The 530,628-nt window shown below is 56.8% G+C and overlaps 51 protein-coding genes and 4 long non-coding RNA genes across 127 annotated transcripts in view; 27 read left to right on the top strand and 28 right to left on the bottom strand.

The window, feature by feature from the left end:
- ARHGAP25 (Rho GTPase activating protein 25) overlaps window positions 1-13,321 on the bottom strand; it is a 21,623-nt gene extending 8,302 nt beyond the window's left edge. The window contains exons 1-5 of one of the 2 annotated variants that reach the window (XM_038166791.2): window positions 12,923-13,321; window positions 7,647-7,840; window positions 5,607-5,694; window positions 5,097-5,216; window positions 796-1,003 (exon numbers count right to left, since the gene is read on the bottom strand). In XM_038166791.2, coding sequence (XP_038022719.1) covers window positions 796-1,003; window positions 5,097-5,216; window positions 5,607-5,694; window positions 7,647-7,840; window positions 12,923-12,983 — 671 coding nt within the window. In that variant the 5' untranslated portion in view covers window positions 12,984-13,321. The remainder of the gene's footprint in view (window positions 1-795; window positions 1,004-5,096; window positions 5,217-5,606; window positions 5,695-7,646; window positions 7,841-12,922) is intronic. The other variant, XM_038166790.2, reaches the window with a different exon arrangement.
- A 2,960-nt stretch (window positions 13,322-16,281) lies between these two features.
- CDS2 (CDP-diacylglycerol synthase 2) lies at window positions 16,282-41,735 on the bottom strand. Of its 3 annotated transcripts, none has more exons than XM_038166793.2 (13): window positions 41,275-41,735; window positions 29,114-29,262; window positions 28,003-28,099; window positions 27,723-27,820; window positions 26,811-26,950; window positions 26,328-26,386; window positions 25,486-25,568; window positions 24,129-24,216; window positions 23,732-23,800; window positions 22,850-23,002; window positions 22,419-22,538; window positions 21,699-21,802; window positions 16,282-21,039 (listed from the first exon to the last, which is right to left on the bottom strand). In XM_038166793.2, the coding sequence occupies exons 1-13, from the start codon at window positions 41,335-41,337 to the stop codon at window positions 20,910-20,912; spliced, it is 1,353 nt and encodes a 450-aa protein (XP_038022721.1). In that variant the 5' UTR covers window positions 41,338-41,735; the 3' UTR covers window positions 16,282-20,909. The 3 variants fall into 3 exon arrangements, with proteins under 3 accessions (XP_038022721.1, XP_038022722.1, XP_038022720.2); XM_038166794.2 differs by having other exon boundaries at window positions 29,114-29,256; window positions 41,275-41,432; XM_038166792.2 differs by lacking the exon at window positions 41,275-41,735 and adding an exon at window positions 29,345-29,476.
- Window positions 41,705-44,585, top strand: PCNA (proliferating cell nuclear antigen). The gene is made up of 6 exons (XM_038166796.2): window positions 41,705-42,017; window positions 42,567-42,664; window positions 43,060-43,127; window positions 43,294-43,488; window positions 43,786-43,909; window positions 44,024-44,585. The coding sequence occupies exons 1-6, from the start codon at window positions 41,797-41,799 to the stop codon at window positions 44,104-44,106; spliced, it is 789 nt and encodes a 262-aa protein (XP_038022724.1). The 5' UTR covers window positions 41,705-41,796; the 3' UTR covers window positions 44,107-44,585.
- Window positions 44,586-47,129: 2,544 nt separating this feature from the next.
- TMEM230 (transmembrane protein 230) lies at window positions 47,130-65,026 on the top strand. Of its 13 annotated transcripts, none has more exons than XR_005260708.2 (7): window positions 47,130-47,287; window positions 49,612-49,739; window positions 50,164-50,286; window positions 51,215-51,383; window positions 57,124-57,222; window positions 63,483-63,540; window positions 63,973-65,026. XR_005260708.2 is itself a non-coding variant. In XM_038166819.2 (5 exons), exons 2-4 carry the CDS (start codon window positions 49,641-49,643, stop codon window positions 51,353-51,355), a joined length of 363 nt encoding a protein of 120 aa, XP_038022747.1. In that variant the 5' UTR covers window positions 47,130-47,287; window positions 49,612-49,640; the 3' UTR covers window positions 51,356-51,383; window positions 63,973-65,026. The 13 variants fall into 13 exon arrangements, 6 of the variants coding, with proteins under 6 accessions (XP_038022747.1, XP_038022745.1, XP_071883288.1 ...); XR_005260706.2 differs by having other exon boundaries at window positions 63,867-65,026; XR_005260714.2 differs by lacking the exon at window positions 57,124-57,222.
- SLC23A2 (solute carrier family 23 member 2) lies at window positions 57,204-126,771 on the top strand. 5 transcript variants are annotated; one of them, XR_005260705.2, is made up of 17 exons: window positions 68,927-69,070; window positions 92,534-92,808; window positions 93,361-93,459; window positions 99,332-99,448; window positions 100,705-100,862; window positions 106,861-106,949; window positions 108,641-108,711; window positions 109,866-110,047; window positions 113,202-113,322; window positions 114,021-114,177; window positions 115,731-115,878; window positions 116,476-116,581; window positions 119,603-119,732; window positions 119,866-120,003; window positions 120,800-120,895; window positions 121,440-123,446; window positions 124,958-126,771. XR_005260705.2 is itself a non-coding variant. In XM_038166813.2 (16 exons), the coding sequence occupies exons 2-16, from the start codon at window positions 92,677-92,679 to the stop codon at window positions 121,670-121,672; spliced, it is 1,977 nt and encodes a 658-aa protein (XP_038022741.1). In that variant the 5' UTR covers window positions 57,204-57,222; window positions 92,534-92,676; the 3' UTR covers window positions 121,673-126,771. The 5 variants fall into 5 exon arrangements, 4 of the variants coding, with proteins under 4 accessions (XP_038022741.1, XP_038022738.1, XP_038022740.1 ...); XM_038166813.2 differs by lacking the exon at window positions 68,927-69,070 and adding an exon at window positions 57,204-57,222 and having other exon boundaries at window positions 121,440-126,771; XM_038166810.2 differs by having other exon boundaries at window positions 68,926-69,070; window positions 121,440-126,771.
- Window positions 126,772-129,978: 3,207 nt separating this feature from the next.
- On the top strand, window positions 129,979-143,094 carry RASSF2 (Ras association domain family member 2). Of its 4 annotated transcripts, none has more exons than XM_072027149.1 (13): window positions 129,979-130,134; window positions 130,595-130,779; window positions 133,802-133,884; window positions 134,983-135,058; window positions 136,293-136,444; window positions 137,478-137,566; window positions 139,157-139,311; window positions 139,440-139,541; window positions 139,694-139,745; window positions 139,832-139,953; window positions 140,042-140,154; window positions 140,968-141,065; window positions 141,598-143,094. In XM_072027149.1, exons 3-12 carry the CDS (start codon window positions 133,826-133,828, stop codon window positions 141,047-141,049), a joined length of 1,002 nt encoding a protein of 333 aa, XP_071883250.1. In that variant the 5' UTR covers window positions 129,979-130,134; window positions 130,595-130,779; window positions 133,802-133,825; the 3' UTR covers window positions 141,050-141,065; window positions 141,598-143,094. The 4 variants fall into 4 exon arrangements, with proteins under 4 accessions (XP_071883250.1, XP_071883251.1, XP_071883249.1 ...); XM_072027150.1 differs by lacking the exon at window positions 129,979-130,134 and adding an exon at window positions 130,141-130,373; XM_072027148.1 differs by lacking the exon at window positions 129,979-130,134 and having other exon boundaries at window positions 130,141-130,779.
- A 5,794-nt stretch (window positions 143,095-148,888) lies between these two features.
- On the bottom strand, window positions 148,889-154,402 carry PRNP (prion protein (Kanno blood group)). Of its 2 annotated transcripts, XM_072027157.1 has the most exons (3): window positions 154,272-154,332; window positions 153,305-153,384; window positions 148,889-151,634 (listed from the first exon to the last, which is right to left on the bottom strand). In XM_072027157.1, the coding sequence occupies exon 3, from the start codon at window positions 151,630-151,632 to the stop codon at window positions 150,865-150,867; it is 768 nt and encodes a 255-aa protein (XP_071883258.1). In that variant the 5' UTR covers window positions 151,633-151,634; window positions 153,305-153,384; window positions 154,272-154,332; the 3' UTR covers window positions 148,889-150,864. The 2 variants fall into 2 exon arrangements, with proteins under 2 accessions (XP_071883258.1, XP_038022932.1); XM_038167004.2 differs by lacking the exon at window positions 153,305-153,384 and having other exon boundaries at window positions 154,272-154,402.
- A 13,446-nt stretch (window positions 154,403-167,848) lies between these two features.
- Window positions 167,849-174,513, bottom strand: PROM2 (prominin 2). 5 transcript variants are annotated; one of them, XM_072027246.1, is made up of 24 exons: window positions 174,086-174,513; window positions 173,815-173,864; window positions 173,479-173,681; window positions 173,237-173,357; window positions 173,030-173,093; window positions 172,863-172,952; window positions 172,559-172,758; window positions 172,404-172,478; window positions 172,253-172,316; window positions 171,983-172,142; window positions 171,734-171,886; window positions 171,324-171,447; window positions 170,708-170,799; window positions 170,549-170,633; window positions 170,284-170,430; window positions 170,093-170,164; window positions 169,927-170,019; window positions 169,788-169,841; window positions 169,331-169,411; window positions 169,108-169,176; window positions 168,922-169,011; window positions 168,625-168,731; window positions 168,442-168,520; window positions 167,849-168,202 (listed from the first exon to the last, which is right to left on the bottom strand). In XM_072027246.1, the coding sequence occupies exons 1-23, from the start codon at window positions 174,300-174,302 to the stop codon at window positions 168,457-168,459; spliced, it is 2,475 nt and encodes an 824-aa protein (XP_071883347.1). In that variant the 5' UTR covers window positions 174,303-174,513; the 3' UTR covers window positions 167,849-168,202; window positions 168,442-168,456. The 5 variants fall into 5 exon arrangements, with proteins under 5 accessions (XP_071883347.1, XP_071883348.1, XP_038022927.1 ...); XM_072027247.1 differs by having other exon boundaries at window positions 167,849-168,135; XM_038166999.2 differs by having other exon boundaries at window positions 167,849-168,110; window positions 174,086-174,511.
- Window positions 174,514-178,010: 3,497 nt separating this feature from the next.
- On the bottom strand, window positions 178,011-181,300 carry LOC139999337 (uncharacterized). Its single transcript, XM_072027159.1, has 4 exons — window positions 180,031-181,300; window positions 179,019-179,926; window positions 178,648-178,880; window positions 178,011-178,361 (listed from the first exon to the last, which is right to left on the bottom strand). Exons 1-3 carry the CDS (start codon window positions 181,223-181,225, stop codon window positions 178,689-178,691), a joined length of 2,295 nt encoding a protein of 764 aa, XP_071883260.1. The 5' UTR covers window positions 181,226-181,300; the 3' UTR covers window positions 178,011-178,361; window positions 178,648-178,688.
- A 5,201-nt stretch (window positions 181,301-186,501) lies between these two features.
- On the bottom strand, window positions 186,502-190,404 carry LOC113840511 (uncharacterized). 2 transcript variants are annotated; one of them, XM_072027158.1, is made up of 4 exons: window positions 188,793-190,404; window positions 187,709-188,688; window positions 187,338-187,570; window positions 186,505-187,051 (listed from the first exon to the last, which is right to left on the bottom strand). In XM_072027158.1, exons 1-3 carry the CDS (start codon window positions 189,985-189,987, stop codon window positions 187,379-187,381), a joined length of 2,367 nt encoding a protein of 788 aa, XP_071883259.1. In that variant the 5' UTR covers window positions 189,988-190,404; the 3' UTR covers window positions 186,505-187,051; window positions 187,338-187,378. The 2 variants fall into 2 exon arrangements, with proteins under 2 accessions (XP_038022965.2, XP_071883259.1); XM_038167037.2 differs by having other exon boundaries at window positions 186,502-187,051; window positions 187,338-188,688.
- A 145-nt stretch (window positions 190,405-190,549) lies between these two features.
- Window positions 190,550-193,270, bottom strand: SNRNP27 (small nuclear ribonucleoprotein U4/U6.U5 subunit 27). The gene is made up of 6 exons (XM_038167043.2): window positions 193,123-193,270; window positions 192,391-192,511; window positions 192,112-192,224; window positions 191,897-191,976; window positions 191,572-191,636; window positions 190,550-190,917 (listed from the first exon to the last, which is right to left on the bottom strand). The coding sequence occupies exons 1-6, from the start codon at window positions 193,157-193,159 to the stop codon at window positions 190,863-190,865; spliced, it is 471 nt and encodes a 156-aa protein (XP_038022971.1). The 5' UTR covers window positions 193,160-193,270; the 3' UTR covers window positions 190,550-190,862.
- A 221-nt stretch (window positions 193,271-193,491) lies between these two features.
- On the bottom strand, window positions 193,492-203,151 carry ADD2 (adducin 2). The gene is made up of 16 exons (XM_038167040.2): window positions 203,007-203,151; window positions 202,225-202,393; window positions 201,308-201,500; window positions 200,632-200,770; window positions 200,247-200,398; window positions 200,076-200,156; window positions 199,840-199,989; window positions 199,608-199,751; window positions 199,423-199,521; window positions 199,020-199,196; window positions 198,678-198,935; window positions 197,908-198,027; window positions 197,733-197,822; window positions 197,494-197,650; window positions 197,272-197,388; window positions 193,492-196,424 (listed from the first exon to the last, which is right to left on the bottom strand). The coding sequence occupies exons 3-16, from the start codon at window positions 201,488-201,490 to the stop codon at window positions 196,120-196,122; spliced, it is 2,172 nt and encodes a 723-aa protein (XP_038022968.2). The 5' UTR covers window positions 201,491-201,500; window positions 202,225-202,393; window positions 203,007-203,151; the 3' UTR covers window positions 193,492-196,119.
- A 95-nt stretch (window positions 203,152-203,246) lies between these two features.
- On the bottom strand, window positions 203,247-205,180 carry FIGLA (folliculogenesis specific bHLH transcription factor). Of its 2 annotated transcripts, none has more exons than XM_038167041.2 (4): window positions 204,894-205,180; window positions 204,558-204,710; window positions 203,935-204,081; window positions 203,247-203,657 (listed from the first exon to the last, which is right to left on the bottom strand). In XM_038167041.2, the coding sequence occupies exons 1-4, from the start codon at window positions 205,113-205,115 to the stop codon at window positions 203,637-203,639; spliced, it is 543 nt and encodes a 180-aa protein (XP_038022969.2). In that variant the 5' UTR covers window positions 205,116-205,180; the 3' UTR covers window positions 203,247-203,636. The 2 variants fall into 2 exon arrangements, with proteins under 2 accessions (XP_038022969.2, XP_038022970.2); XM_038167042.2 differs by having other exon boundaries at window positions 203,248-203,657; window positions 203,935-204,078.
- Window positions 205,181-215,222: 10,042 nt separating this feature from the next.
- LOC119713467 (hexokinase-2) lies at window positions 215,223-237,881 on the top strand. Its single transcript, XM_038166842.2, has 18 exons — window positions 215,223-215,369; window positions 222,192-222,354; window positions 225,841-225,989; window positions 226,287-226,406; window positions 227,442-227,537; window positions 227,643-227,742; window positions 228,003-228,186; window positions 228,839-228,994; window positions 229,144-229,377; window positions 229,553-229,857; window positions 230,356-230,504; window positions 230,829-230,948; window positions 231,061-231,156; window positions 231,614-231,713; window positions 231,909-232,092; window positions 232,276-232,431; window positions 232,755-232,988; window positions 233,345-237,881. Exons 1-18 carry the CDS (start codon window positions 215,223-215,225, stop codon window positions 233,487-233,489), a joined length of 2,838 nt encoding a protein of 945 aa, XP_038022770.2. The 3' UTR covers window positions 233,490-237,881.
- Window positions 237,443-257,042, bottom strand: GMCL1 (germ cell-less 1, spermatogenesis associated). The gene is made up of 14 exons (XM_038166843.2): window positions 256,734-257,042; window positions 255,652-255,775; window positions 253,244-253,340; window positions 252,363-252,460; window positions 251,773-251,885; window positions 251,091-251,156; window positions 250,852-250,936; window positions 250,550-250,640; window positions 249,835-249,975; window positions 245,422-245,491; window positions 241,039-241,114; window positions 240,094-240,239; window positions 239,801-239,888; window positions 237,443-238,836 (listed from the first exon to the last, which is right to left on the bottom strand). The coding sequence occupies exons 1-14, from the start codon at window positions 256,934-256,936 to the stop codon at window positions 238,708-238,710; spliced, it is 1,527 nt and encodes a 508-aa protein (XP_038022771.1). The 5' UTR covers window positions 256,937-257,042; the 3' UTR covers window positions 237,443-238,707.
- A 660-nt stretch (window positions 257,043-257,702) lies between these two features.
- On the bottom strand, window positions 257,703-262,601 carry KCNIP3 (potassium voltage-gated channel interacting protein 3). 7 transcript variants are annotated; one of them, XM_072027220.1, is made up of 8 exons: window positions 261,148-262,590; window positions 259,546-259,670; window positions 259,398-259,467; window positions 259,234-259,304; window positions 258,648-258,755; window positions 258,365-258,469; window positions 258,229-258,291; window positions 257,703-258,023 (listed from the first exon to the last, which is right to left on the bottom strand). In XM_072027220.1, the coding sequence occupies exons 1-8, from the start codon at window positions 261,248-261,250 to the stop codon at window positions 257,976-257,978; spliced, it is 693 nt and encodes a 230-aa protein (XP_071883321.1). In that variant the 5' UTR covers window positions 261,251-262,590; the 3' UTR covers window positions 257,703-257,975. The 7 variants fall into 7 exon arrangements, with proteins under 7 accessions (XP_071883321.1, XP_071883319.1, XP_071883320.1 ...); XM_072027218.1 differs by having other exon boundaries at window positions 259,234-259,467; window positions 261,148-262,596; XM_072027219.1 differs by having other exon boundaries at window positions 259,398-259,670; window positions 261,148-262,593.
- A 397-nt stretch (window positions 262,602-262,998) lies between these two features.
- On the top strand, window positions 262,999-264,106 carry COX5B (cytochrome c oxidase subunit 5B). Its single transcript, XM_038166825.2, has 4 exons — window positions 262,999-263,158; window positions 263,282-263,355; window positions 263,595-263,694; window positions 263,836-264,106. Exons 1-4 carry the CDS (start codon window positions 263,065-263,067, stop codon window positions 263,946-263,948), a joined length of 381 nt encoding a protein of 126 aa, XP_038022753.2. The 5' UTR covers window positions 262,999-263,064; the 3' UTR covers window positions 263,949-264,106.
- An 803-nt stretch (window positions 264,107-264,909) lies between these two features.
- On the top strand, window positions 264,910-268,778 carry PURB (purine rich element binding protein B). Its single transcript, XM_038166822.2, has one exon. The coding sequence runs from the start codon at window positions 264,925-264,927 to the stop codon at window positions 265,978-265,980; it is 1,056 nt and encodes a 351-aa protein (XP_038022750.1). The 5' UTR covers window positions 264,910-264,924; the 3' UTR covers window positions 265,981-268,778.
- MRPS24 (mitochondrial ribosomal protein S24) lies at window positions 264,910-315,626 on the top strand. 4 transcript variants are annotated; one of them, XM_072027229.1, is made up of 5 exons: window positions 264,910-264,931; window positions 313,867-313,886; window positions 314,870-314,956; window positions 315,056-315,167; window positions 315,271-315,626. In XM_072027229.1, exons 1-5 carry the CDS (start codon window positions 264,925-264,927, stop codon window positions 315,552-315,554), a joined length of 510 nt encoding a protein of 169 aa, XP_071883330.1. In that variant the 5' UTR covers window positions 264,910-264,924; the 3' UTR covers window positions 315,555-315,626. The 4 variants fall into 4 exon arrangements, with proteins under 4 accessions (XP_071883330.1, XP_071883329.1, XP_071883328.1 ...); XM_072027228.1 differs by having other exon boundaries at window positions 314,867-314,956; XM_072027227.1 differs by lacking the exon at window positions 264,910-264,931 and having other exon boundaries at window positions 313,832-313,886.
- On the top strand, window positions 272,654-277,173 carry H2AZ2 (H2A.Z variant histone 2). Its single transcript, XM_038166823.2, has 5 exons — window positions 272,654-272,807; window positions 275,783-275,860; window positions 276,159-276,272; window positions 276,488-276,617; window positions 276,826-277,173. Exons 1-5 carry the CDS (start codon window positions 272,805-272,807, stop codon window positions 276,885-276,887), a joined length of 387 nt encoding a protein of 128 aa, XP_038022751.1. The 5' UTR covers window positions 272,654-272,804; the 3' UTR covers window positions 276,888-277,173.
- MAT2A (methionine adenosyltransferase 2A) lies at window positions 279,018-283,859 on the top strand. Its single transcript, XM_038166821.2, has 9 exons — window positions 279,018-279,223; window positions 280,557-280,634; window positions 280,726-280,848; window positions 280,929-281,041; window positions 281,115-281,258; window positions 281,366-281,584; window positions 281,664-281,846; window positions 281,935-282,068; window positions 282,560-283,859. Exons 1-9 carry the CDS (start codon window positions 279,133-279,135, stop codon window positions 282,660-282,662), a joined length of 1,188 nt encoding a protein of 395 aa, XP_038022749.1. The 5' UTR covers window positions 279,018-279,132; the 3' UTR covers window positions 282,663-283,859.
- Window positions 283,926-289,441, bottom strand: GGCX (gamma-glutamyl carboxylase). Its single transcript, XM_038167001.2, has 15 exons — window positions 289,309-289,441; window positions 288,985-289,215; window positions 288,736-288,894; window positions 287,460-287,625; window positions 286,882-286,960; window positions 286,681-286,787; window positions 286,439-286,602; window positions 286,075-286,343; window positions 285,505-285,636; window positions 285,267-285,418; window positions 285,032-285,201; window positions 284,822-284,952; window positions 284,599-284,746; window positions 284,191-284,386; window positions 283,926-284,112 (listed from the first exon to the last, which is right to left on the bottom strand). The coding sequence occupies exons 1-15, from the start codon at window positions 289,340-289,342 to the stop codon at window positions 283,959-283,961; spliced, it is 2,292 nt and encodes a 763-aa protein (XP_038022929.2). The 5' UTR covers window positions 289,343-289,441; the 3' UTR covers window positions 283,926-283,958.
- VAMP8 (vesicle associated membrane protein 8) lies at window positions 289,726-292,388 on the top strand. The gene is made up of 3 exons (XM_072027230.1): window positions 289,726-289,882; window positions 291,013-291,165; window positions 292,154-292,388. The coding sequence occupies exons 1-3, from the start codon at window positions 289,880-289,882 to the stop codon at window positions 292,295-292,297; spliced, it is 300 nt and encodes a 99-aa protein (XP_071883331.1). The 5' UTR covers window positions 289,726-289,879; the 3' UTR covers window positions 292,298-292,388.
- On the top strand, window positions 293,342-297,324 carry LOC139999355 (uncharacterized). Its single transcript, XR_011804738.1, has 3 exons — window positions 293,342-293,505; window positions 294,730-294,861; window positions 296,047-297,324. It is a non-coding gene; the product is annotated as an uncharacterized lncRNA (long non-coding RNA).
- C23H2orf68 (chromosome 23 C2orf68 homolog) lies at window positions 297,562-299,703 on the bottom strand. Its single transcript, XM_072027225.1, is given in 6 exon segments — window positions 297,562-297,734; window positions 297,737-297,787; window positions 297,890-298,026; window positions 298,713-298,764; window positions 298,766-298,829; window positions 299,474-299,703. Coding segments are annotated over 6 exon segments (576 nt in total). The 5' UTR covers window positions 299,671-299,703; the 3' UTR covers window positions 297,562-297,659.
- Window positions 299,697-304,087, top strand: USP39 (ubiquitin specific peptidase 39). The gene is given in 15 exon segments (XM_072027211.1): window positions 299,697-299,825; window positions 299,828-299,923; window positions 299,925-299,969; window positions 299,972-300,140; window positions 300,680-300,749; window positions 300,844-300,938; window positions 301,451-301,587; window positions 301,680-301,832; window positions 301,930-302,155; window positions 302,233-302,310; window positions 302,425-302,492; window positions 302,573-302,904; window positions 303,587-303,722; window positions 303,808-303,894; window positions 303,976-304,087. Coding segments are annotated over 15 exon segments (1,854 nt in total). The 5' UTR covers window positions 299,697-299,711; the 3' UTR covers window positions 304,024-304,087.
- Window positions 304,234-308,299, bottom strand: SFTPB (surfactant protein B). 2 transcript variants are annotated; one of them, XM_072027221.1, is made up of 9 exons: window positions 308,148-308,299; window positions 307,768-307,892; window positions 306,854-306,925; window positions 306,637-306,762; window positions 306,062-306,163; window positions 305,375-305,455; window positions 305,039-305,284; window positions 304,407-304,493; window positions 304,234-304,319 (listed from the first exon to the last, which is right to left on the bottom strand). In XM_072027221.1, the coding sequence occupies exons 1-9, from the start codon at window positions 308,224-308,226 to the stop codon at window positions 304,284-304,286; spliced, it is 954 nt and encodes a 317-aa protein (XP_071883322.1). In that variant the 5' UTR covers window positions 308,227-308,299; the 3' UTR covers window positions 304,234-304,283. The 2 variants fall into 2 exon arrangements, with proteins under 2 accessions (XP_071883322.1, XP_071883323.1); XM_072027222.1 differs by lacking the exon at window positions 306,854-306,925.
- On the bottom strand, window positions 309,825-311,039 carry LOC139999356 (uncharacterized). The gene is made up of 4 exons (XR_011804739.1): window positions 310,884-311,039; window positions 310,343-310,449; window positions 310,004-310,139; window positions 309,825-309,973 (listed from the first exon to the last, which is right to left on the bottom strand). It is a non-coding gene; the product is annotated as an uncharacterized lncRNA (long non-coding RNA).
- Window positions 315,627-316,189: 563 nt separating the features above from the next.
- NPC1L1 (NPC1 like intracellular cholesterol transporter 1) lies at window positions 316,190-325,773 on the bottom strand. Its single transcript, XM_072027210.1, has 19 exons — window positions 325,618-325,773; window positions 323,925-325,447; window positions 323,068-323,168; window positions 322,802-322,974; window positions 322,596-322,724; window positions 322,331-322,513; window positions 321,607-321,721; window positions 321,364-321,491; window positions 320,664-320,801; window positions 320,319-320,408; window positions 319,842-320,032; window positions 319,637-319,764; window positions 318,533-318,653; window positions 318,383-318,438; window positions 318,162-318,312; window positions 317,268-317,499; window positions 316,812-316,925; window positions 316,544-316,706; window positions 316,190-316,438 (listed from the first exon to the last, which is right to left on the bottom strand). Exons 1-19 carry the CDS (start codon window positions 325,669-325,671, stop codon window positions 316,329-316,331), a joined length of 3,900 nt encoding a protein of 1,299 aa, XP_071883311.1. The 5' UTR covers window positions 325,672-325,773; the 3' UTR covers window positions 316,190-316,328.
- A 1,014-nt stretch (window positions 325,774-326,787) lies between these two features.
- DDX56 (DEAD-box helicase 56) lies at window positions 326,788-332,993 on the bottom strand. The gene is made up of 14 exons (XM_072027212.1): window positions 332,852-332,993; window positions 332,600-332,758; window positions 330,731-330,891; window positions 330,464-330,634; window positions 329,585-329,675; window positions 329,226-329,470; window positions 328,752-328,874; window positions 328,102-328,218; window positions 327,910-328,004; window positions 327,710-327,783; window positions 327,538-327,627; window positions 327,338-327,443; window positions 327,099-327,196; window positions 326,788-327,001 (listed from the first exon to the last, which is right to left on the bottom strand). Exons 1-14 carry the CDS (start codon window positions 332,897-332,899, stop codon window positions 326,921-326,923), a joined length of 1,659 nt encoding a protein of 552 aa, XP_071883313.1. The 5' UTR covers window positions 332,900-332,993; the 3' UTR covers window positions 326,788-326,920.
- A 1,542-nt stretch (window positions 332,994-334,535) lies between these two features.
- Window positions 334,536-337,824, bottom strand: TMED4 (transmembrane p24 trafficking protein 4). Its single transcript, XM_072027224.1, has 5 exons — window positions 337,650-337,824; window positions 336,497-336,597; window positions 336,290-336,415; window positions 336,041-336,187; window positions 334,536-335,957 (listed from the first exon to the last, which is right to left on the bottom strand). Exons 1-5 carry the CDS (start codon window positions 337,789-337,791, stop codon window positions 335,808-335,810), a joined length of 666 nt encoding a protein of 221 aa, XP_071883325.1. The 5' UTR covers window positions 337,792-337,824; the 3' UTR covers window positions 334,536-335,807.
- A 172-nt stretch (window positions 337,825-337,996) lies between these two features.
- LOC139999350 (interleukin-36 receptor antagonist protein-like) lies at window positions 337,997-340,295 on the top strand. Its single transcript, XM_072027223.1, has 5 exons — window positions 337,997-338,228; window positions 338,494-338,554; window positions 338,636-338,724; window positions 338,807-338,931; window positions 339,686-340,295. The coding sequence occupies exons 1-5, from the start codon at window positions 338,090-338,092 to the stop codon at window positions 339,893-339,895; spliced, it is 624 nt and encodes a 207-aa protein (XP_071883324.1). The 5' UTR covers window positions 337,997-338,089; the 3' UTR covers window positions 339,896-340,295.
- Window positions 340,296-340,425: 130 nt separating this feature from the next.
- On the top strand, window positions 340,426-343,472 carry LOC139999348 (uncharacterized). The gene is made up of 6 exons (XM_072027213.1): window positions 340,426-341,155; window positions 341,339-341,375; window positions 341,482-341,639; window positions 342,216-342,383; window positions 342,462-342,586; window positions 343,220-343,472. The coding sequence occupies exons 1-6, from the start codon at window positions 340,744-340,746 to the stop codon at window positions 343,427-343,429; spliced, it is 1,110 nt and encodes a 369-aa protein (XP_071883314.1). The 5' UTR covers window positions 340,426-340,743; the 3' UTR covers window positions 343,430-343,472.
- Window positions 343,473-344,321: 849 nt separating this feature from the next.
- On the top strand, window positions 344,322-354,151 carry LOC139999329 (PH and SEC7 domain-containing protein 4-like). Of its 5 annotated transcripts, XM_072027131.1 has the most exons (13): window positions 347,988-348,146; window positions 348,258-348,303; window positions 349,825-349,935; window positions 350,026-350,106; window positions 350,736-350,848; window positions 351,099-351,157; window positions 351,273-351,362; window positions 351,455-351,498; window positions 351,581-351,738; window positions 352,724-352,964; window positions 353,051-353,195; window positions 353,275-353,418; window positions 353,516-354,151. In XM_072027131.1, the coding sequence occupies exons 1-13, from the start codon at window positions 347,990-347,992 to the stop codon at window positions 353,768-353,770; spliced, it is 1,644 nt and encodes a 547-aa protein (XP_071883232.1). In that variant the 5' UTR covers window positions 347,988-347,989; the 3' UTR covers window positions 353,771-354,151. The 5 variants fall into 5 exon arrangements, 3 of the variants coding, with proteins under 3 accessions (XP_071883230.1, XP_071883232.1, XP_071883231.1); XM_072027130.1 differs by lacking the exons at window positions 347,988-348,146; window positions 348,258-348,303 and adding an exon at window positions 348,997-349,209; XR_011804713.1 differs by lacking the exons at window positions 351,099-351,157; window positions 351,273-351,362; window positions 351,455-351,498; ... (3 more) ...; window positions 353,275-353,418; window positions 353,516-354,151 and adding an exon at window positions 344,322-344,422 and having other exon boundaries at window positions 345,190-348,146; window positions 350,736-350,801.
- A 103-nt stretch (window positions 354,152-354,254) lies between these two features.
- On the bottom strand, window positions 354,255-356,400 carry ASTL (astacin like metalloendopeptidase). Of its 3 annotated transcripts, none has more exons than XM_072027133.1 (9): window positions 356,214-356,400; window positions 355,849-355,938; window positions 355,695-355,756; window positions 355,510-355,600; window positions 355,303-355,420; window positions 354,926-355,107; window positions 354,750-354,831; window positions 354,527-354,657; window positions 354,255-354,438 (listed from the first exon to the last, which is right to left on the bottom strand). In XM_072027133.1, the coding sequence occupies exons 1-9, from the start codon at window positions 356,260-356,262 to the stop codon at window positions 354,305-354,307; spliced, it is 939 nt and encodes a 312-aa protein (XP_071883234.1). In that variant the 5' UTR covers window positions 356,263-356,400; the 3' UTR covers window positions 354,255-354,304. The 3 variants fall into 3 exon arrangements, with proteins under 3 accessions (XP_071883234.1, XP_071883235.1, XP_071883236.1); XM_072027134.1 differs by having other exon boundaries at window positions 355,849-355,923; XM_072027135.1 differs by lacking the exon at window positions 355,849-355,938.
- A 544-nt stretch (window positions 356,401-356,944) lies between these two features.
- Window positions 356,945-364,101, bottom strand: STARD7 (StAR related lipid transfer domain containing 7). The gene is made up of 8 exons (XM_072027132.1): window positions 363,577-364,101; window positions 360,602-360,807; window positions 360,282-360,331; window positions 359,972-360,082; window positions 359,797-359,879; window positions 359,285-359,384; window positions 358,739-358,823; window positions 356,945-357,510 (listed from the first exon to the last, which is right to left on the bottom strand). The coding sequence occupies exons 1-8, from the start codon at window positions 364,080-364,082 to the stop codon at window positions 357,317-357,319; spliced, it is 1,335 nt and encodes a 444-aa protein (XP_071883233.1). The 5' UTR covers window positions 364,083-364,101; the 3' UTR covers window positions 356,945-357,316.
- Window positions 364,102-365,280: 1,179 nt separating this feature from the next.
- TMEM127 (transmembrane protein 127) lies at window positions 365,281-371,271 on the bottom strand. Its single transcript, XM_038171861.2, has 3 exons — window positions 370,937-371,271; window positions 367,936-368,100; window positions 365,281-367,067 (listed from the first exon to the last, which is right to left on the bottom strand). Exons 1-3 carry the CDS (start codon window positions 371,202-371,204, stop codon window positions 366,760-366,762), a joined length of 741 nt encoding a protein of 246 aa, XP_038027789.1. The 5' UTR covers window positions 371,205-371,271; the 3' UTR covers window positions 365,281-366,759.
- A 3-nt stretch (window positions 371,272-371,274) lies between these two features.
- CIAO1 (cytosolic iron-sulfur assembly component 1) lies at window positions 371,275-373,508 on the top strand. Its single transcript, XM_027443517.3, has 7 exons — window positions 371,275-371,475; window positions 371,887-372,035; window positions 372,116-372,227; window positions 372,298-372,386; window positions 372,481-372,682; window positions 372,787-372,874; window positions 372,960-373,508. Exons 1-7 carry the CDS (start codon window positions 371,337-371,339, stop codon window positions 373,198-373,200), a joined length of 1,020 nt encoding a protein of 339 aa, XP_027299318.3. The 5' UTR covers window positions 371,275-371,336; the 3' UTR covers window positions 373,201-373,508.
- Window positions 373,509-374,013: 505 nt separating this feature from the next.
- Window positions 374,014-394,917, bottom strand: SNRNP200 (small nuclear ribonucleoprotein U5 subunit 200). The gene is made up of 45 exons (XM_038171858.2): window positions 394,759-394,917; window positions 393,933-394,096; window positions 392,882-393,053; window positions 392,581-392,773; window positions 392,272-392,327; window positions 391,590-391,688; window positions 391,113-391,265; window positions 390,542-390,641; window positions 390,221-390,357; window positions 389,188-389,271; window positions 388,784-388,957; window positions 387,957-388,094; window positions 387,632-387,787; window positions 387,122-387,292; window positions 386,727-386,920; window positions 385,986-386,109; window positions 385,431-385,580; window positions 385,145-385,255; window positions 384,242-384,373; window positions 383,677-383,865; window positions 382,942-383,139; window positions 382,320-382,472; window positions 382,112-382,192; window positions 381,712-381,795; window positions 381,153-381,259; window positions 380,814-380,932; window positions 380,385-380,539; window positions 380,037-380,226; window positions 379,670-379,843; window positions 378,923-379,083; window positions 378,415-378,642; window positions 377,904-378,095; window positions 377,630-377,808; window positions 377,295-377,446; window positions 376,908-377,016; window positions 376,661-376,769; window positions 376,298-376,487; window positions 375,981-376,145; window positions 375,623-375,744; window positions 375,339-375,482; window positions 375,080-375,256; window positions 374,817-374,977; window positions 374,645-374,726; window positions 374,468-374,560; window positions 374,014-374,370 (listed from the first exon to the last, which is right to left on the bottom strand). Exons 1-45 carry the CDS (start codon window positions 394,801-394,803, stop codon window positions 374,227-374,229), a joined length of 6,411 nt encoding a protein of 2,136 aa, XP_038027786.1. The 5' UTR covers window positions 394,804-394,917; the 3' UTR covers window positions 374,014-374,226.
- Window positions 391,277-393,713, top strand: LOC139999341 (uncharacterized). Its single transcript, XR_011804728.1, has 2 exons — window positions 391,277-391,831; window positions 391,934-393,713. It is a non-coding gene; the product is annotated as an uncharacterized lncRNA (long non-coding RNA).
- A 3,441-nt stretch (window positions 394,918-398,358) lies between the features above and the next one.
- On the top strand, window positions 398,359-405,009 carry SEMA4C (semaphorin 4C). Of its 2 annotated transcripts, none has more exons than XM_038171876.2 (15): window positions 398,359-398,551; window positions 398,871-399,000; window positions 400,223-400,371; window positions 400,485-400,547; window positions 400,648-400,746; window positions 401,355-401,451; window positions 401,544-401,660; window positions 401,733-401,884; window positions 401,989-402,164; window positions 402,247-402,391; window positions 402,480-402,702; window positions 402,778-402,893; window positions 402,983-403,140; window positions 403,217-403,287; window positions 403,428-405,009. In XM_038171876.2, the coding sequence occupies exons 2-15, from the start codon at window positions 398,892-398,894 to the stop codon at window positions 404,252-404,254; spliced, it is 2,502 nt and encodes an 833-aa protein (XP_038027804.1). In that variant the 5' UTR covers window positions 398,359-398,551; window positions 398,871-398,891; the 3' UTR covers window positions 404,255-405,009. The 2 variants fall into 2 exon arrangements, with proteins under 2 accessions (XP_038027804.1, XP_038027803.1); XM_038171875.2 differs by having other exon boundaries at window positions 398,868-399,000.
- A 230-nt stretch (window positions 405,010-405,239) lies between these two features.
- On the top strand, window positions 405,240-407,660 carry ANKRD39 (ankyrin repeat domain 39). 2 transcript variants are annotated; one of them, XM_072027186.1, is made up of 5 exons: window positions 405,240-405,383; window positions 405,797-405,887; window positions 406,255-406,358; window positions 407,129-407,332; window positions 407,422-407,660. In XM_072027186.1, exons 1-5 carry the CDS (start codon window positions 405,255-405,257, stop codon window positions 407,557-407,559), a joined length of 666 nt encoding a protein of 221 aa, XP_071883287.1. In that variant the 5' UTR covers window positions 405,240-405,254; the 3' UTR covers window positions 407,560-407,660. The 2 variants fall into 2 exon arrangements, with proteins under 2 accessions (XP_071883287.1, XP_038027801.1); XM_038171873.2 differs by lacking the exons at window positions 405,240-405,383; window positions 405,797-405,887 and adding an exon at window positions 405,962-406,120.
- A 772-nt stretch (window positions 407,661-408,432) lies between these two features.
- On the bottom strand, window positions 408,433-415,715 carry CNNM4 (cyclin and CBS domain divalent metal cation transport mediator 4). Its single transcript, XM_038171872.2, has 7 exons — window positions 414,207-415,715; window positions 411,247-411,390; window positions 411,021-411,158; window positions 410,478-410,647; window positions 410,208-410,307; window positions 409,710-409,885; window positions 408,433-409,624 (listed from the first exon to the last, which is right to left on the bottom strand). The coding sequence occupies exons 1-7, from the start codon at window positions 415,675-415,677 to the stop codon at window positions 409,430-409,432; spliced, it is 2,394 nt and encodes a 797-aa protein (XP_038027800.1). The 5' UTR covers window positions 415,678-415,715; the 3' UTR covers window positions 408,433-409,429.
- Window positions 415,716-416,799: 1,084 nt separating this feature from the next.
- Window positions 416,800-426,264, top strand: LMAN2L (lectin, mannose binding 2 like). Of its 4 annotated transcripts, none has more exons than XM_038171870.2 (9): window positions 416,800-416,976; window positions 418,353-418,471; window positions 419,496-419,613; window positions 420,379-420,461; window positions 421,998-422,030; window positions 422,369-422,530; window positions 422,606-422,720; window positions 423,543-423,641; window positions 423,969-424,088. In XM_038171870.2, the coding sequence occupies exons 1-8, from the start codon at window positions 416,811-416,813 to the stop codon at window positions 423,602-423,604; spliced, it is 858 nt and encodes a 285-aa protein (XP_038027798.1). In that variant the 5' UTR covers window positions 416,800-416,810; the 3' UTR covers window positions 423,605-423,641; window positions 423,969-424,088. The 4 variants fall into 4 exon arrangements, with proteins under 4 accessions (XP_038027798.1, XP_038027799.1, XP_038027796.2 ...); XM_038171871.2 differs by lacking the exon at window positions 423,543-423,641 and adding an exon at window positions 424,597-426,264 and having other exon boundaries at window positions 416,803-416,976; window positions 418,391-418,471; XM_038171868.2 differs by lacking the exon at window positions 423,543-423,641 and adding an exon at window positions 424,597-426,264 and having other exon boundaries at window positions 416,803-416,976.
- A 97-nt stretch (window positions 426,265-426,361) lies between these two features.
- On the bottom strand, window positions 426,362-442,519 carry FER1L5 (fer-1 like family member 5). Of its 4 annotated transcripts, none has more exons than XM_072027183.1 (49): window positions 441,648-442,518; window positions 440,840-441,453; window positions 440,634-440,762; window positions 440,495-440,557; window positions 440,374-440,424; window positions 440,269-440,299; window positions 440,068-440,183; window positions 439,851-439,971; window positions 439,679-439,776; window positions 439,542-439,610; window positions 439,402-439,445; window positions 439,257-439,330; window positions 439,087-439,181; window positions 438,888-439,001; window positions 438,611-438,791; window positions 438,407-438,531; window positions 438,238-438,329; window positions 437,192-437,381; window positions 436,955-437,110; window positions 436,264-436,377; window positions 436,014-436,177; window positions 435,827-435,941; window positions 435,638-435,740; window positions 435,398-435,561; window positions 434,766-434,942; window positions 434,176-434,278; window positions 434,020-434,097; window positions 433,757-433,938; window positions 433,518-433,676; window positions 433,341-433,439; window positions 432,679-432,840; window positions 432,400-432,583; window positions 431,902-431,927; window positions 431,750-431,791; window positions 431,566-431,679; window positions 430,746-430,877; window positions 430,501-430,656; window positions 430,336-430,427; window positions 429,556-429,726; window positions 428,679-428,827; window positions 428,464-428,603; window positions 427,900-427,988; window positions 427,727-427,822; window positions 427,500-427,641; window positions 427,317-427,416; window positions 427,006-427,199; window positions 426,805-426,914; window positions 426,571-426,718; window positions 426,362-426,493 (listed from the first exon to the last, which is right to left on the bottom strand). In XM_072027183.1, exons 1-49 carry the CDS (start codon window positions 441,766-441,768, stop codon window positions 426,422-426,424), a joined length of 6,261 nt encoding a protein of 2,086 aa, XP_071883284.1. In that variant the 5' UTR covers window positions 441,769-442,518; the 3' UTR covers window positions 426,362-426,421. The 4 variants fall into 4 exon arrangements, with proteins under 4 accessions (XP_071883284.1, XP_071883285.1, XP_071883282.1 ...); XM_072027184.1 differs by having other exon boundaries at window positions 439,679-439,971; window positions 440,374-440,557; window positions 440,840-441,149; window positions 441,227-441,318; window positions 441,398-441,453; XM_072027181.1 differs by having other exon boundaries at window positions 439,679-439,971; window positions 440,374-440,557; window positions 441,648-442,519.
- A 1,509-nt stretch (window positions 442,520-444,028) lies between these two features.
- Window positions 444,029-468,899, top strand: KANSL3 (KAT8 regulatory NSL complex subunit 3). 5 transcript variants are annotated; one of them, XM_038171862.2, is made up of 22 exons: window positions 444,029-444,339; window positions 445,601-445,771; window positions 446,438-446,528; window positions 446,836-447,021; window positions 447,198-447,329; window positions 448,438-448,554; window positions 449,110-449,211; window positions 449,326-449,397; window positions 449,710-449,784; window positions 450,672-450,829; window positions 451,721-451,784; window positions 452,275-452,475; window positions 452,718-452,874; window positions 454,043-454,120; window positions 457,032-457,223; window positions 458,919-459,003; window positions 459,844-459,998; window positions 460,439-460,551; window positions 461,127-461,346; window positions 461,564-461,697; window positions 465,731-465,890; window positions 468,151-468,899. In XM_038171862.2, the coding sequence occupies exons 1-22, from the start codon at window positions 444,077-444,079 to the stop codon at window positions 468,732-468,734; spliced, it is 3,510 nt and encodes a 1,169-aa protein (XP_038027790.1). In that variant the 5' UTR covers window positions 444,029-444,076; the 3' UTR covers window positions 468,735-468,899. The 5 variants fall into 5 exon arrangements, with proteins under 5 accessions (XP_038027790.1, XP_038027791.1, XP_038027792.1 ...); XM_038171863.2 differs by lacking the exon at window positions 454,043-454,120; XM_038171864.2 differs by lacking the exon at window positions 457,032-457,223.
- A 2,724-nt stretch (window positions 468,900-471,623) lies between these two features.
- ARID5A (AT-rich interaction domain 5A) lies at window positions 471,624-477,617 on the bottom strand. 2 transcript variants are annotated; one of them, XM_038171867.2, is made up of 7 exons: window positions 477,366-477,617; window positions 475,135-475,321; window positions 474,305-474,473; window positions 474,146-474,198; window positions 473,957-474,054; window positions 473,716-473,863; window positions 471,624-473,505 (listed from the first exon to the last, which is right to left on the bottom strand). In XM_038171867.2, the coding sequence occupies exons 2-7, from the start codon at window positions 475,288-475,290 to the stop codon at window positions 472,216-472,218; spliced, it is 1,914 nt and encodes a 637-aa protein (XP_038027795.2). In that variant the 5' UTR covers window positions 475,291-475,321; window positions 477,366-477,617; the 3' UTR covers window positions 471,624-472,215. The 2 variants fall into 2 exon arrangements, with proteins under 2 accessions (XP_038027795.2, XP_071883286.1); XM_072027185.1 differs by lacking the exon at window positions 477,366-477,617 and adding an exon at window positions 475,761-475,783.
- Window positions 477,618-480,302: 2,685 nt separating this feature from the next.
- On the top strand, window positions 480,303-488,886 carry LOC119714837 (STE20-like serine/threonine-protein kinase). Its single transcript, XM_072027241.1, is given in 18 exon segments — window positions 480,303-481,072; window positions 482,161-482,325; window positions 482,435-482,483; window positions 482,667-482,816; window positions 482,907-482,979; window positions 483,304-483,498; window positions 484,034-484,115; window positions 484,203-484,313; window positions 484,416-486,353; window positions 486,468-486,598; window positions 486,683-486,806; window positions 487,068-487,298; window positions 487,301-487,463; window positions 487,577-487,701; window positions 487,781-487,966; window positions 488,051-488,176; window positions 488,271-488,384; window positions 488,508-488,886. Coding segments are annotated over 18 exon segments (4,215 nt in total). The 5' UTR covers window positions 480,303-480,925; the 3' UTR covers window positions 488,613-488,886.
- Window positions 488,887-491,827: 2,941 nt separating this feature from the next.
- LOC113839742 (oxaloacetate tautomerase FAHD2B, mitochondrial) lies at window positions 491,828-495,077 on the top strand. Its single transcript, XM_038171897.2, has 8 exons — window positions 491,828-491,972; window positions 492,898-493,110; window positions 493,581-493,797; window positions 493,883-493,942; window positions 494,037-494,199; window positions 494,299-494,407; window positions 494,517-494,604; window positions 494,919-495,077. Exons 2-8 carry the CDS (start codon window positions 492,905-492,907, stop codon window positions 494,979-494,981), a joined length of 906 nt encoding a protein of 301 aa, XP_038027825.2. The 5' UTR covers window positions 491,828-491,972; window positions 492,898-492,904; the 3' UTR covers window positions 494,982-495,077.
- GPAT2 (glycerol-3-phosphate acyltransferase 2, mitochondrial) lies at window positions 495,073-504,887 on the bottom strand. Of its 14 annotated transcripts, none has more exons than XM_072027171.1 (24): window positions 504,760-504,887; window positions 504,063-504,147; window positions 503,520-503,550; window positions 502,757-502,828; window positions 502,027-502,140; window positions 501,842-501,915; window positions 500,292-500,402; window positions 499,886-500,014; window positions 498,935-499,034; window positions 498,708-498,844; window positions 498,459-498,558; window positions 498,040-498,246; window positions 497,820-497,930; window positions 497,449-497,534; window positions 497,249-497,367; window positions 496,979-497,049; window positions 496,634-496,898; window positions 496,405-496,553; window positions 496,236-496,313; window positions 495,946-496,071; window positions 495,736-495,856; window positions 495,470-495,523; window positions 495,322-495,377; window positions 495,073-495,249 (listed from the first exon to the last, which is right to left on the bottom strand). In XM_072027171.1, exons 5-24 carry the CDS (start codon window positions 502,138-502,140, stop codon window positions 495,133-495,135), a joined length of 2,325 nt encoding a protein of 774 aa, XP_071883272.1. In that variant the 5' UTR covers window positions 502,757-502,828; window positions 503,520-503,550; window positions 504,063-504,147; window positions 504,760-504,887; the 3' UTR covers window positions 495,073-495,132. The 14 variants fall into 14 exon arrangements, with proteins under 14 accessions (XP_071883272.1, XP_071883268.1, XP_071883271.1 ...); XM_072027167.1 differs by adding an exon at window positions 502,978-503,069 and having other exon boundaries at window positions 502,027-502,828; window positions 504,760-504,886; XM_072027170.1 differs by having other exon boundaries at window positions 502,716-502,828; window positions 504,760-504,886.
- Window positions 504,888-504,910: 23 nt separating this feature from the next.
- LOC139999338 (uncharacterized) lies at window positions 504,911-506,252 on the top strand. The gene is made up of 2 exons (XR_011804725.1): window positions 504,911-505,054; window positions 505,318-506,252. It is a non-coding gene; the product is annotated as an uncharacterized lncRNA (long non-coding RNA).
- Window positions 506,253-508,800: 2,548 nt separating this feature from the next.
- On the bottom strand, window positions 508,801-510,256 carry ADRA2B (adrenoceptor alpha 2B). Its single transcript, XM_021271422.4, has one exon. The coding sequence runs from the start codon at window positions 510,107-510,109 to the stop codon at window positions 508,937-508,939; it is 1,173 nt and encodes a 390-aa protein (XP_021127097.4). The 5' UTR covers window positions 510,110-510,256; the 3' UTR covers window positions 508,801-508,936.
- Window positions 510,257-511,913: 1,657 nt separating this feature from the next.
- ELMOD3 (ELMO domain containing 3) lies at window positions 511,914-518,519 on the bottom strand. Of its 2 annotated transcripts, XM_072027080.1 has the most exons (11): window positions 518,358-518,519; window positions 517,539-517,607; window positions 517,410-517,461; window positions 517,147-517,209; window positions 516,952-517,040; window positions 516,548-516,671; window positions 515,905-516,027; window positions 514,878-515,008; window positions 514,110-514,186; window positions 513,827-513,954; window positions 511,914-512,947 (listed from the first exon to the last, which is right to left on the bottom strand). In XM_072027080.1, the coding sequence occupies exons 1-11, from the start codon at window positions 518,502-518,504 to the stop codon at window positions 512,736-512,738; spliced, it is 1,215 nt and encodes a 404-aa protein (XP_071883181.1). In that variant the 5' UTR covers window positions 518,505-518,519; the 3' UTR covers window positions 511,914-512,735. The 2 variants fall into 2 exon arrangements, with proteins under 2 accessions (XP_071883181.1, XP_027299261.3); XM_027443460.3 differs by lacking the exon at window positions 517,539-517,607.
- A 170-nt stretch (window positions 518,520-518,689) lies between these two features.
- Window positions 518,690-525,589, top strand: RETSAT (retinol saturase). The gene is made up of 11 exons (XM_027443451.3): window positions 518,690-518,921; window positions 519,525-519,707; window positions 520,340-520,581; window positions 521,007-521,208; window positions 521,823-522,020; window positions 522,122-522,241; window positions 522,883-523,021; window positions 523,204-523,313; window positions 523,646-523,812; window positions 524,072-524,231; window positions 524,507-525,589. The coding sequence occupies exons 1-11, from the start codon at window positions 518,756-518,758 to the stop codon at window positions 524,656-524,658; spliced, it is 1,839 nt and encodes a 612-aa protein (XP_027299252.3). The 5' UTR covers window positions 518,690-518,755; the 3' UTR covers window positions 524,659-525,589.
- Window positions 525,590-525,638: 49 nt separating this feature from the next.
- On the top strand, window positions 525,639-529,232 carry LOC101800944 (caspase-7-like). Its single transcript, XM_027443462.3, has 4 exons — window positions 525,639-526,723; window positions 526,995-527,167; window positions 528,327-528,456; window positions 528,531-529,232. Exons 1-4 carry the CDS (start codon window positions 526,498-526,500, stop codon window positions 528,845-528,847), a joined length of 846 nt encoding a protein of 281 aa, XP_027299263.3. The 5' UTR covers window positions 525,639-526,497; the 3' UTR covers window positions 528,848-529,232.
- Window positions 529,233-530,628: the final 1,396 nt, after the last annotated feature.

The raw sequence follows: 530,628 nt of genomic DNA, 5'->3' as shown, positions 1-530,628 counted from the left end.
CACAGGGCAATACCTCCTACAACCATGGACAAAAGCACATGGTAGGGTCTGGCTTGGAGGAGGGAAACATCCTTAGAGACAATGACGCAGTGCAGGGGCAGCAGGTCAGTGAGCAATCAAGGGACAGCTTTATGAAGAGGTGCACCAGGGCTGGCTGTTTGTGGGTGGCTTTTTTTTCTTCTTCTTTTTCCCCTTCTTCTTTGCATAGAGTATGATAGCAACAAACACCTCTCCTCAGAGCCTCCCTGAGACCTACAGGCAGTGATGGGCAGCTCTCTTGGCTTTAGGGGGTTTGTTCTTTCTTCTGAGCCATGTAGAGGAAAGGAGTCAGGAGGGATCAGCCTTCACAACAGCCAAATCTCCCTCTCACCTCTGCATGGTGTCACAGGGAAAAGCAATGGGAGAAAAATGTGCCAGTTGGTTGGCAGGGAAAGAAATGACTTCTGTGAGCTATAGGGTATTCCCTGAACAATTGTTCACTTGCTCTCCTTTCAAACCTCTGTCCTGGGCTATGTAGGCTCTTCCCTTTGTCTCCTTTCCTGGCTGGTCCTGGGAATGTTACTGTGGGGGGACTGAGTGTCCCTAAACTCCTCCTCAAAGATTTCTGTAAATCTCTTATCACAGTCCTGCTTTTTGAGGTGTCTGCTGAACCCTCTGTCTGTGCTGAGCCCCTCTGGAGGGTCCAGATTTCCACCAGGGCATTGTTGGGCTCTTGCAAAGGGGTTAGGCTGCTGTTTCCCAGATATTAGGGTGCATTAGACCTAGCTGAGTAAGAGAGGAAGAATCCAGCATTACCTGTCAAATGATGGCCTTTCCCCGGCGTCAAAGGCGTCCCTGAGCTGTTTCACGAGGTTGTCCTGGCCAGGGAGGCGGAAGATGCCCTCCTCATTCACGCCGTGCTCCCGGATGAACTCAGCACACTTCTGCACCAGGATGGGCACCTGGTGCTGCCCAAATTTCTGCTCATAGGCCATGGTCTCTGCCAAGCGTTGGCCAAACACCGCTAGGAAAAGGACGTTGGAGTTAAAGGAGGTCAACAGCTTTGCTAAAGGTGAGTTACTCACTGCCATGCATCAGGTGCAGAGGTGACAGCAGCACCTACCTTTCTTTCTAACAGTGAAGAGCTGCAGAAGTAGTACAAGCTGACAGAAGGGAACAGAAATTCTTTCAAAGAAATAATAGCAAAATGAAACCTCCTCCAAATAATTACATTCTCAAAATGATTAAAAGCAAGCCATGACCATTGCTTTTTTTATTTTTCTTTCTTATTTTACACCATGCCACTTGCCTTCCTCAAAGCAGGGTGCTGACAGAGAGGCAGGAACAGCAAAAAGGCTGGTGATGGAGGGAAAGCGAGCACATTGTGCAAACCTGAACAATGTACAAAGCCCAGGAAACCACTAGGAGTTAAGAAGAGGAGTCTGGCAGAGATGTGGGGCTAGAAGTCCTACTGATTTCACTACTTTCCTTCCCCCTCCCCTCTCTCCTCACCCTCTCAGAACTCCCCAGTGCAAAGAAAAGCAGTGTTTTCAGTGGGTGGTACCTTTTCTTCGGAGCAAGGGCTTTTTCCTCCCAAACTCGCAGCAAAAGAGCTCAAAGGTGGGAAGGCAGCATCCTGCATCCCAGCTCTTCCTCCTTGGAGCCTGGGGCATGGTAACAGCACAGGAATCCCAACTCAAACTGGCTCTGAGGTAATGACAAAGGGTCCTATGGTCCTCTACCATATTTTTGCCATGGCAGTGCCTGTGGTGTGTTCACCTCATGCTCTGAAGGCTGAAATAATCCTGGTGGATCTTCCAGACCAGGAAAATTCAAGTAAACACCCTCATCTGGAACCACAAAGCTTGTCTGCACCTGCCTAGTAGTGGGGATTTTTCATTTATATGAGACTTGCTTAAGATTTTAAATAATGTATATACATTTGTCAATTGTGTACAATAAAAGCATATGGCTTTTTAAATTTGTTTGTTTGTTTGTTTGTTTTGCCCTCTGTTGTGGTAGCTGATTCTGAATTGCTCATTTAACTTCAAGCTGGCAGAGTGGCTGGTTTCAGGAAACCTCCCTGTACCCACATGATGCCCACCCAGAAGGTGGCTGTCATTGCAGGGTGGTGGCCAGCCCTGCAGAACTGCTCCTGGACCCAAGATTTTGGAGCTGTTTTTGATGCTGCTTCACACTTTGCAGCTGCTTGACATGTTGGTGTGCAGCAAGCTCACAACTGGCTGGCTCACGCAGGGTGGCTTCCAGGTGAGCTCCTGCCAAAACCTCTTCTGTGCAGGGCGTTGTTTTAAAAGCACACATTGTATTGGCTTGCATTGAAGCCAAAAACCTACAGCGTGAACTTTTGGTGTCTGTGCATCTCTGTATCAACATGAAGTGCAGCTCTGTAGAGCCTGACTTCTCTGCTATCCTCAGTGCTCTCTCTGTACTACTGTAAATTCACATTTTCCATCATATAAGATCACTTTAACAGGCTAGAAGAAGCGTCAGCCTCCAAAGTTTAAGCAAGGATCAGATGTGGAGTTGGTATGAAATATTAAAACCAGGGGGAGCAACATCCTGAACATTTCTGGCTCAGACCATCCTAATTTCAGAAGAGTAAAGCTGTCTTCCCTGGGGCACAGCACACTTCAGTTTAGAGGCAGAAAACATTTGGACTACAAATGAAAACAGCATCCAAACTTCTATTCAAGTGGGAGCTACAGGAGGTCAGAGCTTCTTGTTGCTCGTCTTACACAGCTGCAGCACAGGACACAACCGTTATCAAAATGATGTAAATCATTGCATCCCAGGGTCCTGAAGGAATTGCCTGATGTAGTTGCTAAGCCTCTCTCCATCATATTTGAAAAGTCCTGGCAGTCAGGTGAAGTCCCAGGTGACTGGAAAAAGGGAAACATCACTCCCATTTTTAAAAAGTGTAGAAAAGAGGACCCAGAGAACTACAGACCAGTGAGCCTCACCTCTGTGCCTGGTAAGATCATGGAAAAGATCCTCCTGAAAGATATGTCAAGCCACATGCAAGACATAGAGGTGATCCAGGACAGTCAGCATGGCTTCACCAAGGGCAAATCATGCCTGACCTATCTGGTGGCTTTCTGTGATGAAAGGACCGCATCAGTTGACAAAGAAAAACTGACCGATGTCATCTACCTGGACTCCTGCAAGGCCTTTGACACAGGCCTTTGACATTCTGGTCTCCAAACTGGAGAGAAGTGGATTTAATAGGTGGACCATTCAGTGAATAAGGAGCTGGCTTGAAGGTCACGCCCAGAGAGTGGTGGTCAATGGTTCTATGTCCAAGTGGAGGCCGGTGACAAGTGGTGTACCTCAGGCATCTGTCCTGGGACCAGTACTGTTTAATATCTTTACCAAAGACATAGGCAGTGGGATCAAGTGCACCCTCTGCAAATTTGCAGATGACATCTAGCTGAGTGGTGCAGTTGATACTGTAGAAGGAAGGGATGCCATCCAAAAGGACCTAAGGAGGTTCAACAAGTCTAAATATAGGGTGCTGCACCTGGGCAGTGAAAATCCCGGACATGAGCATAGACTGGGAGAAGAACTTATTGAGGGGAGAAGAATTCACTGAGAGCAGCCCTGCAGAGAACGACTTGGGGGTTCCGATGGATGAAAAGCTCAACATGAGTCGGCAGCGTGTGCCCAGAAGGCCAAATGTATCCTGGGCCATGTTAAAAGAGGAATGGCCAGCAGGTCAAAGGAGGTGATTGTCCCCCTCTGCTCTGACCTTGTGAGGCCCCACTTGGAGTACTGTGTCCAGGTCTAAAGCCCCCAGAACACAAAGGATGTCAAGTTGTTAGAGCAGGTCCAGAGGAGGGCTACAAACATGATCAAGGGGCTGGAGCACCTCTCCTATGAAGAAAGGCTGAGAGAGCTGGGGGTGTTCGATCTGGAGGAGAGAAATCTCTGGGGTGACCTCATCACAGCCTTTCAGTATTTAAAGTGGTCTTATAAAAAAGGATGGAGAAGACTCTTTACTCGGGTAGATAATGTTAGGAGAAAGGGGAAGGGATTTAAACTAAAAGAGGGGAGATTCAGATTAGAGGTTAGAAGGAAATTCTTCACTCAGATGGTGGTGAGGCACTAGCACAGGTTGCCCAGAGAGGTTGTGGATGCCCCATCCTTGGAGGTGTTTGAGACCAGGTTAGATGAGGTCCTGAGCAACCTGATCTAGTGGGTGGTGTCCCTGTCCAAGGCAGGGGGGTTGGAACTAAATGATCTTTCAGTTCCCTTCCAACTCAAGCCATTCTATGATTTTAAAGGTGAAGCACAGAGAGGAGGAGGAGAGGCTCAGGACAACCATCTCTTTTGTGAAAGTGCTAACGGGGCTCTCAGCCCTGCTTTGTCTGGTGGATGTTGCTTATCATCCATAGGAAAAGTCTGGATAATTCATCCTTATAGGAAGTCGGAGTAGTTCATCTGTATAGGGAAAGTGGCTGGAGCAAGCTTAGCTGCTTCCTTTGCGGGGATCGCCCACAGTGGCAAATTGAAGCTGTGCTCCTCTCCAATCAGTTCATGTTTTATCCCTCCATGTCCACAACCCAGTAGTGGCACAAACAAGTGTGCAAGGGTTTGGAAGCGAGGATCCCATTAGCACAAGCCTTGTCAGCACATGGAGTGGTCAATCACGTCTGAGGCAGAGTTTGCAGAGAAAAGTGGGGAAGGAGGGCTAAGCAGAATGAGAAAAGCTGGGGGAAAAGCAGAGAAGGAAAAGGAAAGATGAGATTCTTTTTCAGTGCCTTTCCCTGACACATTGAATAGGAGCTGTCCTCAGGAACGAAACTTTCTGAAGTCAATAGGTCAACGAGGAAGTTCCCCAAAGAGGTTGAAAGGAGACTGGAAATCTTCATTCACTCTTGACTGCCATTTGCTTAACTCTGCCTGTGTTTGCAGCAGTCCCAACGCCATGAGGTCCAGCCTCGAGGAAGGCCTCCAAGGCATTACAAGTTACAGTTGCTGCTCCACTTTCCATTTTCATGGATTTATGAGACCAGCTTTGAAATTCTTGCACAGAAGCAGCACGGAGCATGAGACACTAAAAAAACATCCCTCAGAGAGCTGTTCCCATTCCCCTTTACCTCCTGATGCTGAGCCCAGCACCCGTCGGATGGATTTAACCCACTCCTCCATCTCGGACTGGGAAGTAGCCATGAGCACACAGGTGTCCTGCCCTGCCCGGTTCAGATCTCCAGAGATCCCTGCAAAAAGCATTTATAGGCAATATATAGTGAGGATTGGACAGAAAAAAGACAACTTGGTGTTTTCTTTGCTAAATGTTTCTAGCTTCCAGTTTCCCCAGTAATGTCTATTTGGCTGTGAAAAGAAGCAGTGCTCTTATGTTTCACCCTCGCTGAAGCTTTGCAAGAAGGGAATAGAAAATGCTTAATGTTATGGCTGGAAAGGCTTCTCAGCATGGGACATCCTGACATGTAAAAATTGAAAGGACAACATCAGCTTTCATATGCAATGCTGGGGAGGCATTGAAAAGAAGTTGGAGTAAAAAGGCAGGCAAAATGACTTGCCCAAGCAATTTTGGGTGAACAGTCCATCCCAAAAGCAGGTAACAAAGTTGAGTGAAGCATCCTCACCTGGGATGATTTCGAAGATAAACTTCCCTCCATCCTCTGAGTTGCCAGCCACCTCCTTTATGGTGCTTCCCTGGAGAGACAGGCAGCCCTAGGATCAAGCAGAGCAGGAGCTGAAAATACCCATGGCCCATCTCTGTGAGGCTGACACTGCTTTGTGTCAGCCCTGAGCATCAAAGTCCTCCTTTGAAACAGATTGCAGAAGCTCAGTTTCTCATTGCAATTTTTCTCTTTGCAAATATAGACAGATAGATCGATAGATAGATAGATAGATAGATTGATCACCTAAATACCATAGAATCATAGAATTATAGAACAGCTTGGGTTGGAAGGGACCTCAGAGATCATGTAGTTCCAAGCCCCTGCCTTGGGCAGGGACACCACCCACTAGATCAGGTTGCTCAGGGCCTCATCCAGCCTGGTCTTGAACACCTCCAAGGATGGGGCATCCACAACCTCTCTGGGCAACCTGTGCTAGTGCCTCACCACCATCTGAGTGAAGAATTTCCTCCAAACGTCTAATCTAAATTTCCCTTCATTTAGTTTAAGGCCATTCCCCCTTGTCATATTATTATCTGCCCAAGCAAAAAGTTGTTCTCCATCCTTTTTAAAAGACCCGTTTAAATATGGATAGGCCACAACGGGGTCTTCTTGGAGCCTTCTCTTCTTCAGGCTGAACATTCCCAGCTCTCTGAGAGGTGCTAAAAAGGACTTCAAACACTAATTCTTAAATGCCATTTTTTTCTGATGAAGTGATCCTCAGAATGAGAAAACTGTTTCTGTCCCTCTTTCTTTTTTCCTCCCCCTCTTGTGTTTTTTACCCCCTGTTGTAATTAGAGGAGAAAAATGCAAAGGAGAAGGAACATGGCAATAAACCAGAGCATTGTCTTCCCACTGCACTGGAGCAGGAAAACTGTTCATTTAACATAGTGTCACTTAAAACCAAAATCCAAACCAAAAAGTTTACAGGACAGGAGTGAAGTGCAGGAAAAGAAGAAAAAAGGAGAAAAAAGAGGGGGGGGGGGGGGAGGCGGAATAAATAAAAAGGCAGAAAACAACCATTTCTCGTGGTCTGTCCTTCCCCAGATTGACCTGTCCGAGCTGGGTGGCTCGGTCCCCGGGGGCGGAGATGGGTGGGGAGCAGCTGATGACATGGGGACAGTGGGCGCGTGAGTCAGCATCGAGGCCTCCTGGCCGGAAGCAGGGCCACGCCACAGAAATGGGGTTTCTCAGTAATTTCTGCCTCCTGAAAGCCACTGAGCTCCATGGGCAGTGGGGATCTGGGTGTCAGCACTCCAACAGCCTGAACTGCAGCTGCATTGAGCTAAATTGTTGGTGGAGCCAGCAGGGCGTGCAATGAGCCAGGACGGTGGCAAGGGCTGCCAAAAGTGCCATGAATAGCAATAAGCTTCACTGCAGAGCTTTCTGTTTCTACAACCCCATTTACAGCCAGGGAAACAGTTCCTCCCCATCACCCCCAAAAGAGGACAGAGACAGAAATAGGGTATGTGCCCCACTGCCTCAGCCCCGTGCTTTCACACCCAGGATCTGATGACTGCCTGCCCCCTGCGAGCTTTTGTCAGCTTGGGATTGTTTTTGCTATCAGTAACAACTTCTGCAGAGAATGGCTTTCCGGCAAAGGGGAGGGTCCTTCCCTGAAAACTCTCAAAACAAGGAAAAGGTGGTGGAAATTCAAATAAATAAATAAATAAAGTCACAGCGTGGAGAAAATGGTTGAAAACCTGAGAAGTGATCCATATAATTGGGACAAGAAGCTGATGTCCTCCCACCCAGAGTGCTCCCACACCTTCCTTCCCTGAGCAGTGGTTTGTGCAGGCCCAGCCCCAGCAGGGTCTGCAAGCATTGTGTGGATTTAAGTGCATGGACAAAGAACCTTGTTGGGACATCTCATCTCTGTTACCACCCCAAGGCATAAAACCTCTTAAAAACCCTACTCCAGACCTATCCCTAACCATTTCCCCCCAGCAAGGCAGTGGAAAGCAGCAGGCCGAGGACCTGCGAAGCTGGCGGCCTTCATCCTACCTGCGGCTTGACATCATCCTCGTCCTTGTAGTAGTAGAGCTGCTGGCCCTTGAGCACGAAGTACCGCTGCTGCCAGTTCTTGACAATGGAGCGCTGCTTTTTCAGCCAGCCGATCTTCAGGGGCCGCTCCAGCGGGTTGGGGGAGCCTGGCCGGGCGCCTGCTGCCTCACCGCTCATCACGCTCTTGGAGCGGGCTGCCAGGGGAGAGAGGGACGGGCTGGTGAGGATGCAGGGGGCCCAGCCACCCCAGACCCGTCCACAGGGCCGACGGAGCTGCGATGACGAGAGCGGCTCTCTGCCCCTCTGCCTGCACCAAGCAAACTGGCTATCGAGTTTTAAAGGAAGTGGCTGCAGTATCTGTCAGTGTATGCTTCCTTTTTCCTGCGTGGGAGTAATTGCCTTGCAAGCGAGAAGAAAATCATTAGGTGTTTTTTGTTTGTTTGTTTGTTTTTAATGGGAGTGTGTGCTGGTTTTGTTTTTGTTTTGTTTTGTTTTGTTGGTTTGTTTTTTTATCCCCACCCCAAACAGCCTGCAGCAGCAAAATGACCCAGCCATGTTTAAAAAACATTACAAAAACTGTTTGGAAAATAGAGTTTTGCATTGGAAGAGCATTGCCTAATGTTGCCAAAGGGGCTGTCCTCCTGCAAGGATTTTGGAAAGTGTCAAGGAGGAGAGAATTGTTGGTATGGATTTACCAGCAGGGCAGGGAGGTGTCTCTGGTCTCCCATTGCATAGATGCTTCCCATTGGTAACACTAATCTGCACCAAGGACCAGCATGTGGCCTTGTGGCATCTCCAAATGCTTCTGTGATAGTAAATGCCTTGGGAGGAATCATTTCCAGAAGGGATGTTTTGTTTTTTTGCCTGCAGGACACCAATGCCAATGCAGCTGGGTAGGGTGAGCATTTATGGGTGTGGGGTAAAACTAATTTGTGACTGCAGGGGAATTCAACTTTGCTAGTCTCTGCACATGGTGATTTCCAGATATCCGCCTTGCTAGAAAAAATGACATGCGGCCAAGTCCTGCAGTGCAGGATTTGGACAGAGGAGACTGGGCTGCAAAGGTGGTGTTGTGCAGCACTGCAGGGGCAAGCCACAGCTGCCCCATAGCTCTGACCCCCAGTGTCCACTTTTCCCCCTGAGTCAGCTGGTGGAGCAGAGAGCTGCAAAAGCTACATTAGCTGTGAGTGTTGGGAATTTGTTGACCTTGTTCAAAGGATAAGCTCGAGAAAGTGAAAAATTAAAAATTATGGCCTTGTGATACTTGGGACCAGTGCTGCATCTTGCATCTACACAGATACCCACGGGCAGCATGGACCTGCAAAATATTTTGTGTTTATCACTGCACAGTTAGCAGTTGCTTCAGAGGTGCTGCAGTTTGGGACCATTCCTAGATTCCTCTTCCAAATCGCCCAGAGTAAGAAGCCCCACTGCATTTTTCCTTTGTCCTTTGGAGCCCAGCATGGGCAGGACACTCTGAGCTCACTTGCCCACTGAAACCACCACAGCATTGCAAATCCTTTTCTAAAAAATGATGGTGAATCCAAAAATCATCCTTCAAAGCATGGTAAGGATGCTGCTTATCTCTCATTTTATGCTGACATGAGATACCCCCTGCAGAGGATGTGGTTGTGAGCAAGGACCTCTGAAAGGGATTTGGCAGCCTGTTGCCCTGAAAAATCCTGCTCCTGGGAACTGCCCTGCTGCAGCAACCAAACAGCTCCTCCACACTGCTCCTCCAGCTGCAGGCAGCTTCTTTGCTCTTTGCCAAAACATCTGCATTACCCAAATCTCATAAATACGAACACAATTCTTGCCAAACTGCTTACAAGCAGCATCACTCCTCCTCCTAAATCCTATTCTTTCATGTTGTGTAGCGGATGCTAGTTCCACAGGGGAATGGTCCACAGGGCTGGAGCGCAGGCTGACAGGTGCCTGCCTCTCACGAGTGCTTTGCTCTTTGCTCTGCAAAAACCACAGCCCATCACTCTGGCAAGAATCCTGAGCGAGACAGCTCCACATCAACCCCAATCTGCAGAAGGCAGTGCTCTCATGAGCTGATGGCACTCAGAGCACCTCACAGAATTTTGCTTTCCGTTTCCTGTCTGATCACAGCACCTCAGTTTCCCTTCAGTGAAACAAATGCTGATGCTATGTTTAATAAGCACCAACGTCAGCAGAATGAAGTCTCTATACCAAGCACCACTGAGGCTTAACCCCAAAGATGTTGCAAAGCAGCTGGTGGGGTCAGTGCTTGCACCCGAGGGGGTGGGAATCCAGGATGCAATAGTGTCAGGATTGGTGCCATTATCCCAATCAGGATGTCTCCATCCATCAGCTCCGTGTTCATCTTTCACTAAGAGATCAGCCCAGCAGCTTCGATATTCCAGTGGCCCAGTGCTTGCAAGGAGAAATTGTGTCTTTTACAAAAAAATGCAACATTTTATTACCTTTTATCAGTGATATTGTCCTCCCCCTCGGCCCATCGCCACTGCATCAGGGCTCTGCATCATGTAAAGGGAGTGACCTAGCCAGCACTGCTACGCAGACATTCCTCCTGCTTTCAGTCCTGAGCTTAAATTGCCCAGTCCTTCCTGGAAATACAGTTTGTTCTCCCTGTTTGTAGCCATTCCCATGTTTTCCCTGCTGCACGAAGAATAGTGTGGTACATTTCGGCCCCCTTTACTTTAGCATCAGCACTCCCAAAATGCTATATTCAAGGTGTAACCACATATGGCTTAGCTGTGATCACACACACACTTGTGCACGATACACACCAATGTTCTTTCCCTCTGCATGAGACAGCTCTCCCTCTACTTTGGGCTAACTTAAGGCCAAATCAGCAGTTTGCAGGATCTTTCATACCTGTCGTGCGTTCCCTCCCTAGCAGCCATCCCCACTTCAGGGCTCCCACAGAGGCATGCAGTGGGAGCTGCTGCGAGGATCTTGCCTTTGCAGACAGTGATGCTATTTTTTGCCTGGTGGAAAGTTTTCTGTGTTCACAAAACCAGAGCTACCAAGGCTGCGGCTACCTCCTTGACCATTTTTCCAAGTTTCTACCTTCTGTGGCCAGTGCAATACCCAGCTCATGTACTGAAAATTTCATGCAGGACTGAGGTGAGGCTTTTTTCCTGGCTTCCCCCAGGTTGTCTTGCAATCTCTCTTGGATGCAGCCCTTCACCTGCGCATCCCTGCTGTGTTTGCAGGGCAGCAAAGAGCCCCTAAAAGCAAACACGGTGCCCCCTGAAGCATTTCCTGCGGTAACCGCCTCTGTCGTTGAATATTTCCTCCAAAACATCCTTGCTCCTCCTCCAGCTCTGGGGACTGGCCACAGTGGGGTGCCTGCATCCTGCTGGCTGCTCCCAGAAAGGAGGAGCCCTGCTGAAGTGTGACAAATTGCATCGGGTGCTACTGCAGTGCCCACACAGCCACCAGTCCCTGCTCCAAATCCTTTTCTCATGCACACAACCTCCCTGCCATCCCTCTTGAAGGATGTTGGGTATGTGCAATAAAAAACAGCGAATGTTCTCCGATAGGTTTTGCAATGACAGCTGCAAATGTAGTTTTCTGTTTCATGGAAATAAATAGCTTTGTGTTTGTCTCTACATGAGGAAGCATGCAGGAGCCAGCAAGCTGTCTCTGGGTTCTCAAAAACCTCTTGTGCCGTGGCCACGGCTAGGGACATGTAGAGGGAAGTACCAGAAACTGGGATGATCCAGCAAAAGCGATGGTGACTAATATGAGATTATTTTCCACAAGTGAGTCACGTCCCTGCAGACGGCAGTGGCTGGTCCCATGGGCTAGACACTCTGAAGCATGATAAGAGTCGCTGCAAAGAGCGGCACCTGCAGCTCAGGTCCCTGCACACACACACACATCACAGCCTAGGGGCATGCTGCACGCTACAAAAAAGATATCATTGCGAGTGAATTTTCTAGTGAAAAGCAATTCCTGATAACAACATGGGTTCAAGCCTGTGTGACATCTCTGCCCTATCTCAGCATCCCCTGACCCTTTATTTTTTGAGATACCAATTGAATTTACACAATGATCCTCAGGAAAAAAAAAAAAAAAAGCCAATTGTCCTAAGAATGGGCAATGCAGAAATCCAGGATGCATCTGTGATGTCTGGGAGGAGGGAAGGGGGGAGGGGGTTCTGCAAGCCAACAAGTGCACATAATGGCACCATTTTGTCCAGCCACACCTCATGGGGCCCCATCCTGCACATCACCGAGCTTGGCCACAGCAGCAGCCACTGGGACCCAGCACTGCTTCATCTGGAGCTTTCTGTGAAGCAATGGCTGGGCAGCCCCAGATAAAGTGGCTCTGGATAAAAGTCCCAACCGCCTTTGCAAGGACAACACCAGAAGCCAATGTGAGGTGCAGGGAGGAAGAGCTCAGCACTGCAGAGACCTGCTCAGTTAAATCCCTCTGTGGTCAGGAGAAATCCCCCCACCAACACTTGCCTTGACTCTGTTTTGGCACCGGTGCCAGCACCACCAGGGACTTTTGCTTTGGTGCATGCAGAGGGCTGGGCTCACGCACCCCTACCTTGGATGCTGTATCCTTGCCCCCCAAATCCCTCCCTGGCTGCTTGACACAAAGCGGGTGATATTTTGGCCACAGAGTCTGTTGTAGGGACCCCTCACTCCTTCCCAAGGATGCATCTAAGTAGTTGTCATGCTGGAGATGGATCCCACAGTGGACAGGAACCATGTAAAACATGGGCAGGGTCAGGATACCAGGCAGCAAAGCCACACCATGGCACAGAGCCTAGCGCGGGCGTCAGAAGGCTCTTCACTGCTGGTGAGAGGAAACCAGTGACGTTGGGGTGGGCGAAGAAACCTGAGCAAGAGCAAGATTGCTTCCTCCAGCCTACACCTCTCTGTCTGCGCTCCACCTCCTCCAGGCTTTGCTCAGCAAAATGAGACCCTGTGGTTTAAATCCCCTCAAAACCTGGAGTTTGGATTTGCAACACTGTCGCTCCGTCCCCAACCCCACTGGGCCACCCCACTGCTCCAGTCCCCAGAGCCCCAGCCACGCTCATGCAGCATCCCGGTGGCAGCTTTGCAAATAATTTCTTACAAATTATTTGCAAACCATCTGCTGTCTCGAAAGCAGTAGCCTGGGCCAGGTCCCCCCACCAAGGCCCAAAAGGTTTTGGGGTGTGGGCCGCAGCTGAAATCACTGCTGGGCTCAGCCATGGGCACCCTGCGGAAACCAGCTCTGAAAGGCTGAAGCAGGAACAGAAGGACATAAAGAAGCAGTCACAGTACCTATTTTCGCAGCATCCATTTTCAGGTTGAAATCCCAGTTCCGCGGCAGCTTGAGGGACATTTTGGATCAGAAAGAGCTTATTTTTGTTTTTCGAAGGGGCACACTTAGGAGATGGGCTGAAGTGGAGCTTGGGTAGCCCCACAGGGATCTTGCGCCCAGGGTGCGATTCCCCCCACGAAGAGCAAAAGCTCGGCGAGGGTTGATTTGCCAACGTACTTCCTCCTCCCTCATCTGTGAGCGGCTGCGAGCAACCCCATAAAAGTCCTTTCCTGCTCTGCTCTCCTGTAAAGCTCTTGTCTTGCTTCCCCAACACCGCGGAGGCAACAGCGCCTTTTTTGCTCCACTTTTTGCTCCCCCGCTTTGCGTGGGGATGCAGCAATGTGGCCCCAGCCTGCACCAAAAGGCTGGGGCCGCTCTCGGCACACTGCTCATTGCATTTGAGGAAGTGCGTGTCCTCGGCACTGTGGGCGCACTAGAAAAGCACTTGCCGAAGGGCATGGCCCAGCGTGGGGTTTCAGGAAATGTTTTGCAAAGTGAAGCTGCCACGGCCAAACACTACAGGACAGCATCCCCGAGTGTCCAAACACATCCACGAGTGCGGAGTCCAGGAGACATGGGTATCTTTTTGCTTGTTGAATGGTCCCCAAAAGTGGTTTAGGGTTTTTGCAACAGTGGCACAGTCAAAACGGGGTGAAACGGGGCTGCTGTTGGAGGAAAGGCTGTGGGTACAAGCAGAAGTGCAGCTCAGCTGCCCAACAAGAGTCAGGGGACGTGGACACAGACCACACTCACAGCAGCAGGCATATTGCATCCTGCGTCATGCCATTTAAAGCTGCATTTCCAGGAGACAAACAGCTGCATGTCCACAAAGCTGCCTGCAATGCAATGTGAGTGAGATGCAGGACAAACACAAGGAAGGGCTGTTGCGTTCACCAACACTCGAATGGAGCAAAAAAGCATCTAGGGTGGCTGCAGGACAGGGCAATATGCCCCAAAGGGCTAAGGGGGCTCCAGCCTCCATCTCCCACCCCCCCATGGGGAAAGCCTGGGCCCTGCAGAAAGGGAAGTTGCTCCAAGTAGAAGCAGAACCGGTGGCCTGGGGAGCCGAGGGTGAAAGAGGATGCAGCCGCCGGTTCCTGTTCTGAGTCGCAGCCCTGCCGTCACGCCCAGGATGCACCAAGCTCCTTGCAACGGCAGCGTTTATTTTGTTACTGCCGTGGTGTAAATTCAGGCTGTGCCTCTCAAGGAAGGAGCTGGAGCCGGCACCCACTGCCCGATTTCACAGCCAGATTGGGCTAGTTTGGGTTAATTGCAGCTGAAGAGATGAATTTGCAGCTGTGAGCGGCAGCCGGATCCAGCTCAGCGAGCCCCAGCTCACGTCTTCCACTGCTGAAAGCACAGAAGGCAGCGCTATCACAACGAGAAGCTCGGCACATGCCGAGCCTGAACTAGATTAACCCTGATAGTCTGCTTCGGATCAAGCTGCCTCCATTAACCCTTTTTCTGCCGTACTTTGAGCAGATGGCCCTGAATTTAGAATAATTTTTCCTCCTCTTCATAGTATCAGCAGGAAACAATTTAGGGAGTCATGCATTTTTTTTTTTATTATTATTTTTTTTTTTTTACAAAAACCCAGCAGCAGCTCACACCCAGCCGCCTTTCCCCACCTGCCCGTGTGAACAGGATGTCATGCTGCACCTTCCTCTCCTCCAGAAAGTAAACAGCAAGTGTTTGAGCCCCAAACTGTACAACTCAGACCAATGCCATGTGCCTACACGGCAGCAGCTCAGCCCCCTGCAGCACCCCGCAGCACTCCAGCACCCGCAGAGCCATCCCAGCTGCTACCCGCTTGGTCCCATCATGTACCAGGACTATGCTTCTGGGTTTGGGAATGAATGCACATCTACAGGACTTGTTTTTTCTTTAGAAACCACATCAGGCAGCCTATTCCTGGGATGAATGCTCCTGGAGAACTTAGGGCAAATCTCAACCTACGTTGTTATTTTGTTTTACATCCTTCTATCAGGATCTCCTGGAAAACACATCTGGATGGAGGGTTGCATGGCTGTAACAGACCTGCTCGTGGCGAAGGCAGCCTCGGTTTGAGGCTTTCTGCCCTGGTGGGTATAGAGCACAGTGCTAGCACCAGGATTGATGCCGGGATTTTGCTCTTTTGGATGCTTGATTCAATGAAATTGGCATAGGATGAAACAAAGGGGATCTTCAGCTGAGCAGCTGAAACGCAGGCAGCGATGACGCTGGCCACAGAGGCTGTCAGATGACATGGCTGACTCACTGCAAAGCGTGGGCATGCGCTCTGCCCTGCCAGCCAGCCCAGGAAAACCCACGTTGCAGCAAGAAAACTCATTCAGTGGCAGAAGAATAAGGCAAAACTGCTGCAGAAGTCAAGAAAACATGTTTTAATATAGCTCTCCATTCCCTATCTAGCCACTACATGCACACAGGGGATTAGAGGTGATGTCTTGAATTACACAGCTATCTATTCAGTTGCATTTTGGTAATATGCAAGAAGAGAATGATTTCTTAGTCTGTTTTCCAAAAGACTTGATACTGAGGCATCCTTCAAGACCTCTCAGTAACAACGTGTAGTTGTTTCAGAGGGCTGCTGAACATTGCATGGTGCTGCTCAGCAATTTTCTTTTTAACCAGCCAATTCCTCCAGGGAAGATGTATTGCAGCACAAGATTTGGGTCCTTAGAGTCAATTTTGCAAGTTTGATGTAAGGGAAGATATATTTTGGTTTTCTTGGAGGATAAACTTGTCTCAAAATACCCAGACAGCGTGACAGGAAGCAAATAGAAGTCTGCTGATTGCTTGGTTTAGCTTAGTTGATAAGTCAAACAGTCAAAATAACATGAGAGCTAAAAATAATACATTTTGCTGGGTAAACAGAAGGATTCTGTCCTCCTAACCCAAGCAAGCCAGGAAAAATGGCTGAAATGAAGCAGTAATTTATGCTAACCAAATTTACAACAGGTTTTCATATTCCCAGCAAAAACTTTAGGGCAAAAGGTCTGGTCTGGCAGGGCAGGTGTGTGTGATCTAATTGCTGATTCCACTCCAAACCACGCTGGAAACCCAGCCACTTGTCCCTCGTGCAGGACACAGACGGTCGCTATCTGCGTGCTCCATCCATCTACAACATCCATGCACATGTTTGCAGCCACCAGGTCTGCTCTCAGGAAGGCTTCCGAGGAAGGCAAACTATGGTGCAACAAATGAAGGAATACAAAGATTATTGTTCAAAACAGGCTGAGCTGGTTTTGCAGAGCATGGAAAGGAGGTTTCCAGAATCTCCCCAACTTGACAACAGCACTGAATAAAACTCCACTACGGATAGTGGAACTTATATTTATTTAACAGTAACATATGGTATATAAATAGGGTAAATACTTTAAAATATACAATATATCACATTCGGACATTCGGTCAAAGAAAGGCAGTTCTACATGTGTAGCTAAAACATTACTCAAAAGAACAATGCACAGAGAAAGAAGCAGATGGTAGAAACACATCAGGTCTGGGGAACAGGAGCACGCAAAAATTACAGTAGTACAAAATGCAGCTCAGGGGCTGATTACAGAGGTCAGGAACCACAGGAACTGTCACGCGATGCTTTCTGCAGTACTTGCCTGTCCCCAGGAAGGTCTGGATGAGCCACAGTGATGGTTTCCACACAGCTTTGCCCTCCTCCTATAGCACCAAGCCAGTCAGAGGAGGTGGGGAAGGAAGAGACCAAAGCCTGGACGCATGCCTGGATCCCACCAGTCGTGCTCAGGGGGACATGCTGCATGCATCAGGAACAGGAGATGCCTTAAAGTCTAAGATACTGGCATTTCCCAATCTGGTGCTAAGTGTTGACTGATGCTGTGGGATTTTTGGCTTCACGAGCCGCACGGGCTGCCCCCTCAGATCAGCGTCAGCAGACTCCTGAGCCCATCACCACAAAGAATATCTGAATAATGCAGTGATGGGTATAGGACACGTCACCATACCCAGCAACGAGGTTTTAATGTTTCAGTGAGCACTGCAGGCCCCAGCCTGATGATGCAACTGATCTATAAACAAATTTGGGCTACAAACAAACTCAAAGAAGCAAATTCCCATCAGAGTAAGCCAAGTGCTCAACTACACACTCAAGCTGTGAGCAGACCAGCATCCAGCCCATTTCACTAAATGACCTTCGCCCACCAGCAAACACCAGGAACGTTTAGTTATCTCACTGCGACAGCCAGCTTGTTACACTATGCAAAAGCACCTTTCCACCATGTGCCAGCTCTTTGCTTATTAAATACACTCACATCCATCTCTGTCTGCTCCAACTGGAAAAGCAGTGACTGATTGTGAGGAGGTGGTTTTCAAACCACCTGTCCCCTCCCAATGCAGCACTTCTACCTTCGTAGGCTTGACATCAGACAAAACCCCACTTTTCTCTTTCTCCTGACCCAAGCACCCACACCAGTCAATGCAGTATCCCCCACTGGTTTACTTTCCCAGTTATTTCCTTCTTGCTGAGCAAAAGCATGATGAACACTTCCAGCTGTGGAGTCCCCTGTGAGCAAAACTACTGTGTAATGCCAAGCTCAAGCCCTGCAGCTGGAGAAACATTACATGAACATCCCTGCACTGCTTTAGTTAGACACCCCTGGTGCCTGCGTGGCCTCTCCAGGAGCACTAGCTACATCAGCTTCCCTCCGAAGCTACATTCTTGCAAGAGCTGCAGCATGGCCACAGTCCTGCCAGGCTTAATGCAATGCGAAGAGCTGCAATGTGTCTTGCTGCACATCCCTGTACACACATTTGGCATCACAGCTAATACCTCCTTTAGGAACAGCCAGAGCCAGTAACAGTAGTTTTTCATTTCCTCTAACTTTCTAGATATAACTTGAAATATTTACAGCAAACTAAAGCCAATCCCAGGCTGTGGTGATGGGGAAAACCCACCGAACGCTCTCGCAGGCAGCATGCTGTCACTAAGAGCTGACCAGTGCCACTACATACACTCTCAGAAGTGGTGCAGAAGTCAAATGGGTTTACCAGCCGTAGTCTCAGCATGACAGAGGACATGCCATGGTGCTCACCAGTATTTTTCAGCAAGACCAGCTATACAGCTTGCAGATGATCTTATCATCCCTCATCTCCCTCCCTTCTTCCTCCATTTCCCAAACAGATGCACTGTTTCCATTCAGTTTAATAAACTTCAGTGTAGGATGCCAAACCCTTTCCACGTATCTTTAGCCTTCAGCATCAAAACAGGTTTGGAAGACCAGCTGTCCACTGCACTGCTGGGGAGGAAGTAATATTAATAGAATCGAGCTGCGCAGGAAACCACCCACACTGCTGCAGCTTCTCTCTCAGAACTATGAAGCCATTAATGCAGCTGCTTTGCCCTCCAGTGTCTACATCCAGTATTGCACCGTTAAAAAAGACCCAAATGCTACTCAAATCAAAAGCATGCACAAAGGTTTCGGGCTTTTGCCCCACTAATTACAACTAAAGAAGTCCAAAAGGTTCAAAGCAAGATGAGCAGGAGGCTAGAGACCCACGTGAAAAATGCATTGTTATAAAGAGCATTACACTTTTGTAATATTTATCAACACTGTAGCTTCTTCTGATGACTGACTTAGGAACCAACAGGGCAGTACAAGGGATTTTGGCAGATGTTGACATCAGGCAGGGAGAATCCAGAAAAGCACCAGCTTGTTTGACGACAGGGAAAGCTGCTTTTCAGGGTCTACACAAAACCCGGTCGCTTCCACATCTATTCCCAGTTCAGGTACTGCTTCAAGTGTCCTCCCTTTGCCTAGTTAGACTTGGACAAACCATTGTAAAATGCAGTCCAAACATTTTCTCTGGGGTGATGCAAGATGGAAACACCTTAATTCTCCCCTCCAGCGAGGTTGGACCAATATCCTCTAAGTCAACACAAAATAAATCCCTTCCTGATTCTAGCTGGAAAAAATCAGGCTCCACAACTAGTTTAGGAAAGCCTCTACACAGTTGGTGTTAACCAAATACAATCCTGAATTGGCTCCATCTTAGTGGTTCTGGCCTCTCTCAGAAGCCTCTCTCTTCAGCACCACGCTGAAAATACTTTGTGGAAACAGTTCCTTCTTCTCCACAATGCATGCTCTTGATCAATACCTGTATTTGCAGTGCAACGGGCACACACTTCCACCCCACAACTCCTGTTTAGGGAGATGAAGCAGAACTTATGACACAAAGAGTTGTATAGAAATGTAAGAGAGATGTTGGTATCTATTCATGTAGTTACACATGCACACATGTGCTCTCCTGTCCACTCTTTTAGGGTAAATGAAAGCAACAGCAGAATCAGAATACAGAGTATGAACCATGAAATATTTTCAGGTTTTTTATTTTCCATCGATGCTTAGCTAGTTTGCAGCATGTACATGTCTCCATATGTGGGGTGGTGTTGGTGTATAAGGTTTATATCAGCAACTGTTTGACAACAGCAATGTACTTCTGTATTATCTTTCCCTGTCACTCGTTCCCCAGGTTAAAATAAGGTAAAGTTTCTCTCTCTCGTGCACAAACTATGGAAAGAAGTAAAATCAGAGTCACCTTGTACACGGGAACATTGCATAAGGTCTAGTATAAACTGAAGATATTTTCACGATCTAATCACAAAAAAAAAAAAAGTTTTACAATCTCTAGGGCTCTCATTTTTAAATAATATAAAAGTATGACAAAATAAAGGAAAGTACTTAGGTACTTAGATAAAACCTCTAACTATTAAGTGCAACCTATTTTTGACAAGATTTAGTAAGCAAAGCAGGACAGAAGCCTGCAGGTGAATGAACCCAGACTGAAATGCAACACAGACCGTGATAAAACTCAGCAGCACAACATCCAGAACTCAAGTAATGAACGGGTGATAGACATGATCCCTGAAAGAAAAATGAAATACCCAGCTGACAGCACCAGCAGGGTGCTGGAGCCCCAACCTGCAAACTTCAGAAACAACACCAAGTTGGAAACTGCTCTCCAAATCAGGTAAAATATCCAAGTGTGGGATTTGCAAACATCAATGTTTCTTAAAGGTTATTTAACAGAGGAAAAAGGAACCAGGTTATTTAAAAGCTTGTTCTTACTTGGCAGGATTTACTCAATGAAACTTCAATGTTCTCTAAAACCTATTTACTCAATTCAGTTTTGAAGCAATCTGAACCTCCCACATTCCTATGAGCAACTACCAGCTACTTAATTCCTTGTCCCTGGTTTATTTCCAATTTAATAGGTTAAAAAAGATCTTCTTTGTCAAAATACCAGCCATAAGAGGAGAATGTGGGAGGCACTTGCAGAAACAGCAAGTGAAAATAGATACACATGCCTGGCTGGGCAGAGGAAACATAGCTAGATTAGTACAAAGTTCTCTTCTAATTAACTGAGCCTTGTGCTTGCCATGCAGAGACTCCAAGGAGTCTGCACACAGGCGGGTATGTGGATTTCTGGGAAAATGAACATTGCGGTCACAGTTACCGCCAGGCAAAATGATGGTCTCCAGAGCTGCCATTATGAATGCAACCTGGCACAAAAGCCAGGGAAGCTGCACAACTTCACCTTCCCTGCTGACTTCCATGCGCAGAGGCAATTGTACGGGAAATGTTTTATGTATTCCCTGCATCCACAGGAAATTGAACTTTCTGCCCACATGCATCGAAGTTTAAGAACAGACCATGAGGACAGTTGTACCCTCTTACTTCACCCAACTCATTCCAAGTCTTAATTCCTTTCCAGCTACAAACTCAGATTTGCTCATTTGAACCAAAGCTATATAAATATATTATATAAAAAAATAACAAACACAAATGCAAACATTTACCAAGAAAGGAAGAAAAGTTACAGTGAAATGAGGCCTTGTTATTGTCTTATATCAGGCAAGCCAGGAATTTCCTTGAGGAGGCTTGTCCGTTTTCAGTCCCATTCCAATCACGTGGCTGTCTATGCATCCTCCAAACTACCTAACATACCCTTGTCAACAAGGTGTGCTTTTAGCGTGTTGAAGATGTGGAGCTGCTGGTCTGGCCGCAAGGTTAAGAACTGCTGGATCAGTTTGCTGGGGTTAGGACCTCTGAAACACAAAACCAATTGTTACCAGTGAGTTGTACTGCTAAGTCTCAGTGCTCTGGGAACCCAAATGCAATTTCATCAAAAAAACACGCTTGAAATAATATGTTGCCCATTACCTCAGTGGTTCTACCCAGGGAGCTTAACTCTATTTCAGAAATGTGGAAATGGATTCAAAAGGCATATGATGCTGAACTGTAACCAAACAAATCAAATCTGTTTCAAGAGGGCTGTGGATTTTTCCCCTATTAACAGATGCAAAAAGCCAAGCAGCCACATAAATTCAGCTCCTCAGCTCCTCCAGTACATCTCTGTGCATCTATGGGCTTTCTTCTGTGTTTGGTTACAGAACATTTGCACACCGCAACAGAATTAAGATTTTTCTGCTTGATCAGTTCAGGGGAAACCTTGTTCAAGATTCACAGGTATGCAGAAGGGACATGGAGGAGAGGACTGAAACAACAGACCTTAGGAAAACAGGTTGTGTTCCCAACTCTGCATGATCCTTCTGAGACATGCTTCCCTTGTTCAACCCCCGAGTCCCCCTCTGTCTTGTATTTCTGAATGTTAATCTCATGGGGATACCAACAGTCTTGTATTGCAAGCCTGTATGTCATTTGAACTTGACAGAGCCCCCAAACTTCACTGGGAAACAACTGATACCTGATAAAGCTTGCGATGTACACATTAACAAAGGTAGCCATCAGGTACTGACAGTCAAAGCGATCCATGATACCTCCATGCCCTGGGATTGTGTTGGCGAAATCCTAAACAAAACAGAAAGGATTACACTGAAGTTTCAAATGCTCGTTAACTGTACTTGATTACGAACATCCAGGCACTACACTCACATCCTTGCTATAATTTCTCCCAGAAGGCAAAAGTTAGAAATTCTACTTGACCTCTCCTTGGTTTTTAAAAGTTTCTCCTTTATGAAGGCCACAAGCGCCTGAGGGACATAAAGCCTTAACTCATCTACCACTCAAAGGTCAAGGAAGGCTAATGTTTATCTCTCGCAACTCTGTCCTGCCTTTCAAGTCATCTTAGCTGCACAAAGACTGTTTATATGAAAACCAGACTGCAAGACATCAAGGGAAGGCTCAGATTGCAAAATATCCTGACTGGGTTTTTGTTCCTCTACATCACGTTCTGCACCAAAGCAGTGTTTAGAATATCACAGCTGAAATTTTCAGCTCTCTCCCCACACCCAAACAGTTAAAATGAATTGTATCATGCCCCCCCCGACTCATTTGTGACATTCTCTTCCTTCCCAAAGTTCCCAACCTGCCACTCGCTCCTTGGAGCACAGACTGCTTAGAGTGGCAGCAACCACTTTTTAACTTTAAAAATGTAAATGACCTTGCAGAACCTGGGTGTCCTCACCTTAATTTTGAAGGCCCTCTTAAATCCACTTGCAAAGAAGCCTCCAAATGGCCCAATAAGGGAGGCGAAAGTAGACAGTGCAATACTGTGGATTTGGAATGGATACATCCGGACTGTCTTCTGCAGGAAAAAAAAAAACACATCAGAGAAGGATTTCCATCAAGAACAGTACTGCTCACTTCCTGCCCTTCTTTCTGTCCTAACCAGGCTTTAGAACAGCTAGTTTTCAAATGGGTTCATGTCCCACCAGACTTGGGACAATTGCTTTGGGTCTTAAACCCACATAGGTCATCATTGAATTCACCCTTCTTCTGGATGTACCATCATCCCTTGTCATGTTCCTTTGAATACCAGCAAAATAAAGTCCTGGTCTATTTTCCTGATGTTCCTATCCCAATAAATAAGACCTCAATCAGAAGACAGAGTCCTACCCAGCCCACCACAGACTGCAGCACCAAGGGGATGTTGTACTCCTGTAACTGGAACAGCTCTGATGGCTCACAGTCCACTGTAAAGCTGTTGGTGTCGTTGTTGAACTCCACGGGGCAGGTGAAGCACCGGTACCCGGACATCACATAGGACAGCTTGAAGGAGAGAGAAAAAAAGGTGCAGTAAGAGAAAGCAAGATTAATATTTTCCTGAGCAATGACGCAGAGGTGCAACCAAGGGAAAAGGCCACTCAAGGAGACACAGTGAGGACAGAGCCACACTCCCAGCTTCATTAAGAAGATTACTTTCCTGATAAGCAGCAATTGGCTAAAGGCAGAGTGAGGATTGTTGTTTAGTAAGTGCATGTGTTCAGCAAGCAGTGATCAGAGCCCTGGACAAACAGGCTGAGATAGGCTGCACTATTTGGATGAGTGGACGAACACAACTAGACACACAGATTATCACAGAAACAGGTAAGAATACTCAAAGAGCACTGATTTCCCCACACAGCCTTTGAAATGATGCACAGAATTCATCCAACAGCAGCCCCAGATGTTTTGGCTACCCATGTACAGCATCTGTGGAAATATTACAGTCTCTCCCTTTCAAGAGACAAGAGAGAATGTTTCAAGCACAATTATTCTACTGAAAACGTCACAGGGTCTAACAGGGACTAAAAACTTCCTCCAATACCCTGCTCCATCTGCAGAATCTGCATACAGCACATAATACAAACATCCACCAGTTCAAATCCTGGTCAGTAAGGAAAACAGTTTCTGAGAAGAGCCAGAAGAGCTTAAAGCTTGGGTGCATTTTTTAGCCAAAACCATGTCAACTTACATAGGGAAAAGACCAAAAAAATAAGCACCATGATTGCTACTTACCAGCAATCCAAACAAAACAGTGGCAAAAAAACCTCCAATAAAACCCTCCCAGGTCTTCTTTGGGGAGAGCTGCCAGAGGGAGAGAAAGAAGGGGATAATTACCAACTGTGCATTTATGGTCACTGCCACACACCTGTGCAGTCCTTCCTTGCTTGTGAATTGCTGAGGTAAATATAAATTGGTGCCAACAACCAGAGTTTGGTCAGAACCTGACACTAACATCTTGGACTGAAATGGTTCACTCCACTTCACAACCTCAAAGACTGGGGCATGCACCAAGTCTGATTTGGAGACTTGCTTCAGACCCATAATAAGTCACACCAATGGAGATCAGAACACAGGACTAAGACCTAAAGAAGCCAAAATGCCATCTTTTGTCCAATATAGAATTACAAACCTTGATGAGCGGGGTGCGGCCAAAGAAGAACCCAAACATGTATGCCATGATGTCATTGCAGATCACACAGGAAATTGGGACAATGAACCTAGATGGGCGAAGAATCAAACTGTTGGCAAGTACCAAAATCAGACAATTCCAGCTTAACTAAATGGGTAGTTGTTTTGAAAGATGTTTTGCAGGGCCATCATATCAACACCTCCCTATCCAATGCAATCTCGCATGGTAGAAAATGACTCTAGAAAAGCTCTCAGAGCAATCTGGGGGGTTACTCCAGTGTTCTGGACTAAAGAGCACGTTGTGCACCCAGAATGGCCTGTTTTAATTAAGCGTATCTTCTTCTGTCACACGACATGCTGTTAGATAGCCACCTCCTTTCCTCCCAGAGGGGCTGCATTTTCGCTGGAAGCAGGCTGCTCACAAAGCACTCTGGGACAGCTGAGGTGCACACGGAAACATGCAATCTTAAAGCAGTTAAAATTAGTTCCTGGCATTGCTGGTTTGGAGAAGATGGAGCCTGACAGCCCTACCATGAAAAGGGCTTCCCCTCCGTATTGCAACTGTAGTAAGCTGGTGAAGGTGCCGCACTGCAATTTCCTTTCTTTCACAGCACCGCTTTTAACGTTATGCTGGCAGCTCTACCCCAAATCAAGTGCTGAGCAGAATCCTGTTCATTTGATAGACATGGGTGGACAGAGAAGGCATCTACAAAGGCCTAGCACTGCATGAAATGTCCCTGCATCCTGGAGCAATATTCAGATGCCTCTCTACTGCTCTCTATACTAGCAAATAGCACAAAGCAAGTCCTAAGTTGCTGAGGCATCATTCAGTCTTTTGCTTTTTTATTCTGAACAGGTTAGTCCCTGATAGGAAGCACTTTCTCTCTTTAGCCACTTGTTTAAAAAAAAAAAAAAAAAGTTTTAACTCAGAACATGGTAAGAAAACTCCAGGAAGACCTTATGGTGGCCTTTCAGTATATAAAGGGGCTTACATAAGAAAGATGAGGAAAGACTTTTTATCATGGTCTGCAGTGAAACAACAAGGGCCAATAGTTTTAAACTGAAAAGGGACAGATTTAGATTGGATATCATGAAGGAATATTTTTACAATGAGGGTGGTGAGACACTGGAACAGGTTACCTAGAGAATGTGTGGATTCCTCATCACTGGAAGTGCTCGAAGTTGGTTTGGACAGAGCTTTGCGCAACCTGATCTAGTGAAAGAAGCCCCTGCCCACGGCAGGGGGTTGGAAAAGATGATCTCTAAGGGTTCCGTGCAACCCACACCATCCTACGATTCTAAGATAACCTATATAAGGCTGCAGAAATCAAAGCAACTCAGAACACATGGCAACTCACCATATCATTCCTTCAAACAGGTTGTGAATGATGAGGTGCGACTGGGTAACAACAATTAGCAACGTCACATGGGTCCATCCAAACTGGAAGAGAAGACAGCATGCAGTCCAGCCTGCCTAAAGACCCTGCTCACACACGTCACTGGCACAAATCTGATGCTGTTAGCTATCTCTCAGACAGAGAATGGCTCATGCACATGTGCATTTCTAGCATGCACCTTCACCGTAACAAACATGAAGAGGCATGATGAGCAGGGAACAGTTATCCCTAGTAATTTACAGGCATGTTCTTCAGTTCAAGCCCAGAGCTGACCTTCACTGGGCAGGCTTCTGCCAGACCAAGTGTTCTTTAGCCCACCCCTCTCTCATATATCTCACTCAGCCTTCTGACTAATTGAGAACAAAAGGCCAATGGATATCCAAGCTGTATCCCTGTGTGCTGATTATACTGAAAAGCAAAACTAACCATGTTGATGATTAAATATGAGCAACATCTTACTGATGTTTGAGAAAAGGGAAACATAGCCAATACACCCTCATGGCAACCTACCCTCAGTACAAGAGTCATATAGCCTTGTGCAGTCATGTCAGCTTGCAGAAAGTTTCTTAAGAGCATCCACCAGCGCAGAGAGAAAAGAATGCATGACTACAAGGAAATTCAGTCAGGACATCTCCCTAAACAGTTCGCTCACAGTAACTCTTCCTCAAGGCAGTGTTACAATGCACAGCCAGCACAGAAGCATCTAGTGGAACATATTTATCTATATAACATTTTCAAGCAGCCTACGTTATTGATTCTTCTGCCTCCAAATGGGGGCAGCCAGTCCCTGTATTTAATCTTACCATATAGAATTGGAGGCGATAATGTTTCTTAACCAGGCTCAAGACAAACATGCAGAAACCTGGTGAGAGACAGAAGAAAAGTGAATGAGGGGGATGTTTCTTCAAAAGTAAGAAATACTTTTTTTTTTTCCCTCTTAAGAGAGCATAGTGCACAGCTCCTTAGTTTTTTTGTTTGGTTGTTTTTCTTTTTTTTTTTTTTTAATAAAGCACTATTATCTGGAAGTCACAAAATATTGTTGCCTTCAAATTATTCTTAGACAAGTAAACATCAAGCCTAACTGTCCCATACAGTTTTGGCAGTATACTTCTACAGAGCCTCATGCAAGAGATTTGTCACCACGCAGCCAATTTACAACATCACTGAAGAGCAGAGATAATTTGCTATAGATACTGCATTGGATACAATACGAGACAAGAGTAGTTCAAGGAGATTTTTTCCTCCCAGTCCAGACAAGTTTAACCACCAGAAAACATGGTCTCTACCTGTTAAGTACAGGGCAAAAGAAATGAAGCGGTGGTATTTGCTGAGAATTCGCAGGGGCTCCTCCCTCTGAACCAGGGTGAAGAAATAATCTGTCACAGTCTCACCATAGAAAAAGTAGTTAACACAGAGCAAGAAGTACCTGTGGAGAATGCAGATGCTCATTAGCAGGAACTCTAAAAAGCTCCTGGAGAAACACAGAAAGTGGCCGATTCCTAAGGTCTTTGTATTGTTCTGATACACTGCAAACAGACATCCTGCAAGTGACAGCCAGATCTTTATTTCCTCCAGTTTAGAAACATCACCTTCATTTCAACTACTGGCTACATCACTCAGCTCCACTTTGCAATGGATTATACTATCTGGGTTTGGTTTTGGCCTTCTGATGCACAAGGACTGTCTGCCTTTAGGTGGCACTCCTCAACAGGCCTCTGTGAGTGAGCTCAAGCACCCTAAAAGAAAACAGCCCATACATCCTAAAAGCACTGCTCCTGCCCTCTCCCCAGACTTCTCTTTTCTGGCAGACAGAGTTGCTCAGCCCAGCTGTGTCCCAGTGTTCACCCCTGCTTCACAACCACTTACAAACTTCCACCCACCCAAGTAACTATCTGTCTCTTAGTGGTGACGGCTGTCAATACTGTCCCTTGCACAGATCATGGGATTCCAATGCCCACACTTCATAAACAACGGGACAAACTTTATCAGTCTGGGCTCTTTCAAGGTAGCTGATGTATCAGGATTTAGCGAGGCTTTTTCTTACAAGAGCCGCTAACACATGACACCGGTCAACACACAGCAATCCCATGGTCTCTGGTTTGGAGGTAGCCAGATGAACCCCTTGCTGCCTCTCTGCAGTGAGGTGAAGCATTACTGCTGCACACAAGCACGGGGAGGGCAGCAGTCACCCTACTCACCAGCTGAGCGTCCTGAACCAGGGCAGGTCGTATGAGTGATACACATTATAGCCAATAGTGATAATCTCATGGAAACATTTGATCTGGACACACATCACCTGCACAAAGAGAGAGCGGCAAGCTATAACACACATTTGTTAAGTACCTCCTTCTTCAAGGACATTAAAAATGAAAATACAATATCAAAATAAAAGTCTGTGAGCTGCCAACCCCATCAGTGGTCCCAGCAACCTTCTCCCCTATTGCTGTGAGCATAAGGGCATCTCTCTGGAGCACTTACTATCATCATTAAGACCATGGGTCCCAAGTAGATGATGATGAAGAAGAAGGTGATCATTGCCAGAGTGAGGATGCCTCTTACCCACCAATTCTTCCATCTAGGCCACAGAGAAGGAAAGAAGTTAGAGAAAGACAAAACAAAGCAAGGAAGCAGGACAGCACCACTGTTCTCTGCGCATCATAAGCAGGAAACTGAGCCCTGGAAACCCCAGATTTCTTTTTGATGCTGCCAAAAAGCAGCAAAGGGAGACCTTGATTCACTGACCAAGGCCCTGCTGCAGCAGCTGCAAGGCTACAGTTCAGTTCAATCTTCCCTGCTATGAACGTCATTAATACAGAAAACATTAGTCTGGAACAGAGCCTCTCCACGGGCACTGAAATGGGATGGAAGAAGTGTTTGTCCCTGTTCTACTACAGGTTTCCCACACCTTGGACAAGCTGCATGATTAGTTCAAATAAAATAGGAATCACTACCTCTCCCTGCACTTCTTTTCAAGAGGAGACATGGGTCCAGATGTGTCGTAGCTTGCTACTCTCTAAGAAATCCTGCCTTGAGTCTCTCCCTGGCCACAGAGGACATCTGGGAGAAATGCCTTCTCCTGTGATATGAATAAGGGCTTTTGCCCCAAAGTAGCATGCAGAAGCCATTCACAGTTTGTTCTCAGATCTTGTCCTTATCAGCACATTTTTCTCATGCATTCCTACAGAAGTAGATCACACCAGCAGTTAAAAACCACCACGGTTGAGTACTGAAAGTGCTATTAAAGCTGAACACAACGTCTTCTGCTCCACTGAGGCCTCCTTTCACCTTTCAAGACTAAGCACACAACAAGGCTGCCCTCCCACAGCACTCCTCTGCCCCGGTCCTTTCCCACATACAGCAGCCCTGAGTGCTGCACTCTGCTCTCCCCGCTAACATCGCCATCACCTTCTGCTTCCTGTGGCCTCAGGGACACCTTCCTGTTTGCATGTCGGGGAAGGAGAGCACAGCACTACTGGGAGCTGCTTATTCAGGTTCCATCAGCCATCACCATGCTGCCAGGGCTAGAAAAGCCACAGTGAAGATGCAGGAGCCCTGGCAGCAGAGGGCAAGAACGCTCAGTGAGGGCTACCTTGAGGACAGGTTGGAGAGAGCTCTGTTCAGAACCTCTGGAGTGTCATCCGATGTTGGCACTGGGGGTGATCCTCCAAATTCAGACTTGCTCTCGCTGTCTGATGCTGTCTCTCCATCCAGCTTGTTCTCAGACTCTGACTCCTGCAACTTAAAGAGAGATAAAGAGCTTAACAAGGTACAATGACGACAATGAAGAAACTCAGACCAGCCCACAGGATGCTATACTTACTTCCAGTCTGCTTCTGCATACATGAGAGAAAGAGGGCAAGAAAACATTCATGAGGTTATACCCATGAGAAACAACATCAAGTGTTTTAGGTGATTTGGACAACGGCTTTTACTCGATAGAACCCTCAGCAGCAGCTACAGGATCTGTTCCCCCTGAACTGTTAAAGATGCCTCACAGTTGTTAAGAAGTATCTCCAAGTGCAGCAAGTGCTTAAGGGACAGGAGCTTGTTAGCAGGAATTTTTACAAGGTCTCTCAATCCCCGGGCAGATCTCCAAGTATCCAGCATCGCCCAAATTAGACAGAAAGAAAGGCCTCCAAGTAGACAGGCTCAAGGCTTCCAGACAGACTTTTCAAGTGCAAACTTAATATGTGAGCACTAAAAATAACACTGAGCCCATCCTCAAAAAGCTCCAGAGGAAGAACATGGCTTATCGCTCAGGCCCCACCATCCTTTCTGGCCAAAGAAGAGACCTGTAGCGGAAAGAAATAGCATGTGCTTTCCCTGCCCCTGGTATTATTGCTCCAGCACCTAGCTCAGAGCAAAGTCCTGTATTCAGAGGGAAATAAATAAGGGTGAGGCTGGAGGCTACTGAAGGCTGTGCGAGAGGCCAGTGGTGGAAAAAGGATTACGAATGACCTCCTGGCTCCCAGGCAGTCCCATGCCCTCTCCTCAGGGCTTTCTCCTCCAGTCCAGCTCAGGAACATAGGACAGATCCAAACATGCATGCTTTGCCCCTCATTTCAGCAGCAGAACGTCATCCTGCTCCTAGACAGTACTTGAAGCAAGGAAGGAAAACGTCAATCCCAGGGGAGCACTTTTGCATCAGGCAGGCAGAGCCCAGGCCTCAGAGCATGGGCTATTTTAAAACTCACTGAAAAAACAGTGTTTGCAGGAAAAGCCACAAGGAAGCCAAGCTGAAAAGTGCTGGGAGCGCTGCAAACAAAGCGACTTCGTCCCTTTGGGCCACCTCCAGGCTTCCCCATGCTCGGAAAGGGGGGACCCCACCAAAACAAGCATCCCCTGGGACTGGCTTGCTGCAACCACATCGAGGGGTATTTGTGGTTCACTCGAGCAGTAAGACTCAAGTAGCAGCTCTCTTCTTTAAGGCGGGAAAAGAAAAGGCCCCATCTGTAAGGTATCCATGGCTGTGGGCCTCGTTCCTAAAGCAGTCAAGGACAGCCAGCTGCTATCAGATGGAGACACCTAAAAATGTGACAGGGATTGCTTCTGGGGGCAAGTGAAGCACCAGCACCGCACCAGGCACACCCTGCACTGCCTCTTCCCTGCCTGGCCCTCTGCTTGCTTCTGTCCATTCTCATTAACTGGGGATGAAGAGGAGAGCTAAAACAAACTCCTCTGCTGGCACTTGCAAGGGTTTGGAGAGTTGGTGAACAAATACAGCTTGGCTTTATTTCAGCTATAATTGACCTGTAAAATCCCCTGGTCCCACAGACTTCCAGAGAGATGCACTTCCAGAGAGTGCAGTTTAGCTGGGAACATTGAAAAGATCAAATCCATAAGGGAGCTGCAAATGGCAGCAAGTGAAGACTGGAAATAATAAAAGCTCCCCAAAGACCATGAGTATCACAGCCTACAACACAGCACAGGTGAGGGGCACTACTGTTCTTAAGCAGGTTTGGGGAGAACAGTGCACTGTATTTAAACACTGACTGTGTCTCACATTGCAATGCTTTCTCTACGCTTTCCCTAAGAAAAGAATTCTCTAAAGAATTCCCCTGCAAGCAACCTGAATAACAGAGAAGAGCTTCACATCCTGCCTGACCAAGCTTAGTTCCTCCCTCTGGTTTTGTCAGTTACCTTTAAGAAAAGGAATCTTTGCTTCTTGTTTCACATTTTACAAACAGAAAAATTAATGTAGCTGATTCCAGTCAAGTGAGTAAGGAATTGCTTAGGTACTTAGCCTGTACAAATGATGGTGGTTACTCTCAAACCAAAAACCTGAAGTAGAATTTTAATGCAGTCCAAGTATCCACTATCTTGTGCAAGTCCCAGTCTCATTGGTCATGCAATAACAAGTCCAAGCCAGCCTCCCTGCATTTTATTCCCAAAGCACTACCATTGCAGGGCTAAGTGCAAAGCAGGCAAATTATTCCTTGCTTGTAGCCCATAGGATCAGAAGTTTCACAAAGTGCTCAGAGACCAAAAGGAAGGGAAAGAGCACTGATGTTTTCCTCTCTTCCACTCCTGGCCAAGAAAAGGAAGGATAAAAGCATCTGCATAGCTCAAGTGACAGAGGAATTTGATGTTGCAACCTAACAGCTGCTGGGATGGGCAGAGCAGATCTCTGCCACAGCCCAGCCAATGGTTTCTTGTACAGACACTGATGTTGAAGCTAAAGGGACATAAAATATATAATCAGTTACCTGATCCACTGAATTACAGTGCAATGCTAAACCATACCTTGTGACATGAAATCATTTGGTCCCTAAAAGCAGGAGCAAAGCCTCATGGAATCAGTCCAAGAATGCATGCATCCCACTGCTCCCCACTTCACTCCCAGCAGCGGAAATTGGAGAGGCTGTGCAACAAATACGCAATGTGTGAAGCCCCAACAAACATTGCCACTTTATTTCCAGAGTTTCCAAAGTAAGAAATCAAGAGTTTTGTCAAGATAAAGAGATGTTGTTAAGGTGCAACGTTACATGCTGGACTCATTCCTGGTGCATGTCTTACTAGCTCAATTTAAGCCTGAAGGGAGTTGGAAAGAAACATTTCCTCTGATGGAAGAAATCACCAGTCAAACTGATAGCTAATATACATTTTAAAGTCTTAATTTTGAAAACAACTGAGCAGTTTCAGAAATCAGCTTTCCTCCCTACTTAGCTCTCTCCCTGAAATGAGGTGATGAGATTATATAGGACGTTGTGCCTGATATAGGCCATGGAGAGCGCTCAGTAACTGACACTATTTCCATACCTTTTATGCAAATTGCAACCATCAGCTTACCAACCATCAGCTTAAGCAGCTGAGCAGGGTGCTAAGTAACTTGTTAAAGCCGGGGCATGATGCAGATCAACCCAGAAGTCACAATTTGTCACCTTTCCCAGCTATTGGGCCTTACAACATTCTTGGACCCTGCAACAGACATCTTTTGTGCCTTTTTATTGTTGTTTTTAAGATTCTTCCTAAAATCAAAGCCATTTAGCCACAGGTTACTCCTCACATACATCTGAATACCTTTGAGCCTCTTGTGACTTTGAGGCAGCACAACACGCACATCTAAACGCTGCAATCTTGAACCTAGGTCTCATTCAACCAGACGCTGCTCAGACAAATAAAATCGCAGCCCCATCACCTTTCAGCAACCCCACCACTTCCCACTGGTGCTACTGCACCAAGATGTAGCTGTCTCCAGCTGTATTTAATCTGTATTCTCTTCCCACGTCCTGCCCTCGTCATTTTTTCCTGTTAGCTCAGCAGGTGAAACATGCTCTGTGTCTCTTCTCCCAGCCCGAAAGAGGGCAGAGCACACAGAGAGCAAATGTGTAATGAGATGTTAGAAATTTGTGTGCATGGTGCAGAGCTGGGGAACAATTAAAGCCCATTAGTAAGAATAAAACAAGCTTTCTGTCCAACTACCTTGGAATCTGACTTTATTTTTCCCATTTCCTTTAAAGAGTACACATTAAGTCTACTAAAACACTATCAGATGCAGTAGCTTTTACTGGCTTTGTTAGCAATATGGAGTTTTTAATTTAAGGGCATTTTTTTTGTGCAATCTGCTTGTTCAGCAAACCCATCACTCCTTCAATTTGTCAGCTCAAATACTGAAAGCTGGTTTAAGAATCAGGAGAATAAGTAATGCAGGAATACAATCAAGATACAGCAATGTATATTTTACCTTAATTAGTTGACTTCTACACAAATAACAATGGGAAGAAAGAATAAAGCCTACAGATCTCTGTGAGGTTTTTCTCCTGCCTGGGGAACCAGAGCAGATGTGAAAAAGAACAGATACCTCTTGCTTGATACACATGTGAAATCAGCAGGTCTCGGCAAAATTTGTAAACAAATATTTTATCATGCTTCAGACAGATTCACGGAGAAATGAATCGTCTCAGCTTTCTTTAAACAACTTAACTCCTGTAAGCAAGCAGTACAAAATTTGTGCTCACATTGCAAAAAGGCTTTCTTGCAGCAGAAGCTGAGTGCTTTTTTTTCCCTAAGTATCCATGACATGATCTCTGTTGTCATAGGAACAAGTAAGCTATCTCCCTGCCAAAAAAATTCTGCCCAACACAGAGATACAGTTAAGTATTCAATGCTGGTGGATTAAATTAGTCCAAGAAATTCCACTATTTGTGCACCTTCCTTGAAGCAAGGCGTTGCTTTATTTAGACTTCCTGCTAGACTTTAACAAAAAGCTGTGATGGAAAATGCTAATACACTGCTAAAGAAAAAAATAAAGTTGCTTTTTGAGGCAATAGAATTGACACGTAGAACAACAGTGGCCAACTGTACTAAAGCCTCTGCTATTCTCACCTCTGAGCATGTTTGCAGGCTCTAGGCCGACATGATTAGTCTAATGGATACAAACCCAACAGCCTCAGTTATAAAAACCTCCATGTTCTGCAAAAGTGGCTTTATGTCCCATGTCCAGAAAAGCCGTCTGTCTTCCCCTCTCCCTTCCTCACTGCTTTACCTATACAGCAGTGCTCATCTCCAACAGCTGCCATGCCACAAAGACCTCTGTCCCCAAGGTGACATCAAGGCAAAACACCTTCCCCTTGCTCCCTAATTACAAAATACTCTCTTCTAGATGTTTACAAGCTTAGAAGAGTGAAACAAGGGAGAGAAGTTCAGAGACCATTACCACTAGAAGGAAGATGCACAGTCTTCCTTCAAGTGCCCACACTTGATTTCTACCAAGGTTCTAGAAAAGCCCAGCCAAGTGGGCACAAAAGTATCTCATGCCATAGGGGGGTCTAGGGGAACACCCTTGAACTTCAGTGCAGTTATCCTCAGGGCAATTAAATTCAAGTTTATCACATCTCTCCATCAACATATCCCACCACGCTAGTGCCTGTTCAATTCCTGAAAACTCAACCAGTGATGAAGGTCCGTTTTCATCTGTGTTGACATGGGACTTCCTTCTCCACCACCCCACGAAACAAACTCCAGTTGAAAGCACACAGAAATTAGGGCATGCCTATAAACTGAGACCAGTAGTGGATAACACCACAAAAAGCATAAATGTTTGCATTGAGGCTGACATAACTAAGATAACACCCATTGTCATCTCATATCCCTGGTGTTGCCTGCTTTGTTTTGAACACAAGCAAGTTCAGCTTGCTGCTATAATGTGACCAGGGGGTTGCATAGTTTGCCTTTAGCAGAACTGCCTCATATAAGCCCCTGATCTCTGTGTCAGCAAATATGATTCATGCAAAGTTGCACATCCCCGTGATTCATTTGGCTAATCCTCTGCCTGGCACCCAAATTAGCACAAACTCCAGGCTCTGTTTATTCCAGGAAATCAAGAAGGTAAACGCATCAGCCTTCAAGTCCTTCAGAGAAGCTGTTGTACACAAAGAGTACAAAAATGCATTGCCAGTTCTGTCATTCCCCCAGAATTTCCTGCTGCTGAGAAAGCAACCTGCCTCCCCCTCTAAAACACTTGACAGAGATGTTTTGGAGGTAGGTTTCGGTGCTGGGTTCTCCCAGATCTAACTGGCACCTCTCTGCTATGACGGCATTTACCAAACCAACCATTGTTGTCCCTGCAGAAACAGAAAAACACATACAGAAACAAGAAATAAATCTCCTAAGTGCCTTTTGGAGCCCGTGTCTGAAAGAGGCTACCCCACCTTGGAGCTGTGTCTGCACGGTTCTGCACAAACATTTCGATCTGTTGTTATTTTGAAGAGCTGTGAGCAACAAGAGAGAGCACAAACAGCTCTGCAGCAGCACATACTCTATTTGTATCGGAAGGTTAGTAAAGGAAAAGTCTATTTTTGTCGTCCGAAATGAGAGCTTGTATCATGCTACGGCTGATGGCTTCTGACCCTCAATTCCTCTGGAGTTATACGTGTTTTTCCAAGTCCTAATCAGAAACAAAACAAAGCAAAACAAACTAAACAAACAACAACGACAACAAAACTTCTGAGTCTGGTTAATTTGCTGACCGTAAGGTAATCAAAGAATCACAAAAATCATAGGTTGGAAAAACCCTCCATCTGCTCCAACTGTGCTACCACCCTCTTGTTCACATTCCTCCATCAATCACTCCAGCTGGCTTTATTTGAACTAATCAAAGGAGGCATACCTGGCCCAGGATGTTTACATGTAATTCTCACAAACCCAAATCAACAAATTTCTGAAGACACAGCTATCATTATAAACCTACAGGCTACTGAACGTCTTGTTCTAAAGCAAAATCTATTAATCTTCATGGTCCTTTATAAGCCCAGAAAATGTAAATCAGAGAAAATTCATGTGAAGCAGATCACCAACAGGGACACATACTAACACATTTTGGGTGAAAACAACAGAGCTACGGATCGGCAGCTCTGAAATGTCTGCAGATGTGTCCTGCCCAATACAAAGAAGAGTGACAGTATTCTTTTCTTTCAGAAAGTAAGGACATACCCTCTTGGAAATATCATGTCTTCATGTAAGTTGGTTTCCTAAGGCTTTTATCTGCATGTGTAGTGTACCCTGATGAACACCACTGGTCATTAAAAACAAGCAAATGGTTTTCTTGCCACATAACATGGGGTATGTGACTGATGGACAGGAAAGTCGGGCCTCTGTTTAGGGAAGGATATGGCATGGCACTGCTGGAAAGGGAAACACCAACATCTCCTCACAGCTCTCCCCTTCTCAGCACCAAGCATCCTTGCACTCACAAGAATCGCCCCCAGCTTATCATTTGGAAGCGCGTGGCTTCAGCAGTGCAAGCAGACACGAGTCTCATACGAAGCAGCTCATTTGAGTGCTGAGCAAGAGTCCTGACCCCAAACTGCAACGGCGGGCCAAAGACAGCACGAATACCTGTTGAGAGCCACAGGTGTGCCACAGCCTTCCTCAATCACCCTGGACCACACTGACTTTACGGTATACGATGCCATGACACAGCAGGGAGTGAAGGTAGACCACTGGGGCAGCAAGAGAGGGAACTCAGTAAGAAGCTCCCAGATCCACTAAGACCCAGCGAGACACTTCAGAAAACAGGTCAGCTATCTGCCTGGAGGTAACGGCAACTTTTCAGATGCTGACAAGAGAGACATGAGCTTAGAAAATGTAGCCCTCCACGCCAGACAGAAATAACTCATCTAGTCATTAAATAAGGATGGGAAACACAAACCAGCTCTGTCCTTTCCAAAGGGCTGAATAACAGGGCTTAACCTCAGCGTTGACAGTCTCCACACTTGCTCTACCATGCATAAATGCTGCACACACCTCCTTGCAGACTGGGAAGGAAACCCAGTTTTCTTCCTTGCAGCTCAAGGTGGACTCATCCAGTCCTTCAAATGACAAAATCTTCTTGGGATTAAACTTCTCTGGCATCCCCAAAAATGTGCAAGGAAGTGGGTAGTTCAGAAGAGAGTGTGCATTTTGCAAAAAGAAATAGTGGTCTAGCCAACTACCATCCGAAGGAAATTACAAGCAGCCTGTAGTTCTTTCATCAGCTCCACAGCAGGCCAGAAGCTGGCTGAGGTATTAAATTTTACAGCCAGTTATAATGAGCTCCCTAAGAAATGTAATCAGTCCGATTTCTCATTGCCACAATTAACAGTGACAGACAGCAATGCACTCCTGTTGGCAGTAACACATAAAACTGAACATTAAACAGCAAGGAAAGCTGAAATGTATTCTCACATCAGACCTGAGATTGTTACTATCTACAAAGAATAAAAGAGGCTCATGCTTCAGCAGAAGCCAGACAAACTGATGCTCAGTATCAAGCCTAAAATCTTAAGAGCTATTTAAAAAATAAAACTTTGGGGTGGGTCTGAAAAATGGCTTGTAGTTCTGCCTCTTTTAACCATGGGTGAAAAGGAAGAGAAGCATCACGGAGGTGGTTTATTCATTTTGGTCCTTCAAGAACATCATCTTGTATCACAAACTCCCAACAACTAGGAGCTCTCCAGTGACCTGGGTAATAACAGGATTTGAAACCATGTAAGTCTTCATGGCTCCTGCACTGTTATTTCTCTACATCCTGCACCCACCCTCTCCTGAGCCGAACACCAAAACTGGAGCTCCTCCATCCTTTCCAGCACGTGCCAGGCAGCCCTTCACTCTCCCAGACCTAAGGGAGAGTTACTTGTCAACACCAGCATTCAAACACCCAGCATTCACTTCGCTCAGCATCTTCAAGGCGCTTTGGATCACTAGGGCAACCTTGCAAAATGCCTGGAAGTACAAGAATCACGAGGCTTGGATACCAGAGTCCATTGCTTTTCGTAACACAATATGAACGTATCCAGATAAAAAGTCATGTCACCAGTCCACTGAGCTGTAAAAAAAAAAAAGTCTTCTTTATCAAATCCTTTCCGAAACCTTTCACCCTTGCACACTACATGCCTGCTCTTCAAGCCCTCGTGTCAGCAAAACAGCACTCCTTGAAGTCACTGACTTTTCCCATAAGAAATGAGGATGCCCAGCTGCTGTGGGTGCAACAAGGTGCCAAACGCTGCCCAGTGGAAAAACTCATCTGCATGGGCCACTGCACAAAAATGCCTGCCAGCACCGTGGCTGCACAGAGTATTTCTATTTGCTTTTGCAGCTACCACCCCTCTGAAAGGGAATGGTATTTTCCAGAGATACACTGACTGCCGGTGACAAAGGGGTGGGTAAACAAAACCACAAGTGACGTAAGGGTGTGATCTGCAGCCCAGATAAGCCTGCCTCATTCTGCCCTCCTCCCCTCCCAGGGGACAGATGCCTGAGAACCCCCCTGGATTTTTATAAGCTCCCTTTGAGTATTGAAAAGCTGCAATAAGGTCACCCCAGAGCCTCTCCTTCTGCAGGCTGAACAGCCCCAGCTCTCCCAGACTTTCTTCATAGGAGAGGTGCTCCAGCCCTCTGACCAACTTCGTAGCCCTCCTCTGGAACCATTCTAACAGATCAGGAAAACACACAATCAGGAAAAAGATAAGGAAAAACCTTCTGTTCTCCCTGTGCAGTCAAATGAAGCACAAGCCACTACTGAGGAATGATCTCAACATCCCATGGTCTAGTGGGAGGTGTCCATGCCTGTGGCAGGGAGGTTTGAACTAGATGATCTTTAAGGTCCCTTCCAACCCAAGCCATTCTACGATTCTAGAACAGCAGAAACCTTCAGGACTGCAGAAACGTTCAGGAGCTGTGCATGCATTGTGGAACAATCTTCTTTTACACCTTTCCTATTCTCTTTGGAAAGTGGAAGAGAAAAAGTGACTTTGTGGGAGGTACACAGCACAGGACAGAAGGCAGTGACCTCCTGTTCTACACAAGGAATGAGTCTGCCAAGCAAAGGGAAGAGTCTACAAAGAGCAAGAGAGGATGGAATCTATATGGAAATGATAAGCTAGAACTTGTTTCAATCATCTAAGCTCAGTTATTTACACATTATTTACGCAACAGTTAACAGCATTTAAGTTATTCCGGCTAAAAGAACAAATAACATCAATACAAGTTTCCCTGTTTTTTTTTTGTTGGTGATGGTGTTTTTTTTAGCTAGAGACATCAGACGGAGTTCACTGATCAAACACATGTTGCCTTCTTCCCTTTGGAACAAAGACTCTGTGCTGCACAACAGTTTTACAAAACCTGATTCTAAAATGTTCTTGCATGATGGTCTCAACTGAAGCAGCACAGTTTCAGCTCTAAGTATTGCTTTGTGCCAAAAGGCAGGAAAACATCAAAGCTGTGACACTGTACAAGGGTTAGAGCACCAGAATGTGAAACCAGCCTCCCTCTTTCATTATCCAAACAGAGCAAAGTGAAAAAACAAGTGCAAAATACAACTTTCTGGGTCTAATCTTGAAACCAACCTTATTGTTTACATCTCTTTAATTTCTTTCTTTTAAGAAACTGAGAGGTCTTTTCAGAAGACACAAGTTTTTGTAGAATACAACACGCATTGCTAAATTATTTTTTGTGGCAATGCCAACTGAATGACAAGGCAGAAATGGGAATCTCCCCTCTTGACAGAAATACTGGCACATCATGCACTGGGCAGGCTGAGACCACTGGTAAACAGTACGAGCGCAAGCAATTTTGCTGTGTTGGTTTTCTACTGATGTTATTCCCAGACTCTGCCAGGCGTTTCCCAAGCACTAAAACACAACAGCTTGATCTCAAGAGAGGAAAGAAAAATCTGCCACTCAAGTACACTGCCATGCAAAGTGCAATGCTGTATAGTTTTTCTAATGGCAGTATTGCTGTTACCAGGTAACCTCCTACCATGCTTGATTTTAGCAGTTTTGGGAAATTCTCTGCCTCCTGTAACTGCTTGCTAATGGTAAGAGACATCATGTTCAGCACCTCAGAGGAGCTGTTGCTCATTGGTTGAAAACATTTTTTTTCTTTTTTCTTTTTTTTTTTTTTCTCTTGCAATTCATCTTAGCTACTTTAGGATGAGCAGTATGACATCAATGTTCCCTCTCTCTTGTAAGGTACTTCAAGTCATCAACTCCAAGGTAATATTAGAGGAGCCTTTTAGGAAGCTCATTATATGAAAAAAAGCATACTTGCCTGAAGACGACAAGACTGCACTCAAAATAGCGGCCCTCTGACCTTCTTTAGGAACACATCACAAGTAGCTAAAGCAAGATCGCAGCTTGGCCGAGGGAGTTTGTTTGCATACCACTTAAGCTGCACTGGTACTTCCAGGCTTCTGAGGGACGTCTTCCAACTCCCACAAAAGTTCTGGAACATAAAAGTCCCTGAAGATTTTCCACTGCAAAGTAAATTCCAACTGAGACAAATATGCATATTTAGAGGTCAAGTTTTGCTCTATGCACAACAACGATGATATAGAAGTGGTCCTATTTCTGTCTTTATGGAGGTCAGCAGATCTGGATGTCAGACAACTTCACGTAACAGTCAAAAAAAGGCAGAAACCTTGGATCCACATGAAGGCAACCTGTTCTTGATACTGTCAGAGCTTTCTGTTCCAATTCCCACCCCAATGACATCAGAACAATAAAGCTTACCCAAACCTGACTGCACAGCGTCTGGCAGGTGTTAACCTGGCATTCAAAACAGCATTAAATGTAATATTCAACAGCATTAAATGTATTATTTCAATTGCAAAGGCAGTTTTGCATGTGATTTCATCCTTCTCGGAACTGTGTACTTCATGCATCAGCAGAGGAAACCCATCAATACGATGCTACTAAGGGCAAATGGACAAGCATCGGGCTGCCCCAAAATACACGCATTTAACGGGAAGGCAGTGAAGAACTGCTTCTCCCTCCTGGTTTTGCCCTCTGTGACCCTGCAGTTAATATTTACGTAGAAAAACTTTCTTTTGCTCTACTGCTCATCCCTCTTGCTCCCTCACACGCCAGGGGGGCACACGAGTAAAGAAGACAAGGGTGAAGCCGTGACCCACTGATGGCCCAGCTCCATGCACCCAACTGCGCTTGGGTTTGGAACAGGAGGGATGCTGCAGGAAAACAGGCGGATTTCCTCCTCACGGCTGTTCTTCGGAAAGGCACAACGGGCCAACGCCACCAAGCTACCGAAGTTCTGCTGCGAACGCGCATCACAGGGCACGCACTCGGGAACGGCACAGCACGGAGCGGGCCGGAGCCCCCCGAACCAGCCCCCCCCGGCCCGGCCTGGGCCTCGCCGGCTGCAGGCGGAGCCCGGGGTCCCCCCCCCCGAGGCCCGGGGCGCGCAGGCCGCGCTGCCCGCCCGCCTCAGGCCCGCGGCCGATTCGCCGTTGCCCGCCGCCCCCGGCCCGCTCCACACCTTCTCCTCAGGCTCCTGCGCCTCGCCGGGCTCCCGGCCGAGCCGCTGCCGCAGCTCGCTCATGCTCCTGCTGCCGCTGCCGCTGCTGCCGCTCCTCCTCCTCCTCCTCCTCCTCCTCCTCCTGCTGCCGCCGCCGCCGCCACCCCCCGCCCGCCGCCGTCGCCAGGGGGAGGCCGAGGGCCGCGCGCCGCCGGCCAATAGGAGGCCGCGGCATGGCCGCGGAGGTGGGGCTGGCGCCGCGGCGCTTGCAAGCCGCGTGCTGATTGGTTTCTTCCGGGCGGGGGGCGGGACTAAAGGGGATGAGTGGCGTCGGGGTCTCTCGGAGCGCGGGGAGGCTGTCACGTGAGCGAGATCGGGCCCCGCGGCGGCAGAGCAGAGCCGCCCGCCATTGGCTGCGGCGCGGAGGGGGGCGGGGCGTAGGAGGTTATAAAGGGGCGGCTCGGCGGGCGGCAGCAGTCGGCGGCTGCGCGTCCCGCTCGCGTCGTTGTGCCGGTGCTGCTCGGTGCTGCTGCTGCCGCCAGGATGTTCGAGGCGCGGCTGGTGCAGGGCTCGGTGCTCAAGCGGGTGCTGGAGGCCCTCAAGGACCTCATCACCGAGGCCTGCTGGGACCTGGGCTCGGGCGGCATCAGCCTGCAGAGCATGGACTCCTCGCACGTCTCCCTGGTGCAGCTCACGCTGCGCTCCGAGGGCTTCGACACCTACCGCTGCGACCGCAACATCGCCATGGGCGTCAACCTCTCCAGGTAGCGGCAGGGCCGCCGCGGGGCAGCCCCGGGCCTGCGGCGCTGAGGGCGGCGGGGCCCGCTGGGGCTCGGGGGAGGCGGCGCGGCGGGGGCTCGTGAGGGCCGAGGCGGCCCCGCGCCCTCAGGAGCGGCTCGGGGCGCTCGGAGCCCCGCTGTGCGCCCCCCCCAGTGTCCCTCCCCCCCCCACTCCCCTTCTCCTCAGAGCTCTCGCGCCGTCTTTCGCAGCGCGCGCGCGGGGCCCGTGACGTCACTGGCGGCGCCATGCGCGCGGCGCGCTGTGGCGGGAAAGCGCGGCGGTTTGGCGCCATGGCGCCCGCAGCCCCCCTCCCCCTGCCCCCGCGCTGCCCGCCCCTCAGCGTGGGGGTCGGGGCTCCTCTGTAACGGCCCGGCGGCCGTGGGCAGCCCCCGGGGTCTAGAGCAGCCACGCTGTACCCGAGGTTGCTGACAGCTTCTCGATAAACTCGCTGTAGCGCTCCGCAGCAGGCAGCTGGCTTGGTGTTTCTTCTCTGTTTGCAATCCCGTGAGCGGTCTGCTTGTTTTTTTCCCTAGCATGTCCAAAATACTGAAATGTGCTGGAAATGAAGACATCATAACGCTCAGAGCAGAAGACAATGCGGATACATTGGCTCTAGTGTTTGAAGCACCAAGTGAGTCTTGTATTGGAGAGCTCATTTGCTACCAGGATAATTTAGGCAATCATCATAGACCGAGCAGGACGTGCTGATTGTGAGGGTGGTCAGAAATGGGAGGAGTCACCTGATGGAGTCATGGCCTAGAAATGGGAACTTGGTTTACTTGACCAGTGCTTCATCTGAAAGAGAATCTTCCTTATGCTACATAAAAATGTTCTTAGGCACATTTTGGCAGGCAGCTTTCCTCTAACAACCTACAAAAGGCTGTTCATGTTGCTTAGATTTCAAGCAAGGTGGATCCTATTGTCACACTTAAGGTGTTTTTACTTTGGTAAAAAGTTGGGGGCAGAAGTTAAATCCTGACTGGTAGTTTATTTGAAACACTTGTTAAAACTATGCTTTTTCTTTAGATCAAGAAAAGGTTTCTGATTATGAGATGAAGCTAATGGATCTTGATGTGGAGCAGCTTGGAATTCCAGTAAGTAGTTGAATGATTGTTTCTTAGCGTGTTTTTTCATGTTCGTGTCAGACACGGTTTGAGATTGTAACAACACTTCCTTACTAAAGACTATGTAAATTTAAGTGTATTGACTTTACCTAGAAGATTGTTAAGAGTTTAATTGTGTCACTTTTTTTCTTCACAGGAACAGGAATATAGTTGTGTAGTGAAAATGCCTTCTGCTGAATTTGCACGCATCTGTAGAGATCTCAGCCATATTGGTGATGCAGTTGTCATCTCCTGTGCAAAAGATGGTGTAAAATTTTCAGCTAATGGAGAGCTAGGAAATGGAAACATCAAGCTGTCACAGACTAGTAATGTGGACAAAGAAGAAGAAGCTGTAAGTTAATGCTTACTGTGGTGTCTTCAGCATTGAGTTTTCTATTAATATGACTGGAGGCTAAAGATGGGCCACTGGATCACATATTTCTCTGATTTATAGAACCAAGTCAACAAATTCTGCCAGCTTTGGGTTCTTAGCCATGGGACCTGCAAACAGCTCTCAGAGCAAAATGGGGAATACCACTGGCTGCCTTTGCATGAGGTGTTGCTGGGTCTGTGGTGCTGAATTATTTGAGAAACTTCAGAGTACTTGTTGCACCTTGCATTTACCAAACTTTTTATCTGGCTGTTCTAGGTTACAATAGAGATGAATGAGCCAGTCCAACTGACCTTTGCTCTGAGGTACTTGAATTTTTTTACCAAAGCTACTCCTCTGTCACCTACAGTAACACTCAGCATGTCTGCAGATGTTCCTCTGGGTAAGTAAATGCAGATCTCATTGAAAATCTCCTTTTAAATTCTACCTTAGAACTGTAACAAGTCTTGACTGAATGGCTCTTCTGAAGAATTTTTTGCATTTTTTTCTTTACCAGTTGTGGAGTACAAGATTGCTGATATGGGACACTTAAAATACTATCTGGCTCCAAAGATTGAAGACCAACAAGAAGGTTCTTAATTGGACTGGGACTTGAGGGGGAGATCTGGTCGTTCCTGGAGAGAACAACTGACTTTGAGAAGGAAATGGTGTCTGCCATATTACCAGCAGTTTCAGTACATTGGAGCATCCAATGAGTACTGTTAAGCATGTTGTGTAGATATCTCTGTAAATATTTTTCAACTTGCTATTTTGCTATACTGGTGTCATTTGAAACAGGATTTTTTTTTTCTAGCCTATTCCTATGCTTCCAGTAATCTTAGATGCTGTCTCTTGGTGAAATACCTTACTTCTTCTGTTATGTGTTAGAGGAGGAGTGGAGTGCATTATTTAACTTCAATAAAGATGATTCCTAGAGTTTCAGCTGTGGAACTATAGTTGACTAGGATTGCTGTTTAATTATGCCACAAGTTTATTTGCCCTCCATCCATTTATTTTTGAAGCTGATACTTTTAACTGAAACATGGAAAGTGGAAATAAATTTCATGGTTCTTATACTATTTAAATGTGGATGGATTAATCAATGCTCTGTCAAACTATGCTGATAAACCACTGCATGGGTGGCCAAATACCTTGATTAAATGTGTTGAAGTGGAAGAGGTAGTTACAGTCTGAATAATCCATCAAAAATACTGTTTCCTTAAGCAGAGGAGGTTTGTAGAACATGTTCAAAATGCATTAGCTTTGCAGATGCAAGAGCTGCCTGTTCCAGCAGCGACTAATCCTGTAGCTATCACTTGCACTCCAAATGAAGTCTTGAGGGTGTATAGACACATGCCAGTGTCACAGTGACTGCAAGTTGCTTGGTGTAGAAAGCTGTATGAGCCTTTCCTGGTTTTAGCTCTGTTACTAGCTTGTTGATGTTAAACCATTCCTGGACAGGTCTGACAGCACATTCCATTTCTCTGGTGGCTCTGTCTCCACATGTCTGTTGACAAGTGTAATGCAATCACCTAGATCACAAGCAATTCCTCTTATTTATATTTTTCTACTCATCATTCGTGGAGGTACAAGGCTTATACCAAAGGCTTGATCATGAAAAACAGGATCCAAAAACTGTTTTGGTAGGTAGCTACTTAATGTTTTTCACTTACTATAGTGCTATAAGCTATCCATAAATCACACCCCTCATAGTGAATCAGTGACTCCATTTCTTCATGAAGAAACAATTAAAAGCAATCCTGGCTTGATCAGTGCTGTGTAGCAAGCAGTGCTTACAGGGTCTTAAGTACTGTGGGTGCGTTCAGGTTTAGGAGGCCCTGTACTTTCCACTGGTCATCTACAATGATACTGAGCATGCCTGTAAACTTGGGTAATCCAACTGATTTAGCGGAACTTCACAAGGTGGCAGTACTGATTAAGAAACAGATCTGCTGCATCATAATGGTGAGTGCTTTCATGATTGAAACTAGTACCTCCTCAAAGCCTGGGAACAGGATTTTTTAATGCTCTCTGCCCTTTTTACTTCATTTATAGCAGCAATTATTTTTTTAGAAAATATTTCATTGCAGTTTTCTTCTGCGTGTAGGTCCCTGCATGACTTTTTTTTGTCCTGAACTATCTCATATCTCCAGAGCATACACCATTTATTCTCTTGAATTTTGAGGTTGTTGGTGAGTTCAGTACCTCTAAGAACACACCTGAAAGCAAGATCTAACCTAGCTGTCCTAAAACTTTTCAGCAGAAGTAGAGTTGTCGAGAACTACATTGGGTACCTCAGAATTAGGAGGCTACTTTATCTCAAATGTAATGCTTCCCAGATGGATTGCCACTGTGGTACCCACAAGTGCAGCAGGTAGATAAGTACTTTGGTAAAGAACGAAAGATCCATTGTGTTGAAATAAGAAGGATTCTGTTTTACTGATGCTTAAAGCTGTGCTAGTGAAGCATATCCATTTTTGTGCAACTTCCTGCTATAGTGGGGATTACTGAACTCCTGCTGTTTTATCCATAAACCTAAAAATAAACCATGTGGTTTAATTGCTTATAAGTTGAGTAGTTTCTTGTAGTAGGAAATGTCTTAGCATCAGTATCTATGCTCTTGTGTGTGATTTGTGTATGATCTCTCTGGTTAAATCCTTACATTAGCTGAATATTTACTTTGCCATTGCTGTACCCAAATACTGAAGAAACAACAGCTGCTCCATCTTTAAAAATAAACATTAAAAAATGGGGAGGTGTGGTAAAATGCTGCTTCCCCATGTTTGAGGAGGTAAACTTTGAAGTTTGTACCTTTCTCCATGTCAAGAAAGTCTAATTTATAGAACAAAGTGGGGATGGTCTTTGAAACTTCAGATCTGGTGTTCCATGCACTAAATTCAGTGCATATCTTATTGATTTACAGGAGTTGGAACCATGCTTATTTCTGCAACTTACTCCTTTTTTTTTTTTTTGGGGGGGGGGGGGGCGGGGAGCAATTGGATTAAGCAAATTCCCAGCTGTGATTTATCTGTATTAATACAGTTCCAGGTGTTCAAAATAGGTATTCTCTTTAGTGACCAGCGATAGGACCTGAGGGAATGGTGTCAGGCTGAGGCAGGGGAGGTTCAGGTTTGACATCAGGAAGAGGTTCTCTGAGAGGGCTGTTGCACGCTGTACAGGCTCTCCAGGTACATAGCCACGGCACCAGGCCTGTCAGAGTTTGAGAAGTGTTTGGACTGCGCTGTTAGTCATATGGTCTGAATTTTGGGGTAGACCTGTGTGGTGCCAGGAGTTGGACTCGGTGATCCTTGTGGGTCCCTTCCAACTTGGGATATTCTGAGTCTATGAAAATACTTTTCTGGCTGTACTTTTTCTGTTAAATACGCATAGCTGTGATGGAGGGGTGTGCTCTCCCTGCAGACAAGTTTATGTCCTGAGCTTCCTTTAGAAAATCAATATTTTAAAGCACATGTAGCAGCAATGTGTCTAAGAACATTCTGCTTCATAAACCAGTCACAAACACAGGTCAGCTTGGTGCTCGGTGGGTCTTGCATGACCAGGGTGACCACAAGGCACGTCCATGCCGACCTGCCCCGCAGCTCTAATTTCAGCTGCCAGTCCTGAGCGCAAGGCTCAAAATAACTCAGTGGAGCTGAGCCAGCCAGCGGCTGCTGCCATAACCTGGAAGGAAACGACAGGCACTGAATAAACTTCCTGGGTCGGCCTGCGGCTGGAGCGCGGAGGAGAAGCGGCAGCGGGAGTGATGGGTTTGACCAGCAGCGTGAGTTGTCGGTACCTCTTGGCTTGGGTTAACCTTCCAGAGCTCTAACGCTGCTCCCGGCACAGCGTGCAGCTCTCGGGGCGTCGTCAGACATGTTGTGAACTTCCTGTTCCGCAGCAGAGAAACCATTTTGGCTCCGCGGGAGGGGATCAGATGGGTTTGGCACACCAGCAGTGAGGTTTGAGGTCCCGGATGGGGCAGGAAATGACATCCCCCTTCCTTCCTTACGCCCAGGTGCAGAGGGTAGAAATTCGTATCGCTGCTGTGAGAAGGAAAAACAGGATTTGGGCCTGAAAGTGGCACGATTGCTTTTATTTGCATGTTCCCCGTTGAGCCCTTGCTTACCCTGGAAGTCCTGCCCCAGGCTGCGTGTGGAGCATGGCGGTAGCACAGCGTTATCAGAGGGCTCGGATGGCAAGCACGCCTCCCCGTTTGTTTGCCTAAAGAGCACAGCAGTGAACTTGTTTCTGATCCTCTGCTGTTCTTGAGTGCAAGGAGAGTGAAGCTCAGTGGACTTGAAAGTGGCCCTTAAACACGAGGTCTGAGGCTGCGCTTTGTGCTTCATAGCCTCGTGTTGGTTAGCAAGGAAATGCAGAGGGCTGGAATGGTTCACGCAGGTGTAAACTGGAAATCATTGCTGGGAAGCCACGAGGAATGTCCTGGTAAATAATGTGACTGGCAGTAAACAGTCCCACGGAATGTGGGGGCAAACAGGAACAGAGTCAGGACATCTGACAGGGTTTGGGTGTGCTGATTTCCCGTCTTCTTCCCTTTCTGCACTTTGACCCCATGGGTATGTGGGAGGCTTTGGCAGCATTTTAGCACAATGAACTTAGGAGAAAAAAAAAAAAGTAAAAATAAGATGTGTAAAGAAGCTGAGGGTGTGCATTACTACCCAGTAGGTGGGTGATACCCCTACTACCCATAGGGATAGAAATGTGTTTTTCCTATAGAAAAAGCAAAAAAGTTCAAGTTAAAGGTATAGCTGAGGGGGATTTAAGATCGGAAGGTGTTGGATGTTTTATAGAAGTCAAATTTACTGAATGAGAAACAAACCTGATGGCAAGGGAATGTGCCAACATGATGTGAGCAGAGATGAAAAAGGAGAAATTGTTATTAATGTGAGTGAGACAAAGAATTTCGGTTCAAATGGAGACTAAATATTTTGAGGAATTGCTATTACCTTAGCTGTCAAATACCATTACGGAAAGCGCATCTTTATCCCTTCCTGTAGAAGCAATTGGGATATATGCCTTTTTTTTTTTTTTTTTTTTTTTTTTAATTCAAGCTTTCCTAGAAATTAAAAAATATATATATTGAAGGCAGTGCAGGAAATGTGTATTCTGCCTCTTTGGGAATTCAGCACAGGTTCAAGGCTGTGGGTGAGCAGGTGCCTAATGCACAGGTCCTGTATAGGGGAAACCAGCAGCTGGGAGTTGTCAGCCTCTGCTAAATGGCTCTGCAGTGCGTCAGGGATGTGTTGGCAGGCCAGATCCAGGCTTCAGTTTACGAGAAGACAGGCTCCAAGGCACAGAAGAAAGCTGGCTCTGCCCATCTCCCTGTTCTGATCACCCAGGACTGTCACTGCTGGCAGCAAAACCACAGGGCTAGGCTTCACTGCGTAGTGAAATTGCAGGGTATGGCTCTGTGTAACTAAATAAAGTTCAACCCTGAATACTTCCTCCCTTGCAGCTAGATAGACAAGTGACCTATGCTTTTTAACTCCCTGCTGTTTTTTGGTTGCCTCATGTGCTAACCACCCCATCCCCTTGTCATGTTCCTGCTGAGTCATGACTCAAACTGTCTTAGGGATGACAGCTCCGTTTCATTCTATTTTCCAGTGTTTTGTTTTTTTTGTTGTTTTTTTTTTTTTTTTTTCAAAATGGATTTATTGCAAAATATCTGGCTGGTTGAAAAGTTGCTTTGTTTAATTTTGGTTTGGGTGTATTTAATAGTGGCCCTATTTAGAAATAGGTGGATGTCAGACATCTTACTGCTGGAAGTGTGATCTCCTTGCAAATAAGACCTGGCTGATATAGGGCATATTATTCTGGAACTTCTGTCGGGTTTTTTGTTTTGAAATATTGACAAATCCAAACTTGTCTGCAGCTATATTTATGCCTTCTATTTTAGGATTACATACAAAATTTTATTTTAAAAGATTTAATTCATGAAAGTGTACAAGGATTTTTTTTGGTTAGTATGGGCTTAACACTCCTGTGCTTTTCTTAGGAAACATAATCCACATCTGACTCTATCATCCAGTTTGCTCTGTTTTTTGTTTGTTTGTTTGTTTGTTTGTTTTTGCTATTTTTGTTTTCCAGGTTCTAGCTGATTCCCAAGTATCATTGTAATGATGTCATCAAGAATGAATCTGTCTGCTGGCATTCCCAGTAGTAAAGTCAAGTATTCCAAGCTTTCCAGTACTGATGATGGATATATTGACCTGCAGGTAAAAAGTAGCAAAGAAAACCTCTTTGTACTGCTTCTCTGACTTTAAGCTACTAGTGGGGGCTGCTATAGCTTTGCATATGCATGTGAGACTGCTTTTTGTTTGTGTCCACCAGAAAGGTACAAAACTATCCACAAGCCATCACTCCAGTCTCTAGAAAGCTCACAGAGCAGAACTGGAAAAAACATTTCTTGTTTAGTAGCGTCAGATTCATTTCTTTGGAGGGAGATGAAAATCAGAGCAATGGGTATAAATGCTAGCTTGGACAACAGGGTCTGCATGGGCAGGGTTTGTTGCAGAGAGGCTGTTACAGAGCCATGCTTCAGGGCCACTGCAGTATTTCATCTGCTGTCATCTATGCCGTGGTTAGAAGGGATCTGTGCTGGGGTAAGCTGTTTAATTTTTTTTTCCCTTTTCCATCCAGTTCAAGAAGAGCCCACCAAAAATTCCCTACAAGGCAATTGCACTTGCTGTCGTGCTCTTCATGATTGGGACCTTTCTCATTATCATAGGAGCCCTCCTCTTGGCAGGATACATTAGCAAAGGTGTAAGTGGTTTGATTACACTTCTGTTACAAGTTCTGTATTGTTTGCCCCTCCCAAAGCCTGCCAGAACTATCATGTTCAGTGCAGAAATTCAGAGGAAAAGACCTGTAAACAAGAAAGTAATCCCCTTTCCTGCCACACTGGTATTTGCAAACAGGCCTGCTCCTCTGGCAGTAGAGTCCTTTATCTCTAGTTAGCAACCTGGCAGTGGGTCCATAGCTGGAGAGGACATCTGCAAGGAAGGGATGAATTTCTGTCCTACCGGGTGGAACAGTTCCATTTTAATGCCACATCATTGCAGAGATCAGCATGCTGTGTTGGTGAAAAACTCGTGGGATCATCACACTTCTAGTACAGATCCCCCACTTTCTCTAAGGGGTACCTGATTGCTATACAGAACACAGCACTGCTTTTCTCCCCTCTCTGCCTTTACGATCCATTGAAAGCAGATCTGATGCTTGCAGTTGACATTGTGCTGCTCTGTGACACACTTCTCCTTTTACCCTGTGCAGTATGGAACTGCTTTACAGTTGGCAGCTGCTGCTTATCGTTGTGGAAACAGCAGCATTTTGGCCATATCGGAAGCAGTCCAGGCCCAGATAGGAGAGCTTAGCCAAGCACGCAGGACTCAGCCTGTGGTTGGCAATTTTGTCATGTGATGAGTGTCAGGAGGAGCCACCCCTGCAGCCTAAAGGAAAAGTTCAGTTGAGGTTTCCTGTAGCATCAAGTGGATGCCAGACCAGGAAGAGGAATGAGAACTCAGCCTGAAGAAAGCTGAGAGATTTGAGATGGATTTTATTTTTGTCAGCTAGCCAGGCCTTAGGGATGAATAATTGTGGTAGTTTGCTTGGTGAGGCAGGACCTGAGTAAAAGAAAAGACCTTGATACGGATCTCTTACTGCACTTACACAGCTTTTCTGTCTGACGCAGGGAACGGACCGTGCTATCCCCGTGCTCATCATCGGGATTCTTGTATTTCTCCCAGGCTTCTACCACCTGCGCATTGCGTATTACGCTTCCAAAGGCTACCGGGGCTATTCTTATGACGATATCCCAGATTTTGATGACTGAATGCTGTTCCTGACAACGTTATAATTAGGTTAGTGTTAAGAGCTGCTAGTTACCCTGGGTATTGGAGGAAGCTGTTAAGATTGTAAATGAAGTCTATCAGTCATGTGATGCAACTTCCGCTTTTCAAAATTCGGTGCTGAAGTGCTGCAAGCTTTTCAGTTGGGGGAACAAGGGGGTTAAACATGGAATCAACCAAAAGTATTGCAACATTAGGTGGGAAGAACATGTGGTTCATCATATTTTTTCTCTTGGTTACATAATGCTGGTTGCTTGTAAGAAGTTACTCTTGGGCAAGGCAATTCTAGCAATTTTCCAAAAATAGTTGAGCCAGACAATTTCAGCAGTAAAGATACTTGTTTTTCTAACTGCTTCATAGAGTTTATTTTATTTTTTTGAGAGATCTTTTCTATGCTTGTTTTTTGAGTTGCAAACACCATACATAACTTAATTTTGCTCTCTGCCCATCAGAAGGGCTTCCAATTTACTTGTCTTGTGCTTGTCTTGAGTAATGGAAATCATATGTGTACAAGGGGGGAAAAATGCACTTGCATGAAATAATTTATACAAACTGCATTTGCTGCACAATTCCTTGCTAGACTGACCAATCTTATGCACTCACCAAACGCATTCTTCAGAAGCAAGCTGTTTCCCATGTCACTGCTACTCTTGGCAAAATCAGACTGTCATCCTTTAAAAGGATGGACTGTTGTGGGATTTGGCTTACTTTAAAATGAATAGAGACAGGGAGAAGAACTGGAGTATGGGCCAGCATTCAAGTGTCTAAATACAAAAATCTTGGGTTTGACAGGTGTGGGTATTGGAGACACCTGAATTCCAGCTATCTGTATGTATATTTGGGATCATTTTATCCTTGATACATTGTGACTAACTCCCTAAACCAGTGAAAAGAATCTCTGTATAGTTTGTACTGAATAAATTGTTTGTATTGTTTTGCTAGCTTCAGTAATAGCTTATTCAGGGAAAACCAATTGGTAGCTCTGTACTTGATGCAAAAGTAAAACTCGCTGTCTCCTTAAGTGGGAGTGAACCAAGTGTCCTGAAGGATAAGTATGTGACAAGATGTAGAAATGCAAGCCTCAAGTATATGTATTTTACATGAATAAACTTCACTATATTCTGTGTACAAATTACAAGCTCATCTTTTTCACATTCATAGATCTCAGTGTATGCTAAAAATGGTCCTGGGCAGAGAGGTTAATACTTCAGCTGAGTCTGCGGTTGCTTACTGCTTCTAGTTTCTGATGTAGTTGCTACAGTCAGCAATAGACATTGATGAGCCAGCAGCTTTGAAACAGCTCCAACTGCTCTGCAGGACCCTTGGCTTGGTTTTGGGCAGAGCTGGGAACCTGGAATCTCTAGAGCAGCAATGCAGAGTATCCTAGGTGTGACAAGATTATGTGCTGCTTCAGAAGCCCAGGCTTCACTTTTTGAACCTCTTGTGCAGTATTTGAATGTTCAAAGACCCCAAACTTCTAATAGCTTGGTGTCAGTGTCCAAATATCCGGTCCTTTTATGTAACAGGGAGTAGTGTCTACATGTGACTTGCAGTCTGGTACTGATACTCCAGAATTGTGCCAGCCATAGCTCATATGGACTGAAAATTTGAAAGGAAGAGGGACAAATACACAGCAGGTCCTTGGAGATGGTCAGAAAACTTTCTTGGACAAAAGTCTTGCTCTGAAAGTGCAAAATCACTTTGTCTTTTTTCCTTCCTCATTTTTCTATTCCTCCTCCAATGTTCTAGATTAAACTCAAAGCCTGAGCCAAGGTCTTCTTTTTTTAACCTACGACAATTCCCTTGTTTGACTTGATTAATTGGCTTGTGTGTGCCCCAGTGGTGCACTCTGAGGTCTAACTGATAGAATTCAGGATCTCCTTTTTGCCTTTCCATCTCTGAAGGCAACAACTACGTGTGTTCTCTCTTGCTCTGCTGCGTCACGCTGGCCCTGGCCATCACCCAGCTCATGTTCCTGACGCAGCCGGCCCCTGGGCTGGTGGCAGCCCAGCTTCCCAGATGTCACACACTGCTTGGCAGCAGCTGGAATCCCTCAATTAAAGCTGGGTCTGGCCAGGAAAGTCGCTGCTGACGCAAAACCATGAATCAGCCTCTATTAGGGGATAAGAATGTGGGTTTGTTTGGTTTGGGGAAAGGGGACAGGGAGTTGAGATGGAAAAAGAGGAGTAGGGGGAGAAGATGCCTTCAAGGGCTGATAGGATGCAGAAAGTTGAGAAGCCTGGGGCAACTGAGAGGGGTAAGTAAATGTAGGGGACAGGTGAAGAACATAGTGACATTTCTGGAGGGTTGACAATTTATTTTTTGAAATGGCAAAAACACCCTCAGACAACACAGCATATAAATAAGATCAGTCCCTACCCTGGTGCTCACAGGGCTGTCTGATGAATGGACACTGGGAAGATTTCCTCTCTACAGGGATGTTTTGCATCTAATTTGGAAAGTCAAAATGAACATTTCAGGGGAAAAAAAGGTGTGTTGACTACTCAAATGTAGATCCAGGCTACTTAATTCTTGGAGTTTGCGTGGTGTATTCTAAGTGTGGCTTTCAAGGGTACAAGTTTCTTTTGTGTCCAATCTTCTATTGTCTAGCTGTAGTGTAGCTAATACCAGGTGTTCATTTTTCCTTAGAAAATAAACTAATTTACATTTTGGAAAATTTGGGTAATTTTACTGTAGCATTTGTTTCTGTGATAAGCATGGTCCATACCTCTATGGCAGTGGTGCTATTTTGGGTAGGTTTGAGGATAATCAGGGCTGTCAGCTCTTACTTTTGTTAAAGTATTATATAAAGGCATCACAGTTTTCCTTCTAAATGCAGCCAGTGCCCATAGTGTTCTAGTCCCTGAGTGCTGATACATTACAACAGGATCTTTTACAGTTTTTCCTTCTACTCCAGCCACCCCATGGACCTGCATGGATGATTTGCACAGCTGGCTTGCCTCAGCTCCCAGAGTGTGGAGCTGCATCCTTGCCTCCACCCTGTGTGCTCGATGCTTCTGACAAAACCCACAGCTAAAGGCTGTGCTCCTCAGTTCCCCTTCTGTAAAATTGTCTGTTGTGGGTCTGGGGAGAGCTGACTGATGAGGGTAATAGGAAAATGCCTGTGAAGAAGGTTCTGGTTCTAGAGCACGGCTTGAATGACAAATAAGGCAGAGGCTGAACACTGATGAATGGGGGTAATACTGAAGTAGCTGTTTCCTTTATTGAGCATCATCCATTTTGGGCAATCGGTGAGGCAGCTGTCTCAGAAAAAATAGTTGGCATTTATATAGTTTGATGGGATATTATTATACACAGAAGCTCTGTAGCAAGAACAGGCACCCAGATTTAAGGCTTTTCTCTAGTTTATGAGTGCCTGAATTTATATCCTCAGTGATGTTTTTCTGTTGCTGTGGTGTGGTGTATTTATATGATTGTTTGATTCTAGAGTCCCCTGAAGGCCCAAGCTACTAGCAGTCCCAAAGAAATTCTGCCAAACATGTTATTTATAAAAGAAAAGAAGCCCTTTAGGGCAATCTCACGATTTTTACTTAAGTGTCTGGAGTGAGCACAGCTAATACAAGTTGCAAAGCATAATCACATCAGAGGAAACTTCCCTTAACTAGACAAGCTGTTTGAAACGTCTGGGTGAATAAATTGAGGGGAACAAACAAGGTACCACTGAAGACAGTCTGGGTAGCTGCAGATATTAACTATGAGCCCTAAACACTCATGCTAAATCCATAATGACTTTCTCTAATCCTCTTTTGCAGTGGCTCATGGTTAATGACACATGCTTTCTGAGACAGAATGCGACCCATTCCCCTCCTCTTCAGTAGGCTCCTTCTCACTGTTGGTGGTACAAATGCCAACCTCTGAGAGAGATGGCCACCAACAGCTCCTGGATCAAAACCGCCATATATAATTAATGTTGATTTTCTAACACCTCCCAATGCCAGTTCCAGTGAGAAGGAAAGTAAGGCAACAGACTTGTACCAAGCAGTGACATTCAAGCATAGAGCTAAGGAATCAACCTGCTGCCCACACACAGGCTGAGGGACTTCAGTGGGCTTCCAGGAGAGGCTTCAGACCTCAAGATGCTGCTGAAAGCAACGTAACAGTCTCTGCCAACTCATGCACTGGCTAAAGTAGGAGACAGCGAGAGTTTATAGCAAGCATCAGATCCAACACTGCACCTCCAAGGTTGTGGCTGATTCCCTTGGTGAAACGTTCTGTGCACGGGCCCTGCACAAAAGGGGCTCTTTGTATCACAAGGCAAAAATAGGAGGCATAGAGATACACTCAGCAGTAGAAAGGAGCAATAGGAAAAGCCAGAATTAACCAAAGCTTTGTGCAAATGGTTCTGATAAATGGTTGAGAGAAGAGGGAGAAATTGTGTTTCTGTAGGTTGCTTGATGTGATAAAGGCAGTGGTGTGGCAGTTCACCAGCCTGGAGATATTACTGCACGTGAGCCTCGAGTCCAAGTGAAACCACACCTGTGAAGGGTTTATCACACTGTGCTGTTCTCCCAGTTCATCTTTGTTTTAAGGTTAGTGGAGCCAACAATGCTGTGCTCCTTACAGGTGCAGTGATTTTGCATTTGTCCATATGAAGAGCCTAGTAACGAGGCATCATATGTCTCACTGTTGTGAGGAGGTGAGTGCTAATTCCTCTTGTCCCCTACAAGGACCCTAGCACCTAAATGCCTAGCAAACCTTTACCCACCAACATTCAATGGCAGTTAACCTGTGAGAGCTTTCTACAGGGAAGATCCTGGGAAAGGGGGTTGTAATTACTCTCAGCAACAACTTCCCTTGCACTATATATATTTCTTGGCATCATTGTTGATCATTCTCTCTGAAGTTCTCCATGTGTCAATTCTGATGGAAGTTCATGGGACAAGGAGAAGAGCAAGGCCCATCACTAATCTTGTGGTGGTGTAGCAAGCAGGATCTTGGGTTTCCAACCCAAGAGAAAACTTATTTCTCTTCTCTCAGCAGTGATTTTATGTCCTTTTTTTATAAATTGATCCTAGAGGCCTGGCTGGATGTCATCCATCTGGATGATCATCCCTTAGGGCTGAGGACTGTCTGTGGAGAGGGGTGGTTGTAAAGGGGCTGGGATGGCCAGCAGGTCTGTAACTGATCATAATCCTGAAAATATTTTAGTAGAAATTGTGTGAAACATCTGCAGAGAATGAGAGAGTGAGAATGTGATGACTGACTTGGAGCATGCTGCATATAATCAATGCACTACAAATATAGCCATAAAATGAATGTTTTGCTTGAATAAACAGTGCAATCTACAACAGCACCTCTAGTGCCCTTCCAGTACCCATCACACAGGAACAGTTAAATTAGACCCTACAGTTGCGGTCTGCTTTCTTTCTGTCACCTGCAGTTAGCCAAATTCAGCAACATTTGCCATGGAGAGGCTCCATGCTATGATGCTACTTTTATAGCAATACGGATTTTGCTTAGCGTAAAAAAACAACGTAAAAACCTGCAGGGTAGGAAGAAATGACTCAGCACAACAGTTCTGTCCTTTCTAACCAGATTTGTGCTATACTCCACTTATGCTGAGGTCTAAATGAGTCTCACCACATTCCTCCCCCTCATGCCTAGTCCTTAAAAGTCCAAAGCATCAGCCCATTCATACAACCACTCCTTGCATCTTCTGTCTTTCCCTAACAGCTCGTTAGCTCCTTAATATTTCTCTCTCCTTACCCTTCCTTTGTCCTGCTCCTCCCAGCAAGATCACCACCTGCAAAGCACCTCCCTGACTTCTGCCTTTCCACTGGGCAATTTTCTCATTGCTGTGCTCTGGAGCTGCAGCTCATCAGTTTAGCAGGTAAGTGCAAATTGTCCAACCCTCAGATCTCTCCAGCCTTCCAGCTGCTAGCAGAACCCTTTAGTTTGCCTTCTCCAGCTCAGGGAAGACAGTAATTCTTCCCTCGTTTTCACCCTTCTCTTCCTGGTGAAAACTGCAGGCAAAAATTGTTTTTTCCTAGAGCTCTGCACTCAGCCCCAGTGATGCCTGCATGCTGCAAAGCAGCTGGCACGCCATGTTCCGTGCTCACTGAGTGAAATGTCAGTGTGTGTCAGGGCTTCCTTCTTCCTTCCGTAATACACAAGCAGCTTGAGATTTTTAGGAATGCTGGATTTAACTAAAAATAGTCCAGACAGTTCAGTGGGCCACGACAGATTCCTCCCTCCCAAGAGTTTTGTTCTGAGATAGAGCCAAGGGTCAAGGTAGAAGAAAAAAAAAGTCTTTGAAAAAAAGCTTAATTGTGGATTAGAAATTGTTTTCAAATAATTTCATTGAGCTTTCGCTGGTGTAGATGGACTGTTTTTCTAGTCCAGGCTCAGGCAAACTTTCTTTTGTGCTGGTTGGGTACATGTTCTATTGAGGCCTTTGCCTTCCTGCTTTCACCTGTGTATAGGAAGGTGTTAAGAAAGTTCTTTTAATTGGAAGTAAGGCAATTATTAAGAGGTCTTTTTTTGTGGCCATGGACAGAGCTTGCTCGTGACAAGAGTCAGGAAGCAAACATTTCCTTCCTTTACATTGTATTGTGTTGGATATTAAGCCACGATGCTGTCCTCCATCTCTTGGAGCTTGCCTTTCTGAAGGTGATCTATAACTTTTCCAGTCCTGCTACAATTACAGTAAGGAAAAAAATTGCAATGAATTGTCTTTGAGAAGGCTCCATTTCTGCAAAATTTTTTGGCACTGAAAGCATAAGTTCCATGGAGGAATTAACATTTTAGTCTGAGTTTGCAAAACAAAGAATAAAATCCACCAGTCACCACTAATTAATTTTATTTTGAAATATTTACTTGGGCTGCAGTAGTAGCTGCTCTTAAGTCTGTAAAGGATTAGCTGCCTGCTAGTTCATGCCTGCAACCATTTATTTAAGCTGTTGCTGCAAATCATGCTGTTAACCTGTCATGCAAGGTTTCAGCCTTTCTTTGCTCGTCAGTGAGAAACGCATGGTACACACAAGTCGCTGACGCGATAGTGGGAAGTTAACACATCCACAGTCAGGTCTTCTTCCCCCAATTTAACATGCTTCTTGAAGGAGGGAAAGACAGAAGATACATATAGTAATAATTGTCTACTCTGTGTAGGATATTACAAAGTCTGACTAACAGAGGCTGATAGAAGTTTAAGGAACATGAAACGTGTGTACAAATGTATCACGTTCCCTGCCCTGAAGATATGGTCAGCTTTCACTTCTGTGCTTTTCCATGTGCTGTTACCGAAGACAAATAGCTCCTCTCTCTCTCCTGCTGACCCATCAAAAAGGATGCAGCATTTCCATTGCACTGCATCCCAATGTTTGGTTGCATTTGTCATATCATGTTGCATCTTTTTTAATGTAAGTGTTCAAACCAATCATAGAATATCCTGAGTTGGAAGGGACCCATAAGGATCATCAAGTCCAACTCCTGGCACCACACAGGTTTGCCCAAAAGTTTAGACCATGTGCCTAAGTGCACAGCCCAATCACTTTTTAAATTCAGACAGGCTCGGTGCAGTGACTACATCCCTGGGGAGCCTGTTCCAGTGTGCAACCACCCACTCAGTGAAGAACCTCTTCCTGATGTCCAGCCCAAACTTCCCCTGCCTCAGCTTAACACCATTCCCGTGGGTCCTATCACTGGTGTTTACAGAGAATAGGTCACCTGCCTCTCCACTTCGCCTTGCAAGGAAGTTGTAGACTGCGATGAGGTCCCCCCTCAGCCTCCTCTTCTCCAGGCTGAACTGGCCCAGTGCCCTCAGCCGTTCCTCGTACGTCTTCCCCTCCAGGCCTTTCACCATCTTCGTAGCCCTCCTCTGGACACTCTCCAACAGTTTCATGTCCTTTTTATACTGTGGTGCCCAGAACTGCACACAGTACTCGAGGTGAGGCCGCACCAGCACAGAGTAGAGTGGGACAATCACCTCCCTCGACCGACTAGCAATGCTGTGCTTGATGCACCCCAGGACACAGTTGGCCCTGCTGGCTGCCAGGGCACACTGCTGGCTCATATTCAACTTGCTGCCAACCACAACCCCCAGATCCCTCTCCAGGGGGCTGCTCTCCAGCATCTCATCGCCCTGTCTTTACATATAGCCAGGGTTGCCCCGTCCCAGGTGCAGGACCCTGAACTTGCTCTTGTAAAACTTCCTGTGGTTGGTGATCGCCCAGCTCTCCAATCTGTCCAGATCTCTCTGCAAGGCCTTTCCACCCTCAACAGAGTCCACAACTCCTCCAAGTTTGGTATTGTTGGCAAATTTGCTCAAAACACCTCCTAGTCCTAAATCCAAATCATTTATAAAGACATTGAAGAGGACTGGCCCTAAAATGGAGCCTTGAGGGACCCCACTAGTGACCATCTGCCAGCCAGACATGGCCCCATTAATCACAACCCTTTGAGCCCTGCCCGTCAGCCAATTGCTCACCCATCGTCTGATGTTTTTGTTAAGTTGTGTGCTGGACATTTTGTCTGGTAGGATCCTATGGGAAGCCATGTCAAAAGCCTTGCTGAAGTCCAACAAGATCCCATCAGCTGGTTTCCCTTGGTCAACTAGATGGGTGATCTTATCATAAAAGGAAATCAAATTTGTTAGGCAGGACCTACCCCTCATGAACCCATGTTGGCTGGGACCAATGACTGCATTGTCCCCCAGGTGCACCTCAATAACTTCAAGAATCATCTTCTCCATAATTTTACCAGGCACTGACGTGAGACTGACAGGCCTGTAATTGCTAGGGTCTTCTTTCTTACCCTTCTTGAAAACTGGCACAACATTTGCCAGCTTCCAATCTACTGGGACCTCTCCAGATTCCCAAGATCGTTGAGAAATAATTGAGAGAGGTCCCGAGATGACATCAGTCAGCTCTTTAAGCACCCTGGGATGGATCCCATCCACTTGTATGGATCCAGGTGGACTTGTATGGATCCAGGTGGAGTAGCAAATCCCACACACATTCAGGGTTGGATGGGAGTTTGTCATTCCCACCGTCATGGTCCTCCTGCTCAGGACACCCAGGGTCCTGAAGCCCATCATCGGCATTGAAGACAGAGGTGAAGAAGGCATTAAATGTCTCTGCTTTGCCTATGTCATTGTCTGTGAGGAGACCTTCCCCGTCAAGTAGCGAACCTGTTTTCTCTGGTTCTCCTTTTTCAGTTAACATATCTAAAAAAAACTTTTTTATTGTCTCTCACAGACATGGCCAGCTTCAACTCTAGTTGGGCTTTGGCCCCATGAATTTTATCCCTACAAACACGAACAGCATCCCTGTATTCCTTCCTCATTGCCTGGCCCTCCTTCCAGCAGCCGTACACTTTCTTTTTCTGTCTAAGCTCCAATAGAAGATCCCTGGTCAGCCATGCCGGCCTTCTGTCCCGCCTGCCTGCCTTCCAATATTTTGGTATCGCCTGATCTTGTGCTAGTTCCCTGAGCAGCCTGAAGTCTGCTTTCCCCCTGTCCAGGGCTGAAGTTTTGGTGGCAGTTTTCCTTCTGTCACCGTAAATTCTAAACTCAACCACTTCATGGTCACTATGACAGCCGCCAATTGCCACATCTCCCACAAGACTCTCTCTGTTTTCCAGCAACAGATCAAGGACGGCACCTTTCCTAGTTGGCTCCCTTAGCACCTGCACCAAGAAGTTATCATCTAGGTGCTTTATGGACCTCCTGGACTTGCTCGTGTCAGCTGTGTGGTGATCCCAGTTGACGTCTGGCAAATTGAAATCTCCCATAAGGACAAGGGGAATTGATCTCGAGGCATCTCTTAGTTCTGCAAATAATTCATCGGCGTTGTCGTCCTGGCCAGGTGGTCTGTAATAGATTCCCACAACGACATCCCCTTTATTTGTTCATCCCTTAATCCTTACCCAGAGGTACTCAACTTTGCCATCCCCAACCTGAAGTTCCACACAGTCCAGCCCATGCTTCACATACATTGCCACCCCACCACCTTGCCTGTCCCCCCTGAAGAGCCTGTAACCATCTATTGCAGCACACCAGCCACAGGACTCATCCCACCAGGTTTCACTTATGCTGATGATGTCGTAGCTGTGGGACTGGGCCAAGACTTCTAGCTCGTCCATTTTACTCCTCATACTGCATGCGTTTGTGTAGAAGCACTTCAAATGCGCTTCCCTACACACAGCACCTTGTGGAGCTGACCGAGGGACCTCTGGCACACAGTCCCTCTGGTTCTGGCGCACGATCAACGAAAAGCCAGCTACCAGGGGAGTTTTCACACACAGAACAGCATCAGCTTATGAGCTAAAAGCGATATTCAGCAAAGGAAGTCAGGGTTTAGAAAATCTTGCAGAAAGCTGACATTAAATGCTGGGCCAAATTCTTTGCTGACACCAATTAATGTCAATTAGGGAGAGGGGTCAATTAGATAATAGACTGTGTAAGACATTTGGACATGAGATTTCTAGCCTGCCCAACTCACTCCTTACTCAGTCTCACCTCAGCAAGGATTATTTCTTACTCTTACACATGTGTATTCAGTGTAAAAGTGAAAGTTTTCAGGTCCTTAAACATACAAATACGAATTAGTATCACCGTATTATTTTCTACCAGTTAATTTTCATTAACACCATTAGAAGAATTCTACCAGATCCTTCAATATTCATTTTCTTGTCTCTTAATACTAACAGTGCATGTAGCAGCATGACTTCTTCAGCACTATTTTGGGTGGTTCTTTTCCAGACAAGTATCTTATTTTCCCTGTATTTGGTTATGCAGGTCAAGTGTATTTTTTTTTTGCACAAGAACAGCAGCAGGATTGTAATGTGGCCAGTTCAAATGTATGTCTAAAAGTAGGCCAGCGGATGGTCTCCAACTACAAATAATTAAAAAAAAAAAAGTATTTGTAAAAGTTTCTCTGTTGTGCAACCACATTTCAAGTTGCTGAGAAGATACTGCAGAGTTCAACTTGTTCAACAGCCTCCTTGTGTTTTAACCCTCCACATGAAACAAAGGAGACTGACTGTCTTTGACTCAGACCCACGGCAGTCTGAGACACTGTGTGTTTGAAGCTGACAGCCTGCTCCTCTCCAGGGAATTTAACATCCCTTCAGCAGGGTCAGCACACCAGGATGCTGTCCTGGTCCAATGCTCCCTCCCCATCCTTCCTACAACAGGATGGGAAGCATTGAAATAGGAGGGTGTATAGGCTGGGTGCACATCCCTTCTCCCACATCTGCTGTAGGGAAAATAATTTAACAGTGGGAGGACAGCCCAGAACTTGCAAAATCTCCCCTTCAATGACACTGTATCAGTCTGGCACTACCTAAGAGTAATGGAGAGGTAGGACTTCAGGCAGGAAGGAGTTACCTAAAGGAAGGGCAATTTGCTGGGGGGAAGTTGGAGTTCATTGTTCCAGGCTCTGCTGTGGATTTCCTTTGCATCCTTTCGTCTCTCTGAGTCTTGGTTCTCATCATAAAAGGGGTTGCTTGTCTTTCTTTTTGCTATTTTCGTAAAAGGACCGACTGTAAGCCCTTCATAGCATGGACTCTACCTTAACCTGTGTGCAGTGGCACAGTGGGAAAGCTCTGTCAGCAGGGAGTATAAATAGTGAGTCTGTCCAGCCCTGTGGCATCCAGGTTTGCTATAATTGCCTCGTTTGCACTCCTGTGACAAGTGTTAGTTCAGCTGTCAGGGAAAGAAGGAACTGAAGAGTATTGCCACAGAAAATTTCCAGCTCTTGGTTTGCCCATTGTGCTTTGGTTTGGGCCCAGTTCTCCCTCCTGCCTCAGGGAGTTCTTCTTTTTCTAGCCAAGTGAGTGACGATTCCCACAAAGTATCTACCCAGCGTGACTCCAATTTCAGAAGCTTTTAGAGGGCTTGTTGTGGTACTGTCTGTTTCCCTCTTTGACTCAGCACCACACTCATTTATTTTGTGTTTTGCTACTCGCTAGATTTTGCAACAATCATTTTTCTACCATTTCTGACATTGCTGTGTTTTTGTAACCATACATTCATGTGATGAACTAAATGAGTCATGGGCATATAGAGGATAAAAGCAATTACAACATCCAAGACCATCCTTCCTCTGAACACACTGTGGATGTTCTTTCAAAACTGTTTGCAATTTTCAGGTAATGAAAAAGTTAAAACGGATTCTCTCTCTGCTGTGACTTCTCTGCTGAGATACAAGTAAGCAACCACAAAAGTGCTGCTTTCTGTTCTTTGCAAAGTAAAGGACCTTCATTTGAACCCCCCAGTGGAGGTGGCTTAATGAATCATAGAATGGCTCGGGTTGGAAGGGACCTCAAAGATATCCAGTTCCAACCCTCTGCCATAGGCAGGGATGCTGCCCACTAGATCAGGTTGCCCAGGGCCTCATCTAACCTAGCCTCAAACACCTCCAGGGATGGGGCATTGACAACTTCTCTGGGCAACCTGTTACAGTGCCTCATATGAAACCTGTTTTGTTCTGTGCTGCAAAACTCCTCTAACGGACTTGCAAATGATTTTCACAGAGCACCATGTCCATACCCTTTTGGAAACAAAGCGGAAATAAGTCACTTTTTGGCCTGATCCTGCCCATATACATTTATCAACTGAAGCTGCCATTTATTGCTGCAGGTTTGAACAACAGTCACTCAAGAAATTGATGTAAGATGGCAAAACTCATCTTGTCTCCTGCCTAGGCACCATCTCTCCAAATGACACAGACTTCATCTGATGGGTAGCTGCAAGCAAAACGCCAGTGTGAATGTGCACCAGCAAAGCAAATATGTCAGGAGCTGTCAGCCATGGGCTTCTTGCAGTCCTTCTTTTGTTGCCACAACATCTCAGGGTCAGGAGATAAGGCTCCAGCAATTCAGCAGTATTGGCAGCTAAAACTTGGCAGAAACATGAGAACAGGGAGGATAAATGCATGCTGCTTTCCTGGCCCCCTCCTGCTACCATTCTTCCTAATATATAAAGACTCTCCCTTGGCTAGTTGCTTGTGAAAAGAGGACTGGGAATGAACTCTGAGATGTAGCTAAACCTATCTCCTCCATCCTCTGCTAAATACAGGCCTTACACCAGAGTCAGCAAGTTAAACGTTAACTATTTGGTGCAGCCCCTGAGGTGCCAGATATAATAGCATCAGGAAAATTGGCTTCTCATCTGAAGCTGTCCAGTTGAGTCAGTGTTACTGCGTGTTCCCTATTACTTGCACTTCCCCACATTCAGTGACAACATTTCAATGAATATTATTTGGCCATGATGGTCTAATCAGCCCTATTGCCGGAAGCACAGGAGGATTTCTTGGTTGTTTGTACCCCACTGGCTGCCAGAATCTGGTCTCCATTTACAAAATATTTTGCATATACAAAGGCAAAGGAAGGTCTCTCTCCAAAAGTTACCAGAGGCAAAACCATCTCGATGTGAACAGTACAGATCCAACAATTTTGCAACTATGCAGACTTTTTCTTCTCTCCCCCTGTTGATTTATTACGTGAATTCTGGCAACTGCAACTTTGCAACTCGTGCTATTTATCTTTCTATATAGCAAGCACAGCAGTACACCTTCCTCTTGGATCACTGACTGAAGCCTCAGTAATTTGAGTACTTGGACCAAAGTAGTCTGCGAACCTTGGACCAAAAGACCTAAAAGCACTCTGCACTAATTAAACCTCATAAAACTCTTCCTGGGTCTTACTGTCTCCATTTTGCAGATGACCAAACCAAGGATTTAGCTCTGATGGCAGATCAGGAAGTATGCTGTTCAGTTTTTAAAATACTTCCTCGAAAGAAATAATTTTATGCTAACTCTAATTACATATAGCACTATGGGGGAAACGCACAGCAATTAAGTCACAACTGTCCACAAGATCAGCCATAAATATATGAAGTGGTATTTTCCGCTAGGTGGTGGTAGACAGCATTTTCAAGAAGGGTTGTTCATCCCTTCTTTACCTTATAGATCCAGGGTCCGCCCAGTTCAGTACTCTCTTCCCCTAACTCCGTATTTCAGAGGAGAAAGCAAAAATATCACTGCTTGTGAGTAACAAACTACCTTTCCTAGACCACTTTCTCCTTTCTCCTCTTAGGCAGCCATGAAAATACCAGGGGGTTCATTTTTACTTCGTGTAATCAGGTAAAAGGCATTCCTATTATTGATATAGATGTTCCATTCTGGGTTGTTAAAAACTCCTGAATTCCACCTGTGGGATCCACATTGAATATTGTTAAGGTGATCGAGGCAAATCACTTTTTTTTTTTTTTTTTTTGACAACATAAAACTAGGTAGGGAATTGGAAATGGGCCACAGATCCCAGACCCAAAACAATCATCTCTGGATATAACTGGATGTGAAGTTGTGATTTGGTCTTTTTGGAGATCCTGTACTCAGATCAATGACACATGCCCAAATTGAGGTTACATTTCAGTTTAAACTGGGAATTTTGAGTAAACAAAGGAGATGACAGCCAAAAAGATTTCAGCATTTAAATTTATGCCAGTAACGCACGTGTTGCATATCAAGAAAACCCTGACCTGTAGTCCTGTCCTTACCATTTTATTTTTACAGAGCCATGAAGAAACAAAGAAAATAAAACGGGCATGCTTGGGGAACATACTCATTAAAGGTTACCTCAGACTATTGCAGTAATATTGTGTTCTCTGGCTACAGAGAAGGACACACAGCTCAACCTACAGGCTCAACTGTCCCACATCTGTTTCTCCTTATGCAGACTTCCAGTTTCACATGGGCACAACCTCACCACAAAATCAAGTCCCTACTTGCATGCTGTCGTCAAGATGTTCCAGTGATTCAAGCTGGCAAATACTACAAAAAAAAAAAAAAAACAAAAAACAAAAAACAATTTGCTCATGTACTCTCTAATCATTACTACTGTGATTACATTAATACTATAATATTTATCCTGCGTTATGAAAGCAAGCATAATGACTGATTAGCACAGAGGAAAGAACTGGGATTCCAGGACTGTTAGTCTTAGCCGAGGAAACTCAGCATTTTAGGAGTACTTACAAGGTTTAGGCCAGTTAGGGAGGGATTCTGGAGATGTATTTTAGACAGACAGGTATTTTAAACTGGTTGAATTGGGACAACAGGCATAAGCCTTCTATGGTGACTAGCTGTCTAGATGCAGCAACACCTCACCTGTTCAGGTAAATCCGAGTGAGCTCTGAGGACCTTACCTCTCACCCCTTCAGATAATCTCCTAGATTAGGTGTAGTATATAATGGAGAACTACAAAGGGAAGGCTTTTTCTTTAAGGTGTCAAAGGTCTGCATACTAAATGATTAATGGTTACTAATTTTCCTTGATAGCCTCTAAACCCACAGTTGTTATGAAGGACAGGCATATGCATATCCTGTATTTCTGATTCTTCCAACCTCTTATGGTCCTGTGAATCATTCAGGTAGAAAGTGACTGTTTATAAAGACCATTTTTGTAACAAAAAATTATATATGCTATTAATCCCTGCAAAATAATTTATACCTCTGCAGCAGTACAGTGTGACCACATAAAGCAGGCTCTGGGTCCCTGACCAACTGGCTATTTTCTGATATTTGACAACACACAAAGCCACCTGGAAGGTAATTTGTCTATTTCATAGGAACAAAAGCCTGAAAATGCTTTGCTAGGTTTGAACCCATGGTTCCAGGGGGTCTAAATGTGTCAAACTCTATTTTTTTGAACACTAAATTCACCTTTACCATCTTTCCCTTGCTTGTCCTTGGAATTATTGTGACCATGAGGTCTGTTTATCTGTTAAATTTGCCTAACTCGTATGTGTATGTGAACTTGCCACTTGCACATCTCTTGCCGGTTTACCTATATTTCACTCTGCCATCTTCAACTGAGGGGTACCAGGTTGGCAAAATTAGAACATTTATTTGTGAATCCAGATTAAAAAACTATAGAGCTGTGGCTCTGCCAATGATTTCTGAACACAAGAAGTCCTCAGAGGGAGACTGAATCATTGGATACATACAATCCATCTTCCAGTATAAACTTCTGTCAAGAGTGAAACTGCTGCAATCTCAATCAATCTTGCATTACTAAAATGTCCCTTATATCACAGCTGCAAGCTCCTCTGCCCTAACAAACAAAGGCTATTAACATTTAAAAGCTACATTAAATATACGTATAAGTTTGGGTTAAAGCCAGGCACTAAGTAATGCTAAGGGATCGATATCCATAATCAAGAGCACATACAGCAGGAAAGGTGCATTGAGACTGTGTCCAATATAGTTTTCCATATGGTTCATTTGAAAGCCTTTTAGAAGCTTAACAAGGAGAGGACCGATGCACAAGTATAAGAAGCACAAACACTCCAGATGCCTTGCAGAATCTATGGTCTTAAAATAAGCTCCTAGGTTTTAGTAGGATCCGATGAAACCCTCTTTATATGGGCAGTGGATGGAAGGGGTCAGACAGCTGGTGAGCAAATACTCAGTAAACACTGAGCAGCTGAACTCTGCAAACAGCAACTATTAAGGCAAAGACCTGAAAGATCAACAAAGAACTGCAGGTCTGGGTGAAATGATGCAATGGATTACAATTAGTGTCACTGGTCTGGGGAGCAGAGGCCTTCCTATCGATTTGGGTTTCTGTTACAGCTATGAGCCACCTTAATCAAATAACAAATTGGGCTGGTTATGGAGAAAGCTCAGCATCAGTCAATATTATCTCAAGGACACCTACGGTAGATTTGCACTCTGCCGTTTGAAGCATAATTTTGTTGTAGGAGAAAAAGTAGGAATTATCGGAGGCAGTGACTGGGCTGTTGCTTCCCAGAAAGACAGCAAGAGGCAACAGGATAGGTGAGTCAGTTTGATCTCAACACATCTGAGAACTGCACGTACTTGAAAGGGCAAAAGCCACATTAAAGCAAGTTACCGTTATCAAAATCAATTAGGAATTTCAATTTTTGCCAAGGGGCTCAGAGAGGAAGCATCCATCTCTTCTGATGTGGGGTACTGAAGCAGCAGGTGTATGGCGTGGGCCTGAAACACCCAGCTCTCTGCACTGGGGTTCAATCTGCTGCATGTAATAGAAGGATGGTTGGACTAAATGATCCTGTGGGTCCTTTCCAACCTTGTGTTTCCATGATTCTATGATTCTATGTCTGATGTGTCCCATCTCTCCCCAGGCTGAAAATTCTGAAAAGACAGATGCGTGTGTGTGTAGCGGAGGCATCTTATTTTGGGGGTCTCCACTCCCTTGGCTGCCTTCTCTTCATTCTCCTGTTGTAAAAGCTGGAATATTATAATTATTATTTCATTTAAATTAATCCCTCCCCTCACCCCAAAGGCCAGGGCTGACTGGAGCCCGCACCGACACCACGCGAGCGCCATTTTCTTTGGCGCTCAGGAGAGACCCCCCCCCCCGCCAAACCTCCCCGCCCCGGGGAGCCGAGCCGAGCCCCGTCTCGCCTCGTTGAGGGGCCGGGAGCCCACCTCATGGCGCGGCCCGGCTCCCCTGTGCCGGCCGCTGCCCCGCCGCCCCGGGGGCCGCCCCGGCAGCCGGGCCCTGAGGGGAGGAAAGCGGAGCAGCGCCGGGCGCCATCTTGTCGGGGGCGGAGCGGGGCCCGGCCCGCCCCGTGCTCTGCCTGTCGGGGCGGCCCCGGCCCCTCCGCACTCGCCGCTGCCGACCGAGCGGAGCGGAGCCCGGCGGAGCCGCCGCTGCAGCCGTCAGCGCCATTGGCGTCAGCTATGGCAGGTGAGCTCGTCCTCCTCCTCCTCCTCTTGCCCCCGCGGGCGAGGCGCTGCCGGCCGCCCCGGGGAAGCAGCCCCGCGGGCGCCTCCCCCATGGCGCCTTCCCCTCAGCCGCGCCGGGGTCAGCGCTGTCGTCTGCCGGCCGCTGTCACCTCCATCCCGGTCGCCTGCCGGAACATCCCCTCGCATCCTCTCCCGCCGCCCTGCCGAGGCTCGCCTCTTTCCTCCTGCCGGCGAGGGGCTTCCCGGCAGCCTCCACCATGTTGCCGGGCTGCGGTTCACCTTGGCCTGGCAGCTTCTGCCCCTCCCGTGCCATCCGCGCCCCCCTCTCCTCCGTCCTTCCTTTTCTGCCCTCAGCCCCTCCAGATTCTGCCTGGCTGCGTTCCCCGCCTCCAGCCCGTGCGGGGCCGGGGCCGGGGGCCGCTACCTGGTGGCCCGGCCTGGGCGGCGAGCGCCTGAGGTGGGTGGGCACCTGCGGCGGGAGCCACCTGCCCGCCGGCCGGGCGCAGGGCCGGGGCTCGGGGCTGCCTTCGCCGTTCCTCGGCGGTCGTCGCATGTGTTACGTTTTTTTTTTTTCTTTTTAAAGCGTAACGTGTGGTAGAGCCGGCGGCTTGTAAACCGGGTAACGAAATGCAGGTTAATTCTCCCCTGATCCTGAAGGGGTGGGCTCTCTCTTTCTTGTCTGATCCCATTCTCGTGATATGCTGTGAGGTTGTTTTTTGTTTGTTTTTTTTTTAATTTCATTTTTTTTATAATTTTAATTTATTTGGGGGTTGTGTGTGTTGTTTTTCTTTTTATTTTCTTTCTATTTTTTCCCTGTGTGGATCCTGGCAGTATGTATTTCTATTTGTTGCTTTTGACTTGTGAGCCCTGTTCAGCATCGTGCAGTTTTCTTTTGTCTTAAGGTATGTTTTTGGTAGAACCAAGTGATGTAGGCAATACAGAAAAATGCCCAAACAAAGCTTGTTGAAAGCCTCTGATTAGGTTTCATTAATTAACTGATAATTCATAAATATCTGCATCATGCATTTCTGTCGCTGGCAGGTTTTGCTTTTTCTTGAAATATGAACATGTAGGCAGAGACTCGTATACACTTTCATTCCTGTCCCTTCATTTTGAAGCCATCGTTGTCATTTTGTAGATTCAGAAGACAGATACTTAACACAGCTTGGGGTCTGCTCTTCACATATCCCAGACTGCCCTGTAGGTGAGTGATGACGTGAGGCTGATCCTGGCTGAGAGCTTCCATCAGAGCCCATAGAAAATTCTGGCAGGAAAGAGAAATCCCCAGATGTATTTAAGACAAGGTAAAGACCTCATATGATAATTATTACCATCTTATTGCTTGCTCATACCTGTTAGTATGAGTTCAGTGCCAGGTAAATAATACTAGGCTCGGTGTTGAACTTGACCAGCTAAAATAAAAATACAAAATGCTGTTTTCATGGGGAGTTTAATATGCATGTATATCCTCTCTTCTGAGATTGCAGCATGGCGTTGCCATTCTTGAGTGTGCTTTAAATTACCCAGTTTAAGCTTAGAAAATGAGCTGGTTTGGATAGTGGTTTTACTGGCACCTGGAGTTTGATGCAAGCTGTAAAACCTAGTGGAGAAGCAGAACAAATACTTGAGCAATTAGCTGCTGATGTGCTGCACTTTGCCAGAGTGAGACTCAGGCTGCGCACCTTGATCTGCCTGGTGATTTCATTATAGGTAAAGGATTATTACAGCAAGTAGCTCAGATTAGTAAACTGGAAAATAATCCTTGAGAAATGTAGAACAATTGGATTAGTAGTTGATGAGCTCTTGCAACCCTACTCCTAGCTTTAAGTCATGATCCAGATAACTTGAAATTAGAGCAGTATTAACCTAGAGCTGCACTGGAAGAAATTCAACCTTGGGCTGGCAACGAGGTTAAACAAGCCCTGAGATTTTTATCATGGATTTAAACAAGCCTTTGGCTTCAGGAAAGATGCACAATGGAGTTGAAAATGTCTTGTCAGAGCCCTGGGGATAAAGGAAGGGGCTAAGGGCTTCAATTCTCTTGGGCAGGTTGGGTTTCTGCTGTTCCTTAAGGGACCAAATTTGTATGGTTTAAAATCCATCCCAATGTGTCATCTGTCTCTAAACCCTACTTCTAACTAGGCTTAAATTCAGTGCATGTTTTCTCAAGGCATCAGGCACTCATGTTGAGTTAGATGTAAAGAGCTAGATGGAAATTAGTCTCTGTCAATGTCTGTTCTGCATCTTCAGTATGGAAACAAATCTAAAGGAAAAGCGTCTTTCAAATAGAATAATTTGAGCTGCAGGTTAATGAATGTTTCCTCTGGTGACAATGCCAATTTAAGCAGCCTTCATCCGTCACGGGCTGTGTATTGCCAGCTGTGCCATGACCCTGTGGTGCTGCTGGTACCACTGGGCAGATGGACACTCAGGCAGTGAGGCTGAGGAGCTTTTTTGGGTTAGCCCAGAGAAGCCTACTTTTATGTTGAAGCCAGATGTGCATGGAGAATTTTTACCTGTTCCATACTGTTTAGTTTTTGTTTATTTTTAAGACTGCTAATATGAGAGATTTTGTTTTCTTTTTTGAAGCTAACAGGGAGTTAAATTCCAGTAGAGAAATAAAAGTTGTGTCTTTGTTGGTATCACTAGTCTGGAGGCTTTTCTTCAAGGGGAAGTTTAAGGTACCGGCAGTGTTTGGGGTGGGAGGGTAAGGAGGGAAACCAATCCTAACAGGCAGTGATATGACTGTGTTTTCCCCATATGTGTTTCAGAGACTCTGTAGAAGATGCTGCATTTGTATGCAGATACTATTTCACCGTTTTAAAATAAAAACTCTTGGGGTTTTTGTTCTTTGAGACTCTCTGTATGTTCTTTTTTTTTTTTTTTTTCTCCTTTCTTCCCTAATATAGCCAAAACTGTCAACTTCCTCAATAGAAAGGACTCTTACTGTGCTGTGGAGTGTGGTTTTGGGTGTTGTGTAGGTTGTTCAAAGCTAAATGGTGGCAACTTCACTCATCTTTAGTATGGACCCCTAACGAAGTGGCTGGTAAACTTCTCCAATGACCTAATCTGAACTGTAGTTAACCTTGTCTGATCCTTGTGTGTACAGGGGAAGTAAACTGGCACGCCCCTGTGAGCTATTCCAGTTCATTGCAGTGTCCTATGCAAGGTGATTTTGGAAGAATTTATTCTGCTGTAGCTGTTCTGGTATTTTTGTGTGAACGACATAAGAAAAACGGTGAGAAAACCCAAAAACCCAAGACCAAAAAGATTTTCTGGAGCTATTCCTTCAATGGATTTATCTTACTTTCAAACACTTCCTTAGACATTTATCCTTACGGTAGGAAAAGAAAATGCAAAAGGCAGTGCAAAATGTTTTTTTCCTTCCATTGAAGATGATAGTTTATGTATTGCTGAAAAATTTATTTGTATCAAGTACTCTTATTCTGAAGCCTTACTGGTCATGAAATGGTCTGACAGCAGTTACGGTGTTTTATTTTACTTAAAAGCTGCAGGAAGAAAATATTGACAGCCAAGATGAGTAAAGAGATGTGCAGCATGATGGAGTGTAAGACAGGAATAAAATAAATCATTTAAAATGAAAGCTATTTGCTGTGTTCCCTAGCCATTCCCAGGGGTGAGGTGCATTAAGACATTGTGCTAACTTCGTGATACTGCACATAATACTTCTGTCAGTACTGGGGAGCATATTTTCTTATTAGCATATTGCAACTAAATGTTTCCGTTTGTTATTATTGGTATTATGACAATGTTTATTGTAAAAAGAAAATCCTGATAGTCAGCCATTTTCAGGTATTGGGAAGGAAATGTCAGTTATTTGCATGTTCTTCTATTAGAAATGAATCTAGGTGTGAATTTCTTAAAATAAATAAATAAATAAATAAATAAAATTCTCACCGCTCTGTGCAGCCTGGGCCTGTGGCCCCAGTGCAGTGTTGGGCTGAACAAAGTTTGGAAACTCTGCGTTTGGGGAAGGATGACCCAAAACACAAGTTTGGTTGTCTCCAATACTCTTTTGTGCAGCAAGAGAGTATTGAAATACCATTTCTTCCTATCTCCCTCCTTAATTGTATCATTTGTGGAGGAATGGCAGGGTTTGAGTTAGTGTTAAACTAACATTGCACAGATTTATAATTAGAAATCCAATGGTCTGAATCTCCTTGTGTCTCAGTTTTCAGGCAAGAATAGTAAAGTGGAAGTTATGGAGGCCAGGAGGGGAAAAAAAATTTCTTCTCTCTTAACGCTTCAAGAAAGAAAAAAGCTGTCCTATTCAGCTGAAAGGGAGCTTCTTGAATTTCTTTTTACCACATTGCGGCAACTAGAGGTTGTTTTTGTTTGTTTGTTTATTTGTTTTCTCTTCTGCTAAAATCTACATCATTAATTATGTGAGAAAATTGCCATGTATTGCATTGGTAAGACTGTCGTGTGCACCTTAACATGATGATATAGTTGATTTTTATCTTGTGTATTATGGAGACCAGTGTATCTTTCTACTCTGAATGAGTGATGTTTTCATCTTGTACTTGCGTCAGCAAAATGCCAGAGAAGACGAGCTCTGTCTGATAGTTGTATTTTTAGGAGCAGATGGGAGCAGATTAGTCCAGTTGTAATTGTGTCTGAGGAGCTGTAAGTAGCAGCACGGTACCTGTAAGTATTTTTGAACTTTTAGGCTGTGCAGTATGAAGGCAATACTAGAATTCATTTATGTGTGTGTGTGTGTGCATACTTGTATATAATAATAATGTGTGGATTTAACTGGTGTTTGCCTGTTATTCCTTTGTGACTAAGGGGACTGTTAATTTGGCATTGTTTCTATTATGCTTACTTTTGATTTAAATTGCTTGAAGTATGGACTCAAATTAGTATAAATGGTGAAGGAGAGATTGACTCACCATGGCTCTGCGTTTGACTGTTTTGAAATATAATGACTCATGCGATAGATTTCAAATGGCTGCATGTCCCCCATATTTGTTGTCTGATTTTATTTTTAAATCAAATTATTGCAGCCATTTGAACAGTTGGCTGAAGCATTTTGAGAATGCATTGTAGATAGGAATGCTGTCATAGCAGAGAAGTAAAAAAGCAACTTCAGGAAGTTTGTGTGCACTTGCATTCCTAGGCATTAACCTCGTGTATAGATGCCTTGAGTAAGTTTGGGCTCTAAAGTAGGCATTTTAATTTGGTTTACTCTTATTTGTTGCATGGCCATGAAACAGCAGCCTGGGGCAGTAAGCCCTGTTTTAGTGTTATGCTGGCTATTCATGTGCTTGTAAGATTATAAAAGTTAAGAGAATAAAGGACAGTTTGGAAACTTTAAGAGAAAGGCACCTGAAATGCTCAGTCTACTGAGTGTGCTCTTAGCTGTGTTTATACGATGAGGTGGTTAACGTGCTGTTAGTGAACTTACCCATCTTTCAGTGCTCTGAAAGCCACTGCTGATCCAGTATTAACAGTAGGAGGAAAATGCTGCAAATCTGACTGCTTGACTCTCCTGTGAAGCACATCTGTATGATGCTTGTGGTTTTGTAGCACAAAAAATAGTGATTTTACAGGCTTGTTTTCTGGCCCTGCTCCTTTTATTACTTACCTGTATCATCTTGCATTTCAGCATGTAATGCAGTACTTCTGTTTTGTTGTGCTTGTGGAAAAAAAAGGTGCCTATTTATGTATTCTCACTGGTATTCAAGGTCGTACAGATTATTTAAGAAAAATGGTAATGTGACTCCATGTCATGACTTGCACTTGATTTACAAACTTGGAATGGATGTAAAATGCTGCACCACAAAGCTAGCAGCCTCTTATTGTGTGTGCTAAATAAAACTAAAATGCCCCAGAGTTGATAGTGTTTATTTGGCTTTGTTGTAGTAAGATTTCACTTTCAGTGGAGTGTTTGTGGCAGGAAAAATCTTGAGTTCTACAGTTTTTGCTGTGTGTATTACTCCTGCTTTGTGGGGAGATTCCTTTATTCAGAGACGTGCCACACCTGAGCTAAGAAAACACAACCTTTCCTTTGCTGCTGATGAGAAATACGGTCTTTGGTATATTCTGAAATACAGGCTGTTTCAAAAGTTACAGCATTTTTTTCATTATTTTATTGAAAATGAAATGTTTCTGAAAGTTGACGTAAATGTTTCTAATTCAAGAAGCATTTGGTTGGTTGTATTGTAACAGTTTTTGATAAAGGGCACATTTTCCTGTTAAGTGTTTTATTGCGTGCATGCTAAACTAAAGGAGTAATTGGGATTCAGATTGACAGAAGAAAACATGTGGCATACCATGAGTTTATGCTGAGCATAACAGTTCTCAGTATAATTTTACAGGACTGTCCTCTGGTGTACTCAGACTGTTAGACACTTGTTGGTTATATGTAGTTTATTTTAACTTGCCCGTAGATGCCTTTTAAAACAACAGCAAAAAAAAATTTAGTGGGATAATTATTTTTCTTTTTAATAGCCAAGCGGTCTGTTTCTGCTGTAGTAAGATAGTATAGCTATTTATCCGTTCTAGCTAGAAAGTGAAAAATGAGTGAGAACCGTTCAATTTACAGTGTATTAATTTCAGAGCATAGGAATCAGCAAAAATCTGGCTTGGTGTAAGTAATAAGCTCGTGTTGCCTGGCCCCTCCCTCCACTTGAAGCAGCCCAGGGTCTATGAACTTGGGGTTGGGCTTTGCAGTGAGCTGTGGTTTCCATTGCCCATCTGTATGGGGAGAAGAGGGTGGCAACCTGAGCTCTTTCTGAGGTGCTGTGTGATCCTTCTCATAAAAACATAGATCTGAAGAGCTCCTTCTGCAGAAGGGGAAGAACTCTGATAATCTTCAGCCCAGGGGCCTTGTAAACATCCATTGCTAATGAGCCTTCCTCTTTGGGAGGGATCAAAAAAAATTTAATGCTTTTCATGAAGATGCCTAATAAGGCAAAACCGAATCAAGCAAAACTATCAATTAAGCCTTCTGTTAATTTTTTTAGTATAAATGAGCCTAAAACCAAAGAATATCTGGCCTTGCCTTTTCTTGGCTGTTCCGGTTTGGTAAAGATTTTGCCATTAGTGTTAGCTCAGTTTTAAATCTCACTTCTGTTTACTGTTCTTGCTTCCTAAACCTGCTGAATCGTAGACTACAGGACAGTACGCTGAGTGTGTTAAGATCAACATCTAATTAGTGTTTTTGTTCTGGAGGCTGTTGTGACAGATAATGTGTTGTTGAACGGCAGGTAATAGGTTTATTATGGAGAGAGCACAGCATGTGGGTATCTTCAAAGGAGACTCTATCTGAACTGGTCTTCTCTCCTCTTAATTATTCAAATGGAAAATTTTGTTTGAGGGCAAAATGTATGACTAAATTATATTATTCCAAATAGTAGCAGCAAAAACTCCTTGCATTTTAAGTGACGCCAATTAATAATTGTGAATAATTGTGAATACTTGTGATTTTTTTTAAAGTAGTGCTATGCAGATATCTGGAAAAAAAAAAAAAGCCCCCCCAAGAAGAAACCCGTAGGGTGCAATATTAACATCACAGTACGCTTGCTTTAAAAAAAAAATAAATAAAAAAATGGGTGTGGATGGGATTTTGACAGCAAAAAGCACAAAAAATATTAATATTATATTAAATATTACCAAAACACTTTTCATAAAAAGCATGTCTTGCTGAAAAAATCTTTCAATAAACAATACTTGACATGAATACTACTGTAAGAAATGTGAACTCTGTCAGAATATTGCATTTTTTGTGCTTTTCCTGAGCGATCAGTACATTGTAAAATGGAATGTGCTATTCCTGTCATTTCAGTTGGAGAAGAATTCACGTTTTGTTCTTATGCATTTTTGTTGAAGGGATTTTTAACACGCTGAATATATATGAGTATATTCTTAATTAACTGCTTACATATGGAGAAAAATATTCAAGCAATTTTACTAAGTTTCATCTTGAGTCTCTCCATGCTAATGTGCTAAATGCCATACAGGTTAGACGCCAGCTGCCTTTCGAAGGGTGCTGCTTACCTCTGCTCTCTGCCGATTGTCCCTGTGGAGTAAGAGGACTGAACTGGTGATGGCACGTTGACTTCTCAGGCCACGAGTGATCTACTAATGCACGTTTATAAAGAAGTGGGTCAGGACTGTTGGGCACATATGCATTTTCACCCTAATCTGCCTGAAAGATGAGTACGGGAAGTTAACCAGCAGGTCTGGTTAAACACAAGCCTGTCTGTATAAACACTTCCAGGCTTGTTGTGAAATTAATAAATTAGTAATTGGTGTGGGAATGAATTGCAGGGTTGCATACAGTTGTTTAGTGTGTGGGCAGAGAGTAAGTAGTGCTGGCATAACTTAAAAATCATTAATGGCAGTAACGACTTGATTTATCCCTGTGGCTCTGACTATGGCAAACCGAGCTATGATTTGAGACCAAAGCTCACGGGACCAAGATTTGGTCAGCAGTCACTGGTATTAAAATCTCTGCAATAGACAGTCAGCTTCTGCATTGTCTTCTGCCAGTTCAGCAGAAGGGAATTCTGTGGTTCTAGGTTTGTCTCCACATAGGTGGGGGCTTGAGGACTCTAAATCTCAGCATGGTGATGACTGACTTCTGGGAAGGTGTTTGGTTAGATGTGTCAAAGTTGTACTTGGAGCAGTCACCAGTACGAGGCCAGAAAATAATTGCTCTACAGAGCAGAGTACTTTGTAACCTGGTAAAAGCCGCCTGCTCAAAAGCACATGAAAAATCATGCCCTCTCTCCTCTCACTGCTTGGATGCCTAGAAACATTTTCCATGCAAGTGGTATAACTTTGCTGATTATTCCCAGGAAAGATTTCTTGAAATTATCTTGAAGGAATGAAAGGTCACTGAGCAAGGAGGGTATAATTCTCCCAACTGGATAATTAAAAGAAAATTAAAAAGTGTGCTAAGTTTGAGATTGACTTGTGGCCATGCTTTGAGGATTAAAGTTGTTTTTTTTTTTTTATTTCAGATGAAGGAGGTCAGGATTGGTGGGAGGAGGAGCTGCAGCTGCTGGCGCAATTGGGCAGTGCAGTGAAGCTGCATTTGTCATTTGCTTACTGAACCATGAACAAGAAACCAGAATAACTGAACAGCAGTATGGCTATCTGCTCTTTTCTCCCAATTTTAAGATATTTAATTTCACAGCTATAGTTTTCAACCTGGCTGGTCAGTCTTTAATGCAGGTAGATTTCTGGGCATCTGAGCAAAGTGTGCTGAATTAAGAACTGTGAGATGCTTTTTGTATAGACATGGTTTGCCTTTAGGAAATGAAAATAACAGCAACTTCAACTGAAGGATGGAACTTTCCATGTTCTTTGCATAGCCTGTACTCAGAGCAGTCTGTTTTCTTCTTTGAAGAAGTATAGCCTGCATTTTTGAAACCATGTGCAGTCAAAAAATAAGATGGGTAAGCTGAACTGTGAGTGTGCTATCTAGAGGTTAACAGCAAAATAATGCCATGGTAATGCCAACAAATGACAAAATTGCAACTTCAGCAGATACAGCATCAGGTGTTTCAAGTTTAGACATCAGATGTCTGTTTGCAGAGCTGCTGCATTTTGTGATCCGCAGCATTGAAAGGGTTGGAGCTGTTGGGCTGATTGTTGGCTCTTACTTGTTAGCTGTGGCTGGAAGCCATGAGGGCACCTTGGATGTCTTCCTGTGGTGTCACCTCTGAGAAACGAGGAGGCTGAAGGTGCTGGTGTGAAGTGTAATTGTAGGCTTCCAGTTTGCAGCTTATTAGCTTCGGGCTTATTAGATATCTGGGCTTAGCAGGTTAGCTCTGTGTTGTTGCCTTGGCTGAGTGACTGCATACTTGAGTTTGGTCTGTGTACTGGCTTCTTGGTATATGACGTTGACAATATTTTGCTGGGCATCCTGGGAATACTGGAAGGCAGTGATGCTCTAAGGGTTGCAGTCAGCAACCTGCTCTGGTGCTATATTGACCAATGAACTGGTTTCACTTTTGTCAGTCCTTAAAGAAAAATTATTTGAGCTTGGTCTGCCATTAATTGCAGACACACCTGGAGGTCCGGGAAAGATGTAGCTGTCTGACTTAGTTTATGGACATGATGAATACAATAGCAGGTCACAGAAAGCACATTCTTCCTCCATTAATTTTTGTAGAGGTTTGATCTGTGCCTTGGGAGTATATGGTGTTGGCCTCACTGCTCTTTTGTTGTTAACTTGAAAACGATTTCTTATTTCTTGAACAGGAATCAACTGTAGGTATTTTAAAAGACATTTCCATCTTGTAATCACTTGTTTTTTCTAAGTAGCATAGGTCTACGTTGACTTACTTCTCAGACCCTCGGTTTTTCTTAAAGTATTAAAAGAAAAAAGTGATTGCAGGACAAGTTCTAAGAAACACTGTTCAGGGTTGAGGAAGAAGGAAAAAAAAAAAGCACTAAGCATTGTGTTCTTCAACTGGAAAAGTGGAATTCACTTACCATGGGGCTGCTTCTAGGTATCATTTCTGTTAGATGAAGAGGGATGTGCATTTTGATGAGTTGAGTCATGTACAAGGAGTACATGTAGGTAGTACCCAGGGCTATACATCACTCACTGAATTAAATACAATCTTTCAAAGTAGCTTTGGTAAGTCTTTGTGTATTTTTAATATAACATTACAGAGGAGAACTGTGGATGTTTTCATATTCAAGAGTGTGTTCCGGTAAATGCTTTTTCAAGGAATTTCAGTGGATTTATAAATGCCTCGAGAATCAGATTTAACACCTCGGTCTTTCTGCTGTTCAAAATTATGGGTGGAAGCACATCTGTTTACTAATACGTCATGCTGTTGTCTTGCATGTACTGTATTATGTTAAGTATCTTCTATTAGATGTTCATGGGAGTCCGCTCTATAATATAAATTGAATCTCTTCACTGACATAAAAGGTTACATACTTGTTATGGCATTGGTAGGAAGAAAACTTAGACTGGAAGAATTAAAAAAAAAAAAAAAAAAAAAAGTAGCTGAACTATTATTTGGCCATCATAAATGAGGCATCCTTCAATTCATCCTTCTGATGCAACAGGATTTTCTTGCAGAGATGTTTCTTCCTGACAGTGTTGTGCTGAGAAGGGCGTATTCCAACAGCAGAATATTTGTGAGGCACCTGTTCTGCTGAAACTTTTTTTTTTTTGGTTAAATAAATGGTGGAACAGAACTTCTTAACAGTTTTCAGTGATTGCATCAGACTTGCCTTTTATGTTGCTTGTTTTTCTCGTTATTACCTGGCACTATCTGAAGGTTCAAAGGGATGATTAAGTTACCAGCTGTTTGTCGTCACTGGGTCATATTGTTATCAATTTTGGTCATTTCAGTTCACCACTGTGCTCCATCCCTGTACACAGGAGACTGTTATCAGTACAGTGGAAACAGGTTACTTCGAAGGAGAATTTTGGCCAAACTGCGTGCAGCAAAACTGGGGTGGATGTCCTCAGAATAAATATTTTGGCTCAGATTGTTGCCTGTAAATTGTCAGTTAGATTACCAATGTGTGTCTAACACCATGCATTTGTAATTTGACTATAGCTCTCTGAAGTATTTGTTTCATGCTTAAATTGAGCACTATATAACTCACCAAGAGGCACAAAATTGGATTTTGTGAGAATAATTAGAAGTGAACTCCACCTCAGAGTAAACATCCTCAAGCAAGAGAAGTGCTCCTTTCAGCTTAAGCTTCAAATATTAAGTAGGGCATATGAGTGATGACTGGCTATGTAGGATCAGTGCTTCGGTCTGCTTCCTACACTGGAGAAGCAGAATGCAAGTTGTCTACTGTGATTTTGTTTCCATCAATAAAATGCAGCCATACATAAAGCTTCCCACTGGGTTTGGAGTGTGGTAAGTAAAATGAACCTCTGATACCCCTGCTTGCACGCCCACAGCAGGCATAGCGGGTCAGCTGGGGTTTAACCTGGCTGGAGAGTGAGTTGGTCTTGCAGATTCTTTCTGTTCCAGGTAGCATGAACCAGGAGATGAAGAATGCTGCAAGATGGCATAATGTTCCCTCTTTCTGTTCTTGTCAGTTTATTCCCTTCTGTCTTTTACAGTGTTGCAGAGTTTGAAGATTCACTGTAAAATGTTCTGCTGTCTTGAAATGGTACTTGCAAGAGTTATATGTCAAATTAACATTCATCTCAGCTATAACAGTGATTAAGTACCTATTCACTGCAAGCAATTTCAAGTAAACAGCCTGCAATTACAGCTGTCCAGCACTGTGGATCATCGAAGCTGAGCTTTGAGTGAAGGCCTCTAGATTAGTAGGCGGTTTGTTTGAACTAAATTATTGAGTATAAATATCAGTAACCAGAAACAAATCTTTTGAATGATGAAATTCTCCACTAACTGATGATGGACTTTGGACTGATTAGTCTTAATTGTTAGGTAAATATACAAGTCTTGTTTAATTGGGTACTTAAAATCATTTATGCTTTAAAATCAATTATGCTTCAAACTTTGATATTCAGGGCAAGCAGCATTTGAGTTTTGTTGTTTTTTGTTTTTTGTTTTTTTTTTTTAACTGCAACTATTTAAAATAAATAATTCTGGACATTGGAGTCAAAAAGCAAATGGCTTTTTTTTTTTTTTTATTTGCCATTGACTGTTTAGTCCTTTAGTTACCTATAAGCACATCAAATGCCCTGAACCTAAAATAATTTCCAGCATATCCCTCAAAAGCGTTGTACCTGGATAATCTTATAGGCAGCCAGTGCACCTGTGGTGCAGCACTTTATTTATAGTCTTAAGATATAGTGATGCTTGCCTTAGGGGCTGCAAGCTTTCTCTTCAATGGATTTTGCAAATGTTTTGCGCTTTGGGTGAACATCAGTGAAAGCATTGAGAATCAGAAATTAAGAGCAAAGGAAAGAATCTAATAATTGTAAAGGAGAGGTAGAGGAGATAACTTCTCAACATCTCTGTGCAGTGGAGATGGAATGCCGGAAATTGTGTGTATGTAGGTGTGTATGTATTATATACACACACTGCATAGAATGGTCATTGGATATAATTGGCTTTCTTTAACGTGTTCTTAGAAAATGAATAAAAAATAATGCATGTAATAAGTGTCAGCTTTCAATTAAATGTTCCCTAATCAATTTTTCATTCTTAATGAAAGAACAAGCACATGCCGGTATCTGATCTGCTGATGGTAGCAGCGTTCAGGTCTTGACAATTAAGCTCTGGCAGTCTGTGATGAACTTCTACAATTGCGTAATGCTTGCGTTGCTTACTAGAAGGGAGCTAGGTGGCGCCATTGGCCTGTCTTTTGCCTCCACAAATTTGGGTTCAAAAGGTGCGTTTCAGGTAAAGAGAAGTCATGCTGCCCTCAGAGGTCTTCTCTTGGAGATCTGGAAGTGGCAGGGAGGCTGCACGTGGACGCAGGCAGTGTCCCAGAGCTGGGTGCTGCTTTCTGCTGGTTTGCTTTAGTCACGGTATCAGCTGTAGAAGTGATGCTGACTCATTAATGCTGCAACACACGTGGAGTGTGTGGAGAGGTTGCCGCGTGATCACTTCCCTCTTAGGGTAAGGAAACAGTATACGGACTTCAAAGCAAATACAAAGTGTTTGTTTGTTTGTTTCATTTTAGAAGCAATGGTGCTCTGCACGTACGTGTGTGAGACTTCAGAGAGTGGGGAAGGTTCAGAGTGAGCACAGAAGGGTAGTGCCCTTGACACAGGGCCATCCTCATGCAGAAAGAGGTAGATCGGGGAGAGAAGAAGAGTAATGTTGTGCCTCCCTTTCCATCTCACTCTGTTCCGAGGCCCTGAGTATCACTTTTATGCGTCTTTTTCCATTAGTGAAGTGAAGGAGCCCAGTACAGGATACGTTGTGTGCTCTCAGTTCTTGGTGAGATTGTGGTTTGTTAAAGTTGGTTTTATGGAATAGAGCTTTGAGATCTGGGAGCTCTTGAAAACTGGCTAATAACTAAGAAAAATACTTCCATGCAAGTTGCACAACTGAGGTTTATGGTAATGCTAATTTGTTCATCACTGAGACGGTTGGAGAAGTATCCCAATTCTGATTACAGCTGCTGGAATCAGGCATGTAAATATTTATGCAGCTTGATTTTAGAGGCCCTGGCCGGGGTTTCTGTCTGTAGCATTGCAGGTTATGTAAAACACTTGAACCTCCTTGCTCAGTTTGAAGTGTACGCACTCTGCTGTTACTTGGAGATACTGTCCCTTCACTTACTTTTCGTAACTATGGCAGAGGCATGTAGTAACAGTTTATGACCATGTGGTGTCTTCCTGCATTTCAGCCGTTGTGTAACGTGCAGAGATGTTTATTGGGCAAAGTACAGTTATACAATGTAGTGAGCCCAACCAGATTATAAAAATCCTCCGTCAGGATGTCTGCATCCTTTCAGGCTGTGGCTTGCAACTTGAACTGTTGCACTGAGCACAGACTGGAAGAAACACCGTGGAGGAGTTGGCCGAGACAGTCTATAGAAGTCAGTACGGGTTTCTGGAGGTAAGTACTTCTCTAAATCCAAATGTTAATGGGGATGATTACAGGAATTCAGCTGCTATAGTGTAGGAATTATTAAATAAGGAAACTTAAATCTGATATACTCAAGTTTTGAATAGCTTAGTTTTCAATATACCCAGGATTTTGAGACTTAGTTTTTCATTTAAAAATGTCAGCATCACTGTAAAGAGAGGTTCAGAAGTATTTACCTTCTTTTCTGTTTGCCTGTAAACTTGGTCTTCCTTTTAATTTAAAATGGGAGGAAATTATATGATGTTTATGTAGCTTAAAAAAAGGGTTTTAAGAATGTTTGACCCTAGATGTACAGTATCTTGGTCAGTTTTTGAAAATGTCTTGAATTCCAATCTTTTATTAATAAGTTATGTTAAATGGAAGAGAAAAGCTTAATTATTTCAAGTTATGCCTAACAGAACAACTATATATCTGTGTGTGTGTATTGTGTAAATTGTGTAATCACTTACTGATTTTATATTGCTTACTGGACTTGAATTGTTTTCTTCCAGCAAGGAGTATCTGTTTCAAAAGTAGACTTAAGAAAGGCAGAATCTTTGGAAAGGAGTTTCATAGTCAGAGTAGAAAAACTTGGCGCATTACCCAGGTTTGCTTAATAAATGGAATTTTTCCTAGACGAGTCTCTAACTTCACCTTTGTTTTAATGTGATGAAGGTCTTGGAGAAAAGGAGCTTTCATCAAAGTGCCAAGTAGAAGTACAAAAAAAAGCTGAGAAAAGATCCAGTGTGTTCTCAGGTTGCTTTCCGAGTGCTGTAAAGGAGCTTAATGAACTGTGTCTTAACATTCGTAATAACGTGGAAGTTTCTGAATTCTTAGATTATTAATGCTTCACAGGGGAACTCTAAGGACTGTGTTCTATTGTAAATCAAATTAATGCCTACTGTAAACAGGGATGGATGTGTACTTTGCTGAAGGTAAGACTATGAAGTAGTAATATGTTTCATAAAGGACAGTGATACGGTATTAAAATTTTATTTATGTTGTCATTGCTATCTAGAGAACATTGCAGGTGTCATTTGATATCAGTCATATAGTGTCAAGTTGTAAAACTATCTGTCAGATCTCACTTATGTCTTTGAAGTGTATTCTTACAGTTTCTTCCAGATACTCCTTTCCTGCTCATTCATTAGGATATTTGTTAGGACGCAGATCATTGCACATGTTGAGTGCATCTCCTATGGAAAGTAGTGCACATAACTGCATAGAATTTTGGCAAAACTGTTGCCTATTGGAACAATAAAAAGAGAGAAAAGTGGTGTGAAAAATAAGCAAGTAACAGCTTGACAAATATTTTTGACCTAACTTCAACCTTAATGTTGACCAATACCTCTTGGAAATATTTGTATTTAAGATATTTTTGTTTAGATTCATAGTCAATTTATCTCTTTTTAATAATTTGAGTAACCAAGCGTGTAGTTTTTGAAAACTATGAGCTCCTTTGTTAAATATCTCATTCAGTTGGATTTAAGTCCTCCTTTCATCAAGCTCATTCACATAGGAAGTTAATGAGATTTACCTAATGTGCTTTAAATCAACAGAAGGTTTGAGCTGGGCATAACTTTTCTGCACGGCTTTGTGTAGACATGCTATAATAATGTTGGTCAGTTGTTAAGACATACTATTCTGGATGGCAGTCAAAATACCAACTACTTAAAAATTCATTAGTGCCTACAAAGAAAGAATACGTTGGTGCTTTGAAGACGTCCTTTGAAGTGAGAAATGAACTCAGGACTGAAACTCCTTAAAGTGCCCATCAAATCTTGTTTTTTAAAATCTAAATGTTAGAAAGTCGGGGCATATTTAGCAGTGCTTGGTCCACTTCTACTGCAGGTAAAGGGAAATTAAGTGTTTTGGTGATGTGTTGCGTTAGGAATGTAAAGTATGCTTGTACAAGTGTGGATGTAGCTCCTCTTGAGCAGAGGGGAAAGATCTTACCTGCGCTGCTTAAGGACATTGCAGCAGTTTAGTGCCATTTCATTTAATGGGAAGGAGCTCTGGGCACGAGTGTGGTAGAGACAAATCACAAGTACTTTTCAGACCAAAGAGGCTCTGTTTCAAAAGAGCCTGAGGAAATCTCTACTTAAGACTAAACCAGGAAGATAGTTTTTACATGTAGCAACAGAAGATTAAGTACGGATGCTATGCAACTTTTTCCGCATCTGTAAGATGGTCAAAATCCCCTGCAAGGCTGAAAAAATGCCCTTGGGGCACACCTACATATCTGGAACGGTTTGTAGGGTAAGGAGCTTGCAGGAGCTGTATCACAGCACCAATCTCAAAATGAAATTGGGATAACCAGTGTTGTGGTTGTGGGTCTGCTGAGAGGACTTGGATTGCTTAACATCAAGTGATTGCTGGGCTTTAATAGCTGCACTGATGAGATATTTGTTGACGAATCCTCTGAAAATGGGAGGACTTTTTTGCTCTGTAGAAGAACATCAAGCAACTTTTTGGTCAACTTGGAGATTCAAAGTTGCTACTCTTCTGATTGCTTATAATTTGGTCACTAATTTTAATCCCCTTGATAAAGCACAGCCCCATTTTAATGACTTCTAGAAATGATACTTCAGACTTACTGTATTTCTGCTGCTGAACAGCACATGCGGATGGCAGTGGCAAGCAGGCTGGAAAATAAAGGGGTGAATCTCACTCTGAGGATCTCCCAATGTTAAAAATAGCTTAACTCAAGACCTGTGAAAGTGAGGATGTGTATAAATGTCCATCGCTGTGGCTCCCATCTAATACATGGAAGACCAGGTGTGTCTAATTACAAGAAGAGAAGTCTTATTATGATACTTTAATGTACAGAAATGTACAGTAATGTACAGAAATCTTGTGCAATTCGTGTAACCAAAGCCAAGAGCAATCCAGAGAAAGCTGCTGCTGCTGTTCCATAATTAACTGGGAATCGCCTTGCTTTTGTGTTCTGTTGTGTGTCTGGCCAGGGGTGGCAATAACCTTAAAGTAAGCTTGCCTAATTGGAATTTGTGTAAGTTCCTTGGTTGTCTGCATTGCCAGTCTTGAAAGCACAGAAGCACTCCTGTACCAAACTGATTAGGGAAAGTGTTTCAGTGAAGGAGTTTCTTTCAAAAGTTCCCTGATCTCTTGGCATGCATCCTGCTGCCTTCCACAGCAACCTGCAGCACCCTGGATGCTCTTGTGCTGCTCCCAGCTGCATGGTTGCCCATTCCCCTCTGCGGGGTCACTTGGAGAGTGCCAGCTGGCAGCAAACCAACGGTATCTCTGTCCTACAGCACACCCTTTGTCTTCAATACATCCTCGTCCTCGGTGATGTAGAGTAGTATTAGCTACTTGGCCTAATGGTTTAGACCAGGTATATTCTAACAAAATATCCGGAGGTGCAGGCTGCAGGTTCCTCTCCACATTTCTGTCTCGTGTCTATTGCCAAAATTATAATCACAGACATAAGAGGATGTCTTGATTTGTATTTAGACACAATGTGTGTTTTAGGGATGCCGTACACCTGAAACTGGAGATGGTGGAACTTAAATCCTGCCAAAGTTCAGATTACTTGCCTTAAGTGTTTTGAATGTATTTAAAATTTAGGTGAAGCTAACCTTGGCTGATGTAAGGTTGGACACCTTCTGGCAGAGCATCATCTATGCTTGCAGAAGAAAGTTGAGTCTGACAGCTAATTATAAATAATAAATTGAAGTTTGTAATTAAGCGGTCACCTTAATTTGATTCTAATCGCCTTACTGTATGTGATAGACTGAGCTCTCCTGGCTCTTCAGTCATCTGTAAAAACCTAAAAGATCCTGGGTTGGATCTGACATTTCTCCTTCCTCCAGGTGGCAAGACATGTGCTTGCCAGGTGGTGTACCTACATCCAGTGCTCCTGGGAGCTTTTCCATCAGTATGTTTGAAAGAATGTGCTGTTTCAATGCCAGCTTCTTTTATAACCACGCCTGTTGTGCTTCCTTTACAAATATTTCCCTTGCACAGTATTGTAGGGACACCAAATGTAGGTCAGTCCGATTTCCCACAATAGAGATTGAGAAAAGGACCACAGTCGCTGCTTAACTTGGTAAGTCTGCTTGTGACTTGTGTTATGCTAAGGAGAAGTAGGAGGGATGTGCTGACCTTTCAGACTAGCTAGTATGCTCCTTTTAACTCTTTTACCAGCTGGTTTGCTTGTCTCTTAGACCTCTCTCTGCAAAACATTTTGTTTGAGGAACTGCAGTACAGCAAGCCACAACTACAAGCTAACCAATTCCCGTTTCTCTTGGTCTCTGTATTTCTCATGGTCTCTACAGACAGTTCTGCTGCTTTGCCAGGGCGTTAAATATTTGCGATTGTTACAACAGTTTCTGGCTGCAGCTGTGGCTTCAGGGGACATGGTACCTGTTCTAAAATGCTTATGCCCCATCATGCAAAGCACAAAATGAGTTTTGTGTTCAAACTTTGTGCTTACTGCTAGTATTTATCTGCTGTGCTTTGTGCTGGGTCAGCTTTCTCCTGCCCTCTCAAAGCAGCCACATGAATCAATATGGGAAATCTAAAATATTTTGGCTATCTCTGTGTGGTGCGCGTGGCTCAGTCGCTAAAAGTTTGAGATCCAGCTGAAATTTGGAAAGACCCTCATGGTTCTAGGAAATTTCTGTTCTGAATTTAGTAAATAAGGTAAATGCGTAAAGCTTGTTTCCGCTTAAGCTTCTGGGGTAAAAACAAAACAAAACAAAAAAAAAACACTAACACTTTGGAAAAACGGTAATTTTCAGCATTGTAAATCATTGTGACAATAATGGGGGATCATGGGGGAACTTCAGGTCCGAGCTGAGTTTTTTGCAGAGGCTTAACCTCTAGGTCTGCTTGTTGCAAATACCGGGAGATGAGCATTACAGTATTGACAATATAGCATGTTAAAGACCCTCAGACATAACACTGTAGAGAGCAATGCCGTTAAAGCAAACTTTAATTTTTTTGGTACTTCGTAGTCATTAGTGGGTATTCTCAGATGAACAGGAAAAATGTAGAGAACAAGTTTAGTGTGATTCAGCCAAAGACTAGGTCAAGTAATACTGCATTTAAAGAAGGCAATACAGGTAATGGAGAAGATGTGTTTGTATAACTGCATATTCCTTTTAAGGGGTTCTTGGTCCATTTTTCCTTTCCGTGTTAAAAAGCTCTTTTTGTATGTGTCTATCTTCTGTAATGTCCAAGTTACCGAATGTAGTAAGAGATGGATTTTCAAATTGTCTTTTTAGACAAGCATGCATGCAGTTCAGTAGCTTGTGAAGTAGGAACTTCTCTTACACCTTGCCTTGCTATGTGGGCAGATTTCTCTGTTGGAAAACCTTCGTTTTCTTCAGTGGATGGACATTTTTAGTTGTGGCAGTGATTCCAGAATGACATGCAGGGAGAACTGCAAGAACAAAAAGATAAATAGAAGATAAATATGTTGAACTATGGTCTTAATTGAATATCTCCATCTCTTACGGTTCTTAAAACTTTTTCCTTCCCTGAATGTTGAAAAGCTCCATAACTCATTTTAAACAGACAAGGAGCTTCTGTGGTAAAATCAAAAATGTAGCATTAGCAGTCACGGAAATACAAAGCTTAAGGACTACTGTCCTGTGTCCAACCAGACACTCCTGTAGTTGTGTCTTGCTAGTTAGTGTTGGAGCCAAACCTTGAAAAAGATCTGTGTAGGAGAAGAGAGAATTGTGTGGAAGATGCAGCGTGACCATTGCCCAGTTCCTGCCAGGCAGCCAGCTGGGCTCTTGCGGACTTGTATCGGGACTATCCCCTGGGTAGGCTGTTTGTTTAGATACCAGTCGTATCTAAAGCACGCGAACCCCTGTCGGCTTCTGGACTTCCTGAGTTAATCATGTATGAGTATTGAACATAGTCGCGTATAGAAAAAAATAAATGTTAATCAGTGTCCCGGTGGAAGTTTCACTTCTAGCCTGCACATTTGGTCCCAGATGACAGATAACTTCTTGTTACGTGTGCACTTGGCTGATGGCAAGTGAGTTTTATCTCCTGTTGTGTGACCTTTTGGCTTCTGATCAGTTGGATTTGTTATGGAGGGCTATAAAATGTCTGAGTCACCTTGTTAAGCTGCAGTCAGCTGGTGGGATAAGAGGTGTGATAAAGGAGATTGATATCTTTCAGATGACCTGAATGGCTGCTGCCTAAAGATTCTTTTGACTCAATACTTCTGATTGCAAAATAAAAGTATTCTGAAGATCTGTAGTTTCTGCCAGTAAATGCAAGTTTAATTGCTGGGTAGAAGCCAGTATAGTTCATAGATTTGTTCTCCTCCTTCTCCTTGGACAGCCCCCCAACCTACGTATGTGTAGTGTTTTTATGTGTGCACATGTGTAGGTGTACACACTTGGGTGTATATAAATGCACACTCTTGCCAGGGAAATAGCAGACAAGGCTATTTTTGTGTGTTAATTTGGAGTACTTTGTTCGCCATCATCTGGGAACCCTCATCCAAACCTTTCTAGCTATTGTGTTTCAGCTCTAAATTAATACAAGGCACAGCTTACTTGTGTGATCTGCTGATGTAATTCTCAAGAACAATACCCAAGGAAGTATTGCATGTTCTTGGAGAAGATATCAGTCCTACTGTTTTGCAATGCTAAATAAAATAAGATTATGTAGTCTTTTGCATCAATGGAAATGCTGTTTAATGCTAACTAAGAAGCTTATCGTGTTGGAATACCTTACACCAGATCTCTTGAAAGGCAGGTATCCTCCTGGTCTGAGTCTTACAGTAGTACTTTATTGGCATGGCTGTATTAGTTACAGAAGTGCAATTCGTTCCCATTCCCTTTACAAATCTGAGATGATAAAAGCTGCCAGAGTAAATTAAGCCTGTCTCCATCACTGATTTTCTTGGAGAACAAGATGTATCTATGCTGAAAGAAAAAGATTCCTTTCTTTTCTTTTATTCACGCTTTTTTGTGCCTCTGCAGTCAAAGCAAACAAACCCTCAAAATAACAAACACCTGCCTGCACCAGTCTTTAACTGGTTGAGCTCTGGTTAATTCCGGAGCTGGTTAACTCCTCTCTAACCTGGTCGTGTCACCTCTCAGACCTGCACACAACAGACAGTTTTGGGACTAGTATTCCCATCAGTATTTGAGGAGGCATCATTGGTTATCTGTGTACTGAGAAACAAACTTATGTACAGGTGCTGTTCATGTCCAGAGATATACATTTTTGAAGTAGAAGCATTTTTGAATAAAAGCATGCGATTATTGTAAAAAATGGAAAGGCATTTTATAAAAAGTCAAGATGGCATTTGAAATTGTCCTGTCCTTTAGTCTTAAGTGCAAGTGAGAAATAATTAACCATGCTATCTTACTATTTACTTTAAGAAACAAATCTTAATTAAACCCTTATTTGAAGGCAGTACTTTCCTTTCCTTTCATTTTGATTTTAATTAGGAATGCCTTCAAGGGCATTTCAGTGCCCAGTGAGTATTTCTTATGAATTTATATTTTGTCTTGAAAAGTTGCATCACTTTGAAAGATTATCTCTTTCACCTCAAGTAACCAGAATTTTCTAGCAAATGGGCAATTAACAACTGTTAAGAGATTTTAAAATATTAGTACTTTATAATTTTTCAGGCAGTCCTAATCCGCCTCTATCAAACGGGTCTTTCTCAAGTTTAATTATTATTGCAATTACAGCAGATATTCGAGCTGCTGGCATTTTTCTGAGCAATGTTTTGGACAGGAGGTTTAAGAACAAAAAAACACTAACCTGTACTTTTTGGCTTTCTTATGTATATATAACTGAGATTTTTGAATGTCTGTTAGCAGTATTTCCACCTCCTGCAATTAGGTTGAAAATTTCACTTTGAAGTAATGCCAGTGTGCAGTGGGGTTTTGCCGCTTGAATGCATTACTGTTTTTGCAGAAAATTTCACTTGTTATAATTTTGAAGATCATTTTTCAAGTTCTGTCATGTACTTTCATCTGTAGCTTGGCTTGTTTCATCTGCAGTTGCCTGCAACTGCACTTTCATTTTTAAAGCTCAGTAACCACAAGTTGCAAGATTTGGCTTACTGCGGAATTTTTGGATGCTGTCCTGCAGGAAGTTTAGGTTCAAATCTCTTAATTTGTGCTTCTTTGTCTTGGAAAAGGCAAAAGTGTGGATGGACAAGGACTGGCAGGTCCCTTTTCGAATCAAACATGGGAAAACAATACTGTGTGGTGACTCATCTGGTAAAACAAGAGAGAACCACTAAGATGTATGTATGATCTTTACTGTTCCTGTGCCAAAACATTGGTAACACCAATTAAAATGCAGCTTTGTCCAGAAGCAGTTGTTTCAGCATTATCAGGCACATAACTTTGAAAGTCCTCGAGAAATTGGGATAATTTGGGGTAAAGGTGTAAGAGCAGAAGGGGCTGCTTCTGCCTGTCTGAAATAGGTGCAGTGCTTCACTGCCTGCTAGTCTTAGCTTCCTGGATGTTTTGTGTTTAATAATATGTTATTCTAAAAGGAAGGATTTAGATATTCAGACGCAAAGTCATGATTAGGTCTACAAGTTTAAATTCTTTGAAGAAGTATGAGTATTGTTTGCAGATATACAATAACAAGCTGTTTGGCATCTCAGTAGAGCTGAATTACAGGCTCACTTTGTTCCCAAATACTTCTGTGGAAATAACAACGAAATAGAAACAAAACCAGCATTTAAGTATGCTATTAGTAATGGAAGACCACAAGAGAAGAATGAGAACATAATCACAATATTCCCATCCTGAAAGAATTTTAAATGCTCTCAGCTTTATTTTTCTGTGATAGCTGCTCATTATCAAATCAAAAAAAGGAATGCTAAGTACTCATGAGTTGTGGCTGTGAGGGGGGAAGCAAGTCTGAAGGGCATATGTGTTTGTGCATGTAACTTGGATAATCAAGGAAAAAAATAAATGTCGTTTTAATTCTAGGTGCTAACAGTACTTGAAGAAAGCAACCTTTCCAGCTGGATTGTTGAGGAACTTTGCGATTCCCTGAGCTGCTGCTGTTTAAATAAGGAATTGTCCTGTTAGTACTTGGCTGGTCAACCCAGAAGCATTCTCTTGTGTACTGTATGCAAGTCCCTGACATTCTGGAAACGATGGGAATTGGTAAGAATACCACTTCAAAGTCAGTGGAGGCGGGAGGCTCAACAGAAGGCAAATATGAGGATGAATCTAAACATCCCACCTTCTTCACCCTGCCTGTAAGTAGCACATTCAAGAACTGCGTACTCAAGCTCAGTGTGAACCAGTGAACAATGCTTTGTTCTTAAAATGTCATACAAAACCATTATGTCCTTCAGTTGTTAGTAAAACCTCTTTTGCCATTTATTGCTGTTTATATACACGCATGGCCAATTATGTTGTCTATAGCTATTTCCTGTGTGTGCTCCAAAGCAGTAGTGTTTACAGGACGTGGGATTCCCTATGGGATTCATGATTAGAACAATTGGTGGTCACACTGCAGAATTCACCAGCCCCTAATAGAAGTATGCTGTGTTCCTTGAGTACGAGTAGCAGGCAGCAGCTACAGTTGTTTAACTTACTGAGATTTTCAGTTACGTCATTTATGTCTAGGCTTCAAAGAGCTTTGTGTGAAGCTGTAAGAGAAATGATTGCTTGTCATGCACGTTACCTTTTCTAACAAAATGTCAAAGGTATCTGTTAAGGACAAGGAGGATAAAATGGCTGACATGAACTTGCAGAGAAAATGTTTATTTTAGAACCTTTTTGTTTTGCTTTGCTTTGTTTTTAAGGTTGTCATTAATGGTGGAGCAACATCCAGTGGTGATCAGGATACAGAAGACACAGAGTTGATGGCTATCTATACTACAGAAAATGGCATAGCAGAAAAGGTATGTAGTTGCATCCTTCTATGCAAGAGCTCACTCTTGGTGCTATTATTTGTTCTCCCAGCTAAGTAAAGCTAGAGTGATGTTCTTCTTCTGATTGAACGTGCTGACTTGCAGGTTCAGATCAAGTTTGGGGGAGTTCTGTCCCCATGACTCATCAGGTCTGCAGCTTTTGTTGCCGAAGTTGGTGAATGACTCAGCAAATCTTACAAACAGTTTATTCACTGTGACCTGCCACCTAAATTCATAATATGCAATTTTTGCATTTCTTGACTTATATTGGCCCTTTCACGTGATTTCCCTGCTAAGATAATTTTCCCTTGTTCTTCAGTTTAATTTTTCCTGTATTTAGTCAAGTAAACTGGGAAGTGTTGAATACCTTTGAGACTGGTGTCTTTCCCAGCCTCTTCTAAGCTCCAGCCTCATAAACCTAACTTTCTAACCTTCTTGCAAGTAGGGAACTGCTTATTATTTTGTGACAGCTTTTGAGTGAAGGTCGGGTCGTTCATAAAGGCCCTCGGATGTTTTCCTTAGGACAGCAGTGGTTTTCTCTTTCCTATTTGGGAGCATTTGGTTGATGCCTGAAAGGAACCCAGTTTGGTTGTGATTTTTTTTTCAGCTTTTTTTTTTTTTTCCCCTCTATTGCATCTTTCATTAATTCTGTTTAATAACAACCTTGTAAGTAGAGATAGTGTGAATCACCTGAACTTTCCTTTAAAGTAAAAGAAGAGTATTATAGGAAACATGAAAAGCAACTTTTTTCTGAAATGTTTATTATTGAAGTGGCTCTGTGGTTTGGCATTATCCCAGAAAAGCCTCAATTTGACAAATTTTTTCAAATATCCTAATTGAAACAAGAATTAAAAAAAAACACACACACACAAAACAAAAACAAACAAACACTCTGTTCCAGGTAAGAGCATTGTGATGCTTGTTTCTCTGAGGCTGTAACTTCTGCTAGGACAAGGATGTTCTTGTGTAGTGGAGTTAGTTTTCTAACTTAGATGTCAAAATTCACTTCCAAATTTCAAATTTAAAATGTACATCAAGAGGGTAATTATGGTAGATGTCTTGTAGAAGAATTTTAGAAGAATGTTATGAATGCTGGAGTGTACATTGGATACGATTTGTCTTTCTTACAGATGATCTGTATGTAGAAATTTGTCTCAAATACACCTCTACTACCATCTTGATCATGCTGATATTTTAATGGACACGTTTTGGCAACTGTTGACATGCATGTCTGTGATGGCTGACTTGGAGCATGCTCAGACTAGCGAGTAAAGAGAAAAAGCCTCAAGCAAAAATCGTTGGGATGAAATTGTGCAACTAAGATTATTGATCACTAGACGTGAAAACATGTCTTCATGGCCTGTTTATTGCATATGTATATTTTTCTCCCTTCCACTTGATTCCAGTGAATCAGGACCATACATGATAGATGATGATTTGCCTTAAAGAGACAGTGAGCTGTTATTCAATTAAATCTGTTTGGGTTAAGTCTTTGCTGTGGCTTGCAGTGAATGGACAATGAAGGGGAGGAGCTGTAGCATTTAGCAGTCTCATGTATTAAGATGGTATCTGAGGCTAGTATTTCTGGTAATCTAGCCAAACTGCCTGTTTTCCACTTAAAATAAGTGTGTGCATGAAGCATGATTAATCTTCTCTTTCCATTCCTCTGAAGAGATTATTCACCAAAAAAATCAAATGGAAGACGTTGAATAAATGTCCTTTGACAAAGAGAACTGAAGTGTACTTAATTGTTGGAGGATACCCAGTGCTTACACTTTCTTAATATTTGTTAGCAGAAACAACTATTAGCCCACATGAAAAATAACTATTGCTGAATTAATATAAAGTAAACAACAGAATGTTGCTTGTTGCTTAACTCAATTAATTTGAACATATTGTCAGTTCTTATTTAAGCTATTTCTCTAAAGGCCTCTTTTATTGTTCTTGCAGTTCATCAGCTTTTTCTTGGTCCTTCCCAATACTACTTCATAACAGAGTCTTCATGTCTTCATCTTGCATGGTTGCTGGTGTTTGTTTTTCTCTGTTATTGCCCAACATTTTTGCTCCACCTTTGTCTCTTTCTGTGCATACCTACTGTTTTTTTTTTTTGTGTGTGTGTTGTCCCATCTGTGGCCAATTAAAAAAAAAAAAAAAAAAAGAATTAGTCTCTGATCAGTATCTCATTCAAAACGGTGCAGCTTATTACTGGCAGTTCTCTAAAGCATATTGGTATGGCACATTTGGCAAGCACCAGCAAGCAGTCATTACGTGAAACCAGCAGGCACATGCTTGGGATATGACAGGGCCAGTGACTACCCAGTGACTTACAAGTTGGATAGCCACACCTCACCCTAACTCTCAGATTTCTTGTTTGGTCTTGGTGTCTCTTCACGTCCATTCTGTTTAACAAACCTTTAGCGGATAATAGCTAATGTTGAAAGCTTCCTCTTCTAAAGCAGGATATGTCTGGCTTTTGGAAGAGGATCCATCCAGGATTGAGGAGTATCCTGATGTTCTCTATGCCAGTACTTAGCCATTTAGGAAGGACAGTGCTATGACATTTCTGCTTTAAAGTTTGAAATAGAATTCAGTTGAAGTGGACCTACAAAGTTCCTTGAGTCCAACTGCACACTGACTGGCATGGGGCATCAACCACCTCTCTAGGAAGCCTGTTCCTGTTGTTCCAGTGTTTTACCCACCGTCACAGTAAAGAACGTTTTTCCTTACATCCAGTCTGACACCCCCTCACTTCTCCGTGCGACTCTGTGCTGTTCACATGCATCCTACCATTGGTTAGCAGGGAACAGCGACTGTCACCTTCCCCTGCGCTCCTCTCTTCAGGAGGCTGCAGAGAGCAAGGAGATCACCTCTCAGCCTTTTCTTCATACCAGACATCCCATGTGTCCTCATTGTCTCCTCATAAGTCATTCCCTCCAGTCCTTTTACCAGCTTCGTTCCCCTCCTCTGGACACTTTAAAGGACCTTAACATCCTTTCCATATTGTGGAGCCCAGAATTACATGCAATATTGAAGGTGAGGCCGCACCAAAGCCAACTGTAGTGGGAGAATCACCTCTTTTGACCATCTGGGCATGATGTTTGATGTACCCCCAAAATGCAGTCTGCCCTCTTGGCTGCTAGGGCACACTGCGGCTCTTGTTGAGCCTGCTGGTCAAGCAGCACTCCCAGATCCCTTTCTAATCGGCTGCTTTCCAGCCACTTGTTCCCAGCTTGTGCCTGTGTCCAACGTTACAACATCCCAGATGTAGCACCTGGCATTTTCCTTTGTTGAATTTCATGCCACTGATGATTGCCCAATGCTGCAATCTGTCTAGATCCCTCCACAAGGCCTCTTGTCCCTCAAGGAGGTCAACACTGCTGCTGACCATCCACCAGCCTGGTGTAGCCCCATTCACTACAGCCCTTTGGGCTCTACCATTCAGCTGGTTCATCAGCCAGTGTAACATGAACCTGTTTATCTCACAGTTCGACAATTTGTCCAGAAGGGTACCATGAGGGATATCAAAGGCCTTCCTGAAATCCCCAAAGTCTACATCCAGCACCTTCCTGTCATCCACCAAGCAGGTGGCCTTACCATAGGAGGAGATCAATTTCAAAGGCAGGACTTTCCCTTGGGGAACCAGCGTTGACTGTGTCTGATAACAGCTTTGTTCTTTAACTGACTCTCAATATCCCAGGAAAATCTTCTCCATAGCTTTTCGTGGGAGTGAGGTTAGACTAACAGGTTTGTATTTCCCTGGGTCTTCTCTCATGCTCTTTTTGTAGGTGGGTATAATGTTGGCCAGCTTCCAGTCAGCAGGGACCTCCCCAGACTCCCACAACCTTCGTTAAATTGCTGAGAGAGGTCCAGCTATAACATCTGCTGATTCCTTCAGCGCTCTGGGGTGAATCCCATCAGACCCCCTGGACTTAGGAACATTTGTCTGATACAGCTGGTTCCTTACACGTTTGGTGGCTACAAATGGAAAGTCGCTGCTCCCCAGTTCGTGGTCCTCCAACTCAGAGGACTGGGCAGCCAATTTTTTAAATGTGCCATGCTCTTCCAGGTCGAAACAAGTCATAGCTTCTGCATTCTGTTGCCCAAAGAAGAAGGGGAATGTATTTTTGACTGGATGTACTTTATGCAACCTCATCAGTCCTATGAGGGAAAAATAGAGATTGGCACATAGAGGAATGGTGGTTACTGGATATTGGTCTGGCAAAGGTAGAAAACTTTGCCAGAACTTATCCTAAGTTCTAGTTATAGACAAGACGTGCAGTTTACAGCGGCTTAGTGTTCTCCCTCCAGCATGACATGCAGCTCTAAAACTTAAGTTCTTTCTTTAAATTATTTTTGTATTTTTTTCACTTTTTTAATGAACCCAGTCAGGTGGGCAGACTTTGTTTGTTTGTTTCGGTCAATGAAAAAAATTATTTTGGTGCTGAAAGCTGGCAAATAAACAGTTTTCCATGTTGATCTGTTCAGGAACTATACCTTTAAACTAATTGTGGTGATCAGAATGCTTAGTACTTAATGCTGTTTAAGAGTTTTCTGAAATGAGTGTTTCTATATTTCACTTTCCACTGATTACAGTAGACCCTCAGTCTTTCCATAGCAGTGTAGTCATTTATAATCCTTGAATTTGAATTAACATATGCTCCCAGTGGCATTTATTTTCCCATCAGAAACAGGGAGTAAAAGGGAAATACTACGGATCAGTTTGGCTTCTCTTGTAGTGGATAAATGAAATGGAGGTTATTTTAGAAAACCGGTAAATGAGTTTTGATTTTGAAGAAGACCATTAGAAGCAAAGTCACAAGTCTGGCAAAGTTCCCAACCTTTGTGTAAGGCTACTTCACGTGAGTTTAAGTTCAAGTATGGATTAGGTTAGAACATTAATTATATAAAGTACTTTTTTGATAGTTGAGCTGAAATGACGAAATCTGATCCTCCTGCTTTTGTTGTTGGTACTTAGGCTTTGGAGCATTGTATTCTTGTTTGCAGGAATTCAAAAACTGGAGTTAAACTTAAAAAATTCCACTTAGTTGTGAAGAAGAAATGCTTACTCTGAATCTTGTTCTAATGGGATATATGAAGGGATTTTAATGTATTTGTATGTTTGGTCAGTGTTCTCTTAGTTGTCTGTGAATTTAGGGCACATGGAAAGCCACAACATGGTATCACTTAAATTTGTGTAGGTCTGCAGGAAGTTAGCTTGACTAATATAAATTGGCCATGGATGTATTCAGTTATAACGATTAGGATGTATTTCATGTGTACTTAAATGTAGGGTAGGAAAAAGAAACAAAGATCTTATGACTAAAAAATGGTTAACCCAGACTCAAATTGAGTAAGAATTAAGCTGGGAAGTATTTACCATAATGAGGAACTTCCTTGCCTGTGATTTAGGTGTCTTATGCAAGGATAGCTATTTTATAGCTTTTTTACATTGCAAATAGCCAGTGTTCATTCTTCTATTTAGTTCCAATTCTTCTTCCTTTTTTTTTTTTTTTCCCATAAACAAGTCTGTCGTGATAATCCTGTGTTTTGGGCACTGTTTGGCTGCCGGACTGGTTATATCATAAGTGAGCTATTGTTGTGCTAGTATAAATAAGCAGGAAATGGTTTATACAAATGAACCTGTTCAGTACAACTTCAGTAACTACAGTTGGAGATAAGCTCATCATCAAAGGTGTAAGGTTTCTGAAGATAGAATGTACAGATGTTGCTTGTGACTATTATACCAGGCTTGGAGTATCTTGGAATTGCCTGATAGTTCAAATTCAGATTATTCATATGTAACATTAACTGACCATTATGTTTTGTGTTCTACCCCACCTTTCTACCACCCCCAATTTGATAGAGCTCTTTGGCAGAGACTCTAGACAGCACTGGCAGTTTAGATGCTCAGAGAACTGATATGATTTACACTATCGAAGATGTTCCTCCATGGTATCTCTGCATATTTTTGGGGTTACAGGTATGTTTCAAAACAGCTGCTATTTTTTCTCTAAAAAATTTAAAGCTTATTTAGCACTTTCTGTGTAGTTTCTTGCATTTGTGTATGTGTTAATTTTATTCTTCCCATACTCTCGCATATTTGAAGAAACTGTTAAGATAGTGTGACTGACTTCAGAAGAAACTAAGATTACTGTGTTAATAATGATTTACATTATTGTTTGCTGGCTTATGCATTTGTGAGATGCATTTAAATGTTTATTCTTCTAAGATGTTGGTAGTAAATATATGAACAAATGCTACATGCAAAGCTTCAGAAACTGACATCTTGCACCTCTGGAATTAAAGATGGAGAGAGAGAACTGTTTAGCATTGAAATCTTGTATATTAAAGCTGATACTGTAGAGGTTTCAATTCCAGAAGCTTGATAGCACCATCTTGCAGTCATAATCTGTAAGTTGCTAACAAGCAGGTGTCACAGAATCACAGAACTGTAGGGGTTGGAAGGGACCTCTAAGTGTCCTCCTCTTGGAGTGAGAATGTATGTATGCATCCTACAATCAGTAGGATTGTAGTGGTGAGCAGAACCCTACTAGTAGTTCAACCATTTGCTTATGTGAAGCAGAACAGCTCATTTCATCTCCTTTGTTTCTTGAATGGCAATAAAATCTATCCCACAGGAATGCAGAGAATTTGTTAATATCTGTAAAGTATGTTGAGATCTCCAAGCAAATACATTCCAAAGCATCTTTTTACTTCTGTCTTTCCTCAAGGGCAGGCAGTACTGTAGGGATTTTTATTTGCATTAGTGAATATGGTGACACCTGTTTGTTTGCTTAACATGTTCGGATTGCAAAAAAATTAGTGAGTACCTAGTGTCTGGTACTTGGGAGCCTATGTACATGCTAGTTTGTGTGCTCTAAATTAATTTGTAAGCTAATAGTTTTTCACATGGTTGAAAATGAATGGAGTTATTTATCTGCTTTCCTGAATTTAAAGCTGTTTTCAGCAGTTACCTAGATACCTCCTCATTAAGAACAGTAGCCATGTAGCTATGTAAATAACCTAGTTTATTCTACATAAATAGTGATCATTAGCAACGGACAAGTGGTGGCTTGACATAGAGGGCAAATAGTTGTAGAAATGCTTTAGAACCAGGAAATGAGAGGTCTGATGGATAATTAAAAAGCAAAAACATCCAATAGAAAAGAAAATACCTTCATAAACTCTTTTTAAGAATTGTCTGTGGTATTAACAAACCATTTATTTTGTTCACAGCATTACTTAACATGTTTCAGTGGAACTATAGCAGTTCCCTTTTTGCTTGCTGATGCCATGTGTGTTGGATTTGACCAGTGGGCTACCAGCCAGTTGATTGGGACCATTTTCTTCTGTGTGGGCATCACTACATTGTTACAAACAACTTTTGGGTGCAGGTGAGATTTGGGATTTGTTTCTAATTATTGAACTGCTGATGATAAGACTATGCTTCTCAGTCAGAGATCCAAGAAGAAGTTAGTCTGTTTCCAAAGGATAAATGTGAAATACAAGATAAAAATTTAGTTACAGGACAGTTAGTTAAAGCTTTCGGAAAGCTGCTACAAAAAAAGTGGATCTGAATTCAGAGAAAGCATTCCATGGGTTAAAAAAAAAAATAAAAAAAGAATGCAGGAAAGAAAAAGAGGAGAGAAGTCTATGAGGATAAGGAAACATGTATACACCGTTGTAAAGAGGAATTAATTTTGCTATTTTCCTTAGTTACTTTAATGATGCTCTATTTTGCCAACATTTAGGTTAAGGTTAGTCCTACAGCAAATTGTGGCTGTTTGTGTAAGGTGCTTGCCATATTAAAAGGGCATGGTGTTTGAAGTCATGCCACAAAATAAGCATAGTTGAAGAAATGTGTTAACATCCAGCTCTGCTATCTTAGACTGTAGTTTGAGTAAAGTGGTCTGTGTAATGTATTCCCAAAGCTGATTTAAGAACGTTGAACTTTTCCTCCAGAAATGAAAAATACAATAATCAACACTGGAAAAAGGATGAGGATAACTTTTTATTCTTTGAACCAACTATTTCTGGTCATTACCTTGCAATAAACAAGTAACTTGCATTTATTTGTTAGTTGTTCCGAGTTGCAGGCTATGATCCTTCCTTGAGATGGGAAGAAACACATACGTTAATGTAACTTTATGGGGATGCCTCAACCTTGCCTTTGGTGTCCCTAGGAGAATTCAAGAGACCATTACAGGCACTAGTAAATACTTACAAAAATCTGGTGGTGTTAAGAACAGAATGTCGTAAGCTTTATTCACATAAAGCTATCTTTTTTTTTTTTTTAAAAAAAAAAAGTCTGTTCTATGGTAAACACTGCAGAGAGAAGTGAAACTTAACAATGACTCTGTCTGTGAGAACCAGGAATAGCTAAAACCTGCAAAGCGATTTCTGCATTTTCTTGAATAAACCAAGGATAAGTGAAAACAGAAAAGTACATACTTTATGAGTATGTTCTCATATGATTACTTGAATGATTCTTGGGTCATTTAGTTCACTTTAAGAACAATGGAAGCTGAAATCCTGCATTCAAATAGAAGATGGACAAATGCCCCCCACTACTTTTATGATTTATTTAAGAAACAGAATCTTTGGGTGGAGAAGTTATCCCAGTAGGGTGCAAAAGACAAGCCTGTGGTAAATCACTTTGATTTTTAGATCAGTTTTTCATCCAAAACCTTTCCAGGTATGTCAGGTTTTTCAATATAATTAGTTCCTATTTTGGTTTAAAAAGATATATTGCTAACATACTTTTTGTTTTTGAAAAATAATGTTTTATATATTTTTATTACATTTTGCTAAATTTAGAACATCGCTTTTTTCTTTATGGAAACATCATTCTGATGGCAACGTAGTAGTATTTAAATTGATGAAAAAGAAAATATTAATCTTTCCCTAATGTATTTTCCTTTAGTCAAGGCAGATCATGTTTTCTGCCTGAGTGGCTCTCTGTGCTTATTGGGTGTAGCTTGCCTTAGCTGTAGTCATACATTCTCAAGTACCTTGTCCAAAAGGAGGCAGAGGAGCAGAGCTCTGTGCCCTTTGGTATTCCGAACCTGATCAGCCTCCCTTTTAGTAGGGAATGTTCCCCTACACACACGCTCCCATTTGTGTTTTATATAGGAAATTGAGGTATTGTTGACTGAGACAGGAACTGGGAGAGAAGGTCTTTTATCGTTCATCTTTGAGTGTTCCCTTCCTGTGTTAAATGAAGTTGAAAATCTTGAAATTTTCTAGGAAAAGTGCAGAGTTACGAATGGGTATTGACTCAAAGGGGAGTTTGGTTTTCCTGTGACTTTAATAGCCTTCTTATTCTGCCTCAAATTTATCAGGAAAAACAAAAAGCTCAGTTTTTATACTTCCTGAGACTTCACAGGTCTGAAGTTTGTCATCTTTTTTCTCTCTTCCCCCCACCTTGAACCCCATCTAATCTTAGGCTCTGTCTTCATTACTTGATATAGAGTGATTTGGGGCTCTTGCAAAAACAGGTGTGGTCCCATGAGTTTTAAATGCTCTGTTCCTTGTCTGCCTTCCATGGTTTTCCTTTTCTGTGGCTTCTACTTGCCCTGTGAAGGACATTTATAAACTGAAGAGGTAATTGTGTCTTAAAACAAGTTAACCTGTATTCATGAAGAAAATTTCAGTGGCTGAACATTTTATAATGATCTAACATGTGATTGTGGTTTTATGTAAGGGTGGGGCTGAGATAAAGCAGTGGCATTCTCTAAATAAAGTTTTCAAGTATTCATTGGCAAGTCCGTCATCTGCAAAGTATTTCAGCAAATAAAGCCAGTATGGTTTTGAAAGGGCAAATTCCATGGTTCAAAGGTCCTTAAAGATGGATTTAGCTCCATTTATGAGGAGGCGCTGTGGTCAGTTTGGTACCCATACTAATTTTAGGAATTCAAGCAATTTATTAGTTTATGTAATAAGCCAAAAGATTTGGCAAGGATTCAGAGCAGTTAGCATGACTGAGACAATCAAATACAGTGTTAATATACCTAAACATTTTAGGTTTACTGCTGTGCCCATCACTACATTGTCTAAACATTCCCATGTCTGGGTGAAATGTTAAGATAACGGAGATGCTTCCAGATGACTTCTACTGCATGAAAAGCTCCATCTTCACAAGGACTAGTGCCAAAATTGAGCAACGTTAGGATTTAGACATGATATTTGTATACCACGCTGGCAGTTCTTAGCTGGTAATGAATGTCTGGCTAATAATGGGAAAGCTATTTCATAAATCATGTTCCAAACTACAGCTGTCTCTCTGGAAAGATACTGATTATGGTTGGCTGATTTTGAGTAACGTTTAAAGAAATGATAGAGGAGGAGAGAGACTGCTATTTTCTGTTTAGGGAATTAAAAACAACACCAGCATTTTGAGCTTACTGGCCCTTTTGATAAATATTTTGAGATAACTGTCTCTTATGATGGTTTAATAGATAACTATGCAAGACGTGCTAGGACCCTATTGTGCAATATGTAATTTTATCCAGGTGTATAGTCTAGATCTACAAAGATGAGTCAGGTAGAGTAAAAAAAAATATACCATTGCATTTTAAAATTCAGCAAATGTTCCCAGTTAATAGTGTCTTTTGACCAAACAGCTGAGGTTCTGAATAGGCTGGCAAAGACCAAAGGAAGGAACCATGCAGTGAAGATTTCTTGGTATGACTTTAGGGGCAGTTGTTAAAGCTGTGTGAGATGAGGAAATAGGGTCTAAATCAGGCTGTTGGTATTTCACTTGAGCGTGTGAACATTCACTTAAACAAACAGCATAATTCCATTGTTCCCAGGAAAGTTCTCTGAACACTTAACCGAAAAGCTTGTTCAAAACATTGCAGGAAACCCTCAATTTTTTTTCTTGGATGTTTATATCCCTCAAGACTTTGCAATTTTATCTTTTTAAACTCAGAAATTTTACCTAAATTCTGTCAACAAGAAATTATGTGTACATGGGATACAGGAGGATCTCCTGAGTTTTGTTTCAGGTCATGAGTAGGGAAGTTGATTCATCGAGTGTGTACAGTCCTAGGTCTTTAATACAAATTGTGTACCTGGACAAAGTTGTCTCCATGAGTTTTAGTGAAGCATTTGACTCTGTTCCCCACAGATTTCTCCCAGGAGAAACTGGCTGCTCATAGCTTGGATTGGGTATACTGTTTGCTGGGTGAAAATCTGTCTGGATTGTTGGGCTCAGAGTCATAGTGTATAGATTTCAATCTGGTTGGCAGCCAGTCACCAGTGGTGTTCACAAGGGCTCAGGAGTTGGCCCGGCTTTGTTCAGCATTTTTATCAACACTCTTGATGAGGGGATGCAGTGCCCCCTCAGTAAGCCTGCAGCTGACTCCAAGTTGGGTGGGCGTGTTGATCTACTTGAGTGTAGGAAAGCTCTGCAGAGGGACCTGGACAGGCTGGTTCAATGGGCCATGTCCAGTTGTACGGCCTTTGGCAGGGCTAAACACTGGGTGCTGCACCAGGGTCGCAACAACCCCACACAGTGCAGGCTCATCTGGCAGAAAAGGACTTGGGGGTGCTGGTCAACAGCCAGCTGACCACGAGCCAGCAGGAAGTTTAGACTGGATGTCAGGAAGAGTTTCCTAATGGAAAGAGTGATTAGGCCTTGGAACATGTTGTCCAGGGAAGTGGAGGAGTCATCATCCCTGGAGGCATTTCAGAGACGTGTGAGTGTGGCATCAAGAAGCACGATATAGTGATGGGACTCAGTAGGTCAAATTGATGGTTGGTCTTGATGATCTTGAAGGTCTTTTCCAACCTAAATGATTCTGTGATTGTGTGGTTTTATTATCTTTAGAAGGAGAATTCTGACTCTGAATGCCCACAGCAACATCTATGTGCTACATATACCACCAAGTGAAGGTTGTGCAAGGTTTCAGAAGGGTATTTTATGTCATAGGAAACTCATAATCTGGACTTGTCTTGGTGCAACTGACTTCATCCCTGGAGAATGCTCTTGCAATGTACAATTACAAAATCATTATGCAGGGACAGAGTACTGTGTAGGTGGGATAGAGGAGTAACAGTTCATTAGAGGTATTGGATATTTTGCCATGGGCCCCAGCTTGCTCAGTTTGCCCAACAAACCTTGTAAAATGAGGTGAATCATTCGCTTGTGGCTACTACTGTTTCTTCCCCAATGATAAAAACTTTTTTTTTTCTTTCTTTTTTTTTTTTCTCCAGAAGAAATGTGAGAGGAAATTGTGTGCAGGTTAGGTGTGCTTTGGTGGCTCATATGTTTTACGGAGTTTAAATTTTTTGATGTAGCTTTCAAAGTTTGCAGTAGATGGGTCAACATTTTAGATTGGTTATGGCCCAAACTCCTTTCCAGTAGTAGTTCTGCTGTTCTGATTTCTTGCCTGTGAACTTCTACAGCCATTGTCTGTAACATGCTTCTGTTCTGAGTTTTTCTCTGTCGAGCATGATCTTTTTCCCCTACAGACGTTTTTCATCTTCCTTGTCCCTTTTCTGATCTTTATCTAAATCTGCTGCAGTTAGTTCTTTTCCTTTACTGGTACTTGTACTGGCATCAATGCACTTGATTGTGGCTGTAAAACAGCCATAAATGTAGTGCAGTAACAAGAGCTGCATGAGCAATTGTTTCACATGTTATGGTTTGAGATCCAATCCTTGGTGTTCACAGAATAGTTCAAAGTGCATCTTCTTTGTAGTTAAGTAACATCTGGATGTTTGTAATGCTATGCATGCTATGGTTTATTCAATAAATACATAGTTGGTGCTGGTGAATGCTCTTCAGATATTGAACGTTTTGGGAAGTATAAACACCAATGCTAAGAATGTCATCTTGAAATTCTTGCAACGTTTGCATTTATTGTTATTAGCCACCTGGAACATCTAATCAGCACTTATCAGCCTAATTGTTATTTACATGTACGCTTAAAGATGAATTTGTAAATGACTATACTTCAAGTTATGCAAAGAAAAGGTAGAATATACAGACTGCTTACTTCTGTCAAAGAGCTTTTTTAATGTTGTGGGACTGTAAAAGCTGCTTGTTCAGGAGTCTGGCTAGTACTTACATCAGAACGTGCATCCTTATCCTTGTTATGATACCGAGTCAAAAACTCAAGTCAATGTCTGGTACCTGTGTGCCAGTATCCAGTAATTATCTGTTATAGGCATCCTGTTAATAACTTCACTCATGTAGTGTCTTATGTTAGGATTTCACTTGTGATGTCTTAGCATTTCTATGTCTGTCCTTTTTTAATAAGAAATTCTCATATTTAGTAACTACCTGATAAAGGATTGTTTTGAGGATGAGTAAGCACCTAACTGCAGTTGATACCCTGACACAATACTGTATCACAGGGTAATATCTCCTCTTTCCCTTTCCACCAGGTTACCCTTGTTTCAGGCAAGTGCTTTTGCATTCTTAGCGCCTGCTAGAGCAATACTTTCCCTGGAGAAGTGGAAATGTAATAATACAGGTAATTGTCATTTATGCTTGCTCCCATTTAAGTGACAAATGATGTAGATGACATATAGTGCAACTGCTGAACCTTTTCAAACAGAAACTGAAAGTAATGAGCAGGGAATAAAAATAAATAAATCTAATTTTGCAACATTTGAACTTGGTGCCTCCTTGCTTTGGAATAATTCTTAAAATGCCCTTGTGGAATTCTAGTTTTAAACCCTTATATTTATGTCCAATCTATTTAAAGGAGTTAGATAGAAGATGAAAAATGTAAGAAAGCTTTAAGGGAAAATCGAAGGCCTTATGAGAAAACCTGTTCATGTTAGGGTTAACATCCAGTTATAATTTTGCTTCGAGGGAGAGGGGAGGGGAGAGGGAGGAGGAAGAGAGAGAGCTCTTTTAATACTAAGAAATCTGGCAGTAGCTTAAAATAATTACTTTGTTAATATAGAGAATGGCAGAAGGGTTAAATAAATGATTGTGTCCTCTATTTGGAAGTAGTGAGTCCATAAGAGTCCTTTTTAGTTGAGGAGTAGTAGTAGTAATTCTGAGCAATGCTCAGCATCACCGCAGGATCAGTATTTTTTCGCATTCATAGTCTGTGCAGAGCAGGCTTTAGCAACATTTGGATGTTCTTTTTAACTTTTTCTTTGCTACCTTTGCCATCCTGAAAGGTAGTGAATTTATTTATAATGAAAATGTGCAGTAAAACTGGTTGTGTAGGCTGCCTTTTCTTTAATTTAGGTTACAAAACTGAAGTGGAAACAGCTCTGGACGTTTTCTTTTTAATGGGGCGTGGTTATTCAGTAATAAGGTTGTGGGCAGTGCAAGATGGCACTGTATAGAAACAAGACTGCCAGATTCTAATTGAAGGTCTTGGGGGGGGGGGTAGGGAGGCGAGGGTGTTTTGAGGTCCTTTAGATTCTCTAGTGATTTATATTTCTGTTATTTGTGTGTTTATAACAGTCTTCGATTCACTCATGACCACTGAATCAATTTTTCTAGTGTTTTCCTGTATAAAGCATAGCTTTAAGCATTCACATTTTCACACTGGAGTACTCAGCTACTGGGAAAGAACACGTGGGTTTCAGTGCTCAAGATGTAAAGGCATACTGTGGTGTACTTCAGATGTTATGGCTGCATTGGATATTTCTTGACAAAATACGCCAATGTCCTAACATGCAACTTCTTGAAAGAAAAAACTGTCTGATAACCTTTGATTGCAAAAGCAATTTTTCCACTATTTAAACTTTTTAGAAAGAGCCTTTGCTTCATCTTGCTCTTGAACCTTTTAACTTTCAAAAGGTGTCAGGTGGGGTTGTTAATATGGGTCAATTCATCATTCAGTGAATAACCTAAATTGGCAAACAACAAACATTGGAATGTTTCCTTGATTCCTAGTGTGCAATTGAGTACTTCTCCATTCCACCATTTATTGGGGTGGGGAAAAAATGATCTATATGACCTTTATTTCTGGAGATTATTTTTTTTTTACCCGCTTTGGTACAGTGGGGTAAAATTAGTGGTTAGCTCTTGGGAAATGTGAGCATGATATTACGCGATTTGTAGCACTGCAGAACTTCTTTTCTGTGTAAATTAAGTCTCATTTGTTAGACACAGCTTAAGGAGAAATGTATTTTTTTATTAAATATGGAAAAGTGGCTGAGGAATAAATACCTGTGTTTTGTCTTTTCTTTTGGTAAGATATAACAGTTACAAATGGAACAACAGACCTGCTTCATACTGAGCACATCTGGTATCCCAGAATACGAGAGGTAATGTGGGAGTAGCCTTTAGCTGTTGATCTGTCCGATTTCAGTTAAGTTTCTCATTTAACCATCTGTGTGTTCTTGTCTTTAAGTTGGCAATCTCTTCTTTCACTGCAATTTCATTTGAATATATCCCTTTACTCATTTCATGGAAGTCTTCATTTTTTTCAACTTGTTCGTTGCTGAACAGCAAATACAATCAGTTAGTTGCCACATTCCAAAAGATACTTGGTAAAATGCGCAAGTGAGATGAATAACTGTTCTTGTAGCACTTACCAATTTGTGCTCACCAGTAGCAGTTCAGCAAACCATAAGCTACTACCACTTGCCTTCTGTCACTCTGTTCAGTAGGCTGTCCAGTGGAAGGTAAAATGCAGTTAGCCAATGTGTTCATTCCTAGGTGTCTTAAATTGGAGACTATCCTGATGAGACATTGATTCTCCCAAGATACTTGCTGAAATACACCAAACTCCTTTTCCATTCGCAGCATCACAGTCTGAACTTCATCAGTCTCTGCAGAGCTCACAATGAGGGTTGTGCCCAGGCATCACACTAGGCTGCTAGATAGTGTAGTCCAAATTAAGGCGTGTGTCATGGAATTTATCTCCCATCCCGTTGCTTTGGGCTGCAAACTTTTTCGTAATTAAAAACAACCCCTCTCTCTTCCCCATGTTCAAACCATAGCTACATCCTGCCAAGAGCCCTGCAGCCAAGAGGGCTGACAGTCTCCTGAGACCACAACGCTGCTCTATACCAGCTTCTAAGGAGCACTTGTGAACAATGCAGCATACACTGCCCCTAGGAGCTAGGAGCATCACCTCCGTGGCGCCACCAACCCTTGCCGGCTCGATCTGAGAGCTTAAAGGTTAGCCTGGAACCCAGGTCTCCTGTCTGACAGTGTGATGTGCTATCCACACAACTACCAGACTGGCCCACTGGTCTGTTGTGTAATAGTTTTGTGAAGAAAACCATAAGTGTTATGCTTAAGCAATAAGTCACTTGAACCTAATGAGCTGTTTTATGACGAAAAATTTGCTGAGTTCTTCTGTGTCACTGAATTCTTTTAACTGCAGTTTGTAAGCCAGAGTAGAAAAAGAAATGTTTTGGTTTTGCTTTCAAGATGCAGCTGAACTGTCTCTTTCCCATTTTTGTGTGTTCAGATCCAAGGTGCTATTATCATGTCCTCCTTGATAGAAGTGGTGATTGGTTTGCTTGGCCTTCCTGGTGCCCTCTTGCGATACATTGGACCTCTGACCATCACTCCAACTGTTGCTCTAATTGGCCTCTCTGGTTTCCAAGCAGCTGGAGAAAGAGCTGGCAAACACTGGGGTATCGCAATGTTGTAAGTACTCCTGGGTGTTCTTGTCTTAGGCCAGTGGGTTCCATCTGGTAAGTTGTCATGGAGGAATTTTGGAGTGCCAATGAAAAACCTGAGTCTGCTTGACTGCCAAAGGTAGCATTGCAGTGCTCCCATCATGGAGAGGAGTACAGTGTACAGGAGTAGGTCAGCTAGCAATTTGGGAATGAAGACCACAGTGACTCTGGGAGAGGAGGAAGGAAAGGAGGCTGAAAATGAGGTTTGGAGAACAGAGTTTTGTGAAACTAGCTGGTTGGGGAGCCATGGACTGCTGAGTCTGTTAATTTAGTGACAAGTATCCTGTGAAATACTGTTGATAACCAGCCAAATCAGGATGAAAACCACATTTTATGAAGTATGAAATTGGCTGAAGCAGTTAGCATATCCGATGTATAGCAACCACCTTTGTGCTTGCTCTGGAAGTGGAAGGAATGTCTTGATCCAATCAGATTCTGACCTAACTAATCTGTTAGCACAGTACTTTGAACATATAAAGTATTCTGTAAGTGCAGCTTATGATTAAAAGGGCTGTTTAAGACTCTTACTTTGGGTGTTAGCATCATGATTACTGTTGTGTTTTAACCCGGCTGGCAGCTAAACACCACACTGCTGTTCACTCACCCTCCCCCTCCCTCTCTGGGATGGGGGAGAGAAACAGGAAAGTAAAGCCTGTGAGTTGAGATAAAGACAGTTTATTAAGACAGAAAAATAATAATAACAATAATAATAATAATGATGGTAATAGTACTACTACTAACAATGTGTACGAAACAAGTGATGCACAATGCAATTGCTCACCACCTGCTGACCGATGCCCAGCCGAACCCCGAGCAGTCCAGCCCTCCTCCCCGCAGCTAGCCACCCCTATCTATTGTTTAGCACGATGTCAGATGGTATGGAATACCCCTTTGGCTAGTTTGGGTCAGCTGCTCTGAGTCTGTCCCCTCCCAGCTCTTGCTGCACCCCCAGCCTGCCCGTTGGCAGGACAGAGTGAGAAGCTGAAACGTCCTTGGCTTGGTGTAAGCACTGCTCTGCAATAATTAAAACATCGGGGTGTTCTCAGCACTCTTCTCATCCTAATCCTAAACATAGCACCCTACCAGCTACTAGGAAGAAAATTAACTCTGGCCTAACTGAAACCAGGACAATTGCTCTTTTATGTTAAGCAGCTGACCAAAAGGAACACTTGTTTTCCTGTAAAACACATTGCATGCAAGTTGGGACTAACATTATATCAATCATATAGACCTGTGATGAATTGGATGTTGAAACCTGTAATGGAAGTTGATGTTTTGCAGATGGAGAAAACAAGTGAATTTAGGAACAGAGTTTAAATATTACCCAATCATAAAGTATTTCTGGCTTCTGCCATTCAAAAATTGTGCCCTCGTTGGAAATAACTCATAGCCATATAGAGTCACTAAAAATAACTTGATCTCTGCAAGATGTGGCACTTGAATTGTCTCAATTTTTCTGATGAGATAAAATGGTTGTATCGCTCACTATCTAGCACAGCAGAATAATATCTGTGTAAGAGCTATGATCCTCTGTTAGCTGCAGGTGTTATTTGACAAGGTTTTCAGTTTCCAGAAGAATTTTCTGACCTTGCTTGTTCTGCAGGTGCCGGTTTGAAATAATTTAATAATAAAACACAACACATTATGCTCTGTAAAAACAGCAGGTATTCCTGAATTCGTACACTTGTACATCTTGTGAATGAAATGTTTCTTTGGGTACTTAAAGTTTTGGTTGTATTTTAAATGACCCAGTATTATTTCTACTATGTAGACAAGCAAACTGAGAAATTAATCTTGATGTTATCAGTGAAACAGTTCAGGACTTTTAGTTGTTGTTTTTATTGCTTGCATATGTCTCCTACTTTAGCCTCTGTCATACCATGCACTGCATGTATCCTCCTCACTGTTTTAAATCATAAGCCACTTTCAAATAAAAATCATGGTAACTGCCTGTCCTCAGGGCTAACATGCCAGAATAGCTGCTGTTAGGGAGTGGAGGCCATCATCTTTCTATAATAGACTTCTGGAGAGATGCCAAAGTGTTTCCTGAATGTGAAGGAAAAGGTGTCTTTATCATTTGACTTTAGTCAGGGGTAAAGGCTATAAATGATACCCTTCTTGTGCAGAGCTCTTTGTTCCTGGAGACTGAGGGAAAATAAAACTCTGTTTTGTTTTTTTGCATACTAAAACCGATCTTGAATAGAAAATGAAGGGAAGCTTAAAATAAAATCTTTTTTTTTTTTTAATAAATCCGATGAAAACATCATCTCAAATTTCAGAAAACCTTTACTCATTCAGGCAGTTTGACTCTTTCTTTAGTCTTTTTACAGGAAAATGTTTTTTGACTGTTTCAGAATTAAACAACCTGTCCTGGGTTTTTATTTTGCATTGCAGTGGATTTTAGCTGTAGACTTAAGTTATTTTTAACATACAGAGAATCTTAGCAGTTTTGACAAGGGGGAAGTGCATGATACATAAGGCATCTAAAAATTGTAATAAACTAGGTTACTGGTGAACTGCAGCTCACTGGAATTTTGGTTTTGGGGCTCCATTCAGCTAGTTTATCAGCTATGTAGAAGTTAAAGTGCACATACACCATACTTTGGGCTTCTTAAGAATTTTAGACAGATTTTCCCAAGGCAGACATTTTTCAAGTGCTTTTAAGTTTTATGCAAAAACTAGTGAATAACTGCTCTGGCCTGTGATTGGCTTCCAGTTTTCCTGTGTCTTCCGATTTGCTAGGAGTAGCCTTTGTGTGTGGTGCAGACATGGGTACACATAGTTACAGAATTTGAGACAAAAAGAAAAGAGAAATGTAGCCTACCTCTTTGCTAAAGGTTGTCTTAACTCTGAAAATATTTCCGATTCATTTTCCCGTTCTTTTTTACCTGTTTGTTGCAGTACTTTAGAATACAAATGAGGTAGTTTTAGATTTTTGTGGAATAATAATTTATTTAAAATACACTCTCTCATTATATTTTGTCTTATGCTAAATTTAGCATGTACATTTGTATTCTGAGTCTGAACAACCTGAAGGATTATCAGGTTTCTGCTGAGAAGGATTTTTAAAATATTCGTGCTAATGGCATGTCTCTTGTCTTACTCTCCTTTTTTTTCCTCAGGACTATTTTCCTAGTGCTGCTGTTTTCTCAGTATGCCAGAAACGTCAAATTTCCCTTACCCATTTACAAATCCAAGAAAGGATGGACAGCTTATAGGCTGCAGCTTTTTAAGATGTTCCCTGTGAGTAGTTGAACTGGTTCTTCAGTTGGCAAAAGTAAACCAATTTATGTTTTGGGGCTTTTTTCTTGATTTTAATATTTCTAGATAGTACAGTAGATCACAAAGCTGAGATAAAAGCTTAAATGTGCTTGTGAGGAACTTAACTAAATGGCTTATTTGCACCAGGAAATAGTCTTGTAGTTTTACTAGATAACATTCTGGCATTCGTATCTAATGAGGAGCTGCTGGAGTGATGAAAATGAGGGAGGGGAAGGAAGGGGATAGAAAAGGAGGTAGGCTTGTGCATGTAGTGAAAAGCAAAATGGTGCCCTTCAAAAAAGGAATGGCAAGATCATTATCTTTTAGTTTTATGAAAGCAATACTCTGTTTCTCCATGTGAAAGACTTCCTTGTATTTCTGTGTTAACGTAGACTTAATTCACTTGTTCATGTAAGTGCCAATTTGGAGACTTACCCATTTGTTACAAGCGAGAAGAGTTACTCTAATTCTAAAGCTTTTGTAACAGCACTTTTATTAGAGGAAAAAGATACTCAGTGGATCTATTACAGGGTTTACTGCTTGTTCAGATTTAAAATATCACTTAAGATTGCACACTTCAGATGTGTGCGCAATAGATAGTCTGTGTAGAAACTGCTATTGGTGAATATTGCCAATTATACTTTATTCTAAACAGCTTCTTTTTTTATATTCTTTCACAGATTATTTTAGCGATTTTGGTGTCATGGCTGCTTTGTTTCATCTTCACTGTTACGGACGTCTTTCCCCCTGACAGTTCAAAGTACGGCTTCTATGCTCGCACGGATGCCCGACGAGGAGTGCTGTTGGTAGCTCCATGGTTCAAAGTTCCTTATCCTTGTAAGTATGTCTGTTTTTAAGGGCTGTTTTCTTCTAATATTTGGCCTATGAGTATCATTTGTGTTCTTCTTAGAAACCCTGCTATCTTTTTCTCAGTACTATATTTAGATTCAGGGCAACACACACTTGTTTTTTTCCCCTTCTTTTGCTCTTTAATGTCATACCTTAAGGTCTCACACAGGAAAGACCAAGACTCTGAAGCCTGAACTTGTAAGGTTTAGCTAGGTAACTCTTGACTCCTAATAATGTGGTTGTGACTTTGTGTGACATGGGTTTGCATGTAATGGTTGACTTATCTCTATGTGTTGATATTGTGGGTAACTGCTGTTAATGTTATACAATAAGAAAGATATATTGTTATAACTCCTGCAGAGAGCTACTGAAATCATTGATTCTTGTTGTCAAAGGAACCAGTAGTGTATGGAATTTTTCCAACTTAATACACTTCCCCTGTCCCCAAACACACCTGTTCTTGAATTAGGACGAATGTTAGGCAACTGCACAAAAACGTCCTGGCTTCCAGAAGTGTTGTTAGAATTGGGCTTATAGAAAAGCCAAAGGATACTAGTTAATGCTTATCAAAGGAAAAAAGGATTTGGAAAACTGTGCAAAATGCTTTACGTGACATCTTCAGTGGTTTTATTCTTTTGCTCTAAGTGTGAAGCTGTTAAAGGCTGTTTCTTAGGACATAAGATAGAATTGTACAACTCATTTGTGCTGCTCAGAAATAAACATCATCATAATAGAATAACGTTCTTCTGGAATAGAAATTATGAATACCACTAGATCTTAATGAAGAGCTTCATTGTGGTTTTCCATATACTTTGATTCTGATTAGCTCTTAGGAGAAACCACTTCTAAAGCATTACTTGCAAAATGTATAATAGAAGGTTTTGGGAAAGAAGAGGCGGAAAACTTTTCGCCACCCTGATTAGACCTTTCTTATTTGTAAAGCCTTGTTCATTCACGTTTGTGTGACTTAAAGTTCCTTTTGTTGTGAGAGGCTCTTCTATTTCAAAGAGATAAAAAGCATCAAGGCAATTGCTGTGGAAAACCTGCCAACCTTTTCTACAGGCTTAAATTAATCTTACTTTCCCTTCTACAAAAATTTGGAATTGGAAGGTGTTTATGCAGTTATCATAGCTGGCTGTTGGATCTTGTCTTTGTTTGGTAGACTAAACTTGCAACCAAAGACTGAGTTTTCAGAGCAACAATAATTAAGTCGCATTTGCCTCACTGATCCGAATTATTGTTGGCTTTTTTCTTTTTTTTCCAAACAGTAGTTCACATTCCTTCCTTCTGCACGTGAGGAATCTTTTTGGTAGGGTTTAGGGTTTTGGTTGTGTTTATTTTATTTTTTTTTTCCCTAAGCGTGATCAAAGCCATTAGTTAGGCATTTATTCCTTTACTCCTTTAATCTAATTGAACTTGCCAGGCTGTGTTACTGTTAAGGGAATTTGTTGATTCCATTAAGGATTAATGAATTGCCATATGTTTTGATATCTACATTGCTTTCTGTGGCATGAGAGATTTCAGTTTTCTTTTCTTCACAGTTCAGTGGGGACTACCAACAATTTCAGCTGCTGGAGTTATAGGAATGCTTAGTGCAGTTGTTGCTAGCATTATTGAATCAATAGGAGATTACTATGCCTGTGCCAGGTTGTCATGTGCTCCTCCTCCACCTATTCATGCAATAAACAGGTACGTCAAAAAAAAAAATTACATATATACATTTTTCAGTATCTTACACTACTTTTTAAAAACTTCTTTTTAACCCCCTCAGGAGAAGACAGGAATGTGCTCTCAGATTAAGTGTTAAAATTTGGTCAAACATGAGGACCAAGGATCTGAAATGGAAAACGCAACAGTCATGTTGAACTCTTGATTCAAATGTAACATTGAAAAACTAGCCCCATTCCTGCTGGAGTCTGAGGAACTTAGTAGTACAGTTTCAGTGAGGACAGAACTCAAATCAGTTCCGGAATCAGTATAGCTTGTTGAATTCACCTGAAGCATGATTTTAGAAATAAGAACAGCTCTAATTTTAACTTCAATTATTTTGTAATTTCCTTTTTTTTTTTTTTTTTTTTTTTTTTTTTTTTTTTTTTTAAGAACAAGGGTATCTAATACAAATTAAACAGAACCCAAGGTGTTTTTCCAGGTGTATTGGAGCTTGAAATGTGAATTATAAAATCCTGTGGTGCAGATGCCTGAATAGGCACGACAGTCATGAAGCACGATCTGAAGTGAACCTACGCTAATCCAAGTTTGACATTTTTTTCTGTTTGTGAATTACAGAGGGATTTTTATTGAAGGCCTCTCCTGTGTTTTGGATGGAGTATTTGGGACAGGGAATGGATCCACTTCTTCCAGCCCTAACATTGGTGTCTTGGGCATCACAAAGGTATGTTCTTTACCTTGATCAGTCAGTGGTCAGTGACTTGAGTATTTTATCTCCTCTGGTGGTTGGTTTATGCCATTTTCACATTTCACAGCATAATCCTCTTCCACAAAACAGTATTTTGTGCAGACAAACTTCATAGAGTACTCTGAATTCATGTAACTTTCTGTACTAGACCTTGTCTAATAGAAATCCATTCTAGATAAGGACCCCAAAAATCTTGTTCGTTCCAAGTAAATAGCGTTTAGAAAATGTACGTAAAGCAGATGATACTAAATAAAGTGTCCTTCTGAAAAACAAGTAAGTATTCTAAGGCTCAATGGTGTGTTGTTTTTTTTTTGAGGCACAAACACTATTGACTGTATAGAAATTGATATTTTTTGGATGTCTAGACTCTGATAGCAACTCTAGAGGACTGACTGTTTCTAGCGTCTCACTTTATACACAAAATAAAATGGAAACTCAGATCTGTAGGTCTTACCCACAACTGTATTAGGACATGACACTGACACAACTAGAACTGAAGATCTGGTAAAAGTAACTTCAAATTTACATGTATGCTAAATATGTCTCCACTGTGATAGGTTTCTAAAGCACTGAGCATGCTTAGGGGAATGCATATTTTTGGGGATGTTACTTAACAAAATATTTAAGCACTTGAGAAATTTGTTCACACACTAAACTGCATGCATGTGCTTGAATGCCCAGCTGAACTGAGAGACCTTGGACTGCAGAGAGATTTGCTTGGCATTGTTAATTTAACTGTGTTAAGAAATACTGGCAAAATTGGTAAGATAATTTACGTTGCAAATATGTACAGCTTGCTGTGTATTTGGTTTGTAAACTCTAAATCTATGTAATGAATACAAGATATAAAATGCATACACTCCACTTAAAATAAGTCATCCCCCTTGCTTAATCTAATATAGATGATGAATTTATCTTCAGCCATTTTTTTTCTGCACAAAGGATGGCTTTGTTTGCTTTTGGAATAAAATATAAATAGTAATAGCACCATCTGCTGTCTGTATAAGTCTTCCTTTGAGTTGTTGGTGGAAATTTCCTAGAAGAAATTTGCTAGAAAAATCCTTAAAGAAAGGTTTATTCTGTTCTGCTCTCTCTGTTATTCACTTCATATTTATATGAATTAACAGTGCTTTTTTATTAAGAGTACACAGAAATGAGCATGTATTTTGCTTTGAAAAAAGCAAAAGAACGAATGTTAAGCTGGCAGCTGTTATAGAGAACAGAGTTAACTACAGTTAGGTTTGTTCAGAGAGCGTGATGGAAAAGTGAGTAAGCCTTTTCCAGGATTGCACAGTTGGATTGCTGTGTCCTGTTTTCCTGGTTGAACATTTGTCACTAAAACTCTAATAGTTTTGCAACTTCAGTTTATTTAAAAATAGATTTTTTACTACTTTGATACTCTGCTGTTTATTTGTGAGAAGCTATCTCCTGTGTTCATGAGCAAAAAGACTATATAGTCCCAGTGATCCCATTATACTGATGCAACGTTTCAGAAGGCATATACTTTGCTTCAAATCAGTATATGGTTACATTTTAGAATTTAAATATGAGGCTTTTACTGGATGGTAATACTGCAAAGTCTTTGAGCTAGTCTGTGAGTGAATTATAGTAGATGAGAGGGTAATTGATGAAAATGCATTTGTTGGGCCAAAATTATAGTCAGCTTATGCCATAATACTGATGATGATCTGTAAGGAACTAAGTACCATATCCTTATTCATGCACTTCAAAATAATTACTTAAAGAATGTGTACAAGTTCCTTGGAATAATTACATAGTTTTTGCTATATGCTGACCAAGATGCTTTCAGTAGCTTTTAAAACTCTATTGGAGCTTAATCTATTTTACTTGTAGAGAATGATGATTTGCATAATCCAGTCACTGTCATTATTTTTCTTTTTTTAAAGAATCTGCCTATTTTATACAGCAAGTTAATTTTAGAACAAGGTTATTGTTGATCATAAGGAAATGAGTGTTTTTATTTAAATAGGGAAAGTTGTAAGCTAGCTCGCTGTTCTACTGAAACACCAAAATTTACTGTCTAGCTTCTTTTTGTAGGTGAACATGTCTGATCTAACAGTTAAACAGTGAAAAATATAGGAGGAATAATTTTACCCTAAAAATGGCTAGTATATTTTTTTTTCTTGGTATAACTTATTTAGCTCAGTCACACATGATTAACAAATTAACATCAGCTTCTCTTTGGAGCATAGTAATCTCTAAAAGACAGACCTACAAAGAGCTTTGCTAGTACCTACGTTATCAGCGTAACAAAATTTTTGTTGTTGTTTCCAGTGGACCTCTTAAGCAAATACAACACTATTTAAAATATTGAACATTCAGGTTTACCATCTACTAATACTACATAATGCCAGACAACTACTGCCCTAAAGTCTGAATGCTTAAAATGGGAAGAAAGTGCAGACACTTGTTTTTGGTGGTAGCGTGGCCATGATTTGCATATGAAGCAAATTCAGTTCTGATCTTGGTGGAGTATTATAAAATCACTTGATAATTTATCTAGAAAGGCTACATCTGCTTCAAGTGAACTATGTGGAAGATGATTTATAGATAGAGATACATTATTCTTGTGTAAAAGAGCAGCAACACATGGTATTATTTTGTTGTTTGCACTACAGTTGATCTGTTTGCAATCACTCCTAGTTATTGTTGGTTTATTTTTTTATTGTAGATGGGACCATGCCACAATTCATGGTTATAGTGGCTATAGCAGACAAAGATGGTTTTGTTAACGTTAATGAAAACAAAGTCAAACAAAGTTTTATGTTAGAACTGGACTGCAGCCATGTTACAGCTGAGTCCTCCAAGACATTTGCAAAGGGTCTGCAGCTTGTGTTTTAACTCTGCAAAGATATATGGGGAAGCTTGCAAAGAAGCTTTGAATCTGAAAGAGAATAATAAAATAAGTTGCAAGGCACAAAGTCGGACAAAGTACAAACTTTTTTCCAATGTGCTTTCCTTTTTGTTCTCGTGCAGGTTGGAAGTCGCAGGGTTATACAATATGGAGCAGCCTTCATGCTCTTGCTTGGGATGGTTGGCAAGTTCAGTGCTCTCTTTGCATCGCTGCCTGACCCTGTGCTTGGTGCCCTCTTTTGTACTCTCTTTGGTAACGTATGGTTTTTGCTCCTCTTTGTGTATTCTGTGGCAATATCTTTTTACTCTAGTGCTGCATTTATCTTGCCCCCCCCAATGAAAAAGTCTAAAAGCTGAGACTTGTACTATTTTTTTTTTTAATTTAGGGATGATTACAGCTGTGGGTCTGTCAAACCTCCAGTTCATAGATTTAAATTCTTCTCGCAATCTGTTTGTACTTGGATTTTCCATTTTCTTTGGGCTTGTCCTCCCAAGCTATCTCAAACAGAATCCACTGGTGACAGGTATGTGTTTCTGTTCATTTACATGAAGCATATTTTTACCTAATATTGATATACAAAGTAGATACAAGTACAAAGTAAATAAGAGGAAAACAAAATATTGCAGAGACAATAAAAGCTATAGGTAAGAAGGCAGGTACATTCAGAGGAAAATTATTTTGGATCTTGACAGCTGAGTTGATGTTTCAGTGTGATACGTCTCAAGTTGTCTTGCTTTATTTGGATAAAATTGTGGAGCAATGCAAGGACACAGTTGCCAGCTGGACTGGAATAAGGACTGGAAAGGTGAATCTGAGTTTTAAATGTCAAAAGAGGAGGAAGGGGAAATACCAAATTAGAACTTGAAAACTAGAAATGTTTTCATTTTCGAACATTCTTTGTCTCTCTAGACATGCGTTGAGCCTGAATTTTAATGAACTTGATTCAAACTGTTGGCAAATCTGCAGATTTATTGAATCTATGGAGAAGCGGTTTTGGTTTTGATTTTTTTAATACTACCTCCTCGATAGTGGTTATGACAGTGTTATTTTAATCCACGTGATATTATATCATGAAAATTTTCCTTTTCTATTTTGAAGTTTTCTATATAATTTCAGTTATACAGTTGTCTGTGGTTGAAACTTAAACAGTATTTCATGACATTTTTAAAAGCAGCTGAAAATTCATGGAATTTTTGGAAATAAGGGGTCCCTGTGGTGGACCATATTAGTTTAAAGTTCTCCCACATTAAATGAATAGGATGTAATAGGATATGTTAAAAATTCAAATACTAATTTTTTTTTCCTTTCTGTTCCTCTAGGAATAACAGGCATTGATCAAGTATTAAATGTTCTTCTCACTACAGCCATGTTTGTTGGTGGCTGTGTTGCATTTATTTTGGATAATACCATTCCAGGTCAGCATATGAACTTGTAATTTTACTTGAAGTAATGACTCTTGTACTGAATTATGATAGTTCTTCATTTCAAGGAAGGCAGGACATGAGGAAGTGATTGCCGCTTTTATTCTATTTTTAAACACCTTCCGTAGACTGCTTCGTTCCTGTGTGCTTCAGTTTCCTTGATAATGCTTTGAATCTTGTTCAAGTTAAGGACTTCATCTTCTTTAAAGATAGAAGATAACTGGGAAAAAAAAAATGAAACCAGAGGAGAATTATTCAGAAAATACAGTAAAAATATTTTAGGATCCAAACTTGCTTCCATTCATTTGAGAGCAAAAGTTTGCCTCAAATTCCAAATATATACTAAAACAGACACTCGCTATTTCCAATATTTTTTCCCTTTTTTCTACCTCTTTGAGGATTCTAGGTCTTTTCCAGTGCTTTGCTGAGACTTGAGGCTTTCTTTCTTTCTTCTCTTACCTCAATTACACATGTGTGTGTCTGTGTATGTATAAATCTACATGTGTACCTATTATTTATTTATTTATTTTACTTTTAGGAAGCCCTGAAGAAAGAGGAATAAGGAAATGGAAGAAAGGGGTTGGTAAAGGAAGCAAGTCACTGGATGGCATGGAAACATATGATTTGCCCTTTGGCATGAACTTCATAAAAAAATACAGGTGTTTCAGCTTCCTGCCCATCAGCCCTACCTTCATGGGTTACACGTGGAAAGGCTTCAGGAAAAGCAGCAACTGCAGGAGTTCAGATGAAGACTCAGAAGCTGCAGTATAGCCTTAGTTGAAATTATATTATCTAGTTGTAGTAAGAGATGTATTTGCAGTTTCTTGCTGATTAAGAAGCATTAAAATATATGTTTTGTATATCTGCATTTAAATTCTGGAACCAGAGCTGAGACGGATTTAAAAAAAAAAAAAAAAAGCTTTCCTGTTGTGGGTGGTGGTAGCCAGATCTAGTGTCTCTGAGTCAAATTTGCAAATACTCCTGTTTGATTTTTTTTCCAGAAACTACAGATACCTGTATACACAAATCTGTTTATTTAAAATGGGGCTTAGATTCCTGAAGTATTTAAGTGCTATGGAAAATTTTACTTTTTATAGTGATTTTAAGTCACTGATAATGCCAGTTTGGCTTATTCATTGCTTGTAACATTAGTTATGCCATGAAATTTGGTTCCTATGGAGGAAAAAAAAATCTAATTATGTCTAATCACAAATATTGTTTTCTAACCACTGATTTGCACATTCCATACTTTCTGATCCCTGGAAACCAGACTGAATTTATACTGGCAAATCATAAGAGTATTTTTCAAATTACTTGATAGTTCAGTTAGATGTCCAGTGTTAGGACAGAAGTTTCCATTTGCACGTGAAAATTATGACCGACTTTCGCTAGCTTGTTGCTTTAGAAGATACCACTCACTTCTTGTCAGTTTGCATTTTTAAATGTTTTCTGCCTGGCTTTTAACCACCTAACTGGTGTCCAGGCATAGGTTTTCTTTGAAGGGCCTTATGTAGCTTGAGTTTTGTAGAGATAAGAGACTTAACTTCAGATGGGACCTGATAACTGTTCTTATAGCAAAACGCATTTATCCAGCTAGATGTTTTCAGAACAAAAACAGTAATTAGTTAAACGGTTCTAAGCAATTAACATGTGTATACATACAGCTTTTCCTGTGGGGAAAACCAGATAGTCAAATTGCAGCCAGCGTTTGCTGGTATGGATCTGTGTAAAATTTTCTTGTTTGGATGTTGAGAGCCAGTGCTGCCTATGAATGGCTTCTGTTGCATTGCCTAATTTTTTCCCTCTTTTGTGGGATTACTACAAAAGCTTGCTACTTCCAGAGAGGTGAACTTAAATGACAGAGACACTACATTTGATGTCCTCATCCACTGGGTGGTTTAACGGGTATTGGGTCCAATCAGGACACCATTCAGATTTTTTTTTCCTGGAATAGTCTCAGTTCTGATGTTATGTGAGTGTTCATGCTCGTCATGCATTCATAATTAAAAGTTTTATTCATGTTTAATGTTCTTACTATTGCAAGTTAGTTTTAGACTTCAGTGTGGCCCCAAAAGCATTTTTAAGCTGTGGAGATCATCAGGGAAATGTAGTGTAATGTAATTTCAAGGCCAGTATGCTCTACGGTGCTTGCATTTTGTATTCCTGGAAAAACGTAACAGTAGATCCTGTAATTCACTAATATATTTATCAAAGTTTGACTACTGGACAGGAGCGCAGGAACTCTGTTTTCTCTGAGTCTACTTCCACGTGAATGTTGTTGGTTATTGAAGCATGGAAGGGTTGGGGTGGGGAGGGCAAGGAAAGAGCTTAATGGATCAGTACTGAATAGTGTAGGATCAGAATGATTCCATTGATATCCTTTTCAGCATGTCATGGCTGTTTCCAGAAACTATTTTATGCCGCTTTTTCCGTAACAAAGCATGTGTGTGTCCCTGCTTTAGGGAACTTTCAATAGTTTGCAGTCTCGGTGTCAGTTGGACTATCTCGAAAGCTGGTTGGAAGAGTTATTGTGTCATAGACAAAGGTTAGTTTGCCTGTAAAACTGTCATTTTTATCATTTGAAATTTTGCTCTTTGGGTAGTGAGGTGTTAGATTTCCACATCCACTTGCAAATAGTTTGAGTGCAGAAACCTCTAATTAGTAATACCAAGCTTCCAAATTTCCCAAATTTATGTGCAACCAAAGATGTGCGGGAGAGATGGAAGAGTTAAGAATAAGTAAATAAACTAAAAATGGAAACAAACAAAAAAAGACACCTGTATATGGTGGTTATTATCATGTAAAAATGCCAAAGTTGATTATCTTTAAAATGTTGAGAGAGGCAAAGTTTTGGTATTTAGAACAATGCCACCTTGTAAATACTGAAGTGTTTCAGTTCCAGTGATGCTGTGAACTGAGACAGCTGTGTTGTGAGGCTTTTCTAATCTTTTCCCCCAAATATTCTTTTGACAACATGAATGCTTACACACTGAAGAGATCAGATGATGAGAAATAACATTTTATCTTCTCTCACCTTTGGCTGGAGTAAAGCTGTACATTTTCTGTATTGCCTGAACTGAGCATGTCAGAAAGAATTGCCGAGATGATTTGTGGCACTTAAGTTATGGCAACAACTCCAAGGATTTTTTCTTTCTTCGTGGGGCAGAATACCACCCTTTTCTTGCAGCGTAGGAAAGACTATCCAAATAGGTGAAATCAGATTACTCTGTCAAACTTGGATTTAATTCTTTCTCAACTTTTGGTTTTACCGGACTGATTCTGTTGACTGGCTGAGAAGTGCAGTAGCGTTTAGCTGGCATGCTTTGCTTTTCTTGCCACTTAACATGGTAACACTAAAATAAGTAGTTGTAGTTAGCAGTCATTTTTGTAACCAAATTTGTTATCACGTGTAACAACACTGTCAATCTTACTAAAAACATTAATGGTTAAAGATGGGCCTCAATTTAGCAGTGGAGATCTGCTGAAGCACCTGTAATGTATAGGGAAAGGTTACGATGAAGTTAGTGGTGGTACCCTGGACATGCAGGGAGTGTTCTGATACATCTGCTGCATCTCAAATATTTATATTAAAGCATGCATCTCTTCAGTGGTTTGAGGTGAGCAAAGGACAGAACTGGTACATAATTCGCCTTGGAAAGAGAAGCTCCCCTTTCTCTTTCTGATGCATCTGAAACAGTCCCAGAGAAGATGCAAATGCAATGCTTGCTTTTCTTTGCGATGGAAATGCTCAGAATTGCCCCCATTTTTGTACAGTTGTGGCAGGCAATTGCAGACCCTAAGTACTACTCCCATGTACACTTTTCTACATTTGAGTCCTAGAGTGGCTGTTGTGAAATGTGCTTACCTGGAAGAGCATAGTTTGCAGTCTGAGCTGCTGTGCAGTTGTTGCTGGCAGATGTGTTGCAGAGGGTTAACTTGCAGTTTTGAAAAGCATTTAAATTCTTTGTTTTAGCTGTTTACATCTAGGATTTGATGTGTAAAGGTGGCTGGATATAGAAATATGTCAGTAAATGCAATACTGTACTTTTTCTATAGGTAATTGCCTGCCTTTCAAATTGCTGTGTTGAGCAAAACCACATACAGAAGACAACACCTCAGAGATGAGTTAAGAGGCAATGAGATGTTTCAACCAAACTTTAAGATGGAAGGGCAAATATTCATGGTAGAAATATCATTTTGTCATATCTAAGATGGTATAAATGTATGCAAAACAACGTAACTTGGGACTTTTGTAATTGATATTCTATTGTATTTTTTTAAGTTAAATTAAGAATTCTTGCTAACATGTTTAAACACTTTTTCTAAAGCAAATACTTGCAAATTATACCTTTAGAAATTTAGGTTTCATAGCGAACTCAGCTATGATTAATGTTGTCATATTAGAATGTGTTGGCAGAGGAACTTAATCAGTTGCCTCGCTCAGAAAGTTCAAACTTAAACCCTGAATTTGCTTTATGCCTTTTAATACTGACTTTAAATATGGCAACTTGGTTTGTACATGAATATTGCAGTATTTTATTTCCATATATTAAAAAATAACATTTCCACTCAGGATAATTACCACAGTTCTCCTGGGAGGGAGTGGTATGATTGTCATGACAATGTCATGTGATGGTAGAATTTCTTCATTGACGAATCTATAGTAGTTGTGTATACTTTATTTACCCATGTTTATGTTTCTACCAAAAACTGAAGGGTTTCTTTACTGTTCATCTCCCTACTGAGATCTTGATACTCCCAATGCAGAATTAGCACTTGCAAACTGAAATCCTTGGTACTATTTATACCACAAGGAGCATCAGTCAAGTGAGACTGGACCAGTCAATTATGTATTCTTAACAAAGGTGTCGAAAATTGTGTAATTTGTGGTATAAACAGCACTACAGGCACATCTGGTGTAATAACAGCCAGCTTCTAATGGTTTCAGTTAGCCATTGGATCTTTATACAATCTAAACCAACTTGTGCTTAACATATGTATATCAGTGTAGAAAATGCATGTGACAGACCAGCACAGCAAACAGTGTTTCTTTTATGTGGCCTTCTTAAACCATAATCCACTTTTTTTTTTTTTTTTTTTTTTGGGGGGGGGGAGTAAGTGGGTCACTTCCCCCCAAAAAAAACAAAAAATAAACAAAAAAAAAAACATCCCACTAAGTACATGTTTCTTAGTATTTCTTGCCAAGGCCAACAGCCTTTTTGGGGCATGGGATGACAGATACTCTATGCTCTCATGTTTCTGTAGCTATGGTAAGTCATTACAGTATTGGAGGAGGCCACAAGTTTGCCAGTGTTTAGCTTCTGCCCATGAGTCTATACAGCTTAGTGCTGGGCTGCTTTTAAGTATTGGGGATTTGTGTTCAGAAACATCCAAAATATTCCTGTCTAGTTCTAATTCGATTGTGACTGTGCATTGCCATCCATACATACTGATATGAGAGAGATATTTAGAATTGCCTTGTGTATTATCTGGCATTTACTACATCTTTCCAGGTAAGTCATCTTGCTGCCAGTCCAAATTATTGTACTTTGTCTCTTTATAACAACCTTTGGCGTAACAAACTGTTCTTAGGCAGTGGGGATAAATATTTCTTTTTTCATGATATTTTGTGACTGACTTTGGCTGTAAAACTTTTTTGTTAAACAGCAAGAGGGTTTTTTTTTTCTGAGATGTGTAATTCTTTTATGGAGTTTTTTAATTTCATATTTTTTCTAACATTGCTTCATTAAACAATTAAATATTTAAAAATGTAATATTTGGACCAGATGTTGTGAATAATAGTAGATAAAGCTATTTTATTCTGTATTTTTAAAGCTGTTCAGTATAAATAAATGCGGGCATAGATGCAACTTGGTGGCATGGTGTTATACTTGCTTTTAACATTCCTTTAAAAGGAGAATCAATATTTTGGGAATCTAGGTGATGTGAAGACCCACATCTCATCATAGCAACTGCCATCTGAAAAGACAACCCATAGACATCTGCCTGACACTTCCCGCTCAAGACACTTTAAATCTTGATTTATTTGGAAGAGGCATCATATACAGTGTGTGTGTCTTAGACCAGTTTAGGCAGCCAAGGAGCAGACAAACTTGATATAAAGGCAATTCCATAGCACTGATGTGTGGCTGAGCAGTGTCCATGAAGTAACTTCTAGTAACTGATTTCCTAACAAAAATAAATCCCACAACCTTCAAGTTCACTTAGGAAGTTTCACTGAGCAGCATCTTTGAGTGACTCTGTAGTTATGAATATGAGCAACAACAAAGTGTTAATAGCAGGGAAATAGCCTCTGGTTTTGTAAAGCCTTAGGGTTATGAGTTTGTCTACATTTTTGCCCTTTCTTTAGCAATCTGCAGCCAACGTGAAATCTCTTGGGGCCCCTTGTCAGGATTGCTGCTTGGCCAAAACAGTCTGCAGGGGTAGTAGGAACACTGACAGTGGATTTGGAGATGTGAGCTGTCTTCTCAGGCAGAATTTAAAGACACACTTTGCATCACTCTGCTTCTTCAGCAACATTTAAAAACAATAAGCTGAATATCACCTTGCCTTATCTCCACTCATTTAATGAACTTGGATGTTTAAGCTGGGGTCATCATACGAGATCCCTAATGTTAGCTGGAGCACCAGTGATGGTCAGTGGCTACTTATGGCAAACTAGGAGCTGAAATGTCTCTCCGAGTACAAACACAGCATCTTCAGTCATCTGTCAGCTTTCAAGGTGTCTGAAAAACCACTGATTTTAAGAGGAATTAAAGCCTGTAATTACTTGGGTGCCTAACTCACAGCACCAGTCTGAAAACTGCATAGACTAGTGGGCAACAGAAGGAAAGAAAAATGGTAAAAAGTCACCTAAAGCAAGAGCTGGGCTGGATTTGTATCTACAAGCTACAATGACAATCACTCTGATCTAAATCTCAATTAATCCTTTGACTGGGTCAGAGCTCTGAAAATACTTGGGTTTCTTCCTTGTGTCTTGTCTGAATCAAAATTTAGCATCAGCTGCAGCAGCTCAGAAAGGAGGGCTTTACGCTGGGCAGCATCTCAGAAGTATTTTAGGAATGACTGAGACATTTGGTTTATTCTGAAATGGGGACAGCAACCACGTTGTGAAGAAGTACATATTAGGTATGAACAGAATCCCTTAGACAAGCACATCTTTTTCCATCTGCTTCCTGGAGGCTGTGTAACAGCTAGCAGATGCTCCTGAGCTAGCATGATTCCAAGTGCATAATATTCTTTGGTATTTACTGACAATTACCTTGGGGGTCTTAAAGTTGAAATAGGGGTAAGTGTGAAAGAAGTGAATTTGGATGCTTGCTCAGTCCAGGGGAAAATACTTGAATTTGGGAGTATTTTGGAGTGAATGCCCTACGCTTAGGTCCTCACCATCCTGCCTCACTTAATGGGAGTGGAAAAAAATCCTTCAAAATCAGAGGTTTAAAAGGCATCAGCCATCTACCCTGCATGCCATTTAACACGGAAATGCTGATTTAACCTGTGAAATGGGCACAGTGTACCTAATGGCAGACTTCAAAACCTCCTTTTCCAGTGAGATTTCTGGCGGCAGGAAGAGTTTGGGTTTGCTTGGGTTTGTCCCAGCTGGAGGGACCATGGCAGGGCAGAGTTTTGGGACTATTTCTTTCACTTGGGTTTGCTCTCTCAGCTGCTGTGTGGGTGAGGTCTCCCTCCTGTCAGCACCTGCTGTGTTTGTGGCTTGGGAAGCCGTGTATGAAGACACTTAAATTCACCTCCCCTCCTGGGCCAACTAATTCCTCGCTGCAGCTTCCATGTGGAAAGAGGAGTGGGATGAGAATGAGTGCCTCCATCTGGGCTCCATCCTACCCATGGTGGAGGCCACGTGCATGCTAAGGGTGGCGAGCAGGTGCTACAAAATCAGGCTTTACCCCCACTTCTGCAACTTTGTGCCTGCACGGGTACCTGCAGCAAAGCCCTGCTTGCTTTTTCCCCCTTTTGTTTTTGTTCTGGTTGCTTTGGAGATAAACCCCTAGTTTTGGGGGTTTGCACAGCACAGGCGGCTCTTCTCCATTGTGCAGTGTGGCCAGGCTCTCCCTGCCACAAAGGGCCTCTCATCTCTGCCAGCCCTTCAAGATGCTGCTGGAATATAAATAATAACACCCCCCCCCCCTTCCTGCCTGCTTTTGCGATGTCAGTGTTTTCCCCTAGCCAGATGGCTCCTCGTGAACTTCTCATATTTTACATACAAGTCAAAAACAAACAAACAAACAAAAAGATTACAATATTGCAGTTGTGAAGAGCTGCTTGTTTTGCTAAACCAGCTGTTCGGATTATTTCTTTGGGTCAGGATTTTTAATTTTTCCCCCAGTGTGGGTTGTTTCTACTCAAATTCCTTAAAAAGGAAAAAAGGCCCAGAGAAGCCACAAAGCACTGGGAAAGGTCAAGAGCAGACAAAGGCGCCGCTGCGCTTCTGGAATACTCAATGCCTCTGTGCCTCCCCGAGCCCTCCCCACAGTGGCATGGGGCACACAGCAGGATGGGACCCCAGGAACAGAGGCTGAGCAGTGTTTTGGAGGTAACCCCCACCCTGTGCTGCAACATCTGCTTCCATGCTCATTTTTATTTGTATTATTATTATTATTATATTTTTAATTTCCTCTTCAATCCCCATCTTGTGGGCGGTTTTGGATCCAGGCACGATCCCACAGCTGCGGACAGGATGCTGACAGCCCACAGCCCCGCGCTGTCCCAGAAATAGAAGGGCTCGGTGTGAGGCGTGCATGGATGTGACAACGGTATCACAGCCATTTTAAGGTGAAGCCTGGAAAAGCTCCCCCAGGCCGTTCCGCACGGAGCTGGAGCCGATCGTGGGAGCGTTTCCAAGCTGGCTCTGTGGGATGGGGCATCCTCTGGGAACCCAGGTGCGGTACCCGGGATGCGGCATCCTCCGGGAACGCCGTCCCGCAGCGCACACGGGATTTGTGCTCTCCTTTGGGACCCCCCCTCCGGCTCCCTCGGGGCTCCCCATCCCGCCTCCGCCCCCCCCCTGCCGGAGCCGGGCTGCCCGCGGGGCCCGGGCACGGAGCCCGCCCCTCGACGGCGGCGTCCTGCGGGGATCGTTGGGGTCGGGGCGCCCCCCGGCTCCCTCCCCCTCCCTCGCCCCGCCCCGCCCCGCCCGGCCCCGCCGAGGGGCGGCCCCCACGCAGCGGCGGAGCGGCGCGGAGCGGGGCCGGGTGAGTGCGGGAGGGACGGGGCGGCCGCCAGCCCGCTCCGGCCCCGGCCCCAGCGCAGCGGGAGGGGGCCCCGGAGGGCGGCCCCGCAGCCCCAGCCGCGGCGGGGCGGCTCCCCCCCAGCCCGGGGTCTGGCCCCCCACGCCCCCCAGGGCTTCGCTCTCTCTTTCGGAGCCCGCTGCTGGGAGGGAGCCGCGGGCGTCCGCAGGGCCCCGCACCTGGGCACGACGCCCCCACCACAGGCCCGTGGCTGCCACCGCCCCCAGCCCCTGCCTTGCGGCCCCCAAGGAGCCGCTGAGGGCTGCTGGCTTTGCTCGGGGGCCTGACCTGCCGCACACGGACGGGGGGTCCCCTGGCTCGTCCCCCGGCTCGTCCCCGTGCTCGAAGCTCGCCCGCAGCCTGGGCGGCATCGCCCACCGGCATCTCTGCCACCTCTCACCGCTCCCCTCCTTTCCCTTCGCAGGACGGAGCTGAACAATTGTGCTGGCGAACAATAGCAGCGCTGGAAAACAATGGAGCTGCTGCACCTTCACGCTTAGCACGAGCACTCAGAAGAAATCCCAGCTCGGAAACAGGGCCTGGGCCAGAGCTGTCCCTGCGCCATCACCGCTGCACGAGCAAAGCACAGCCGGGATCTGCCAGAACAGGGTGAGACCGTGCAGCCGCTGCCCAGCATGGAGCGAGGCTCTCTTGGAGGCTCCCCGTGCCTAGAAGGGAATTGTCACCTTCAGCTACTGCTTTGCCTCTGATTGCGTCGCGATCGATGGATGTGCTGTTGGGCGGGTTGAAGCCCGCCCCGTGATGCCCTGGGCAGGGTTTGGGCAGGAGAAGCATCCCCAGGGAGTGGGATATTCCCACAATCCCTCACACAGCTGGGGGAGGATTCAGCCGTGCTGAAACCACTCTCCCACTCCGGAGCATCCGTGGCAGTGAGCTATGGGAGGGGGTCAAGAAAACAGTCCCAGAAAACAACCCTTCGTTGCAGGAGCAGGGCTGCACCATCTCTCTCCCACTGAAAAATGCAATCATTAATTATTTTTCTATTTTCCCCCGCCACACACTTTTTTTTGCTGACTTTGAGCTGGGCATCTCTCCAGGAACTCTGCAAAATCAGGCATTCAATCCTGGTCTGCGCTGTGGAGCAGATGGGGCTGTGGGGATCAGGGAAATGATCTTAGGAAGGTTATTTTTAGGGGGAGGAGGGGCATGTTTGGGTTTGAAAGCAATGGTGACAGCAACTGATGGGTCATATTTGAAGGCAAAGAGTGCTAAGTCCTCCTGCCACAGCAGCAGAGACCATTGATTTGATTAATTTAAAGTATTGATACAGCCCTCAGGCTGCTCTGTAAACTAGTGATGAAATCTCAGCCTGTGACAGACATGAAGGAAATGCGTCAAAACGGGAAATTGATGCATGGGGATGCCTGGAAATTCTGACCATGCCAAGCTGCAGAGGTTGAGCAACCAGCTGGGCAATTTGCATGCTTCCAGCTATTTAATTCTGGTGATTTCCAGTGCTGCTAGGTTTGCCAAAGCCATAGCAGAAAATCTGTCAGTTGTTGCTTGGGGATCTCCGTTGGCTGCCATGCTGCGCCACGCACAGCCTGATGCTCTCAAGAGCCAAAAAAGGAAGAATCTGCCCTGTTTCTGGCTGCTCGGAAGGGGATGTGATAACGGAGGTGAAGGTGGTAGCGCTGGCTGGGCTGCAAGGTGGTAAACAGGAAACCCAGCTCCTCAGTGCCAGCATTCAGGGCACAAACCTGCTTTTTGGGGCTCCCCTTCTGCTTCAGAATGCCTGGATTTTACCTCAATAGGGTAAAATGGGTTTGGCTTCACCCCTTCTTATCAGCATGATACTAGGAGTGAAACTTCCTCCTGTTAGAGCAGGCTCCACCCCTTACACAGCTACAATGCAAAGGGGGTTTTTGGCCAATTTGATATTTTTGGCAACACTTTTGCATGACCCAAGCAAACAGCCATGTAATTGAATCCTTCCTTAGTGGTAATTTCCACCCAGTCTTCATCTGGTTTCAGAGGATACCCATGAGCAAGACATCAACACCAGCCCATGTATCACAGCTGCCCGTGCTCTGCATAAACCCCAAATTTGGGTGTCGTGCCGATGCTCTGCTGGTGCTGGGATTCATCAACATTCCTGCAAAAGCAGGATGCAAAGTCCCCTCTCTATATAATTTTTAATATGTACATAGGGTTATTAAATTCTTTGCCTATTCCTGCTAAGACCAGTGAACAGTGTGGATGGGGAAAAGGCGCTCTGGGCATGCCTCTGCAGCTGGGCTTTGCCTTGAAACAGCTTGGGGCAGCACCGCAACTCTTCAGAAGCTTTGTCAGGAAGTGCACAGCTTTGTCAGCTTTTCCGCTGTGAGGCATGAGCTCTGCAGGCGGGTTTCTCTTCTGCTTTCTGCGGGGAGGCTCGTCCTGCCCTTCCCCACGTTTCTGTCAGCTTAAATGTGGGCTTTGCTTTTGCAACCTCTTTTCTGCATCGAAGCACAAAGCAGAATATTTCTCCTGTTGCATACAGTTTAATTGCTATAAGCAAGCATACAGAGCTCTGTGGTAGGAAGCCGGGATTGCTGCTGCACTTGTGTTTTTGGGTTTAGTGCCTTCCTCTGACACAGGTTTTGCAATATGGTCTTGGTTGAGTCATTTATCTCTCTGGACATCATTGTGGTTTTTCTGCAGTAAAACGGTTTTGTTTCCTGGGGCTTTGGGAGTGTGCAGGGGCTGTGAAGTGCTGGGCAATGCAGGAAGTGGAGGAAACTGCAGTTTGTGCATCAAATGCTTTTTTTTTTTGCTTTCTGTATGAGGGAAGGGAGAGGAGTGCATGTAGAGACCTCAGTGACGTTAGAGCCTACATGTACATGGATTTGCACAAACACACAGGAAAAAGCATGACCTGGAAAGCCTCTGCTCATGGCCTAAAATCATCCCAAAGCTGCACTTCAAATTCTCTCAAGTGCTGGTTTTGCAAAGTGTTCCAAGCAAATGGGTGATCCTGAGTGTTTCACACAAATCATTTGATTACGGTCTGCAGCACTTTAAAGGCCAGGCCACTTCAACAGTCAGACAGCTGGGACAGTTTCTGAGTGTATGAGAGAGAGGGGGATATTTTGGCACTAGAGGGAATGCAAGAAAAGTCAGTGAACATTGTATTAAAAAAAAAAAGAGAGAAACCAATGCAGGAGCAAGGACACACTGCTTTTGAAAGTCAGCCAGCCTTTGTGTATGTTGCCTGATTTTGGATCCGGACCTACCTGTCCAGAGCTCCATAACAAAATTATAAAAAGAAATGGAGAAAAGCAGCAAATTCCACTTATAACATTTCCACCCAGGTCTTGTATAGCTGCGACAGTCTGTGGATGGAGGCTGCTCGAAATGCAAATGTTAGAGTAAGCGTATCTCTGCCAGTATTAAATTTTCAGTGAGTTTACAATGGTTCTCACCTTATCTGATTTCCCCTCCTGCTGCCCTACCCAGCAGTTTAGGTGGAAGAGCAGCATTTAATTTTTCCCATGTCTGCAGCTGCTGCACCACAGCCTAAGAGCTCTTACAAATCCAAACAAATTTCTGTTTCCCATTTGCTATGAGTGCATATCAGAGATGCAATAACACAGGCTGACACCGCTGCTTTTGTCTCTTTGCCATTCAGTGCTCATGAAAGAGGAGCGTGAGGATGGATTACGGCAGCTGCGAATACCTGGTCCCATGTGGAAAAGACAAATACATCTCCAAGTAAGATGCTCAGTGGAGCTGTAATGCAAAAATTTGTGTGATGCTGCTAGGTGGGCAGTTATTTGCAAAATTCCCAGGGGTTTTGCCTTTTAGGGAGAGTGGTCAACCTGGCTCAAATTGGTTGTTTCAGCTGTGTTGGCCTCATTTTCTGTTTTTTAACATGATTAGTCTGGATTTGGAAACAAAAAGACATTCTGGGACAGGAAACGGCAATTTCTTTTTAAAACAAAAGTGCTAGAGAGGTTTATTAAAGTGATTTTTATTTTTTTTCTTAGGAACATGTCCAGCTGTTCTAAAACCATTCAGTTTTGCTCAAACAGAATTTCTGCTGAAATATGCTTTGTGCTGAAGAAGTCTTGATCAGCTCTAGCTCAGTCATTGCTCTTCTATGCTTTGGTAAAGAAGCAATCAATTCCTAAGTTTCAAGTATGAGGTGATAGAGCATATGTGATATTTCCCTCTTTTTTCTTTCTCATAACTTCAAATCCTGGTGATTTGTGCTTCTTTTTACTGATCCAATGATACCGAGCACCCTTAAACTCAATCAGTCAGGCCAGTTAAACTAATGACTGTCTTATGCTATCAGTCACTGTTTCCCAGTGATACACAGCTGTACTTAAACATCCTGGTTTTGTTTTTAATTATTATTATTATTATCATCATCATCACAGTAATTATCATTATTGTTAGCTTTATGTATCTGCAGCTGGAGCAGGCTCAGACTTTTAATTTGAACATGAGATTGGGGTCTGACATCAAAACTGATGGACTTGTGACAACTTGTGACTCCAGCGTGACCCCAAGGCTTAGGATCTCCTAAATTTTACATTTTCAGCCTTGCTTTGTTTTTGGCCTTGTGACCGAATCCACTGAGGTTTTCTTATGTCTTTTTGCGAGCCTGGAGAAGGGCATGGTTATGTGGGAGCTTGTCCTCAAAACCATGGTTGCTGGTGGCCAGAGGGATGTGGTTGAACCCACAGCAGATATCCTCAATAAAGGAATTCTAGAGGCAGTGAAATACACAAATTTGCCCCAAATGAGGCCTTCACACCTGCTTTTCTCCTCCTTTTCTCAGCATCTCTCATCTTTTTCTTGCAGAAATGAGCTGCTACTGCACTTGAAGACATACAACATCTACTACGAAGGGCAGAATTTGCAGCTGAGGCACCGGGAGGTAAGGAACTGGGGCCAGCACCAAGCAGGGGTGTATCTCTGGCAGGAGAGGCTCAAGGTGAAATGAGAATGTCTGGTTCGATTCGGATTTGCAAGGTCCAAGAACTGCATGTTAACAACATTCCTTGATACTTGCTTATATATGGCTACCCCAGAGCAACTGAAGACCCAAATCCCATTACTCTCCCACAGAATCACAGAATGATTAAAGTTGGAAGGGACCCCTGGGTCCATGTGGGCCCACCTGGCTCCAGCAGGGCCACCCAGAGCCCTGCACCACGTCCAGCCAGGTGCAAAGACTCAGAGGAGGAGGCTCTGGCACTTCTCTGGGGACCTGTGCCAGAGTTCTGGCATCCTCCCAGCACGGATGCACTTCGTGATGCTCAGGGGGAGCCTTCTGGGCTTCAGGGTGTGCCCAGAGCAACTGGGCCTGGCACTGGGCACCACTGGAAGGAGCCTGGCTCTGTCCCCTCCACACCTTCCTGCGGGTGCAGATGGACATAGACTCAAAGGACAGATGCTCCAGTCCTTCCACCAGCTTGGCTGCTGGTTCGCTGGACACTCTCCAATGTGGCCATGCTCTCTTGCACTGGGGAGCCCAGAACTGGCTAAAGTTCTCAAGGTGTGGCCTCCCCAGAGCTGAGCAGAGGAGCAGGATCACCTCCCTTGACCTGCTAGTGACACTTTGCCTACTGCAGCCCAGGGCACTGTTAGCTTCTGTTGTGGTCAGGGCATGTTGCTGGCTCCTGTTGAACTTGGTGTCCTCCAGGATCCCAGTGCCTTCTCTGCAGCGCTGCTTTCCAGCTGGGTGCTCCCAGCTTGCCCTGGTGTCTCTGGTTGTTCCTCCCCAGGGGCAGGACGTTTCACGTCCCCTTGGTGAACCTCAGCAGGTTCCTTCAGGCCATTTCTCCAGCCTCTGTGGGTCCCCCTTGGCGGCAGCACAGCCCCCTGGTGCATTAACCACTCCTCCCACTGTGGGACCAGCTGTGGGCTTGCTGAGGGCACAATTCTGCCCTGTCATGCAGCTCATTCTTGAAGCTGTTGAACAGGATAGGACCCACGACTGACCCCTGGGGTACACTGCTGGTGACTGGCCTCCAACTGGGACCGCTGACCACCACCCTCTGGTCTCTTTATAACCCACCTCCCATCCAGTTCACACCGTTCCTCCCCAGTGCATCTTTTAGGATTTGTGTGGGTGGCAAGAGTGATGCCCATCTCTCTGCTCTGTGCAGGAGGAAGGCGAGCTCATCGTTGAGGGGCTGCTGAACATCTCGTGGGGTTTGCGGCGGCCCATCCGCCTGCAGATGCAGGATGACAACCAGCGCATCCGCCCGCCACCCTCCTCCTCCTCCTGGCACTCGGGCTGCAACCTGGGAGCGCATGGGTGAGTGCAGGAAAAGGAGTGGCCCCAGGCTGTGCTTTGCAGCCATTGCCTGGATGCAATCACAGTTACCATCTCTGAAAGGATTTGGTCACACGGTAGCAGTTGGGTGGCTGTAATAAAGGAGGACGTCATTTATCCTAGTGAAGATGAGACCTGAGGGCTGTTAATACTTGCTTTTCATCCACGTAGCCCAATAACTGTGTTCAGCAATCAGGCTGTGGTGGCCAAGGTGGTCTTTTGCAGGCTGTGTTCAGTCATTGCTTTGTGCAGGAAAACTCCTTGTATTCCAACATGCAATGCCCAGAGAGGGCAGGTCCAAAGTAAAATAACTGGGTTTCAGTCTGTAAGGACCCCTATTGCAAATCAATAAGACCCCTTTGCCATCAAGAAGATCCTTCCAAAATAGCCTCAGTTTTAACTTTAATACAAAACAAGATTAATGCTGAATTTTGATCTGGACACAAGTAATTTCTCCAGGACAGTGATTTTTGCGCTGTGCTTTGCAGACACCCGTGGGACCCTGGGCTGCATCATGGTCACTTAAGAAGTGACTAAGAGCAGCATGTCTGTGGGTTTTTCTGCATGCTTTTCACTCATCACTTAGACATCTACAAATGGAAAAAAAATGTGCAGGATCCAGGATTTTTAGTGGAAATATACTGTGCAGAGACCCTGCAGGAGGTTAGCAGGTGCTTTGCAATGTGCCAGATCTGTAAGAAGGGGGTGACTGCACTGTTGGACCTGTCCTGCTCTAAACATCAGCCTGGTGTAGTTAGGTGCACCCAGTCTCCCCACTGCCCCCAGTTTTGGGGATGCTCTGGTCTGGCTGAGGGGCAAAGCCATGAGAAGGGCAGGTTGAAACTGCAAAGCTGGTGGGAAAACCGCATTCTCCAGTTGTGGATGGATTCATGGAGTATTTTACCTTCCCTCCTGATAACATAGCAGCATGAGGCTTGGAGGGCAAATTATTATGGTTTTAATTCCTTTGCAACTGCCTGGTAGTGATGCACTTCCTTTTTTTTTTTTTTCCAAGGTTGGTGCTGAAGCCCAGCACCTTGCCGGACATCCAGGTTACAGATGTGGATGCCACAATGAACACAGAGGGCACCATCAGCAGCACTGGTGAGACAGAGATGGATTTGGCTGCACCACTGTGAGCAGTGCCATGCTCTGCACCAGCTTCCTTACATTCCAGTTATATCTGTAAAAGTATAAAATTGGCTCTTTTTTTGGTAGAAATCAGTGTCCCTGCCTCCCTAAGTTAGCTCAAGCCATTTCCTAAGTGCTTATATTTAATCTCAGTGACTCTTCCTAAGAGTTTGCTCAGGGAAATGTCCATGGTGGACGTGTTGGAGAGGAGTGTGGAAAGAAATAGGGGGATAAAGAAAAAGGCCTATTGGGATTGTAGGGAAAAGGATGTGGCTGCTTCCCTTTCCTGGCAGTTCTGCTTTTATGGAGGAATAATAGGTGCTGTTGTGAAGTGCTGTTACCATGGGGAAGTCAACATTTCTGCAAAGTTTTTTCCCTCCCCATCGCGTTGCTGCATGCACCGAGGTTAAGTTCTAGGGCTATTCCTCTGCCTGCCCCTGCACTTCCTTAATCCCACCGGGACCCAGATTCCTCACCCTGGCACCAGCTTCGCTATTTTTTTTTGCAAGCCCAGCAGTGAATGGGAAACCAGGATTCCCACCAGAAAAACCTGCCTTACACCTTTTCTCATTCAATCAGGGCATTTTGCACACTTTGCACGTTCCTTGCTTTTTTTTTTTTTTTTTTTTTTTTTTAAGGAAAGGCACCCTGGAGGCTGATAGGAGCTGGATAATCCTTTTGGTTTTGGGCTTTGCTGTTCATCCCCTTCCCAGTCGGGAAGGAACTGGGCCCTTACATTGCTCACAGATCTGTGAAACTCCTTGCTCAGCCCCCTGTCCTCCTGCTTCCTCTTCCTCATTTTGATCTTCCCATGCATGACTCTTTTGTGTTTTTTGTTTTTTTTTGCCCTAGAGACTTGTTACAGATTGGTGGGCGATAACTGCAACACACTGATATATAGAAATAACCCCGGCACTATTTTGGCTGGGCATATGACGTGAATCATATGCCAATGCACAGAAAGAAGTCTTTATTTTATTTTCTCCAAAAGTCTGCAAAATCAGCGCATAATGTGTGTGCATGGCTCCTTGTGAGTGCTTAGTCACTGGCATGCATCTGGAACACAAGAGATTTTCTTGGTGCAGACATGCTTTGAATTAAAACATCAGCTTGAGCTGGAGAGGTTCATTAAAAATGGATGAACGGCGAGTTTATAATAATCTGGACCCAGGCCAGTCTTCATGCTGAGATCTGAAGCATTGGCCTCATTTTCCCGCTCTCATTAAGGGAAAAGAAAAGAAAAAAAAAAAGTTAAATTATGGAAAAGCGAGTAAGGTGCTCAAGTTCCCAGGAGATGAGGTTTTATCCAGGTAGCAGCATGGATGTATGCAGTAATTGTGAATTAACAGCCTCCTTTGTGGGAAAGTAAACCAGTGGTCTGGGCTGATGGAAGTCCAGGGCAAGAGATCAGGGAAGGTTGTTTGTTTATGTGTTTGGGGTATTGTGGCTTGCACCAAAGCAGAGCAAAGAAGTGATTTCTGCCCCAGCCACCCTACTGTCACTGGCAAACGTCTGTCCATCCATACCTCATCCATACCTTTAACCCCATCCTGGGTTTTCCAGGTGCTGCGAGGCTGCAGCCAGAGGAGCCGCCACAGCTGCTGCGGACACGGAGCGATGTGGGCGTGCGTCGGCGGGGCAGTGCCCGCACCCCCAGCGAGCAGCGGCGCATCCGCCGCCACCGCTTCTCCATCAACGGGCACTTCTACAACCACAAGGCGAGCCCTGGCTCCTGCCCCACTCCTGGCACCGGGGTGGGGTGGGGATGGGTGGTGGAAGCTGCTCTGGGGGAAAAGGATGGGGGTTTTGGTGCTCATGGGGGTGAAATGAATGTTGTGCCCCTTAGACATCAGTGTTCACACCGGCATACGGCTCCGTCACCAATGTCCGGATAAACAGCACGATGACGACCCCACAGGTCCTCAAGCTGCTGCTCAACAAGTTCAAGGCAAGTTGGGGTGATCCTTGGGCTGCTCTGCACTGGATGTGATGGGGAGCTCAGTTTCCTTAGATATAAAATGTAATGGAAGAACAAAATGATGTTTATTTTCTTGGCTTGAAAAAAATCAAGATGTAATGCTTCTTTACATCTGTGCTCAGATCGAGAACTCAGCGGAGGAGTTCGCGCTGTACATTGTCCACACCAGTGGAGGTGAGGCTGCAGGAAGGGCCCAGCACTGGGATGACCAAGCCTGCTGGTGGCTTTGGTGGTGTAAACTGGTGCTTTTTTCATTGCAGAAAAACAGAAGCTGAGGGCCACTGATTACCCCCTGATCGCCCGCATCCTGCAGGGCCCCTGTGAGCAGGTCTCCAAGGTATTCCTCATGGAGAAGGACCAGGTGGAGGAAGTCACCTATGATGTGAGTTTTACATTGTGGCAAGCTTTCTGCTATTGGATGGCCCTGGAGGTTGTACATTCTGTTAACTCAGGGTGAGCACCCCCAAAAGGACTGGGGTGCAAAAGTTGCTTTGCAGAAACCGCAGCCCCTCTGCAATCATCTTTTACTTCCCGTATCTGGGTGCAGGATCACACATGCTCCTGGTTGTTTAAAGCATTGCAGGTAACCAAGGGGCTGCTTTCTAAAATGCTGTTAGCTTTGCAGAGCTTCCTGCCAGCATGGCCCTGTTCTGTACCATTCATTTGCATGACGGAGGAGAAAGCCTCTCAGTTCCTTCCACCCATCTGCAATGTTTTGTGCCACTTTTAAAGCTTTCTCATGCAGAAAACCTTGTTCTGTGCTTAAAGAACAACTGAGAGCAAAGGGACCCCACTGTAATTGTGAAGATGTATTAACGTCAGTGGGAAATGTTGCAATCAAGGCTGGCACAATTCCTGTGTTTCCATCACTTGACATTATAGAAGGATGGAGCGCACTCCATCATTTTCAAAGTGGCAAAAATTCCCTGGAAACGGTTAAATTCAGAGCTCAAAATCTCTCTGTGTGCTTAAAAAAAGGACACAAGTATCTAGGAAAAAATGCTGAGCAGGAGACTGTAACTCCTGTCTGCAGGGGGATACAAAACTGCCCACCTTTTGCATGGACACCAGCATCTGCTGTGCCTCCATCTGTCTCCTGCCTTTTCAGCCCTTCCAAATCTGCCTGCTACACATCTTTTAGCACAATTGATATATTTTTTTTCCAGCTGAGGAAAGTGCTACTTATGGGAAGCAGCTCTGCTGTGCCATCTGCTGGCTTGCTCGTGCCCCTGCTGTGGCTTTGTTCCTAAATGAGGGCACAGCTGAGGTGATTTTGGGCTTAAATAACACTTAATGAACTGTTGGGCGATGCGCATGACACTCCTAGGATGTGAAGGCTTCTGGTCTTGGTTGAAAAAATTAGGTGGACATTGATCTGCACATCTCTCCTCTGTAGGTGGCTCAGTACATCAAATTTGAGATGCCTGTCCTCAGGAGCTTCATTCAGAAGCTGGAGGAGGAGGAGGATCGTGAAGTGAAGAAGCTGATGCGCAAGTAAGCACGCACGTATTTAGCATCTCACCGCTGAGTGCTGGCACATCAAGGGAAGATGCTGAGCTTATAGGACACGGGAGGGGAGGGGTTGGGAGGGCTCAGCTGCAGGAATTAGATGCTGAAGATTCATTTGTACAGCCTTGCAAGGCAGGCATCCCTAATGCATACATGAGACATTGCTTTTTGTGTTATCCAGGGCTTTCTTAGTAATTTGGATTAAGAGCCCATCTTGCTGCTTCTGCTGTTAAAACCTTGGTGTGGAGCCACAAGTCCTCCCACGAGCACAAAACCCCTTCCCTGCCCAGCTGCTAAAAATGCTGCACTGGAGCCTGTCCCTATGGTAGCCCCTAGGTCAGAGTTTGTCAGCAGTCTGTGCACATCCCATGAGATGCTCTGGGCTCCTTTCCAGTGATTAATTTATCCTAACCTCAAAATTTCTGACCTCTGATCAAGCAGACACAGTGAGGAGCTTGGAAACATTGAGCATTTCTGCAAGGCTCTGCTCTCTTTGCTTTTTCCTTTGCCTTTCCAGATACTCCATCCTCCGGCTGATGATCGAACAAAGGCTGGAAGAGATCTCTGAAGGGCCAGCAAGGCTGTGAGGCAGTTTGCAGCACCGTACCCTGCTTACAATGCAAGAGGTTTGCATGAAGGACATCCTGTACTGAACCCTAAGTGCTCATTGCTGTGGGAGTGGACCTACCTGCCTGGACCGCTCCGTCTTCGAGCCAACCCAGCCTCCTGCGTCAGGCAGAGCAGTTCAGGCAGCTTCAATGCATCTATTGCCATGTCTGGATGTCACCCAAAAACTTCAAGCTCATGGGGTGCCGGCACACTCAGGGTAGCCCCGTCCCATGCATGGGACTTGGCAGCTTCTTTGCAGCATCCTCAAACAGCTCCTTCTCTGCAAATGCTTTTTCTGCTCCTTTCTGTACATGGAGAGCCAGGTGCAGGGCCAGAAGCAGCACAATTGGCTTCATCTGAAACCTCAAATGCCTGTAAACCCCAGCTAAAAAAAAGAAGAGATTCAGGAGAAGGGCAAAGCCACTGAATATGGGGACGAGAGGGGCTGCAAGTGTTCAAGAGCAATAACTTCAGCTCTGTTTGGCGATGCTCTCTTCCATGGTTCACATGCGCAGTGACTGGAGGAGGCCAAATAGCACAAATAATTCCTCTCAGACCTTTTTTTTTTTTAAAAGCACATTTCTATTGCAATAATTCACAGGTGATGGGAAGCTTTTGTACATCCCTAAAGGACCTCTGAGAATTGCTTTCTTCTGCTTTAGCCATTGAAAGCAAAACGAGATTGAATGTTGGACTTACGGTGAAAGAGTTATTCTGCTGTGTTTCTCCCTTAAACCTGCATCTCGTTGCCTAACCCTCCCCCTCTTTCTAATTTGCACTAATTTTACTGTGGGATTTAAAAAAAGAAACAACGTATCTGATGTCAAACCTCTCTGGTAGATTTAACATGCCAAATACCGCTCGCAGGAGCCGCTCATGGTAATGAGCTGCTCCTGAGGGATGCTGTAAGGAAACTGGAGCAGCACAGGAACAGATCATCTGTGAACTCTCCTCATCTCATTCTTTTGGCAAGATTTTGCATGTTTGTGCATTGCTGGTGTTGAAATTGAGTCTGGGGGATGTTTCTCCTTGTGTGTGAGGATGTGAGAATGGCAGGAGGGGGGAGAGACAAAAAGAGGTTTGTTTTGCAAGGCAAATGCCTCTCTCCTTCAATGCTATACCAGCAATATCAATTTTATACCTCGATGTGAACTAAAACTCTGATTTTGTCCCTTAGGTTTTTTATATCTTTATAACTTTGTAACTTTTTTTAATGGTACCTTTTAAACCTTTAACATACAAAAAGTATTGTCCAGTGACAAAAGCGTTTCATGTATTTGGAGGACAACTGTGGCATTGCTTCGTTTATTAACAAGAAAAAAAAGTCTGTAGCAACTTAATACCATGTGGAAGCACATGAGTTAGAACTTGTTTTGTTCAAAATAAAGCACTTTGTGGATAGAAATGCTACTGAGAAATAGGCTCTTTGCATGAGCTGTTTTTTCCTAGATGCTATGAGAGAGAAAAGCAAAACTCTGCCAGCATGAGGGCTAAGGTGTTTCCTAAGGAGAAGCATCCTGTGCTGCAGACTTGGAGACTCACAACCCAGTCACCAGGGGATTTTTGTGAGAATTTGCTGCTGTGAGGTTTATCCGGCACTTAAGCAGACTGTTCATCTCCATGCATCATGGCGATGCATGCTTGATGCTCTAGGTATTTCTCTTCCAGAAAGTAAAAGTCACGTCTGGAAGGAAACTTGTGCATTGATTGGGTTTGTTTTAAACCCACTGAATTTTTCAACCAGATGCATTTTTTTTTTCTCCTCCATGAGGCTGAGCTTGCTGGAAGCCACTGTCTCATGTTAGCCAGCTCAGTGCAATTTATCCCTCCCCGTGCAGGAGGGGAAACGTGTGACGTTGGCCCTTGTTGTCGATGTTTTATCAGCTGGGAAAAGTCCAGTGTGAGTCTAGCCCCGCGCGTGCAGACGGGAAGAGGCAGTTCCAGCGCGGCCACGGCTGCACGGTAAGGGCAGCTCCTAGCCATGTGGCATGGCAGAGCGGGATAAGAGGATAAGATGTAGTGTGGATGGAGCAGTGAAACCTGCAGGTTTGCAGCATGCACCAGAGCTGGGGGTCAGGATGGGGAGAGCAGCGCAGGGAGGCATTGCACCCTGCCTGGGCACTTCAGCACCAGGGTTTTCTCTGGGATTTGATCCATGAATGTGGATGCTGCAGGGAAAAACGGGAGGGAAATTGGAAGGGAAAAAATAGTCTTAATTTTTGTGGGGCTTTGCTGCTCAGCTTTGCTGCATTTCCAGCCTCGCTGCTCCAGTAGCAGTGATGCAGCTGCAAACATCTGGAATGGTGACATGCACCTATCCAGGCTTTCTTTAAACCAAAAAAAAATCTGGTATTATGATCTTTGGAGGAGCAGGTCCTCTTAACAGTGGCAAAGTTGGCAAATTTAACTAATTAAGCCCTTCTTTTGGAAGTTCTGTGTTTGCACTGCCTCCCATGTGTCAGGCTTGGGGGTGGGGGAGTCACGCCTGGCACCTTCTACCGGGTGAAATGCTGACGCAGGGATGCGCTGCCGCCTTTCATTCAGCCAAGGCACCCAGCCACGGGGCTCTGCCTTTTCAAAAGGCTTTTTGTCAACATGGCTCAGTGATGGCTCAGCAGCTTCGGCACAATCAGCCTGTTTGCTCAGCCGGAGGGGCGGTGGGGAGTACGGGGGAGTCCTCACCATGCTGCCACGCTGCTTTTCGCTGGGTCACAAAGATGAAGGTGCAGCTTTCAGGAACTCAGGGGCATTTGCATCACGTGTTGGCATCGCGGGAGGTTGTGCCACAACAGCAGTGCCAACCCTCCATGCTAACTTTGTATGCATTAAATATGCTGCCTACGGTAAATAGGTTAAACAACAGATTAAATAATAGGTTAAATAACATGATAAATATGTTAAATATATCAAATATATTTGATGTCCCTGCCCATGGTGGTACGGTTGGAGTAGATGACCTTTAATGCTCTTTCCAACCCAAACCAATCTATGGTTCTTTGACTATATCAACTACATAAAATACTTGAAACATATTGAATATATCAAATACAAAACCAAATACATTAGTGTAGTGTAGTATAATATAACACAATACAATGTAAGAAAATATAAGATGTATCACGTGGCCTGATCTGGATGTGAGCTAGACGGCTGCACGCACAGTGCACACAAGTCGGATGCTGGTGCTCATCGCCCCTCCTTGCACCCTTCTGCAGGTCGTGCAGGATGAGGCCCCGCGATGCCTGGTGCTGGGTGCTGCTGCTGCTGCTCGCCCTCTTCAGCGATGCTGCCAGCGGCCGCCGTGGAGCTGGAGGAAGAGCTGGGGGGCGTGGAGGAGGCGGCGGTGGTGGTGGGGGGCTGCGTGGGGGCTTTCGCGCTGTCTCCCATGGTGGCGGCACCCCCAGCCGTGGCTCTAAGATGGCAGGGGCCATCGTGGCTGGTGCTGCCGCGGGGTATGGCATGGGGCTCCTCGGGCGCCCGCGGCCATCCCGTCTTGGCCACGGCCCCCCGGCCGCCCGGCAGCCTCCGCTGGTGGGGGGGTTTCATGCCCCGGTTTGGCCAGAGATGGGGGCCAAGCGGGGACCCCCCAGCCGAGCCCCCGGGGAGCAGCGCAGTGGCATTGTCCCCACACTGCTGCTGGCAAATGCCATCTGCTTTGTCTGTCACAGGATGCAGTTCTGAGCATCAGTGTGGGGAGGGGGCATGGGCACCTGGATGACCCCCACTGAGCTGAAGCTGTGGGGATTTACTGGTGCATGGCTGTGCTGGGAGGTGGGATGGGGCTCGGGGGGAGGTGGGAGGATGCTGCTGTCTTGGTTTCCCCCACTGGCATGACGGGACCCTCTGTGAGCAGCTGGAGCCAAGCAGCCATCACCACACTCGTGGCCACCTTGCAGCCAAATGGATCCTGCAAACCTATCAAGCATACAATCAAATCAAGCCCTGCAAGGAAGTGTCAATATCTGCACCTGGATGGTGGCAGGCACCACTGGATCCGCCCCACCAGACATGGTGCTTGGGATCTGGTTTTGCACTGCACGGCTTTGCAAAAAGATGCTCCTTCCTCCCCAGAAAAGAGCACAGGGACTCGATGGGGACATGGGGCTCCAAAATGATCCCCTCTGACTTGCAATAAAGTTTGGCCTAGAGACTGCCTCTTGCTCCATTTTGCAGTATTGGGGCATACCTTCTTGCACTGCAGATTTGCTTGTGTCATGGGGAGTCTTAAACCAAATCCATCATATTTAGTACCAGCTGCAGCCTGGGAAGCCTGCACTGCTAAGGGACGTTGCAGAGAGGGTGACACTCGGGGTGATCACATTGCCTGGGGACTAACTCCTGTCACATCTCTCCAGCATCAATATGATCAAATCTGTCTCGGTCTTTAGCATCCCCTGTCCAAAGCACAGGCAGCGGTGGGATTGTCCCTTCCCTGGGGTGTGGGGGCTCCCTGCTCCAGGATTTGCCTTTTGTGGATGTTTTGGGTTTGCTTTTCCTCCAGGCCTTCCCAGCAGAGAAACTGATGCAAATCCTCTCTGATGTCCTTCTGGGAAAAGAGGGATCCTTTTTCCCCGGGTCCTGCATTTTTGTCTCTATTTTATGTCTTGTGTGGTTAAACCTCTCCAAAAACCTGGTTGAGCTGCAGCAGCTGAGCCACTACTGCAAGCAAAGAGGAACCAAGCAAACTATTGGGGATCCCCCCAAAAAGCAATGGGGCAGCCTCATCTTCCTGCAGGTAAGGACAAATATTGCTGAGCCTGGTTTTCTCATTTAAATGGTGCTGAGTATGGTTTTTTGTCACCTCTTCTCTGGCTTAAGACACAGCCTGGGTAAACTTTTAGGTGAAAAGCACAGCTGTTCCTATAATGCACTGGGGGTTGGTTGGTTGTTTTTAGCGTGCTTAGGTGAAGTGATAAGCCTGAATTTACATCTTCCAACCCATGTTTTGCATCCCAGCCTGCCCAGGCTAGATGGCAGGCCCATACCACGAACATCCTCCACTCAACCATCTGACTTGCAGCCTGAATTCAGAGATTCCACAGCTTCCTGCAGTCCCACCTTGTTCTAGCTTTCTCCCTCCAGAGGGTGTGCAATACACAGGGACATGCACCACCCCTCTCCCCAACCACCTTTTTATGAAAGTAATTGCAGGCGAGGTAAGGGCGTTTTCATTTATTTTGCTCTGAAATAACAACTCCTGAGACATCAGAGCTGCCTTGGGAGGTGTATTTGGGAACAAGAGCATTGCAAAAATATCTCCAGGGCTGCTGTTTGGAGCAGGGGCACAGCTCTGACAGGAGATGGAGCTGTTGTCCGCTTGGCAGTGAGCGTCTGGCAGTGATGCATGTCCTGCACATCCCTCCTCCAGCTCTGTGCCAACTGTCCAGCTGTAACATCACTTGCACTAAAACCACACTTTTTAGAGGGCTTTTTTTTTTTTTCTTGGTAGAAAAAAAGTGTGGTGTTGCTTAGTTTGCATATGGAATGCTTATTTGTCAAGTGAGGGTTTTACCTTGCTAAAGAGATTTCAAAGAGAGCAGAAAAAAACCTACCCCTAAACTATTGCATTTGCACTTTATTTCTCCTTTATCAGCATGGAAAATCAGGAACACTTTCTGTTTGTTTGGCAGACAAGCTCCACGAACACTGCAGGATTTGCCGTATTTAGCCAATTAATTCAGTGCTGTGTGGGCACAGAGGGTGGAAATAGTTTTTTTGATCCTCCTCCAAGCATTGCCAAAGTCAGTGTTTCCACCTGCCTTGCTGGGGATGGAGCAACTTCATGTACTTTGAGTGAAGTGCAGGAAAAAGTCTGGCTTCTGGGGGGCTGGAAATAACCATTTTGTGTTGCTGTGTGCTGAGGTCACACCTTCCCTTAGTGGAACTTGGGAATGACCCAACTTACCATGCAGATGTTGCTAGCCCCAATATCAGGATACTCATCTTGAAAATGTGTTCTTTCTTTTCTATATTCCCCTTCCCTTCCCTTCCCTTCCCTTCCCTTCCCTTCCCTTCCCTTCCCTTCCCTTCCCTTCCCTTCCCTTCCCTTCCCTTCCCTTCCCTTCCCTTCCCTTCCCTTCCCTTCCCTTCCCTTCCCTTCCCTTCCCTTCCCTTCCCTTCCCTTCCCCTATTTCCTTTCTCTTCCTTCCTTCCTTCCTTCCTTCCTTCCTTCCTTCCTTCCTTCCTTCCTTCCTTCCTTCCTTCCTTCCTTCCTTTTCTCTCTTTCTCTTTCTCTTTCTCTTTCTCTTTTTCTCTTTCTCTTTCTCTTTCTCTTTCTGAGAAAGAGTGCTTTGGGGTGCTGCATCTCTTTGCACCCATAAAATGACCTGGGAGGATTCTAAGATACTCAACTGCAATTATTTAGGATAACCAACCTGCTAAAGGCTGGATTTGGCTGGCAGCTGGGTTGCTTTCACCACTGAATTGGTGCAGGAGAAAAGCTGAGTAGCAGTCCCAGAGAAGCTTAGGGAAGAGCCAGCAAAGTCATAGGGGCTTTTTATTCCCCAGATCCTCCTCTTCATCACTATTTTTTTGCATTGCTCTGGAACAGCAAGGATGCAATGTGTGAGATCTTGATTTTATTTATTCCCCCTCATTTTGGTAACTAGCTCCAAATAAGAAAATTTGCTCATTTCCTGCTGCAATCTATTTTTTCACCCCACTCCCCATTCGGGGCTCCTTACCAATAGTCAGAGATAATGTGGTTACACCCAGTAGCTAGTTTCAAGGAAGAAAAAACTTTTGCTCTTTCCAGATACCTATGGGAGCTCTCGATCCCTGTTAATGACTTTTTGTGGTTTCATTCTCTGAGCAGGCTGCTTGCACTCAGAAATAATAATCTATTTAGTGCCGAATATTTTTCCCCCACCAAAACTATGAAAAAGAGTCACTTTGGGGGTTTACTTGGAGCACTGCTGGAAGATCAAATCCTTTAGTGTCCTTGTGGGAAGGGGGTTTTTGCAGTACAATTAATAGCATTCTGCATGGGCTCAAACCAAACCAGTCCAAGCTGCAAACAAAAGCACCATCACGCTGAGGTGCCCAAACCCTTCAGTTCATTTAATTGCAATCTTTAAGCTTCGCTACATTCTAAGTGGCCCAAAAGTTGTGCTGTTTTTTGAACTATGGGAGATTCCAACTGCTGGCAGCAGTAAGTATGGTTTGAGGCTTCATGTGAAGTTGTTCGGGATTATCTCCACTGAAACAGCAAACATGAAAGCTCTTTTATTGGACAAGCAGAGGGAGGAATACAAGGTTCGAACGGGGAGAAGACATCCTGGTCCACAGCTGTTGCTTTGGCTTTATTAGAAAATGTTTGTTGGATGGTACTGAAGCCAGTTGTGGAAGCAGGGAAGGAGAGGTTAACTCAGATTGTGGTTTCTGGGTTAAATTCAGTGTTAAAGGGGAATAACATGCCCACGTGATGGGAGGCAGGGTCAGAAAGGGCAAAAAAAAGCCGCTTCTATCTGCAGCACTTCCCCCGCAGAATGCTTCAGAGAGAGAAAGTGGGCAAGAAGCAGGGAAAAGGAGAAGAAAATTGGGAAAACAGGTGATGAGACCAGGATGTCACCAAAGCCCTGGGATGGGGCATGGGATCTCAAGATGGCCAGAGCTAAAACTGCAAGGAGGCATTTGCACGAAGGAGGCTGACTTGCACCTTCGCTTCACCTGTTTTAATTTGCACCAGACGTCGAACACTTAGAAAAGTATTGGAAGGTAAAATGCAGTGCATGCGCTGTTACAAATTTACAAAACAGTTGCGTATCACAAAGTACGTGTTACCTCCATGTCCTGCTTTTGCAGTGAATATCCCAAAAGATTTTGTTGCTCTGTGTTTATGTATATCTCCACTTAGCTTACATCGACGCGAAAATCATTTAGAAAGGTTTGATATCGTCAACAGTGGCGTTCAGTGCCAAAATACATGATATATCATCAGATCTATGCAGTGTAAGTAGCTTGACAAGTGTAACTTTACATATGCTACAGGCTATATACAAATCAGCATCAACCAAAGCACGAGAAGCAATAGTTATAGCTGCTATTGCCATGGCAGCTGTATCATGAGTGTGTCAAACAAACTATTTGTGAAAGGTGGTTTTCCAGCATCGCCAGTTCCTCAGGGTTCATTTTATCAATGCTGTTTGCTGTATCAGTCCAGTTTAGCTGATTTAAATCCCTCCCTGTGTGATTGATCCCTCTGGGAATCCCTTTGGATATATTTTAGCATCCTTTGCGTTACAGTGCTGATGGCAAATGATGACCATGTTCTCAAGGCTGACCTGCGCAAGATGCATTCAACACCCATAGCACTGGGAGAAAAGCATTTTCTCGGGCTGTAACATTGCAGGTGTTACTTTTGGAGGCTTTCCTTGGGCATTCAGGTATTCACACTTGCCACCTTTGGGCAGGCTACAAAAGGCAGCAAGGCTCAGCTGAAAGCAAAGTGGTGTGGGGTGATATTCCAAACCCAGCCCTGGTGGGACTTGGAAAGCAGCTGTGACTTCAGCCTTGCTATTCCAAACCCACTTTTTTTTGGAGTGGTGTGCTGCTGCAAGAGGTATTTGCAGCATGCCAGCTGCAGCATTGATATGTTCCTATGTATGTGGTGAGGGTGGTTTGGGGGGATTAAAGGGTTAAAACTACACCCAGCAGCCCAGGGTCTAGCTTGGAGCACCCCAAAACCCATAAAACTCCTTAGAATGCAAGAGTGCTGAGCATTCATGCTCAGGGTTGCAATACTGGCATGTCCCAGGGAAAGGTGTTTTGGTGTTGTTGTTGCTAAGCGGATTAGGTAAAAACCCTGCTTCTTAGCAAAGAGGATTTTCAGAAATGCTCTTGCAGGGATGACGAAGGCTGGGCAAGCCTATCTCTGTTGGGCCCATCACTCTTGGGGTGACCCCAAAGAGGAGGAGGAGGAGGTGGTGAAGACCGTATTTTAGGCATCTTACTCCATCTGGGCAGCTGTCCTGACACAACCAGGACAGGGCAAAATTTGCTCGTGGTTGCCCAAGTCAGAGCCTGTAGGGAGGCAGTGGGGGACATCAGTACCCACTCGCCTTGACAGCTCTTCACCAAAGGTGGAAAAAGTGAGGACAGGGCAGGGGGAACCCCTTGGGTGGGCTCAGGGACACGAAGACATCTCACTGTTACATGGCCAAGGTGCAACACCCTATCAGTGTATGGCAAAGAGGGTGGCAAGCAGGAGGAGGAGGGCGAGCCAAGCATCAGCCGGGTGCAGCCGGATGCCCGAGGCCAGGCGGTACTCGCGGTACTGCTGCACGCACATCTCACGGATCACTTTTGTCACCACCTTGGTCTCCATCTCCGTCTCCGTTTGGTTTGCCCCTGGGCCAGCCTCTGAGCCGTTCTTCTTGGCAGCGGGGCCAATGTTGTACTCAGTCACTGTGATGTTGAAACAGTCAGCAACGAACACGTCCTGTGACACAGTGCTGCCGTAATCCCGGTAGTAAACCCGGTTGGGATAACGCGCTGAGTTCTCATTCCACCACCTGTACTCGTCTGGGCTGTCGAAGTGGTAGTGCATCCCTGACATGACGCGCCCCATGGCGTAGCCCCCCAAGCCCCCCACCACGGCACCCGCTGCTGCTGCCCCAGCCACATGCTTGAAGTTGGTCTTCGGGGGTTTCCATGGCTTTTGGTGGTGATAGTTTCCTCCGCTGGATGGGTTGTATCCCCAGCCGGGGTTGTGGGGGTACCCTGGGTTATGGGGGTACCCCGGGTTGTGGGGATACCCCGGGTTGTGGGGATAACCAGGATTCTGGGGGTAGCCAGGCTGGCGGGGGTAGCTGGGCTGGCGGTGACTCCCAGTGCCCCAGCCACCCCCACTGGGTTTGCCTTTACCCTTCTTGGAGAGGGCAACGTCAGTGCAGGCACCAAGGAGCAGGGCCACCAACCAGCAGGTGACGAGGAGCCTGGCCATGGCTGCAGGTACAAGGACAAGCAGTGTGTTAGGGGCAGGAGACAGAGACCCCCAGCTGTTGTCTGCACCATTTGTAAGCATGACAGGCTTTAGGCTTGCTTGCATCCAAATCATGCATCATATAAAACACACATCATCCCCTTTAATCTAGCTACAGAATGAACAGTTTGAGCTTAAATGCCTGTTTACCCTCCTCTCCCTCCCCGCAAACCCCTGTATCTCTACCTTCCCTTGCTTGGAACCTCCTGTACAGCTTCCCATAAGCCACAAGGGCCGGCTCTGCTGCTAACAGCAATTCTCAGTAGTGGAAAAAAAGAATTCTGGGGAAAATGCTTAACCAGACCTAAGGGTTACACTCAGCCCCTCCCTGGAGGTTTTCTGCAAAAGAATGAAATTCACTGTGTTTTGCCCAAGTCCCTCTTTATGCACAACAGACCTTAACTGAAAACCAGCTGGTGGTGTCTTTCTGGTTAATGTGTTTGCAAAGCTGTTTACTCAGCATTTTGCTGCTGGCATCCCAGGGGCATACAGGATGCCAGGAGGCCCTTACACTTACAGTAACTGGTGGGAGGAAGAAATGCCACTTTAATGAGCTGTTATCTCCCTGTGAAACAGTGAAGGAGTCATAAACACCAGGTCTATGCCTTTGGGAAACACCTCCTGAACCGAAAAACCTCTCAGGTGCTGCACGCAGTACAAAGGAGCATCAAGTTACTGCAATCCTCATGATCAGTAAGTGTCCAGTAATACAAAAGGGTGGACAACATGCTGGGCATGCTTTCTGGCTCATCTTGCAGCAAGAAGCAACTGCATTTTAGATCTTGAGTGGTTTTTTTTTGCAGGCATTAATGGTCATAACTAAATCTAAAGACAAGTTTAATGCAGATAACAGATGGCTCTTGTGAGATATTGCTTTTAACAGAGCAAACACCCACAACAATTTCCTCTTGAAGCCAATACTCTTTCCTTTTGTATATCAGCTAAGGTTTTATGCTCCATGAAAGAGGACACTAATCTCTCTCTCTATCCAGGTAGTAATGCCCTTTTACCCCACAGAAAATTCTGGCCTGAGACAATCTAGGAAATCTTGAATTGGGGCACTTTAACAACAGCGTTTTAGTTGGGATCATTAGCAATAACAGAACAGGGAGGATGCAGTGACCCCTCTGATAAGGAGAAAATTCAGTCTTGGCAGCTATTTTTCACCAGGTTTGCTGCTTTCCCAGTCCCACAGTACCCACCCACTTGGGAGCAAAGATGAGATCAGCTAGTTTAAAAATAGCCAGAAGACATATCAAAAAATTTGGATGGGCAAATGCTCCCTTGGGATCTCAAAGAAGGATTTGGAAAATAGGGAAAAAAAGAAAAAGCAGCAAGCTGGCAGATCGTTTTAAGACATGTGAATTCCTGAAGCAAGTTGCAAGGGGTGGAAAAATAACCCTGAGACACAGCCTTGATGAAAACAGGTTTTGGGAAAGCCCCAAAGGATATTCCAGCCCGGCAGTACCGACCTGATCCCCTAATTGTGCTTCAGCTCTGACAAACCCGGGTGGGGGAAGGGGGGTTCGGTTGCGTTTCACAGCTAACTACTGAGCTCCTCAGGTGGCTGAGCTTCTCCCTTAATAAACACAATTAAAACCCTGCAAGAGATAGGGAATGCGGATGCACTTACCTGGGGGTGAGGTGTCTGGTCTCAGTAGCTGCTTTCTCTGGTTCAGAGATAATATTTATGATGTGACTGATCTGAGAAGCCTTGAATGGAGATGATTGATTAATTCAGGTGATTTATGGCACTCAGGGAGGGGTAGAAGCAGGGTTTTATGTCTGCACCCGTGTCTACAACCACGGTGCCAGCATGGCAGAATGGAAGGGGAAAATGGAGGTTGCAAAGAACGACTGCAAACAGCAATTACATGTGTGGGAGTGTGCAGCTGCGTGGGGGGGCTGTCAGATGCCGCTTCGGCCCTGGGGAGAAAATCCAGTACTCCCTGCCAAAATCACCAGAGGCCAGGCCTTGCTACAGTGCCCTGGGCACAGACGGGGGTAAAGGAGAAAAGAGAGGAGGTGGAGAAGGGGAAGGGCAAGGTGGAAGCGCAGTGGGGTGGAGGGGAAGACGCTCGGGTTGTGCTTCGCGCCGAGCCCCCTCCGCAATGCTGGGAATTGCTGAGTGCTGGTGGCACTGGGACGCCAAAAACAGGGCTGGGGGAGGTATAAGGCATGACAGCTGCTTCCTGATAATAGCATCCCTGTCTTTAAGAAATCCCACCTTTTTCTGCCCTCCCCCCCTCCCCCAGCACCAGGGAAGCACAATTTCGCACCACCGGGCCCCAGGCTCCCACAGCACCGGGCGAATAAAACACTGGGGGTCGAGCGGGGGGGAGGGAGGGTAGCGACAACATTTTCCCACCAGAATCAGCCCGGAATGGGAATAAACAAGTAGCAGCAAGCAGCAGAGCTCTGCTAAGGCTGGCAGTCACCTTCGGAGCTGGAAATGCCTATTTTAGGCAGCAAAGGGAGAGCAGCCCTCATCCCCCAAAGCGATTCAGCATCGCGCAGAGCCCAGCGCTGACCATCGCCCCGGCTGCCCCCCTGCCTCTGCCCGGCTTCGTGCCCCCCACAGTCCCTTCCCCGGCACTCACCACCGCCTGCTCGGCTCAGGATGATCCAGCACCGGCCGCAGAGACGGGGGAAGGAATAAATAGCGAGAGGGAGGAGCCGGCTGCTGAGCACAAGCCGCACAGCCTGGCCTGCATCCTACTTCCCCTGGCAGAGTGCAGCGTTTTGGGTTCTGCCCTATCTCTCCCGGCGTGTACAAGCAATGCAAGAGGCAAGACTGGAAAATTGCTGTTTTATTCAAGAGTTGTTTGTATTCAGTGATATTCAAGAGTTGTTTGTATTTGGGATTTGGGGCCTGGTTAGAAAGCTCCGTGTCAGGGCTCTGGGTGTCACAGCATGAGGAGCAAAGGAAGCTTTTAGTGGTTGCCATTTGTATCCAAAGCCATTAGCTTGTAAAAACCCATCCACCGTAAAATATACAGAGAGAGATACTCTACAGCTTGATGGGTAGAGAATAAAATAGACTTAGACCGACGGCAGAAATGATGGGTCTGTCTTCTGAGTTCATCTTGTTTTGATTGAGTAAAACAGCAGAGCAGTTGCAGAGCTCCTGTGGATGTGCGTTTTGAGGTATGCCTGTATCACAAACACTAATTAAAAATGATATGTGATGCTCATGACAAGCTTATATAGCCCCCTTTGTTTGGAGGATAAAGGAACGCATGGTACAGTGCGCTAATGGCTCAGGCAAGTTTTTCACCTGGCCTTCATTCCCATCCTTTAGGTTAGGCTCCAGTAAAAGGGTTGAGTCTCTAGCACCCAGGGACACTGGCACAGTGGTTAGGAGATGCACTTGCACCTTGAAGCTAATTGCACCCAGATGGATTTCTGCATGGCTGCCCTGGTGGTGCTCCCACCACTGGATTACACAGTCCATCTGGCCATAAAGAGGACTCCCAGCCCCTTCCTCCATGTGCTTCTCTATCCATCTGACCTGATTATATTTGAAAAAAAAAATAAAATAAAATAACTTCTGTCTGGCAGGAAGTGGGTTGCGCTGAGTGGTTTGGCTGTGCGAACTTGACATACATATTCATTTCTATATGAAAAAAATAAATAACTGTGTCAGGATTAAGGTCAGCTATTACAGGCTGATTGAATATTTTTCCTGTAATATGTAGACACATTCGTTCCTCTTGTGGGTGCACAGATGGTTCCTGATTCCCTGGGTTTGGCTTAAGCACTCATCATTGGACTATCTATCTAAAATCCAAAGCATCTGTGAAGGAAATACAGCACCAGGGATTGGACGGTTGAGATCAATCCATCAGTGACTTCTAAAAAACAAAATCTCTCCACCATAATCTGTTTCAGAGGAACTTCTCACCTTGTTTGGGGAAATAGAAAAACTCTGTTGGATCCCAGCTACAATTAGAACAGGACCAGCCAATTGATTTATTTTATTTTACTGTAGAAGTTAGCAATACTGAAAACACCCAAACCGGCATGCCTACAACATCTCTTTAACAGAGCCACACAAACTCTTTCTTCAGTGTTCTCTGCTTTAAGAACCCTGGGGTGAAATTTCTACTGGCAGCAACCTGAGAGCTGTATCGATCTGTGCTGGAGGTCGGCTCTTCTTCATCTTCACCCTCAGCCACAGCTTATGTGGATGCAATAATGCAATGTTAAGTGAGGAGGGAGTTGGTGCCAGGCTAGAAAGCATTAATGGGCTGTTTTTTCTTGTAACAAATAGAAAGCACTGACTTTGTTTTAATAATGAGAGCCATGCAAGAGCTGCAAGAGGACCCGGATCCATGTGACCCTACTTCATTGCTTCTCATTGATTTTTTTTTTTTTTTTTTTTGTAATTTAGGTTTAATTCATGCACAACACTTCAGTTGACATAGTGCACTCTGGCAATTTGGCTTGCTTGGGGAAAGCCACAGCTTGTAAATGCAGGGGAAGGCATGAAAATAGTTTGCATGAGGTTTACTGGATTTAAATTTTTGGGCTGATCTGACAGGTTTTGGAGCTGGGGATGAGAGCACCAAGTCTCACAGCCCATCTCTGTCCTTCAGTTGCTTCCTGGAGCTGGGAACACATCTGGGCTTGAGCTGGCTCAAGCACAGTCACTTCATCAGGAAACATCTTTAGAACAGAATAGAATAGAGAATAAATTTAGTATAGTTCAGTTGTAAGAGACCTTCAAATACCATCAAGTCCAACTGCCCGACCACTTCAAGGCTAACCAAAAGTTAAAGCATATTCTTAAGAGCATTATTCAAATGCCTCTTGAACACTGGCGCATCAGTCATGGAGCTCAAAACATGGAGCATCAATCACCTTGCTAGGAATCAGCTAGGAAAGCATTCTCTCTATAGCAAATGCTTTAAGCCCTTCAAGAACAATAATAGGTGCAAACAATCTTCCCTTTATGTGCTTGAAGGGTTAATGAAACGCATTTTTGTATTTGTAAATTGGTTTATTTTCTGGTATCACCACTGAACAACTTCTTATTTTGCATAGGGCTTTATTGCACATACAGGGTAAAGCTCCACCAGGGTTCAAGTCCCTGGGGACCTCAGGAAAGACAGGTCCCTGCCAACAAAAAAGAAATGGGTCCATTTTTAGAACTGGGCCCATTTTTAGAACAAAGAGGTTTTCCACAAGGCTCTAAAGAATTATATAGAAATCTTGCACATTTATTCTGCATTGAAATGCATGAGGGGAAAGTGCAGCTCATGGATGGTGTTCCTCTTCCACTCTTGAGTGCAGTAAGATTTCCTGTTAAAAATAAATAGATAAAAAGACTGTACAAATTTGTAGCCCTTTGCCATTGGTGGAAGCAAGCCATGATGCTCCTTACAAAACTGGTGTGAGCAGGACACTGAATGCATGCACCTCCACTCTATCACAGGCAGCAAGTGCACAACCTCTGATCCTGTGGAGGAGTAATCACAGCCAGTTCCTAATCCTGGAGGCAGACAAGGACACAAACGACCCAAAAAATGTGCCAGGAGAGGAAACATGAGGGAAAAGCAAGCAAAGAAATTTTTCCAAGTGCCATCTCATGCTGTTTCCAGGATTTTATTTTTTAACAGATGCAGCTCTGTTCCAAAGCCAAAAGCTGGAATGGAAAATGAAAGAATAAATCAATTCATGCCTGCCCCAGCAAACGAGGCTGCCTGTAGACATGGTTCTGGGGCAGGGGGAGGAATTACATCCCCCAGGTTTGTATCACCTTTGGGTTGCAGGTCTCTGCAGCACATCCTTGCAAATCACACCACAGGCAGATAGGGCTCAGGTACTGGTGTGACGTGATGCTGTGGGTGGGAGGCTTCTATTGAGGGCATAGCTGGGTGAGCATTGAAAGACGTTTCTGCTTTTTGCAAATAAGTGAGGTAGTTTTCTTATTGTGTTTCCAAGCCACAGCTCAATCCTTGAGGAAGCAAGTTAGCTGAATTAGTTGAATGTGAGCTTCTTCTGGAGAACATGTTCTACTATTAGACAACTATCTTAAAAGAGCTATAAATATATAGCCACTTGCTACAATCTGATTAGAAGTATAAAAAGCTCTGTTGGTGTACATCTGCTATTCCAAACAGGGGCATGCCTAAGCTCTTTACAGATAGGGGCATCCCTGACTACAGGCTGATGCCTTCATGCCTTCTCAGTGATGCACTGCAGCTTTAAAACATAATATGCAAGGAGTACAATCACCCAGAATTTGCAGGGAGTGGCCCTGCTGGGGATAGTGACATCACTCAGGTGCTGTAACTGTTTTTATTTTTTAAATAGCTGCTTTTTTTTTTTTTTTGGGGGGGGGGGGGGGGAGGGGAGGAATATTTTTTCATTTTGGAATAAGCATTGGTAATAAAAGTGTTTTGAAAGAGGAAAAAAATCAAGTCTGGGTGCTGCGAGCAATAGCTAGATGAATTTATGGAGAAATCAGGCTACATAGATAAGTAAATCACGATCCTTCAAGGAAGAAGCTTGCTGTCTGAGTTCAGATTCAGTGTGATATTTTGTTTAAAAATAACTTGTCCTGTGCCTCTGGAGAAGCTGCCATGGGACACTCAGGGTCAGCACCTTTGGGGTGAACAATTTGCTTCTGTGTCTGGGAGCATGAGCATGTAGAAGAACCGAAATCTTTAACAGAAGAGCACATTATGTCCTTGCCTCTCAATAACTCGCTTGTTTGTTTGAAAAGACAAGGGCAGGCGGCATTTGGTCTCTTTTAAAGCTCTGTAAAGCTGCAGGAACAAATACTCAGCCAGTGATGCTTTAATCCAGCTTCCTGTAAATTTACTCACAGACCTTCCCCAAGTAGCACAGGACTGACCTGTTGGATCCTGTGCAGGAAAAGCTGAATATCTTTACCTTTTTTTTTTTCAGGGCTAGTAATATCTGACTCATCAGGAGGCTTTCCTTCACCTCTCCCATTTATTTTTAACTTGCAATCCCCTTGGAAGACTTTCAGAAATGGGAGCATGATCAGATGACATAGTGTGGCAGCACTGAGGTCAGCTCCTTAAAAATAATCCAGGACACACCCCAGGCAGGTGAAGGCACTCCCATTTTCATTGTTTTTACATAAATCATCTGTGCCAGTCTCAGATGCAGTTTCAGGAAATTGCTTCAGTGCCAGTTCCTATCCAGATATACGTCAGCTGTGAGCTGAAAGCATGCAGGAGCTTGACAAAATCCCGGCTGTGATGTATTGGAACATTGTCCCTGCAGTGGGAAGGGTGATGGGAGCAGCGATGATGCTGCAGTCCCTGGGGCTGCCTCTGAAATGGGTCTGGTTTGAACTGGGAAAGGGGCAAAACTAATCAGTTTCCCCTATGGGAATTTCAGAAAACACAGGCTGTTTTGTTTTTAAATAAGAAAAAAAAAAAAAAAGACTGCTATGACACAAGATTGAAGATGGTGAAATGAAAAAGAGAACCGTAAGGCTTTTTTTTTTTTTTTAATCCATATTTTTTCTATACATAATTTTGCTATAGAGCTCTGCTTTGTTTATTCACAGGATTCGTTTACTCACAGGAGACTGAATCAAACTCTCACTCCCAGTGACAGTTTCTAATTCAAGTGCTTGGGAAGGACGAGATAATTAAGCCCACTTCTCTCACCAAAAGTGTGTGCAATTCTGTTTAGCCCAGATGCTCCTGCCCTAATCTCCCCCTCTTCCCACAGGTAAAGTTTTCCAGGGCCGTGTCCACCTTGTTTTCTACCATTCCCTCTGCTGAGCATTCAGCCCTCTTTCCTCCAGGTGTCAGTGAAACAAGCAAAGGTAAACTGGGCTTGGGCAATGTGAGCCTTCAGGGGAATTATTATATTTTTTTAGGCTTACAGCTATTAGTTTTTTTAACACATTGAAACAGTTTCCCACATGATGTGCACCTTTACATGCATTTTGACACATCTTCCAGCTGGGAAGCTGACAGGCTTTTTGTGAGGCTAGTGCTGTGGGTCATGCTCATGATGAGATGGGGCTGGGGGAACAGTCCCAAGAGAAGGGTGAGATTGCCATCAATTATATCAATGGCAAGAGAAGGGCCAAAGAGAATCTCCATTCTTTACTGGGTGCAGGGGGAACATGACTATAGAGGATAAGGAAAAGGCTGATGTTCTTATTGCCTTCTTTGTGTGTCTTTACTAGCCGGACCACTTATCCTCAGCATACTCAGCCTTCTGAACTGGAAGTCTGGGATGAGGAGCAGAAGAACCTTCCCACAGTACAGGTAGAAACAGTTAGAGACCTGCTGCTTCACCTGGACTGTCACAAGTCCATGGGGCCAGATGGCATCCACCCGAAGGTGCTGAGGGAGCTGACAGATGTGATTTCTATCATCTGTCAGTGGTCGTGGTCATCCAGAGAGGTTCTGGATGACTGGAGACTTGCTAATGTGATGTCCATCTATGAGAAGGGTCGTAAGTAGGATCTGGGGATCTACAGGCCTGTCAGCCTGACCTTGGTGCCAGGAAAGGTTATGAAACAGGTCATCTTGAATGAAATCATGCAGCATATGCGGGACTACCTGGGGATCAGGCCCAGTCAGCATGGGTTCATGAAAGGCAAGTCCTGCCTGACCAACATCATCTCCTGCTATGACCGGGTGACCTTCCTGGTGGATGAAGGAAAGCCTGTTGACATAGTCTACCTAGACTTCAGCAAGGCCTTTGATATGGTCTCCCTTAGTATTCTCCTGGAGAAACTGGAAGCCCATGGCTTGGACAGGTACACTCTTTGCTGGGTTAAAAACTGGCCGGATGGCCAGGCCCAGGGAGTGGTGGTGAAAGAGTGAAATCCAGCTGGTGACCAGTGGTGTTCCCCAGGGGTCAGTGTTAGGGCCCATCCTCTTTAATATCTTTACTGATGATATGGATGAAGGAATTGAGTGCACTCTCAATAAGTTTGCATATGACACCAAATTATGAGGAAGTGTTGATCTGCCAGAGGACAGGAAGGCCCTGCAGAGGGACCTGGACAGGATGGATCGATGGGCTGATTGATGGACAGGATGGATCAGTGGGCGAATGGGATGAGGTTCAAATGGCCAGGATGGATCAGTGGGCGAATGGGATGAGGTTCAACATGGCTAAGTGCCAGGTCCTGCACTTTGGCCACAAGAACCCCAAGCAGTGCTACAGGCTTGGGGCAGAGTGGCTGGAAACTGTGCAGAGGAAAAGGCTCTGGGCGTGTTGGTCGATGCTCACCTGCACATGAGCCAGCAGTGTGCCCAGGTGGCCAAGAAGGCCAACAGCATCCTGGCTTGTATCAGGAATAGTGCAGCCAGCAGGACCAGGGAGGTGATCGTCCCCCTGTACTCGGCTCTGGTGAGGCCGCACCTCAAGTGCCGTGTTCAGTTTTGGGCCCCTCACTGCAAGAAGGACATCGAGGCCCTGGAGCATATCCAGAGAAGGGCCACAAAGCTGGTGAAGGGCCTGGAACACAAGTCCTGTGAGGAGCGGCTGAGGGAACTGGTCTTGTTTAGTCTGGAGAAGAGGAGGCTCAGGGCAGACTTTATTGCTCTCTGCAACTACCTAAAAGGAATATGTGGGGAGCTGGGGGTCAGCCTCTTCTCGCAGATAACTAGTGATAGGACTAGAGGGAATGGCCTCAAGTTGTGCCAGAGGAGGTTCTGGTTGGAAATGAGGAGACATTTCTTCTCAGAAAGGCCAGTCAGGCATTGGGACAGGTTGCCCAGGGAAGTGGTGGAGTCACCATTCCTGGGGGTGTTTAAGGAAAGGTTGGACATGATGTTTGGGGAAATGATTTAGTGGGTGACATTAGTGGTAGGGGGACGGTTGGAGCAGATGATCTTGGAGGTCTCTTCCAACCTTAATGGCTCTATGATTCCGTTATATGTCAAGGAGATACTATATACAAAAGAGACATTATATACCAAATACTCAGAGACATTAGTACCAAATCTGCTCCATATGTTTCATTTTTTGACCTTTTATTTTGGAAGGGGAATTGCTGCTGGAGAAAAGCTTTACTGTCCCCTGCGAGGGAGCAAGAACAAGCCAGTAATCGTGGTCTAATGCAGGGAAGAGACTAGGGAGAGGAATGCTGCTCTGAAGATGTTCCAGATGCTCATGCAGAGTTGTCATGGGCACGATGCTCCCCATAGCCATCTCCATGGCTACCTCAGTGCTGAGCATTGGAGATGCAAGTGTTGCAGAAACTACGCTGTTAGCTTAAAAGCTGCACGCTCTCTCTTACCTGGTATAAACAAGCAGCATTTGGGATGATCCTAAAGGTTTATCCCCAGGGATGCTGGCTGTTTTTCAGCCAGAGCTTGAAGGCAGCTGAGATTTGCAAATGTTTTATTTATAAAAAACTGAGATTTGTAACATCACTCCTCAGATGCACTGTTACAGTGAGTGTACTGGGGTGCAGATGCAGCTCTTTTATTTTTTTTTTATTTTATTTTTTTTTAATACAGTAATGTCGTGGTTTAACCCGGCCGGCAGCTAAACACCACGCAGCCGTTCGCTCACCCTCCCCCCTCCCTCTCTGGGACGGGGGAGAGAAATGGAGAGTGAAGCCCGTGAGTTGAGATAAAGACAGTTTAATAAGACAGGAAAATAATAATAACAAAAATAATAATAACAATAATAATAATAATGATACAATGGTGATAATACGAAAGTAATAGTATGTACAAACAAGTGATGCACAATGCAATTGCTCACCACTCGCTGACCGATGCCCAGCCTAACCCCGAGCAGTCCGGCCCCCTCCCCCCGGCTAGCCACCCCTATATATTGTTTAGCATGACGTCAGATGGTATGGAATACCCCTTTGGCTAGTTTGGGTCACCTGTCCTGGGTCTGTCCCCTCCCAGCTCTTACTGCACCCCCAGCCTGCCCGTTGGCAGGACAGAGCAAAAGGCTGAGATGTCCTTGGCTTAGTATAAGCACTGCTCTGCAACAATTAAAGCATCGGGGTGTTATCAGCACTCTTCTCATCCTAAGCCAAAACACAGCATTCCACCAGCTACTAGGAAGAAAATTAATTCTGTGCTAACTGAAACCAGGACAAGTAAAAACAAACAAACAAACAAAAACCTACACATAATATTCCTGTTTTCAGAATCAAGCCAAGATTATCCTATGGGCATGACTTTCTTAAAGGGAAAAAAAAAAAAAGCTACCTCCCATTAGTCCAGCATGGAGATAAGGAAGTTGAACTTTGCCTGGGGTGTGGAAAAAAATCATTTAGAATTGTGTTTTCTTCCCTGGATAGCAATTATCTGTAAGCAACAGCAAAGACTTCACACCATAGCAACATCTAGGTTTTGCCAACCAGTTAATATATCTACAATTGAGATGTGGTAGCATGAGTGGCTGAGCTGATACATCACAGCCTGCAACTCTCCTAAAGGAGAAATTCCTTATTTCTATCTCCTGCTAACTCCCACCAGCAATCAGCTGTAGTGTAAATGCCGTGGCTTGCAGCCTGCTTGGAGAAGGCTGGGACAATAAAAGTTATGTTAAATCTGTTCAGAACAACTGTGGATTAGGTTACAAGGATAGAAACATGTAGGCTTGTCAGGGCTTGGAGTTGGTATCTAGCAGGGCTTAAGGAGGATGGAGGAACATAAACTTTGCCAAGGGACCAGGAAGATTGCTCACACCAGGCTTGGCACAATGTGGTATCTTGCAAGCAAAGCCCCATCTGCAACCATTAAATAGGAAATAATAATCAATGCTAATAATACAACACGGTTTATAATTCCCAGGGTATTTTATTGTCTGTATTCTGGCCAGAAACATCTGCACCATTCAAAATATTTTTATGGTATCAATAGTCCAAGGATTTTGTCACGTAAAAAATAAATTAAACTGGAGCAAATCTTCTGGGACTTGAATTCTCACCAAGCTCAGCATGTGTGGGAGCTGGAGTTATTCTGCTAAAGATTCCTCAGGTCATCCATTGCACAAATATCATGGGAATATCATGGGGACTGGGATGAGAATGAAGTTTGGAGTAACGTTTTGCTGCAGCTGTTTCTTCTGGAGATGCTACAGTTTTATTTTTTGGAGATATTTAAAGGAGATGATGAGAGAAGTAGATGTAAAAGGACAAAAGTCCTTTTTCTGGAGAAAAAAAAGAGGTTGGTGTTCCTTGAAAAACAGAAAGGAATAAAAGGAAAATGAAACAATAGTAAGACCTCATGTTATTTGAATTCCAAAAATAGGCTGATTGTGGTACAATTGACTGCAAATGCTTTTCCTGTATTTTTTTTTTCCTTAGTTCCCACCAGTTCCTTATTTCTGGGACTAAGAAAAAGGGATTTATATCTCAAAATAGCTGTTGGTGAGGAACTGCACCTGGGCTAGCGCCAGAGCTCCTGCTGCTGTCTAGTCATTGAATTATTGATCTTCTGTAGACATTTCTCGGGGTCAGTCATAGAGCACAAGGAAGGTGTGCCAGGTGAGGTGCTGCAGGGGTTGAATTTCAAGAGAAAAGATATGAGAAGGGAAATGGTTTAATGGTTTAGTTAAATGCACAGAACACAGATCCCATACAAAACAAGATAAAGGAAAAAAAAAAGCCACACCTCTGATGAAGGAGATAACCACTTTTTGTAAAATACTGCATCCAGGAGCTGGAAATAAGTCATTTCTAGTCCTTATGTTATCAATAAATGAGCAAGGGGAAGGTGTGTCAGCCTACAGAAGGGACTGTATGGGGTCTGACAGGGATGGAGTTCACTTTCACCACAGCGTTGTGTTCTGCTCTTCTAGCTAGATCAGTGTTGATACCTCACCAACATTTTGGCTCCTGCTGACACAGAATCAAGGCTGTCTCTTGAGCCCCTTCCTCCCCCCATCACCCCCCCGTCCCCAAAAGACAGTAGGCTGGGGCTAGGCAAGAGCTCAAGGGGACATCACTGGTGCAGCCAACCTAAACTCACCAAAACGATGTTCCATATTACATAATGCCATGCTCTGCAATAAAAGCTGGGGAAGTGAAAGCAGAAGAGTGTGTGTGTGTGTGTCTTGTTATGGAAGTGTCTCTTTCCAGGCAACTGCTACATGTATTGAGGCCCCTCTTCCCAAGAAGTGGCCGAACATCACTTTGTCATAGGAATTAGAGACTAATTTTTTCTCCTTTTGGTTCTGTGAAGTTTTTTTTTTCAGGTGGAGTGAGAGAGCAGGCCATTCGTTGGTGGGAGTGGAGGTGCCCATTGGTTGTTAAACCACTGTAGGAAGCCCCTTTGAGAAGGAATCAGAAGTTATTCATAAACCTTATGACCTTTCTTCAGCTGAGGAATCATTAACCAGCTTGTCCTCATTTTTTTTTTTTTATTATTTTTTTTTTTTCTAAAAACTGAAAAGCCCTGGCCTATTTGGTTTAGAACAATTTTCTGGGTCATTCATTGGTTATATACTACTAACCCAGAGATGCAACCAGTCAGGTTTTAAATCTGTCTATCTACCAAGCAGGAAACAGCACTACAGTACTTCTGACCACGCATATTTATAACAATCATCTCTCTTGAGATGAACTCCTCTGTTATTCATAGCTCACCTGTGTGGCACTTCATTTACTGTAGTCCAGCTACAAGAAATAAATTGGAAAGAAGAACAAAGGCTCCTTTGTTTGCACACCTGTATGTTTTTCTAATCAATGGATCAGCCCAAGAAATATTTTCATTTACTTGCCTTTTCAGGTAGATAAGCCCTCTGCTCTTCTGTACCATATACTGAGTATATTTTTATTTAAAATGTAGTACTCCTGTTGAGAGGGGCTTAAAAACATGAGGTATGCCTTTCCTTTACAATTTTGTAAGAATTACATGATGGTAAGCCTTCAAAATATACCCAGAAGGTTCACAGATGTGTTTTCTAATCGAATTCCTGGTACTAACATCTCTTCTCTGTACCCCACTGTGGTACCACTGCCTCTCCTCTCCACCAGCCTTCCTCTGAAGACAAAATCACGGAATCATTAAGTTTGGAAAAGACTTCCAAGATCATCTGGTCCAACCATCCCCCTACCACCAAAGTCACCCACTAAGCCATGTCCCTGAGCAGCAGGTCCAACCTTTCCTTAAACACCCCCAGGGATGGTGACCCTACCACCTTCAGTTCCAATGCCTGACTACTCTTTCTGAGATTTTTTTTTTTTTCTGTTCTTTTTCAACCTGAACTTCACCTGGTGCAATTTGAAGCCATCCCCTCTTGTCTTATCACTAGTTATCTGCGAAAAGAGGCCGACCCCCAGCTCCCCACATATTCCTTTTAGGTAGTTGCAGAGAGCAATAAAGTCTGCCCTGAGCCTCCTCTTCTCCAGACTAAACAAGACCAGTTCCCTCAGCCGCTCCTCACAGGACTTGTGTTCCAGGCCCTTCACCAGTTTTGCGGCCCTTCTCTGGATATGTTCCAGGGCCTCTATGTCCTTCTTGCAGTGAGGAGCTCAAAGCTGAACACGGCACTCGAGGTGTGGCCTCACCAGAGCAGTGTAGGCACTTAGCCATGTTGAACCTCATGCTGTTGGCCTCAGCCCCTTGACCCATCCTGCCCAGGTCCCTCTGCAGGGCCACCCTACTCTCTGGCAGATTGACAGTTCACTCCAATTTGGTGTTATCTGCAAACTTACTGAGAGCACACTCAATTCCCTTATCCATATCATCTGTAAGGATATTAAAGAGGATGAGCCCCAACACCAACCCCTGGGGAACACCACTCATGACCGGTTGCAAGCTGGAAATGATTCATTTTAAAGAGAATTTTTGCTGGTGACACCACCACACAGTTTTTATGTGGGCTGAGGACATCCCATTGCGTTCCTGCAGAAATTCTTTGGGCTTGCACTCACCAAAGCCCTTCTTTGCAAAAAGGCTTTGCAATACTGACCTCTGCTGGCAAATACTGCATTGAACCAGATGGCTTTGGGCAGCAACAACCTAAATAATGCATAACATAGGTATTTTATGCATTATTGCTGGCTTTGGGTAGCAGTAATCCTTTAATAATGCATAAAATGGGGTATTTCCCTGTCAGTTACCAAGCAGAGAGTATTTCAGTTAAGGAAATGCAGGGAAATCTTCACTCACTTTGAAGGCACGGATCTGTCAACTCCTTAATAGATTTCGTAAATAATCACTTGCTGGTAGGGTCAAAGTGCTTTAAAGATTATGGAGCATACTACAGAAATTTTAGACATTTCCTACCACAAAGCCATAAATGCTGTAAATTGGAAGTCAAAGGCCCCGGCTGTGTTTCCTTGTGGGGAAGCAGCTTCCAAACCACAAAACATATGAAAACACATACTATTTCAGCTAGTGGAGCTTGAAAATGATCCCCACCTCTGGCAGGGTCTCCTACCCACAAAACTGAAGACTCAGCCAGATTTTTTTTTTTGCCCCCCGCTCCCCTCACAACTTACATCTAATTCATTTTAAGAGGTGGGATTACTTATGTCTCATCTTTCAGGCCTTGGGCAAAGGGGTTTCCTGCTTCCTAAAATCCCTGCGACCACCACAAGGGCTGCTTTTTTTCACCAGCCTCTTCAAGGACTACCAGAAACACCAGCCAGGGCAAAGCAATGATAATTAATGATCATAAATGCTGGTGAATATCTCCAGTGCACTGAGGACCCAGCCTGGAGGGCCCCAGCCCACAGGGGTTCTGGGTCTCTGTTCCTGTGACTCCAGCACAGCTCCACCAAGGCCCCTGCCTGGGTCTGGGTGGATGGAGCCGGGGTCCTGTGGGTAGCTGGGCCCAGCCTCGCCACCTCTTGATGACACCCTGCCCCAGAGTCCTTGAGCGGCCACCTACCCTTGGCTGCAGAGCGTTCCCAGCCCCGGAGCTCCAGAGGCCACCACTCCAGGGCCTCTCCTCCCTGGGACGGCCATGGAGTGCCCCTGTCTTGGCCTCTCATGGCCCTCGTGGCCCTCCCACAGCATCTCCTCAGCCTTCCCAACCCGCAGCTCCCCTCAGCCCCAGATCCGGAGCCCCTACAGCCATGGCCTCACCCCCACTGTGGGCAGCCTCAGCCCTGGGAGCCTCTGAGGAGGCAGAGGGGACTGTGAGCCTAGTGTGCTCCCCTGAGGGGCTGCATCCCTCAGGCCCAAACGGTTCCCTACAAAGTCCCAGCACTGGTGATCGCAAAGAAAAAAAAAAAGGCAGGTGGTGGTGGGTTTAGCATGGGAGGGTTTAATGTACTCCATTCCTAGGTCCATCCTGGGAGCAGAGAAGCATCGCAGTGTGCTGCTGCAGGAGGGCGGCAGGGAGTTGGGTGTGCATCCCAGCAGGGTCTGCATATGCAGCAGGAGCACCAGTGGTCAGCGGGATCTGCGCGGGCACGTCCTGGCACCCTCCATCAACCAGGCTCTGGGGGTGTCCCTGATGAATGCTCAGACACTGAGGAAGAGACGTCACAGGGATCCGGGGTCCTACAATGCACAGACGCAAGTGCTCCTGTGCCCCAGAAGGATGTACAGACCCCAAGGTCACTGAGGAAGGGTTGTTGGAGGGTCCTGGATCCCTACAGCACAGGGACACAAGTGCCCTGTGACTGGGAAGGATTCTCAGACCCTGAAGGACACTGAGAAATAGATGTCAGAGGGACCTGGAACCCTACAACACTTGAGTGTCCTATGGCCAGGAAGAATGCTCAGACCCCCAAGGACACTGAGGTGGAGGAAGCCCTGTAATGTTTGCACATGAGTTTGACAGGCAGGAGCTCCTGAAGCAAGTGCCCCAGGTCTCAGCCTGCCACCATACCTGGCAGAGCCTGGCCTAGAGCTTGAGTGCTGTGACACGTGGGATGTGGAAAGGACAGGTCTCTTCTGACCCTGTAGAGCTGTAGAGGGAGAAGAAGAAATAATCAGATGGTTGAGGAGGAGCACACAACTCCCCTCCTTGCATCATCTTAGAGAGTCTGCCCACCCTGTGCCCACTGTTTACATGAGTCTGTTGCGGATGGGGCGGAAATGTTTGGTGAGCCTTATGGCAAAGATGATGTTGGGGATGAGGAAGAAGGTGCAGCATCCCAGGCTGAACCAGAAAGCATTCTGCAAGGAGAGAGCACACAGGTCCTGCTTGGCTGTTCAGGGAGAGGCAGGCCCAGAGGGGTCTGGGGAGTCTTGTGTTAGCTGGTCCTGATGTGGGGGCATCAGGGCTGCTGTCAGCTTCAGCTGCACTGAATATGTGCTACCTTGGGTAAGGGCATCCACAGAGGGACAATGACCACAGGGTCCTTACCCAAGGGTCAGCAATGCGGTCACACAGGATCACCCGCCCGTTGTCTAGGGCCGTGGCAAGTGGCTGGCATGAAGCCACATCCTCCCTAAGCTGGAAAAAAAAGTGAGGAGGCAAAGTGTAAAATCACTCCCAACTCAGTGAGATGCAGTCCGCTTCCTCAACTCCACAGCAAAGGCGTGCACTTACCGTGTGCCCAACCCAGTGTAGGTACTGTGCAAAGTACCTCAGCTCCTTCCTTGTGAAGCAGCCAATCTCCTGAGCAGAGGGAAGGCAGCATGGAGGTGAGGCTTGGAAATGAGGGCTGGAGGTTCCAGGTGCTCATTCCCTTCTTCCAGAGCCTCTTTACTGCTCTTCCTTTCTGGCTGTGGGGAATTTTATCCCCCTGAGGGCTCATCCAGCCCTGGCTCACCTGCCGGAGGATCTGCTGGGCTTGCAAGGGCAGCTGGGCTTCCACTGAGGCTGTGGTGGCCAGTGTAGTCTTCACCCGCTCCTGGAGAAGCACATGGAGCACAGAGCACCCTTAGAGCAGTGAGCATCACTGGTCCAGTGGGACAGGTGTCCCAGGTGTGTGGGGAGTGGAATGTGCAGAGTGAGGCTTAAAATCGGGTCTGATAGTTGGTAGGCAGGGAGAGAGAAAACTCCTGTCAGGGAGTGGGCTAAACAACATGGGATGGCTCTGTCAGGGATGCAGCTTTGAGTGCTGCAAGGGGGTTCTAATTTGCAGCAGCAAAACTGAGTCACTGAAGAAACCAGTCCTCCTGGGGTTACATCTTTCCTGGTCTTCCATCACCCTATAAATCACTTCTGGGATGCTGGGTAACAAGACCCATATGGCACTGCATATTTTTTGGAGCTGAAAATAGTACCTGGAGGTGTGGTGCCAATTGAGAGAGGAAACGGATGCTTTCTCCCAGCTTCACCTGCAGAACAGAGAGGTGAAACAGCTGCAAAAGCCATGTTCCCCCCTCCACAATGACACAAGATGCCCGTCAGACATGGACTCACCACCAAAGCCTCCTGTGTTTGCACCGTGGAGTTTTGCATCTGCCACAGCGCTTGGGCTTCAGTAGCCAGCCGCCCTGCCACTGTGCCATTCCTCTGCAGGGAACAGTGGGATGAGGACAGCCCTCTGGGCATGCAGGTAGACCCTGCTGCCTGACCCACCACTCACCTGCATTTTCTGCAGCCCCTCCAGGCTCCTTGCAAGGCCAGGGAGGCTGGTCTGTACCACAGGGATTTTCATCTGGAGGAAGATAGATTCATAGTCTGCTCGAAAACCAGCCCTGGAATATGACTCCCTGTTGGGCTGGCTGCAACGTGCCCACCACTGGGGGGACCATCTCCCTGTCAGAATCCCCTCACCTCCTCCTGGAAGCGTCCATAGTCTACCTCATCCACGCCACTGCGGGCAAAGGTCTCCAGATCCTGCCTGCCCTCACTGCGGAGGAGCCGCACATCGCCAAGGTGCGTTGTGAAGTCACCCAGGCGTTTTTGGAAGTTGGCTGTGTACTGTGGACGTGAGATAGGGGGATGCCACAGGTTTGGGACCAGGTACCTCCATCCCATTAGCCTCAATAAAGCTCTTGCATTCCCCTTCCCAGAAGCTCTGGTTGAAGCCAGCCCTCACCTTGGGGGTTTTGAGGTGCTCATCCAGGTTATAGGACTTCTCAAGCTGCAGCACCTCCCACAGACCTGCACCACTCTTGCACTCCCTGCAAGACAGTGGCAGCATCACCACAAGCCTCACACTAATTAGGGGCAGAGGTGGTATCCTGTGAGCACCTACCGGTAAGTGGTGCTGAGGTTGGAGTCTCTCCTGAGGTTGAGCTGGCGGGTGAGGTTCATGGATGGAGGCAGGTTCCCAGGGGTGTCAATGAACTGGGCAAAACAGTAAGAAAAAGAGGGGTAGGGTGAGACACAGGCACTCCCAGACATAATTTTGGGGTTGCTCTGCCCTCACAGGTGCATGCTGGTGTACCCCATCCCATCTGGAGCTAATCTTGCATGTGTTTGTATGATGTTGGGAAGGGAAGCAGTGGAGAGCCCTTTGCATGGCCCTGCCTGTTTGTGCATGACTGCAGTATAAGGCCTGGTGCCATTCCCAGCCCCACAGCAGCATGTCACCAGTCACAAGCACCTCAGAGCACCCCATCCACCCCCAGTGTCCCCAAACACCCAGGGGATAGGGGCAAAGGTGGGAGCGTTGTCACTCCAAACAAATTAACCAGCACAAAGCCAATTTCACGCTCCTGTTGCAAATCCAGCGGCCTAATCCTTATCTTAATATTTTGGTTTAGGATAAGGCTTTCCAAGCAGGGTTCAAGGAGAGGAGGCATTTGTAGGCATCTTGGTGTACCCAAGCAGACGTGGATGGAGTGATGGACAGATGCATGGCTACCCACCTTATAAATCTCCTGGTTGACCCAATTCCTGCAAACCAGTGTCTGGATGTTGCCCCCAACCAGGAACGTGGCAAAAACCAAGAGGATGAGGAGCCAGGAGAACAGGAAACCCAGGCCTACGCCACTGAAAGAGGGAGAGGAGGCACGGAGGCACTGCTGACAGCTTTGCAGACCTGAGCAGGCTTGCGGCAACCTGCCCAGCCCTGCGGCTCCTTCCTGCGCCTGGGCATGCTGGCTGGGCGCGGGAGCTGCAGGATCCCAGGGAGGAGCAGCTTCTCCCAGACCCGCTGGCGCAGGCGGTGGCTACAAAAGCCTTTCTGCTCAGGTGGCTCCAGGTTCGTCCCTTTGCTTTTGCTTTTTGGGGTAGCATGAGATGGCTACAGACCCCTGGGACCCAGAGGGATGCTTACACCATAAGGAACTTGGCGCCAGCTTCTCCTCGGCACTCGTAGTCGCTTGGGTCCTCCCGCTTGGAGAGCCCGTATGTCCCCAGGGCCATCCCCACCACGTTGCAGGCAGTGATGAGGAGGATGATGGAGCACAGTGCCATGCCCATGATCCACCTGGAGAAAGTTGCAGCCTCACAATACAGTCCTAGATATGGCTCATGGGGGCTCAGCACCCACCTCCACTGCACCCCCAGAACCCATTTGTGTCACCTGTACCACTCGAAGCGCTCCACCTCACGGAGGAAAGGCTGGCTCCGGTTCTCTGCCTTCAGCAGGGCCTCACTGACATGCCAGGTATAGTCAGGGAGGGGAAAGCCATCGGCAATGCTCTGCACCTTCTCTGACATTTTGGTCATCTCCTCCCGCAGCTCTGCAGGACCAAGACCATGGTGAAGGGGGTCTGTGTGTCCCATGCCACCTCCCTAAATCCAGATTTACCCCACGGAGGGCAACACTGATCCGCATGAGGGTCTTGCTCACCCTGAATGACCTGTGCCATCCTCTCCACAGCCAGCTCTGGGATAGAGTTGAAGGTACCGTTGCCCTGTGAGGAGAAGAGAGGGTAGGAGCAGCTCAGATGGGGCTGCCTGTGAGCACCAGGCTACCCCACTTCAACCCCATCTGCCCCCACCTGCCGAATCATCTCTGCAAAATCACTTCGGGGCAGACCAGCCAATGTCTTCAAAACCTTCTCCACTGAGGGCACCTACGGGGTAGGAGAAAGCATCCCATGAGCCTTGTTGGTGCCAGAGGGGTGGTGGCATGGGGACCAGCACCCCATCTCACCTTGCTGTAGTCAGCACCCAGCTCCAGGCTCTGTGCCCTACCCAGGATGCTGGCGCAGGAGGTGCAACGTGGGTCATCTAGGAGTGCGACCACACGCTGCCGCTGTTCGCGCAGCACTGGCTCCAGCTCAGCCCGTGCTGCTGTCAGCACCCGCACTGTCTTGTCGAGAATCTGTAAATGGTGCAGCGAGGTCTGTAGGTCTTAAAGAGAAAGCCCAAGGCTAGTTCTTACTGCTCCACTTGGCCACCCCAGTCCCTGGCAAGGCTTTGACAGTGGCCCAAGAGAGAGCCATGCTCAGCCATACCTCCTGCCCTGTCCTTCAGGTCTGCCAGTGCTGCGTAGGTCATTGCCTTCAGCTGTGCATGGATGGAGAGTCCCACGCTGCGACTTACTCCTGCAAGGCACCATGATACCATCAGCTGCTTGTCCCAGCCCAGGCTGGGGTGCACTGGGAGACTGTACAATGCTTACCTGCCAGGTCGGAGATTATCTGCTGCCGGGGCACTTCAAACTGGTCTACCACCATCTGCACACCCTGCAAAGAGAGAGGAACTGGTGTACGGGGGCACATGGCAGTGACATTCTCCAAGATGTTACTTTGCCATTAAAAATGCACCAACTTCACCTGGCCTCCCAGTCTGCTCCACCCTGGGATAGCAGAGCTGCTTGGGGACCCACCTGGGGGACATTGGCAATGTGCTGCCGCAGTGTGCGCAGTGTGTCTGGAACAGCACCAAGCCCTGGCTCCATCTGCTCCTTCACCCGCTGGTTGGTGACCAACGCACAGATGGCACTGGTCCTGCCAGGGACAAGCAGGCAGTGATGGGGAGATCCCACAGAGCAACCCCATCCCTGTCCCCATAGGCACAGCCCACCTTGAGGTGAGGGGGGACAGTGGTAGAGGGCTTTAGGGCACTCACAGGATGATGAGGGAGGTGATGGAGAGGCAGATGAGGAGGCAGCGGCGCCGGCAACCCAGTGAGCGCCGATGGGCACGCAGGCGGCCCCCACACCGCTGCTGGCTCCGGCAGTAGCAGAAGCACAGCCCAGCCACTGGAACAGTCACAGTGAAGAGCAGAGACACTGCAGCACAGATGATGTAGCCGAGCTCATACTGCACGACCTGTGTGACAGCAGAGCACAGTCAGCATAGTCACATGCAGATTTGGGGGAACTCCATACACTCACTGTCACAAATTCCCCATCCTGGGCAAGTGCCACCACCATGGCTTCCCTGTCCCCATGTCCCCGCTCACCTGTGATGTCTGAACTGAGCTGGGGTCATTCAGGGCTGCCCTGAGAAGCTCTGTAAAAGAAACCGTGGTGGCAGTGAATGCCCTGGGGGCAGCTCCCATGTCCCACAAGGTGCGCCCCCATCCCTCCCCCGGCAGTGTGCCACTCAGTGCAGGGACAAAGCAGTTCAGCCCCCACTGACCATTCCTAGGTAACTAGCACAGGGATTGCAGAGGGGCTCCAAGGGATGGTGGCACCCACGGAGGTAATGTCATGGGTCCCTGGGAGACTCACCTGTGGGCAGAGGGTTTTGCTGGATGAGGTCCAGGTAGTGTCGGACTAGGCTGTAGAGGGGGTCGAGTGAGCTGGGCACCCGGTGCAGTGCTGGTACCCGGATTTCGGCATGGGTGTCGGTGAAGCGGAGAATGCTGCCAGGGCTGCTGGGGTGGCATTGCTGGGTGCTGGCCGGGCGCAGCAGCACCCAAGTGAGGAGCAGCCCGGCTGCCTGCATGGCTCCAGTGGTGAGGAGAGAACCGGGCGGCCCCGTCAGCCTGCGAGCACACGGAGGGGCATGCCTGGTCCTGGCCGGCTTCTCTGAGTGCTCTGGGAAACCTGCCTGACAGGTCGGCTGCTGTGTCAAGCCCAGACGCTGCTGCGGCTGCTCCCCAGGGCTCCCTGGGGCATCTGGGCTTGGTTGGGCTGTGCAGAGGTGGGGTTATGAGCCACACAGTTTTCCAAACCATCCCAGGCCTGTTTTACAACCACTGAGTCCCCCCAGTCCCCACCATCCCCATGGGCAGCAAAGCCCCCTCACCCTGGGCTGGAGGAGTCCCCAGGGCTGCATCCTGCAAGCCAGAATGGGCTGAGCACCAGTGGCAGGGATGGCTGGAAGCAAGGCAGGCTGCTTCCTCTTGGAGGCAATGTGCAGTGTGGTGCAGTTCCCCCCAAGAAAAGGCGTTTTTTCCCCAGCCAGGGGTGCTTGCAGCACCTTGCTGGAGAAGATGGGGAACACCAAGTGCTGCTCCTCACAGCCCTTCTGGGAATGAGATGCACAATGGACTGGAAAATCCTGCCCTGGACATACAGGCTTGACTGAGTCCCTGTCCTGGGACAAAACTCCCAGGACTAGAAAAGCATGGAGTCAGAAGAGCAATTACATGCAAGGCATCTGTATAAGTCTGTATGTCTGCAAAGCAGCCCCAACCACCCCCGCTTCCCTGTACCATGGGAAACACTCTTCCTGCCACTCCCTGAGTCTCCCATGGGTGTCCATGACCCAGGGCTATTCTCTACCCATACATTGACTCCTTTCCATGGTGGCCATCCCCACACAAATTCATGGGGTAGGCAGGGGAAGCAGGAGTGGACTGTGTTAGGGCACCCACTGCATTAATTCTATGAATGATTGCAGGCAGACATTAAAAAGTGAACAAAAATTATTCAATAATATATTAAACTGAGCGATTGATATGGGAAATGACAATGAAGAAGAAAAAAAATCCAATCCCGGAGATTTCCCAACCCAATAATCATTTACTATCATTTACTATAATAATAATATAATAATAATTACTATAATAATCATTTACTATCCCAAATATTTCCCACTTCCCATGCTAACAATTCCTAAACCCAGTGAGGATTGTTGAGGAGGGGCGACTTTCGGAGTGGAAGGGATGGGGCTGGTGGCAGTGGCCCTTGGACGGAAAAAGGGACGGATTTTGCCCCCAAACCCAGCTCCTTTCTATCAAAAGCATCACGTCCTCCTCTCCTTCTTGGATTTGGCTATGACTTTAGGAATCCCTGCAATCCCTGCAGCTGTGTCCCCTGCCAGCTTCTTGTGTGCCCCAAGCATCCTCGCTTGCAGGACACTAGAAGATGCAGAAAAGGCCTTGCCTTAGTGGAAGCACTGCCCTGCAGGAGCTCCAGCATGCCTCTTAGCAGCACGCTGTAGCCCCCAAATGCCCCCGAAACGGCACATTTCAGCTCCTGGGAAGGAAATGAGCTCGCTCAAGGCCCAGGTGTCTGTGAGGCGGTGTTGGCAAGGAGTCCTGTTGTGTGAGTCCGTTCTTTGTGGGTGCTCCGTCCCCACAAGGCTTGCTTTGGAAGGCCCAGGAGAGTCTTGTGGGCACTGGCCTGGGGTCCCAGGCTGAGCCAGCTGCTGCCTGGCAATCAGGGAGGCTCGCTCGGTGTCTTGGCTTGGGTTTGCGTGGCCAGGCTGTGGGAGCGGGGGGCTGCAGGGCTGTCCTCTGTGAGGAGAATGCAGCAGCTGCCCCATGGGAGCTCAGGGCCGCTTCCAGGAGGCTCCTTCCAGGAGGGACCCACCCGCTGCTGCCCAGAACGCAGAGCAAAAGGATGATGTTTGCGCCTGGGGGAGAGCCCATCTAAGAAAGGGAACAAAAGCTGCTGCCCAGCAGCGTCTGGCTCAGGGAGGAGTGGGAAAGCTCTGTGCAGCCCCCAAGGGCCATGCAGCAGGAGGCCGGAGGTGCTCCAGGCTCCCAGCAGCAGTTCCCCTGCGGCCTGTGCAGGGAGAGGCCCCTGGTGGAGCAGGCTGTCCCCCTGCAGCCCATGGGTCCCCCGTGGAGCAGATCTCCACGCTGCAGCCCCCCTGTGGCTGGAGGAGCCCCCGGTGGAGCAGGTGGCTGTGGCCTGGAGGAGGCCGCGGCCTGTGGAGAGCCCCCGCAGGAGCAGGCCCCGCGCTGGACTGGAACAGGCTGTGCTGAGCCTGCTTTGCCCGTGACGCTCCTTGGGGAGTGATCTCCCTGTCCTTCTGGCAGCCCTTGAGCCCTTTCCAGCCTCTTTTCTCCCCTTGGCGTTGGAGGAGGGGCAGGGAGAGAGCGCTTGTGCTGGAGCTCAGCTGCCCAGCTGAGGAAAACCACCACGCTTTGCTCTCTCTTGCCGCTGCTGCAGCACGCTGGTAGCAGCCAGCAGCGTCTGTTCTTCGAGCCTCAGCAAGCCCACAGCATCTTCCTTGAAGGGATCCCTTTCCTTCACGCCTGCCAGGCGCCGCCTCCAGAGGCTGAGGGCTTGTGCCCCGTTTGCAAGCGCTTGCTCAGTGCCCCCTTCCCCAGAGAAGGATCCCAGCTGCTTGGCTTCCCTGCCCTCTGCTGCCAGGCTCCCGCAGCTGCTATCCCAGCAGCGCAGCAGCCAGCTGACAATGTGCTCGCCTGGAGGACAGCTGCAATCTTGTCCCATGGCTCGCAGCTCGCCCAGGGATGGGGATCACCTGCTTGCTGCTGCTTTGCTCTCTGCTCTCCTTTCCAACAGCCTCCTGTTCCCTGGGATGGCCCTACCTTGGGGGAGCCTGCCTCGCCTTCCTCTTGCTCCTTCCCCTTCTTGGGAGGACTTTCTGCCCTTCCGAAACGAGATGACTTCTGCATGCATTCCTTCCCCTCGTGTGTATTGGCGCCTGAGACAGCACCGGGGTAGTCCCCGGAGCCAGCTCTTAGGGCCTGTGCCAGGCTTGGAGGGGCTGCAGGGAACATGCCAGGGGCTCGAGGGGCTGCAGGGCGAGTGACAGGGCTTTGAGGGGCCTCAGGTCCCACCGCAGTGGTTGAAGTCGATGCAGGGAACATCAGAGTTGTTGGAGGGGCTGCAGGTACAATCCCAGGGCTTGCAGGGGCTGCAGGCTGCGTCACAGCTTTGCATCAGCTCAAGACGCATTTTCCTAGAACCAGACATTTCCTCCTGAAGGGGCGGAAGAGCATGGAATGGTCTTCCAAATGCAGAGAGCAGACCCCGGCAAAGGTACAGCTGCTGCTAGGAAGTACCTCAACTTTTTTTTTATTTATTTCTGGTTGTTAACATTGTTTCACAACAACAGATGCAAAGATGGATCTTGAGCTGAGGGCAAAGGTGACCTTGGATCTGAAGCACACAGGCATTCGCTAACGTCCCCCCATCCGGAGTGAATGCGCAACGACTCGGAAGGAAATATAAAGTCCAAACCAGTGCGTTGTGATAAGGAGAGTTTAATAGGGTAGAAAAGGAAGAGAAACAAACAAAATGATAAGTAATGATATGAATAATTAATAATATATCAATATATAAAAATATTTAATACTATTAAATACGAATACTTATAATTTTATAATAAGAAAACAATGCCATACTCTACAACACAGTCAATAAAGTGGATTTAATGAAATAAATAATAAAACCAACAAATTAAATGAAAATTAACAAATTTAAATTTAATAAAAATAAAACCCATTTTTCCCACAACAATGAATTCCTATCCCCATCATCACTTCCCATCCCACTGATCATTTCCTATCCCAGCCACCTCCCATTGCTGCTCCCAAGGCTCAATTCCCAACTCCCATTCTTCCATCCATCCATCCATCCATCCATCCATCCATCCATCCATCCATCCATCCATCCATCCATCTTCTGCCGTCCGTGCTGGCCATGCCCACATCCATGCACGGCCTGAGCATGGGCAGCGGGAGCGGGCTGCATGAAATCCCCTTGGCATCCCAGTGCAAGAAGAGCTGCAGGCAGAGGCCTTGCTGAGTGACCACGTAAGGAGAGGAATTTAATCCAGAAGGCAGGAAAGAAGAGCAATGCCCTGAAAGAAGAACCAAGTCTTGTCTCTCAGCCCTTTGGTGTCCCAAGCAGCAGTTGCCATGGGCAAGCTTTCCCAGCCCAGCCGCTGCCAGCATCTCCCCAGCTTCCCATTGCCACCTTCCTCGGTGAGCCACGCATTTTCCATTGCCCCCGTTGCCCATCCCTGAGAGTGGCAAGCTCATCCCCCAGCTCCAGCACGAGAGAGGGGAGAGGGCAAGCGAGAGGGGCAAGGGCTGAGGAGCGTGGCTGAAGCTGGAGCAGGTGCCTGCAGAGGTCTCTGTGCCTGCCTGGGTGCTGCGGGGGCCGTCGAGGAGAAGCCCGAGGTCGGTCACGGGTAGCCGTAAGAGTAGGCTCTGGCGTGGTCCTTCTGCCGCTGCACGAAGAATTGCACGGGGCCGATCTTCATCTGGTGCGCCGCCCGCTGCCGCTCCTCCTGGGCCAGCTTCTTCAGGCGCTCCCGCTCGGGACGCTGCTGCGGCGTGATGGGCACCGACTCCTCCAGCGTCTTGGCCCCGCTGGCCTGGGGACAGAGCCTGTCCTGGGGCCGCACGGCACGGGGCTCCCCACTCGGAGTCTCTGGCAGCAGCCGCGCTCTGCGGGGAGCTGGTGCCGCTGCTCCTTGCCCCCCTGCAGCCCCCGGGCTTCGCGCTCTCTTCACCGGTGCCGTGGTGCTGTTGATCGCCAGCTGCTGCCCGCTGCTGCCTGCTTCCCTGCTGCTGCCAGCCACCGTGCTGCTGCCACGCGTCTTCCCCTGGCACGGTCTCTTGCGGCCTTGGCCAGCCTGGCCCAGCAGCATCTTCCTCTCCTTGCGGGGGGGGTTCTCTGTCGTCGGCCTCCTGTGCTGGCAGCTCTGCGCTGTCCCGGGGGTGCTGCTGGGCGCGGGGCGCTTGGCCCCCCGCTCGGTGCCGGTGGACGCAGGGGCAGCCAGGGGGCTCTTGAGGGGACCCAGGGGGCGTTTGGGCAGGGGTCTCCTATGGTCACTGCGGCCCTTGGGGTTGGGGCGTTTCTTGGGGGAACTCGGGGGGGATTTGGGCTGGGCTCTACTAAGGGCACTGAGGACCTGGGTGTCAGGGAGGCTCCTGGGGGGACTCAGGGGTGGACTGGGTAGGGGGCTCCTAAGCGCACTGGGCAGGGGACTGGCTGCAGGGCTGAGGGGGGGGCTCACTGCTGGCACGACGGGGGACTGCAGTGACAGCCCACCCTCAAGCTTCTCGGGGCGCACCCCAGGGCTTGAGGGGACCTCACCGAGGGCTCCTGTGGCTTCCAGTCCCTGCGTGCTCGGCTCCTCGATGTCCTCGCAGAGGTCGGGCAGCTGGGAGAGGAAGCGGCTGAGGGCAGGACTGCTGGGCAAATCGGGGAAGGCGTCCTGGGGCTCCACGGCATCGAGCCAGCTGAGCAGCTCCTCCATGTCGGGGATGGGGATGTCCAGGTGGGCCAGGAGCTCGTCCTGCACGTGCTGCAGCTGCTGGCTGTCCCCTGCCAGCTCTGGAAAGGCCTCGGCCAAGGCATCGGGGCCCAGCTCGGGCAGCTGCGGGGGCTCCTCAGGCACCTGCGGGGCTGTCGCCGCTGAGGACCAAGCAAGAAAATCCCCCAAGACGGGCGATGTCAGCTTTCCCGTGGCCCCTGGGTGTGGGGCCACAAGCGGCCGGCTGTGCCAGCCCCAAACTCACCGTCGGGCGTCGCCGTCTGGGTGCTGGCGGTCCTTGGAGCCTGGGCAGGCTCGGGGGGAGTGGGGCCGGGCAGCGGGGGCCCCTGGTCCTCGCTGAGCCCCACGGCGTGCAAGCAGGGCTCCGGCAGCTGCCCCCGGCTGCTGCTCAGGGTGCGGGGCGTGGGGAGCGCCTGCCCCCGCAGCGGAGGCCCCGGGACGAGGGGTGGCGGGGGGTTGCGCTGGGCGGGGGCCTGCAACAGGCAGGTGCCTGCGGGGTGCAGGAGCTCCCCATGGAGCACGGCCCTGGGCCCCAGCCCCAGCGCATGGTGGGGCACCAGTGTCCCCGCCACCATGGGCTGTCCCCACTGATGGACGGGGGCACAGGGAGGAGCGGTGTGGGGGAGCTGCCCCACGGCGGGGAGCTGCACCAGCTGCAGCTGGTGCCCCATGGTTGGGAGCTGCACCAGCTGCAGGTTTTGCCCCACAGCGGGGAGCTGCCCCCCAGCAGGGAGCTGCCCCACGGCGGGGAGCTGCCCAAGCTGCAGGTGGTGCCCCTGGGCTGGGAGGTGCCCCCCAGGTGGCAGCTGCACCCCGGCGGGGAGCTGCAGCACCTGCCCCTGGACCCCCGGCACCACGTGCCAGACGGTGGCCTGGGGCAGCGCGGAGGGGAGGGTGGGTACCTGCAGGGGCTGCAAGGGCAGCGCCGTCGCTCCGGGGAGGGAGGGCAGCAGCCAGGCAGCCACCGTTGGCGGCACGGCTGGGACGACGAAGGGGGAGTTTTGCGTCTGCGCAAGCCGCAGAAGCCGTCTGGGGAAACCCTCTGTGGGAAAAAGGGCGCTGGGCTGAGCTCTGGGGCGCTGGGCTCGCCAGCAGGGCCGCAGCCCCGGGAGGAGCGGGAGCCGGCTGCTGGACCTGCCATGGTGGCTGGAGAGTGGGGCGGTTGCTTGGGGAACCCGCGCAACGGCCGTTCCGTCCCAACGGCTGACCAGCCCCTCGCCGACATCTTGGGGAGGACTGCAGGCTTTGGAGCCAAGCAGGCTGCCCAGCGCAAGACTTGGCCATCCCCAGCAGGCTTGCCCTCCCACGCAGCACTTGCCATGCCCACCACGCTTCCACACCGCCTCTTGCCCGTCCTGAGCATTTCCCAGCCCAGGACCAGCTTTCATCCTCATGGTCATTTCCCATCCTGACAAGCTCACAAGATAACAGATTCCCATACAAAAGATTTCCCATCAACACAAGCAGATTTTTCCCTTCATCCAAAGAGATCTCGTCCCAAAGAGTTCCCCTCTCTTGGAGGACTTTTCCAAGTATTTCCTTCCCCAGGGAATGGTACCCACCCCATTCAAGATTTCCCATCCCAGTACTTTCCCATCCCAGGAGCCATTGCCCATCCCAATGCTTTTGCTTCCCAATGCTTTCAAACCCCGGGCACATTTCCCATCTCTTTCATTGCCGAGCCCAATGCCTTTCCACCCCAAGGAAGTCTTCCCAGCCCAGCAAGGATTTCTCGGCGCACTCATCCTTTCCCAACCCATTCCCATTTCCCACTTTCACCATCCAACACACAGCTTGGCCAGCCCACAGCTCTAGAGAGGGATTGGGACGATGCTGATAGACACAAGGTCACGGGGATTTGCTGTGCTGACGATTGCTCTTTCTTACAGATCAACACAGATCCCCAGTCCCAAGGGCGCCAGGCAGAATCTGGCCAATATGTAGATTCAAGGCTCTTCCATTTCCTACCGGGAAAGAAAGAGATCTGTGCGTTTCTCTCTCTCCACCTCCAGAAAAAGAGAGGAAGGGGAGAGCGCTAATGAACAGGAGCATGCTCAGCTCAGCCACCGGCATGGAGGCTGCCCGCTCCTCAGCACCTCGAAGCAGCAGCACCTTCAAGTCTCCTCCTGCAGCAGCAGCACATCAGTGTCTCTTGTCCCACCAGCAGGACAGTGGCGTCTCCCATTGCACCATGCCGACCTCCACGCCTCGAGTGCCAGCAGCAGTCCTCAATGCGAGCTGGACGCTCAGGGCACTTGTGGCCACCCACCTTTGTGAGCTCCAAGGCTGACAGGGACTCTCTGCTGAGCTCCCACGGCTCTCAGGCGTCCCGCTGGCAGAGCTTACGGCGCTAAGCTGACTGCCAGGAGAAAAGGCTCCCGTGAAATGGCTGCTCCACAACGCCAGGAGCAAGGTCTGCTGGGCTGGGGGTTCGCAGGGGAGCTCGGCCTTGGGCCTGGCAACTGCGCCTGGGAGCCAGGGATTGCCTTGGCATGCAGCTGGACACCTGGGCCTGAGAAAGCAAGGTCTCTTTCAAGACGCTTGGCACCATCGTCACCCAGTGGCTGTCTCAGGGCGACGAGAGAAATGCACAGCATCTCTTGCTGCCCTGCAGTGCTGCTGTCCTATGCCCTTGGGTGTCTCCGGGATAGAAAAAGGGACGGATTTTGCCCCCAAACCCAGCTCCTTTCTATCAAAAGCATCACATCCTCCTCTCTTTCTTGGATTTGGCTATGACTTTAGGAATCCCTGCAATCCCTGCAGCTGTGTCCCCTGCCAGCTTCTTGTGTGCCCCAAGCATCCTCGCTTGCAGGACACTAGAAGATGGAGAAAAGGCCTTGCCTTAGTGGAAGCACTGCCCTGCAGGAGCTCCAGCATGCCTCTTAGCAGCACGCTGTAGCCCCCAAATGCCCCCGAAACGGCACATTTCAGCTCCTGGGAAGGAAATGAGCTCGGTCATTGTGAGCTACCCGCTCAAGGCCCTGCTCTTTGGTCCAGGTGTCTCTGAGGCAGTACTGGAAATGAGTTCTGTTGTGAACGTAAGAACGTAACATAAGAACATAAAATAACATAACATAGAAAAAATAGATAATAACATAACGTATCATAAGAACATAAAACAAGAACAACTATCATAATGTGGTCTGCTAAGATCTAGGAGAAAGCAGAAATCCAGCAATGCTGTGTTTCCTACTCCTCAAAACCAATTCAGCTGACAACTATGAATGCTTCCAGCTGGAAAAAACTGGAAGAATGAAGTGGAGGACTCCTTGCCGTCACTGTGTTTCTGGAGCACACCTCTACCTTTCCGCCCAACAAGGGCGGAAAATTCCCAATTATCTCTTGGGAGATAATTGCAGAACATGAAAAAACATGACCAAAGCCAGAGGACCCATCTCCACAACAGCACGATAAATAGAAAAGACATCTCTAGATGCAGACCCCAGAGCTCCAGTTCACTATGTCCCGCTATTGGAAGTTATTTTTTAGGCTTTGTTTTTAAGGCCACTGGCTGCCTCCTCCCTTATGCTCCCCATTGTCCCTGTTGTCCTGTCTTTCTCCTGCATTGCTTCCTTTCCTTGCTGGACCTTGCTGAGCTCTTTCATGTTGTGTTGTATATCTATGTATGAAGGCAGGATATCTCATTCTTTTACACTGCTGACTGCTACCCCATATACCTCTGCAAGTTTTCGTACAAGGGATTAAGACAAAAAGGCCTGTGCCTGGCAGAGGGAGCACTGAACGATGATCTAGCAAAGCAGTCGATCACAGACAGACAACACTGGCCCGGAAATCCTGCTGGAAAATTTGGTGTCCATGAAACTGAGACGGAAATTGGAACTTTCAACAAAACGCTGTAGGGTAGAAGTTGTTTTAGCTGAACATACTGGGCACATCTTTGAATGCAAAAGCTAAGGTCTTGCTTTGCTTACGTAAGGTCTGAGTGTTTCACCCAGCACTCCAGCATCCTCTCTTAAGTAGGGGAGGCAAGCATAAGATGCAGAAGTTGGCAGATGCACAGGATGCGAAGTCCTATCAGTAAAGAATTTCTTCCTAACATATATTAGAAATGTAACTTTTCAGTTGGAAGCTATTACTCCATGTCCTGTCACTCCAGGCCCTGATGAAGACCCCCTCCCCAGCTTTCCTATAGGTTGCCTTTAAGTACAGGAAGGCTCTCCCTGGGGTCACAGTAAGCTCACCTGTTCCCCAGGTGTCACAGTTAATTCCTGAGATAGGAATAATGACAAGGGTTAATCTATTGCAGATGATTTCATACAATAAGAGAAAAGCTTTTGTTGGAAAGCACAAGGGAGGGGGGAGGGTGGGCGAACGGCTCTGTGGTGTTTAGCTGCCGGCTGGGTTAAACCACACCAGTGGCTTTCCTTTAGTCGTCACAGTAGACTTGCTGGAGGTCATTTGTGTTGGGCAGTTACCACCAGAAAGCGTCCCCAAGCCAAGTCTGCATTTGCTTGTGTCTTCTGCAATCCCTGCAGCTGTGTCCCCTGCCAGCTTCTTGTGTGCCCCAAGCATCCTCGCTTGCAGGGCAGTAGAAGATGCAGAAAAGGCCTTGCCTTAGTGGAAGCACTGCCCTGCAGGAGCTCCAGCATGCCTCTTAGCAGCACGCTGTAGCCCCCAAATGCCCCCGAAACGGCACATTTCAGCTCCTGGGAAGGAAATGAGCTCGCTCAAGGCCCAGGTGTCTGTGAGGCGGTGTTGGCAAGGAGTCCTGTTGTGTGAGTCCGTTCTTTGTGGGTGCTCCGTCCCCACAAGGCTTGCTTTGGAAGGCCCAGGAGAGTCTTGTGGGCACTGGCCTGGGGTCCCAGGCTGAGCCAGCTGCTGCCTGGCAATCAGGGAGGCTCGCTCGGTGTCTTGGCTTGGGTTTGCGTGGCCAGGCTGTGGGAGCGGGGGGCTGCAGGGCTGTCCTCTGTGAGGAGAATGCAGCAGCTGCCCCATGGGAGCTCAGGGCCGCTTCCAGGAGGCTCCTTCCAGGAGGGACCCACCCGCTGCTGCCCAGAACGCAGAGCAAAAGGATGATGTTTGCGCCTGGGGGAGAGCCCATCTAAGAAAGGGAACAAAAGCTGCTGCCCAGCAGCGTCTGGCTCAGGGAGGAGTGGGAAAGCTCTGTGCAGCCCCCAAGGGCCGTGCAGCAGGAGGCCGGAGGTGCTCCAGGCTCCCAGCAGCAGTTCCCCTGCGGCCTGTGCAGGGAGAGGCCCCTGGTGGAGCAGGCTGTCCCCCTGCAGCCCATGGGTCCCCCGTGGAGCAGATCTCCACGCTGCAGCCCCCCTGTGGCTGGAGGAGCCCCCGGTGGAGCAGGTGGCTGTGGCCTGGAGGAGGCCGCGGCCTGTGGAGAGCCCCCGCAGGAGCAGGCCCCGCGCTGGACTGGAACAGGCTGTGCTGAGCCTGCTTTGCCCGTGACGCTCCTTGGGGAGTGATCTCCCTGTCCTTCTGGCAGCCCTTGAGCCCTTTCCAGCCTCTTTTCTCCCCTTGGCGTTGGAGGAGGGGCAGGGAGAGAGCGCTTGTGCTGGAGCTCAGCTGCCCAGCTGAGGAAAACCACCACGCTTTGCTCTCTCTTGCCGCTGCTGCAGCACGCTGGTAGCAGCCAGCAGCGTCTGTTCTTCGAGCCTCAGCAAGCCCACAGCATCTTCCTTGAAGGGATCCCTTTCCTTCACGCCTGCCAGGCGCCGCCTCCAGAGGCTGAGGGCTTGTGCCCCGTTTGCAAGCGCTTGCTCAGTGCCCCCTTCCCCAGAGAAGGATCCCAGCTGCTTGGCTTCCCTGCCCTCTGCTGCCAGGCTCCCGCAGCTGCTATCCCAGCAGCGCAGCAGCCAGCTGACAATGTGCTCGCCTGGAGGACAGCTGCAATCTTGTCCCATGGCTCGCAGCTCGCCCAGGGATGGGGATCACCTGCTTGCTGCTGCTTTGCTCTCTGCTCTCCTTTCCAACAGCCTCCTGTTCCCTGGGATGGCCCTACCTTGGGGGAGCCTGCCTCGCCTTCCTCTTGTTCCTTCCCCTTCTTGGGAGGACTTTCTGCCTTTCCGAAACGAGATGACTTCTGCATGCATTCCTTCCCCTTGTGTGTATTGGCGCCTGAGACAGCACCGGGGTAGTCCCCGGAGCCAGCTCTTAGGGCCTGTGCCAGGCTTGGAGGGGCTGCAGGGAACATGCCAGGGGCTCGAGGGGCTGCAGGGCGAGTGACAGGGCTTTGAGGGGCCTCAGGTCCCACCGCAGTGGTTGAAGTCGATGCAGGGAACATCAGAGTTGTTGGAGGGGCTGCAGGGACAATCCCAGGGCTTGCAGGGGCTGCAGGCTGCGTCACAGCTTTGCATCAGGTCAAGACGCATTTTCCTAGAACCAGACATTTCCTCCTGAAGGGGCGGAAGAGCACGGAATGGTCTTCCAAATGCAGAGAGCAGACCCCGGCAAACCTACAGCTGCTGCTAGGAAGTACATAAACTTTTTTTTTTTTTTTTTTCTGGTTGTTAACATTGTTTCACAACAACAGATGCAAAGATGGATCTTGAGCTGAGGGCAAAGGTGACCTTGGATCTGAAGCACACAGGCATTCGCTGATGTCCCCCCATCCGGAGTGAATGCGCAACGACTCGGAAGGAAAAATAAAGTCCAAACCAGTGCGTTGTGATAAGGAGAGTTTAATAGGGTAGAAAAGGAAGAGAAACAAACAAAATGATAAATAATGATATGTACAATTTGTAATATATCAATATATAAAAATATTTAATACTATTAAATACGAATACTTATAATTTTATAATAAGAAAACAATGCCATACTGTACAACACAGTCAATAAAGTGGATTTAATGAAATAAATAATAAAACCAACAAATTAAATGAAAATTAACAAATTTAAATTTAATAAAAATAAAACCCATTTTTCCCATAACAATGAATTCCTATCCCCATCATCACTTCCCATCCCACTGATCATTTCCTATCCCAGCCACCTCCCATTGCTGCTCCCAAGGCTCAATTCCCAACTCCCATTCTTCCATCCATCCATCCATCCATCCATCCATCCATCCATCCATCCATCCATCCATCCATCCATCCATCCATCCATCCATCTTCTGCCGTCCGTGCTGGCCATGCCCACATCCATGCACGGCCTGAGCATGGGCAGCGGGAGCGGGCTGCATGAAATCCCCTTGGCATCCCAGTGCAAGAAGAGCTGCAGGCAGAGGCCTTGCTGAGTGACCACGTAAGGAGAGGAATTTAATCCAGAAGGCAGGAAAGAAGAGCAATGCCCTGAAAGAAGAACCAAGTCTTGTCTCTCAGCCCTTTGGTGTCCCAAGCAGCAGTTGCCATGGGCAAGCTTTCCCAGCCCAGCCGCTGCCAGCATCTCCCCAGCTTCCCATTGCCACCTTCCTCGGTGAGCCACGCATTTTCCATTGCCCCCGTTGCCCATCCCTGAGAGTGGCAAGCTCATCCCCCAGCTCCAGCACGAGAGAGGGGAGAGGGCAAGCGAGAGGGGCAAGGGCTGAGGAGCGTGGCTGAAGCTGGAGCAGGTGCCTGCAGAGGTCTCTGTGCCTGCCTGGGTGCTGCAGGGGCCGTCGAGGAGAAGCCCGAGGTCGGTCACGGGTAGCCGTAAGAGTAGGCTCTGGCGTGGTCCTTCTGCCGCTGCACGAAGAATTGCACGGGGCCGATCTTCATCTGGTGGGCCGCCCGCTGCCGCTCCTCCTGGGCCAGCTTCTTCAGGCGCTCCCGCTCGGGACGCTGCTGCGGCGTGATGGGCACCGACTCCTCCAGCGTCTTGGCCCCGCTGGCCTGGGGACAGAGCCTGTCCTGGGGCCGCACGGCACGGGGCTCCCCACTCGGAGTCTCCGGCAGCAGCCGCGCTCTGCGGGGAGCTGGTGCCGCTGCTCCTTGCCCCCCTGCAGCCCCCGGGCTTCGCGCTCTCTTCACCGGTGCCGTGGTGCTGTTGATCGCCAGCTGCTGCCCGCTGCTGCCTGCTTCCCTGCTGCTGCCAGCCACCGTGCTGCTGCCACGCGTCTTCCCCTGGCACGGTCTCTTGCGGCCTTGGCCAGCCTGGCCCAGCAGCATCTTCCTCTCCTTGCGGGGGGGGTTCTCTGTCGTCGGCCTCCTGTGCTGGCAGCTCTGCGCTGTCCCGGGGGTGCTGCTGGGCGCGGGGCGCTTGGCCCCCCGCTCGGTGCCGGTGGACGCAGGGGCAGCCAGGGGGCTCTTGAGGGGACCCAGGGGGCGTTTGGGCAGGGGTCTCCTATGGTCACTGCGGCCCTTGGGGTTGGGGCGTTTCTTGGGGGAACTCGGGGGGGATTTGGGCTGGGCTCTACTAAGGGCACTGGGGACCTTGGGGTTGGGGCGGGTCTTGAGGGAACGCTGGGGGGGTTGGGGCAGGGCTCTCCTAAGGGCACTGAGGACCTGGGTGTCAGGGAGGCTCCTGGGGGGACTCAGGGGTGGACTGGGTAGGGGGCTCCTAAGCGCACTGGGCAGGGGACTGGCTGCAGGGCTGAGGGGGGGGCTCACTGCTGGCACGACGGGGGACTGCAGCGACAGCCCACCCTCAAGCTTCTCGGGGCGCACCCCAGGGCTTGAGGGGACCTCACCGAGGGCTCCTGTGGCTTCCAGTCCCTGCGTGCTCGGCTCCTCGATGTCCTCGCAGAGGTCGGGCAGCTGGGAGAGGAAGCGGCTGAGGGCAGGACTGCTGGGCAAATCGGGGAAGGCGTCCTGGGGCTCCACGGCATCGAGCCAGCTGAGCAGCTCCTCCATGTCGGGGATGGGGATGTCCAGGTGGGCCAGGAGCTCGTCCTGCACGTGCTGCAGCTGCTGGCTGTCCCCTGCCAGCTCTGGAAAGGCCTCGGCCAAGGCATCGGGGCCCAGCTCGGGCAGCTGCGGGGGCTCCTCAGGCACCTGCGGGGCTGTCGCCGCTGAGGACGAAGCAAGCAAATCCCCCAAGACGGGCGATGTCAGCTTTCCCGTGGCCCCTGGGTGTGGGGCCACAAGCGGCCGGCTGTGCCAGCCCCAAACTCACCGTCGGGCGTCGCCGTCTGGGTGCTGGCGGTCCTTGGAGCCTGGGCAGGCTCGGGGGGAGTGGGGCCGGGCAGCGGGGGCCCCTGGTCCTCGCTGAGCCCCACGGCGTGCAAGCAGGGCTCCGGCAGCTGCCCCCGGCTGCTGCTCAGGGTGCGGGGCGTGGGGAGCGCCTGCCCCCGCAGCGGAGGCCCCGGGACGAGGGGTGGCGGGGGGTTGCGCTGGGCGGGGGCCTGCAACAGGCAGGTGCCTGCGGGGTGCAGGAGCTCCCCATGGAGCACGGCCCTGGGCCCCAGCCCCAGCGCATGGTGGGGCACCAGTGTCCCCGTCACCATGGGCTGTCCCCACTGATGGACGGGGGCACAGGGAGGAGCGGTGTGGGGGAGCTGCCCCACGGCGGGGAGCTGCACCAGCTGCAGCTGGTGCCCCATGGTTGGGAGCTGCACCAGCTGCAGGTTTTGCCCCACAGCGGGGAGCTGCCCCCCAGCAGGGAGCTGCCCCACGGCGGGGAGCTGCCCAAGCTGCAGGTGGTGCCCCTGGGCTGGGAGGTGCCCCCCAGGTGGCAGCTGCACCCCGGCGGGGAGCTGCAGCACCTGCCCCTGGACCCCCGGCACCACGTGCCAGACGGTGGCCTGGGGCAGCGCGGAGGGGAGGGTGGGTACCTGCAGGGGCTGCAAGGGCAGCGCCGTCGCTCCGGGGAGGGAGGGCAGCAGCCAGGCAGCCACCGTTGGCGGCACGGCTGACACGACGAAGGGGGAGTTTTGCGTCTGCGCAAGCCGCAGAAGCCGTCTGGGGAAACCCTCTGTGGGAAAAAGGGCGCTGGGCTGAGCTCTGGGGCGCTGGGCTCGCCAGCAGGGCCGCAGCCCCGGGAGGAGCGGGAGCCGGCTGCTGGACCTGCCATGGTGGCTGGAGAGTGGGGCGGTTGCTTGGGGAACCCGCGCAACGGCCGTTCCGTCCCAACGGCTGACCAGCCCCTCGCCGACATCTTGGGGAGGACTGCAGGCTTTGGAGCCAAGCAGGCTGCCCAGCGCAAGACTTGGCCATCCCCAGCAGGCTTGCCCTCCCACGCAGCACTTGCCATGCCCACCACGCTTCCACACCGCCTCTTGCCCGTCCTGAGCATTTCCCAGCCCAGGACCAGCTTTCATCCTCATGGTCATTTCCCATCCTGACAAGCTCACAAGATAACAGATTCCCATACAAAAGATTTCCCATCAACACAAGCAGATTTTTCCCTTCATCCAAAGAGATCTCGTCCCAAAGAATTCCCCTCTCTTGGAGGACTTTTCCATGGTTTTCCTTCCCCAGGGAACTGGAGGGGAGCTCGGCCTTCAGCCTGGGAACTGAGCCGCTAAGTACCTTTCTTCCACTTCTAATTAATTAGTGCTATGCTCTCAATATCTGCTGCACAGGTATATCTTTCCTACCTGGTACAATCTAAAAGATCTCAAACGTCCATACATCTCCTTCCCTCAGTCCTCACAGCAGGCTTGCTCATGGTAATTTCTGTTGAGCAGGACGTGACAAAACCCTCACAAGAGGCTGGAAAGTGTAGCTCTGAGGTGAGAAACCCTGCCCAAGCACGGGTTTTACCCCATAAATATGTGAAGAGAAAGTAAATGGACACTTTTCTGCCCCACATGCAGACAGGTTGTTAATGCTGTTGCTGCATGCAGTGACTTTGGGTGGCCCCAGCTGCCTCCTCTTTTATTCCCAAGTGGTGGTGTCACAGTTAAAGAGAAAGAAAAAAAAAAGAAAAGAAAAAATATATACAGCTTTTAATGGCAATGGACAACACTGAGTTATTTAAAATAAAAACACAATGGGAAAAACACAACTGGCAGGAACAAACCAAATCGAACGCAACAAAAAAACAACAGCTCCAGGAAACCACGTGCGTGTGACCCCCTCTTTCGACAGGGCAGGGGGAGCAGACCCAATCTCGCTATAAATAACCCCAAAATCGTTTCACGGGGGGAAGCTGGGAGCCCGTCTCTGAGCCATCAGCAGGTGCGGGAGGCGGTGCTGCTCAGCAGCAGGGCCGTTCCTCGTGGGTCACAGAGTGAACCCAGCATCAGGCGATGAAATCCAGCGGTCTGTTGAAGCCTCCTTTCCTGTTCATGTACTGCCTGCGGTGGGAGGAAGGGAAACAACATCAGGAACCGAGCTGGGAGCACCAAAACCCCCGGGGGCTCCCAGCTCTGATCCAGTGGCAGCTTTCCAGCGCAGAAAACACCTGACAGGGGTTGTGACAGCACAGAGAAGCCACAGGGAATTCAATTCCCCACCCATTTGTGCAAACGAAGGCACAAAAAAAGCTCTGCCCGACCTTGCTGAGACCCAACGTGTTCAACTGGGGGCTGAAGCCTGGCCCTGCACCTTCTGGAGACTCCGTACCCTGGCTGCCTTGCAGATAACAGGGTTAACGGAGTTAATGGGGTTATTTAGTCAAAGAAGCAGGGGAGCCGAGCTCTGCCCTGCTCTAGCTGCCTCCAGCATGTCCTGTTCTTGTGCCACGTGCTTGTGCGCTCTGTATCTTTCCGTTTTTGTGATTTTAGTGATCAATGTGAGACCTCTTACTTCTGCCAGCCAAAATGTTTGCCTTTACCCCAGGCAAAAGAAGCCAGATCACCCCCTGCTCATGCCTACAGACAGCAGCTTGGATTTAAGCTTCCTCTGAACTGCTTTACCTCGTAAACAAGGTTAGTTTTTATCAGAAAAGCATGGCAATTCGGTGCAGTTGCCACAGCACAGCGAGCCTCCCAGCGTGCTGAGACACAAACCTGTACTTCCTCTTCTGTGACACGTTGATGGCGTACGCGTTCGCAGCACCGTCGACTTTCTTCCCCTGAAAGAGAAGGGAAATGGTCAAAAACCGAGTGCGCCACCTGGAGCCTACCAGGGAAAGGGACAGCACGCGCACAGGAGGGATGAGGGCAGTTAACACAGAACAAGTTTTAAAAAAAAAACATCAGTGCCAGAGCTCTGGGCTGTGAAGGGCAAGCCCCACACACAGTTTGGGTGTTCTGACAGCAGGGGCTCGTGCTTGGGTGTACAAACATCACAGGAATGAGCCCGGTGCTGCAGCTGATCCCAGCCTGCACTCACTTTTGTCGTGTCAAACGAGGCAAATCCCATCATTTTCATCATCTCGATTTCCTCTTCTGTCTTGCCTTGCAAATCTTCCTCTGAAAAGGCAACGAGTTATCAGAGTTCACCTCCTGCAGCCATAAGAATCAACCAGGAATAAAGAATATTTCTGTGCTGGCCACAATCTAACAGAGCCAGGGGTGAGCTAACACACCAGAACCCTGCCTTTTTACCCGTGATCTGGCGCTCCTTGCCCTTGGAGTCCTTTATCTCCTTCTTCTCCTCATCTCGCCTCTCCTTCAGCCGCGGCGGGGAGGAGGAGCTGGATCTGTGCCGCCTCGGCGACCTGACGTTGGAACACACACAGGGCTCAGCTCCACGGCTGCAAGAGGGTTCAGGGAACATCCCTGCACCACGCTCCGCTCCCTCCCAACAGTGACGCCGGCACCAAGAACCTCTCCCCTCCGTTTTTTGCCCTTCTTCCCCCCCTCCCCCCATTTTCTCTCCCTCACCTGGACCGTCTCCTGTGTGGGGACCGAGACCGGCTCCTCCTCCTGTCCCTGTCCCGGGACCGCGACCTCTCCCTCCTCCTCCTCTCCCTCTCCCTCGAAGTGGACCGCGAGCGCCTGCGGTCTGCGGGGAGGCACAGCAAGAGAAAGGCGGCTCCCCCTTCACCCCTGCACCGCCACCGAGCTTCTCTCCTTAATTCCCAGCCACAACCCCCCCCAAAGACCCCATAAAGCTCCCCAAATCCTGCAACCCCCCAACCAACCCCCCCTTTGCCCCCTGAAGACCTCCTAAATCCCCCCAACCCCCCTTAAACTCCCCCAAAGTCCCCCCAGACCACCCCCTAAAACTCCCCAGGCCCCTCCTAACCCCCTGATCCCCCCATAACCCCTCCAGACCCCCCCCCAGATCCCCGCAAGCCCCCACAGATCCCCATAACCCCTTCACACACACCCAGACCCCCAGACAGCAGCACCCCCTGCCCACACCGAGCCCCTCACCACCTCCAGGCACTGCACCCGCACCCCAGGCCCCCACCCGGGCTCAGGGGGGCCTCAGGGGGGCTCAGAGGCCCCGCCCGGCCCCACCGGCGCCCCCCGGGCCCGTTCCCCGCAGCAGGCCCCATAGGGACGGGCCCTGCACCCCCTTCACCCCCAGCCCCCAGAGGCCTCTCCCCACGCCCCCAGGGCCTCCCCCCGGTGCCGGTGCCGGTCCCGTTCCCGGTGCCTTCCCCTCACCGCGCCGCGGAGGCGAACGGGAGCGGCTGCGGCCCATGGCGCCGCCCGGCGGGCCTTCACTTCCGCCCGCACTTCCCTTGGCTTCCGCTGTCCGCCGCGTTCCGTGTCCCCCCCGGCTCCGTCAGGAAACGGCGCCCGCACGCTTTGGTTCCGCCGCCAACACGGTCCGGGGGGCGGTTAAACACCCCCAACCCGGCCTCGGCGAGCCCCGCTCGGCCTCCAGAGGCGGAGGGTGCGGGGCCAGGCCCGCAGCGAGGCTGGGACCTCCTCCCCAAACCCATCCCGGGAAGCCGTGTCCCCCGCCCCATCCCATGGCCGTGGGGCACCATGGCGTCCCTGCTCCCGTCCCCGAAAACGCAGCGCAGCGGGTGCCGAACTCGGGTTTATTTACAGGCAGGCGTTACACAGCGCAACCAGCACGGGCCGGCACCCACCGGCCTCCTCCCTCGGCCACCAACCCCCCATGGCACCGGCATGGGCCCCACCGAGCCTTTGGGCGTCTTCCAGTGCTTGGCCATGGCCGTGCTCCGAGGCCTCGGTGAAGCACGGGAGGTTTCATTGCTGTGTGAGGGTGAACTTCTTTAGGGCTCAGGCTGCCCAGAGAGGTTGTGGGGTCTCCTTCTTTAGAGATATTCAAAATCCACCTGGTTGCCAGCCTGTGTAACGTGCCCCAAGTGATCCTGCAGGCAGGGGGTTGGGCTGGGCGGTCTCTGGAGGTCCCTTCCCACCTCAACCATCCCAGGATCCTATAGTTTACAGCTTTCTCTGCTTCCAGGCTGCTCCCTGCACCTTGGCAGGGGATGGCGGCTCTCTACCCACAGCCGGGATAGTGCCCTGAAAACAAGCCACCACATTTTGAACCCTGGTACTGCCCAGGCTGGCTTCGCCCAAGGGGTAAGAAGAAAGCAGTAAAGGCAAAGGGGGGCAAAATGGGAAGAGAGTAGGAGGCCTTGGCAGGCAGGGGAGCTGTAACACTGCTGTGATCCTGTAATAAAGGATCCTGTGACCCTCTCTAATAGCTAAGCACTGAGGCCACTCATTGCGTTGCCAGACCTCCAAGCCTTTCTCCTCGCTTACCTACACGTGGGTTTCACTGCACGCGATGTCCAAAGTGCCCCGGGTTTCACCACACAGCCGTGGGGTCCATGGTGGGCAGTGAGGCAGTGTTGGGATTTGGGAACCACCCCAGGACCCTTGAAATCATCAGCGGTAAACTACAACTTACAGGAACGGTTACAGAGTGTGGCCTGGGGTTTACACGTCAAAGTCTACTTACTATACACTATGTATTGATCACAGGCAAGAGCACGGGGCTGGGATTCACACCATCCTTCTCAGACATCAAATTTAGGCGTTCAGGCTCCCCCAGGAGACAGAGGAGCCTCAGCTCTAGCACCAGCACTGCAGCTTGGTGCTGGCAGGGCACATGCTCTCCCAAGCTCCAAAATCCAGGTTTGGATCTGCCCTGGAGCTCCAAGGTTTGGGGAGAGAAGGTTGTGTGAGGTTTGTATTTTTGCACTTAACTTTTCCACTCAGAGTTTGCCTGGCACACCCCAAACTACGGCCCTGCAAAGAAAACCAACCACTGCTTACAAATTTCCTGCACTTGATCCCAGTTGCCTGCTCCAGCCCCACTCCATGCCTGAGGTGTTCCCGAGTGTCCCCAAAAATCCACCTCACCCACGACTGCCTTTCTGCTCTTCCAGAGGGGACACAAAAGCCAAAAGCCACCCAGCAAGAAGGCTTTGAAAACATGGTGTTGGGAAAACCACAGGGAGGTGAACGGTGGTTGGAAAGGCCCGAGGCTGGGGCTGTGGACGGGAGCCCCAGCCCCACAGGAGCCCCATGGCAAACCCCTGTGGCTCGTGATGGGACACAGGCTGGCTTTGTTCCCTAAATTCCCTGCTTTTTCTTCATCACTGCTTTTTCTTCTTCCCTTGGGGCATGGCCAGGAGGTTGTAAGGACAGTCGTGGTCACAGGCAGCGAGGCTGGGCGGGAAGGAAACACCAGGGAGGGTTTCAGCTTGTGCTTGGGAGTCCGGAGCTAGGGAAAAGCAGCGGTTCGGCTTCAGACGTGACTCTCGTGCTCTCTACGTGGACAGGCACTCGCCGACGGGGCCGACACAGGCACAGCCTCGTACATGGGTCAGCATCACTGTGACTTGGTGCGGGGGGACCAGGGCGGCCGCCTCGATGGTGCCTCTGACAGAAGTGAATCGGCAGCGTGTGTTCATCCCAAAGTAGCACTTAGTGAGTGAAGTTTGCTCAGTTTTAAATAACAATGGGCGCTTCCCCGAGGCTCTTTTTTCTTCTCTGTTCTCAGGTGTGTTGCGGTGGGGGATTCCCCAGCGCTGTGAAATCTCGCTGCTCTTCACCAGGCAGCAGATGTGTGAGACCGTGGCACCAGGAGAAGGGGACTGGAGGCAGCTCTCGAGTCAGGGAGGGGGGGGGGAGATTGCAATCCAGGAAGGAAAGGACCCCAGCCCCACCACCTTGGCCTCTCCTTCAGGGAGAGCAATCCTCCGGCATCCTGCTCGATCACCCCGGCAGAGAGTTGTGCCGTGGGCGAAGCCAGCGCCAATCCAGCGGAGCTTGAAACAAAAGGTTAACAATAATAATTTAAAAACAAAACAAAAAACGACGACAACACCCTTTTCTTTCTCAAAACCAAGCGTATCCGGGCTGCGCCCTGCGTTGCACAGAGGCTCTACAAGCAGCGGTGGGAAAAAACAAACCCCGTGCCCAGGAGGGAGGAGGGAGTGCTCGTGGGAGCGGGGAGATGGCAGTGGGTATTTCCCCAAGCAGCAAACGGAGGCCACAATCTTTTGAAAGCTCAGTGGCTGCCTCCGAAGTGGGTGTCGGGGGACGAGGGGCCTTGTGCCGGGAGTACCCCGGGAGCCTCCAGGGTTTTTGGCTGCGCCTCGGCCAGACGCATGACGCAGGAGCCGACCAGAGAGATGCTCAGCCACACCGGCAGTGGGAAGCCTCAGAGAAGACTCAAGATTCGATCTTTTCCTTCTTTTTGCCCTTTTTCAGGAAAGACGGGGTCCGGAATTTCTTCTTCTTCTTGGAGGGCGATTTGGAGGGAGAGCCCTCGGGGGAGACGGGGCTGCTGGTCACCGTCTCGCTCTTCTCCTTGGGGGCGTCCGTGTCGGGGTTGGCCGGGGTGGTTGTCTGGTCCCCCCCTTTACCCTGGCTTTCCTCAGTGCTCTGCTCCTCCTCCTTCCCATTCACCGCTGGCGGTGGCTCCTTCTCGGTGGTGGAGTCGGCAGGAGCTTGGCCGTCCTCCACCTTCTTGTCACCTTGGCAAGGGGAAAGGGAGAGGTGAGGGCCAGGGCAGCACTGCTCAACACCACAGAGAGCTATTGAGGCTGGAAGCCAACTTTAAACCCAGCCTTTACCCCAGGCAAGAGCAGTTTCCCTGATCCCCTCCTGCTATCGGCACCACTTCCCTGAGCCTTTCCCCCCCGCGGGACAAGCGGCAGCAGGACGGAGAGCTGGGGCAGAGCTGAGCCTTCCTCCCCGGCCTCGCTGCTACACATAAAAGCGGGCAGCAACCAAAAAAAAATGAGGCAACCCAAGGCATTTCCTCCTGCAGACCCTGAGCGGGGCGCTGCGGAACGGGCCGCGGAGAGCAAGGTCCCCCCCCCGAGCGAGCGGGGAGCGCGGCGAGGCGCGAGGCCTCCCCGTACTTACTACGGCGACAAGCACTCAGGGGCAGAGGTAACTCCTTGGGTGAAAGCGACACGTGGAGGGAAGAGAAAGGAAGACGTTGCGGACACGGACAGACAGACAGACAGACACCATGAGACACAATGAGACAGCCAGGAGCCGCCCGCCCCCGCGCCCCGACCCACGGAAAAACCGACGTGCGCTGCGATGCCAAAATGCTGCTGGGGTCGGTGCTTTAGGGGGGGAGCAGGGGGTGTCCCCGACCACCCCACGAAGCCACCAGCAGCCACTGAAATCCTCCGGCCGTGGTGCTAAAGGGACATGGGGGGTCTGGTGCCTTCACGGCACACGTCCCCCCCAAGCACAGAGACATATCTGCGTCTCGGGGAGGTTCTGCTGCAGTCCCCCCTTATCCCCCTGGATGAAGACCCCCTGCTCCTCTCCGCTGGGCTTGCGGGTGTTCCCCACCCCACTCACCCTCCGAGGGCTTGGTGGGCGACGGGGCCGGGCTTTTGGCCGGGCTCTGCGGTGCGGACGCCGGGGGTGATTTTTGGGGGGATCCCTGGCTTTCCTCCACCGCCGCATCCTTCTCGCCTGCAAGCAGACAGACAGACTTGCCATCCACCTGGTCTGATGGCTGCAGACCCCAAAAGGGGCTTTGGGATCCGTGCAGCCCCCGTTCCCCTCCCTGGCTCGTACCTTGCAGCCCCAACTTCTTCCTCTCCACCTCTTGCTTGTACTCCTCCAGCTCCTGGTCTGTGAGCTGGCTGAAGGGGTTCGGGGGCTCCGGCTCAGCGGGGGGCTCCTCTTGGGATGCATCTTTGGCCTCCGCATCCCCCAAGTGGCTCTCTGTGGACTGAACCCCCCCGAGAGTGGTGTCACCCCCCTGGCACGGGGAGGGACCCGGGGCGATGGGGACGAGGGCAGCGGGGACGTACGGGGCTGCGGCTCGTCTCGGCGATCACGCTGGCCAGCAGCTGCGACTGGGGCCCGGCCGACTTCACGTCCTGACGGTTTTGCTCCCGAATCTGTGGACAAGAAGCAAAGAGAGATAGGGAAACGCTGCCCCGCCACAGCCCCACACCCAGGGAAGTCGGAGCCCCCCCCGCGTACCTTGTTCCTCATCTCCAGCACCTCCTGTGGGTCCGTGTAGAGGGGCACAAACTGGTTGGGGTTCTCGATGCGGATCGCGGTCCCGCTGCTGCCTTTCTCCACCTCGTCTGCTTTCAGCCACTGCAGAGATGGAAAACCTCGATAAATGTGTGGTGTGGTAAGAGCAAACCCCAATAAATGGGTGTCATGGAGGAGAAACCCTGATAAACGCATGGCATGATGACAGTAAACCTCAATAAATGCGTGTCATGGAGGGGAAACATTTATCAATGCATGGTATCAAGAGAGTAAACCCTAATAAATGCTCGTTGTGGAGAGGAAACCCTGATAAGTGCATGGTATGGAGAGAGCAAACCCCAATAAATGCATGTCATGGAGAGGAAACCTTGATAAATGCGTGGCATGAGGAGAATAAACACCAATAAATGCAGGTTGTGGAGAGGAAACATTGATAAAATGTGTGGTTTGGAGAGAGCAAGCCCCGATAAATGCATGCTGTGGAGAGCAAACCCAAAAAAAGCCCCTGCCAAAAAAGCCCCTGGCACTGGCTGCTGGAGGTGGACTTTTAAAACAAAAATTGCTCTGGGGCAAATGAAGGAGTTAACCCAAATCATTACATTCAGCACTTCCCACTCCTGGAGGACCCCTAGGGGTTTAAGTGCACCAAATTTCGATGCAATCCCTGCTCCGAGCACCTCCCACCTTCCTTTTTTTTTTTTTTTTTTTTCAGTGCCCCCCCCCCTGTTCCCAAACAACCCCCGGCCCCACACCGTCGTCTTCGTCCTCTGGCTGCCGGCGCTGCCCTGCTGCTCCTCGGCCACGTTGACCCGCAGGTAGGTGTTGGGGGTGTTGAGCCACCGCGTCTTCTCCTTCTGCTGCTTCTGCGCGTGCTGCCGCAGCGCGGGGACGGGGGCGGCCTCCTCCTCGAAGACGAAGGCCGTCACCGTGGCGGGGATCAGCACGTCGCTTTTGGGTTTGCTCTTCTCCTGCACGAAGGGGTAGCGGTAGGTGTAGCCGGTGCGGTAACCCTGCGAAGCAAAACGGTGTCAAAGGAGGTGTATTTGGGGGGGGATTTAAGCCATTTTTGCTGGTGGGGGGGGCAGGATGCTCACCAGGTTGTCCAGCATCCTCATGAGGGCTTCGAATTCGTGCTCGCCCAAGCGGCTCTTCTGCATGGGCCCGAAGGTGCTGCCTGCCCAGCGCACCGAGCCCACCTCGTGGGGCCGGTGCTTGGCGCGCTCCAGCACGATGAGGTTCTCCGCTCCCCCCGCGCTCGCCAATGCCGACACCTGCGGGGGGGGACGCGGGGAGAGGCTGCAGGGAGCACAGCACTGAGCGCATCCACGGGATGGGACTGGGCGATGGTGGCTGAGACCGTGCACAGCTCGGTGCATGGACCAAGGGCATTGCACCGGTGACAGGGACATGGCACAGCTCCGTGCATGGTGCCAGGGCCCTGCAGCAGCAGCAGGGCTGTGCCCAGCTCTGTGCCCCCCCCCAGGGGCCATCTCTCACCTGCACCTCGCAGGCTGCCTGCAGGTGGAAGATGCTGTAGAAAGCCTCCTCGGCAGTGTCACCCAGCGCCAGCACCCCGTGGTTGCGCAGCACCAGGATCTGCAGCACCAGGCACAGGGGGCATCAGCAGAGCGGCAGGGGTCGGGGAAGGGATCCCAAAAAAAACAAACAAGCAACAAACCCACCTTGCAGGTGGGGCCGAGGCACTTCTGCAGCTCGACCCGGTCGGCCTCGTCCTCCACCTCCCCACGGAAGTCGAAGTAGGCGATGTCCCCCAGGAGCAGGGCGGCACGGGAGATGGGCAGCACGCCGCAGCGCATGGCCGACACCTGGGGGCACAGCGGGCATGGCACGGCACAGCACGGCACAAAATGGCATGGAAAAACATGGCACCGTGCCCCCAGACCCCCCCCTTACCGCCGCGGTGGCCGGCGTGTGCAGGCGGACGATGCAGCGAGTGTCGGGGCGGGCGGCGTAGATGGCAGCGTGCAAGCTGAAGGCACGGGCGTCGGGGGCGAAGCCGGTGTTGCCCTGCTCCACCACGTCCCCCAGCACGTTCACCTTGATCTGCAGTGGGGAGACGGTGGCTCAGAGCCTGTCACGTCCCTGTCCCCACCCTGAACCCACCCCCGGGGAGCTGGGGACACTCTCACCAGGCTGGCCGCCGTCACCTCGCTGCACGCCAGCCCCTGCGGGGCCACCAAGAAATGCTCCTGCTCCTTGCTCACCCGCAGCTGCACAGGGAAAAGAAAGGAACGCAGGGAAATAAAATTAAAAACAATAATAAAGAGGGGTGTATTTTGCACGGGGAGGTGGGCGCTCACCGTGACGGAGGCGTCCCCCAGCTGCGCCCAGCCGTAGAGGTCAAGCAGGCGATGGATGCTGCTCACTTTGCAGCGCATCAGCCGCTCGCCCTTGGCCAGGGCCGGCGCATCGGGGCCATGCAGGTCGTTGATGGGCGTCACGGAGGCCAGCCCTGGGCAAGGACAGCAGGTGACAACAAGGGGACAACGTCATTTGTGTTTTTTTTTCCCAACCCCTAGCACCATTTCCCAGCTTTTCTACAAGAAAAGACGACCATTAGGGAGCGTTTTCTTCGCTGAAATCCCACAAACCAAATAAAAACCTTCAAGAACACCAAATAGATTTCATTTAAAAAAAAAAAAAACAAAAAACCTCCCTGCCCCCCTGCCCAACATGCAGCCGTACCCATGGGTGAGGTGGGGAGGACGGCGGGGGACGTGGTGGCCATGAAGTCGGCGATCTGCCGCAGGGCCCAGACGTGGGACGAGTTGTTCCCCTTCTTCATCTGCTCCTGGATGAGGCTCTCCAGCTCCTCCCTAAAAGACTGCAGTACCCCGGCCCCCCCGGCGTCACAGTCCCCAGAGGAAGGGACACCAGTGCCCGAAAAGGAACCAGCTGGTGGCACCGGGGTGAGGACACCACCGGGTGGGTGGTGGCAGTGCCATGGGCGTGGTGGAAGTGGTGCCACCGGCACGGTGGCATGGTGACGGTGGCACCAAGGGTTTGGTGCCATGGTGACGGTGACCCCCACGGGCTTGGTGGCACGGTGACAGTAACACCAGGGACTTGATGGCACGGTGACGGTGACACCGTGGGCTTGGTGGCAATGGCACCAGCAGCTCCGTGCCACAACGGTGGTGGCACCACCAGCTTGGCAGGGGCACCATGGAGACGGTGGCACAACCAGCTCGGTGGCACGGTGCCACCAGCCCCACAGGCTCGGTGACAGCAACGTCACCACCGTGGTGGCACCAGCAGAAGGGTGGAGACGTGCCCTGAGCCATCACGGGGTGGCTGTCGCTTTGGGGAAGGGGGGACAGGGACAGGATGGGGGGGGACGGATGGGGACAGGGCCACCCACCGGGCTCTGTAGGATCATGGTGACCCGCTTCTTCTGCTCCATCATGTTGAAGTCCTGCCGCAGGTCGGCTGCCATGTTGCGCTCCCGCAGGAATTCGGGGTCCCCCTCGGCAAAGCGGTCGAAATATCGGGGTCCCGGGGCGGGGGGCGAGGGCAGGGGCTCGGGGCTGGCGGCCGTGCTCATCCTGGCGGCCCTGAGGAGGGTTTTGGGTTCCCAATCCCCACCCAAATCACCCCCACACCCCGACCCCACATCCCCCCCCCCCCCCCAAAAAAAAAAAAAAGCTTCCCCGTGGCGAGTGCTTCCCAAAACAGGGGCCGTGAAGAAATGGGGTGAGAACAGCCCCGCCTGCGCCCCGCTGATAAGCCCCGGGTGGCCCCCGCCCTGCCAGCACCGCACCGGGCCCTCGGTGTGACAGGGACACCGGGTGGGGGGGGAAGGGGGGGCAGCTGAGCAGGGGCAGCTCAGTGCACCCATGGGTGCCATGGCACCAAACGGAGCCCCCAAGCCCCCACAGCATCCACCCTTTTATTTTATTTATTTATTTATATATATATATTTTTTAGAGGAAGACACAAAAAAAGGGGAGACGGCAGCAGGTGGGTGACCACAGAGCCCAAACCCCCAGCGCTGCCCCCCCCCAGCACCTCGCTGCCGTGTTTTAAAGGAGATATTTTGGCACCCACACGCACCCCCCACCCCCTGAAATAAAATAAAATACCACAAAAGCATCGCCCACGCCAAGCATCAACGCGTGCCTGCTGCCCAAAGCCAGGCTGCTGCGTGCACCCCCAAATCCTAGGGGGGGGGCTGCTCTTCCCCCACCCCCAAATCCCCATTTTTTGGGGCGTTATTCCCCAAAAAAGATGTTTTTAGCCGAGCCCGCTGCCCCCACACAACCCCCCCACGCCACCAACCTGCAGCAAACCTCCTCCAGGAGCCGCTCCTAGGCTGAAAATCCCGGGGGGGGCCCTCGGTGGCCCCCACCCCAACGCAGAGTTGGGGGGTGGGGGGGTGGCGAGCGGCAGCTCCGAGCTCCTGGGGCCCCCCAAAATCCTCCTGGGCATCCACGCGCGATCGTGGCCGCTGGGTGGGAGGGGGCAGAAGCGCATCATTTGCTATGGAGGGGGGGGGAAATGGGGCTGGGCCCCCCCCGCAGCATCGCCCCCGCCCGCGCCGCACCCAGCGCCGCTGCGGCAGCCGCAGAGCCCTGCGCTGGGGATGGAGGATGGGGGGGGGGGGGGGGGGGTGGAAAATGGGTGATTCCCGGGGGGGGCACAGCCCTGTAACCCCCCCATCATCACCAGGGGATGGATGGGGATGGGGGGGGCACCCCACCAGGTTGTGCAGGAGGATGGGGGTTGGGGGGGGGCAGGCCTGCATCCCCCCCCCTTGTTGTATCCGCCAGCATCCAGACAAAAGAAATGAGAAAATTGGGGGGGGGGGGGGGGGGGGGGAAGGGCGAGGCGAACGCAGGTGCCCCCCCCCCCCCATAGCAGGTGGACCCCCCCCAACACCGCTGCTTCCCCCCACCCCCTAATTAGGGCCCAAATCCCCCCTCCCACAGCATCCCCCCCAGCGACCCCCCCCCTTCCCATTCCTCGGGGGGGGGATCCAAGCAGGTGTACGCCCCCCCACACCCCAAATCCCTCCCCCCCCATACCCCAAACCCGGGATGCAGGGGGCTGCAGCGCCTCACCCAGCTCCTCACAGCATCCTCCCACGGGTGACAGCCCCGGGTGGGGGGGTCCCGTCCCCCCCCCCGCGCCCCCGGTCCCCTCTCGCCAGCCACCAGCGCTGACAAAGGCCACCTCCCTGCGCCAGCCGAGCTCCCTCTGCTGCCACAACCCCAAAATGGCCCTGGGGAAGGAGGGTGGGGGGGGGGGGGGGACACCTGGAGGGGGGAGGACCCACACAGGAAAATTCAATTTTTGCAATAAAACAGCCAAGGGGGGGTGGGGTGGGGCAGGGAGACAAAGCCAGGTTTCTGCCACCCCAAAAAAAATCAGGATTTATTTTGGCCCCCAAAAAAATCAGGATTTATTTTGGGGATTAATTAGGGGTGGGGTTAATGAGCCCTGCTACCTGAGCACGGCGCTAGTTCCTAATTATATTTTAGTGAGCAATTACACCTGTCGCCCCCCCCCCCCCCCCCCCCCCAGCAGCACTTTGGGGACACCAATGCCCCAGCGCAGGGGAGCAGCTCGGTTTCAGGGAAAGCACCGGGGGGGGGGGGTCGGATCCATCCCAGCTCTGGGACCCCAAAATCTGTGCTGGGGCATCTCCACATCGCTTGCAGATCTCCACAGGACACCCCCAAATTTATGTTTTAGGGGTTGGTTGGAAGCACCTTAAAAAGAAGGAAATATATTTAAAGAAAAACCATTTTTCCATTATTTTGGAGCAACTGAAATATTTGGGGGTGGTGGGGGAGGCTGATTTTAAGCAAATCCTTATTTCTGTAGACAGAAATTGGATGTTTTTAAACTAAACACAAATGGGGGGCTCCCTGCAAGCCCCCTGGCTGCTGCCACCCCCCCCCCCCATGGGACACCCACACTTGGGGAATTCCAAAACCATCACCCCCCCGCCCCCCCCCCCCAGTTTCTTTCCATGGCCCAACTCACCAGCTCCCCGCTCTCCTGCGCTGGCCCCGGGCAGGTTTGGGGCACGGGGGGACCCCACAGACACGGGGGGGCAGAGGAGGGCCAGCCCCCCCCCAGCAGCACCCCTCCGCTGTCACCCAACTCCTGCACCACCCCGTCCTCCTGCTGCTGGGGTCACCAGGATAATGGGGTGAAAAGACGAAGAACAGGGGAAAAAAAAAAAAAAAAAAAAGGTGAAGCTTGGACAGGGGAAGGAAAACTACAGGTGCACCCCCAAAATAAAGGATCCCTGCAAAAATTTAAGGATTTTCATCAGGAAGTAGTAACTGGGGGATTTGGGGATGTTTTGTGGGGGTTAGGCTGCCCAGAGCAACCCCAAAGCCACCTGCTAAATGAAACCCCAAAGAGACAATTTTAAATAAAACCCAATTTTAAGCAAAGACCCCCTCCCGTAAAAAAAAAAAAAAAATCAAACGAAGCCCCCCCCAAAAAGGCCAACCCCAAACGAAACCCCAAATAAGCCATTTTTAAATGAAGCTCCCCAAAAAGCCATTTTTAAATGCACTCGCTCCCCAAAACCTAAAAATTACCCCCCCCAGCTGCACCCCTGAAAACACTCCGACAGATTTGGGGGGGGGTCCCACCTGCAGGCCCCCCGTGTCCTGCAGGACCCCCCGCAGCAGACGGATGTACTCGGCGGCGGCCTTGAGCGTGTCCACCTTGCTGGGCTTGCGGTCGCGGGGCACGAGGGGCACAAGGGCCTTGAGTGCCGAGAACCCGCTGTTGAGGTTTTTGATCTATAGGGGAGAAAAAAATGGGGGGGGTTGCCTTTTTATTTTTGGGGTTGCCGCATTTGGATGGAAAAGCACACCCCCATTCCTCGGCATCCCCAAGGGTCACCGCTCTGTTTGGATCAATCTGCTTTGAATTTTGGGGTGGGGGGGTGAGGTTTTTTTTTTGGGGGGGGGGGGGGGCCTCACCCGCTCACGTTCCTTGGCGTTGGCCGCCCGCCGCCGCTCCAGGACCCCCGCCAGGTCCCCCTCTGCCTCGAAGCCCCCCGTGGGGCCGCGGCGCAGGCGGACGATGGGGGCCACGCAGGGCAGGGGGCCGTGGCGCTGGCTCAGCACCGTGCCCAGCACCTCGGGGGGCGGCGTGGTCAGCAGGACCCCCGGCCCCCCCGCTGCCCCGCTCTGCTCCCCCATAACCAGGAAAAAGGGGAACCGGGGCCTGCACACCACACAACACAACCGCCTCCTAAAAATAGCCTCAAAAGGCCCAAAATTCCCTTAAATACCCCCCCCCCACCTAACGGGTTGCACCTGGTGCCCAGCTGGGGCTAACGAGCGGGGTGGGGGAGCTGCTTCGCCTGAATTAATTCTGGTTTTGGGACCGTCCGAGCTCATCCCTCGGCCCCGAAGTGGCCTGTTAAATAGGGAGTGACCCCAAGGCTCCAGTATTTGGGGGCTTTACGTTTGGGGGCTCTCTCGCAAGCAGGAGATGGGAGGGGGCGACACTGGAGAAAATATCCGGGGTTTGGTGGTGTCCCTGAAAAACCCCAGACCCTAAAACCTTAGGGTTGTGTGGTGTGACCCCAAAACACCCCCCAAAAAACACCCTTGAGGCATTGGGGCCTAGCAGTGGACGAGCCCTGCTGCGCTGGGGATGGGCGGTCGCTGCCCAAAAGGGAGAAATGGGGGTTTTGGAGGTCTCATGTCCCCAGAAATGCAGGAATAGGGGTTTTTTATTATTATTAGGGGTGGCAATAACAACGTGCGTGGTGTGATGACCGGGAGGCAGGCCTCGCTAGATGGCAGCGTTGGTCCTCACTGAACCCGAGGGCTGCTGGAAAATGGGGAAAATTCCCATTTGGGGTGAGCCCACAGCACCCCCGGGGACAGAGATCCCCCCAAGCCCAGCCACGCCAGTGGGGACGGGGCTTCGAGCCCCCGGATCTCCCCTGCTGGGAGAGGTTTTGGGGTGTGCTTGTGCCATGGGATGCCCCAGGGACACGAGGGGACCGAGGATGGGGTGAGGGGTGATGCTGCGAGACACACAAAGTCCACATTTATTAGGGCTCGGGATGATTAGGGGTCATTTATTAGGGTCACAGTTATTGGGGCCATGGTTATAGGGGGTCATGGTTACTGGGAGTAATGGTTTGGAGGGACACCGCTACTTGGGGTCATGGATATTGGGGTCATGGTTGTTGGGGTCACAGTTAGCAGGCATTGACAGTTACTAGGAGTCACAGTTAGTAGGGAATTGTTTATTGGGGTCGTGGTTATTAGGGGCTGCTTCTTAAGGGTCACAGTTATTGGGGCTGTGGGTATAGGAGGGTCGGGGTTATTGGGGGTCAGGATTATTGGGGGCAATGGTTATAGGGGGTCATGGTTTGGGGGGCTCAGGATTTGGGGTGTCAGTTATTGGGGGTTATGTGGATATTGGGGGTCAGATATAGGGGGTCATGGATATTGGGGGCCAGGGTTATTAGGGCCATGGTTATAAGGGGGTCATGGTTTTGAGGGAGTTATTAAGAGTCACAGTTACTAGGGGTGATGTTATTGGGGTCGTGGTTCTCAGGGGGTCACAGTTATTAGGGGTCACAGTTATTAGGGGTTTATGATCCCCAGGGCCACCCCACCCCCAGCACAGCATCCGTCCCGTCCCACCGGCCCCGCCGCCCGTCAGGGGCTGACATTTGCTGTTATCATGGGACTGGAAAATTACCCGGAGGTTTCTAATTACCCTGGCTGGAAAGGGCAGCAGCAGGGGGAAGGTGAGCAGCGGGGCCGTGTCCTGCAGCGGGGCAGCTGCTGACACACCATTAGCACCATCTGCCCTGGCACGGCCCCAAACGCCACCCAAGGGAGGGCACAGCTCATCGGGGAGGAGCCCGGTCCCCACCCGGGTGCCCGATCCCGAGGGATTTGTGGCCTCGTGCTGGCCCTGTGGTGCCCGGGGGCTGTGGGCTGGATCCTGCCTCGTGCTCGGCTTTTGGGAGCCGGGGCTGCTGCGTCCCCACCCGGCCTCCACCCCAAAGCTCAACACCACGAGGCCTCCGTTCCCTTGCGCCTTTGGGTTGAAAACGCCATCAGAGGGGGGCTTTGTGGGACGGGGGCTGACAAAAGCCCCTTTGGGAAGGCGGTGGCACGTCCCGGCGTGGCGTGGAGGTGAAAATCCCCCTGGGACCCAACGGGGCCGTGCTGCACCCTGCTCGCTGCTCACTTGGGGCACCACGGCCGCTCGTCCCGGAGCCTTCTGCACAATCTTGATGGTGGTGTAAATGCTGCTCCCCTGCCTCTGCCCTCCTGCCTGCAGGGTGAGATCCCCAGCAGCAGCCCCCCGGGGTCCCTCTGGGGACCGTTTGGGGACCGGCCACGGTCGTGCCCAGCTTTGGCTCAGTGGCAACACGACATCAGGGCCCGTTTTCCCCAGTGTGAGAAAAATCTCAATTTTCTGCAGACAGGATCTTCTGTGAAGCTTTTTTATTCGTGATTGCAATGGCGGGCGTCCTGTCAAGCAGGAGCACATTTCAGTAAACAAACCCTAACCTTTTATTCCCTATCACCCCACGCCTGAACGCCTCCCCTGTTTCCTCATTGTCCAAGCACTACAGGTTCACAAGCTCCTCCACACTCCTCTGTACCATATGCGTACAATTTTTCTTTCTTTTTTTTTTTTTTTAACCCTTTAATTTCTCCTTTCTTATGTTTTGCGAACTTCAGAAATCCCCAAATTTCTCCACCATCCAACACTTCCTCGCACACGGCAGCCCCGATTCCTCCCCCACAGGCAGCTCCGGTCCCCGGGGCCGGGGGCAATTCGGGTGGCAATAAGGCGAATCACAACAACGTTATCAACTCGTGCAGGCGAAGCCTGCTGCCCTAAAGGGCATCCTGCCATCGCAGCCATAAAGCCACCACCATAGGTGCCATGGTGACAGCCGTATTGGTGGCCCCACAGCGCCTTATCTCAGCCCCATACGGCCCAGGGAAGAGCCGTGGAGCTCCCATCCCGACAGGAGCTCTGCAGGAGCTGCTTGGGCAGAAACCTGGACAAAGATTCACGTGGGGAAGCCCGGGGATGGTTTTGGGGGAGCCTTCAGCCGCACAGGCTCGGGTTTGGGGCTGGCTCCCAGTGCAGCGCCCGGTCCCCTGCCACCCACCAAAGCTGGGTCCTGGGCAGGATCGGTCCTGGCCTCACAACCCCAAATGCTCTGAATTATCCCCGAATTACCCCGTCAGGGGTAGTAATGGGGTTTGTCAGGCGAAGGGACAATGGGGATTAAGTGGGGTAGGGACAGTAGGGGATGCTTTAGGGTCACTCAGCTCCCCGTGACCTGACTTTTTGCGCAATGGAGTGAGGCGAAACGCAGCCCGTAAAATAAAAATCCACGCAAGGAGGTGAAAACCGCTGGGAAAGGAGGGTCCTGCCCCTGGCCAGCTCGCTGCCCCCCACATCACGTTTTGCTTTTCCTCGACACTTGCCGTGGGGACATGCCAGGAGCGGCACTGTCACGCCGCCAGCGCCCAGGACTCGGTTCCAGCTCCTCCGCAGCAGCAGCGGGGCCCGAACAAAGGCGGCTCTGTCCTCCCCTGCGGGAAGAAGCCTTTCTGTGTCAGTGAACTAAAAGCCGCGCTCAGGAGGGGCCCTTCGGCTTCCCCCTCCTCCCGCACGGCGGTTTGGGGGAGATAAAAGGGTTTTCTGTAATGCAAAAGCCTTGCCAAAAAGCCCCGGTGGGAGTTGGGTCTGCTCAGGGGGAAGCTGGAGCGGCTGCGGAGAGCACGGCTGGGTTGTGCCGGGTGCTGCTCCAGTGGGGCTGTCCCCAGGGGCCACATGGGGTGGGGTGGGGATGGAAAAAGGAATGGTAGGGGATGGCGATGAATGGGGACAGGATGGGGATGAGAGTGGATGGGGTTGGGCATGAGGACAGGGATGGGAATAGATGAGGATGGGGGTGGGGATGAGGATGGGAACAGGATGGGGATGGGGACAGGATGAGGATGGGGACAGGGACAAGGACAGGGATGGGGATGGGATGGATGGGGATGAAGATGGGGACAGGGACAGAAATGGGGATGGATGAGGATAGAGATGGGCATGGGGATGGAATGGGGATAAATGGGGATGGGATCAGGATAGGGATGGGGGTGGATGGGGCTGAGCTCTGCTGCACTTCACCTTACACAGGGAAGGTGCCAGGCCCGGTGCAGATCTGGGGCTGGCTTTAACGTTTGCCATGTCTGGGTGGTGCCTGAGCCCACCTGCAAATCCTGCTTCCCTGTGATCAGGGAACCTCAGGCAAGAAACCAGCCCCATCCCTTCTCCAGCTGCAGCACCAGAGCTGCGATTATGCCATAGAGCCGGCATCGCCTTTGGGACACCCGAAAAGCTGATTTCTGGGTCCCTCGAGCACCACCTGCCTCCTGCCTCCCTCCTCCTGCTGCACCGGGAGTGGGTACCGGAGGGGTCCTGCAGCACCGTGGGGACGTCCCCAGTGGGAACGGGGAGAAAAGAGGCCACGAGGCTGGGAAACGCAGGGAGCACAGTGCGCTGCCTGCCTCCCCTCCTCCCCAAAGGTATTTTCTGCCTTGCCCTTCCCTCTGCATGGCCGGGCAGGAAAATCGCGCTGCTCGCTGCACGCCTGGGTTACTGCGGGGAGCGATTTCTTCCGCTCGGCTGTGGTGGCCGGTGCTGCCCTCCCTCCCGCCTCGTTAATCCCCGTTGGATAGAATTAAGGAGCGCATCAGCCCTAAACCTCTTTGCTCGCCAGCTCCTCTTCCGGGAGCGGGGAGCGGGGCCGTGCATGCCCGCGGTCACGTAGGGACGGAGCACGGGGCCGCGGGCTGGGGACGGCTGCTGCGGCTGCTCTGTCCTCCCCCAGCACCCCAGCATCTCCCCCTGCCTGCACCCCACCTGAAAAGCCCCCCCGAGAAGCCGAGGGGCTGCCACAGGGCAGTGCGGGGTGTTCTTGTTAGAGCCGCATGGGCGGACGCGTGCCCTCGCCCCGCATGCACACGTGCACGCACGCACACGTGCAAACCCCATCTCCCAGCTGCTGCATCACCTGCGGGGTGTTAGCAGGACCCAGGCTGCCCCGGCACGGTTTGGGGCTCGCCCTACAAACACCCCCTTGCAAACACATCTTGCAAAAAAGAAAAGAAAATACAAGGGAGAGGGCTGATCGGTAAAACCACACTGAAAATCAGGGCAGCCTGCAATGTCACCGCACCGTCCCCGCTGCCACGGGGCTGGCCGGTGACACAGCCTCTATTTCTGGCCGTGCAAACAGGTGTGACACCCGGTGACCCACTCGATGCGGCCGCCGTGACAATGACGCCCAGCCCACGAGCCACCGGCGTGCCCTCCAAAAGCCCCCGGGGGACCGGGCATCCCCAAGCGACCCCGTCCTGGAGAGCCGCATCCCTGCACCGGCAACGCCCGGCCGGGATTTGGGGCACGCGGCAGGAGCCGCCCCGAGCTGCTCCCCGGCTCCATCACCCCCTCTCCATTATTTTGCGTGGGATTAAAGCCACGGCTGCTAAAATCCTGTATTTATCCCCACGGTGCCCAGCCAATGACCTGGGTGCTGGCGCGCAGGGCTGGGGATCAGAGATGATAAAGCTGCCTCTTGCCCCCCGCTCCCCGCAAAGCAAAAGGCGCCCGGTGCCACCGCGCAGGGGGGCACGATGGCAGCGGCGAGCGGGAAGGGCTGCGCTCAGGTAAGGGGATTTTATCCCCGGCTTTGTGGGGTTTTGTGTTTTTTTTTTAAGCCTCGGGTCTGGCCGCGATGTCCGCGGTGTGAAGGGTGCGAGGCTGCTTCAGCTGGCTTCCTCCCATCAGAGGAACTGAGCCCACGCCGCTGGGCAACGCTCCACGATGCCCTGGTTCCAAAGAATTTGGGTAGGGTGGAGCTGACACAGCTGAGAGATTTGTGGCGATTTTCGGCACAGTGTGAATTCGAGGAAGGCACGTGATTGTGTGACAGCACAGCGCTCTCCCCCCACGTTTGGGGAGGCGGCAATGTTTTTCCTTGCAGCGGGAGGATGCTGGGCGCAGCGTTTCTGGAGTTTTGTGCAAGGTTTTGTTTTGCTTTGTTTTTATTTTCCTGGTGTTTTGATATCATTGCAGCTGGAAATGTTAAAAAAAAATAAAATAAAGGAGCCCTTGGTGCTGCCCAAAGGAGGTGGGGGCAGGGCTTGGGGCTTTGCCCCGAGCCCCTCTGGGGTTTGTGGTGCTGGTGGAAAACAAGCCAAAAACAAGCCAAAGGCTCCTCAACCCTTCCCTACGCTCTCTGACTGCTTCCAGCCTGTTTGTTTTTTTTTTTGGAGCTGCCCAAACCAAGCTGGGTTTGGAGCCCCCCGGCCCCTGCCCACACTGCCAGGACGCTGTGCAGCTCCTGAGGCAGCGAGGAAGGCTCAGGGGAGGGCACCCACACGTGGCTTTGCTCTCCCAACATCGATGCTGAGCACCAGCAGGGAAAAAAAAAAAAAAAAAAAAAAACGGGAATGGTTTTGAGCACCCAAGCTCTACAAGAGAGGGGCTCACATCCTCACACCCACCTTTGGTCCCCGAGGTGCCACCAAAGGGATGCTCCCCTGGGAGACACCGGGTCCCCAGCGTGGCACAGGCCAGGTTTGGTGACAACACCAGGCCTGGTTGGGAAAGTTTCGGGCACCGGGGCCGTTCGTCTGGGGGCGGCGTGACTCACGGCCCCGTGGCCCTGCCGGGACTTTTGACCTGCAGGAGGTGCCAGGATTGGGGCCGCGCCCTTCTGCAACCCCAGGAGCAGAGCCAGGATCCCTCTGGGGTGAGGGGCTGCTGGGTTTCTCAGTGAATTCGGCCACGCCAGCTTCAGAGGGGCACAAGAAAATCGTGCTTATGGGTCCAGCATCCTTCCTGCACCACCTCCAGCTTTTGGGGACCTTCCTGAGGCTTCGGGGACTGCGATGCTCAGAGGCAGCAGCTCTGATCCATGCTCCCCCCATCACATCTGGGGGCGGCAGCACCTTTCTCAGCCCCTTGTTGGGCAAATTGCATTTTCTGGTGCTGAGACAGCCTCAGCTCCCCTCCGTTCTAGCAGCCCCTGCTCCCCATCTCCTACAGCAGCCCCCAGCAGAAACCCTCTCAGGCTTGCACCCAAAGGTGGGAGAGACAGAAAAGAACCAGAGAAGGGCGAAACACGTGCGAAAGTCCAAGGCTGGCAGCTAAATCTCCTCCAATTTACTGTGCCACCCCAAAACAAAAAGCTCGGCCCCGTTCGGCCGCTCAGCACCAGCCACGAGCAGCCCCAGCCCCCTTGGGGACCACCAAAAAAAAAAAAAAAAAAAAAAAGCTGGAGCTTTTTGGCACCGGCGGTGGGAATTTGGACATGAGCACCAGCAGGACGGATGGATGGACGGATGGCCAGATGGACGGATTTCCACCAGCACGGCCAGGGCTGCCCAAAAAGCTGAGCTATCGGACTGCTTTTCTATTTCCAGCCCCAGGAGAGTTGGGTCGGGCGCCAGCGAGCTGAAGCTTTCCGAGGTGAACAAATGGTCCCCGCTGGCACTGCCCCGGCCGGGGTTTCCTTTTGGGACAGGACGAGTGGCGTGCACAACGAGCAGGACGGTGGAAACTATGCGGGTGAATCACGGGGCAGGATTAGCACCGGCTCCTGGATGAGCCGTGGCCACCGCGTGCCGCCCGCGCTCCCTGCCCGTGCCTCAGTTTCCCCGGGATAAAGCAGCGCCGGCGCCCTCGCCGTGACCCGCCGTGGGCGAAGAGCTGATTCCACGCAGCCTCCTTCGGCGGGATCCTGCCTTCCTCCGGAGTGAGCGCGCTGCCCTCGCCACGGTTATTTTAGGAATGGCATTAGGGGAATCGCCCGGGAGCGCGGCGCTGAAACGCTGCCAGATTCCTGCCAGCCAGCTCTCAAGGATGGAGATCGGGATTTCGGGTTTTGTGGTGTGAAAGGAATCGTGAACCACGGTGGAAAATTCACAAACTCAACTTTACAAACTCAAATTCACAAACTCAACAGAAAACACTGTTTGGAGACAGGCACGGGGCAGAGAGCGGCCCCAGCTTCATGCGCAAAGGAATTCCCGCGCTGCCCTCCCGGCCGGTTTGGGGGAGGTTGGGACTGGGGAAGGCAAAATTTGGGGAGTTTGGGGGCAGGGCAGATGGCAGCCGGGTTTCTGATTTTGCACGTAGAGCCTCTTCCTTCGTAAAACACGTGAAAAAAAAAAAAAGCAGCCAGATGTGCCTCGCTATTTTTAGGCTTGGGGACGCGTTTCGGCTTAACCGCGGAGAATTCGGGTCTTTAGCGGAAAGCTGGATGAGAGGGGGAAGCGAAACGGAGTCACGCCGGAAAGATTAAAAGGAATCATCCCCTGCCACGGGGCAGCCGGAGCCGAAACCTGCCCCACACCGGCTCTCGCTTGATGGGAAAGGTCAGGAAGGGCCCGGAGTGCCCGGAAAAATGAAAGGCGTCGGGCTCGGGTTCGTTCCTCGCGGTCTCTTTGGCTCGCTGCTGCCCCTCGCCTTCCTTTGAAATGCAGCTTCAATTCCTTGGAAAAAAAAAATAAAATGCTGGAAATGAGCGCTCGGGAAGAAATCCCACGAGGCGAAGCTGCCGAGGGATGGAGCTGGGCAGAGCCGGGAGCGGGTGGAGCTCGGGGGGGGTTTGGTGCCGCCTGCCCCCGGCCCCGTGAGCTGCCCCAGGGCCTGGCGGTGCCGGACGTGCCCCGGTCCTCGTAGGGCTCCTTGCGACACCCCCTGTGTGCCCCCAGCACTGCACTCGCTCCCCACCCCATTAGTGCCCCCTACCCCATATACACCCCCGACCCCATATACACCCTCCAGCCCCATACAACTCCCCATACGCTCCCCCGAGCCCCCCACTCACTCCCACCCTACTCACTCCACCCCATAGAGCCCCCACCCCATACAGCCCCACCCCATATACACCCCCATCCCATGCACATCTCCTCCCCCATACACCCTCACCCCATAATTCTCTACCCCAAACACCCCCACCCTATATACATTCTTCCACCCCTACACCCCTACCCCTTACACTTCCCCCTGCCCCATATACATCCCCCCATATACCCCCACCCTACACACCCCACCCCAAACACCCCCATTCCATATACACTCCATACACACCCCCACCCCATACACTCCCATCCCATACACACACTCTCAAAACCATACAGCCCCACACCATACACCCCTACCCCATAATTCCCCACCCCATACACCCCACCCTATATACATTTCCTTCTATACTCCCCACCCCATATACACCCCCACCCCATAATTCCACACTGTATACACCTCCACCCCATTTACACCTCCACTGCATGTATTTCTCCTCCATACACCCCACCCCATACATCCCCTCCCCATACACATCCCCCCATAGCCCTCACCCCATAATTCCCCACCCCATACACCCCAACCCCATATACATCTCCCCCTATACCCCCCTACCCCATATCCTCCACCCCATACCCCCCCACCCCAAACACCCCCACCCCATATGCCCCACCCCATATACATCTCTCCCTATACCCCCCCACCCCATACCCCCCACCCCATGCCCCCCACCCCAACCCCATATACATCTCACCCTATACCCTCTCGCCCTATACCCCCCACCCCATACACCTCACCCCACACCCCCCCACCCCAAACACCCCCACCCTATACCCCCCACCCCATACACCCCCACCCCATATACATCTCTCCCTATACCCCCCACCCCACACACCTCACCCCATACACCCCCACCCCATATACCCCAACCCCATATACATCTCCCCCTATATCCCCCCACCCCAGACACCCCCACCCTATACCCCCCTACCCCATACACCTCACCCCATACCCCCCCACCCCATGCCCCCCACCCCATACACCCCACCCCAAACACCCCCACCCCATACCCCCCCACCCCATACACCCCCACCCCATATACATCTCCCCCTATACCCCCCCACCCCATACCCCACACACCCCCACCCTATACCCCCCCACCCCATACACCCCCACCCCATATACATCTCACCCTATACCCCCCCACCCCATACCCCCCACCCCCCACACCCCCACCCTATACCCCCCACCCCACACCCCCCCAGCCTATACACCCCATCCCCCCCCCCTCCCCCCCCCTCCCCACTCCCTCCCCTCGGGCTCCCCCCCTCGGCGGGTGGGCGGGGCCCCCGGGGCGCGCGCCGCCACACACCCTCGCGGCTCAGCCAATGGGGAGGCGCGGCGGGGGGGACGACGTCACGGGGGGGCCGGGGGAATCCTCAATGAGGCTGCGGGGCGCGCGCGGGCACCGGGGCGCGCGCTGCTGGGGGCCGCCTCCGCTCCGCTCCGCTCCGCTCCGAGCCGCGATGATCGCGTCCCATCTGCTCGCATACTTCTTCACAGAGCTCAGCCATGACCAGGCGCAGAAGGTGGGGCCGGGGGGCACCGGGGGGAACCGGGGGGAACCGGGGGGGACCGGGGGGAGACGGAAAATTCACCGTGAGGCGCCGGGGGAACGGTTGGAAGTGGAAAATGGGGAGAGGAAGGGGGGCGTGAAGGGGGGAAAGGAGGGATATGGGGAAGGGGGGAGGGAAAATGTGGGTGGAGGGGGGAGGAAATGAAAAATAAAAAAAGAGGGGGCAAAAAAAAAGTAGGAAGAAAACTGTATTTAAAAAGTAGGGAGAAAAATCTATATAAAAAGTAGGGAGAAAAAATATATATGTAAAAAGGGAGAAGAAAAAAATATGTATAAAAAGGGAAAAGAAAAAAAATATATATATAAAAAGGGAAAAGAAAAAAAATATGTAAAAAGGGAAAAGAAAAAAATATATATGTAAAAAGGGAGAAGAAAAAAATATATATACAAAAGGGGGAAGAAAAAATATATTGTATGGAAAGGGGGAAGAAAAAAATATTTTAAAAAGGGGAATAAAAAATATATAAAGGGAGAAGAAAAAATATATATATGAAAAGGGGGAAGAAAGAAAAAATATGTATAAGGGGGAAGAAAAATAAGAGAGGGAGAAAAAAATATAAGGGGGGAGAAATGAAAGAATATATAGTAAGGGGGAGGAAAAATATGTATAAGGGGGGAGAAAGAAAAGATATATAAAGAGAGAAAAAAAATGCATGTAAAGGGGGAGAAGAAAGTTAAAAGGGGAAGAAAGAAAAGCTATGGATAAAGAGGGAAGAAAAAGTGTATTTAAAGGGGGGAGAAAGCGGGGGGAAAGTTAAAAAAGTTAAAGAGTTAAAAAGGAAGATAAGATAAAAAGCAAGGCAAAAAGTGAAAAAGAAAGAAAAAAAATGGGGGAAGCAGGGGGAGAAGCAAAGCAAAAAAAAGGGGAAACCAGAAAAAAAAGGAGCTGAGGGTGAGGGTGGTGACGCCGGGGCCGCGGGCCCATGGTGGGCGGGTGGCGGTGTCGCCGTGCGGGACGTGCCGTGGCGGGCCCCGCGTGTCCCCGAATGTCCCCACGTGTCCCCACGTGTCCCCACGTGTCCCCCCCATGGGCAGGGGCTGGGGGGATCCCCCCGCTCTGCTCCCCGCTTTTTTTTTTGCCCGGCCACCCCCGTAACACGTGTGGCCCCCGAGCATCCCGCGGGCATCGCGGCACCTCCAGCACCGGGGGGCTCCTGGGGGGCACGGGGAGCCCACGGGGGGGCTGGCGGGGAAATGGCCGGGGGGAATGAAACCCCCTTAATTAATTAACCACGTGGAAATGGAGCCAGCCTCGATTTCCGACCCCCCCAAGGACCGCGGGGTGCTCTCGCACCGCGAACGCAAGTGGAAGCGTCCCCGGTGCTGCACCGGCACCTCGGAGCAGGGCGAGCGGCGATGCCTCCGCGCCCGTCCTTTGTTTGGCCAGGGCGGGCGGGCGAGCAGCTCTCATTAAATTCAAGATTTGGGGCAAAAAATCACTGCTGGGGCCATGGGTTTGGGGTTTCTCCGCTGAGGGTGCCGAGGGGGGTGGGGGGGTTTCGGCTGCTGCATCCTGAGCTGGGGCTGCAGCTCCCGTGGAAGTTGGTGGGGATTTTTGGGAAATGGAAATGAAGCAGCGCTGAAAGCGCCCGGCCACGGCGAGCCCCAGCGTCCTCGCTCCCGTCTGGGAAGGCGGCGAGGACACGCGGCGAGCGGGGCAGGCAGGGAGAGGTGAAACCCGCCACGCTGGCGGCAGCCCTGGGGCTGCGGGAAATAGGAAGTCAAACAAGGGTGCGGAAAAGAGAGAAAAAAAAAAAAAAAAAAGCTGCATAGAAAAAACTTCCCCAGCTGTAAAGAAAGACGGGGCTCGTCTTCTCCTTCCGCTGGCTGTGTCAAGTGTCGTGGGGTTGTGCAAGCGAGCGAGCCACGAGAGAGGGTTGTGTAACCCGGCGGCAGAAATAGGGCAGCGGCGTGGCCCCGCTGCTGCGTTTTTGGCTTTGGGTCAGCTCTCGGGTTCCTTATCAGGGGCTGGGGGGGTTTGTGGAGCGCCTTCGGCTTCGTTACGCGGCGTGCCCGGGAGCCGCCGTGATTCCGAACCCAAACAAAGCGGGTGGTGGAGATGTGGGACAAAACGGCCGCGTTCGGCCCCAAAAAGTAACCAGCCCCACAGCTGGGGTTGTTTTTTAAACAAATTCCTGCCGATTTGGAGCTCGGCACGGCTCTCCTGTAGGGGATGAGGGCATCCGTGCTGGTAGGGCAGATAACTAATCCCTGCCCTGCAAATCCTCCTGAGCGGGTACCCAGCACGGAGAAATGTAGGGGATGAAATTCTTGGAAAGCTGAGATTTTGCGATTTTCCCAAGTGCCAAACTTAAACCTAAGCCCAGAGTTCAAGCCTGAATTTGGGAAAAGATTTGAGGGCACTCACCCAGGCCGTGCTTGGGGTCAAGCGCCTTTTTTTTGATCCGAATCAGGCAGAAAAGAGCCTCGGACGTGGGAACGAAGTGCCCTTTCCCTGCGCTGTGGTTTCTTTCCGCGGCGGGACAAAGGCCTTCAAAACCGCCCCAAAATCGGACTTTTCTTTGCATTTTTCCTCCACCCAGCTTTCCCCAGGGGTCCGCTCGGTGGCCGGGAAGTGGGTCGGGGCCCGAAGCCCTCTCCCCTCCCAGGGGTTGTGCAAACCCCAGTGCGCCCGGGCCGCGTCCTTTGGCACCCCGGGATGAAAGCTGCCGCCACCCGACCGCGTTCCCCGGGGATGTGCCAGGCCCTGGGCTTCCTGCTGCCCGCCCCAGCCCCGTGCCAGCGAGGTGACAGCGGCAGCGGGCGGCTCGTGACTCACCACGAAATAATTGGGCCGGCAGCTTTCCTTCCTCACCAGTACTTTTCCTTAGAAAGAAGGGAAAAACGGAGCTCGGGTTCGTTTTCCTCCCGTTTTTGGCCCCAACCAGCAGGTTTTTGCTCCCCCCTTTATCTTTTGCTGCAGTACATTAATTTTACGTCGCTCCTTTCGCCCCGGCTCCCTTATTTTTTTTTTTTTATTATTTTGCAGCCGTGGGAGGGGCCGGCTGGGATTGCAGGTTCCTGGAAGCCATCCCACGGCTTCTCCTCGTCCTGGCAAGGTCAGCGGCAGGACAGACAGACGGAGGGACGGACGGACAGACAGACAGCCTGCCCGGCCCCCCTGGCCTCCCTCACCTTTCGGGGTGCCGTGGTGCAGCCCCGTCCCGAGCCTCCTCCCGTTTGCCTCGGGATGTGACTCAGTTTCCCCGCCGTGTCGTGCTGCTCCCAGCCTCCACAGCCCCCTTTTTTTTTTGCGGGGCAGCATCCGAAGGGGAAGGGGGGCTCGGATGGTTTAAAACAGGAGAGGGGTGCTGGTAAGGGAGGGGGGTGCACATAGGGTGGGTGACCCACAGGCTCCTGGCTCCCAATTTCGAGCTGGAAATGAGGCCATTTTCAGGTCCAAATGCTTTTTTTTTGGGGCTGCCCTTGGCTGGGTGGGGTTGGCAGGGGGAGATGCGCGAGGACAGGTCCCCATTCGCCGCCTCCCCCCCGGTGATGCAGGGGGCTGAGGAACGGGCGCCCCGCTCCTCCTGCGGGGCAGGATTGGGCCCAGGGCTGGGAGGAACCGGCCGAGCAGGAACGGCTCTGAGTCACTGCGGCTGGAAATGACTCGGGGCTTGTGTCATCGGGGGCTTGGCCGCACCGGGGGGGTCACGCGGGGTTGGATTCGGCAGGCGGGGAGCGGGCGAGGGGCACGGGCACTGCAGGGGGCAGGGGGTGGCTGCAGGGTCAGCCCCCGGACCCCGAAGCGGGGGGCTCGGGGACTGGCAGCGTTTGGGGCAAGGTCGGCGTCTGCCAAGGGAAAGGTCGTGGTTGTGTCAGAACTGGGGCAGGAATTCGTTAATTTTGGGAAAAGGGAATCCATCAATTTCGGGAAAAGGGAATTCATAAATTTTGGGAAAAGGGACTGTGAGGAGGAGGCCGGGGAGGGCTGGCAGTGCGCGTTTGTAGTTTTTAGGAGCACCGCCTTGGCCCAGCTCTGTCCATCGAAGCCTCGTAGCCCTCTCGGAGCTGGGCCGTGTTTTCTATCCTGACAAATATTTGATTCTCCGTTGCCAAAAAGGCAAAGAATCCGCTCCAGCACGCCGCCAGCCCCTCGTGACACCACGCCATCCCCCGCGAATCCTCCTGCTACGGCTGCGTCCAGCTGGAAACCGGAGGGGACCGACCCCATGGGCGCTTTATTTTTGGGGGGAAAAAAAACCCTAAAACGGCAAAGGGGAAGGGCCGCCTGCGGCCACGCGGGTGCTGCAGGAAGCGGTGGCGCTTGCCGGAAGCCGTAATCGCGCTGCTATTGCCACCCTCGAGCAGTGCCGGTCCCACAGCCACGAGTCGCAGAGCTTCCTTTTCCTTTTTTTTTCCCCCCCCTCTCTTTTTGGGGTGCCCCAACCCAAGTCACTGCCCGTGCGCCGGGGTAGGGTCTGAGCGCAAGGGAGTTTTCCCCGAACTGGAAGGAAATTGTTCCTGGTTGTGTGTTTGCAGCTCCACACCCTTAGGGACACCCTGGTGGGAACATCCAGATGATTAGGAGGAAAAAAATTCAGAAAATATCTGGCCAGCTCACGGAGCTGCTCCTCCAGCACCTCCCAAACCCCCCGGACCTTCCCCCGCAGCTCGAGCTTTCCTCCTCCCTTGGAGCACGAAGGGAGGGCAGCAGAGCCTCCTTCCCATCCCGTCCTCCACCTCCCAGTTTGTACCAGCAGGGAAGGCGTGCTGGGCCCAGTGACCCCATTTCTTTGAGGCTGGGTCCCGTCGTGTTCCCCAGCTCCGGGGCAGGACCGGGTGCCCGGACCCGGGGAGGTGCCGCAGCGCCCACCGTGCCCCGGCCGCCCTGACCTGGCTCAGCCGCCAAGTGGGACGGGGTCTGCGTTTGTAGGAGAAGATGATCCCGGGTTTAAAGAGCTTCGGGGATTAGAGGAAGGTCACCCCGCGTCTCGCGCCGCCGATTATTCCTGGAGGACATGAGGAACGTGTCCTGCGGAGGGGAGGCACAACCTCGTGCCCTGCACCAGGGCAGGGAGCTGGCCTCGGAGGCTGCTGAGAAGATCCCAGCTCCTGTGGGAAGGACGAAGGGGACAGGGGGGTGCTGGCAGCTTTTTGTGACCCCACAGGGATGAGACCCCATCACACAAGGTCCAAGGGAAGGACGGGAGAGAGACTTTGGCACCGTGGTGCTGCCCTTCAGGAGCAATGCCACAAGCACCGGCAGCGTGGTGCGTGCACCACTGACCTAAAAGGAGCTTTCTTGGGACATTTTGCCCCAAAACCATCTTTACCAGGAACCCCTGAGCCACACGAGGCTGCAGAAGGCAAGGCGAGGCAGAGGGAAGCTCGGATCCTGCCTCTCCGGAGCCGCAGGCGGCGCGAGGTGCTCCCGAGGTGCCCGAAGGAGCGGGGTGGTGGTTGGGGAAAGGCGCCCGCAGCCCGGCAGAACACGGTCCCGTGGGCTTGGGCCACCCGGCCCGGCCCGGTGCCATCGACCCACGGCCGCCAGGGCGGTCCCAGAGGGAATTTCATGGAGGAGGCAGCGGGTGGAGGCGAGAGGCCACAACCCCAGCCCTGCTCCGTGGGCAGCAGTTGGGGAAAGCAGCGGGCGTTTGCCTTCCTGCTCCCCGGGTGGGTGAGGAGGGGCAGGCAAACAGTTAGGGGGGTGGGGAAGGGCACGTTTCCTCCTGGGCTGCTCCCAGTTCGCATCTGCCCCAGCTCCAGTCGCCTGTTCCAGGTCGCCTCCTGGCCAGAAACCCCCAGGGGGATGCGAGGAGGAGGCTGGAGCCGCCGCCTACCGCTCCAAGCCCCTTCAGCAGGGTTTGGGCCCCGAAATTTTGGAGAGAGGGGACCCCGAGCAGCCCCGAGACAGAGCCCAGAGCAGGCGGGGGAGCAGGGCAGCGAGGGCAGCGCTCGTTCCGCGCCCGCAAAATGCCAATTTCCTCCATCAGGAGGAATAAAAGGCACGCCGGATTCGGGGTGACCCCATGGTACGTGCCTGCAGACAGGTGAGCAGCTGGGTGGGGTTCTCCTCTGGCTTCGCAGGGCTTGCAGCTGCCCTTTAATTAACGTTAAGTGAAGTTAATTGCGACGGGGCACAGCTCGGGAAGCTGGCGGTCCGTCTGTCTGTCCGCCTCTCCGCTTGCCGGCCCTGCCCAGCTCACGGACAGGAGCGTGCCCGGCGCCAGCGGCTGGCTTGGGGCCGGGATTTGTCCTTTGTCCTCCCAAGGGGCGCTTCGATGCCGCTTGTAGGGGCAGGCAGGCACCTGGTGCGTGGCTCTGGGCACCTCGCTCGTGGCTCTGGGTGTTTGCTGCAGGGCGCGGAGCAGCTGCCAGCACCGTAACGCTTTGTAAGGGCTCCCCAGGAGGGAACGAATGAGCAGCACAGCAAGGAAATGAAATAAACGGGGTGAATTCCCCACCGGCAGCCTACGCAGAGCGGGTTGGGGGGCTGAGTCCCAGCCATCCTCTGCTGTACGGCCCCAGGACCCGACTCGGGGGCAGAATCAGGCCCCTGCTGCAACGTGGCTGGGGGCTGCGGGGGCACTCGGGGTTTGGCTCTCCCGCATCCCCGTCTGGGGATGCTGCAGCGAAGGGCACACGGCGCGATTTGTGACCCCGAGGTGTTCAGGAAGATGTGCCAGGGCTGTGACCAGCGTTACCAGCATGCGGAGAAGCTGTCCCCTGGCACAGATGATCTGCCCTTGCTGGCAGACCTTCCTCCGGCCGCGGGGTTCATGCCCAGGTCCCCCCCATCCCGCTCACCTCCTGCCCTCTCGGCACCTTTCAGGTGGACAAGTACCTGTACCACATGCGGCTCTCCGAGGAGACCCTCCAGGAGGTGTCCGAGCGCTTCCGCAAGGAGATGGAGAAAGGGCTGGGAGCTGACACCAACCCCACCGCCTCGGTGAAGATGCTGCCCTCCTTTGTGAGGTCCACCCCGGACGGCACAGGTATGGGAATGGCAACGGGAAGCGCCCCCCCCGGGCCTTGCTGGGCCAGCTGTCCCCAGCGAGGTGGCCCTGGAGGTGCCACCACGTGCCAGGGGCCACTTGGCCTCGCGGTGCTGCAGGAATGGGGCTGGCGTTGCCCAAAAGGGGGTCCCGTTTGTGCCGGGGGGTGCTGGGCACAGGACGGGGACCGGGGTCTCCCAGCTCGTGGCGGCGTGGGCTGGGGTTGGGATTCAGCCCTCACGTGCCCGTCCCAGCAGGACGAGGCTGTCACGGGTCCAGCTCATCGCATTTCATCGAGGCCAGACAGCCCTGAACGCTGTGGGGACCGCGTGAGAAGGCGCTGGGGAGGCTCGGAGCCTCACAATGCGCCTTTCTGCACGCTGCCACGTGCCTCCAGCCTCCCGGCGGGGACCAGACCCCTCTCGGCCAGGAGATGGAGCACGCTCCTGGCCAGGCACGGCTCCCGTTTCGGGTTCTGACTTGCTCACCCCGCACCAAACCTCTTCCTCCAGCACCTCCTCCTCCTCGGGCTCGGGGGCTGGAGATGCTGCTCAGCCCCGGCGCCTTCAACAGGATCTTATAAAACCTCGGTGGAAAAAAGCAGGGAAAAAGGGAGCTGCCAGAAGAACCCCATCCCGGTGTGGGTCAGACCTGCAGACACAGGTCCTGATCTGTAGGATATGGATGGGTGGAGGTGCAGGGGGGGGGTTGCAGCTCTCGGGTCCCCGGGGAGCCGTGAGGAGCATCAGGAGCCTGCCGCGTGCCCGCCCGCACCCCGGTGCCGCCGACAGCTGGACCTGGCCGCCTGCCCCGGGATTGAGATTTAGATCTCTTTAAATATTTGAGAACGCCTTAATTACAGGGATAGCCCCAATCCTGCCCCCGGCTACGTGAACAACGGCAGCCAAAGGTGATGGGAGCGGCGCGGGAGCGAGCGGGGCGTGTGTGGCGGTGCTCCCCGGGGAGAGGCAGGGCGACGCAGGGAGAGCCTGCACCCACTGCTGCTGGCTGCACGAGCAAAAACTTTACCATAAACCCCCCCCCAAAAAAACAATTTCCACCAGGATGTGTCTCCCAGAGCAAGCCAGAATCATCGCCACCGCTCTTGGGTGGCAGTTTAGGGTGACAAGGGGCACGTTGCCGCACGAAGGGATGCAGTTTTCTATTTAAAAAAAAATAAATATTTATTTTTTGAGGCTCCCAGGGCTCTGCACTGTCCTCCTCCGAAGCGTCCTTGCCCTTCGTGCCTCCCCGTGCTCCTGCAGAGTTTCTGCTGTCGGATTAGGCCAGATGATGCCCGCTCTGTGGGGCTTACGCAAACACAAGGTCGTGCCTGCGGGAGATGCAGGGCAAGGGCACGGCGCTGCTCAGATGCCCCCAGCATCCCACTGGAGGCAGCAAACAGCCCCAAAATGAGTTTTTCCTTTGCTTTTGGCACCTCCTCGCTCTCTTGCAGCTCCTGGTGGGCTCAGCCACGCGCTGCTCCTGCTGCTCGGGGGACCTGGTCGTGCTCCTGGGCAAGGTGCTCGCTTTCCCTGGCCCCAGCCCGGACAGAAAACATTTCCAAGCAGGGCAGAGCGCCCTGCCCGCTTAGCTAACAGCCCGAGCACTTCCTTCCAGGCAGCACGGGTGTGTTTAACAGAATTAGACGCTGGGCTTCGGGGCTGAGAGCAAACAGTGCCTGGAATCCAAGCTCGGTGTTTGCCTTCCTGCTGGGAGCTCGGCATCGCCGCCCGCACCTTATCGCCTAACCAGGCCCTAATCTGAGGGAAGACGTGGCTGTGATATTTGCAAACCCAGTCCATCGTCAAGCCCAGATCCTGGAATTTTCCAGGAGAGGAATTCCCCAGTTCTCCTATTTTTCCTGCCTTCCTTTCCTCCTGCAAAGCCAAGCGCCGCTCACACCTCTCTGGCTTGCAGCCGGTGCTTCGTTCCTTGGGGCCGATGGGCACATCGTGTCGTTGCTTTGTGCTGATGGCTGCTGTTTATAGGGTCGAGGAAAGGCTGCTTTGGACCTGGGCAGGACGAGGGGACAGCCACGTCCTTGCTCTTTGGCCTCCAGGAGGGGAAAAAGCACAGCGTGGGGCTGCCCCCCACGAAAAGGGGTTTGCAGGGCTTCAGTGCCCGAATGCTGTGCTGCGAAAAGGAAACCTGCTGTGGAAACCCATCCGAGGGGGCTGTGGGGAAGGGAATGGGGAGACCCCTCCATGGGCAGGACCTGGGGCACCTCTGGGACCCCCCCCACAGCCCCAGCCTTGAGCCTTGCTGAGGGTGCTGTGAGCTGACGGCTCTCCTGGGGCGCTTGCACTGCTCCAGGGATGAAGTAAGGGCCATGCAGAGCCCCTGCGGCCCCCATTCTTGGTAAATGAGCATGAAACCACCCCAAAATCAACGTGAGCACTTGGCTTGGAGCAGGGGCTGGTGGCAGGACCCCACCTTGCAGCCCAGCAGCCCCCCAAACTTCCCCGTTCCTTCATCCATCGCACCAAAGCTCCCCGACCCCACCACCTCAGGACCGCCGGCCTATTTCTGTTCACCACCAATCCCCCCCCTTCCTGCGCGGGGAGGACCACTTCTTGAGACACCCCTGGTTAAAAAGGCTCCGTGAAGCCACTTCCAGGCCACCCTTGGGGTCTGTCACCGCCTGCGGTGCCCGGCCGGGGCCCGCTCCCCCTGGAATACCAATAACCCAGGCTTTTTGTTCCAGCCGCAGCCCCTTTGTAAAGGCAGGGCCGGGCACAATGCGGCCCCCGGGCGCTGTAATCTGCCCGGGGGAGCCAGCGCAGCACATTTAAATGTGTGCAGCAACCAAACAGTGCTGATGGAGGGCTTTCCCCCAGCCCTCTCCCCACACCGACAGGGTTTTGAAACAGCCAGCTGGGCGCTTTTCCCGCACCCCCAGGTCTCAGTTGATCCCAAATCCATCAGCGAGCTGCCATAGTGCTTGGTAAAACGGAGAAAAAAAAAAATCACAAAGTGTGGGGCAGCCAGCTGTGGGACAGCCCTGAGCAGTCCCTGTCCCCCTACCCCCATAGCAAAGTTTTAGCAAAGCTCGAGGAAGGAGAGCGCGGCGGGGCTCAGCCTTGGAGCTGGGCTTTGGTCGCTGGGGAGCTTTCCTGGGGTCCCTGCATCAAAGGGTTAGGGGACAGCATGGTGCCACCTCCCTTGTGGCACTGCTTTGGTGTCTTCCCCAGGAATTGCATCATTTTTGGGTGGTGTTTTGGGCATTGGTTCGCCTGGATGGGGCTGCTCAGGGTTCCTCCTGCAGAGCCCCCAGTCCTGCTCCCACCACCAGCAGCGATCCCCTGGATAAGGGGTCAGGATACGCCCCACCTCGCCCTGGGGCTCCATCCCAGACCTTGCCCCACATCTGGGGAGGGGGGAAGGATTCCCCCCGGCCAGCCCTGCAGCTCCAGCTCGGGCATCGTGCTCTGGGATGCTGCCTCAAGGGCCCGGCCCCGTTAACTCCTGGCTCTCTCCTCGCAGAGGACGGCGACTTCTTGGCACTGGACCTCGGCGGCACCAATTTCCGCGTGCTGCGGGTCAGGGTGTCCGACAACGGCCTGCAGAAGGTGGAGATGGAGAGCCAGATCTATGAAATCCACGAGGACCTCATGCGGGGCAGCGGGGCGCAGGTGGGTGGCGGCCTCCCCTCCTTTACGCCCTGGCCCCCGTCTCCTGGGGAGCCCCGACGTGTGGTGGCTCCATCCTTTAGGAGGAGCCAGGGTTGTTCCAAGCCACTGAGATGTCTCCTGGGGCTGGGGCTGGTCCCATCGTGTCCTTTCCCTGCTCTGGGCAGCTCCTGCCTCGCTTTGCCCGGAGCTCTGGATCCCTGACGCCAGGTTGGGACCGTGTGGGTGTGCTGTGGGGGACAGAGGGGGACAGCACGTGGGACGCGACCGCTGCTCTCATGCACACCCTCAACCTTTCAGCTCTTCGACCACATCGCCGAGTGCCTGGCCAACTTCATGGAGAAGCTGAAAATCAAGGACAAGAAGCTGCCCCTTGGCTTCACCTTCTCTTTCCCGTGTCACCAGACCAAGCTGGATGAGGTGGGTGACAGGATCTGCTCCGCGTTTCATTCTGCACCGCATCAGAACCATTCAGGTTGCAAAAAAAAAAACCCTTTGAGATCATCCCCACCGCTAAACCTTAGCGCTTTGGGATGCGCAGGGCTCAGGGGGGGGTGATGCTGAGCTCGTCGTGGCAGCCACCCCCCCGTGCAGCCGGCGCTTGGCGAAGCAGCAGCAGCCCCGAGCGCTGCACAGCACGGACGTGCCGAGCATCACATCCGCGCCCGCGACCTCGCTGCGAGCCCCGAGGCACGTGGCTCTGCTCCACTCATCACGTGCCGCCGTCTCCTGCTCCCGGGGGCTGTTTTTTTTCCTCCCTCGCCACGGTCAGGGGTTGGGTCCGGGCAGCTCCACGCTGCCCCGGCAGCAGGGCACGACCTCTGCAGCGGGGATGTGGTGGTGGCAATGAGGAAAGGTGGCTGCTTCCCTCGCGGGGGCAGCTGTAAAAGGGACAAGTTGCTGAGGGAGGAAGCGTCGGCTCCACGGTCGCACCCAGGTCCTTGCACTCCGTGCCTCGGTTTCCCCATCCGTAAGGCGGGCGGCTGTTTGTCTGCCTCTTGCCAAAGCATCCCCGGCAACTGGGTTGAAAAATCTGCTGTCGGAGATTGCTGATTCGGTCGATGCCCCCACCCTTTTTCTGGGCGACAGGGATAGCTCTGCCGTCCCCAAATGGGGACAGTCCCGGTGCCTGTGCTGGTGGGGCGGCCAGATGCATCCCACAGTAGGCAGATCCCTGGATCCGCTGCATGCACTGGAGCTGGTTCTGCTCCAGGACTCCATGAACTCAGCCACCAAGGTCACGTTCCCGGCAGGAGGGAGCGAGTGACTCACGGGCCCATGGCCATAAACCGGGATGCGGAAACCGTTGCTGATGCAATGGCTCACAGGAGATAACAGGGAGGGAATTCCGCCTGCAGTGCTGTCCGTCTGTCCATCCGTGTGTGGGTTGGGTGATTTGGGGACCCTGAAGTGCATGGGTCCCGCTGAGCTCTGGTTCTCGCTGTCCCTCCGCAGAGCATCCTCGTCACCTGGACAAAGGGGTTCAAGTGCAGCAGCGTGGAAGGCAAGGACGTGGTGTCCCTGCTGCGCAAAGCCATCAAGAAGCGAGGGGTAAGGAGCCCCGCGGGTCCCACGGGGATGGGACGGGGTGCGTGGGGTGTGCTGAGGTGCCGTGATGGGGTTTGGCGGCGCTCAGCCTCCTCTCCTGCATTTCAGGACTTTGACATAGACATCGTGGCCGTGGTGAACGACACCGTGGGCACCATGATGACCTGTGGCTACGACGACCACAACTGCGAAGTTGGACTCATTGTTGGTGAGCAGGGCTGGGCGGGGGAGAATTTGGGTCCGTCCTGAGCAGCCCCCAAAAGGGATCATGTTCCTTGCGGGTTTCAGGGTCTTTTGGGGAGTGAGAAAGGTGACAGTGACCTTAAAAGCAAACAGCACCGCCTGTTTGTGCTCCTGTGTGAACCAAGGAGATGTTTTAGTGTTTTTTATGGGGGTAATTATGGAGAATAAGGGGAACCCGGCACCATTTGTCACCTCCACGTGCCTGAATCCCCACGCTTGGTTCAGGTACCGGCACCAACGCCTGCTACATGGAGGAGATGAGGCACATCGACCTGGTGGAGGGGGACGAGGGCAGGATGTGCATCAACATGGAGTGGGGCGCCTTCGGCGACGACGGTGCGCTCAACGACATCAGGACGGAGTTCGACCACGAGATCGACATGGGCTCGCTCAACCCCGGCAAGCAGCTGTAAGCAGGCTCCTGGCTCCGTGGGCTTTGCTCCGCGTTGCTTTGTCCTCCCGTCGTGCTGGCGCTGGGGGACGGACGCGGTCATCCCAGTTAAGTGGGTCACGGCGTCCTCCACCCTGCCAGCTCCAGCAGCTTCAGCAGGGGATGGGTTGGAGATTCGGGCTGTCAGCCCCCTAACGCCCGCTTCCCTCATCAATCTTCCGCTTGGATGCGCTGATTTGTTTCCTTCCCCCTGCCAATGGAATGATCAAAAAGCGAATACCACCACCTAATGTTCACAGCCAAGTCCTACAGACTTCCCTGGGTACCATCCCAGCTGGCAGCTGCGGTGGGATTAAGGGGAATCGCTGCCCATCGGGTAGCCCTAAGCCCTCCTCGCAGGAGGACGCTCATCAACATGCCTTTAGTTTCTTGGTGATGGGATAAAATATGGAAAAAGACACCCGGATTGTGCTGGGAGGCTGCGGTGTCACAGCTGAGGGTGTAAGGCCAGCCTGGCCTCGGTTCTTGCAGGGGTGCAGGCACACCACTGCCTTGAATAGCTCAGTGTCTACCCTCTTTTTGGGGCACCAGCTGATTTTTGCGTGCCTATGCTGCTGGTGGCCACCTCCAGTAACCAAACAAATGCATCTGGTGCTCGCCCCTTTGGCAGGTTTGAGAAGATGATCAGCGGCATGTACATGGGAGAGCTGGTGCGGCTCATCCTGGTGAAGATGGCCAAGGAGGGGCTCTTGTTCAGGGGGAAGCTCACGTCAGACCTGCGCACTACCGGCCACTTTGAGACCAGATACGTCTCCGCTATCGAGAAGTAAGTAGGGTCTGGGTGTTTTTTTGGTGTCCCAGCCCACCTCCTGACATCTGCACTGGGAGAAATCGGACCCACTGGGCCAACTGGGACACCTCAGGTGGCGAAAGCTGGATTTCTAGGCATTAATCCCTTCTGTTTTGGCTGCCCAGGGAGAAAGAAGGGCTGCAGAAAGCCCACGAGATCCTCACCAAGCTGGGCCTGGAGCCATCCCACGAGGACTGCCTGGCCACCCACCGCATCTGCCAGATCGTCTCCACCCGCTCGGCCAACCTGTGCGGGGCCACCCTGGCCGCCGTGCTGCGGCGCATCAAGGAGAACAAGGGGGTGGACCGGCTGCGCTCCACGGTCGGCGTGGACGGCTCCGTCTACAAGAAGCATCCCCAGTAAGTCCTCAAAACATCAGGGAGAGGCCAGTGGGGACCAAGAGGGGGTCTGGCTGCAGGGTGCTGGCCCCCGGGCACCTCTGTTTGGATCCCAAATCCTCCTCGTTTGCCATCCCAGAGGTTGATGTGGCCCATGGTGGCTCACTCGAGTCCTTTTCTTCCTCCTCCTCCGTAGCTTTGCCCGGCGCCTCCATAAGACGGTGCGGAAGCTGCTGCCCGACTGCGAGATCCGCTTCGTGAGGTCGGAGGATGGCAGTGGCAAGGGGGCAGCCATGGTGACGGCCGTGGCCTACAGGCTGGCTGCCCAGCACAAGGCGAGGCAGAAGATCTTGGAGGCCCTCAAACTGAGCCACGAGCAGCTCCTGGAGGTGAAGCGGAGGATGAGGGTGGAGATGGAGAAGGGGCTGGGCAAGGAGACGCACGCCAAGGCCACGGTGAAGATGCTGCCCACCTACGTGTGCTCGACTCCGGATGGGACAGGTGAGGCACCTGGATCAGCCCGACCTGCTCATGCCCTACGTAGGGCAAGGAGCATCTTGGCTTGAACATCTGAACCCCCCAGGAGAGTCTGGGACCTTTGTCCTTCCCTCCTTACCGTGCGAGTGGCACCAAGGGCTTGAGCCTCCAGTATGCTACTGGGAAGAGCCTCCAGGCCAGCCCGCACCCGACACAAAGCTCTGCTCTGGGTGTGCTCGCTCCACCACAGCTTTCTCACCACCGTTGTCCTGGGTTGTGCTCCCGGGTCTGTCTGGGGCTCGGGTGTGTGCCTGCCCCTTGGCAAGGAGTCTCCTGAGGTCTGGAGAAACTTCTTCCTGCTTTCCATCTGCAGCTCATTCCCATCCCATTCCCAACCCATTCCCATCCAAGTCTTGGTTTCCAGGCCTCCCAGCATGAAAGCAGATTGGGGTCAGCCTCTGGGCCATGTCCACGATGCTCCCTGTTGGGGTCTCTCCCCTGATGATCTCTCCTGGTTTTCAGAAAAAGGCGATTTCCTCGCCCTGGACCTGGGGGGCACGAATTTCCGCGTGCTGCTGGTGCGTGTGCGGAACGGGATGAGACGCGGCGTGGAGATGCACAACAAGATCTACTCCATCCCGCTGGAGATCATGCAGGGGACGGGCGAGGAGGTGAGGATGGGCTGCTGGAGACGGAGGATCAGGGCCCTGGGGTGGCAGCAGCAGCAGCTCAGATGGCCAACACTGGCCGACCACAGGCTCTGGGAGCACACAAGTGAGAGGTGTCTCGAGTCACACTCTGTGCTCTGCAAACCACTTTGGGCAGCACTTGGGGATGGATGGCGAATGTTTCTAGAAGGAGCCAGATGGGCTCTGGGGACACCCTGAGGAGGGCAGTGTCCCCATGGCACCCCCAGGTTGCTGTTTCGGGTCTGTTGGGCAGGCTGGTGTTCCTCACCGTGGTTGTAACCCCTTCCTCTGTCTTTGTGCACCCAGCTCTTCGACCACATCGTCCACTGCATCTCCGACTTCCTGGAATACATGGGAATGAAGGGCGTTTCGCTCCCGCTGGGGTTCACCTTCTCCTTCCCCTGCAAGCAGACCAGCCTGGATGAGGTACCCCCAGCCCACCCACCCACGGGCAGAGATCTAAGGGTGCCCACCGCGAGCTGGTGGGCAGGGGGTGCCCCCCTCCCTCCCCATTTACCCTGTTTTTCTTCCACCACAGGGGATTCTCCTCAAGTGGACAAAAGGCTTCAAAGCCACCGGCTGCGAGGGAGAGGATGTGGTGAGCCTGCTGAAGGAGGCGATCCACAGGAGAGAGGTGAGCGGCCGCGCCGCTGAGAAGCCGGCTTCTCACTCCCACATCCCGACTCTCTCTGGCGTCTTTAATTGGGCTGCAAATTAATGGGCTGAGCACGGTTAATGAGTGTCTGAGTCTTAACAACCACCCTTAGTCATTGCTAGAGGTTGGATTTTCAGGCCCTGGAGCTAGGAGACAGCTCCTGGCCAGGAAGGAGCAGACGTCCCCATGAGCAGAGGGGACACCGCTGCCTCCATGCAGACCACCCAAAGCTCCTGCCCTGGGGGTTCTTTCTGGCAGGGCTGTCCCAGCAGGCCGCTTCCTCTCCAGTTGCATCGTACTGGAGCTGTCCCGAGCCCCAAGCACCCACTGGCAGAAGCGTGGGGCCGTAGGAAGCCCACGGGTCCCTTCCCAACCCTGGGGGCAGTGCAGTGAGCTGTGTCCCCCAGCGGTAAGACGTGCAACCCCTTCCCTCTAGGAGTTCGACCTGGATGTGGTGGCGGTGGTAAATGACACGGTGGGCACCATGATGACGTGTGGCTACGAAGATCCATACTGTGAAGTGGGGCTGATAGTCGGTGAGAGCTGCAGCTTTCTTACAGGGTTCCTCCGCTCATCCTGATCCTGGTCAGGAACCGCTGCCTGCTCCCAGCACCTTTTGGGATCTCGTTGAAAAGGGATCTCATGGAAAAGGGTGTCCACAGGCTTTTGTCTTGCATGCACACCCTGCTTTTCACCATCTGTCCCGGTGACAAACGCTCCTCTCCCCGCAGGCACGGGCAGCAACGCCTGCTACATGGAGGAGATGAGGAATGTGGAGCTGGTGGAAGGTGATGAGGGCAGGATGTGCATCAACATGGAGTGGGGCGCCTTCGGCGACAGCGGGTGTCTGGATGACATACGGACAGAGTTTGACTTGGCCGTGGATGAGCTCTCTCTCAACCCCGGGAAACAAAGGTGCGTGGGGGCTTTGGGGGCTGTGATGAGTGTCCCTTCACCCCTGGTGTCTGTGGGGAGGTGTCGGAAGGTGGAGATGAGGCTGGGTGTCCAGGAACAGCTCCGGGTTGCCCCATCTGCCTCCTGGTGAATCCATCTGGATCCTTCGTGCCCTGAGGTTCAGCCCTGCCCTCTCCCTGCCAGGTTTGAGAAGATGATCAGTGGGATGTACCTGGGGGAGATCGTCCGGAACATCCTGATAGACTTCACCAAGCGAGGGCTGCTCTTCCGCGGACGGATCTCTGAGAGGCTGAAGACCAGAGGGATCTTTGAGACCAAGTTCCTGTCCCAGATAGAAAGGTGAGGACCTGATCCTGGCCTTACTGCTGCAGGCTGGAGCTTGGGAGGAGTGTTCCCAGGTCTTGCGGGAGAAGCCTCAAGCACTCGGCTCAGAACCAGGGCAAGACACAGTGAAAATAATTGGGTAAAATCCAGGGATCTGGGACAGGGAAACTGTGTTTGGGGGTGACAACATGGACTCCTCCATCCTCTGCCTGTGAAGCCCCTTGGGTTGATGCTCTCTGAGCCAGGAGCACCCGGGCTGTGCAGGAGGAGGATGAGGAAGGGGAAGCCACGCACCCACGCTGCCTCCTAACGCTGCCCAACCTTCATGTCCTCCCCAGTGACTGCCTGGCCCTGCTGCAAGTGCGCTCCATCCTCCAGCACCTGGGCCTGGAGAGTACGTGCGACGACAGCATCATCGTGAAGGAGGTGTGCACGGTGGTGGCCCGGCGCGCCGCCCAGCTCTGCGGGGCCGGCATGGCAGCCGTGGTGGACAAGATCCGGGAGAACCGCGGCTTGGACTTCCTCAAGGTGACAGTCGGCGTGGACGGCACGCTCTACAAGCTGCACCCGCAGTGAGTAGCTTGAGGGGGTCATCCGAGGAGATTTGGGCTGGGGAGGGAAGGTTGGGCTTGGCTTGGGAGGCTGCTCCTTAATGGCTGGGGAGCCAGGTCCGGGTTGAACCCAACCATGGGTAGGGGGCAGCTAAAACCTCCTCTGGTGAGGCTGGTGGCCTGGGGGGGCCACAGGTGGGGCCAGGTTTGGCTCTGGGCATGCAATGTGGATTTAACACATGCCCTCTGCTGCCCTTTCTCCTTGGCGCCACAGCAATGGCCGCTGGCGGCCATCTTGTGCGGCCGCGCAGGGCAGCTTTGGGCACATCGTCCTCCCCCAGGCCTCACGAGCTCCTTGTCCTTGTCCTTCCCTGCAGCTTCTCCACCGTCATGCACGAGACAGTGAAGCAGCTGTCCCCCAAGTGCGAGGTGACCTTCCTGCAGTCGGAGGACGGCAGCGGCAAGGGTGCGGCGCTCATCACGGCGGTGGCTTGCCGCATCCGGGAGGCCGGCCAGCGGTAGGAGAAGGGAGGTTTGCCGAAGAGCTTGGTTTCAACAAAACCGATTTCCTTCCCCATTCCCTCCCTCCGTACACACACACCCACACCCATACACACATGTGGCCTCCCCTCCAAGCAGACTCTTAGCTTTACTCGGTCCCTCGGGACGCCGCGGGTGGGACTGGAGACGCTTTGTACGAAACGTTGTTTGGTCGTACGCTGTAAAAACTGCGTGTCGAGTAAAGCTAAAAGTGTCTTCGGCTGTGAACCCATCCCAGCCGCAGCCGATGCCGAGCACCAGCACTCCTCCCCGCACCTCCTGACCACTCACGTGTTCCCTAATGGCAGAAACATTAGAGTAATGCCGACGCTGCATCGTCACTTTACAGTAACCAGTACCTATTTATCTATGTCGTGTGTCCGTGCTGTAGAAAGCAAAACCTCTTTCAGATTGGGCTAAAGGCCTCCGTTAGTCTTTTACCCTGATCACGGCTGTGTTATTTCCATGAAAGTCATGGCAAGTCTTCGAGCACGGGGTGCGAAACCGCACCAAGAGGCGCCGCGTGTCTCCGCACGGAGCGCTGAGCGGAGCCCGACCTGGCGGACCCGAGGTGGCTCCAGCAGAGCTGGGAAAACCCCGGGGGAGGCAGGGGGCAAGCCCCGCGCCCCCACCTCCCACCCACACCCTACTAGAGCGTGGCTGCGTGCCCCCTGCCCACCGCTAGCACCCAGCCCCGCCGCACGCATGTGTGCGAAGAAGGCATGCAGAAGCATCCCAGATTTGTGTCCTCAGCCGGCGCGGTGAGTCTTGGCTCATTTTGTCTGTGGAATAGCTCCAAGTCTTCCTAGCCATCAGGGGGTGCCTGCGTTGGCACACCGTGTGCCCACATCTCAAGAGATCGTGCATCTTTTCACGTACCTGGCCTCGGGGCCGTGCTGCTTAGCTTCCACGTCATGTTAATGTCATTTAAGAACGGTACGGAGTACTTCCTTCCTTCCTTTTTTTTTTCTTGTTAATTTAAAATTTCCTTGGGGTAGACTGGAGAAAAAGACCCAAATTCTGAGGGTGGTTGTGTGAGAACTTCAGGCATCCTTTGTCCCCAGAATGAGAGGGACACCGGAAAGCCAGGGCCACGCTGCAGGCAGGGGACGAAGGAGCCAGTCCCTGCTGTCACCCCCGTTCATGGCAGCCTCATCCCCTGCCAGCACCCAGGTCCTGATCGACACGGTGCCACCCCGATGCCACCGATCAGTGTCACCCAGATGCCACCCGGGGCTGTCACCCCAGCCCCTTCCTAAGGCTGTGTGCACCATGGTGCAGAGCAGCCCCCGATTTCACCAGCAGGAGAGCCTGGGGGTGAAGGGAACAAGCAGGGGCATGTGTGTTTCTGTAAATATTTAGTGGAAGGTAATGAAATCCAGTGATATACAAAAATAATAATGATGATAATAATAATAATTCCCATGAACAGACCTTCAGTTTGGAGGACAGAGGTTTTTGGGTATTTTTATGTATATTTTTATACTGCTTGGGGTCACCTTATTACCAAAAGTATCTCTTCTATGTTGGGGGTCAAGTTCAGTAGCACAATTCTAAAGCAAAACTGCTCTTTGGGCATTTTAAATGCTTATTTTTTTATGAGCCTCAAGACAATTATAACAAAATCTGACTGTGTATAGAAGTGATTTAAGAAACCAAGTTTAGTGGAAGTTTTAGAAGATAATAAATAAATTTTTTAAAGATGCTATAGAAATCCTCTAATCGGATACCAAGCAGTTGTGTGTGATTATTTCCTGAGAAGACTGACGTCTTACCTGCTGAAAACTTGGAACAGCAAGGTTTTTACCTGCTCCATCACGCAGAAGGGTGCCACAGCAGCGGTGTCTTTAACCTCCTAGGGACTTACCCAGCTGTGCCCCTTTTGTGACACGTAGCAGCTTTGTCAGTCTGGGTTACGTTTTCTGCAAGTGTCGTTTTGGGGACAGGGCGGGGAGGATGGGGACCGCGGGCAGCCCTGCGTTTGTGGCCGATTCAGGCTCCGTTGGTCGGTCGCTGTGTGGTCTGATTGTAAGCTCACACCAAAATGTTGCCGTGGCACGTTATGTGAATGTGTTTAAAATGAAGAAGGGAAGCTGAAACTGTAATTATTGACATGAAGGGAAGATCAAATTCTATGTACGGAGAGGGACAGGCTGACCAGCCCGTCTCTCCTCCTCGAGACGCGCTGCTCTGTGGATGTAGGATGGCTTTTGTTTTGTTTTGCTTGGTTGTCCCCATTCAGATGCATTTTCCTTGTGCTCCTTCCTGCTGGCACCTCCTCTGGCTGCGCAGAATGGCATCTCCCATGGCAGGAAGCCACCCTTTCCTCCCCAGGGATCGTTCTCGGGGTACTTTGGACAGGGTTTTATTGTTACTGCTTTTTTTATAAGCAACAGAATACCGAGCCTTGCAATTTGCCTCTTCCTCTCTCGGGGCCAAAGGCCGCGTATCATCTCCTGGCACCTGAGATGTAAGGAGGACCTGAGAGTTCCCGAGGTGCAGAGCTCTGGCCCAGAAGCAGCTGGCAGGGGGCAAAGCAGAGGAGGTTGTCCTGGGGTGGCTCGGGGTCACGTTGCCCCTCCCCAAGCAATCAGGATGTGCCCAGGCTGTTGGCCAGAGAAAGGAAGGTGGCAACGTCTGGGTGCAAAATACCCCAAATCCACGCGTCCCCATACAGGGGGTGCTGTGGTAAAACAGCGACCAAATACACTGGAATGGGGAACCTCGGTGCCCCATCTCACCACGCTCTCCTCCTCCCCAGCTAAAGAGGAGGAATCATCTCTTGGCACATCGCTTCTCTGGCTCTGGCAGAGGAGTGGGCACTGAAGGGGTGACTCCTGGTCACAAGGGAGCTTGGAGCAAGAGAGAATCAAATTAATCACCGGGTGACATCCCTCTCAGGCTGTTGTCTTTCAAACCTGAAACAAAGAAAATGCATCTTAATGAGGACATTGGCTCCGTGCGGGGCAGGGGGAGTTAAATAAAGCCAAAGACTGTCCGGCTGCTAGCAGAAATGAGTGACTGTAGATTCACCTGATGTTGTTATTTCGTGTTTACAATATTTATTTTTAGTAATTGACTGCGATGATATTATATATAGGCTTCCTTATTTTTGTACTTTTCATACCGTTTTCCTGAGTGTGGTGTTGTACTTCTCAGCTCCCCTTTGCCACGATTGCTGCTCCTAGTCAGTGACAAATAAAAAAAAAAGAGAGGAGAAAAAAACCCACCCATTTTCTGGGCTAAGTTGTGCTGTGTTTGGATTTCTGTGCTCCTGCCACTCTGTAGCAACCCCCTGGGAAGGGCATCTGCACCCCAAGCCCTGACCCTATCCCCTGGGACAAAGGACAGCGCTGGGCAGGGATTTCTTCACCCTGACAGTCCCAACACAGCCAGGAGGGTGGAGGTGGGACCTGGAGACCTGTAGATCAAGGGATGGAGTCATCAATGTCTGGAAAAAGAAATCAGCATACATCTCAGGCGAGCTCTTGCCCCATCTCGCCGCCCGCCGGGCGGGCAGGGCAGCGGGTGCAACCAGCCCCAGGAGCCAGCAGGGCGTACGGGCAGAGCAGGATCCGGTCCTGCACCTTGCAGCGGGGCAAGCCCTCAGCACAGAGCAGGAGCCCTCGGGCAGCTCAACCCACCAGCCAGGCCTGGAAAAGCAGGTATTTTAACGAACCTGTTCTCTTCCGGCAGTAACGAGCAGCCCAGATTTCCTTCTGCTGAATCAGTGACGGTTTTAAAAGCTTTTTACTAAAGTGCTCAAGCATCTAAAACCAAAGTCTGATGCTCTAGCAGATGAAAGCCTTAAAATTCTGCTCCTTGTCCAAAGAAATAAGAGAGAGAACGCAAGATTAGATGGAGAGGCGCTTCCACAGGAAGAGTCTAATAGAAAAATACAATTCCTGGCACAAAAGGACAGACACCAGTGAGTCTTCCACTTCAAGTCATTTATTGACAAGTTGCCACATTTCTCCATCGTGCCTAATAATTTCATCCTTGTTATAAAGTACAAATGGTTTTATACTTTTCTGACATTAAAAAAATAGGCTACTAAAGAGGCAAAATTCCCACCTTGAGTCCAAAAATTCTGATGTAAGAATTCAAAACTGTAATAGTCAAACAAAAACCCAACACACACGAGAAACAAACACAGGGTACCTCTTATACTTGACTTGCTCATGAAACCAACTTAAAGTGAATCCCTTGTTCCCAGCTCTTACTTTGGATCCTGTGACCTTGCTTAACTGATGTGAAGTTTGTGTGAACACATACTACTCAAAAGGCACTCAAAGGTCACAAGTTCCTGAGCTAAAATGGGATATATTCCCAATGTAACAGTTAAAACAAGTCACAAAAAAAAAAAAAAACAAACACGTTTAAAAAATTGGTATTTGGTTTATGTGAGTACAGGAAGGATTCAGCAGAATCCTAGCTGAAAGCTGCTGCTGTGTAACAGACTCAAATAATGCTTAGTACATTAGATTACGTTCATTAGGTGGAAAAAAATTATTTTATGAGCAAATTTGCAAATTCACATGCTAAAAACCGGAAGAGAAAATTTTGCTGAAACATAAAAAAAGGCAGATAAACAAGAAAGAGAAGTATCTATATGAGACGCAGTAATGGCTTAAAAAACAAGCAGGTTTGAAAGTCTGTCCAGTTAACTAACAGAAGTTGACAAGCATCCACTACACAGATGCATTTGGTCCTCATGGAAAAGGAAAGGACCAGAAAAGCCTGCTGAATATGGACCTGGTATTTACAAACCAGTTACTTACAAACAAACAAACAAACAAACAAAAAGAATAAACCCATCACACTAACTAACCATACATCCTACAGCATGTGCTTAGAATTTGACAGGTAAGTTAGCGACACGTCATTCATACAAATTCCCTATTTCCAATTTGGCTCAGTTTTTACCCAGAAAAAAATAAGAGTGGAACACCTCTCGAACATGGAATGGCTGTTGTCTGAAAATGCGGAACAGAAACAAAAACGAATAGAGGGTAACTAGTTTTGGCCTGTATCACTTCTGGTCTTATCTTCAGATATGCATAGGAGTATACTAAGGCCATGTATCATTTGCTACAGTGTAAGGCCTTGTTGTTGTCAAAGCTCTGTGCGTCAGCAGGGCATTAACTTAAAGCAGGCATACGGAGTCCTACGAGTGCTACTATGTTCCACTGAAGAGGTCTCAGCTTTCCAAATTTTCCAGCGGTGCCTCACTGTCAGTCTTCTTCTCCGGCGACGTGTACAAGAAGTTACAGCAGATGTAGAGTGGGAAGATCAGGAGCCTGCTGTCCAGGTTCATTACCACCTGCTCCTGTAAAGCAAACACAAAGGATGTTTGTACAGCGAGCAAAAACTTCCCTTAGAAGGAAGTACAAAGAGCACACAAGATGGATGCTAACAATCATTCTATAAATTTTAATGACTGTGTATAAAAAGATCAAAATTTAAAAAAAATAAAATAATCAAGATAATCACCCCCTTCAGCAGATATTTTATAACAGTAACACTGATAAGATGTTCTCAAAATGGTTGTAAGCCTTTGTCCTTTGTCCCAGTGCTGCCATCCTTCCGCATCAGACATAACGAAACTGCAAGTGGCTGAGAAGACTTCCAGTAAGCTGGAGACACTGTTACCACTCTCAGTTTCAGGTGATTTAACAAACCAGGCAATCCTTAACAGCCCGTTCTGTAAAGCAAACTAGTTTGATGTTTGAATTCTTTTTGTTTTACTCTAAGAATTGGCTTGGCAGTAGCAAAACGGGTATATTTTCTTAAGAAAAGTCCTCTCTGAGGTTTCTGTTTATTTTTTTCTTGCATAGAATAATAAATACCACTCTTGAACAACATACAGACATTCTTTTAACAGTCTTCAGTTTACAATACAAGTCTCCTTAAATAAACTCCAGATTTGCCTCTAAATAAGCAGCAGTCTGATGGACCTATTATTCAGAAGGGTAATCGCACCAGTGCTGGAAGTCTGGGAAAGCGAGCTGCCATCCGAGCATGACACCAGCAGCAGGTAGTTTCAGCAGCACCATGGGAACTAATTTCATTATATCAGCACTAATGAAATCCACGATATCCTACTCTACTTACACTTCCTGCATTAGCTTGATCTTCCACTCCCTGTAAAAGCAGCACTTTACATTCCACATCAGCAACAAAAAGAACAGCAGCTCTTCAAAAGCACACTTGAATTCTCAGCTTTTTTTTTTTTTTTAATGCCTTGGACTCCACAATTCAAGTTCAACAGCTCAAAAAATCGACAAACATACCTGGTCTTTCTCTAGGGTTAGGATCTGATACCCCGTTGTTCTACTGCAAATAATTTTCCCACTGCTATCAAAAGAGGCTAGACGTAACCTAAGGATATAACAACAGTTACGTTACTTAGTTTTCCAGAACTCTGTTTTTCCAGCACAAAGTTTCTCCCAAGGAGACAATACCATTTTCAAACACAACCAACTTTATGGCAGCAAAATTAAACGCAAGCACAGATGGAAAGACTTGGTTGAGGCAACAGGTTTTAGCACACACCACAGGGTCTGAATTGTTGGCTCTTTGTTACCTGAAGGCTATGTTTCTCCGAGGCTGCAGGCTGACTGACCCACTGCACGGCTGATTGAGCGTATTCCTCTTGAAAATGATGTAACGGTTGGTGTACATAACCAGGAGGTCAAAGCCGAAGTTGAAGCCAGTCCATCGCCAGCAGTACTGAAGGACAGAAGCAGAGAACAAAGCAGGCTGAGCGTCTGCTGCGACAGGCAGGGGACGAGCTGCTTGCCATCAGGTCAGAGGTGGGAACGAGGTTCTCAAACTGAGAGGAGCCTTGTGAACAGCCACCCGAAACATCAGGTGTCAGTGGGCAGCCCGGACAGACTGATGGGTTGGAGATGAGCTCAGCAGCAGCTGCCTTCCAGACACACAAAGCACGCTGCACAAACACACACAAAATGCTTCTATGTCCTCAAAACCAGCGCCACGGCTCTGCACAGCACTTAGCTGCAGGTCCCGTTCACACCCAAAGCGCTCCTTTGAGCGCGACACCCTCAAGTTCAGTGCCTTCAGACTTTTCCTCAAGACCTTTTACCTAAAGACACACACACAGAAGGAACGCACAGGGGTTCTGACTCGGGCTTTGACACGTCAGATCTAGAAAGCTTCCCTTCCCACTCCAAAGAACAGGCATTAGTGAGCAGGGCTCTATTTTAGCCACGTGCATTTTACGAGTCCCAGATGACAAGTCACGGCAACATTCCCTCTCCTCACACACTGCAAGTTTCTCCAAACATGGGCCTGCTTGCAGTGCACCAGCACAATTAAGACACTAACTCCTTACTCATCTCACACACAACAAGCATTTTCGGCCTTCTAGGAAGAACAAAGGAATTTCTTTCACCTCCATTCCACCTTCTTGATGCAGGTTGACAATTAAGCCCTACGTGTTTTGGAAATACCTAACATGTCTGAGACATGTCAGCTATGCACTAACTAAGCCGCACGCCGTACTTACATCACCGTCCTTTGCAAGCTTTCTACCACACCTCATGCTGTTTCCTTCCAGTTCCTCTTTATTTATTTCTTGAGGCCTGCAAAAAAAAAAAAAAAAAAAAAGTTCATCTTTAGGGCGATTCGAACAGCTTTGTTTGTTACTTCAGCATGGGAAAGCTGAAGAGGCCTGAGTGACCTGGGCTGACCCCACACAACCGCCCCTGGTTTGAGCAGAGGCTTCGTGCGGGTGACTTCTCAGGGTCCTTTCCTACCCAAGTTACCCCACGAGCATCAAACTACTTCAAACCTGCAACAGAGACGGGGTTGTTACGCCTCGGTTAGGCAGGACTTTACAAAAGAACCACTCCAGATAAGGACATTTTGTGTCTAGCTCTTGTAATGAATTACGCTCTCCACTCCCCCTTAACGTGCCCTTTCTGAAGGCAGCAGTCTGGCTTGCTGGGCGCACGCACAACCCGAGAGCTGCTGTTGGGCAACAGCTGCAAGCTCGGCTCAGCAGCAGCACGATGCAGAAGTGCCCGAAGAGACACCCTGAAAGATTTCTCAAGTTGGCTGGTTATGCAACTCGTCTAAAAAAAGTTTACCCTCGGCGTTCGCAGCGCGCTGCAAGCCTCTCGATTCTGTCCTCCCGTACAAACGTGGACTTTTTTCACCCAGCAGCTTCCACTGGTGCTCAAACGCATTTCCTAGCCTCGCAGATCCAGCCCAAGGAAAGCCAGTCGCAGTTTTCCAGGGGCACGGTACTCAGGGAACGTGAAACACGGTTACATCACTCACCGAATAAACAGCCGCTGCCAGAAAGGCCTGCAGTCAGGCTGATGAAACACGCCCAAAGTGAGGATATAAATCACAACGAAAGGCAACCCCCCGCGTGCTTGTAACCCCCCGGTGTCACACAACATGCTGTCAGCCAGAGAAGCAAGAAGAAAAGCTGCATTTTTCTTCCTACTGTGTGTACACCACAAGAATGTGGCTGTAGCTTTTACAGACAAGCTTTTCTGAACAAACTTTACCTGTTTCTGTAAAATCTAATCCAGGAAGATTAAGTATTTTATGAACAGGTTAAGCAAATAAGCCAGTCATGTTAACCAAATTCACCCGAGAGCCTCCTGCGTGCTTTTTCCACATCGTCTGGCTGAACTGGTTATGTAGCTGACCTAAATCCAGTAACGATGATAAAAGATTTATTTCTGTTTAATTACTGACAGATTTCAAAAACATTTGTACATAATGCTCAGACAGACATTAGTATTCCCTCCTCAATTCCTCAAGCAGCCTCAAAAGATGCAAAACTTCCAGCTTTAACCACTTCCCCTGGCCTACTGCGCGCTTAGCGAGCAGCCAAGTTATCCTATTTCCCTCTTAAACACTGCCAAAAGACCAGGGGAGCAGAAACAATCCCTGTCGCAGACCTCAGAGATGTCTCTCACAGCTGTCCCAGAACAAAGGCTACGTCAAAATAAGTGATCCACTTGAGCACAAGGAAGAAACCTCGAGCAGCCACATTTCAAAGGCACAAAGTCCAGTATTATCCTAGAAAATTCTCAAATTCTGAAAGAGTGAATAAAACATTTAGTCCTTCAAAATGCAACCTACCAAAGCAGAAGAGGAACATCTTTTCCTCTCTGTTATCAGAAGAGCAAGCCACAGCACGTATTTCAAAGCACCCTGACCTCCCTGTAGTGGCAGTCTCTGAAGCAGCAGGTGGAATTACGGGGTGAGGTACCAAAATGGGGCCTCACTCCAGCTCAGCAGGAGTCAGACCTCACATTTTGTCCCGTTTACCGAGTTTTCATCCTCACCTCAATGGGAAAAAACACACCTGAGACAGGCAGGAGCTGTGGGAGGAAGGAGAGCAGAGCTGGGTAAAAGCAGGGCCTTCCAGAACCTTCATCCTCCTCTAGCTACAGATGGGATAAACACCCGAAGTATTTACTTTGACACAAGAAACAGCCGCACGTCTTGCCCTCTGAGACGAGTTTTAACCACAGGCACCTCAGCAGAGGTGTCAGCACGGCTTGTCAGCCGCAGAGAGAAGCAGTCACAGGAGCTCGGGCGAGACTCGGCCTCGTCAGACACTGCACAGTCCTGGGGAGCGCTCTGCAGGCACACATCTCCCTCCCACGCGGCTCCGGAGGGCAGCATGTTCAAAGACCGAGAGCCATTACTGGCTACTAAACAAACAGTAACCTGGACGCCACCTCAAACCAGCGAGTTCACCAGCAGCTGAGGTGCAGCGAGATGAAACGCTGCGTCTCACCCACCGCTCGCCGCTGCCGCCAACGGAGACCTCGGCGATGGAGGCCAGAATGAAAGGCTCGGGTGGGAAGGTGCCTGCTCCGTGAGCGCAGCTTTCTCCCCCTGAGATTTGCAGTTTTAGCCTTTAAAAAAGCTGCAAAAGAGAAAACCAGACAAACCAGACAGACCTGGCAAAACACCCTGCGCATTCCAAGAGTCACCGAGATCGCCAGCACCGCGGCCGAGCGTGGGCGCTTCTCGTTTTGAGCCGCCGTGACCCCCGCTTCTCACTTCAGCTGGTGCACGAGCTGCCTTTTCAGCGGCACACATCGATGGCTGGCAACCCACACGGTCACACTGCCAACAGCAAAAAGCTGCAAACACAAAAAAGCTCATCTTGTGACTGAGTTTTGACGACTGTCGGTGCTCACTCTCGCGTTACCTGCGGTTTCTTATTGCACGTCAGCAACCTGCAGGCCAGATTTCCTGATGGGCGCCCATTTCTCGTAAAGTCGTTGATGGATCTAACAGCAAAAGGCTTCCCAAGACAACGGGCGTACCAGAACTCAGCTACGACCCCCCTGTCTGAAACTGCAGGAGCTGAAGAGGCTCAGAGCCCCGGCCTTCACCACTTCCTGAAGCGCTGCTGCTGCCAAAGAACCGCTGCTTAAAGATCTCGATCAAAAGACCCCAGCCAGAGCTCTGGGGAGCTGTTATCCTGTGACATGATTACACTGAACAGAATAATTTACGGAAATACCTCCTGTACAATACACAATTAAGCCACAGAAGACACTGCCACGGGGCTAAAGGGTGAAGTGCCTCAGACTCAAGGTATTTAAGAACAGGGCTGCTGGGGGCTGGTCGCTCTGTAGGGACCCAGGCCTGACCTCCAGCCGGAAAATTCTTCCTAGCTCACTGCCAAATGCATCCAGGTAGCGCCTGCTCTGCACTTCCACCACTCTCCCATCCTCCTGCACGTAACTCTGCCACGCGGCACGGCCACAGACTGCACAGCCTTTGGTTCACGTCAGGACACCGGCTCTAAGGCTCTTCAGATTGCAATGCAGAAATTAAGCCCCGCGCTACAATCAGGCGTGCTCATCTGAACGGCAAACGCTGGGCTAAGAGAACGGGTGGAGGAGGCTGTTCGTGGGTGTTTGAGAGGCAATAACACACACATCGCAGCTTCCTCACCTGACATTGGTCCTCCACAAAGCACACTGAAACCAAGGTCAGAAGACAAAGGCAAGAACAAGCAGCCCCGCCGTATTTCGCCACCCTTTTGCCATTTAGAAGAGACCTAGCAACCTGCTCCATGCAGCAAAAAGCAAGCAGAAGGAGAAGAAACAGCTCACGATCCCCCACACGGCTGTAACGCACGCAAAGTCAGCGTGCCTCGCTGCCCAAATCACCGGGGGCTGCAGAAACCCCAGGGGGTCAGGGAGTTAGAATGAAATACGGCCACGTGCAAACCTTCGAAGGGCACAGAAGCACCACGCACACGCTGGTGGCACGCTGTGGAGCTTCCTTGATGGCTACGAGGGAAAAAGCTGGAGTTGCTGGCAGCGGGGAGAGCGGTCAGCCAGATGCCAGAGGGGGAAGGCTGTGAAATGAGACGGGAACGAGGTGAGCAGGGTGCCGAGCCCTGCTGGTGCCGAGCCCACGCTGGCTGCGCAGCAGAGGCAGGAGCAAAGGTGGGCACGCAGCCACCCCTGCACAAGCACAACAGGAGAAATGGCCTTCTGGGCTCACACAGCTGCTCGCCCCGTGCCACAGTCACTGGTGCACCTCGCCCAGGGAGCCGGGAAGCAGAAGAGGAAAGGCAGCTTCTGCATCCACAGGACTTCTCCTAAAATCACCCTTAAAATGTAAACTAGATAAGCGTAAACCAACAAAAGAAAAAATACAGGAAAAAAAAAACACAAACATTTACCTCTAGAGATATTTTAATTTACTGCGTAAAGGCCAGGAGGTCAGCCAGCCTGAGGAACAGATGGCTCCACAGAGAACAGTTTAAAACCAAAACATCCTTCCCCCCACCCCTCGGTAATGTCAGCTCCACACACTGAACATGGCAGAGTTTATACAAGAGGAAGGTTTCCAATTTAAGAAATAAATAAAGGAAATCCTGTAATATACCTACCCAATATCATTGTCTTGTTCTGCTCTGAGCATGGCAAACCACTGCTGTTTGTAAACAGAGGACAGCCATTCTAAAATTAAAAAAACATAAATGAGCTTGGTGTTGTCTTCGGAGCCGGGAAGGGGGATGTTCACAAACATTTCAAATAGAGAAATGAGGTTACAGTGAAATAATAAGCTTACGCCTGCTAACGGAGCGGCCTGAGCTCACCCACCAGCGGTAAGGGACTCGCGGTGTTCGCCTCCAGGCCCCGGCCACAGCAGCAGCAGCAGCACAGGTACGATCCAGCACCTACCACCGAGTAGCTCAGCACGGCGTTTGTCTTATCGAGCACTCGTGACTGCCAGGAATTAGGCAAGCAAGTAGATTTGCTTGGCACACGAGGTCCTGTCAAGCAGAGGAGCTCGCTGACAAGCCCCAAGGAGAACCACAGACTTGAAGGGACCTCGAGAGGTTATCAGGTGCAGCGCTGCTTCCTGAGCCACCGCCACGGCTCTGCAGCAGTTGAGCAAGAGGAAAAACAAATGAAAGGGAAAGGAAGCAGTGACTCTTCCCAGATAGTGTGAAAAAGTTGCCCTCTGCTAGGAATAAACCTGAATCAGGGCTTTGAGCGCACTGGGAAGGTTTTATCGGCTCTGGGAACTTAGCAATTACAACCACGAGATAAAGCAAAACACAAATGAATAGTCTGTGAGTCAGTTACACACAAGGAATCACAGGCACCCAAAAGCACAGTGTGCAAGTCCTCAGTCGAGATAACAAAAGGGGCAAGTATGCAAGGTCACGTCCAAGAACAAGCTGCAGAGGAAGGGCTGCGATGAAAGGAACAGCGAGAGCCACCAGAAGCTTGGAACAAAGCACGTAGCTGATGAAGATGATAAAAGGGGGAAGAAGTGAGATCGCTGCTGAGCTCTCCTTAGATGTTCCCAACAAAGTTTTAAGCCAGCCCTTGCCCTGCTAGCTTAGAAAGCCAAGACTTGGACTCCACGGGATCAAAAAGTACAACAGAAGGTGTAAAAATGGCTTAAGGAGAACTACACAGTTAAGGAACAGAATGAGTGAGATTAAAGGGAGAAAAAACATCGGGAGGCAGGGCATTTTCTCTCTGTTCTTTAATATATGCACACGTACAGCCCTCGTTTTCCCATTTCATGTTTCAGCTGCAGCTCATCTCTCAGCTCGTAAACATTATGAGGGAAAACAGCGCTCAGGAAATGCTAGGATGTGACCAGGTGGAACAGAAGGAGGAACGTTTCGCCCAGCAGACCCACGATGGACTTGTCTCTTACTTCCCCTCCACACAAACAAGAACAGACCCTGCTGGGGGCCCTTGGTGTGGCGTTGCAGTCCCTCCTGCAGCTTCCATGCACGCACAGAGCACAAAGAAGGAACTGCACCGTTTCTTTCCACTACTCCCCACGCCGTTTCTTTCTTTCCCTCCCCGAGAACAATGGCCTGGAATAATCTAGAAGGCCCACACGTCACAACACAGAGCAGCCAGCAGTTGACCCAGGTACAACACAACCACCCCCGCGCTGCCCGCTAGTTCTCTGCTCGAGAGGGCACCACCAAGCCTTATCCGAGCCTCTTTTAATTGATGAGCAAAAGTTCCTCGTCTTACTACAGGTTTTGGCTGCAAGGAGAGAGATCAACGGATCACGAGGGCTCTCAAGCACTGAGCCCAGCAGCATGACTTCATCGTGCACGCACAGAGCTGCAGGGTTTGTTGTTCTTCCCTCCTGTGCTCCCAGCTCCCTTGGAATTCAGGCTTTTTGTTCTTAAATTAATAATCAGAGGTAGAGCAAACACCAGAAACTCTGCCTGCGCTAACCACACGCTCAAAACCTATCAGCTGCCTTTCCCTCTGTGCTACTGCCAAGCGTCCAAGCCCCTGCTGCAGCATTTATCACAGCCCTGAAAATGTAAACATTTTGTTCTCTCCTTCCCTGTGACTACATGAAAATTGCTTTCTGCTTTTCATTAGGCACAAGCAATCGGCTTCACAATTGCAATTAAAACTGTAATGATTTAGGGATCGCTCTTGCTTTGACATGCACAGAAAGCTGGCTGCTGGTTTTGTGTGGAGACGATTACTTATCCCCAGAAGAACATTAAGGAAAGGCTGAGCACTGCCGTTCTGGGAAATGGTAACAGCAACACGAAGAGAAGGAATTCCAGCCTGATGCTGGCAGATTTCTGGTTCTGTTTTATTTTTTTTTGTTTGTTTTTCTGGTTTTCTTTCTTACTCACAAGCCGACAGAGCCACTTCACACACAAGTGGTCCGCGATTCTGCCGTGTCATCAGTAAAGCAGGTGAGGGCTTACAGGGTCATCGCCCAACACCGTTTTATTTTTTGTTACAGAACGAGGATGTTTTGCAGCTGCATTATAACCTCTGCCAACATCAATCTCAAAAGCACTTAGCAGGGTGGATCGTATTTGCTTCCTAAATCACTTAGGCATATCAAATATCCCGCAACGAAAGATCTGTTCTTCGGATATTTTTTTATGCATAATGTAAAATTTCACCACTTGCTGCCCCAAAACTGCCCCACCTGCTGGGCAGAACCAACCAAACCGTCCCCAGCCCGGCCCTCAGCTCTCCACAGCCCTCTGAAGTGCGCTGCCTCCCCCTGCTGGTCCCAGAACACTTTTTAAGAGACATTTGGAGCACGTTGAGTCATGTTGCTCCATGTTTTACTTAGGTTTCAGGTAGAAGACAAGTCTCTTCTCCATCTCTTAAGGTATTAACCCGAGCCAGAACTGGGGCAGGGAAAGCCAGAGCCTTCAGGCAGCAGCAAATGTCCACATCCACTCCATCGAAAGCTGCCTGGTGAGGGAAGACTGCCAGCTAGAAGAGCAACTAAACCATTATTTCTGGCAGAAGACAGGATACAGCAGCACAAGGGAGGCAGGGCAAGTAAAGGGACGCTCGCTGTGTCATCTCAGTGACAAGGAAAGGGTCAAATCATTTGAGAAGAGTCAAAGAATTTGATCAGGCCAGCAGGCTTCACAACAAACACCCCACTGAGCCTGTTTTGGCACCGAGGTATCACGGTGCTGCCATCCGTGGAGGCATGAAGGAGGGAGCCAGACTGAGATCAAGAAATCCTTTTAATTCTACAGGAAAGGAGCAGTGTAACTGAAAGACGGGTTAAATATTTACGGGTGGCAAAAGCCCAGAGAAAGCCCAGGGCTACAAGCATGGACAGAAAGAACGCGGATGTCAAGTGGGTACAAATAATGAAGAGTGATAAACAGCTCAATAAAGCGGCCTTAATGGATGTCTGGCACCTGCACCTCCAGACACACCAAGGTGCAGGTGAATGGACAGGTAGAGCGGGGGCAGACACAAAAAAATCACAGTTGTGTAAAAGAAATAGAAGGAAAATAATCCTGCCCTGGAGTTAAGAAGCAAAATTTGATGCTAGGAATCAACTATGATAAGAAAGCAAAGTGAAATATAGAACAAGGATACAAGGAGGCAAATTCCAAGGCAGAGCATCGGAAGGCCACTGCTACAGGGAGCACGTTAAACTGAGAAGAAAAACGTGGAGAGAGGGCAGCTGCTTCACAGGATAAAGACGAGAATGAAAGTGGGAGGGCATTTCCAAGCGAGACCCCAACCTGGCAACTTGTTTCCAGCCTTATTTGTCCATCACCAGCCAGGTTTGTGCAGCCTCCAAGAGCAGAGCCTGCCTGTGAGCTCAGACTTCAGCAGCAAGGCGACAGGGGGCCTTTTGATTGCTTGGTATCCACTGATAACGTTATCAGCAGGAAGCCACAGCAACATGTACGTGGATTTCCATTCTACAGGCTTCAAAAAGCACCGGGGTCTAGAGATGGGATATAACTTACACCAGGCAAAGTGCAAAAAGAAAAAACCAAGAGCAGAGGAGTTATCTGCCCTTTCTCCTTTAAAAATATCCTGAATATCTGCTAGCAAGTACCATTTGCCTTTTGAGATGGGAGAAGAGCTTACAGTGTCCGGTGTTTTTGTTTTCATCACCAGGAATTATTCCAAAACCTATTAAAAACTGCCCAACTCTTTTTAGAAAGACACTGGCTAGAAAACAACTGAGCCACAGCAAGTTTTGCTCTCTTAAAAGGATTTTTCTTTCCACATCTGGGTCTCTGGAGTCACTTAAACCCTGGTAATGCACTGAGTATTGATTACAGCATATTCTGATAACCTGACAGACTGACAGAACACTTAACACACCTACGTATGCGCCTATTAAGACTTTTATGCATGTAAATATGCAGCTTCTGCTGAGTCTGCAGCCACAATTTAGGCTTTGAAGACCAACCGGGAAGCGATGAGGCAAGGCAGCGCACCCGGATCTCCCCGGTTACTCCGGGGGAAGGCAGACGAGAAGCACAGGGAACTCGACCAGCTGGGTGCTCGCTCACCTGAGGGTATGAGGGAGTCTCTCTCGATAATTCGTGCCGATGCCAGGTCACTGATGATGTACTGCAGCCTCAGGTGTGTGAACACTGACAGGAACGCGTTCCCCTGCTCTGATTCCAGGAACGCAATGTCATCCTCAAAATCTGCAAGGCAGCACACGCGGATTACAACTTGCTTTCCTAAGTATCTTCCAGCTCCTATTTCTGTTTGGGTTTTAACTGATTGATCTGGCAGACAGGCTGAAATGGCTGGGGTTGGTCAGCCTGGAGGAGAAGGCTCCAGTAAGACCTTAGAGCACCTTGCCAGGACCTAAAGGGGGCTGCAGAAAAGCTGGGGAGGAATTCTTTGTCAGGGACTGTGGTGATAGGACAAGGGGGAATGGCTTTAAACTAAAAGAGGGTGGGTTGAGACTACGTATTATGAAGGAATTCTTTGCTGTGAGGGAGGTGAGGCACTGGGGCAGGCTGTCAGAGGAGCTGTGGGTGCCCTGGAGGTGCTCAAGGCCAGGCTGCATGGGGCTGGGGACAGGGGCTGGACAGGATGATCTTTAAGCTCCCTTCCAACCAAAACCAGCCCACGATTCTTTGGCTGCTGGCAGAGACAAGCCTTCCCAGAGCAAACAGGAGAAAGCCTGGAGGCAGAGGCAGGCTGTCACATTTTACTTCTAACCCAGGTCTGCAGCAGCCCAAGGCCACACAGGCAATCCACCCGTCCTACCTTTCCTGCGCTTGGCAAACCAGGCATCAGCTTCGGACAGGAGTTGTTTCAGAGACCCGTTCCAAGAAGGCACTAGCTGAAGGAACATCCACTAGGTGAAACAGACAAACTCAGTAAGCCCATTGGAGAACTTCTTTTAAAAGAAGTAATATATTCATTATCGAAGTGACATTTTCATGATGCAGTCGTTCCTACCAGACTTTGTGATGTCCCCTTAAATACCTGCACTAAATACCAAAAGGGCTAAAAACTGTCAGCTTCATAAAGCGGCTGCTACGGGAGCACAACCTCCTGCTGAGTACCTTTTTGAGGGCAGTATACACGTCCATTTCCACTTGCATTACAAATAGGTTAGAAGAGCTGATCAGCTGTTTCATGAGGTTTATGCTGGAAAAAAAAACAAAAACAAAAAACATTGTAAGAGTTCTGTGAAACAACACAAAGACAAGAAAAGTTAGGTAATAAGGAAGTTATGTGCAGTAATACATACTTCAGAAAAAAAAAGTACTTTATGACTGAAAGTTAACTGAAGCCTGAATACCTGAGTTCTTTGAAGAGCTCAACACTCTGGTGAGTCATCAGGTTATTCAAGAGCCATTCAAGGCACCTGGATTAAAAGCAAGGAATTAGTGCCTTTGGTTTTTTCCTACACACACCAACATTTCTGCAACAGCTGCTCAGGCTCCTCTAGATCACGACACCTGATTTCGCACAGCAGGGATGCCACCCACTGGATCAGTTTTCCCCAGGGTACAGCAAAAGCTAGACTCAAAATTTAAGAACTCAAAAACTACCACAAAAAGCCCTGATTCACAGCAGAAGGAAGCAGTTAGCTCTAACTTCAGCACTCTGCTCCCAACCACGTATTTATCCCTCCCAATTAAGATAAAGTTAACCTTCCATTTTTAATATCAGAGCAGCTTTGCTCTAAAGCGGTCGATAATCACAAATACTATTTTATTGCTACCCTGAAGATAAAATAGATTGTATTTACTAATATGCTTCAGTAATCAACTCATTTACAGCACACGGCAATCGATCTACTACAATCTACAGTAATTTTAAGGTAGGTGATTGTAGTAGAAACTGGAAAACTAAATGGGATGAGCACAGCTCAATTCAGACAGCTTTAAAAAAACAGAAGTTAACATTATTTTACTGTTTGTAACTTTACAATTCTAATTAGCAGCGTACAAAGCAGCAGGGAGAAAGTAAATTCTTACTTTTTCTTCACAGAGTCTAACCCGTATGTCCCCGCTGAATTATAATAACCACACACAGTTTTTGCATTAATGGTTTCCTTCATCGTTTCACCACATTGCTGGATTAAGCCATCCTGTGGAGACAAAAAAAATAACCACAAATATTCAAGGTGTACTTTTCCAAACAGGAAGTGCAAGAGATTATGCAGCTCATACGAGTTTTCATGCCTGAGCTATTTACCCAAATCACACGCCCCACAGTGACCTGTGCAGTGTTATCTAGATGATTCCCCAGAAAAACAGCTTAAGTTTTTCTTGAGGCTCTCTCACCTGGAAGAACAGCTTGATGAATACCTCCAGGGCAGAACAAATGAGGTGGGAAAACCTACTTTAATCTACCTCCAGATACGATTCCTCCAAATCTCACTTAATATTCCGACCGAGTCTCAGCCACAGAGTTTTGAAACAAAACCAGGGCATTGTGTTTGGCTTTCTTTTCCACTTATTATACGAGAATTATGCGTTTATCTGGCTGAAACAGAGTGTGTGTGTGTGTTACGAGCTGTTTGTCTGACAGGAGAGCACACAAACACCGCGCGTTTATTACTTACAAGCTGCAGCATGCAGGCTGCTGCTAAAAGTGCAACTACTCGACTGGGTTTTATTAACACATCGTCTCTGTACAGCGAGCCGAAAGCCACCTGTAGAGCTGAAAAAAAGCACAGCTGTCAGACAAACGCAGGACGTTGAACCTGGAGAGCTGAAAGAAGCCTGAAATACAACCACGGCACTCGAGTGCACGCTCTCTACAGCCATACTTATTTGCTCTTTAGCTGAAAAGCTAATATTTACCAGCCAAGCACACACACACACAGTACACACAAAACACACCATTAACTAATGAAATACGGCTCATTTCACTGTCTCAACAAAATATCCATCCCAAAATAGCTGCCACGTCACGTCACAGAGCAATGCAGAGAGCAATAAAGCCAGATAAGAAGAACCTAAACCTCACAATCCCTCCGTGCAATCGATCAGCAGCGTTACGCAGAGATACTCCTATCACATTAAACATTTTTCTGCAGTTCTTCTGAAAAAAAAACTCTGCTGCTTCACTCCACAGGGCTCGGAAGCGCAGAAAAACATTTTGTCAGCTTGCCTCTGTCCCCTGCCAGCACTCCACTTGAGAGCTTTTCAGGAGCTGGCAGATGAGGAGGCGATGTGCTCCACTGCTGGGGTTCCCACAAGTCACGTAGCTTGTTCTCGAGAGCTCCCTGCTGCCCAAACACCAAGGCAAGCTCCTCAGCAGCAGGCACCAACGTAAGCTCAGCCCTACCCGTGACCCGAATTCAGCTCAAAACCAAACAAGCACCGCGCTCTCTCTCTCTCAAGTTCCTGATAGTTTTAGATTTCTGGGTTTTATTTTCATTCTATTTGTCAAATTCGAGCTAACTGCTACCTTCAGGTGAAGATAAAGGCTCCCCCTTACCTTCTACATCAATATTCTGGTCAGGAATCTCCAGCTCTATGACGTCCATGCTCGATTCTCTCCAGGATCCGCTGAACATACTGGAGAAGTAGCCTGACTACAGGAGGGGAGACAAGAGACACAGACCTCAGCTAAGACATTCCATTCAAATTAAAACACCCACAGCAGCACAGAACCCCAAACCGTTCCCGTTTCCCTCTACGCCGAACAAAAGGCATTAGGGGAACATTTCACAAGCTGAAACATTCCGGCACACTCAAGAAAGGGCTACGTGTAATTGCTTTATTTGTGAAAGTGAAAACGCATCCAGAAAAATTGGACCGCACGGCTACAATCAAAGTAAAGAGCTTTAGAGGGCCAGAAAAGCCGCATAAGCATTTCTCCTACAAACCACAGCACCGATGGGGATATAATTAGTCCAAGAACTAAATCCTTAATGTTACCGGTGGGCAACAAAGCCTGCAGGCATCAGGGAACGCCAGTTTGGGTATTAAAGCAAAAAAAAAAAAAAAATAGCATGCAAGACATCCAAATTAATGTAGAAGGCTGTAATCTCGTACCAAGGACAGACACATACACCACTTATGGAAATATACCTTTATGATAAAGCGCAAGGCATAAAAAACTAGAATTTGATTGGTTTCCGTCCAAATGAAGTGAAATACACTGCTCTACTAGGGCTCATGACTGTCCTCAGCGGCAGATGTGCGCATCCTGAGACTCTATCACTCCCTGAAGTTTACCTGAGAGATCAAAAAGATAAAGTCTATTTGTGCCGTGCCACATTCCCTGACCTCGTAACTCAGAGCTTCAGCTCAGGGCAGGAGCAAATACCCGGTTTTACCTGGAGACGGAAATATTCCTACACCTTCAGCACACCCCGCAGCGCTGACGGCACACACCACGCTACGCTCAGAGCCAGGATCACCTCGCCAGCCATGAGGCTACCTCAGCTGTGCCACGAAGATCAGCTCCTCGCTTTTAGGAAGAGTTTATCATTTTAGTGAACAGCATAAGGAAAAGGCAATCCTTCATTTCTTAGCTCTACCAGTCAGGAACTTCAGACACCAGGGAGACGCTCGGACAGAGACAGCCTGCTCAACCAGGCAGACGAGGAGACAGCTTCATTAAGAGTAATTTACAGAGGTGTTTCTGACCTCCCAAACTACTTCCCGGTGACAGAGCATCAACTCCAAGACAAACCTAACTTGTAAGAATGGGAACTTAACCGCAAAGTTCCTCCTTGCAGAAGCCTCGTGCGCAGGAGGCCTCTGCAGAACAACACTGCTGCTTTCAAAGCCTGGGAGAAGCACCCAGGACGTGGTTTAACGTCACCAGCAGCCACTCACACCAGGTTTGGAGGAGCAGCTTCATGGATTTGTGCTATAGCACCAACAGAACCACAACAACAATTAAAACCACCCATAACTATCAAAGGACTAACCAGCATGTGTCTATCCTGTTTGAGTCTGCCTGCTCAGCACACTCACATCCTCCCTTCGTCGGCTGTAGATCAAAAGGGAGCTGGCAATCGGGGCTGTGTGCATCCCGACAAAGCACACCCTCTCTTCCATCCAGAGATTGGGGCCCTCCTCCCTCATTCATGCTCTTTAAAACACTCTAACGTGTAAAACTGAAGGCTTTCTCCTACAAGAGCACAATGGAACTTTCCCACCATGGCTGACATAAGGAATTGTTGTACATGCACCACATTTGGTTAAAAAAAGCAAAAAAAAAAGCCAGAATTCACTCCTGCTGTCATTTGTGACACCAGGAAAACTGCACCCAGCCACCGAGTGTCTCACCCCGACACCTCCTCGTAAGTCAGAGCCCTGCGCTGTTTGGCTGCAGCTAGCAGAGAGGCACACACATTTTCAGGTAGAGCACCTGGAGCTGTTTCCTCTCCTGGCTCCAAATAAATTGCTCCCGAGGTCAGACTCCTGCAGGTCCCTCCCCGAGGGAAGCCGAATCGAGGCGAGGGCTCTACGAACAAACCCCTCCTGGAGGCGCTTTGCTTGCTCTGCAGTGACAGCAGCCTCACAGGAGACCCCCAGCTGCTCACCTAACAGATGAGAACAGGTTCTCCGGACGTCAAGAGACAACTCCCAGCAGTTTTCACAAAGGCCAGGCCATGGTTAAAGCAAACAGGTTCGAAAACTAACAGCAGAAGGGAGCTGAAGAAGCTGTTTGCAGGCACGGAGCCACAGCCACGCTCCCTGAGGTTGCTCCCCAAAGCCCAACAAACAGTGCTCAGAGCCACCACGAAACCAGAGCGGAGGGGGAAACACAGGAAAACAGACAAGAGCAGGAAAACCTCCATCTGTGTGGACTGCTATTATTTTGGGGGTTATTTGGGTATTGTTTCATTAGCCGCCTTTATTGTACCTTGCTGTCAGCCAGCAGCTCACCTGACACAGATAAATCTTGTGCAAGTTCCACTCCTCCCCCAGCGCGCAGATCTTGATGTCACTGTTCTCGCCGTTCAGGAACAGCGTCTGGTAGATGTACTTGGAGGTGCTTTTCAGCTTCTTCCTGCTCGGAAAAGCAGACAGAAACATGCTCCTTGAAGACTTTCCATTACACAAAAACACTAAGCAGAGCACTTTACAGTTTGGGCTTTTTTCTCCCCAAAAAGCTTGCCCCTACCCCAGTTTGCCCCTACCCCCAGGTGCTCCTCAACAAGCCCCGCACCACCCTTTTCCCTACTGCCCCCCCTTTTTGCACCACCTCCCCGCAGCCTCGCTGGGTCCCAACAACGCACCCCCCAACCACAGCCCCTCAGCCCCAAACCCTGCAGCAGCCCCTGTGCCCCCCACCTCCAGTGCCTCCAGAAGGAAACCTTTAAAAGGCCCCAGAACCCCCCCCCCTTTAAAACACCCCCAGAGCCCCCCCAAGGGCCCCAGACTCCGCCAAGAAGCCCTGAGCCCCTCCCACCTTCCCCACAAATGCCCCAGAACCCCCTTTAAAATGCCTTAGAGTCCCCTCCAAAAGTCCCCCTGAACTTCGGGCCCCCAAAAAGTCCCCCAACCCACCAAAAAAGCCCCAGAACCCCCCTCCAAACACCCCCACAACCCCTCCAAAACCCTCAAACGCCCCAAAACCTCCAAAGAGACCCCAGAGGGCCGCTTTAAAAGGCCTCAAAATCCCCCACAAAACCCACCCCCGAATTCCTGACCCCCCAAAAGCCCCCCAACCCACCAAAAAAGCCCCAGAACCTCCCCACAATTCCCCAGTCCCCACAGAATGCCCCCAAAGGACCTCACAACACCCCCAAAGCCCCTAGAACCCCTCAGAACCCCCCCCAGAACACCTCAAACGCCCCAGAACCCCCAGAGCCTCCCCCAAAGACCCTCAAAACCTCCCCAAACCCCCCCCCACACCCCAAAACAACACCTCAAAGGCCCCAGAACCTCCCAGAACCTCCCAGATCGCCCCCAAACAACCCCCAGGCCCCCCAGGACCTCCCCAGCCCCCCCAAACCCCCCCGGACCTGCGGGGGGCGTTGAGCAGCCGCTCCTCCCGCTCGGCCTCCCCCTCACTGTCGCTGTCCCCGGCCCCCTCGGCCCCGCCGCGCTTCCTCTTCCCCCCTCGGCCCCCTCCGCCGCCGTCCCCAGCCCCCGGCGACGAGGAGGAGGACGAGGAGGAGCCGCCGCCCCGCCGCCGCCTCAGCACCCGGCTGCTCAGCGAGCCCATGGCCGCTCCGCCGCCGCCTCCTCCTCATGGCGGCCGGGCGGCGGCGGCGCCTCAGCAACGGCCGGAGGCGGCCATGGCCCCGCGGGCTCTGCGCATGCGCGGCGGCGGCGGCGGCGGCGAGAGGCGGTGCGCATGCGCGGCGGGCGAGCCGCGCGTCTGTGCGCATGTGCCGGGGGCGGGAGTGCGCGCTGCTCGCTTTGCGCATGCGCCACCGCTTCGCGCCCCTCCCTGTGCGCGCCTCGCCCTGTGCGCATGCGCAGCTGCCTCTTTGCCCGCTCCCTCTGCTCCCCCCTCCCCCTGCGCATGCGCAGTGCTGGGGCCGGGCGCCATGATGGAGCCAGGCTCCATGGTGGGCTTGGCCTTCCTCCTCCTCGTCCTCCACCTCCTCCTCCTCCTCCTCCACCACCGCCGTCACCAATAAAATGTCCATTTCCCACCCACCCAGAGACCCCCCTGTTGCCCTTCCCAGCCAGCCCTGCCTCGGTGTAGGCGCCCACTTGCCAGCCCCAGCTTTTGGGGGAAAAAAGCCAGAAAATGGTTTCGCCTCCACGTGAGAGCCGCCCCTGGTGGTGGTGGAGGTGTCCCTCAGTGGTCACCCGTTGGTTTATTTAAAGAAAACAAACAAAAAGAAACCATCTCAGCCCGCGTGGATTTGCAGAGGGTTCCCGCCCTCACCAGAACATTTTGGGGTTTTTGCCCCCATCCCCTCCCCGGGGCCCTCCCCGCCGCCCCCTCCCCAAAGTCACTTTTATTTTTTTTCTGTAAATCCCCGAGGTGTCAGTTCCGCTGCTGTGACAAGGTCTTCTGCACCCCTGGCCGTCCCCTGGGGCAGGGAGACCCTGCTTTGGGGAGTTCTGCCCCAAAAGTGGCTGACAGGGGTGGCTCTGGCTGCTCAGGCGGACAGGCCAGCAACGTTCTCACTTTTAACGTTTCCTGCTTATTTTGAGTGTTTCTTGCACCTTGAGCGTTTGTTAGGAGCCTCGCGTTGTGTCTTGAAGGGGTCAAAACCGATCCTCCCCTGCGCCCCACGGCAGCGGCTCTAGATGGTGTTCTCGAAGATCTGCATGGAGCTCATGATGTCCTCATCCTGCGAGGGGCGAGAGGGACGGGTCGCAGCCCCCAGGCCCCCCGCTGGGACCTGCGCTTTTGTGTCCGTCCCCCCCACCCCCCCGAGACCTAAAGGGTGCAGCCTCCTCTCCCCCCAAATCCATAGGGACGTCCCTTTGGAGGGGACAAGGGCGGGGGGTGAGGAGGAGGAGGTGGCACCGAAGCCCCCCCCAGGTGCCCCCCACCTGCTGGCACGTCTCCAGGAACTCCTCGAAGGTCACCACGCCGTCCCCGTTCCTGTCCATCTTCTGCAAGGGAAGAGCTCAGCGGGGGCCGTCCCAGTCCCCGTCCCTGTCCCCATCGGCGGCGTGCCGGGCTCACCTGGAAGAAGAGCTCCACGTGCTCGGCGGGCGCGCTGTCCCTCAGGGCGGGCAGGGTGCAGCGCCCCATCATGTCGTAGATGGACTTCATGATCTCCAGCATCTCCTGGGGAGGACACAGAGCGGGGCCGGGGTGACAAAAACCTCCCCACCACCCCCCCCCATGCTCCTTCCCAAGGAGGCCACTTCCAGCCCCCAGCCCCATCTCCCTCAGTTTTGTCCCTCTCTGGACGTCCCCGTGGGTGCCACCACCCCCGCCGGCCCCTCCTCATCCCCCGGGGCACCTCCTTGGTGATGAAGCCGTCCTTATTAATGTCGTAGAGGTTGAAAGCCCAGTTCAGTTTCTCCTGCACCGTCCCCCGCAGCAAAACGGAGAGGCCGCCGACGAAATCCTGCCCGAGGGACAGCGGCCGTGAGCGGTCCCCACACCGGGACACGTCCCACCCGCAGCGACCCCCTTCCAGACCCCACAAAAGGCTCCGCAGCGCGGCCATCGACCGCGGGGACTTCTCCTATCGATCCCGCTGCTATTCTGGCTCCTATCTATTTTTAATCGCCTGGGATGCGCCAGCTGCTGCCGCAGGCTCCCCGCAGCCCCCCGGCACCTGCCGGCGACGGGGCTGCGGATTTTTTTGGGGGGGGCACCACCGTTTGGACCGGCTGATCCCGACCGTGCAAAGCCTCGCCGAGTCCCTGCCCGAGAAGCCCTCCTCACGCAGCACCTCCCCGGGACTCCTATCTGATGAATCACGCTGCTGGGCACACTCGCATCGAGCCCAGCAACCTCAGCACTGCCGAGGGTGGTGGCACCGATGTCCCCCTGCAACACCGACGTCCCCCCGTGGCACTGGTGGCCCCCCCACTGCTCACCTCGAAGCAGAGCGCCCCGCTGCCGTCAGCGTCGAAGGCGGTGAACAAGAAGTGAGCGTAGGCACTGGCGTCTGCGGAGGGGAGACAGGGGAAGTGGGGGTGTGGGAGCACCCCGTATTTTTTTTTTTGGGGGGGTGACGCCACCCCGGGGTGCCCCCACTCACCGCCCTGCGGGAAGAATTGCGCGTAGATGAGCGTGAAGGTCTCCTCATCCACCCGGCCGCTGGGGCACTCCTGGGGGGGCAGAAGGGGGCACCGGGTGAGCCCCATGGGGCTGCGGCCGCTCCCCGAGACCCTCCCCTGGGCACTCACGCTCTTGAAGCCGCGGTAGAGGGACTGCAGCTCCTTTTTGGTGAACTTGGTCTGCGCCTGCAGCTGCTCCAGCCCCTCGGGTTGGTGCCGCACGGCCGAGAGCTCCAGGTCACCGTCACTGCTGTCTGCGAGGACGTGCGGGGCTGAGCGGGGCCCCCCCCGGATTTGGGGGTGAGCGCCGGGCCCCCCGTGGTCCCCAGGGAGGGGATGTGATGGCGAGAGCATCGCAGCACCCCGCACCTTACCCGCCTGGACCTGGCTGTGCTCGGGAACAAACCTGGAATCCCCCAAACCTGGCAAAACCCGGCAGCTCTCCCCATTGCGATGAGGAACTCACCCGGGGCGGCTCCGTCGGCTGCTGGCTCCAGGTTTCACCACCCGGGTGAGGAAACGGCTCCGTCAGTGCTTGGAGGGCTTCCCAGGAGCTGCTGGGCTGTGCCCACTCCGGCAGCGTGATCCCAGAGCACCCCAAAGCATCCCGGAGCATCCCCAGGCGTCCCAGAGCATCCCGGAGCATCTCCAAGCATTCTGCAGCCTCCCCAGGCATCCCAAAGCACCTTGGAGCTTCTCAGAGCATCCCCACGTGTCCCAGACCATCTCGGAGCATCCCCGGGCATCCCAGAGGATCCCAGAACATCCCAAACCACACTGGAGCATCCCAAACCATCCCAAACCATCCCAGAGCATCCCGTGCCCAGGTTCCCACCCGCACGGCGTCCGCCTCTCATGTCCCTCTCCCCCCTCCCCGGCTCTCTGCGCCCTCCGTGCTGCCGGAAGGTAATTAATAAATGATGCCTCGTTAATGTTTCCAGCCCGGGAAGCCCCCGCGGAGCCGTTCGATGCTGAGTGGAGTCAGCAGGAACTTTGGGATAGGGAAGGTGGGATGGGGTTGGGGAGAGCCCCGGCCGTGCCGCGCGTCCCCAGACTGGGGGGGGACACCCTGGGGACCCCCAATGGACTGCACTGGGGGTTACTGGGCTGCCGGGCTGGGGTTGGGGTGTAGAGGGGCTGTGTGGAGCCCCCTGTCCTCCTGGCTGGGGTGGGATCGGACTTGGGAGTCCTCAGAGAGACGTTTTGGAGGGGTTTGAGGGGTCAGTGCGGGATTGGGGATCCTCAGCACCCCATCTCAGGGGGATTTTAGGGGACCCCACAGGCTTGGTGGTCCCCAATCTGCCATCTTGGGGGGTTTCAGGGGTCGAGGTGGGCTTGGGGTGTCCTCAGCACCCCATCTTGGGCAGGCTTGGGAATCTGAGGGGGCTTCCCCAACACCCTGCCCCATGGGCTATAGGTTAGTACGGGCTCAGAGCTCCCCAGCACCCCATTTGGGAGAGTTTTGGGGGGCGGTGTGTGCTCAGAGCCCCCCAGCAGCCCATTTTGGGGTGCTCAAGGGGAGACCAGGGCCGCAGCGTGCTCAACGGGGCTGTGACGTGGCAGTGAAGGGCACCCCAAAACCTTCGGGGTCCACCACGGACGTTCCGGGAGAGGCACCCACACCACCAGCAGCCCCTCCACGAGGAGCATCCCTGGGGTCGCGTCCCCACCGTGGGCACCCCAAAACCGAACCGCGTCCAACCCCAGCCCGGGGAGGGGGCCAGGGGTTACCTTCGGCGGAGATGGGCTCCAGGATGCCGAACTGCTTGAGGACGGCGATGAAGAGGAGGATGACCACGGCCACGGCGCACAGCTCCATGCCCTGCATGGCCATGCTGGGCCGGGGGCACCCCGGGGTGGCGGCGGCAGCGGCGGCGCCTTCGGGTGCTGCGGCGGGGCCGTCCCCTGCCCTCCGCCCCCCCGGCCCTGCCCTCCTCCCTTGGCACGCACCCACGCCTTCGGACACGGTGCTCGCCCTTTTTTCCAACAGTCTCTCGCTTTTTCCAATACTTTCTCCCTTTTCCCCAACACTTTCTCCTTTTTTCCTATACTTTCTCCTTTTTTCCCGAATAATTTCTATTTTTTTCTAATAGTTTCCCCCTTTTCCCAATACTTTCCCCTTTTTTTTCCAATAGCTTCTCTTTTTTTCCCAATACTGTCTCATTTTTTTCCAATAGTTTCTCTTTTTTTTCCCAGTAATTCCTATTTTTTCCTGTAATTACTCATTATTTTCCAATATTTTATCATTCTCTCAATAGCTTCTCCTTTTTTTCCCATTAGCTTATCCTTTTTTCCCAATAGCTTCTCCTTTTATCCATTACTTTCTCCTTTTTTCCTCGTTCTTTTTCCAATAACTTCCCCTTTTTCCCCAATGCTTTCTCTTCCTTCCAACACTTTCTCATTATTTTCCATGTTTTCTCCCTATTTCCAATACTTTTTCCTTTTTTCCATCAATTTCTTTTTTTTTTCCCAATAGCTTCTGGTTTTGTCCATCTTTCCACCTTTCCCCCCATATTTTCTCTTTATTTTTCCCCATATTTTCTCTTTTTTTTATTCTTTCCCAATATTTCCTCTCTCTCTTTTTTTTTCTGTATTTTCTCATTTTTCCAATACTTTCTCCTTTCTTCCTTCAAAACAAAGCTGGGAGGCAAAACGGGTGCTGCCTGTCTCCCCCCACACATCTCCCATGGATGTCCCCTTTGCCTTGACACCCCCCCTCCCATTAAAAACACTCCAAAAAAAGGTTCCTTCACCCCCCCCAACAGACCGAGGCGGGCAGTAATTACCCCGCAGCAGGGTAATTAACAGCCCCCCCTCACAGCCTGGTGGCTGCCAGCAGCCATCGATCCCTGCCTGCAATATTAACGAGGGCGAGCCATTACCGCCGCTCCCGCGGGTGCGATGAGCGCAGCCCGTGCTCGGCAAAGCACAGCCGCCCCCACCGCGGGGCCAGGGCTTCGTGCCCCCACGGGACCCCCGAGGATGAGGGGGGAGCCAACTTGGCAAGCGCCAAGTAGCCAACACGCAATTAGCGCAGCGAGGGCTTAACGAGCCCTGATGGGGGAGCCATGGGGATGAGTAAGCAGCGCGGGGAGCGGCCGCTGGCACCAGGCCTGGGCTGTGCTGGGGGGGCACTGAGTTATGGGGGGGCACTGAGGTGTGGGGGGGCACTGAGTTATGGGGGAACTGAGTTATGGGGGAACTGAGTTATGGGGGAACTGAGGCACATTGTGTTTGTGGGAACTTTGGCTGTGTCTGTCCATCTGTCCGGCACCAGGACCGTGCCACCACGTCCCTGGGGTCACGGGGACCTGTCCCCATGGTTGTGGGGCGGCCACGATGTCCCCATAGCCCTGGGGACGCGTCCCCACCGCCATGGGGCCTGGCCTCAAGCAGCACCATGGCCGCCCTCCCCGCACAGGGCCCGTTGCTAAGGCCAGGCCCCGTTGCTAGGGGCGTGGCCTCACACACGGGGGGCGTGGCCAGTTGCTAGGGGCGTGGCCTCGAGCTCCAGGGCGTGTCCGGGCACTGAGGGCGGGGCTCGTTGCCCCGGGCAACTCCCGCCCTGCGGCCACTTCCGCCGCGCCGCCGCTTCCGCTTCCGCCGCCGCCTCCGGAAGTGCCGGGTGCCGCCGCCGTCGCCGCCGCCATGGCCTCAAGGTTACTGCGGGTGAGCGCGGCCCTGCGCCTCCTGCCCGCCGCCACCGCCCGCGCAGCGCCCGTCCGGCACCTCGCCGCGCCCGGTGAGCGGGGACGGGGCGGGAACCGGGCAGGGAACGGGAACCGGGAACGGGAACCGGGTGTGGGGGCGGGGGGCGGGGGGGAGGCTGCGGGCTCCCGGTCTGACGGCGCCCCCCATCCCGCAGGAGGCCTCGCCAGCGACCAGGAGCAGGCGACGGGGCTGGAGCGGAAAGTGCTGGAGGCCATGAACAAGGGGCTGGTGAGCGGGGGGCGGGGCGGGACCGGGACCGGGGGGGGGGGGGACGGGGAAGGAGCGGGGGGGGCGCGCGGGGAGGGATCAGAGCGGGGGGGGCACCGTGAGGAGGGGTGGGGGAGGGGGGCGGAGTGCCTGGGGGGGGGCTCAAGGGCTGGGGGCTCACCCTTTGTGCCCCTCCCCCCTCTTTCTGTCCCCTCCCCCCTCTTTGTGCCCCCCCCATCTCTGTGTGCCCCCCCCCCCAGGACCCCTACAGCATGTTCCGGCCCAAACGCTACGCGGGGACCAAGGAGGACCCCAACCTCGTGCCCTCCATCGGCGACAAGCGCATTGTGGGCTGCGTCTGTAAGCACCCCCCCCTTCCTCACCCCCCCTCCTCACCCCCCCCTTCCTCACCCCCTTGCCCCCCCCCCTTTCCTCGTGCCCTTGTCGCTGTCCCTCTGTCCCTGTCCATCCGTCCCAGCTGCTTTCTGTCCCCCCCTCCAGGTGAAGAGGACAACAGCTGCGTCATCTGGTTCTGGCTGCACAAGGGGGAGGCTCAGCGCTGCCCCTCCTGCGGCGCCCACTACAAGCTGATCCCCCATGAGCTGCCCCACTGAGGGACCGGCCCGGGGGGGGGCCGCACCGGACCCGCCTCAGCACCCTGAGGACCCCCCCCCAGCACCCATCTGGAGTTTTCGGAGCCGTGCCATGCCGCTGCGGTGCTCGTTGTGTTGTTTTGTGTTCCCCCCTCGTATAAAAACGAGTTGTGTGTGGAGACCTGGCCCTGACCGTTTTGTACTGGGGGGGGGGTTGGGGGCAGCACCCATGGGTGCGGTGCGGGAGGGCGCTGCGGGGCGGTGGGGTGGGGGCACTGGGGGGGTGTTGCTCACCCTTGGGTGCTCCCCTTGTGCTGGGGGTGCTGCAGAACGCCCCCCACAGCGAGGGGGATGGCGGGGAGGGCACCCTCGGGTGCTGGTTGCCGGAGAGGTGACATTTGGGGTTGTGGGGGGGTGACAGCGCCGTGTCACTGTCCCCAAACTCCCAGGAACGTGTCCCTGCAGCTGTTATTTCACCAGGGGGGGCTGCCAGGGGGGGTCCCCATGGCCCCGGTGCCCCCCCTGCCCTTGGCCCTGGGAGCGGGGCCCTCCCCGGCCATGGGTTTGGGCCCCGAGGGTGCGGGTGGTGGAGGCCCAGGGGCTCCCAGGCTCCCCCCAGACGCTGTGCTCCCTGCCCGTGACGTCACGCGCGCCGCCGCTGACGTCACGTTGCTTTGACGCAGCGCGGCGCCGCCCCCTCCAATGGGAGCCGCCGCCGGGCGTGATTGACAGCGGGGAGGAGGGCGGGACGAGCGGGGCGGTGACGTCACTTAGGGGGCGTGACAGTGGGCGTGGCCTCGCGCTGTGGGGGCGTGGCCTCGGGGCGGCAGAGGGCGCGCGGGGACGCGGCGGGCGGAGCCTCCCCCCCCCCCAATGGCCCCACGTGGGGGAGTGCGGCGGTGACGTCACCCCTGTCGCAGAGGGGCGGGGCCGCGCGCCGGAAGCGGGGCGGGCGGCGCGCGCGGAAGGAAGGGCGGGCGCGGGGCGGGCGGCCAAGATGGCGGACGGCGACAGCGGCAGCGAGCGCGGCGGCAGCGGCAGCGGCAGCGGAGGGGGGGGCGGCGGGGGAGGCTTCGCGGCGCCCCGGGGAGGCGGCGGAGGAGGGAGCGGGGCCGGCGGCGGAGGCGGAGGAGGCGGAGGAGGAGGCGGCGGGGCCGGCCCCGAGCAGGAGACGCAGGAGCTGGCGTCGAAGCGGCTGGACATCCAGAACAAGCGCTTCTACCTGGACGTGAAGCAGAACGCCAAGGGCCGCTTCCTCAAGATCGCCGAGGTGGGCGCGGGGGGCTCCAAGAGCCGCCTGACGCTCTCCATGGCCGTGGCCGCCGAGTTCCGCGATTACCTGGGCGACTTCATCGAGCACTACGCGCAGCTGGGGCCCTCCAGCCCCGAGCAGCTGGCGCAGGCCGCCGGCCCCGGCGGCGACGAGGGGAGCGGGCCCGGGCCGAGGCGGGCCCTGAAGAGCGAGTTCCTGGTGCGGGAGAACCGCAAGTACTACCTGGACCTGAAGGAGAACCAGCGCGGGCGCTTCCTCCGCATCCGCCAGACCGTCAACCGCGGCCCCGGCGGGCCCGGAGGCTTCCCCGGCGGCCCCCCCGGGCTGCAGAGCGGGCAGACCATCGCGCTGCCCGCCCAGGGGCTGATCGAGTTCCGCGACGCCCTGGCCAAGCTGATCGACGACTACGGGGGCGAGGAGGACGAGCTGGGCGGCCCCGGGGGCGGCGGGCCGGGCGGCGGGGGGCTCTACGGGGAGCTGCCCGAGGGCACCTCCATCACCGTGGACTCCAAGCGCTTCTTCTTCGACGTGGGCTGCAACAAGTACGGCGTCTTCCTGCGGGTGAGCGAGGTGAAGCCGTCCTACCGCAACGCCATCACCGTCCCCTACAAGGCCTGGGCCAAGTTCGGCGGCGCCTTCTGCCGCTACGCCGAGGAGATGCGCGACATCCAGGAGCGCCAGCGGGACAAGCTCTACGACCGCCGCGCCGGGCCCCCCGGTCCCGGCAGCGGCAGCGGCGCTGGCGACGACTCCGACGGCGACGACGTGGACGACGACTGAGCCCCCCCGCCGCCAGCGCCCGCCGGCCTCCCCCCTCCTCTTCCCTCCCTGCCCTTCCCCGGACCCCCCTTCCCCTCCTCGCCGCGACGGGGAGAAGGGGGCCCCGAGCCCGCCTCCGAGTCCCCCTCCCTGGCCCCCGGCTCCGCCACCGGCGAGAGGAGAGAGAAACCGGCCCGACCGCAGCCACCGACCGCGTCCCTCCCTCCTCCGCACCACCGGGACGAGCCACCGGCGTGCCCCCGGGGGCGAGCGCCCGGCCCCCCCCTTCCTCCCTTCATCCCCACCCCCCCCCCCCGCCTGCTTCAGCCCGAGGACTCCGCGCTTTTTTGGGGCCGGGGGTGCCCGGATCCTCTCTCCTCTCCCGTCCCGCCCCGACCCCCTCTGTCCGTGTCGGCGTCGTGCCCCCCGCCACCACCGAAACCAGCAGCCCGGCGCCCCCCGGGGAGCCGCCGCACGCCGGCTGGGGGGGAGCGAAGGAGCCAGCGAGCTTTCGGCAGCCAGATGCCACGCGGGGGGGGCCGTCTCTGGACCAACGTCCATTGTCTCTTATTTTTTTCCTCTTTTTTTTCTTTTTTTTTTTTTTTTTCCTCCCCCCTTTGCGGAATCGTTTTGTTTTCTGGGATGCGAACTGCTAAACTCCAGGCGCCTGAACTGGAACCCGTAACTGAGCTAGTGCAAAGCTGGCAGGTTTCTGAAGATAAAGGAACACTTCTGTTCTGATTTATTATTATTTTTTTTGGATTATTATTATTTTCCCCCCCCCCCTTCCCTTCTTTTTAACACGGGGGTTGCAAAGAGAGGTAGGCTAGAGAAAAAAGCAGGCACAAAGCACAAGGCAAGCTCGACGGATCGGCTGCTGCTCGCTGGAGATCTTCCCCTCCTCTCCAAATAAGGTGGGCTCGAGCGAGCGCCGGGTTGGCAGCGGGAAGGCCAGGCAGGATTCCCCGGGCGGCCGCGAGCGGGGCCGCCGCCGTCGGATGAATTTTTCCAAGCCCTGGCTCGGCCGGGAGCCCCGGCGGCCAGGAGGAGCGCCCGGCGCCGCGCGCGGGACTCGGAGGCCTCGGCGGGCACGCGCCCGCGCGACGCCGGCGACCTCAGGTGCAGAAACCCAACCCGTTGGTCTTCGCCCGCGGATTTTTAACACGAACTCGATGCGTTTCCTCAGTACCTCACGCCGTGCGAGCGGCGGGGCCGGCGCCGGCCGGCTCGTTAGCGCGACGCAACCTGTGGGAGCTCCGACCAGCGCTGGGACCGCGCACCCCGGCGGCCGGGGCGTTGGATTTTTATTTTTTTTCTCTTTTTTCTCTCTCTTTTTTTTTTTTTTTTTTTTAACCACCTCGCCGTTTCACCAGAGACTGGCTCCTGCCAACAACTCGTCCAGCTGCTCCGGAATCAAAGTGGGGTCCTTTCAGCGATCACCTCTGTTATTAAATGGATTTTCACTCTCAAATGGTCTTTTTTTTTAGCTGATCGGGTCAGTCCTGCCCCTCCAGAAAGGTATTTTTTTAGCCACGTTATCCTAGTAACTTTGAACTGAATGGGGAGCCCGCTGTTCATTCCAAAGTTTCAGGTATCCTTGTGTGACACCTTCTAGCGTCTCTAGGACTTTTTAATTTTTTCCTCTCACGATTTTTTATTATTTTTTTTCCTCTTTTTGGAAACTGTGCATGCCTGCCCTCTGAGCTGCCTTGTTAATTTATTGTTGCGAACCCTTCTGCTGGCGTCCCCCTCTCCGCGCTCTCTGTTCGCTCCGTATTTATTGGAAGGCGAGGAACGGCCCCACAGCGACTCCCCACGCGGCCGGCCGGGGGGGCACCGGCTCCGTGCCCCACCCCGAGCCACGAGGACGGCCCCACGCAGCCGCCCGCCGCCGCCTCTCGCCGCCCTCCCGTTGTCCGTAGGTCTTTTTAAGGGATTTTTAACGAGAACTTATTATTTTTTTTTTCCTTTTCCTTCCGTTTTCCCCCGTTTTTTAATTCTTCTCCGTCGCAAAGAACTCGGTTTCCTAAAATCCTAACGGGAGCAATAGTATTTCTCGATGTCCGAATCACATCCGTACACTTGTACTGTATTTTGTACTGTAAGGCAGCTGTTTCCAGTAATGTCCTGCTGTATTTACCGATGTGTTTTGTTCACACGCGTTCAGTTCTTTGCCGCGGAGAACGCAGCGCCGCGGGCCGGCGGCGAGGAGGAGGAGGAGGAGGACGAAGGCGGCCCCAGCCCCGGCCCCGCTCGCCGCCCAGGACGCCGGCTCCGCGCGCAGACCAGCATCTCGTCCCCTCGCTTCGGTGGTGATGGACTTTCTGTTGCTCAGCTGCTGTGAGCCAGTTCGGTTCTTGCAAAGATGCAGGCGGTACCTCTCCTTTTGAAGAGGATTATATATATATATATATAAATATATATATTCTTTTTTTTTCTTTTTTTTTTTCTTTTTTTTTTTTTTTTGGCTGAAATCGCAGTAACTAGCCTTACCTTTCTACTCTGTGGTAGCGGCGCGGGCTTCGCGGGCCCGGCTACGCTGTCGATAGCTGCCTAGGAAAACCCGTGGAAGAGGCAAAGAGGCAAAGATCACGTCCGCCAAAAAAAAAAAAAAATGTCCAACCCACTGCCGCAGACGGCGTTCGCTTTGGCAACCAGAAACCTTTCTCCCGCCGGCGCCAGGCCGGCCCAGCGATGTATCTATGTACAGAAACCTTCCGCAGCTCCATTTGACCTTCCAGCACACAGGTGAGAAGAGCAGAGCGCGTCGGGGGAAGAAATCTCGCAGCAAAAAAAAAAAAAAAAAGGAAAAAACAAAACGATTAACAGAAATAAGTTTTTTTTTTTATTTTTATTTTTATAACCCTGCCAGCGGCCGGCGAGAGCGATTTTCGGAGAGGTGGGCGGGCGAGGAGGCGCTCCTCGTTTTGGGCTTCGACGGTCGCTTCGTGCTCCGGGAGCTCAATCCCAAAATCGCCCCCGTGGCGGGCGGGTCGGCCGGTGGCTGTGCGATGTGTGCACCTGGAGGGGTGCGCGCAGGAGGCTGGGGGTTGTTTCTTTTTTCGGTTTGGATTCGGTAGAAAACGGGCAAAACGTTGTTTGTGTTTTTATTTTAATGTTTTATGCCGGAAGGGGGAAATCCCAAATGGTTGGAGCTTCCAGATTTCTGTTGCCCCAGAAGGGACGGTTTGAGAGCGCAACTCTATCAGAGCATCTGCTGTACAAAAGGCAATGTAAATCTTGTATAGCACCCCAAAAAAAACTTCGTGTAAATACCCGAGACGTCTGGGCCGATCGCCCGGAGCCCGAGGCGGCCGCAGAGGGGTCCCCGCGGGGATCACCCCCAAAAAAAACACAAAACAAACCCAACCCCGCGGCTCCACTACAGTCAAAACTGCTTCAATTTCCCCGCTCCCTCCTGAGAGAAAAGGAAAAACCACGGAGCGTCCCTGCCGTGCTCCTGGCCGGGAGCACGAGGCCGGTGGCCGCCGTCCCCACGCCGAGCGGCCCGCGGGACGACTCGCGAGGACGGAGCTCTCCGGAGAGGGGCGGTTCCTCTGGTTGGCGAAAGCCTCGCCAACTTCTTTTAGAAAAGAAAAGAAAAAAAAAAAGAAAAAAGAAAAAAAAAAAAGAACCGTGAGCGAGTGATGACGGTACTTCAGATGCACAAAGGAATCTCTCAGCAGATATTCGCCCGAGGAGCGCGGCCTCGGCTCGCGCCGCGGGGCCGGGAGCGGTTTCCCATGCGGGGTTCCAACGGGAGCGCCAGGCGTGCCGCGAGGACGAGGCGGCGGGAGGAAGGCTCCCTCCTCCTCCTCCCGGAGCTGGATGTGCTCGGGGTTTGTGTTGCTGGAAGCTCCCGTCCGGCTTCCCAGCTGCTGGGGAGCGGCGCTCGGGAAGGCACCCGCTCGGACGGACGGGAGCGGAGAGCCGGGACAGAGGGTGACAGAGGGCGGTGGGCTCGCAGCCCCCGCCGAGCTCCCCCCGCGCCCGGGGCAGCGCGGTTTCGGGGAGCTGGCGGTGCTGCTGGTGGCCGCGAGGCTCGAGGCCACGTTACCGGCCTCAAAAATGCGCCGGGAGGCACGAGGCCACCAGAAGGGACGACCGCGGGTCTGTCCTGCACGGGGAGCGCTCTCGGCCCCGGCACGCGGTCATCCCGCGCCCGGGGCAGAGCTGAGGAGGTGAAACATCGGCGCGGGGCGAGGCAGAGCCTCGGCGAGAGCTGGAGGCTGAGAGAGAGAAAAAAAGAGAGGCGCCAGGGCCGGGCCTGGCTTCCGCAATATCTGCTGAGAGCCCAAAACGTTCACCCCGAAGTACCTTGACGAAAAGAAGAAAGTTTTATTCCTCTTATTTTTTTAATGAAAGAAAAAAAAAAATAAAAGCAAACCATGCACTTTACGCGGCCCAGCGCGGGGGCTGCCGGCGCCCGGAGGGGCCCCGTCCCCCTCTCCCACGGCAGCGGGGCCGATTCTCATTCCCTTCCTCTGCGGCCGGCGGGGCGGCTTCGGGAGGCGCCGGGGAGCGGCCGGCGGTTGCCGAAGGCAGGTCCTGGATTTACCACTAGCAAAGATGACGCCCGACGTGACGAACTCCTCATGCTAGCGAGCACTCCTTACCGTAGCAGATTTTTGCAAATGGAGTTTTACAGTCTATATTTAAAGAATTGTATGTTTGTAACAAATAAAAAAGTATGCGGAAAAGTGAATGAAAAACCCACCCGGCCCCGGTCTCGCTCTTTTTTTTTTTTTTTTTTTTTTTTGAGGGGGTTGGGGGTCGGTGTGGGGGGCTTCCGATTGCTGTGGGGTCCCCCCCGAATTGCTGTGGGGTCCCTGGTGCTGGGGGAAGCACCTCGAGGGCCACCTCGTCCCCCAGTTGGGCTCTGGGGGCAGCGCAGCCCCTTGTGGGGGGGCCCCCTGAGGCATGGGGACAGCTGGGGTGGGCTGCGGGGGGGGGCACCGCGTGCAGCTGGCGGGCGCAAGTGCGAGAAATCGCCCCCGTCGAGGGAGGGGGAGGGCAGCAAGGCTTTGGTGCAAAGCTCGGTGCATACGTGTGGCACGTGCGGGTGCCCACGGCCGTGTTCCCCCCCCTGTTTTCACCCCCCCCCCCAGCAGCGCTGCAGCCCACACCAGGCCCGCACGCGGTGACGCAGGCGCCGCAGCCCGCGCCGCATTTAGCTCTGCGGCTCCCTGCGGGCGCGGGCTCATCTGAGGACACGGGCGGCAGCCGCCTGCGCACTGCGAGCCGTGGCCGTCGCCGCCACCACCGCACGCAGCCCCTGGGCTCGGGGACCTGGCGTGACCCCATCCCCAGAGCTGGATCCGTGCTGCTGCCTCGGAAAAACGAAGCGGTGGCGCTCCCCCCGGGTGCCAGCTGCTGCGGTGGGGGCCGGGGGAAGGCTGAGGGGGGCTGAGGGGGGCTGCAATGAGCCCCCAGGACAGCTGCGGGGGCTGCAGGCGCCAGTGGCAGTTGTTGCCTGCGGGGCAGGTGCAGGCAGTGGGGTTGGGGGGGGGCAGATCCACTGCTGAACCCCCCCACACAGCCCCAAAATGCTGTGGGTGCATTAATAGGCACGGTGCTTGGTGCTGGGGGGGGTTGGTGGGGAAATGAGGCAGCAGGGGGCCTCTCCTCCTCCTCCTCCCCCCCAGCCCACACTGCCCTACCTCTCCTCCAGCGCCTCCTCCCTGGCAGTGTCCGTCCCACGCATCCTGAGGCAGCAGCCGGGGCGCCCCCTGTTGTGAGGGCAGGTTCGGCTCCGCAGCTCCTTCCATGTTTTTTTTTTTAATTTTTTTTTCCATCTCTTTCCATTATTTTTTTTCCTCCCTTGTAGAGTTCACAGCCACGGCCGGCCCGACGCAGAGCTCCTCTGCAAAAGGGCCTCGCGCTGTGCTCCCAACGCAGCTCCCATGGCTTCTGTCCCAATCCCTGCTCACTAAAATCCAAATTTCCCCCCCAAAATTCCCCTCCCCGCCTCTCGGTGTGTGCCCGGAGCTCGGCCGTTACCTGCAGCCTTCCCCCCCGAGCCCCTGGGCGAAAAGCTGCCCCTCAGCCCCCCGGCCCCAAACCGAAACCTGCACCGAGGGGGGGGACCGGGGCCACCCCAGCCCCTCCGCGCTCCCCTTTAGGGCATCAGCGGCCTTTATTGGGGGAATTTCCTGCGAAAATAATAAAAAAACACCACACAAGGGCGCCCCCTCGGCGTCCCGGGGGTGAATTCCCCTCAGGCCGGGCTGGGAGCCGCGGCCTCTCCTCAGGGGGGCGGCGCTGGGGCCCCGCAGGGGGACGGGCGGGCGGGCGGACAGACGACGGCCTCGGGGCCTGGATCACAACCGGGAGCCCTCCCGAGGCCGCCCCCGGTGCCCGGTTCCCGTCCCCGGTTCCCCTCAGGGCCCCGCAGCCGCCCCCTCCCCCCCTCGCCTCACAAACAAACAACCCGGGGGGCGGGGAGAGAGAATGGGCGGGAAAGCCTCTTCTCGCCTCCCATTGGCTCCGCCGCCTGTCTATCATCTCAACCCCGCCTCCCTCAGCGCGATCCTCTCTTTCTATTGGCTTTCCGCCGCGTCACTCATCCGCGCCGCCCCCTCCCCTCGGCCCTGCGTGCCGTGTGCAAAGCCAAAAAAAAAAACCCCACCGGCCGTTAAACGGGCCGAGGGGCGGGGCCAGCGGAGGGAGCTGGAGAGGGGGGGGGGTAGCAAGAAGCCGCTCGCCGATTGGTCCGAGCGGGCCGTTCGAATAAGCACGGCGCGCCGTGATTGGCTGCGGGGTCTCGGCGGCGGGCGTCGCGCTCGGGCGGGTCATTGTCTGGCGGCTCCTGAGGCGGCTCCAGCGCGGACTCGGGCGGCGGCACCATGGTGAGGGGCGGCGGCGGCCGCCGGGCTCGGCCCCCTCTGGAGGGACCCGGGGAGGCTCCGGGGGGGGCCCGGTGGGACCGGGGGTGGCGGGGGGGGGACCGGGGAGGAGCCGCAGGGGGACCGGCGGCGGGGCCGGGCCCTGTGGGGGGGGGCCAGGCCCTGTCAGGAGGCCCCGGGCTCTGTCACGGCCTCAGGGCCCCGCCCCCGCTGCCGCTCGCACCCCCCCGGTCCGCTCCCGGTTGGAGTCGCGGGGACACCGGCCCGGCAGCGGCCTGCCCCGCGGGCCCGTACGGGCTCCTGGCCGCTCCCTGCCCGCCGCGGCCCCGTGAAGAGGCCCCGCGCGGTGCCCCCGGGCTGCGTCACACCGGGGGGAGACCCGCGCGGCCCCGGCCCTGCCGCCCCCGGTGGTTGCCGGGCTTTGGGCTCCTTCGTCCTCCGCGGGGGCTTCCTGAGGGGGGGATTTGGGGAAGGAACCGGGGGTCTGACCCCCTGCGGCACCCGGAACTTGGGGGGCAGGCCCCGCTTGCGCCGCTCCCGGTGCTTGTTTACACCCCGCGGGGCCGTGCTGCCGGGTTTACAGCCGAATTTTCTGATTTTGTCTCTTCCCGGAGCACACGCAGGGGTGGCAGCTCCGGGCTGGAGGTCGCCGCGTTTGTTTTTTTTTTTCCTCCCTTTTCTCCTCGCGGTGCCGGGGTCTGTAACTTGGAGCGAGCGGCTTAGGCTAGGAGGAGCCTGCGCTGGCTGAGGTGGAAGTGCCGGGTGAAATTATGCAACCTTCGCCTCGCTGCGTTGCTGGGCGCCCTGGAACTGGCGGCTGTAGATGAAAAACTTGTTTTTTTGTTTTTTTAGCAAGTTTGGGTAGGGGAACGCGCTCTGAGAGCAGCTCACTGTGGTGTCAGCAGGGAGAGCTGCGGGGCCGGGTGTCCCCCCCCCCGGTGCTGTCAGTAAATATTGCCAGTAAACAGCTGCCAAAGTTTGTTTTTCTCCTTGAAAACGCAAATGTGGAGGCACACGTTTGTAGAAGTGATGGAAGCAGCTCGCTGCTGCCTCGGAAACAGAGCGAGGTGTGCGGGGGCTCCCAGCAAGCAGCTCCTCATGGTGACAGGGACCTGTGCACCCTGCTCGCTGGGGCCAGGGCTGGGCCTGGATTGAACAGGCCCTGACTCCTCTGGAGGGAAAGGCAGTGGTGAGAGATTTAATTAAACTGGTTCTCTGCTAGTAAACTAGCAGAACTGCGTTTCTCTGTCTTGCTCCTGTGCTGGGTTATGAGTGCTGCAGCCTGCTGCAGAGCTTTGCCTCAGGAAAACACCAGGGTTCAGGGATGTCGATGGCCAGCGTGTTGTCCCCGGATGGGTAGGGGCTGACAGCTCGGCCTCTGGCCACACAGCTTTCTCTTGGGGGTGGAAAACCAGGTTTGTGTGGGGTGAGAGACTTGAGTGAGAACTGAATGCACCACAGCTGTTAATTCCTGGGAGTTTTTGGTCAGTGCGTGCCGGGCAGCTTAACCTGCCAGCCTCTCCCAGCCTCGCTTCCCAAGCGGAGGAAGAAATCCCCGGGCTGAGGAGGAAGGCTGGGACGAGCTGCGGTGAGGGGCTTCTCCTTCCCGGGATGGGGACAGCTCGGGACTCCCGGCCCCTGGTGTCTGACCCCTTCCTCTTTGCTCGAATATGGAGCGAGCAGGAAGCTGCCAGCTGGGGGACCCGAGAGGGAAGTCACAAAGCTGGCCAATAACAGCTCGTGGTGCGAGCACCCAGTGCTCTGTGCCAAAGCTGCCTCGCCAGGAAAGAGAAGCCCGGCTGCAAATAGCCCTCCCTGACTCTTTGGCCCTGAACTTGGAGGCTTTGCACCGACGCGAGGAGCTCCGCTTCCTGCTCGGGGATCCTCAAGTGTGGCGCCTCACAAAGCTTCTCACGGGTCTCCCCGAGCTCCCTGGGTGTAAGGGATCTCACCCTCACTGCTGTCCCAAAGGAACTGGGGCCAGCCAATCCCCCCTGTTGAGGTGCCGGCTGCCGAAGAGCCGCGCTCTTCCCAGGTGCCAGCCTTCCCCGCGTGCCACCCTCGTGCTTCACACTGCAGGAAGCTGGCCCCAGCTCCGTCACCTCACCCAGCACCGCTCCGCTTCCAGCTTCGACACCTTCCCGTGCAGCTCGGGGCCTAAAGGAGCTGCTCGGACACTGTCCGTGCTGCGCAGGGACACGGGCCTTGGGTGTGCTGCACAGCGAAGCCTTTCCCGCGGTGAGGCAGCGCCTTGCTCTGGGGATTAGCTCAGCTGGCGGTGCCTTCGTCTCCTGGGGAGCTCCAGATCCTGTGGCTGCTGCTGGCAGAGCAGGAGGGGCGGCTGCTGGCTGGCTGCTCCCATCCCCTTTGCACTGGGATGGTGTCGGGGTCAGGACAGCCCGGCCTGCCCGCACCTTAGGTAAAAATTGCCCCTCCTGCACCCCTCGCAGCCTCCAGCAGGCTCTTCCTGTCAGAATTAATGACTTCAGGCTTTAATTAGCGCCTCGCTCCCATGATCCCTTTTAGGTGGATGTGAGAGAGCCACCTACACATGGCAGCTTCCTCCTCACCCCCCTGTGGCTCCCAGAGCTGCACGCGGGGCTTTGCGGGACGCTGGTGGCAGGGAAAGGGAGCGCCCTGGAAACCCGCGGTGCTGCCCCACGGATCCTGGCGTTCAGAAGGGGAGCTGCTGGGTGCCTGCAGGAGCCAACCCCACACCCAGATTCCTCCCAGCTGCTGCACGACACCTCCTGCTCTCCGCTGGTTTTCCCCCGTTTGCCGCCTTCTGGAAAATAATGGAAATAGTGGGAACAGGAAACGTAAAAATTCCGCTCGCCTTGTAGCGGAAACGCGCCTGGGGCTGCTCTGAAGGCAGCAGGCCTGGCAGCAAGCACCAAAAATTATCACGGGGGTAGGGGGGCGAGAACCGAGGTGGCTTCGTCGGAGGGGCAGGACTAACGAGGGCTCTGTCTCCGCAGGCTGGAGGTAAAGCTGGCAAGGACAGCGGCAAGGCCAAGGCCAAGGCGGTGTCCCGCTCCCAGAGAGCCGGGCTGCAGGTAACGGGCGGCTGCCTCGCCTTCCCGGGCTGTAAAACATCGCGGAGGTAACAAAACCTCCTGCTCCTGAGGGGTGGGGTGCCACTGCCTTCTTTGGTTCCCCTTGTTTTAGCAAAACAATCATGGGGAATAAAGGGGAAGGGGCAATGTTGCTCCTGGCTCTCAGCGGGAAGGATCCGTCCCGGGGCTGGCCTGAAGGCTGCGGGCATGGCTTGGGGGCTGTGGGGCTCTGCAGCGAGTGCATGGGGGGGCTCTGAGGTGCCCAGTGCTCACCCCGTCTGCGTTGCTTCCTCTGCAGTTCCCGGTGGGCCGCATCCACAGGCACTTGAAGACCCGCACTACGAGCCACGGGCGAGTGGGAGCCACCGCGGCCGTGTACAGCGCCGCCATCCTCGAGTACCTCACCGCCGAGGTGAGGCGTGGCGCGAGCAGCGGCCCAGGAAGGCGGCTGGCCCCAAACTCTTGGGTTTTGCTCTGGTTTTATTCCCCATTGATTCTTTTGTCCAGTTGGTTTTAGCGTTGGGAAGGCCACTTGGGTTTCTGGTGGGTTTATAAAAAGGGAGGCTGTGGGGGGAAGGAAAAAGGGAATTTGGGGAGGTGCTCACGGCGCCGCGGGTCTCTCGCCAGGTGCTGGAGCTGGCAGGCAACGCTTCGAAGGACCTGAAGGTGAAGCGCATCACTCCCCGTCACTTGCAGCTCGCCATCCGCGGCGACGAAGAGCTGGACTCCCTCATCAAAGCCACCATCGCTGGGGGAGGTGAGTGGGGCCGCGCGGAGAGGCAGGAGGGTGATTTTGGGTGGAATTCAGCCTGATTAGCGAGCGAGGTCGCCCGTCACTGCGGATTCCAGCCCGGAGCAGCGCTGAGGCTGGCAGATCTCTGGCAGGGCGGGAGGGAGGCTGGAATTCCCAGCAGCCGAGCACGTGGCGGTGCCCGCGGAGCGCTGACGCCTCCTTCTCCCCGCAGGCGTCATCCCCCACATCCACAAGTCTCTGATCGGGAAGAAGGGACAGCAGAAAACCGCGTAAAGGAGTCGAACCCAGCCCGCGTCCTCCCTGTCGTTGTACTGTAACCGGGACAGAAGAAAGCCGGGGATATGTGGAATTTTTTTAAGGCATAGTTCGATGGCAGAGCATAGACAATTGACCGTAGGACAGGAGCAAACATTTGTATGGTCTTTAGGTTCCAAGTTTTGTTTTTTTTTTTTGACAAAAAGTTACCTTGTCACGTGGCAGCGATTCGTGTGTTGATTGGCTAGGTTTCTCCCGTGTGTTTTATACAAAAATGGAACGGATAAACCATTTTTTACAAAAACCCGCTGTCGGCCTGTGGTGTTGGGGGCCCGGAGGGGGGGTTTAGGTGGGGCTGTTTCTGCAGGAGATAACCCCGCACCCCCACAGCGTTATCTCGCAGCTGGAGGAAGGCGCTGAGGAGTGGGACGTGGGGCCAAGTCCTGCCGGGAACCACCCGGGGCTCCCCCCGCATCCCCAGAGGTAAGGGGCAGTGGGGTCAAGTCCCAAAAAGGGGCAGCATCCCCAAAAATTGCTATGGCCTCCCCCCCACATGGCCTTCACATCCACCAAGCTCCCGGCCTCCTCTTGGGGCCTCCCGTACCCCAAAAACCACGGTGCTGGCAGCCCCCAGCCCCTTGTGCACCCCAAAACTTTGGGTCCTGGGCACCCCATACCCCTGTGCCCCCAAATTTGCCCCCTCCACTGGGGCCTCCCCTGGCACCGGGGCCTCCAGGGGCCCCCACAGGCCCTGGGCGGAGGTCTGGGTGTGGTGTGCTCCCACCCCAAATGCAAATAGGGCCGGCCCTGCCCCTATGCAAATAGGGGGGGGGCAAAGGGGCTCCACCCACAGCCCCTGCAGCTGGTGGGGTGGGGCGAGAACTGGCCTGGGGTGTCTGTCTGTCCTAAATTCAGGGGGCTGGGGTGGCTGTCTGTCCTAAATGTGTGGGTTCAGGGCGTCTGTCTGTCCTAAGTGTGTGGGTTTAGGGAGTCTGCCCTAAATATGAGGTTTGGGGTGTCCATCTGCCCTAACTACAAGGGCTCCAGGGTGTCTGTCTGTCCTAAATACACAGGTTGTGGTGTCTGTCTGTCCTGAACATGTGGGTTCAGGGTGTCTGTCTGTCTGTCCTACAGCCGTAGGTCCAGGCTGTCCGCCCTAAACATGCGGGTTGGGGGGTGTCTGCTTATCCTACACACGCGGGTTCAGGGCGTCTGTCTGTCCTAAACATGTGGCTTTGAGGTGTCCGTCTGTCCGAGGCACGTGCTCCGAGCTGTCCGTCTGTCCTGGCCGTGCAGGCTCCGAGGTTTGTGTGGCCGGGGTGTGTCCTGGGCAGGTGGCTCGGGGCCGTGCACCTATCTCGGGATCTGTCCTGGGACTTGGGGCGTCCGTCTGTCTGCAGCGGGCGGCCCCGGTGTCCGCCTGTCCTGGGGGGGGTTCCCGCTGTCTGTCTGTCCCCCTCCTGTCCCCGCCCCCAGCGCTGCAACCCCCGCGGCCCCTTGCGTCAGGCCCCGCGGCCCGGCACAAGATGGCGGCGGCGGGAGGCGCCGGGCCTGGGGCGGAGGGAGTGGGGGGGGGAAACCGGGGAAGGGCGGGGGCGGGGCGGGAGGGCGGGGGGCGAGGCCCCGGTGCGGCGGAGGGGCCCTGAGGGGAGGGGGGCGCCGGGGGGGCGCCGCGGGCCGCACAATGGCGGCGCCTGAGGCGCGCAAGATGGCGGCGCCCGGGAGGGGCCGTCCTCGCCGCCCGCCCGCCGCCGCCGCACTGCGCATGCGCGGCCCCGCGCCGCTTCCCTCCTTCGGCGCTCTGCGCATGCGCCCCCCGCGCCTCCCGCCGCCGGGCACAGCGGGCGGGTCCATGAGGCCGCGCGGGGGGGGGGGAGCGCGCCGGGGGGGAGCCGCTCGGTGCCCGCCGCGCTGCGGGGGGAGGGCACGGAGGGGCGCCCCGGTTTTATTACACACCGAGCTAGCGGCTCGCCTCCCCGCGGGCTGCTCGGGGCAACGGCACCGCTGGGGGCAGCGCTCGGCGTTACATAACCCGCCCCCCCCCGCCCGCCCCTCGTGGTCCCGCCTCCCCGCCCCGCGGCGCGGGCTGCGCACGCCATTGGTCGGCGCCACCGGGAGGGGCGGGGCGAGGAGGGTATAAATAGAGGCGGGGCGGCGGGCGCCCTGCTCAGTCCGCCGCGGCCGCCGCAGCTGCTGCTCCCCTCGCTCCGCCCGCCGGCACCGCCCCGCGCTCTGCTCGCCGCCCGCCCGCCTCCCCGCCGCCATGAACGGGCAGCTCAACGGCTTCCACGAGGTGTTCATCGAGGAGGGCACCTTCCTCTTCACCTCCGAGTCCGTGGGCGAGGGGCACCCAGGTGCGGGCCGCGCCGCGCCGGGCCGGGCCGGGCCGAGGCGGGCAGCGCGCAGGCGCGAGGCCGCTTCAGGGAGGGGAGGGGGAGAGGAGGAGGATAAAAGGGGGGGGGGTCTCGCGCGCGCCCGGCTCGGGGAGGGGAGGGGGGAGGCGATGACGCCACCGGGCGCGCGCGCAGTGTCGGGGCGGCGCGCGCCGCATTGCGGGCCCGGCGCGCACGTGGTTCCCGCGTGGGGAGGGCGGGGGGGGGGTGAGAAAAAAAAAAAAGGGGGGGGGGGGAGGTTTTGTGACCCCCCCCGGTACCCATCCCCGGGGTGACGCCGCCCCGGGGGGGCCCGGCCGTGAGTCACCGCCGTGACTAAGCAGCTTCCGGGCTGCCCCGAGCACCGGGCGGACCCCGGTGTGTGCCCCCCCCCCCCCCCCCACCGGGATGTGCCCCCCCCCCCCAGCCTCATTCCGCCTCCACCCCGCTCTTTCGGCATCCCCCCGGGCTGCCCCCCCCCGGTGCCCTCCCTTTGTGCTCTCCGTTTTCGGGCACATGCTCGGGAGCAGCCACGGGAGCTCTGCCCCCCCCTTCCCCCCCCCCACAAATCCTGTTGTCGTTGTTTTCCATCCCACCCCCCCGCAGCCACCCTCGTGCTCCTTCACTCGCCGCGCACCGGAGCTGCCGGGGCCGTCACGTGCCAGCAGCGGGGGCGATGAAGCAAGGCGGGTGCGAGGCACGCGTGCCCCCCCCCCCCCTTATCGCACCGCGGGTGAAGGTCCGGCCCGCTGCCCTTTCACCCCGGGCAGGGGCGAGGGGAGCCTCCTGCAGCCCCCTCCCCGCTGCGGCGCGGCGCTGGCCTCTCCTCCTCTCCTAAATCCGCCCCGAAAGGTCGCCGCCAAGGACGGTGAAGCTGCCTGCTTGCTGTGGGGCCCTTGGGACGCCCTGCAAGGAAAGTGGGGGCTCCTAGCCCCAAATAAAGCATCCTGGGTGCTGGGGGGGGGCTGGACAGCCGCTGGGCACACCTGGGGGCAGCCGCAGGCACCGGAGAACCCATTGAGAGCAGCCCATGGGGCAGGATTAGGGCTGCCAGGGCGGTGCTGCCTGGCCCAGCGGTGCCATTTCCCTCTGGGCAGTGCTGTAGGTGGCTGAACCTAAGCCCTGACCCAAATGTAACTCGAGCTCCGAGGGTTTAATGGGCAAATGCCTGAAATTCCACGCTAATAACCCGCAGCGGGGACAAGGAGAACGCTGTGTTCAGCGGCTTAATGGGAGGCCCGTGCCCAGCTTAGGGTGGTGGAAGCTGCAGCAGGAAGGGCCGCGCCGCGCTGACGGCCCCGTGCCTTCCCCCCAGATAAGATCTGCGACCAGATCAGCGATGCCGTGCTGGACGCGCACCTCAAGCAGGACCCCGACGCCAAGGTGGCCTGCGGTGAGTCAGTGCCCGCCCGGGGAGGCAGCGCGGGGTGGGCAGGGCCGGGGCTGACCTCCCCTCCCCTCCCTTCCTCTTCCTTTCCCCGCAGAAACGGTTGCAAAGACCGGGATGATCCTGCTGGCAGGAGAGATCACCTCCCGAGCTGCCGTGGACTACCAGAAGGTGGTTCGGGACACAATCCGGCACATCGGCTACGACGACTCCTCCAAAGGTGCGTGCTGGGGATGTTCCCTCGCAGCCGGCGGTGCCAACGGCCCCGCTCAAACGTTTTTTTTTTTCCCCTCCCCTCAGGCTTCGACTACAAGACGTGCAACGTGCTGGTGGCCCTGGAGCAGCAGTCCCCGGACATCGCTCAGGGCGTCCACCTGGACCGCAGCGAGGAGGACATTGGGGCCGGTGACCAGGTGAGGCTCGGGGCCGCCTCCCGCCGCCCGCGCTGAGCCGGGGGCGCCGAGCTGGAGCACGCCTCTCCCGCAGGGGCTGATGTTCGGGTACGCCACGGACGAGACGGAGGAGTGCATGCCCCTCACCATCGTGCTGGCCCACAAGCTGAACGCCAAGCTGGCCGAGCTGCGGCGCAACGGCACCCTGCCCTGGCTGCGCCCCGACTCCAAGACGCAGGTCAGGGCCCTACGACGGCCCCGCTGCGGCCGGCCCCGTGGAGCTGCCTCTCTGGGGGACCTTTGGGGCCGCTCTGCATCCCCTGAGGCTCCGGCGTCTCGTGGCAGGTGACGGTTCAGTACATGCAGGACCGCGGCGCTGTCATCCCCATCCGCGTGCACACCATCGTCATCTCGGTGCAGCACGACGAGGAGGTGTGCCTGGACGAGATGCGCGACGCCCTGAAGGAGAAGGTGATCAAGGCCGTGGTGCCGGCCAAGTACCTGGACGACGACACCATCTACCACCTGCAGCCCAGCGGCCGCTTCGTCATCGGCGGCCCCCAGGTACGGCGGCGTCCCGGGGGGGGTCACCTCGCCCCACGCCATCGCGGTGCCGTGCCGGTGACGCCGCTCTTCCCCGCAGGGTGACGCCGGCCTCACCGGCCGCAAGATCATCGTGGACACCTACGGGGGCTGGGGGGCCCACGGCGGCGGCGCCTTCTCCGGGAAGGACTACACCAAGGTGGATCGCTCGGCCGCCTACGCCGCGCGCTGGGTGGCCAAGTCCCTGATCAAGGCCGGGCTGTGCCGCAGGGTGCTGGTGCAGGTGGGTGCCACCACAGCCCCGTGCCCCGTGAAAAGGCTCCTGGTGCTGCCCGGGCCTTGATTCCCGTCCTTTTGTCCCCCCCCCTCAGGTCTCCTACGCCATCGGCGTGTCCCACCCGCTCTCCATCTCCATCTTCCACTACGGCACGTCCCAGAAGAGCGAGCGGGAGCTGCTGGAGATCGTCAAGAAGAACTTCGACCTCCGCCCCGGGGTGATCGTCAGGTAACGCGCGGGCAGCGGGCACTGCAGGGTGGGCGAGGAGGGGGGGGCAGGGCGGGTGGCGTTACACCGAGCGCGCGCGGTCCCCTCCGAGAGCGGCTCCGAGCGGCGCGGCCGCGGGTGCCCGAGCAGAATTGGAGCCGGCCGCCTCGCGGGCACCGCCTCGTGCCGTCGGCGCCGCCTCTTCCGCACCTGGAAAACGGCCGAGGTAAAGGGCCAGGAGCAGCCTTTGGGCTGGGACACGAGCCGCCTCAGCCGGAGGATAAGTGCTTTTTCGGGCGGACCGGGTGCTGCTGAGGGGTAAGTATCCGGCGGCCGCTGAGCGCCGCGCGCTTGCAGCTTCTCCGCCTTGTTGGGGGCGGCCGGGGGAAGCTGCAACCGCCCCGGGGCAGGGGGAGCAGGACAGGGCAGGCGGCGCCCGGCCCCGCAGGCAGGGAGGTGTGAGCGTGGCGGTGCCTGGACCTCTGACTGAGCGCGGGACTTGTATATTCCAGGGATCTGGATCTGAAGAAGCCCATTTATCAGAGGACTGCAGCCTATGGCCACTTTGGTAGGGACAGTTTCCCCTGGGAAGTTCCCAAAAAGCTAAAGTACTAAAAAAAAATAAGTGTTAGGCTTTTTTCCCCACTCCTGTTGGCGTAGGCTACAGAGAAGCTTTCAGGCTCTGGGGGAAAGAGCTCCTCTGCCCTCAGCTCTCCTGTCCTCCCTCTGCTCTCGCCCACCGCTGTCTGTCGCCAGGATTTCGGTTGCGTGGGGACCACACGCGGCCTCGTGCCTCTCCCCGGGCCCCCCCCGGCCCGCGGGGGCGAGCCCCCTGCCCGCCCCACGGCCGCCGTGCCCCCCCCCTCCTTTGGCTTCTTTTTAATCTCGTGACGTCTGAGCTCCGAGACGGTGCCCCCCAAACTCTCGCTGTCCCACGGGGGCTTCCCCGCGCCCCCCAGTCCCGCTGGGACCTCGCTGGTGCTGGTTTTGTTCTTAACCGGATTTTAACCTCTCTGCTCCCACCTCTTTCTCTCTTTCCCTCTCGGAGGACGTACGTGACACGGGGCTGGGGGGGGGGGGACAGGACAGGCGTTAAAGCCAAGCCCACCCCCGTCCCACGTGCGGGTTTGGTACCAGAGGAAATTTTGTCTTTCTTTCCTTTTTTTCCTTTTTCCTTTTCTTTATAAGAAAGCTGAAGTTGAACCCACAACTGCACAACCCCCTCCTCCCGCCCGAGCTCTGCGCTGGGGGGGCTCGGCCGAGCTTTTTTTGGGGGTGGGGGAGGAAATAGGCCCTTCATACTTGAACGTTTTTCTAGTGGTGTATTTATTGTGTGCTGAGGCGCGGGGCGTGAGTACAGAGAAGCCCCCGGGCTCAGACGGCAGCTCTTGATTTTCCTGAAAGCCCCCCCTGCACCCCGACCCCGCCTTTCCCCCACCCCGGGAAGGCCGCTACGGCCTCCGAAACGGGGTGAAAAAGGGGGGGTTTGGGTCGTGCTGGGGGAGATGGATGGGGGCAGGCAGCTTGGGGCGGCTGCCCCCGGGAGCGCGGCGCATTTGGCCGGTGTGGTACAGAGAAGCCGGCTTGTTTACCTGCCCGCCCCGGGGCCCGCGCCCCAGCTCCTGCCTTAGTGGGGTGGGGGTGGGTTGGGGGGGGGCTTTCTCTCTTTTTCTCTCTCTCTTTTTTTTTTTTTTTTTGTTTTTTTTTTTCCTCTCTTCATATTTTTTCTGGAGGTTTTATTACATTTGTTTCAATTTCACCGATTCCAAAAAAGAACACGAAAAACCGACTCAATAAAACTGCTAGGTTCTACCTCCCTGCCTCAGCCTCTGCCTGCGGGGGTGGGGGGGGGAATGGAAAAAAGCGTGCAAAAGGGGGTGAGTTTAAAAAAGGAGACTTTATTGGGGGCGCTCAGAGCTCGGGGGACGCCTGCCCCTCGCCCTCGGGCCGCGTCCCCTCCTCTTCCTCGCCGCGCCAGTTGGCGAAGGCCACCTCCTGCGCCAGCTGCTCCAGGGGCGGCCGGCCCAGCGCCAGGTTGCGCAGGGAGATGAGGGTCATCAGCGCGCTGTGGGGGGCAGAAAGAATCAAGGCGGGGGGATTGACACAAAAAAAAAGCACCAAAAAGCCTGATTTTGGGGCTCACCTGCGCCGGAAGAGGTAGTATTTCTTGCGGAGGAAGCGGTGGAGGCGCTGGCCCAGGCTGGACTCCCGCCGCCGCCCCAGCTCCTCCAGGCGCCGCTGCCGCCGCAGGAACGCGGCCACCACCGGGTCGCTCGGGGTCCCTGCCGCCAGCGGCTCCCCCAGGATGGGCCGCAGCTCGGGGGGCAGCGGCTCCGTCTCTGCGGGGGGCGAGGGGCGCGGTTTGGGGGTGCACGTGGAGTTTTAGGGGGTCCCCACCCCAAGGTTGTGGGATGCAGGGCTCAGTTTTGGGGTCTGTGAGGATTCATGGGGGCTCCCTGCCCTGGTTTAGGGGGACGTGGGGCTCAGTTTTGGGGTCTGTGAGGATTTGGGGGGCTCCCCACCCAGGTTTTTTGGGGGGGCCAGGGCTCACCGGTGCCATTCTGCACCCGCTCTCGCAGCTCCTGCAGCCGCGTCAGGTTCTTCTCCAGCGCCAGCGCCGTGGTGTTGACGTAGGTGTACATGTAGCAGGAGGGCTCCGGAGACACCGTGTGCACCTTGTGGTACTCCCCGGGGGGCACCTTCCACGGGGGTGGGGGGGACACAGCATGGGGCCTTCAGCCCCCCCAGCACCCCCGGGCCCCCTCCCCACTCACCTGCAGCCCCTCGCCCTCCCGCAGGCTGTGGTTGCGGTGCTGCTCCACCAGCTCCACCAGCACCTCTCCGCGCAGCACCCGCAGGCTGGTGTTCCCCAAATCCTCGCTGACGAAGTTCTCCAAGTGCAAGCCTGCGCCCCGCCAGGTTTGGGTTAAGCTGCTTGGGGAGGGGGGCTCAAGACCACCCCGCCCTGCTCCCCGTGCCCTCACCGGGGAAGTCGGCGATGAAGACGACGTCCGTGTGTGCGTCCAGGCTGCTCTCCAGCTCCTGCAGCCGCTCGCGCCACGGCGACAGCTCCAGCAGCAGCGGCAGCAGCCAGGGCGTGCGGCGCCATGGGGACCACTCGGCGCGCACCAGGTCCACCCGAGGGTCCACCAGCCTGCGGCACGGCGCTGTCAGAGCCCCCCCAAACCCCACCCCCCCCCCCAAATCCTCGGCTCCCACCTCTGCTGGAAGCGCTCGTTGATGGAGACCCAGATGTCGAAGTAGAGCTGGGGCTGGGAGATGTTGTAGCGCGGCAGGATGGCGCTGAGGCACGTCGAGTACTGCTTCAGCATGTCCGCGTGGTCCTTCCAGCGCCGGCTCTGCGTGAACACCTTCTCGGGGACCCCCCCCAAAAAAAAAATCACTCTCTGCCCCCCTCCACCTTCCCTTTTACCCGCCCCCGGAGCCCGCCGCTCACCCCCGGCTTGAGGTAGCCCACCTCCCCGGTGAGCCCGTCGCGGTACGTGATCTTGACGTGCTGGTGGAAGCGCGAGTGCACCATCATGTCCCACGAGTAGCCGTACAGCCCGTTGGTCCAGTTGTTGTAGCCCTGGGGGGGGGGGGCAGAAGGGGTCGGTGTGTGACCCCCAGCAGTGTCCCCATACCCATACGTGCCCCCCCCAGCAGTGTCCCTCTTTCCCTATGTGTCCCCAAGAAATGTCCCCATACCCTTATGTGACCCCCATCAGTGTCCCCATGCCACTCAGCAGTGACCCCATACCCCTATGTGCCCCCCACCACTGTCCCTATCCCCCCCCAGCACTGTCCCCATACCCCTGTGCCCCCCACCAGTGTCCCCACACCCCCCAGCAGTGTCCCTGTCCCCCTAATTCCCCCCCAGCACCGTCCCCCTTCCCCCCACCAGTACCCCCACACCCCCCGCCACCCCCAGCATCCCTCCCACATGCCCCCAAGCAATGCCCCCCACGTCCCCCCCAACACTCCCCCTTCACCAAAACCCCCCCAAAACCCCCCAAACTGCCCCCACCTGGGTGATGAAGTGGGAGTAGGGCAGGAAGAGCTGCTCCGCCACGTAGAGCAGCGTGAAGGCGGCCGCCAGGTGCTGCCGGAGACGAAGCCCCCCCTGCGCCCCCCCAGCACCCCCTTCCCCATAATGACAATCGGGGCTGCGCCGGGGGGGCTCGGTGCTGGGCAGCCCCCCCCGAAGCCACCGCGGGCAGCGGGCGCAGAGGCGCCGGGGCCAGCTGGCATCGCAGAAGAGCCCGCTGCTGGCCAGCATGGTGTAGGAGAACATGCCTGGGGGGGGGACAGGACGCAATATTAGGGACCCCCCCGACCCCCCCAGGCCGTCCCCGGAGTGCTGCCCCCCCCCCCTCCATCCATCCCCTCACCGATGCTGAAGAGCTGCGAGTTCATGCAGTGGAAGTAGGTGACGAAGACGAGGGCGAGCGGCCGCGTGGCGTCGAAGAAGAGCAAGAAGCCGGCGGAGAGGTCGAGCGCCAGCCCCCCGCCGTGCACCACCAGCAGGCTGGTCATCTCCTCCGACAGCACCAGCCTGCCGGGACGTCATTGTCACCGCCGTTGTCACCCCAAACTCCCCTCAGTCCCCCCCTCCCCGGTGCCCCCCGCTCACCGAAAGGGCGCGAAGAGCCAGTGGCGCCCCAGGGAGCTCATGGAGTAGCCACCCACCCAGTCGGCGTCCAGCTTCTTCAGCCCCGCGATGAAGTAGACGATGAAGATCTGCGGGGGGGGGTGGTGAGGATGTTGGGGGGGAGGTGACACGCACAGGGATGTCCCCCTGTCAGATATGTCCCCCCCCCCGGCACCCACCCACCTGGGCGCGCAGCAGGGTGTAGTTCCACAGCGGCACGTGGGCGTTGCGCTTCTGCGGGCGCAGGAGGCCATCGATGGACCTGTGGGGGGGGGGGACAGGGGACACCACCGCGGGGACACCGGGGCTTGTGTCACCATGGGAGGACCCCGAGCCATGGGGATACCCGGGTTTGGGTCAGCTGTTTGGGTCCCCTGAGCCATGGGGACATTGGGGTTTGTGTCACCCGTTAGGGGACCCTGAGCCATGGGGAACCACGGGGACACCGGGGTTTGTGTCACCCTGGGGGGACCCCAAACCACAGGGAACCATGGGGACACCGCACTTTGTGTCACCCGTTAGGGGACCCTGTCCCCAAGGTGACACCAGGGCTTGTGCCACCCCCCTGGGGACACCGAGACCAGTGCCACCCCCAGGTGACCCCCACCCCCCTCGCACCACCCCACACCCTCCCCGACCACCCCGTTACCCCCAGCACCCCCACCCCTTTCATCCCTTTTCCCCCTTCCCCCACCACCCGGCGGCATCCCCCTGTCCCCCCCCCCGTGTCCCCAAGTGTCCCCAAGTGTCCCCGTGCCCACCAGTAGCGGTCGGCGCCCACCAGGGCGAGCTGGAAGGCCAGCAGCCCGTAGAGGTAGGAGTGGTTGTTCCACGTCGTCTTGTCCAGCAGCAGCAGGTACCAGTAGGGCCCCAGGAAGGCCAGCGTGCTCAGCCGGTAGCAGAACCCCACCATGATGCCCAGCGCGCCTGTTGTCACCCATTGTCACCCCCCTGTCACCCGCTGTCACCCCCCGTCACCGCCCATCCCCCTTGCAGCCAAAGCATCTGGCCCCATCCTGCCCCGGCGCACGCTCCCCATGGGGTCCTGTGGCACCCAGCCCCATTGTCCCCCTGTCCCCATTGTCCCCCATCGTGGTGGCCGCCCTCATGAACGCTGTGCCCATCCCGGTGCCGCCCAGCTCTCGCCGTGTCCCGGTGTCCCCATGTCCCTGTCCCCAGCACGGTGGCCATCCACCCCCATGTGCCCCGTGCTTGTCCCCATCCCACCCCGATCCACGTCCCCATGTCCTGAGGCACCCAGCCCCGTGTCCCTGTATCCCCCCCAATGTCCCCATGTCCCCACATCCTGATGTCCCCATGTCCCTGTGTCCTGATGTGCCCACCCCCATGTCCCTATATCCCCCCCATGTCCTGATGTCCCCATGTCCCCAGGCCCCTCTGTCCCCGTGCCTCCACGTCCCCATGTCCTGCTGTCCCCACCCTCACGTCCCCATGCACTTTTGTCCCAATGTCCCTGCGTCCTGCTGTCCCCACCCCCTGTGTCCCCATGCCCTATGTCCCTGTCTCCCGATGTCCCTGTCCTCGTGTCCCCGTGTCATGCTGCCCCTGTGTCCTCGTGCTCCATGTCTGGATGTCCCTGTCCCTGTGCCCCATGCCCCTGCCTCCTGCTGTCCCCGTCCCCATGTCCCTATGTTCTGATGTCCCCATGTCCCTGTCCTCTCATCCTGCTGTCCCCATGTCCCCATATCCTGATGTCCCTGCCTCCTGCTGTCCCCATGTTCCCCTGTCCTGCTGTCCCCGTGTCCTCATGCCCCGCGTCCTGCTGTCCCCATGCCCTATGCTCCTGTCCTCCCGTCCCCATGTCCCTGTCCCCGTGTCCCCGTCCCCGTGTCCCTATGTTCTGATGTCCCTGTGTCCCTGTCCTCTCATCCTGCTGTCCCCATGTCCCCATGCCCTGCGTCCTGCTGTCCCCGTGCCCTATGCTCCTGTCCCCCCGTCCTGCTCTCCCCGTCCCCGTGTCCCCATGTCCCCATCCCCATGTCCCCGTGTCCCCATCCCCGTCCCCGTGCCCCGTACCCAGCAGCATGACGCCGTACACCAGGTACATCCAGTCGAGCGGCAGCGGCCGCAGGCCGGGCAGCAGCGGGAAGCGGCAAACCTCCAGCCCGTCCAGGTACCGGTGATCCAACCGCGCCAAGCCCCGCTCCTGCGGCACGTCCAGCGCCATCAGCAGCCCTGGGGGGCACGGCGGGGACACCGTGAGCCACCAGGAGGGGGGGGGGGGGCCCACCGGGGGGGGGTCCCGCTCCCGGCGTCGCCGCTCACCGAAAGCCGCCCGGAAGGCCCCGAGGGCGGCGGGGTCGTGGGGGCGATGCAGCAGCCGCACGAGGCGCCCCCAGCTCGCCAAATCCCGCGGCTCGAAGCCCAGCAGGCGCCGGGCACGGCCCGGGGGGCGCCCACCGGGGGGGTCCCCGCAAGGCACCGGGGGCTCCTCCGCTGCTGCCGCCGCCGCCGTCTCCTCCGCCCCGCGTCCCGCTCGCCGCCGCCGGGCTGGGCCTGGAGGGGCAGAGGTCAAAGGGCAGGGGTCAGGGGGTCAGGGGGTGCTGGGGGTCTCCCGTCGCCCCCCCCGGTGCCGCCCGGTGCCCGCACCCATCGCCGCCGCCGCCGCCGCCGCCGCCGCCATGGCCGGTGCCCGCCCCCCCCCTGCCACGTCACCGCCACCGAACCGCCCGGTGGCCAATGGGGAGCGAGGGGGGGGCGAGGCCAGGCCCCGCCCCCTGACCTTTGACCCCATGACCTCTGACCCCGCTGCGGTCACTTTCCCCTCCCCCCCCCCAAATCCCCTGCTCGCTGCCCCCCCCGAGGCTCTCCCCAGCCCCGTGACCTCTGACCCCACACCCCCCGCCCCCCACCCAACCCCCCCCCGCCCCCTGCCCCCCCCTCCGTGACCTTTGACCCTTGACCCCTGCCGCTCTCCCCTCCCCTTCACCCCACGGTGACCCCCAGGGGCTCCCTGACCCCGCCCCCCGACCCTGGCCACGCCCCCCGAGCCTGGCCACGCCCACTTTGTGTTGGCCACGCCCCCTTTGACCACGCCCCCCCCCCCTGACCCCCCCGCGCCCCCGCCCCTGCCCCGGGCGGTGCCGCCGCCGCCGCTCCCGGAAGCCCCGGGCGGGAACGGGACCGGCACCGGGAGCGGCACCGGGCAGCGGCTGCGGCCATGGTGAGGGGGGGGGGCGCGGGGGGGGCCGGCACCGGAACCGGGACAGGGATTGGGATTGGGATCGGGAAATGGGGAAATGGGGAAGTGCCCCGGGGCCGTTGGGCTGCGGCTGCCACCGGGGGGCGGGGCTGGGGGCCCCGTGGGGTGCCTCTGGGGGGGGCCCTGGGGGGGTTTGGGGGGCTTGGGGGGTGTATGGGGAGAGCTATAGGGCACCTATAGGGGCTTGGGGGGTGTATGGGGGGGCTACAGGGCACCTGTGGGGGCTTGGGGGGCACCTATGGGGGCTTAAAGGGTGCGGGGGGGGGCTACAGGGCACCTGTGGGGGCTTGGGGGGCACCTATGGGGGCTTGGGGGGGTGTATGGGGGGAGCTATAGGGCACCTATGGGGGCTTGGGGGGTGTATGGGGGGGCTATAGGGCACTTACGAGTGCTTGAGGGGGTGTTGGGGGGGTTATAGGGCACCTCTGGGTGCTCGGGGGGTACCTATGGGTGCATGGGGGGGGCTATAGGGGGGCTATAGGGCACCTTTGGGTGCTTGTGAGGGTGTTTTGGGTGCCTATGGGTGCTTGGGGGGGTACCTGTGGGGGTTATAGAGCACCTATGGGTGCTTGTGGGGTGTATGGGGTGCCGGTGGGGTGCTTGGGGAGCACCTATGGGTGCTTGCGGGGTGTATGGGGGGGCTATAAGGCACCCTTGGGTGCTTGAGGGGGTGTATGGGGGGGTTATAGGGCACCTCTGGGTGTTTGGGGGGTGTATGGGGTGCCTATGGGTGCTTGGGGGGGTACCTGTGAGGGTTGTAGGGCACCTATGGGTGCCTGTGGGGTATATGGGGTGCCTGTGGGGGGTTATGGGGTACCTGTGGGTGCTTGGGGGGGGTTCTATGAGGCACCTATGGGGTGCGTGGGGGGGTTATGGGACACTTATTGGTGCTTGGGGGGGTCTATGGGGCACCTGTGGGTGCTCGGAGGGGTTTATGGGGCCCCTATGGGGTGCCCAACGGGTTACGGGGAACTTGTGGGGTGCCCGGGGGGTGTTCAGAGCCCCAGTGGGGTGCTGGGGGGGGGCGCTTGGGGTGGGCGTGGGGCACTCAGGGGGGTGCCCCCCACCCACCGAGGCGGTGCCGGGCGCAGGCGGACGCCCCGGGGGGCAGCGAGCGCGTGCGGGACCTGCAGCGGGAGGTGGAGGGGGTGAAGAGCATCATGAGCCAGAACGTGGAGCGCATCCTGGCGCGGGGGGAGAACCTCGAGCACCTCCGCAACAAGACCGAGGACCTGGAGGCCACGGTGCGGGGACACCGGGGACATCGCGGGGACATCGCGGGGACACGTGTCTGCGGGAGCAGGGGGGGGTTCCGAGGTCCCTATGTGGCCACGCGGTCCCCAAGGTGGCACTGGGACCCCAGGTGGGGATGGGCGCGTGGGACCTGGGGTGCCCCCGGTGTGGCACCGTGGCCCCAAGGGTCCCCAAGGTGGCACCAGGTCCCGGAGGTGGCACTGTGTCCCCACGGGTCCCCAAGGTGGCACCAAGGTCTCCGAAGGATCCCAGATGTGTCTGGGGCAACTGGGTCCTGAAGGGGGCACCAGGTCCCCAGATGCGGGCCGTGAGGTCCTCAAGGTGGCACTGGGTCCCCATGGGGTCCCTAAATGTGTGGGACCGGGTCCCCGAGGTGACACCAGGTCCCCAACAGGTCCTTAAAATTGGGGCAGTGGGGTCCCCAAAGGTGACATCAGGTCCCCAGGGGGTCCTTAGATATGGGGCACCAGGTCCCCAAAGGGTCCTAGATGTGGGGTAATGTGTCCCCAAGGTGACACCGGGTCCCCAGGGGGTTCTTAGAATTGGGGCACTGGGTCCCCTGGGGGTCCCAGGTGTGGGACATCGGGTCCCCAGGGTGACACTGAGTCCCCAAGGGGTCCCAGGTGTGGGGTCCCAGGTCCCCAAGGGGTCCCAGTTATAGGGTCCCAGGTCCCCAGGGGGTCCCAGGTGTGGGGCACGGGGTCCCCAGGGTGACACTGGGTCCCCAAGGGGTCCCAGTTATAGGGTCCCAGGTCCCCAAGGGTATCCCAGTTATAGGGTCCTAAGTCCCCAAGGGGTCCCGGGTGTGGGGCACGGGGTCCCCAGGGTGACTCCGGCTCCCCGAGAGGTTTTGGGTGTGGGGTCCCTGTGGTGGCAGCGGGGTCCCTAGGTGGGTGCGGGGTCCCCAGGCGGGTGCGGGGTCCCCAGGTGGGTGCAGGGTCCCCCGGTGCCCCCCCTGACCCCCCCCCGTCCCCGCAGTCGGAGCACTTCAAGACGACGTCGCAGAAGATGGCGCGCAAATACTGGTGGAAGAACACGAAGCTGCTCCTCATCCTCGGGCTGCTGGGCGCCATCATCCTCATCCTCATCATCCTCCTGGCCGCGGGCGTCATCCCCACATAGGGGACCCCCCCACACACCCCCCCACACCCCCCCCCAGCCTGGGGACCACCCCCCCCAAGATGCAGTGGCCCCATAAAGGCGGTGCCGTGGAGCTGTGTGGCCGTGTGTGGGACACTGGGGGGGGGGGACACGGGGGGGGGACACAAGGGGGGGGGACACGGGGGGAGCGGTGCCAGGCGGGTGCCTGGCGCCTGGGGACAAAAGGCGCCGTGTGACACCCGGGGGGGGGCCGCGGCTGGGGGGGGACCCGTGCCTTGGGGGGGCTCCTAGGGGGGACCATGGCTTGGGAGGGAGTTCTGGAGGGACCCCACAATTTGGGGGGGGTCTTGGTGGGACCCAGGGCTTGGGGGGGGGGTCGGGGGGGACCCCACACTTTGGGAAGGGGGGGGCCTGGGGGACCCATGGCCGGGGGGGGGAGGACACAGGGCTTGGGGGGGGTCTTGGGGGACCCATGGGTTTGGGGACAGTGCTGGAGGGGTCCCACACTTTGGGGGGGTCTTGGTGGGACCCAGGGTTTGGGAGGGTTCGGGGGGGACCCCACATTTTGGGGGGGGGCCTGGGGGATCCACGTTTTAGGGGGGGCCCTAGGGGACCCATGGGTTGGGGGGTCCTGGGGGGGATCCACACTTGGGGGGGGGTCCTGGGGGGATCCTCATTTGGGGGGGGTCCTGAGGGGACCCATGGCTTTGGGGGTCCTGGGGGGGATCCATGGCTTTGGGGGGAGTTCTGGAGGGACCCCACAATTTGGGGGGGGTCCTGGTGGGACCCATGTTTTTTTTTGGGGGGGGGGGTTCTGGGAGGACGCCACCCTTTGGGGTCTCCTGGTGGGGGGGGGAGGGCTGACACTTTGGGGGGGCTCTGGGGGCAACCCAAGGCTTGAGGGGAGGTCCCGGGGGGGGGGGACCCAAACTTATGGGGCCGGGGGGGTCCTGGGCGGGCCGCCTACTTATGGGGTTGGGGGGGGGGCGGTCCCATAGCCGTGGGGTTACGGGGACACGGGGGGGGGGGGGGCGGGGACACGGCTCGTGGGAGCGGCCCCACGGGGGGGCGGGGGGGGGGTCACGGGTGTCCGGGGGCGCCCCCACGGGGGGGGCGGGGCTGGGGGCCGGGACGGGCGCGGCTGCTCCGGTCCCGGTGCCGGTCCCGGTCCTGTCCCCGTCGGGTCCCGGTCCTGTCCCTGTCCCCGTCCCGGTGCCACCCGGACCATGGTGAGCGCCGCCGCCGCTTTCGCTTTCGGTTCCCGGGGGGGGTGGGGGTGGGAGCCGGGGGGGGGCTGGATCTGTCCCCCCTGTGTCCCCGCGCCCCCCCCATAGGCCGTGTCCCCACATGCCCCGGCCCCATTTCTTGGGGTCCCCCGATCCCCCCTGTCCCCGTTCCTATCCCCACGGTTCCCTATGCCCACGGGTCTCGTGTCCCCTGCCCCCCCCGTGTCCCCCCCGTGTCCCCATCCCCGTGTGCCCCATTCCCACCCCATAGGGTCCCCGCTATCCCCGTCCCGGTGTCCCCCTGTCCCCGCAGGTCCCTGTCCCCCCGTTTCCCCGTCCCCTCACCCCCCCGGTCCCTGTGTCCCAGCCCTGTTCCCACACGCCCTGTCCCCGCGGTCCCAATGTCCCCACGGTCCCCTTGTGCCCTGTTCCCATGGGTCCCATCCCCTGGTCCCTGTGGTCCCCATGTCCCCACAGTCCCCATGTCCCCACAGTCCCCGTGTCCCCACAGTCCCCGTGTCCCCCATCCCGGTGTCCCACATGCCCCATCCCCTTGGTCCCCATGTCCCTCGTGACCCTCCTGACCCCAACGGTCCCCGTGTCCCCATGTCCTCCCCTCTCCTTGTCCCCACACACCCCATCCCCAGGGTCCCAGTGTCCCCAAGGTCCCCATGTCTTCAAGGTCCCCGTGTCCCCAAGGTGCCCACATCTCCCAAGACCCCCAAGGTCTCCGTATCTCCAGGGTCCCCGTGACACCAAGGTCCCCACCCTGAGGTCCCCATAGTTCCTGTCCCCAAGATCCCCAAGGTCTCCATGGTCCCCCAGTCCCCAAGATCTCCACGTCCCCAAGATCTCCAAGGACCCCATGTCCCCATAGTCCCCGTGTCCCCAAGGTTCCCATGTCCCTGAGGTCCTCATATCCCAAAGGTTTCCATGTCCCCAAGGTCACCATGTCCTCAGGGTCCCCATGTCCCCAAGATCCCCAAGTTCTCCATGTCCCCAAGGTCCCTGAGGTCCCTGTGTCCCCATGGTCCCCATGTCCCCAAGGTCCCCATGCCCCCGAGGTCCTCATATCCCGAAGGTCCCCATGTCCCAAAGGTCTCCACGTCCCCAAGGTCCCCATGTCCCCATGGTCCCCACGTCCTCAGCATCCCCAAGGCCCCCATGACCGCGGGGTCCCCAAGGTCCCCAACCCCCCCCCACCTTGGTGACACGGGGGTCCCGCAGGCGGGGCTGGCGCAGTGCCAGCGCGAGGCAGAGGAGGTGACGGAGCTGATGAAGCAAAACTTCGCCAAGGCGCTGGAGCGCGAGGGGCGGCTCAGCGACCTGGACAACCGCGCGCAGGAGCTGCGGGCCATGGTGGGCACGGGGACATGGGGACACATGGCCCGGGGGGGGGACCTGGCATTTGGAGGGGCGTTATGGGGACACTATAGGGACATATAGCCTGGGGGGATGTTACGGGGACACTATGGGGACATATGGCCTGGGGGGACGTTATGGGGACACTATGGGGACATCCAGCCTAGGGGGGACACTATAGGGACATATGGCCTGGGGGGACATTATGGGGACACTATGGGGACATATGGCCCGGGGGGGACGTTATGGGGACACTATGGGGACATATGGCCTGGGGGGGAGGGGGGCATGGCCCGTGGGGGAAAATATGGGGGGACACAGCCCAGGGGGGTGGCCCTGGGGGCGGGGGGGCATGGGGACCTATGGCTCTGGGGGGACATGGTGGGGACACTGTGGGGACAGGATAGGGACATGGAGCCTTGGGGGGGGGACATCATAGGGACAGTATGGACAGATAATCTCACTGCCCACCCCCATAATCTCGCTTCCTCCCCCCCTAATCTCACCACCCCCCCCTAATCTCACCGCCCACCCCATAATCTTGCTGCCCCCCCATAATCTCACCTCCTCCCCCCATAATCTCGCCACCCACCCCCATAATCTTGCCTCCTCCCCCCATAATCTCGCTGTCCACCCCCATAATTTCGCTTCCTCCCCCCATAATCTCACTGCCTCCCCCCATAATCTCACCTCCCCCCATAATCTCGCCGCCCCCCCATAATCTTGCTGCCCATCCCCATAATCTCTCCTCCTCCCCCCATAATCTCGCTGCCCCACCATAATCTCACCTCCCCCCCCTAATCTCACTGCCCCCCCATAATCTTGCCGCCCACCCCCATAATCTCACCTTCTCCCCCCATAATCTCACTTCCCCCCCCCATAATCTTGCTGCCCACCCCCATAATATCACCTCCCCCCCCAAAATTTCACCTCCCCCCCCATAATCTCGCCACCCAACCCCATAATCTTGCTTCCTCCCCCCATAATCTTGCTGCCCACCCCCATAACCTCGCCTCCCCCCCCATAATCTCACCTCCCCCCCATAATCTCGCTGCCCACCCCCATAATTTCGCTCCCCCCCATAATATCGCTTCCTCCCCCCATAATCTCGCTGCCCCCCCCATAATCTCGCTGCCCCCCCATAATCTCCCTGCCCCCCCATAATCTCGCTGCCCCCCCCAGGGTGAGACGTTCACTCGCAGCACGCGGGCAGTGGCCCGGCAGCAGCGCGCGGGGCACCGGCGGTGGCAGCTGGCGCTGGGGGGGGCGGTGGCAGTGGGGCTGCTGCTGCTGGTGGCCATCGCCTGGGGCTGGGGCTCGCCCCCCGCGGCCCCCCCGCGCCCCCCGGCCCCGGCCCGGCCCCCCCGGCCACCGGCAGCCCCCCCACCCCGCCCTGACACGGCCCCCGGGGACCCGGCGGTCAATGAGGTGTCGGGGTGAGTGCTGGGAGACCCTACAATAAATAAAGACAGTGCTGGGAGACCCTACAATAACAGAGCGCCTGGAGACCCTACAATAAATAAAGACAGTGCTGGGAGACCCTACAATAACAAACCAGCCAGATCTGCTCCGGGAGACCCTACAATAAATAAAGACATCACTACAAGTAGTAGGAGACCCTACAATAACAAAGCACCTGGACCTGCTTCGGGAGACCCTACAATAAATAAAAACATCACTACAAGTGATGGGAGACCCTACAATAACAAACCATCCAGATCTGCTCCAGGAGACCCTAAAATAAATAAAAACATCACTATGAGTGATAGGAGACCCTACAATAACAAAGCACCTTGAGCTGTGCCGGGAGACCCTACAATAAATAAAGACATCGCTACGAGTGATGGGAGACCCTACAATAACAAACCAGCCAGGTCTGCTCTGGGAGACCCTACAATAAATAAGCCAGCACTGTTAGTTCTGGGAGACCCTACAATAACAATGCACCAGGAGCTGCTCCGGGAGACCCTACAATAAATAAAGACATCGCTACAAGTGATAGGAGACCCTACAATAACAAAGCACCAGGAGCTGCTTGGGGACACCCGACAATAAACAAACATCAGGACCTGCCTGGGGAGACCCTATAAAAACAAGCCAGCACAACAAGTGCTGGGAGACCCTACAATAACAAACCACCAGGAGCTGCTCCGGGGACACCCGACAATAACAAACCCGCAGGACCCTCTCTGGGAGACCCTACAATAAATAAAGCTGCAGGATCTGCGTTATGAGGGTCCGGTGACAACAACCCACCAGGACTCGTTGTTGGGAGACCCTACAATAACAAACCACCGTGCCTCGCTCCAGGGAGACCCTACAATAACAAACAGCCACGTCTCACCCCCAGGAGACCCTACAATAACAAATATCCCTGCCTCGCCCCCAGGAGACCCTACAATAACAACCCCGCGGGGCCTGGCTGGGGGAGCCCCCACCCCAATAAACCATCACAGCCCACCTGGAGGAGACCCTACAATAACAACACAGCGCGACCTACAGCCCTGGGGGGGGGGATCCTGTCCTGTCCCCCCTAATCTGGGGACATGGTGGCACGATGGGGAGGGGACGGGGACCTTGGGGACCCGGTGACACTCGGGGGGGGGTGACAGCGACGCGGGGGCACACCCCTGGGAGGCAGCACCCCCCCCCCCCACCCGTGCCTCAGTTTCCCCAGACACAGCCACACACATGGGGGGGCCTCGATCCTTTTTATTGCCCCCCCCCTCCAACAATGAGGACCGGGGGGGTGCCAGCAGCCGTCCCGTTGTCCCCGTTGGTGTCACCCCGGGGTGTCACCGCGCCCCCCCCCGCTTGCTGAGCTCGTCCTGCACCCGCTGGCACAGGGCGCGCCGCAGGGGGGGCTCCGCTCCAGGGGGCTGCGGGCGCACACCCGGCGCGTCACCTCCTCCGCGCTGTCCCCCTGCGGCAAACGGGGTCACCACGGAGCCGGGGGGGGGGGGACACAAAATTACGGGGGGGGTGTCCCCGTGTGTGTCCCCCCCCCCCCCCGTGTCCCCCCTACCTGGTGCACGATGACGCTGGTGACGTGCCCGTCGTCCCCCTCGAAGTCCAGGCAGAAGAGCCGGGGGCCGCGGGGCTCCGTGGGGGGGGGCGGCGCGGGGGGGGGCGGGGACCCCTCACCGGAGGCGCCCCCCCCCCCTGCGGGCCACCCCGGGGTGGGGGTGAGGGGGGCACCGAGGGTGGTGCCCCCCCCCCACCCTGTGTCCCCCTCCCCCCAGCACCGTCACCACCCCTGGGTGCCCCCCCCCACACCCCTGGGTGCCCCCCCAGGTCTCTGGGGGTGCCCCCCCCACCCCAGCCCACCCTTGGGTGCCCACCCTAGGGACCCCCCCCATTATTGGGTGCCCCCCCCCCACCCCTGGGTGCCCCCCAGCTCACTGGAGGTGCCCCCCCCGCACCCCCACACCCCCCCCATTACTGGGTGCCCCCCCCCATTCACCAGGGCCCCCCCCACCCCTCCCCTAACCCCCCCCTTGGGTGCCCCCCATGCCCGTGCCCACCCTTGGGTGCCCCCCCACCTTACCGGGGGTCTCCCCAAGCCCCCCCCACCTTTAGGTGCCCCCCCCCCACTTCACCAGCCCCCCCCCAAGCCCCCCTAGGACCCCTCCCCTTATTGGGTGCCCCACCCATGCCCACCCATGGGTGCTCCCCCCCCCCCCAAAGCCCCTTGGACCCCCCCCTTTTTGGGTGCCCCCCCCTTATTGGGTTCCTCCCCCATGCCCGTGCCCACCCTTGGGTGCCCCCCACCCCCCCCAAAGCTCCCTGCCCCCCCCCCCCATTTTTGGGGTGCCCCCCCTTGGGTGCCCCCCCCCCCCCCCCCTCACCGGGCCGCCGGGGCCGGTACACCGGCTGGTCGGGGCGGCGGGGCCGGGGGGGGGGTCGCGGTGTGCCGCCCCCTCGCCCGCCCCCGCGCCTGCCGCACCGAGCGCTCGTAGGCGTCCCTGGGGCAGCGGCACCTCAGCGCCCGCCGGTACCGGGGGGCACCGGGGGGGTACGGGAGGGTACCGGGGGGGGGCACGGGAGCACCGGGGGGATACCGGGAGGGTACGGGGGGGGTATTGGGGTAGCGGGGGGATACCGGGGGGGTACGGGAGGTGATATTGGGGTACCGGGGGGGGTACCGGGGGGGTTACTGGGGTACCGGGGGGGGCACGGGAGCTGCGGAGGGAACCAGGGGGGTATCGGGGGGTTACGGGGTGGTACCGGGGGGGGGGTATTTGGGCACCTAGGGGGGCACGGGAACACCGGGGAGGTCCCGGCAGGGCACCGGGGGGGGTATTGGGGTACCGGGGGGTACCGGGAGGGTACGGGATGGTACCGGGGGGGTATCGGGACACCGAGGGGGGGCATTGGGGCACTGTGGGAGACACGGGGGGGTCCCGGGACACCGGGGGGGTCATTGGGGTACCGGGGGGTGTCCCGGGAGAGTACCGGGGGGGTACCGGGGGCGGTATTGGGGTACCGGGAGGGTACCGGGGGGGTACTGGGGCTCCGGGGGGGGCCCAGCCGGTGGCATCGGGGTCCCGGGGCCGCATGGGGGGGGGGGGGATCCGTTTGAGGGGGCCGGGGTGGGCGGTGCCGGTACCTGGCGAGCTGGTTGCGGCGGATGTGCCGCACGAAGCCGTGGCTCATATCGAGCCTCCCGCCCGGCCGGCGGCAGCGCCACCCCGCGGCCGCCTCCATGAAGCGGCGCCGGGAGCTGCGGGAGGCGCCGCCGGTACCGGGGGCCGCGGCCCCTTTAAAAATCCCCGCCGGCCGCCGCGGGGGCGCGCCAATGCGCATGCGCGAGGCGAGGGGGGGCAGAACCGGGCAGGGCGTTGCGCATGCGCAGAGGGCAGAACGAAGCCCCGCCTCTCGCGGCGCATGCGCAGTGCGCGGCCATGTCCAGCCGCGGGAAGCGGGACCGGGACCGGGACCGGGAGAGGGAGCGGGGGGGGGCGGGGGCGGCTCCGGCTCCGGCTCGGGCTCGGCGCGGGGCTCGGCGCGGAGCCGCCGGGAGGGGGAGGGGGAGCGGGGCCGGGGCCGGCGGGAGGCGGGAGCGGGGCCGGGACAAGCGGGAGGCGGCGGAGAGCGGCGGCGGCGGCCCCGGGCCGGGGCTGGGCCTGGGGGGGGGCCCGCGCGCCTCAAGAAGGAGCCGGGGGGAGGCGGCGGGGCCTGGGCCGGGCCCGCGGCTGGGGCCGGGAGCGGGCCCCTGAGGGTGAAACGAGAGAGGGAGCCCGAGGGGGAGTCGGACCCAGAGCCGGAGCCCGCCGGTGGGCGAGGGGGGGACCGGGGGGCACCGGGAGGGGGCTGGGGGGGTCTGGGGGGGGACCGGGAACCGGGGGGTGTTGGGGTGGGAGCCGGGGGGCACCGGGCAGGGATTGGGGGGCACCGGGGCTGGATCTGGGGGGGGCACCGGGAACCGGGGGGCACCGGGGGGGCACCGGGAGGGGTCTGGGGGGCACCGGGGAGGGATCTGGGGGGGGCCCGGGAACGGGGGGGCATTGGGATGGGATCTGAGGGACACCGGGGTGGATCCGGGGACACCGGGAACCGGGGGGAGGATTTGGGGGGCACCGGGGCTGGATCTGGGAGGGGCACCGGGAACCGGGGGGCACCGGGGGGGGGATTGGGGGGCCCCAGGGCTCAATTTGGGGGCACCACTTTGGGAGCTGGGGGTACTGGGGGGGGGTCTGGGCTTTACTGGGGCTGGATCTGGGGGTACCGGGATGGGATCGGGGGGCACTGGGGGGGGGGTTGGCGCCACCCCCTCATTAACGAGCCCCCCGCTAACGAGCCCGGTGCCCCGCAGTGCGCTATGGCCGCTTCGACCCCGAGGACCAGCGCAGCCGCCACTGCCCCTACCTGGACACCATCAACAAGTGAGGGGGGAACGGGCACCGGGAGGGGGCACCAGGCACACCGGGAGTGGGGGGGGGGTCCCGGGGCTACCCCACGGCTCTGCCCCCCCCCCAGGAGCGTGCTGGACTTCGACTTTGAGAAGCTGTGCTCCATCTCCCTGTCACACATCAACGTCTACGCCTGCCTGGTCTGCGGGAAGTACTTCCAGGGTGAGCACCGGGGGCAGCGTCCTGGCCCCCCCCCCCTTTCCCCATCCTTCCCGTCCCTTTTTCCTGTTTTTGTTTTTTTTTTTTAGGGTTCCCCAAGCCCTTTCTCCATCCCTCCTGCCCCTGTTCTTGTGGTTTTGGGGTGCCCCCGGCCCTTTCCCTATCCCTCCTGTCCCTGCTCTCGAGGTTTTGGGGGCAGCCCCAGCCGTTTCCCCATCCCTCCTGTCCCTTTTCTTTGTGGTCTTGGGGCTTTTTGGGGTCCCTTGAGCCTTTTCTCAGTCCCTCCCATTCCTTACCCCTGAGGTTTTGGGGGCACCCCGAGTCCTTTTCCCATCCCTCCTATTCCTCATCCCTGCCGTTTCGGGGCTTTTTGGGGTGCTCTGAGCTCTTCCCTCATCCCTCATCCCTCCTGTCCCTTTTCCCTGTGCTTTTGGGGCTTTTTGGGGCACCCCGAGCCCTTTCCCTTCCCCTCCTGCCCCCCCCCCCCCCTTAATGTTTTCCTCTCTCTCCGCCAGGCCGGGGGCTGAAGTCCCACGCCTACATCCACAGCGTGCAGCTCAGCCACCACGTCTTCCTCAACCTGCACACCCTCAAGTTCTACTGCCTGCCCGACAACTACGAGATCATCGACTCCTCGCTCGAGGACATCACGGTGCGGCCCCCCCACCCCGCAGCCCCCCCATCCACCTTCCCGACCCCGGGAGCCCCCCGCTGAGGCCGTTTCCCCCCTCCCCGTCCCCGCAGTACGTGCTGAAGCCCACCTTCACGGCGCAGCACATCTCCAACCTGGACAAGCAGGCCAAGCTGTCGCGCGCCTACGACGGCACCACCTACCTGCCCGGCATCGTGGGGCTCAACAACATCAAGGCCAACGACTACGCCAACGCCGTGCTGCAGGTACGGCCCCCGGGCTGGGTTCTGGGGGGCTGCACGCCCAAAAAAAGGAAAAAAAAACCCTTAAGGGGGCTGTGTCCCACCCCGTCCCCGCCCCCAGGCTCTGTCCAACGTCCCCCCGCTGCGGAATTACTTCCTGGAGGAGGACAACTACAAGAGCATCAAGCGCCCGCCGGGGGACATCATGTTCCTGCTGGTGCAGCGCTTCGGGGAGCTGATGAGGAAGCTGTGGAACCCCCGCAACTTCAAGGCGCACGTCTCGCCCCACGAGATGCTGCAGGCCGTGGTGCTGTGCAGCAAGAAGAATTTCCAGATCACCAAGCAGGGTGAGGGGCGGCGCGGGGGGCGGCTGGGGGGCGCTGCCGCCGCGGGCACGGATCTGATTTCGCCCCCTGCCTTGCAGGGGATGGGGTCGATTTCCTCTCCTGGTTCCTCAACGCGCTGCACTCGGCCCTGGGCGGCACCAAGAAGAAGAAGAAAAGTGAGAGGGGGGGGTTTTGGGGAGGGTGGCTTCCCCCCAGGGGGGGGTCACGGCCGTGGGTGGTGCTCACCACCCCCTTTTTGAGCCCCCAATGTCCCCGTTCCGTGCCCGCAGCCATCGTCACCGACGTTTTCCAAGGCTCCATGCGCATCTTCACCAAAAAGCTGCCTCACCCCGACCTGGTGAGTGTCCCCTGGGGCTTGGGGGGGCTTCCCACACCCCACCCCCAGCCCCACGCTGATCCCCAAGCCCCGTCCCACAGCCGGCTGAGGAGAAGGCGCAGCTGCTGCAGAACGCCGAGTACCAGGAGACGATGGTGGAGTCCACCTTCATGTACCTGACGCTGGACCTGCCCACGGCGCCGCTCTACAAGGACGAGAAGGAGCAGCTCATCATCCCGCAGGTGCCCCTCTTCAGCATCCTGGCCAAATTCAACGGCGCCACCGAGAAGGAGTACAAGACCTACAAGGAGAACTTCCTCAAGCGCTTCCAGCTCACCAGGCTGCCGCCCTACCTCATCTTCTGCATCAAGCGCTTCACCAAGAACAACTTCTTCGTGGAGAAGAACCCCACCATCGTCAACTTCCCCATCACGTGAGTGCCCCGCGGGGGGGTTTGGGGTGCCCCAAGGCCTCAAAAGGGTCTCCCCCGGTGCCTGAACCTGTCCTTGGCGAGCTGGGGTGCGCGGGTTTTTGGGGTGCCTTCGGGATCTCCCCTCGTGCCCAAACCTGTCCTTTGCAAAGTGAGGTGCACACATTTTTAGGGTACATTTGGGATCTCCCCTGGTGCCTAGATTTGGGCTTTGCAAAGATGTGTGTGTGTTTTCGGGGTGCCTTTGGGATCTCCCCTGGTGCTCAAACCTGTCCTTTTCAAAGTGGGGTGCTCAGGTTTTTGGGGTGCCTTTAGGATCTTCCCCAGTGCCCAAACCCAGGCTTTGCAAACTGGGGTGTTCACGTTTTTGGGGTGCTTTTGGGATCTCCCCCAGTGCCTGAACCCATCCTTTGCAAAGCAGGCTGTGTGCCTTTTTGGGATCATTTGGGATCTCCCCTGCTGCCTGAAGTTGGGCTTTGCAAACCAGGGTGCTCAGGTTTTTGGGGTGCCTTTAGGATCTCCCCTGCTGCCTAAACCTGGGCTTTGCAGAGCGAGGTGCTCGCTTTTGGGGTTCATTTGGGATCTCCCCGGGTGCCCCAGCTCCCCCTTTTCAAACCGGGGTGCGCGTGGGGATCCCCGGGGGAGCTTTTGGGGTGGCGTGGGTGCTCACAGCGTGTCCCCACAGCAACGTGGACCTGCGGGAGTACCTGTCGGAGGAGGTGCAGGCGGTGCACACCAACACCACCTACGACCTCATCGCCAACATCGTGCACGACGGGAAACCCTCCGAGGGCTCCTACCGCATCCACGTGCTGCACCACGTGAGTGGCCCTTTTGGGGAGGCGGGGGGGGGACACAAAAAGGAGCCCCCCGGCGTCACCGCCGTCCCCTCGTGTCCCCTTGCAGGGCACCGGGAAGTGGTACGAGCTGCAGGACCTGCAGGTCACCGACATCCTGCCGCAGATGATCACGCTTTCCGAGGCTTACATCCAGGTGAGGGGACACGGGGACACCTCTCCCACCCCAAAATCCCTCCCCCACGTTGCTCACCCCCTTGTTTTTTCCCCCCCTCAGATCTGGAAGCGGCGCGAGGAGGATGAGACCAACCAGCAAGGCGCCTGAGCCCCGCGGGGCCGCCCATTAAAGGACTCCACTTGTATTTTTTTAAAAAAAACCTTTTTCCGCCCTCTGTTGCCCCAGTTTCGCCGCAAGAGGTGCCACGTGGTTTTCACAGCTTTGGAGTGGCCGGGGGAGGTGTGAGAACCCGCCCGCCCCCGTTTCAAAGAAAAAAGAACCCCAGGAGGCCCCAAAACCACGTGGAGGCGAGCGGGGTGCTGGCATCCAAGCTTTATTTGGGGTCACTGCAGGCTCCTCCTGTCCCCCTACAGCCCGGCGTGGTCCTGGCAGTACCGCAGGGCCTGGCGGGGAGCACGGGGGGCACGTTGGGGGCTGCGTGTCCCCTCTGTGTCCCCCCCCATGTCCCTTGTCACCCTGCCCCTACTCACCTTGCAGCTCCGGGCGGCCTCGGGGCTGGAGCACCAATAGGCCGGGCCCAGGGCGCAGGGTCCTGGCTTTGGGGACAGCTCCGGGTCCTGCAGGGAGGGGACACGGGGTGGCAGCAGGGACGGGGACAGCCCTTGGGCGGTCCTGTGACAGCCCCGGGGTTGTCCCTTGGGGAGGTGACACGTTTGGAGGGGTCCTGGCGTGCCCCGTGGTGTCCCCTTTGGGGACAGTGCCACAGCCCTTGGAGCTGGGGCACCTTCTGGGGCTGTGACACGGGGACGTTGGCCTGAGGCACCCTGGGGTGCGTCCCCTGGGGCCGTGAAGTCCCCTTAACGCTCCTGGAGTGTCCCCTGGGGCTGTGACACCCTGGGGTGTGTTCCTCGGGGTGGTGACACCCTGGGGTGCGTCCCTGGGGCCGTGACAACCTTTTGGGCTCCTGGCATGTCCCTTGGCACCGCGACACCTTGCCATGCGTCCCTTGGGTCCACGCTGCCCCTTGGTGTCCCTGGCACGTCCCCCAGTACCATGCCACCCAGGAGCACCCCACCGGGCCCCGTGCCACCCTTGGGTGCCCCACCACACCCTGGGCTCCCCCCCCCAGCCCCTCACCCCCCACCCCAACCCCTGCCCTCACCTCGTGCCCCGCACGCAGCGCCGCATCCTCCTGGTCCCCGGGGGGCCGCGGCGGTGCCAGGGGGGCACAACCGTCGTCCTCGGGGTGGCAGGCGAGGAGCAGGCGGCACAGCAGGCGGGGGCCCAAGCGCCCCAGCACCGCCTCCAGCACCAGCACCGTGTAGCGCTCGGCCAGGCACTGGCACGTGCCCGCCACCACCACCGGCAGCACCCGGCACAACCGCGACACCGCCGCCGCCGCCGCCTCCTGCGGGCACCGCCGCCACCGTCAACATTTGGGGGTCACCCCGGATTCGGCATCGCCCCCCCTTTTAGCGTCCCACCCGTCCCCCGGCACCTTGGGGATGGAGGCCTCGAGGCGGCTGATGAAGTTTCGGCACAGCCAGCACAGCGGCATCGGCACCGGGAGGTCCTGGCCCTGGGGACGGGGTGGGAGTTGTGCCATCAGCCCCGCGTTCACTCTGGAGCCTAATGGTGGCGCCGGCACGGGGAGCGCCCGGCTCTGCGCACAGCAACCCAAGGGGGGGGCCCTGTCTTGGCCAGCGAGGGGCCCGCATCGGGGCCCATATAGAAAACCCTATAGGTGCCTGCAGCTGCCCCTATAAAAGCCTGTGCAGATGCCCACGGAGAAGCCCATGTAGATACCCACAGGTGCCCATATAGGTGCCCACAGGCGTCCATACAGAAGACCGCATACGTGCCCCCAAGATGCCCATATAGAAGCCTATATAGATGCCCTCAGCTACCCCATAGACGCCCGTGTAGATGGCCCCAAATGCCCATATAGAAACCTGTGTAGATGTCCACTTAGATGCCCCCCAAGAAGCCCATATAGAAGCCTATATGGATGCCCCCAGATACCCCATCGATGCCCCCATAGATGCCCATATAGACCCTGTGTAGATGCCCCTGTAGATGCCCCCAGATACCCTATAGATGCCCCCAGATGCCCATATAGAACCCTATATGGATGCCCCCAAATACCCCCTACAGACACCCCACAGATGCCCCCAGCAGCTCCTACCTGCGGGAGGACGCTGGGTGCCCCGAGGTGGGGGGGCACGGCCAGGACCCCCCCGGGCTCCCCCGGGCACAGCTCCAGCCGGGCGCAGATGGCCGAGGGCTTCTGGGGGGACACAGTGAGGGCGCCCCCTGACGGGGGGGGAACGGGGTGGGGGGGCCCCAACGCCTGGGTTTGCTCCCCAGTGGGGGGGCACCTGGCACCCCAAGGTGCCCCCCAGTGGCAGAGGGTCCCCAGCACCCCAAGGTGTCCCCGGGTGGCACGGTGTCCCCAACCTTCCCAGCACCCTGAGATGTCCCCAAATGGCATGGGGACCCCGGTATATCCGGAACCCCAAAGTGTCCCTAAGTGGCAAAGTGTCCCCAGTCTTCCCCCCACCCCAAGATGTCCCCAGGTGGCATAATGTCCCCAAGTGGCATGGGGTCCCCAGTATACCCAGCACCCTGAGGTGTCCCCAGGTGGCACAGCGACCCCAACCTACCCCACACCCCAAAGTGTTCCCAAATGGCACCGAGTCCCCCCCCAGCACCCTCGGGCTCCCCTGCCCACCCCTCACAGCACCCATGGGTGCCACTCACGAGGTGCTGCTCCAGGTGGGTGACGAGGAGGGCGAGGTACTCGTGCACCAGGTTCTGGCAGGGGGTCACCATGGTGGGCACCGGCAGCGCCGAGCACTCCCGGCGCAGAAATCCCTCCACGGCCACCTGCGCCCACAGCCACCATGGCACCCACGGGGGCACCCACACCTTGTGTCATCCCCCCCCCTCGGTGTCACCCCCCCGTGTCCCTCAGCACCTTGGTGGCCGACTCGTTGGCCATGCGGATGAGCAGGGTGACGACCTCCTGGCAGTCGGCGCACATGTCCTCCTGCGAGGGGGGGGGCACCCGCACCGGGACGTGTGGGGACGGGGGGGCACGGGGACGGGGGGTACAGGGCACGGGGAAAGGGGTTTGGGGACACGGGGACATGTGGTGTGGAGTATGGGGGCACGGGGAAACGGAGTTGGGGACATGGTTGGGGACATATAGCATGGGGTACAGGACAAGGGAATGGACTTGGGGACATGGGGACATAGGACGTGGAGGATGGGGGCATGGGGAAGCAGAGTTGGGGGCATATTACGTGGGGACACGGGAAAAAGGACTTGGGGACATGGGGACATATAGTACGGAGTGTAGGGTCATGGGAAAATGGACCTGGGGACATGGGGACATAAGGCGTGGAGCATGGGGACATGGGGAAGTGACCATGGGGACATGGGGACATGGAGGAATGGACTTGGGGACATGGCAAAGGGGTGTGGGGACATGGGGCATCATTATATGGGGAGGGGGAGTAGGGGACACACAAACATGTGGCGTGGGAACGTGGATATGGGGCACGGGGACAAGGGGCACGGGGCGTGGGAATGTGGGGACAGAGGGACACGGCGCGGGCCATGGGACATAGGGTATGGGGCGTGGGGCACGGGGACATGGGGGGCACAGGGACATGGGGACAGGGGGAGGGGGACATGGGGGACACAGGGTCATAGGGCGTGGGATATGGGGTGGGGGGGACACAGGGCGTGGGGATGGGGTGGATGGGGAATAGGACGTGGGGCTGTGGGGCTGTGGGGCTGTGGGGCCGTGGGGTTGTGGGGCCGTGGGGCTGTGGGGCTGTGGGGCCATGGGGCTGTGGGGCTGTGGGGCCGTGTCTCGGCGCTCACCTTGGCACTGGGGGCCCAGCCGCGGCGGGCGCAGAGCTCCAGGGCCCCGCAGCGCAGCGCCGTCCCCCAGCTCTGGCACCAGGCGTCGGGGGGGACCCCGCAGCGCTCCGCCGGCCCCCCCAGCCCTGCGGCCACCGTCAGCACCAGCGCTGGGACCCCCCCATAACCCCCCCAAATTCCCCCCCTACAGCTCTTTGGGTTGTAGGGGGACACCCAAGTGGCCAGGACCCCCCCCACCCCCAAATCCCATAATGGGAAAGGACCCCCCCAATCCACCGCTGTGTCCCCAAGGGGGGGACACACCCAGATTTGGGGTTATGGGGGCACCCAGATTTGGGGTTGGGGGGTGCGCAGCCCTGGGGGGGGCTCACGGTCCCTACCTGTGGTGGCACAGAGCAGGGCGAGGAGCAGCGTCCGCACCAGGGATGGGGACGGGGACGGGGACGGTGGCAGCGCCATGGTGGCGGTGGCGGGGCCGTGCCCCGCGGGCTCTTATAGCCCCGTGGGGACGGGAGGTGGCCGCTGGGACAGTGCCAGCGCCTCAGGGACACGTTGTCCCTGTCCCCAACCCCACTCCCAGCAAGGGACGGGGCCCTGGAGGTGTCCCCCCAAACCCCCCCATAGCCACGTCCCCATCGGGGTCCCCGTGTCCCCACTGAAGTCCCCGTTGGGGTCCCCGTGTCCCCATCCCACCCCCGCAGGGGACAGGCAGGTGCCACCCCTGTGGTGACAAAGCTTTATTGTGCTGGGAAGGACGGGGTGGTCACAACGTGGGGGACACGAGGGGGACACGAGGGGGGCACGGGTGCCATCGGGGGTCCTCGGAGCCAGCCGGTGCCTGGGGGGAGAAGGGGAGGGGGACACACCGCGCGGTGTCCCCGTGTCCCCATGGCGCCGTGTCCACGAGTTGTCTGCCACGTCCCCATGTCCCCAGCCCCCCTGTCCCCGTGTCCCCACACCCCCCTGTCCCCCCCACATCCCCATCTCCCCCATGCCCCAAGTTCCCCCCATGTCCCCAAGCTTTCATGCCCCCCCCGTATCCCCCAGCCCTCCCATGTCCCCACACCCCATGTCCCCCCCCACCCCCATGTCCCCATGTCTCCAAACCCTGTCCCCCACACCCCATGTCCCCACGCCCACCCCCAACGTCCCCAAATCCCACGCCCCCCATGTCCCCATCCCCTGCCATGCCCCCACACCCCACATCCCTGTGTCCCCAAATCCCATATCCCCACCCCCCATGTCCCACACCCCCACGCCCCGTGTCCACCCCCCTCCCCGGCAGCACCCATGGGTGCGCCTTCCCGGCAGCGCTTTGAAGCTCCGGCCCTCGACTCGAGAGCCCTTATGGGGGGGCTCAAGGACCCTCCAGGCGGGCAGGGCGCACGGGGCCGGTTTTGGGGCCGGTTTTGGGGCCGGTTTTGGGGCCGGGTTTGGGGGCTCACCTGGCTCAGACCCCCTTGCGGCACAGCCCCAGGTGGGTGCAGATGCGGGTGGGGGCTTCGTGGTGCGCCAGCGCGTCCACGATGGGGGTCACCCAGCGCTGCAGCAGCCGCTCGCACCGGGACTTCAGCGGCCCCAACCGGCCGCAGACGCGTTGGGTGACACGGGTCACCTTGTCCTGAGAGACCCCCGTCAGCACCGGGGGGCACCGGGGGCCACCGGGGGGCAAGGAGGGGGGATATGGGGTGGGGGATGCGGCTTTGGATGGGGACACCGCACGTGGGGATGGCTGGGGTGGGGGAGGGAGATCCTATGGGGACACGGGGCGTGGGGGTGGCAACTGGTGTGGGGACACCTTGTATGGGGACATATGGCACAGGGATGTCACCTTGTATGGGGACACCTCACATGGGGACATCGCCTGGCATGGGGACACCTCATAAGGGGACACCTGGCATGGGGACACCACCTGGCATGGGGACACCACCTCATACGGGGACATCACCTGGCATGGGGACACCTTGTATGGGGACACGTGGCACAGGGATGTCACCTTGTATGGGGACACCTCACATGGGGACATGGCTGGCATGGGGACACTTCATAAGGGGACACCTGGCACGGGGACATCACCTCATATGGGGACATCACCTGGCATGGGGACACTTTGCATGGGGGTCACCCCACGTGGGGACATCACTTGGCACGGGGACACCTCGTCTGGGGACATCTCACGTGGGGACATCGCCTTGTCTGGGGACACCTCACATGGGGTCACCCCTCGTGGGGACACCGTGCGTGGGGACAGCTGACACGGGGCCGGGGCCGCTCACCTTGTCCTTGATGTCCTGTGCCACCTTGCCGAGGGCCTTCACGGTGCTCTGGCAGATCTTGCAGCGCCAGCTGCTGGGGAGCTGCCCCCCCCCGCCCTGCGCCCAGAGACCCCTCGGGTAGCACCCATGGGTGCCACGGGAGGGGGGCGAGCCCCAGTGCCCTCCCAGTGCCTCCCAGTGCCTCCCAGTGTCCCCTGCCTGCCCTTCCAGTGCCCTCCCAGCGCCCTGGGGGTGCCCACCTTGGTCTCCACCCCAGTGCCCCCCAGTGCCCCCCCAGTGCCCCCCCAGTGTCCCCTCACCGTGCTGTCCTTGTCCCCCAGCTGCAGCCAGGGCCCATCCTCGGTGTCCCCCGCGGGCAGGGTCTGGTGGCTCCAGGGGGGGCTCTCCGCCCCCACCAGCACCAGGGCTGGGGCACATCGGGGACGTCAGCCCCAGCCCCGCTGTCCCCGTCCCCCCTCCCTGTCCCCTCACGTCCCCGGTGTCCCCATCACTGTGGTCCCCGCGTCCCCCCTGTCCCCATCCCCATGTCCCTGTCCCCACGTCCCCATCCCTCTGGTCTCCATATCCCCATGTCCCCATCCCCACATCCCCCATGTCCCTGTCCCCTGTGTCCCCATCCCCATGTCCCCATCCCTCTGGTCCCCATGTCCCTGTCCCCACCATGCCCCCACCCTCCCCATCCCCGTGTCCCCGTCCCCCCACATCCCCCCCATCCCCATCTCTCCATACCCCCAGCCCCCCCACACCCCCATGTCCCCATCCCCTTGTCCCCACACCCCCTTGTCCCCCCCTTGTCCCCCCAAGTCCCCCCCAGTCCCCCCAGTGCCCCCCAGTCCCCACCGGTGACCGCGGGGAGCAGGGCCAGCAGCAGTGGGGCCATGGCTGCCTGTCCCAGCACCCTGGGGTGCTTTATGTCCCCCCCCCCCGGAAGGAGCAGGGAGGGCTCCCCCCCCCCGGGGAGGGCCCCCCCAAAACCACAGCAGCCACGGGGGGGGGGGGGGGAGGTGTCCGGGAAGGGGGGTGACGTGGCACTGGTGGGATGGGGGGGGGGTGGGGGGGGGGACAAGGGGTCACCAGAGGGAAATGGGGGGGGGATAGTGGGGGGCTGGGGGGGGCTGGGGGGACACAAGGGACGTGGGGGTGTGGGGGCACTGGGGGGCAAGGGGAGGGCAGGGGGACATGGGGGGGACACGGGGGGGACACGGGGGGGGCGTTTTGGGGACACTTTGGGGACGTTGGGGCATGGGGGGGGCACAAGGGGACAGTGGGGGGGGGCTGGGAGAGGCCTGGGGGGGTCAAGTGGACATGGGGGGCACTGGGGGGGGGCGCTTTGGGGAACTTGGGACACTGGGGGGTACTGGGAGCACTGGGGGGCACTGGGGGGCACTGGGGGGTACTGGGAGCACTGGAGGGTACTGGGAGAACTGGGGGGTACTGGGGGCACTGGGTGCACTGGGAGCACTGGGAGAACTGGGGTGTACTGGGTGTACTGGGGGTACTGGAGGTGTTGGGGGTACTGGGAGCACTGGGGGCACTGGAGGATACTGGGAGAACTGGGGGCACTGGGTGGGTACTGGGAGCACTGGAGGGTACTGGGGGCACTGGGGGGTATTGGGGATACTGGAGGGTACTGGGAGAACTGGGGGTACTGGGTGCACTGGGAGCACTGGGGGGTACTGGGGGTACTGGGGGGTACTGGGTGTACTGGGGGACACTGGGGGCATTGGGGGTACTGGGAGCACTGGGGGCACTGGAGGGTACTGGGAGAACTGGGGGCACTGGGGGGGCACTGGGGGGGGGCAAGGGGAGGTAATGGGGGGGTCAAGGGGACATGGGGGGCACTGGGGGGGGATGGGGGAGGGCAAGGGGCGGTGATGGGGAGGCTGGGGGGAATTTGGGGGGGGGGGGCGAGGGGACACCGGGGGACATGGGGGGGTCACAAGGGGACACCAGGGGGGCGTGGGGGGGGGCACTGGGGGGGTCACAAGGACCCGGGGGGGACATGGGGGGGGGGTTGGGGGCACTGGGGCGACAAGGGGGGGGGGCACTTTGGTGTGCGGGGGGGGCAGGGGAAGTGATGGAGACGTTGGGGACATGGGGGGGGGAAGGGGACACCGCGGGACGTGCAGGGGGGGCAGTGTCCCCCCCCCCCCCGCTGCCCACAGTCACGTCCCCTCGGAGCCCAAAGCCACCGCGGGGCGGGGGGGGCGGGGGGGTTACGGGCATGGGGGCACGGAGGTGGTGGGGGGGGTGGGGGGGGGCCGCCCCCTTCCTGTCCCTGTCCCCTGCGGGCACAAACCTCAGCCCCCCCCGGCCCCCCCCCCGCCTTCCGGGGTGCTGGGGGGACCTGTGCTGTGGGCAGCCCAGTGCTCCCAGTGCTCCCAGTGCTCCCAGTGCCCCCAGTGCTCCGTGTCCCCAGCTCCCAGTGCTCCCAGTGCTACCAGTGCCCCCAGTGCTCCCAGTGCTCCCAGTGCCCCCAGTGCTCTGTGTCCCCAGCTCCCAGTGCTCCCAGTGCCCCCAGTGCCCCCAGTGCTCCATGTCCCCAGCTCCCAGTGCTCCCAGTGCTCCCAGTGCTCCCAGTGCTCTGTGTCCCCAGCTCCCAGTGCTCCCAGTGCACCCAGTGCTCCCAGTTCCCTCAGTACTCCCAGTATCCTCCATGCTCTCCATACCCACAGTGCACCCAGTGCTCCCAGTTCTCCCAGTGCCCTCAGTGCTCCCAGTAGCCAGTACCCTCAGTGTCCCCAGTGCTCCCAGTACCCCCAGAACCCCCAACGCCTCCAGTGCCCCCAGTGCCCCCCCAGTGCCCCCAGTTCTCCCAGTACCCTCCAGTGCCCCCAGTGCTCCCAGTACCCCCCAGTACCCCCAGTACCCCCCAGTGCTCCCAGTGCACCCAGTACCCCCCAGTACCCCCAGTACCCCCCAGTGCCCCCAGTTCTCCCAGTACCCTCCAGTGCCCCCAGTGCTCCCAGTACCCCCAATGCCCCCAGTGTCCCCCAGTATCTCCAGTACCCCCAGTACCCCCCAGTGCTCCCAGTGCACCCAGTACCCCCCAGTACCCCCAGTACCCCCAGTACCCCCCAGTACCCCCCAGTTCTCCCAGTACCCCCCAGTACCCCCAGTACCCACCAGTATCTCCAGTACCCCCCAGTGCTCCCAGTGCACCCAGTACCCCCAGTTCTCCCAGTACCCTCCAGTATCCCCAATACCCCCCAGTGCCCCCAGTACCCTCCAGTGCCCCCAGTACCCCCAGTTCTCCCAGTACCCCCCAGTGCCCCCAGTACCCCCCAGTGCTCCCAGTACCCCCCAGTTCTCCCAGTACCCCCCAGTGCCCCCAGTACCCTCCAGTTCTCCCAGTACCCCCCAGTTCTCCCAGTACCCCCCAGTACCCCCAGTACCCCCCAGTGCTCCCAGTACCCCCCAGTTCTCCCAGTACCCCCCAGTGCTCCCAGTGCCCCCAGTACCCCCCAGTTCTCCCAGTACCCCCCAGTGCCCCCAGTACCCCCCAGTGCCCCCAGTACCCTCCAGTTCTCCCAGTACCCCCCAGTTCTCCCTTGTACCCCCCAGTACCCCCAGTACCCCCCAGTGCTCCCAGTGCTCCCAGTACCCCCCAGTTCTCCCAGTACCCCCAATACCCCCCAGTTCTCCCAGTTCCCCCCAGTTCTCCCAGTACCCCTCAGTGCTCCCAGTACCCCCCATTTCTCCCAGTACCCCCAGTACCCTCCAGTTCTCCCAGTACCCCCCAGTGCCCCCAGTGCCCTCCCGGCCGCCAGGGGGCGCTGCCCCCTCCCCAGGCCCCGCCCCCGTCCCAATATGGCGGCGGCCGCGGCCGCCCTGGCGCTGAGGGTGAGCGCGGCGGGGCCGGGAGGGGGGCACGGGGGGGACGGGGCATGGGGACACGGGGGTGGGGACACGGGGGTGGGGACATGGGGTGGGGGCACCTAGGGCTCGAGACACCGGGTATGGGGTCACCGGGGACATGGGGACACGTTGGGGTATGGGGACACGTAGGGGTGTGGGGACACATAGGGGTGTGGGGACATGGGGCATAGGGACACCAGGTATGGGGACACTTAGGGCTTGAGACACCAGTTATGGGGACACCAGGGACGCCGGGCATCAGGACACTTAGGGTTCCAGGGACACCAGGGACATGGGGCATGGGGACACCAGGGATGGGGACACTGGGGGTGGGGACATGGGGTGCAGGGCATGGGGACGCTTTTGGGTTCTGAAGAAACCAGTTACGGGGACACCAGGGACATGGGGACACTGGGTATGGGGACACTTAAGGCTTGAGAGACCAGTTATGGGGACAACAGGGACACTGAGCATGGGGACACTTAGGGTGCCAGGGACATGGGGCATGGGGACACATAGGGGTGTGGGGACATAGGGCATAGGGACACCAGGTATGGGGACACTGGGAATGGGGACACTTAAGGCTCGAGACACCAGTTATGGGACACTAAGGGGTGTGGGGACACCAGGGCCATGGGGACACGAGGTGTGGGGACATTTAGGGGTATGGGGACACCAGGGATATGGGGCGTAAGGACAGCAGACAGAGGACACACATGGGGCACTGAGCGCTTGGGGCTCTGGGGACACCAGGTATAGGGGACACTGGGTATAGGGGACAACAGGCACAGGAGCCTATGGGGACATCGTGTCTGGGGTGCTCCAGGAATGGTGGCTCAGGGGACACCAGGTATAGGGGACACCACCTACGAGTAGTGGTGGCCCTGGGGACCCTGCCCGAGCTGTCCCAGGACACTGTGGGGACCCTGGGGCCACCTCGTGCCCCTCACCCCCTCCCACCCCAGCAGGCAGCGCCCCGCGGTGTCCCCATCCTCGGCCACGTCCCCGTCCTCACCGCCGCCCGCCACCTCCACACCACCCCCGCCTGCCTCAAGGTAAGCGCCGCCAGCGGTGTCCCTGTCCCCATGTCCCTTGGGGACCACCCCACAGCCCTCGGGGACCTGTCCCCGCTCTGATGCCACCTCCCCCGGCAGACACGAGCGGCGCGGGTGCGCGTGGGGAAAGGGGACAAGCCGGTGACCTACGAGAAGGCGCACCCACCCCACCACATCGCCCACCGCAAGGGCTGGCTGTCCCTGCACACCGGTGAGTCACCAAGTCACCGCGGCACCCTTGGGCACCACGGTTGGAGAGGTGGCGGGGGGGGACACACCAGGACGTCCAACCACGTCGCCCTCTTCCCTCGTAGGAAACCTGGACGGGGAATTGGGGGCGGCGGAGAGGACGGTGGAGGACGTTTTCCTGCGCAAATTCTTCCACGGCACCTTCCCCGGCTGCCTGGCCGACGAGGTGGTGCTGAAGCGGCGCGCCAACGCGCTGGTGGGCTGCCTGCTGCTGCTGCCCCACCTGGCCCCCGCCAAGCTCTGCTTCCTGGTGGGCTACTCCGAGACCCTCCTGTCCCACCTCTACAAGTGCCCCGTCCGCCTCGAGGTGCAGACGGTGCCCGCCAAGGTGGTCTACAAGTGGCTGTAGGGCCCGCCCCGGGGGGCTCGGGGTGGGTAGGGTTGGGGGCGGTGAGGAGGAATAAAAGGAGGCTTCGTGCTCCCCGGGTTTTTGAGGATTTTTGGGGCTTTGAGGATTGGGGTCTTTGGGGATTGGGGTCTTTGGGAGGTCTGGTTTCTACCATGGCCGTGTGTCTGTGGGGTCTTGATCTCCTGGGGACCTCCTGTGGCCCACGTGCCCGACGTGGTTGTGTCCCCACACTGCCCTTCAGCCCCACAAAGCCCTGTCCCCAGGACACCCGCGTGTCCTGTCCCCAAAATATTCTTGTGTCCTTGTCCCCATTGCGTCCCTGTGCCCCCCAGGTGGTGGTGTCCCCAGCATCTCCGTGCATCCCAGGTGGCCCCGTCCCCACCACACCCATGTGCCCCAGAAGTCCTGTCTCCAAGATATCCGTGTGGCCCTGTCCCCAGCATGCCCGTGCGTCCCATCCCCACGTGTCCTGTCCCCGTGTGGCCCTGTCCCCACACTGCCCCACCCCCGTGCCACCCGTGTGCCCCACAGGACCCCGTCCCCGTGATGCCCCGTGCCACCCCGCGTGTCCCCATCCCCACCGGTGCCCTGCGCGCCCGTCCCCGTCCCCGCACAGACGCGGTGACACCGCAGAAGCCGATGCACTTTCTGTATGCTGCGTGCCCACGCCCTGCCCAGTTAAACCCAGTCACTGGCTCTGAGAAAACCAGTTTAAATACGACCGCGGTATAAAAAGCAGCAGCAGGACGGGGCACGGTGGGGGGTGGCGGGGGCTCAGCACCGCTGGCGCACCGAGCCCTCGAAGGAGGGGTTGCCCAGGGCCAGCCCCGTGTCCGGCCCCGCGCTGCCCTTGCTGTCCCCCGGTGTCGCCCGGGGACTGGGTCCTGCGGGGAAATAACGGGGTCGGTGCCGTGTCCGTGCCCTCCGCCACCCCGCCGTCCCCCCCCCCCCCCCCCCCGGTGTCACGGCACCGTCCCCCGGGGCCTTACCCATGTAGCTGAGGAGGACGGGGAGGAAGACGAGGCCGTGCGCCAGGCCGGCGAGGGTGATGATGAGGTTGAGGCGGAAGAAGAAGATCTGGATGAGCTGCGCCTTGGCGAAGGCCAGCACCACGATGCCCGGCAGGTTGGTCATGGCCACACCAGCCACCACCTGCGGACACCACAGAGTCAGTCATCGTGAGCGGGTTGTCCCCTCCCTGCACCCGTGGGTGACCGGCAGCACCCCGGGGTGCCCCCGCGGCCGTGCCGCCCCCACCTTGCTGCCCATGGTGACGGTGGCCTCAGCGGCGCGCTCCACACGGGTGGGTTTGGTGCTGTGGGCGAAGGCGCAGGTGAGGTGGGACACGAACTCCACCGAGATGCCCACGGCCTGCGGGGACAGCGGTGTCACCGGGGAGGGCACCCGTGGGTGGCTCCCTGGGGCTGGCATGGGGCAGGATGCGGGCAGGCGTGGGGCGCCCACGGTGCTTGTGCACCCCACGTGCCCCAGGTCCTCAAGATGTTGTCTCCGTGTGTCCCCAGGTCCCTGTGCCACCACGGGTAGCACCAAGCCACCAAGGTCCTCATGCCACTTTGTGTGCCCTGTGTCCCCACGTCACCTGTGCCACCTCCTGTGCTCCCCAAGGTCCCCATGTGCCACCTCCCGTGTGCCCCAGATCCCCGTGCCACCTCCTGCGCCCCGTGTCCCCGTGCCACCCCGCACGCCCCGCACCGCCACGAGGTTGATGAGGGCCACGGCGTTGTAGGGGATGTCCCAGAGGGCCATGATGCCCACGGTGTCCAGCAGGATCATGGTGATGGTGATGAGGGTGGCGACGCTGGAGCGCAGGTCCATGCCCAGCAGCATGAAGGACACGAGGAAGGTGGGCACCAGGCACAGCGTCAGCGTGAACAGACCCTCGCCCACCACCGTCAGGTACTGCTCGTAGTACACGTACGTCACCCTGCCGGGATTGTCACCGCTGCTGGCACCCCGGGGTGGCCACCGGGCACCCCTCTCCCGGGCTGGCACCCCCAGAGCCCGGCCATGAACTGGGCTCCCACGTTAACACCAGTAAGGAACTGGGGTGCCCACGCGGAGCCTGAACCAGGCACCCCAAAGTGGGGCACCCAAAGTGGGGCACCCACATTGACACCCAAGTGCGCACCCCTAGCTGGGTGTGCTGATCCCTAACTGGACATGGGGAACCCGCCCTGGCCCTTACCTGGGCACCCCAAACTGGGGCACCCCAAAATAGGGCACCCACACTGACACAGGCTGGGCACCCCTAAATGGGCACCCTGACCACTAACTGGACAGGGGGCACCCACAGTGACCCCAAACTGGGCACCCCAAACTGGGACACCCACACTGGCACAGGCTGGGCACCACTAACTGGACACCTCTAACTGGGCACCCTGACCCCTAACTGGGCAAGGGACACCCACAGTGACCCCAAATGGGAGCACCCACACTGACACAGGCTGGGCACCCCTAACTGGGCACCCACGCTGAGTCCTCACCGGCCACCTTGACCCCAAATTGGGCACTGGGCACCCACCCTGAGCTCCCCCCCCCGACCTGGGGGGCACCCCCTCCTTTCCTGACCCCTCCCAGGAGGCTTACGTGTAGGGGAAGACGCGGAAATCGGGGTCGGTGCCGGGCACCTGGCGCAGGGTGCCGGTGATGTTTTCAGCCAGGGCGCGGGCAGCCCGCAGCGCCGCCGTGTACTCCTGCGAGGTCCGCAGCGGCCGCTGGTACGCCATGAACCGCGAGGCTGGGGGGGCAGCGGGCTCAGCCGGGCACCCCGGGGTGCCCCCAGCCCCTGCCACCCGCCCCGCACTCACCCATGATGGTGCCGTTGGCGGCCATGCTCACCGCCGTGTCGTAGGCGCCCAGGCCGCTGTGGGGAGGGGGCAACGGGTCACCCGTGGCTGCAGGGAGGGTGCTGAGCCCCACCCTGGGGACCCGCCGTGGCACCCTGGGGTGGCACCTACCCCTTGGCGCACTGCAGGGTGGGGAGGTCGTGGAGGAACCAGGGCAGGAAGCGCTCGAACTCCTCCACCGTCGGCCGCCGCGTGGTGTTCAGGCATTGCCCCAACAGGCAGCTGATGTCGTCTGTGGGCACGGCCGTGGGGACCCAGTGGGAAGCAGGGTAAGCACCCAAGGGTGCCGCGGCAGGCACCCCGTGGACCCCCCGTGGGAATAACGGGCACCCAGTGGCACCATGGCAGGCACCCAGGAGGAACCCAGAAGACACCCAACACCCCCTGTGGCGGGCACCCAAGGGGCACCCAATGGCACACAATGGTCAACCAGTTGGCCCCGTGGTGGGCACCCAGTGGGCTCCATCACAGGTCCCTAATGGGAACTCAGTGGGATCCCAATGGAAATTAAATGGGATCCCATTGGGAACTCAATGGGATCCCAGTGGGAATAATGGGCACCCAATGGGATTCCAGTGGGAACCCACTGGGAGCTCTATGGGATCCCAATAGGAAGTCAATGGGCACCCAATGGGGACTTAATGGGATCACAACGGGAGCTCAATGGGAATTCAATGGGATCCCATTGGGAACTCAATGGGCACCAAGTGGGAACTCAGTTGGATCCTGATGGGAACTCAGTGGGATCCCAGTAGGCACCCACTGGGAATTCAGTGGGATCCCAATAGAGACTCAATGGGCACCCAATGGGGACTCAATGGGATCTCAGTGGGAATTCAATGGGATCCCAATGGAGACTCAGTGGGATCCCAATAGGTAGTCAATGGGCACCCAATGGGGAATCAATGGGATCCCAGTGGGAATTCAATAGGATCCTAATGGAGCTCAATGGGCACCCAGAGGCATTCCAATGGACATCCAATGGGAACTTGGTGGGCACCAAATAGGACCCCATAGGCACCCAATGGACTTCATGGTGGGAACCAATGGGCACCGTTGCAGCACCCATTGAGAACCAAATTGACGCCCAGTGGGCACCCAATGGGATCCCAATGGGCAGCACGGTGGGCACCCAACATCCACCCACCAGGCATCGCAGTGCCCCCGCCCCCGCCCCCAGGAGCCCTCCCCCGGCGAGCACCAGTGCCCACTCACTGCTGGTGGAAGGGCAAAACTGCCCGGCGAGGCTCCCGAATTGGTGGATGCGGCAGCAGCGGCCGGTGGGGTTGAGCCAGTCGAGGAAATCGTCCACCCAGGAGGTGGCGGGGATGGCGAGGTAGGACCTGGGCAGAGGTGGGGCTGGCAGGGTGCTGGGGGGGCCATGCCCCGCTGCCCGCCCCATGCCCCGTGTCCCACTCACACGTTGGGGAAGCGCGTGGCGTACTGGATCATCTGCGTCAGCGAGTTGTCGTCGCAGCCGGCGCTGGAGCAGATGGCGTTGGTGCCCTCGGTCGAGGAGAAGTTGTAGCCGCTGGTGGTGACGAAGTAGGTGGGCACCCCCACGGGCAGGTACTGGTTCATGTCGGCGAAGTACTGCAGCATGTAGGAGTCCTGGCGGTGGCAGGGGCTGTGCTCAGCGAGGGTGGGGGCGCCCAATCCTGCCCGCATCCCCAAACAGGGGCTCGGTGTCCCCAGGTGTCCCCAAACCAGGGCTTGGTGTCCCCTTGGCCATGCTGCGTCTGCACGGCCCCACGTTGGGTTGTGCCCTTCCCATACAGGGCCACGCTCGTCCAGTGCTGTCCCCACACGGGGCCATGCACACAGCCATCCCATCCCCGCGTGTCCCCGTCCCCAGGCACCCTGTTGTCACCACGTGTCTCTGTCCCCCGGGTGTCACCTCGGGCATGGCGATCTCCTGGTCCAGCCCCACGGTCACGTGCAGCGTGAGGTAGAGCCCGGCGAAGGAGAAGAAGAGGAAGAGCAGCACCTGGGGGCAACACCCGGCCCCGTGAGGGCACCCCATGGCACGGGGCACCCCCAGGAACCCCCAGAGCCCCAAACACCCCCAAAGCCCCCCAGCCCGCCCCCAAATGCCCCCACATCCCCCCCTCTCCAAGACTCCTGAACCCCTCCAGATGCCCCAACCCCCCCTGTGCCCCCCACCTCCCAGGACCTCCCAGTCCCCCCCATATACCCCAAAGCCTCCTCCCCCTCCCCACTGTGCCCCCAGCCCCCCACTGACCACCAGAGGCCGGACCAGGCGGTGCAGCAGCAGCGGGGTGTAGAAGTGGTCCAGGAAGGGGCGCAGCACCCTCAAGCCCGGCCCCGTGGGGTCCCCCTTCTCCGTCCCGCAGCAGCAGCAGATGTCAAAGCGAGCAGCCTAAGGGTGCCACCGGGGTGGGTGGGTGCCCCCGGGCCCCCAAATACCCACAGGAACCGCACGCCAGCCCACCGACACCCTTGGGTACACAGGCACCCCTATGCCCACCCTGGGCACCCTCGTGTCCCGTGGGCACCCCATGGGCACCCCGGGTATCTTCGGGTACCCCATGGGCACCGCAGTCACCTTCCCACCCATGGGCACCCCACACTCTCCAGTTTGCCCACTGCAGGCACCCAAAGACCCATGGGTGCCCCATGCCAACAGACTGGGTGCAGCGACACCCCGCGTCCTCCCTGGGTACCCCCCTACCCCATAAGCACCCTGGGGGCACCCTGCGCCCATCCAAGGTACTCAAAATACCCACGGGCACCCCATGCCTTCCATTTTGCCCACCCCAAGCACCCAGAGACCCATGGGTGCCCCACACCAACCCCACGCACATTGGGTACAGAGGCACCCCATGCCCACCCACGGTACCCAAATACCCACGGGTACCCCACGCAATGCCCCAAACACCCTTGGGCGCCCACCCTTGCACCCGGGGGCAGCGGTGCTGTACCTCCTGCCGGCGGGCATCGAGGGCCAGCAGGGCGACGAAGCCCGACATCTGGAGGAGGAAGTCGAAGGCGATGGCCACGGAGGCCGTGAGGGCGAAGGTGCGGACGGCGGGCATGGAGGAGAGGGAGCCTGCGGGCACCCCGGTGTCAGCACCCCGGTGGCACCGTTGGGGTGCGCCGCGGCCCTGCGGCCACGCGCGGTCCCTTGGGTGCGTGGTGCCGGGGGCACCCCTGTCCCCACTCACCCAGGAGGAAGCAGATGACCTCGGAGATGCTGCACAGCAGCATGCTGGGTGCCACCTGTGCCAGCACCCGCCCGATGTGCTCCTCCCGCGTCTCGCCCGGCTCCCGCTGTGACTGCTGCTGGCCGGGATGGGAGGTTGGGGTGCCCGCCCCGCGTACGGGCACCCAGTGGCCTGGGGGTGCTGCCACGTGGACAGCGGGACACCCGCGTGTCCCCCGGGGACCTTCCCATGTCCCCAAGTCCCACTGGGATCCCAGCCATGTTCCTGGGAGACCCCTGCACCCATGGGTGGTCCTTTGTCCCATGGGGACCTCCCTATGTCCCCAAGCCCCATTGGGATCCCCATCATGACCCTTGGAGGCCTCTACACCCATGGGTGGCTCTTGGTCCCACGGAGACATCCCCATGTCCCCAAGCCCCATTGGGATCTCCACTGTGACCCTTGGAGACTCCTGCACCCATGGGTGGCCCTTTGTCCTATGGGGACCCCTTGAGCTCAATCATGCCCCCTACATCCCCCTTTGGGACCCCCCACCCAAGGGTGCTGCCATGCCCCATGGGGACCCCAGAACCCAAAGAACCCCTGAGCCCACCCCAGGGGGACCCAAGGCTGCCCCCATGTCCACGTACCCCGCAGGGATCCCTGCACCCGGAGGTGTCCCACAGGGACCTCCCCACACCCATGGGTGCTCCCACACCCTCCAGGGACCCCCAGGGCCGCCGACCTGGTACTCCTGCACGAAGATGAAGATGTTGTCAGCACCCACGGCGAGGACGAGGAAGGGCACGACCTCGAGGATGATGAGGGACGAAGGCTGCCCCAGCAGCGCCAGGAAGCCCATGGAGGCGAAGACGGCGCCCAGCACCACGGCGATGCCGCCCAGCGCCAGCGTCACCTTCGACTCCACCTGCGGCAGGACCGGGCCACCCATTCAGCACCCGGCGAGCACCCTTGGGTGCCGGCACCCTCCCTGCCTCCCCGGCCGTTACCAGCACGCGGCGCCAGGCCGTGTACTCGCCCAGCGCCAGGGCGATGTAGGCGAAGACCACCAGGTAGCTAACGGCGAAGACGGGGATGTCCTCGCCTGTGGTGCGGTTGATCTCATCCTCCAGCGAGCGCTGCGGGCACGGGGCAGGTGAGCAGGGGCACCGGGGCACCCCTGGGTGCCCCCCACCCCACCGGCCATGTGCCGTACCTCAGCCATGAAGGAGACGGAGAGGTTCTGGCTGTGGTTGCGCTGGAAGTCGCGGACCACCTCGAGGAAGCGCTGCTCCCAGCTCAGCACCCACTGGTGCCGCGGGTCGCTCCGCGGGAAGTTGTTGAGGGAGTAGGTGACGATGAGCGCCTCCGCCTGCGTGTACTCGGAGTCTGCGGCACGGCACGGCACCCATGGCACCCCATCACACCCCGCCGCACCCCATCATCACACCCCGTCCCACCCCACCGCACCCACCCACTCACCCGGGTAGCCCCCGAGGGCGATGTAGGGGAAGACGGGCCCCCCGTACTCGGCCATGCAGCTCAGCTCCAGCGTCGTGATGTCCTTGAAGGAGAGCGGGGAGCTGGTGGGGACACAGCACCAGTGAGCGGGGGCTGCGCCCGGTGTCCCCCCACCACCCACAGCCCACGACCAAGCCCTGCTCCTGGCAGGCATCGCCCTGACCCCATAGCCTGGTGGCATATGGGCACCGCGACACGTCCAGCACCCCACGGGCAGCACCCTGACCCCACAGCCCAGCACCCTACCATGTCCAGCACCCCATGGTCAACAGCCTGACCCCATAGCCCAACAGCTCACAGCCACCACACCACAACAGCAACCCACAGCCGGCACCCTCACCCCACAGCCGAGCAACCCACAAGCACCATGCCACATCCAGCACCCCACAGGCATCACCCTGACCCTATAGCAGAGCACACTGTGAGCATCGTGCTGTGTCCAGAACCTCACAGACCTCACCTTGACCCCACAGCTGAGCACCCCTCAAGCACCGTGCCACATCCAGCACCCCACAGCCATAGCCTGACCCCATAGCCCAGCACCCCATTGGTTCTATGCTATGTCCAGCACCCCATGGGCATCACCCTGACCCCATAGCCCAGCACCCCACAAGCACCGTGCCAACATCCAGCACCCCATGAGCATCACCCTGACCCCATAGCTGAGCACCGTGCCATATCCAGCACCCCACAGGCATCACCCTGACCCCATAACCCATCACCCTACGAACCCCATGCCAACATCCATCACCCCCCAGCTATCATCCCGACCCCAGTGCAGCGCCCAGCACCCCGCAGGCAGCCCTGAGGGCACCCACTTGACGCAGTAGATGAGGTGATCGTGCCAGTCCACGGTGCCGGTCTCCTTGCCCACGGTCTGGGTGGCCTCCATGGCCAGGTGGGTGCGGTTGTTTTGGAAGTACTGCGTCACGCTGTTGATGCAGCAGTCGGCCAGGCTGGGCTCGGAGGGGTTGAGGGGCGCGTAGCAGACGTCCTGCAGCGTCACCTCCCTGCCCTCCTCCTCCACCCAGACGCTCGCCCCCGTCAGCTGATCCTGCAGCTCCAGCAGCGCCTCCAGCACCTCGGCCGACAGCACCCTGCTGAAGTTCTTGGCGCCCAGCACCACCGAGTTGTAGGTGGTCCCTGGGCGCTGGTCCCGCGCCGTCACGATCACCTGGCAGGTGCGCAGGAAGGGCCCGAAGTGCTCGTCGTAAAACGCCTTCTCCTGCCGCGCCTGGCTGCCCGGCGCCGACCACAGCTCCACGGGGTCGGTGGTGAGCTGCAGGGTCACCATCCCGACAGACAGCCCGATCGCCACCACCGCCGCCACCACCAGCACCGGCACCGGGTGCCTGGCCACCAGCGTGCCCCAGCGGCGGAAAACATCAGCCAGGAAGCGGTGGCTGTAGGTGCCCAAGCGCACCGCACAGCCCTCACGAGGAGCCCGCGCCGCCTTCTTCTTCTTCTTCCCGCGGCACATCAAGGCGGTGAGGAAGACGAGGGCGAAGAAGCCGAAGAGCAACGCGCAGATGACCAAAGCGCCGTCGACGGCGCCCAAACGGAAAGGTGGCGCGGGGTCGGGTGGCGCGGGCACGGCCGGGCAGGACTCGGCGCAGTCCTGGCAGGAGCAGGGCTGCTGGTCGGCACTGAGCGCCTCGCTACAGCCCCACGCCCGCTCGTCCAGCGGCTCGATGCCGTCGCCGGGCTGCGTGCCGTTGGGCACCAGCTGGAAGTCGATCTGCAGCGGGGCCAGCCCGTTGTTCTTGTCGCCCTGGAAGTCGAGCCAGCGCTGCGTGGTGCAGAGCCGGGCGCCGTAGATGCCGCACATGGTGTCGATGGCGTAGCCGCCCGTGGCCGGCAGCCGCACGTCCTTGCAGGAGTTGAAGGCGGCGTCAGAGTAGCGCTGGCTGTAGAAGCACTGGTACTCCACCACGGCCTCCTGCCGCACCCCCAGCGCCGTGGTGCGGTTGACCATGCGGGTGACATTGGTGAAGAGGCTCTGGTCGGGGCTGCAGATGTTGTTGCAGTAGAGGTTGGCGAAGTTGCGGGAGCAGGAGGGGCAGCGGGCCAGCACGGTGCCGGACAGCGCCACGCTGACCTGCAGGGCGGTGAGCTGCCGCAGCGTGCAGCACACCCGCGTGTCGTTGTCCCCCCGCACCAGCTCGGGGCAGACGGAGCGCAGGAGCTGCAGCAGCGCGCCCGTGGCCAGATGCGCCGGCCCGTTGTAGAGGCAGGGCACGTTGGAGGACACCAGCGAGACGTTCACCTCGGGGTTGCGCCCGCATTCGTCGTAGAAAGCGCAGTAGCCGGCGCGGTGGATCGGCGTCAGCTGCGGCGCGGCCTGCGAGGCAAGGAGAGGGGCGTGTGGGGGCTCAACCCATGGGGAGCCAGCTCGCTTCGGTGCCCCCGTCCTCCCCCAAAACACGCCAGGCACCCGACACCCATGGGTGTCCCCCTGCTGTCACCACCCCCTCCGAACCTCACCGCGCTCGGCCACCCCCAAGCACCTACCAGCGCCAGGAGGGCGCCGAGCACCGCGCCGGCCAGCGCCGGAGACGCTGCCATCGTGGGCAAAAGGGTGCTGCCGGCTTCACCCGGCCCCTATAAGACCCCGTATCCCTTGGGCGGCTGCCGCCTGTGAGGTCTTCTGGCCTGATGGCACCAAGACCAATCAGCCAGCGCCGGAGCTGTAAAGGCGCAGTGATCATTAACCCGGATCGATCGGCACTGTCAGCCGGCGCATCCCGGTGGGGAGGTGCCCCGACTGACGGGTGCCTGGGTGCCCCCCTGCCCGAGGGAGTGGGCACCTGAGTCACCGACGGGGAGTTTCGCACCGCTGTTGCCTACGTGTTTTGGCGGGGCTGTGCCCACCGGGGTCGTCCCCGCGGGTTTGCAGGAACACCCAAGGCGGCGCTGGTGAGGCTGTGCCAGCCGTGGGAAACCCGTTCTGCCTGGCACAGGGAGCGTCGGGCACCCCGGGGTGCCAAAGCCTGCCCCACGGCATGTGCCCAGTCAGCGAGGGCAAGGAGGAACAGGGCTCGCCTCCCTGCCTGCCCCACGGGGCGCTGAAACTGCTTCTGTTAACAGAAACGGGGCTGCCGTGCCCACCTCAGAGTCCTCTGCCCCATGGAGCTGCCAGGAAGGTTCAGGGCCACCGGGCAGCCTTGGAGAAGCGTCGGCCCCGATAAGAGCCCAAGGCCCCGATAAGAGGCAACGGCGGGCGATAGGGGCACCGCGGCGCTGCCGCCCGTCTCGCACGCCACGGGCAGGGCCGGGCACACGGGGCAGGCGGGCACACGGTGAACTCGGGCGCCCCGAAGGCGCTGTGCTGGTGGCACACGGGTGCCAGGCTCTGGGGGACAGGCGCGTGCCAGCCCTGGAGGATGGATGCCAGCGGGCGGCGGGCACCGTGGTGCCGTGGTGGTGCTGGGGTGGGGGTGACGGGTGCCTCGAGGGGATGGGTGGGGGGGGTCCAAAGTTGGCACTGCTTGCGTGCTGTGCCCTTGGCCCCATTTACAGCCTTGGTATCGATAAGGGGGGGGGGTGATAATGCGCTGGCACCTTTGTCCCGCATCTGAGGCTTCCCACCCCTGCGTCACCAACCCTCCCCTGTGCCCCTGCCACCGTCACGCAGCCTGCGGGCACGGCGCTGCCCGACAGGAGAAGCACCCACCACACAGCTGGCACAGCCCACCGGCACCTTTATTGCACACAGCCACCCGCAGGGGACAGCACGGGGACACCCCATCCACCAGGGGGGCCGCGAGGCGGCTGCGGTGGTCCCGGGCACAGCCCCCGGGGGGGCAGGGGGGGCTCAGGAGGACTTCGTGGCACGGCGCTTGGTGCGCTGGCGGGTGTACTTGAAGCTCTGCAGTGGGTTGGCGTTGCGGCGTGCCTGTAAGGGCAGAGAAAAGCGGCGTCAGACCCTGAAAACCAGGGGACAGGTGGGTACCCCCTGTGCCCAGGGGGGGTCACGGCTGTCCCGCACTCACCGTGGGGCCGCCGCGGCGGCCGGCACCGGCGTGGGACAGCCGTAGCCGCTTGTGCTTCTTCAGGTTGGGCTTGGCGATGCTGCGGAGGCTGGGTGGCACTGCGGGCACGGAGCGGGGCAGCAGAGGGTGAAGCGCTTTCCGGGGACGCCCCCTGCCCTTGCACCCTTCTCCCTGTTTTGGGGTCTTTTGTCCCCACCCCGCCCCGCCACCCCAAAGCCGCCATCGGGCGTGGGACATACCCAGGTAGTCGGGCACGTTGCGGAGGTGAGGTTTGACGATGGCGGGGTGCAGCGGCTTGTCGTGGCGCAGGACGTGCAGGTCGCGGGGGTTGTCCTCGAAGTACGTCTGGGGACAGGGAGGGGACGTCATGGGGGGGGCTCCTGGCACCCCGCACCCACCTCGTGCCCACCCCACAGCCCCCTCGGGGTGCCGGGGGTACCTTGAGCTTCTCGGAGTTGAGCAGCTCCTCCTTGATCTCCCGCAGCCGAGCCTCCTTCACCGCCTGCTTGGTGACGGAGCGCATGGCGTCCTGGGGGGACTTGGGGTCAGAGCCAGGGAGGGGGCACCGCCGCCACCCCCCCGTTCCCGTCCCCGTCCCCGCCCGTGCTCACCCGGCAGCGGTACCGCAGGCCCTCGATCTCCTCCATGCAGAACTTGTAGGGCTGCAGCATGGACCCGCCGTTCTCTGGGGACACACACGGGGACGTTCCCTGGGGACACTCCCGTGCCCCCGGCGCCCTCGGGGGCACCCCCACGATGTCCCTTGGCACCCGGTGCCCCCCACCCCACGGTGACAAAGCCCCCCCCCGACCTCCTGCGAGCCTGTCCTCGATCTGTGCCAGCCGGTCCCGCTCCTCGGGCAGCACGAAGGTGAGCGCCGTGCCGGGGTTGTCCGCGCGGGCCGTCCTGCGGGCACGGAGGGGTGCAGCAGTGGGGCGCCCGCCCAAGCACCCCCAAAAGGCCGCCCCCACGCCCCCCCCCGGAGCACCCAAGCCCCCCGGACCTGCCCACGCGGTGGATGTAGGACTCGACCGTCGGCGGCACGTCGAAGTTGATGACAGCGGCCACGTTTTGGAAGTCGATGCCCCGCGAGACGCTGTACTCCGGGTCCTTGCCTTTGCTGGGAGGGGGAGAAAATGTGATGGGGAGGGTGGGAAGGGGAAGTTGGGGGGGGATAAGGGGACACCCCATGGGGATGAGGACAGCTGGCGCAGACACCCACGTGGGCATGGGGACGCTTTAGGATCGCCCTGGGCACGGGGACACCCTTGTGCAGGGACACCCCTGAGCGATGCCCATGGTTATGGGGACACCTGGGGCCACGGGGACATGAGACCCCGATGCAAAGAGCCCCCCGTGAGCAAAGGGACAGCCTGGGGACAGGGACACCCCTGGGCATAGACACTGGGACCTCCCCTTGGCATAAATCCCCCAGAAAAGAGAAAACCCCCCAGCAGGGGAACACAGGGACCCCCTGGGCATGGGGACGGACAGAGCAAGGACGTCCCTGCAGCATGGGGACCCCGTGGGGCATGGGGACCTCGTGGGGGGCACAGGGATCCCATGGGGGGCACAGGGACCTCATGGGGGGACACAGGGACGCCGCTCCAGACCCTGGGCCCCGTTGGCTGGCACCCATGGGTGCCTGCTCACCTGTCAGCAGCGCCCTTGCGCTTTTTCTGGGGGGGCTGCCCCGCGGGCGCCTCCAGCGCCTCCTCGTCCGTGGCCACGATGTAGTCGTAGAGGCCGCGGTTGAACTGGGTGATGACGTGGCACCTGGGGACACGCGGGGGGACCCTCAGCACCGCCACCTCCTCCCCGCCACCACCCCGCTCCTACCCAACGCCGGCCCCCCCTGGGCGTTACCCTGGGCACCCCAAGCGCACCCCACATCCCCCAGACACCCCGCGGCACCCCGCGGCACCCCGTGTCCCCAGCGGGCAATCCCCACCCCGCAGCACCCCACCGCCCTCCCAGCCCTTTAGGGGCACCCAGCAGCACCCCATTCCCTACAGGCACCCCCAAAACCACATCTCACATTCCCCCACCCCTCCCTCCAGCAGCCTGGCTCCCCGAACACCCCAAATCCCTCCCGGGCACCCCATCCCCATCCCCGCCGCGGGTTACCGGGAGCGTGCGGGCAGCTCGGAGTTGAGGGCGCAGGCGGCGATGCCGAACTGCTCGAGGAAGAGCTTGAGGCGGTAGCAGCGGGGCAGGGCGCCCACAAAGAGCAGCGCGCGGCCCCGCAGCAGCGCCAGCTTCAGCAGGGCGCAGAGCAGCAGGAATTTGTCCTCCTCCGTGTCGCAGCGCACCACCCACTGCTGCAGCTGCGCGCTGCCCGGCAGCCGGGGTTCCTGCGGCTGCACTATCACCTGCGAGCACCCCATCAGGGTTGGGGGGGAGCGGGGGGAAGCCCCCCCAGATCCCCTAAATGGTGTTCCCGGGGTTGCCGCGCCCACCCCGAGCCCCCCACCGTGCCCGCTCACCGGGTTGTGCAGCACCAGCTCCTTCAGCGCCTCCACGTCGGGGTTGAAGGTGGCCGAGACGAGCAGCGCCTGGTAGATCTTGGGGAGGTGGCTGGGGGGGCGTGGGGGGGCTCAGCGCTGGCCCCGTAGTGGGGTCCCCCCTCCCCTTCGCCTGACGGTGCCCCCCCCCCAGCACTGGTTGTGCTCCAAAACCCGCAGAGCATCCCATGGGACCCCCGAGTCCCCGCACCCCAGCAGCACCCCACGGATCTGGATGCAACCCCAAACCTCCTCAGTGCCCCCCCCCAACCCCTCCCCGTGTCCCCACTGCCTCCCCTAATCCCACCAACACCCCACAGTCCTGGACATGCCCCTGGACCTCCAGGACGCCCCCCTAAGCCCCCCCCCCACATCCCCACAGCCTCCCCTCACCCCACCAATGCCCCACAGTCCCAGATGTGCCCCAAACCTCCCCAACGCCCCCCCAAGCCCCCACCCGCATCCTGACGGCCTCCCCTCACCCCACTCACACCCCACACTCATGGCTGTGCCCCCAAACCTCTACAATACCCCCCTCAAAACCCCTACCGGTGTCCCCATGGCCCCTACCCCCGGCAGCACCCCACAGTCACAGACGTGCCCCTAAAGCTCCCCAATGCCTCCCCAACTCCCCCCCCAACACCCCCACGACTTCCCCTCACCCCACCAACACCCCACAATCTCCGGACGTACCCCCAAATTTCCCCAATGGCCCCCCAACCCCTCCCATATCCCCACAACCTCCCCTCATCCCAACCCCCCACAGTCACGGACGTGCCCCCAAACCTCCCCAATGCCCCCAAAAACCCCTCCCTCACCCCCATAAACCCCTCCCCCACGCCCCCCCGGTCCCCCCCTCACCAGAGCAGGGCCTTGAGGTCGTCCCCGAAGCCGAAGGAGAGCAGCAGGTCGGCCTCATCCAGCACCAGCAGCTCCAGCGAGTGCCGCAGCACCAGGCTGCGCGCCTCCAAGTGCGCCAGCACCCGGCCCGGCGTGCCCACCACCACCTCCGGCCGCTCCATCAGCACCGGCCTCGGGGGACAAAAAAAAAAGGGGGGGGTCACCCCCGCTCGGGGACACCCCCCGGGGAGGGGGAAACGAAGGGGACGAGGAGAGGGGGGCGCTTACTTTTGGGCGGAGAGCTCGGTGTGGGCGCAGAGGTCGGCGATGCGCACGTGGCGGGCGCAGAAGGCGGCGAGGCGCCGCAGGCTCAGCACCACCTGCAGCCCCAGCTCCTTGGAGGGCACCAGCACCAGCGCCCGCACCGCCTGCGCCCCCCCGCCGGGTGCCTGCAAACCCCCCCCCCAAACACACACACACAGAGCCACCGTCAGCGCCACCCGGCCCCGGTGCGGTGGGGACCGTGGGGAGGGTGGCGGCGGGGCTGGGGGAGATGCGCTGTGGAGCCCCACAGAGACCCCAAAGCCCGTGGTGCCCCATGGAGCTCCCCAAGCCCCCCAAAAAACCCAAAGCCCACAGCCCCCCGGCATCCCATGGTGTCCCCCCAAATCCCATGGAGCTCCCCAAGCCCCAAAAAAACCCAAAGCCCCCAGGCACCCCATGGAGCTCCCCAAGCCCCATGGCACCTCACAGAGCTCCCCAAGCCCCCCAAAAAAACCCAAAGCCCACAGCCCCCCAGCACCCCATGGAGTCCCCCAAACCATGGAGTCCCCCAAACCCCCCCAAAAAACCCAAAGCCCACAGCCCCCCGGCACCCCATGGAGTCCCACAAACCTCATGGCACCCCATGGAGCTCCCCAAGCCCCCCAAAAAAAACAAAGGCCACAGCCCCCTGGCACCCCATGGAGCCCCCCCAAACCCCACAGAGACTCCCCCCCTCCATGTGATGCTTTAAGAAGCCCACATGCCCTGGTTTCCTATCCCCCACTCCCCCCCCTGGTGCTGGACACCCCCTGGAGCACCCACACCCCACAGCGCCCCTGTTCCAATCAGCCCCCACCCCATGGGTCCCGCACACCCCGGGGTGCCCCCATGCCCCTCACAGCCCCCACCCCACAGAACCCCCACACGGACCCCATCCCTCTCATAGCCCCCACCTCATGGAGCCCCCCCACCCCAGGGTGCCCCCCTCCCTCTCACAGCCCCCACCCCACAGAACCCAAACACCTCATGGTCTCCACATGGTCCCCACATGGCCCCCACCCCAGGGTGCCCCGACCCCACAGCCCCCACCCCATTGATCCCAAACACCCCAGGGTGCCCCCATGCCCCTCACAGCCCCCACCCCACAGAACCCAAACACCTCATAGTCCCCACATGGTCCCCACATGGCCCCCACCCCAGGGTGCCCCGACCCCACAAAACCCACACACCTCATGGCCCCCACATGGCCCCATCTCTCTCCCAGCCCCCCCCCAGGGTGCCCCCATCCCCTTCAGCCCCCACCCCATGGATGCCAAACACCTCAGGGTGCCTCCCCCCCTCTCACAGCCCCCACCCCACAGAACCCACAGCCCACATGGCCTCCCCCCCAGGGTGCCCCCACCCCACAGCCCCCAACCCATTGATCCCAAACACCCCAGGGTGCCCCCATGCCCCTCACAGACCCCAACCACAGCCCCCCCCCATCCCAGGGTGCCCCCATCCTCTTCAGCCCCCACCCCACAGAACCCACCCCCCACATGGCCCCCACCCCAGGGTGCCCCCCTCCCTCTCACAGCCCCCACCCCTTTGATCCCAAACACCACAGGGTGCCCCCATGCCCCTCACAACCCCCACCCCACAGAACCCAAACACCTCATGGCCCCCACATGGCCCCCACCCCAGGGTGCCCCGACCCCACAGCCCCCACCCTACAAAACCCACACACCTCATGGCCCCCACATGGCCCCATCTCTCTCCCAGCCCCCCCGAGGGTGCCCCCATCCCTCTCACAGCCCCCACCCCATAGAACCCAAACACCTCATGGTCCCCACATGGTCCCCACATGCCCCCCCCCCCCACGGTGCCCCCCCCCCCATGGTGCCCCCCCATTACCGCGGCCCGCAGCAGGCGGTGCAGCAGGGGCAGGCCGTAGGCCGCGGTCTTCCCGGAGCCGGTGCGGGCCCGGGCCAGGAGGTCGCGGCCCTCCAGGGCCACGGGGATGGCCTCAGCCTGGATGGCGGTGGGGGCGGCCCAGCCCAGCTCCGACACGGCCTGGGGGGACGGAGAGTCACGGGGGGAGCCCGGACATCCCCCCCCCGGACCCCCTCGGCCCCCCCCCGGTGTCCCCCGGTTCCCTCCCGGTACCCGCAGCAGCCGCGGGTCCAGCCCCAGGTGCTCGAAGGCCGCCGCCATTTCGGGCCGGGAAGGCCCCGCCGCCGCCCCCTGGCGGTGTGGGGGGCTCGGGGGCACCCTTGGGTGCTGGGGGGATCGATTTGGGGGGATCGAGGGGGTCCCGGTTCCAGGGAGGGGTGTTTGGGGCGGAGAGTGCGCCTCGGCCGCACTGCAGGACCCCCAAAATACCCCCACCCCGAAAGGCCCCCAATCAGCCCTAAAGTACCCCAAAAAGCAGCCCCGCCGCCCAACGGCACCACATCCACTCTAAAGTGGCCCCAAAAAGCACCCACACCCCCAAAAACACCCTCCCCGCAGCACCCCAAAAAGGCCCTCATTCAAAGTACCCCCAAAAGCATCCCACTTACAGCACCCTAAAAGAAAGGCCCTCATCCACCCTAAAGGATCCCAAAAAACACCCCTACCCCAAAAAGGCCCCCAATCCGCCCTAAAGGACCCCAAAAAGCAGCCCCTCCGCCAAAAGGCACCACATCCACTCTAAAGTGTCCCCAAAAAGCACCCCCACCTCCATAAGCAACTCCAAAAAGACCCCTCATCTACCCTAAAATACCCCCAAAAGCACCCCGACCCCAAAAGCATCCCACTTACAGCACCCTAAAAGAAGCCCCTCATTCACCCTAAAGGTTCCCAAAAAGCACTCCTACCCCAAAAAGACCCCCAATCAGCCCTAAAGTACCCCCAAAAGCACCCCCCACCCCCAAAAGGCACCAGATCCACTCTGAAGTATCCCCAATAGCACCCCCACCTCAAAAAGACCCCTCATCTACCCTAAAGTATCTCAAAAAAGCATCCCCACCCCCAAAAGCACCCTCCCCACAGCACCCCAAAAAGGCCCTCATTCAAATTACCCTCAAAAGCACCCCAAACCCAAAAAGCATCCCACTTACAGCACCCTAAAAGAAGCCCCTCATCCACCCTAAAGGATCCCAAAAAACACCCCTACCCCAAAAAGGCCCCCTATCCACCCTAAAGTACCACAAAAAGCACCCCCTCACAGCATCCCAAAAAGGTCCTCATCCAAAGTACCCCTAAAAGTACCTGCACCCCAAAAGGACACCCCAAATAGGTCCCCATCCACCCGTAAGTATCCCCCAAAGCCCCCCACCCCAAAAGCCCCCCCCAGCACCCCAAAAAGCACCAATGCATGCCCAGGGACCCCACAGCCTTTATTGACCCCAAAATGTCCCCCTCAAAACCCCACAGCGGGTGCAGGCAGCGTGCCCCAAACCCCCTCCAGTGCCCTGGTGTTCTGTGGGGCTGCGGCCCCCCAGGTTTGGGGAGGAACCCCCCCAGGGTTTGGGGTGGCCCCCCGGGGGTGCTGCACTAGCTTTTTGGCCTCAAAGATGTAGCCCTGCACAGAGCACCCCAAAAAGCCTCCCACCCCAAAATGCACCTCACACACAGCACCCCAAAAAGGCCCCATCCACCAGAAACTACCCCAAAAAGCCTCCCAACCCCAAAAAGCACCCTGCACAAAGGACCCTAAAGGCCCCTCATCCACAGTAAAACACCCCCAAAAACACCCCCTCCCCCAAAAAGCACCCCAAAAAGGCCCTTCATCCACCCTAAAGAAACCCCAAAAGCCCCCCCACTCAATCCACCCCACCCCCAGCACCCCAATAACCACCAGCTCATGCCCAGGGACCCCACAGCCTTTATTGATCCCAAAAAAAAACCCAAAACCCCGCAGTGGGTGCAGGCAGCGTGCCCCCAGCCCCCCGGTGTTCTGCGGGAGCTGCGGGGCCGTGGCTCCCTGGTCTCGGGGGAACCCCCCCAGGATTTGGGGCAGCCCCCCTGGGCTTTGGGGTGTCCCCCCAGGTTTTGGGGTGGCTACACCAGCTTCTTGGCCTCGAGGTAGCCCTGCACATAACACCCCAAAAAGGCCCCCACCCACCATAAACTACTCCAAAAAACCCCCCACCCCAAAAAGTACCCTGCACACAGCATGCCAAAAAAGCCCTTTATCCACCCTAAAGTACCCCCAAAAGCCCCATACCCCAAAAAGCCTCCCCAATTCCTCAAAGGCTCCCTCAAAGGCTCCTCATCTACCCTAAAATACCCCCAAAACCACCCTCTTCCCCCAAAATCACCTGAAAAGGCCTTCCATCCACCCCAAAACGCCCCCCACCCCAATCCACCCTACCTCCAACACCCCAATAAACACCAGGCTCACACCCAGGGACCCCACAGCCTTTATCGATCCCAAAAAAAAACCCACAGTGGGTGCAGGCAGCGCGCCCCCAGCCCCCCGGCGTTCTGCAGGGGCTGCGGGGCCGCGGCTCCCTGGTCTCAGGGGAACCCCCCCAGGATTTGGGGCGGACCCCCGGGCTTTGGGGTGTCCCCCCCGGGTTTTGGGGTGGGCTACACCAGCTTCTTGGCCTCGAAGTAGCCCTGCACGTAACACCCCCAAAAGGCCCCCACCTGCCATAAGCTGCCCCCAAAAGCCCCCCACCCCAAAAAGTATCCTGCACACAGCATGCCAAAAAGGCCCTTCATCCACCCTAAAGTATCCCCAAAAGCCATACCCCAAAAAGCCCCATACCCCAAAAAGCCTCCCCAATTCCTCAAAGGCTCCCTCAAAGGCTCCTCATCTACCCTAAAATACCCCCAAAACCACCCACTCCCCCAAAAATCATCTGAAAAGGCCTTCCATCCACCCCAAAACGCCCCCCACCCCAATCCACCCTACCTCCAACACCCCAATAAACACCAGGCTCACACCCAGGGACCCCACAGGCTTTATTGATCCCAAAAAAAAACCCACAGTGGGCGCAGGCAGCGCGCCCCCAGCCCCCCGGCGTTTTGTGGGGGCTGCGGGGCCGTGGCTCCCTGGTCTCAGGGGAACCCCCCCAGGATTTGGGGTGGCCCCCCTGGGCTTTGGGGTGTCCCCCCCGGGTTTTGGGGTGGGCTACACCAGCTTCTTGGCCTCGAAGAAGCTCTTGAGGTGCCGCATCTGCCAGATGCCGGTGAGGATGAGGATGCCGGTCTGGGCGATGGACCACCAGAGCACGCGCTGGTTGGTGCTCTCGCTCGTCATGCGGAAGCGCTCCTCGCGGTACTGCGGGTGGAAACGGGGGGGTTAGGGGGGCGCAGACCCCATCCCCTAAAAAAAAAAAGCCCCGTTTTGGGGCGAGCCCTCACCCGCTGGTAGTTCTGCTCCTTCTGGATCTGCTCCACCTGGTCCAGGAGCTGCCGGGCGCGGAGCTGCAGCTCGGTCAGCTTGTCCTTGGCGGCGATCTCGGGGTAGTTGTTGGTGTGCTCGCCCACCTGGATGTCCAGGTGCACCCGCTGCGGGGACACCAGGGGGGGTCAGCATTTGGGGGGGGACCTCCCTGTGCCCCTCTTGGCACCGTGGGACCCCCCCGGCAATCTGGGACCCCCCCTCATTACCAGCTTGCCACCGGCGAACAGCGCCATGCGGGTGGAGTTGGAGTGCAGGCAGATCTGGTGCTCCCCCGGCGTGTGCGAGGTGAAGGTGAAGCGGCCCTCGGAGCCGTACTGCCGCGACAGCACCACCTGGGGGGGGGACACACGTCGTTACCGGCCCCCCCGGGACCCCCAGAGCCCCCCCCAGAGCCCCCCCCCAGTGTTACCCACCTTGCCGTCGGGGTCCTTCACCTCCACGTGCATGCCCAGCCCCGGCGTGGAGGGCAGGAAGGCCTCGGACTGCTTGTCCCACAGCTGCGTGCGGTAGTTCCCTGCGGGGCGGCGGGTCGGAGCAGGGACGCGGACACCCCCAAAACCCCCCCGACCCCCCCCAAAACCCCCCGACCCCCCCAGAGCTCCCCCAATAACCCTAGAACCCCCCCAACCCCCTCAGAGCTCCCCCCACCCCACAGGGGGTCGCCCCCTTTCCTCACCCCATCCCCAGGGGTCTCCCCCTTTCCCCTCCTCGCCCCCTGGGGGATCCCCTGTGTCCCCCCCCAGTGCCCCCCCTGCTCCCAGGGGTCTCTCTCCTCGCCCCCCTCTCCACTCCCTGTGTCCCCCCCCCGTGGCTACCTCGCTCCCCAGGGGTTTTCCTGCCCCCCCCCCCCCGTCCTTGGGGGTCTCTCCCCCTGTCCCCCCCAGGCTCTCCCCCCCCCACCTGCCCCATTCCTGGGGGTCTCCCCGTTGTCTCTCCCCATTCCCGGGGGTCTCTCTCTCCTCACCCCCCCCTCTATCCCCTGGGGTCCCCCCCCCGTTGCTACCTCGCTCCCCGGGGGTCTCTCCCCCTGCCCCCCCCATTCCCGGGGGTCTCCCCGCTGCCTCTCCCCGTTCCCGGGGCTCTCTCCCCTCGCCCCCCCCGACTCCCGGGGGTCTCCCCCCCCCTTCCTACTCCTGCCCTTCCCCTCAGGCCCCCCCGGGGTCTCTCCGGTTGCCACCTCAGCCCCGGGGCCCTCCCGGGTGCGCGGGGGTCCCTCCTTTTGCCCCCCCCCCCCGCATTCCCGGTGCTCTCCCCCAGCACCACCTCGGTCCCCGGGGGTCTCCCCCCACTCCCGGGGGTCTCTCCCGTCACCGCCTCACCCCCGAGGCTTCCTCAGCGCCTCACGGTGCCCCGAGGACCCCCCCCCCGGTGCTCGGGGTCCCCCCTCCGGTACCCGGGACCCCCCCCTGGTAAACCGAGGCCCCCCCCCGGTAACCTGGGGACCCCCCCCCGGTAACCCAAGCCCCCCCCTTACAAACCGGGGCCTCCCCCCCTCGCCCCCCCCCCACCCCCGTTGCCCCCCCCACCCCCCCCAAATCCCCCGGTGCCCTCCCCGCCGCCCCGCACCGATGACCATGGTCTCGTCGGGGATCTCCTCGATGAAGCAGCGCTTCTCGGTCTCCCCGATGTGGAAGTAGAGCCCGTGGGCTCCCCAGGCCGCCAGCACCAGGGCGGCCACCGCGGCCCGCAGCCCCCCGCCGCCCGCCATGGCCCTACCCCGGGCCCCCCACCCCCAACTCCCTCCCGGTGCGCACCGCGCATGCGCCGCCCGCCCCGCGCCCCGCGCCCCGCGCATGCGCCGCCCCCCGCGGCGCCCACTCAGCGCTCCCCACGCCGCGGCTCCCTCACGCCGCGCACTGCGCATGCGCCGCCAGGTGGCGAGCGCCGCCAGGTGGCGCAGCGGGGAGGGCGCCGCGCTCGCAGCGCGGAGGTCGCGGGTTCGATGCCCGCCTCCGCCCGTTCCCTCTGGTTCCCCCCCCCACTTTCGTTGTCCCCACGGAGCACCCATGGGTGGGGGGGTGCGGGGGTGGGGCGAGCCCTTCGCACCCTGCTGGCAGTGTGGCAACACCCCCGCGTCCTTCCTTCCTTCCTTCCTCCCCCAGCGGGGCAGCGCAGCCGGGGCGGGCGGCGTGGGGCGTCCCATGGGTGAGCGGCACCGGGGCCACCGGGGGGGCGCTGGGGAAGGGGGGGGGAAATGGGGGAAGCGGAACCGGGAGCGCTTGCAACACCGGCAGCCCCCCACCCCATCCCCGCCTCCGCGGGCTGGCGATTTCGGGAGGGAGCCGCCAAGCCCGCGGGCTATAAAGGCGAGGGGCGGCCTGCCCCATAGCCAGCCCCATAGCCAGCCCCATGGCCAGCCCCATAGCCTGCCCCATAGTGCTCACTCTCACCCTCCTCATCCTCTGTGCAGAGGCCGAAGGCTTGGCGTCGTGCCACGCGCCCACCCTGCAGACCAAGGTCTTCAAATACCGGTAAGGGGCGGGGGGCCCAGAGGGGTCCCAGGGGTGCCGGGGGGTCCCGGTGGGGACATTGGGGTGCCGGTGTCCCCGCAGGATCTGGGACATGAACCAGAAGTCGCTGTACCTGCGCAATGACCAGCTGGTGGCCGGGCACCTGCAGGGCGCCAACGCCGCGCTGGAAGGTGAGCGGGGGCTTGGGGACACGCAGGGGGGTCGTGGGGGGGGGCTGACGGTGTGACACGTCCCCCCCCGGTGTCCCCACAGAGAAGGTTTTTTGGGTGCCCAACCGCTCCTTCGAGCACGCCCGGCTCCCCGTCATCATGGGCATCCAGAACGGCACCCGCTGCCTCGCCAGCCCCGCCGCCCCACAGCCCACCCTGAGGCTCGAGGTGACAGCCGGGGACACCGTGGGGACACCGTGGGGTCGGGGACACCGCGGGGCTGGGGGCACCACTGGGATGGGGATAGCTTGGGGATGCCATGGGGATGGGGACATTGTGGGGATGGGGTAGCGTGGGGACACTGCGGGGTTGGGGACGTGGGGACTCCATGGGGTTGGGGACACCTTGGGGACATCTTGGGGATGGGGATGCCTTGGGGACACTGTGGGGATGGAGACATCATGGGGAAGGGGACACTGAGGGGATGGGAGCACCACCAGGATGGGGTTAGCTTGGGGACATGGCAGGGATGGGGACACCGTGGGGATGGGGACATTGTGGGGATGGGGATGCCTTGGGGACACTGGGGATGGGGACATCATGGGGAAGGGGACACCATGGGGATGGGGACATCATGGGGAAGGGGACACCATGGGGATGGGGACATTGTGGGGATGGGGACACCATGGGGATGGGGACATTGTGGGGATGGGGTAGCGTGGGGACACTGTGGGGTTGGGGACGTGGAGACACCATGGGGTTGGGGACACCCTGGGGACACCATGGGGTTGGGGACATCTTGGGGATGGGGAATTCATGGGGAAGGGGACACTGCGGGGATGGGGATAGCATGGGGACACCACGGGGTTGGGGACTCCATGGGGATGGGGACACCACGGGGATGATGGCAGCGGTGGGGGGGGGATTGGGGGGACACCGTCAGCCGGCGCAGCCCCCGGCGGTGACACCGGTGACGCCGCAGGCCGCCAACATCACGGAGCTGCCCCGCGCCGGCGAGGCCTCGTTGCCCTTCACCTTCTTCCGTTCCTACAAGGACGGGCTCTGGCGCTTCGAGTCGGCCGCCAACCCCGGCTGGTTCCTCTGCACCTCGGCGCGGGGACACGAACCCCTGGGGCTCTCGCGGCACCCCGACGCCAGCCACGTCCTCGACTTCTACTTCCAGCTCTGCTGAGCCTCCCCGGGGATGGTGGCACCCCCTGGGGACGGTGACACTCCCCCGGGGACGCTGGCATCCCCCCAGGACGGTGACATCCCCCGGGGACGGTGACACCCCCCGGGGATGCTGGCACCCCCCCAGGATGGTGACACCCCCCGGGGACGGTGGCACCCCCTGGGGACAGTGACACTCCCGCGGGGACACTGGCATCCCCCCAGGACGGTGACATCCCCCTGAGGACACTGGCATCCCCCAGGATGGTGACATCTCCCCAGGATGGTGACACCCCCCGGGGACGGTGACACCCCTCAGAGACGATGACATCCCCCTGGGGACAGTGACATCCCCCTGGGACGGTGACACCCCCCCCAGGGACAGTGGCACCCCCGCAATAAAGGCGTTTTGCTCCCCAACATCCCCGTCACCGTGGGTGGCACCGTGACCCCCCCTTGCGTCACCGCCCCGGGGTGCCCGGCGTTGCGCCACGGCCTCGGCGGGGACGGGGACAGGACGGGGAGTCCCCAGGGTGGGGGTGACGCAGGCGGTGGGGCTGCCCCCGGCGGGGCACGGCCCCTTCCCGTATCCGGCGCTGGCGGACGCCTCCCGCACGGCACGGCCCCCGCCCGCGGCACTGGGAACGGGAACGGGAATGGGAACGGGTGGTGGCACGGGAATGGGGTGGTGGTGGCACGGGAACGGGGTGGCGCAGTGCATGGGGTGCTGGGGATGGGGACCCGGGGGTGTCTGGGGGGGGACAGGGTGTGTAGGACCATGGGGAGGGGGCACAAAGGGCTGTGGGGACGCGGGACCCGGGAAAGTGGGGACGGGGTGCATGGGACCCTGGGGACAGGGCATAAAAGACCATGGGGACAGGGCGCATGGGACCACGGGGCACAAAAAAACAGGGGGCACACAGGACCGTGGGGACAGAGCAAGGGGCGAGGGGCACGTGGGGCACTGAGGCCAGCGGGCACGGGCACGGGGGCACGGGGCACGGGGGGCTATGGGGACAGGGCATGGGGGGCTATGGGGACAGTCCACATGGGACCATGGGGACAGGGCGCAGGGGTCACACCGCGGGGACGCTGCAGGTGGAGGCCACGGGGAGCGGGGGCCGCGGGGCCCGGCCGGCGTTTCGCCATCGCCATCGCGCCGCGTCCGGGCTCATCCCTGGGGCGGGCCCCGTCCCCACGCCCTATAAGTGCCACCAGCGGCGGGTGACAACGCAGAGGACACCGCTCCCCGGCAGGTTCTCGGAGGACGACACCTTTGCAGGTAGCGCTCCCGATGGGGACGGGGACGGGGACGGGGACGGGGTTGCTGGGACCGGCTCCGGGCAGCGTTCCCGAGCCGTTCACTCTGGAGCCTACTGATGACCGGCAGCGGAGCGGGGCGGTGCCGGGGGGAACCTCCTGGCCGGTTCTCCCCAGCGCTGTCCCCCCCCCCCCCCTCTTGCAGGCTCTGCCATGTCCCACGCGTCCCCAGCAGCCCCCAGGTGAGTGGCGGGGACACGGGGCCACCCGCTCGGGGACCGAGCCCCATGGGGACCCAGCCCCCCGGCGCGGTGCCACCCGTCCTCAGCCCCTCTCTCGCTCCTCCAGAAGCGGTGCCAGGAGCCCCCGGAGGTGCCGGGACCATGCCCAGTACCGGGAGCCCCCGCGGGGTGTCACCCTGCTGGGGACCTCGGGGGACAGTGGCCCCGTGGAGGCCGTCATCGACCCCGACATGGAGAACTTGTTCAATGAGTTCCTGGGGAAAGGTAGAGGCTGGGGGACAGCGTCCTGTCCCCATGGTCCCCCATGAGCCCCGTCCCCATGTCCCCGTGTCCCCTTGTCCCTGTGTCCCCTCCCAACATGCCCGTGATGTCCCCATGTCCCCTTGTTGTCCATGATGCCCTTGTCCTCCATCCCCATGTCCCCATTTTGCTTCCTCCCTGTGTCCCCATGTCCCTATGTCCCCATTTTGCTCCCCCCCCATGTCCCCGTGTCCCCCCTCCACGTGCCCGTGCTGTCCCCCTAACGCCCACGTCCCCCATCCCCGTGTCCCCTGTCCCCACGTCCCTGGGTCCCTTCCCCACATGCCCATGGTGCCTACAAGTCCTCGTGTCCCCACGTCCCTCCACGTACCCGGGTCCCTACATGTCCCCAGACCCCAAAATATCCCCAGACCCCCACACACCCCCATGCCCCTCGATGTCCCCACACACCCCCATGCCCCTCGATGTCCCCACGTCCCCCCGCCACCCAGATCCCCGTGACGCCCTCACCCCCATCCCCATGCCCCCCCATCCCCACACCCCAACGACACGTCCCCGTGTCCCCGCGTCCCCTCGCAGTGAGACCCAAGGAGGAGGAGGGGACAATGACGACCTCGAGCACGGTGGTCCCGGCGGGGGCGCAGCCCTACCACTACGCGCTGCGGGACACGGAGCACAAGGCGTTGTGCCTGCAGGGGGGGCGCCTGGTGGCCCTCAGCCTGCAGGGTGCCAACGACGCCCAGGAAGGTGGGTGCCGGGGAGGGGGGGGGTCACCCCCACCCATGGGTGCCCCCCGCCCACCCTCTCGCCCCCGTCCCCCCGCAGAAGCCATCAGCGTGGTCCCCAACCGGCACCTGGAGCGCCGGCGCTGCCCCCTCATCGTGGGTATCCGGGGGGGCAGCCAGGCCCTGTCCTGCGGCACCGGCCCCGAGCCCCAGCTCAAGCTGGAGGTGAGCGGGGGGGGGGTCCCCGAGCACCCATGGGAGATGGGGGGGGGGCACAACAGGGTGGGGTGCCCGTGGGGGTGATCGGGGTGGGGGGAGGTGGAGGTGGAGGAGACTGGGGGGGGTGGAACCAAGAGGTGGGGGGTGGGGAGGTGGGGGGGGGCACCCCAGGGTGGGGGCACCCCAAGGTGGTGGCACCCTAAAGTGGGGTCACCCCAAGGTGGGGGCACCCCAAGGTTTTGTCAGGCCAAGGTGGTGGCACCTGGAGGTGGGGGTTTCTGGGATGGTGTCACCCTAAGGTGGTGGCACCCCAAGGTGTTGTCACCCTACGGTGGTGTCACCCCAAGGTGGTGGCACCCTAAGGTGGTGGCACACCAAGGTGGGGGGGTTCCTGGGATGGCATCACCCCCAGATGGCATCACCTCAGGGTGGTGTCACCCCAAGCTGGTGTCACCCCAAGCTGGTGTCACCTCAAGGTGGTGGCACCCCTGGAGGTGGGAGTTCCTTGGGGTGGCGTCACCCCAAGCTGGTGGCACCCCAAGGGGGGGGTTCCTGGGACACCGCCACCCCTTGGCGCTGCCACCCGGAGGCTGGGGGATGTCCCTGGGGTGCCGGTGACACTCGGTGACACCCCCGCAGGACATGGGGGTGCTGGAGCTGTTCCGTGGCGAGGACCACGCCGTGCCCTACACCTTCTACAAGACATTTGGGGGCTCCACGCACACCTTCGAGGCCGCCGCCTTCCCCGGCCACTTCCTCAGCACCACCCCGCGGCCTGGCGAGGAGCTGGGCCTGGCCCCCCCAGACGCCCCGGACGCCATCACCTCCTTCTACCTGCGCCGAAAGTGACCGGGGGGGTGGGGGGGCACCCATGGGTGGGGATGGGGATGGGGACGGACTGCGGGGGGAATAAAGGTGCTGGCTGCAGCGGCTGGTGTGTGGTGTGCGTCTGTGGGGTGGGATCAGGCCCAGCAGTGGGGCAGGATCAGACCCATGTGTAGGGCAGGATCAGGACCCAGGTTAGGTTGGGATCGAACCCCCCACGGCTCAGCATCAGGCCCCCTGTGAGTCAGGATCAGGCCCCTTATGGGGTCAGGATCAGGATCCAGGTGTGGGGCAGGATCAGGGCCTCCTTTGGGATGGGTTAGGCCCCTGCTGTGGGGCAGGATCAGGTCCCCTGTGGGGCAGGATCAGACCCACAGGTAGAGCAGGATCAGGACCTGGGTGTAGGTCAGGATCAGGCCCCCTTTGGGTCTGGATCAGGCCCAGCAGTGGGGCAGGATCAGACCCATGTGTAGGGCAGGATCAGGACCCAGGTTAGGTTGGGATCCAGCCCCCCATGGCTCAGGACCAGGCCCCCTGTGAGTCAGGATCAGGATCCAGGTGTGGGGCAGGATCAGGCCCCCCATGGCTCAGGATCCGGCCCCCTCAGGGTCTGCATCAGGCCCCCTGTGGGGTCAGGACCAAGCCCAGGCCTTGCTCAGGATCAGGCCCAGACATGGGGCAGGCTCAGACCCAGCTATAGGGCAGGACCAGGCCCTGCTGTGGGGCAGGATCAGACCCAGGTTAGGTTGGGATCGAGCCCCCCACGGCTCAGGACCAGGCCCCCTTAGGGTCAGGACCAGGCCCCTGTGGGGTCAGGGGGTCAGGGCCGTGCCCCCTGGCTCAGGATCAGGCCCCGCCCCCGGCCCAGCCCCCTTCATGGCCCCGCCCACAATGGGCGTGGCCTCCATGCAGGGGGCGTGGCCTCGCTGTGCCCCGGCCCCGCCCACCCGAGGGGCGGTGGAGGAAGGGGCGGGGCCAGCCGAGGCCACGCCCCCTCGCCGCGCGCCGGCCGTGCCGGTAAGGGGAGGGGGAGCGGGGGGGGGAGGGGGGGGAGCAGGAGCCGGGAGCCCCCCCCCACCTCCCACCCCCCCCACGCCCCCTCCCCAAATTTCCCCCTCCCCAAATCCCCCCCCCCCCGCCCCTCGGTTCCCCCCCCCTCCCCCGTGGGTGCCCCGTGGGTGGGGGGCGTTGGGTGTGGGGGGGGGGGCACCCGCAGGGACCCCCCCCCCGCAGTGACCCCCCCACACACGTGGGGGGTGGGCACCCACGCGCGAATTTGGGGACTCCCCACGCCAAAAACACACCGGAAGCACCCGCTGGGGGGGCAGGGGGGCGGGGAGACCCCCCCCACCCCCCCCTTGGGGTCCCCACCCTTGGGTGCGGGTTGGGGGGGGGCACCCACGGGGACACGCGTGGGGGGGGGGGGAAAGGGTGGGGGGTGAGGGGGGGGCAGGGCGTGGGTGCCCCCCACCCGCGGCTCCCCCCGGGGGCTGCTGTGGGGCAGGGGGTGTGGGGCAGGGGGCGTGGGGGGGGGGGACACGAGTGGGGGGGGGGGGACACGCGTGGGGTTGGGGGGGGGGCGTGGGGGGGGGCACGGGGCTTCCTCCCTCCCATCCCCCCCTTCCTGCCCTGGTAGCGGGGCCGGAAGCCGGCGGGCAGTGACGTGGGTGACACGGGGACAGCGTGGGGCGCGCTGGGGGGGCCCCGGCACCCGGCACCCCCCCGGCACCCAACGCCCCCCCCCCCTCACCCCACAATTAACGGGGCTCCCCCTCTCCCCCCAGGTCAGCCCCACGGCCATGGGGGGGCCACGGTGAAGCCGCGGAGGCCACGGGATGGAGCCGGGGGGTGGCCGCCCCCCCGGGGCGCTGGCGGCGCAGGACGCCATCGTCTTCTCCGACGCCCCCCCCCCGGCCCCCGGCACCCCTGGGCCCCCCCTGCCCGCCCCCGCCGACGTCTTCTGGGCCAGCCTGGTGCAGGCCCAGCTCTGCGTCTGGGACCTGCAGGGGGCCATCGATGGGGACACCGGTGGCACCCACGGTGGTGGCACCCACGGTGGTGGCACCCATGGCGGTGGTGGCACCGGTGGCGGTGGTGGTGGCACCCACGGGTCCGACCCCGGTCACCAGGGGGGCTCTCAGCAGCGCGCCCCCACCCATGGGACCTCCTCCTCTGAGCCCGTCCCCGCATATGGGGGCGCCCCGGGGGGCCGCGTGGGCACCCATGGGTGCTCCGAGCCCCCGAGCACCCTGATGGAGCAGCCGGGCTGGGAGAGCTTCGCACCCATGGGTGTGGGTGGGGGCACCTCACACGAGCACGTGGGCACCCGTGGGACCACCACGGCCACCCATGGGACCACCTCCTCCGAGTCCATCTTCACCTATGGGAGCACTTCGTATGAGCATGGGGGCACCCATGGGACCACCCCCTCCGAGTCCACCTTCACCTATGGGAGCACCTTGGCCGAGCCCGTGGCCACCCATGGGACCACCTTGGCCACCTATGGGACCACCTTGGCCACCCATGGGACCACCTCCTCCGAGTCCTTCTTCACCTATGGGAGCACTTCTCAGGAGCACCTGGCCACCCACGGGACCACCACCTCCGAGCCCACCCCCACGTCCAGGAGCACCCCCCACGAGCCCACCCACGGGACCGTCTCGCCCCACTCCGTGCCCATGGGTGGGTGCATCTCCTGTGAGCACCCACTGCCCGCTGGGACCGCGTCACCCATGGGTGGCTGCTTCTCCTACAAGGACTTGGCGCTGGGTGCAGGATTCTGGCAGGAGCCCCGTGGGTGCGGGGCCGTGGGCAGGAGCATCTTGCACGAGCACGTGCCCACCTTCGGGACCACCGCGCCCAAATCCGTGCCCACCCACGGGACCACGTCCTGGGCGCGTGTCCCAGCAGATGGAAGCGCCTGGGCCGAGCCCGCACCCCCGGATGGGACCACGTGGAGCAGGGCCTCCCCCGTGGGTGACCCCAACGTATGGGAGCATGGCCCAGGTGGGGACACCTCGACCATGGCATGGGAGCCTCCTCCAGCGGGTGGCACCGCGGGGACCAAGGCTGTGCCCAAGGACGACGCCAGCTCATGGGGGCACGTCCCAACGGATGGAACCACCTTGACCAAATCAATGCCCACGGATGGGAACATCTCGACCACATCCATGCCCATGGGTGGCACCACGTTGACCACGTCTATTCCCAAGGAGGACACCAGCTCATGGGGACACATCCCAACAGATGGGACCATGTTGACCACGTCAATGCCCAAGGATGACGCCATCTCATGGGGGCACGTCCCAACAGATGGCACCACCTTGACCAAGTCAATGCCCATGGATGGGAACATCTCGACCAAATCCATGCCCAAGGATGGCACCATGTCATGGGAGCACGTCCCAGCTGATGGGAACATCTCCACCAAGTCAATGCCCATGGATGGGATCTCAACCAAGTCCACGCCGATGGATGGCACCATGTCATGGGAGCGTGTTCCAATGGATGGGAACATCTCGACCAAGTCACTGCCCATAGATGGGAATATCTCAACCAAATCCATGCTCATGGATGGCACCGTGTTGACCAAGTCAATGCCCAAGGAGGACACCATCTCATGGGGGCACGTCCCAACGGATGGGACCATGTTGACCAAGTCAACGCCCACAGATGGCACCATGTTGACCACGTCTGTTCCCAAGGATGACACCATGTCATGGGGGCATGTCCCAATGGATGGCACCATGTTGACCAAGTCAACGCCCACAGATGGGAACATCTCCTGGGAACATGTCCCAGCAGATGGGACCACCTTGACCAAGTCAATGCCCTCAGATGGCACCATCTCAACCAAGTCCATGCCGATGGATGGCACCATGTCATGGGAGCGTGTTCCAACGGATGGGAACATCTCGACCAAGTCCATACCCATGGGTGGCACCACATTGACCAAGTCTATTCCCAAGGAGGACAACATCTCATGGGGACACGTCCCAACAGATGGCACCACATTGACCGAGTCAACGCCCACAGATAGGAACATCTCAACCAAATCCACACCGATGGATGGCACCATGTCATGGGAGTGTGTTCCAACGGATGGGAACATCTCAACCAAGTCAATGCTCATGGGTGGCACCACGGTGACCACGTGTATTCCCAAGGATGACACCATCTCATGGGGGCACGTCCCAACAGATGGGACCACCTTGACCAAGTCCATGCCCACCGATGGGAACATCTCAACCGAGGCCATGCCCACGGGTGGCACCATCTCATGGGAGCACGACCCAACCCATGGGACCGTCTTGACCAAGTCCATGCCCACGGATGGGACCATGGCCTGGGGGCACGTCCCAACCGAGGGGACCACCTTGACCAAGCCCATGGACGGGACCTCCTGGCCCAACCCCATGGCCATGGCCGGGACCACCTCCCCCAAGCCCACTCCCGTGGATGCCACCACCCCCCAGGACCCCGCGCCCACCACTGCCACCATCTCAGCCCGTCCCCCGGTCCCCAAACGGAGCGAGGAGGAGGAAGAGGAGGAGGAAGAGGAGGAGGAGGAGGACAACGAGGAGGATGAAGATGAGGAGGAGGAGGAGGAGGAGGAGGAGCCCCTCTTCCACACCAACCCCCTCTTCTGCAGCCGGGCGCCCCCCTACAGGCCCCACCTGCCCCCCCTGCGCATCACGGAGCTGGACATCGCGGGGGCCCCCACCATGGGGGCACCCAGGAGGTAAGGGGGGGGGGTGGGTGGGTGGGGTGGGTGTTGGGGGGGGGGGCACCCCAAAACTTCCCCCCCCCCCCCATCCCCATCCCCATGCCCACCCAGCTCTGTCCTCAGCAGGTCACGGTGGCCGCGGGGGGGGGCGGCGCCAGCCCCATGGAGCAGGGTGAGTGCGGGACCCCCGCCCCTTTTGGGGGGGGGTGGTCGGGGGAGGGGGGGTGATGCTGAAGGGACCCCCCTCCCCATACGCCCCCCCCCCTTTTGTCTTCTCCCACCCCAGGCCTGGCGCTCTCTGGCCCCCCGGACCTGACCCCGGTGGGGGGGCTCCAGGACCCCCCCCCAGAACCCCCAGGAGGGGGGGACCCGGCCCCCCCCAGCCCTGAATGCCCCCCAGATTTGACACCAGCAGGGGGGACCGGGGCCCCCCAGCCTCTTACACCCCCTGGATTTGCCCCCCCCCAGCTTCCCAGCACCCCCAGACCTGCCCCCCCCCAGCCCCCCACCCCCCTTGGATCTGCCCCCCCCAGCCCCCCAGCCCCCCCAGCCCTGCCCCCCAAAGCTCCCCAGCACCCCTTGATCTGCCCCCCCCCCAGCCCCCCAGCACCCCCAAAGCTGCCCCCAAAACCACCCCAGCCCCCTGGTTCTGCCCCCCCCAGCCCCCCAACCTCCCCATATCCCCCCCAGGGCAGGCACCACCTCCCCCCCCCCATTCCCCCCGGATTCCCCCCCCCAGTATCCCCAGCCAGGGGGGCACCAGCCCCCCCCCTTCCCCTTAACCTCCCCCCGACCCCCCAGCTTTGCCCCGGGGGGGGCAGCAGGAGCCCCCCCCCAGCCCCCGGACCCCCCCAATTCCCTCCCCAACCTCTGCCCGGCCGCCACGGGGACCCCCGGGGCTGGGGGGTGCCGGGGGGCTGCGGGGGGCCCCCCCCACGTCGGGGGGTCACTGTGCCCAGGGGGGGGCCGTGGGGCAGGGCCCTGAGCCCCCCCCTGCCTCCCCGCGCCCCGACACGGAGGAGCTGCCCCCCGAGAGCACCCAGGAGCCCCCGCCGGACCCCCCCGCCAGCACCCATGGGTGAGGGACCCCAGCACCCCGAGTTCCTTGGCCCCCCCCCCGGCCCCACAGCCCCCCCCGTCTGTCTGTCTGTCCCCCCCAATCCCCTCTCATTCCCCCCAACCCCCCCCTCCCCACCCCCCCCAGCTCCACCCACCCCCCAACCCCCCCCATTTCCCCCCTGACCCCCATGTGTCCCCCCCGACCCCCCCGTCCCCCCTGACCCCCCCATGTCCTCCCCCGCCCCCCCTGTGACCCCTCCTGACCCCCCCCTGATGCCCCCCGTGACCCCCCCGCCCCCCCCGTGTCCCCTCCTGACCCCCCCCATTTCCCCCCTGACCCCCATGTGTCCCCCCCGACCCCCCCGTGACCCCTCCCAACCCCCCACCGTGACCCCCCCGACGCCCCCCCATGTCCCCTCCTGACCCCCCCATGTCCCCCCCCGACCCTCCCGTGACCCCCCCAACCCCGTGACCCCCCCGTGACCCCCCCATGACCCCCCCATTTCCCCCTCCTGACCCCCCCTTGACCCCCTATGACCCCCCCATGTCCCCTCCTGATCCCCCCTTGACCCCCCATGTCCCCCCCATGTCCCCCCCATGTCCCCCCATGACCCCCCCGTGTCCCCCCCCCCAGGTGCCAGCCGGGGGGGCCGGGGTCCCGGGGGGACGCTCAGCGCCTGGCCGCCCGCCTCTTCCACCTCGACGGCTTCAAGAGGTCCCAGGTGGCCCCGTTCCTCCGCAAAAAGTAAGGGGGGGGGTCGGGGGGGGGCAGGGGGGGGGCGTCCTGGGGTTTGGGACCCCCCCCCATGGCCTCACACTGCGCCCCCCCCCCCAGCAATGAGTTCAGCAGCCTGGTGGCACAGGAGTACCTGCAGCTCTTCCAGTTCGGGGGGCAGGCGCTGGACCGGGCGCTGCGGTAAATTTGGGGGGGGGGAGACCCCCGTGGGACCCCCCCCCCCCAGGTGATGGGGGAGGTCTTAGGGGGGCAGCAGGGGGAGGGAGTTTGGGGACGGGGAGCAAGTGGGGGGGGCGATGGGGTTGGGGGAGAGGGGGTTGGGGGGCTGGGGGGGCACATTTGGGGGGTTGGGGGCTGGGGGGGTGGATTTGGGGTTCAGAGGGATGGATTTGGGGGGTTGGGGGCAGATTTAGGGTCCAAGGGAATGAGATTTGGGGTCTTTCGGGGTCGGGGGGGGCAGCTTCTTGTGTTGGGGGGTCCAGGGGTCACCTTTGGGGTCTCCTGCGCTCATCAAAGCCGGATTTGGGGGTCCAGAGAGGCAGATTGGGGTGCGATAGAGTCTGGGGGGGGGCAGACGTAGGGGGTTTGGGGGACAAATTTGGGGTGTTTTGGGGTCACTGAAGGCAGATTTGGGGGGGGGGCAAAATCTGGGGGGGCTGCTGGGGACCCAGGGAGCACCTTTGGGGTCTGGAACCCCAAATTTGGGATCTGCCGGGATGCGGGGCCGCAGCATCTGGGGAAGGGGTGGAGGGGGGGGGTGTCCCATTTTTGGGGGGGGGGTCCATGTGAGCCCCCCCACCCCCCCCCAGGACCTTCCTGCAGGCGCTGGTGCTGACGGGCGAGACGCAGGAGCGCGAGCGCATCCTGGGCCACTTCTCCCGGCGCTTCCATCACTGCAACCCCGGCGCCTTCCCCTCGCCCGGTGAGACCCCCCCACCCCACGAGACCCCCCCCCACCCCACAGGACCCCCCCCACCACGGGACCCCCCCACAACCCCTTCATATCCCCCCCGTGCCTCAGTTTCCCCCCTTGGCACCCATCCGGGCACCCCTAAATCTTGCGGATGGGGCTGACGGTCACTGCGTCCCCGTGCCTTTTTTTTTTTTTTTTGGGGGGGGGGTCACCCTCTTTTTTGTTTTTTTTTTTTTAACCTCCCCGTGCCCCCCCCCAGACGCCGTGCACACGCTGACCTGTGCCATCATGCTGCTGAACACGGACCTGCACGGGCCGGTGAGCTGAATTTGGGGGGGGACATGGATGCGTGGTGACACCCCCAGCAATTTTGGGGTGCTGGGGAGGGGGGGGGCACGCACCCACCCCCCCACCCTGATTCTCCCCCCCCCAGCGCCTCGGCCGTGCCATGACCAGCAGCGAGTTCGTGGCCAACCTGAGCGGGATGATGGACGGGCAGGACTTCCCCAAGGAGATGCTGAAGGTAAGGGGGTGGGGAGGGGGCACTAGAAATGAGGGGGGGGGGCACCCCACAGCGCCCCCCACCCTAAAATCTGCTGCCCCCCCACCCCCCAGGCGCTGTACAACTCCATCCGCACCGAGAAGCTGGAGTGGGCGGTGTGAGTATAGGGGTGCGGGGACCCTAAATTTGGGGGGGGGGTTTGGGGTCGGGGACGCCCGGTGACGCTGCCCTCACCCCAGGGATGAAGAGGAGGAGGAGGAGGAGCCCGGGGGGGGCCCTGCGCCCCCCCGGAAAGGCAGCACCTCCCTCGTGGAGCTGCCGCGCCAGGACGGGGCCACCACGTACCGCCGGGGGTGGCTGGCGCGCAAGGTGCTGGCCGAGGCTGACGGCAAGAAGGGTGAGAGCTGGGGGGGGGATTTGGGGTGCCGGGGGGGGCTGGCAGGGGGATTTGGGGGCTGGGATGCAGGTTTGGGGGGGTTGGGGAACGGGGAGAGGATTTGGGGTCCAACGGAACAGGTTTGGGGTGTTCTGGGGAGCGGATTTTGGGTTTAAGGGGAGCAGATTTGGAGTCCTAAGGGAGCAGGTTCGGGGTGTTTTGGGGTCTGGGGAGCAGATTTGGGGTCCGAGGAACCAGATTTAGGGTGTTTGAGGGTGCAGGGAGAAGATTTGGGAGTCCAAGGGAACATATTTGGGGTACTTTGGGGAACAGATTTGGGGTGTTCTGAGGTTCAGATTTAAGGTCCAAGGGGACCAGATTTGGGGCGTTTTGGGACCTGGGGAGCTGCTTGGTGTTTAAGGGGATCAGATTTGGGGTGTTTGTAGGCTCACATTTAGGGTCTAAGGCGAGCAGATTTAGGGTGCTTGGGAGGGGTCTGGGGACCAAATTTGGGGTGTATTGAGGTCCAGATTTAGGGTCCATGGGACCAGATTGGGATGTTTTGGGGCCTGAGGGGACTGATTCGTTGCTTTTTGGGGTCTTGTAGCAGATTTGGGGTGGTTTTGGGTGTGGGGAGCTGATACGGCATCCAAGGTGTCCAGATTTGGGGTCTTCTGGGGTCTAGGGAAGCAAATTTAGGGAGTCAGAGGGGCAGATTTGGGGTTTGCTGGGATCTAGGGGGGGAAAGATTCGGGATGATTTGGTGCCAGGGGCAGATTTGGGGTATTCTGAAGCCTGGAGGGGGACAAATTTAGGGTATTTTGGGTACCAGAGAGGCAACTTTGGGGCCCACAAGGACAATTTTGGGAACCATTGGCAGCTGCAGAGGCAGCTTCGGGGCCTGGCACACGGGGAGGGGGAACAGGACGCAAATTTCGGGTCTCTCAGGGGGTGCCCCCCCCCAAGACCCCAAACCTCACCCCCCCCAACCCCTCTCCCTCGGCAGCGCCCTGGGGCCGGCGGGGCTGGAAGCCCTTCCAGACGGTGCTGAAGGGGACGCTGCTCTACTTCCTCAAAGCGGGGCCCCCCCGCCGGGGCTCCGAGCCCCCCGGGACCCCCCCGGCGGAGGCGGAGGAGCCCCTGGGGGTGCACCACGCCTTGGCCGAGCGCGCCAGCAAATACACCAAGCGCCCCCACGTCTTCCGCCTGCAGACGGCCGACCAGCGCGTGCTCCTCTTCCAGGCCCCGTGAGCATGGGGACAAGGCTGGGGAGGGGGCGGTGGTGGCACTGACCCCCCCCCCAATTTTTGTCTCCTGCCCCCCCAACCCCTAGGAGCGAGGAGGAGATGTCCTCCTGGATCTCCCGCATCAACCTGGCGGCCGCCCTCCTCTCCTCGCCCCCCTTCCCCGCCGCCGTGGGCTCCCAGCGCCGCTTCGCCCGGCCCATCCTGCCCGCTGCCCCCAGCCGCAGCCCCCCGGTGAGCCGCAGGGACCCCCAAAAATTAAAAATTGGGGACCCCCAACGCCTCATTAACCCCCCCACCTCGGTCCCCGCAGGAGGAGCAGCACCGAGCGCACGAGGAGTGGATGGAGCGCGTGGCCCAGGAGCTCTTCGAGCACCAACGCAACCTCCCCGAGAAGCGGGGCCGAGCCCGAGACCTGGACGAGTACCGGGTGAAGAAGGAATACCTGCTGTACGAGGTGGGGGGGGCACAGGACGGGATGGGGGGGGGTCACAGGTATTGGGGGGGGGGGCGCAGGGCTCACCCCCAGCCACGTTTTCTTTCTCGGGGCGCAGAGGCGCCGCTACGAGACCTACGTGCAGGTGCTGGAGACCTGGATCAACTCCGGCGCCCAGGACCTGGAGGGCTGGGAAGCGCAGGCGGGGGCCGTGGCGGCCCCCCCGGAGCCCCCCAACCTCACCAAGGCTCACTCCAGCCCCTCGCTGGCCCCCGAAAGCGCCCCCCCGGCCGGCGTCCGGGTGAAGCGCAACATCTCCGAGCGCCGCACCGTGCGCAAAGTCATCCCCAAGCGCAACAAGAACCTGCTGTGACGGGGTCGGGGACCCCCCCCTTCCTTTTTTGGGGATCCCCCCTTTCTTTTTTGACCCCCCCCCACTCATTTAGGGCTTAGGGGGACCCCTCCTCACTTTGGGGATGCCCTCCCCAACTGTGGGGCTGCCCCCCCACCGCGGTACGAGGGTCCTCGGGGCACCGCCGGCAACAAGGGGGTGCCCCCCACCCAGGATCGAGGACTCAAACTCAGGGAGACCCCCCCCTGTGTCCCCGGGGGAGGACATGGGGGGGTTGGGGTGGGGCCTGGCCCCCCCCTCCCCAGCTTGGCTGCCTTGCCCCCCAGCTGTGCGCCCGCTGCCTGCTGCTGTCGGACACGTCGTCTCGGGGAGACGGCGCCGTGCAATAAACGTGTGTCACACCCCCGCCTCCTGTCCCCGTCTGTCCCCCCCCCCGGCCCCACGGGGACCCGCAGCCCTGGGGGGGGGTCCTCAGGTCCTGGGGGAGTCATTGAGGTGACAGCAGTGACAAGCACCCCACTTTATTAGCGGTGCCAACCTGAGCACCCGAGGGTCTCAGGGGGACGTGGCGGTGGCATCGGTCCCCGCGCACCGCTCCGGCGCTGTCCCCCCCGCGGTGGGCTCTGTCCCCCCCGGGGTGGCTTCGCTCCTTGTCCCCACGGAGAGCGGCGTGCCGGCGGTCAGGGGCCCTGGATGGAGGACAGGGGTCACCCACCCTGCAGACGGGGCACCCTGGGGTGCTGCCACCCCCTGTGTCCCCCCCCCAGTGCCACCCACCTTGTGCGCAGCCGTACAGCCGCTTGACCCGCGCCACGTCGGAGGCGCTGAGCCCCCGGCGCTGCCCCAGCACCGCCCGGGGGTCCCGCAGGGGTGTGATGGTGGGCTCGGCCCCGCGGCTGAAGGCGTAGCTGGGGCGGGGGGAAAAAAGGCCAAAAAGCAATGAAATCACCCCAAAAAACACAACCAATTAGGGGGGGGGGGGAAGAGGGGCCGGGCTCACCGGCCGTAGTGCAGCACGGAGGAGTAGTCGTAGCCCACCAGCGTGTTGGCCGAGCGGGACTTCACGAAGTTGCCCTCAAATCCTGTAAAGGGAGGGGGGTCAGAGAGAGGGGGGGCTGGCGGTGACACCCCCCAGCACCCAAGGGTGGGGGGCACCCAGCGTGGGGGGGGGCTCACCGGGCAGGACGTGGCTCCAGGCGATGCTGATGAAGGCGTCGCGGTCGGGCCGGCTGTGCTCGTGCCCAAAGCCCACTGCGTGCAGCAGCTTGTGCAGGGCCACCCCTTTGCCCCCCTGCAGGCACGGGGGGGCCAACGAGAGGAGCTGCGGCCCCCCCACACGGCCCACGCTGGAAAAACACCTGGGGGGGGTAAAAATTAAAAAAAAAAAGAAAAAGGACAAAAATAAGGTGTCAGCGGATGCTCAGCAGCCTGGGGGGCTCCTGCGCTGCACCCATGGGCCATGCAACAGGCAGGCGCCCCCCAGCACCCGTGGGTGCCCCCCCCCGTGTCCCCCCCCCCCCACGGGTGCTCTAGGCGCCCCCCACCCCACTCACCCGCCCATGGGGGCGATGACGATGAAGTCCCGCTGGTGGGAGCGGGGCACGAAGCGGACGCAGGTCAGCCTCGCCAGGTCCCCCAGCGCCTCCTCCAGCACCCGGGTGCTGCTTGGGTCTGGGGGGGGGGGGGGGGCACGGCTCTGAGCCCCCCCAGGGCAGCTCTGAGCCCCCCCCCGTGCCCCCACACCCCCAGGCATCGCCTACCGAAGCGTCCCGACAGCACGTAGGGGATCCAGACCAGCCCTCGCCGCTTCGGCCATTTGGGGTTCGTGGCTGCAAAAGCTCGGGAGGGGGCCTGGGGGGGGGCCGGACGCAGCCATCAGCGCCCCCACACCACCGGGACCCCCCCCCAAATGTCCCCACCCCTCCCCAAAATGCCCCCAACTCACCGCCCGCACGATGTCCCCCTCCAGCAGGGTGCCAGCACCGGGTGCCTGGAGCGGGGCGAGTGCTGGGGGGGGGGGGGCACAGGGGGTGAGGGTGGGGGCTGAGCCCCAAAATGGGGTCAGGGTCGCCCCCCCCCCCGTGCTGCCCCCCCCTCACCTCTGTTGATGCTGAGGATGGCGTCGCCCCGCGGGGTCTCGGTGGGGTCTGGGGTCCCCCGCTGCCCCGTGTCCCCTGTGGGACACAGCCCTGCACCCCACAGCACCAGGGGGTGGGGAGGGGGGCACGAGCCCCTCCCGGGGGGGGCCCACAGCCCTGCAACCCCCCCACACCTCCCCCAGGGGGATTTGGGACAATGCACTCAGTGCTGGGCGCTTCAGCCGTGGCAGTGCCCCAAAAACCACAGCAGTACCCAAGAACCCCCAAATATCACCCCAAACCCCAAATATTCCCCCAAATGGGGGGCAACCCCCCCCCAACTCCCACCCCAAAATCCTCAGTGGGGAGGGGAGCCCCCCCCTCACCCGCCAGCAGCCCAAGGAGGGCACCGAGGCCCAACCAGAGCCCAGCCATGGCACCAACAAACCCCAAACCCTGAGGAAATGCCCCCAAAACCTTTATATGGGGCAGGTGGGCCCACACCTGGGGGCTAATTAATGACTAATTACTAATTAGAGCTGCGGGGGGGGGGGGGGGGCATGTTGTGCCAGAACGGCAGCAGGTATGGGGTGCTGTAGGTACCAAGGGGACAATGAACCCACCCCCACAGCTGTTTGGGGGGGGTTTAAGGGGGGTCCCAGACCCCAAAGCGGGGGACAGGGACCAGGCAGACCCCACAGGGGTTCGTTAACACCGGGGGTTAATTAGGGGCTGGGGGGGGGTCTCACCCCAACAATTTGGGGCCGTTTGTATGGACTCGCCGCCACCCAGCAGCGGGGCTGCTGCTACCACAGGCCGTTTATTGGACATTTTCTGCCCCCCTACAGAGCCCCCCCCCCCCCAGACCCCACAGCCAGCACCCCCCACAGCCAGAAAACCCCGGGGACACCACAGACCGCGGGGGGGGTCGCGGTTTTGGGGTCCCCCCCACGCTGCAGGGAGGCCGTGGTGCCTGGGTTGGTGCTGGCAGAAAGGTTCCCCCCGGTACCCCGAGCTCTGCCCCCCCCTACAAAGCAGCAGCAGCTAAAAACCAGCTCGGGGAGCCGTTTCCCCAGTTTGCCCAGTTTCCCCCAGTCCGGGATGCCCTCGGCGAGAGTTCTGTTGGTGGGAAGGAGGCGCTGGGGCGGTGCTGATCCCACGGGGGCCCCGCAGCGGGCGCTGGGCACAGTCTGGCAGCGCGGGGCCGCGATGGCTGGCGAGACCCCAAAAGCGAGACCCCAAAAGCGAGACCCCAACATTTCGGGGTGCCGGAGTGCAGAGATGAGGAGGGGGCAGGCCCCGAATAAAGGTGTTGCTTCCTTTTGGGGGGGGGAATATCGATGGGTACGGGGGGTGCTGACACGACACCGCAGCAGCCTGGCCACGAAGGGGACACCATGGGGGGGGCAGCGACCCCTTCCCCAGCTCCCAGTCTGGGCTCTGAGCTGGTGGGGAGGGGCAAAATGGGAACGGAGCCCCCCCCCCGGCGCTAGGCGTAGTCCAGCTGGGCCGGGCTGCAGCTGCCCTCGCTCTTGTGCTCGGCCGCGGGCACGCTGCCGGCCTTGCCCTCGCCGCCGCCGCCGCTGTCGAGGGGCTTGGCAGCCATATAGTCCCGCACCTCCAGCTCCAGCTTCTTGGCCTTCAGGGCCGCCGTGTGCAGCTTCTCCAGGAAATCCGGCATACCTGGGGGGGGGACAGGGGTCAGCGGGGCTCTCACCCACCCCCCCGCCACCCCCTCCCCTCATTTCTCTCCTTTCTCCCCAGCAGCAGCGGGAGCTGAGGCCCAGCTCGGCTCAGAGCGGCCCCACGGAGGTGTTTTGTTGGTTTGGGTTCTTTTTTTTTTTTGGTTTGGGTTCTTTTTTCCCCCCCCCCCCCCCCCATTTCCTGCCCCCGAGTTCAGCCCGACCGCAAGGCAGGCAGGCTGCGAGGCTCCCTCACCCCAGCCGTGCCTGGTGGTGAAACAGCCCCAGCTGAAACGGGCTCTGTGGTGGCTGAGAACAGGGGCCGGGTACTCTTTTTGGGGGGGGTATTTTGTGATGTTTGATTTTTAAACACAAACAAATCCCTCTTTGGACTCACTGAGGGCTCTGCAGGAAGGGCACAGGGCGTGCAGGAGGTCAGGGCCGAGCCCCAGGCAGCCCCCCCGTGCCCCAGCCCTGCTGCAGGTGGCTGTGGGGTGAGCCCAGCTGGGTCCCGAGGTGCTGTGGGGCTCAAATCCCCAGGGCTCAGCCCCACGAGGGGCCTGGGGATGCTGCCCCCAGCCCCTACTGCCCCCAGGGGGGCACTGAGCAGGCAAAACCAGGTCGTGGGGTAAAAGGAGGGCTGGGGGGGGGCAGGAGGTTGGTGTGCTGCGTTCAGACTCCGCCATCTACCGCAAAGCACGTGATGGGGAGAGGAAAAAAGAAAAAAAAAAAGACAAGCTTTCGCAAGAAGTGGGTTTTGGTTTTATTCCCCCCCCACTTGAGCCCTCAGGGAGCTTTTTCCCACCCCTTTGGGTGGCCCCCTTGTGGGAGTCCCAGCAGCTGCTGCACTTACAGGAGTTTTCTCCCGTTTGCTGACATAACAGGGAAGAACGAGAGCCCAGAGCTGCTCTGAAATAAGGAAAAACCTGCTCATTTTAGTGAAAAATGGAAGAGGATCCTGCTGGGCTTTCATTCTGCCCGGACTCTTTCCTCCTTGCTGCCCGTAAGCCAGGCACAGCTCCCTACCCATGGAAAGGGACGGGCAGCTGCAGCACCACCAGCCCCGCAGCCTGGAGCACGGCAGGCTCCGTTTTTAACCATTTCCAACCTTTCCTGCCCCAAGGAGGCTCAGGAGGGGGAAGGGGGGAACGCCCACGTGCACCCAGAGCGAGGAGGCGGCGGGGGGACGTCCCCCCAAGGGGCACGGCGGTGCTGCAGGCAGGACTCACCGCTCGACACCATCCAGCTGACGCAGTACCGCGGGAACACCGTCTGCGGGTTGTCGCTGTACGTCAGCAAGTAGTCGAAACCGTTCTGCAGGAGGAGGAGGCTCCGTGAGCTCCCAGAAAGCTGCCCCCGGCCCCCCCCAGCGAGCGCTGCTGGCTCTCAGGAATCAGACGAAGCGTTAAAGAGGGAAGCACGGTGGTGGTGTGGAGCGGGAAAGACCCAGTGAGGGCACACGGGGAGTTTTTCGAGGTGGTTTTGTGGAGAAGGAAGGAGTCAGCTGCCTGCACTGACCCCACGCAGCCTCTTCAGGCTCTAGGCAGCCTGCAGAGATCCAGCAGCACTTGTTGTGAGAACATCGAGCACCAGAAACAAACCTCGAGAGGCTCGAGGCTTTTTTTGAAGGCATCTGGGTCTCTGGAGCGATGAGTTCAGCTCCTCAGGGGCACCCAACTCCCGTGGGAAGGGCCTGGAGCTCCTGAGCCAGCACTTCCAGCCCTTACCCTAGAGGAGCAGCCTCGCAGCCGCGCTGCCCAGCCCCCAGGACACACCTCATCAAAGGTCTTGTGCGGGCGGATAACCATCTGCGACTCGTAGGTCCTCACCCGAACGTACTCCGGGTCCTCCGGGACGCTCGGGTGCTCCACAGCCCTGCGGGGACAGACGGGGGGTGTCAGAGGATGGGCTCTGCGCGGGGACAGCGCCCAGCACCAGCCCAGCCTCGGCTACACGGGAACTGGAGATGCTTTTGAGCATGAGGGTGGATTTTCAGACAGCTCCTTCAGGTTTTGAAGAATTTTTGGGAAAAGCTCATTAAATCTACACGCAGCTCTTAGCAGTTGGTCTCAGCTTTGTTTTACGGGTGGGAAATGAAGGCAAAGCGCTGCCATACCTCGACTGGACACAAACCAGTCACCAATAACGACCAGAAGCTCGAACCACCCCACTGCTGCAGCTGCAGGACATGACCCTGGCGTGAGACCCGTGGATCCAGGGGCACCACCGACCTCCCGGCCTGCAGAAAGACCTCAGGAGCTTGGCCAGGACGAGCTGGCACACGTACCGCGACACCAGAACCATCAGGTTGTTCTCCTTGTCCACGCTGTAGCGGCGAACGTAGACGTAGTCTCGGGAGTACATCGGGTACTGGGGGGAGAGAGAGAGAGAAGCAGCGTCAGCCCTGCCTGCTCCGAGGTGTGGTGAGGAAACGGAAGAGGAAAGGAGGAGGAATCCCTCACCGGGAAGTGGGTCACCCAGTGAATCACTTCGGAGCCCGTGGCCAGGTCTCTCTCGATGACATCCAGCTTGATGACCAGCGAGTCCCACTTCTTCCTGTACTCCGTGTCCAGCTGGCAGCAACGAGAGGCTGAGTCAGAGCCACGCAACCCCCAGCGCTGCTGCGGGACAACGACCAGCCCTGCTCCTCGCCCCGTGGAATTACAGACTCCTGGTCTATGCTACGGGCTGTCCTGGGTGGGGGTAGGTCGGGCAGAGGGATGCCATTCACCATTTCTGCTCCCCACCCCCTGGCAGCAGGGCTCCACTCACCTGGACGTTGAAGAACTGCCTGGGAGTCACGTCTGTGTACGTCCCGAACACTGCAGCAAAGAGAACGCGTTCAGTCACGGGAAAACACAAGTTTTACACCCCAGAAACCAACCTTCCCTCCTCATCTCGCTGCACCAAGGCGGGCGTTGGGGCTGGGACCCCCCCCAGGGGCTGTGAGGGGAAGGGACCCACAGAGGGGGAAGCACAGGACGGGATTTCACATTTTTTCCTCCAGACAGAGGCCAGGCAGGACGCACGAGGCGCAGCCGGTGCCAGATGTGGGGAAGAAGCCCCACGCGGGGCACAGCAGCGGGCGGTACCTCGGTACTGGTACAGGTGGGTGCCCTCGATGGGGCGCCGCCAGAGCTTGAAGTGCTTCTTGTCCATGATCATCTCCCAGGGCTGCTCCCCAGGGGCGCGCACCGCGTCCCGCTCCGACGCGGGGTCCGGGTGCTGGTACTCGTCTGGGGAGCCGCCGCGAAGCATGGCCGAGATGTTCTCCATGTGCTTCATCTCCTGCGCCGAGCTGGGGGGACACAGAGCAGTTAGAGACCAACCCGGGCATGGGATGGAGCCCGGGAGAGCTGCAAAGCCTCCACGTGGAGCTAAAGGCAGCGCCGGGGGCTCGGTGCTGCAGGAAGGGCAGGGCTCACTCGCTGGGCTGTGAAACCAGCACCTCCCGAGGCTGCAGCGGGAGCAGGGTCGGGGTTGGTTTGGTTGGGAGCAGGAGGAGCCCAGGGAAGGAGGGACACGAGGATGAAGCGTTTGGGGAAGGCAGCGACCGAGCGCTCGCAGCACCAGCACGGTGCTGAGTCAGCGTGGGAGCAGCAGCCAGGGACGGGGGGGCACCAGGGGGAGGATGGAGACCCCACAGCACCCCGAGAGGAGACGGGGAGGGAAGAGGGGGGACCGGTGCTGCTCTGGAGCCCGAGCCGCACGCAGCAGCCATAGGGCAAAGAGGACCACAAGGACCACCCGCAGCAGGACAGCACGAGGGGGCTCTGCACACCACCAAAACCCCCAAATTAAACATCAAAAAAGGGAGAACCTGCCCATCTGGAGCTGCAGCCCCCCCCTGCACCACCCCACGATCAAACCTCCGCCCGGCTCGCGGTGCAGCCCCCTGCGGACACGGGGTCCTCACTCGCTGCCTGCAGCGCCCCCAGCCCCGCCGCCACCCCGAGATACTAATTAGGTGGGGTAATTAGCATCAGCCTTAATGAAACCGCCGCCTAGGAGCTGCGAGGCAGGTCTCGCTCGTCGGGTGAGGGCGGGTTGGTGGTGCCGGGGAGCCCCCGAGCTGCCCACACCGGGAACAAAACCCCACAGAGTTCCAGGCAGGAGGGGGCAGCTGCACCCCGGTAAGTTTAGGGCACGGGGGGGGCCCCGCTCCCTGCGTAAAGCCCGGCCCCCATCCCACGTGCATAGAGCCAGGAGCGGCAGGGTTCCAGCCCCGTGCCCAGCGGGTGCCAGCGCCAGGCCCCACGATTTATTTCGGGCACAGGGAGCAGCCGGGCCCCGCTGCAGGGCCCCGGGGTCAGGCTGACCTCTGCCTGAGGCGGCAGCGAGCAGAAAACAAAACAAAAACCCAAATAAACCCAGCGGCAGCACCTGCCGGGAAACACGCCCCGTCCCTCCTCCCGCCCCTTGAGGTGTGCAAAGAGTAAAAATGGGATAAAATAGCTTAAATTGCCCCAAAACGGGCCTGTGCTGCTGCAGCTGCTGGGATCGAGCACTTGGGGAAGAGCCCAGCAGCTCGTGGGCATTTTCTGCCCCAAACTCCTGGGTTTCCTCCCCCCCTTTCCCCCTCCACGTCCCGAAGCCCCAGACGAGCTCCACACCAACGGGTTTTTTAATCCCCCGAGGCGCAGCTCACACCCTGCTGGCTCCTGAGCAAATCGGCTCAGGGCCCTCCAGCCCCAAACCCAGAGCGAAGGCAGGAGGAGGGGAGCAGGGACACCAAGGCGAGGGCACCGGGAGGGGATTGGGGTCGTCCCCATAACCTTGAAGCGAGCGGCTCGGCCCCGAGTTTAATCCCACTCCTAATCCAAACCCTGCTGAGGCCACCACAAAGCGTGGCGCCGGGTTTGCCGGCCCCATACCGGCCCCAAAACACCTCGTGGCACGGGGGCGAGCTGCCTCCCTCGGGAATAAAATGGGATTTCTCCTCTCCTGGGCTGCACAAAGGTCAGCAGCGCGCGCCTGAAGCACCCCAAGCTGCCCCAAAGCAAGGTGAAGGGGTGCAAGCGAGGGGCGGGCCTCGTTAAGGTGAGGATTTAATTGATTATGAGCTAAGCTCCTTAATGCAGTGCCAGGTTCTGAGCCCCTACAGGGCGCTGAGCACCCACAGCACGGCGCGGCCACGCGCTCGAGGCGCTGGGAGCTGGGATTGAAGAGGAGGAAAGGCGGCGCTGCCGCGGTGTGCCAGGGCTGCCCATTAAGTTTTAATTACCCCCCCCCCCCCAGGTCCCAGCCTGTACTCAGTAATTACACTGCAACAAAGCCAGGGCGATCCCAAAAAGCCACCAAAAAACACCAAAAAGACCCAACCTGGCCCCATCCCACCATAGTGAGGGCACCCCAGGGTGTCTGGGGGGCGCCCACCCCATGGGTTTGGTGGGACATCCCCAACCTGGGGGCACCCTGAGATGTTGGGGGGGGGGGGTAGGGGGGGAAATTAGGGGCCTTCCCTGTCGGTTCTGGGGTTAATCCCATACCTGAGGGGGCCAGGGGGCTTCCCCAAGGGCTTCAGGGGGACCATGAGACTTAGAATTTAGTGGTAAGGGGGGGGGGGGGAGTTGGGGACCTCCCTGAGGGTTTCAGGGGCAACCCTAAGCATGGGGGGATGGGGGGGGGTCAGGGGCAATCCCAAAAGTTTGGGGGGCACTTCCAGGTGTGGGGGCTCAGGCAGCATCCCCAGGAATTTGGGGGGGAACCCTCTGCGGGTGCTCAGGGCCACCCCTAGGAGAAGAGGGGGAGGGGTCAGGGATATCCCCAAGGGCTTGGGGGGGGAACCCTCTGACATGGGGGGCTTGTGGGGTGGGCAAGGACCCTCCGTGGCGGTTTGTGACCACCCTCAGGCATTGGGGGGGGGGGCTGAGGGGCACCCCCAAGATCTCAGAGCCCCCCCCCGGCTGTGGGGGCTCAGGAACATCCCCAGGAGCTGGGGACCCCACAGATCCGGGGACTCAGGGGGCATCCCGAGGAGCTCGGGGGGGGTCCCTCCGAGTCAGGACCCTCGGGGAGGGGGGGGGGGGGGGGGCGGGGTGGGGGTCGGGGGGGGGGGGGCACGCACCGCTGCAGCTCCTCCTCCTCGATGCGCTGCCCGTCCCACACGAAGACCCCGGCCAGGGCGGCCATGAGGCGGGCGGCGGCGAGGGCGGGGCGGCCCCGGGCCAGCCCCCGCCCCCCCCCGGGCCCTCCTCCTCCTCCTCCTCCTCCTCCTCCTCCTGCTGCTGCCCGCCGCCCCCCCCCTCCTCCTCCTGCCCTCTCCTCAGCCCCGCCGCCCCCCCGCTGCCGGCCCCTCCGCGGCCTCCTCGCCCGCTGCCCGCCGCCGGAGCCGCAGTGCAGCAGGCCCAGCAAGCCCAGCAGGCCGCGCCGCCCCGCCTGGCCCCCGGCGGGAGGAGGAGGAGGGCGGGGAGGAGGCGGCGGCAGGCCCGAGGCCGGCGGGCGGAGGCCCAGGCGCGAGGCCCGGGCGAGGAGGCCGAGGAGCGGCCGCCGCGGCTGCAACATGCCGCCGCTCTGCCCCCGCCGCCGTCGCGCGGCGTCTGACGTCAGCACGCCGCGCCGCCCGCTCCTCATTGGGCGCCGCCGCCGCCGCCCCGCGCGGCGATTGGGTGGGGAGCGGGGGGTGGGCGGAGTCTGCAGGGAGTGGGCGGGGACAGGGTGAAAGGGGGCGGGGCTTGGGGCGGGGGGCGGGGCTTGGGGGGGCACGGGGCTGGATGGGGCTGGGGGCTGCGGCTGTGGGGTCGGGGGCAGCCGCCCCTAATGATGGGGTGTGGGGACACAGCCCTGCATGGGTTGGGGTGCAGGGACACAGGACTTTATGTATTGGGGTGTGGGGGGCACAGCCCTTCACTGGGGTGCCTGGATTTATTGGGGTGGGGGGCACCAGCCTGGATTTATTGGGGTCCAGGGGGCACAGACCTTGATTTATTGGGTTTCGGGGGGCACAGGGCTTTATTTATGGGGGTTTGGGGCACCGGCCTTTATTTATTGGGGTGCAGGAGGATGGGCCAGTATTTATTGGGGTGCTGGGTACACACCTTTATTTTTTGGGGTGGGGGACACCAGCCTTTATTTCCTGGGGTTTAGGGGCAGAGGATTTTATTTATTGGGGTGCACGGCACCAACCTTTATTTGTTGGGGTGCAGGGGGCACCTGGACTTTGTTTATTGGGGTGTGGGGGTACAGGCCCCTATTTATTGGGGTGCTGAGGGCACAGCCCTTTATGGGGGTGCAGGGCACACGCCTTTTATTTATTGGGGTGGGCAGGACTTTATTGGGATAGGGGGCACAGGACTTTATTTATTGGGGTGTGGGGACTCAGACCCTTATTTATTGGGGTGGGAGCACTGCCCTGTGCTTATTGGGGTGCAGAGGGCACAGGCCTTTACTTATTGGGGTGGGGGCACCAGCCTGTATTTATTGGGGTGCGTGGCAGCGGGTGCAGTCCAGGGGCATTTCTTGGGGTTCTGGCACAGGCACTTAGAGGGGTGCAGGGCAACGAGGGCATTTCTTGGGGTGCACAGGGCAGGGCAGCGCAGGCCTTTATAGGGGCGCAAGGATCGGGGGGGGGACTTAGGAGGGGCTGCCAAGTGGGGTGCGTGGCAGGGACTTTTTTGGGGTGGAGGACAGCAGCGGACAGCGGGGATATTTATCGGGGCGCAGAGCAGCACAAGGGGGGAGCAGCGTGGAGCCCCCCCACAGCTTTAGGATAAAACCCGGCCCCAACCCCCCCGCCCCTGGTTTTGGGAACAAAGCGCAGGCAGGCACCGGGCACTATGTACACGGGTTTATTCCTCTGGAAAAGGGCAGGGCGCGGGACGGGGCCGAGGTGCGGGGTGTGGGGGACACGGGGACGGTGACAGAGGGGTGGCACACGGCCCCCCCACCCCCCCCCCGATACCTCGGGGACCTCCCCGCGTCCCGCCCCGACCTCCTGGAGCTACGTTTGTTAGTAGGGTGGGGGCGTCGCATCCTTTTCCTTTTTTGGGGTTTTTACAGAAATACAGTGTTTATGCACAAGACTATTTACAGACGAGCCCTCCCTTGCATAGAGGCGCCGGGGTTGGGGCGGGGGGGGAACCCAAATCATTTTCCAGACACCCCAGCACCCCCAGACTTGGTTATTTTCGGCCGAGGGGGCAGCAGCGGGGTGGTGGGACGGGGAGAACGGCACTGGGGCTGTGCGGGACCCTTCAGATGATGCTGCTGGTGGCCGGAGCAAAGCCCCGAAGGTTTTGGGGCTGTGACGGAGCCACCCCGGTCACATCCCGAGCCCCAGCGGGTGGCCAAATCCTGCCCAGGTGAGGGGAGGGAGGAAGAGGAGCAAGCGGGACGAAGCAGCTGGGGGCAGGGAATGGGGTGAGGAGTATTTGGAAGAAGGGAGCAGCATCGCGCAGCGTGCCTGCCCTAAAACTCCTCCTGGAGCCCCCCCGAACCTCTGCCAGCCACCCCGCTGCTCCCGGGCTGCCATACCCACCCCGCACAGCTTTTTTGCCCCAATTTGCCCCAAACGGCCCCAAAACAAGGCTGCTCTCCTTGCTGGCTGCCGTCTGGGTTCGGCTGCGGGACTCTCGGCACCGTGCGGCTCCCGGCAGCATCGCTCGGGGCTGGCGGAGGAGCGGGACGGTGAATGAATTCATTAAAAGCGGGGCAGAAAAACCATGAAAAGGGAGCGAGAAGCAGACCAGTCCCATTTCCGTGGAGGTTTAGGAACTTGCATAAAAGCCACAGCCGCAGGCGCCCACCTCGGAGCTGCTTCTCGGGGCCGGCACCGTACAAAAACCTCAGGATTTTCCTTGGGTTTGCAGCCCGGGGGGGTGCGGGTGGCTCCTGGGGCAGCTCCTCCGGTGCCGTGCCCCCCCTGCCAAGCTCACCGCGGGCACGGCGATGTCCTGGAAGCACCCCCGGCGGGCAGCGAGCCTCAGGAGTAAAGTGCAAAACGCGCCCCACGGGCACGAGCCGCAGGAGGGGAGCGGTGCCGGGGGGGTGGTGCTGTGCCTGCCCCCCTGCTGGGGCTGCTGCGGGCCCCCCCTCTCCCACGGCGCCTCTCTGCACGCACCAACACGGGAAGGAGGGCTCGGGGGGCGGCTTCGGGGCTCGCCCCCGTCTCTAAATCCAACTCTAAAAGCAGTCCTTCGCGCGGGACAGCCAGCACGGCGCCCCCACGGCGAAGCAGTCCCGGCAGCCCCCGGGTGAGGGCAAGTTTTGGGGGGGCACGGAGCCGTGCCCGCGCCCCGGAGCCGCGGTGGCCTCAGGGGGTGTACGCCGGGGGTGGCTGGAACTGGTTGATCACCTCGTACTCGGCCGGGTAGGGCTCGTTCTCCTCCATCTCCGACAGCAGCTCCAGGGCCTGCTCCTCCTCCTCGGTGGGGTAGTGGCGCAGCAGGTTGGCGGCCGTGGCGAGGATGGAGGCGCCCCCGGCCCCCGCCACCAGGTAGAAGCTGACGGCGAAGGTGACGTAGACCTGGGAGCCGTGGTACTTCTTGTGCTGCTGCTGCTGCGCCAGGATCAGCTCCGAGGCCCAGTAGCAGAACCCGATGACGGTGGCGCACTGCAGGACTGGGGGTGGGGGGGGGAAGGACAGCGGTTGAAGCACCGGGACGGAGAAATAAATTCAGTGAATTTACCTGTGGCTAAGGCAGGAGCCCCCCCACGGCCGTGCTCTGCTCGCCAGGGGAGTGGAGCAGGCAGAGAGCGAGGTATTTGGGGTAAAAAAGAGCCTGCCCAGCCCGTGGATGTACCACAAGTCTGAAATTCATCACAGGAGGGAGGAAAAGAAGAGGCTCAGCGCCTCGCTGCGAGCCTGGGCGCTGCGCTAAGGGTGTTTGTCCCCGTCTCTGTGGGGGAGCCGGGCTGAGGAGGAAAAGCAGCAGAAAAATAAAGGAGCACCTTTGGCGTGGCTCTGAGGAAGCAAACCAGCTCACCCGGCTCATGAGAAGGGAGGAGGAGCAGCGAGGCCACGAAGCTGAAGGGATTTTGTGACCCAGAAGGAGCTGCACGGACACCACGGACACCTCGGTGCCCTGAGCCCGACGCCGTGGGCTCTGCAGCTCAGGGCTCCGACGTGCCGGCAGGGCTCAGGGGACGTAAACCTCCTGAGGGTGACTCAGAGCACCCGACCTTCCCCAGAAGGGCACGGATCTGCGCCGCGGGAGCCCTTTGAGAAGCACAACTCACCGCCCCGTGCCCATCTGGAGGCGCTTGGTGCCCATCCCTGACCTCTGACCCCAGGATTTGGCTCCGATTTGGAGGCCAGAGCTGCCCTTGAGGGCTCCGAGGCTGCTCTGGCTGCAGGCAGAGCTAAGGAAGAGCTCTGCACATCGGCTGGGCAGCGCAGCCCCGAGCTGAAAACCCCTTTCCTCGGATCAGGGAAGGGAATTTGGGGTTGTCCCCGTGCAGCCGCAGTGACAGCCCTGCCCCGCGCTACCTGTGAGGATGTGGGCGAAGGCGTAGCGGCGCGTGATCTTCAGCGCCGGGTGCTTGGGCCCGAAGACGTCCAGCAGGAAGGCCGAGAGGCTGCAGATGATGCCCAGGAAGCAGAAGGCGGCGATGACGCGGAGCAGCAGCACGGTCTGGGGGTTCATGCAGTAATCTGCGGGGACACGGGGCTGCTGGGCACGGCCACGGAGCCAGCAACAAGCTGCCCTCCTGACCTCACCCCTCCCCGGTGCCCCCACGGGCTCGGGGGTTTCACCCCGCAGAGCTCTCCTCGGAGAAGTGGTGCTGTGCGTGCGGGGCACCTCTGGGTGCCCTCCATAAACCCGACCTTTGCTACGCTGCAGGCAGGCAGGGCGTTTTATGGGGTAGTGGAAATGAAAGCTGCGGGAACGCCTCCCAACAGGGCTGCGCAGGTTCCTTATTTTGTATGAACTGGGAGTTCACTGGGGAGCCTCCTTGCTCTGACACTGCGTCCTGCTGGCGCCCAGCCCCGCTGCGGGGAGCTCCCACCCGCACCTCCCCATGACATTTCGGTGCCACCAGCCTCACCCCGCAGAACCCAACCCCATTTACCCCCTCGGGGCTGCCGGACCCCCCCCGGGCTGGGCTGAGCTCCCCAGGAGTCACCTTCCTGGGAGCTGTTTACCAGCAGCACCTGACCCGGCCTGGGGACAAACCCTTCAATTAGGGGAAATTAGCGTGCCGACGGGGCAGGATCCTCTTCCTGGCAGCTCACCGGGGCTCTGCGCCGCGCTGACCCCACAAACACGAAGGGTGTTTGCCCTAAAGGTGTGTGGGGGTGATCCCACGCGGGTAAACCGGGTGGGTTTGTGCCAGAAAAACACCCGTGGGGGGGGAGAGGGAGAAGGAAAGGGCAGGCACGAGTCCCTCGGAACCGTGCGCCCCAAAAACCCCCGCTGCAGGGCACGGCTCGGCCACCCCAAAACCCCTCCGTGCCGGGAGGGCAGGGAGCTGCTCCCCTCTTCCCCTTCCTATCTCCCCACCGAGCTGTTCTGGTGCTCCCCAGTCCCTGCGGGGAGGTTTCGAGCACTTCAGGTTCCAGCACCAAAGGAGAAGCAGCGAGGGGGGGATCCCGGGGGGGAAGTTGGAACCTTGGCTAAAAACCACAGCGGGCACGAGCGGTCTGTCCGTCTGTCTGTCTGTCCGTCTGTCTGCCCCGGGTGGCACCTGGGGCCTCCCAGGAGCACGGGGAGCTTCAAACCAGGCTGCCCCACGGGAGAACCCGAGCTGGAGGGGACCCCCCCTGGAGCCCTGCTGCTGCCTCCACTCAGCACCACCGAAAATTAACCCGTCCCAGTGCCTGACTGCTCTTTCTGAGCAGAAATGTCTCCTCATTTCCCACCTGAACCTCCCCTGGCACAACTCGAGGCCGTTCCCTCTGCTCCTGTCAGCTCCCCGTGAGCAGAGGCCACCCCCCAGCTCCCCCCCCCTTCCTTTCAGGCAGTTGCAGAGAGCAATGAGGTCTCCCCTGAGCCTCCTCTTCTCCAGCCCGACCCCCCCCAGCTTCCCCAGCCCCTTCCCCAGCCCCGTAGCCCTGCTCTGGGCGCATCCCAGGCCCCCGATGCCCTTCTTGCCGTGAGGGGCCCAAAGCTGACCCCATCACTCGAGGCGCAGCCTGCCCCCACCCCACAAAGCTCCCTGGGGTTGCTGTGTCCGAGCCGTGCTGAGCCTCAGCCGGGAGAAGCCCCCACGCCCCCGGGAGCCCCCCCCAGCTCCTGACCACCTCTGGGGGCAGGTCCCACCCCGACACCCACCCCGAGCTCCCCGTCCCAGCTCCGTGCTGTCCCCTCAGGTCCTGGCGCTGTCCCCAGGGAGCAGGGATGAGCGTTGCCCCTCTGCTTCCCTTGGGAGCAAACCAAACCCCCAGGATCTGCCCCTAAACCCCCTCCCCTTGCTTCCTACAGCCCCAGGGCCTGACCCCACACCCCCAGGAACCGGCTCCTAACCCCCTTCCCCTAAACTGCCAGGATCTGCCCCTACACCCCTTCCCCCAGTCCCTACACCCCCGGGGCCAGTCCCTAACCCCCTTCCCCCAACCCCTACCCCCATTCCCAGGCCCCTAAAGCCCCGAGACTGGACCCTACACCCCTAGGACCAGCTCCCAACCCCCTTCCCTGGCCCCTAAAACCCTGGGATCTGCCCCTACATCCCTTTCCCTGGCCCCTAACTCCCCAGGGTCGAGCCCTACATCCCCGTCCCCCGGTTGTTACAGCCCCAGGGCCTGACCCTACACCCTAAGACCAGCTCCTACCCACCCCCGTTCCCCAGTCCCTACACCCCAGGATCTGCCCCTACACCCCGTTGCCCAGTCCCTACATCCCTAGGGCCACTCCCTGACCCCCTTTCCAGGCCCCCAAACCCCCAGGACCTGTCCCTAACCCCCGGGACTGAACCCTACACCCCTTCTCCCGGCCCCAAACCCCCTTCCTAGGCCCTGAAGCCCCCGGATCAGCCCCTAAACCCCCCGGGATCAGGCCCTAAACCCCGGTGACCTACCCTTAACCCCTGGGACCGAACCCTACACCCCTTCTCACAGCCCCAAACCCCTTTCTCAGGCCCTGAAGCCCCCGGATCGGCCCCTAAACCCCCAGGATCGGCCCCGAGCCCCCCCGGAATCAGACCCTAAATCCCTGGAACCTGCCCCTACCCCTGCTCCCCAGCCCCTAACCCCCAGGACTGAACCCTACACCCCTAGAACCGGCTCCTAGCCCCCTTCCCAGGCCCTGAAGCCCCCGGATCAGCCCCTAAACCCCCCGGGATCAGGCCCTAAACCCCGGTGACCTACCCTTAACCCCCGGGACCGGCCCCCACACCCCTAGGACCGGCCCCAAACCCCTTTCCCAGGCCCCGAACCCCCCGGGATCGGCCCCGAACCCCCCAGGATCGGGCCCTAAACCCCTCAGGCCCTACCCCTCCCCTCCCCTCCCCTCCCCTCCCCTCCCGGTCCCTCCCCGTGCCCCCGGTCTCACCGCGCAGCAGCTCGGGCTCCACGTAGCCCAGCACATCGGCGACGCCGAGCTCCTGCCGGCCGCAGGTGCCGCCGTGGATGCGGAGCCAGGCGGGCTCGGCCAGCGCCGTGCACAGCGCCGTGATGGACAGCGCCCCGGGCAGCGCCGACGCCAGGCTCCGCTCCGGCTGCTTCGGCAGCCCCCCCCCTCCGCCGCCGGCCCCGCCGCCTCCCGCCGCCCCCCTCCGCCGCCGCCCGCCGGGCAGCCCCGGCCCGCCGGGGGTGTACATGGCGCCCGGCCCCGGCCCCGGCTCCCGGCTCCGGTTCCGCTTCCGCTTCCGGTCGCGCTCCGGTTCCGCTTCCGGCCACGCCCCGCGGCGCGGCTACTTCCGCTTCCGGCGGCGGCGGCGGCGGCGGGCGGCATGAAGGAGGCGCTGCAGCCGCTGTGCCGGGTGGCCGCGCACCCCGAGGCCCGCTGCTGGTTCCTGGCCTGGAGCCCCGGCGGCGGCCTCCTGGCGTCCTGCGGCGGGGACCGAACCGTGCGGCTCTGGGCCAGGGAAGGTGCGGGGCGGGGCCGGGACCGGGGGGGGCGGGGCTACGGGAAGGGGGCGGGGTCATGGGTAGGGGCGGGGCCAGGAGTGAGGGGCGGGGCTATGGGAAGGGGCGGGGCCAGGGGTGAGGCAAGGGGAGGGGGCGGGGCCACAGAGGGGGGCGGGGCTGTGGGAGGAGGGGAAGGGGCGGGGCCACAGGGCTGGGGGCGGGGCGATGGGACCTGAGGGGGCGGGGCCACGGCACCTGTGGGCGGGGCCAAAGGCCCGGTGTGGGCGGGGTCATGGGGAGGGGGCGGGGCTTAAAGGTAGGGGCGGGGCTAAAGGCAGGGAGAGGGCGGGGCCTGAGGGCAGCGGGGGTGGAGCCTGTGGGGTGGGCGTGGCCTCGGGCCCCGCCCACTCCCCTCACCCCTTGCTCCCCCAGGGCCGGGCTGGGCGTGCCGGGCGGTGCTGGGCGAGGGGCACCAGCGCACGGTGCGGCGCGTGGCCTGGTCGCCCTGCGGCTCCTACCTGGCCTCCGCCAGCTTCGACGCCACCACCTGCATCTGGAAGAAGGGCGACGACGGCTTCGAGGTGCGGCCCCCGCCTGTCCCCGTGTCCCCCCCACCCTCACCCCGGCACGCCCTGACCCCTCCCTCCTGTCCCCTCCGCAGTGCGTGACCACGCTGGAGGGGCATGAGAACGAGGTGAAATCGGTGGCCTGGGCTCCCTCGGGCAACCTGCTGGCCACCTGCAGCCGCGACAAGAGCGTGTGGGTGTGGGAAGGTGAGTGGGACAACACCGGGGGGGCCCTGTGCTGCCGGCCCCCCCCTAACCAGGAGCACTGTGCCCGCAGTGGATGAGGAAGAGGAGTACGAGTGCGTCAGCGTCCTCAACTCGCACACGCAGGACGTCAAGCACGTGGTCTGGCACCCCAACCAGGAGGTGAGGGCAGCACCAACGAGGGGCCGGGGGCTTTCTGCGGGTGCACGGCCCCTCAGCGCCCCCTGCTCCCCCCCCTCTGCCCCCCCCACCCCAGCTCTTGGCCTCGGCCAGCTACGACGACACGGTGAAGCTGTACCGCGAGGAGGAGGACGACTGGGTGTGCTGCGCCACGCTGGAGGGCCACGAGTCCACCGTGTGGAGCTTGGCCTTCGACCGCAGCGGCGAGCGCCTGGCGTCCTGCAGCGATGACAAGACGGTGCGCATCTGGCAGCAGTACAAGCCGGGCAACGAGGAAGGTGAGCGCCCCTCGGCCCCGTGAGAAGCAGCAGGGAACGCGTCCGAGCCCCCGGGGCGTCGCTCGGTTCGCCCCCGGTGCTGAGTTTTTCCTCCCGCCGCCCAGGGGTGGCGTGCAGCGGCACCGACCCCACCTGGAAGTGCGTCTGCAACCTGTCGGGCTACCACACCAGGACCATCTACGACGTGGCGTGGTGCGTGGCGGCGTGGCCCCGCTCCCCTCCATTCCCTTTGGTTTTGGGGGGAGCGGGGCTGACCCCCTGCGCTGCCCCCCTGCAGGTGCCACCTCACCGGGGCGCTGGCCACGGCCTGCGGTGACGATGCCATCCGGGTCTTCGAGGAGAGCTCCTTGTCCACGCCGCAGCAGCCCACCTTCAGCCTCACCGCACACGTGCCCCGCGCGCACTCGCAGGACGTCAACTGCGTGGCCTGGAACCCCAAGGAGCCGGGGCTGCTGGCCTCCTGCAGCGACGACGGCGAGATCGCCTTCTGGAAGTACCAGCGGCCCGAAGTGTGCTGAGAGCCCTCCCCAGAGGTTTCAGGCTGCGGTGCCGGCCACAAAGCCCCTTGTTGAGGAGAGCAGGACGGGGCCAGGGTGGGCAACCTCCTGCATCCCACCTCCCTGCAGCACTTGGACTTCAGCTCTTTGGCAGCCTGCGGCTGGGGGGTTTGGCGGGGCCAGAAAGGAGCCTGCCAGCCGTGGGGGTCCTGCCGCGCTCCCCAGGGACACGCACAGTGGGGCAGCCCCCTGCCAGGCTCAGGGAGACACCCCCAGGGCATTGCTTCTCCCTCCTGCTCTGTGCTCAATAAATCCTCGCCCTGCTCGAAGCCTCTGGCTCGGCTCTTCCTTTTTGGGGCTGTCACCGCCCCGCCTGGCCCCGGGGGGAGCGGGGCAGGGTGTGAGCAGCAGGGCAGGGTGTAAGAGCTGCCCTGGGGCTGGGGGAGGCTGGAGAGGGAGGGGTTGTACACCCCGTAACACACAGCTCCTGGGAGGTGGGGGGGGGTTGTGCCTGCCTGCTGCTCCCCGAAACGGCTACGGGGCAGCTCCTGGGGCTGGAGCTGACCTCTTTTCCTCCTGCCAAACCCCACAGCGCCAGTTCTTCCTCCTGGCAGCTTGCTCTGCCTTAATTAGCTCTGCTAATGAACTTCTTGGTGTGGGCAGTGATGTGCAGCAAAGCCAAGGGCACAGAACTAAGTGTGAGCTGGGGACACACTGATGCCCTTCAGCCTTGCTGTTGAACCCTCTAAGGGAAAAAGGGGGGTGGAAAACAGCCCCAACCGCTCCTATTTCCCCCCTGCTTCCCCCACACGTCCCGCAGCGCAGAGGAAGAGGAAAGGTTCCACATTTATTCCAGCTGCTGCAGCCGCACTGTGCTGCATGCAGCTCTGCTCTAAAAAATACTGTACAAAGCATCATCATAAAAAAAAAAAACAAAACACAAAACACATGGCTCCACGCCTACGGAGGGGACACAACACCACCACGGCTTGGGTTTGGTCGCTGTCCTACCCGCAGATCCTCCCCGAGGAGCGGCGCAGCCCCGCGCTAGTCGGAGTCGCTGTCGCTCTCCGCTTCTTTCACGTCCACGCTGAACTTGTACTCCTGGTCGCAGCCCATGTAGGCGTCGCTCATGAAGTACAGCGTGTAGTTGTGCGTCCCCGTGGCCGGGGCCACGAAATCCAGCTTCACCTAGGCAGCGAGGAAGGAAGAGCTCGTGTTGGGGCTGCGGGGGGCAAACGGTGGCCGTGGGGGTGGCCGGGGTGACGCAGCGCCCAGCCCCGCTCACCTTGGCTTTCTGCTGCAGCGTCAGGCGCTTGATGGAGATGAGGCTGTTGGACTTGGAGTCGCCGATCACCACCCACCAGCCCTCCTCGCGTTTCTGCGGGGGAAGAGAAGGGTTAAGGGGTGCCAGGGGGGGACGATCCCCAGCCTGGCTTATACCGCCTGCAGGTCTGGCACGCACCTGGGGGAAGAGGGGAGCGATGACGGGGCCGGTGACCTCCTCCTCACGCTCCAGCTGCACCAGCACCACCACGGGCCCCCCGCTGCGTGGAGAGAAGCGAGGAACACGGTGAGGGCGTCCCCTGGGCTGACGCAGCACCGAGCGGCCGCGCCACCCACCCTCCCCGCCTCACCTTCGGATGCTTTCCTTCTCCACCACCTCGTAGGACAGCTCGATGTTGGGGTAGCGGTTGCAGAAGCGGGCGACGTCGGCGATCTGGGCGTCAGAGAGCTGCAGCAGCGCGTTGCGGTCCTCGTCCTCCATCTCCATGATGTCGAAGACGCTCTCGACCCCCTGTGACAAAGCAGCTTTCAGCCCCACAATCCTCACACTCCCATCAGACCGTTCCCTCTTCCCAGCACGGCGCCTTCCCCAGAGATGGGTAGAGGTTTTTACCTTATCCGTGCAGCGCTTGATGTGCTCCGAGGTGAAGTGAGGCAGCTGCTTGAGGTAGGAGTCCTTGGACCACATGGCCTGGGTCACCATTTGCGCCAGCTCCATGGCGGCCAGCGCGGGGCTGAGCCAGCCGTTGCTGGACAGCACGTCCACGCACGCCTGGATCAGCCGGATCGCCTGGGGGAGAGGATGAGGATGGGTGAGAAGGCAGCACCGAGCCACACGCAGCGCGGGCGGGATCCCAGCCGCCTCCCCGTACCTTGCTGAGGATCTCCTCCGTGTCCGACTGCAGCTCGGCGCTCAGCTGCATGCGCGACAAGTGAGCCTGCAGCAGGAGGTTGGTCTTGACGTGGGGGTCGTTGAATTTGGGGTTGGTCAGCTTGTGGGGAACCTTCTGGGCCAGCTACGGAGGGAAACGATAAACCTTTAGCCCTACACAGCAGAAAACGCGGGCAGCCCTCCTCGCTGTGACCCCGTGGGGCACATCTGTCCCCTGCAGAGCTGACACCGCCGGCAGCTCGGCGCGGAGGCGCTGCCGCTCACCTGCCGCAGCAGGTTGTCCTCGTGGTGCCTGATGGGGATGTTCTCGTACTCAGCAGCGTTGGAAATGATTTCAATCAGCCCTCGCACCTTGGTTTTGGCATTGAGGGACATGCTGAAGAGCTCTGGGGAAGACAGAAAAAAAAACAAGGTCAGGGAAAAGCAGGCGGCGTTCAGCACCACGATACAAGAGAAGCCTTCAGGCAGACAACACCCAGCCTCGTGCTACAGGAAGGAGTTTTATGCAACCACCCACGTGTGCAGAGCTTTCTCTACGATTACCCACGGAGCAGGGAGAGGACAGAGAGCTGGAGCACCAGCAAGTGCTCGTGTACGCCGCCCACCCCAGCAGAGCCCTTACCGATGGTGGTGTAGTTGATGTAGTAATAGGCTGCGATCATCCCCAGGTTCAGCGGGGCCACGTCCATCTCGTCCTCGATGCTGATGCACTTGGACTGCTCCAGGTCACTGAGGGTCTGCTCCACCAGCTCGGAGAGGTGATCAGACAGGTGCCTGTGGGACACGCCTGCGGGTACAGCAGCATCGCAGTGAGGCTCAGGAATTCCCCGGGACGGACAAAAGCTGCTCTTGTGGAAGCAGAGCCCCCGAGCAGAGGGTCCCCGGAATCCTCCCTCATCTCCCCCACCCCAAATCCCTGGGGCAGAGCCCTCTGCTCACCCTGCAGGTTGTAGTAGTTGGGGTTCTGGGTCATCCTGCGGTACAGGAAGGTCCAGGTGAGGTAATCCACCGCGTCCTGCTTGTTTTCTATGGTCTTGGTGACAATCTCAGCGTTGAAGTGGTCGTGCATGCAGTGGTCCAAGTGCGACTCCACGGGCAGGGGCTCGTAGAGGAATTTCTTGAAGAAATCCTAAAGCAGGGCAGAGGTAGAGGGGAGGGGATAAATAAACCCAGCACCTCCAGTATCCCAGAGCACCTCCCAGGCTGCAGGGCTCTCAGCGAGGGTTGCATCAGCCTGCCCAAATGTCCCAGACAGGAGATGGACATTTGCAGGCCAGAAGTGGTGCCTGGCCCCTCACCCACCTTCTTGGACCCCTGGCACATGATGACACAACGGCCCTCGTCGTCCTGCAGCGGGCGGTTAGCGTGGCCCACCATCTGCAGCACGTCGTAGATGGGGTAATCCACGTACCTGGGGCACACAGAGGATGGCTTTCATGAAGCGTGGCTGCTCCAAAGAAAGCTCCCGGGGCCTCAGACCCTGCAAGGACAGGGAGGAAGCCCTAAGGGATTAGGGCCCCATTCCCTCGTGCCTGCCCTCCACACTTACGCGTGGATCTTGCCGTTGTAGTACTGCGTGTCCATGATGATCACCAGGTGCGCGGCGATGTTCATGCCCCAGCAGAGGCTGCGGGAGGCAACCATCACCTGCACTGCGCCTGCAAGGCACGGGGAGAGCAGTCAGCCCACCTCACAGCCCCTGCTGGGGTCGCAGACGTCTTGCAGAGAAAGACGTGGAGGTCCTGCACTTGCACACACAGCTCTCAGCGTGCAGGAGAGCCCAGAAGGGAAGGTGGAGTTTAAGATCACAGCCTTTTGGGACCAGGGAGGCAGAGAGACCTGGGCAGGCTGTTATCTCCAGCCCAAAGACTGCAGGCACTTTGGGGAAAAGGGTTTAGGGGAAGAACAGCCGGTGCGTCCCCTTCCACCCGCTCACCAGAGCTGAAGAGCTGCTCCACCACGCGCCGCTCCATGGCTGTCAGCCCCTCGTGCAGGTAGCCCACCCCGTTGACGAGGGTCTCCTTCAGGGTGTTGTCGTTCAGCTTGTCCAGGTACGGCACCAGATCCTTCTCCGCACAGTGCAGGAACCTGACGGAGGCAGGGAGTAAATAGACTGCTGGGCACAGCAGGTGCCCGAGTGGCATCTGATGACACCAACCGATGGGAAAACCCTCCCCCAGCCCACTGAACCTGCCAAAATCCTGCCCCTGCCTCAGTCAGAGGAGGGACAACAGCCCCGCACCGAATCCCCCGTGGCCACGGCACCGCTACCTTTGCCTCTGGACGTCCGAGGCGCACGTGGTGAGGATGTTGATGGCCGTGAGCCGCGTCTGCTTGCGGGATGGGACAAAGACGATGACCGGCTTCTTGGGAGAGTGCTTCATGATGGCGTGGTACACAGGCTTGGCCATGGAGAGCAGGCGAGTCTGCGTGTGGCTGATGTTGAAGCCCTGCAGGGGAGAGGAGCGGGCAGCGATGCCATGCGGAGAGCAGGCAGAAGGGAAGGGGAAACGGGAAAAAGGCGACGGGGTCACCAAAGCCCTACCTGGATGTGCAGCTCCAGCGGCACGGGGCGGACGTTGGGGTGGAAGTTGAAGGTGGAGGTGGCACTGCAGCCCAGCCAGTGCGCCACGTCCTTGGCGTTGGACAGGGACGAGCTGAGGGCCACGATGCGGATGGGCCGCTCGATCTGCGAGGAGATGTAGCGCATCCGGGAGCAGATGACCTCCAGCACGGGCTGCAGGAGGGACAGGGCAGGTTGCAGCAGCAGCAGGAGGGAAGCACCAAGCCCCCCTCCTCGATGACCTCCTCTTCAGCCCAAGCCCCCTCATGCAGCTACAACCATGGAGACCCCAGAGGACACCGCTCCTGAGCTCCTCAGCTTCCCAAGGGACCTGGGGCTCCTGTCCCAGCCCACCCCACAGCTTGGGGAAAGATCCCAGCAGGAAAAGCTGACCTCAGCCAGCCACCCCCCTGCCACTCCACATCATCTCCAAGACCCACACGACGACGAGGGGCACTCCAACGCCCCGCACCCTCCTCCCCACCGGCCATACCCCGTTCTCGCCCCCGATGAGGTGCACTTCATCCACGATGAAGAGGTTGACGTTCTGGACGTTCTTCCGCTGCTTCCAGCGCCGGGACAGGATGTCCCACTTCTCGGGAGTGCTGATGATGATGTTCCCTTTGCCCAGCAGCTTCAGGTCGGTGCTGGTCTCCCCCGTCAGCAAGACCACCTTCTTATTGAGGCGCTCCTGGAACTTTTCATACCAGTCCATGAAGACCTGCCAAAACACAGGGGATGCTGCTGTCAGTCTCACGTTAGAGTAAATCATACCGAGTCCTTGGGGAGAGAGATGTGCAGCTGCAAACGTCAGCACGTCAGCAGTGGGGTGGTTTCTTTGCTCCCTCAGAGACAGGAGGAGACCACAGCTCAGCAGAAGCCTCAGGAACCATGCTGAGGGACGTGGCAGCTCAGAAGGGATGGGGAAAGTGGAATGGGACAAGAAGAAATAAACCTAAGCTGGAGCAAGGTTCCGGTTCTCCTCAGGACGCGGGGCCTACCTGCTCTGCCAGGGCCTCCATGGGGGTGATGTATACGCAGCGTCCCTCCGAGTTCTGGAGCAACATCCTCAGGATGGCAAATTCGGCACAAATGGTCTTCCCGCTTCCCGTGGGGGCACCCACAAACACGTTGTCGTCGCTGTTATAAACGGTGTTAAACACTGGGGGCAGACAGACAAGACAGAAGAGAGCAGCTTAACGTCATTTCCAAGGTTTTCTACCAGAGCCCTGGGAACAGGCAAGGACAACACAGCCCAGCCCCAGCCCTGTTTCAGGAGTTTCAGCCCAGGATCCGCTGAACAGAGCACTCCGTGACAGTGCCTCCTCAGTGTGAACTCCCTATTTCCCTGTTCTGGCTATGCCCAGGAAGATGAACACGGGCACAGCAGCTTTGCTTCACTCCCAACCCCGTCCCTACAACCAGCACAGAGGGAAAAGTCTGGAGCCAGCTGGCTCTGCAAGGCTGAGCAGTGTCAGCACGGACACAGCTCCCAGGAGCAAACCTGCTGCCAGGCAGCCCCAGACAGGCTGCTTGGTGTACTTGAGGAATTTATCAAAGATTCTTTGCCCCATGGAGAAAAATTTCAAGCTGTCAAGCCTCTAAGGCTAGGGGAGGCAGAAGGAACACATTTTTTTGCTGAGGAGTTCCTCACATTACATAACGACACCTCACAAAAGCAAGGGCATGGCACTGCGAACGCCGAAACAGCCAGACCCCAGGAAGAGGTGAGCAGAGCTGGTACCCACCCTGAGTCTGGATAGGGTTGAAGAAAGGGAACTTGTCCTGGTAGAGGCTCTCGAAGGCGCTGTTTCGCAGGGCGGACACGGGCAGGGGCTGCAGGTCCAGCAGCTCAGTCGGAGGAGGGTATTTTTCAGGGAGGATCAGGTGGCGGAAGGAAACGGGCAGCTGGGTCTCGCAAGCTGTCAGACACACACAGCATTTTTACCTCAGAGAGCGCTCCAGAGCTTTCATCTCCGAGCTGCCCCTCTCAAGGGGATCCCCAGCCCTTCTGTTTCTTGGATGGTAGAAATCTTTCCCCCACACAGCTCCAAAAGGGGTCCTGAAGCACCCTCAGACCCCAGGGAGAAGCAAGGGGCTGGCGGGGTGACTTACAGAGCCAGCGGTCGGAGACCACGCGGATGAAGTACTGTGGGGGCAAGGGCTCGAACACGGGCACAAAGAAGGTGACGAGGTGCTCGTCCTGCGCGTACTTGGCTTTCAGCAGGAAGTACTCGTGGTGCAGGATCACCTCGCTGTCCACGTCCTCCACCAGGATCCAGAAAGCTTCAGATGAGCCATGCACCTGAGCAAGAGCAGCCGTTACCTTCCTGTCAGGGTCCAGATCTCCCTTCTGGACCTCCAGGAACTGCTCAGCAGCTCTCCCGGAGCGTGGTAATTAGCCTGGTGGTACTTAGCTGCCTCCCCTTAACGAGGGTGGCTCATCTCCTGCACACAGCTCACCTTCTCATCCCACTGGAAGTCAGGGGCGATAGTGAGCTCCACCTTCAGGGTGGAGCGGGTAATGGGCTGCAGGTGGACAGAGAGCTCCAGCTTTGGGAACAGATGGACGTATTTGTGGATTGTCTTGCCCATCTTGGGCATCCGGATCAGCTCCCCTGCAAGAGAAAGGCGCTGCTGTCAGGACAGACAGACAACGGGCTGACCGGCAGCTCCCAGACCGAGCTGCATTCACAGCATCTGCAAGCCAAGCACAGCTGGAAGGGTGCAGGTGCTGGGGCAAAGCTTCAGCTTTCTGCAGGGTGTACCCAGACCCCGTGGTTCTGCCTCTTCAGATGGGACCAAACACCCCAACCTCTGCGCCAAAACCTGGCAGAGGGGAACAAAGAGGCAGCCACCTCTCCCTGCTGCATTTGCCCCACGCCTCAGTACCGATTTCGTTGTGGTTCAGGTCGTAGAGCCGCTCAAACGGGAAGTTCTTCTTCTCGATTTTCTTCACCACTTCTTCAGGCAGTTTCTTGAACTGGCGCAAAGGACACATGGACTGCCACCTGCGAGGACACCGCAGGGTGAGACGGGCAAAGAAACAGGGTGAGGTGAGCAAAGAAGCAGACACAGCAGCCTTCAGAGCACCAGGTTCCTCCTGCTGCCAGGAGCCAGACACACGTGGCGGGTGGCAGCTTCACACCCTGGCCATGCTGGAGAACCTCATCGTGTGCCAGAGGCACCCAGCCTGCAATCAGAAACGACCTCAGAGGTTTTCTGACTTACATGCGCTTGTCGATCATCTTGCAGAGGTTGAGGGTCTTGTCGGTGAGCTGCGCCCAGCCTCGGTTCAGGACTATCTCAAAGATGGCACGCATCAGCCGCCCAGCAGACTGTGGGAGCAGAGAGCAGCTCTCAGCGCGTGGCTGGGATCATCCCAGTGACATTTCCTCCTCTCTACCCATTTTCCTGCCCAGCCACACGATGGTTTGAGCTCAGATCCTTCATCCCAAACGCCCACAGGAGGAACAATTACTCGACTCCCAGCCCTGGCAACCTGGCACTTGTGGAAGAACAACGAGGCTACACGCAGTCCTCCAGCGCGGAATTATCTCAGGATTTTGATTACAAATGGAAGACGCCAACGAAGATCTAATTCCCATGCTGACAGGAGTTAGACCTCCTTTCCACTCACAGCTCTAGTTACTTTCAAAGCCATTTATGAACACAAACTAAATCCCTGGGGTGCACATTGTTGCCCCTCTTAGCAGGAAGACTGCGATGTGGCTGGACTGCAAACACCTAGGAGGAGATGGAGAGGCCCCAGCCACGTTCCCTCACTCACCTGGGTAACGTACACCATGTCTGCCATGAGAGCAAAGCCTTCCAGCTTCAGCTGCGAGATGAAGGCCTGGAGGAGCACATTGATCTGGGGAAGGAGATCAGAGAGGGTCTCAGTGCCAGCTGGGTCTCTCCTGTGCCAGCACTGGTCCCAGAAGGTTCTGACACACGACAGGACAGGAGTGGCCAGTGGGGCTGAGTGACAGCAAGCCCAAGCAGAGCAGCGTCTGCAGCACGTTGGGCATCTCTGACGTGTGATCCGGGACACCCCACAGCAGGAAGAGAACAGAAAGCTCTCTGTGAGCAGCAGACCATGGTGGCATTTGGCACAGCAGCTCTCACAAGGATCACCCGTCCCTCAAAAGACACGCAGAGAAGTCCCCTCCTGGGCAGGCAGGGCTCACCTTGGCGCTGGGCTCCTCAATGCTCTCCTTCACTGGGATTGGAACTCGCTCCAGCAGCTTCTGGAGCTCCAGCTTCTCCTCCTGCAGAAAGCCAACAGAGGAGAGATGAGAACAGCCCCGCACAGGACAAGCTCTGCATCATCCCCGGCAGCACAACGACCAACAACCTCAGGGTTGTATCGCTCAGGATGTGTATGTGGCTCCATACCTCCCTCACGGTGATGTTCCTGAACTCCGAGGACAGCGAGAAGACCCGGAACAGTTCAATTTCACTCAGGGTGGGCTTAAGGAGCTGGTTGTAAGTTTGCATCGTCTCGTTGGTGATGTAGTAGTGGCTGGCAATGCGGCCCAGCTCTGTCACCTACAGCAAGGACAAGCCAGTGAAGAAGCAGAAAGACACCCGACCGCTCACGGCACAAACAGCAGATACTGAACAGCAGGGGAGACATCGCCAGGCAAGCCAAGTATGAACTCTCGAGCTACAAATCCCCCAGGAAAGCTGCTTTTCCTGGTACACAAGTGCACATCTCACACCCTCCCCTTCTCATCTCATTCCCTCTGAGGCAATGAGAACACAACAGGAGTGTGAATTTGCTTAGAAGACAGCAGCAAACACACAGTGATGAGACCAGGGTTCACACTGGCTCTCTCTGTGCCAGCAAACAGCTCCCTGGAACCACAGACATACACGAAGGTAGGTCTGAATGAGGCAGCCCTCCCTGGGGTCTGTATTTCACCAGCCAGATGCCTCTTGCATCCTTTCTCTCAGCCAGAGGATGCTTCTGAACAGCTCTGCCTGTCCACAGCTCCTTTCCCGGGTCCCGTCTCACCTGGAAGTTCCCCGTCTTCTTGTCGTACTTCACCAGGTTGTTCTTGTCCAACATGAGGGCTGCGGTGTGGACCAGGTCCAGGCGGCGCTGGTCCAGCAGCGGATCTCCCTTCAGGTCATCGTGGGATATCCCATAGAGCGTGGGGGAGCGCAGCATGCGGATGTACAGGTAGGTGTAGCCCAGCCAATTCACTGCGTCCTGAGGGAACACCAAGGCACCGTCAGAGCCGCCAAAAAACCTTCCCCAGCAGCAAGGATGATGTGCCAGCACCAAGCCCAGCGCTCCCAGCACTGGTGTAGGATGCAGCGGGCTAAGCCCAGCTGAAACTTGCTGGGTCAAGATCAGACAGGAGCTGAGAAGCCCACTGGTGCAATACACGACTCCTCTCCATCAGAAGAATCTTAAGGGGTTATAGAACATGAAAACCCACCCTCTACACACAGACTCTTCCCCAGTGTCCTTATCCACGGGGAAAACTCTGCTCTGAATGCCAGAAGCAGCTACCCATTTCCCTGACAGCTTGGCATTTCTCATGGCTGCCCTTCCAGATCTCTTAAAAATCTCCATTACATTTGCTCCCTGTGCACTGAAGAAATACGCTGCAAGTTCCTTTACTCCCCTGCAGCGACACTGCTTTTCCCCAGCACGGACCATCCTTTGCCTACCACAATTCCAACCGGCTCTCTGGGAGCAACAAGGGCTGCGTGTACCCAGAGGGCAAAGATTTGTGCTCACCTTTGCATTCTGCACGTTCCCGAGCACAGTCTCTGCATTCAGCATATCTGGGAGCTTCGACACCATCTGACTTTCAATGGGGAGCTGCTGGTTGAGCAGGGACAGGTAATACTGCAGCTCACCGTGGGATGTGATGAGGATCCCCTCACCTTTGGTATCGTACTGAGGCCTCCCAGCACGCCCCAGCATCTGAGAAATGAGAAAGCGAGGTCAGCAAAAGATAAGAGCTTTTAGCTTGGCAGTTTCTCCTTGCTGCTGTGACCTGGGGCTTTACATCCAGATTGCTCAGCCTGCTGTTACTTCTAGTTGGCAGGAGACACACATAAATATCTCAGATGTGTCTGGGCAAGATAATGGGAGAGGAATCATTTGTCTTCTCTGCTCCCGATCTGTTTCTCCTGTGCCCTCACAGCAGGGCAGCTCCCAGAACAGCTGAGAGTCTGGCAGTACGGAGCAGGGAGCCACTGCACGGAGAAAGTACAGAAGCAGACCTCAAATGCACCTCAGCAGGAAAGGAAAAATCCAGCCCCGGGGCATGGCAACATCACTGTTAGCAGAACTTCACCTGCAGGATGTCCAGAGCGCCCAGCTCGGTCCAGCGCCCCTTCTCAGGGCTGTACACCTGCGTCCCTTTGATGATGACCGTGTGAGCGGGGAGGTTCACACCCCAGGCCAGCGTTGCTGTGGACACCAGAACCTGTAGGAGCAGCAACGGTGATCAGCAAAACCAGGCAGAGGCCCCTTCCTAGTGTAAATAGCATCCAAAACATTGGCCAGGCACAACAGGGACAAGGGCTGGGAGCTGTGACTGTCTCAGCAGTTCAGCAGAGGAAGGTCAGATACAGCAGGGCTTGGGATCTTCAACCAAATTTGCCAGCTGACTGCACGACTCGGGGAAATGACCCTGGGAAAACCCTTTGCCTACCAGTTATAACGCAGACACACTGAAAAGATCACTGTGCAGGAGTGCCCCAGCACATTGCTATTTCCCACCAGAACCTCCTATTTTGCTGAACAAGTTTTCTCAGCTAAGAAGCAGAAGCATTTAGATTTCCTTTCCTCACAGTTCACCCGATTTGTGAAGTTCTTTGGGTGACAAGTCTCGCCCCATGCTGAACTCCTGCTTTTTTGAAGCAGCTGGTTTCCTACTGAGCTGTTACATCCTTGTAAGGATCAGATAAAACTCAGTGCCTGGTCTCCAGGATGAAACTTGTAGAGGAGACAGCCTGCTCTAGGACAGACCTCTAACTTTAAACACTCATCTAGAAACTAGGGGAGATTTTGCCCTCTCCATTCCTGTCTACGTGCTTTTCATTTCTCTCCTGTCAAGGCTCTCTTCAACAGGCATTCTCAAGATTTTGCACAAAGGGCTAGTGGAAAACATGCTTTGAGCATTTCTTGTGAAGGACCTTCCCCAAACAACCATGCCTGGGGGAAGCAGCAGCTCCTCCTGGGAAGCGGGGCTCACCTGGATGTGCTTGTCAGCAAACAGATCCTCCACCAACGTCCGGTCCACTCGCGTCATCCCAGCGTGGTGGATGGCAAAGCCGTAAGGTAGAAGGTCCTTCAGCTCCAGGTTCTGCAGCAAAAACACAACCAGCGTGAGGGTTTCTGAGCCAAGCAACACCGGGGAGAACAGCAGCGACAGAAGGCAGCGTGTGGCCTAGAGGGCTGCAGATCGGTGCAGCTGGAAGCATCTTTGGACCTGCACTTCTGCTCTGGCCGTGTCAGAGCAGCCCTGACCACGCAATCACCTTGCACTGCTCAGCTTCTGTCCTCAGCACCTCGGTGGAGGCCGAGCCCTCCCGCAGGAAGAGGCCCAGGGTGTCTTTCTCCAGACACATGTCCCTGATGGCCCGGGCAGTCTTTCCAGTCTCCTTCCTGGAGTGAACGAACACCAGCACCTGTCAACCAAGCACACGGCACCACTGCTGAGAGACAAATCACTGCTGCAGCTGGCAAGGATTCCTGAGCCAAGCTGCTCTTCGTGCTCACGATGGGAAGTTTAACAGATTTAGAATTAGCCCAGCTGCCCAGTGAGCCACACTACTGCAGCTAGCACGCAGCCAACGGAGCTCCTGATCTAACAGGGCAGCACCGCAAAAACTCCCTCAAATAGAAGTGGACGGGTCATACACTGCTCAGACAGCTGGCACGGAGAAGAGAAGTTTGTGTTCCTTCCTCTCTCAGCTGCCATCAACCACTCAAACCTACCCTCTTCGCCTCAGCGGCACTGCTGCAGCTACAGCAACTTGAAGTCTCACCACCATGGTTAAGTGTGTCAGGAGCAACAAAATAAAATATCAAACCTGGTTCTTTCCAGCATGCTCCATAATCTTTTCGTACACAATCTCGTTCATTATCTGGAAGCGCTTGATGGCTTTCTTCTCCGTGATACCCACGTAGGTCTGCTCCAGGGGCACCGGGCGGAAGCTGTCAGAAGAAAACCCAAGACCATAAGCGAGCAGAAGGGAGAAACGCTGACACAAAGGTCTGGTCAAGAGGCAATTCTTCGGCCACACCACTTCCCCTGCACAGATCCTGTATTTTGCATTACTGAGGTCAATACACTTCCTCGTGCCTCAGCTCACTCTAAAATTTGATGGCTCTGGTTCTGCCCTGTTTAACGCCGCAGGAAGGGGCAGCAACACTTGTTCTTATTTCATGGAATCCACTTGCTATGCGCACATTCAGGGAACAAAAATGGTGTTTCAGAACTCCCACAATATTAATCCAGGCTTCCTCCAAACAGTTTCTGCAGCACACAGGGACAGTTTATCCGCCTTCTCTAACGCGTGTTCTGGTAAGTACAACACAGAAACCCTGACACGCATCCTGAGGCTGTATTTAACTGCTCTAGTCCTGAACGTGGCATTTCTGGCATGTGTAAGAGCAAACAAAGACAAGGCTGAGCCAGGCGAAAGGCCCGGTGAGACCCTGGCATCATCTGGCAGACACACACACAGCTGCCCCCACAGGAGGCCGGCCTTCCCCACCTCTCCACAGCTACCCACAGTCAGAGCAAAACCTCTCCCAGCCTTTCGCAGTACCTGTTATCAAAATAGAACAAGCCTTTGGCAGGGTCCACTCTGAGGAACGTCGCCACGTCCTCGTAGTTGGGGAGGGTGGCGCTCAAGCCGACGAGCCTCACGTCCTCCTGCGTCATCTCGATGTTGCGGATGGCTCTGGCTACCAGCGACTCCAGGACGGGCCCTCGGTCATCGTGCAGCAGGTGGATCTCATCCTAAAGGGGGGGAAACGACAAGAGTTCCACCCCCGCTCCAGACTGGCTCTATTTTTTTCCTTTCCTAGCAGACCTGCTTGCGTGGGCTGAAGCAGGCTCATCCCCACAGCCCAAAATCAAGTCCAGAGCCAAGCACCAGAGACATTTTCAGCTGCCACCACGTGCTGAAGAGCCGCGTGCTCGGGGCTTTGCAGTGCTCACCAGGATGACGAGCCGCACCAGCTGGGTGTAGGTGCGCTCCCCTCCCTTGCGCGTGATGATGTCCCACTTCTCTGGGGTGCAGACGATGATCTGGGTGGCGCTGATCTCCTCCTTGCACAGCTGGTGGTCCCCCGTCAGCTCCGCCACGTTGATGCCGTACGTCGCCAGGCGCTAGGAGGAAGCCCGGGGCTGTTAGGCTGGATCAAGACGCGTTCCCCAGGGTGGTGTTAGAGCAGCACGGCCCCGAGGCACTCGCTGGCAGCTTTATAGGATTCTGGTTTATAGGATTTTATAGCCCAGGCTGATATCCAGTGCCTGTACCAACACACCCTGAGAGCCTACTGAAGGCAGGCTACACAAACAGAGATTAAGGGAACAATCCAACCCATACTCTCCTAGAAAGCTTCTGCCAGACCTTCTATCCTTCTGCAAGCATAACAAAGCCACCGCAACACAGCTCCCCTTGCCCAACCTCCAGTTCAAGCAGGGCAGGCCCAAAGCTCTCCTTACCTTCCCAAAGCTGCCCACCATCTCCTGCACCAAGGACCTCATGGGTGCGATGTAGATAATCTTGAAGTCATCCACGTTGATGGTCCCGTCCATGTTAATGTGCTTCCCAATTTCTCGCAGCATGCACATGAGTGCCACGTTTGTCTTCCCAGCGCCCTAAATGGCAAGCAGAACCAGTCCCATCAGATTCACATCCTCTCCAGGATGAAGGTACGTCCCAGTGCAGCCACTCTTTTCCGCCCAAAAAGGTCATTCTTCCAGAGGCTAACAAAGTATTTCTCTTCCCTTTCCCCATCACAGGGAACCTGGGTGTCAGCACCCTTACCGTGGGAGCACAGAGCAGCAGGTTCTCATCCGACTCCAGCGCCGCACGGTAGAGTTTACTCTGAATACGGTTCAGAGTTTTAAATCCCTCAAATCCAGCCTGGGCATATTTGGGCAACTTTTCCACGGAAACCAATTGCTGAAAAGGGAAAAAAAAAAAAAAAAAAATCAAACTCGATGCCTTTGTTTCAGTTCCTCACAGGCTGCAGGGCACATGTGAGACCTCAGAGACACGCTGGGGAGCAGCGGGGTCATATTGTCTCCAGATGGCAGAAAGAGGCGAAGCCCCGTGCCCTGCGATCACGGAGCAGGTTATGGAGAGATCAAAGCAGGCACATGAGCCTGCCCTTGCAATCCCAACAGCACAAGCCACAGCTGGCTGCACCATCAAAAAAGCAAATCCCCGCCGTGTTCTCCTGATGGAACGGATCAGCCCGCATTTCCGCTGCCCAGCACTGATCAAAAGAGTTAATTTCTCACGCGGCGTGCAATGCATCAGCCAGACCTCTGGCCCAGCTGCCTCACACAGCACAACGGTGAAACGCGAGCAACAGCAGAGCCGAGGGCTCAGCACAGCAGCCGAGTGGGGCAGGGGTGTCCTGAGACAGAACACCAGTACAGGACACACACCCCGTAAGTGAGAGAACAGAAATCAGGAACCCTCCCCGGCCACATGAAATCCCTTAGCCTAAAGCAGTGATCCTTCAAGAAATTTGGAAAGGCGTCACACCATACGAAGGCCGGCTGAGTTCCAGGAAGTATCAGCGATACTGAGAGCAACTCAGCAAACTCAGCGCCAAGTAAGTGGCAACAAAGCAGGTCACCGACCTCTTCAGAGCCAAAAGGCTTCGGCTTCAGGGCTGGCACGTGCACCTCCTCGTAGCCCTTGCGCTGCCTGCGGAAGGAGCCGTCGGGCAGCTGGCACCGCTTGTTGGCCATGAAGTGACTGCCCTGAGCGAACACCAGGTCCTCCAAGTCCAGCACCTGCCGGGGAGCCAGCGCCTACAGACAGCAAAGGGGGAGTGAGACAGGGAAGAGGCGAGGAGTGGAGAGCCCCTTCCTGGTGCTTCTGTCCCGGGACTGCCGGTAAAGAGACTGCATCCAACCGAAAAGCGCCTCTTCAGTGCATGAGGGGCTTGTCCTGGGCATCTTCCCAGCCACGACACTTCAAAAAGACTTTTTGCCCTTAGGACAGGGCTAGGAACTTTGGACAGGGCTTTGAAGAGTCTCACCTCTCCTCCCTGGTCGAGGTCCATGGTCTCCAAGTCAGTGTCCATCCGGGACTGACGGACACGCTCCCGCCGGGAGCGCTCCTCCTGCAAGGAGACCAGAACTGAGCGCTCCGCAGAGCAGCGCCCCTGTGAGAGCTGCCCGGCCTTCTCCAGACCTGGGGGCTCTCCTGCCACGCACAGCTCCACACCCTGCCAGCCTGCACAGCCCAAGTGCCCCACAGCAGGACTTTTCTCAAGTACAGCCATTCGTGTCACCAGAACCTGGGATTCTGGGCAGTAGTTTTTGGTCCAGGACCTGAAGTTACTTTCCAGGAGAGCACAAAAAGAGAAGCAGGGAGTGAAGGCACACAAACCTGCCCTACTAAAAGCCCAGTGCACAAAACATGCCAACAGCACTCCTCAGAGACACAAAACTGGCCCCTCATGTCGACATAACTGTTGTTCTTTTTTCAGCTTGGTTTGTTTTTTTGATTGGCTTGTGCTTTTTTTTTTTTTTTTAGTGTAACAACAAAGCAGGAATATGATGTTACTCCAAAATAACGAAACAAGCCCACGCTCAGTCACGGAGCTGCTATTCTCCAAAGGCCAAGCAGAGCAAATCCAGCACTGCAGTAAGCCTGTGGAACGCTGCTATGAATTGTTTCTTGGCCCACGGTGTTCAAACACTGGTGATTAGGATTTGAACGGAGGTGAGCAGAGCAGTTCATGGCAGCGAGCCTCGCACTGAGGGGGCTCAGAGGTGAAGCAGAAACGTTACAAGAAAGTTAACACCAGCACAAAGACGGGAAACTTGCATACATCGACGTTTTTCCTGGGAAAAGCAGCCATCTGAGCCACTTAAAATAGCAGACGATAAACACGCTGCCTCTCAGCTGAGTCTCAGTGGTCACCTAAGCAACATTTCCCATGCTTACGAGATCCCAGCTGACTCAGCAGGCTCCTCTCACGCAACCAGCAAACAAAACACGCAGCTGAGTGACACAGCTCAGGCAGCAGCAAGGATCCTACGGTTCGCCTGCTCGCCCAGCCTTACCCGGATGAGATCTTCCTTCTCTGTCTCGTGCAGCTGATACAAGAACTTGGACAGCTCAGGGTCCGCTTCCATCTTCCCCATTATCCTTTCTTTTTCGGCTTCGCTTTGGGCACTGGCCAGCAAAGTGCAGTACAGGACTGAAGAGAGGAAATGAAGAGATGGCAGGCGGTCACAAGGCTAGAACCAGGAGGAGGGAGCAAACGAGAAGAACCCGAACTTCACAAAGCAACACGGAGGGCAGTTAAAAAGCCCTGGGTGGCACTAGAACCAGGTGTCCAAACAGGAAACCAAGGTGGCAAGGTGATGGGGAACACCACTCACTCATCATCCGATGCTGCCGCAGCACTTTAATGAAGTCGAAGGTGTTAAAGCCCAGGAGCAGAACGAGCTGGTTCTCACATTCTCGGTCATCACTTGCGGTCTGGCAGAAGACACGAGGAACAAGCAGTTACCTCTGCACCGTGCAGGAGAATCCCTCTTTGCACAAAGTAAAACGAGAACTGAACTCAAGTGGAAGCAAACAACAGCTCCAGGCAAGACAAGGTACCCGACTCAGGCTGCAGATAAAAATCCCACCCTGTCTGATTGCTCCCATCCTGAGTCACGGCACTCAGCACACGAGCATCAGCACCAAAATCAGCAGGGCAACAGGCCTGGCTTACAACGATCTCCCAGCAAACACTGACAGAAAAACCAACCCCCTTGGAAGAACATCTCTCTGTATGTTACGACCTCTAACCTCTGCTCCAGTGCCCATCTTGTTGGCACACGCGGGACAGCAACAGCTGCACTTAATCGTTTAGTTTGAAGAAAGGGAGGGTGCGGTGTCAGGGCAGCTCCCTGCCTCCCAGAAGGGTCCTGGCAGAATCCTGCACGTCGGCGGGCCGCTTACCTTCAAGATCTCCAGCACTTCGTCTGCCTTCTTCTGGGACACGATGGCGTCATCGTAGAAGCGGCTCAGCTGCCGCTGAAGCCAGAAGGCATCGATGTCTCGGGGATGCAGGTCCTTCTTCTTGGAGCTCATCAGCTCCCCTGATGCCACGAGCTTGGAAAAAAAAAAAAAATAAATACATAAAAATAATAAAAATGTCATCTTCTTCCAACAACAAAGCGGGCACCTGACCTCTGTGCCGCGGAAGGAGCGTTTTGGGGCTCCCCCTACCCACCCAGAGGAACCTGGAACCTGCTGCAGCCGTTTCGCTGCCAGACCCCACGCCCTGCCATGTTTCTTCTGGCCTGCACCAGACAGCAGCCTTCAAGGCCGCCTTCCACCCGCCGACAAGCTTAACTCCATCCCCAGCCCAAAAGGATCCCTGGCTCCCCTCCAGACGACCCCAAATCACGTTCCACGTCCTCCTCGGTGACTCACGTTGGCTGAGAGGGTGCAGCGGACGACAGCTTCGTCTCCCTCCATGTCGTCATCAGACGCCTCGTCACGCACTTCGCCATAGATGTCCTCGTCCCCTTCCTGTTGGAAGAGGAGTTCCCGTAAGCAGCTCTCACAAACATCAAAGAGAAGCTTCCCCTCGACAGAAATGAATGATCTGGCAACTCCTTCCTGATGGGAAACCAAGCTCGTGCTTTTAACGTCAATATAAAGCTGCTGCTCAGGTAAAGGAGGGTGCGGTACACTTATTTTGACTCTTAGAATCCTACAGAGAGGTTTTACTGGTGACTCCAGCAGGCTCACATTTGTCTCTCTCATTCTCTCAGCTTCTTCCAGAAACAATCCCAGCGAGCATTTCTGTGAAATACTTCCAAACAGCGCATTTGAATTCATCCCTTCCTCCTGAGCTGTCAAGTTTCCCCAAGAGATCTAAATACCACCATCTGTTTTCCATCGTACTGACTCATGATAAGCCTTGGATTAGCAAGATAATCAACAAATCCTCCCAAAGCCAGGAAGCAGCATCTAAAATAATCCCTCCTCTCCTTCCTGGCAGAGAGAGCCCGGCCCGAGCCTCTGCCCACTTCCCAACACGCCCGAGGGACACAGACAACAGTCCCCGTGCAGGGGCTCAGCTGCCAGGCTGCGGCTCCTCATCGCTCACCTCCTCGTCAGACTCGAACTGCACGTTCACGCCGTACGTCTCGTCAATGTTGTCATCTGCGGGGAAGAGCGGAGTTAATTAAGCAGAAAATCTGGGGGCCATATGCAAGGCTCGCAGCTCCCCACACCCCACCTCTGCACGCCCGAGAGATGAAAAGAACGGCATTTGGGGCTTGAAAGCTCTCCAAGCGTTTCCTAGGCTGTGTGAAAACGCAGCCCCTGGAGCAGTGCAGGGCCTGGCACCGGCTGCTGCGGGGGATTTTCTGCCAGCCCCGTCCCCAGGGCCGCAGGACAGCGCGTGTGCCCGTACCCATGTTCTGAATTTCCTTGTCGCCGCCATAATCGGTGATCTTCTTGCCCAGGTTGACCAGCACGTGGTAGCGCGTGTCGTCCGTCTGCCCCAGCAACAGGTCGATCTCCTTCCGCCTCTCCTTATCGCGCAGCTTCTCGTTCTTCAGCACTGCCAGCACCTCGTCGGCAGCCCCGCAGAGGATGTCGCGTGGCTGCGGAACGAGCAACACCACACGTTGGATGTGGGGAGGGGCTCGGTGCTGGGCCCCCTTTCTCCTTGGGCCAGTCCCACCCGGCCCGGCCCCGTCCCACGCCCTCACCTGGTCTCCGAGGGCGGCCTGGATGAAGCTCAGCAGCACCTCGTAGGTCTCACGCGTCTCCTTGGTCTTGGGCTTGTAGATGATTCCCACCATCTCGTCGATGCCCTCGGACAGCAGGGTGTAGCCCTTCATCTTGTTGATGTCGTGCCTGTCCTCGTCACGCTTCCTTCTCCTGCCAGGGGGGAGCGCCTGGGTCAGGCCCCAAGCGGGGACTTCTCCAGCCAGCACCGCCACAGGACGAAATTCGTCACCAGCAGGCAGCCGTCACCACACATGGGGACGGATGGACACCTGCATCCCTACGGGCTCAGGAGAAATCCCAAAAGCGGTGATGCCACCTTGGTGCCCGACTCCCACCGGTGAGGACTGGGAGCAGGGGGCTCAGGGCAGCGCTCTGACCAGCTCTGTGCCCCTGCCCAGAAGTCCCATGGGACTGTGGAGTCTGGAGAAGAGGAGGCTCAGGGGAGACCTCATTGCTCTCTGCAACTGAAAGGAAGGGGGGGGAAGCTGGGGGGTGGCCTCTGCTCACAGGGAGCTGACAGGAGCAGAGGGAACGGCCTCGAGTTGTGCCAGGGGAGGTTCAGGTTGGAAATGAGGAGACATTTCTGCTCAGAAAGAGCAGTCAGGGACTGGGACGGGTTGCCCAGGGAGGTGGGGGAGTCACCGTCCCTGGGGGTGTTCAAGGAGAGGCTGGGCCTGGTGCTTGGGGACGTGGTTTGGTGGTGACAGTGGTGGTAGGTGTTGGACCAGACGATCTTGGAGGGCTTTTTCAGCCTCAGTGATTCCACAACTCCAAGAAAAATGAAGGAATAAATTAAGTTTTAATTCTGCACTTCACTTTTATCTTCTTGGAGCAAGCACCTTCAAACAAAGCAAGCGAGCTGCCTGCACACCCCAGGTCGGTTGTTAGCGCACAGCCCTGCGCTCAGGCCACATTTTCACCCCAAAACCCTCAAATCAGCATCAAATTCTCCTATGTTTATAGGACTAAAACCAACAGAGGATGCATCACTTAACACCACGGAGCTTCGCCCCCCCTGCCCCCACTCACTTGGCGCGCCGCTCCTCCTGCATCTGGGGCTTGGTGCGCTGCGCCTTGTCCCCCATGCGGGTGCCCTCCAGCTTGCCCACCAGGGACAGCACCTCGCCCGTGGGCTCATCCCGCCGCGTCCGGTCGATGAGCGAGCGGTCGGCTTGGAGGACGAGGTTGGAGTTCTGCGGGACGGAACGGTGCCCGGTCACCGACCCTTTAGGCCCTTATTCCCTCCCGTTCCCCCATTTACCGACCCTTTACACCCTCATCCCCCCCCCGTGCACCCGTTCGCCGACCCTTTACACTTTTATTCCCATCCCTTTACCCATTTACCGACATTTTTCACCCTTACTACCCCCATGCACCCATTTACCGACCCTTTATGCCTTTATTCCCCCCCCGTGCACCTGTTCACCCACCCTTTACGCCCTTATTCCCCCCCGTTCCCCCATTTACCGACCCTTTATGCCCTTATTCCCCCTGTTCACCAACCCTTTATGCCCTTATTCCCCCCCGTTCCCCCATTTACCGACCCTTTATGCCTTTATTCCCGCCCCACCACCGCCCCCTTACACCCTTACCGCCCCCCCACCCCCCCAAACCGTGCCCGTGGCGGCTCCGAGCCCCTCAGCGGGCTCAGCACCGGCGGCGTAACGGGGGGGGGGGGGATGGAGAAGGAGCAGGGGGAGCCCCCGGTGCGGCCGGGCCTTGAGGGGGGGGGGGGCGGGGAGGGAGCCCCCGGGGCCCGGAGGCCGAGGCCCGGGGAGCGAAAGGGGGGTCCCGAGGGCCTGGGGCCGTGCCCCGGGAGGCGAGGCCCGTTCCCGGTGGCGGTGCCGGCACTCACCGCCTTGTACTCATACTGCAGGCTGCGGGCGGTGACGTCCGCCATGGCTCCGCCGTGCCCCCGCTTCCCGGAGCGGAGCTTCCGGCCCGAGCGGAAGCGGCCCCGCTGCGGGGCCCCGCCGCGTGCCCACGACCCGGAAGCGCTTCCGGTGCGCAGCGCCCTGAGAGACTACAACCCCCAGCATGCCCCGCGGCGAGAGGGGGCGGGGACAACCCCCTCCCGTCCTCGCTGATTGGCTGCGAGCTCTGGGAGGTGTGGCCTCTCCCCCGGCCCGCGGGCACCGGGAGGGGAGGGGCTGGGGGGGGGCAGGGGAGGGGAGGGGGACGGGGAGGGGGAGGGGGAGGGCGCCCCCACGGGGGGGGTGGCCCCGGTGTCGCCCCCGGTGTCGCCCCTATAAGGGGCACGGGGCACTGCGGTGAGCCCGGTGTTGTCCCCATAAGGGGCACTGCGGTGGCCAATGGCCCTGGTGGCACCCCTGACGTTGTCCCCATGGGGGGCACAGGGGGGTCGGTGGCCACGGTGCCCCCCCCGGTGTCGCCCCCAGGAAGGCCACAGGGCTCTGGGTGGCCGGTGAGCACGGTGCCCCCCCCGGTGCCCCCCCCGGTGCTGTCCCCAGAACACCCACAGGGCACCTGGTGACCCTGGTGTCACCCCCAGTGTCACCCCCCGGTGTCACCCCCGGGGGGGCACAGCTCACCCCCACCACGCACCCCGGGGGGGGGGGCGATGATCTGTGCCCACCCCCCCCGGGCATGCCCCCACCCGCTGTCCCCATCCCCTTGTCCCCTTGTCCCCAAGCAATGTCCCACGCTGCAGGCCACCACCAGGCCTTCACTCATAGGGGCACCAACCTTGGCACCCTGCGCCCCCCGAGCTGTGCCCCGCGGTCAGGAGGTGACCCCCCCATGGGCACAGGCACCCTTGGGTGGCACCGCTCGGGACGGAGGTGGGTGAAGCCCCCCCCCCCGTGCCCCCCTCGGGGGTGGCGGTGTCCCCAAGTGTCCCTGTCCCCCGCTGTCCCCACAGCTCTCGGTGCTGTCCTGGCCCCCCCCGCAGTGCCTGCTGCCCCCCGGGCTCCCCGCTGAGCACCAGGACCCCGAGCAGGAGGTGGGGGCACCCCTGGGGGCCAAAGGGGTGAGGGTGACATGGGGGGGGGGGTTTGGGGACACCCCCGAGGTGCCACCACCTGCCTGCACCCCGCAGGCCTGCCGCATGAGCCACAGCCTCACCGCCTCGCCGACACCGTGGGGGGCAGCGGGTGAGAGGCAACCCCGAGGGGGGGTCTTGGGGATCCCGGGGGTCCCCTCAGTCTCCCCTCAGTGTCCCCTCGGTGTCCCCTCGATGTCCCTGACCCCCCCCCCGTCGTGTGTCCCTGCAGGACCACCTGGAGGGTCAGTGCGCACAGCTGGACCGCCATTTGGGGAGGGGGCTGCGCAAGGGTTGGGGGCTCTACACCAAGTGGCAGGGGCTGCTGGCGTAGGGGGGGGGCGCCGGGACCCCCCCGGGGTGCTCGGGGTGAGGGCGCAGCCCCCCGGAGCGCCCCCCCCCCAAAAAACTCCCCCCCGCCCCAACGAGCTTCTGGTGCCGCCTCCGCCCTGCGCGGGATGGGGAGCCCCGGGGGGGGTCCCGGGGATTGGGGGGGGGTCTTGGGGAGATTGGGGAGGGGTGGGGGGAGGTCCGTGGGGGGGGGCTGGGGGGTTTGGGGAGGGTTTAGGGGGGGTTTGGGGGTTTGGGGGTCCCCCCGGGGGTGTCCCCAGGGCCGCTCCGCGCTAACGGGGGGTGCGCGGGGAGGGTCGCGGGGGGGGTCCCGGGGTTCCTCCCGGTGCCGGTGCCCCTCGGACCGACCCCCCCCCCCCCCGGAGCCCCCTCCCCTCGAGCCGTGACGTCAGGGGGGGCGGGGCCGAGCGGAGCCGCGCGGCGCGCTCCCGCCGCCGCCGCCCCGAGCCTTCGCCGCCGCCGCCTCCTCCTCCTCCTCCTCCCCCCGCCGCCGCCGCGCCCCCCCCCCCGGGGGCCGCCCGCCCCCGCCGCGCCCCGAGGTGAGTCCCCCCCCCCCCCTCCGCCCCCTCGTCTCCTCCTCCCCCCCCCCCCGCCGCCCCCGGTTGCCCCCGCCCCGCCCCGGTATTGTTGTGGCGGAGCCGCGGGGGCGGGGGGAGGAGGGGGGAGGTGCTTTGTTCCCCCCCCAAGCCCCCTTTTCTCCCCCCCCCGGTGCTGTCGGTACCCCCCCCCCCCCACTAGCGCACCCCCCCGCCCCGATCCCTCCGTGCGCCCCCCCCCCGGTACCGGCAGCCCCGGCCCCGCTGCTGGCGGTGGGGCCCCCCCGCGGGGTGTGGGTGGGGGGGGTGGGGGGCTCGGCCCCACGGGGGGGGGACCCCCGGGATGGCACCGCTGGGACCCCCTGGGGGTGTCCTGTGCCTGCAGCGGGGGGACGGGGACACCGGGACCGTGGCACCACGACAGTGCCCACGGCACCCCAACTGCGCCCCTGGCACCCCAATTGTGTCCAGGGCACCCCAATTGTGTCCAGGGCACCCCAATTGTGTCCAGGGCACCCCGCTTGTGCCGTGATCCTGCAGCTGTAGCTGTGGCACCCCAATTGTGCCCATGGCACCCCAACCATGCCCATGGCACCCTAGTCGTGTCCCTGGCACCCCGCTTGTGTCCGTGGCACCCCAATTGTGCCCATGGCACCCCGCCCCTGCTCCTGGCCCTGGGGCTGTGCCCATGGCACCCCGACTGTGCCCCTGACACCCCAATTGTGCCCACAGCACCCCGGTTGTGCCCATGGCACCCAGACCCTGCTCTTAGCCATGGGGCTGTGCCCGTGGCACCCCAACCATACCCATGGCACCCTGACTGTGCCCATGGCACCCCGATTGTGCCTGTGGCACCCCGACAGTGCCCGTGGCACCCTGGTTTTCCCCATGGCACCGTGACCCTGCTCTTAGCTCTGGGGCTGTGCCCCTGGCACCCCGACAGTGTCCCTGGCACCCCGACAGTGCCCGTGGCACCCTGGTTTTCCCCGTGGCACCCAGACCCTGCTCTTGGCCCTGGGGCTGTGCCCGTGACACCCCAGCCATGCCCACGGCACCCCAGCTGTGCCTGTGACACCCCAACGGTGCCCGTGGCACCTTAATCTTGCCCCCGGCACCCCAAAAATGCCCATAACCCCCCCCCCCCGTTTTGCCTGTGGCACCCTGCCCCGGCTCTTGGTGGCACCCTGACCATACCCACAGCATCCCGACCATGCCCCTGGCACCCCAAAATGCCCATGCGCCCCCCCCCCCCTATGCCTATGACCCCCCACCCGTGCCGCTGACCCCCTGACCGTGCCCACGCCATGGGCACCCCCTCCTCCCACTTCCCCCCCCCCCCAGCTGCCACGGGCAGCCCGTCCGGGGCGTCCCCCATTCCCACGCCCGTGGGGGGCCCCTTCCCGGCCCCCCACCCTCCCGGAAACCCTTCCCCAGCCCCCCCCCCGCTTCCTGCTTCCCCCCGGCCGGGCAGAACAATTCCCGGCCGCCCGCTCGCTCGCCCGGCCGCATCCTGCCCTGCCGGGCGGGGGGCAGCGGGGGCACCCCTGGGGTGCTGGGGCTGCTGCCGGGGAGGGGGGGGGGGGCACGGGACGGGGGGGTGAGGCTGTCCCTGGAGGGGGGGGAGGAAGAGGAAGGGCCTGTTTCCTCCTGCGTGGCCCCCCCCGGACCCGCCTGGATGCGTCAGGGCGGGAAGTGGCCGGAGGAGTGACCGCGGGGACGGAGCGGGTGGGGGGCACCGCGGGCTGCACCCCCCCATCAGGGTAGGGAGAGGCTTGGGGGGCACCCAGACCCCGGCAGGGAGCGGGGGGGGGTCTCTGCCACCTGGACGGATTGAGCCCAGGGGGGCCGCACGCCCACGGGGGTCCCAGAGAGGCCCCCCCAGGACCCTGACCCCACGCCTCGTGTCCCCCCCACCCCGTCCCGCGTGGGGTGCCTCGGCCTCGTGACGCGCGGCCCTCAATGCCCGCCTTGTCCCCGCGCCGCCCGCGTGACGCCGCCACCGCCGGGGGTGACGCCCCGTAACCCTGACCAGGGCTGGGTGTCCCCCCCCCCACACCCCTTTCCCCTCCCCAAAAGCAGCCCACCCCCCCTGCCGGCACCATGGCCCCCCGCTCGCTGCTGGCCCTCGCCTCGCTGCTGGCACTCGTCCCCAGCGCCACCCCGGGGTCCTCGTGGAGCGCCGTGCCCCGAAAAACCGTCCCCTACGCGGGTGAGTACCATAACCCCCCCCCCCCAGAACAGGTCCCCGTCCCTTTGTCCTGTCCCCCGTTGTCACTCGTGCCAGCGCCCGAGGTGCCATCCCTTGGCCGTGCCAGCACCCCGTGTCCCCCATCTGTGCCGCGTGCTGTGTCCCTGTCCCCGTGCCATGCCAGCCCCGCTGTCCCCGTCCCTTTGCTGTGCCCCGTGTTCTTGTCCCCGTGCTGTGCCAGCACCCGGGGACCCCCAGCCGTTTGCCGTGCCGGTGTCCTATGTCCCCGTCCCTTTGCCACGTCCCTTGTCCCCATCCTCGTGCTGTGCCAGCACCCCACGTCCCCTTTCCGTGCCCCGTTGCACCATCCCCGTGCCCTCTGTCCCCAATTCCTGTGCCATGCCAGTGCCCCATGTCCCCATGCCCGTGCCCCCTGTCCCTGCCCTGTGCCAGCGTCCCCGTGCCGTGTCCCATGCCCGTGTCCCAGACCCCGTCCCTTTGTCACGCTGCTGTCCCCGTTCCTTGCCCCGTGTCCCTGCTCTGTCCCCAACACCCCTGTCCCCACAGGGTCCCCGTGCCGTGCCCATGCCCCAGCCCCTGTCCCTTTGCCGTGCCGCTGTCCCCATTTCACGCCCCGTGCTCATACCCGAGCCCCCCCTGTGCCCAAGTCCCCGTGCCCCAGACCCCCCCGTCCCTTTCCTGTGCCATTGTCCCTGTGCTGCGCCCCCACCCATGCCCCCGTTCCTATACCCTGCCCCCTGTCCCCGTGCCATGCCCCTGTCCCTACGCTGTGCCCCCCGTGCCGTGCCCAAGCCCCCCGGCCCCGTTCCGTGCCCCCCACCGCTGTGGCGTGCCCAGGCCCCCCCCAGTGCCCCCATCCCTGTCCCTTGTCCCCGTCCCGGTGCCGTCCCCGCCCGGGGCCCTGCTGCCTGCCCTGTCAATGGGGCCTTTCTACGGGCTCGGCCTGGCCTGGGGGCGGGCAGGGGGGGCTCGGGGTGGGGGGGGGGCGCGGGGTCTCGCCAAAGGCCGCTGTGTTCCCCGGCGCCGCCAGCGCCTGCAGCGGTGACAAAGAGCCCTTTGTGCGCGGGGGGGCCGGGGGGCTTCCGGAGGGGGCCGCGGGTGCCCCGGGGTGCCAGCGGTGCCCACCCGCGGCCTGGGGGTGGGGGGACGGCCACGGGGATGGCGGTGGCCTTGCCTCGATGTCCCCACGACCCCCCCCACCCCCCAATTTGCTGTCCCGCAGAGCTGAAGGACGCGGCCAAGCGCTTCTCGCGGGGGGGGGTCTCGCACTACCTGACGCTGACGCTGGATGAGGCCGAGGCCCTGCTCTACGTGGGGGCCCGCGAGGCCGTCTTCGCCCTGGCCACCGGCACCGTGGAGCTGAAGGCGGCGGTGAGCCCCCCCTGGAGCTTTGGGGGGGGGGGGGGATTTTTATTTTTTTTTTTAAGGGGGGAGCGTTGGGGGGAGCCCTCCTGCTGACCCCTTTTCTCCCCCCCCCCCCCCAGATCTCCTGGGAGGCCCCCGTGGAGAAGAAAGCCGAGTGCATCCAGAAGGGCAAAAACAACCAGGTTGGGGGGCGCAGAGGGGGCTGTGGGGGGGGTGTGGGGCACCCCCAGTTTGCGTGGCACCCCCCCCTCGTCAATTAACCATGTGTTGCCCCCCCCCCAGACCGACTGCTTCAACTACGTGCGCTTCCTGCAGAGCTACAACAGCTCCCACCTGTACGCCTGCGGCACCTACGCCTTCCAGCCCAAGTGCACCTACATCGTGAGTGCGGCCCCCCCACCCCGAGGGACCCCCCCAAAAAAAACCCAGCCACGTCCAGTGCTGCTCCCCCTGCTGGGAGCCTCGGCCTGGGGCCTCTGTGTTAGGCTGCGGGTTCCAGGGCAGCCCCCTCTGGTGCTGGAGCTTCGTTTTGGGGAGGTCCCTGTGTCCAGGAGCATTGTTTGGGGGTGTCCTTGTATCAACGAACATCGTTTGGGGGCGTCCCTGTGTCCAGAAACATCATTTGGGGGGGGTCCCTGTGTCCAGGAGGGTCTTCTGGGGGGTTGTCCTTGTCCCAAGGGATATCATTTGGGGATGTCCTGTCCCCAGGAGCATGATTTGGGGGGTCCCTGTCCCCAGGAGCACCATTTGGGGGGGTCCCTGTCCCCAGGAGCACCATTTGGGGGTGTCCCTATCCCCAGGAGCATCAATCCAAGGCCGTCCCTGTCCCCAGGAGCACCATTGGGTGTCCCTGTCCCACGAAGGCTATCCAGGGGTGTCCCTGTCCCCAGGGGGGTCACCTGGGTTGTCCCCGTGCCCTGGGGCTGGTTGGGCGCGGGGGGGATGTGACGTGGGGAGGGGGTTTGGCCCCCCCACTCCCGTGCCCCCAGGAGCTGTCCGGCTTCACCCTGGACCAAGTGGCTTTCGAGGACGGCAAGGGCAAGTGCCCGTACGACCCCACCAAGGGACACACCGGCCTCATCGTGGGTAGGTGGCACCGTGGGGCACCCCCTGCCCCCCCCGGCGGCCTCGGGGGGTGCCCACCCTGCCCCTAACCCCCCCTAACCCCCCCCTTGCAGACGGCGAGCTGTACTCGGCCACCTTCAACAACTTCCTGGGCACGGAGCCCGTCATCCTCCGCAACCTGGGCCCGCACTACTCCATGAAGACGGAGTACCTCACCTCCTGGCTCAACGGTACGCCGGGCTCCCGGGGGGGGGCATGTCCCCCCCCTGGCTTGCTGCTACCCGTCTCCTTTTACCCCGCAGAGCCCCACTTCGTGGCCTCGGCGTACGTGCAGGAGAGCGCAGCCAGCAGCACAGGGGACGACGACAAGGTTTATTTCTTCTTCAGCGAGCGGGCGGTGGAGTACGACTGCTACGCGGAGCAGGTGGTGGCCCGCGTGGCGAGGGTCTGCAAGGTACGGGGGAGGGGGGCGTCCCCTACCGCGGGGTGCTGTCCCGGCGGGGCTCGGTGCAGCTGGCAAAGGCGCCGGTGCTGCCCTGACGCCCGCTCGGTGCCCAGGGGGATGTCGGCGGTGCCCGCACGCTGCAGAAGAAGTGGACGACCTTCCTCAAGGCTCGCCTGGTGTGCTCGGCGCCCGAGCAGCAGCTCCACTTCAACCGCCTCCAGGCTGTCTTCACCCTGCCCGGGGCCGACTGGCAGGACACGACGTTTTTTGGGGTCTTCCAGGCCCGCTGGTGAGCGCGTGGGAAGTGGCCCCACAGCCCCCAGAGGGTTCCCCGTGGTCGGTGCCCCCCCAAACCTTCACTGTCCCTGCAGGGGGGACGTGGACGTCTCGGCTATCTGCCGGTACCACATCCTGGAGGTGAAGAAGGCGTTCGAGGGGCCCTACAAGGAGTACCGGGAGCAGGCGCAGAAGTGGGGCCGCTACTCGGACGAGGTGCCGAGCCCCCGTCCCGGGGCGGTGAGTGCTGGGGGGGGGCACGGGGCCGTGGCAGAGGGTGGGGGGGCACAGGGGCCGGCTGTGTGCTGACGGCACTGTCTGTCCCCAGTGCATCACCGACTGGCACCGCCAGAACGGCTTCGCCAGCTCCCTGGAGCTGCCCGACAACACCCTCAACTTCGCCAAGAAGCACCCGCTGATGGACGAGCCCATCCTGCCCCACCGCGGGCGCCCGCTGCTGCTCAAGAAGGACGCCAACTTCACCCAGCTGGTGGTGGACCGGGTGTCGGGGCTGGACGGCACCATCTACGAGGTGCTCTTCATCGGCACAGGTACCTTGCCGGGCGGCCGGGGGGGACGCAGGGGAGCTGTGGGGACGCCCCTCACCCTCCTGCCACGGCCCGCAGGTGACGGCTGGGTGCACAAGGCGCTGAACCTGGGCGCTCACGTCCACCTGGTCGAGGAGCTGCAGGTTTTCGAGCCGGCGCAGCCCGTGGAGAGCCTGGTGCTGGCGGGTCGGAAGGTGAGCGGTGCCGCGGGAAGGGGCTGGGGGCCACGGCGTCGCGCGGTGTCACCTCACTGTCACCTCCCCGCCTGTCCCTGCCCTCGCAGAAGCTGCTCTTCGCCGGCTCGCGCTTCCAGGTGGCCCAGCTGCCGCTGGCCGACTGCAGCCGCTACCAGTCCTGCACGGACTGCGTCCTCGCCCGGGACCCGTACTGCGCCTGGAGCCGCAACGCCAGCCTCTGCGTCCGCACCGAGGGCCTCAACGGGTAAGGGGGTGCCCGCGGGACTCCCCGTTGCGCTGCGGGGCCCCCCCCTCACCTCCGCCGCCGTCTCCTCCCGCAGGTCCCAGCTGGTCCAGGACGTGCTGAGCTCTGACACCCGCGCATGCACCCTGCCGCAGGTGGCCAAGCAAGGTGAGACCCGGCGCCGCGTGGAGCCGGGACGTTGGGGACGTGTCACGGGGGCGGCAGGGCACGTGGCACGGGAGGTGACACCTCAGGGACACCCCCGGTGCTGTGCGCCCCCCTCCTGACTCGCCCCTCTCCTCCCCCAGGGCCCATCATCCCCAAAAACGTGACGGTGGTGGCGGGCACCGACCTGGTGCTGACGTGCCGCCTGGGCTCCAACCTGGCGCAGGCGCTGTGGACCTTCGAGGGGCGAGCGCTGGCGGCCGAGCAGGCGCTGGTGCTGCACGACGCCCGCCTGCGGGCGCTGGTGGTGCCGGGGGCCGGGGCGCAGCACAGCGGCACGTACCGCTGCTACTCGGAGGAGCAGGGCGCCCGGCTGGGCAGCGAGGTGTACCGGGTGGCGGTGCTGGCCGGCCCGGGGGTGCCGCTGGAGACGCGGGCGCCGCTGGAGAGCCTGGGGCTGGTGTGGGTGGTGGCGGTGTGCCTGGGCGCCCTGTGCCTGGTGCTGGTGCTGGTGGTGTTCTCGCTCTGGCGGCGGCTGCGGGAGGAGCTGGGCAAAGGTGCCAAAGCCATCGAGAGCACCCTGGTGTACCCCATCGAGCTGCCCAAGGAGCCCCCCAGCCCGCGCTTCGTGCCCAGCGCCGCCTCCGACTCGGACGAGAAGCTCTGGGACCCGGCCAGCTACTACTACTCGGACGGCTCGCTCAAGATCGTGCCGGGCCACGCCGTCTGCCGCAACGGCGGCCCCCCGGGTGCCACCTCACCACCCAGCGCCATCCCCGGGCAGCCCCTGCACTCGCCCACCCGCATCCACCTGGGTCCCCTGCGCGGTTCCTCCTCCAACGGCTACATCCGCCTGGCGCTGGGTGCCGAGGAGCGGCCGCCCTGCGCCGACCTGGCCGAGGAGCTGCGGCGCAAACTGCAGCAGCGCCAGCCCCTGCCCGACTCCAACCCCGAGGAGTCGTCGGTCTGAGCCGCCACCGTGCAGCCGAACCTACCTCAGGGCCCGGCACCCGCCGCCAGGACGCCGGCGCCCGCCGCGGGGATCGCCGCCCCGCTGCCAGCACCCGCCTTGGGGCTGCAGCACGGGGAAACGGCACCCGGCTCGGGACCGCGGCACGGGCACCGGCAGCCACCTGGGCACCGCGTCCTGCCTGCCTCGGGTGACACCGCTGGGGCTCGGCTGTCCCCGTGTCACCACCTCCACCGTCGGTACTGCGCCCTGGGCGCTGCGTCTGGCTTTGGGAACCGCGACCCGGGCACCGGGACAAGGCTTGGGGACCGGGACCCGTTTTGGGGACCGTGTCCTAGGCACCAGGACAAGGCTTGGGGACTGCGTCCCAGGCATTGGGACAGGGCTTGGGGACCGCGCCCCGCCTTGGGGACAGTGTCCTGTGCCCAGGGACAGGGCTTGGGGACGGTCGCCCATTTTGGGGACCGTGTCCTAGGCACCGGGACAAGGCTTGGGGACCGTGTCCCGGGCTCTGGAGCCTGCTTGGGGCCCCGTGGCACAGCGGGGGCCACGTCCAGGGCCTTGGGACCATTTTTGGGGACGGTGACCCGCCTTGGGGGCCGTGCCCCGTGTCCCCCCCCCCCACCGTGTCCCACCGCGGGCCCTTTTCGGCCGCCTCCACGAGGACTTTTCGGGTTTTTTTCCTTCCTGAGAACTTTTCTATCCGCCCCCTCCCGGGGGGGCCCGGCTGTAAATACCCCCCCCCCCCCCCCGCCTGCTGCCCCCCCCCCCCCCCCTGCACGCCGCCCGCCTGGGCCCCTTTTGTATAACCCCCCCCCACCCCCAGTGTAATTTATTTGTTACCGAAATATATTTATTTGCTGTAAATACCCGAGTATTTTTATATTAATAATAAAAAGGAGGAAAAAAAAAAAAAAAAGAGAAAAAAGCGGGGATGCGTCCGGTGCTGGGGGGGGGGGGGTGTGGGCTCCCCCCCACCCCCCCCCCGGGTGCTGAGCTCATGGAAAACGGCGGCGCTCGGGGCTATAAAAGGGCATCGCGGCGCCGTTCCCAGGCCGGGGGGGGCCCGGCCGCCCCCCGGGGCCTGCGGCTGCCCGGGGCTGGCCCCGAGCCCGGTGCCCCCCCCCCGGTAGGGACCCGATTGGGGTGGGGGTGGTCCCCGGGGGGGGGGTGGGGGGGCCCTGCCGGGAAGCAGGGAGAGGGCCGGAAGCCGCAGCCGGGTCCCGGCGGGGCCTGGGAGCTGGGCCCGGAGCCAGGCGGCGGCCCCGGGGCCGTGGGAAGCGGGGACGGGGCGGGGGCACCGGGGGGGGCACCGGGGGGAGGAGGGGAGGGGAGGGGGCGCCCCCTGCCGGAGGGGTGGGGGAGTGCGCATGCGCTGCGGCGCTCGGGGATCGGGCGAGGGGGTGCTCGGGTGAGTTCGGAACCACTCGGGAACCTTCGGGACCACTCGGGAGCCTTCGGGAGTGCTCGGGTGCTGCTCGGCTCCCTTCGGCTCTGCCGGGCTCCCTTCGGAACCACTCGGGTGCCTTCGGAATCACTCAGGTGTCTTCGGGACCATTCGGGTCTCTTCGGAACCACTCGGGTGCCGCTCGGCTCCCTTCGTCTCTACCGGGCTCCCTTCGGAACCGCTCGGGTACCGTTCGGGCACCTTCGGAACCACTCGGCTCCCTTCGGCCCTGCTCGGGTCTCACTCGGGCCCCCTTCGTCTCCACTCGGCTCCGTTCGGCCGCGCTCGGCTCCTTTCGCCCCCCCCGCCCCGGCCGATGGCTGCGGGCCGCCGCCGCTCCCCCCCGGGGCCGTGCTGCCCCCCGGGGGCGGCGGTGCCGGGCGTGAGGCAGAGCCTGGCCGAGATGGACTTCGAGCGGGGTCCGCGGCCGGGCCGGGCCTGGGGGGGGGCGAGGCGGGGTGTGTGGGGGGGCTGAGGGGGCGGGGGGGGCCGGGTCCCGGTTCCCGGTGCCGGTTCCCGGTGCCCCCGGTCTGAGCCCGGCCGCTGCCCGCAGGGATCTGGGCGGCAGCGCGGGACGGGGACGAGGCGCGGGTGCTGCAGCTGCTGGAGCGGCGGGGGGAGCCCAGCGAGACCGACACGGCCGGGTACACCGCGCTGGTACGGGGGGCAACGGGCACCGGGGGGGCACCGGGGGGCACCGGGGGGCACCGGGGGGCACCGGGGGGCTGGGGGGAGGGAGAACCGGGAGAGCACCGGGGAATGGGGGAGGGAACCGGGGGGGAACCGGGTGTATTGGGGAGGCACCGGGTACCGGGAGGGAAACCGGAGGGCACCGGGGACCGGGGGGGGAACCGGAGGGGAACCGGGTACCGGGGGAGGGAGAACCGGGAGAGTACCGGGGAATGGGGGAGGGAACCGGGGGGGAACCGGGTACCGGGGGGAGTGAGAACCGGCGGAGCACCGGGGACCGGGGGGGGGACACCGGAGGGCACCGGGGACCGGGGGAGGAACTGGGGGAGCACCGGGTACTGGGGGGGAGAACCGGGGGGCACCAAATACCGGGGGGGGTAGAAACCGGGGGGACAACAGGTACCTGGAGGAGAACCGGGTACCGGGCGGGGGGGGGAACCGGGTGGGCACTGAGCACTGGGAGGCGGAACCGGGGGCGCACTGGGTACGGGGGCAGGAGCTGGGGGGGCACTGGGTACCGGGAGGGGAACGGGGAGGGCACCGGGTACCGGGGGGGAGGAACCGGGGGGGCACTGGGTGTGAGGTGGGGGAGGCCACCAGGGGGCACCGGGCACCGGTGAGGGGAAACCAGGAGGGCACCGGGTACCAAGGGGGGCAGAATTGGGGAGGGGGCACCGGGTGGGCACCGGCTACCGGGGGGGGGAGAAGCCGCTCAGCCTCCCCGTTGCCCCCCCCAGCACTACGCCAGCCGTAACGGGCACCTGGGGGTGTGCCGCCTGCTGCTGCAGCGCGGTGCCCGCTGCGACGCCCGCACGCCCGGCGGTGCCACCGCCCTGCACCGCGCCTGCTACTGCGGCCACCTGCCCGTGGTCCGGCTCCTCCTGGAGCACGGCGCCGACCCCTCCGCCGCCGACGGGGACGGCCGCACCGGGCTGCACAAGGTGGGTGGCGGGGACGGGACCCCCGCCCGCGGTGCCACCCGCGGTGACGCCCACGGTGACGCCCGCAGTGACGCCGGTGTCACCCGCAGGCGGCTGAGTGTGGCCACCGGGACGTCTGCGCCCTGCTCCTGCAGCTCGACCCCGCGCTGGCGGCCGCCCTCGACGCCCGGGGACGACGGCCCTGCGACACGGCGGACCCCGCGCTCCAGGACCTGCTGGATGGCTGAGGGGGGAGCGGTGAGGCCGGTGTGGATTTGGGGGGGGGGGGGACCCGCAGGGCTCTGTCCCCGCTGGAAAAAAAGAACAAAACCAGGTCCCGGCACCAAAACCCGGCTCTGCCTCTCTGTCCCCTGCGCATGGTGCGGACGTGGTGGTGGCGGCGCACGGAGAGCGTCGGAGGGGACACGGCCCCGTCCCAATCCCCCCCCAGGGACCTGCAGGGCGCTATGGAACGGGCAGGGGGGGGCACCTCCTTTTGTCCTCCTTTGGGACAGGCGCGTGCCCTTGTCGCTGCCCCTCCGGCGACCTTTTATCGCCTCCAAAACCAAAACACTGGGACAAAAAAAAAAAAAAAAACCGCTTCCGTGTCCCCCTCCCAGCCCAGCTGGCTTTGGGACACCCACGTCAGGGTGCTCCGAGGAGCTGCAGGTCCTGCGGTTGCAGCTCATGGTGGATGGAGAGCCAGGATTCGCCAAAAGGCAGCTTCGCACCCCAAAAAAAAGCTGCCCCCAGGTGCTGCCCTGCAGCTTGGGGCAGGCAGAGGGGACAGCCTGTGGGTGGGTGACAAGGGACAGCCCCAGGAGCATCCCGGCAGGCAGAGGGGGCGCCGGGCAGGGTGCTGAGGGGGACGGGTGGGGGCGATCAGCCACCCGGTGCCCACAGCTGGAAAGAGACCGGCTGCGCCCTCCGGACACCCCCCCGCAGGTATTTACACACCTCGGGGGGGTCTTGGGGGCTCAGCACCGCCCCGACCCGCTGCCAGCCCCCCTCCAACGCCCCCAGGATCCCGGTGGGGCTCCCCGAGCACCGAGGGCGAAGCGAGTGGGCAGCTCTCAGCCTCCGTCCCCCCCCCAAAGCACGCAAGAGGCCGACGATACAGATATAGAGATTTTTTTATTACCCGATCGGCAAAAAAATAAAATAAAATTCCAGAGTCGGTTCCACAACCTGGGGGGGAGGCTGCAACAGCGGCACCGGCCCCTGCAGGGCCTCCGGGCCCGGCCTCCCCCTCCCCAAAATATACAAATCAAACCCGATGCGAAAAATAAATACAGATTCTCGGGGGGGGAAAGGGTTGCATAGAGGAAGATTTAATAAAAAAGTTTTTTTTTTTTTTATTTCCATCATGATTTAATATTATTATTATTATTATTATTTCTAGCATCTCCCCGCAGAAGAACCTAGGACCTGATAGTCGCGACACGATTAACAAAAATAATTAACCTTCTCCCAATAACTTACAGCGGTCACCCAGGGGACTTGTGCTTTTTGGGGGGGGTGGGGAGGGAGCCCCGGCAGCGACGGGGGGGTCCCGGCTGGCGATTTCGGAGAAACTCCTTGGGAGGAGGCGGAGGGGAGCCCCCCGCCCGTACTTTGGTCACTAGCTGTGTGCCGGATCCTGCCCCCCCGAGCCCCCCGCCCCGGGGCCGCGGCACTCCCTGAGTCACCCCCCCGCCCCGTTCCGCCTCCGTTTTATTGATGTTTTATTTTTTGGGGGGGTTCTCCTGGCTGTCCTCAGCGCCCTCGAAGGAGGAGGCCCGAAAACACCCCCGGGGAGGCCATGGGGGGGGCCCGGCCCGCGGGACCTGAAGCTCCCTGAGCTGCATGCGAACGAACGTCCGCCCGGCCGCGGGGCCTCCGGCCTCCACCGCGCTGAAACCACGGAATCAGTCTCCAAAAAGCAGCAGCAGCAAAACCGGGCTCCCTTTCGGACCGCGCCGCGGGTGCCTGCGGCGAACGCCGGGCGCGTCCGTTCCCTGGGCGGCCGGCGCGGCCCCGTACCCGCTCCGTGGCCACCGGAGCGTTTCTGAGCGGGGCAGGGTCCCCCCCGCAGGGCGGCTGCGGGGGTCCCGATGCGTCCCTGGCCCGCGGCCGGGGTCAGATGGAGTTCTCCATGGGGCTGTGGTTGCTCCGGCGGCTCAGGCAGTTCCTCTCGTTCAGCAGGCTGGTGGTCTCGTCCGCGGGCTCCGGTTTCTCCGGCGGGTCGGGTTTGGGGGCGCTGCTGTCCGGGGACTGGGGACAACTGTCCATGCGGGAGGCGGTGAGGCCGTTCTGGTACTCCTGCCGCGTGATCTGCGGGGGGAATGGAAGAGGATTGGGGTGGAGGATTGGGTCCCCCAGGAGGTCCCGGCCGCCCCCCGGCCCTGCGCAGCCTCACCTTGACGAACTGGAGGTCGGTGAGGGCGCGCACGCTGAAGTCGGCCACGTACGGGGCGCCGGCGTTGAGCTGGTTGTTGCTGCCGCCCACGGGGGACGAGACGGAGTCGGAGCGCTCGTGGTAGCTCAGGGAGGCCGAGCGGTTCAGGCTGCTGACGTGGGACGGGGAGCGGGTCTCTGCGGGGACGGGGGCACGGGGTCAGCACCGCGGCACCGGGCAGGGTCCCGGTGGGTGACCACGGTGCCGAGCCCCTGGTGGTGCTGCCCCAAGTCCTGTCCCGTAGGGTTTGGGGACATGGAGCCGAGCACAGAGTGGTGGGACAGGCGTGTCCCCGAGTGCTTGGTCCCTGCCTGTCACCTCCAAAGGGTCCCCAACTGGAGCCCGGCCACAGCCTCCAGTTCCCCCCGCTCTGGGGACAGCCTCCTCCAGCACCTCCTCTTCCCAACAGCAGCTCTAAAACGGGCGGGGGGCTCTGCCCACGCCGTGGGGGACGCTTACCCGACACCGGAGGCGGGCTGATGGCCATCACCCCGTAGTAGGAGAAGGCTCCTGCCTCGAACTTCATGCACTCCTTGCCGGCCTCCACCTCCACCTTGCCCTAAAAGGGAGAGATGGCGTCAGGCTCCGCACACCGCGTCCCGCAGCGCTGGGCTGGGTGGAAGGAGGCTCCCCAAAGCCCCCCCCGGGGGGTGACGGCTCCCCCCGGGAACCCCAGGCGTGGTCGGTGGCACCGCTCCGCTCCCAGCCAGCGAGGAGGAGCGGCGGTACCTGCAGGATGAGGATGAAGTAGTCGGCTGACTTGTTCTTGGTGTAGAGGAAATGGCGCGGGGACTTCTTGTTCTCCTCGTCAAACTTCAGCTCCTGGATGACGTCCGAGTACTTGAGCAGCCGCAGCAGGATCTTCTCCGAGATGAAGTTGGGCGTGAAGAGCGTCACCTCTGAGGGCGAGGAGGGATGGGGTCAGAGCTGCCGGGGCTCCCTGTCCTCGTCCCGTCCCCTCGGAGGGGGGTACTGGGGGAAGCAGGGGGACCCCAGGCCCCACTGACACCAGCACATGGACGGGACCCTCCTGCAGGGACAGGGCCCTGCCAAGTGTCAGTGCTGCCACCCCTGAGCCCCTTCCCTTTTCGTTTGGGGGCACAGGGTGGGAGGATAGCGGGGTCTCATAGTCACAGCCCCCTCCCTCAATGTGTCCTGCCAAATCCCCGGCTCCTGCTTCAACGCAGCGACCGCCGTGCCCCCGTTTCCCCACCTCTGGGATCCTCCAGGCAGGACAAGGCCACTGGAGAGTGGCATCCCCCCAAAACTCACCCGTGGAGAGGAAGCGGTGAGCGGCCAGCAGCAGCTGCGGGGACACCTTCACCTTCAGCTCGTTGACGGGGTCCTTGAAGGCCGAGAAGTCCCTCTTGTTCTTCTGGTTGCCCACCCGCTTCTTGCTGCGGTTGTCGGCTGCGGGGAGCGCGGCGTTAGCGGGGGCGGGCGGCACCCGGGGGACCCCGGCACGCGACGGGGACGCGGGGCCGAGCCCCGGACCTACTGTAGGTGTCGGATTCGTCCAGGATCTCCGACTTGATGATCTCCTCGATGACGTCCTCCAGCGTCACCAGCCCCAGCACCTCGTAGAAGGGGTCTCCCTCGCCCTCGTTGTTCACCTTCTGCACGATGGCCAGGTGGGACTTCCCTGCGGGCACACGGACGGATGCTCGACACGCGCCGGGCACCCCGATCCCACCGCCCTGGGGGGTCCCGGGCAGCACAGGGGGGGACAGGACCCTGCCACCAGGCCCAGCCCATCCCTCTGCAGCACTTGACCCCGGGCAGGGAACAATAAAGATGTACAAATGGAAACGAGCCCCTGGGCTGGGCGCTCCTTCCTAATTTAATGACAGTAATTAAGGCCGTAACAGCGGCGCCTGCTGGGCTCGGGACGGGACATCTCGGGGTGTGGGCTCAGCCGGGGGGTCACAGGAGAGGGGAGGGGTCCTGGAGGCACCATCCCACGTCAGCGGGGCCTGGGGACATCGGCACAGCTCCGTGCCAGCACCACGGGGCAACCAACGCAGCCACAGCCGCGTTCCCACCAGTGGCCACCACCTCCCTGGGCCTCCTTGGCCACGCTGACCTGTGCTGACCCAGCCCGGAGGGAATGTTCTGGACACCTGGTGCTGCACGGAGCCAAAATACCCAGGGGGAGAGAGCCCAGGGCAGGGAAACGCTGCCTGCAGGGGCCAGGTCCCCAGGAACCCTCCCCAGCCCTGCCTCGGTGACTCCTCTGGCTCCCCGAGCGCAGGTTGCCTGGCTCAGGGTAAATCGAGCGCTGCCATCCCCTCGCCACGAGGCTCCGTTTCTCTTGCTTCAGCCAAAACCTCGCCAACAAAGCTCGCTGCCGGCCACCACCTTCGGGAATTCCCTGCCCTGGGCACGAGGCTCGGCCCCGAAATCCCCACGCTGGCAGCCGGCCGCGCTCCGCACCCTGCGAGCCACCAGGGCAGGCGCTGCCCGCCCGGCGCTGCCCTCCCCGGGGCTCTCTGCTCTTTAATCTCAGCGCGGGGCGGCTGCGGGCGGCTCATCGCCACGCTCCCACCCAGAAAAAGGCTAATTTTAGAGACGGGCACCGCGCAGCTCCCCGGTTCCTCCTCCTTCAGCCAAACACCCACGGCTCGGGCGGCCCCGCTGCGACGAGGCGGCGAAAACGGCACCGAGGGGAGCCCGTGCCCACGGTCACCGTTTGGCCGTGCCGACCCCGGCCTTGGCCGCACCGCCAGCCCGAGGGAGCGGCGAAAGGACGGCGGCACCGGCGGGGCCCAGCCCCGATGAGTCAGGCCGCGGTTCCTCCCCGCGGGCCAAGCGAGGACGAGAGCAAAGGGCGTGACGGCGGCGTGCCCACGGTGGGGACGGGCCCCGCTGCTCACTCCAGGGCTCCCCGGTGCCACCACGGTCCCCACGTTGATGGGGACGGGCCGATTCCCAAGGCCTCCGCTCGCTGGCTGTGTAACCCAGTGAGAAGAAGTCCCACTTTGCCGCTTCCAGGATGTGCAAGAAGCAGCCGCGGGGTTTTGGGGTGTTTGTGGTGCCCATGGTGGGAAGCCAGCAGGGGACAGACAGCCCCTGACCCGCTCCAGGCAAAGCCCTGGTGCTCCCCGGTGTTGTGAAGGGTGAAATGTCCCGTCCCCACTCCAAGATCTGCACCGGGCTGGCACCAAAGCTGCTTCAGGAGCTGTCACCCCGGTACCAGCCTTGGGGATGTGTCCGTGGCACCAGGGAGTGCCCCAAGTGCCCCGCAGCGAGGACGAGCAGGAGCACAGCGGGTGGATTTCCTCTCCTTATCCTTCCGCTCGAAACAGGTCGAAATCTGTTTTGGGGCTGTCAGTGGGGCGGCATCCCCAGGGACCGGGAATTTTGGGGTGACCCCAGAGAGGGCCCCCCAAATCCTCCCGCTCCTGAGCCAGCTATGAAAAGCAACATCATGGCAGGACGTCGGCGGCTTTGGAATCAGAGCGGGCGCGTTTTAAATCCTTTAATAAGGATTCGTCAGAGGGAAAGCCGGCGCCAGCAGCAGCTGTAAGCCCAGCTCCAGCAGCACGGCTGCAGAATCCGACCCCGCTCCCCTTCTGCTGGATTTTGGAAACGGGGCTGGGGGTGGGAATCCCGGCCCGGTGCGAGATGAACGGAGGGAAAAGCACCGGGCGAGAAGGCTCGTGGTCATCGGGGACACAAAGCAGAGGCTGGGAGGCGATGAGATCCCGTCGTGGTCGCAACCACAAGTGACACCGAGCCGCAGCGCGGTCCCTGTGACGATGTTTTGGGGTGTGCCACAAGGACAGGGCCAAGCGCCCCCGGTGTGAGCAGAACGGGAGCCGGAGGAGCAGCGGGGTCACGGCGGTGTCACCCCACAGAGCTGCTCATCCCTGGCAGCGGGGTCCCTGCCCGGTCGGGTGTCCCCTTGTCCCCTCACCAAGGGACACGGCGCCGAGCTGCTGCCAGCCCCTCCTGCCGCCGGGTTGCGTTCGGTTTTTGGGGCCAGCAGGAAGCTCGGGGCCGTCTCGCACGGCAGGGCAGGGCCCTGAGAAGGGAGTGGAGCCGAGCAGGGAGCGGAGCAATTTTCCAGCAGCGTTTCAAGGGCCTCCGGGGCCGATAATTAAAAACGAGGCGCAAGTAAACACTCTCAGAGCGCTTCTAGAGGCGGGCGCCCAGCAGAGATTGCTCTGCCTCCGCCGCCCCGGCGCCGTTACGGAGCGATCCCCGGAGGCGTCGGGCACCGAGACGGGGCCGCTGCCCATCCCCACGCCCCGGTGGGGGCTCCGCAGCCCCCTCGTCCCCTTAAAGCACCCAAAAAGCTCGTGGCCGCCGGGCAGCTCCGTCCCTGGAGAGCTGCCAGGGAGGCTCGGCCGCAGTTTTGCTTCCGGCATCGTGCAACCGGAGCTGGGCAGAAAGCAAGCGGCGGCCCCGGGACGCGCCCCCCTGGTGTGTTTGGCCCCCCCGGCCCTGACCACTCACCCTTTTTGAACTCCTCCAGCATGGCGTCCAGCTTGGTGTCGTGGAAGACGACGTGGACGGGGTGGTTGTAGAACTTGGTGATGGTCTTGAGGGGCGTGCAGTCGTCGGGGTCGACGAAGGCCAGGTCCTTGATGTAGAGGATGTCCATGATGTTGGAGCGCTCGTCCTCGTAGACGGGGATGCGCGTGTAGCCGCTCTCCATGATCTCCGACATGGTGTTGAAGTCCAGGATGGCGTCGCTGTTGATCATGAAGCAGTTCTGCAGCGGGGTCATCACGTCCTCCACCGTCTTGGTGCGCAGCTCCAGGGCGCCCTGGATCATGTTGAGCTCCTCCCGCACCAGGTCGTTGTAGGGCTCCGTCACCTTCAGCATCTCCACCAGCTTCTCCCGGTTGTAGACGGTGCCGATCTCCTGGCCCAGGATGCAGTCCAGGAGCTTGCTGATGGGGTAGGAGAGCGGGAAGGTCACCAGCATGAAGAACTTGGTGACCACGATGGTGTTGGCGCCCACGGCCAGCCCGTGGCGGGAACACAGCGCCTGGGGCACGATCTCCCCGAAGATGACGATGCCGATGGTGGAGGCCACCACGGCGCCGATGCCGGAGCCGATGAGGTCGTCGAGGAGGATGGTGAGCGTGGTGTTGACCAGCACGTTGCCCAGCAGCAGGGAGCACAGCAGGTAGTTCCCCTTGCGGCGGATGGGCTCGATCTTGCGCGCGTAGCGCTTCTCCTTCTCCGTGCCGCAGTTCTGCACGATGCGCAGCTCCATGGGGTCCAGCGCCATGAGGCCCAGGTTGAGCCCGCTGAACATCCCCGACAGCACCAGCAGCCCCCCCAGCAGCGTCACCTGCAGCCAGAGCGGCAGCAGCGACTTCTTCTCCTCCAGCACCACCAGCTGCCCGTCGGGCCCCCGGTGCGGCAGCCAGGGCTGCCCGGGCCCCCTCTGGCTGCACAGCACGTAGGTCTTGGCCCTCTCGTCCTTGCGCAGCGGCTGCACCAGCACTCGGAGCAGCGCCGAGGTGCTGCGGGGCTCGGCGGGGCCGGGCCGCACCACCAGGTCCTGGGAGCGCTCGGGGCAGCTGCCGTTAGCGGCGGCGGCGGCGGCTTCGGCCGAGGCGTTGGCGGAGGGGCGCAGCTCGGCGAAGGCCACCCGCTCGCCGGTGCGCGGGCCCAGCCCCAGCCCGTAGAGGCGCAGCAGGAGCTCGCTGCCCTCCGTCACCCGGATCGGGCCCTGCGCCGCCGCCGCCGGTTTGGAGCTCTCCTCCAGCCGCATGCCCAGGATCACGCTGTCCCCCGCCGCCAGCACCGGGGAGCCGCCGCCGCCGCCGGGCAGCGCCAGGAGGAGCAGCAGCGGCGGTAGCAGAGGCGGGGGGGACGCGGGGCCCCGGCCTCCGCCCGGTCCCGGCCCCGCTGAGCTCCCCCCGCCGCCGCCGCCGCCTCCTCCCCGCCGCCGCCCGCTGCCCGCCGCCATGTTGGGGTCTCGCGGCCGCCGCGCTCGCTGTGACGTCACGCGCCGGAGCCACGCCCCCTCCCCGCCCGGGAGGGGGAGGCCCCGCCCCGCAGCGCTGCCCCGCCCACTCCTCGCCGAGAGCGGGAACGCCCAGAGAGGGGCTTAAAGGGGCGATGGCGGGTGGGGACCACAGGGGGTGGGGTGGGGTGGGGTGGGGTGGGGTGGGGTGGGGTGGGGTGGGGTGGGGTGGGGTGGGGTGGGGTGGGGTGGGATGGGATGGGATGGGATGGGATGGGATGGGATAGAATTAAATGGGATGGGATAGGATGGGATAAGGATAGGATGGGATAGGGTGGGATGGGATAGGATAGGACAGGACAGAACGGGGTTAGGGATGGGATGGGATGATAGGACAGGATAGGAGAGGGTGAGATAGAATGGGATGGGATGGGATCGGGTAGGACAGGATAGGGTAGGATAGAATAAGATGGGATGGGATAGGAGGGGATAGGGTAGGATGGGATGGGATTAGGATAGGATGATGGGATGGACAGGACAGGATAAGGAGGGATGGGATAGGATAGGGTAAAACGGGATAGAACAGAATGGGATGGAATTGGGATAGGGTGGGATAGGATAGGATAGGACAGCACAGGACAGGGTAGGATATGGGGGTATCTCTTATGTGGAGTGGGTCAGGGTGCAGAAGGGGAACGGATGGGGAGCAAGGGTGGGGAGATAAGGAGGGGCGCTGAGGGCATGGGGGTCTCTGAGGGCATAGGGGGTCCCTAAGGGCAAGGGGAGGCGCTGAGAGCATGGAAGAGGAGGGTATAAGGGCACGGGAGGGGGCTCTTAGGGCATGGGGGGATCTCTTGCGGGGTGTCTAAGGGCATTGGGGGGTCAGGGCACGGAGCGGGGATCTGAGGACAGCGGGGGTGGGGCACTAGGACCCAGGGCGGGACACGACTCGGGAAGCCGAGAGCTGGCGGGGGGCGCTAGGACCCGCGCGGCCCCGGTCCCCTCCCCTCTGCGGGCCCCGAGGCCCTCCCAGAACTACATTCCCCAGCATGCCCCGCGCGCTATCCCCGCCCTCTTCGTGACGGACGGCGCCGGATGGCCAATCAGCTCGCGGCGCCGGCGGGGCGGGGCGGCCAATGGGCGCGCGGGGCGGGCGGCGGCGGGGGAAGATGGCGGCGGCGGCGGGCCGGTGGCGGGCCGGGCTGTGGCTGCTGGCCGTGGCGCTGCGCCTCGGCGGGCCGCGGGCGGAGCAGACCGAGGAGCACCTGAAGCGGGAGCACTCGTTATCCAAACCCTACCAGGGTGAGCGGCACCGGGACCGGGGGTCGGCGGGGCCCGGTACCGGGGGTCGAGGGGGGGGGCCCGGTACCGGGGGTGTGGGGCCCGGTGCTGCTTTTGGGGTGCCGGGGGTCGGGGGACCAGGGTTTGGGGGTTCCCGGTACCGGGTTTTGGGGTACCGAGTTTTGGGGTACCGGGGTTTGGGGTGCCCGGTACCGGGGTTTAGGGTACCCGAGACCGGGTTTTGGGGTACTTGGAGTCGGGGGGGGAGCGGTATTGGGGGTCGGCGGGGCCCGGTACCGGATTTGGGGTGCTGGGATTTGAGGTACCGGGGTGTTGGGGGGCCGGTACGGAGATTGGGGGCACCCCGTACCGGGTATTGGGGTGCCTGGGTTTGGGGGGACCCGGGAATGGGGTTCTGGGGGGGGGGCTGGTGTTGGATTTAGGGGTTCCAGTGCTGGGTTGAGGGTGAGGGGATTTTGGGGGTGCTGGGATTTTTAGGGTGCCTGGTGTGGGGCTTTTTGGGGTGCCCAGTACCAGGATTTGGGTGCCCCGTGTGTGGTTTAGGGGTGTGGGGATTTGGGGTGCTGGGGTTTTGGGGCACCAAGTAGCGGGTTTGGGGTGCAGGGACGCCTGGTACTGGGTTTTGGGATGCTCTGTGCAGGGGTTTTGGGTGCAGCTTTGGGGCAGCCAGGTTTTGGGGGAGCTCAGTGCAAGGTTTTGGGGTACCTGGGCCCTGGGGTTTGGGCGCCCAGTTCTGGTTTTGGTGTGCTGGGGATTTGGGGTGCCCGGTGTAGGGATTTAGGCTGCCCGGTACTGCATCTTGTGTGCCTGGTGCGTGGGTTTTGAGTGTTGGGGACTTTTGGGGTGCCCAGTGTGGGGGGTTTGGGGTGCCAGGCTTAGAGAGCAGCGGCTTTGAGATTCCTGGTACCAGGATTTGGGATGCCCCGTGTGGGGGTGCCAAGTTTGGGGTGTGGGGAGTTTGGGGTGCCCTGTGTGGGAATTTGGGGTGCCCAGTGAGGGGGATTTGGACGCCTGCTGCTGGGTTTGGGGTGCTGGGGATGTTGGGTGTCTGGTATGGGGGTTTAGGGCACCTGGTACTGGGTTTTGGGTGCCTGGTGCGTGGTTTTGAGGTGCTGGGGATTTTGGGGTGCTAGGGTTTTGAGGTGCTGGGATTTGGGATGCCCAGTTCTGGCAGTTTGAGGTGCCTGGTGTGGGTGTTTTGGGGTGCCCAGTGCAGGGCTTTGGGGCACCTGCCGTGGGCATTCGGATGCCGGGGCTTTGGGGTACTCGGTGCAGGGTTTTGGGGTTACCTGGGCCCTGGAGCTTTGGGATGCCGGGCTTTTGGGGTGTGCCAGGATTTGGGGTGCCCGGTGGCGACCGCGTGTGTGGGCCGGCAGGCGTGGGCTCGGCCAGCTCGGGGCTGTGGGACCTGCAGGGCAACGCCATGGTGATGCCGCAGTACATCCGCCTCACCCCCGACCTACAGAGCAAGCGGGGCGCCGTCTGGAACCGCGTGGTGAGCCCCGGGCTGGGGGGGGGGCAGCGGGGCGGGGGGGGGCTGGGGGTACCCCCCATGGGGTGGGGTAACAGGGTGGGTGAGGGTCAGGGTTCAGAGAGGGAGGTTTTGGGGTCAGGGAGCAGGTGGAAGCGTTCAGGTGTGGGAAATGGGGTGAGTTTGGGGGAGGTTGGGGGGGTTGGGGAAAGGGGGGGGGAGCTGGGGGTGTGGGGTAATAGTGGTTGGGGGATTTTGGGGAGTTTGAGGATGGGTGAGGGTCAAATTAGGGCAATGAGGGAGGTTGGGGGGGCAGGCCAGCAGGTAGGAGGGTTATTGGGGTGGGGGGGTGGTTGGGTGAGGGGGGTCTGGGGTAAAAGGAGGGGAAATAAGGGGGAAAATGGGGGGGAGGAGGGCGAGGGGGGCGGTGGGAATGGGGCTGGGGGCAGCAGCACTGAGGTTTGCAGCTTGGGGATTCCTGCGTGGGCTGAGCCCCCTTTTGGGGTGACTGCCCTGAGGGGGGGTCCCGGCGTGAATCTGGGGGGGTCTTGGGCTGCCCCATCCAGAGCCGTTCCTATAAAACACTGAGGGAGGTTTGGGGTTGGGGTTTTTGGTCCTCTTTGCAGCTCCCACAAACACCGCTGCCTGTGCGAGGCTCAGCTCCCGCCGGGTTCCCGCAGGGAGTTCATTTGCAGCTCAGGCTATAATTGGCTCGGCAGCAATTAGGAGCAATTAGGAGCGGGGCCGTTCCCCACGCCCCTCCAGCCGCCCATTCCCTAGCCACAAGTTGCCGACCTCGCTGCGAGCCCGGAGTTGTTTCCTCGGCTTCTGATAGCCCTGGGCTACAACCGAGTCCCTCGGCCTAATGATGTCCCTCGGGGTTAATTAAGAGCTTAATTATCCTCGCTCCTATCTGAAGCCCAGGGAAATGGGGAGTGCCCGTGGGCTCGGCAGGGCCGCGGGCTGTGGTGGTGGGCGCCGCCTGCCCCTCGGTGCAGGGGGGCGTTGGGGGCTCCCCGATTTCACGCCCTCGTCCCTCCCCCTGCAGCCGTGCTACCTCCGCGACTGGGAGCTGCAGGTGCACTTCAAAATCCACGGGCAAGGCAAGAAGAACCTGAACGGCGACGGCTTCGCCATCTGGTACACCAAGGACCGCATGCAGCCAGGTGAGCGCAGCGGGACCCTCAGGGCAGTGCCGGGTGCTCCCGGGCTGCCTCGGGAGCCCTCTGTGGAATTGCAGCGCTGTGGGGTCCGAGGGCTGCTTCCCCTTCGTGCTGGCAGGCCAAAAAGGGAGTGACAGCCGTGGGAGATGCGTGGTGCTGGGGGTTGTGGGGTCCCTGGGAGGCTGCAGCCTGCTCAGCACCGTTTTGCCTTGCTCGAGGCGTGCAGGGCGGCGCACCTGGAAGCGTGGGGCTTCAGCTCGTTAGGGACTGGGCTGGGGGGGGAAGCTGGAGCCTGGCCCAGCACAGGGCAGGGGATTTAACCTGTCCCTCTGAGCGCCCAGCCTGTGGCACCGAGGGTCTGTGTGCTCGTTTATCCACACAAGGCTGTGTGGAGCCCTGCAGTGCCCGGCTCTGCACGTGAAGCCCTGTTCTGCGAGGTGACGTTGGGTCCTCGTGTAGAATCAGGGAAAAGCTGGGGGCAGGAGAGCCCTCCCCAGTGATCCCATCAGCCTGTGGCCTGGGTCTCCCTGCCACCATGGTGTCAGCAAGCCTCTGCATGCCCTGCCCCCCTACACCTTACGAATTCAGCTTGCAGGGGGTTTCCCTCGGTGATCGGAAGGTAAACTTGTCCCTGTGCGAGCTGCAGAGCACCAGCCTCACTGCCTGGCATGGAGAATGATGCAAAAGAACGCAGAACCAACCCTGCCTGGCGTTGCGATGCCTTCCTTGCCTCGCACCATCACCAACAGCCCATTTTATTTCTTCTAGGACCTGTCTTTGGAAGCAAGGATAACTTCCTGGGCCTGGGGGTGTTTGTGGACACCTACCCGAACGAGGAGAAGCAGCAGGAGGTGAGCGAGGGGTGATAGCTGGCAGCGTGCTGCTTGCAGGGTGCCTGCTGAGCGCGGCACGGGCAGCGCTGGCTCAGCACCCAGGTTATGGCCTGCAGCTGGTGCAGCCCTTCAGCCCCACGGCGAGGGGTGGTGGCCTTGGGCTCCTGATTTGGAGGCCAGCTGGCTACAAGCAGATGCTGCTCAGCTTCCTTTGCACCCTTTCCCTCTCTGTGTCGTTGGTTTCCACCCAGGGAAGCGATAACTTGGATAGGTGAGAAGCTGCGGGGTGGTTCTGTTGTCAGCTTCACCCAGAGGAAAAAAAAATCCTGGGGTAGGAGAAAATTGGTGGATCTCATCACCTCTGCGTGGCGAGCTCCTGCGCTTGCTGAAGGCTGCTGGCAAGCAGCAGTTGAGGGGAGGCTGTGCCAGGAGCGTGGGCCTTGTAGACCTCAAGCAGAGCAGCCCAGCGGCCAACCCCGGCCTGCCGAGCTGTTTTATGGCAGCCAGCCCTGCTGCAGGGCATGAAAGGTGCCCGTCTGCAGACCTTTGGGTTCGTGATGCATTGTTTGTTTGCCTGGGGTTTATTGGTTTCTGTGGAGAAGAGGGCACAGAGGCAGTTAAAAGCGGGCTCCACCCGTCCTGATGCTGGAGTCAGTTTTGTCAGCCCGAAAACAAAGCTGGCCCTGCCCCTACTTCCAGCTGCCCCTAGAAAACAGGCTTTTTTTACCGTTTCACCCCACGATGTTGGCACCAACCACCCCACAGCACCACCGTCATTCTTCACTGCGGTCCCCGAGGGACAGGGGGCACCGTTTGGATGCGCCCTGACCTCGGAGCTGCTGAGCAAACGTTGAGCAACCGGTGGCTTCTGGCGCGGGGCTGGACTTTGTGCCCGCAGCAGCGCCCTCCCGTTACCGGCACTGCTCGGGGACTGCCGTGGCACTGGGTAGGTGAGGCCGTCCTCTTGACGTGTGGGGCTGTGGCCGTGCTTTTCTGGGGTAAAGAGGCACAGCAGCTCTTCTCTAAACAAAATAAAATCCTTTATGGGACACTTAGGGCTTGACAGCACAGTCAGCAGCTGGAGGGGCTGCCCCCTTGCCCCCGAATGAGGAAGGACAGAGGTGGAGGAGCGCCAATCAGGCAGTAATGGTGTGGGGGCTCACGGCTGCTTTTTCTCCTTTAAAAATTAAAGAGTTTTATTACTGAGGGAAGGGGGCAGGTGGCTTGCGGGACCCTTGGGAGCTGTTGGTCACGGTCAGTGTCAGCGCCTGTGCTCGGGCACGTGGCTTTGTGCAGGAGAGCGGCTGCGCTGCACGGTGAGGAGCAGAAACGTGGTGCACGAGGGGGCTTCTGCCCAGCCGTGCTGCTTCCTCGCCCTGTGCCCTGGGATTTGGGACCTGGCCCCTACAACCCCCCTCTGCCTTCAGCCTGCGCTAGGCAGGCAGCGTGCTGAGCTCCGCAAACTTCCCAGGTTGCGAGTTAATCCTAAGCTCTGGTCCGTGACCATTTTGCTTCTGTGCTCTTTCTTGCTTTGCGATAACCCTGGACTCGCAGGCTCAGAAGAGGAGGTACAGCCCGGGAAATCAGGTACTTGCTCTTGCCAACCCACTCGTTTCCAAGCTCTTTGGCTTCGTCTCCTTTCCCCGTGAGGGAATTCCCTCATCCGAGCTCCAGAAATCCCCGTGCGAGCAGGGAGGCAGGCGTGGGAGCCACGGCTGACCCAGAGGAGGAAGGCTGGAGGGTGGCGAGGGATCGCGGTCAGCTGCTGAGCCCAATTTGGGGAGGCACAGACGGGGAGTGAAGGAGTTTGGGGTGCGCAGGGTGGCGCGGCTCTTCACCCCGCAGGTGTGTTGTGACGCTGGCACGGAGTGGGCAGAGCGGTGGGGGGGAGAGCCCCAAATTCACCCCCGGCCTTGCCCCCGCAGCGCGTCTTCCCCTACATCTCTGCCATGGTGAACAACGGCTCGCTCACCTACGACCACGACCGGGACGGGAGGCCGACCGAGCTGGGGGGCTGCACGGCCATGGTGCGCAACCTCAACCACGACACCTTCCTGGTGATCCGCTACGTCAAGAGGAGGCTGACGGTGGGTGAGGATGGCCGGGGCCGAGCGGGCAGCCCCCAGCCCCCCCCGGTGCTACCGCAGGCTCCTCTCCTTCAGGTGATGATTGACATCGATGGCAAGCACGAGTGGCGGGACTGCATCGACGTGCCGGGCGTGCGCTTGCCCCGCGGGTACTACTTTGGGACCTCCTCTGTCACTGGAGACCTGTCAGGTACCGCCACGGGGCCCTGAGTGCTGCTTCCCGAGCAGCTCTGGCAGGACTTAAGCAGCTTTGGGTGCTGGAGGTGTGGCTGGGTACATGGTGAGGCTCACGGATGTGCTCGAAATCTCCCTGTGCTTTAGGCACCCCCAGGCTGTGAGTGGGAGCCGTGGTTTTTCATCTTGGTGCAGTTCCCTAGGAGCCAAAACCCCGGTCTAGGTGTGCTGTGCCCCCGAGCACTTTGCTTGAGCTCCTTCTGCCGCTGGGTCAGGCTGACAGTGACACCCAGATGGTGACAGGGACACGGCCAGGCTTCAGCCAGCATCTCAGAGCAGAGAAACGTGAGGGTCCACCTCCAAAATGTGAGCCCTGGGAGGAGTAACACAGAGCAAGCACTGAAAATCTCCTCCTGTGCTCTCCTGGCTCAACCTGTAGTGGCTGGGCATGGCCCAAGGGCGGTGCTGGAGGTAGCTGCACCCCGGGGGTTAAAACACAGGGGTGCTGTGCTGCCTGTCCGGGTTTAGTTCACGTAGCACTTCGGATTTCCCAGCCCGAGAGTGATGTTGTTGAGGAGGGGACCAGCCAGGTGTGTCTGGAAGCAGTGGTGCAACCAGGGCTGAAGGAAATTGGGTTTTGCAGGGAGCCGAAGCCCTCTGCTTTGCTTTTCTCACTTCTTGCAGCGCTGCTTGGGGTGCCGGGAGGCCTGAAGTTACCCCGCTGTGTCTCTTTCAGCAGGTTTTAGCCCGATTTTGAGTTATGCCCCTACAAAAGCTCATTGATGGCCAGCGGCCGGGCTCATTGTTGGCTCCAACAAAAATTCCTTTTCTTTCTCAGATCTCTGCCTAATGCCCTGGGAACTCGCAGGCTGGCGTGGAGCACTCTCCTTGTCCCACTAATAACTCGGCAGTCACGAGCAAAGGAAATAGGGGTCATGTGAGGCTGGTTCTAACACGCTCTTTTCGGGTGGCTGAATGCTTTGGGGTCAGATGATGTCCCAGCCTGGGCTGTTGGTTCTCGGTTTAAGTAGCTTAAAGCTTCCCCTTGGGAGTGCTGGAGGAGGGCCCCGTGCTGGGCGCAGCTTTCAGCCCAGCGTGGAGCCTGCCCCGAGAGGTGAGTTCTCCCCGTGGCAGGGGACAGCCGGTGGCCTGGGGCTGGTGCCCGAGTTGTAAGGTGCCGCGGTGCCACCGGTGGCACTCAAATTCCCAGCCCGAGCCGTGCCGGGCGGTGACACCTCAGGGCACGTCTCTGCTCTGCTTGCAGACAACCACGACATCATCTCGCTGAAGCTTTACCAGCTGACGGTGGAGCGGACGCCGGAGGAGGAGAAGCGGGACAGGGAGGTGTACCTGCCCGTGGTGGACAACCTGAAGCTGCCGGGCAGTAAGTGGGGGGCAGGAGGAAGGACAGGGGCAGGAGGAGCTGCGGGCTCACGGAGCAGAGAGCGCGGCGCCTCACCAGCAAACCAGCCGAGCTCCAGCTGGGATCGGGAGGCCCGTGCCCAGATTTCTCTCACCCACTGCGACACAATCTGGGTCACAACCTGCCCTCGTTTGGCACAGGCATGCTTGGAGGAGAAGTGCTGCCTTCCAGAGCGTGCCAGGCTACCCGTGGGCATGGCATCACCAACACGAGCTGCTGAAAACTCACAGGGGCTTGGACCCTGGTGGTGTTCACTCCTGCCCAGAAATGTCCCCCCCCAATGTGTCCGCTGGCTCTGTGACGAGGCTCTCACCAGCCAGAGCCTTGTTCCCAGCTACAGGAGCTCTTCCCACTGGTTTTGTGTCCTTCCAAACGAGCTCCCTGGAGGAATAACCTGTGGGCAAAGCAGTGGGAGGGTGGGGGTGAGCCGATTGCCCAGCTCACAGCCTTTCTTCCTTTTGTCTGGCAGTGGAGGCGCCGCTGGAGCCCATGAGCGGCCTGGCTCTCTTCTTAATCGTCTTCTTCTCCCTCGTTGCCATCGTCTTCGCCATCGTGATCGGAGTCATCGTCTACAACAAGTGGCAGGAGCAGAGCCGGAAACATTTCTATTGACTTGGGAGCCTGCCTGGGATGGCCCCCCCATAGCCACACCCTGGCCCCCATCCCAGGCTGGCCAGAGCCCGATGGACCTGGTCCCGCAGCGGGGCCCCCGGTGTCCCCAGAACCCCAGTGGGGATGGCCACCACTTGTCATCAGGCTCCAGGACCCCCCGATGTGAGCGGGGACCCCCAGCACAGCAGGGCTGGGGCCGGGTGCTGCGGGGACGGAGCCGCTGTGCCCTGAGGGCTTGCTGGGAGCAGGAGCCCCGCTCTGGGAGCTGTTTGGGGCTGGGCTGTGGGGTTCTGGCAGCGCCCAGCCGCCTCTCTGCTGTCCGGGGGACACAGAGGTCACCGCCTCGGCTGTGAAATCCCGGCTGAGAGCAACGCAGCGAGCAGAACCCAGCCAAGTGCCCTCGTTCCTCGCCAGGCTCCGACAGCAGCAGCCCCTCTGCAGCGGTTTCCTTTCCAGGAGGGGTTTGCCGAGCTGCTCATCCCCCCCAGGCTGCTTTTTAGGCCGTCTTTAGAGACCGGACTGCTTTCCCTTGGTTCCTTGAGCTCCCCCCACCACCGCACAACCCCTCCGTGTCCCTTCAGCCTCCCCCGGTTGGTGTTTTGGGGCTGCTGATGGATTTCCCCATCTCCGGCAGCTCGAGCTGCCGATCCCCCTTCCCACTGGGGGCTTAATCCCCTGCTCCCCTCTCTCACCACCCGTTTGCTGCTGCCTCCGGGGGCTCAGCCCCTCTCCCCCCTCCAGCATGCCGCTGCCCCCGCACGCCCCCCGCACCGGTGCTGTCTGCATGCCGTGTCGTGGCTTCGGCTCTCCCCAGGGCTCCTGCTCGCTGCGTCCCGACCCCACCGAGGAGGAGCCGAGCTGCGGGGGCCCCTCGGAGCCGTAGCTCCTGCCCTGCAGGGAGCCGTGGTTTATTCCTACCTCAGCGCCTTCTTGCTGTGTTTCTCTCACTGGCGGTCGCCAGAAGGAGCAGCACGGCCGGTTTTGCCCCCAAAAGCAGACCACATTGGGGGGACGAAAAGTTTTGTCCCCCGGAGACCACATCGAGCTCCCGTGGTCGCTTTCCCAGAGCAAGGGGTGGTGGCGGGGGGTCCCCAGAGGGACCCAGAATTGGGGAGAAATGAGGTCAGGTTGTCCCAGGAGCATCCCAGCACCTCTGGGCACATCCAGATGGCGAATCTCTGCAGCACCCTCCTTGCTGGGGCAGGGCTGGGAGCCGTGGCCTCTGCACCCCGCTGCTTCCCGGGTGCTTTCTGACCCTGGCCAGGTCCCAGCCCAGGGGAGTGGTGGTGTTTTTTTTTGTTTGTTTTTCTTTTTTTGTGAGCAACCACTGCTTTTTTGGCACAATGCTGCCGCCGAGGTAGGTGGAAGCTTTTTTTTAAGAAGTGCCCAGGCGTTCTCGTGGCCTGAAAGGACTATTTCTGGCGTTTTGCCTCTGTTTTTTTTTGCCTGATGACCAGGAGTGAAATGCGTGCACCTCTTCCCAGAGCTGTTACTGGTGTCTTGGAATAAATGTTGGTGTGTGTGACACGGCCGTGCTCCTGGAGGTGAAGCCAACAGAGTCGGGGGACGATGCTTTGCCCGTCACTTGAGTCCTGTTTTATTAAAGAGGTGACTTTGGGGGGGTGGCAGCCCCTTGGTGCTCCCCACACCCAGCGTCCTTGTGCCCTGGGGGTGTCCCCAAATCAGGGCTTGCCTGCAGCGTCGAAGGGATGCCAGCCTTGGAGAGGGTTCACCAGCTTCATGGCCAAGTAACCCTGCGGGGGGCAGAGAGGGGAGCTCAGGGGGGGCTCAGGGGCTGGCAGGGGGATGGATTGGGGGGGGCTGCGCTCACCGGTGCGGCGTAGATGAAGGTGAGGATGAGGGCGAGGAGCAGCAGCAGGGCCAGCCCCAGCACGATGCGGCAGCGGTGCCGCCGCCAGAGGCCGTAGCGCAGGCTGCGCAGCGGAGCCTGCAGCCACAGGAACGACCCCTCCGGCCTCCTGCAACGACACCCAGCTGGGGGCACCCGCTGCCACCCCCCTGCACCCTTTTTTTTGGGGGGTGGGGGCTCAACCCAGGGCCTTACAGGGGTGGCTGCAGGGCCGGGTACATGTTGGGCTCCTCTCGCCCTTTCCCTGCCGGCCGCTCCTCTGCCTCCTTGGCCTTCAGCAGCTCCAGGCTCAGCTCCAGCTTACCCTGAAGGGGGGGTGGATTTGGGAGGTGGGGGCCAGGATTTGTGCCCCCCTCTCATCGCCGCCCACCCTTTCCCCCCCCCATCCTGCCCTACCGACAGGCGCCGCTTGCCGCCCTCCTGCACCGTGCAGGGCCACCAGCCCTTCACCCGCTTCTGCCGAAAAAGGGAGAGGTGGGGGGGGCCCCGTGCCCCCCGCCAGGGCCAGCGGCTTGCCCGTGGCGTCAGGGCACAGTCCTCGGGGCGCCGGGCTGGCTGCGGCAGCCGGCTGAGCTCCAGCTCCAGGACACCTGCACAGGGAGGGAAAAAACAAAATGGGGGTGCCCCCGTCACCCATGGGTGCCCCCATCACCCGTGGGTGCCCACCTCCACCCCAGCAGGTGCTAGGCAGGGGGCTGGGGTCTCACCCAAAAAGTCATCGGCCGTGAACATGTCGTTGTCCCACACTTGGAGGATGAGCTTGGGGGGCAGCTTCTGCACCGTCTCGTCCAGGCTCCAAAAATGCTCCTAAACAGAGGGAAGGAAAGGGGGGGGGTCATGCCTGGTGCCCCCCCCCCAGCCCCGTGCCTGCCCCATGGAGACCCCAGCACCTTTCGGGGCAGGACGCAGAGCCGCTCGGCCGCCAGGTACTCGAAGGGGAAGACAAAGCGCCAGTTGAAGCTGCCGTCCCCTTGCAGCGAGCGGTAGTGCACGTCCGTCCTCTGCCTCTGCTCCTCCAGCCCGTCCAGCCACCTGCCGTGCCCCGGGGGGGACAGGACGTGGCTGCCACCCTTGTCCCCATCCCTGACACTGGCCCCCGCTGGTGGCTGAGGCTCACCCGGTGACATAGATGTCGCTCATCCTCTGCCCGGCCACGTTGGTGTCCCTCAGGTCCACGTCCCGCGTGTTCCACACCACGCAGCGCAGCTCGTACCTGGAGGGGGATGGGGACGGGGACGTGCCACCTCCCCCCCCACACAGCATGTCCCTGTCCCCCAGCAGGGTGCTCACCTCTGGGGCTTGCGGGGGGTGATGTCGACAGGGGGGCCGGGGGGGCCGAGGCTGGCAGGGAAGACGTCCACCCACATCTGCACCTTGCCCTGCACCGAGGGGCAGGGGGACACTGGTACCAGCACCCCTTGTCCCCTGTCCCCCCCCTGTCCCAAGGTGTCCCCAGTGTCCCTGCCACCTGCCCCCAGCATCCCCCCTTGGCCTGGGGTCCCTGTCACCCCAGGGTTCCCCTTATCCCCCCCAGCACCCAACCAAGTCGCCTGTGTCCCAGGTGCCTCTTTATGGCCCAGGGTCCCCGTCTTACCCCCGTGCCAGTGTCCCTGTCTGTCCCTGTCACCCCAGGGTCCCTGTTGTGCTCCCCAGCATCCCTTTATGTCCTAAAGTCCCCATCACCCTTGGGTCCCTCCCCACCCGTGTCCCCATCACCCCAGGGTCCCCATCGCCTCTCCTGCTTCAGCACCCCTCCCTGCCCAGGAGCCCCTGTCACCTCAGGGTCCTTGTCACCCCAGGGTGCCCACCATCCCCGCCACCATCCCTCTGTCCCCGCCGTCCTGGTGTCCCCACCTGCTCCAGCCCGGGCTGGGTGCTGTTGTAGAGCGTCCGCGTCTCGAGGTGCTCGGGGACAAGGTGACAGGCGCGGAGCACGTGCAGGGCCAGGCGCTCCCGGGGCGCCCCGGGGTGCCGGTGCGCGGGGGGGCCGCTCTCTGCAAGGCCGAGCCCTCGCACCACCGCAGGGGCCCCGTGACCCCTCCCCGGAACCCCCGGACCCCGACACCCACCGAAATGGCTGAGCAGGAAGGTGGAGCACCCGAAGGTGACGGCGGTGCCGTCGGCGCTGAATTCGGGTGCCGGCAGCCCTTGGGTGCGGGCGAAGTGCTCCAGAGCCCGGCTGGGGCTGAGCTGGTCCCTCCAGCGCCCGGGGCCAGCGCTGCGGGCATGGTGAAGGGGCTGGGGGCTGTGGTGTCCCCTCCCCAGCTCCCAGTGCCCCTTGTTGTGCCCACCCCATAGCCCTGAGCCCCCTGATCCCTTTATGCCCATCGTTGTGCCAGTCCCATCTCCCTGTGCCCACCCGATGCCCCTGTCCCCTCTCCCCTCGTGCCACTGGCAGCTCCCTGTGCCCATTCTGTCCCCCTGTGCCCACCCCACTCCCTTCCATGTGTCTGTGGGTCCCCCCCACCCCATCTCCCTGTCCCCAATTCCCCCATGCCCATCCCTGTGCCAGCCCCATCCTTGTCCCTCTGCACCCATCCCCTTGTACCCACCCTGTCCCCATCTCTGTGTGCCCACCCTGGTGCCCACCACCTCCCATCTCCTTGTACCCATGCCATGCTCACTGTCCCCAACTCCTGTCCCCAGCCCTGGGACCATCCCCATGTACCCCTTCATCCCCATCCCCTCGTGCTCACCCTCCTGTGCCCTCCCCATCTCCTTGTCCCTATCCCTTTGTCCCCATCTCATCTCCATCCCCTCTGCCCTCCCCATCTCCTTGTCCCTATCCCCATGTGCCCACCCAGTTGTGCCCTCCCCATCTCCTTGTCCCCATCCCCCCGTGCCCGCTCCCTCCCCATCTCCCAACACCCAACCCCACGTCCCTATCACCCCGTCCCCACCCCAGGTCCCAGTGCCCCCGTGCCGTGCCCATCCTGGGGCACCCACGTGCGGTACAGGCGGGGCAGCCCGCAGTGGGCGCGGAAGCGGGACAGCAGCCGGTTCTCCAGGTCGATGGTGGTGCTGCCGATCTCCTGGTCGGGTGGCAGCAGGTCGTAGTCCAGCAGTGAGACCCGCAGGTCCTTGTCCAGCGGGATGGTGCCCATCACCTCGAACATCCTGGCAGCACGGCGCCCTCAGCCCCAGGGACCGGCACCCGCAGGCATTGGGACACCCAAGGGCATGGGGACACCCAAGGGTATTGGGACCTACAGGCATGGATCTGCTAGCATGGGGACTTGGTGACATGATGGCCTGGTGGTATGGGGACCCACCAGCACGGGGAATGGGGACCTCCTGGCATGGGAAATGGGGATCTGGTGGCACAAGGGTGCACTGGCATGGGAAGTAGGGCAGGAGAATGGGGACCTAAACGCCTGGGGACCTGCTGGCCAAGGGACTTGATGGCACGGTGACCCATGGGCACTGGGAATGGGGCATCTGGTGGCACAGGGACCTGCTGGCACGAGGGGTAGGGATGTGGTGGCACAGGAGCCCTCCAGCATGAGGAACAGGGACCCAGAGACACAGAGACCTGCTGGCAGAGGGGCTGGGGACATGGTGGCACGGGGACCCGACAGCTTGGGGACCCAGTGGCACAGGGACCAAGTGGCACAAGGAATGGGGACCCACCAGCACGGACCCTCGTGGGACACCTCACCTCGGTGCCAGCCTGGTGCCACCCAGCAGTGGCAGTGCCACCAAGCCACCTGCGCTGGCCCTACCTACCTGCCGAAAACTGGCTCCACGGTGTTGGGCACGTACTGGTCCCGCTGGCCCAGTGTCTTCGCCCCCAGCGAGACGCGGACGTAGGGGTCACACTGGCAGCATCGGGGGGGACATCAGGGTGACCCAGGGGGACATGGGGTGCGGGGGACACGGGGGTGGCCTTACCAGCCCGTTCCGGTCACGAGGGGACAGGTCGAAGGCGCGGACGATGTAGACGCGCACCAGGCACTGCTGGGGCTGGCTGGGGGGCAGCTCCTGGAAGTGGCGCGGCGGGGGGGGCACCCCGGGGTCCTCGGGCAGGGGGTAGAGACGGAAAAGCCCCTGGAGGTGGGGGGGGAGAGCCTGGCTGTGCACCCCGAGGTGCCCTGGCCCCATGTTTGGGGTCCCCATGGGACGCCGGGGGCTCTCACCTTGAACTCGCCCACGGGCACGGGGTCCTCCCCGGCCCCCAGCGGCCCCCCCGGCTGGTAGAGGGGAAAGGTCTGGCAGAAATCCTGCAGCCCCTCGAATTCGGGCACCGCCTCCAGCTCGCAGCTGTAGACCTGGGGGCATGGAGGTGGCTGCTGGGGCTGGCCCTGTCCCCATCGCTGTCCTCGTCCTTGTCCCTATCCCCAGCTCAGCCCCGTCCCCGTCTTGGTGTTTCTCCCCACCCAGTCCCTGTCCCCTTCTTTGTTCCTGTCCCCATTCCCAGCCTTGTCCCTGTCCCCATCCCACCTTCCTTCCTCTCCCTGTCCTTGTCCTCATCTTGTCTTCATCCCTGTCCCCATCCCCAGCCTTGTCCCCATCCCACTGCCTTCTTCATCGCCGTCCCGTCTTTGTCTCCATCCTGTTCCTGTCCTCATCTCTTCTTCCTCCTTGTCCCCAGCCCAGTCCCTGTCCCCTCCCATCTTTATTCCTGTCCCCTCCCCACCTTTATTCCTGTCCCTGTCCTCGTCTTGTACTCATTCCTGTCCCCATCCCCATCCCCATCCCTGTCTCCATCCCATCCCCTTCATCACTTTTCCTGCCCCTGTCCTTGTCCCCATCCTGTTCCCCTCCCAGTCTCTATCCCTGACTTCATCCCCCTGCTGTCTTCATCCCTGTCCCCATCTGAGTGTCCCCAACCGTCCCTGTCCCCATCCCCATCATTGTTCCCATTGCCACCTCATCTCTGCCCCAATCCTCTTCCCCACCCTCCTCCCCATCCTATTCCCGTCTCCATCCCTGTCCTTGCCCCCTGCCCCGGCTCACCTTGAGGCTGTCCCTGTGTGTCCCCCGGTGGCTCTTTGCAGTGTCCCCCATGGCCGCATAGAATTTGCTCCACCAGTCTCCCTCGTCCTCATCCTCTTCCTCCCTCTCCGCAGCCTGGTGGGGAGCAGGGTGAGGCGGGGAGGGGTGGCCCCGGTGCCCTTGGAGGCCCCGTTCCCGTGCCCACCTTGTCTGCAGCCCCCTTCTCAGCGGTGACCTTGGGCAGGATCTGCAGGGAGCGGAGGGGACGCCTGGGGAACGGGGGTGGGGGGCCGGGGACCCCGCTGTGGGGCCAGCGCTGCTGGGGCTGGGTGAGGGGGGGGACAGGAGGGGACTCACCTGAGCGATCCTGTCCCAGGCAGTGGCTGCGTGAGGAGAGGGGAAAGAAGTCATCCCAGAGAGGGGAAGGGATGGGGAGGGATGGGGAGGGATGGGGAGGGATGGGGAGGGATGGGAAAGGGATAAGAAAGAAGGGATGGGGAAGGAATAAGAAGGGATGAGAAGGGATGGAGAAGGGATGGGGAGGGATGGGAAGGGATGAGGAAAGGTTGGGGAAGGGATGGGAAGAGAGGCACAAAGGATGAGAAGGGAGGTTCCAGGGATAAGGAAGGGATAGGAAGGGAAGGGGAAGGGAAGGGGAAGGGGTGGGAAGCGATGGGAAGGGATGGGAAGGGGTAGGAAGGGATGGGGAAGAGATGGACAAGGGATGGGAAGGGATGGGGAAGGAAGGGATGGGATGGGAAAGGGAGGTACCAGGAATGGGGAAGGGGCTACCAGGGAGAGGGCAGGGATGGGCAGGGGGCTGCCAGGGATAGGCAGGGGCAGGCAGGGCTGTACCAGGACCAAGGCTCGCCAGGGGGGCACCGGGCCCGTGTGGCTGCCCCCCGCCGTGGGGCTGGCAGCAGAAGCGCCCCAGGCCCCGCACGCACGCCTGCCCCAGCTCGGGCCGGTACCCGAACCCCTGCGTGTCCAGCACCCGCAGCCGCAGGGGGGGCACGTACTCCTCCTCCGCCGGCAGGTGCTGGGGACAAACCTCGCCGTCACCCCCGGTGCCGCCGGCAGCACCCCCAGGTGGGCTGCCCCCCCCCGGCCCCCCCCCTGGCCCTGTGCCCTCACCAGCGGCAGCAGGAAGGCGTTGATGGGGAAGTTGGGGTTGGCGGCGAGGTCGGCGATGGGGGGCGTGCGCAGGACCTGGCCCCCGCACTGCACCTCCAGGCTGGGGGCGCGCACGGGCAGGGGGAAGCGGCCGCGCAGCCCCCGCAGCCCCCACGCCAGCACCTGCGGGGGCCCGCGTGGCTCCTGTCACCCCCCGGCATCCGTTCACCCCCTGCCCTTGTCATTGTCCCGTCTCCATCCTTTTCTTTATCCCTGTCCTTGTCCCCGATCCCATCTCCTTCATCGCTGCCCCATCCCTTCTCAGTCTCCATCCCTGACCTTGTCCCCATCCCGTTTCCATTTCCATGTCCCATTCCTGTTTCCCCACCCCGTCCTGATCTTGTCCCAGTCCTGTGTCCATCCCAGTTCCCATCCCATCCCCAACCCATCCCCATCCCAGTTCCTGTCCCAGTTCCCGTCCCATCTCCATCCCTGACCCCATCCCACCCCCATCCCACCCCCATCCCATCCCCATCCCATCCCCATCCCTGTCCCCATCCTGTCCCCATCCCTGCCCTGTCCTCACCCACATCCTTGTCCCCAGCCACCCCGTTCCCCCTCAGACCTCCTCCCCACCCCACCTCCCTCCCTGTCCCCATCCCTATCCCCGTCCCCGGGGTCACCTCGAGTGCCACCAGCCGCAGCAGGGGCCGGATGCCCAGGGGGACGCTGAAGGTGCCGTCCCTCCACGGGGGGGTGCTGAGCTGCGCCAGGGCCCCCTCCTGATGGGGTTGGGGGGCACAAGAACAATGGGGACAGGTTCCAGGTACCCCCTTGCCTCCCCCCCGCTCACCCCTCACCTCAGCCTCGTGCAGCAGCTCGAAGGCAGCCAGCAGCTCCCCCGCCGGCCCCCCCGGCCCCTCCAGCGGGTAACGTCGCAGCCGGGGGGGCTGCCGGCCCCCCAGATCCAGCCACACATGCGGGGTGCACACACACCGCCCCAGCAAGCTGCCAGCACCCTGCAAGACAAAGCCAGGGCGTGGGTGCCCCCCACCCATTGGTGCCCCGCACCCATGGGTGCCTCCCCCCCCCACCGTACCTCTCCTTCTTTGTCAAACACCTCCACCACCACGGCTGGGGGCTCGTCACGGACCCCCCGGGGGTCCCCATAAAGCAGCACCCGGTGGAAGAGCAGCGCCTGGTCCCAGCGCGGGTCCAGGGTGCGGGCGAGCACCCGGGTGCTCTGGCTGACGTGCACGAAGGACACGTGGGCGACGGGGTCTGTGGGGGCAGCACCCACCATCAGCACCCCAGGGTGCCTGCTGGGGGGGTCCGGAGTGCCGGGGAGGGGGGGGGTCCCACCTGCAGTGGTCTTGGTGCCGTGGGGCACCAGCTCCAGCGCCTGGAAGAGGTAGCAGCGCAGCTGGAAGTAGCTGGGCCCTGTGGGAGAGGCAGGGGGTGGCAGGGGGTCCTGTAACCCCCCCCGGGACCCTCCCCTCCTGGCACCCTGGGGCTCACGCTGGAAGGTGCAGAGGATGAGGGGCATGGGCTGCTGCAGGCGCCCCCGGCCCCCGGCCCCTGATGCTGGCTGCTCGCCCTCCGGCACCGCCGCCTCCGTGCCCTGCGGGGTTGGGATGTGGGGCAGGGGGTCAGCCTGCCCCTGCTGCCCCCATGTCCCCCTGTCCCTGCATCCCAACGTCCCTGGGTGCTGCTCTCTCCATATCCCGGTATCTCCACGTTCCCTTCTCCCTGCACCCCCCATCCATGAATTCCTCTCTCCCTCCATCCCGTCTTCCCATTGTCCATCCCTCTGTCCCCCCTCCCTCCATCCGTTTGTCCCTACACCCCTGTCCCTCTGTCCCTACACCCCTGTCCCTCCATTTCTCCGTCCCTGCATCCCTCTGTTCCTCCCTTGTTCCCTCCCTTTTACCTGTCCCCCCATCCCTGTGTCCATCCCTCTGTATCTCCATCCATCCATCACCCCATCCCTTTCCCCTTTTTTCTCTCCCTCCACCCCCCCCCCCTCACAGCCCCCTCCCCAGCACCCCGTCCCCATTGCCCCCTCCCCAGCTCCCCCTTCCCGTGCCGGCGGCCGGGCACTGCGGTACCGGGGAGCCCTCGAGGAGGAAGAGGGGGGCCACGGACGGGGGCTGCAATGGCACCATGCGCCGGTGCCAGCAGCGCCGCCGGCACAGGTCCCCAGCGCGGGGCCGCAGGTGGAAGCGGCAGCCCCACAGGGTCGCGTACTCCCACGCCTCGTCCGCTGCCGGCGCTTCGGGGCTGTGCTGTGGGGACACGAGGCATGCAGGGGACGGTGGCACGGGGAGCGGGTGGGGATGCTCAAGGCACTGGTGGCCAAAGGCTCGTCCCCGCCACCTCGTCCCTGCCACCTCCTTGCTGTCATCCCCATCCTGTCACCCCCATCCCTGCCACCCCCATCCCCACCACCCCAACCTCAGCACCCCCAACCTTGCAACCCCATTCCTGGCACCCTCTTACCTGCCACCCTGTCCCGGCCACCCCATCCTTGTCACCCCCATCTCATCACCCCCATCCTTGCCACCTTGTCCCTGCCACCCCGTCCTTGTCACCCCCATCTCATCACCCCCCTCCTTGCCACCTTGTCCCTGCCACCCCCATCCCTGCCACCCCATCCCTGCTACCCCACCCCTACTATCTCCACCCTGTGACCCCATCCCTGCCACCCCCATCCCTGTCACCCCGTCCCCGCCGCCCCAACCAGCTGGAGGAAGGTGGCCACGTCCTGCTCCTGTCCCTGGGTGCCAGGCTCCCTGCGGCGGGTGCGCAGCCAGCGCCGGCGCCGGTGCGTGTGGTACATCTTCTCAGCAGGGTGCCACGCCAGCGGGGGGCTGCCGGGTGCCGTGCTCGCCCCATATTCCCAGCCTGTGCCAGCCGGGTGTCCTTGTCACCTCTGCCACCACCACCCTCCCCACGGTACCCGCTGGGGACGCTCGCTCACCGGCCTCATCCACGGCCCCCGCCATGTCCACCCGCCAGCTGTCGGTGATGTGCCAGCCTTGGGGACAAGCCACCTCCTCCTTGGGGGGCACCGCCGCACCGGCCTGCATCGGGTGGGAGCTGAGCCATGGCACGATGGTGCCACCCCACTGGTGGCATCTCCAGTGTCCCTGTGTCACCCCTCACTCACGGCATCGGTGTTGGCTACGGCGGCAGGTCCCCAGTCCCCGCCGGGCTGCCGGCTCTCGTTCTCGTACACCTCCTCCAGCACCTCGCCTAGGTTGGCCTCGGCGTCCAGCAGCAGCCTGGGGACAGGGACAAGCTGCTATCACCTCCCTGTCCCCTCCAGCTCAGCGCAGGGTCCCCAGGGTGCTCACCGCCGCTGTGGCTCCACGGCCCAGGGTCCGTCCCAGCGCCAGCCCTTGGGGGGCCGGATGCGGTGGCGGGGCAGCCCCGCTTTGCCGGTGATGTCGGAGAAGCCGGGGCGCCCCGGCAGCCCCCTCCCGCTCCACTTGCCCAGGAGCTTTGTCTGGTTTTCGTACTGCAGCGAGACCAGGGTGGGGGGCTCAGGGGGACGTCGGGGATGTCCCGGTGTCACTGTGTCACCGTGTCCCTCCCGGTGCTCACCGTCTCGGCATAGATGTGCAGGGTGCCCTCCAGGCACCGCGGCAGGTCCCGGCTCTCGGCCACGCGCCCCAGCCACAGCCGGACACGGAGCTGGGCGTGGATGTGGCCCGAGGCCTGGGGGACATGGGGGGACGTGGGGGACATGGGACTTAGGGGAGATGTGGGGGGATATTGGGGACATGGAAGACAGGGGGGTTGTGGAGGGTATGGGGGATGTGGGAGACATGGGGGCACATGGGGGACGTGGGGGGATATGGGGGTGTCCGGGACATGGAAGACGTGGTGGGGACATGGGAGTTGTGGACAGACATGGGGGACATGGGGGACATGGATGGGGCACAGAGGGAACAGGGAGGGGACATGGAGGAGACACAGAGGGGACAGGAGGGGCACGGAGGGGATGTGGAGGGGACACAGAGGGGACACAAAGGCAGCATGGAGAGGACATGGAGGGGACATAGATGGGACTGGAGGGGAAGTGAAAGTGACATGGAGGTGACATTGATGAGACAGGGAGTGACACAGATGGATGTGAAAGTGACCGGGAGGTGACATTGATGGGACACTGAGGGGACACGGAGGGGATGTGGAAGTGACATGAAGGTGGCACTGGTGGGACACAGAGGAGACACACGGAGGGGACACAGAGGGAACACGGGGGGGGATGTGGGACACCCATGCTGCCCCCTACCCCCAAGAAGAGGGTCTGGGTCCGGCCGCAGAGCCTCCCGCAGGCGGCACGGCCACGGGGCGAGAACACCAGGCAGTGTGCGGGGACGCGGGCGCAGGCCACCCGCCGCGGCCCGCTCAGCAGCCACAGCAGCACGTCGGGGACACCGGCCTGTGGCTGAGGACGGGACAGGGCTGAGGGCAAAGCCCCAGGGCCGGGCACCGGAGAGGGGCCTGGAATTCGGGGCCTTCCCCTCACCTCGGCCGCCAGCGCGGCCACGCGGCCTAGCCAGGCCTCGGCCTGTGGTAGCAGCGCGGCCCAGCCGCCATGGGGGGGGCTGGTGGTCGCTGAGGCGGCCATGAGGCGCAGGAGGTGCAGGCGGGCGGCACGCAGCTCCGCGTCCAGCGGCGTCTTGGGGAGCTGCGCCTCCAGCACCTGCAGCGCCACTCTGCGGGATTGGGGACACCGGGATGGGGACAGCGGGGGGCACACCGGGGGTGCTTGCCCACGGAACTGCCTCGTTTTGCACCAAAATGCCACGTTTCTAGCCCAGAAGTGTGCTGGTTTACAACAGAATTGTCACTTTTCCACCCCAGAGATGTCACTTTTCCACCCCAGAGATGTCGTTTCCTCCTAAAATGTTCCATTTACACCCCAGAAGTGCCTGATTTTCCCCCAGATATGCCCCATTTCCATCCAGGTACGCCCCATTTCCTCCCCCGAGTGTCCCAGTTTCCCTTAAAAATGTCCTATTTCAACCTCAAATGTCCTATGTCCACCCCAGAAGTTCCCCATATTCTCCCAGAAATACCCTTTTTACCCACAGATATGCCCCGTTTCCCCCCACATGGCTCATTTCTACCCCAGAAATTCCCTTTTTTTTTTCCCGGATATGCCCCATTTCCCCCTAAAATGCCCCATTTCCCCTGCCCCAGAATTGTCCCGTTTCCCCTCAAATGCCCCATCTTCACCCCAAAATGCTCCATTTACCCGTAGATATGCCCCATTTTCCCCCATATGTCCCATTTCCACCCCAGAAATTCCCTATATTCTTCCCAATGCCCCATTTCCCTCCAAAATACACATTTTGTCCCCAAAGCACCCCATTTTTATCCCCAACTGACCCACTTTTTCCCTTCAAGCCCCATTTCCCCCCCCAAATTGCCCCAGTGCAGCTCAGCAGGTGCTGGGTTCCCCTCCACGTCCCACCACCAGCACCCTGGTGGCTGCTGGGGGGCTGCAGGTGGGGATATCTCAGGGGTGCTACGCCCTGGGGGACCCGTGGGCCACCCATGGGTGCTCACCTGCAGTCCCGCGCCAGCTCCCGGAGCAGCCTCCTCCCGGCGTCCCCGCAGGTGGCTGTCCCCGCGTCCCGCAGCGCGGCCACGTTTCCCTCCTGTGGAGCTCACCGCTGCCCAAAAACTGCCTGCTCTGGGTGCTTGCCCCCCGCCGCCCCCACCCATGGGTGCTCACCAGCCTCTGGGCCATGTTCTGCAGCAGGTTCGTGGCGTCCCAACGGTGGCCGGCGTCCTCCCAAATGGAGGTGACGGCCACCACCGGCTTGGCGTCGTACCAGGGCAAGTAGTGGTAGCGATTGCCTGTGTCCGCAGCGGGATCAGCACCCCCGTGGTGACCCGGGAGGGGGACAGGGGGGGACAGGGTGTCCCCTGCACTCACCGTCAAAGAGGGGGTGTCCGTGGGGGGTGGTGGAGGCAGCGGGGCGGCACGTGGGGTCACCGGTGTCCCCGTAGTTGCCGATGCTGAGCTCGAAGCGCAGCAGCTCGGGCGCAGGTGCCAGCATGGTGGCCGAGTAAAACACCCCGCACAGCCCGAAGCGGCGGCGCCGGGGCAGGAGGCGCTGGGGATAGAAAAGCCAAAATGCCTCAGATAATTCTGGCCATTATTGTCATTAAAAAGAAAAAGCCCCGGTGGTGGCATGGCACCGTGTCCCCACCTGCACGCGGGCAACATCCTCGGAGGCGATGGTGTCCTGCTGGCGCCCGTCTGGGCTCCTGGTGTGGGTGCTGAGCTCCAGCAGCACCCGGCCCCGGTACGCAACCCCGGTGTCCTGCAAAATAAAGGGGGGGGGGGGACAGCTGGGGGCTGGTGTCCCCTCCCCAGTATGGGGGCTGTCTCCCCCCTGCTGCACTCACGCTGGGGGTGCTGGGTGTCCTGGCAGGATCCAGCCGGGGGCCGTAGAAGGGGAGGAAGCTGGGTCCAAAGCAGGGTAAGAAGCCAGAGACCCCCCCTGGGAGCAAAAAAAGGGGGGTTCAGTGAAGGGGACGGGGTGCTTGGGACCCCCCCAAGGTTGGACCCTGCTCACCTTGAAGCTCGGCGCCAGCGGAGGAGATCTGGGAGAGGTGCAGGGTGGCGGTGCCCAGGACCTTGGCGTGGGACCTGCAGGTGGGCAGTGATGGGTGGGGGGTGATGCCGGGGGCCCCCCCCAAATTGGGGAGCACCCCACTTACCCGCTGACGATGGCCAGCTCGATGGCATCACAGACGGGAGGCAGCTGCCAGGTGGCAAAATATTGGGGGGAGAGGAGGGCGTTAATTAGTAGGGGTTTTAATGGGGGTCCCCACCCGGGGGGGCGCAGGGGGCACCTCACCCGCAGCGGGAAGAAGAGCACCTCGTTCCATGCAGGGTTGGCATCGGGGGGCATCACCCGGGTGCAGAGCTGGGGGGGGGACACAGCCGTCATCCCCCGCCCACTGCCAGCACCCATGGGTGCTCCCCGCCACCCACCGTCCTGCCGGCGAAGCTGGCTCGCACCGCCGCCGCCACGAAGCCCCGCTTGCCGCCGGCCGGTAACACCGACGGGAGGTGCGACCGGGTCGGTTCCTCTGCACCAGGGAGGGAGGACAAATGGGTACGGGGACACCCAGTGTCCCCAGTGTCCCCCATCCCTGTGACGCACCCTGGGGCAGGTCCTCGGCGCGGTAGACGTGGAGCTGGAGCGTGGCCACGCACGGGGTGAGCGGCGAAGGCTGCAGGAGGTTGGCTTCCACCTCCTTGCTCCCCGCCGGTTCCTCCGGCTCCTGGAGTGGGGGGCAAAAATAACCCGAAATCAAAAATTAAAAAAAATCACGGGTGCGCCCCAGGGGGGGTCTCAGGGTGCTGGGTGGGGTGCTCACCGCCGCGGTCTCGCCGGCGCGGAGGACAGCCAGGCTGACGCGGAGGTAGCCGCAGGATCCGGCCTCGGGGCGCCGGGGGTGCTGCAGGCTCAGCCACTTCCAGCTCAGCCTGCGACCTGCCGCGGGGACACCCGTGTCACCCCCTCGGGGTGTGGTGACACCCCATGGGCACCCACTGCCCCACGGGGGGGGCTCACCTACCGGGCGCGTTGTAGATGGTGCCGACATCCAGCTGCGGGAAAGCAAAAAGGGAGGAAAATGGCTAAAATGGGGTTTTTCACCCCGTTTCCCTGCTGCCACCCTCACCTTGAAGGCTCCGATGGTGGCCTCGGCACGGACGGCCCGGGAGTTGAGCACCTGTGGGGTTGGGGACAATGTCAGCGGCCACCCCATTGTCACCGTCCCCGCAGGTGCCACTGGCCCCAACCTGGATGTGGATGGGCACTGCTGCCAGCTGGATGGGCGTTTGGTGGAAATGCTGGGAAAACACCTAGAATTGGGCAAAACTGTGAGCGCGGTGGCGGGCGGGAGGGGGACACCGGCGGGTCCCCGTCCCCTGGGGCCACCTCGTTGTAGTAGGGGTTGTTCCCCGTGCGGATCCTGGTCCTGAAGCGGTGCTCGCCGATGAGGACCGTCACCACCGGCTTGATGTCATCGCCCTGCAGCTGGTGGCCCTCGATCACCCTCACCCGCACCTACGGGACACGTGGGGACACGGTGGCCACTGTTTGGGACAGCGCCCCGGGTGCCACCGCACCCTTGGGTGCCCTACCTGGAAATCCTCCTTCCTCCCCGCCGCGGGCTTAGCGTGGTGGCGCGGTGGCCCCGGTGGCACCCCGATGGCTGTCCCCACCGCCGGGGAGAGGCATGGGGGGGACAGGCGGGGTGCCACCCATCCCTGCTGGTGTGGCACGGTGTCCCCTGCTGCCACCTGGCCGCGGGGGACGTAGGAGCAGCGGACAGTGACAGTGGCCCCCGTGGGACGTCCCCGAGGGTCCAGCAGTGGGAGGTGGCTGAGGGCGAGAGGCAGCCCGGGCTCCTCTGCCAGCCGGCCCAGTGGCACTGTGGTGGCACCCAGGTCCCTGCAGGGGACAGGGATGGTGAGCACGGCCACCCTGGGGACAGCACCCTGCGGTGCCCACCCATGGGTGCCACTCACCCCTGGGGTGCTGGCTGGCCCCAGTGCCGGAGGCGCAGGACCAGGCTGGCTGAGGGACGCAGGGGACGCACGCCCAGCGGCCACACCAGTGTCTGCGGGGCAGGTGACAGCAGTCAGCAGGGTGGCACGAGTGTCCCTGTGCCACTGCTGGCTGTCCCCGTGCCACGTCACCTCATTCCAGGTGGGGTTGCGCTCTGCTGGCACCACCCGGGTGCTCCTGGGGACACCTGCGGGGGGACAGGAGGGATGGTGGCAGCACCCTGGGTTGGGGACGTTGGGGTGACACTACCCCTGTCCCATCACATGAGGATGGTCGATGCCATCCCACCCTGTGACAATGACAGATGCCATCCCGTCCCACGAGGATGGCCAACCCATCTCCTGGGGACGGCCACCGCGGTGTCCCCCTGTCCCCCGGTACCTCTGAAGCGGGCGGACACGTGCACACCGGGCCCGGCGCCCGTGGCTGCGGGGATGTGGGCGCTGGCCACCAGCAGCCGCAGCATGGCCGTGTCCCCATGCTGTCCCCGTGTCGTCCCCATGCTGTGTCCCTGTGCTGTCCCCGTGTCACCGAGTGGCTGTCACCATGGCGCTGCCACCGGGCTGTGTTCCATAACGGCACCAGATGCAGGGACACTGCTGCTGTCGGTGAGTGTCCCCTGTCACCAGGTACCTCTGTCACCATGCACCCGTGTCACCCTGTGCCCTGTCCATGCGTGGCCGTGTCACTGTGCTGTGTCCCTTTCTGTGTGTCCCCGTGTCCCTGCGTCACGGTGTAACCCGTCTGTGCGTACCTGTGCCACCGTGTCCCTGTGTCCCCATGTCCGTGTCCCCACATCCACGTGTCCCCACATCGCTGTGTGCCCATGTCCATACGTCCCTGTGTCCCCATGTCTTAGTGTCCCATGTCACCGAGTCCATGTGCCCCGTGTCACTGCATCCCCATGTCCGTGTCCCCATGTCCCTACGTGCGTGTGCCCCCTGTCACTCCGTGCCTCTGTGTGTCCTCATGCTCACGTGTCCCCATGTCTGTGTGTCCCTGTGTCCCTACGTCCATGTGCCCCATGTCCCCATGTCCCCATATCCTTGTCTGCACATCCACATGCCCCAAGCCACCGTGTCCCCACGTCCCCTTGTCACTGTGTCCCCCCATCCATGTGCCCCACACCAGTGCACCCCCATGTCCTGTCCTCGTGTCCCCACCTCCCCATACCCCTATCCCCACATCCACGTGTCCCCATGTCCTTGTGTCCCCATGTCCCCATGTCCCTGTATCCCCATGTCCCTGTATCCCCATGTCCTTGTGTCCCCATGTCCTTGTGTCCCCATGTCCTCGTGTCCCCATGTCCTCGTGTCCCCATGTCCCCATGTCCCTGTGTCCCTGTGTCCCCATGTCAATGTGTCCCCATGTCCCTGTGTCCCTGTGTCCCCATGTCCTCGTGTCCCCATGTCCTTGTGTCCCCATGTCCCCATGTCCTTGTGTCCCCATGTCCTCGTGTCCCCATGTCCCTGTATCCCCATGTCCTCGTGTCCCCATGTCCTTGTGTCCCCATGTCCCCATGTCCTTGTGTCCCCATGTCCCCATGTCCTTGTGTCCCCATGTCCTCGTGTCCCCATGTCCCTGTATCCCCATGTCCTCGTGTCCCCATGTCCTTGTGTCCCCATGTCCCCATGTCCTTGTGTCCCCATGTCCCCGTGTCCCCATGTCAATGTGTCCCCATGTCCCCATGTCCTTGTGTCCCCATGTCCCCATGTCCTTGTGTCCCCATGTCCCCGTGTCCCCATGTCAATGTGTCCCCATGTCCCCATGTCCTTGTGTCCCCATGTCCCCGTGTCCCCATGTCAATGTGTCCCCATGTCCCCATGTCCTTGTGTCCCCATGTCCCCATGTCCTTGTGTCCCCATGTCCTCGTGTCCCCATGTCCCTGTGTCCCCATGTCCTCGTGTCCCCATGTCCTTGTGTCCCCATGTCCCCATGTCCTTGTGTCCCCATGTCCTCGTGTCCCCATGTCCCTGTGTCCCTGTATCCCCATGTCCCCATGTCCCCATGTCCCTGTATCCCCATGTCCTCGTGTCCCCATGTCCCTGTATCCCCATGTCCTCGTGTCCCCATGTCCTTGTGTCCCCATGTCCCCATGTCCTTGTGTCCCCATGTCCCCGTGTCCCCATGTCAATGTGTCCCCATGTCCCCATGTCCTTGTGTCCCCATGTCCCCATGTCCTTGTGTCCCCATGTCCCCGTGTCCCCATGTCAATGTGTCCCCATGTCCCCATGTCCTCGTGTCCCCATGTCCCTGTGTCCCTGTATCCCCATGTCCTCGTGTCCCCATGTCCCTGTATCCCCATGTCCTCGTGTCCCCATGTCAATGTGTCCCCATGTCCCCATGTCCTTGTGTCCCCATGTCCTCGTGTCCCCATGTCCTCATGTCCCCATGTCCCTGTGTCCCCACGTCCCACGCCACCTCACCCCATGTCCCCACATCCCCACCCCGTTGTGTCCCCACTTCCATGCCCCCACATCCCATATCCTTGTGCTCCCACATCCCTGTACCCCAAGCCACCTCCCCCTTGTGTCCCCACCCCCTTGTGTCCCCCCCGTGTCCCCACCCCCATGTCCCCCCCATCCCATCCCATCCCCTCCCGTCCCGTCCCGTCCCGTCCCGTTCCGCACTCCGCTCTCCAGCCCCGCCCCGCCCCGCTCCGCTCCGGGTACTCCACTCTCCGCACTTTCCCTCCCGCCTCCCCCCGCGCATGCGCCGTCTCCTCAGGGGAGGGGAGGGGGATGCGCCTCCCGAGGGCTGCGCATGCGCAGTTCGTGAGGGGCGGGAGGGGGAGGGGGGGCGGCGCGGCCATGGCGCAGCGCGACCGCGACCGGGAGCGCGATCGCGATCGGGACCGGGACCGCGACCGCGACCGGGACCGAGAGCTGCAATGGTCGGCGCGGAGGATGGGGACGTCGCTGCTGCTGCAGCTGTCGGCCCACGAGCGGGAGCTGGACCTGGTGTGCCTGGACCACAGCTACGCCAAGCCCTGGAGCGCCCACCCCGACGCCAGCGCCGCCCGGCCCGCGAGGATGCTCTTCCTGCCCCCCAGGAGGAGCCCCGGCAGCGCCCTGTGAGCGGGGGAGGGCTGGGGAGGGGCCGGGGGGGGGCTGGGGGGGGGTGGGGAAGGGTCGGGGGGGCTGGGGAGGGAGGGGGGGAGGGAAAAAGGGGGGGGGCAGGGGGTGGGGGGGGGCTGGGGGGTGTGAGGGAGGGCCTGGGGGGGTGGGAGGGGAAATTGGGGGGGTTGGGGGATGGGGGGGGGCTTCTGAGGGGGCTGGGAGGGGAAAAGGGGGGAGGTGGGGGGGCTGAGGGGGCTGGGAGGGGTGGAGGGGGCTGGGGGCTGCCAAAGGGGGGCATGGGGTGGGGGCTGAGGGGAAGGGGGGGGGGGTGAAGTGTGGGGGGCTGGGGGGGCTGGGAGGAGGGGCCTGGAGGGGCTTCTGAGGGGAAAGGGGGGCGGTCTGTGGGGTTTGGGGGGGTTGTGAGGGGCTGTAAGGGGTTGTGAGGCTGTGAGGAGGGGCTGGGGGGGTTCTGAGGGGCAGGGAGGGGCTGTGGGAGTGGAGGGGCTGGAAGGTCCTTGGGAAGTGTCCTGGTGGGGTTTGTGAGGGGAAAATGTGGGGTGTGTGGGATTTGGGGGGGCTGAGGGGTCGGTGAGAGGTTGTAGGGGGCTGGGGGTCTCTGAGGAGGGGCCTGGGGTGGCTTCTGAGCAGAAACTGTGGGGTCTGTTTGGGGCTGGGGGGCCTGTGAGGGGTTGGAGGGGGCTGAGGGGCTTGTGAGGAGGGTCTTGGGGTAGGTCATGAGGGGAAAGTGTGGGGTCTGTGGGGTTTGGGGGGCTGCGGGGCTTATGAGGGGGTGTAGAGGCCTGGGGGTATTTAAGGAGAGGTTTAGGGTGGCTTCTGAGGGGAAAGTGTAGGGTCTGTGGAGTAAGGGGGTGTCTTGGGGGGCTGTGAGGGGAGAGGATGGGGCTGGGGGGGGCTGTATAGGGCCTGGGAGTATGGGGAGGGGGCTGGGTGTGGGCTGGGGAGCTTTTTGGGTGTCTGGGAGCCTGTGGGGCTGAGGGGACGGTGGAATGTGAGGCAGAGCCTGGGGAATGTGGGTTGGGGGGGCTCTGGAGGAGGTCCTGGGCTCTGCGGTGGGGACCATGGGGCCGAAGGAAGGTCTGGGGGCTGCAGCAGGGCCTGGAGGGGGTCAGGACGTTCACACAGCTTACACAGCTCCTGCTGCCGGGCTCTGCGAGACATGGCCGGGCTCAGGCCCCCAGCTGGCTGCAGATCCTTTCTCATTTTCCCAGCCTAGCAGACCCCGTTCTCTAACACGTGTTTTTTTTCCCCTCGCAGCGAGGCAGATGTCCCCATCGACGTCGAGACGGTGACGCCCACGCCCGTGCCGCTGTACGACAACCAGAAGGCGCGCAGCGTGATGAACGAGTGCGAGCGCCACGTCATGTTCGCCCGCACGGACGCGGACGCCCCTCCGCCGCCGGATGACTGGGAGGAACACGTCAACAGGTAGCTGGGACCCGCTGGGACATCAAACGGGGGCTCAGAACAACCCCACGCTGCCCAGTGTGGGATTTTTAGTGTGATGTAAGGCGTGGTGACGTTCCCGAACCGAGCAATGTTCGAAGAAAGTGAATTGTTCTGTCCAAATTCTTTGTTTGCCTGCTGTAGAAGCTGTTAGGTTTAATGGTAGAGGCTGGCCCAGCTGCTGAAGCTCCTGCACGCTTCGTGTGCCGCTGTCCCCTCTCTTTGGAGGAGCTTGGGACAGTGACAGCTTTGTCCCCAGCTCAGCCTTATTCCAGTGTTGAGGACTAGAAAGGAGGACGTGTGTAAATTTCCCCGCCCCATAACCTTACCTGTGACTGTTGTGAGTCAAGTCGTAGGAGCAGTAATTTTGAGCGATAGGGAGATAACCTTTGCTAAAAGGAACAATTATTTTAGTCTTATTTATTGTTTCTGTTGTTCTAATGCTTGGATGTTCAGCGGTACGCCCTGGTGACACGTACAATCTCAGTGGTTTTTGTTGAGCAGTCTTTTAACTTAAATCCTCGCTAGCAAAACTTGCTTTTTCCATAGCTGTAAGCAGGTTCTGGAGGTGCAGCTGATGCCCGGCTGTGCCTGCTCACCGGACCCAGATGCCTGTGTCCAACGTCCAATCTTTGGTTTTCTCCCCAGGACGGGTTGGACAATGGCTCAGAACAAGCTATTTAACAAGATCCACAAAGCGCTGCAGTCCGACAGGCTGGCGCGCTTGGCCAACGAAGGGGTAAGATCTTCTACTCCCTGCTGCTCTTTCACCTTCCAGCGGATTCATTGCCTGGTTTTAGTCCCCCTTAGCAAAGTGACTTGGTCAAGACAAAAGTCTTTGCTCTAGGGTTCTGTGGTCTTAAGAGACACGCAGCTCTGGACTTGTTTGAGGCGGGATTTTGTCCTCGCTGGGAGGCTGTTGGTCCTTGCTTGTTGCCAGAGGGCTTTGAGCTGCCCAGGCTGATGCTTTCCTGTGGTTTGGGGTGCACGTGGCATGCTTGATTTTTCCCATAACTGTGTTTCTCCTTTAATTTCCTGGTTCTCAGGCTTGCAATGAGCCGGTCCTGAGGAGGATAGCGGTGGACAAATGTGCCCGGAGGGTCCGCCAGGCGCTGGCCAGTGTGAACTGGGACACCAAGCTGATCCAGTGGCTGCACACAACGTTGGTGGAAACCCTCAGTTTGCCAGTGTTGGCTGCGTACTTGGACGCTCTGCAAACGCTTAAAGGAAAGGTGATGAAAGCAGTGAGAGACCTTACCCTCCTACCACGTTCTCCCTTTATAAAGCTCATGAAAAGGAAGATGATGGAGTCTCTATCCTTTTTCTTTGGGGTGGCAGGGATGATGTTTAAAAGCCCCTTGGAAGAACAGTGCGCATGTACTCAGTCCTTTCTGGCCTCTGGTTTCAGATCCCCACCCTGATCGATAGGATGCTGCTCTCCTCCACCGCGAAGACGGGGGCAGCAGGAGCCGAGGCTCTGTCGCTGCTGCTGAAGAGGCCGTGGGACCCAGCAGTGGGTGTCCTGTCACATAACAAACCAGTGAGTGCCTCCGGGGGCTTGCAGGGAGCGAGAGGCCATTCTCAGATCACCAAATGGTTTAGGTTGGAAGGGATTTCAAAGCCCATCTAATTCCAACTCCCCTGCTGTGGTTGGCATACCCCCGGGCTGCCCAAAGCCCCATCCAGCCTGGCCTTGAACACTTGCAGGGATGGGGCAGTGGTACTGGCAGGCCCCTATATGATCTCGGAGCCTTCCCTTCAGGCTGAACAAGCCCAACTCCCTCAGGCTGTCTCCATAGCAGAGATGCTGCAGCCTCTTGATCATCCTCATGGCCTCCTCTGGATTTCTCCTAGTATTTCCAGGTCCTTCTTGTGCTGGGACCCCAGGGCTGAACACAGGGCTCCAGGGGGGGTCTCACGAGAGCAGAGCAGAGGGGGACAATCCCCTCCTCACCCTGCTGCCACGCTGCTGGTGGTGCAGCCCAGGACACAGTTGGCTTTCTGGGCTACAAGCACACATTGCTGGCTCGTGTCGAGCTTCTCATCAACCACCACCCCCAGGCCCTTCTCCTCAGGGCTGCTCTCAGTACATTCTCCACCCAGCCTGTGTTTGTGCTTGGGATTGCTCTGGCCCAGATGCAGACCATCTTTATTCTTCCTGTTCTGCTTTCTTCTTCCTTCTGTCTCTTTCCTGCTCCTTGGACTCTTTTCCTTCTGGTTTTCAGCCTTGCTCAATGAAGGGACTCCTTTTGTTGGACCCATTTTCCCCCATACTATCCCGAGGTAGCATCTGCTGGGGAAAGCTTGCGCATTTAATGAGCTCTGCAAGATCCCTCCCACTTAGTGCAGGCCATGCTGGGCTTTGGGTTTATAAATAACCGTTTTAATTCTTATGTGGCTTATCAGGGTTGTGCTGAGAGAGTTGCTCCTTTTCAGCCCCCACCTGGGAGGATGCTCTTCCACAGGCTTCCACCAAGAAGCAGTTTGTGTAGCATGCGGTGTCCTCCTGTGAAGCTTTGCTTAAGTTGCCCCCGTGAACCCCTTGGTGTGCATGAGGGTCTGGAGCAGCAGGAGGATGGGGAAGCAGGCGGCGAGGTTTGGGGTTGGGATGTTGCCTTCCCTCATGTATCTCTCGTTGAACTTTGCAGAGCAAATTGCCTGGTTCCCCCCTCATCCTGATTGCTTCCTCTGGCCCCTCCAACTCCATGTTCCCCACTTCTCGACGGCACCGCTTCTGGCAGTCGCAGCTTTCCTGCTTGGGAAAGGTTTGTACGCTCGGGTTTGAAGGCAGGCACATTAGGAGCTAGTTCACGTTAGCAGCTGTGGTAGGCTGCAGCTGCTGAGCTTATTTTTGTAACCCATTGGTGCACCAAAATACTTGCCTCTGCTAAAAACAGAGGCTGGCATCTGCCACCTGCAGTGTTTGGCAGCTAAGGCACAAATTGGGCTGAAATTGCCCAATCTGATTTATTTGGGGTCATGTCAGGAGACTTGCCATCCAAAGCCAACAGTTTAGGTTGTATCATTCTATTAAGAATTTGAGTTTTCCAGTAGGAAGAGGTTGGAGGAGGGAGGCTATGGGTCACCTTGGATACAGAGCTGCTCGCAGCGCTCTGTGTGTTGGGCATACTGGGTGTATAGGGGCGAGGTGAGCAGCAGAGGTTGTCTCTGGAGCTAATTTCCTCTGGTTTTTGGTAGCTAGAAGAGAATTCCACGGGAGAGACGAAGCACAAAGTTGTGTATAAACTGGTTTAGCCTGTGCCTGTTGCTGGTGCCTGTTGTGCCTTTGTTATTTATTCATTTTTCGTTCCAAATGACAGGTGATTCCCATCGCCACCCACCTGCTGAACAACGGCAGCGGGGTGGGAGTGCTGCAGTGTCTCGAGCACATGATTGGCGCAGTGAGGAGCAAAGTGGCAGAGGTAAGAGCAGCAAGAACAGGATGAGTCTATGCCCCCCTCGCCTGCAGGTGCTGCGGGGCCCATTGGCAGCATCCCGTTGTCTGTCCCTCCATCGCTGTCCTTTTTCTCCCGTAGATTCACAACCACTTCTCTCACAAGCCGATCATCCTGATCGGGTGGAACACGGGTGCCTTGGTGGCCTGTCACGTAAGTGCCTGTTTTGTTAGCATGCGCTCAGATGATTTGAAAATTTCAGTTCAGTGTTTGGTGCCTTTGAGGCTCTGGAGAATTATTATTCTATTCCCTTTCCTCTTGCTGAGGCCTGGCTTAGAGATGCGTCCTTTTTGGCCATGGGGGCATAAAGGAGTTTTGAGTTCCTTGGTGTTTTCCCCACCCAGTCCTTTTAAGCACCTAAGCAGAGTCTAAATATGTGAGAGATCTCCGTGCCCTGAGCCTAGCAAAGTGACCTTTACAGCAGAGGACTGTGCGGATGCTGACCATTGTTGCTTTTCTACTCAGGTTTCAGTGATGGAGTACGTCACTGCAGTTGTGTGCCTTGGATTCCCTCTTCTAACAGTTGATGGCCCCAGAGGGGTAAGGACTGAAGGGGATGAGGGTGCCACTTAAAGAGTTGTTTGTTTTTTAACCTCCGTAGACTGTTTCATAGAATGTGGTTTGGAAGTCCAGTGATAACTGGAAGATTTTTAAGGAATGTGTCTGTAATTTTTTTGTTTGGAGGGGATGCGCCCAGCAGGCAGAAGTGTTGCACCTGTAACAGGTTTCCTGATGCAATAGCAGGCGTGTGAAGTCCTGCATTTGCTTGTCCGTCCTATAACGTGGTTTTGCAGCTCCTTCCTTGGGTCTTACACAAGTGTCGCTTGTTGACTGTGTCATTTGGCACCAGAGATGGCGGCTTAAAGTCATTTCTGTGGATCCCAAATTAATCCTTTGCTAGCTGATCAGTTTGTGACCGTGTTGGGAATGGTTACGGTTGTGCTGGTGAAATAACCAGTTCTGAGACTGTAGTGGAAATCCCTATCAGCCCTGTGTAAAAGACATTTGTTGGGGAGGGTGCAGTGCTTGAGCAGAGTTCTCTTTAGGATGACTGCATAAACCCCATCGGGGCTCACCCTGGAGAGCTTCACTGCCAGTGGACATGCTGTTGGCACTGCTTCAGCTTTGTCCTGGGTTTGTGTGGCAAAAGCTCAGAAGAGGAAGGGTGAGTTGGAATAGGGTATCTGAGATGTGCAACCTTGTCCAGGCAAACCATGCAATTCATCATTTCCTTTCCTCCAGGATGCAGTTAGTACGCACTGGGATCGTGTGTGAAGTGCTGCCTGCTCCTTCATGGCACATGCTTTCCTGTTGGGAAGTGCTTACCTGTTTGGGAATGTTTGGGAAATGCTTCAGAAATGTGTTTGGCCCCAAAGATTGCATCCTGGAACAGCCCTTCTGAATTACAGTTGCCCTTGCTCTTGCAGGACATCGATGACCCCCTCCTGGAGATGAAGACCCCTGTCCTCTTTGTGATCGGTCAGAATTCCCTGCAGTGCAACATCGAAGCGATGGAAGATTTCCGGGAGAAAATCCGAGCTGATAACAGCATGGTGGTGGTGGGAGGAGCAGACGACAATCTCAGGTGATGTCCTGTGAGGTGGATGCTCTGCCCTGAAGCCCCGGGCAACACCTGAGTGTGCTGCTTACAGAAAAACTTGGCCCTGCCTAATAATGCTCTGTCAAAGCAAGCAGTTGTTCAAAGCCCAGTGTACTGGATAGAGAGATGGTTGGTTGGTTTTTCTGGGATAAATCCACATTGCTTCTCCCAGTGGGAAGCAGAAGAGCACAGTAGGTATGACACTAGAGCAGGTATCTGCTTTTTCTTGCCACACTGGCTCTGGAGCGTGCAACTGATGGAGGCTGTGTCCAGTATCGGGGTAAGGGAGGCTCCAGGAGCCTTGCAGGAGGTGCTGAAGGTTTCAGTGAACTTTGGAGCTTGATCTCTCTCACACTTGTGTGTCTGAGATAACTGCACCAAAAACTGGAGCAAGTTGTGTATAAAAACAGGTTTAGCCTGATGCTAGTGCTGGATCCAACAATGCAAACAATATTTTTGGAGCACTGTCAAAGTCAGAAATCCATAGCAGGAATAGTTACTGAGGGAGAGGAAAGAAAGAAAAGTCAAACTCTGATAGCGGTCTGAAGACAAAGCTCTGAAGGAAAGGAAATGTATTTGCTTTGCAACAAGCTTTAGTCATAAACTGAGCGATGCTGGGCCCTTGTTGCTGTCCCCAAAGCTCTTCTCAGCACTTCTGAGGATGAATCTCGTCTTGCCAGCAGACGGTGCTCTTGAGTTGAGCACTAACAGATTCGGCTTGTACCCTACTCTGTAGGGTCAAACTGTAAGGGAGCAAACCGGCCATCGTTTGAGTTTTATTCTCTGGTGAAGAATCATATAGGGAGTGTGAAAGGGGAAAAACAATATTTGTTGGCTTCCACGTGTTTGATTTTTTTTATTTTTATTTTTTACTAGGATAAGCAAAGCCAAAAAGAAGTCAGAAGGCCTGACCCAGAGTATGGTGGACAGGTGCATCCAGGTAAAGACAGAAATCTTCCCCGTATAGCTGTACCTGTAAAAGGCCCCTGCTGAAATGTCTCTGATCACAAGTTACAACCTCGCTGCCAGTATTGGTTGAACAAACGTAATCTCTCTCAAGTGGTTTTTGAAGTGGTTGTCCTCCGACAGCAGGAGAGATGTGAGCTTCCTGTTTGTGTACTTTAAGCAAAGATCACTCTTCTGAGTCTTCTCCTCTGCCTGGAGAAGCAAGCAGTACTTTGGGGAGCACTGGAGAAACCATCACATTTCTCTTCCATGTGTCAGAAATCAATGGAGTTAGGAGCTTTGATGAGAAATCAAGGTCTGCCTGCAAGGGTTGCGGGTTTCTGTTTGTGGAATATTAAATCCAGAGAGCCCTATCAGTTTTTCTTTGAGAACATTCAGTTCTTTTCTTCAATTTTAGCTGTGAAGCTGAATTATTTAGAGACCTGCACCCTGCACAGCCTAACAATTAGTTTCATCCTGCCTAGGATGAAATAGCTGACTTCCTGACTGGAGTCCTCACTCGAGCGGAGAGCCACTCGGGCTCTGATCCCCGTGACCTGGACGCTGAGAAGAAGAAGAAGCCGCGCGACTCGACCCGGAGGGATCTGTCGTTTGATTTGCCGGAGAGAACCAGCAGGCCCACCTCACCAGCAGCCAAAGTGCCCGCTTCACCGTCGGGCTCGGAGGTAGGGGCTCCCTCTGGGATATGGCGAGTGGGGAAGGCTGAGTCGTGTGCTGCTGAGGTGTGGAAGGGTTGGAAGAGGGACGCAAGAGGATGTGAAAGCACTAATGGCTTTTGAAGGGGCAAAGGAACCTTTGGATTTAGACCTGCTTCAGCAGAGGGATGCACGTTCTTGCCTGCACTGAGGGTTAGGATTGCCTCTCCTCGGAGAAACGCGGGAGTAAGGTGTTCCTTCTCTTCGAGCAGGACTTGTCCAGCGTCTCCAGCAGCCCCACGTCGAGCCCCAAGACTAAAATGGCTGCGGTGTCCTCCATCCAGAAGCCCACCCAGATCAGCACCACGCAGCTGCTCAAGAGGCAGGTGCAGAGGACGGACACTATCCTGACACACAAGCAGGCACAAGGTAACCTCCTGCGGCTTTTCCACCCTCTTCCCTCCAAGCACCTGGAGTTTTGGTCTTTATCTGCCCCGACCCTTTCAGGTTTTGTCTTCTGAGTCCTGTCGTGAACTCCAAGCTTCCCGTGGCAGTTTGCTCTGCAGCTCAGTTCCCCGTTCCTGTCAGCTGAAGGCAGCAGCTTGTAGGGGGTTGAAATTAGGTTGGAAATGGTGTTTCTGCAGCTCGTGGAGCCTCACTGCTGTTCCAAGTGGGAAGGATTGTCACGTGCTCTGGCTGACAAAAACGCTACGTAGCCGTGCTCTGATTCCCTTTTGGGTGTGAGCCCCTTGACCGGTGTCTCCAGGCTGCTTGGGAGGGAGATAGAAGGTTCTCAGGTGATGGTTGAGGCTACTGAATTGTGACTGGAGCAGTGGGCCTTTGGTAATTAGCCATCCTGCATGGAACAGCAGAGGAAAACCCACTCTGAACTGCTTCAGCTATGGGGTTTTGTCCTGTCGGATGCTGATTAAAAACCTTATTGTGCAGCTTCAGTCTGGTTGTGACAGCTCTGGCTGTAGGTAAGGGTTTTGTCGCTGAGGATCCTTTCTGGCCAAAGCAGCAGGAGCGGGGAATAGTTCTCATCCTCCCCTCCGGCCTCGTTCCTTTGCTCAGGACAGACCTGAACAGACTTGTTGTCTCCTGCAGCAGTGCGACCACGCACTCTCTAAAGTCTTTGTGTTGCTCAGGCTAGGCTCCAGCAGGAACTTCAAGCTTGGATCTCGTAGTTTCTCAGCTCCTGGACTAAAGAACTCTGTTCCTCCGTTGTCGTAGCCGAGGGGAAAGGTTCTAGCTAGCGCAAGGGAGGCAGGAGGATGGTTTGCCTCGTTTAGTGAGGAGCGCTGCTGCGGCGTGCTGTCCGTGCCTGTGTCGTGGCAGCAGGTGGTGAGGGACGCGCTGGCTGTGGGGCTGGAGAGGGCTCGTGCTGCTGGGACGCTGCAGAAGCTGGGGCGATGCCCGGCGTGGCGCGGGATGCGCTGCGCTGCCATGCGGAGAGGAGCTGAGCGTGTCTCCTCGTGCCCTGAGCTGTCTGCCTGCCTGCTGCCAGGTCTCTGCGCGTCGCAGTGGTGTTCCTGGAGGTCGCTGCCCCCCTGCAGAGCCGGGCTGTGATACTGTAATTCTCTCTGATTCATTTCAGCTCAGTTTGCTGCTTTTCTGAAACAAAACATGCTGGTGAGGAAAGCTCTTCCTCCTGGCACCTCTTCATGTCTCTTTGGTGAGTATCTCCTCACTTCTCTCTGTCTCTCTCCATCTCCCTCCTTTTCTCTGTCTCCCAGCTTCCTTCTCTCATCATTTTCCTCTTCCCTTGCATTGGTTGGGGGATGTGGCCCAACGTGTCCCCTCGTTCCCTGCTTTTTTTGCTTTCTCATTGCTGTATCTGAAGCTTAAGCAAACGGCTCGCGTGCTAGCTGAGAGCACTAACGCCTCCCGAGCTCCCCTTCCCCTGCCCCGGGAGGTAAATGCTGCTGTAACCTGGCAGCAGCTCTGCTCCGAACGGTGTGGTGACTTGTTGGGAAGCTTGAAGACTGACTGCATGCTGGTGGAGCTCCTTACTGCAGGGTGGCTGTTGGGCGTGGAAGCGAGGAGCTCCCGAGTGGAAGGGGCAGACGGAGAGGCTGGAGCAGCGTTTCTTGGCCAGAGGGAGCTAGGGAAGAGCAGGGAGAGGGATGGCTGTGGGGTGATGGTGGTGTGGTGGGAGAAGGATGGAAAGGATTGAGTTTGTTGACAGGTTTGGCTGTGCTGAGCAGGAGACAGGCCGAGGGGAGCAGTCGCTGATCCTGTGGGCTCCTGGTTGGGTGCTGGAGCACCCCGAGGTGGAGGTCAGCACGTGAGGTGCTCCGAGGGCTGGGCACTGAGGGGCAGGGTGTGCAGTGTGAATAACGGCGCGGTTTGGTGTCTCAGAAGGCAGTGACTGGGCAGAACTGGGGCTAGGGGAGGAAGAGAGCTTGACATCCGAGGCTCTGGGAGGCTGCGCTGCCGTGTGGGGTGGCCGTGCTCAGCTCAGGTGACCCCGGGAGCTGAGAGCACTGCTGGGGGTGACAAATGCCTGCAGCACCCCCAGTGCTGCTGCTTTTAATTGCTGGGGATGCAGAGATGTCCGTGCTGTTTTGGCACACCGAACACACACAAGACACTGTCCAAATGTGTGCACACCCGTGGTGGCAAAACCGTGAGGCACAAAGCCCAAGGTGGTGGCTTTAAAGGTTTCTTCCTCGCTCGAGCCCTGTTTTGAAGAGACCTGCTGGGCTCCCCGTGAGTAGAGCTGAGCCTGGGAGCTCACGTGGAGCTCTGTGCTTGCTGTGGGGAAGAGAAACCACAGTGGCCAAGTCGGGTGCCTGGATGCTTTAGCGGGGATGCTCTGGCTTCAGCCTGCCCTGCCTTTTGCTAAGACTGAAGGTCGTTAACACCTCAGGGCTCGTTACTGTGCTGGCTCAGCTGCTTGAGCCATGAGGTAGGCAGCTGGGGCTGTGCGGGTGCAGCCAGCCCCTTGCAGCAGTGTCCCCGTGCGGCGTGGGCTGCCTCTGCGGCAAGCAGCAGGCTCTGCTCTCGCTCGTGGTGACCAGGAGGGACTTGGGGTCACTGCTCACTGCTTTGAGAGGCTCCTAACGCCACTGCCTGTGCATGTGCCTTCTGCCTGGCTGGTGGCACTCACTGTGGCACCCTGGGGGGCTTCGGTGCCTGCAGTCCATGCACGCTGGGTGAGGTCCCTCTGGGCAGTGGTTCTGTCCGAGTGTGTTCGCAGTCAAGCAGGAGGTGTGGGAGTGTGCACGAGTGTGACCAATTCACACATCACAGCCGTGGGTCTGCAGCAGTAGCAGCACAGCAGGCTCGGAGCTTCTCCTGGGGAGCAGAGCAGCCCTGACACACTGCTGAGTCGCCTGACACCGAGGGCTTTGGGTGCAGCCTTGTCCCAGCACGCAGGTAGTGGGGTGTGCAGGGAGAGGAATAAATGCACGTACACAGCACATCTGTGGACATGTTGTACATAAGCTATATAAACAAAAAGATGCCTATATCTTGGCTTCCAGGCTGGTGACTTGGAAGCCCAGGACGTTTATCAGCAGGGAGTTGGCTGCCTCGAGGCTCCCTATGAAAGCTCCAGGTGGAGAGGGCTCTCCAGAGCTTGTCCCAGTGCTGCAGGTAGCGGCAGGGCTGTGGTTGTGAGCGCTGCCAGGCTGCAGTAGGAGGCAGATCCACACTCTCATTTGCTCCACCAGCGTTTCAGCTCAGGGCTGGGTGACCATGCACCGGCAGTGGGGTGTGCAGAGAACGGACGGGTGGGGTAACCCCTCTTGTCCTCGTGCCATCGATCCTGTCTTGTGACCCCCTCCTGTCCCTGTGCCACCCACAAGCACTTGTTGCGGGCTCTGTGCTTTTTGGACAACCCTTTCCCCAGCAAGCTTATGCTGTAGGCAGAATGAAACAGATGTGGTGGGTCAAAAGGACATGACAGCAGAAGGAGCCCTTGGCGTGGAAGAGAAGTCTCAGCTTGCTGCTTTTCTCCCTAGTGCCACGCAGCGTGGGGTGCGTGGGGCTTGGCTTTGCTGCAGCACCTCTTGTGCTCATGGCTGCTTCGCTTAGCGCCTCCCGGCCACCTGTACGCTCCTGTCCAGCCCTCTGAGGGACATTTCTGAGCGCTGGAAGGGACGTGCTGAATGACAGGCACACAAACACCTCCTCTCTAACCCCAGCACTGACAGCACGCCTGCACCAGCTCTGCGAGTCTGCACCTTCGTCCCCCTCGTCTGGAAGTTAGGGATGCTGGAAGGGTCTGATGCCGGGAGCGATTGCACTGTGCTTTGAAATGAAAAGTGTTCATGTGAAGATGTGTTATTACCGTAGGCATCCATTTTTTCTTCGCTGCAGAGGGCAAGATGGGCTCTGTATGCCTGTGAGCAGCTTAAGCTAAGCGCTGACCCTGAGGCAGCAGCGTAGGGCACGCAGGAGTCAGCGCAGGTGGTGAAAAGGAGAAGCGAGGGGTCCTGGTGCATGGGAGATGGGCAAGGCTGGCATGAAGGGAGCTGTGGAAGTGTGCATGGGCATGTGTCCCTTCTCCGCACCTCGGAGCAGCACTGACCTCGAGGAATCGGCCGTCGGTTTCAAAAAGCTACTTCTGTGTCCCCTAGTTCCAGTCTCCTCAGAGCACTCGGAAGGGGCTGAGAGAGACGATGTGCGCGTGCAGCTGAAGAGGCATCAGGCCCCCAGCCCGACCCAGTGCAGCAAAACTTCCAAACGAGCCAAAATCAAGGTGACCATTGTCTCTCACGGAGATGCTGCGGGCGTGGGGAACGGAGCACCCCTCACCACCCAGGCAGAAAGTGAGTTGCGATTGCAAAGCCGCTTGGTAGCCAGAGAGCGGGTCGTGGCGGCGCCCAGCTCCTCCGGGGCACGGCGTGGGGAGGGGAGGGGAGCTCTGGTCTTCTGCTTTTTGAGGAGGCAGCTGCAGGAAGGAGACGGAGGCTCGAGGTGCGATGTGGTGCTCTAGGGGGTAGCTGGGGATGCGTGGGGGCTGGCAGCGCGTAGCCAGGACGTTTTCCATAGCAGTTTGGGTCGCGTGCTTCAGCGAGGTGCCTGACGGCAGCCTGGTGAGCTGCAAGGTGAATTTTGTGCCTTCCTGTGAGGCTTCGAGGTGCTGCTCCTGGCAAGGCCTCGCTCCACATAGGTCGTGCGGGTCTCCGGTTCTGCTGCCTGCTTGCGTGCTTGCGTGTCCCCCGCAGTGGAAGCAAGGCTCTCCCCAGGAACATGTTATGGATGACGGCGATCTTCCTCCCTCTGGAAGACTTCACAACTCAGCCAAGTGCCCCTTGGGGCTGTGCAGTCACCTAAAATCCGGGACAATTTGCCCTTCATACGCGTGCTAACAAATGGCAGCTCCTCTCCTGCCTGCGGGGCTGAGCAAACCCACTGCCACGGGCGCTGCAGAGGTCCTTCTGTCCAAGAAGAGGCGACGTGCTCGGTCATCTTCCCCGCGAGCCTTCGTGAGGAGGGCAGAAGCTCTGGCTGCTCTCGCTCCTGTACTCAGAGGATTTTGTCTTCTTGCTCTCCGTGCTCGTGCAAAGGACTTCCTCACCTCGGAGCCCAGCTGTGTAACGCTGATGCTTGTTTTTAGAGCTAGCTCGGTGCAGTGCAGGGCTGGAAGGTCAGCGTCTCCATTTGAAGCGTTAGGAAATCGGAGGGTTTTCCAAGCTGAGAAGTAACCGTGTTCCTTTAGAAGGATTTCTTGGTTAATTAATGGTTGTTTTGAAATGTGAGAATTAACTAATAAATACACATCCTTTCTTAGGGTTACAGTTCATCTTCGGGCAGCTTTGAGGATCTCTGGTTTCCGGAATCATTTTTTTTTTTTTTTAATTTTCCAAACTTTACTTCTTTCCACAGAAAGGAAATGAGTTGCAGAAGTAAACACGAACCAAACGAGAATTCCCTCTTACCGTGCGTGAGCAGGAGGAATGCACGAGCCAAATGCAGTTGTATCCCAAAGGCCGCGATAAACAAATATTGTGACACAATAAACTATTATTGTGACTCGCCGCATCCCTGTGTATTTTGTAAAGTGTCTGTAAAGAATGCTTACAAAATCCAGCTCCAGCAGCCAGCCAGACCCTAACCGAGCGCTCGAGGCGTAGCTCTGTGCCGTGAGGACAAGGAGGAGGGGATTAGTGGAGGTGACGCTTAGGAGAGAGAATTGCGTTTGGTGGTGAGGGCCTGAGTGGCCGCTGCTGTCAGACTTTGAGCCGGTTCCTTGAGTCCTGCCTGTCATCACGCTCTGACAGCGACAGCTTTCTGGTTTTATTCACAACTCTGCTCTCTCTGGTACTCCCGACCTGCTGTAGCGCGGTGCCTCCAGTGCGTGCTCATGGCTGCAGTGGAGGTTTCCTTGAGAAGAGGTCTTGTGAGCAGGATGAGCCCGTGGCCAGCAGCTCTGGGCTGTGCCTGGGGGTAGTGCGTGAGACAGGGAATCCCTCAAGCCTCGTGGAGGAGGGAGAGTTAGGTTTCTTCTTTTTCTTTTGCAGTTGTCTCCGGAAAACCGGTCCCCATGGCTGTCGGCCAGTCCGTGTCAGGAGTGAAGGAGCCCTTCGGACTGCTCGCCACCTCCAAGTGAGTGCAGCTTTGGTTTTGTAAGCCCTGCGCCTCGTTGAGAGGCTGCTGGTGTGAATGAAGCACCACAGCGTGGTGCTTTCTGTGCGTGGAGCTTCTTGGTAGCTTGCTTATGGCTGGATTTCTCTGAAGAATGGGAGACGCGTAGGCTCCCAAAAACTATTTGTCAACTGGTGGTCGAATCTGAGAGTGGTGGAAATGGGCAGATGCGGAAGGTGATGTGGCTGTTGGGCTGTTCCTGTATGGTTTATCAACTCCAAGTTTGCTGCAGAACTGCTGATGTTTGTCTTTTGAATGACTGTGCCGTTGTCTTTGCCAAAAATTCAGTGTTGTCTTCGTTCTTTGATAGTTGAGCATTTTTTTTCCAAAGATAGCGAAAGAATTCTCAATATTGGCTCTGAAGTTAATGGGCCACTGGGATTTCTTCTGAGGAACGAATGTGGTGTTGACAATCTCTCACATCGCTGTTTTCCATTTTAATTTAAACCATGCTTTGGAGAACTGGACCCCAGCTGATCTGGGTGGGGAGAGGAAGAGCTGTCCTCAGATAGAAAGTTGATTTTTTTAATGGGAAAAATTTCACTCCAAGGTAGATCGTGTTGTGCAGGGTGGCACAGCCCTTGCGGCACCTTCCTTCTGAGCTGGAAATGCACAGATTTTGCCCCAGGTGCTGCAGTGGACACAGGGAAATGTCTCTTGCTTTGGATTTTTTTAGCTCATCACCTCCCCACCTAACGCTTCCAGAAGCCCTGCTCGGTTGCTGACAGCATGCTGTCAAAGCCATCTTGCGTTGCTCTTTTTATCACTAAGAGGTGCCTTTCTCTTCTGCTCGCTTTGTAGGCTGAGCTCAGCAACAGAAACCTCCTCCATGAGCCCTGCTCCGTCTGCCGTGATCCCCAGCAGCACGGCGCCCAGCGCTTTCCATGCCCTGCAGAGCAGGCTGGTAGCCAGCAGCGCTCACTGCATGCAGGCCCAGCCAGCCAGTGCCCTCCAAGGTACCTGTCTCTTGTGAATGTAAAAGGTAAACCAGGTTCCAAATCATTCAGGGGATCCTCTTTCTTGCGTTCACTGGTTGCTTTGGGTTCAGCCCTGCAGTGGCCGAGGTGGCACTGGTAGTGCTTTGCTCTTCAGAGCCCATGGAGGGCCAGAGGGATGCTATAAATGAGGCTGAAGGTTCAACAACCTGTTAATTGCATCGTTTTCACGTCACGATGCCTCCAGATACCAAACACGACCTCCTTTTGGCAGTACGACTGCTCCTGCCCACTCGTACGTTGCCTCCCCTCTCTCACAGGTGATGTTGAGCATCCCTACAGGCTGCTTGGGATGCTGCTCTTCAAAGGACAGTTCTGCAGGCCTTGCTGTGTGACAGACCTGGAATTCCATGGTGGTTTGTTCTCCAAGGCTAATTTCTTTGTTCTTTCCTCTTCCCTAGGAGCAGCATCTGCCAGCAGCCTGCTGCAGGGGCTGAGCTTCAGCCTGCAGGACATCGGGACCAAGTCGTCAGCCCTTCCTGCCAGCGTGGCTGCTGCTGGATCACCCGTGCAGGTACTCAGCCTGCAAACGTCAGAGGTTGCTCTCTAGAAGGAAGCTGTGCGGGGGTGACGTGGAGGAAGCTGGAGCCCAGATAATGTGTGGTGTAGGACCAGGAGAGACGAGTGGTGCTAGGTGTGAGCTGCAGCTGCAATAATGTGCCCCAGGTTTGACAGGTGATGAGGATAAAGGTTCCCGTAAACGGCCTTGGTTCCAGGGAATGGGGCTGTGGGAAGTTGTACTCAAAAGTGGGCTTGGCAGCCACCTAAAAATGCCGATAAGGGTCTGGAAAATGGAGAGGAGAGGATCAGCAATCTGTCCTCTTGCCCTGTGACCCCGTCAGGCAGTGCTTCCCATCCTTTCAGTCTGAGAGGCCTCAGTAGAAGCGGAGCCAGCCTTTCTCCCAGTTGTGCTTTCAGGCTGAAACGAGTGCATGCAGACTGGAAGGGACGGCTTTACCTGCTTGCAGCCGCCAGGATGAAGTGTGGAAATTCTCCACCTGACTTCTAGCTCCTGCGGGAGGCAGAGGCTGTGCCATCCCACCATCCCCAGTCCTCCCAGGTGCTCACTGCTTCTGCTTCTCCTTCCAGACCTCAGCTGTGAAGACACCCACACCGCTCCAGAACCTGAGTGCCATCACCACAGGCACGGGCACGATCGTCCGCACCATCCCAGTCGCCACCTCCTTGTCTGTGGGAGCCTCGGCGAGCGGGAAACCCACGGCCATTCACCAGCTGCTGACCAACGGGGGACTGGCCAAGCTGGCCAGCAGCCTCCCTGGCTTGGCTCAGATCTCCAACCAGGCAGCAGGTGAGGCAAGCAAGCGCTGCAGGCTTCTGGAGCACCCCAGGCCTGGTATTTCCAAAGTTTATTTGGCCTTTGTGGTGCTCCAAGCTGTAGCTGTGCAAAGCTGCATGTGGTAGCAACTTGTGAGCTCCTCCTGGGAAGAGACTCCTGATGCGGCCCCCGTGGGTGAAGGTGGCCCCGCAGTTCTGTGCTTCAGGGATGTCTCGCTTGTGTTTTCCAGGCTTGAAGGCCCCAACGACCATTACTGTGACGCTGCGTGGGCAGCCCAGCCGAGTGACCACGCTCAGCCAGGCTGCCATGGGGGCTGTGCAGCCCCAGCTCGACGAGCAGCCCATGCAGACGCAGGCCCCTCAGGTAATCCTCGGCGTCTCCTCCCTAGAGAGAGCGTTTGCTGAGATCAGAGAAAGCTCACGAGCAGGAGCGGCTGTCCTGGGGAGATGTCTCTTGGTCATGGCATCTCCCCTGGGTTTGAGCCTTGTTCTTTTGCTGAGGCTGTGCACAGAGGGGCCTTGCAAGGTGGTGGTTGGAGGACCCAGCTTGTCTTCACATCTGTTAGCAGCAGGGTCGTCTCCTCCAGAGATCGTACTCGGTGTCCTGCTGGTCCCACACTGAGGAAATCTCTGTCTAGTTCCTAATGCTGACATCAGTATGGAAACTCTTGTTGCAGCTCTGGGCTCTCTTGGCAGTAACAGGGCTTGGTGTGGGGGGGAGAGCTGCTGCTGCAGCGTCTGTCCTGTCTGTGCAGGCAGGAGAGTGGGTCGGCTGTGCTGTCTGGGGGAGTCTTCCTCTTGGAAATGCTGCTCCTGACTCTCAGGTGCCCCGATGTGACAGCAGGGGTCAGGGTGCTGGACTCTTTCCTACTGCAGGACCTCATCTTCTGCCCCGTCTCGTTGCTGTGCTGTTAAAACCAATACACGAAGTGCTCAGTGCGTGCTCCAAAGTTGTCTGTTCACAGCAGATCTCCTTGTGGTGGTGGATCACTGACAGAAGGAAATGCTTTTGCTGTGTCCATGCTAGAGGTGTGCCACGTCCTGCCTCAGAAGGGTCCTGGTTGCTTCCTAGGACGAGACTTGGTGTAGATGAGTTGAGAGCGCAAGATGTTGGAGAGGGTTGTTTTTAATTTGTTGTCGTCGTGGTGGTGAAGGCAGTGGTCTTGGGTACTGTAATGCGGACCTCTCCACCCCAACGCTTGGAGGTAGCCGATGCGGTGGGTTTGCTACAGACGTGTCCCTGGGCTCTGTCCTAAATCACTGCCAGTTTGGAGATGGATCCATAAATGTGAGGGTAGCAAGATCGGTTCCGATGCCCTGCTGGGACATTCGGTGAGTGGTGGCTGTGATGTGCTGTCAGCAAGGTTTAACCCAAGCTCAGGTGGCTTCCCCATGATCCAGCACCGCACAGCATTCGGGCCTCTCCTGCAGGCATTATCCTGGCAGGATGTAGGATTTACAGGCAGCCCTGTAATCTGCCTTATGGGACTGAAGGAGGTGTTGCAGGGCGGGAGGTGGCACCTGGCTGGTCTGCCATAAAACCATCCCAAGCTGGCAGGGACACCCGAGGAGCATGCAGTCCAACTCCTGGCTCCACACAGGACCCCCTAAAAATCAAACCCTGCATCTGAGAGCGTTGTCCACGGGCTTCTGGAGCTGTGGCAGGCTTAGGGCTGTGACCACTGCCCTGGGGAGCCTGGGATGCTCAGAAACAATTTCCTTTTGAACAGCCTGAAGGGAACCACAAACTGAACTGTTGAGGGTCCGACAGTACAACAAAGCAGCGAGCTTTGGAGGTAAATGAAAGCTTTGAAACTTGCCAGGAGCTCTGAATTAACTGAGCTTTAGCTCGGGGTCATCAGAGGAGCCCACAAAGAGGGGACAAAGAGGTGCCAGCAACATCCCCCAGCCTAAAAACTTTGGGGTACAACTGACTGCCCGGCAGGAGCTGAGTAGTGATTCGAGACAGACATTTGCAGGGAAGCAGAAGTTCAAAGACAAAAGAACAAATTCCCAGAGTGATAAACGCTACAGCTTGGGCAGTCAGGTGAGCATGGAGCGAGGGCTGTGGGGATCAAGCTCCAGCTCCTACAAGCTGGTGCTGAAGGCTGAGGGCACTGGAGGATGCCAAGGTCTCTCCAGCGTGGCCCGGGCTCTGTAGGGTTTTTCTGCTCTTGATACTGCTCGCGCAGCCTGGGGCAGGTGAGCTGGTGGAGGAGACACGGAGCAATCTTTGCCTTGTAGGCGAAGCCCTGCAGTTCTGTCAGGGAGGCAGCTCGTGGCGTGGAGGCAGGGAGCGCGCTTCTGCTCCTTGCTGCGGCCTGCCGAGGTTGTTCAGGGTTACTCAAAGCCCTGAGATGTGTAGGGAGGCATCGTCTACAGGTCAAGCCTCTGGATGGAGCTGGGTAAGTATTAACAGCAGCCACGAGTCCTTAATTTGTCCCGTGCTGCTTCAGGGCTGGCCTTGCGTCCCCCGTTGCCGGTGGTTTCCACACAGGCTCCTGGTTTGCTGCTGGTTAAAGCCGAGATCCGGGAGCATCCGCGTCCTTCCTCCTTGACTTGTCTGTGCCCTTTGGTACCTGTTTGAGATGCTGGAAATCCATCTGGCAGAGCAGCAGCTCGGAGGTGAAATGAGACCTGGCACAGACTGCTCGGCGGTTGGTGGGTGCCTTTGTGGGGTCGTGTTTTCAGGCAGCGACACCTGAAACTGCCTGGCTGGCCCTAGAAGCTGCAGAGCTGGTCGCAGGCTGCTGGGACGTACAGTGCTGAGCTTGTGTGTTCAAGGCAGTGCTTAATTGTGTGGTTGGTTGTGAGAGCTGCTTCAAAAGCAAACTGAAAGCAGGCTTTTACAGGAAATGGAATGAGCTGTGTGTTTTTGTAACTAATTATAGCCCTTGACATCAGCTTGTGTGTACCTTTAGCACATAGGATTACGTAATCCACCAGGGCTTCCTGTAAAAGAGCAAATTTACAAAAGGCTCGGGGGGGATTATGCCAGAGCTTAAACTCTTGTGTTTTCAGCAGTAGCCAAAGCCATTGTTGGTTGGGTTTCCTTTGAAATTCCAGCTGACGGCTCCACTGTGCCTGTGCAGGAAGCGTGAAGCCCACGCATGGGCTGTGATTTAAAGCTCTGGGGGCTGGGGCGATGCTTGTAGCAGCTGAGATGCAGTTTGAGTGGGTAACTCTTCCTTCCCCCACGGGCCTTACAGGGGAGGCAGGAGGCTGAGGAATCTTCCCGGGGAGTTTGGCGCAAGTGTTTTCTGCGAGTAGCACAGTAAGAAAAGCAAAAGAGTGTTTGGGTGGCATTAAAGTGAAAATACAAGCAAGCTTCAGCTTCTGTTTTCAAGGAACAGTTCCACCGTGGTTTGAGCCGTGCTTTCTGTGTGAGTTCCTCTCTGCAGCGTGGTTGTATCCCGGTAGCAGCTCTGTAAAATGTAGTGATGCTGATGCTGGATTGTGGTCTTGTCCTGCCACGAGGCAGAAAACCATTTACATTGCAACGGCCAGAGCTGTGAGCTGAGGTGCTGGTTTGAGCTGCGGGCAGGGATCTCCCCTAAACGGCACGAGGCAAGCGAGGAGCCTCCAGCCCTTGGCGCTGCCCGGAGCCAGCCGTGCTGGTGGTGGCTGTACCACCCCTTGTTGGAGTCTGATCTTCTTGCCTCCCGGGGCAGAAATTATTTCAAACGAATGGAGCACCACCAAATTGCTGCGCAGGGCGTGGAGGAGCAGGCTGTGACCTGCACGAGCGCCAGGTGGGAAGGGCTCGGACTGGAGCTAAGCCGTTGTTGGTGATGTTTGTCACTGGTGGAGGAGAGCGAGTTGCCTGAAGCCTGCTAGTCCCCAAAGGCCACGTGTGCCTTAGGACACGAATCCAAGCTGCCCGGTTATCCCAGTGCTGGACATCTGTAAGCACCTGGTGGTCACCAGAAGGACTTGAAGTCTTCCTCTGGCACCTGGGGAGCTCTTCAGGTGCCGAGGACGGCGTGTGCCACGTCCGGTCTTTGGTGCTGGCAGTCACAGACCTTGTTCTCACAGCAGGTCTGTGTGCTCTGGGGCTTGTGTGTGAGCTCCAGTTCCTGGCGGTTGCTTCGCTGGTGCCGCAGAGAGCACGAGAGCGGGCCTGGCCTCCCTGGCAGCCCGCGGTGGGGACGGAGTCCCCTGGATCCGCGGTGGTGCGGATCCTGCCTGGAGTTTAGACGTGCCTGATGGGAGCGAGGGCAAGGCTAGAAGAAGCAGGGAGGAGGAGCGCTCTGATCTTGAGGTGAGGGACAGCGCAGGCCCCGAGGAACGGCTGCAGCCCCCCAGCGATGGTCGAACCCCGCTCCACCTGGGGTCCCGGCGCTCCTCGCAGCGCCGCGGCCGCTCCCAGCAGCTCTCCGTTCCTTTAACCCCTCCAGGCTCCGGACGGTGCAGTTGGGAACTTGGCCGCCCCAGCTTCCAGCGCCGCCTCTCCTGGCAAGCTGCTGTCTCAGATGGATCTCAGCAAAGCCCAGGCTGGCGCAGAGATGGCTCCTGCCGACCCCACAGCCCACCTGACCGCCGCGGCAGCACCCGTAGGTGAGGCGCATGGCAGTTGTGGGGCGCGGGCAGCCGGCCTGGGGGCCAGAGCGGAGGCCGGCTTGGAGCCATGCCTGCCGGGTGACGTGTGCGAAGCCCCTCTGGGGAGTAGCTGCCTGAATGCTGCTTATTTTTAAGTCCGTTGCCTTTTTTTTTTATTCCTTATTTTTTTCCCCCTCCTTTGAGTTAGGTCCCCTGTGGTTTCTTTGCACAAGTACATGCAGTTCTGATTTCACTCCGTGCAGTTGACAAAGAGCGGGGTGTAAAACGTGAGCCCGAACACAGCGGGCTCTGTAAAAACCTTCAGCTTGTGTGTAGGGCCCCCACCACACGCTGGTAGCACTGAGCACTCTCCCTGCTGCCTACGTTTATTTACCTTGCCTGGAGAGAGCAGACCCATCCGATTACACCCGAACAAACATTGCATACCCAGCTGGTAGCCTCACACTACAAAAAAAAATTAAAAACCTCCGCAGAGCGATGATGCAGCCCGTTGCATCCTCAAAAGGCTTCCGCACAGCAGAGCCCGCCTCCAGCCATGCCAGAAATGTGTTTTCCTTTCCCTCGCCCAGCCGATTTGCCAAGCCAGGGGAAGGACAAGCAGGTATTCAGCACCCAGATCTGGTGGGTGAAGTTCGGGGGAGCTGTGCCAGTTTCCCAGAGGTCAAACAAGGCTGCTCTGGACCATGCTGATGCGTGTGCTGTTTCACCGTGCTGTTGGCTCCTCGCAGGCGTCAGACCCAGCTGTAACTCTGATCGTCGGCGCTGGCTGCTGCAGACCCCCAGTCTCTGCTGGTCTCCCCCAGGACTCAACAGGGAGCTGCAGAAGCACTGGGTTTAATCCTTCTGTGGTTTCGTGTTTTATTTTACGTTGCCCTTTTATGTTTGGTTTTGGTCTTTCTTTTTTTTTTTTTTTTTTCGTCGTCGTTAGTGGATGAAGTCAGATCCGTGGAGAGCTTTACCTGCTTTCGCTGGAGGTTCGTTTTGGCTTTGTGTGCAGGGGGAGGACCGGTTTGGAGCCAAGCTGCCAGAGCAGCAGAGCGCACTGGGGTGTTAGCACAGAAGGTGTTCCAGCTGGAATATCTTTCATGGAGCTTTCATGGAGCACTTTGTGCTGCTGCCCGACAGCATCATCATGTCTCTGTGCCCCTTCCCAGCCTGTGCAGGGGTTTTAGCCTCCTGTTCTGCTGCACGTCTGGCCCCTCTCATCCCCTGCAGGGCAGTGGGGTCAGCGCCCTGCCCTGGTCAGACAGTCGGTCCTCAGCCTTCGCTCTGAGTCCTCTGTGCTTGAGCCTGGCACCCTGTTCGTGGAGAGCTCCACGCTGCCGGCGGAGCTTGTGGCGAGCTCTTGCCACTGAAGAGCGGGAGGGACACCGTGATACGTCTCTGATGCCATTGTCAGAGCTGTGGTGTGCTTCGGGTGAGCCAGCACCGCTGCTGTGCTGCTCCCTGCTCAGCCATGTGGGCTCCTGGGGGACAGCAAGTGGCCTTGGGTGACCGCAGGGGCGAGCTGTGGGCTTCTCCACGTCGGGGGCTTTCTGGTCAGCATCGTCTTTGACCAGCAGTGGGTCTCCAGGCTTCAGTCAACGTCCCGAGCGCATCTAACCCCAGCGATCAGATTGCAGAGACGTCTCCTTACCCCCTTGCACTCTGGGCTGTGGTAACCCCAGATGTGGCCGGGGAGCAGGCTTGGATGGGGTAACCACCGTGTACAACCCCTGCTGTTGCCTCAGAGTGCCAAGGGCTTCATTTCGTGAAGCTGATGTCTTTTAGCTGCCTTTGGGGTGGAGCGTGGTGAGTGTCTGAGCACCTGCAGCAGCGTCTGCCCTCGCTGCTGCTGGGATGGAGCTGGGGATGCCTGAGCTGGGCAAGAGCTTGCCCTGAGCCAGGCTGCTGGGAGCAGCGTGAGCTCAGCGTGTCCGTGGCAGCTTGGAGGGTAGGATGCCATGGACCTGGCCAAGAAAGAGCCACAAGGTCCCGTCCCCATAGGAAGGGACTGTGTTAGGTGAGACACTGAAGGAAGAGAGAGGCTTCCTTGGGGCATCTGAGAGGTCTGGGGAGGGAGCTGGCGGGTTTGGGGTTTCCTTGCAGTGCTCTGCCCAGGCTGTGACAGCACCGGGGTTTGTTGTGGATGACAAAACGAGGCGAGTTGTCTCTCTTCAGCCTGAAACCCTACTACAGCTGTGCTGCCGGGGGGGCTCAGCTCAGGGTGGGCACCTCGTCCCCCCAGCTGCTGACCACGCTCTCCCCTTCCCCGCAGTGACCAGCGCCAGCCCCATGAAGACGCTGTACGTCATGTCGGACGCCAAGCTCTCCGCGCTCACCAAGTCCGTGATGGGTGAGGCTACCTCAGTCCCCCTCAAATTGCCCGGCATCCAGCCTTCCTCCTCCTCCTCCTCCTCGTCCGCCAGCTCTCCCACTGGCGCCGTCACCTTCGCCACCTCCCCGCTGGCCGGCGCTCCCAGTCCTCCTGGCAGCCTGGTGCACCCGAAGGTGGGACCCGTCCTGCAGACCGCCTCCAAAACCGTCATCCTCACCTCGACGCTGGCCGCGGTGAAGGGCGACGGGCCCCTTGGGCACCTCGGGGAGAAGGTCAGCCTGAGCAAGAGCGCCTCGGCCCTCGGCCACGCTCTGGGGACGATGGAGACCCTGGGGAGGGTTCCCTCCGTGGTGGACGACGGCAGCACCGTCATCCACACCAGAGAGACTCTGGCCAACAGACACTTGCTGCCCCAGGGCGTGCTGCCTGCAGGGGCTGGCACCACGCTGATAACGCTGGGCAGCAGCCTGGCCAGCTCCTCCATCATCGCCGCGGCGGGGCCCACGCTCAGCCAGAAGCCGTAGGGACCCCGGGGACCCTCGGCCAGGGCCGTGGGAGGACCCAGCAAGGCTGCAGGACGGGAGAGGAGCAGCCCCGTGGTGAGCAGGGGCTGGTTCTGGCTGTAGCAAACTAGGGGGATGTTTTCTGGTTTTGTTGCTGTTTAATAAATCTTTTTTTTTTTTTCTTTACTGACTTTGTTGTACCTGTCTCTTCCAAAAGCAGCTCTGGTAGCAGCCCAGCTGTGGGCTTGTTGGATGCTCTGAGGGTTTGGAGGAGACCAGTTCTGTTCAGGGCCTAATTTCTCTGATCTCTCTCACCACGAGTGCGTGGACAGACAAAGCAGTGTGCAGGCAGGGAAAAATTCACGCTGTGGGTCCTGGGAGCCGGCTGGGCAGCAAGGAGGGAGGCTCCTCCTGCCACTGCTGTCCATCCGTGTGTCTCCTCCAGGTAGAAATTCCCTTCTACTTTTGGGATATTGGAATTTGTTGAAAAAGGCCTGACTTTACGTGGGGGCTCAAGGCAGATTTTGAACCCTCACAGCCACGTGTGGCAGGGTGGAGCAGCACCAACAGGCAGGGGAAAGCACTGGGGACCTGAGCACATTGTGATTAAAACGGGGGAAGCAGCAGAAGGGGCAGCGGAAAGGTGCTGAGCCCCACAGTGGGTCCCCAGGGGATGAGGTGAGGCTGGGTTTGGTGGTGTTAAAGGTGGGGCTCAGGACCTGCAATGCCTCTGGGGCTGTCACTGGGCTCTTGGGGGTGCTTCCACAGCACAGAGCTTAGGGCTGTGATTTTGGGGGACTTTCTGTGGCTCTTGGGGGTAATCCCAGTGCCCGATGCTATGGCCTTGAGCCCTCAACACTCGCTTCCCCTGAGGGATGTGGGGCACGAAGTGCTGTTTGCCATCCGAGATGCGTTCAGGGAGCGCGAGCCTGTGAATGGGACTGCGGTGGGGGCAGCCCTGCACTCCCCACCCCGCTGCAGGCACGTTTCCGAAATCTCCGCTCACTTCCTCATCCTATTTTTGGCTCTGCCGAGCTGAGACAGCGACCGGAGAAAGGGCAATCGGTGCGGGAAGCCTGGAAAGCAGCAGGGGATAAACAGCTCGACCTTCCGTTGGGTTTGCTCACGGTGAGAGATGGCACGGGGCTCGTCCCACCCTTCCTGCGCTGTCCGTGTACCTGCTCCAGATACTGTGCAGCTTTTGGGGCACTCACGTGGCCTTCGGAGCCTTGCCACCACCTCTTGTGCACTGGATTTCGTGCCCCACCACTGGTGAGTAGAGGTTTTGAGGGTGCTGAGAAACAATCGCAAGTTTTGCCCTTTCCCTGGACTGCTCTCCCAAGACCTTGCTGCGCCCAGGGCCTGCCTCACCTCACCTCCTTTCCCTGGGGGCTTGTGGAAAAGTTGGCAAGGTTTTATTTTGTCAGCCAGCTGGGTTCAGTCCAGGCAAAGCCTCTGCCAGGGGAGGTTGTATCCAAAGGGGGTTGTAACGGGGAGGCCAAACGGTGCTGAGCTGAGCAGGCGGCTGCGGACCCGTTGCTCTCCTGACTACACCAGTCCTGCTCCGAGCCCTGCCGCTAACCCCTGCTACCTGCACCGAGTCAGGGGCACGCTCTGGTTCAAAATGGGACCAGATGCCCCGAGGTGCAAAATGCATCACCTGCTTCTGCTTTGTCTCTTCCCCAGGTGGCCCTGCACCTCCCAAAAGGCACATGGAGCTTTCCCACAGGAGCGAGCACCAAGCGGGGACGGGCTGCGTCTCAGCTTGCTTCCTGCACCGCGGCTGCACGAGGGACACCGTGACCTGCTGCGGGACGTGAGGGGTGGCCAACAGGGCACAGCTCTGCCAATCCCCCTGGGCACGAACCAGGGCAAAACGCAGCCTGGATGAGCTTAAACGGAGAGACCTGCGGACAGAAGCGTGTGCACGGCTCCTAAAAGCTTGGTCAGCTGCCACCCTGCTGTGTTTTCGAGCAGCCCAGCTCTGTCCTAGGCTTCAAGTCACGATTTCCCTACTGCAGTGCTGCTGTAAGGCTGAGGGATGGGGCGCTCCCGTTCTGCCCTGGTGCCCTCGCTCCCAGGTGCAGAGGGAGCGTGGCAGCTCTGAGGGAGCAGAGCCCTGGGGCTCACAAAGCTGTAGGCGGTTTGGTGGCAGCACTTGGGGCACAAGACCGGCACTGCCTGGGGCTACTTTTAACTCTTTTTCTGCTTTCTGTGGAAGCAGCAGTGGTCCTGCAAAGCTGATTTACTGCTGCTGCTCCATTTCTCCACCCGAAGCCATCCCCCTCCTTGGGGATGAGCAAGTGCCACCGGCTCCTTGCCCTTTCCACGGCTCACAGTCAGCAGTTGCTCTCGTGGGGAGCAGCTGGCACAAGAGAAAGGAGTCCTGAGGGTCCCATGAAGAGTTCAGGTCGTTTGCAATGGCTCATCAGGAGCTCCCGCAGGCAGAAAGCAGCTGGAGCTGTGCTGTGCAGGTCTCTGTGGGTTTGCTCCTTCCTCTGGAGTTGGCCCGGGCCACCCGTCTGCCACCAGTGTGCTCCTCTCCTCTCCCCAGCTCATGTCCAAGGTGCTGGCTGTCTGTCCGTCTGTCCCCTCCCAGATGTTCTCAGCCATGCAGGAACATTTTGGGGCCAGGCCTCCCCATGGTGCCGTCACTGCACTGCCCTCAGCCCTATGGCACCCGCAGCCGGACACACGGATGCTCCAGGAAACAGCTGAGATTCCTCGGGGCTGGCAAAAAGCTGCCAAAAACGATGCAGGAAAACCCCTCCTTCCCCAGGGGATGGGGGCAGCCCCACAGGTAGGTCTCAGCCTGTTCCCCACGGGTTGTGAAACACCTCCAAGGGTGAGGCTGGTCCCCCCCAAGCCCGCCCTGGAAATCCCAGAAATCAAGGACACCCCAAACACCGCCAGGTTGGGACCATCCAGCCAGTTTTATTTTGGGATGCTGCCTTCTGCCACCGCCTCAACCCCTTCAGTTGGAGGTGCGTGGCAGCAGCGAGAGGAGCAGCGGGCACGCTTCTCACAGAGGTCCCGAGCCCCTGAACAACCTCCGGAACCCCCTGCCCAAGGCAACGGCGTTTAAAAATAAAATTGCATTGCTTCCTAGGAGTGAGCGGGGGCTGTGTACCGGGGCGCTGAGCAGCATCCTGGCGAGGTGGGCACAGCCACAGCTCGGCTCAGCCTCCTCTCGGCGCTGGCCACGTGAAACTGCGCGGGGCGCGGCATCTCTCACAAAACAGAAACCTGCAGCTCACTTTGCTCCCTTTTTTATATATATATATAATATATATATAACCTTGTGATATGGGTAGTTAAGTCACCGGCGAACGATGTCAGATACAAACAGCTCTAAGATCAGGAGTAAAAATGACACGGTCCAGCTCAGCTCGTCTCTGCCGTGGGACGCGGCGGCTCTGAAGCAGCGATGGGCTCCGGCCACCGCGGCACCCCCACGGCCACCTCTGCGGGGATGAGGCCGGTCCGGATCGGGGTGAAAACCCTACAGCTTGGCATTGCGGTGGAAGGCCGACGCGTGCGGGGTGGTGTAGGAGGTTTGGCTGTGCCATGTCGCCACGGGGTAGAGCCGGTGCTGCAGCGAGCTCTCGTAGGACGTGGTGTAGTGCCCGGGACCGGTCGCCAGCGGCCGGCACAGGTCGGAGGGCTGCGTGGAGGCGGCTATCAAAGGGCTGGGGAAAGCAGGGATGACAAAGGGGCTGACGGAGAGGGACGGCATCAGCGGCGCTGCTGGGGTTTTGAGGTGCTCCAGCGGGCTGGTGAAGCTCACCGGGAACCGCAGCATCGCTCCCTTGTAACCGTCCGGGGCTGGAGGCACGGCGGGCAGCGGGGCGGCGTAGCCGGGACCGGGCACGATGGCTTTGGGCTTGGCCAGCACCGGCTGGCCCCCGGGCGAGCCAGCGCCCTTGTCCCTGCCCTCGGGCTCCTTGACGAAGGGGGACACAGCCCGCAGCTTCTTGCTGGGGCCGAAAGCCTCCTCCTCCCGGCTGCGCTTGCCCCCTGGCACTGTGGGGCTCTGTGTCGGCGGCGTGAAGCCGGCCCCGGGGGGCACCCGGCAGGATTTAACGGCGGTGAAAGCGGCCGCCCGCGGGCCCTCCCCGCTCCACGCTTGCCCCGCTTTGCTCCGCAGGTCTTGGGGCTGCTCCGTGTCCTCCGGCTGCGGCTCCAAAAAATCCTTCAAGCTGGAGAAGTAGCCCCCGAGGGGGTGGCAGCTCACGGGCTTCAGCACCTTGTTGTGGTAGGCATGGAAGTAGCCGGTGAAGACGGCGGGCGCGGGGCCCTCCTCGGCTCTGGGGTAGGGCTGGCTGTCTCTCCCCACGGGGGAAGCGCTGGGCACGGATCCTGTCTCGCTCCGGCCGCCTCGGGATGGATCCTTAAATCCAGGAGGCTCCGGGCTCCTCTGCTCCTCCGCTGCCCGGGGGGGCTCGGGGCTCGTGCCGGGGTGAGCGTCGCTCGCCCCGCGCCGGCCCTCGGGGCAGTGGCGCTTGTGGCAGTGCAAGGACTCGGCCTTGCTCACCTGGGCCAGCAGCTTCTTCTTGGCCAGCGGGGACATGATGGGGTGGTTGCCTTTGGAGTAAAAGCTGGAGAAGAGCCGTTTGTAGGCTTCGGCGTGGGCTCTGCAGGTGCCCGCACACCCCGCTGAGGGGCTCGGGGCTGGGGCCGCGGGGCTGGCTCGTCCTTCAGCCGGCCGGCCTCGCTCCGGGGCCTCCGCCGGCTCCTCCTTGCTGCCTCCGGGGGTGGCCACGGCCTCGGCCTTCGCCTGCTCCGGCGGCATCTGCAACCAAAGGGAAGTTGGGGTGGGGGTGCTGGGCCCCCCGCCCACCCCACTGGGTTCCCCTCCGTGTCCTCCACTGCCGGAGGCTCAGCCCCCCGCTCTCCTCCTGCCCCAGCCCCAGCTCCTTCCACGTGCCCGGGATGGAGGAAGGGTCTCCAGGGGGCTCGGGGCTGCTGCCACGCTCCGTCCCAACCCCACGGGGCCGCGCACCTGCTCCCGGCCCTTCTCCTTCTTGCTCCTCCTGCTCTTCTCGCCCGTCTCGGCGCCCTTGGAGACCTTGTACTGCTTGCGGGGCTTGCTGGGGGGCAGCGGCTTGTCGTCCTCGCCCTTGAGGTGCCGCACGTACGGGAGGACCAGCCTGCGGGGCGAGCGGGCGGCCGTGAGCGCCGGCCTGGGATGAATCCCAGGGAGGGGAAACTGAGGCACGGAGCGGGGCCGCTGCCCCCCCTACCTCTCGTAGTGGCGCCGGGTGCAGGTGGCCGCGCTGGTGCTGCCGGGGCTGCCCCCGAGCTCATCGTAGACGTTCTTCCAGAGCCGTCGCCCCGTGACCTGCGGTGGGGACGGGTTAACCCTAAAACCTAAAGCCTAAAACCCCCTTTGGGTGCCCGACAGCCCCCACGGGTGCTCCGCAGCTGCTTACCAGCTCGTAGGCCCCCAGCTTCTCCACCGCCTTGTAAATCTTCCAGAGGTTAACTGGGAAGAGAGGGGAAGGTGTCAGCGGGGCGCAGCGCCCGCCGGCCCCACTCCGAGCCCTCACCCCCCCAAAAAACGCCCCCCCCCCAGCCCCGTGGGGCCGTACTCTGCTTGAAGCCCAGGTGGGGGATCCTCTCGATGGGCGTGTGCCGCTCCTTCATGAACTTGTAGAGGCTGACGAGGAAGGCCTCCTCCTCCTCCTTCTCCCCGCTGGCCACCGCGTCCTCCTCGGACGCCTTCGGCCGCTCGGGGCCATCCTCGGGCAGCGGCGGCTCCTGGGGACACGGCGGTCAGGAGGGACCCCGCACCCCGGGGTGGGGGGCACAGAAAGGTCCCGCGGGGGAAACTGAGGCAGGGCAGGAGCCCCCCCCTCACCCCCTCCCACCCCCCCCCCTTGGCAGCCCGGGGGCATTTTCTGAGCTCTCCGTTCGTTACTCGGCAGCCCGGGCAGGCGGCCAAGTTGGTCAAAGCGCTGGAGCCGCGCGAGAACACGAGGAACGGCTTCCAGGAAAACAGAAGGGCAGAAATTCTTGCTCCGTCCCCCCCCCCTCACCCCCCCTCACCCCCCCCCCCCGCCTCCTTTCTCAGCTAAAAATGTTTCTCGTTTGTTTGTTCTACATTTTCCGGAGTTATAAAACTTGTTGCTATTTTTGGGCAAAGCAGCTGCTCGGCTCCCAAAGTACTTTTTCTTCTTCTTTCTATTCTTTTAACCGCTTGTGACAGCCGCCGCGTTTCAACGGCCGAACTATTTCAAGGCTCTTTTTTTTTTTTTTTTTTAAATAGAGGCCGCCGGGGTGTGGGGGCAAAAACCCCAAAACCCACCAGACCCACACCCCCAGGACCCCCCCCACCTCTGTTGGGCTTTTCACCAGCACCCCAATTTTGCTTTTTTTTTCCCCAAAACCAGGACCTTCGCCCTCCTCCTCGCTTTCTCACCCCGTCGGAGGCCGGTGCGGGGGGCTCGTGCCCGGGGGGCTGCTCCGAGGTGGGGGGCGGCTGCTGCGGGGCTGGGGGGGGCGAGGTGGCCCCCGGGCTGTGCAGGGTGGCGGGGGGCTCGGCGGGGCCGGGGGGCTGCTCCCGGCTGTCCTCCATGCGGGGAGCGGCGGCGCCCTCACGGTGAGCCCTGCCGGGGGGGGGAAAAGGTGAGAAATTGGGAAAAAATGGGCAAAATCCCCCCAAATCGTCGCTTCCCACCCCCAAATCGTCGCTGCCCCTCCCAAAACAGGGGGAAAAAGGGCACGATCCCCCCAAATTATCCCCCGAAACAAGGAGCAAGGGGGATGCCTCACGCCATGGGGTCGCCCACCGGGGTTTTCCCCCAAAAAATAATCCCCCCCCCACCCCCAGCCTGCCCCTCCCTGCCCAGCGCCAACTTTTTGGGGGAAAACCCTCCGAAAACGGTTAAAAAATTTAAAAAGCGGGATGGGGGGGGATGAGGGGTGTGGGGGAGGGGCGGTCACCCCGAATACTCCGAGCTCGGGGGGGGCAGCCCCGGGGGGAGGGGTCCCGGGGGGGGGGGTCCCTGGGGGGGGGGTCCCGCGCCCGGTGCCGGTGCCGCTCACCCGCCGCCGCCGCCGCGCCATGTGACTGCCCGCCTATTGGGCGGGGCCGCCACGCCCCCGCCGCCGATTGGGCGGCGCCGCCACGCCCCCGCCGCCGATTGGGCGGCCGCGCTGCTCGTCCCCGCCGGCGAAAGGCATGCTGGGGGTTGTAGTCCTGCAGCCAGTGTGTGCGCGCGGGGGGGGGAGCGAGGAACACGCGTGTGCAAGGGGGCGCGGGGGGGGGAGGTGGTTGTACACGTGTGTGTGTGCGTGGCGGGGGTGGATGTGCGTGTGCACGTGTGTGCAGGTGTGTTCAGTGCGTGTGTGTGAGTGTGCGTGTGCACGTGTGTGTGCACGTGTGTGTGTGTGTGCACGTGTGCGTGTGTGTGTGTGTGTGTGTGTGTGCAGGTGGCTCGTCCAGCGGGGTGGGTGGTGTGGGTACCGCTGGGTGCGTGCCCAGGGGCTGTGCACGCGAGTGAGCAAGTTCATGTGTGCAGATATGATGCGTGTGTGTAAGGGTAGGGGGGTGTGTAAGTGTAGGGGGGGGTGTGAGTACAGGCGTGTCCATGTGAGTGTAGGCGTGTGGACATGAGTACAGGCATGTGCAAATGGGTATGGGCATGTGCATGTGCTCAGAGGTGTGTGTGTGTGCATAGAGGTGTGTGTGTGAATATAGGGGTGTGCTTGTGAATATAGATCTGTGCGTGTGAATATAGGTGTGTGCGTGTGAGTATAGGCACATGTGTGTGAGTCCAGGTGTGTGCATGTGCGTACATCACATACGTGTGTGTGTGTGTGTGTGAGCAGAGGCGCGTGCACGCGGGTGCAGGTGAGCGCGCACCCGTGCGTGCCAGTGCTCACGCGTGGGTGCCGCGGGGCACACGCTGTGCCCGTGGGGTGCGCGCCGCCGGACGCGTGCACGCGCAGCAACACGCGTGAACGTGCGCGTGCACAGCCCCGGGCCCCGGCTGTGATTTCCCGGCTCACGCCCGGTTCCCGGCACTGCGAGCGCGGCGGGGCTGACGCGATTTCCTCCCTTTCTGCGAAAAAAGCAGGAAACCGGCGCGCGGCTGCCCCGAGCGCAGGGGGGTTGGGGGCTTTTGGGGCAAAAAGCGGCCGTTTTGGGGGCGAGCGAGAAAAGCGGCGTGAGAAAGCTGCGCTGCGCCAAAGCAGGAAAGTTTGAGCCCAAACAAACTCCGGCGCCCCCCCCGGCACCGCGCTCCCCGGCTGAAGGCCCCGAGGGATGCTCCCGGGACCCCCCCGCGCTCCCCCAAATTCCCGGTGCCCGGCGGCTGCCGGGGGCGTCACGGCCGGGAATAGCGCGGGCGCGGTGCCAGGCGGCTGAGTAACGCCTGAAGTCACCGCGGGCCCGCCCCCACCCCGCGCCCACCGCCCCCACCCCGCGCCCACCGCCCGCCGCCACCCCGACCCCAGCCCCTCGCCAAAACAAGGGGGGCAGCCCCAAAAAACGGGAGGAAATGGGGGGGGGCTCGGTGCCGTTGGGTTCGCCGCGGGCTCATCGCAGAGCCCCCGAGCCCGGAGCCCACTCGTGTTTTGCCCCACGCGGCGCGGCCGTGGGGCGGGGGCCGCGCGGTGCCCCCCGCCCGGTGCCCCCCCGGCACTCACCGGCTCAGGACGCGAGGGGCGAGCGGCTCATGGGCGGCCGGAGGAAGAGCTGTGTGGGGCTGCTGGTGGGACTGGGACGGGGATGAAGGGCTGAGGATGACTCATCCCCACTCAGGGAAGTGGCGTGTGTGGCTCTGCGTGTGCGATTGACTCTTTCCTTACCGGAACGGACGGGCTTTTTGGGGCTCTCGCCAACCGGCAGCCGGCACCTCGCTGTATGACTGTGCCGGACTTTCCTGTTCCAGCCCCCCCCACCACCACCACCCCCCCAGCTCCGGTCCCGGTGATGCTGCCGGGGCATTGGGGACATCACCGGGGCCGGGTCCCCGCGCCCTGGGTGCCGGTGGCTTCGTGCCCCCAGCTCGGTGCGTCGGGGGTCGGCACCGCTGCGTTGTCCCTGCCCGGTGTCCCTCTGGAAATGGGCACCGAGACACCGCTGCGTGTCCCCCACCCCCCCACCCCCCCGGCACCCCCGGGGCTGGGACCGTCCGGTAAAGAGGGAGCGAGCCCCCGGTACCGCCCCGGGGCTGGGCGCTGCTTTCCAGGGACGGCGGCTCCGTGGCACCGGGAGGGACCGTCCCTGCTCCCTGCTCCCCGGTCCCTGGTCCCTGGTCCCCAGCCCGGGTGTCGCGGTCCCGCCACCCACAAACAGGGGCTCTGGGGGCTGGGGGGCTGCTGGAGCACCCATGGGTGCTCAACCCCTCGGCATCCCGGCCGAGAATCCCCCCCCGGCGGGTTGTGAAAGAGCCCCGAAAAAAAAAAAAAAAATTCCCCCGGTGACTCATTTGGGGCTAAACAGCCAGAAAAAGCAGAACCGGGGGGGGGTCGAGGGGGACGGGGACGTTTCGCTCCTGTCCCCCCCCCACACACACCTTGGGCTAGGAAAGGGGCAAAGGAGCCCCCGGGCAGGGGACAGACGGGAGGGGGCTGAGAGCCCCCCCCCAAAAAGCCGGCGGGGAGGGGAGAGAGGGAGAAGCGGGCTGAGCCCGATAGGGGGGAGGGGGCAGTGGAGGGACCCGGGGGGGGCTTTTGGGTGCGATATTAACCCTTTCGTTCCAGGAACGCTCTCGCTTGGGCTTGACTCAGCAGCAGTCAGAGCGAAAGCCATCCCTCGTCCCCCCCCCTGCTCGCGAGGGGCCTCCCGTGAGATTTACCAAAAGGGGGAGAAATATGGGGGGGGGGGGGCAGCAAGTGCGGCCCCCGCCCTGGTTCCCCCCACCCCGCAGCCCCCAGCCCGTGCCATTGGAATAAAAGGAGTTGTTATGTTTATTCCCAGGGTGAACGCTCATTGCTGGGATGGGGAATTTAAAGCCCCCCCCCCCGCCGTGTCGCAGCCGGAGCACCTCGACCACCCCCGGGACTCTGCCCCCCCCCGGGACCCCCGGTGCTGAGCCCCGCTGGGACCCGGCGATGCCGGGGCAGATCCGGGCGGCATCGCCCCGACCGCGGCAGGAAGTTGGGGCAGCAAAATTACCCCGATAACAGCGCAAAAGAGCTAAAAAACCCCAAACCTCTGCTTCCTATTCCCCGCTCCGGTTTCTATTCTTGTGGGGGACGGGGGGTATCGGGAGGAGGTGGGGGCCCCGCATCGCTTTGCCCGCCCCGTGCCTCAGTTTCCCCTTGTGCGAAGCCTCCTGAGGCTCGCGATGGGTTTGGGAGCCACCCAGGTGCCGCTAGGGGCCGGTGTCAGGCTGGGAAACGGCGAATTTAAGGCTGAGCCCCCCCGGTGGGGGCCAGTCCGCGAGGGAAAATCTCCCCCCAGTGGGTTTGGGTTTTTACCACCACGCTCGGGGGGAAGCAGCGAGCGGCTGGGGAGGGGTCGAGGCAGCGCTGGGGTCGTCGGCGTGCGGAGAGGTGGCGGGGGGCAGCCCTGGGCAGAGCACCCCGGGGTCCTGCCGTGGGCTGCTGGGGGTAAACGGGAGGGAAATAAGGGGAAAAGGGGGAGGGAAGAAGGGAAAAGGGAGAAAAAGAAAAAAAAAAAAAAGGGGGGGGGGGGAGGAAATAAGGGAAAAGAGGTGAAAAGGGGAAAAGGGGAAAAGGGGAAAAGGGGGGGGGAGGGAGAAAAGGAAAGAAGTGGAAAAGGGAAAAAATAGGGAACAGAAAAAAAAGGAAAGAGAAAAAAAAGGAAAAAAATTAAAAGGGAAAAGAAAAGAAAAAAAGAAAAGAAAAGAAAAGAAAAGAAAAGAAAAGAAAAGAAAAGAAAAGAAAAGAAAAGAAAAGAAAAGAAAAGAAAAGAAAAGAAAAGAAAGGAAAAGAAAGGAAAAGAAAAAGAAAGAGAAGAGAAGAAAAAGAAAAAGAAAGAAAGAAAGAAAGAAAGAAAGAAAGAAAGAAAGAAAGAAAGAAAGAAAGAAAGAAAGAAAGAAAGAAAGAAAGAAAGAAAGAAAGAAAGAAAGAAAGAAAGAAAGAAAGAAAGAAAGAAGAGAGAAAAGGAAAAGGGGACAAAGAAAAAGGGGAAAAGGAAAAAGGGGGAAAGGCAAAGGGAAGAAAGGGAAAAAGGGAAAGAGGAAGAAAGGAAAAAGGGAAAAAGAAAAAAGAGAAAAATAAAAAAAAAAAAAAAAAAAAGGAAAGAAGAGAAAAAAGGGAAGTGAAAGGAAGGAAAAAAAGGAAAAGGAAAATCAGAGGTGCAAAGTGAAAGCCTGGCTGCTGGCTTTTCCTCCGGGAAGGAAAAGCTTTTGTCTGCGGGTGCAAGCAGGTTGGGGGCGGGTGAGGGGGATGTGCCCACAGCCCCTTGGGGTGTAAGTGGCCACCAGCGGGTTTGTTGTGGCCCTGGGACCCCCCGAGCTGCCCCCCACCCCCCCCCATGGTCACCTCCCCAGGGCCAAAGCCACCGGGCGCATGGTCACGGAGCTGCCCGGTACACATGGGGAGCACAACTCGATGAGATCTGTCGTAATTAATGATGCCGTGATTAATGATGGCAATGAATTGATTACACCCTGCGGCAGCCCAATTAGCGCCGTGGAGCCCAAGGAAGCCCCCACGGGGCCGTGTGGGGCCACCCCACACCTCTGGGCACTGTTTCAGCCCTGCCCCACCAATTCTGTGCCCCTGACCCGGGGGCTCCCTGTGGGTCCATCCCATCTCCATGCCCTTGGGTGGGTGCCTCGAGCCCACCCTGCTCGGTGAGGGGGGGGCGTTGTCAGAGCAGCAAACCCACCCTTAACGTCCCCAAAATGCTTGGGGACAAGGGGACCCATTGGCACGAGCACCTGGGTGCGTGCACACCTGCTGCGTGGCGATGGAGCCGCGCACGGGGGGGCACGGAGACCCCCAAAGCAGGGGGGTGTCTGCAGGGGGCGGGTGCAGGCAGCACCCTTGGGTGCCCCTACACACCCCGAACCCCCACCCTGGGGCAGCGCAGCCTCTTCTCTACGGCCTCAGCCGCTCAGCCTCCGCCTGCAGCCTCCGCACATCCTGCGCCCTCCGCGAGGCCGCTTCCTGAGCGGGGCAGGAAGAGCGCGGGCTGCCACGGCGCCTCGCAGGGCAGCCCGAGACCCCCGGGGCGAGCCCCGGCCCCATGCATGGAGGTGGCCGCCGGCCCCCCCTGAGCCCCCAGCCCCATGGCTTTCCTCCGGAGGCTTTTCCGTTTGGGTCCGGAGAAGAAGAAGCCCAGGCGGTGCGAGCACGTCAAGCGGGACGTCGACCCCGAGGAGGCCTGGCTGGTGCTAGGCGAGCTGGGCGATGGGGCCTTCGGCAAGGTCTTCAAGGTAGGGGGGGGAACGAGCAGCCAAAAACCACCACCGATCCCCAAGGATTCTGGAAACGCGCTTTTTTTCTTCTCTTTTTTCCTTCTTCTTTTCTTTTTCTTCTAAATTTTTCGTCTTCCACGCTCCATCAAGCGCGGAGCTCGTTGCCATCCTGCAACCAGCCAGAAACCTTCAAAATGACCCAAATTTCTAGCGGGGGGTGGGAGGGTGCAGGTCCCTGAGCGTTGGTTCAGCACAGCCCCATCCACACCGCCCAGCGTGGGGGGAGCCCCGGTTCGGGTCCCTGCGGGACGCCGCTCACCGCCCCCAGTTCACCGGCGGGGCGCAGCGGGGATGTTTTCCTCCTGCACCATCACTGCCACCGCGGTGCAGAGGCAGGAAACCCAATTTGCTGCTCTCTGGCCCCAAAGCAGCAGCAGCCACCTTCCGGCACCGGGGCTGGGGGTGCACGATGGCCCCGCTTCTAAACCATCCCCTTCCCTTTGGCACCAGCTCTTTGGTTTTTTTTTTGGGGGGGGTGGCCGAGTTCCTCTTTGTAGCACCCGGTGACCCGGGGTGGGCGCCAGGCAGCAGGGATGGGAAAAATCCCCCTCTCCCCCCAGCCCCGAATCCATGCAGGCTGCTGCTGGGGTGGGATGCAGCACTGAGGTGCCCCTTAAAATCTGCAGGTCCTCCCAGTGCCCCCCCAGTGCTCCCCAGCACCTCATAGTACAATCCCAGTGCCCCCCAGTGCTGCCTAGAGACCCCCAGATCCCTTCCAGTGCCACCCAGTACCACCAAGACACCCCCCCAGTGCCCTCCTGGTGTTCCCCAGCACCTCACAGTATAATCCCAGTGCCCCTCAGTGCTTCCCAGAGCCCTCCCAGTATCCCCCAGTGCTAACCCCTCACATACAAACCCTGTGCTCCCCAGTATTGCCTCAAGCCCCCAAAGTGCTCCCCATAGCTCCCCAACAGCCCCCAGTGCTTTCTGTGCCCCCTATTGCCACCGAGAGACCCCCAGCTCACCCCCCAGTGCCCTCCAGCAGCACCCAGAGCCCCCAGGCACACTCCCAGTGCCGTCAGGCAGGTGGAAAACCTCTCCCCCAGGCACAAAACAAGGTGACGGGGGCATTGGCGGCGGCGAAGGTGATCGAGACGCCAAGTGAGGAGGAGCTGGAGGATTACGCGGTGGAGATCGAGATCCTGGCGGGCTGCGACCACCCCAACATCACCAAGCTCCTGGATGCGCTCTACTGGGACGGGCGGCTCTGGGTGAGCGGCGGGGACACGGCGGGGGTGAAACATCCTTGGGGACAGGGGGTTGGGGCTGGCAAAGGCACTGTTTCAGATTTTGGGTGGATAACTCAGCTCTTTCCCGCAGATCTTGGTGGAGTTTTGTCCCGGCGGGGCTGTGGATGCAGCGATTTTGGGTAAATAAATGCGCTCCGGGTTACAAGCGCGCTTATCAGAGGGGTGGGAAGGGAGACTGGCAAATTTTGAGGTATTTTGGGGCAGGTGTAGGACCTGCAGGAAGGCTCAGGGTGCAGCTGGGGTGTGGGGGGGGGTTCATTAGAGTCCTCATTAGCGGCGGGGTTCATTTGTGCTGCTGGCAGAGCTGGAGAAGGGGCTGACGGAGGAGCAGATCCGAGCGGCGTGCAAGCAGCTCCTGCTGGCGCTGCAGTACCTGCACGGCTGCAAGATCATCCACCGCGACGTGAAGGCTGGCAACGTCCTGCTCACCCTCGATGGGGACATCAAGCTGGGTGAGCCCCAGGGGGATGCGAGGACGGGACCCCCCCGGGGGTGATTTATGCCCCGAGGGTCCCCTCCAACCCCTGCTTTCTGCGCTGCAGCCGATTTCGGCGTCTCTGCTAAAAACTCCAGCACCATCCAGCGCCGGGCATCCTTCATCGGCACCCCGTACTGGTAGGCGTGGGGTGGAAACCCCAGGGGGGTGGTGGGGTTTTGGGGTGTCCCGAACACCCTGCACCTCCTGTGGCTGCTTGCCACCAGCTTCGCTCCTGCTGCAACCCCCAGAGCATCTCGGCCAGAGCCAGTGCCAGTCCCAGGCCGGGTTTCTCAATAACACAGAGAGGAGAGGGGTTGCTGGGGGTGACAGCCCCCCTTGGGCAGCTCTGGGGGTGTCAGAGGTCAGGTCTGAGAAGGGAAGCAGCCCGGGGTTGGTTTCAGAGGGAGGCGCCAGCTCCGGCACGGGTGGTCTTGGCCCCTTCCCCTCGCTCCTGTGCGCAGGATGGCCCCGGAGGTGGTGCAGTGTGAGACGTCCAAGGAGAACCCCTACGGCTACAAGGCCGACATCTGGTCCCTGGGCATCACGCTGATCGAGATGGCCGAGATGGAGCCCCCCCACCATGAGCTGAACCCCCTGCGGGTGCTGCTGAAGATCGCCAAGTCCCAGCCGCCCACCTTGCGTCACCCCAAGAGGTGGTGAGTCCCCCTGCAGCGCACGGGGAGTCCCCTGGGCTCACCCTGCACAGAGAAGACCTTGAGCTCACCACACTGAGCCCCGTCACTGTCCCATGTCCCCTAGTGCCACATCCACAGCTCCCGGATACCTGCAGGGATGGGGACCCCCCCACTCCCCCCGCAGCCCCTTCCAAATCTCAACCACCCTCCCTGTGCAGAAATTCCTCCTGACGCCCGATCCAACCCCCCCTGGTGCCACGTGCGCCCATGCCCTCACGTCCCATCACTTGTCACTGGTGCTGGGAGAAGCTGTCCCATGGGGACCCCGAGGCAGGGGCAGGCAGGGTGGGGTCGTGAATTGATGGATGATGTTGGTCGTGGTTCCTCCACGACACAGCACCGGGGGTTCCCATCACACCGTGACCCACGGCAGGTGGCACGGGTGGGCAGCACCGGGCTGGGGACCTTCTGCCAAGCTGTCCAACACCCCCCCCTGAGCTCCCTGGGGACCATGGCCCAAAGCAGCCCCCCCACGCTCATGGAGAACATCCCACAGGTCCGAAGACTTTAAGGACTTCCTGAGGAAATCCTTGGAGAAGAGCCCCGAGGCGCGCTGGTCGGCCACGCAGCTGCTGCAGGTGGGTGGCCCCCGTCCCCTCCCCACCCTGCCTGTCCCCGGTGGTGGCCCCCAGCCCCATCCCTGCTCATCCCCGGCTCCTTCTCAGCACCCCTTCGTGGCGGGCGTCTCCGACAAGCGGCCGCTGCGGGAGCTGGTGGCCGAGGCCCGGGCAGACGTGCTGGAGGAAGAGGATGAGGAGGAAGCTCCGGGCCCCTCGGTGCGTGAGTAGTGACCAACGCGCCGTGGGTGCAGGGGACGGCTCCCCCCCGAGACTTCCCATCAGCTTCACCTCACCTCCCTGCCACCGTCCATCCCGCAGCCTGTCCAGAAGCACGGAGGCTCCTCCTGCCCCCCATCCCCGAGGGAAGCCCTGCAGCATCAGCCCCCAGCCCCAGCGGGGGGGCTCAGCGAAGAGCCCCCTATCCAGACGGAGGTAGTGCCCAGGAGCAAGACAGCGTCTGGCGACTTGAAGTCAGCGAGGAGGAAATCCTCGCCCGTGCCCACGGGCTCCCTGAGGCTCCCCTCGAGGAAGCCGTCCGAATTCCTGAAGCTGATGCGGCGCAGGTCGCTCTTCGGGGGGGTCAGGGCCCAAGAAATGTCTCAGGAGCAGCAGCGGGGGGAGGCGAGCGGCTTGGAGCACTTGGCGCTGGGTGCACCCCAGGGGACAGCGGAGGCAGGAGGAGACATCCAGGGGTGCCAGCAGGAGGGCAACGTCCCTCCGGGGACCCCCTGCACCCCAGCTGAGCCCCCCCCGGGGCCAGGCCAGGAGGGAGACCTCGCTGAAACGCAAGAACCCCAGCGTGGACCCGGGGCTGAGGATGGAAGCCAACACACCGATACCCCAGCCATGGATGAAATGCCTGCGGAGGGACAGCTCACAGCCCCGCTGCGCCCCGTTTCGCCCCCAAAAATTGATGAGAAAAAGGAATCGAGGGATGCTGCAGCTCGTAGCCTGCCCATCCTGCCTGGGCCCCCAGATGGAGCCGATGGGGGCTGGTGTGGAGGCTCTGCCAAAGGGGTTCTGGGTGAGGATCCAGGAGGACAGAGGACAAAGCAGCACCCAAGCTGTGCTGGTGCCCACACCAAGCACCAGCCGTGGGGTGGCTCCCAGCTGGTGGCAGCCCTGGACCTGTGGCCCTTGGGGACCAAAGCCCGGAGCTTCAAGAAGCTCGCAGAGCATCAGTGCTGGGTCACGGCACCCTCACGAGGTCCAAAAGTTGAAGCTGGCTCCATCGGGGCTGGAGGTGCCCCTGGGAAGGACAGGGACGGAGCAGAGAGGGCACCCACGGGACCTGAGGGTGATGGGGAGCCTGAGGACACCAAAACAGAGGGGGAGAGGGTGCTGCAGGAGGGGGCATCATTGGTGCCCTGTGTGATGGAGGAGGAAGCTGTGGGGTCAGAAGTGCCTGAGGGGGGACAGGAGCCCCCGACCGGTCAGGGAGAGGATGGAGAGAGGAACGAGGGGGAGAAAAACTCAGCTGAGTGCGAGCCCATCGCTGGCTCCTCGGCCCTGGTTAGGCAGGAGGTTGGGGGGGAGGAGGAAAAAGCCACCAACAGCGATGAAACCCCGGTGGAAACTTCTCCTGGTGAAGCCCCGGTGCCGGCAGAAGCCCAGCTGGAAGATGAGACTGGGGAAGGGCGTCTGGCTGGAGACCCCAGTGCAGTGGGGGGTGCAGCCGGCCTGGCCGAGCCGATGCCAACGGGAGAGGAGCTGGAAGCAGCCCCTGCAGGAGGGGGACCTGCCGGTGAGGGAGCCCAGATGGCAGCAGGGGATTCATCCAGCGTGGAGATCCCGGGGGCGCTTAAAGAAGAAGAGAAAGGAGAGGACAGCCCCAGAGATTGCCAGCAAGGGGCTGCTAACGGGAACAGCTGGAGGGGACACGATGGGGACGACGGAGAGCTCGGGGATGGGGCACGGCTTGGAGATGGGGCACGGCTTGGAGATGGGGCACAGCTCAGAGATGGGGCACAGCTCGCTCCAGCTCCTGGAGAACCTTTGAGGGATGAAGAGGTGGGCGGCTTGGAGAGTCACGGAGCGGTGCCAGAGCCCCTTGGAGCACCCCCAGAGGCCACGAACACCTCGAGCGTTGCTGCTCTTGTCTGCTCCCTCGCCCAGGTGCAGAACGCACCAGACCCATCGGTCACGTCAAAGCAAGGAGAAGAGCCACCTCCTGCAGAAAACCCCGCAGCCGTACAAGGTCTGAGCACCCTCCCTGTGACACCGCAGCCCCCCCCCTCTGTCGGGGAAGCCCAGCAGGTGAGCAGCTTGCAGGCGACGCGACCCACGGCGCTGCCCCCTGCGCATGGGCTCCGCATTAGGTTTGCCCAATTTGGGGGTCAGCTGAGCTCCCACCGTTGCCCCCAGCCGCAGGACCCCCCCTCGCTGCGAAGGACGGTGAGGAAAACCCGCAGGTTCGTGGTGGACGGCGAGGAGGTGAGCGTGACAACCGCCAGGACGGCCAGCAGGGCCGGGCCGAGGGATGAGAAGACGCGCTCGGCTCGGTGAGTGGAGGGAGGCTGGGGCTGGGAGGGGGGCTTTTTCCAGGCTTGCGGCCCCCCTCCCGCCCCAACTCGCCCCCCCTTTAGGCGCCAGGAGCTCCGCGAGCTGCGGGTGCTGCAGAAGGAGGAGCAGCGTGCGCAGAGCCAGCTGGAGCAGAGGTTCCACCAGCAGCGGGAGCAGATGTTCCGCCACATCGAGCAGGAGATGACGGTAACGGGGACAGGGGATGGGTGCGACTGCGGGGTCAGAGAGGGGCGCACGGCCCCCAGCCCATGCAGGGAGGAGCTGGGGTCTCACTGCAGGAGATGCTTTTGGGGGTTCACTTGGTTCGGTGGCCACGTCCCCGGTTGTCCCAGCCCCATCCATGCAGTGCACAGGTCACTTTTTGGAGGGGACGCTGCCTGCTCTGTGACCCCCTGCCCGGGTGTCACCGCAGCCCCCGTTAACCCTTCCCCTGCCCCTGTGTGGCAGAGCAAGAAGGAGTACTACGACCGGGAGGTGGGGAGCTGGGAGCGGCGCCACCGGCAGCTGAAGGAGTGCCAGGAGCTCAAGTACACGGCCAGGCTGCGCGACGAGGCCAAGCGCCTCAAGGCCCTCCAGGAGAAGGACTGCAGGAGGAGGCTGCAGGAGCTGAAGGGCGATGGGAAGGAGGTGAGGGTCCGGGATGGCGCTGTCCCCCCCCGGCCATGGCACCAGGACATGTGCCACCGGGGACCATCTGCTGTGGGTGGCCGCAGGAGCAGCGGTTCCTGCAGCAGCAGCAGCAGGAGCTCAACGCGGCGCTGCAGAGGGTGGTCCAGGAGCACAAGAAGAAGATGACGTCCATCGACTGGGAGTGCATCAGCAAGATCCACAGCCTGCGACGAGGTGGACGGGGCTGGGAGGAGGAGGAGGAGGGCGCAGGGGTCCCGGGGAGGGGAGCTGGGGGGGTTGGAGCCTGGGGCGGGTGGTGGTCACGGCGCTGTGCTCTCGCCCGGCAGCCCGCGAGGCGGTGGTGTGGAGCATGGAGCAGGGGCACCTGCAGGAGAAGTACCAGCTCTTCAGGCAGCAGGTGACGGAGCAGCACGCGCTGCAGCGGCAGCAGCTCCGCAGACGCCACGAGAAGGTGAGGCCGGGGCCGGGCGGCCACATCCCCCCTACCCCCGGCTCCTCGGTCACCTCCTCGCTGCTCCGTCCTCGCGCAGGACACGGAGCGGGTGCAGCGCTTCCACCAGCTCGCGCTGGAGGAGCTGAGGAGCCAGCAGGCCCAGCAGCGGGCCCAGCTGCTGAAAAGCCAGCGCTGCGACGCCAAAACGCGCCTGGCCCTCTTCAAGGGCAACCTGAAGAGCCAGGAGGTCAACGGGGCCGAGCAGAGAGAGCTGGCCAAGCAGGTGGGGGCTGCCTGGGACACCAGGGGGGACGAAGCCTGGGGAGGGCTGGGGACGGGCGGCGTGACAGGGGCTGTCCCCCCGCAGTTCCTGCAGCAGGAGGAGAGGCGGCAGCAGGCGGAGGTGCGGCGGCAGCAGCAGCAGCAGGCGCAGGAGCTGCAGCAGCTGCAGCAGCAGCAGGCCGAGAACTTGGTGGAGCTGGAGCAGATGCAGGTACCGGGAAGCAGCCTTCCCGCGCCTCCCCAAGTGAATCCCTTCCACCTCTCCCCGAGTGAATCCCTTCCCCTTGCCACCTCACCTCTCCCAGAGGGAGAAGATGCAGCTGCTGGAGGAGCAGGAGAGGAGGCAGCTGGGGCGGCTGGACGAGGAGCACGCCATGGAGCTCAGCGAGTGGAAGCAGCGGCTGGCTGCCCGCAAGGAGGTGAGCGGTTCCCCCGCACCCGCAGCATCCCGAGCCCGTACATCCCATCCCCGGGGGTCCAACAGAGGGCTCCTTCCCTGCCACCCAGGGCTGGGACGCTGAAATGCTGCTTCTGTCCCGCAGATGCTGGAGGAGGAGCTGGGGAACGCGCTGCCAGCGCAGCGGCACGGAGAGCTGCACGGCACCCACGGCAGCAGGACCGGCCGCTTCTTCCACCTCCCCTCCTGACACTACGCCGGGGGTTTCGGGGAGAGGCAGGCGCCCTCCAGGAGCTGGGAATGAAGGACCCCAAAGGCTGCCCCAGGATGCTGAGGTGCTGCAAGGACCACGGGGGCGGCAGGCGTGGAAGCCTTCAAGCCCTCCTTGGTCCCTGCCATGCAGCCAGAATGGCCCCAAAGCCCCTCGGGGCAGTCACCCCCCTGACCCCAAAGCCACGGATACAGGGGCGTTGCCCTCCTGCCAGCTGGTTACCCCTCGAGGAAATACAGCCTTTAACAAAGTCCCAGTTTGTCGTTATTTTACTAAAAATCTCCTGTCTGTGCTGTGAGCTGCCAGTGTCCCCATCACCACCATCCCCACCACCACCATCCCAGAAACAATTTCCCATCACGATGATTTCCCATCCCAGCAATTTCCCATCCCAGCGCTGATTTCCCATTCCAATGATGCTTTCCCTTCCTGCCAGTGGTTTCCCATTATAACGAGAACTTCTTAACCCCAAATTCCCCATCCCAATGACTTCTTCTCCCAACCATTTCCCTCCCTGGGGTGGGCTGACCTTGGCTGGCCACCAGCTGCCCCCCAGCCACTCTCTCATTCCCCCAACCAGACTTTACACCACTGACGCCTCCCTCTGGGCCCAGTTCAGCCAGTTTTTAACCCAGCTCCCTTTCTGCCCATCCTTCAACACCTTACCCACCAGGAGCTGATGGGGAGCAGCCTCAAATTCCCTCCTGAAGTCCACGCAGACCATCCTGGCATGGCCTCCCACCCCATCGCGCTTTCCCATCCCAACAGCTTCCTATCTCAATAAACATCTGTGATCTCCCCCCTCCATTTCCCACCCCAATATGTCCCCATGCCAGCAATTCCTAACCCCAGTGGGGCTTTTGGGGGAAGGGTGACTTTTGGAGGGAAGGGATGGGACTGGTGGCAGCGGCCCTGGGACACTGGCATTTGTGCTGCCCCGTAGGGCAGTGTGTGCGGGGGGGGGGTGCTGGGGGCTGTTTCACCCTCCTGCTCTGCACCCTGGGGTGCTCCCAGCACGGGCTGGGGATGCGGGTGCTGGGGATGGGGGTGGCAAGGTGGGGATGGGGGTGGCAGAGCAGGGGTGGAACTGGGGTGAAGCAGGGCGCTGGGACTGGGGCTGGGGCTGGGGCTGGGGCTGGGATTGGGATTGGGATTGGGATTGGGATTGGGACTGGGATTGGGATTGGGACTGGGACTGGGACTGGGATTGGGACGGCGGTGCTGGGGCTGCTCGGCAGGGTAACGCTGCCCTCTTGCGACCGTCCCATGGCGCTGCCTCCTCCTCCCGGGCTCACCGGCACTTCGACGGCAGGGAAACGCCGCCGTGACCGGCTTCCTTCCTCGTTTTTTTATAGACAGGAGGGTTGGGGCAAAGGAGGTGCTTACAGCAGAGCCTGTCCCTTCTCCCAGGGACTCACCTCGCTCAGTTTAGGGCCACCGAATCTCAAGTGGGCAATGAACGGCAGCGTGAGGAGTTTTGCAACTTAATTCAGATGGTAAGGCCCCGTGGTGCGTTACAATGCCCCATGTATGAGTTAGGGATGGGATAAGGCCCCCTGGTGCATTACAATGCCTGTATACGTATGGCTGAGGTCAACTACATGAAGTTCAACAAGGCCAAGTGCCGGGTCCTGCACCTGGGGCGCAATAACCCCAAGCAGAACTACAGGCTGGGAGATGAGTGGTTGGAGAGCTGCCAGGCAGAGAAGGACCTGGGAGTGATGGTGGACAGTCGGCTGAATATGAGCCAGCAGTGTGCTCAGGTGGCCAAGAAGGCCAACGGCATCTTGGCTTGTATCAGAAGCAGTGTGACCAGCAGGGCTAGGGAGGTGATCGTCCCCCTGTACTCGGCTCTGGTGAGGCCGCACCTCGAGTACTGTGTTCAGTTTTGGGCCCCTCGCTACAAGAAGGACATGGAGGTGCTTGAGCGGGTCCAGAGAAGGGCGACGAAGCTGGTGAGGGGCCTGGAGAACAAGTCCTACGAGGAGCGGCTGAAGGAGCTGGGCTTGTTCAGCCTGGAGAAGAGGAGGCTCAGGGGCGACCTTATCGCTCTCTACAGATACCTTAAAGGAGGCTGTAGAGAGGTGGGGGTTGGCCTGTTCTCCCACGTGCCTGGTGACAGGACGAGGGGAACGGGCTAAAGTTGCACCAGGGGTGTTTTAGGTTGGATGTTAGGAAGAACTTCTTTACTGAGAGGGTTGTGAGGCATTGGAATGGGCTGCCCAGGGCAGTGGTGGAGTCACCAGCCCTGGAGGGCTTTAAAAGACGTTTAGATGTAGAGCTTAGGGATATGGTTTAGTGGGGACTGTTAGTGTTAGGTCAGAGGTTGGACTCGATGATCTTGAGGTCCCTTCCAACCTAGACAATTCTGTGATTCTGTGACATGAGGTTGGTGTGGGTGGGATCAGCGAGCAACTGCACCCACACCTTATATTACAATCACTCCTAAGCGTGGCTTCAATTGAAATGGGACACAAGCTTGATTGCATCGATTCTGACCTGAAAAACTTCACGGGCCTGTAATAATGGATGAGCAATCACAACAAAAGGTGCTTGAACTTTACGGGGGATGTGACAGGAACTGTAGAGCCCCCCCCCCCCAAACCCAATTTCTCCTGATCCACGCAGTGACCGTGAGCATTGCGGGGGGCTCCCAGCCTGGCCCCCAGCACCCCCCGGGTTGGGTCTCCCGCAGCACCCCCGGGAGCCCTGTCCAGTTCCTCACCTCCCTTATGGCAAGGGATTTTTCCTAATTCCTCCCTAACGCCCCCAATTCCTCCCTGATGCCCCCCCCGTAATTAAATCCATCTCCCCGTCCCATCACTGCACCACCTGACCCTGACCCCGCTCCCCAGCCCCGCCAGCCTGCCCAAGGCTGCCCCCCCCCCTCGGACGAGAAGTATTATTTCTTATTTTATTTTATTTCTTATTTTATTTTATTTTATTTTATTTTATTTTATTTTATTTTATTTTATTTTATTTTATTTTATTTTATTATTTTATTTTATTTTATTTTATTTTATTTTATTTTATTTTATTCTTTTTATGGGAGGGGCTTTTCCCCCAGCCCCCGGGGCGGCCATAGCGGCGCCATCATGGCGGCCGCCCCCGTCTCCTAGCAACGCCGGCCCTTCCTGGAGGAAGGGGCGTGTCCCCCCGCCCCCAGCCGCCATTGGCTGAGGGGCGCGACCTCCTCCCTCTCCTATTGGCCGTCCCGAGGAGGGGGGCGGGGACTCGGCTTTCACGCGGGCGGCGCGGGGTTAGCACGTGGCCGGAGGGCGGTGACGTAGCGGTGACGTAGGAGGCGCCGGGATCCCCCCCGCGCCCCGCTGAGAAGGGGTCGGGGAAACCCCCCGGGGCGGGGGGGGATGGGCGGGATGGGAGGGGGGGGGAGCGTGAAATTGGGGCTGGAAGGGACTGGGGGGGGTCCCACGGGGGCTGGGCTCGGGGTGCAGGATTTGGGGTGGGATCCCATGGGATTGGGGCCGGGGATCCCTGGGGTCGGGGCCGTGCAGGATTTGGGGGGGGGGGGGCCATGGGGTCAGGGCTGTGCAGGGCTGGGGGGGGGGGGGCATGGGATCGGGGTTGTGCAGGATTTCAGGGGGGATCCCATGGGATTGGGGCTGTGTGGGATTTGGGGGGAATTCCATGGGGTCGGGGCTGTGAAGGATTGGGGGGGGAGGGGTCCAGTGGGGTCAGGGCTTTGCAGGATTTGGGGTGGGATCCTGTGGGATCGGGGCTGTGCGGGAGGTGAGGAGGGTTCCCACGGGATTGGGGTTGTGCAGGATTTGGGGGGGTCCCATGGGGGCTGGTTTTGGGGTGCAGGATTTTGGGGTGGGTCCCATGGGATCGGGGCTGTGTGGGATTAGGGGGGGTGGTCCCATACGGGCGGGGCTGTGGAGGACTGGGGGGGTCCCATGGGATTGGGGCTGTGAAGGATTGGGGGGGTCCCGTGGGGCCAGGGCTGTGCAGGATTTGGGGTGGATCCCCTGGGATCAGGGCTAGTGGTGGGAGATCTGCCCCTAGTGTGCCACAGGACCCCGGATCCCCCCGGCTCCATCCCCAGCCACACCCCGACCCCCCCCTCAGCAGGGATCTGCAGCCCCCCCAAGGGATCCACCCCTGGGAGGGATCCACCACCCACAGCCTCCTTTTGGGGATCCGCTCCCCACCCCCCGGCTCAGCCCCCCCAGCTGGGGACCCCCCCTCCCTCCGGCTGGGGGCTCGGTCCCGGTGCCCACCGTCCCCCCCCCACCGCCCGCAGGTGCCGGATGCCCCCCGGCCGCGTGCCCTTGGCGCTGCCCCGCGCCATGCGCCTCGTCCGCTTCCAGCCTCCTGGGGGGGCCGAGCCCCGGCTGGGGCTGGAGGAGGAGGAGGGCGGGGGCCTGGTGGACCTCAGCGGGGCCGAGCCCTCGCTGCCCCGCTCCATGCGGGCCTTCCTGGAGACCGGCGAGCACGGCCTGGCCGCGGCCCACAGGTGGGCTATGGGGTCCCGAGGTGGGCTATGGGGTCCCGAGGTGGGCTATGGGGTCTTGAAGTGGGTTATGGGGTTCAGAGGTGGGTGTTGGGGTCTCCAGGTGCTTATCATAGAATCCTAGAATCACAGAATGCTTTGGGTTGGAAGGGACCTGAAAGATCATCCCGTTCCACCCCCCCCTGCCAGAGTCCCAAGTTGGGTGTTGGGGTCTTGAGATGGGTGCTGGTGTCCCGCGGTGGGTTATGGGGTTCCGAGGTGTATCACTGAGTCCAGAGGTGGCTGCTGGGGTCTGGAATTGAGTGCTGGGGTCCCAGGGTGGGTTACAGGGTCACGAGGCGGGTTATGGGGTCCAGAGGTTGGGGTCCCAAGGGTTCCTGGCACCATCCCCATGCTCAGCCCCATCCTGAGGTGGGTTATAGGGTCCGGGGTTGGGGTCCCAAGAGTTCCTGGCACCGTCCCCATCCCCACAGAGCACTGGCCTCGGGCCAGCACCGCCTGCCAAGGGCGGGGGCGCGTCTGCTGGCCCCCATCAGTGACCCCGAGAAGGTGATCTGCGTGGGGCTCAACTACCGCGACCACTGCCTGGAGCAGGACGTCAAGGTGCCCAAGGAGCCCCTCATCTTCAGCAAGTTCCCCAGCGCCATCGTCGGGCCCTTCGACGACATCGTGCACCCGGCCGAGAGCAGCGTGAGTGCCCCGTGGCCCCCACCCCGTGCCCCCCGCCCCGTCTGGGGGGGTGCAGCCCCCCTCCGAGCCCCGATTTGTCCCCCAGGAGGTGGACTGGGAGGTGGAGCTGGCTGCGGTCATCGGGAAGACGGGGCGGCACATCCAGGTAACGGCAGCGCCTTGTGCTTCGAGGGGGGGTGGCTGTGGCCCTGCCACCTTGTGTCCCCCCCCCAGCACTGGCTGAGTGTCCCCCCCCCAAGGAGTCGGCGGCACTGGAGCACGTTGTGGGCTTCACCGTGGCCAACGATGTCAGTGCCCGGGACTGGCAGATGCGGAGGAACGGGAGGCAGTGGCTGCTGGGGAAAACCTTCGACACCTTCTGTCCCCTGGGGCCGGCCATTGTCACCAAGGACTCGGTGACAGGTGAGGGTGGGAGGGGGCGGGAGGCAGAACCCCGGCTCGCCCCCACCTCGAGCGTGGGGTCTCCGAGGTGCCCCCCTTGGTGACACGTCCCCTGCGCAGACGTCCACAACCTGAGCATCCGCTGCAGTGTCAACGGGCAGCTGATGCAGAGCAGCAGCACCAAGCAGCTCGTTTTCAGGCTGCCCCAGCTCATCGCATGGGTTTCCCAGTACGTGTGGCACCAGGAAGGGGGGGACAGCACCGGGAGGGGGGGCCGGCAGCGTCCCGGCTCCCCCCGTGTGCGGGACCCCAGCCGATGGCTCCCCTGCTCCCCCCAGGTTCGTCACGCTGCGCCCCGGGGACGTGCTGCTCACAGGGACCCCTCCGGGTGTGGGGGTTTTCCGGAAGCCCCCCGTGTTTCTCAAGGTGAGCACAGGGTGGGGGGGCTCGAAACAGGGCCAGGAGGGTTGGGGTGGCCCCCCCCCCATCAGATCAAACACGCTGCGGGCTTTACACCTTCCTCCCCCCATCCCTTCTCACCGACCCACCCAGCGCCCCAAATTTCCCCCTGCCAGGCTCCCAGCTCATGCTGGAGGTGGAGACCCCCCCTTGGCTGCCCTCCCCACGCACCCCGCTCCCCCCTCCCCATGGGGCACGCACCCCTGGGGCCCAGGAGCCCCCACTTTGCCCCCCCCGAGCCCGCAGCAGGCGCGGTGCCACCAGCACCTCCTGCCTTGCAGCCAGGTGACGAGGTGCGCTGCGAGATCGAGGAGCTGGGCACCATCTGCAACAAGGTGGTGTGAGCACCGAGCCCCCCCCCCTGCTTCGACTGAGCCCCCCCCGGTCCTCGCCATGCCGCGATGGCGTTCAATAAAGCCAAACGAGGAGGAGGAGAAGGAGGAAGAGGGTGCTGCTCCCTCTGTGCCCGCAGCTGGGTTTATTGCTGCGCCGGGGCTACGGCTGCACGAACTGCTGGATGAAGGCTCGCAGCTTCCCCCGGCCCTCGGAGGAGCAGAAGGGCTCGGTGAGGTGCAGAAGGGGCCCCGCAGGGCTCGGCGCCTCCTCCAGCACCTGGGGAGGGACGGGGGGGTCGCAACGAGGCTGCTGGGGATGGGGACGGGGGCAGAGCCCGGCCGTGCTTACCCCCATCTCCTTGAAGGTCCGCAGCGTGCTCAGCGCCAGGCTCTGGGTGGGGCGCTCTGGAGGGAGAGAAATCCCCGAGGGAGCCCCCCCAGACCCACCTGCAGCCCAGCAGGGGTGGGGGGACGCCCGCCACCAGGCCCCGACTCACCCAAACCATCCTCCTCTGCTAGGAACTGCTGCAGTGCCCCCACACAGGCTGCCTCTGGGGCGGGGGAGCGGGGTCAGCACCAGGGTGGGGGGGAAAACCCCGATACCCCCAGCTCCGGGGCTGTGCAGCCCTGGTGGGCTCCAGCAGGGGCTGGGGCTGCGAGGGTGGGTGCTGCCGACCTGCCTCAGTTTCCCCCAAAGCCAAGCAGGGCTGGGGTGGGGATAGAAGAAGAAGGGGCCATGGGGGTGTCCTGGGGGGGGTCCTACCAGGCTGGGGCCAGCTGGGCTGCTCCAGGAACGCTGCTGCTCGCGTGTAGGTCTGCAGAACGGGGCTCAGGAGGCGGCAGAGGAAGAGGAGGAGGCCGGGCGAGCCTTCGGGCTCTCGGAGCTGGGGAGAGCCCGAAGTGAAACGAGTTTGTGGAGCCTCAGCACCCTGCCACATCCCAAGGGTGTGGAGTGGGGGAAGCCCCCACGCACCTTGAAGCAGCGGTTGCAGACGTCCTCACTGTCGCTGTCACTGTCGGTGAAATCCACCTCGGTCCAGGGCTGCCCCTTGCTGTAGCGCCGTGGGGCCGGGTCGCACAGCCAGTGCTCGTTCTCCGACTGCACAGTGACACCGGGCACCCGTGAATGGCACCGTGCATCCCTGTCCCCTCACCCCTGCCCGGGGGGGGTCCTTCCCGGCCCAGGGGGAGCAGGGGACAGGTGCCCCAGTCCCTTGTCCCCAACCAGGACCGGAGGGCACGGAGCAGAGCGGGGACACCCACCTCCTCAGCCTCCAGCAGCCCGCACAGGATGAGCTTGTCCAAGATGTCCTGGCTCTGGTGGTCGAGGGGCTGGCAGGGCTGGCAGAGAGGAGAAGGGGCTGGTGAGGAGCCGGCGAGCACCCGGCCACCTCCACGCAACGGCAGCTGTCCCTGTGCCACCCGCTCCCACCTGGAGCCCCAGCAGGCTGGGGGGCAGCAGCTGGAGCAGCAGCAGGGTCTTGTGGAGCAGCTCGTCCTGGCTCAGCGTGATGCTGGCGGGGCAGGAGGCCGCCCCCAGGAAGGGCAGCATCTCCAGCAGCAGGGCGCGGATGGCGCAGGCTGCCGGCAGAGCGGGGCGAGCGGTGTCACCGCAGTGTCACCAGGCCCCAAGTCAGGGACCCCCGTGCCCCGCTGCTCACCTCCCACCGCCTCGCTGGCGAAGACGGGCAGCAGGGCTGCGCTGTGCTGGCCCAGCTCCCTGCACGCCTCCACCGAGACATTGGGGACCACCAGGACGTCACCAAGGGGTGCGAGGTGGTAGAGGGTGAGGCGAGCTCTGAGCAGGGCCAGGCTGTGCAGCACCAGGGCGCGGAGCTGCCCCGAGAAGCCCACGTCGTGCTGGCGCACCAGCGTCTCCTCCAGGAGCCACGCGAAGTCTGACATGAGCCGGGAGAGCCGGACGCCCTGCAGGGAAGAGAGAGGAGGCTGAGCTGGGCTGGGGGCTCTGAGGGCAGCCTGGAAGCCCCCCGAGGGCCTCGCCTCACCTGGCGGTGCTTGTGCAGCAGCAGCGTGGACATGATGCCCACGGCCGTGACGGCGGAGCAGGCGGTGCTGTCTGCGGGGAGCGAGAGGTGCTCGTTTGTCTCCCTTGGCACTCGGTTGTTTGTGCTCTATTTCCAGCACGGGCGCTGCCAGGCAGCAGCAGGAGCAGGGACACGCAGCCCCGAGGGCGTCCTGCTCCCCCGCAGCCTGCGTGCCAGGCGGGTGGCTCAGGACAGACAGACCCCCCCCCCGACCCCCAGCAGCCCCCTCACCGCTCAGGGCGTGCAGGCCCAGCCTGGTCACCAGCAGTTTGGCTTCTGCCTCCCAGCCGGGAGCCGTTCCAGGGGCCGGACCCTCAGGCTCTGCCCTCTCGCTGCACGGCTGGCTGGAGCTGCAGAGCAGGGGGTGAGAGAGGAGGGAAAGGGGGGGCTGGGAGCAGGCGTGGGGGGGCGAGGCGCTGCCCTGAGCTTACTGCGTGCCGAGGAGGGTGGGCAGCAGCAGCTCCTCCGGCGGCTTCCCCGCGCTGCCCTGTCTGCTGAGGGTGTTTGTCACAAACTCCTGGGGAGGGGGACGGAGCTGGTTACTGCCAGCAGCCCTCAGTGCCACGCAGATGAATCCACGCCTTTGGTCCCACCAAGAGCTGCCCCATCAAGCCCCAGCTTTCCCTAGACACAGGCTCAGCGGTTCTCTGGAGAACGCCAGATCCCCCCAGGATCCCAAAACCTTTCCACACATCCCCCAGAGGCTTGCAGAGCCCAGAGCATCACTCAGCACATCCTCTGGGGCCGGGCTGGATCCCGGGAGCCAGCTCTGCCCCGGAGGGTGGCCGTGGTGCCGCGCTACCTGCAGGGAGAAGGGCTGGGCGAAATCCACGCGGGCACAGCCGAGGCGTCGGCGCAGGGCTCGGCACGCGGCCCAGAGGCAGGTGCTGAGGCTGAGGGGCCGAGCGCCGTGCTGGGGGAGAAGTGGAGTTAATTAATTAATTAACGGGGTGGCAGAGGGGGACGCCCCCACCCCGAATCAGGTGCTGTCCCAGGGCAGGAGTGGGCTCGGGGCCGCTCACCGCTCCGCTGCCCTGGAGGCTGTCGGGGGCCAGGTCGTAGGCGATGCCCACGGGGACCACAAGGACATCGGGGACGGCGCCGTCCCACACGGCTCGGAGCACCGGGGCCAGCCACTCCTGGGCAGTAGCTGAAAGGCACCGCGGGGCGCAGGGCTCCTCCAGGAAGATCAGCAGAGGCTGCCGGCTCCTCAGCACCTCCTCAACGTACTGGAGCAGAGGGGGGGAGGCTGGGGGTGCCGGTGGCACCGCAGGGACGTGCAGGAGCTGCCACCACCCACGGCCGGGGGCTTTGCCCAACAGCCTCACCCATCTGCCAGCACGTGGTGCTGCAGCTCCAAGAAGCATTCGCTGGGTGCTTTGGGTGCTTGGGGGGGTTCCTCCCTCCCAGCCCGGGGGGTGAATGTGGAGGGTGGACTTACCGAGGCAAGCACAGCAGCTGGGAGCCCTCCGTCCTGCCCACTCGATGCCTGCTCCATCTCCGCAGGCAGGAAAACCCCTCCCAGGCAGCGAAGCAAGGCCCTGTTGGGGAGGAAAATGCTGTGGGTGCCCCCCACGAATGGGACCACGTCCTCCCTGCCACCCTTCTGCCCTCCCCACAGGCAATCTCATTCACCCTGTGCAGGGCAGCAGCCACGTGCCGGGCTGATAAAGGGCTCCCCGTGCCTTACCGGAGGCCAGGGCTGCAGTTCAAGCTGCCCACTGTCACCCTGGGCACCCCCAGGCCGTTGGAGAAGAAGAGGAAGGAGAGCAGCAGCCCGTCCAGCCGGGATTTGTGCGTGGAGAGGAAGACCAGCGGCACGTCGGGCTGTGGGGACGGAGGAGGCGATGAGGACTGGGTGCCGAGGGGGAGATGTGCAGCAGCGGCGTGCCGGGAGCGGGCGACCGCGCTCCTCACCGTGGTGGCAGCCCTCAGCACCATCTCCAGCTGCCCTCGGTGGAGCTGCACGCTGAGGAAGAGGCGGCTCAGGAGCCGCAGCAGGACCCAGCCGCACAACCTGCGGGACAGAGCAGCACAGCAAGGCGGTGAGCAGCCCCCCAGGGGCCGTGGCTGCACTCAAAGCCCCCCCGGAGACCTCGGCCAGGCTACGAGGCAGCACCCAGGCACCATCCGGGGACGTGGCCGCTTCCCTCAGCTCCCTCCCCCTCCTCCCAGGCACAGTCCTGGCCCTCCCCTGCCTCAGTTTCCCCAGCCAGGCACAAATGGGGCTGTGCGAGACGGTTCGCTTCACAGCATCGACTCCTGATCTCACTGCTCAGCTCCCATGAAGCAAATAAACAGCTTCATTATAAATTAAGTTAAAACACTAAAGGCTGGATGTGACAAGACCACCCCCCTCTCCCCCCAGTAACAAAAGCTCAAGTCAATTACCCCTCCATCTCCCCGTCCTCCCGCACGCTGCTTACGGGAAGGATCTGAGCGCTTTTATCCCCTGGGTAATTTCTTCCCTTTAAATACTTCAGACTGCTCAGAAGGTTCTTTTATTACAGCTCAATCAGACGAGCAATTAGGGTACAATGCAACCTTTAATTGCCAATTTCTCAATGACAGGAGGTAAAAGGAAAAAAAAAAAGGGGGGGGGGAGAAAAAGGAGAAATTTTCCTTTGCTTTGCTTTGATTTCCACCCCCCTGGTGTGGCTCCCCCCGCCACCACCACTCCAGCATTTTGTATTCCAGCTCTGCGGAGGGGGAAATATCCCTAGGAGGCCATGCGAGACCCCAAGGAGCAATCCCCCCTTGCAAGGGGCTCCGTGCCCCACCTGAAGAGCAGGAGGGAGCTGGAGCAGAGGAGCGGGACTGGGAATGGCCAAGCTGGGGCTGGGAGCAGCCACACGGCCCCGCACCCACCTGAGCACGGGGAGGGAGAGCGGGGCCTGGATCCCAGCCAGGATCTCCAGGGCTTTCTCCTTCCACCCCTGGTGGGACTCGCTGTTCCCCCCCGAGCCACGGGCCTGCCTGGCAGCGACGTCCCGTACCCTGCAGAGGAGGGAGGCGAGGTGGGAAGCGCGGGTTTAAAGCTTTTTTTTCAGCCAAACCCGCTATGAGTTACAATAATTACAGTGTACCGGCTGCCAGCCCCGTGCTGGATAATTAGCAGTGACAAGGGGCGAGGTGACAGGTGCCTGACGAGGCCACGTCACCCGGCGCCGCGCAGCAGCAGCAGCAGCCAGAGAGCAAACACGGAGCAGCCCCTGCACGAGGACAGGGTCTCTGCTGGGGGGTGACACCGAAGCCCCCAGCTGTCCCCACTGACCTGCGGCTGCGGCAGACTCTCTCCGGGAGGTCCCTGGGGGTGTCGGCGGGCACCTTCCAGTCCCAGACAGCCAGGAAGCCGCAGAGGCGTCGAACCAGCCAGCCCCGGTACCTGGGCACGGAGACAGAGTGGGTGAGAGCAGCCGGGGCTGCGGTACAGAGCACCCCCATTTTCAGGGTGCTGTTACTGCATCGGCCTCCCTCGAATGTGCTCTTTGCAAGCATTCAAGACTTTTCTTCCCATTTTATAGCTGAGGAAATGGAGGCACTGGCACTCTGCTTGGTGCAGAGCGCTGCTCCAGGCCTCACCAGATTGCTGCCCGCTTTCCTGGCATGGAGAAGGAAATCTGGCATTGCTCGGGAAGAGCTGGGGGCTTGCAGGCTGCGAGGAAAGCTCTCCAGGCACCTTCCAGCCCTCCCCGCCTCAGCAAGCCACCCCTGTGTCTGCTGACATGTCCCCGAAGCTGCTCTCGCCAGCAGCTCTGCCAGCACCGGCACTGCTGCGCGTCCCAAGCCAGGGACTTCCCCAAATCCACCCCGAATCAGAACTGGGCAGCACCACTGGGTCAGAGAGGGGTGTACGTGATGTTCCAGGCATCACAGAGCATGGGGGACCCAGCGTGCGACGAGGCTGTGGGTGCCCAGGCAGGGGCAGAGGGTCTCCACACCTCCAAGCTGTCTGCTTTTGATCTCAGCCTCCCATCTCCAGCCTCTTTTTTAGCATCCCGCAACTCCTGAGGCGCTCTGAGCGGAGATGAATTATTCAAAGAGTTTGAAAGCTGGGAGCTGGGATATTTCAAGCAGAAGGGAGCATAATGACCCGATTTGGAAAAATACAGCGCAGAATTGCTGAGCCGCCAGGGACTGCTCAGAAAGGGAGAGGAACCGGAGGAGTCCGGCACCTCCAAAAACTCGGGCTGAATTCAGCGACAGGCGTTTGGCAAGCGAGCGGCTCCTGGGCAGCCACGTCAGCTCCTCAGCTGGAGCAGGGGCTGGTTCACACCAGCTGAGATCCCCGCGGGGCCATGGGGAGGAGGAAGCGCATGGGGGCTGCCGAGGCCATCTCGCATCTCCCAGGGGTGGGAGCGAGCTGGCCCCGCGTGCGTGAGCTTCTCCTTGTGCCGGAGCCAGAGGGGAGAACGAAAACACCCTCTGCCCCCTCTCAGGCTCTTCCCAACAGCTTCAAGAGATCAAGTTTTGATTTAAGAAGTCCCAAGCCCTTGACACTGTGGCTGACTGCTCTTCCAGGCCACGAGGGTGACAGTAAGCAGAGGAACGGACCGAGCCCTTTCCTCTCTGCTGTTATTATCGCTCTGCACTCGGAGATGTGGCTTCCATTCAAAAAATAATTAACGTGACTACTTTCTGGACTAATTAGTGAGCGAGGATGACAGAGAGGCGTCCCTGCACTCCAGTGCAGCAGGGGAAGTCGGTTCCCCAGGGATTCAGACAAGAACAAAACCTGGAAAAAGGGATTTGCCCAGCATCCCTGGCACAGGGCTCTGCTCCGAGTGCTCCCGCAACAACCGGTACCGACGGTCCCGTCCTCACCTGGTGTCCTCCTCCGTCACCTGGGTGGTGTTGCGGAAGCCGAGGGAGGAGAGCTGCGCATGGTAGAAGCCATCCTGGGAGCAGAGCAAGGAAAATGGCTGGAGGTTAGCCCAGACCAGCTGGGAAAGGCAAACCCACCACCACTGCACCAGCAGCCCTCAGCTGAGCCCCCGCAGCGGGCTTACCCAGCTCCTGGGGGTGCAGGTCTGGCAGCAGCGCCCCGTGAGCGGCCGGTATTTGCCCAGAAAAGGGATGAAAATCTCCACTTTCTGTTCTGAATCACAGACCCAAGTCTTCATCTGAAGAGGGAAAGAAAGACAGGGAGAGGGAGGGATGGCAAGGAACCTCCTTGCCCTGGAAATACGAAGTGCAAGCAAACGCTCCCCCAAATGCACTGGGGCAAGGAGAAGTCCACTTCTAAACTCTCTGGGGAGAAATAAAGCTGCTATGTGCTGGTGCAAACCTCCTGTGACCAAGCCCCAGGTTCAGCCTGCAGCTGCCTTCCTCCCCAAGCAGCCCCCTACATTTAGCTTTTAAAGGGGCCTTGTAAAAAAGATGGAGAGCAACTTTCTGCTCAGCCAGATAATGACAAGACAAGGCAAAATGGTTTTAAACTAAGAGAGGGGAGATTTCAATTCGAGGTTAGGAGGAAATTCTTCACTCAGAGGGTGGTGAGGCACTGGAACAGGCTGTCCAGAGAGGATGGGGATGCCCCATCCCTGGAGGTGTTCAGGACCAGGTTGGATGAGGTCCTGAGCAACCTGATCTGGGGGTGACATCCCTGCATGTGGCAGGGGGGTGGCACTGGGTGATCTTTGTGGTCCCTTCCAACCCAAGCCTTTCTGATTCCAGGATACATTTACGTGCCACTGACACCAGAGGAACGTGGGGACCTGGAAATGATGAGAGCAGCACCCTGGGGTGATCACCGTGCTCCAGCAGGAACAAGCCCTTGGAGACGCGTCCGGCACGGCCCGTGGAGGTCAGCTGAGGAGGCAAGGGCAGGAGAGAATCAGTGAGAGTCAGGGTGTGCAGGAAGGCTGTGGAGACCCCTCGCCCCCACGACAGTAACCAGGAGACCTCTCCCCTCATAACCAGGGTGTGGGACAATGGGGCAACGGCAACATGGGACCCACGGAGTGCCAGAAGGAGGTGCTGAGCCCCTCTCCCCACTTCAGGCATTGGAAGGGAAGGGACCGGCTCCTTGGTGGGGAAATGAGTTGTTCTACTGCAGAAAGAAAGAAAGGGAGGGAAAAAAACAGCAACCAACGCTCCAAAAGCCCTCGGGAAAAGAATTTGTTCTTTGTAATACAGCTCCGGCACGGCTACAATTGACTTTTCCCTCCCACACCTTCCTCCCCGCAAGCAAGGAGATGCCAATCTGTACCCAACAACCCCATGGCACCACCAAGACACAGAGATCCCCAGGACAGCAAGGACAGGAGAGAGTCGTGCAGGCAGGGTGGGATGTAACACTGTCCTTCTGGAAATCTCCCCTCCCCAGACACCTGAGAGCCACTCGGGCTGAGCCCCGCGGTGCTTTGCAGCCCAGGCTCCATGCTGCTCTTCAGGGAGATGTTTACACCCCAAAAGGAAGGAATAATCCTTGGTTTTCAATCCCAGATTTTCAAACCCAAGCAAGGAGATGCTGCGTGACACCAGCCAACAGCAAACGCACCCACTGCTGATCAGCAGGGACACTTCTCCCTCTATAAAAAACAAATGCAGGAAAGTAAACCGTGCTAATGTGGCTCACGGATGCCAGGAGGAGCGGGGTGACAACCACAGTGGGGACATCCCAGGGTCACTCGCGTGCCCACACATGAGACCCCTCTGGCAGAGCCGGTGCAGCCCGCGGAGGCTGCAAACACTTCTACCCCCGCCTCACTTTGGAGCAGAGATTTTAAAGTCATTTTATTCCAAGAAACAGCACTCAGCGAGGCTTCTCCTGGCAGCGACGGGAGCGCGAGCACTTGCTCACGCAGAAAAACAACCTGTTTTTCAAATCCAGCAGGGGAAAAGAAGGAAACAGGGGTCTGGCGTCAGCCTGCCCCGGGCCACCTGGGCACCTGGGGGGAACCCACAGGGGACCCGAGCAGGGTACACGATGCCTGGGTACAGCGGGGCGCTCGTGGCATGAGGGAACAGGGCCAGCACGCGCTGGCAGTCACCGCGTCCCCGCCACGGGGACAGCCTGTCCTTGTCCCTCAGGGAGCCTCACCTGGCTTCAGGCTGCGATGGCGTGGGGGGGTACGCTCAGTCTCGGTGCTGAAGGGGGACGCTGCCCTGTGTCCTGTGCCACACAGCTGGGGAAGAGAAGACAGAAACTGGGCAGAAAGAGTGGGTTTGGGGTCTGGTCCTGCAGAGGGGGCCGCTGGCACAGGGCATCCTCACGGACCCCACAGGGCTGGGGAGGGGCAGGAGGAATGGACCCCGCACGGGCCCCACAAAGCCCTTGGTGGGGTTTGGGAACCCAACCCCACAGACCCCACGCGTCCCACTGAGCCTTGCTCATGGGGAATGTACCCCACAAGGACCCCTTACATCCTACATGGACCCCTTCCACCCTACATGGGCCCACTGCACCCCACATGGACCCCTTCCACCCTACATGGGCCCCACACACTCTACTTGGGCTACACACACCCCCATGGACGCCATACACCCCCCATGGGCCCTACACAGCCCACATGGACCCCATACACCCCACATGAGCCCCACACAGGCCCCACAGAGCCCTGGGGGCTTTGGGAGCCCACGTTGCACGACCCCACAGGGCCCTGGGGAGGGCACAGGCCCCACACAGCCTCTATACTCGTGGTCTGGGGGAACCCACCCTACAGCCCCTCCAGGGCCATGGTTTGGGGTACGCCCCCCCCAGGCCCCATAGAAGCCCCCCAGGCCCCGGCCCCGCTCACCACCACCCGGCCCGGCCCGGCCCGGCCGCCCCGCTCCGCCCCCGGGTGGGCACGGCCTGAGCGGGCCCCTCCTGGGTCTCGGTCCCCGGGGTGGTGGCCATGGCCCTGTGCCCTCCCCCGACCCCCCAAATCCCGGTCCCCGTCCCCCCTTGTCCCCCCTGTCCCCCCCTTTTGTGCCCCCCGTCCCCGACCTCCGCAAGGCTGGGAGCCCGCGGGGGCTGCGGCGGGCAGGCCTTGAGTGAGGGTGCTGAGGGATTAAGGGGGGAAAAAAAGAAAAAATAAGGGAAAATAACAAGTGAGGACAAATAAAAAGGCTTTTATATAGAGGGGGGCAGCTCCAGAGCCTGGGCAGGGGGGCTGCGTCCTGCCCACCCCAGGCCCGGTGCTTTCGGGGTCCTCCAGCTCTCTGCGTTCTTCCAGGCTTTTTCCTTCTTTTTTCTTTTCTTGTTCATCACTTTTTGTGTGTGTGTGAGGGGAGCTTTTTCTCATTTGTTGGCTTTTCCTCAGTTTTTCGATCTTTTTCTCACTTTTTTCTACTTTTTTCTCACTTTCCTCCAGACCCGGATAGCAGCAGAGCATCGCCCGGCGACCCTGGCAAATCTCACCCCGCGAGGAAGCTTTCACGCGGCCCAGCCCAGAATTTGGAAAAAAATTTTGAGCATTTTCTCCGCAAAGTGCCTGCTGCGGCTTTTCACCCCCCGGCGCGCCGCCGCCAGCCGCGCGGTGGTGGCCATGGTTACCGTATCTCCCCTTCCCTGCCTCGTGCCGCGCTGCCATTAAACCCAAGTACAAATAAAGCGCTTTCACAAGCCCCGGCGGCCCCGAAGCCGCTCCCAGATCCTTATTTTTAAATATTTGAACGGAAAGAAGCATTTTTCCCCCATGAAGAAACAGATTGCCCCCGCCGCGTTCCCGCCTGACCTCCCCTCCGCAGGCGAAAGTGGCCAAATGTTGTCACCACCCCGCGAAATAAAGCAAACAGCACGGGACGGAGGGAGCGCGCCGCGGGGCTGCGATCAAGCCCGTTTCCAACCCCATTGAGCCCCGGAGCTGCAGGCTGAGACCTGGCAGGAGCTCATCACACCTCAGCATCGCCCACGCTGCTCCCACACCAGCGCTTTCCCAGTCTGAGGCAGACTGGTGCCAGTTCTAGCCAGCCGCTGGGCCTGAGCATCCTCCCTGGCAACAACCTCTGCACCCGAGGGAGGAGGCTGGGCGCAGCAATTAATGTTTCTGCTCAATTAACCTCTCCCCGCGCTTCCCCATCGCTGGCGGGGCCGCGGGTTGGCTCAGCAGCAAGTGTGGGGTCAGCCCAGCCTGAGCAAGCCCTCGAGCCCCCGGCACGTCCCCAGGGAGCACCGAATTCCAGAGGCATGTGGACTGACGCCACACGCTTTGGGGTCTAACCAGGGCTTTTTTTTACAATTTTTTTTTTGTTGTTGATTTTGTTAGCTTTAATCCATGGGATTTAAAAATACATATATATGAATTTACATGGCCTCTTTTTTGCAGCAAACCTGGTTACGCTGAGTAGGGGGGATTTTAGTGAGTCACCATGACAACCTGGGTGCTGTTTTGGGGAAATTACCAGGAAGAGAAGGGCTGTGAGAGCCTGGGGAGTGGGGGGGAAGGGGTAAAGGGGGCTGGAGGCAGCACTGGGGCTGGGGCAAGCATCCTCTCCCACTGGGGCCATGCCCAGCCTCCTAGGACCAAGCCCAGCTCTATAGGGCCAAGCCCAACCCCTTAGGACCATGCCCATCTCCATGGGACCATGCTGAACCCCATAGCACCTTGCCCAGCCCTACAGAACCATACCCAGCCCCATACAACCATACCCAGCCCCATAAAAGCCTACCCAACCCCATAGAACCATGCCCAGCCCCACAGCTCCCCTCAATGCAAGGCAGTGGGGGGCACTGGGAGGGCAGGGGGCTAGGGCTGGCTGGGGGCCAGGGTCTCGGTGTGCGCAGCGGCCCCGGTCGCACGCCCTCTCCCGCGCCGCTGTCACCCCAGCACTGTCCCAGCGCGCCAGGTCAGGCCAACGGCCGCCGGCCTCTTCTGGCTTGGTTGTGGAGGAGGGGGGGAAGTGTCCGGGCTGGGAAAGGGCTTCCAAAAAAAGCTCAACCCGTTTTCAGGGTGGCCGGAGGCGATGTCCCTGCTGGGACGGGGAGGTGGCGGGGGGCCAGCACCGCTCCGCCACCGCAGGGGCGAGCTGTCCCCAGCCCTGTCCCCTGGGGCTGGGCTCGGCATGTGCAGCCCCACGTTCGCTGCTTCTCCCTGGGCTGGTTGTGGGGGGGGGCACGGGGTGGGATAGGGGCACGGATGGGGTGGGGGGCCTGGGAATATGTGGGTAAGGAGGCAGCGGTGTGAGGCACAGGACTCTGGTATAAGGCAGGACCTGGAGGGGGGATCCTGCAGCACTGGGGGGCACCAAGAACTGGGGAGGGTCCCCATGCGGTGGTGGGGGTCCCCATGCCCCACTGTGGGGCACCGTGCACCACTGTGAGTCACGATGCAGTGGCGTGGGTCGCGATACACCGGTGTGGGTCACCACCGTACACTGGTGTGGGTCACCGTGCGCCGTTGTGAGTCAGCACAGCAGCGTGAGTCACGATACAGCGCTGTGGGGCACAGCGTGCCACCAGGAGTCACGATACACCAGTGGGGTCATGACATGCTGGCGGGGGCTGCAGTACAGTGGTGGGGGTGATGCTACACCACCGTGGGTCATCGTACACCAGTGTGGGTCATGATACACCACCATGAGTTGCGATACACCGGTGTGGGTCACAACACACTGTTGGGAGGCACGATACAATGGTATGGGTCGTGATACACCAGTGTGGGGCATGCTGTGGGGTGTGACACACCACCCCGAGCCACAATACACCAGCATGGGGCACACCACACCACCATACAGCACTGTGGGTCCCGATATAGCCGTGTGGGTCACGACAGAGCAGTGTGGGTCACACTGACATGGCTCACATCACACCACTGTGACCCCCACCCCATGGGCACAGCTCACGAAACCCCCTCCAGGGGACCCCCTGTTCCGGGGCCAGGCAGCACAGCCCTATATCAGACAGCTGAGAATCCCCCCCTCATCATTTCACATGGCACCGTTGCAAGCGGCCAGCACGGGGCTTTGTCCCCGTCCCCCGGCGCTGCCTCCCACCCCCATCTGGTTCAACATCCTCGGGGTCGGGCCCTGCGGGAGGCAGCTGCAGGGATTTATTCTTTGGGGCGGGGGGGGTTGGGGGGTGTTTTTCTAATTATTATTTATTTTCCCCGTGCGCTGCCATAAATAACCGACCCCGTCCAAACATTTTGTTCCCGCTCACCCTGCAAACATTCCTCCCGAGCAGGCGACCCATGGCCACGGGAGGAACTCAGCCCCGAGCGCTGCCCTTGCACCGTGGGGGGGTGGTTCCAGGGCCCCCCAACCCAGCAGGGGCACAGGGCGAGGTGGCTGCTCCAGCTGGGCTGTGCCCCCCGTGTCCCCTCCACGGCGTTGAGAAGGAAGTGATTTTTTTTTTTCTTATTACAAAATATCTTTTATTGTTAAAAGGCAGCGGCCCCCAGGACTCGGGGGGCTCGGCTGGGACACCCAAAAAACAGGGGGAAAAGCTGATGTCCTGGGGGCACCGTGTGTAGGGTGGGGAGAAAAATCCCTGACCCCCCCCATTGCCGTTCCCGGGCTGGGGTCTGCTTGCCGAGTACCCCAGCACAGCTGGGGAGATGCCACCGGGCTCAGGGACAGGGGATATGTGGCACGGGTGGCACGTGCCCCCAGCCCCTTGGGGCCGGGTTTCCCGCGGCAAATTTGGCAGCGAGACGAGGCAGCGGGCGGGCAGGCGCTGCCAGCCGAGAGCCTGCTGCCTGGGGAGGAAAAGCGGGGGGGGAAAGGGAGAAACGATAAGGAAACAGGGAAAACGAGGAGGAAAAAGGGAAAACGAGAGGGAAAAGGGGAAAACAAGTGGGAAAAGGGGAAAATGAGGAGCCCCCGTGTGAGCTGGGTCCCCCAAGGGGACGGCCACCAGGACCGGCAGAGACAGCAAAGGCAAGAGGGGTGGAAGGAAGAGCAAAGCTCCCCGAAAACCGCGGCACGAACCCGTCGTAGCGTCGGGGGGCTGGGGGGGGCGAGGCGCAGTGCCTCCGGGCGGGGGCGAGCCCCTCACCACGCCGTCTGGGCGCCGCGGCGGCAGAGGATGCGGCGAAAAGCCTTGCGGAAGTCCTGGTTGAAGACGGTGTAGATGACGGGGTTGAGGGAGCTGTTGCAGTAGCCGATCCAGAAGAAGAACTGGAAGACGCCCTCGGGGACCTTGCAGCGCCGCGGGCAGACGGCGCCCAGGCTGTAGAGGAAGAAGAAGGGGAACCAGCAGAGGACGAAGACGCCGATGACGACGGCCAGCACGAAGGTGAAGCGCTTCTCCCGGTTCGCCTGCGCCTTCCTCCGCCAGGGGCCGGGGCTCAGCGTGGGCGCCAGCACCACCCGCCCCGTCCCTGTGGCCAACGTGTCCCTGGGGCGCCCCGCGGGCCGTGGGGACCCCCCGGAGCCCCGGCCGGCCCCCGCTGTCACCACCGCTGCTGCCGACGGCTCCTCGGGGCTGAGCAGCGAGGTCCTGTCTGCCGGCAGGGGATGGGGTCCCCGGGTGTCCCCATCGGCGGTGGGGGCGGCGTTTGGGGGTGCCGAACCCGGGGGGCTGGGGGCGGCGGGGGGGCTCTGGCCACGGCGGTGGCGGCGCTTGGCGATCAGGTAGATGCGCAGGTAGACGAGGATCATGATGAGGCAGGGGGCGAAGAAGGAGCCGATGCTGGAGGAGAGGATGTACCAGGCCTCCTCGTTGAGCTTGCACTGCGGCCGCCCGCCCGGCGCCGCCTTCTTCTCGCCCTTGTAGACCAGGGGCGGCAGGGAGATGACGGCGGCGATGGTCCAGACGATGAGGATGCTGCACTTGATGCGGCGCGGCGTCCGCTTGGCGTTGTACTCGATGGCGCGGCTGACGGACCAGTAGCGGTCCAGGCTGATGGCGCAGAGGTGCACGATGGACGAGGTGCAGAAGAGCACGTCCAAGGCCAGGTAGATCTCGCACCACGTCTTCTGGAAGTACCAGTAGCCCAGCAGCTCGTTGGCCAGCGAGAAGGGGATGATGAGCGTGGCCACCAGGATGTCGGCGGCCGCCAGCGAGACCAAGAAGAGGTTTTGGGGCGCCCGCAGCGAGCGGCTCGTCAGCACGGCCATGATCACCAGCACGTTGCCCGTGATGGTGAAGAGCACCAGGAAGGTGATAGCGGCCGCGATGGCAGCGGTGGCCTGCACCGAGTACCCCCCCTCGGGGCTCTCCATGGCGGGGGCCGGGGGGGCACGGAGCCGGGATCCGGCCAGCGGCGCTCAGCGGCCCCCCGGGACGCGGGGGACGGGGCGGGAGGATGAGGATGGGGTGGGTTGGGGGCCGGGGGTCCCTCTCGCCATCCTGCTGCTGCTGCTGCTGGGCTGCCCGCCCCCTGCCCGCCCCCTGCCCGTCCCCGACCCGGTGCCGGTGCCGGTCCCCTCCTGCCGGTGCCGGTGCCACCGGGCTCTGCGCCGCCGGGCGCCGCCTCCGCGGGGTTTTGATCGGGCGCGGGAGGGCTCTGAGCCGCCCCCGCCCCCGGGGCGGACCCGGGCGGCACCGGGGACACGCGGAGGAGCCGGGGGATGCGCCGGGCTCCAACCCGCCCCCCCCGGATCGTGTCACCCCCCCCGGGATGGTGTCCCCCCCCTCCGGTGCCTGCATCCCCCCAGTACTTGTGTCCCCTCCCCAGCACCCACGTCCCACCCGGACCCTCGTCCCTCCCCAGTACCCGCGTCCCTTCCCCGCTGTGAGCCCCCCCAGCACCCGAGCCCCCCCCCAGCACCCCTGTCAGCCCCCCAGCACTGTCACCCTCCCCATAGGAACTGCATCGTGCAGCAGCACCCATGTCCCAGCCCTTCCTTTTGGGGTCCCCCCCGACCCATCCTCACTGCCCATGCCCCCCATGGCTGGATGAACTCCCCCAATCCCAGCCACTCCGCAGCCACCCCCCAGTTTGGGACTTTGGCCCCAAATCTTTCCCCCTGATCTCCCCGCCGGCTCCATCCCTAAGGGGTTTGGATGGGGCACCCAAGCAGCTCCAAAAACTGTCAGCAGAAATTCCTGGAATTGCCCCTTTTTGCCCCAGTTTCGATGCACTCAGGACCCGACCTCGCCCAGGTTTCGAGGCACCGATGCCAAAACCAGACACACAAATCCCACTGGGATTTGTGGCCCCGTTAAAACCCGTAAGAGAAATCTCAGACTGGGAGGAAGAGCAGCAGAGCGGTGGTGCCCAGCTCCATGCCCCGCTCTTCCTGCCCCATTTCTTTATTATTTTATGAGAAAAAGGAAGGCTGCCTGGGCTCTGGCACTTGTGCTGAGGGTGTGTGCAGGTTTGCCTGTTGTTTTTTTGTCCCTGTGCGCTGTTTCAGATGGGGCAATCAATGATTCAGCCGCTGGGGACCATAAAGCACCTTTGTCTCTCCGGCTCCTCGATCTCGCTTGTTAAAAGACACTTTTATCTCCAGCTCCGCGCTTTTGGGGCTTTTTTCCCTTTTTTTCGAGGGCTGAAGATGCTTTTGGAGCATTTCTAAGGCACGCTGCAGCCGTTGCTGCTCCAAGGTCGCCTCCGTGGCCCGTCCAACAGCAGTGTCCCCATGCTGGGGACCCGTCCTTGTCCCCCTGGTGGGGACACCAACCCGACCCCGTTTTCCTCCTCAACCCCCAGGGATGGGGCTTAGCCCCAGCACAGCCCCGTCCTTCACCCACAGCCATCACTGAAATTTGGGTTTTATTAAGGGAGAAACCGAGGCACAATGGGGCAGAGCCTCAGGCCCACTCCCCAACCCAAAGCTGGATGCAGCTCCGGCACCTGCAGGCAAAACCCCTTTTTCCCTCTTAAATGAGGTTTTCCTGAAACAAAGAGGTGGGCACAGAGAAGTCACCTCTCTGCAGACCGGGGCTGGATGGGGCTCCCAGCAGCGCCTCGCTGGGGGCAGAGTCAGGCCCTGGTTCCTCTCCTGGCCCCATCCTGCTCCTCGCAACCACCTCGCCCCCAGCTCAGCCACGGAAACCACCAAGCCCACGTCGGGAAGCCTCTGAATGCCAAGAAAAGTTTATTTTTTCCTTTTAATGCCTTATTTTGGTACACACAGTAACTCCTACAGAGAATTGAGGAGGGTTCCCCGAACACCAGGCTTGTGTTCAAACCCACAGCCCCAGGCACAGCAACGTGGCCGTGGTCATGGCTCTTGGAGCACTACTGGTGTGAAATGAGGGCATTTGGCCCCAAATTCCGGGTTTCAAGCCCTCCCACGTGCTCTGGAGCAGCGAGTGGGGAGCCCTGCGAGAGGGGAGGGCTCCCAGGTGCGTTTCCAGCCAGGTCTGAGCCCTCCTGGTGTGCTCCAGCTCCAGCCGTGGGTCTGCCCCGAGCAGCACGATTCTTCCTGCTGGGGGTAAAGACAAACAGCACCGCGCATCCCCGGCAGCCGGGCAGATGTGAAACCCAGCCCAAGGCCGGTGGCTAACAAAACCCACCTGGTTTCCTCCCATGATGCCAGTTTTAGAACCACCTAGGTTGGAAAAAACCTTCAAGGTCACCAAGCCCAAGCACCAACCTGACTAATTCTACCTTGAAAGGGTCCAAGCCTGCAGTTTGCTCCTGCCGCCAAACCGCAGGGGAGGGACACGGCCACCCTTTCTGGGGGGGGCTAGGGCTAAATCTACGCTCCACGGTGCCCCAGCTGGCCGAGTGCCCGAAGCCGGGTCCCAGCCGCTTCTCCCACCACGGCTCTCGGCACCTCCTGCCCAGAGGCATCGCTCTGCGCCTGCCACTTTGGGGCAAGCCCCTTCCAAGCCCCCTGAGCAGCACCGGGCACTCCCTGGTATCAGTGCCACGAGCAGGGCTCCCTGCCGCGGGTTTCAGACCAGCTGGGGCTCCCCTTCCAGCTCAACCTGCAGGTCGCAGACACCCGTGAAGTTTATCTCCTCGCCAGCCCGGCCGGCGCTGATGGAGCTGCTGCCGGAGGGAGGGGACAGTCGCTGGATGCCGTCTGCCACGGGGCTTCTGCTCACGTAGGCTTCCAAGGATTTCAGGAGCTGCTTCGGTTTCTTTTTGGCGGATAACTCCAGTTCTGGAAAGGTCAAAGGAAAAGCATGCAACCAGACAGCAAGGGCTGGATGGTGGCAGGGATAGCATGGGATGCACGCTCCCAGGGTAAGGCATTCACTCAAATATTTACAGACTATTTCTTGTGTCCCAGCGTATCGCCACTATCCCCTCTGGGAAAGGCACGGTTGTTTTGCTCACAAAAGGTTGCCCTTGGGCTGAGAGCACAAAAAGCTCCTCGCCACCCCCCCGCGGAGCTCAGCACCACAGCCCCAGCACCCCCCACCGACCCCACTGAAGGGGAAGCCCAGAGCTGGCAGGGGGCAGGACCAAGCCCACTCCTGGCCACATGAGGAGGACTGTGAATTAAGAGAGCCATTAGCACAGCGCATCCCAGCAGCTCTGCTTCCATCAGGGCCGTCTCCCCCGGAGTAAACATCCCTGCTGCTTAATGCGGTGCTTGCTGCGAAAAGCACGGCAGCGGCCGCCCCGCTTACACGGCGACACCACAAACAGCACTTATGCAACCCAGCGCCGCGCTACGTCAGCGAGCCTGCAGGAATTGGGGCGAGAATGTCCCCGTTTGGTCACCCCGCCGGTGTGATTTGCCACCCCGAGGCACCACGACACGGCGTCCCTCCAAAAGCGGCGGGCGCTTGCCTGTCGGATTTGAGACTCCAAAGGTAAGGAAAAAAAACCGCAGGGTGCTAAGATAACAGCACCCCTTGTTGAAAAAGCTCTGCGTGGAGATGAGGGGCTGGGGCACCGCTCCCCATTGAGGCTGTCCCAGCAGGACGTGGTGCTCCCAGAAGAGCAGAGAGCACCAGAGCACACCAGGCTTGGTCCCTGCACCTTGGGTCACCTTCCTGGCTGGGAGAGGAGGGCGAAGCGTGGGGAAACGCACCCTTCAGGAGGAAGCCGGAGTCAGCAATGGTCTTGTGCTGCGACTTCCAGACCCGGTAGAGCTGCAGAAACGCGGCTGCGTACACGTCGTTCAGCACGGCGATGACCTGCTGCCTGCGGTTGCACTCCCTGCCCGGGGACAGGGGGGCTCAGCCGGCAGAGCTGCCACCACAGGGACCGAGCCGAGCCGCTTCTCCTCGCTTCTCCTCCTGGGCAGCCCCCGTGCAGTAGCCCCGAGGGCAGGAGGGGCACAGCACAGCCCGGCTGCGGGGCTCAGTCCTCACCTGGAGAGGCATTCCTCCCTCAGGGCCTGCAGGACGATGCGGGTGATGTTCACGGACATGATGCAGAAGGGGAAATTCTGCAAGAGAATCGGCGTTATGGCGGCTCTGCCGGACGGGCGTCCTCCCTTCCAGCACCCAGAGGTGCCTCGACACCACCAGCCCCTTGGTGCTGCGGCTGCACGGCCCCAAAGCCACGCGGTGATGGCTGCAGGCAACGGATTCACGTATCAGGACGCTGAAGTTATGGATGCAGGCTCAGATGGATGCTGTGGAGCCAGCCAGGCTTGAACTTAAAAGCAGCCAAGACTGCCCCAAACGGGAGGATGTTGGCTCTGCTCACCCTCCCTGTCCCAACCGTGCTCCTGGCAACACCACGCGGGGCCAGGCGTTCGGTCTGGTCCGTGCCAGCCCTCTGGACCCCTGAGCCCCGCCAGGGAAGCTCTGCTCTCTAAAATCTTCTTCCCAGCAAAAAAAAACAAAAAACACAACCCCTCAGCTCTCTGGGGACCACCTGCCTCGCCCGAGCAGCACGAGGAGGACTAAGCAGCCAGCAGAGCTGCTCTGGCTGGTGGGGAAATCCCTGGTGGAGCTGCAAAGCCCTGCCACAAGTGGCCCCACAGACCCCACCACCAAGCAAAGAGGCGCGGCACAAAATCAGGCCCTAGCTGTGAAGACAGGAAGGTTTCCATGCTTACCTTTCCCTGAGCTTTAGAAAGAGAGAGGTAAATACCACGGCAGAGGGTGAGCAAAGAAAGGGGGAGGACGTGCCTGTGTTTCGTGGTGGGACAGCCTGAAAATCTGCCGAGCCAGAGGCAGCGTCTGCGCGTCCATGACGAAGTGCAGCATTTGCATCAGGCCCAGCATCCCCGTGCCTCGCAGGTCGGTGCCCGGATCCGCACCTGGAAAACGAGGAGGGTGAATCGAGGCTGCTGTCAGCCCCCCTTCGTCCTGGGCTGCCTACTTCTGGCCACAGCCCTGGCACTTGGAGAGCAGAGGAACCTCAGCGACCACATCCCGGGGGAGTTTCCTGGGAATTCCCCCGTCTAACAGGCGCTGAATCGTGCCATACCCCTTTGATGTGGGCATCACAAGCATTTCTCTCCTCCCCTCATGCCGATTCCCTCGGTATCTCCAGGAATTTGGATCTTCAAGCACTACCCACCCCGCGGCAAACTTGGCTGAAGCTGCTAAACTAAATCAGGGGGATTCAAACCAGTTGTGTACTCGATGGTAAAGAGCAGAGGGAGCCGTTCACCTTCTCCCACGGGCTTTAAGCTTCATTAAATGCTGGCCTATTTAACTCAAGTCAACCAGACCGAAAACCCCGGTGAAGCCACACTTGAGAAGACAGAGGCAGCTTTAATCACGCTGTTTTCAGCACGCAGCGGAGGCTGAAAGCAACCCGCGACGCGCCCTGGGTGACAGAGCCCTGAGCAGGGCTTGGCTGACAAACCAGCCCTCCGGGGACGCCTCATTAGCCGCAGAGATCGCTCGCTAATGAAGAGCATTAACGGCCCCAGCAAAGCGGTGACAGCAGCTACCTCTGTCCCCTCCAGCTGGACGCAGGCTGCAGCGTGCTGGGCAGCTCGTCCAGGCGCAGCCCTGCCTGTGACACCTGGCTGGGGCAGAAACTGCCAAAAACCTGCTGCAAAACCACAGCAGGGGCAGCAACTGCAGGCAGCCAGAGGGAAGAAGCTCCCGAGCCTTTACAGCACCACTGGAGGAGGGAACGGGACCGCCGAGACCCCTCCTCGCTCAGGTTTGCCCCGGGTGTCCCCCCCTCCCCGTGCCGTACCTTGGAAGCCGAGCTCCTCCCAGTGCGCGCCGTAGCGCGGGCAGCCCAGCCGGGAGCAGGTCAGCTTCTTGTAGATGGTCTGCAGGATCCTCATGTGCACCGCCTCGCTGTCATCCAGGCCACCTGGCAGAGAGGATTCCCCTCGGTGACACCGGGCACCCCTCCACTGTCACCGCAGGGAGGGACAGGAGCCACCCCCAGCGGCAGGGGGACGCCGGAGGCCGGCTGGGAACGAGATCCCACAGCAGGGAACAGCCGAGGGGAACAAGGAGCATCCCTGCTGCGCTCACCCTGCTGTTTTTAAACCCTGGAGGGATTAAAAACAGCCCGGGAGGTGCCGAAACACAAAGCTGTGCGCTGTGGGAGTGCCGAGGGGCTGAATAACGCAAACAGCACGGGATGGATTGCTGGCTGGAAAGTTTTCCCCGCCTGGGGAGCCACAACCCCCACAAATCGCAGGTGGAGGAAAGGGATCTCCTCGTGCAAGTGTGCTCCGGGCACCTGCCCTCCCCGCCAGGAGGCACGAGTGTGCAAATGAGTGAAGCAAAGGAGACAGGAGGCGTCCTTTGGGATAAGTGTGCGCACCGTGCTGCGCCCCGGGACCCCCGAGCGGTGCTCACGGGGGGCAGGGGGGGACACTCACACTGAGCCATGGCGAGAGCCAGGTCCCGCTCGCCCTGCAGCTGCTGCTGGAGCCGTGGGGGGCCGAAGAGGAAGCGAAGCAGAGTGGCCAGACCCTGCCTGCGCGCTGTCGCCTGGATCTTCTTCTGCGGAGAGGAAAAAAGGCAAAAAAATGATGAGGGGGGAGCGGTCCCGTGGGAGTCAAGCGGGGGGAGAGACAGCGGTGGGCAGAGCAGGAGGGGAGGGATCGCAGAGAGCTGAGCAGAAGGGTGGGAGCGAGGGGAAAGAGGAGCAGGAGGCGAGGGGAGAGCACGAGGCGGGGAACAGGGCGACGAGGCAGGACCCGCAGCCCCGCAGCCCCCCCGCGCCCCCTCTCCTCCTCCCGGAGCCGGCCCCGGGGAGCTGGGGGCCGCGTCCCGCACGCACCCTGCAGGCGGAGAGGTCGGCGGTCTGGAAGTGCTGCAGAGCCTCGTTGAAGGAGATGAGGGGCACGGCACCGGACTTCCCCGGCAGCCCTGCAGGGAGTCCCGGAGCAGCGTCAGCCCCCCCGGCCTCGAAATCAGCGCCGGAGCTGCCTCCTGCCCGACCCCCCCCCACCCACCCCAGGCATTTTTGGGGTACCTGGCTGGATCTCCTCCAGCGCCTCCCATTCCTCCCGCGCTCTCTGCGCCTCCTCGCTGCTCTCTGCCGAGGGAAGCGGGCGCTGGAGGTGAGAAGTGGGGAGGGCCGGGGGGGGGCTCCCTGCCGCCTGCCCCCCGCACCCCACACCGCAGCCCCCCGGCCCTTGGCAGAGCCCAAGCCGGGTCCCGGGGGCTCTGCAGCTCCCCGGGGTTTCCACCACGGGAAGGGAGCAGACGAAGCAGGGAGGGTGGGGGGCAGCTTACCGGTGCCCCCCCCGAACGCCTGCAGGAGGCTGGGCTGCGTCGGAGCCGTGATCTAAGCCGGGAAAGAGACGCAGCGCTCAGCGGGGCCGCCCCGAGCCCCCCGCCGCCCCCAAGCCCCCCGCCGCTCACCCCTGACACCCCGGGGGCTGGCGGGGACAGCGGGGGCTCCTCGGGCGGCGCCGGGGGGGCGCTCATGGCCTGCGGGGGGAAGGTGGCGCCGGTCAGAGGGGGGCACGGGGGACCCCAAAGATCCCCAATGAGCCCCCCAGGGGTCCCCAATGAGCCCCCCAAGGGGGACCCCCAAAGGAGTCCCCAATGAGCCCCCCAAGGGGGTCCTCGAGGTCCCCACTGAGCCTCCCAAGGATCCCACTGAGCCCCCAAAGGTGGGTCCCCAGGGGTCCCCAATGGACCCCCCAAAGGGTTCCCCCCAAGAGGGTTCCCATGAGCCCCCCGAGGGGGTCCTGAAGGGGGTCCCCAGGGTCCCCACTGAGCCTCCCAAGGTTCTCAGTGAGCCCCCTAAGGGGATGCCCCAAGGGAGCCCCAAAAAGAGGTCCCCGAGGGTCCCCAATGAACCCAAAGGGGGTCCCCCCAGGGTGGTCCCCAATGAGCCCCCCCAGGTCCCCAAAGGGCCCCCCCAGGTCCCCATTAACCCCCTAAGGGGGTCCCACACGGGGGGGCGTCCCCGAGGGTCCCCAGTGAGCCCCCCAGAGGGGTCCCCAATGATCCCCAGGGGTCCCCACGGAGCCCCCCAAGGCCCCCAATGGAGCCCCAAGGGGGTCCCCAGTGCCCCCCCACTGCCCCCCCGTGAGCCCCCAATGCCCCCCTGGGGTCCCCCCGAGCCCCCCCTCGCCCCGCCCGGCCCCGTGGCCCCGCCCCCTGACCCCTGCCCCGCCCCCCCCGGCAGCCCCCTGCCCCCCGCCCCCCACCGCCCCCTGCCCCCTCGCCCACCGGAAGCGGCGGCGGGGCCGCGGGGCGCAGCCAGCTCCGGCGGGGCGCAGTGCGCAGGCGCGGCCGCGCTGCCTGCCGGGAGCTGCAGTCCGCTAAGGGGGGGAGGGAGGCGGGAGGGGCGGGGCGGGGGACTACAGCACCCGGCATGCACCGCGCGCGAGGGGAGGGAGGGGGGTGAGCATGGAGTGGGCGTGGCCTTGGCGGGGTGTGGGCGTGGCCTGGTCGGACGTGGGCGGGGCGTAGGGCAGGAGTGGGCGGGGTTTAGTGGGGAGTGGGCGGAGTTATGCAGGGAGTGGGCGGGGTTATGTAGGGTGAGTGGGCGTGGCCTGGCCGGGAGTGGGCGTGGCTCGGCGGGGGCGCGCCGGCGGCGGGGGCGCGCTGCATTCGGGCGCTGCGCTATGGGGCCGTGCGCGCTGCTCGCCTTCGGCCTCCTCCTCCTCCTCCTCCTCGCCCTGCTCCTCTGGGGCTGCTCCCGCGGCCCCAACCCCTTCGCCGCTGACGCCCGGCGCCCGCCGGCCCCGCTGGTCACCGACAAGGCTGCCCGGAGGGCGGTGCTGAAGGCAGGTAGGGACCGGAGCCCCGGCCCCCTGCTCCCCCCGGGGTGTCCCGGGATGAGGCCGGACCCCCGGACCCCCGGACCCACAGCCCCGGGATGTCCCAGGATCCCCATCCCCCGGGACCCCCATCCCTGGGGTGTACCGGGACCCACATCTGCCGGGTGCCCCATTCCTGGGATGCCCCGGGACCCCCATCCCCTGGGATCCCCATCCCTGGGATGTCACAGAACCCCCATCCCCCAGGACCCCCATCCCCCAGGACCCCCATCCCCCAGGACCCCTGTCGCAGGGATGTCCCAGGACCCTCATCTCCCGGTCACCCTGTTCCCGGGATGCCCTGGGAACCCCATCCTCAGCATGTCCCGGGACCCCCAGGACCCCCATTCCCCAGGACCCCCATCCCCCGGGTGCCTGTGCCCAGGATGCTGCAGACCCCCCACCCCCTGGGACCCCCATCCCCCAGATGCCCCATCCTCAGGATGTCCCAGGACCCCCACCCCTGGGACCCCCATCTCCGGGACACCCCTTGCCCTCCTCAAGTGCCCCATCCCCGCGGCATCACCCCCCATGGCCATTTCGGGAGCCCCTGCTGAGGACCCCGCTCCCGCAGTTTTCTCGGCAGACAAAGTCCCCGCGGGGCTGGATGCCATCGTCATCGGCAGCGGCATCGGGGGCCTGGCGGCGGCCGTGCTGCTGGCCAAGGCCGGCCGGCGGGTGCTGGTGCTGGAGCAGCACGGCAAGCTGGGGGGCTGCTGCCACACCTTCAGCGAGAAGGGCTTCGAGTTCGACGCAGGTAAGCGCGGGCACGGAGAGGGTGATGCTCGTACGGGGTGGGAACCAGCCCAGGACCCAAAGCCCTTGGGGGGGGACCCGGGGACGCTGCCCCCACGCAGGGAATTGGGATCGCGGCGTCATCCCCAGCACGCACCCAGCGCTTTGCTGGGATGAGTGGTGACATCTCGTAGATGTGCCCTCACCAAAAATTTCCCCTGCTGGAAGAGGGCATGGGCACGGTGCTGCCGTCGCGACGCTGCTATCGCAACATGCCCTGTGGCTGTGACAGCCACATCCCTGTGGCACCCCCTGTGTGGGCAGGTCCCCGCAGCACGCTGCTTCCAGCGAGACAAAGTCGAGCTCCGTGCGTCCCGCAGCGTGCCCAGGATTAATTATTGACAGCAGCGTGGCGAGGAGGGGAAGTTTATGTCAATGTGTATCAGAGCTCCTGAAAAATCAGCCAAAAATGCTGCGTTGAGGGTTTCCTTTTGAACGTGAGCTCTGCCTCAGCAGGGGGAGGCTGTGGGCACCCTGCTGAGCCCGGAGGAGCCGGGAACTTCCCAGGGATGTGGTGCGAGGAGAATAAACCCCAAAATCCACAGAATAAACCCCAAATCCCCCCCCCAAACCCCCCGCCGTGGCTTCTTGCAGGGATCCACTACGTGGGGCAGATGCACGAGGGCAGCATGACGCGCTTCATCGTGGACCAGCTGACGGAGGGGCAGCTCGAGTGGGTGCCCATGCCGGCCGCCTACGACGCCGTGGTGCTGGGGGAGCCCAGGCGCAGCAGGGCGCACCGCGTCCTCACAGGGGATAAGGAATACTTCAACGCCTTGAGGGAGCGCTTCCCCGGAGAAACAGCTGCCATCGATAAGTTCGAGCAGCTCACGAAGGTACCGGGGGCACGGGCTCGGTCACATTCCCTCCGCTCACGGGGCTGTGGTTGGAGCTTTTGGCTCCGGTTCCTTGCTCTGGGTTCACGTGAGGGAAAGGAAATTCTTCCCCCTGGCTGCCCTGGGGACAGCTTTTTGGCAACCACACAGCACGGTGGTGTTGCACAACCTGCCTCCGCGCCATCCCAAACACTTCGGGAGAAAAACCTCAAAATCTCCATTTTGTACCCCAAAAGCCCTGCGTCGCACACAGAGCTTTTAACCCATCCACGGACACCCTGCACCTGCTCAGAGCGGGGCGCGAGCAGTGAAAGAAAGGAGAAAAACCCACTCCGTGCCCAGCCCCTGGTTGTTGGCAGTCCTGGCGGCCTCCCCTGGCACGGGGAGGGTCGGGGGCGCGCTGTGACAGCCCCCCTCTCTCGCAGAGCGTCACCAGAGGGATGAATGCCATCGGCGTCCTGAAGCTGCTGCCCCTGCCGCTGGCCCGGCTGCTGTGCCGCTCGGGGCTGCTGCCCTGGCTCAGCCCCTTCTGCCGGATGGCTTCGCGCAGCCTGAAGGACGTGGTCGACGGCCTCACCGCCAACGCCGAGCTCCGCGCCATCCTCAGCTACATCTTCCCCACCTATGGTAGGGCTCCGTGAGGCTGGGACACCCAGCAGGGGTGAAGTTAGACCCTCCAGAACAAAACCAACCCGCCCAAAATGCTGCTCTGCTTTGCTTTTTGGATGTGTGCCGGGCAGATCCCAGCTCCCCGCACTTGGCTTCGCATCGCGTCGCTGCTGCTGGACCGCCCGGAGCCCTCGGTGCCATCCTCAGCGCTGTCACAGCGTGTCCCTGCCCGCTGTCCCCTGCTCACCTTCGTCCCCAGGGCTGTGGCTTTTCCTCCGCAACCTTTGGCTTCCCAGCAGGAATCCTGCACGCGAGGGAGCAGCCGTCCTGCGCTAACCTCCTGCTTGCCTCTGTGCTGAACCCTCCTGCTGCCCCGAACCTTCCTCCTGCCTCCAAGCTCCCTCCTGCCCTGCTCCCCGGGGGCAGCTGGAGCTCGGTGGAAGCTTGCAGGAGATGCGGAGCTGCCAGCCCCAGGCTCCAGCACCCTCCCTGCGCCTCGTAGGGCCCTCGGTTCTCTTCCTCTCAGCAGCCAGCCAACGCTTGCCTCATCCTAAAACCTTTGGGATAAAGCTGCAAACCCAAGAAAACCCCCGATTTGGTGAGAACGCCCCTTGCACTCGCCCTTTTTCCAGGCGTGATCCCCTCGAAGGCCAGCTTCTCCATGCACAGCATCCTGGTGAACCACTACCTCCGCGGCGCCTGGTACCCCAAAGGGGGGGCCGGGGAAATCGCCTTTCACACCATCCCCATCATCCAGAGGGCCGGGGGCAACGTGCTGGGCAGGGCGCCGGTGCAGAGCATCCTGCTGGATTCCCAGGGCAAAGCCTGCGGTGAGCGATGGGACGGGGCCGGACGGGATGGGGGGGACACGGCTTCCCCCCCCCGTGCCTTTAACCGGAGCCTTCCTCCCCTCCTCGCCTCTCCCCTCCAGGCGTGACCGTCAAGAAGGGGCAGGAACTGGTGAAGATCTTCGCTCCCACCATCATTTCGGACGCTGGGTTATTTAACACCTACGAACGGCTCCTGCCGGCGGAGGCGCGGGCTCTGCCTGGTAAAATGCGACGGGAGCAGCCCCGCGGGGGGGGACGAGAGCTGGGTTTGATTGGGATTAGCGCAGGAATCCCCTCTCAGCCACAGCATCCACATCAGGGAGCCGCTTTGTAATTCTTTGCTAGAGGAATTGCTGGTACCAGCAAAACCCAGCGGCAAGCCCAAATCCCTTTGCAGGGGCTTAATCGAGTCAAATTGGCTTGCCGGAGCTGGCATTGCTGCTTGCTGCAAAAAACGTGACACAGTGCCCAGGACTGGTGAAACTCTGCTCCACGTTGAGCTCAGCAATGCCACCAAACTCCCTGCTGTCTCGGTGGGAGCTTTCTGGACAATGATATTGAACAAGCGTTCAGTGTTTGCAGAGCGGGAGCACGGCTGAGTCACAAAAAGTAGTTAAATGCACCCAAAGCTCATGCTAAAACCTCCCCGATGTGACACGACGGCTCTGCTGCCGTCTGTACAGCTGCCAGCTGCCCTCCTGCCCCTGGGGACTGGAGGACATCAGTTTTGCAAGCCGACACAACCAAGGGGAGCGACGCAGATTTGAGAGGGGCTTCCTCTAGGAAAGGAGAAGCTGCCGCTTCCCCGTAGCTGAGCAGCCAGGAAAATACTAATTTTCCACTTCTTTCCCCCGTATCGCAGCGATCCAGGCCCAGCTTGGCATGGTGAAGCACGGCGAGGCGGGTTTCAGCGTTTTCGTAGGTCTTACGGGCTCGAGCCAAGAGCTGGGGCTGGAAGCCACGAACTACTTCGTCTACCCAGGAAATAACCTGGATGAAATGTACGTGCGCCTCCATCTCCGACACGCTTCGCTGAGCGTTAAGGAGATAAATTCCTGGGTGGTGGCTCAGCAAATGCTCAGAGTGCTCTCGGCAGATCCTCGCCGCGCGGTGATGTGGCTCTGGCAGGTGTTTGCAGCAAGGCTTGCACAAACCCAGCCCCAACCCCTGCGTCTCTCTGCAGAATGAAGCGGTACCTGACTTCGTCCAGAGACGAGGCCACCAAGAGCATCCCCTTCCTCTTTGTCACCTGCCCCTCGGCCAAGGACCCCACGTGGGAGATGAGGCACCCAGGTGCGGGCTGAAGCTGGGCAGCGACTCGAAACCTCTCACTGGATTAGGTTCATTTGCCGGCTGTGGATGAGGAGTTTGCCCTAAAGCAGCCAGATAATGCCCCGGGGTTTTGCAAATTGGGGTTTGCGAGTTGGCTTTGTTCAGGGAGGGGTCTGTTCAGGAACTTGCTCTGTGACGAGGGGAAAGGGAGGAGAGGCTCCGAGGACGTGGGGCCACAGCTACCTGGACACGTCCCAGACGTTCATGGGATTATTTGGGGCTGGGTTGGTGGAGGTGAAGTGGGGGCAGCGAGGGGGCAGAGGGGGGCAAACGCCAGCCTTGTCCTGCTGCAGGTAAATCCACGCTGGCCATCGTGACCTTTGCCAAATACGAGTGGTTTGAGGAGTGGAAGGACGAGCCGGTCAACAAACGGGGAGATGATTACGAGGACCTGAAGAAGACCTTTGTGGACGCCGTCATGGAGGTTGTCTTCAAACTCTACCCCAACATTGAGGACAAGGTGAGGAAATCAGGGGTTCACGGGTCCTCCGCTTCCTCTTCTGAGTCCCTGCTGGGTCCTGGGTGGCACCAGCCCGTTCAGCTGCCTCCTGACTACACGTGGTGCAGGGGGGCTGGCTGCTGCCCTCCGGGACCACGCAATGCCCAAACTTGGCCACGAACACCACCCAGGGGCTGCAGGGAGCCTCGTCCCAGCCCGTCCCCCATGTCAGGGGGCACCAGACCCCCTTTGCCATCGCGCCTGCCCTTGTCCCCTGCAGATCGAGTACATCTCTGGGGGGTCGCCCCTCACCAACCAGCACTACATCGCCAGCCCCCGGGGGGAGATCTACGGCATCGACCACGGCACTGCCCGCATGCAAGCCGAAGCCATAGCCACCATGCGGCCACAGACGGCTGTCCCCAACCTCTACCTGACAGGTACCACAGCCCCGTCCTCGAGCGAGGACGTCCCCAGGGAATTGGGGTGGGAGGACAGAAATCTTCAGTCCCCCAGTGGCACGAAGGGATGAGCCACCTCCGTGCCGTGGGGTGCTGCAAGAGCTGCTGGCGCGCACCAAAGCGCATCGCCGCCACGTGGCCACAAGGGCAGGAGGAAAGGGCCGGGTGTTCCCCAGCTCCGGGACATGGACTCCCTGCCCGGTGCTGGTTTGTTCCTGCTGGGCAGGATGAAGCCCATTCCTGCTCTCTTCCAGGGCAGGACGTCTCCATGTGTGGCTTTATGGGAGCCCTGCACGGAGCCCTCTTCTGCGCTGGTGCCGTCCTCAACCGCAACCTCTACCTGGACGTGTTAAGGCTGAGGAAGCGCACGCGGGCCCCCACCAACAACTACAAGAAGAGAGATTGAGGCCTGGCGTCCCACCAGTGCCCTCTTCCCCTCCCAGCCTGGCAAATCACCCCTGCACCACGGCTCAGTGGTGGCTTTTGGCATAGGTAGCGCATCCTCCTCTCACGCAGCTCCGAAGGATGGAAGGCCAGGAGGGAGCTGTTGCTGGCTTGCCTCGGGTCCCGTCCAGCTGGAGCACACCTCCTTCCACCACAACGCACACCACCACCCCATCCCGGCTGCCCTTTTGAGGGCAAATCCTTTTTTCCCAGCACTGGGGACACCAAGAGCTGACCCGGGCAGTGTTGGCCAGGGGCAAAGTTGCAGCACTCCCCAAAAATGGGGTGCGCCAGGAGGCAGAGCCCAGCAGCTGCCACCAGCAGCACCCTGCACAAACCTGCCCAGGCAGCATCAGGCCCGCTTGCTGTCAGTCCCTGGGTGGCTGATGGCTGCATCGAAGCGAGGGCAATTCGCCCCAGGCCAGGCCAAGCCCCATCGCTGCGTGTTAACGAAGGCACCTCGGGAAGGAGCCTGCTCTTGGCTCCAGCCCTCGTCCTGCAGCCTGGCAGCAGCAGCTTGCTGCCTGTGGAGTTCAGCGGGTCAGCAGCGCAGGCGTTGTTGCACGCCCAGGTGGATTGATTCAAGCTGGATTTGTTACCGAGGAGCCACGGCACGCGGTGCTCCCCAGCCCTATGGGGCATCCCACGACGTGCCTTGCTGTGGTGGTGGCGCACGCTGCGATCCCACAGCCCTCGGTCCGGTGGTGCTGCAGCCCTGGGTGCTGCTCATCACCAGGCGCGTGATGGTGCAAATCCCCCCTCCTTTAGAAGTAGCAAAAAGCCCGGCCTGACTGCGGGCCGGGAGAAGCTTGGGCACACGATCAAAGCCCCCTCCTACCACCGCGGTGCTGGGAAGGGAAGCACGAGACCAAATAAAAAAGCCTCGTGATGTGCTCGGTGCCTCGTGATGTGGGAGCAGCGGGGCTGGGGTTAGGGTGGCGTGAGGGGGCTGCTCGCATCCCCCAGGGGATGCAGAAAGGGCTGAGCAGAAACATCCCTGTGCTCCAAAAACCCCCCAGCTGGGTGGCAGAGAGCAATGAGCCTGGTGGGCACTCAGGGCTTCCCAGCAGCCTGGGCAAGCTGGGGAAGGAGAGAGCTGTGCTCCTGAGGAGGGGGGCAAACCCCATCGTTGGGGGCTGCCCTGCACCAGCACGGCCTGCTTATGGGGACAATAAAATAACGGGGCACTATGAGGGGGTGTCCCCAGCACCTGGTGCCCAGCTGACGAACGCCTCCCCGTGCCAGCAGGGTTGGCCAGAGCCGTGCCAGCTGAGCAGCCCGGCTTCGTGGACTTCAGCCCCCAGTTAAAGTCCTGCTGGGGGCCACGGGGGAGCTGGAGGGGACGGTTTTCCAGCAGCCTGCTGGGGAGCAGGAACCAGATGGATCTGGGGGGACTGGAATGAGGGAGATGCAAACTCCACATGGGAAAAGCAGGGGAGGGGTTCCCACAGCACAGGCATTTCTCTTCCCCTTCCCATGCAGGGAGGTGAGGGTGAGCATCCCCCTGCCCTTGTCAATGACCGCCTTGGACCAAAATACTCTTTTTTTGTTGTTGTTTTGTTTTGTTTTTCCCCCTCCCTGCATGCCCCAGGCTGAGCAGTGCTCCGCAAGCCCGGTGGCAAACTGTGGCCATCTCCTGCCCCAGTGACTCATGCCCAGGTGACAGCTGGCAGGTGACAGGGCGCTGCTCCTGCCTTGCCCTCCTCCTTCAGCCCATGCTGACGCTGAATCGAAGGAGCACTCGGGGCTCAGCCTCCAGCCCGAGCTCCCCGTTGGAGCCGTGGGGGTTTAGAGGCCACTAATGCTCCCGAGGAGATGCCCCAGCGCGGCGCAGGCCAGGCAAAGCCGGGCTCTCATCATCGTCAACACCGATTTCTGCAGCAGTGCCAGCGATGTGGTGCTCGGGACCCGGAGGGGAGCCAAGAGGGAAGCGGAGAAGCTTTCGGAGGCACTCTCAGAGCTCAACTACAAGGTGAAGCTGATGCACAACAGCACGGCCAAAGAGATGGAAGACCTTTACCAGCAAGGTACGCAACCCCGCAGCACCACCACGCTCCCCAGAGCCCAGCCAGCTCCCAGTTCCCACCTCTGCCTCTGCCCAGCTTGGTCTGAGCACCCTGTGACAGCCCGAGTCGCTGCTCAGCAGCAGCTGGGGACTCTCCCCAGAGCCAGACCCAGGCCCTTTAGGGTCACCCCACCAAGGGGCTCAGATTTGGGTAGGCAGCGGAGTGCCCAGCACCCTGCAGCCCCAAATTGGGCCACGGCTGGCGGGGCTGAGGTTCGGCTGTGCCCCCGCAGAGTGCAGCCGCGAGCACGGGGAATTCTTTGTGAGCATCATCTCCAGCCACGGGGAGGAGGGGGCCGTATTTGGCTCTGACTGCAAGCCGCTTCAGCTGACCCGGATCTTCCGAATTTTGTCACCGCAGAATTGCCCGGTGCTCGCCGAAAGACCTAAAGTCTTCTTTATCCAGGTAACGCAGCTGCTGGGGATAACTTGATCCCTTTTGGCTCAGTTTCTGCAGAGTTAGACTGGCGCTAGCACGAGCTGGCAGCGTGTGGTTGGTTTAACTGTGGGCTTTGCTACCCCTGCGCGAGCTCGGTCTCTTCTTCACGCCCTTTCCCCCCACACAACCCACCGCCCCTCTGTTTTTCATGCTGATTTTGGGGTCTCCCTGCTCACTGCACTATCCCCCCCAGACGCCACCAGGGTGTGGATAAATCAGTAAGAGTTGCCTGCAGATTTTATCACCGTGCCCCCCTCCTGCAGTGGGGCTCTGAGAAGCCCAGAAGGGGCTTGGCGGTGCGGAGGAAAATCCCCCACACCCGGTCCCCTGGGGAATGGGAGCGCGCCCTGGCCCGACAGTGCTGGGAGCTGCACCCGATGGGCTCAGGGAGGATTAGGCTAGCTCCCTGAGCAAACAAACAGTCTGGCAACCTACAACCTCGATTGATACCAGCTCTGCTGTTCAAATATGCAAATACGCAGAAATCTTCACCTGAAAGCAAGTGGAGATTACTCACGTCACTCGCTTCCTCCTGAACAAAGGGCTCAGCCACCGTGCAGGGCACCCTTGGCACCGCTGTGACTCCCGGTGGCCTTCACCCACCTCTCATTCAGTGCAGCTCCTTTGTGGGCAGCTCCGGGGGCCACGCGGGGATTTACCACCAGGGTTTTGTTGCACAAGGGGCTGTGATGGGTCCTCAGGGTGAACTCGGTGGTGCTGGCCTCCAGCCTTCCCAAAATCCCATCCCTGGGCGAAAGCAACGAGAACCGCATAGAGCTAGTGACCACACACAAAACGTTGCACTCCAGGGGGAGTTTGCTGCCGCTTTCTGAGCAGACTTGGGGGGCTCCAGGTGTATTCCTGGAGCCCCAAAGGGAACCAGGCTCACGTAGGGAAGAGAGGAGGCAGCACAGCTCAATGAGGAAGGGAGGCTCAGAAAAGCTGAGCTTGGGGCTGGATGGACGGGAAGGGAAGAGCCTGGAGAGGAGCCACGTGGGGCCTGGGGAGCGGATGGGGTGCAGGTTTCTCCTGGGGGTGCTGCAGGTCCGAAGGGGGCACCCCAAAGACCCCAGAAGCTCTCTGGGAGCAGAGCAGGGGAAGCCAACAGCCGTGGCTCTGCCCGCAGGCCTGCCGGGGGGGCGCGCTGGACCAGGGGGTGTTTTTGGAGACTGACAGCGGGCAGCCGGAGCCGTGCAGCTTCTCGGAGTACCTCCGCATCCCTCCCAACACCGCCGTCATGTTCGCCTGCAGCCCGGGTAAGGAAACGCTTCGTGAGCCAACACCTGGAGGAAACGCGGCCCGGTCCAACGCATCTCCCCTTCCTCTGCAGGCTACGGAGCCTTCCTGAACCCCTCGGGATCCAGCTTCCTGCAGGCGCTGCTCAGGGCGCTGGACGGGGAGGAGCGGGGCCTGGCCCTCAGCCGCCTGGCCACCCGGCTCAACGGGGACGTGGCCCTGCGCTTCCAGGCCCGGGGCACCTTCGAGGGCTGCAAGCAGATGCCCTGCTTCGTCACCAACCTGCTGCAGGAGGTCTTCCCCTTCTCGGCCATGTCTGAGAGCCGCCAGCTCCTTCCCTGCCCTGCTCTGCAGGGAGGGCCGGAGGAGGAAGAGCGGCAGCCTGGTTGCAAGAAGTCCCAGGCTATGTAGTGGGGTGGAGAAAAAAGGAGAAGTTGTGGGAAAACCAGCAGAAAACCCCTCAGAGAAGGTGACCTGGGGTGTGCCAGAACTGCCTGGGGGAGCAGCACCAGGAAGATCTGGGGCAGATCCTTCCCATGTGGGTCTGAGAGCAGAGCCACCCGAATGAGGCCCGTGACGGCAGCCCCCAGCCCCAGCAGGGCTCCTGGACCTGCTCAGCCCCCGATCCTCTGCCACGGAACAGCTCCGGCATCGTGAACATAATCTTATCTCAGTGAACCTGCACAGGCCATGGGACATGGGCCTTTTCCTTACAGAGGCTTTTCCTCTGATGTTTACCTGCCCTACCCACAATGAAAACACTGCTGCTGTGGTGTAAAGATCACCCCCAGCTCGAGCTGTTTGTTCATGAGGCTGCTTCTTGTTTAAGGCTTTAAAAAATGAGGAGGGTGCTCAGCGGGACTTGCAGGCTGGCGGGTTAACTTGGGATGGGGGTCGGGGTGTGGGTTTGGGAGCTTTGCTCAAAGCAGGGCTCGGTTCACAAGCAAGAACTGGCTCTTTGCAAGCCTCCTGTTCCACGGGATGCACACAGGGTGGGCTGGGACCCCCATGGGACCGAGGTATTTGCTCAGCCTGCTCCTCCTGCACACCCCGGCGTGTCTGAGGCCCTGCAGCAGGCAGGGGATGCCCCCACCCGTGCCCCAGGGCTGAGCAGGTTTGTGCTCACACCTTAACTCGTTAACTCCGTGCCGCCTCCACCCGAGGGCCTCTCACAGAAAACCTGGCTGTATCGGTATTTCTCAGCTTAGCCCCGCATAACTGGGCTCCAGTAAACAGAGCCCTGCCTAGCTCGCAGATAATTTGTGTTTCGCTGAGTGTTTTGCCCTTTCCTGGACTTTGAGACCTCCGTGGGCGTGCGGTGCTGCTGCCCCGACGCAACCCCACGCTCAGCACTCACCTGGGTCCCCACATCACTGCCTCACCTCGAGGGACCTGCTGGGTTGCTGCTTCCCTCTACCTGTAGGAACAAAATAGTTTTGAGGCCCTTATGGCAACCCCAAATCAGGCTGGAACTGAGCAAGGGGGTTGAGGAGTTGTTAGAGGAGCATAATCCTTATTTCTTTGGGACATCACCCTGAGGACGCCCAGCAGAACAGCACTGATCTCCTCCTAGTAAGGCTCAGGAGGGAGCTCCACCTGACAGCCCACCATGCGACCAAACAGAATTTTTATTTTAATTTCCTGCTTTCACCCTTTTAATTCTCTCTGCGATGTGGTCAAGTGGGGGGAAAAAAAGGCAAAAAAAAGCAGCCCTCCCTTTTCCTCCAGCCTGTCCCTTGCACACACTGCGGGGTCAGCCAAGCCGGAGGCGAGCGTAGCAGGGCGGATTTTCACCTTTCACAGAAAAAGTGGAAGAAAGGGGAAAGTTTCTTCCATGTGCTGCAGGAAGCAGCTGCAGGCGCTGCTCAGAGGTGCCCTCAGCATCAGCAGCTCAGGCCAGTGGCAGCTTCTTCCCCCCCGTTCCAGCCTGGTCACCAGCAGCACCCCGCACAGCCTGGCCCTCCTCCCATGGGCTCCCTCTTTCCCAGTCTGCCCCAGTCCATTCCAGTTTCAGCAGCTGCGCTGGGTCCTGCTCAAGGAGCCTCCCTGTGGGAGAAGGAGGGAATGCAACAGGACAAATCTAAAAGCATCGCTACTGCAGCCTCAGCTCCTCGCTAACCCCACAGCCTGAAGAGGGAAGCAAGTCCCGGGCAGGGAAGTGCCTGCTGATCGCGAAGCCGATCGTGAAACCG

Source organism: Anas platyrhynchos, chromosome 23, assembly GCF_047663525.1.
Source record: "Anas platyrhynchos isolate ZD024472 breed Pekin duck chromosome 23, IASCAAS_PekinDuck_T2T, whole genome shotgun sequence".
Classification (NCBI taxonomy): Eukaryota; Metazoa; Chordata; class Aves; order Anseriformes; family Anatidae; genus Anas; species Anas platyrhynchos.
The sequence above is the reverse complement of the archived record's forward strand: the minus strand, read 5'-3'. Positions and strand labels throughout refer to the sequence as shown.

Excerpts from the sequence above, each read along its gene's own strand:
- CDS2 (XM_038166793.2), bottom strand. The coding sequence starts at position 41,337 with ATGAGCGAGCTGCGGCAGCGGCTCGGCCGGGAGCCCGGCGAGGCGCAG. Across the intron at positions 26,387-26,810 it reads TTTTGCCCTGTACTTAACAG|GTTTCTGCATGTTTGTCTTG; the intron begins GTAGAGACCATG and ends GTCTCTCACCAG. Across the intron at positions 25,569-26,327 it reads ATCGCCTCCAATTCTATATG|TTTGGATGGACCCATGTGAC; the intron begins GTAAGATTAAAT and ends CTTCTCTTCCAG.
- PCNA (XM_038166796.2), top strand. The coding sequence starts at position 41,797 with ATGTTCGAGGCGCGGCTGGTGCAGGGCTCGGTGCTCAAGCGGGTGCTG. Across the intron at positions 43,489-43,785 it reads TGGACAAAGAAGAAGAAGCT|GTTACAATAGAGATGAATGA; the intron begins GTAAGTTAATGC and ends TGGCTGTTCTAG. Across the intron at positions 43,910-44,023 it reads GTCTGCAGATGTTCCTCTGG|TTGTGGAGTACAAGATTGCT; the intron begins GTAAGTAAATGC and ends TTTCTTTACCAG.
- TMEM230 (XM_038166819.2), top strand. The coding sequence starts at position 49,641 with ATGATGTCATCAAGAATGAATCTGTCTGCTGGCATTCCCAGTAGTAAA. Across the intron at positions 49,740-50,163 it reads ATGGATATATTGACCTGCAG|TTCAAGAAGAGCCCACCAAA; the intron begins GTAAAAAGTAGC and ends TTTTCCATCCAG. Across the intron at positions 50,287-51,214 it reads CAGGATACATTAGCAAAGGT|GGAACGGACCGTGCTATCCC; the intron begins GTAAGTGGTTTG and ends TGTCTGACGCAG.
- SLC23A2 (XM_038166813.2), top strand. The coding sequence starts at position 92,677 with ATGCAAGTCCCTGACATTCTGGAAACGATGGGAATTGGTAAGAATACC. Across the intron at positions 116,582-119,602 it reads GTGTCTTGGGCATCACAAAG|GTTGGAAGTCGCAGGGTTAT; the intron begins GTATGTTCTTTA and ends GTTCTCGTGCAG. Across the intron at positions 120,004-120,799 it reads ACAGAATCCACTGGTGACAG|GAATAACAGGCATTGATCAA; the intron begins GTATGTGTTTCT and ends CTGTTCCTCTAG.
- RASSF2 (XM_072027149.1), top strand. The coding sequence starts at position 133,826 with ATGGATTACGGCAGCTGCGAATACCTGGTCCCATGTGGAAAAGACAAA. Across the intron at positions 139,312-139,439 it reads GGCACTTCTACAACCACAAG|ACATCAGTGTTCACACCGGC; the intron begins GCGAGCCCTGGC and ends TGTGCCCCTTAG. Across the intron at positions 140,155-140,967 it reads GGTTGTTTAAAGCATTGCAG|GTGGCTCAGTACATCAAATT; the intron begins GTAACCAAGGGG and ends TCTCCTCTGTAG.
- PRNP (XM_038167004.2), bottom strand. The coding sequence starts at position 151,632 with ATGGCCAGGCTCCTCGTCACCTGCTGGTTGGTGGCCCTGCTCCTTGGT.
- PROM2 (XM_072027246.1), bottom strand. The coding sequence starts at position 174,302 with ATGCAGGCAGCCGGGCTGCTCCTCACTTGGGTGCTGCTGCGCCCGGCC. Across the intron at positions 172,759-172,862 it reads CCTGAAGGACAGGGCAGGAG|ACCTACAGACCTCGCTGCAC; the intron begins GTATGGCTGAGC and ends TTTCTCTTTAAG. Across the intron at positions 169,412-169,787 it reads AATTGGCACCACACCTCCAG|GAGCGGGTGAAGACTACACT; the intron begins GTACTATTTTCA and ends GTGCTTCTCCAG.
- LOC139999337 (XM_072027159.1), bottom strand. The coding sequence starts at position 181,225 with ATGGGAATCTGTTATCTTGTGAGCTTGTCAGGATGGGAAATGACCATG. Across the intron at positions 179,927-180,030 it reads CCAGACGGCGACGCCCGACG|CGGCGACAGCCCCGCAGGTG; the intron begins GTGAGTTTGGGG and ends CTTGGTCCTCAG. Across the intron at positions 178,881-179,018 it reads TCAACAGCACCACGGCACCG|GCCAGCGGGGCCAAGACGCT; the intron begins GTGAAGAGAGCG and ends CTCTGTCCCCAG.
- LOC113840511 (XM_038167037.2), bottom strand. The coding sequence starts at position 189,987 with ATGGGAATCTGTTATCTTGTGAGCTTGTCAGGATGGGAAATGACCATG. Across the intron at positions 188,689-188,792 it reads CCAGACGGCGACGCCCGACG|CGGCGACAGCCCCGCAGGTG; the intron begins GTGAGTTTGGGG and ends CTTCGTCCTCAG.
- SNRNP27 (XM_038167043.2), bottom strand. The coding sequence starts at position 193,159 with ATGGGCCGCAGCCGCTCCCGTTCGCCTCCGCGGCGCG. Across the intron at positions 192,225-192,390 it reads CCACACAGGAGACGGTCCAG|GTCGCCGAGGCGGCACAGAT; the intron begins GTGAGGGAGAGA and ends TTCCAACGTCAG. Across the intron at positions 191,637-191,896 it reads CCTCGTTTGACACGACAAAA|GGGAAGAAAGTCGACGGTGC; the intron begins GTGAGTGCAGGC and ends CTTCTCTTTCAG.
- ADD2 (XM_038167040.2), bottom strand. The coding sequence starts at position 201,490 with ATGAGCACGGCCGCCAGCCCCGAGCCCCTGCCCTCGCCCCCCGCCCCG. Across the intron at positions 200,399-200,631 it reads CCTCCCCACCTCACCCATGG|GGCTGGCCTCCGTGACGCCC; the intron begins GTACGGCTGCAT and ends GTCCTTGCCCAG. Across the intron at positions 196,425-197,271 it reads GCCCACCAAGCCCTCGGAGG|GTGACAAGAAGGTGGAGGAC; the intron begins GTGAGTGGGGTG and ends CCCCTTGCCAAG.
- FIGLA (XM_038167041.2), bottom strand. The coding sequence starts at position 205,115 with ATGGGGGAGCAGAGCGGGGCAGCGGGGGGGCCGGGGGTCCTGCTGACC. Across the intron at positions 204,082-204,557 it reads AGGACACGGGGGGCCTGCAG|CAGCAGGAGGACGGGGTGGT; the intron begins GTGGGACCCCCC and ends TGGTGACCCCAG. Across the intron at positions 203,658-203,934 it reads CGCAGGAGAGCGGGGAGCTG|GTGCTTCCAACCAACCCCTA; the intron begins GTGAGTTGGGCC and ends CTTCTTTTTAAG.
- LOC119713467 (XM_038166842.2), top strand. The coding sequence starts at position 215,223 with ATGAGGCTGCGGGGCGCGCGCGGGCACCGGGGCGCGCGCTGCTGGGGG. Across the intron at positions 222,355-225,840 it reads GTCCACCCCGGACGGCACAG|AGGACGGCGACTTCTTGGCA; the intron begins GTATGGGAATGG and ends CTCTCCTCGCAG. Across the intron at positions 232,432-232,754 it reads TTCCTGTCCCAGATAGAAAG|TGACTGCCTGGCCCTGCTGC; the intron begins GTGAGGACCTGA and ends TGTCCTCCCCAG.
- GMCL1 (XM_038166843.2), bottom strand. The coding sequence starts at position 256,936 with ATGGGCTCGCTGAGCAGCCGGGTGCTGAGGCGGCGGCGGGGCGGCGGC. Across the intron at positions 251,157-251,772 it reads TTAGACTCTGTGAAGAAAAA|GTGCCTTGAATGGCTCTTGA; the intron begins GTAAGAATTTAC and ends CTTTTAATCCAG. Across the intron at positions 250,641-250,851 it reads TGTATACTGCCCTCAAAAAG|TGGATGTTCCTTCAGCTAGT; the intron begins GTACTCAGCAGG and ends TGTTTCACCTAG.
- KCNIP3 (XM_072027214.1), bottom strand. The coding sequence starts at position 261,250 with ATGGCCATGCAGGGCATGGAGCTGTGCGCCGTGGCCGTGGTCATCCTC. Across the intron at positions 259,671-261,147 it reads GGAGCCCATCTCCGCCGAAG|ACAGCAGTGACGGTGACCTG; the intron begins GTAACCCCTGGC and ends ACGTCCTCGCAG. Across the intron at positions 258,756-259,233 it reads GCGGGGCGCTCTGCTTCGAG|GATTTCGTCGGCGGCCTCTC; the intron begins GTGAGCAGTGGG and ends TCCCTCGGGCAG.
- COX5B (XM_038166825.2), top strand. The coding sequence starts at position 263,065 with ATGGCCTCAAGGTTACTGCGGGTGAGCGCGGCCCTGCGCCTCCTGCCC. Across the intron at positions 263,159-263,281 it reads CCGGCACCTCGCCGCGCCCG|GAGGCCTCGCCAGCGACCAG; the intron begins GTGAGCGGGGAC and ends CCCATCCCGCAG. Across the intron at positions 263,695-263,835 it reads GCGCATTGTGGGCTGCGTCT|GTGAAGAGGACAACAGCTGC; the intron begins GTAAGCACCCCC and ends CCCCCCCTCCAG.
- PURB (XM_038166822.2), top strand. The coding sequence starts at position 264,925 with ATGGCGGACGGCGACAGCGGCAGCGAGCGCGGCGGCAGCGGCAGCGGC.
- H2AZ2 (XM_038166823.2), top strand. Across the intron at positions 275,861-276,158 it reads CCCAGAGAGCCGGGCTGCAG|TTCCCGGTGGGCCGCATCCA; the intron begins GTAACGGGCGGC and ends CTTCCTCTGCAG. Across the intron at positions 276,273-276,487 it reads TCGAGTACCTCACCGCCGAG|GTGCTGGAGCTGGCAGGCAA; the intron begins GTGAGGCGTGGC and ends GTCTCTCGCCAG.
- MAT2A (XM_038166821.2), top strand. The coding sequence starts at position 279,133 with ATGAACGGGCAGCTCAACGGCTTCCACGAGGTGTTCATCGAGGAGGGC. Across the intron at positions 280,635-280,725 it reads CGACGCCAAGGTGGCCTGCG|AAACGGTTGCAAAGACCGGG; the intron begins GTGAGTCAGTGC and ends CTTTCCCCGCAG. Across the intron at positions 281,042-281,114 it reads ACATTGGGGCCGGTGACCAG|GGGCTGATGTTCGGGTACGC; the intron begins GTGAGGCTCGGG and ends CCTCTCCCGCAG.
- GGCX (XM_038167001.2), bottom strand. The coding sequence starts at position 289,342 with ATGGCGGCGGCGGCGGCGGCGGCGGCGGCGATGG. Across the intron at positions 287,626-288,735 it reads GTACGGCGTCATGCTGCTGG|GCGCGCTGGGCATCATGGTG; the intron begins GTACGGGGCACG and ends GGGTGACAACAG. Across the intron at positions 284,387-284,598 it reads GCGGGTGCAGAATGGCACCG|AGACGGAGCCGCTGCCCCCC; the intron begins GTGAGCCCTGGC and ends CGCCCCCCGCAG.
- VAMP8 (XM_072027230.1), top strand. Across the intron at positions 291,166-292,153 it reads CCGAGGACCTGGAGGCCACG|TCGGAGCACTTCAAGACGAC; the intron begins GTGCGGGGACAC and ends CCGTCCCCGCAG.
- SFTPB (XM_072027221.1), bottom strand. The coding sequence starts at position 308,226 with ATGGCGCTGCCACCGTCCCCGTCCCCGTCCCCATCCCTGGTGCGGACG. Across the intron at positions 306,926-307,767 it reads GCTGGGCCCCCAGTGCCAAG|GAGGACATGTGCGCCGACTG; the intron begins GTGAGCGCCGAG and ends CCCCCCTCGCAG. Across the intron at positions 305,456-306,061 it reads CACCCAGCGTCCTCCCGCAG|GGCCAGGACCTCCCGGTGCC; the intron begins GTAGGAGCTGCT and ends CCCCGTCCCCAG.
- MRPS24 (XM_072027226.1), top strand. The coding sequence starts at position 313,854 with ATGGCGGCGGCCGCGGCCGCCCTGGCGCTGAGG. Across the intron at positions 313,887-314,866 it reads CGGCCGCCCTGGCGCTGAGG|CAGGCAGCGCCCCGCGGTGT; the intron begins GTGAGCGCGGCG and ends CTCCCACCCCAG. Across the intron at positions 314,957-315,055 it reads CCACCCCCGCCTGCCTCAAG|ACACGAGCGGCGCGGGTGCG; the intron begins GTAAGCGCCGCC and ends CTCCCCCGGCAG.
- NPC1L1 (XM_072027210.1), bottom strand. The coding sequence starts at position 325,671 with ATGGCAGCGTCTCCGGCGCTGGCCGGCGCGGTGCTCGGCGCCCTCCTG. Across the intron at positions 323,169-323,924 it reads CACCTCATCTACTGCGTCAA|CTCCCCGCTCTCCTTCAAGG; the intron begins GTGGGTGCCCTC and ends TGTCCCCACCAG. Across the intron at positions 316,439-316,543 it reads CGTCCTCCTCAGCTACATGG|GACCCAGTCCCCGGGCGACA; the intron begins GTAAGGCCCCGG and ends ATTTCCCCGCAG.
- DDX56 (XM_072027212.1), bottom strand. The coding sequence starts at position 332,899 with ATGGCGGCGGCCTTCGAGCACCTGGGGCTGGACCCGCGGCTGCTGCGG. Across the intron at positions 328,219-328,751 it reads CGCAAGGGCGCTGCTGACAG|CAAAGGCAAGGACCCGGAGT; the intron begins GTGAGCAGGCAC and ends TCCCCCTCCCAG. Across the intron at positions 327,444-327,537 it reads TCAACTCCGAGAAGCTCAAG|ACGTACTTCGAGGACAACCC; the intron begins GTACCCCCGGCA and ends CCCTGTCCCCAG.
- TMED4 (XM_072027224.1), bottom strand. The coding sequence starts at position 337,791 with ATGGCGGGCGGCGGGGGGCTGCGGGCCGCGGTGGCCGCCCTGGTGCTG. Across the intron at positions 336,416-336,496 it reads TGAAGGACCCCGACGGCAAG|GTGGTGCTGTCGCGGCAGTA; the intron begins GTGGGTAACACT and ends TCCCCCCCCCAG. Across the intron at positions 336,188-336,289 it reads TGTTCGCCGGTGGCAAGCTG|CGGGTGCACCTGGACATCCA; the intron begins GTAATGAGGGGG and ends GTGTCCCCGCAG.
- LOC139999350 (XM_072027223.1), top strand. The coding sequence starts at position 338,090 with ATGGGTGGGGGGGTGCGGGGGTGGGGCGAGCCCTTCGCACCCTGCTGG. Across the intron at positions 338,555-338,635 it reads ACCAAGGTCTTCAAATACCG|GATCTGGGACATGAACCAGA; the intron begins GTAAGGGGCGGG and ends GTGTCCCCGCAG. Across the intron at positions 338,932-339,685 it reads AGCCCACCCTGAGGCTCGAG|GCCGCCAACATCACGGAGCT; the intron begins GTGACAGCCGGG and ends GTGACGCCGCAG.
- LOC139999348 (XM_072027213.1), top strand. The coding sequence starts at position 340,744 with ATGGGGACAGGGCGCATGGGACCACGGGGCACAAAAAAACAGGGGGCA. Across the intron at positions 341,640-342,215 it reads CAATGAGTTCCTGGGGAAAG|TGAGACCCAAGGAGGAGGAG; the intron begins GTAGAGGCTGGG and ends GTCCCCTCGCAG. Across the intron at positions 342,384-342,461 it reads TGCCAACGACGCCCAGGAAG|AAGCCATCAGCGTGGTCCCC; the intron begins GTGGGTGCCGGG and ends GTCCCCCCGCAG.
- LOC139999329 (XM_072027129.1), top strand. The coding sequence starts at position 345,241 with ATGGAGCCGGGGGGTGGCCGCCCCCCCGGGGCGCTGGCGGCGCAGGAC. Across the intron at positions 348,147-348,257 it reads ACCATGGGGGCACCCAGGAG|GTCACGGTGGCCGCGGGGGG; the intron begins GTAAGGGGGGGG and ends TGTCCTCAGCAG. Across the intron at positions 348,304-348,417 it reads CGCCAGCCCCATGGAGCAGG|GCCTGGCGCTCTCTGGCCCC; the intron begins GTGAGTGCGGGA and ends CTCCCACCCCAG.
- ASTL (XM_072027133.1), bottom strand. The coding sequence starts at position 356,262 with ATGGCTGGGCTCTGGTTGGGCCTCGGTGCCCTCCTTGGGCTGCTGGCG. Across the intron at positions 355,421-355,509 it reads CGTGCTGTCGGGACGCTTCG|ACCCAAGCAGCACCCGGGTG; the intron begins GTAGGCGATGCC and ends CCCCCCCCCCAG. Across the intron at positions 354,439-354,526 it reads GCTGTACGGCTGCGCACAAG|GGCCCCTGACCGCCGGCACG; the intron begins GTGGGTGGCACT and ends TCCTCCATCCAG.
- STARD7 (XM_072027132.1), bottom strand. The coding sequence starts at position 364,082 with ATGAGGAGCGGGCGGCGCGGCGTGCTGACGTCAGACGCCGCGCGACGG. Across the intron at positions 360,808-363,576 it reads GAGGAGGAGGAGCTGCAGCG|CTCGGCGCAGGAGATGAAGC; the intron begins GTGCGTGCCCCC and ends GTGTCCCCCCAG. Across the intron at positions 357,511-358,738 it reads CAGCTGGATGGTGTCGAGCG|GTATGCCGGATTTCCTGGAG; the intron begins GTGAGTCCTGCC and ends TCCCCCCCCCAG.
- TMEM127 (XM_038171861.2), bottom strand. The coding sequence starts at position 371,204 with ATGTACACCCCCGGCGGGCCGGGGCTGCCCGGCGGGCGGCGGCGGAGG. Across the intron at positions 368,101-370,936 it reads GGAGCCCGAGCTGCTGCGCG|ATTACTGCATGAACCCCCAG; the intron begins GTGAGACCGGGG and ends GTGTCCCCGCAG. Across the intron at positions 367,068-367,935 it reads CTTCGCCCACATCCTCACAG|TCCTGCAGTGCGCCACCGTC; the intron begins GTAGCGCGGGGC and ends CCCCACCCCCAG.
- CIAO1 (XM_027443517.3), top strand. The coding sequence starts at position 371,337 with ATGAAGGAGGCGCTGCAGCCGCTGTGCCGGGTGGCCGCGCACCCCGAG. Across the intron at positions 372,683-372,786 it reads CAAGCCGGGCAACGAGGAAG|GGGTGGCGTGCAGCGGCACC; the intron begins GTGAGCGCCCCT and ends CCCGCCGCCCAG. Across the intron at positions 372,875-372,959 it reads ACCATCTACGACGTGGCGTG|GTGCCACCTCACCGGGGCGC; the intron begins GTGCGTGGCGGC and ends GCCCCCCTGCAG.
- SNRNP200 (XM_038171858.2), bottom strand. The coding sequence starts at position 394,803 with ATGGCGGACGTCACCGCCCGCAGCCTGCAGTATGAGTACAAGGCG. Across the intron at positions 376,146-376,297 it reads CAACTACTACAACCTGCAGG|GCGTGTCCCACAGGCACCTG; the intron begins GTGAGCAGAGGG and ends CTGTACCCGCAG. Across the intron at positions 374,727-374,816 it reads GAGAAGGAAAGCATCCGAAG|CGGGGGGCCCGTGGTGGTGC; the intron begins GTGAGGCGGGGA and ends CTCTCCACGCAG.
- SEMA4C (XM_038171876.2), top strand. The coding sequence starts at position 398,892 with ATGGCCCCCCGCTCGCTGCTGGCCCTCGCCTCGCTGCTGGCACTCGTC. Across the intron at positions 400,747-401,354 it reads AGCCCAAGTGCACCTACATC|GAGCTGTCCGGCTTCACCCT; the intron begins GTGAGTGCGGCC and ends CCGTGCCCCCAG. Across the intron at positions 401,661-401,732 it reads CCTCACCTCCTGGCTCAACG|AGCCCCACTTCGTGGCCTCG; the intron begins GTACGCCGGGCT and ends TTTACCCCGCAG.
- ANKRD39 (XM_072027186.1), top strand. The coding sequence starts at position 405,255 with ATGGAAAACGGCGGCGCTCGGGGCTATAAAAGGGCATCGCGGCGCCGT. Across the intron at positions 405,384-405,796 it reads AGCCCGGTGCCCCCCCCCCG|GTGTCTTCGGGACCATTCGG; the intron begins GTAGGGACCCGA and ends GGAATCACTCAG. Across the intron at positions 407,333-407,421 it reads GCCGCACCGGGCTGCACAAG|GCGGCTGAGTGTGGCCACCG; the intron begins GTGGGTGGCGGG and ends TGTCACCCGCAG.
- CNNM4 (XM_038171872.2), bottom strand. The coding sequence starts at position 415,677 with ATGGCGGCGGGCAGCGGGCGGCGGCGGGGAGGAGGCGGCGGCGGCGGC. Across the intron at positions 411,159-411,246 it reads GGACGAATCCGACACCTACA|CCGACAACCGCAGCAAGAAG; the intron begins GTAGGTCCGGGG and ends CGCTCCCCGCAG. Across the intron at positions 410,648-411,020 it reads TCACCGCTTCCTCTCCACGG|AGGTGACGCTCTTCACGCCC; the intron begins GTGAGTTTTGGG and ends CCTCGCCCTCAG.
- LMAN2L (XM_038171868.2), top strand. The coding sequence starts at position 416,811 with ATGGGCGCGCGGGGCGGGCGGCGGCGGGGGAAGATGGCGGCGGCGGCG. Across the intron at positions 418,472-419,495 it reads GCGCCGTCTGGAACCGCGTG|CCGTGCTACCTCCGCGACTG; the intron begins GTGAGCCCCGGG and ends CTCCCCCTGCAG. Across the intron at positions 419,614-420,378 it reads CAAGGACCGCATGCAGCCAG|GACCTGTCTTTGGAAGCAAG; the intron begins GTGAGCGCAGCG and ends TATTTCTTCTAG.
- FER1L5 (XM_072027181.1), bottom strand. The coding sequence starts at position 441,768 with ATGGGGACGACACGGGGACAGCATGGGGACACGGCCATGCTGCGGCTG. Across the intron at positions 436,178-436,263 it reads TGCACATCTATGCCGAGACG|TACGAAAACCAGACAAAGCT; the intron begins GTGAGCACCGGG and ends GTCTCGCTGCAG. Across the intron at positions 430,878-431,565 it reads CACACAGGGACAGCCTCAAG|GTCTACAGCTGCGAGCTGGA; the intron begins GTGAGCCGGGGC and ends CCATGCCCCCAG.
- KANSL3 (XM_038171862.2), top strand. The coding sequence starts at position 444,077 with ATGGCGCAGCGCGACCGCGACCGGGAGCGCGATCGCGATCGGGACCGG. Across the intron at positions 447,022-447,197 it reads TGCAAACGCTTAAAGGAAAG|ATCCCCACCCTGATCGATAG; the intron begins GTGATGAAAGCA and ends CTCTGGTTTCAG. Across the intron at positions 457,224-458,918 it reads CCTCACCACCCAGGCAGAAA|TTGTCTCCGGAAAACCGGTC; the intron begins GTGAGTTGCGAT and ends TTTCTTTTGCAG.
- ARID5A (XM_038171867.2), bottom strand. The coding sequence starts at position 475,290 with ATGGAGGACAGCCGGGAGCAGCCCCCCGGCCCCGCCGAGCCCCCCGCC. Across the intron at positions 473,864-473,956 it reads ACCCGGCGCCACTACGAGAG|GCTGGTCCTCCCGTACGTGC; the intron begins GTAGGGGGGGCA and ends CTCGCCCCGCAG. Across the intron at positions 473,506-473,715 it reads AGGAGAAGGGCCGGGAGCAG|ATGCCGCCGGAGCAGGCGAA; the intron begins GTGCGCGGCCCC and ends CTTTGGTTGCAG.
- LOC113839742 (XM_038171897.2), top strand. The coding sequence starts at position 492,905 with ATGCCCCCCGGCCGCGTGCCCTTGGCGCTGCCCCGCGCCATGCGCCTC. Across the intron at positions 493,111-493,580 it reads GGCCTGGCCGCGGCCCACAG|AGCACTGGCCTCGGGCCAGC; the intron begins GTGGGCTATGGG and ends CCATCCCCACAG. Across the intron at positions 494,605-494,918 it reads AGCCCCCCGTGTTTCTCAAG|CCAGGTGACGAGGTGCGCTG; the intron begins GTGAGCACAGGG and ends CCTGCCTTGCAG.
- GPAT2 (XM_072027160.1), bottom strand. The coding sequence starts at position 503,400 with ATGGAGCCTGGGCTGCAAAGCACCGCGGGGCTCAGCCCGAGTGGCTCT. Across the intron at positions 498,247-498,458 it reads CAGCTGCTGTGCTTGCCTCG|TACGTTGAGGAGGTGCTGAG; the intron begins GTAAGTCCACCC and ends CCTCTGCTCCAG. Across the intron at positions 496,072-496,235 it reads GGCTGCTGGAGGCTGAGGAG|TCGGAGAACGAGCACTGGCT; the intron begins GTGGGTGTCCCC and ends GTCACTGTGCAG.
- ADRA2B (XM_021271422.4), bottom strand. The coding sequence starts at position 510,109 with ATGGAGAGCCCCGAGGGGGGGTACTCGGTGCAGGCCACCGCTGCCATC.
- ELMOD3 (XM_072027080.1), bottom strand. The coding sequence starts at position 518,504 with ATGCCGGGTGCTGTAGTCCCCCGCCCCGCCCCTCCCGCCTCCCTCCCC. Across the intron at positions 517,608-518,357 it reads CGGCCCCGCCGCCGCTTCCG|GCCATGAGCGCCCCCCCGGC; the intron begins GTGGGCGAGGGG and ends TTCCCCCCGCAG. Across the intron at positions 512,948-513,826 it reads CTCCGGCTTCCTCCTGAAGG|AACTGGAGTTATCCGCCAAA; the intron begins GTGCGTTTCCCC and ends TGACCTTTCCAG.
- RETSAT (XM_027443451.3), top strand. The coding sequence starts at position 518,756 with ATGGGGCCGTGCGCGCTGCTCGCCTTCGGCCTCCTCCTCCTCCTCCTC. Across the intron at positions 519,708-520,339 it reads GGGCTTCGAGTTCGACGCAG|GGATCCACTACGTGGGGCAG; the intron begins GTAAGCGCGGGC and ends GGCTTCTTGCAG. Across the intron at positions 520,582-521,006 it reads AGTTCGAGCAGCTCACGAAG|AGCGTCACCAGAGGGATGAA; the intron begins GTACCGGGGGCA and ends CCTCTCTCGCAG.
- LOC101800944 (XM_027443462.3), top strand. The coding sequence starts at position 526,498 with ATGCTCCCGAGGAGATGCCCCAGCGCGGCGCAGGCCAGGCAAAGCCGG. Across the intron at positions 527,168-528,326 it reads CTAAAGTCTTCTTTATCCAG|GCCTGCCGGGGGGGCGCGCT; the intron begins GTAACGCAGCTG and ends CTCTGCCCGCAG. Across the intron at positions 528,457-528,530 it reads CATGTTCGCCTGCAGCCCGG|GCTACGGAGCCTTCCTGAAC; the intron begins GTAAGGAAACGC and ends CTTCCTCTGCAG.